General features: G+C 40.7%; 3 protein-coding genes across 7 annotated transcripts in view; 2 read left to right on the top strand and 1 right to left on the bottom strand.

Moving 5' to 3' along the window:
* The window catches only part of Urod (uroporphyrinogen decarboxylase), a 291,316-nt gene extending 195,781 nt beyond the window's left edge, over window positions 1-95,535 (bottom strand). The window contains exons 1-4 of one of the 2 annotated variants that reach the window (XM_070083962.1): window positions 95,517-95,535; window positions 95,345-95,406; window positions 42,212-42,320; window positions 6,572-6,750 (exon numbers count right to left, since the gene is read on the bottom strand). In XM_070083962.1, the coding sequence (XP_069940063.1) occupies window positions 6,572-6,750; window positions 42,212-42,320; window positions 95,345-95,356 (300 nt within the window). In that variant the 5' untranslated portion in view covers window positions 95,357-95,406; window positions 95,517-95,535. Of the gene's footprint in view, window positions 1-6,571; window positions 6,751-42,211; window positions 42,336-95,344; window positions 95,407-95,516 lie in introns of those variants that run through there. The other variant, XM_070083961.1, reaches the window with a different exon arrangement.
* A 21,726-nt stretch (window positions 95,536-117,261) lies between these two features.
* LOC128687713 (Vesicle transport protein Use1) lies at window positions 117,262-361,143 on the top strand. 4 transcript variants are annotated; one of them, XM_070083965.1, is made up of 7 exons: window positions 117,262-117,425; window positions 180,902-180,951; window positions 206,739-206,817; window positions 250,789-250,927; window positions 252,716-252,906; window positions 330,349-330,490; window positions 360,000-361,143. In XM_070083965.1, exons 1-7 carry the CDS (start codon window positions 117,315-117,317, stop codon window positions 360,044-360,046), a joined length of 759 nt encoding a protein of 252 aa, XP_069940066.1. In that variant the 5' UTR covers window positions 117,262-117,314; the 3' UTR covers window positions 360,047-361,143. The 4 variants fall into 4 exon arrangements, with proteins under 4 accessions (XP_069940066.1, XP_069940065.1, XP_069940067.1 ...); XM_070083964.1 differs by having other exon boundaries at window positions 117,267-117,425; window positions 250,783-250,927; XM_070083966.1 differs by lacking the exon at window positions 330,349-330,490 and having other exon boundaries at window positions 117,267-117,425; window positions 250,783-250,927.
* A 71,931-nt stretch (window positions 361,144-433,074) lies between these two features.
* LOC128687711 (zinc finger protein 300) lies at window positions 433,075-489,774 on the top strand. The gene is made up of 4 exons (XM_070083967.1): window positions 433,075-434,015; window positions 473,884-473,991; window positions 477,748-477,796; window positions 479,033-489,774. The coding sequence occupies exon 4, from the start codon at window positions 479,312-479,314 to the stop codon at window positions 480,221-480,223; it is 912 nt and encodes a 303-aa protein (XP_069940068.1). The 5' UTR covers window positions 433,075-434,015; window positions 473,884-473,991; window positions 477,748-477,796; window positions 479,033-479,311; the 3' UTR covers window positions 480,224-489,774.
* Window positions 489,775-576,716: the final 86,942 nt, after the last annotated feature.

Below are 576,716 nucleotides of genomic sequence, written 5' to 3' on the forward strand. Positions count from 1 at the left end.
ATACATAGAACACTTAACTTGGATATAAACCCTCCGCTCAAACGTCTCCTTACCAACCTCAACAGAACACATGACCATAACACACTATGCAAAAACTCAATGCACATAAAAGGCCCAAAAATCTGGATTTCACTACCTGTTAATATAAAGGAAACACTGTCTGTTTATAAATTCAAGTCTCTTCTTAAAAATCACTTACTCACCCACAACCAAATAAATACTGAATAATTGTATCTCATAAATGTTTAACCAGTGACCCAATCAAACTTTGTTATTTTTAATTGCATTACCTAACAGAATACTCCATTCTACTGAATGCACAGCAACACAGTAAATGACCATATGACCTGTCTTTGAAATGCTCATTTGTGCTAAACCTGTAAATGGACCAAGCAGATCTACATTCATATGTGTAGTTCTCCAAAAGTAGATCTACGTTTTTTTTACATATTTTCAAATATAACAAAAAAAAAAGTAGATCAAAGTTTTTTTTACACATTTTCAAATGTAAAAAAAAAAAGATCTACTTTTTTTACATACTTTCAAATGTTGAAAAAATGTATATATATACGTTTGGACCATTTACGGGTTAATTGTTAACTGTTTACAACAATGTTTACCACTGAATATATTGCTTAGTTAATCTTAAGTTAATTTTAAGCCTGCCCATAATGCTCTGCATACAAGGGGCTTTGGCATGTTACACTTAACCACTTTATTTCCTTGTACTTCTATGTATCATGTTCAAATTAATAAATAAATAAATATATAAATAAATAGTTCAAGGTGTGTTATACTGAAGGTTCACTGTACCAGCAGCTGGTAACACTCAAACCGACACTGCTGACTAAAACAAGATGTTCTTCCTTGTTCAGAGTTAAGTAATACATAAATGACAACCAGACCAACATTACTTTTAACTTGAGGGACCTCCTCTACTGTACATAAATACAGTGGACCCCCGGTTAACGATATTTTTTCACTCCAGAAGTATGTTCAGGTGCCAGTACTGACCGAATTTGTTCCCAAAAGAAATATTGTGAAGTAGATTAGTCCATTTCAGACCCCCAAACATACACGTACAAACGCACTTACATAAATACACTTACATAATTGGTCACATTCGGAGGTAATCGTTATGCGGGGGTCCACTGTATACAGTAGACCCTTATATTACACAGATTTATTTGGCACATTTTGATTATTACACTATTGAAAAATTGCAGCATAATTTTACATAACACTTTGTAAAATTAACTTAACATGGTTAGGTTTGCGGAAGGGGAAAAATTTGGAGAGTCGCTCGTGGGATATTTCCCTAGCTCAGGTTGCTGCCTTGCTGTGGATGAGACCACTGTCTCCACGGGCTGGGGGAGATATAGCACCATCCCCTGCTACCTCCATCCTAGCCTTCTATTCATATGAGCCTGGGAGCTAGCTGTGTTTGTGGATTGTGTTTTGATATTTTAACTGCCATATCTTGTATCTGCCAAGCAATCATGGCACCCAGTAGGCACACAAGTTCTGCTGAAAGTGGCAAGAAAAGGGTTAAGCATTTAATCTTGGAGTTACAAAAAAAAATTGAGATATTAGACAAGCTTAAGAGTGTCTCACGTGTGGTGGGTACAGCAAGAGCCTATGCCCTTAACGAAGCGTCAGTTGGTACAATTAAAAAGAATGAGGTAAATATACAAGTTTGTGTGATGACTGACTGACTGACTGGACTTATTTGACTTAGTGACAGACTTGACTGACTGGACTGACTTAAAGTTAAACTTTTGCACTGAAGAGGACCCTGACAAATCTAGAAGCAGTGCTTTGAAACGGTGTCTAGAGCAGCTAATACCTTACTGTCAGATGTATAATGTACTGCAGGGTAAAATAGCTCAGAAATCCATTGGAGAATTTATGCACATTCCAGTACAACTGTTGACTTCAGTACCAGAACCTCTACCATCCACCTCAGCCCAGTAGGACCACATCATAACTCTCCACTCTCTTCACAATCATCAACAAACACCAGTACCCACAATTTAAGGTAAGAAATACTATTATTTCTGTTGCATTTGTAGTCTTAGGCAGTAAAAGCAACATAATACATCATGACAATGAACAATTACATATTCACCTTTATTTTTGTAAGATCTGGAGGTCTAACAATAAGTTGTTTGGCTTTTTGGGGCTCCCAGGAATGTAACCCTATATTTCCCACAAATCCTTCAGTTTATCTAACACAGATTTATCTAATGTAATTACTGTGTAATATAAGGGTCTACTGTACTGAAACAGGAATGTCACTACAAAACTAACCAGAAGTTAAACTTATCATTAACTCTGAGTCACAACAATATAATTCTCTACAACAACTTAGTAGGTTGGTAGACAGCAACCACCCAGGGAAGTACTACCGTCCTGCCAGATGACTGTGAAACAGAAACCTGTAACTGTTTTGCATGATGGTAGGATTGCTGGTATCTTTTTCTGTCTCATAAACACGCTAGATAACAGGGATATCTTGCTACTCCAACTTACACTTTGGTCACACTTCACAGACATGCACATGCATATATATATACATACATCTAAGTTTTTCTCCTTTTTCTACATAGCTCTTGTTCTTCTTTATTTCTTCTATTGTCCATGGGGAAGTGGAAAAGAATCTTTCCTCCGTAAGCCATGCGTGTCGTATGAGGCGACTAAAATGCCGGGAGCAATGGGCTAGTAACCCCTTCTCATGTAGACATTTACTAAAAAAGAGAAGAAGAAAAACTTTATAAAACTGGGATGCTTGAATGTGCGTGGATGTAGTGCAGATGACAAGAAACAGATGATTGCTGATGTTATGAATGAAAAGAAGTGGATGTCCTGGCCCTAAGCAAAACAAAGCTGAAGGGGGTAGGGGAGTTTCGGTGGGGGGAATAAATGGGATTAAATCTGGAGTATCTGAGAGAGTTAGAGCAAAGGAAGGGGTAGCAGTAATGTTGAATGATCAGTTATGGAAGGAGAAAAGAGAATATGAATGTGTAAATGCAAGAATTATATGGATTAAAGTAAAGGTTGGATGCGAGAAGTGGGTCATAATAAACGTGTATGCACCTGGAGAAGAGAGGAATGCAGAGGAGAGAGAGAGATTTTGGGAGATGTTAAGTGAATGTATAGGAGCCTTTGAACCAAGTGAGAGAGTAATTGTGGTAGGGGACCTGAATGCTAAAGTAGGAGAAACTTTTAGAGAGGGTGTGGTAGGTAAGTTTGGGGTGCAAGGTGTAAATGATAATGGGAGCCCTTTGATTGAACTTTGTATAGAAAGGGGTTTAGTTATAGGTAATACATATTTTAAGAAAAAGAGGATAAATAAGTATACAAAATATGATGTAGGGCGAAATGACAGTAGTTTGTTGGATTATGTATTGGTAGATAAAAGACTGTTGAGTAGACTTCAGGATGTACATGTTTATAGAGGGGCCACAGATATATCAGATCACTTTCTAGTTGTAGCTACACTGAGAGTAAAAGGTAGATGGGATACAAGGAGAATAGAAGCATCAGGGAAGAGAGAGGTGAAGGTTTATAAACTAAAAGAGGAGGCAGTTAGGGAAAGATATAAACAGCTATTGGAGGATAGATGGGCTAATGAGAGCATAGGCAATGGGGTCGAAGAGGTATGGGGTAGGTTTAAAAATGTAGTGTTAGAGTGTTCAGCAGAAGTTTGTGGTTACAGGAAAGTGGGTGCAGGAGGGATGAGGAGCGATTGGTGGAATGATGATGTAAAGAGAGTAGTAAGGGAGAAAAAGTTAGCATATGAGAAGTTTTTACAAAGTAGAAGTGATGCAAGGAGGGAAGAGTATATGGAGAAAAAGAGAGAGGTTAAGAGAGTGGTGAAGCAATGTAAAAAGAGAGCAAATGAGAGAGTGGGCGAGATGTTATCAACAAATTTTGTTGAAAATAAGAAAAAGTTTTGGAGTGAGATTAACAAGCTAAGGAAGCCTAGAGAATAAATGGATTTGTCAGTTAAAAATAGGAGAGGAGAGTTATTAAATGGAGAGTTAGAGGTATTGGGAAGATGGAGGGAATATTTTGAGGAATTGTTAAATGTTGATGAAGATAGGGAAGCTGTGATTTCGTGTATAGGACAAGGAGGAATAACATCTTGTAGGAGTGAGGAAGAGCCAGTTGTGAGTGTGGGGGAAGTTCGTGAGGCAGTAGGTAAAATGAAAGGGGGTAAGGCAGCCGGGATTGATGGGATAAAGATAGAAATGTTAAAAGCAGGTGGGGATATAGTTTTGGAATGGTTGGTGCAATTATTTAATAAATGTATGGAAGAGGGTAAGGTACCTAGGGATTGGCAGAGAGCATGCATAGTTCCTTTGTATAAAGGAAAAGGGGACAAAAGAGAGTGCAAAAATTATAGGGGGATAAGTCTGTTGAGTATACCTGGTAAAGTGTATGGTAGAGTTATTATTGAAAGAATTAAAAGTAAGATGGAGAATAGGATAGCAGATGAACAAGGAGGCTTTAGGAAAGGTAGGGGGTGTGTGGACCAGGTGTTTACAGTGAAGCATATAAGTGAACAGTATTTAGATACGGCTAAAGAGGTCTTTGTGGCATTTATGGATTTGGAAAAGGCATATGACAGGGTGGATAGGGGGGCAATGTGGCAGATGTTGCAGGTGTATGGTGTAGGAGGTAGGTTACTGAAAGCAGTGAAGAGTTTTTACGAGGATAGTGAGGCTCAAGTTAGAGTACATAGGAAAGAGGGAAATTATTTCCCAGTAAAAGTGAGCCTTAGACAAGGATGTGTGATGTCACCGTGGTTGTTTAATATATTTATAGATGGGGTTGTAAGAGAAGTAAATGTGAGGGTCTTGACAAGAGGCGTGGAGTTAAAAGATAAAGAATCACACATAAAGTGGGAGTTGTCACAGTTGCTCTTTGCTGATGACACTGTGCTCTTGGGAGATTCTGAAGAGAAGTTGCAGAGATTGGTGGATGAATTTGGTAGGGTGTGCAAAAGAAGAAAATTAAAAGTGAATCCGGGAAAGAGTAAGGTTATGAGGATAACAAAAATATTAGGTGATGAAAGATTGGATATCAGATTGGAAGGAGAGAGTATGGAGGAGGTGAATGTATTCAGATATTTGGGAGTGGACGTGTCAGCGGATGGGTCTATGAAGGATGAGGTGAATCATAGAATTGATGAGGGGAAAAGGGTGAGTGGTGCACTTAGGAGTCTGTGGAGACAAAGAACTTTGTCCTTGGAGGCAAAGAGGGGAATGTATGAGAGTATAGTTTTACCAACACTCTTATATGGGTGTGAAGCATGGGTGATGAATGTTGCAGCGAGGAGAAGGCTGGAGGCAGTGGAGATGTCATGTCTGAGGGCAATGTGTGGTGTGAATATAATGCAGAGAATTCGTAGTTTGGAAGTTAGGAGGAGGTGCGGGATTACCAAAACTGTTGTCCAGAGGGCTGAGGAAGGGTTGTTGAGGTGGTTCGGACATGTAGAGAGAATGGAGCGAAACAGAATGACTTCAAGAGTGTATCAGTCTGTAGTGGAAGGAAGGCGAGGTAGGGGTCGGCCTAGGAAAGGTTGGAGGGAGGGGGTAAAGGAGGTTTTGTGTGCGAGGGGCTTGGACTTCCAGCAGGCATGCGTGAGCGTGTTTGATAGAAGTGAAGGGAGACAAATGGTTTTTAATACTTGACGTGCTGTTGGAGTGTGAGCAAAGTAACATTTATGAAGGGGTTCAGGGAAACCGGCAGGCCGGACTTGAGTCCTGGAGATGGGAAGTACAGTGCCTGCACTCTGAAGGAGAGGTGTTAATGTTGCAGTTTAAAAACTGTAGTGTAAAGCACCCTTCTGGCAAGACAGTGATGGAGTGAATGATGGTGAAAGTTTTTCTTTTTTGGGCCACCCTGCCTTGGTGGGAATCGGCCAGTGTGATAATAAAATAAATAAATAACTTACACACAATAATCTAGAGGTTTGTAGGATGCAGAGGACTTGCATCAAAGCTGCAACTATGAGAAGAAACTTTAGTTGACATTTTGGTCCATCCTGGACCATTGTTGTTCACAGCTTAGCAGGAAAATGAGAAGAAAGAAAATGGTGAAGAAGATACTGAAGACAGGTCAAATCAAGAAAATACCAAAAATTATTATTATAATCAAGGGGAAGCGCTAAACCCATAGGATTATACAGCGCCTGGGGGGGATGTGGAAGGCATTCAGGCTTAATTCGGGGAACTGGAGCACAGATCCAATTCCCTAAATCAAGAGCCCCTCACCAACATCAAGAAACGTTCCCTGAGGGGAAGAAAATACCAAAAGACAGGTGAAGAGAACACCATTTGAAAGGTCAGTTGAAGAGAAAGTCTAGGTCAGGTCACATCATATGTGCTCATAACTGTCATATAGCACCAAAGGAATGGGAGGCACTTTGGTTCACTTGAAGGAAAGAGAAGCTAATTACAGTTCCCTGGATCAAGAACCCCCTCACTGGAAGCAAGATCCCTTCTTTGATGGGCATATTCTGAAAACTAGAACATTTAACAATGGTTTCTTGGATTATATTAACCTCTCCTGGTCTCATCTCAACCTGCATGCCCAGAGCTTGTGGTATCACCAGGATGTCTGAGAAGATAATGGCAGCATCCAAGGCAAATCGATCTAAAGGTTGCAGAGTTATCTTGCATGCCAACGCTGGAGTCTGGCACATTGTGAAGAAATCACATTTTGCACGTTCTTCTCGAAATTCTGAAAAAAGGATGAAACACATTATAAAATAAGCTTTATTTAGAAAGTCTACAAATGACTGTACAAACACTAATATAAATTTGTACAATGCACTAAATTTATGCACTTGGAGAAGGAACCTCAAGACACCACTGGTCCAGAATGGAATGAAATACAATAGGACCCCAGTATCCGCAGAGGATATGTTCCAGGACCAGCCATGGATACTGAAACTGCCGATAGTAGCAAACCCCACATATAAGTCATTTTCACTTACATACATACCTATTATAAAGTTTAATTGATAAATTATGCACAATAAGTGGAGAATTATCACTTTTTTACTGATGGAAAGCACTTCATGGCTCCTCTTAGACTTTGAAGAACTTCCAGCATCACTACTTTTGCGAAATTAAGGGTTATTTTTGGGCCACAGCAAACTGTGGATACAGGACCCATGGATATGGAGGTCCCACTGTATCCTCAAAAGGTTGCTCTTCTAACTCCTGGTTTTTGGTAAATTATTGAATTATTCCAACTACAGCATTGTGATTTTTTATTCTTTAACTTTTTTAAAGTTGTGATCCATGAAATTAAAAAATCGCACTTTAGCCCCTTGACTGTCGCAACCCCCAATCCTGAAGTGTCTCCTGGTGTCGCAAAATTTCAAAAAAAAAAAACAAAAAAAAAAATTCTCTTATGAAATGATAGAGAATCTTTTCCCGATTGTAATGACACCAAAAAAACGAAATTTGATGGAAAACTGACGGAATTACGCTCTCGCGAAGTTAGTGACATTGGCGATATTTACAAATTGACGATTTCGCCCACTTTGAGCCCTATTTCCGGCTAATTTCATTGTTCCCTTCAACCAAACTCATAGCAATTTCTTTAGAACTCCATTTTTTCTATCGATTAGTACAAGAAACTGCCCATTTACCGATTTCAACTACCTAATAACGTGGTCAGAAATTTGCAATTTGGCCAATTTCACGAAAATTAAAAAATATGACAATTTCAAAATAAGGTCCAGAATGAACAATGCAGACATTCATGGCTCTAAAATAACATTTTCTTTGTTCATCAGTCATGTTTCCAGGCCCCTCTGATATTACTCTTGCTTTCTATTTTGAATTTTTATTCAAACAAAAAACAGAAGATTTACTATTATGCAGACTACTCCAATACTGTAATAGTTGTATAAATAACATCAACCCATTCATGACTGGATATTAGAATGGCTAGTTGGACATATATTGGACAATGATGTCATTTGTTTATTTTTGAACATCGGCAAAAATCAAACATTTCCCCCACTTTGAGCTCCATTTCCAGGTTCTTTTTATAGTAAAATCAATCAAAATCATCTCTTTTTCTATATATGCTTTTCATTCTATCAAATGAGACCAAGAAAACGAGAATACAACCATAAATACTATACGAAAATAGACCACAAATTCGGCATTTTAATTAAAAAAAACGGTCTGAGTTTTTTTTTCTTGTTATGCAATGCGTGCTAAAGGATTTTTTTTATGTGGTGCACACTGACCACACAGACCCATTCTCTCACATGTGGGCCTACCAGCTTTCTCCTTGATTTGAAGCCGCTAGAATTTATGAGTATATATACGTCAAACACGGTACCTCGTAAGACGTATATATATGGCCGCGACAGTCAAAGGGTTAATAAAGAATAATCTTTTTACCCTTTCAGGGTCCAGACCTCTGATCTGAAACTTGTCCACAGGGTCCAAGAATTAACCCTTTCAGGGTTTCGGCCAAACTAGTATGGCTTACGACCCAGGGATTTTGACGTACTAGTACGCCTAAATTCTAGCGCCCTCAAATCTAGTGAGAGAAAGCTGGTAGGCATACATATGAAAGAATGAGTCTATGTGGTCAGTGTGCGCAGTATAAAAAGAATCCTGCAGCACACAGTGCGTAATGAAAAAAAAAAAACTTTGACGGTGTTTTTGGATTAAAACAGCGACTTTGCACTGTATTTTTGTATGGTATTTATTGTTGCATTCTAGTTTTCTTGGTCTCATTTTATAGAATGGAAGACATATTACAGAAATTGAGATGATTTTGACTGGTTTTACAAAGGAAAGTACCTGGAAATTGAGCCCAAATTAGCAGAAATGTTCAATTTTTACCAAAGTTCAAAAGTAAACAAATCATGCTATGCATCCAATACACGTCAACTGGTGGGTGAGTCTAATATTCTTTTACAAATGCGCTGGTATTATTTATACCATTTCTACACTAATGCAGTAGTCTGCATAACAGTAAATATTTTATTTGTTTGTGAGAATAATAATTCAAAATGGAAAGCAAAAGAATGTAAGAGGGGCATGGGGACGTGACTAATGAACAGAGGAAATGTTATTTTAGTGCCAGGAATGTCTTTCTTGTTTATTCTGGACCCTATTCGGAAATTGGCATCTTTCGAAATTTGTGTGAAATTGGAAAAATTGCTAAATTCTGACCTCTGTATTGGATAGTTGAAATCAGTAAATGGGTGGTTTCTTGTACTCACTCGATAGAAAAAACTGGAGTTCTAGCAAAATAGTTATGATTTTTGTACACAAGTACACTGGAATTGGCCGAAAATAGGACATAAAGTGGTCAAAATCGCCGATGCATAAACATCGTCGAGACCGCTAACTTCACAAGAGCATAATTCCCTAAGTTTTCCATCAAATTTCATACTTTTGGTGTCATTATGATCGGGAAAAGATTCTCCATCTTTTCATAAGAAAAAATAATTTTTTTTTTTTTTAAATTTGGCCGACCCTGAGAACAAGTCTGTGAGAGGGCCTGTCGACCCTGAAAGGGTTAAAAAAAAATTTTTTTTGCTATATTTTCTTATGAAATGGTAGAGAATATTTCTCTGAATGTAATAAAACGAAAAGTACAAAATTTGTTGGAAAATTGAGGAAATTACACTTGCAAATTTTCCTGTGTCAGCAACATTTACACTTGCCCACTTTGACTCAAATTTTAGGTCAATTACATTGTTACAGTTGACCAAATTCCAAGTTATCTCACTAGTAGGCCTTCTATGTTATCGATTGAGCACAGGAAACCGCCAAATTAACTATTTCAACTACTCAATAAAGTCATCAGAAATGTGATGAGACACTGTTTTTCTTGAACACTGGGATTTTCAGAGTGATACACCAGTAAAGACTTCACTTTGCAATCCCCACTAGCATTACAACAAAACATGAGAGTTAGCCTGTCTTTCATAGGTTTGTGTCCTGGGTTTCCTTCGAGTGATGTAGGTCCTGTTTGGCATTTACTTCCAGAACAGGTCTGTTTCGTCACAATTGAACACTTGTTGGGGGATGAATTTTTCAGCTTCGCCATGCCTTATCACACTGTGTATGCCACTACAATTCTTAAATCTCTCAAACCAACCTTTGCTGGCCTTAAATTCACCAATATGAGCACTAGTTCCAGGCATTTTTTCCTGTTCACCTGGGTGTTAGTCGACTGTTGTGGGTCGCATCCTGGGGGACAAGATTAACCCTTTGAGGGTTTCGGACGTACTAGTACGGCTTACGACCCAGGGTTTTTGACGTACTAGTACGCCTAAATTCTAGCACCCTCAAATCTAGTGGGAGAAAGCTGGTAGGCCTTCATATGAAAGAATGGGTCTATGTGGTCAGTGTGCACAGTCTAAAAAAAATCCTGCAGCACACAGTGCATAATGAAAAAAAAAAAAACTTTGACCATTTTTTTGGAATAAAACAGCGACTTTGCACTGTATTTTCGTATGGTATTTATTGTTGTATTCTAGTTTTCTTGGTCTCATTTTATAGAATGGAAGACATATTACAGAAATTGAGATGATTTTGACTGGTTTTACAATGAAAGGTACCTTGAAATTGAGCTCAAAGTAGCAGAAATGTTCGATTTTTACCAAATTTCAAAAGTAAACAAATCGTGTCAAGCGTGCAATACACGTCAACTGGTGAGTCTAATATTCTTTCACAAGTGCACCAATAATATTTATACCATTTTTTACACTAATGCAGTAGTCTGCATAACAGTAAATCTTATATTTTTTGTGAGAATAAAAATTCAAAGTGGAAAGCAAAAGAATACAAGAGGGGCCTTGAGACGTGACTAATGACTAGAGGAAATGTCATTTTAGTGCCAGGAATGTCTTTCTTGTTTATTCTGGACCCTATTCGGAAATTGGCATCTTTTGAAATTTGTGTGAAACTGGCAAAATTGCTAAATTCTGACCACTGTACTGGATACTTGAATTTCATAAATGGGTGGTTTCTTGCACCCATTCGAAAGAAAAAATGGAGTTCTAGGGAAATATTCATGTTTTTTGTTGACTAGTACAGTGGAATTGGCCGAAAATGGGGCTCAAAGTGGGCAAAATCGCCGATGCGTAAACATCGCCTAGACCGCTAACTTTGCGAGAGCATAATTCCATAAGTTTTCCATCAAATTTCAAACTTTTGGTGTCCTTATGATCGGGAAAAGATTCTCTATCTTTTCATATGAGAAAATAATTTTTTTTTTTTAAATTTGGCCGACCCTGAGAACGAGTTTCGGAGAGGGCCTGTCGACCCTCAAAGGGTTAAAGACCCTAATGGAAATAAGTTACAGTCATCGATGATGCACTGGCTTTCTTGGGTTATCCTGGGTGGCTAACCCTCTGGGGTTAATCGTTTCTCGGTAATTGTTTAACATTAAGCCACACCAACAACACTCTCTCCAGATCTTTGAGTAGTACAGCTGATGGTGGTGCAGCAACAGATGACTGTGGTGGAGCAACAGCTGACTGTGGTGCAGCAGCAGCTGACCATGGTGCAGCAGCAGCTGACTGATCCAGCAACAGCTGACTGGTCCAGCAAGAGCTGACTGGTCCAGCAACAGCTGACCGGGGTGCAGCAACAGCTGACTGATCCAGCAACAGCTGACTGGTCCAGCAACAGCTGACCATGGTGCAGCAACAGCTGACTGATCCAGCAACAGCTGACTGGTCCAGCAACAGCTGACCGTGGTGCAGACACAGCTGACTGATCCAGCAACAGCTGACTGGTCCAGCAACAGCTGACCATGGTGCAGCAACAGCTGACTGATCCAGCAACAGCTGACTCGTCCAGCAACAGCTGACCATGGTGCAGCAACAGCTGACCATGGTGCAGCAACAGCTGACTGATCCAGCAACAGCTGACTGGTCCAGCAACAGCTGACTGGTCCAGCAACAGCTGACCATGGTGCAGCAACAGCTGACTGGTCCAGCAACAGCTAACCACGGTGCAGCAACAGCTGACTGATCCAGCAACAGCTGACTCGTCCAGCAACAGCTGACCGTGGTGCAGCAACAGCTGACTGATCCAGCAACAGCTGACTGATCCAGCAACAGCTGACCGTGGTGCAGCAACAGCTGACTGATCCAGCAACAGCTGACTGGTCCAGCAACAGCTGACCATGGTGCAGCAACAGCTGACTGGTCCAGCAACAGCTGACCGTGGTGCAGCAACAGCTGACTGGTCCAGCAACAGCTGACCATGGTGCAGCAACAGCTGACTGGTCCAGCAACAGCTGACTGGTCCAGCAACAGCTGACAGTGGTGCAGCAGCAGCTGACTGGGGTACGATAGTATTTCTCACCCCTTTTACCACAGGGTTGGCACTAGAAGCATTCTTTGGGCCCATAGTGGCTTATTTAGTAGTTACAAGCACTATAAACAATGGAATAATACAAAATGTATCGAATGTATGCATGCAACCAGCCACCCTGGTTTGTAAACAATGATGGCAGTGCTGGATGGACAGGTTCGGGACGAGTCATGTTGGTCAGAAACAGCTGACGGTGGTGCAGCAGCAGCTGACTGTGGTACGATAGTATTTCTCACCCTTTTTACCACAGGGTTGGCACTAGCTTTCTTTGGACCCATAGTGGATTATTTTGACCTTAAATTCCAATATTAACCTTGACCTAAAATGCTTTCTTGATAGTTGTGACAGGATCCACAGGCATAACACCAGACAGAAACATCTCTATGACATTCCCCATGTTCGACTAAACCTTTACAAAAATTCAATGTATTTCAAAGGACCTAAAATCTGGAACACCCTACCTGAAAACTCTAGAACTGCAGACACATTCATCACTTTCAAAACTACAGTTAGAAAACATCTTATCTCCTTGATCCACCCCGACAACTAACTACATGATAACCACCTGGTGGTTCACAATTACACTCACTCACCCACTGACTATAAACCCAAGAATACTAATCTTAATCTTAAAATAATAAATCCTAACTAGTCATAAGTTTGCCTATCATACTCCAATATAGACACTTTGTATTGTGCCAAAACAAAAGCATTCACATTGCTAAACTCACAAATTATGACACAGTCACTTAGTCTTAATACCATAATCTGTAAGGATTTAATGTTAAGAATTAATCTAAGTCTGCTCGAAATGCCTAGCCATTCTAGGTGTCCTAGTGGCCCCCTCTGTAGTTAGTATATTTTATAACATGTAAACCACACAATACCCAAAACCTGTAAACCCCACATTGTAACCCTTATAGAGAATAAACTTGAATTGAACTGAATTGAATTTAGCAGTTACAAGCACTATAAACAATGGAATAATACAAAGTGTATTGAATGTATGCATGCAACCGGCCACCCTGGCTTGTAAACAATGACGGCAGTGCTGGATGGACAGGTTCAGGACGAGCCATGTCGATCAGAAACAGCTGACGGTGGTGCAGCAGCAGCTGACTGTGGTGCAGCAGCAGCTGACCATGGTGCAGCAGCAGCTGACTGTGGTGCAGCAGCAGCTGACCATGGTGCAGGAGCAGCTCACCGTGGTTCAGCAACAGCTGACTGTGGTGCAGCAGCAGTTCACCATGGTGTAGCAGCAGCTGACTGTGGTGCAGCAGCAGCTGACAGTGGTTCAGCAACAGCTAACTGTGAAGGCTTACTCAGCCCTGTAACAACTTCAGACAGTATTACCAAGGCTGGCTACTCCTCAAGAAAATTAATGAATAGAAAATGAAATAATAATTCACAAAGATAAACACTTTATTATTTATTAATGCAAAGATAAAACAGTGATACATGAAGGTATATCCTATTTGAAAGATAAATGAAAAATTAAATGAAAAAATGACATTTGAATTCAACGCTAATAAGTACAGTTCTACTGGGGTGTCTGGTGGAGGTTGACACTGTTACTGATGATGTGTGGGGGGGGGGGGTCACAGGTGTTGGTGACAACCCAACAGCTAGTTTTTCACAGAGTCTATAGCCTTGAATAGTCAGTCCAGATGACAGGAAAGCAGGTTCTTTACCACTACAAAGATGAGGGGTTGTTGTCTGCTGTCGCCTACAGTTAATCAGGTAGGTAGATCCAAAAAGTGATGTCTCTAGACTATTGCAAAAGTCTTTCTCCTTCAACACTTCTCGTTGGTTGGCAGGTGACCCGATCTGTCATTCCAATCTGGAAAGAGAGACAGGTTACCCACTGCTTAAGAAATCACTCTCAATGATAAGTACAATACCTAAAAGACATGGTGATTATCAAAACAACTAACATGGAGATCAAGGCCAAAAGGACTAAGTTTATTATTGGTCAAAAGTGAAGCTTTCAACCAATAAGTCCACTAGAATAGGAGCAGGCTTTTACTTACAGTTATGCTGGGAGCTGTGAGTCGAGTGATTACTGTTTGGCCAGAGCCCCACACGTCACCTTTCAGGGTGGGGAGAAAGGGGGGGGGGGATAGCGGGAGCTAGACTTACCCTACCTTAACAAGCAGCCGGCAATCAAACTATTGCTACCATATACTCGCTCGCTGCTCCTATCTGTTGAACTTTTCCCTCACACTCTCCCATACCAAGACTTATAGTCAAGAAGTATAAGAAGAATAGGCAAGGAAAAAGTTCTAAAATGTGGAAGTCGCATAAGGCAACAAATCTTCTACTGACTGTCACGACTTAACCAGGCAGAGAAATAATTGGATGAACCATTGATATACACAATATGGAACTTAAAAGGTTGGAGAGCCAATGTCCACCTCAAGAGGCAACTGCTTGTTCCCTTAAAAGTTTCTAGGTATATCAAAGGTTTGTGATCCATCTCTAAAATGAATTCTTTTCCCAGTAAATAAAATTTAAGCTTGGAGATACCCCACACAAGGGCCAAACATTCCTTCTCTATGGTGGAGTATCTCATTTCTGCAGGAGGGAAGTTTTAGATTTAATAAATATACATGAACTAGGAGTGTGTGCATTTGGTGCAGTAAGCACCTGACACCTATTGCAAGAACTATACAGTGGACCCCCGCATACCGTTGGCATCACATAACGTTAAATCCGCATACCGATACATTTTATCGCTAAGATTTTGCCTCGCATACCGCTAAAAAACCCGCTCAATGCTATTCGTCCGAGACGCGTCTAATGTGCGGCCTGAGCCAGCCTCACATGTTCCGCCAGTGGCATTGTTTACCAGCCAGCCTCCGAGGTAACATCCAAGCATACAATCGCAACATTTCGTATTATTACAGTGTTTTTGGTGATTTTATCTGCAAAATAAGTGACCATGGGCCCCAAGAAAGCTTCTAGTGCCAACCCTACAGGAATAAGGGTGAGAATTACTATAGAGATGAAGAAAGAGATCATTGCTAAGTATGAAAGTGGAGTGCGTGTCTCCGAGCTGGCCAGGTTGTGCTGTAAACCCCAATCAACCATTGCTACTATTGTGTCAAACAAAACGGCAATCAAGGAAGCTGTTCTTGCCAAAGGTTCAACTGTGTTTTCGAAACAGAGATCGCAAGTGATGGAAGATGTTGAGAGACTCTTAATGGTATGGATAAATGAAAAACAGATAGCAGGAGATAGCATCTCTCAAGTGATCATAAGTGAAAAGGCTAGGAAGTTGCATGAGGATTTAATTAAAAAAATGCCTGCAACTAGTGATGATGTGAGTGAATTTAAGGCCAGCAAAGGTTGGTTTGAGAGATTTAAGAAGCGTAGTGGCATACATAGTGTGATAAGGCATGGGGAGGCTGCCAGTTCGGACCACAAAGCAGCTGAAAAATATGTGCAGGAATTCAAGGAGTACATAGACAGTGAAGGACTGAAACCTGAACAAGTGTTTAATTGTGATGAAACAGGCCTGTTTTGGAAGAAAATGCCAAGCAGGACCTACATTACTCAGGAGGAAAAGGCACTCCCAGGATATAAGCCTATGAAAGACAGGCTTACTCTGTTGATGTGTTCCAATGCTAGTAGTGATTGCAAAGTGAAGCCTTTATTAGTGTATCACTCAGAAACTCCCAGAGCGTTCAGGCAAAAGAATATCCTCAAGGCTAATTTGTGTGTGCTGTGGAGGGCAAACAATAAGGCATGGGTCACTAGGGACTTTTTCTATGACTGGTTACACCAAGCATTTGCCCCCAATGTGAAAGATTACCTAACTGAAAAGAAATCAGACCTTAAGTGCCTCGTGGTGTTAGACAATGCCCCTGGTCATCCTACAGACTTGGCAGAGCGACTTTATGGGGACATGAGCTTCATTAAGGTGAAGTTTTTGCCTCCTAATACCACTCCTCTCCTGCAGCCCATGGACCAGCAGGTTATTGCAAACTTCAAAACACTGTACACAAAAGCTCTGTTTGAAAGGTGCTTTGTAGTGATCTCAGAAACTCAATTGACTCTAAGAGAGTTTTGGAGAGAGCACTTTAATATCCTCAATTGTGTAAACCTTATAGGTAAGGCTTGGGAGGGAGTGACTAAGAGGACCTTGAACTCTGCTTGGAAGAAACTGTGGCCAGAATGTGTAGACCAAAGGGATTTTGAAGGGTTTGAGGCTAACCCTGGGAATCCTATGCCAGTTGAGGAATCCATTGTGGCATTGGAAAAGTCCTTGGGGTTGGAGGTTAGTGGGGATGATGTGGAAGAGTTGGTGGAGGAGGACAATGAAGAACTAACCACTGATGAGCTGCTAGATCAACTTCAACAGCAAGAGGCCAGACCTGAGGAAACTGGTTCGGAGGAGGGAAGAGAGAAATTGAAGAAGTTGCCTACTTCAAAGATTAAGGAAATGTGTGGAATGTGGCTTAAAGTGCAAACCTTTTTTGATGACAATCACCCTAACACAGCTATTGCAAGCCGTGCTGGTGACTATTACACTGACAATGTTGTGAAACACTTTAGGAAAGTCATAAAGGAACGAGAGGTACAGGCCACTATGGACAGATATGTTGTGCGACAGAAGTCCAGTGACTCTGAAGCTGGTCCTAGTGGCATTAAAAGAAGAAGGGAAGTAACCCCAGAAAAGGACTTGACACCTCAAGTCTTAATGGAAGGGGATTCCCCTTCTAAACATTAAGACTCTCTCCTCCTCCCATCCCATCAATCATCACCAGATCTTCAATAAAGGTAAGTGTCATGTAACTGTGCATGCCTTTTTCAGTTTGTGTGTATTAAAATAAATATTTCATGTGGTAAAATTTTTTTTTTCATACTTTGGGGTGTCTTGCACGGATTAATTTGATTTCCATTATTTCTTATGGGGAAAATTCATTCGCATAACGATAATTTTCGTAACAATGAGCTCTCAGGAACGGATTAATATCGTTATGCGGGGGTCCACTGTACTTCTTTGTAACCTGAGAGTACATGCTTGGCCAAAAATAAGTGTGCTTGAGTTTATGCCACGTCTTACGATGGGCCAAGTGTTTGGTCACTGCCAAATCATGAGCCATTTGAAGAACGGTCTCTCAACATGGTTTAGGAACAAGGAGGGAATAATCTATCGCTGAAGAATGAGATTTAAATACAGATTTACATAAGATACCATTAATATATTCGAACTTATGAGATACGTATCTCCCGTGGATAACTTTGTTGTTAAAAGCTTGATTATGACAATCCCGAATTGAAGGGCAATTGTGCTGTATACTGACAAAGTCATCCTTGGACATAAAATCTGGGAAAATAAAAGGACTTACAGTGGGAGAAGAGGAGGTAGGAGAAGCCAGGGTTATGGTCTGAGCCCTAGTCAAGACATTGCGAGTGCCGGAGGCAATACCCTTACTTTCACCTGACGAGTGGACAGGTGATCCTGCTACCTCACTATCAAGAGCAGTATCTGTTTCCACCCCCAAATGAACAGTACGAGACAACGCAGCTTCCGGTGCTGAATTGTTAAGGGGCTTATTTAACTTGCAAGAAAGAGGAGCAGGAAAACTTAGATTCATGGGTGGTGACGAAAGATCCGCCTCTGAAGGAAGAATGGCACCTTTAATGTTACCCACTATTATAGAACAAGTAATTGGGGCTAGTACCGCATTAGTCCAACCGGTGAACCATTTAGTTTTCAAGTAACAACATATTGTAGGGAAAGTATTTTCACGACCCAAGTAATCTGAGAGAATAGAGGACACACGAGAGGTTTTAAAGTAAGGGAACTGTTTGTCCGAAATTACGATGCACGTACATCCAGTGTCACGTAATATGTCTGAGACTTTTATACCATTAACGGCTCCTAAACAGAAGGGTGCTTGGTCATTACCGTCAACAAAACATCTACCAACTTTCTCTATTTTCTTGGAAGGACAATCTGGATGTTTATGTCCGATACCACCACACCGATGACATTTTGGTATAATAGCTGGTGACTTTGTTTCTACTGTAGGCTTCTTAATCTTTGGTTCAGGTGAACCATTGCCATTAGGGTTCGATCCCTTTAGGTCTTTATAGGAATTGTGAGCCTCAGTATACAAGTCAGCGGCCTCAGCAACTTCATCAGCTTTAATCAGGTTATGTTCTCTAATGAATGTTCGTATTTGGTGGGGAAGAGCTGTCAGGAACTGGTCAGCAACTATGAAGTCTTTAAGAGATTCATAACTGTGATCAATTCCTGAACTTTCTATCCAAAAGTCGAACAAACGAAAGAGTGTTACCTGTAACTGCTGAAAGTTTTGGCCATGCTTTAAGGTGGCATACCTGAAATCTTTCCTATAAGAATTTGTGGTTTTTTATATGCTTTAAGGATTGCCTTCTTCAGTAGGTTATAATTACATATGATGTCCTGCGACAAAGTTGCATAGATATGCAAAGCTGTACCAGAAAAAAACATTCCTAACCTGGTAGCCCAGGTGTCAGCTGGCCATTCACAGAGGGTAGCGGTATTTTCAAACCTGATAATGTATGAAGTAATGTCTTCACCCTCTGACAAGGGAGGTAAATTAGGTGTTGGAATATGTGCACTAGCTGCATGATGTTCAATTACTCCTTCCTCTAATTGTTGTTGTGTAAAAGTTAACTTTTTATTCTCTAATTCAAGGCGAGATCTTTCGAGCTCGCGATCTTTTTCTCTCTCTCTTAACTCATGTTCTCTAGCTCTTTCCTCACGTTCTCTAGCTCTTTCCTCAACTTCTCTATCCTTTGCTCTTTCCTCAACTTCTGTATCCTTTGCTCTTTCCTCAAGTTCTCTTAATTAAACTTGTTCCTCACGTATTTTAGCTTGTTCTTCACGCACTCTAGCTTTCTCTTCACGATCAAGTCTATCACGCTCCTTTTTGTCTTCTCTCTCTCTTTCTTGATTTTCTCTTTCAATTTGATCTCTCTCCTTTTTATCCTCTCTTTCAATTCTCTCTCTCTCCTTTTTCTCCTCTCTTTCTCTTTCTAACTGCCTTTCTTGGTTCTCTCTCTCTATTCTTTCTCTCTCCTTTTTCTCCTCTCTCTCTATTCTTTCTCCTTTTCAATTCTTTCCTGGATCTTAGCACTAATGAAAGCTTCTAAATTTTTCCTCGTTATTCCTAACTTACTCCCAGCATTCATCCAAAACTGGTATTCCTCCATACTTGCAAGAATAACTTAAACTACCAGGGGAAAAACTGTAAATAAATCGGAGGGTTCAATCCCTGCTTTAATTAAACAGTATGTGTGAATGAAAACAGAGGGTTTTATGCCGGCTCCAAGCAAACAGTAAGTAGAATGGGGTCCCTTGACCATCCAATCTTCTCACCAACAAATCAAGAGTGTCCTACGACAGTTCCCTTGATATAATAAAGAGCTCAATGAAACAATTTGTCACTGGAAAATCTCGGGTCCCTAGAGTCTATTCCTCCAAATCGTTTCAAGCTCAAAAAATAAAGGTGACAGAATTAACTAGTATATCCTGCCTGACTTGACTTACAATAAATTGAGACTATAACAATCACCAAATCTTTTAAATACCAGTACTGTAGTCCTACCATAGAGAATGATTACTCATGGCTGGTGGTAACCGTCTGTGGTATGCGGTGTTGAAGTTCCAATGGTAGATTCGAGATGGAGTTGAATCTTGATTCAGTCGAGTTGATCCTGGCAGGGTCGCCACTTGTGAAGGCTTACTCAGCCCTGTAACAACTTCAGACAGTATTACCAAAGCTGGCTCCTCCTCAGGAAAATTAATGAATAGAAAAAGAAATAATAATTCACAAAGATAAACACTTTATTATTTATTAATGCAAAGATAAAACAGTGAAACATGAAGGTATATCCTATTTGAAAGAAAAATGAAAAATGAAATGAAAAAATGACATTTGAATTCAATGCTAATATGTACAGTTCTACTGGGGTGTCTGGTGGAGGTTGACACCGTCTTGTAGAAATTGTAGCCGTTACTGATGATGTGGGGGGGGGGGTCACAGGTGTTGGTGACAACCCAACATCTAGTTCTTCACAGAGTCTATAGCCTTGAACAGTCAGTCCAGATGACAGGAAAGCAGGTTCTTTACCACTGCAAAGATGAGGGGTTGTTGTCTGCTGTCGCCTACAGTTAATCAGGTAGGTAGATCCAAAAAGTGACGTCTCCAGACTTTTGCAAAAGTCCTTCTCCTTTAACACTTCTCGCTGGTTGGCAGGTGACCCAATCTGTCATTCCAAGCTGGAAAGAGAGACAGGTTACCCACTGCTTAAGAAATCACTCAACATGATAAGTACAATACCTAAAAGACGTGGTGATTATCAAAACAAGTAACATGGAGATCAAGGCTGAAAGGACTAAGTTTATTATTGGTCAAAAGTGAAGCTTTCAACCAGTAAGTCCACTAGAATAGGAGCAGGCTTTTACTTACAGTTGTGCTGGGAGCTGTGAGTCGAGTGATTACTGTTTGGCCGGAGTCCCACACGTCACCTTTCGGGGTGGGGAGAAAGGGGGGGGATAGCGGGAGCTAGACTTACCCTACCTTAACAAGCAGCCGGCAATCAAACTATCGTTACCATATACTCGCTCGCTACTCCTATCTGTTGAACTTTTCCCTCACACTAACTGTGGTGCAGCAGCAGTTGACCATGGTGCAGCAGCAGCTGACTGTGGTGCAGCAGCAGCTGATCGTGGTGCAGGAACAGCTGACTGGTCCAGCAACAGCTGACTGTGGTGCAGCAACAGCTGATGGTGGTGCAGCAACAGCTGAATGTGGTGCAGTAGCAGCTGACCATGGTGCAGCAACAGCTGATGGTGGCGCAGCAGACTGGTGCAGCAACAGCTGACCATGGTGCAGCAACACCTGACTGCGGCATGACAGTATTTCTCACCCTTTTTAACACAGGGCTGGCACTAGAAGCTTTCTTTGGGCCCATGGTGGCTTATTTAGCAGTTACAAGCACTATAAACAATGGAATAATACAAAATGTATCAAATGTATGCATGCAACCAGCCACCCTGGCTTGTAAACAATGACGGCAAGGCAGCTGAGGTGCTCAGGCTGGACGGACAGGTTTGGGAGGAATCACGTTGGGCGAGTTTTTTATCGTTAAGCGGGCCAAAATTTTTACACTCAAATGCTTCGTTAGGCGGATTTAACGTTATGCGATGCGTTCGTTAGGCGAGGGTCCACTGTATTCCAATTTCAAAAAGAGAGTCCAGGCATTCCTGGCACTAAAATAATATTTCCTCTGTTTATTAGTTACATTTCCAGGCTTTACACATGAATTCCATTTTGATTTTTTATTCACACAAAAAAATAGAAGATTTACCGTTATGCAATATTGTAATAATTGTATAAATAATATCAGAGTATTCGTGAACACATATTAGACCTACCAACTGATGTGTATTGGACATGTGATGTGATGTGTTCACTCTTGAACATCGGCAAAAATTGAACGTTTCTGCTACTTTGAGCTCAATTTCAAGCTATTTTCAGTTCTAAAGCCAATCAAAATCATTCCTATAATATATCTTCCATTCTATCAAATGAGACCAAGAAGCCATGAATACATCCATAAAAAACATTAAAAAATAAACAATAAAGCCAGTATTTTAATCCAAAAACAGTCGTAGTGTTTTTTTTACTCATTACGCACTGCATGCTGCAGGTTTTTTTTTTTGTATGGTGCACGCTTACCATATAGATGTATTCTCTCATATCTAAGCCCAAATTTACCACTCACAGTTTATATGAGTGAGCTGAGCTCATGGTGTAAAACAATGGCACTGACCCTGGCTTCAAAGCTGCAGAACTACAGCACAGACCCTCAAAGGGTTACAACAGAAGAGAACATTTTTCTGAAGGTAATGATACCCAATACAGTAGAAACTCAAATTTCTAACATATCGCTTATCGAACTCTTCGAAAATCGACCGTTTTTTTCGAACCAGCATTGTCCCCATTATTGAACTCGCCCCTATTTTCGAACCGAGTGGATGAGGTGCCTTCTTCAAAGATTAAGGAGATTTGTGCCAAGTGGAATAATGTCCAAATGTTTGTGCAGAAGTACCACCCTGAGCATGCTGAAACAAGCCATCTTTGCAACAAGTTCGGTGACAGAGGCCTGTCCACAGACCGAGCTTCGGGGGCGTTGACCCCCGGAACACTTTCCAGGTAAACAGAACCATGTCCCACTTTAGGGAAATCTTAAAGAGACACCAGAAACAGAAAACTGTGGACAGTTATTTTGTGAGACAGGGGTCAAGTGACTCTCAAGCTGGTCCTAGTGGCATTAACCCTTTGACTGTCGCAGCCATATATATACGTCTTATGAGGTACCGTGTTTGACGTACATATACTCATAAATTCTAGCGGCTTCAAATCAAGCAGGAGAAAGCTGGTAGGCCCACATGTGAGAGAATGGGTCTGTGTGGTCAGTGTGCACCATATAAAAAAAAATCCTGGAGCACGCAGTGCATAATGAGAAAAAAAAAACTCCATTTTTTTTAATTAAAATGCCGACTTTGTGGTCTATTTTCATACAGTATTAATGGTTGTATTCTCATTTTCTTGGTCTCATTTGATAGAATGGAAAACATATTATAGAAATAGAGGTGATTTTGATTGATTTTACTATAAAAAGAACCTGGAAATGGAGCTCAAAGTGGGGGAAATGTTAAATTTTTGCCAATGTTCAAAAGTAAACAAATGATGTCATTGTCCAATAAATATCCAACTAGCCATTCTAATATGCAGTCATGAATGGGTTGATGTTATTTATACAAGTATTACAGTATTGCAGTAGTCTGCATAATAGTAAGTCTTCTATTTTTTGTTTGAATAAAAATTCCAAATAGAAAGCAAGAGTAATATCAGAGGGGCCTGGAGACATGACTGATGAACAAAGAAAATGTTATTTTAGAGCCAGGAATGTCTGCATTGTTCATTCTGGACCTTATTTTGAAATTGTCATGTTTTTTAATTTTCGTGAAATTGGCCAAATTGCAAATTTCTGACCAGATTATTGGGTAGTTGAAATCGGTAAATGGGCAGTTTCTTGTACTCAATCGATAGAAAAAATGGAGTTCTAAAGAAGTAGCTATGAGTTTGGTCGACTGGAACAACGGAATTAGCCAAAAATAGGGCTCAAAGTGGGCGAAATCGCCGATTTGTAAATATCACCGAGGTCGCTAACTTCGCGAGAGCATAATTCCGTCAGTTTTCCATCAAATTTCGTTTTTTTTGGTGTCATTACAATCGGGAAAAGATTCTCTATCATTTCATAAGAAAAAATAATTTTTTTTTTTTAAATTTTGCGACACCAGGAGACACCTCAGGATTGGGGGTTGCGACAGTCAAGGGGTTAAAAGACAGAGAAGGGAAGTAACCCCAGAGAGGGCTTTACCTGAAGTCCTCATGGAGGGGGATTCTCCTTCCAAACACTAACCCCAACTCCCTCTCTCCTCCTCCCTATCTTCCATATGTCATCACCAATCTTCAATAAAGGTAAGTAAAAATGTTATTTTATATGTTTATTTAAATTTATTAATCCTTTCAGGGTTGGTGCCATACTAGTACAGCTTGCACACCAGGGTTGGTGCCGTACTAGTACGCATAAATTTTAGCATCTTCAAATCTAGCGAGAGAAAGCTGGTAGGCCTACATATGAAAGAATGGTCTATGTGGTCAGTGTGTGCAGTATAAAAAAAAATCCTGCAGCACAGTGCATAATGAGAGAAAAAAAAAACTGTTTTTGGTTTAAAACAGCGGCTTCGCAGTGTATTTTTGTATGCTATTTTTGGTTGTATTCTAGTTTCCCTGGTCACATTTTATAGAATGGAAGACATGTTATGGAAATTGAGATGATTTTGATTGGTTTCACAATGAAAATTACCTTGAAATTGAGCTCAAAGTAGCAGAAATGTTTGATTTTTGCTAAAGTTCAAAGGTAAACAAATCATGCCACACGTCCAATACATGTCAACTGGTGAGTGTAATATTCTTTCACAAGTGCCCTGATTTTATTTATACCATTTCTACGCCATTTCTACACGAATGCAGTAGTCTGCATAACATAAATCTTCTATTTTTTGTGAGAATAAAAATTCAAAGTGGAAAGCAAAAGAAATGTAACAAAGGCCTGGGGACATGAAAAATGAACAGAGGAAATGTTATTTTAGTGCCAGAAATGTCTGTATTGTTTATTCTGGACCCTATTTGGAAATTGGCAACTTTTGAAATTTGCGTGAAATTGGCAAAATTGCCAATTTCTGACCATGTTATTGGATAGTGGAAATCGGTAAATGGGTGGTTTCTTGTACTCATTCGACAGAAAAAAATGGAGTTCTAGTGAAATAGGTATGATTTTTGTCGACTGTACATAGGAATTGGACGAAAATAGGGCTCAAAGTGGGTGAAATCGCCGATGCGTATACATCGTCAAGACCGCTAACTTCGCGAGAGCATGACTCCGTAAGTTTCCCATCAAAATTCACATTTTTGGTGTCATTATGACGGGAAAAGATTCTCTATCATTTCATAAGAAATTTTTTTTTTTTTCGGAAAATTTCCGACCCTGAGAACAAGAGAGGCTGACCCTGAAAAGGTTAATAATTGTACACTATATTTGTTGTATATAAAATTATAATGTACTACTATCTATAAAATGTATTTTTTTTGTGTGAATATTTTGGGTTTCTGGAGCGGATTAATTGTATTTCCATTGTTTGTTATGGGAAATATTGCTTCGCCTTTCAAACTTTTAGAATTTAGAACTAGCTCCTGGAACAGACTAAGTTCGAAATTTGAGGTTCCAATGTATACTAAATTTGACGGAAAACTTTTGGAATTACGCAGGTGTTAAGTTGGTGGTTCGGGCGCAGTTTTTGCAACTGTAATTTTACCCACTTTGTGGCTGATTTTAAGTCAATTCCTTTTCTTAAACCAACTCAATATCAAATCAAATCAAAGTTTATTCTCTATAAGGATTACAATGCGGGGTTTACAGATTTTGGTTATTGTGTGGTTTACATGTATTAAAATACCAATTACAGAGGGGGCCACTAGAGCACCTAGCAAGGCTAGGCATTTCGAGTAAACTTAGATTAATTCTTAACCCTAAATTATTACAATTTGTGGAGCAAGTTGACTAAATACTAAGTGACTAAATACTAGTTTGTGAGTTTAGCAATGTTATTTATTTTATTTATTTAATGTCTTTGCAAACAGTACATTGAGATTGTGTATATACAATAGTGGGATGCAATGCAAAGATAGCCTCTATTATGCCTAGGCATTATGGGCCAACTTAACATTATTGGCTTACATTCTACTTAATACTAAAGAGTAGTATATCATAGTTGTACAGTAGGAAAGTAATTATTTCATAGTTGTACTGTAGAATATTAACTATAAATGAATCAAAATTTGTATAATACAAAGATATATGTATTTATATTCTATTTATATTCTCAAATTGTAAATAAATAAATAAAATGCTTTTGTGAAAAACAATGATTCAATTATATTCCTGTCAACAATGTATAAAAGGTTCAATGTGATTGTTTCAGTTATGATGTGGTAGTACATAGGTGAGTAAATGTGTACTGAGTATTTAGCATTTAGTCTAGGGTGATTAAGTGGCTTTTGAGAAGAGTCTTAAATTGATTTTCAGACTGGGTTACTTTAATATCTTCTGGTAATGAATTCCATATTTTGGGGCCCTTTATGTGCATAGAGTTTTTACACAGTGTGATATGGACACGAGGTATATCAAAAAGAGATGTGTCTTGTGTTGTGGTCATTTGTCCTGTTTAGGTTGGTGAGGAAAAGTTTGAGTGGGGGGTTTATATTTGTGTGTATTGTTCTGTGTATGTAGTAGGCACATGAATAAGTATGGATGTTCTTAATGGTAAGCAGATTCAGACTTTTGAAAATTGGTGGAGTATGCTGTTGGGAGTGGGAATTTGTTATCATTCTTACTGCTTCCTTTTGCTGGGTTATTAGGGGTTTTAGGTGATTGGATGTTGTTGATCCCCATGCACAAATTCCATATGTAAGATAAGGGTATATGAGTGAATGGTACAGTGCCAGGAGAGTTGATTGTGGAACATAGTACCTTATCTCTGATAGTATGCCTACAGTCTTGGAGATTTTCTTGGTGATTTGTTGTATGTGTGTCCAGAACTTAAGGCTACTGTCAAGGTGGATACCTAGGAATTTTCCCTCTGTGAGTCTTGTGACTGATGATCCATTTAGCATAACGTTAATTGGATCATTTGCAGCTTTGTTTCCAAACTGAATGAAATAGGTTTTATCAGTGTTCAGGGTAAGTTTGTTAGTCATCATCCAGACAGATATTTTCTGTAATTCAGCATTGACTGTGTTTGCTAGTATGACTGCATTTGGGTGGGAAAAGACATATGTAGTGTCATCTGCAAATAATATGGGTTTGAGTAGCTGTGATGCATTTGGTAGATCATTGATGTAGATGAGAAAGAGGAGTGGTCCAAGGACGCTTCCTTGTGGGACTCCTACTGTGATTGGTTGGGTGGAGGAGTTTGCATCATTTGCATACACATATTGAGTTCTGTTACTAAGGTATGACTTTAGGTAGTTGAGGGAGTGACCTCTGATACCATAGTGCATTAATTTGGATTACAGTAGTTCATGGTCGACTGTATCGAAAGCTTTATGTAAATCAATGAAAATGCCCAGCGAGACTTCTTTTTTTTCAAGTGCAGTATATACTGGTTCTAGCATGTGTATGATAGTGTCATTTGTGCTTTTATTATTCCTGAATCCAAATTGACAAGGGTTTAATATGTTGTGTGAAACGAGGTAAGAATAGATCCGTCTATGAATTAATTTTTCAAAGATTTTAGAGAGCAGCGGTAAGTTAGATATTGGTCTATAGTTATTCAAGTCAGCTTGGTCACCTCCTTTATGGATCAGAGTGACCCTCGCGTTGCAATAATTGGTGACAATATTTGAGAAGCTTTTTTGTACATAAAAGCAGGCAAGTTGTTTATGTCTCCTGCCTTGTTTTTAAGGGTGTTTATGATGAGCATAACTTCAGTGGGGTTGGTTGGAGCTAGGAATTGCGTATTTGGGTAGGTTCCTATGAGGTAGTCTGATGGACAGGCATTTGTGCTTGGTATTTCGTTTGCTAGATTTTTTCCTATGGTGGAGAAGAAAACATTAAGTCTGATGTTTCGGTTGGTGTGAGTAGGGGTTCGTCTGATTTTGTTAGTTTAATTGCTTTGTTTTTGAATAACTTTTTAGTTCCAAGAATTTCAGATAGAGTTTTCCAGGTTTTTTTCATATCACCTTTGATGTTATGTAATCTATTTTCATAATACGATTTTTTTGACCACCTTATCAGGCTGGTAAGTGCTGATGAGTAATTTCTCGAATGTTCTCTAGTTATTTGACCCATTCTATACTGTTTTTCATATTTGTGCTTTGTGTTAATGTGAATGCTTTTGTTTTGGCACAATACATAGTTTCTATAATGGAGTATCACAGGCAAACTTGTGACTAGTTAGGAATCATTATTTTAAGATTAAGATACATATTTCTGTGCTTATAGTCAAATTGGTGAGTGAGTGAGTGTAAGTGTGAACCACAAGGTAGTTTTTATGCAGTTAGTTGATGGGGTGTATCAGGGAGATAAGATGTTTTCTAACTGTAGTTCTGAAGGTGATGAATGTGTCTGCAGTTCTAGAGTTTTCGGGTAGGGTGTTCCAGATTTTATTGCCTTTGACATGCATTGAATTTTTGTATAGATTTAGTCGGACATGGGGAATGTCATAGAGATGTTTGTGTCTGGTGTCATGCTTGTGGGTCCTGTCACAACTATCAAGAAAGCATTTTAGGTCAAGGTTAATACTGGAATTTAAGGTCCTGTATATGTAGATTGCACAGTATTAAGTGTGGATGTTCTGAACAGGGGGTAAGTTTAGATCTATGAAGAGTCGGGGGGGGGTGTTGCCAGGGATGGGATTTAGTGATTATTCTTACTGCGGCTTTTTGTTGAGTTATTATTGGCTTTAGGTGTATTGCTGCAGTTGATCCCCAAGCACAAATAGCATAGGTGAGGTATGGATAAATGAGTGAATGGTATAGTGTGAGAAGGGCATTTTGCGGCATGTAGTATCGCATCTTGGAGAGGATCCCAACTGTTTTGGACACTTTTTTTGATATGTGTTGGATATGGGTGCTGAAATTCAGGTTGTCGAGGTATAGGCCTAGGAATTTGCCCTCATTATGTCTGGCAATAAGAGTCCTGTCAATATTAATGTTTAGTTGTGCAGCACCTGCTCTGCCATCAAACATAATATACAGTGGTCCCTCAATAATTGTCCAGCCTGAAAGTCGTCCATTTCGGAAATAGTCCCGTTATTTCGTCTAAACATTGGCTCACAAATGGTCCGTTAACTCAATAATCGTCTTTCGTCCTGGGTGCGTACTCATGGCTCTGAGCCGTTGTTTACCAGTGAGCGACAGTCCCCTCACGTGTTCATACGAAATATTTCGTAATATTCCATTCATTTTAGTGCTTGCAAGTGTTAAATAAGCTACCATGGCCCCAAAGAAAGATCCTAGTGCCAAGCCTTTGGTAAAGAAGGTGAGAAATACGATTAAATTTAAGAAAAACATCATTGAACAATATGAAAGAGGCGTACGTGTGGCCGAACTGGCCAGGATGTATAACAAACCCCATATAACCATATCTTCCATTGTGGCAAAGAAAAAGGAAATCAAGGAAGCTGTTGTTGCTTGGAGAAAATTGTGGCCAGATTATGTCCACAAGAGGGATTTTGAAGGGTTTGTGGCTGACCCTGATGAGTCTATGTCAGCTGTGAAATCTATTGTGGCATTGGGGAGTTCCATGGGGTTGGATGCGAGTTTGGAGGATGTGGAAGAGTTGGTGGAGGACCACAACGAAGTGCTAACCTCTGAGGAGCTGCAAGAGCTTCTGCAGGAACAGCAACAGATCGCAGCTCAGAATCTTGCTGCAGAGGAGGAGGAAGAGAGATGGAAGAAGGTGCCTTCTTCAGAAATTAAGGAGATTTTTTAAATGTGGGGTAGGATGGAAAGATTTATGGAGAAACATCACCCTGAGAAGGATGTTGCAAGCCATATCGGCAACTTGTACAGTGACAGAGTCTTGGCCCATTTTAGGGAAGTTTTAAAGAGACGCCAGAAACAGAGCTCTCTGGACAGTTTTTTTGCGAGACAGGACTCCAGTGACTCTCAAGCTGGTCCTAGTGGCATTAAGAAACAGAGAAGAGAAGTAACCCCAGAAAAGAACTTGGTACCTGAGGTGTTGATGGAAGGGGATTCCCCTTCCAAACAGTAATTCAATGTCTCTCCTCCTCCAGTCTTCCATACACTAAGAAGAATCGCCAATAAAGGTAAGTGTTATGCTGTTAATGTTTCATTCATCATGTCCCATTGTATTGTTTATGTACTACATCTATATTTCGTGTAAAAAATTTTTTTGTTTTAATACTTCTGGGTGTCAGGTACGGATTAATTGTATTTACATTATTTCTTATGGGGAAAATCGATTTGAAAATCGTCTATTTCGATAATAGTCCCACTTCCAGGAATGGATTATGGACGATAATTGAGGGACCACTGTAGTAGGTTTTGTCAGTGTTGAGTGTAAGTTTATTGGCTGTCATCCAAGTTGATATTTTGAGCAGCTCCTCATTAACAATGGTGTTGAGGGTGGCAAGATTAGGGTGAGAGATGACACAAGTCATAGTGTCATCAGCAAAGAGAATGGGTTTCAGGTGTTGGGATACGTTTGGAGGATCATTGACATAAATGAGGAAGAGCAGGAGTCCAAGGACATTCCCTGTGGAACTCCAGTCTCAAGTGGTCGTGTTGATGATGCTGTGTCTTTAATGGTGACATACTGATACCTATTAGTAAGGCAGGATTTAAAATATGCAAGCGCATGGCCTCTTATACCATAATGGTCAAGTTTGTGGAGTAGGATGCCGTGGTCTACTGTGTCAAAAGCTTTTCTTAGATCAATAAAAATTTTGCTTGTGTCTTCAGTTCAACTATCAGAACTACCAAATAAAGTGTGTAGAAGTTGGTGATATGGCCAATATTACACAAAATTAAAAAATTCCAATTTTAAGAGTCCAAAATAAACAATGTAGGCATTCCAGTCACTAAAGCAACTGTCCCTCTGTTCATTAACCCTTAAAATACCAATAATGCAAATTTGCATCATAGCACGAAGTGTCCATGATGTGAAATCATCTCTTCTATCAAGTTTTACCAAGAAACAGTAAAAAAAAAAAAAAAAAAAAAAAAGAAAACTACCATCAAGCATGTCTCAACATCTATTGTAAAGCAAACACGATTAGAGGCCAGCTGTTCCCACGATACATTGTGTGGGGCAGCATTTTTTATACCATGCACACATGCTGCTGCGTGCACACAGTCTTTCATGTCAAGGCCAAAATTTATAGCTCACAACATATCTGAAGATGGTATGATTAAGGACAGATCAACAGTAATATAAATTTATGCAAGAGACAGTGAAAAGGTCATTTATACAATGGTTCTGAGGACACACAGGTGTTGTGGTATCAATTTCTTCAGTGGTTATGAGGACACATAGGCATTGTGGTATCAATTTCTTCAGTGGTTCTGAGGACACATAAGTGCTGTAGTATCAATTTTTATGATGGTTATGAAGTTACAAAGCTGTTGCAGGTATAGAAGTGTATACTCCTCCTCCTCCTTGATTCGCCGGTACGCTCCCGGCCCAAGTCGTTACCAGATGGTGATCACGCCTTGGCTCCCTGTCTAGGGAGTGTTGTGAGACCTACATCTTCTATGGGAGGAGGTACAAGTACCTCCTCATCCTCTGGGACCAACTGCCCCCAAGCCTAGCCCCATTTCCCACCCTCACAGGGCTCATAGGGAGAAGTTAGGCCTCTGGGCTGCCATCTTCCCCTGCCCCAGGAGGGCTCGTGGGAATGGCAGTCTTGTGAGCTGCAGGTAGTAGCAGGCTCCGACCCTGGCACCTTTCCCACCCTGGAAGGGCTTGTGGGAGTGGTGGGAAGTGTATACATAATTGCATATTATGTATTATTATATTTAAAGGGAAGCACTAAACTAGTAGGGGTTATGCAGCACCTGAGCAATGAGAGGAAATCAGGGTTACTCAGCATTAGTAAAGAGGACGTTGATGGCACCTCCCTAATTCCAGAATTAAGTCTACAAGAAAGATATTCTATTATATCTATTATTCTATTATATCTTATATGAATATTTCTTGTACACAACACTGTGGTATTATCTATTGTGATGAAGCATTTAACAAGACTGCCAGATACAGTGGACCCCCGCATACCGATGGCATCACATAACGATTAATCCGCATACCGCTTGCTTTAATCGCAAAAATTTTGCCTCGCATACCGCTTAAAAACCCGCTCACCGATTTTCGTCCGAGACGCGTCCAATGTGCGCCCTCAGCCAGCCTCACATGTGCCGCCGGTGGCATTGTTTACCAGCCAGCCTCCGCGGTAACATCCAAGCATACAATCGGAATATTTCGTATTATTACAGTGTTTTCGGTGCTTTTTCTGGAAAATAAGTGACCATGGGCCCCAAGAAAGCTTCTAGTGCCAACCCTACAGCAATAAGGGTGAGAATTACAATAGAGATGAAGAAAAAGATCATTGATAAGTATGAAAGTGGAGTGCGTGTCTCCGAGCTGGCCAAGTTGTATAATAAACCCCAATCAACCATCGCTACTATTGGTGGTACAGCTGCTGCTGCTGCTGCTGTAGCATCGTCTGCTGCTGCTGCTGCTGCTGTAGCATCGTCTGCTGCTGCTGCTGCTGCTGTAGCATCGTCTGCTGCTGCTGTAACATCATCTGTTGCTGCTGTAGCATCGTCTGCTGCTGCTATAGCATCATCTGTTGCTGCTGTACCACCGTCAGCTGCTGCTGCTGCTGTAGCATCGTCTCCTGCTGCTGCTGTAGCATCGTCTGCTGCTGCTGCTGCTGTAGCATCGTCTGCTGCTGCTGTAACATCGTCTGTTGCTGCTGTAGCATCGTCTGCTGCTGCTGTAGCACCGTCTGTTGCTGCTGTACCACCGTCAGCTGCTGCTGCTGCTGTAGCATCGTCTGCTGCTGCTGTAGCATCGTCTGCTGCTGCTGCTGCTGTAGCATCGTCTGCTGCTGCTGCTGCTGTAGCATCGTCTGCTGCTGCTGTAACATCGTCTGTTGCTGCTGTAGCATCGTCTGCTGCTGCTGTAGCATCGTCTGTTGCTGCTGTACCACCGTCAGCTGCTGCTGCTGCTGTAGCATCGTCTGCTGCTGCTGTAGCATCGTCTGCTGCTGCTGTAGCATCGTTTGCTGCTGCTGCTGCTGCTGTAGCATCGTCTGCTGCTGCTGTAACATCGTCTGTTGCTGCTGTAGCATCGTCTGCTGCTGCTGTAGCATCGTCTGTTGCTGCTGTACCACCGTCAGCTGCTGCTGCTGCTGTAGCATCGTCTGCTGCTGCTGTAGCATCGTCTGCTGCTGCTGTAGCATCGTCTGTTGCTGCTGTACCACCGTCAGCTGCTGCTGCTGCTGTAGCACCGTTGTTGGTGTGGCTTATTGAGAATACCAAGAAACAATTAACCCCAGAGGATTTGCCACCCAGGATAACCCAAAAAAGTCAGTGTCATCAAAGACTGTCTAACTTATTTCCATTGGGGTCCTTAATCTTGTCTCCCAGGATGCAACCCACACAAGTCGACTAACACCCAGGTGAACAGGGAAAAATGCCTGGAACTAGTGCTCATATTGGTGAATTTAAAGCCAGCAAAGGTTGGTTTGAGAGATTTAAGAATCGTAGTGGCATACACAGTGTGATAAGGCCTGTTCTGGAAGAAAATGCCAAACAGGACCTACAGTACTCAGGAGGAAAAGGCACTCCCAGGACACAGTGTCTCATCAGTCATTGCTGCATCTTCAATAAAGGTAAGTGTCATTTATTCTTCATTTAGTAGACTAGTACATGCACAATATATACTGTGCATGTACTACTCTACTATTGTGCATGTATCCTTCTCTTTGTGTGTAGGAAAATGTATATTTCATGTGGTAAAATTTTTTTTTTCATACTTTTGGGTGTCTTGCACGGATTAATTTGATTTCCATTATTTCTTATGGGGAAAATTCATTCGCATACCGATTATTTCGCATAACAATGACCCCTCTTGCACGGATTAAAATCGGTATGTGGGGGTCCACTGTATATTACATTTTATTATATTAAATTGAATTGTATTTAAATTATATGTTATATCTTGAATTACAGCATGTATATCATTTTATATTATAAAAAAATGTCTTGGTTTAGAGTTCTGACCAGAGTGAAGAAAACTGTCAGATATTACACACACTTTAGGATGACAGTTTCTTATACAAGCACAGGTTGGCCATCACTAATCCGGCAATCAGTAATCCGGTTCCATCAGTAATCCGGTACTAATTTCAGCAAGCATAATTTCAAATTTCTTGGGTCGCCTCACCAACCAGCTGCTACTGTTTGGTGATGCTACTTGCTGCATAAGTCACTCCAAGCTCTTTTTCTCCATTTATTGTTATAACCTGCTCACTTTTAGCCCTAGCCATGCTTCCAACAAATAAAAGAAATGCTTCTCGTTGTGTAAAGCACATACACTGTACATTGTCCATAAAAGATAAGGTGGCTTTGAAGCCATTGTCAGTCGACATGAGCTCAGCTCACTTAGACAAGCAGTGACTGGTAAATCTGGGTCTACATATGAGAGAATAGGTCTGTGTGGTAAGTGTGAACTATATAAAAAAGTCCTGCAGCATGCAGTGCATAATGAGAAAAAATGGAGACCGTGCTATAAATGTAAAACAGCAACTTTTGCAGTGTATTTTCATATGGTTTGTGTGGCATGCAAAGAGTACGTAACCTTTATTCGGCGCATGTACACACCCTCATTTACAGGCTATCTCCCCCAACCAGTGAACCAGGTTACTGAGAGTTGATGATGGGGCCCCGTCGTTCAACTAGTGACCAGGTTCCAGCCAATAAGAAGATGATTTTGGCAATCACAGAGGTTATGTGGGTACCACTCTCCTGTCTGCCCTTGTCATTCCCATTCTAGAGCTGATTGAAGCATGGTCTGCTATCTTGTGGCTTCTATTTCTGCATTGCTTACCGTGGAGTGCACTATACTTATCACTGTACATAGTGTACATATTGCTGTTCTAAACTGGTGAAGGATAATATAAGTCTAAACTTTTTCTGCAGTGTTTATTTTGCTCCCTTTACACCCAGGATAACAGGCCATTTGGACTCCTGGGATGTAAGATGGGTAGCCTGTCCGAGAGCTGGAGCTGGACTTAGAGAAACAGTTGAGCTCAGGGTGAAGCTGGTAGCAGGAACATTGTGCAGCTTGCTGTCTGGCATTGCATTAGCTTTGCCAACGCTTTACAAATTTTGCGTGTCATTTGCTTTGTTATGGTCAGCCTTGCTATTGTGTGATCGTTCAACAGCTCGCTACTAGCTTCTTCGGTGTGCTCGCTTCGCTACGGTCAATCTTGTAGAACAGTGTGTAGCTGTCTGGCATTGCTTTACAAATTTTGTCAGTTGCTACTAGCCTGTTCGGTGTGGAGAATTTTGCAGTCAGCTTTGCTATTGCGTATCCACCTTGTATGCGTATTCTGCAATCGTACTGTGCATAGCTAAGCATGTTCTGCAAATTAACGTGTTACGTTGGGGTATTCTGTAATCGTACTGTGCATAGCTAAGCATGTTCTGCAAATTAACGTGTTACGTTGGGGTATTCTGCAATCGTACTATGCATAGAGAATAACTTATGCCACTTAGACGAGTCAGACATCTGGTGTCGGCATATACTTTGCATAACCTACCTAAATTGTCCCTACAGCGTTGTTGGCAAATTGCTCGTTCCATTGGCATTAAATACAAACGCACTCTCACAGCTGCGCAACTGCGTTCACTGATTGCTGATAAATTTATAGAAGAAGAGATGGCACATCAGACATCAGAGCTAGGGCAAGGGCAAAAACTACTATGTTCTCGCAGGAGGAAGATGATACATTTACGGAGCAAAATGGTCAGTCTAGTGCAGCAGGGTTGTCTCGAGGTGAATCAGCGGCGTTGGCACTTGAGCTGGTAAAAATCAATCTTGAGCAAACTAGGGAACAGAGAGCATTCGCAAGGGAAGAATTTGATAGGGAAAGAGAAAGGAGGCAGTTTTTGCATTCTGTAAATGATTTTAGTTTACAGAAAGCAGTACAGCTTGTTCCCCGCTTCAATGAGGCCGAACCAGAACAATTTTTCGAAAGCTTTGAAAATCAGGCTTGAGCCTTGAGGTGGCCGGAACAGCATTGGGCATCATTGGTTCGTACAGCATTGTTTGGTAAGGCACAGGAATTTACGTCAGTATTAAATGATGCTGAATTTTCTGATTATAAAGTAGTGAAGACAACAGTGTTGGGAGCATATACATGTATCCCAGCTAAGTACCGTAAGCTTTTCAAACTAAGCAGGCGGCAGCTTGGTCAATCCCTGGTGGATTTTGTAAGACAGCAAACCAAAGCTTTTACCAGCTGGTATAAAGCAAGTGGTGTCACCTCCTTTGAGGAGCTGGTACAGCTTATTCTGATTGACAACCTGCTGGAGTCTGTGAGACCAGAGGTTCGAGTCTTTCTGCAGTATCGTGACTTAACTACTGCATTGGAGGCAGCCAGGTTGGCTGATACCTTCGAAACTAACCGCTCCTTGTCCGAGCGGTCCTGTCTCTCTTTTCAACAGCCTGGCATGAGCAGAGATCGTCAACCTTGGAGAATGAAGTGCCAGCCGGAGGGAGAACGTCTACATCAGCCAACTAAGTCACCTGGTGAGCCGCACTTCTCAACTTATGGTCCACCTGCTGAGAGACAAACTACTCATGGTGCATCTCGACAACAGTATCCAGAGAGACACCAGCCAGAGCGACACCAGTTGCAACATCCGCAGGGAATAAAGGGCAAGCCTGTCGTCTGCTTCCTCTGTAACAAAGTAGGTCATATCCATCCCAACTGCCCTCATAAACCCCAACCCATTGGGAAAATCTCTAATACCCCTAGTAACATGTCCCCTAGAGAAGTAGAAAAAGGGATGACCCCTTATTATTGCAAGAGTCTTATTTCCCTTCAGGAAAACTCAGAAACAACTGAAGTTAAAATCTTTAGAGATACTGGAGCATATTGCTCACTTATAAGAGAAGGAATATTACCCCTTTCAGAGAACACTTCCTTGAATTCCTCTGTTTTATTGGAAGCACTTGGAGGAGCTATATATTCTGTCCCTTTGCATAAAATTTATGTACAGTGCAAATATTACACTGGGTACTTGACTGTGGGTGTCTCAAAAGGATTCCCCATGAAAGATGCCATGTTATTACTGGGTAATAACATTACTACTGTTAGTGCGTGTCCTGAACCTATAATGATTAATTCTTCTCGGGTGTTGGCCATAACTCGGGCAACATCCCAAGGGTTGTCTGGCGAAAATGTTGACCTATCCTTGGACGACTCCGATCTAGGAATAGCCACGTTGTTTTATGAGGCACACTGGCTGGAGCCTCGTAAATCAAGTGAACAGACCCCGATCAAGCCTTCCTATTCCCAGGTTGCAGGATTACCAGATATCTCTGTTTCCATGCCCGAGGGACTGTCCTTCCGGGAGGAGCAACGAAAGGACCCTTCTTTAAAATTCACTTTTCAGGCAGCCATGGGTAAATCCTCTTTGGATCATCCGGTCAAGTATGAACTTAAAAACGATTATTTGATCTGCACTGAGACTGGTAAGGAGATAGAGGGCCGGCAATTGTCTGACAGGTTAGTGGTTCCAACAAAGTTTAGACCTCAAATATTAAATATAGCTCATAATACTTCATTAGGAGGTCACTTAGGAATTACTAAAACTTTGTATAGAATCACAAAAGAATTTTATTGGCCAAAATTAAAGAAAGATGGGAAGAATCATATTAGGTGTTGCCGAGAATGTCAGCATGTAGGGAAACCTGGACATTCCATTAAACCTGCACCTCTCCAATCTATACCTGCTGATGAAGAACCTTTTGCAGATTTAATTATAGATTGTGTAGGTCCACTACCTAAGTCAAAGTCTGGAAATCAGTATTTATTTACAATCATGGATAAAGTAACCAGACATCCTGAAGCAATTTCCATGCGTAGTATTAATACTAAAGCTATTCTCAAAGCTTTAACAAATTTCATTTCTTGTTTTGGCATTCCTAAAACTATTCAAAGTGATCAAAGTATTAACTTTACTGCCAAAGCATTTAGGGAAGCATTAACTAGGTTAGGGATAATCCACAATTTATCCACTGCCTATCATCCTCAGTCCCAAGGCGCCTTGGAAAGATTCCATCAGACGTTAAAAACTATGATGAGAACTTTTCGCATGCATTTTCCTACAGACTGGGATGAATCACTACCTTTGTTGCTGTTCTCAGTATGAGAAACGGTGCAAGAGTCTACAGGGTATAGTCCGTTTGAGCTGATCTTTGGGCACAATGTACGAGGTCCTCTTCGGGTGCTCAAAGAAGGATGGATGGGAGAAGACGTTAGCTCAACACTCTGCAACCCGTCTTCAAGGTTGCAGGTGGCACGTCAGTTAGCCAAGGCTAACCTAAAGACAGCTCAAAGTGCACAATTCTGCTCCTTCCATCCAGGAGACAAGGTGTTGGTGCAGGAACCTATACCTGGCCACACCTTGAAAGCTAGATTTACGGGACCTATGCAGATTGTAAGTAGATTATCTGATGTAAATTATGTGGTAGCTCCCACTGATAAGGCCTCAAAAACTAAAACTTACCACATTAATCAATTAAAATCTTTTCATACACCAGATAAAGTCCCAGTAATGACTCTGTCCTCTACCTCTGAGGACGACTCTGATTCTTTGCACTCTATCTCTGAAATTAATGTTAAACTTTCAAATTCTGTCCTCCTCAAGGATCCTAGCCCTTTAATGGAGGGACTATCTGAAATGCAAGCAACAAGTTTAACTGAGCTTCTACAGTCATATCCTAATATATTTTTGGATGTGCCAAAAAAATGTACGTTAGGATATCATGATGTAGATGTGGGAAACTCTAAACCAATTAAACTCTCCCCCTACAGAGCTAATCTTGAAAAGCAGAGGCTACTTCAGCAGGAAGTAGAATTTCTGTTAGAGCATGGTTTAGTGGAGGAGTCATCTAGTCCATGGGCTTCGCTGTGCATCCTTGTTAAGAAGGCTGATGGAGGATTTCGTATGTGTACAAACTACCGTAAGGTGAATGAGGTCACAATTACAGATGCTTACCCTCTTCCTCGTCTGGATGACGTAATTGACTTTGTGGGTAAGGCTACTTTTGTGTCCAAGTTAGATCTCCTTAAAGGTTACTATCAGGTACCTTTGACGGATAGGGCGAAGGAAATCTCTGCCTTCGTAATTCCAGGAGGTCATTATCAATACACAGTTACCCCCTTCGGAATGAAAAATTCCCCCTCTTCATTCCAGAAACTTATCCATCAGGCTATTAAAGGACTTGAAGGCATGGCAGCGTACCTAGATGATATTGTTGTGGTGTCTGAGACTTGGGATCAACACCTACCTAGACTTAAAGCTCTTTTTGAGACCTTTCAGAGTTCCCATTTAACAGTTAATTTATCTAAATCTTCCTTTGGCCAGGCCACTATCACTTTTCTAGGCCATGAAGTAGGTAGTGGTAAAGTTGCACCTAAACTTGCTAAAGTTCTTGCTATTAAAGATTATCCAGTCCCCATGATAGGAAATCTCTTCAACGTTTCCTAGGCATGATAGGATTTTACAGAAGATTCTGTAAGAATTTCTCAGATATTGTAGCCCCTCTTACCTCTCTTACCAGTCACAAAGCTCCCTTTAATTGGACACCAGATTGTCAACAGTCTTTTAACAAAGCAAAAAGAATACAGTGGTCCCTTGCTTTTCGTAGTTCTCGGCAATTGTAAATTTCGCCAATCATAGGGGTATTTTCGTATAAACATGGACTCTCTTTTCATAGGTTGACTCGCAAATAGTAGTTCGTCCGGGACGCGTACGCACAGTGTGAGCCGGGGAGGCGTCCCTACCCAGCCAGTCTGGCATTGTTTACCAGTGAGTGAAGGTCCCCTCAAGTGCTCCTACGAAATATTTCATAATATTCCACTCATTTTAGTGCTTGCAAGTACTAAATAAGCTACCATGGCTCCAAAGAAAGCTCCTAGTGCCAAGCCTGTGGTAAAGAAGGTGAGAAATATGTACAGTGACAAAGTCTTGGGCCATTTTAGGGAAGTGTTCAAGAGATGCCAGAAACAGAGCTCTCTCCACAGTTACTTTGTGAGACAGGACTAGAGTGACTCTCAAGGTGGTCCTAGTGGCATTAAGAAACAGAGAAGAGAAGCAACCCCAGAGAAGCAATTGGTACCTGAGGTGTTGCTGAAAGGGAATTCCCCTTCCAAACTGTAAACAATCCAATCTCTCTCCTCCTCCAGTCTCCCATACACTAAGAAGAATCTCCAATAAAGGTAAGTGTTATGCTGTTAATGTTTCATTCATCATTTCCCATTGTATTGTTTATGTACTACATGTATATTTCATGTAAAAAATTTTTTTGTTTTAATACTTCTGGGTGTCAGGAACGGATTAATTGTATTTACATTATTTCTTATGGGGAAAATTGATTCGCAAATCGTAAATTTCGTTTATAGTAGCTCCTCCAGGAACAGATTAATTACGAAAAACGAGGGACCACTGTATTGTGTACTGCACCCATTCTTTTGTCTCCAGACTTCTCCAAACCTTTTTCATGACAGGTTGATGCTTATGAGTCTGGGGTTGGGGCAGTACTATTACAAAACGAGAATGAGGAGTTGCAGCCTGTAGCTTATTATTCTGCTAAGTTCCAGCCGCATCAGAGGGCTTACCCTGCCATTGAAAAAGAAGCCCTCGCGCTGGTACTGGCTTTGGAGCATTTCGATGTTTATGTGGGCCAGACATCGCAGGTGGTCACCGTCTACAGAGATCACAATCCTCGAGTCTAGTATATCTCCAAGCCATGAAGAACCACAACACAAGGCTCATGCGTTGGGCTATACGACTGCAACCCTATTCCATCAGAGTTAAATATATTGCCGGCAAAGAAAATATGTTGGCAGACTCTTTATCTAGAGTCTAATTACATTATTTACTTAGGTTAGGATGTTAGGTTACTTGTGGTAACCCCTTTCAAGCTCTTTTTTTTTTTAATCCCCTGGTGTGGGGGTTTTTTTTAGTGAGGGGATGCAGGCTACCGTCCGCCTGCATCATGGATCTATGCTAGCCCGACTGACTGCTGTCTCACTCTGAGTTTAGGGTTTGGCTTTTGGTCACGAAAAAGCTGAGCTCTATCTAAGAGTTGGATGGTGGAGAGGAAAGGCGGTCCCATTATTTTGTGCCATGGCGGCACGGTTACCACTGGGAGGTGGCAGCCTAATCCTGAGCCTTCTCGGGGTGGGGATGTGGCATGCAAAGAGTACGTAACCTTTATTCGGTGCATGTACGCACCCTCATTTACAGGCTATCTCCCCCAACCAGCGAACCATGTTACTGAGAGTTGATGATGGGGCCCCGTCGTTCAACTAGTGACCAGGTTCCAGCCAATAAGAAGATGGTTTTGGCAATCGCAGAGGTTATGTGGGTACCACTCTCCTGTCTGCCCTTGTCACTCTCATTCTAGAGCTGGTTGAAGCACGGTCTGCTATCTTGTGGCTTCTATTTCTGCCTTGCTTACCGTGGAGTGCACTAATACTTATCACTGTACATAATGTACATATTGCTGTTCTAAATTGGTGAAGGATAATATAAGTCTAAACTTTTTCTGCTGTGTTTATTTTGCTCCCTTTACACCCAGGATAATAGGCCATTTGGACTCCTGGGTTGTAAGAGTTTGTATGGTTGTATTCTTATTTTTTTTGGTCTCATCTGATAGAATGGAAGATATATTACAGAAGTAGATATAATTTTGATTTGTTTCATGCCAGAAAAAAAACTTAAAATTGACCTCAAAGTAGTGGAAATGTTCGATTTTTGCTGATGTTCAAGAGTCAACAAATGATGTCACTGTCCAATACATGTCCAACTGGCCAGTTTAATATGCAGTCATGAATGGATGACATTATTAATATAGTTATTACAATAATGCAGTAGTCTGCATAACAGTAAATCTATTTTTTGTGTGAATAAAAATTCAAAATGGAAAGCAAGTGTAATATAAGAGGGGCCTGGAGACATGACTAGTGAACAGAGAAAATGTTATTTTAGTGCCAAGAATGTCTGCACTGTTTATTCTGGACCCTATTTTGAAATTGGCATCTCTTGAAATTTGTGTGAAATTGGCCAAATTACCCATTCCTGACCACTTTATTGGGTAGTTGAAATACGTAAATGGGCAGTTTCTTGAACTCAATTGACAGAAAAGAAGGAATACTAGTGAAATAGCTATGAGTTTGGTAGAGTGGAACAATGAAATGGGCCAAAAATTGGGCCTAAAGTGGGTGAAATTGCCAATGTGTAAATAATGCCATTGTGTTAAGTGTATTCTAACCTAACTACTCTGTAATCCAGCAAAATCGCTAATCCAGCAGCCTACAGGTCCCGATGATGCCAGATTAGTGATGGTCAACCTGTGCCTAATTAGTGGCTTACCAGGTAGGTAGCGACCAGCTTGTCGCATCACCCATACAGGTACTTGATCAACCACCTCGCCCCGCGCTGCCCGTAACAGCCTGTCATTCTTCAGTGCAGGAAACCCATTCTGAAACGAAGGCATTATTAGGGTAAAAAATAACAAAAAGGCACAATACTGTGACTGGAACAATACGTACACAAATAACCCACACACACTAGAGAGAAGCTTGCTACAACGTTTCAGTCAGGCCTGGATCATTTACAAAATCACACTTACTTTTTGCCAGGCTAACACTCTTCTCACCAATCTAGTTCATACCTCTACTCCCTTTATAGATGCTCCTGGTGTCTACTCTATTTCATGTTCCTATTGTCCTCTTCAGTACTTTGGAGAAACTGGCCATTCTGTTTCTGACAAACTCAAGGAGCACAAAAGTAGTGTTAGGCTTGCTGACACCAACAATGCTCTTTTCTGTCATGTCAGAGATTACAGTCATCCTATTTACTGGTCTACTGCTATAACTGTCTACCCTACTTCTAACTTTCAGAGTCATTGTCTGGTTGAGTCCTCTCTTATACACACTACAAAACTCACTCAAGGAAAAAGATCTTGGGGTGAGTATAACACCAGGCACATATCCTGAGGCACACATCAACCAAATAACTGCTGTAGAATATATGGGCACCTAGCAAACCTAAGAACAGCATTCTGCCATCTTAATAAAGAATCATTCAGGACCCTGTGCACTGTGTACGTTAGGCCCATATTGGAGTATGTGGCACCAGTTGGGAGCCCACACCTAGCCAAGCATGTAAAGAAACTAGAGAATGTGCAAAGGTTTGCAACAAGACTAGTCTTAGAGCTAAGGGGTATGTCCTACGAGGAGAGGTTAAGGGAAATCGATCTGATGACACTGGAGGACAGGAGAGATAGGGAGGACATGATAACGACATATAAAATACTGAGAGGAATTGACAAGGTGGACAGAGACAGAATTTAAAGAGATGGGACACAGCAACAAGGGGACACAGTTGGAAGTTGAAGACTCAGATGAATCACAGGGATGTTAGGAAGTATTTCTTCAGTCACAGAGTAGTCAGGAAGTGGAATAGTTTGGAAAGCAATGTAGTGTAGGCAGGAACCATTCATAGCTCTATAAAATTTATTTTTTGTTAATATTTTTGGATGTCTGAAACAGATTAATTGGATTTACAGTATCTCTTATAGGAAATATTACTTCAGTTTTCGGCCATTTCGGATTTAGGCCAACCTTCCGGAATGAATTAATTATGAAAACTGGGGGTCTACTGTATTACTTGCCAGTCCTGCAATCTCCTGCAAGACCAGAACCCACACATTACTGAATTCACAAACACAATGAGTAACTGCATGTTGCTACCAACAGTAACAAAACCTACAAGAGTTACAGAGACTAGTATTTCCCTACTTGACCACATCTGGACCAACACCATATCCCCTTTAACCCTTTGAGGGTCGACAGGCCCTCTCCGAAACTCGTTCTCAGGGTCGGCCAAATTTAAAAAAAAAAAAAAATTATTTTCTCTTGTGAAAAGATAGAGAATCTTTTCCCGATCATAACGACACCAAAAGTTTGAAATTTGATAGAAAACTTACGGAATTATGCTCTCGCAAAGTTAGCGGTCTCGGCGATGTTTACGGATCGGCGATTTTGCCCACTTTGAGCCCCATTTTCGGCCAATTTCACTGTACTAGTCGACAAAAAACATGAATATTTCGCTAGAACTCCATTTTTTCTATCGAATGGGTGCAAGAAACCACCCATTTATAAATTCAACTATCCAGTACAGTGGTCAGAATTTAGCAATTTTGCCAATTTCACACAAATTTCAAAAGATGCCAATTTCGGAATAGGGTCCAGAATAAACAAGAAAGACATTCCTGGCACTAAAATGACATTTCCTCTAGTCATTAGTCACGTCTCAAGGCCCATCTTATATTCTTTTGCTTTCCACTTTGAATTTTTATTCTCACAAAAAATATAAGATTTACTGTTATGCAGACTACTGCATTAGTGTAAAAAATGGTATAAATATTATTGGTGCACTTGTGAAAGAATATTAGACTCACCAGTTGACGTGTATTGCATGCTTGGCACGATTTGTTTACTTTTGAAGTTTGGTAAAAATCGAACATTTCTGCTACTTTGAGCTCAATTTCAAGGCACCTTTCATTGTAAAACCAGTCAAAATCATCTCAATTTCAGTAATATGTCTTCCATTCTATAAAATGAGACCAAGAAAACTAGAATACAACAATAAATACTATACGAAAATACACTGCAAAGTCGCTGATTTATTAAAAAAAAATGGAAAAAGTTTTTTTTTTCTCATTATGCACCGTGTGCTGCAGGATTTTTTTTAGACTGTGCACACTGACCACATAGACCCATTCTTTCATATGAAGGCCTACCAGCTTTCTCCCACTAGATTTGAGGTCGCTAGAATTTATGAGTACTAGTACGTCAAAAACCCCTACGCATAAGACGTACTAGTACGACGAAAACCCTCAAAGGGTTAACCCTTTGAGGGTCGACAGGCCCTCTCCGAAATGGATGCATGAAGTTATAAGTAAGTAAGTAAGTAAGTAAGTAAGTTTATTCAGGTATACACAAATACAGTTACATAGAATTATCATACATAGCAGCATATGTGTAGAGAACCTAGGATAACCCAAAAAAGTCAGACAGAGTGACTTATTTCCATTGGGGTCCTTTTACCTTATTATTATAGTATAAAGGTTATAATATTTTCTTATTATTCTACAATGAAGATAACATCTTATTATCATACTAAAAAGACTATCTGCTACACCAAGGTCATTAAGACTATCTACAATACGAGGGTCATTACAAGGAATAAGGTAAAATTTACACGTATGTTAGCTAAAAAATAGAAAATCATTCCCCTCCCTTTCTGTAGCTACATTCATCAGACATCTTTTGGCACTCTTCTTGAACTGGTTCACGCTATGACTGGCTTTGACATGTGCGGGTAGTCTGTTCCATTCCTTTATTGCTGTACAATAAAAGGTGTTTGAAGCCTGGCCACTGACTGTGGGTACTACAAAGTTGTGCTCTCTCCCCCTAGTACTATGATTGCTTTGGTTCCCAACCTTGACAAAATTGACAGCAAGATATTCTGGACATTGTTTGTGAGCAATTTTATAAACATGATTTAGCTTCAGTTGTTTTACTCTGTCTTCAACATTCAGCATATCCAACTGCTGTAATTCATCCTGGCCTACATGTTCTCTTTGTCCCAGCCCCAGGATGAATCTTACGATTTTGTTCTGGGTGATTTGCAGTCTATCTTTCAGTTTTTTTGTCAAGGCAGAGTACCAAGAAGAGCAAGCGTAATCCATATGGCATTGTATAAGGGCTAGACATAGGGTCCTGCGAGCCTCAGTAGGTAGACACTGTGCTTGTCTATACAGGAACTTCAGTTTGGCATTCGCTTTCTTTACTACACTGTTCCCTATCAATTCTCCTGACATGCATGGGTCAAAGGGGATTCCCAAATATTTTACTGATGAAACCAAAGTGATGGGCTCCCCATTACATTGAACATTAAAATTATTTACCCTTCTCAGTTTATGTTTCGTGCCAAAGAGAATGGCTTCAGTTTTCCCTAGGTGTAATGATAGTTTGTTGTCTACTAACCATTTGCTGCAGGACTCCAGTTCCAGTGTTAAAACATTAGCAATATCTTGTGGGTCTTTACCTGACACTAACAGAGCACTGTCATCTGCATACAGTAGGAGTTTGCACTTGACACTGATAGGCATATCATTGACATAACATAAGAATAATAAGGGACCCAGAATACTACCTTGGGGAACTCCACATGTTATCGGCAGGGGTTCTGATTCTGTTTTGTTGATTTTGACTATTTGTCTCCTGTTGCTAAGGTAGGACTTAAACCAGTCTACAGAACCTATACCAATAGCTTGAAGTTTATTACATAATATATTGTGGTTGACAGTATCGAAGGCCTTTTGCAGGTCTAAGGTTACCATGCCTATGAGGTTCCCCTTTGACATTTCAGTTCTCAGGTAATCCATCAGATTAATAAGGGAGGTGTCGGTTGAGTAGGATCTTCTAAAGCCCGATTGATAGCTATGGAGAATGTTGTTGTCATTAAGGTACTTAACTACTTGAGAATACACCGCCCTCTCTAGAATTTTAGATATTATACTGAGTATACTAACAGGCCTATAGTTGCTTACATCAGACCTACTATTTTTCTTGAAGATAGGAGTGACTCTGGCCTCCTTGAACCCCTCCGGTACTGTATTAGTGGTGATTGATAGATTTATTATGTGAGCAATAGGGATTGACAGTTCAGAAGCACCATCTTTTAGGAACTTAGACGGGATGTTATCAGGGCCTGTGCTCTTAGTTGGGTTTAACCTGCTTAGTTCTTTTTGAATAAAGTCATGAGTTGACAACTGTTTGGGGTTACCCCTTTATTGGTATAGTATGTTTGAAACTTATCAGAGTCTGTGTTAAAGGTATTTGATGCAGCTGGTAGTTTACTTACTAGTGTTGATGCAACAGATGTGTAGTAGGAATTAAAGCAATTTGCCACCTTAGATGTTTCGTGGCATACCTCATTATCGATAGTGAGTACTATGTTACACCTATCTACTGGCTTATGGCTATACCCCAACTGTTTTAGTTGTTGCCAGAGCTTTCTGGGGTTATGCTTATACTCTTCAATTTTTGAGCAGTAGTGCTTTGCCTTTGCTCCTTTTATAAGTCTCTGTACTCTGTTCCTCACCCTTTGGAATTCATTTAGTGCTGCAATATCCTGTCTGTTTGCTTTAAATCTTTTTAGCAGCTGGTCTCTGAATTTCATATTATCTAATATCTCAGTATTCATCCAGGGTTCAGTTCTTCGTTTAATCCTAACCTCTTTAACTGGTGCAATATTATCAAGGATGGTAGTGAACATTGTTTTGAATTTTTCCCAGGCATCGTTTACGTCCGTGCAACTTGTTATCTCTGTCCAGTCACAATTGTGTAGCCTATTTACCAGTGTTTCTTTACTGTAGTTTCTAGTTGACCTCATTTTTATTGTCCTGTGTAGGCCTATCCTATCCCTAGTTATTTTCCTGGTGCAGTAAATGATGAAATGATCACTAAGACCTGTGGTAATGACGCCTGACTGACTAATGTTCTCAGAGCGGTTACAAAGTATGTGGTCAATTAGGGTGGCTGAGAACTGTGTGATCCGGGTTGGAGTATTAATTAGTTGAGTGTAACTATTTAATCCTAGAATTTGCTTATACCTTTTGCATAGCCCGTTATTTTGCTGCTGAAAACAGATATTAAAGTCGCCCAGTATTATTGTCTCGCAATTGTTTTCAACTCCGGACAAGACTCTGGAAAAGTCTTCTAAGAACTGGTCCTGGGTAGGAGGGCGGTAACTAGTTCCTACTAAGATGGGTTTGGTCTTAGGAAGCAGCACTTCAAACCATAGAATCTCCAGTTTATTGTTATTTAAATCAGGTCTTGGGTTGTAAGCTAAGTCATTTCTAATGTAGGCACATACTCCACCACCCTTTCTGTTCCTATCTAAGTGTTTTATATTGTAACCATCTATTTTGACCTCGTCGTCAGTCACCGTATCATCCAACCAAGATTCAGAGATGGTTATAACTGCCGCCCTAATTTTGTTAGCTAGAATCCTAATCTCTGCCAATTTAGGAAGAAGTGATCTTGCATTGACATGAATAAAGTGAAGGCCTGTTTTCATAAAACAATCATAATCATCAATATATGGCAATGGGCCATTTGTATTAAAATTAGGTAAATCAATGTCATCACTGCTAAAGGGTAACTGTGCCAAAGTGCATTTGTTACACACAAAATGAATTCTGGCACCGTTGCTATAATTGTACATACATCCATCATGCACCCACCCCTTACACATTTTACATAAGGTGCCTTTTCTGTTTTTCATGCGTACTTTAGTACAGTGTATGCACCTGTTTGGTAGTGTTTGAGATAATAATGGCTGTATTGTCTCACATTGACCTATGTATGCATTACATATGGAGTTAAGGTTATCATTCCTAGCTACTAGACCGTCATTATTGCCGTCATTTATCTGTCTGTTTTGCCTCTGCACAATAGTTTGAGGTCCTGGATTAATTTGGATATCACCACTTAAGAGCGCTACAATAAGAGCTGTGTGCCACTGTTTTTGTTTAGGTATGCGGTGTTGCCATACCTTGCGGCAATAGTGACATTTACTTTTCTGGTAGGATGGCAACTGTTGGGCTTTTACTGTCCAGGGCGCTGTTACTCCATTCATCTTTTCCAGCCCCCATGACTGATTACTTTCTTCATGGAATTGAAGAAGAAATATAAATATAATTATGGCAGCCTGTACCCCCCTAATGCCTGCCATTTTCACTCTTCGCTCTTTTACTCATATACAATAATATTTATTTCTCTTTTCCTTTCCCTAGTACACTTAGTATCTGCTTTAGCAATCACCACTGAATTACTAGTAAAATTTCCTCTTCAAAACCCTCTTCACTGCTCACTTTTCCCTGGTTTTATCCTTCCAAATCCCCCTCAGTTCCATTTATCGGGGGTTGTGTGGTGTTGTTGTCTCCTGACCTGTTTTGCTGACTCAGCCATTTTTAAAACACTGAGGGGAGTAACGCCACCTACAACCTGACTTTCCTTGAGTTTATAGATATATTTGGCGTTTTCTGCTATGATTCTCTCACTGTACACTGGTCAGCTGAATATAGGTCAGCTACTATAACATTAACCTTGACTGTTTAACTATTCACTTCTTTCTCACGACTGGCACTGAGGGATATCCGACCTATAACCTTGGAGTTTTGTACTGTTGATTTGACGATGTCTCCTGTGTTTCCCTCTCGTTAGCACTGGTACAGGTGATATGATGGTGGTACAGATATGATGCTACTGTCAACAGATGAACGTCAGTAAAGATGAGAATTTCACTTCGCTAGTTGTACGTCTGGCAGTAGCGGCTGTTTGGATGCCGGTCAGCCATGTTTAAATGCTCAATTCTTTCCCTCGTTTGGCACTGAAGAAAAAAGTCCTACAGACCTGTCATTTCCTTGGAGATTTAGTTGATCAGGTTTTCTGCCATGTTGTCTTCCCGTTAAACACTGGTGCAGTTGATATGGAGGTCAGTTATTTCATTGTAGTGGAAAACGTCTCATGTCTGGTTCACGTCTGGCAGCAGGTCTGGTACTTGAATGCCGGTCCCTCTTTTGTCATATTTAGTCCATTTCGTTGTCGTCACCGTCAGTTTTTATGTCACTATAGGTTCCTTGCATGTTGTTGCAGCAGTACTTGCCAACTTGGCCATCACTGGAGTTCGGATAGGCCCAGGGGACGGCAAGATGTAGGAGCAGCCTTGTTGCTGCTTGCTGCGGCTGCGGCCGCAGTGCTGGAAATGAGCCACGTATGGCAACAGCGGCGACTGCCGCTCACCCGGTAAACTTTAGTTTACTTGTATTTGAAGGTTTGTTGTTTTTTTCACTATTTTATTTTTTCACATAACTTATGTGGCCTATGAGACCAAAGTAAGGTGCAATGTACATATATACACTCGTTGTATACAACACAATAAGCACACAAACATAATTATCAATATATTGTTTACAAAACTTGTTTACAAAAACAAACAATACAAAACATTGTTTATTATTATTGTTCTATAATATATATACCAATATACAGTCACTGAACATATTCCTATTAGTTCTGCAGCTTGTGGAACTCTGAAACATGGTGTCATACACAATGGTGTTTTATCTTTCTCCCTCATTCTATCTCTTTCAATCTGTCTCTCTCTTTCTATCTGTCTGTCTATCTCTGTCTCACAGGTACACATAAATACAAGTATACATAGTATAAATTACCTAGGATAACCCAAGAAATCCAGACAAAGTGCTATACTCTGCTTGAAGATGTGAGTAAAAGTGATGACACAGTCTTGTGGCTCTCTGAGACAGAGAGCTAGACGGATAGACAGATAGACAGGGAGCTTGACAGACAGACAAATAGACAGACAGAAATGTTAGTGTACCAGTATCAGTGTACTAGTGTTCCACCCTCCTCCTCCTCCTCTTCCTCTTCCTCCTCTTCCCCCTACTCTTCCTCCTCTTCCCCCTACTCTTCCTCATACTCTTCCTCTTCCTCTTCCTCCTACTCTTCCTCTTCCTCCTCCTCCTCTTCCTCCTCCTCCTCTTCTTCCTCTTCCTCCTACTCTTCCTCTTCCTCCTACTCTTCCTCCTCCTCCTCCTCCTCTTCCTCTTCCTCCTCTTCCCCCTAATCTTCCTCCTACTATTCCTCTTCATCCTCCTCTTCCTCTTATTCCTCTTCCTCCTACTCCTCCTCTTCCTCCTCCTCCTCTTCCTCCTCCTCCTCTTCTTCCTCTTCCCCCTACTCTTCCTCCTTCTCCTTCTCCTCCTCCTCCATAGTGTAAATTACCAGGAGTCGGCAGCTGTCAAAATGACATATTGTCTCATTACTCACTCCCCCCTCCCGCCTGTCAAAACAATGGGGTCGGATGCTGCTTCCCTTCCTCCATTCTATCTAATTATCTTTCTCCCTCATTCTATCTGTCTTTTTATCTCTGTCTCACAGGTACACATAAATACAAGTATACATAGTATAAATTACCTAGGATAACCCAAGAAACCCAGACAAAGTGCTATACTCTGCTTGAAGATGTGAGTAAAAGTGATGACGCAGTCTTGTGGCTCTCTGAGACAGAGAGCTAGACGGATAGACAGGGAGCTTGACAGACAGGCAAATAGACAGACAGAAATGTTAGTATACCAGCAAAAACAAAGGGAGGGAGATGTTTATCTCATCTTTTGGCATCAGCTCTACCCTCATTTACCCTCATCAAACGTCAGCACTTATCAGATGTTATCTCCCCTTATCTTGTTACTGTCATGGGTGAACATTTATTATTACCTATTATTATTATGTATTATTATTATGTATTATTATTATTATGTATTATTATTATTATGTATTATTGTTATCATTACGTATTCTTCTTCTTCCTCCTCCTCCTCTTCTTCCTCCTCCTGCTCCTCTTCTTCTTCCTCCTCCTCCTCCTCCTCCTCTTCTTCTTCCTCCTCCTCCTCCTCCTCCTCTGCCTCCTCCTCCTCCTCCTCCTCCTCCTCTGCCTCCTCCTCCTCTTGCCTCCTCCTCCTCTTGCCTCCTCCTCCTCTGCCTCCTCCTCCTCTGCCTCCTCCTCCACCTCCATTCTTGGAACAAGTTTGAAGAGCTTGTAGTTCATAATCACTATCACTATCATCACCAATGCTCACATCTGAGTCTGGGATTTTGGAAAATAGGAGTTTCCTCTTTGATTCTGGTACAACTGAACGTGAACAAGATGGCTCAGCACCAGAGGTGGAAGGCTGTGGGTTGTCTGGGTTTTCCTCACTATTACCCATATTATGGTCATTAGTTTCGGTCAAAACCTCACCAGAACCTTGAAACTCATCTTCACTGTCACTTCCATCTGTATTAGAACTGTCACTGGGGAACAAAAGTGTCCCAATTCGCCGAGGAGTGAGGAACTTCTTACCACAGGGCACGGTGGAAATTGTGTACTATGATGGCATTCCCACAATGCACCACTGGGTCCCAGATTTTTTTCCAACTGCGCACACCCACCACACAGACCCATTCTCTCACATCTAGGCTTATCAGCCTTTTCCTGTGAGATTTGAGGCCGCTAGAATTTATGCGTACTAGTACGACAAAAACCCCTACGCGTAAGACGTACTAGTACGACCAAAACCCTCAAAGGGTTAAAATCAGGCATAATTACAGATAATACCACAGACCACTACCCTACTTTCCTCATAACAACTCTTGGTAAAATACCCCAAGACACTACTAAAGTCACCTTCAGACTTCACAATGAGGCAGCCATTAATAACTTCACAACAGCAGTAACAAACATTGACTGGCACACTGAGCTAGAAATCTATACAGATATTGACGAATGCTTTAATAATTTTCTAAAAAAGACCCAATACCTTTATAACAAGCACTGCCCTAATGTTATGGGGCTATAGGACCCAACATGTATTTATAAGTAACAGTTACTCTGGAATACCTAATTATATTGAATTGATGGGGACTTTGCTCTAAATGTCAGAAGGACTGATCAACCTTATGACTGAGAGGCAGCTGGGTCAAACCTATTTTTCTCAATATAATAGGTTATACTATAGACACATAAACACACAATTTAAATAAGTAGTTTATAAAGTTGTATTTCTTTTTGTAAAAGTAAAATTAAGAGGTGGTAGAATTGTGGTAACTGGAGAATTGTGCTTGGCAACAGTCTTTTGTTTTGGTGGGAGGAGCTTAGGTAGGCTTCTCTCTCTCTCTCCCTCTCACTGACTCTCTCTCTCTGTGGCTGACCTTCAACCTGGCAGGATCTCTGGGTCCTTCTCCTATCTTTTGGGGCATCATGTGTGCTCCAGGGGTGAGTTTTTATAATTTAAGTTTTGGCCACCATACCCAGGGTGACTAAAGTGTGTCAAAACACTGGTTAGCCCAGAGTTATGTCAAGGAGAGAGAAGGAAGAGTGTTGGAACACACCATGTGGAGCACAGGATGGAGTGTGTAGATTTTGTTTTGAAAATGGAGGCTGTGATTGTATATTCTGTACATATCTATTGAGAATACAGTTATATTTTTATAGTAGTAGTTTACATAACCTGTGAAGAGGGCTGGTGAAAGGGTCAGAGACACTCAAGATGATCAGCCATGATGTAAGTATTACCCCTAGACAAATAAGGCCATTAAGTAAAAGCTACCCCACACTAGAACATGTAGTGAGAACCTTACCATCCAAGAAATAAGGGAAACCAACGTAACATGGGAGCTTGACCGGGAGAGTTATTTGACTGCTAAAATAACTCAAAACATTCTTTGAACTATATGTGCTGGTATGGGGGTAATAACAGTTGCATGTTTCTGGTAGAAGATTTACCAAGGTGGTGTCAGTGGAAGTGTTGTTTTCATATATTAGTTTACAGGTTGTTTTTCTCCTAAGGTGGGGGAAAGGGAGTAACACATTTTTGTTGTGGTTATGGTAAGTGCTATGTGCATAGTTTACATTCAATTTGTGTTATTTTATGTGCCTGTGGGAAAACTTTGTCCACTGATACTGTAAGAGGGAAGCAAGTGTTTAAAGATAAAACTATGTCAGAAGATGAGTCTTCAGATTTTTTAGGCTTCAGGGAAGAAGGTAATAATTCATCAGTAAACATGCCTGTTAACAGTGAACATGAGGGATCACCTACTCCAGGTGATATGGAAATGGAGAGAATGAGACTGAAATTAGCTGTACTAGAGGCTGAAATGAAATTAATGAAAGCTAAGGAGGAAGAGCGTCAGAGGTTAGGAGGTTCAGAACAAGAGCCTGAGCAGTACTTTAACATAACTAAAGCTGCAAATTTTGTCCCTAAGTTTACAGAGAGTGACCCAGATAGATATTTTTCTTTTTTTGAGAAGACTGCTTTGGAGCAAGGATGGCCCAAACAGAAGTGGGCTACCCTAGTTCGCACACAACTTGTGGGTAAAGGATTCCAGAGAGTAGAGACTCTGGAGGGGCAAGATTTTTCTGATTATGATAAGATTAAAGAGGAAGTATTGCTTGCATACCAAATGATACCTGAGAAATATAGACAAAAGTTCAGGAATCAAAAATTTCAGGATGGGCAGACCTTAACTGAGTTTGGGAATGAGAAACTGTTCCTTTTTAAGAAATGGGTTTGTTCCAAAGGAGTTAATAAAGACTATAACAAATTAGTAGATCTGATGGTTCATGAGGAATTGTACAATACAATCCCTGTTGACCTCAGAGAATATTTGGAGGACAAAAACCCAGAAAATCTTTCAGAAGCACTGGATCTAGGTGACCGATTCTTGGCTCGCAGGGAATTGGTAAGTAAAAACAGTCATGCTGCTTCTGAAAATTTCCCCACTCGTTCTAAACCTTATTCCAAGTCCTATGGTCATAAAGGTAAGTGGGACAAGAATTTTCAGGGACAAATGAAGGCTGAGGTGCCCTCTAAAATAGAAGGAAAAGGTAAGTCAGCTGGAGTTCAAAGTTTACCTAGACAATCAGATAATGTTTCAGGTCCTCGAGTAAACAGTACCAGTCCTACACCAAATGGTAAAAATACCTTTAAGAGTTTTATCTGTTATTACTGTAACAAAACTGGACACACACAAAAGTTTTGCTGGTCAAGGCGGCGAGATCAGGAAAGGGAGGAACCACCCCAGAGGACTCTAACTGCAGAGATACATCCAGTTGCCTGCATTAGGTCTTCAAGGCAAGGTGAGGAGGAACCTTTGGATCTAGACCCCAGGATGTGTATATTTTCTAGTAGGTCCGCAGTTGGTTTGCAAAAGGATGTAGGCAGAGTTGAGAACATACTGTCCTTGAGAGATGGATGTAGCACCTACTCTTTGCTACATGCTGGAGTGCTGCCAGTGTCTAAGGATACCTATACTGGGGTAGATATATTGTTGAAGGGTATTACGGGTTCAACCATAAGGACACCTGTACACAAATTATGGGTAGAATCTGCATACCAAGTTGGCTATCTCCCTGTAGGTATCTCCGATGAAATTCCCTTCGAAGGGGTCGACCTCTTATTAGGGAATAATGTTATGGGCCTGTTAGACAGTGAGGAACAACTAGTTTGGGGGAAACCAAGTCCGAAATGTTGGGAGGAAATGGCTAGGAAAACCCTGCCAGACCTTCTCCCTGATGGTTCCACCATGAGAAGTATGGCTCATGATCATGCTACCAACAGTCTTCATGATATTTCTCATGAGGATGGTGAGGGCTTAAGTTTGGTAACTCTGCTTTCTGATGTTGAACTGCAGTCAACTGAAGAAAAGGATGTTCCAGCCAGAGCTGAGCATGATTGGAGAATGGATCAGTTAAATAGTGTGAGAGAGGCTGCACCTGCTAGGGTGCAATTAATTTCTGTGCAGGAAAATGTCGCTGTTGCTGAGGAAGAGATTTTACAGTTAAATAAGTGTTTTCATTTCAGGGAGGAAACTCTTATAAAGAATTCACCTCTGTTTGCAGTATCGATGGAAGGAGAACAAGGGCTTTGTCCCCAGGTGGTGATGTCCAAGGTTTCCAGGCATTTCTTCTGGTCTCAGCTGTGGGAGACTGTCAGAGAGCATATTGAGACCTATCATGCCTTTCAAATTATAGGGAAACCTAGTCGAAGTATTAAACCTGTTCCCCTTCAGCCGATTTCAGCACCAGGTGAACCCTTCAGCAAGCTGGTAGTGGATGTCGTTGGCCCACTCCCAAGGACCAGAATGGGAAATAATTATTTACTAACAATAATTTGCTCCACTACCAGGTACCTGGAAGCAGTCCCTCTGCATAAGATAACTGCTCATGTAGTCTTAAGGGTTTTGATGAAGTTCTTTTTTCATGTTGGTTTTCCTCAAGCAGCACAAACAGATCAAGGGCCTAACTTTACCTCTAAGTCTTTTAGAAATGTTTTGAAGGGACTAAAAGTAGAGCCTCAGTGTTCAACTGTGTATCACTCTCCATCTAAAGGGGAAATAGAGAAATTACATCAAACCCTCAAGACAATGATGCAAGCCTATGGTATAGACAATACTAACAACTGGGATGAGATGATCCCTTTCTTTGTATTTGCTGAGTGGGGAAGCACTCTGGAATCTCTGAGCTATTGGCTTGGGGATGATGGTGATGCTCCCCCCTCGGAGCTTTTTCTCAGTTTCAGATACTGTTTGGCTCGTATGAGGTGGATGGTACCAGTGAACGTGCCCATCAACCAGACCAGGATGATGATGTGGGACCATAATATGGACCATGATACTCTGGAGGCTGGAGAGGAAGTGCTGATACTGGAGCCAATTCATGTGAAAATCTGTATAGCAAGTTGCTGTGAGCTGAACATGTTGTGGGGGAAGTTCCCAGGGGTTAGATATAAAACCCACACCCCCAAGCAAGAAAAGAATGAGTATAGTGTACACAATAACCGGTTAAAGGGTTTGAAGTTATGTCAAAAATTCAGAGAGACCAATGTTTTAATGGAATGTAAAGGGCTGCAAAACAATAATCTGTATGAAATACCAAAAGTGTATTTAAGAAATAACATGTGTGTAAAAGATTTTGGGAAATGCATGCTTGGTTTTAATGAGAAAAATGTTGGAGAGTTGGCTCAGCCACCTTGGAACTTTATAAAAGTTGGGATGTCAGTAATGGGAAAAGTTGAAACTCCATGAAGAAATTGTTAAGGAAGCTGAGCCAATTCAACAATTTTTGTGTGGGAAAAATCTGTATGAAAAATTGGAGATGGAGGAAGAAGTGAAATTCTTCCAACGCCAGTTTGTAGTGCTTAGTGAGAGTCAGTGGGCATTCCCATGCTTCATGGTTCCCAAATTAGATGGCACCCTGGGCATAAACACTGACTACCACAAAGTACATTTAACAACTAAGGTTTACAGGGTTAGAAAGATTGATACTTATGCACTAAAAGATGCAAACATTTTAAATAAGCTAAAACATGGAAGATGTGATTTCCATGGTCTGTGTTCCATTACCATTTTAATGTGTGTAATGCAAATTGTGTTCATTGTGTGCTTAAAATTTGTGTGTGAGATGGAACGTGATGGTATCTGTGTAAACTTAATGTATCCAACCTGGGTGCAAAGAGATGTCTTTGGTGTTGTTGTTGCACTGCGAGAGGTTGCAGAACTGTTACTATCAATGAGCAACCTTCTAAATTTAAATGTCAACATTTTACCACAGGAAAGAATTTTCATTTTGGGGCTGGCTATTCAGCATTTGTACATGTCTCAGGATCTCTTCATCCTGTTCCTGTGTATAGTGACTAAAATCAGACTCTTAGAATGGGCTTTGTTCCTACAGCCTTTTAATTTGAAAGTTAAATATATAAAAGGCTCAGAGAATGTGGTTGCTGATGCTCTCTCTAGATGTTTCATGTAGATGCATGGTGCGTACTTTGTACATAGTGTTTGTCTTGTGCTGACCTTGTTGTTTTTGCAGTGGTGAACTCTTAGCGAGCCTGAGTACTCTCTACCAGCCATCTGACTGTGAAGGAGTCGAGTCAGAGCCAAAGGTGTGACGAGGGTCAGGGTGTACGTAAATGTGAGTTGAGGCAGTAGTTGACAACCTTCGGTAACATGAGACGTTCAGGAAGGTACGTGATGTTGTGTCTTGGTGTGCTCTATATACAAAACGGCCCGACGGTTTGCCTTTGTGGTCCCCTGGACCCCTCCATATTCTATGTCAGCCTCCTCTTCATAAGTTTGGAGGATCTGTGTGGAGTGGGACCTCGGAAGATGGGCTTAAGTGCCTGACCATGTTAAGGATCGTGAGTGTTGACTGGAAGTCTCACTGTTTGGTTCGGCCACCAAGTGAGAGACACCTTGACATGTTTTGTGAAGTTCCTGCCTGGTGTACACCTGACTGCTCTGGGTTTGGCTCTACTCTCGTCTCCTGATCAGGAAGATGCCACCCTGGAGTACCAGTTGCTTGCTGGATTACCGTAGCAGAGGCACAGGCCTGTTGGTGCGGGCTTTCACAGTGGGCATTGTGTGCAAAATTTTGCATTGTAATGTGTATTGTTTAAAAGTCATTAAAATTGTAAATAGTTACACCCTTGAGTATATGGGTATGGTTAAAATGCTTTTCTAAAAAATTCTGCAATCTGTTGTAAATAACAGTAAAGTGAAGAGTAGTTATGGTGCTAGGAAATATGTAGCATTTCTAGTAGTCTTGTTTACCGCCTTCAGACTTAAGCAATATACTTTTTACTAGCCGTATCCTGAGGGACACGGCTAGCTTTTGTGAGACTTCGTCTGGAGGTGGGGGTGTTATGGGGCTATAGGACCCAACATGTATTTATAAGTAACAGTTACTCTGGAATACCTAATTATATTGAATTGATGGGGACTTTGCTCTAAATGTCAGAAGGACTGATCAACCTTATGACTGAGAGGCAGCTGGGTCAAACCTATTTTTCTCAATATAATAGGTTATACTATAGACACATAAACACACAATTTAAATAAGTAGTTTATAAAGTTGTATTTCTTTTTGTAAAAGTAAAATTAAGAGGTGGTAGAATTGTGGTAACTGGAGAATTGTGCTTGGCAACAGTCTTTTGTTTTGGTGGGAGGAGCTTAGGTAGGCTTCTCTCTCTCTCTCCCTCTCACTGACTCTCTCTCTCTGTGGCTGACCTTCAACCTGGCAGGATCTCTGGGTCCTTCTCCTATCTTTTGGGGCATCATGTGTGCTCCAGGGGTGAGTTTTTATAATTTAAGTTTTGGCCACCATACCCAGGGTGACTAAAGTGTGTCAAAACACTGGTTAGCCCAGAGTTATGTCAAGGAGAGAGAAGGAAGAGTGTTGGAACACACCATGTGGAGCACAGGATGGAGTGTGTAGATTTTGTTTTGAAAATGGAGGCTGTGATTGTATATTCTGTACATATCTATTGAGAATACAGTTATATTTTTATAGTAGTAGTTTACATAACCTGTGAAGAGGGCTGGTGAAAGGGTCAGAGACACTCAAGATGATCAGCCATGATGTAAGTATTACCCCTAGACAAATAAGGCCATTAAGTAAAAGCTACCCCACACTAGAACATGTAGTGAGAACCTTACCATCCAAGAAATAAGGGAAACCAATGTAACACCTAAAAAAACTAAACAGATGACAGCTAAGAGACTGAACAGTCCCTGGCTAACACCCAGCATTCTCAAATCCATAAATACAAAACACCGATATAAAAAACAGTACAGAATGGGTCACATAACCAGAGACCAAACAAAACGTTACTCGTCAATCCTAACCAGCCTGATAAGAAGGGCAAAAAAATTGTATTATGAGAACAGATTATCCAACTTACGAGGTGATATAAAAAAGACCTGGAAGACCCTATCAGAAATTCTGGGAACAAAAAAGATATCACGACATAGCGAAATAAAATTAGCAAAATCAGATGAACCCCAACTCCCACCAACAGAAACAGCAAACAGACTCAATGATTTCTTCTTCACTATAGGTCAAAACCTTGCCAATAAAATCCCAAGCTCAGATACCCCACCAAATGACTACCTCACTGGCAACTACCCGAACACACTGTTCCTAGCTCCGACTAACCCATACGAAGTCTCCCTTATTATCAACGCACTGAAAAACAAGGCAGGAGATTTAAATACCTTACCACCCTTTATATACAAAAAAGCATCACAAGTACTATCACCAATCATTGCAACACTCTTTAACAAATCCATTGAATCCTCCACCTTCCCTACAGTTCTCAAAATAGCAAGGGTCACCCCGATCCATAAAGGAGGAGACCAAACAGAGTTGAATAACTATAGGCCAATATCCAATTTACACCCTCTCTCAAAAATCTTCGAAAAATTAATTCATAAACGAATCTACTCCTACCTCATCTCCCAAAACATTCTCAACCCCTGCCAATTTGGATTCAGGCCTAATAAAAATACTAATGATGCTATTATACACATGCTAGAACATATATACACTGCAATAGAGAAAAAAGAAGTCCCACTGGGGATCTTCATTGACTTACGGAAAGCTTTTGATACAGCTGACCACGACTTGATCCACGTAAAATTGTCACACTATGGTATTAGAGGGCACTCCCTCAACTACCTCAAGTCTTACCTCAGCAACAGAAGCCAATATGTGTACGCAAATGGGGCAAGCTCTTCCGCACAACCAATTACAGTTGGTGTCCCACAGGGAAGTGTCCTTGGCCCTCTTCTCTTTCTCCTATACATAAATGACCTACCAAATGCTTCGCAATTACTCAAACCCACACTTTTTGCAGATGACACTACATACGTCTTCTCTCACCCGACCCCAGTCACGCTAGCCAATACTGTAAACACCGAATTACAGAAAATATCTACCTGGATGAGGACTAACAAACTTACACTAAACATTGACAAAACCTACTTCATTCAGTTTGGTAACAGAGCTACAGACGTACCTCTTAACATAACGATAAACGGATCACCTATCACAAAGCTAACAGAGGGAAAATTCTTAGGAATCCACCTCGATAATAGACTCAAATTTCATACACATGTACAACAAATTTCTAAGAAAATTTCCAAGATTGTAGGCATACTATCGAAGATACGGTACTATGTTCCACAGTCAGCCCTCCTGGCCCTTTATCTCACTCTTATTTACCCCTATCTCACCTATGGAATTTGTGCATGGGGCTCAACAACAATTAACCATCTCAGACCACTAATTACCCAACAAAAGGCTGCAGTTAGAATAACAAATTCTCACTACAGGCAACACACACTACCAATATTCAAAACACTCAACCTACTCACCATACAAAACATCCATACTTATTATTGCACCTATTACATACATAGAACACTTAACTCTGATATTAACCCTCCCCTCAAACATCTCCTTGCCAACCTCAACAGAACACATGACCATAACACAAGGCACAGATCACTCTTTGATGTTCCTCGTGTCCATCTCACGCTATGCAAAAACTCAATGCACATAAAAGGCCCTAAAATCTGGAATTCATTACCTGTAAATATAAAAGAAACACTACCTGTTTACAAATTCAAGTCTCTTCTCAAAGTTCACTTACTCACTCAAAACCAAATAAATACTGAATAACTGAACCTTATAAATTGTATATCCAAAATGTTACTCACAATTATATCACATAAATGTTAAACCTAGGACCCAATCTAACTTCGTTATTTTTTTAAATACACTACCTAACAGAATACTCCATTCTACTGAATGAACAGCAATGCATGCAACCATATGACCTGTCTTTGTAATAATCATTTGTGCTTTATAGTTATCTGTTTACAATAATGTCTTATCACTGATTTCATCATTGCTTAGTTAATCTTAAGTTAATTTTAAGCCAGCCCGTAATGCTATGCATATAAGTGGCTTTGGCATGCTGCTCTTACCTGTATTTTTTTTGTACCTCTGTATGTATGCTAAAATTTCTAAATAAATAAATAAGTAAATACCTTATACAGTGGTACCATGACTTACGAGTGCCCCAACTTACGAGTTTTCCGAGTTATAAACCATCACTCGGTAGACTTTTTGCATTGAGTTGGAAGCCTAAATCCAAGTTATGAGAGAGCATCAGATACGCTGCCACAAGTTGGTGCAGCGAGCGCCAAAACATCTGCCCAGCATTGTAAGTAAGTTTATTCAAGTATACACAAACACAGTGGACCCCTGCCTTACGAACGCATCGCGTTACGTTAAATCCGCCATACGAAGCATTTGAACGCAAAAATTTTGCCTCGCCTCATGATAAAAAACTCGCCGTACATGATTCGTCCGGGACGCGTCCCACACATGGCCTCAGCTGCCCCGTGGGTGCCAGTGTTTACAAGTCAGCCAGTGCGGTCGTATCTAAGCATACATTCGGTACATTTCCTATTATCACAGTGTTTTTAGTGCTTGTAGTTGCAAAATAAGTCACCATGGGCCCCAAGAAAGCTTCTAGTGCTAACCCTGTGGTAAAAAGAGTGAAAATTACTACGGAAATGAAGAAAGAGATAATTGCTAAGTACAAAAGTGGAGTGGGTGTCTCAGAGCTGGCCAGTTTGTATACCAAACCCCAATCAACCATCGTCAACAAAAAAGCAATCAAGAAAGCTGTTCTTGCAAAAGGTGCAAGTTTATTTTCAAAACAGAGATCGCAAGTGATAGATGTTGAGAGACTGTTATTGGTGTGGATAAACGAAAAACAGATAGCAGGAGATAGCATCTCTCAAGCGATCATATGTGAAAAGGCTAGGAAGTTGCATGAGGATTTAATTAGAAAAATGCCTGCAACTAGAGGTGATGTGAGTGAATTTAAGGCCAGCAAAGGTTGGTTTGAGAGATTTAAGAATCGTAGTGGCATACATAGTGTGATAAGGCATGGTGAGGCTGCCAGTTTGGACCAAAAAGTGGCTGAAAAATATGTGAATTCAAGGAGCACATAGACAGTGAAGAATTGAAACCTGAACAAGTGTTTAATTGTGACGAAACAGGCCTGTTTCGGAAGAAATTGCCAAGCAGGATCTACATCATTCAGGAGGAAAATGCACTCCCAGGACATAAGCCTATGAAAGACAGGCTTACTCTTCTGATGTGTGCTAATGCTGTGGTGATTGCTCCCAGAGCGTTCAGGCAAAAGAATATCCTCAAGGCTAATTTGTGTGTGCTGTGGAGGGCAAACAGTAAGGCATGAGCCACTAGGGACTGGTTACACCATGCATTTGCCCCAATGTGAAAAATTACCTAATGGAAAAGAAACTGAACCTTAAGTGCCTCCTGGTATTAGACAATGCTCCTGGTCATCCTTCAGACTTGGCAGAGCGACTTTCTGTGGACATGAGCTTCATTAAGGTCAAGTTTTTGCCTCCTAATACCACTCCTCTCCTGCAGCCCATGGACCAGCAGGTCATTTCAAACTTCAAAAAACTCTACACAAAAGCTATGTTTCAAAAGTGCTTTGAAGTGACCTCATACACTCGACTGACTAAGAGAGTTTTGGAAGGATCACTTTAGTATCCTCAGTTGTGTAAACCTTATAGGTAAGGCTTGGGAGGGAGTGACTAAGAGGACCTTCAACTCTGCTTGAAAGAAACTGTGGCCAGAATGTGATGAAGAAAGGGATTTTGAAGGGTTTGAGGCTAACCCTGAGAAGCGTATGCCAGTTGTGGAATCCACTGTGGCATTGGAGCAGTTCTTGGGGTTGGAGGTTAGTGGGGAGGATGTGGAAGAGTTGGTGGAGGAGGACAATGAAGAACTAACCACTGATGAGCTGCAAGATCATCTTCAACAGCAAGAGGCCAGACCTGAGGAAACTGCTTCAGAGGAGGGGAGAGAGAAATTGAGGAAGTTGCCTATTTCAAAGATTAATGAAATGTGTGCAAAGTGGGTTGAACTGCAAACCTTTGCGGATGAAAATCACCCTGACACAGCTACTGCAAGCCGTGTTGGCAACCTGTACAATGACAATGTTATGGCCCATTTTAGGAAAGTCTTAAAGGAACGGGAGGTACAGAGCTCTATGGACAGATTTGTTGTGCGACAGAGGTCCAGTGACTCTCAAGCTGGTCCTAGTGGCATTAAAAGAAGAAGGGAAGTAACCCCGGAAAAGGACTTGCTACCTCAAGTCCTAATGGAAGGAGATTCCCCTTCTAAACATTAACAACTTCCACACTCTCCCCTCCTCCCATCTCATCAATCATCACCAGATCTTCAATAAAGGTAAGTGTCATGTACAGTGGAACCTCAAAAATCGAACGTATCACATATCGAACGTTTCGAAAATAGGACCCTTTTTTCGGACATACTGTGTCCCTATTATCGAACGCACCCCTATTTTCAGACCGCTGGGTATGGGACCTGTCCGCCGGCCCGCTCTGTCCACGTCCCCGTGCAAGCGCCATGAGCAGTCTAGCCTTGTTTATGCTTGAGTGAACACTAACCTGCGCTCTCATTCACACATTTTACGATTATTTCATTGTGTTTAGTGCTTGTGGGACTGTGAAATAAGCTGCCATGGGCCCAAAGAAATTTGCTAGTGGTACCCCTGTGGTAAAGAAAGTGAGAAACATCAATGTGAAGAAGGAAATAATACAGGTAGTAGGTTGGTAGACAGCAACCACCCAGGGAAGTACTACCGTCCTGCCAGATGACTGTGAAACAAAAACCTGTAACTGTTTTGCATGATGGTAGGATTGCTGGTTTCTTTTTCTGTCTCATAAACACGCTAAGATAACAGGGATATCTTGCTACTCCTACTTACACTTTGGTCACACTTCACAGACACGCACATGCATATATATATATATATACATACATCTAGGTTTTTCTCCTTTTTCTAAATAGCTCTTGTTCTTTTTTATTTCTTCTATTGTCCATGGGGAAGTGGAAAAGAATCTTTCCTCCGTAAGCCATGCGTGTCGTATGAGGCGACTAAAATGCCGGGAGCAATGGGCTAGTAACCCCTTCTCCTGTATACAATTACTAAAAAAGAGAAGAAGAAAAACTTTATAAAACTGGGTTGCTTAAATGTGCGTGGATGTAGTGCGGATGACAAGAAACAGATGATTGCTGATGTTATGAATGAAAAGAAGTTGGATGTCCTGGCCCTAAGCGAAACAAAGCTGAAGGGGGTAGGAGAGTTTCAGTGGGGGGAAATAAATGGGATTAAATCTGGAGTATCTGAGAGAGTTAGAGCAAAGGAAGGGGTAGCAGTAATGTTAAATGATCAGTTATGGAAGGAGAAAAGAGAATATGAATGTGTAAATTCAAGAATTATGTGGATTAAAGTAAAGGTTGGATGCGAGAAGTGGGTCATAATAAGCGTGTATGCACCTGGAGAAGAGAGGAATGCAGAGGAGAGAGAGAGATTTTGGGAGATGTTAAGTGAATGTATAGGAGCCTTTGAACCAAGTGAGAGAGTAATTGTGGTAGGGGACTTGAATGCTAAAGTAGGAGAAACTTTTAGAGAGGGTGTGGTAGGTAAGTTTGGGGTGCCAGGTGTAAATGATAATGGGAGCCCTTTGATTGAACTTTGTATAGAAAGGGGTTTAGTTATAGGTAATACATATTTTAAGAAAAAGAGGATAAATAAGTATACACGATATGATGTAGGGCGAAATGACAGTAGTTTGTTGGATTATGTATTGGTAGATAAAAGACTGTTGAGTAGACTTCAGGATGTACATGTTTATAGAGGGGCCACAGATATATCAGATCACTTTCTAGTTGTAGCTACACTGAGAGTAAAAGGTAGATGGGATACAAGGAGAATAGAAGCATCAGGGAAGAGAGAGGTGAAGGTTTATAAACTAAAAGAGGAGGCAGTTAGGGTAAGATATAAACAGCTATTGGAGGATAGATGGGCTAATGAGAGCATAGGCAATGGGGTCGAAGAGGTATGGGGTAGGTTTAAAAATGTAGTGTTAGAGTGTTCAGCAGAAGTTTGTGGTTACAGGAAAGTGGGTGCAGGAGGGAAGAGGAGCGATTGGTGGAATGATGATGTAAAGAGAGTAGTAAGGGAGAAAAAGTTAGCATATGAGAAGTTTTTACAAAGTAGAAGTGATGCAAGGAGGGAAGAGTATATGGAGAAAAAGAGAGAAGTTAAGAGAGTGGTGAAGCAATGTAAAAAGAGAGCAAATGAGAGAGTGGGTGAGATGTTATCAACAAATTTTGTTGAAAATAAGAAAAAGTTTTGGAGTGAGATTAACAAGTTAAGAAAGCCTAGAGAACAAATGGATTTGTCAGTTAAAAATAGGAGAGGAGAGTTATTAAATGGAGAGTTAGAGGTATTGGGAAGATGGAAGGAATATTTTGAGGAATTGTTAAATGTTGATGAAGATAGGGAAGCTGTGATTTCGTGTATAGGGCAAGGAGGAATAACATCTTGTAGGAGTGAGGAAGAGCCAGTTGTGAGTGTGGGGGAAGTTCGTGAGGCAGTAGGTAAAATGAAAGGGGGTAAGGCAGCCGGGATTGATGGGATAAAGATAGAAATGTTAAAAGCAGGTGGGGAGATAGTTTTGGAGTGGTTGGTGCAATTATTTAATAAATGTATGGAAGAGGGTAAGGTACCTAGGGATTGGCAGAGAGCATGCATAGTTCCTTTGTATAAAGGCAAAGGGGATAAAAGAGAGTGCAAAAATTATAGGGGGATAAGTCTGTTGAGTGTACCTGGTAAAGTGTATGGTAGAGTTATAATTGAAAGAATTAAGAGTAAGACGGAGAATAGGATAGCAGATGAACAAGGAGGCTTTAGGAAAGGTAGGGGGTGTGTGGACCAGGTGTTTACAGTGAAACATATAAGTGAACAGTATTTAGATAAGGCTAAAGAGGTCTTTGTGGCATTTATGGATTTGGAAAAGGCGTATGACAGGGTGGATAGGGGGGCAATGTGGCAGATGTTGCAAGTGTATGGTGTAGGAGGTAGGTTACTGAAAGCAGTGAAGAGTTTTTACGAGGATAGTGAGGCTCAAGTTAGAGTATGTAGGAAAGAGGGAAATTTTTTCCCAGTAAAAGTAGGCCTTAGACAAGGATGTGTGATGTTACCGTGGTTGTTTAATATATTTATAGATGGGGTTGTAAGAGAAGTAAATGCGAGGGTCTTGGCAAGAGGCGTGGAGTTAAAAGATAAAGAATCACACACAAAGTGGGAGTTGTCACAGCTGCTCTTTGCTGATGACACTGTGCTCTTGGGAGATTCTGAAGAGAAGTTGCAGAGATTGGTGGATGAATTTGGTAGGGTGTGCAAAAGAAGAAAATTAAAGGTGAATACAGGAAAGAGTAAGGTTATGAGGATAACAAAAAGATTAGGTGATGAAAGATTGAATATCAGATTGGAGGGAGAGAGTATGGAGGAGGTGAACGTATTCAGATATTTGGGAGTGGACGTGTCAGCGGATGGGTCTATGAAAGATGAGGTGAATCATAGAATTGATGAGGGAAAAAGAGTGAGTGGTGCACTTAGGAGTCTGTGGAGACAAAGAACTTTGTCCTTGGAGGCAAAGAGGGGAATGTATGAGAGTATAGTTTTACCAACGCTCTTATATGGGTGTGAAGCGTGGGTGATGAATGTTGCAGCGAGGAGAAGGCTGGAGGCAGTGGAGATGTCATGTCTGAGGGCAATGTGTGGTGTGAATATAATGCAGAGAATTCGTAGTTTGGAAGTTAGGAGGAGGTGCGGGATTACCAAAACTGTTGTCCAGAGGGCTGAGGAAGGGTTGTTGAGGTGGTTCGGACATGTAGAGAGAATGGAGCGAAACAGAATGACTTCAAGAGTGTATCAGTCTGTAGTGGAAGGAAGGCGGGGTAGGGGTCGGCCTAGGAAGGGTTGGAGGGAGGGGGTAAAGGAGGTTTTGTGTGCGAGGGGCTTGGACTTCCAGCAGGCATGCGTGAGCGTGTTTGATAGGAGTGAATGGAGACAAATGGTTTTTAATACTTGACGTGCTGTTGGAGTGTGAGCAAAGTAACATTTATGAAGGGATTCAGGGAAACCGGCAGGCCGGACTTGAGTCCTAGAGATGGGAAGTACAGTGCCTGCACTCTGAAGGAGGGGTGTTAATGTTGCAGTTTAAAAACTGTAGTGTAAAGCACCCTTCTGGCAAGACAGTGATGGAGTGAATGATGGTGAAAGTTTTTCTTTTTCGGGCCACCCTGCCTTGGTGGGAATCGGCCGGTGTGATAATAAAAAAAAAAAAAAAAAATAAAAAAAATGACTGTGGATAGTTATTTTGTGAGACAGGGGTCCAGTGACTCTCAAGCTGGTCCTAGTGGCATTAAAAGACAGAGAAGGGAAGTAACCCCAGAGAGGGCTTTACCTGAAGTCCTCATGGAGGGGGATTCTCCTTCCAAACACTAACCCCAACTTCCTCTCTCCTCCTCCCTATCTTCCAGATGCCATTACCAATCTTCAATAAATTATGTATTACTATACATAATTAAAAACTATAGTATTCGTTGTATGTAAAACTGTAATTAATCTCTATAAAATGTATTTTTTGTGTGAATATTTTTGGGTTTCTGGAACGGATTAATTGTACAGTGGACCCTCAACCAGCAATGGCATCGATTAACAATAAATCTGACTAGCGATACATTTTAACGCAAAAATTTTGCCTCGACTAGCGCTTGAAAACCCGACCAGCGATATTTGTTCCGTACGAGACACGTCCACTTTGGCCTGAGCGCGCCTCACTTGTCCCATGGGTGCCAGTGTTTACAAGTCAGCCACCACGGTCGGTTCCAAACATACAACTGGAACATTTCATATTATCACAGCCTTTGCAGTGATTGCACCTGCAAAATAAGTCACCATGGGCCCCAAGAAAGCTTCTAGTGCCAAACCTACAGCAAAAAGGGTGAGAATTACTATGGAGATGAAGAAAGAGATCATTGCTAAGTATGAAAGTGGAGTGCATGTCTCTGAGCTGGTCAGGTTGTATAATAAACCCCAATCAACCATCGCTACTGTGGGCAAGAAAGCGGCAATCAAGGAAGCTGTTCTTGCCAAAGGTGCAACTATGTTTTCGAAACTGAGATCGCAAGCGGTAGAAGATGTTGAGAGACTCTTATTGGTGTGGATAAACGAGAAACAGATAGCAGGAGATAGCATCTCTCAAGCGATCATATGTGAAAAGGCTAGGAAGTTGCATGACGATTTAATTAAAAAAATGCCAGCAACTAGTGATGTGAATAAATTTAAGGCCAGCAAAGGTTGGTTTAAGAGATTTAAGAAGCATAGTGGCATTCATAGTGTGATAAGGCATGGTGAGGCTGCCAGTTCGGACCACAAAACAGCTGAAAAATATGTGCAGGAATTCAAGGAGTACATAGACAGTGAAGGACTGAAACCTGAACAAGTGTTTAACTGTGACGAAACAGGCCTGTTTTGGAAGAAAATGCCAAGCAGGACCTACATTACTCAGGAGGAAAAGGCACTCCCAGGACATAAGCTGCTACGTTGGTTGTCCCTTATTACTTTGATAGTAAGGTTCTCACTACATGTTCTAGTGTGGGGTAGCTTTTTACTTAATGGCCTTATCTGTCTAGGGGTAATACTTACATCATGGCTGATCATCTTGAGTGTCTGATATCCTCCCACCAGCCCTCTTCACAGGTTATGCAAACTACTACTATAAAAATATAACTGTATTCTCAATAGATATGTACAGAATATACAATTACAGCCTCACACTTTAAAAACAAAGATCTACACACTCGATAGCTGTTCTCCCACATGATGTATCTTATTAACTTTTGTCCTTCTCTCTTCTTGACATAACTCTGGGCTAACCAGTGTTTTGACACACTTTAGTCACCCTGGGTATGGTGGCCACAACTTAAATTATAAAAACTCACCCCTGGAGCACACATACTTCCCCAAAAGATAGAAGAAGGACCCAGAGATCCTGCCAGGTTGAAGGTCAGCCACAGAGAGAGAGCCTCAGTGAGAGGGAGAGAGAGAAAGACTAGCTAAGCTCCTCCCACCAAAACAAAAGACTGTTGCCAAGCACAATTCTCCAGTTACCACAATTCTACCACCCTTAATTTTACTTTTACAAAAAGAAATACAACTTTATAAACTACTTATTTAAATTGTGTGTGTGTCTACAGTATAACCTATTATAATGAGAAAAAGGCTTGACCCAGCTGCCTCTCAGTCATAAGGTTGATCAGCCCTTATGACATTTAGAACTGAGTCCCCATCAATTCAATATAATTAGGTATTCCAGAGTAACTGTTACTTATAAATACATGTTGGGTCCTATAACCCCATAACATAAGCCTATGAAAGACAGACTTACTCTGTTGATGTGTGCCAATGCTAGTGGTGATTGCAAAGTGAAGCCTTTATTGGTGTATCACTCTGAAACTCCCAGAGTGTTCAGGAAAAACAATGTCCTCAAGGCTAATTTGTGTGTGCTGTGGAGGGCAAACAGTAAGGCATGGGTCACTAGGGACTTTTTCTATGACTGGTTACACCATGCATTTGCCCCCAATGTGAAAAATTACCTAATTGAAAAGAAATTAGACCTTAAGTGCCTCCTGGTATTAGACAATGCTCCTGGTCATCCTTCAGACTTGGCTGAGTGACTTTCTAGGGACATGAGCTTCATTAAGGTCAAGTTTTTGCCTCCTAATACCACTCCTCTCCTGCAGCCCATGGACCAAGTTGAGGAATCCATTGTGGCATTGGGGAAGTCCTTGGGGTTGGAGGTTAGTGGGGAGGATGTGGAAGAGCTGGTGGAGGAGGACAATGAAGAACTAACCACTGATGAGCTGCTAGATCATCTTGAACAGCAAGAGGGCAGACCTGAGGAAACTGTTTCAGAGGAGGGGATAGAGAAATTGAAGAAGTTGCCTACTTCTAAGATTAAGGAAATGTGTGCAAAGTGGCTTGAAGTGCAAATCTTTTTTGATGAAAATCACCCTGACACAGCTACTGCAAGCCGTGTTGGCAACCTGTACACTGACAATGTTGTGAACCACTTTAGGAAAGTCATAAAGGAACGAGAGGTACAGGTATCTATGGACAGATATGCTGTGCGACAGAAGTCCAGTGACTCTGAAGCTGGTCCTAGTGGCATTAAAAGAACAAGGGAAGTAACCCCAGAAAAAGACTTGCTACCTCAAGTGCTAATGGAAGGGGATTCCCCTTCTAAACACTAAGAAGATCAATGGTCTCCCCTCCTCCCATCTCATCAATCATCACCAGATCTTCAATAAAAGTAAGTGTCATGTAACTGTGCATGTCTTCTTCAGTTTGTGTGTATTAAAATTAATATTTCATGTGGTAAAAATTTTTTTTTTCAATACTTTGGGGTGTCTTGCATGGATTAATTTGATTTCCATTATTTCTTATGGGGAAAATTAACTTGACTAACGATTATTTCGATTAACGATGAGCTCTCAGGAACAGATTAATATCGCTGGTTGAGGGTCCACTGTACGTATTTCCATTATTTCTTATGGGAAATACTGGTTCGAATTTCAAACTTTTCGAATTTAGAACTAGCTCCTGGAACGAGTTAAGTTTGAAATTTGAGGTTCCACTGTATTCTATTCTTAGTAGAGTAGTAATTGTGCATGTCTTCTTCAGTTTGTGTGTATTAAAATTTATATTTCACGTGGTAATTTTTTTTTTTCATACTTTGGGGTATCAGGAATGGATTAATTTGATTTCCATTATTTCTTATGGAGAAAATTAATTCGGCTAACGATAATTTCGGCTTACGATGAGCTCTCAGGAACGGATTAATATCGTAAGGCGGGGGTGCACTGTACTTGCTATAGCAGCAAACAAGATATTTGCCCCTTCTGAGAGGGCTGGGCCTCTCAGGGCTGAAGGGGGCTAATACCTCCCTCCTGTAGAAAATTTCTACACACAAGGCAAATATACATATGTACTTTGTAAAACCAGCTTATTTCTTTACATTCTCTTTTATATTTTATTATACATAGTATTTTTATACAATATTTTTTTATTTATAAATACATTTTTCTTACTTAAAAACCCGTAACAAAAAAATTGGGGTGGTTTTTTGGGGGCTTGAACAGATAATGGCATTTCAATTAATTTCAATGAGGAAAATTGATTTGATATATGAGCAAACCGAGTTACGAGTTCAGTCACGGAATGAATTAAACTCGTAAATCAAGGTACCACTGTATCTACAACCACTGTATAGCACTTTGCCTGAATTTTTTGGGATACCCTAGGTAATGTACACTATGTATAATAACTGTCCTTATGTGTATCTGTGAGAGAGACACAGATAGATAGAGACAGAAATAGACAGAGACAGACAGAGACAGCCAAAGTCAGTCAGTCAGTCAGCCAGCCAGCCAGCCAGCCACCCAGCTGGCCAGCCAGCCTACCAAACACACATACAGTGGTCCCTCGTTTTTCGTAATTAATCCATTCCTGGAGCCGTTACTATAAACGAAATTTACGATTTACGAATCAATTTTCTCCATAAGAAATAATGTAAATACAATTAATCCATTCCTGACACCCAGAAGTATTAAAACAAAAAATTTTTTTACATGAAATATACATGTAGTACATAAACAATACAATGGGAAATGATGAATGAAACATTAACAGCATAACACTTACCTTTATTGGAGATTCTTCTTAGTGTATGGGAGACTGGAGGAGGAGGAGGAGTGGATTGTTTATAGTTTGGAAGGGGAATCCCCTTCCATCAACACCTCAGGTACCATTTGCTTTTCTGGGGTTGCTTCTCTTTTCTGTTTCTTAATGCCACTAGGACCACCTTGAGAGTCACTGGAGTCCTGTCTCGCAAAATAACTGTGGAGAGAGCTCTGTTTCTGGCGTCTCTTTAACACTTCCCTAAAATGGCCCAAGACTTTGTCACTGTACATGTTGCCAACCTGGCTTGCAACAACCTTGTTAGGGTGATGTTTCTCCATAAAGCTTTCCATCTTACCCCACATAGTAAAAGTCTCTTTAATTTCTGAAGAAGGCACCTTCTTCCATCTCTCTTCCTCCTCCTCTGCAGCAAGATTCTGAGCTGCGATGTGTTGCTCTTCCTGCTGAAGCTCTTGCAGCTCCTCAGTGGTGAGCTCTTCATTGTGGTCTTCCACCAATTCTTCCACATCCTCCAAACTCACATCCAACCCCATGGAACTCCCCAGTGCCACAGTTGATTTTACAACAGACATAGGCTCATTAGGGTCAGTCCCAAATCCTTCAAAATCCCTCTTGTCGACACAATCTGGCAACAATTTTCTCCAGGCAGAGTTCAAAGTCCTGGTAGTCACTCCCTCCCAAGCCAAACCTATAAGGGTTATGCAATGGAGGATGCTGAAGTGTTCTCTCCAAAATTCCCTTAGGGTCAAGTGAGTGTCTGTGGTCACAGTCAAGCACCTGTGAAACACTGCTTTTGTGTAGAGATTTTTAAACTTTGCAATAACCTGCTGGTCCATGGGTGGGAGAAGAGGAGTGGTATTCGGGGCCAAGAACTTTACTGTGATGAACCCAAACTCCTCGAAAATTAGGTCATCCAAGTTTGGAGGATGAGCAGGCGCATTGTCCATTACTAGCAGGCACTTGAGATCCAACTTCTTTTCCAGGAGATACTCCTTCACACTAGGGCCAAACACTTCATTGAACCACTCGACGAAAATTTCCCTCGTGACCCATGCCTTACTATTAGATTTCCAAAACACACACAATTTACTCTTCATAACATTGTTTTTCCTGAACACTCTGGGATTTTCAGAATGGTACACTAGTAATGGCTTCACTTTGAAATCCCCACTAGCATTAGCACAGAACATTAGCGTCAGCCTTTCTTTCATAGGCTTGTGTCCTGGCATTGCCTTTTCCTCTTGTGTAATGAAGGTCCTCTTTGGCATTTTCTTCCAAAAGAGGCCTCTTTTGTCACAATTGAACACTTGTTCAGGTTTCAGTCTTTCAGCCTCTATGTACTCCTGGAATTCATGCACATATTTTTCAGCTGCCTTGTGGTCCGAACTGGCAGCCTCACCATGCCTTACCACACTGTGTATGCCAGTATGGTTCTTAAATCTCTCAAACCAGCCTTTGCTGGCCTTAAATTCACTCACATCACCACTATTTGCAGGCAATTTCTTTACCAAATCTTCATGCAACTGCCTAGCCTTTTCACAAATAATCAAAGTCATAAGAGTACCTCCTGCTAATTGTTTCTCATTTACCCACACCAATAATAACTTCTCAACCTCTTCCAGTACTGGTGATCTCATTTTTGTCAGCATAGTTACTCCCTTTGCAACAACAGCATCCTTTATTTCCTTTTTCTTGGCCACTATGGAACATAAGGTTGTGTAGGGTTTCTTATATATCCTGGACAGTTCGGCCACACTTGTACCACTTTCATATTGTTCAATGATGGTTTTCTTAAATTCAATCGTATTTCTCACCTTCTTTACCACAGGCTTGGCACTAGGAGCTTTCTTTGGAGCCATGGTAGCTTATTTAGTACTTGCAAGCACTAAAATAAATGGAATACAGTGGACCCCCGCATACCGATTTTAATCCGTGCAAGAGGGGTAATTGTTATGCGAAATAATCGGTATGTGAATGAATTTTCCCCATAAGAAATAATGGAAATAAAATTAATCCGTGCAAGACACCCAAAAGTATGAAAAAAAATTTTTTTTTACCACATGAAATGTTAATTTTAATACACACAAACTGAAAAAGGCATGCACAATTACATGACACTTACTTTTATTGAAGATCTGGTGATGATTGATGGGATGGGAGGAGGGGAGAGTGTGTGTTAGTGTTTAGAAGGGGAATCCCCTTCCATTAAGACTTGAGGTGTCGAGTCCTTTTCTGGGGTTACTTCCCTTCTTCTTTTAATGCCACTAGGACCAGCTTCAGAGTCACTGGACTTCTTTCGCACAACATATCTGTCCATAGTGGCCTGTACCTCTCGTTCCTTTATGACTTCCCTAAAGTGTTTCACAACATTGTCAGTGTAATAATCACCAGCACGGCTTGCAATAGCTGTGTGAGGGTGATTTTCATCAAAAAAGGTTTGCACTTCAAGCCACTTTGCACACATTTCCTTAATCTTTGTAGTAGGCAACTTCTTCAATTTCTCTCTCCCCTCCTCTGAACCAGTTTTCTCAGGTCTGGCCTCTTGCTCTTGAAGTTGATCTATCAGCTCATCAGTGGTTAGTTCTTCGTTGTCCTACTCCACCAACTCTTCCACATCCTCCCCACTAACCTCCAACCCCAAGGACTTTCCCAATGCCACAATGGATTCCTCAACTGGCATAATCCTCTCAGGGTTAGCCTCAAACCCTTCAAAATCCCTTTTGTCTACACATTCTGACCACAGTTTCTTCCAAGCAGAGTTCAAGGTCTTCTTAGTCACTCCCTCCCAAGCCTTACCTATAAGGTTTACACAATTGAGGATATTAAAGTGCTCTCTCCAAAACTCTCTTAGAGTCAGTTGAGTTTCTGAGGTCACTACAAAGCACCTTTCAAACAGAGCTTTTGTGTACAGTTTTTTGAAGTTTGCAATAACCTGCTGGTCCATGGGCTGCAGGAGAGGAGTGGTATTAGGAGGCAAAAACTTCACCTTAATGAAGCTCATGTCCCCATAAAGTCGCTCTGCCACGTCTGTAGGATGACCAGGGGCATTGTCTAACACCAGGAGGCACTTAAGTTCTAATTTCTTTTCAGTTAGGTAATCTTTCACATTGGGGGCAAATGCATGGTGTAACCAGTTATAGAAAAAGTCCCTAGTGACTCATGCCTTACTGTTTGCCCTCCACAGCACACACAAATTATCCTTGAGGACATTCTTTTGCCTGAACGCTCTGGGAGTTTCAGAGTGATACACTAATAAAGGCTTAACTTTGCAATCACCACTAGCATTGGAACACATCAACAAAGTAAGCCTGTCTTTCATAGGCTTATGTCCTGGGAGTGCCTTTTCCTCCTGAGTAATGTAGGTCCTGCTTGGCATTTTCTTCCAAAACAGGCCTGTTTCATCACAATTAAACACTTGTTCAGGTTTCAGTCCTTCAGTCTCTATGTACTCCTTGAATTCATGCACATATTTTTCAGCCGCTTTGTGGTCCGAACTGGCAGCCTCACCATGCCTTATCACACTATGTATGCCACTACGCTTCTTAAATCTCTCAAACCAACCTTTGCTGGCCTTAAATTGCATTTTTTTAATTAAATCCTGATGCAACTTCCTAGCCTTTTCGCTTATGATCGCTTGAGAGATGCTATCTCCTGCTAGCTGTTTTTCATTTATCCACACCAATAAGAGTCTCTCAACATCTTCCATCACTTGCGATCTTTGTTTCGAAAACACAGTTAAACCTTTGGCAAGAACAGCTTCCTTGATTGCCTTTCTGGTGCCCACAATAGTAGCGATGGTTGATTGGGGTTTCTTGTACAACCTGACCAGGTCGGCGATACGCACTCCACTTTCATACTTATCAATGATCTCTTTCTTCATTTCTATTGGAATTCTCACCCTTATTGGTGTAGGGTTGGCACTAGAAGCTTTCTTGGGGCCCATGGTCACTTATTTTCCAGAAACAGCACCGAAAACACTGTAATAATACGAAATATTCCAATTGTATGCTTGAATGTTACCGCGGAGGCTGGCTGGTAAACAATGGCACGGGCGGCACATGTGAGGCTGGCTGAGGGCGCACATTGGACGCGTCTCGGACGAAAATCGGTGAGCGGGTTTTTAAGCGGTATGCGAGGCAAAATTTTTGCGATTAAAGCAAGTGGTATGCGGATTAATCGCTATGTGGTGCCATCGGTATGCGGGGGTCCACTGTATTATGAAATATTTCGCTGGAGCACGTGAGAGGACCTTCGCTCACTGGTAAACAATGCCAGACTGGCTGCCGCCCCGGCTCACGCCGTGGGTACGCGTCCCGGACGAACTACGACTCGCGAGTCAACCTATGAAAAGTGAGTCCATGTTTATACGAAAATACCCCTATGATTGGCGAAATTTACGTTTGCCGGGAACTACGAAAAGCGGGGGACCACTGTATTACACATGTTCCAGAATCGTTTCTCTTTACTTAGGGCATAGGTTATAAGACATTCTGGCAGGATGGCATTACCATTGGTATCAAAAATGAAAGGATGTTGCACAAATGTTGGGCATGGGTTATTATTGAGGTTTTTGATACTTCCTCGACCACTTGTGGCCACATCCATCTCAGAGCCACTAAACTCTGGGTGAACATCACTTTCCTTTCAAAATGGTAGCGTTAATACGAAATGACATCAGTGAATCCCTGGTGTTTCCCACACTATTTGTTCTAGATTGTGCTCAATTGAACTGGTGCTCTCACAAGGTACTAAGTGGTTCCAGATTTTTTTAATACCGTGCACACCGAGTGCTAAGACTCATTGGAGGCAGGAACAATGAAACGTTGATCTACGTTTGGAGCGCTAGCAGTACTAATGTAGCTCTATGTTTGGACAGTTTAAGGGTTAATGTACGGTGAGAAGTGAGTAAAAGAGAAAACGAATAAACTAGAGAGAGAACGAGTAAATGAGAGAGGACAGAAACGCGGAGTATGTAAATGAGCAGACGAATGCATCTGGTTATGGTTGATACATGTTCATTTCTATGTTTGTGAAGTTTATACCATGATACAAACACCTTACATTGTATGCAAGTTGTCTCCACGTTGGTACAGTAGAATAAATAAAGGGCAACACTCCCATTCTCATGTAACACACCATTTTTAGGAGGAATGATGCTCTGAGTGAAGGCATATGAAAGGAATAATTTTCTAGAGTTACTCCTAGTAATACTATTGTGTACATATTTTATTTGGTGTTGAACTATAGAAAATGTTATTCTTTCTGACACTCCAACACGACTACTGGAAAAACATCTCATATTTATGCTATTTTATTCTACTGTGGGGTGTATTTATCATGTTTATACATTATGGAGCTTGTTTATTATATAATTTTGAAAAAAAAAATCATAGATGGCTTAATCAGAATGTCTATATTAATGTAAAACAGCTTCTCCTCACTTAGTAACATACCCGTTTACAGACAACTCAGACTTACAATGGGCTCTCTGACCAGTATCCATACCTAAGTAATGTATATTAGAGCTGATTTCCTCTATTCTGTTTATTACAATATACAGTACACTACTGTATAAACTTTTAAAAATATACTAAAAATGTTATAAATGATGCAAAGGTGATATTACAACAATATCAACAATATCATCATTGTTACCCAAGTAATAGCTTTTATATCCTTTTACTCATGTACGAATTAATTGCTCTACCATATTGTATTACTTTTGTCACTACTACTACTACTACTACTACCACTAGTGAACATCGAAATGGTACCTCACTAGTATTGTACCTCACTCTGAGCCTTTATATACCCTCTGTGTCCATGTATTGTTTGTAATGGTTTGATAAAGCTCCTGGAGAGCGAAACGTTGCCACAATTAAATGTCACATTAGTTGCACTTGTGTCCTTTTACTTTACAATATCATTATAGTAAGCTCCTCACTTAGCGACGAATTCATTCTAAAGACGAGGTCTTAAGAATGGAACTCCGTTGTTAAGGGAGGAGAGGCTGTATACAATGTTTAATTAATGCACTTCAGTGTGATTATGGGATTGCAAGGAACTTGCAATCTTATTAATTGATAGCTGGGACAAATTCTATGGCAAGCATGATATGTATGCAAGGGATGGGGTTCATCTCTCTGGGGCTGGAGTGGTTGCATTAGCCAATTTGATTGAGGGGGTCATTGATAACTTGTCTAGGAATTTAAACTGACATATTATAGAGGTATGGGTGTTTGTGGAAAACAATCAGGCGGCAATATTAAGGTTGAAAACAGCAGATATTACCAGGATACCTCAGGGATATGTTTAAAAGACAATATTCAAAATAAAGTTGCTAGTAAAGGCAAAGCAACTGCTCAACAAACAAAGAGAGATATTAGAGGGCAACAAGTGACCAGATCCCTTAAGGTTTACTATACAAATAGTAGGAGTCTAAGAAATATGACAGATGAGCTAAGATTACTTGCAAGTGCAGGTAATATAGATATTATTGCTATAACAGAGACTTGGTTCAACTTGAAAGATAGAGAAATGCCTTCTGAATGCAACATACAGGGCCTCATTATTTTTGCAATATTTTTCAGTGTTATTGCTCATCTCATATTTTTTTTATCTGTGTTTTTTTTTTTATGCTACTCTATGTCTTTAGTAAGTATTATTTTGTAGTGTTCAAGTGTATTCCTTATTTACGTGCAGTATTTTGTTCCTTACCCCAGTCAGTCATTCCGTGTGAAGTAATTTATTAATTTTTATCTTGTATTCTTTCAGCATTGTATTCTTCAGTATGTGTCGTATACCAAATTATCCATTTATTTCTATGTGTACCTTTTTTTCGTATGCCAGCAGTGTCTCATTCCCTGATCTTTTCGCAGACTTGTGTACCATTATTTTTGCCAGCAATTTTTGTCGTATCAGTCACAGCAAGATTTTGTTGTAAGAATATACTAAAAAAAAAAATGAATAAGTGAATATGTTGTGTGCCCCGCCACTTGTAAGTGTTGTGTGCCCCATCACTTGTAAGTGTTGTGTGCCCCATCACTTGTAAGTGTTGTGTGCCCCGTCACTTGTAAGTGTTGTGTGCCCCGCCACTTGTAAGTGTTGTGTGCCCCGCCACTTGTAAGTGTTGTGTGCCCCGTCACTTGTAAGTGTTGTGTGCCCCGTCACTTGTAAGTGTTGTGTGCCCCGTCACTTGTAAGTGTTGTGTGCCCCGCCACTTGTAAGTGTTGTGTGCCCCGTCACTTGTAAGTGTTGTGTGCCCCGCCACTTGTAAGTGTTGTGTGCCCCGTCACTTGTAAGTGTTGTGTGCCCCGTCACTTGTAAGTGTTGTGTGCCCCGCCACTTGTAAGTGTTGTGTCCCCCATCACTTGTAAGTGTTGTGTGCCCCGTCACTTGTAAGTGTTGTGTCCCCCGTCACTTGTTAAGTGTTGTGTGCCCTGCCACTTGTAAGTGTTAAACTTCCAGTTTTGTTTCTTGTTTTATTTTATTCATATTTTTCTTATTTCTTTGAACAAATTCACTCTTAGTGTAATTTCAATTTCTTTTTTAACGTAAAGTGTTTTCTTTACTCTGTTTGAGTAAATTGTTTTGTCTAATTTACAATTAAGAGTTAAAGTGTTCAATCAGTTTTTCTTCATATTTTTATTTTATTATTTAACCTACATTTTCCCAGTTTAACTTTTATTACTGCATTGATTTCTACACCTTAGTTTGTTGCACTTGTTCTGCAGTGAATTATTTTGTTGCACTTGTTCTGCGGTGAATTATTTTGTTGCACTTGTTCTGCAGTGAATTATTTTCTTTTATTGATATTTTTATGCATTATTATTCTCAGTTCATTATTGTTTGAGTCTCTTGTTTTTCATTTTATTATTATTTTTCCTCATGTTGTCTTTGCATTATACTTTAATTTTGTTTATGCATTCCTAGAAAATATTTAAATTTCCCAGTTATCTCTCGTTGCATACAATTTAGTGATTTTATTTTATACTTTTATATTGATTTACAATTTTATTAGTTAATTTCTTTATTAGCAAGAGTACAGACAGCTCATTTTGCATTTAATTCAGTCTCCAGTAATATTCTTACTTGTAAATTTCAATGTATTTTTTTATCTTGTCCAGCAGTCCTTTACATTGAGTTGTCCTTCCTCTTGCAGTGTATCTTAGACATTTTTTTTATTACTTCTGCAGAGTTAGTTGAATCTCTTTTATTTTAATTTTAGCATTTTGTATCATTCTTATTCTAAGTTATTTTTTGCCTTATTTGTTTTTGTGCAACTTCTTTGCCATTATGTCTCACATACCTTCAAGTGATACTTTAGTGAATGTCAACACTCAGAGCTCTCAGGCTACTGCTGCTCCTGTCATCAGTCCTCACAGTTCCTTATGGACTGACAGACCGACCCAGACACTGAGACACTATAGTTTTACTCGTGATTCCCTTGATGCGTTACCTTTATTCAATGGCCATGTACATAGTCTTGAAGCATGGTTTACTGCCATTCGTTCTCGTGTTAATGCTCTAGTTGACAGTCCTCCTTCAGAGGAAAGTCTTATCAGACTTGCGAAAGAAGCTCTTCATCGGTCCCCTGCTGCTGTTCACGTTGTTGATCTCCTTGATATGCGAGACTTCAGGAATCTTACTAAGTGGTCACAATATGAGGAACTGATTGGTTCTTTCCTTGTACCAGTAAAAACAGCTGATCCATATGTCGTTCTTCGGGAACTCGTGAATGCTACACCCATGACTAATGAATCGTTGAGTGCATTTGCTGTTAGATTAGACAAACTTTTATCATCATTTATCAATGCTGTCCAGTCCTCAGCTTTTGTCCCTGACGAGAATAAACCATCCACAGCGTCGTTTGCTAAAATAGCAGCTTTTGGAGCAATCAAAGAACTAATGCCGCCTGCTTCCGTGTGTGCTTATGAGGCTAATCCTCCAACTGTGATGATGGAACCCCTTACAGCCCTAAATCATGTACATTCCTTGTGCCCCCAGGGTACTTTCCCATGTATCAAAAGTAATTTCACACCTATGCCTCAGTCTGCACCACCTCGTTTGTGCCACAGCGACAAATCGTGGTCGTCAACCATCTTAGCGATCACCAAGGACCAGTGTACAGAGTCATTATAAACCTCGTAGTATTCATAGTACATTCAGTAACCATAGTCAGCGGACTTGTTACAACTGTGGTTTCCGTGGCCATATTGCAATTAATTGTCCTGATAGTTACCCTAAGAGGCGTCATACTGATGATGAGTACCAGTCAGATCTTCCCTACTGTACTTATCATAGAATACATGGACATGACACACCTGAGTGCAATGCTCTTTACAACCTTCAGTACTCTAGGTCTTTCCGTGGCCGTTCCAACCGCAGAACCCGCAGAGGAAACAGACGTCGTGGTTCTCAAAATAACCAGAACCAGGTTCATTCTTCCAATTCGGGGGAATTCGAGCGCCCCAGTCAAACTGTCCCATGGTGACAGTAGGTGATAATGAGTACACCATCCCCGTTCACAATTCCTTTGAAGCCTTAAGCAGTCTCGAGAATGACAATCCTGCTGATGATGTTGCTTCACACGTCTCTGATGTAGATGATTTTGGGGATGAAGTGGAACAAATCTTTTCTGATGACAATCCACCCTTTTGTTTGCACATAACTTCCAATGCAACCATAGGCCCTATAGTGCAAGCATCTGTTCATAATGAGCCCGTTCATTTGTTCATGGACTCTGGTGCGCAAGTCAATATTATCAGGTCTAGTTTGTTTAGGGATAAGCAGTTACGACATGTCCTTCTCGTAGAACCGACTCATGTGTCCTCCCTTAGTGGAGTAGCTGGTTCTCACCTGTGTGTCCGAGGTCGGACTTCCCTCACTTTTTCTATCCAAGGTAGAGACTTCACTGCTTCCTTCCTTGTTGTCGACCAGATTACTTTCCCTGGTGACCTTCTACTGGGATTTACTTCCATGCGAGACTTATGCATTGTGCTCGACCCTTATCGATGGCATGCCCAAATTGATGACTTGGTACCATTCTGGGGTTACCAGCTTGGATCTGAGATCTGCCATACTGCCGCAGAGTACGACATTCGAATTAAGTCCTTACAGGCCAGTGCATTTTCCAGTAGCGTACCCAAGTGGTCAGGCACTGATGATCCTGTCACTCCTGTCTGAGTTCCTGCAACTTCAGACTTTCAAGATAGTGTCCAGTTACCTCAAGTGTCCGAGGACGCTCTGACTACCTTGAGTGCTGAGCCTATCCCTGCAATGTCTGCTAGTTCAAGTAGTAGTTTCTCCACAGGGGACGCCTTGTCGGAAAACGATTGCTTGCAACTAGTAATGCCATCTCTTGTTGACGTCACATGCCGTCTGCAGAAAGACGTGCTGTTGCAGCTAGTGCCCTCACTAGAGTGTCTGTTGTTGTTCCTAGTGTTCCATATGGTGATAACGTCCTAGTTGACAGTGATTCCTGCAAAGTAAAAGGTCTATTTGTTGAACCATCCTTGCATGTTGTAAGAGATAGTAAGATCCATTTCTTCCTAGCTAACACTTCTGGTCACAGTGTTCGTCTCAGAGCAAATACCAATCTTGTTGACCTTGTTCACTATCCTTACCCTGTTCAGGTAGAGGATGAGTTGTCACCTGACCAGCGGGTCGGTGCTATTTCTACCGAGGAGACCTCATCCACTTCACTGGATCAATCTGTTCCACCGGTTGAGGAGAAAGACATAGCTCCCACTGACTTCCCAGATGAAGTCAAGCGTTTGTTGACTCTGTTGAACAAACATCGTAAAGCCATTGCTTTACCAGATGAGAAGATGGGTATAACGAACTTATTGTTCCATCGTATTCCACTTGAACCTGGTACTAGACCTAACTATATACCTGCGTACAGAATGCCTCATTCACAAGCTGCTGTTGCAGAAGAATTGATCAATCAAACGCTTCATGATGGAGTTATTGCACCTAGCAATTCACCTTGAAATGCGCCCTTGATCTTAGTACCTAAGAAGGATGGTACTTGGCGCCCAGTGATTGACTTTAGGAAGTTAAATGCAAAAACTATCCAAGATCGCTTCCCACTTCCTGTACTGGGTGATCTTTTACGTAACATCAGAGATAACAAAGTCTTTTCAACCCTGTACTTGTTACAAGGGTTTTGGCAAGTCCCTCTTCACGAAAACAGCCAAGAGCTAACTGCATTCTCCACTCCTACAGGTCATTATCACTTCCTCCGTATGGCGTTTGGATTACGATCCTCCCCTATCACGTTCTCAAGGCTCATGACTAATATCTTTAGAGGTCTCAAAGGTAATGCACTTATGGTGTACTTAGATGACGTAATCGTCATGTCTAAAGACGTGGATACACACTTGAAAAGACTTGATGTAGTACTTGGTAAGCTTGAAGAAGCCAATTTAAAGATCAAACTGTCTAAATGTCAATTTTTCAGATCAGAAATTAAGTTTCTTGGTCACGTAGTCACTCCTAGAGGGGTTATGACTGACCAAAGTAAAGTAACTGCAGTACTAAATTTTTCCAACACCCAAAACTGCTGATGCCGTAAGATCCTTTGTGGGCTTAGCAGGTTTTTATAGATCTTTCATTGCCAATTTTTCTTCCATAGCTGCTCCTCTAACTGAGTTGCTTAAGAAAGATGCTCCTTTTGTTTGGACCTTCCGTCAAGAAAGAGCATTCCAAACTCTAAAAGAAAAGCTAACATCTGCTCCAATTTTGAAATTTCCAGATTTTTCTAAGCCCTTCTATCTGACAACTGATGCTAGTTCTATTGGCATAGGTGCCGTACTAGCTCAGAAGACTGATAGCAAGTACAACGCAGTTGCATTTGCTAGCCGAGTCCTTACGAAGGCTGAACGTAATTATACAGTAACTGAGCAAGAAGCTTTAGCAATAGTATGGTCTTTAAAGCACTTCCGAGACATTATTTATCAGTACTCTGTTCATGTCTTGACAGACCATGCTCCACTGATACCTTTATTCCAGAACAAACAACCTACTGGAAGGTTAGCCAGATGGACCTTGACTATCCAAGAGTTCAATCCCACCTTTGAACACTTACCTGGCAAGTCAAATGTAGTCGCAGATGCCTTATCGCGACATGTTAATATAGTAACTGCAGACCCTCCATTTAGTGCTGAGGATGTAAAGAATGCTCAATGAACAGATCCCATGTGGTCTGGTGTGATTTGATTCCTGCTCCAGGAAGATCTTATTCTGACTGTGAAGCCACCAGCACCCATCAGTGACTTTGTCATGAACCAAGAATTACTGTATCGAACAGCCGAGTTGGGTACTCCTAGCAGAAGAGTTTACCAGTTAGTAATTCCACAGTCACTAGTGAATGTAGCCTTACAGCTAGTTCACGATGTACCAGGTGTTGCACACCCTGGTATGGATCATTCAGTAAAACAAGCCAGATTGAAATACTTTTGGCCTCGTATGGCAACTGATATTTCTGAGTATGTTAAGAAATGTAGTGTCTGCATGCAACATAAAGGTAATGCTAATGGTCCTAATCCAATCCAAGTGTATCCAACTACTAGCGAACCTTGGGAAAGAGTTGCGCTAGATTAGTTAACTAATTTCCAATGTTCCCTCCAGGGCAACAAACATCTATGTGTTATGGTAGACCATTTCACCAGATATTGTGAGTTAGTTCCTATTGCAGATAAGACTGCCGAGACAGTAGCTAAAGCGTTTAAAGAACGCATTATCTGCAGGCATACCACCCCTAAGTCCCTAGTAACAGATAATGGAGGTGAATTCTGTAATGAGATTCTTGAAAATTTGTGTACCTTGTACAAGATCTCTAAATCCACCATTGTTCCTCATCATCCTGCCAGCAATGGGTTAGCGGAACGTACCAATAAGAAAGTACTTGATGTCTTGAGAGCCACTATCAATCCCAACAGTGAAACTTGGGATGAAGTTATACCTGATGTGCAGTGTGCTATAAATTCTGCTTACAATGTTTCTATAGGTGACACTCCACATTATGCATTGTATGGTGTAGATAAACGTTTGCCTTATGAGTTGCTATATTCTAATCCGAAACCAAATTACAACCCTGATGATTTCATAGCAACTCGTACCAGCTTAGCTCAAAGTGTCTTTAGAAGAATCCGTGAAACACTTCATAAATCAACAGCAGAATTTACAAGAGTCGCAAACACTCGAGCAAAGCCATCCAAAATCAAAGTAGGTTCGAGAGTTATGCTGACTAACTTTAACAAAACGTCTGCAATGCCCAAGCTTGATCAAAAGTTTGTTGGTCCTTATCGAGTAGCTGAACATATCACTGGTAATAAGTACAAGGTTAGAGAAATTAGTACTGGTCAGTATAAAGAATCGCATTTAGATCATATGAAGTTAGTATGTGATGATAATGATGTTCCAACCCAGACTAATGTAACAGACTCTGACAATCCTCCTGATCCTGTACTCTCTACCTCTGAAACTCAGTCAGAAGATCAACCTGAATGTCGTTATTCCCTACGTACACGACAGGTATTGAGAAATCCTCAAGTATCATTTGTTACTTCCAATTCAGATTTGCCTCAAATACAGCATGAGTTAGCCAGTGCAACAGAGTTTGATCCTCTCAGAGATGACACCCATTCTGCATATATCAATCTCACCCTAGCAGAGTTGGGGTTAAATGTAAATAACCTGTATAGATGAATAATTACAGTATCAACTTATCAGTATTCAAGAATTTTTTTTTTGTGTTCACGTTCTCTCCGAATTCTGAGAGTTAACAGTCTAGATTTGAGTGCACCGAATCTGCCTTTCTGTTAAATACTTCTTTCTTTGTATATATTCCTTCCTCAGAATCCGTAAATCACATGAATACAGATCGATCGATCAAATTTTTTTTTATCACTTCTATTGTGTAATCCCAACGTTGAGTTTCATTCGATGAGTTGTGCTATATCATACCTTGTATTGCATTACAGTTTCATTACAGTTTCAATTATGTAAGCTTCCATTCCAAAATTCGACTTATGTTATAATGTTCAATTGTTGTGTACTTTGACATTGTATAGAATCAGCCCAAGCCGTACACCTGCCGTCTCTAGTTTGTATTAGTTGTATGTCGGGACGACATATGTTAGCGTCGCCGAGCTCTCAGTAGTAGTACCAGTTCCTAGTAACCAGTTACTAGTAACCAGTGTACCAGTAGATGACTCACTACCAACCGTCTGTGTGAATCACTGTTATTCATATTGCTGTTGACCATAGCAGGATTTCAAACACCCCTCACCCGTAGGCACTTGAGAGCCAGTCGAAGATAGGGAGCAGAGAGAGGCAGGTCGGCTGTTGGCGCTTCCCATATTTTCCGTTATATTATACGTACAGTGGACCCCCGGTTAACGATATTTTTTCACTCCAGAAGTATGTTCAGGTGCCAGTACTGACCGAATTTGTTCCCATAAGGAATATTGTGAAGTAGATTAGTCCATTTCAGACCGCCAAACATACACGTACAAACGCACTTACATAAATACACTTACATAATTGGTCGCATTCGGAGGTGATCGTTATGCGGGGGTCCACTGTACTACCAGCCTACGTGAGTATTCTTACCCCATCCACGCTATCGAAAACCCACATGACAATGTAACATACAGGGCAAAGGCGTCGTAAGGGGGGGGCTGCCCCGGGTGACACCATTTAGGGGGTGACACCATAGAGCCTCTAAAGAAGGTGACACTAATGACCAAAACTATGCTGAAGCAACCTAAGAGAGAAATTCTTTGTTTCTATATAGCCTATTATAGGATTACAAGTACAAACAGGCCTGTATAGGGAAAATCATTGATTTTGATGAAGTGATAGATGATTTTGCAGGACTGAAGGCAAGGGAATGAAATATCAGATTCTTTGAGATGTTACCTGTACTCAAAGTTTTTCTGTTTTTCTTTATTTTTCAAGTTTTTTTTTTTTCATTGTTGAAGATGAATAAATGTAGGATCTGTTGGCTGTACTCAAAGTGGTATTTGAGTTTATATTTCCTCAATATTACTACAATTATTTATTTTATCATTAATAAAGTTCGGTTTATGGCCTTTAAACATTCTCATTGCTAAACATTAGTCACTGGTCATGCAGCAGTGATGTAACTGGAGTTTACTACCCCCATCCCCCCACCCTTGGATTTCATGGGGGTGACACCAAAGATGCCGCCCTGGGTGACACCAATGATTCCGCCCCGAGTGACACCAACTCTAGCGATGCCTCTGATACAGGGTTATAAACTATTCCACACTGATAGAGATCAAAGGAAGACTGCCCACAAACCGAAAGCAACACCCCGTTGCCAGCCGAACAACGTAACCCTAAACTTTGTATAACTACAACTTCTTCTTAACTACAACAATTCCTGTAGTATTATGAGGCGCAATCTAAGAGGAAACAGCACCAAGGCCAGCAAGAGAAAACCGAAAAATCAACTATTCAACAAGTGTAGTCAGGAGGACGCCGGCCCAGCAACCACCCCACTCACCACCGCTCAAGGCGACACCACAACAATAACAACAAACATGGCTGCCACCAGCCCATCCTCCCCTCTCTTCCCTGGATTCAACCTACCAAGTAGTCTCTCAGGTATGACCAACGATCCAGATACCCTAAAGACATGCATCTCCAACTTAGTTATTGAAAATATGAATCTTCGAGAGACGCTAACAAAACAAGACACCAGGATGACACAACTCAAGAACAAAATCCTCAGTCTTGAACAAAAGTTATCAACACCAGGAATGACTAACTGTGGCAAGACCATCCAGACAGTCATAGATAGCCATACCCAACAAATAATATCTCTTAATACAAAGGTTGAAGAAGCAGTAAAAGAATGGAAGAACAACTTAGATAACCGGTTCAGTGACTACTTTGCTCTCCAAGAAGATAAAACTGAACAAGATAAACTATCGGACGCAGTAATAGTTAACAGTCCACTTTTTCCCAGTGATATGAACCAAACAAACAGTAAAGAAATTACTCGGCAGATCATAAAGGACCAAACAAAAGTTACAGTACCAGAGTCAGAAATAAAAGAAGCCAGATTACTAGGATCCCATAGTAGAAAAAGTGTTATGCTTAGATTCCACTCACATGACAGGAAAAAAGACTTAATTATCGCATCTATTAAAGTAAAGAAAGAGGTATACATAAACGAGTGTCTTACCAAAAAACGTCAGAACCTCCTGTATAGAGTCAGAAAACTTAAGCGGGAGAATAATGACACAATACACCAATGCTTCACACGGGATGGGAAAATTCTAGTTAGGAAAACAAATGTAGGTCAACTGTACACAATCACTAATCTTACAGAGAATAACTAAACAATGTCCAACCTAAAAGCCTACGTAGTGTAGTGTATGTTTTGCTCCATTATTGTTCAAATTTTATTGTACAATCTCTTAGTAATTAAATAATCAACTACCTCATTTTGTGATTTTACTAGTAAGCATAAGTCACCTTATGTAATTTTCTTATTTACTATTGTTTGCTTAAACATTAGCTGAATTGATACTTTCTCTGTCCATATTACTACCTCATACTTTTTTTAAATACTATCAATTGATATTACTTACTAAAATTAATAATTACCATTTTTACTATAATTTCAATTTACTCTCAACATTTTTGACATTTAATAACCATTACTTGTCTCATTACCTTTATCTGTTTTAATACCACATTTACTATCTTAGAGTACTCTTAATTACCTTGTACTGCCAAATAACCTCAAGTATAACTACCAGTGCAATATTGAATGAAATAAACATTACTTTTTCACTTTTTTTGTAATCATTATTACTTACTAAAATTTTATTAAACACCATATTTACTACCAGTCAATTTTACTTTTGTACATTAAACATTATTTTATACTTCCCATAACATTTTGTTGCCAAATTTTCAAGTTTGTATATTCAACTCCAACCTTTATATTATCCTTTGTACCTGTGTACCTGTCTACCATCTTACTATCATATTATAACCAAGACATTACCATTGTTATTTTTTACTATTATTCTTTTGCTACTTTAATTGTGAATTTTATTTTGTCAATTTAAATCTAGTTATACTCTTGATCTTGTCAACAACATATACCAGACTCTACTGCAATTGCAAGTACCATTTCAATTTGTATTTTTATATTATAAGTTTATATTGTAAGTCCTACGCTAAGATTGTTTTCAAATCTTAGTGACTATATTGTGTGTGCAATTAGTGTATATTTCAATTATATTATTGTTCAAGGCCCTTAACTATCTTTTGCTAACTAGTACCAACTACCTCATATATTTTTTTTTTCTACTTTTTTTTATTCTTTTGCTACCTTAACTTGTATATTTTATCTTGTCAATTTAAATCTAGTTATACTCTAATTCTTGTAAACAACTTACATAACACCTTAGTGCAATTACAACTGAGAGTCTTGTGCCTTTTTTATATCATTAGAATAAACTCAGTTGTACTATAGCTCATTCTAGCTCAATACATAGTCAGTACCAAAGTCATTATATTAGACCATAGTGTAATTACTAGAGAGAGCCTGGTGCTATTTTTAATTTATATTTCTACATTATTAGATTAAACCTAGTTGTACTATTGCTCACTCTAGGTCAATACATAGACTATACCAAAGTCATTACATTAGACCTTAGTGCAACTGCAAGTGAGAGTCTTGTGCTATTTTTAATTTGTATTTTTATAATATTAGTTTATACCTAGTTGTACTTTAGCTCATTCCAGCACAACACATAGACAACACCAACTTCATTATGTGTATTAGTGACTATACTCTACATGACCAAAATGCTATAGCTATATACTTGTCCAAACTTCCCACCACTACAGATATCAGTACTAAAACTCAACACACAACTCAGGATATAAATAACCATAATTTAAACCTAGAAGATGATTGATCACATTGACCCTGATCTAAACCTACATAATCTGACACACAATCAAAACCTATTGGAAAGTAACTGCCTTTACTACACAGCATCACAAGCCAGCACTATCCTAAACAATGCTAAAAGTCTATCAGTACTTAACTACAACATCAGGTCCTTAAGCAAACACTATGATGACCTCCTGGCACTCCTTGAATCACTAAAGACACCCTTCTCCTGCATTATTTTTACCGAGACCTGGCTAAAACAGGACACAATAGATATCTACCCTCTACCAGGATACACAGCAATCCACAACTGCAGACCATACCAAGTTGGGGGTGGTATTGCAATCTATTACTCTAACCAATTATCTTGTATCAGCACCAATTGCTTTAGTGATGAATATGGAGAATACATTTCTGCTAATTTTACTGTAAAAAACCTTAAGACGCCTATAACAATCGGTGCCATTTACCGGATACCCCACACTAACATCCCAAACTTCAGTGAGAAATTAAAGGCACTAATAACAAACAGACAAATGAATAAGCACCACCTTCTCTTAGCTGGAGACTTCAACATCATCCTTGGCCTACTAGATGATCAGCCTGTAACTGATTTCATCAACAATATGAACAACACACTTCTCATACCAACAATAACTAAACCAACCAGGCTCACTGAAACAAGTGCAACCATAATAGACCACATATGGACCAATATACTAGCCCCCCTTAAATCAGGGATAATCACAGATAGCACTACAGACCACTACCCTACCTTCCTCTTGACAAACATTAGTAAACCACCACTTGAATACAACAAAGTCTCATTTAGACTCCATGAAGAGGCCTCAATAAGGAAGTTCACAGCTGACCTAGAGACTGTTGACTGGCGTACAGAATTCTCCAAGGCCAATGGTATTGACGACTGGACAGACATTTTTCTTAACAAACTACTTAGACTATACAACATTGTCCTATAAAAACGAAACAGATCACAAACAAACGGCCTGGTTGCCCATGGCTAACCAGCACCATTCTGAAATCCATTGATAAGAAACACCAATATGAAAAGCAATATAGACAGGGCTTAATACACAAAGATATTCTTAAACACTATTCATCAGTCCTCACCAAAGTAATAAAGAAAGCCAAACAACTATACTACTCCAGTAGATTCACTGACACAAGAGGAGATATAAAAAAGACCTGGAAAACACTCTCAGATTCTAGGGACCCACAAACTGAAAAAAAACAAGAATATTGTCCTAACTAAACCTAATGAAACACCACTGCAACCCACCGACACAGCTAACAAGATAAACGACTTCTTCTCAACCATAGGTTCTAATATCGCCAATAAAATCCCACGTACCAATGCCCATGCCGGGGACTACCTAGATGGGAATTTCCCAAATTCCTTCTATCTTGCTCCAACTGAGCCCACAGAAGTCACCGAGATTATAAAGTCACTTAAAAATAACTCAGGGAATCTGTCTCATGTCCCACCATTATTGTACAAGAGAGTGGCCCATGTCCTCTCGCATACTATCTCATTGCTTTTTAACAAGTCACTAGAAGCTAGCACCTTCCCGAAACTACTCAAGACGGCAAGGGTTACACCAATACATAAAGGTGGTGACCCTACAGATTTAAACAACTATAGTCCAATATCAAACTTACCATTTCTATCCAAAATCTTTAAGAAACTCGTGCACAGGAGACTACGTATATTCATTTATAACGTCACAAAACATACTCAACCCCTGCCAATTTGGATTCAGGAAAAATAAAAGCACTAACGATGCAATTATAAAAATGCTAGATCTGCTTTACACAGCATTGGAAAATAAGGAATATCCACTAGGAATTTTTATTGACCTAAGAAAAGCTTTTGACACAGCAGACCATGGCATCCTACTCCACAAACTTGACCATTATGGTATAAGAGGCCATGCGCTTGCATATTTCAAATCTTATCTTACTAATAGGTATCAGTATGTCACCATTAAAGACACAGCATCAACAACACAGCCACTTGATACTGAAGTTCCACAGGGAAGTGTCCTTGGTCCCCTGCTCTTCCTCATATACATCAATGATCTTCCAAACGTATCTCGACACCTGAACCCCATTCTCTTTGCTGATGACACGACTTACGTCATCTCTCACCCTAATCTTGCAACCCTCAACACCATTGTTAATGAGGAGCTCATCAAAATATCGACTTGGATGTCACCCAATAAACTTACGCTTAACGTTGACAAAACCTACTACATTATGTTTGGTAGCAGAGCAGGAGATGCGCAAATTAACATTAAGATCCACAACACTCTAATTACCAGGCATAATGAGGGCAAATTCCTAGGCCTATACCTCGACAACAACCTGAACTTCAGCACCCATATCCAACACAAAACCAAAAAAGTATCCAAAACGGTTGGGATCCTCTCCAAGATACGATACTACGTGCCGCAAACTGCCCTTCTCACACTATACCACTCACTTATATATCCATACCTCACCTATGCTATCTGTGCTTGGGGTTCAACTGCAGCAACACACCTAAAGCCAATAATAACCCAACAAACAGCCGCAGTAAGAATAATCACTAAATCCCATCCCTGGCAACACACCCCCCCACTCTTCATAGATCTAAACTTACTCCCTGTTCAGTATATCCACACTTACTACTGTGCAATCTACATCTACAGGACCTTAAATTCCAATATTAACCTTGACCTAAAACACTTTCTTGATAGTTGTGACAGAACCCACAGGCACAACACCAGACACAAACATCTCTATGACATTCCCCGTGTCCGACTAAACCTTTACAAAAATTCAATGTATGTCAAATGCCCTAAAATCTGGAACACCCTACCTGAAAATTCCAAAACTGCAGACACATTCATCACCTTCAAAACTACCATCAGAAAACATCTTATCTCCCTGATACACCCTGTCAACTAATAATACGAATACCACCTGGTGGTTCACACTTACACTCACTCACCCATTTGACCATAAACAGAAATATCAATCTCAATCTCAAAATAATGAATCTTAACTAGTCAAAAGTTGGCCCGTGATACTCCAATACTGAAACTATGTATAGTGCCAAAACAAAAGCATTCACATTGCTAAACTCACAACTAGTATTTAGTCACTTAGCCATAATACCAACTTATCTCATAATTCTGTAACATTTTAAACCTAAGATTTAATATAAGTCTGCCCGAAATGCCTAGCCATGCTAGGCGTTCTAGTGGTACACTCTGTAATTATTATTTTACTACATGTAAACCACACAATAACCAAATTCTGTAAACTCAGCATTGTAATACTTATAGAGAATAAAGTTTGAATTGAATTGAATTGAATTGATAGAGTTAACAGGAAGGGTGGTGGAGTGGCGATGTATGTCAGAGGTAATTTAAATTGTTGTGTTAGACAAGATGTAAGATTAGAAACATCGGACACAGAATCTGTTTGGCTACAGTTTCTCAAAGGTCATGAAAAATTAATTTTGGGTGTGATTAATAGGCCTCCAAACCTTGATAGAGAGTGCAGTAGGCTGCTATGGGACGAAATTCATAAGGTGTCTAAATAAATAAATAAATATGAAAATGTGTTAATGGGAGATTTTAACTTTAGACAAATCGATTGGAACAATGTGACAGGAAATCTTGAGTCTAGTGACTTTCTTGATATGGTTCAGGACTGCTTTTCAAAACAGTTTGTGACAGAACCAACTATAGGAAACAGCCTGCTTGACTTGTTTCTTGCCAACAAAGAATCACTAGTTAATAATCTTGAGGTTAATGATGAGCTAGGGGAAAGCGAGCACAAATCACTTAGTTTCAATATATCATGGAATTACCCTGATAACTGCAATCAAGTTGCTGTCCCAGATTTCTGCTTGGCTGACTTCATGGGACTGAAAAATTACCTGGGTGGACTAAATTGGGATGACCTGACTATGGGTCAGGTAGGTAGGGTTGGTTGCCAATATGACACATTTCAGAGCATAGTGCTAGCTGCCCAGACGACTTTTGTCCCGAGTAGGGACAAATGGATGAACAATAGATTAAAATATCTCACTGGTCAAAAGAGAGGCATATATAGCCATATCAAAAGAAGGAAAGGGCAGTTAAGAAATCAGTATATTCAACTAGAGAGAGAATTAAAAAAAGGAATAAGAAAATCCAAAGGGGATTATGAGGCTAAAGTTGCAAGGGATTCGAAGACTAACTCAAAAGGGTTCTTTCAGGTATACACAAGTAAGATTAGGGATAAGATAAGCCCACTTAAAAGTAACTCAGATCAGATCACTGACAGTGATAAGGAAATGAGTGAACTTTTCAATACGTACTTCCTCTCAGCTTTTACTCAGGAAGATACTAGTGAAATTCCAGAAATAATAAATTATGTAGAAAAGGATGATAATAAACTATACACGATTGGGGTAACTAGTGACATGGTCCTCAGACAAATAGAGACAGTAAACCTAACAAATCCCCAGGCCCTGATGAACTATTTTCAAAGGTTTTAAATGAATGTAGAGATGAACTCAGCATACCTTTGGCTAATCTTTTCAATATATCACTACAAACTGGCATAATGCCATACATGTGGAAAATGGCAAATGTAATACCTATTTACAAGGCAGGTGACAGGTCCTTAGCTTCAAATTATAGACCAATAAGCTTTACCTCCGTAGCTGGTAAATTTATGGAATCAATAATTGCCGAAGCAATTCGTAGCCATCTTGAAAGGCATAAATTGATTAATGAAGCTTGGCACAGTTTTACAAAGGGGCGTTCCTGTCTTGAAAATTTACTATCTTCACTAAGGTATCTGAAACAATATTCTTCTCCAGACTGAGGGACTGACCACCTCAAAACTTCAAGGGTGATGGACTAATTACATCGTCTTCAAGTATCTTCTGCCTCTATCAACTTTTCTGTACTCGACTGAAGAAGCCTACTGTGTAGGCGAAACATTTCGAAATAAAGATACCTAACTGTTGCATATGTCTTACCTAACAACATAATGAAGGGCAGCCAGTGTAACATAACAATGAAGGGAAGCCACTGTAACATAATGAAAGGCAGTCACTGTCCCGTAGTTGTGCTGGTAGCTCACTCAGCTCACAAACTGAGGTTCGTGGTTCAATCTCCGGTATGGATGGAAACATACGACACCTGCTGTCCATGTTCACCTAGCAGTAAAATAGGTACTTGGGTGTTAGCTCGAAATGCTCTGCATAGCAATGAACTTTCTATGTAGTAGTAGGTCATTGATGTCAGCTAGGACCGTATACCTTGAACTTGTAGAAATAATGATATTATTATAATAATAATGATAATAATGAAGGTGAGCAACATACCTGGTCAGCCATGGTGGTGTTGATGGTATATAGGGCCAACAACACTGACGTCGTACTCTACACTGCAACACGTAAATAAAAATACAAGTACAAATACAATTTTTTGTTTACAAGCGTTACAATTGAAATTGAAATGTTTATTTCTCTGTAAAGATTACAATGGGTGGTTTACCTATTATAAAGCAACAATTACAAAGAAGGCCACTAGCATGCCTAGCAAGCCTAGGCATTTCAGGCATATTAATAACAATTCTTATAAGAACATAAGAAAGAAGAAACACTGAAGTAAGCCAACTGGCCCATGGGAGCAAGTCCAAGTCTCCTAACGGCTTAACAATGCCTCAACCTAGTCAGGTCAGGTCACATTCACTTAAGGAAGGAACACTGGAAATATAAACACAAATGCAGTATAATGTGATCCTTTATTGACAACGTTTCACCCACACAGTGGGCTTTTTCAAGTCACACACGGATCTACCTGGGGTTGGAAGGTACGGGAGTATTTATAGTTCAGAATGTTGAGGTCAGGTGGAGAATGCTGCATCTGATGATCTACCGGGTGGGGTTATAGAGTCTTGGGTAGCTAGGCGGGGATATTGGACAAGTTGTGAGTAGACCTTCTGCAGTGTTCTATGTTCTTATGTGGGATAGCGATGAAGAAGTTTCTTGGCGAGTGGTTCAACTATGTTATAGAAGCCATTGTTCTGGTTGAAATTGTTGGTTATAGAGATAAACGATGATTCCAGGATTCTTCTGTACTGAGTGTTGTCTTCTGTGGCTATAAGTCTTGAGTTTCTGTAGTTAATTAAATGGTTGTGTGAATTGCGATGTTGTACACAGGCATTCCTTGTATCGTCAGTCCTGCTTGCATATTGGTGTTCTGAAATACGTGTTTGGAGGTCTCTTGATGTTTCGCCCACATATAATTTGTTGCAGTCATTACAAGGGATTATGTATACCCCTGCAGAGGATGGAGGCTTGTCCTGCCTACTACTGGTGATGTCCTTGATGGTCGTGGTTGTGGAGGTAGATACTTGGAATGATGTTTTGGCAAAGATGTTGGAAACATGTTTGGCAATGGAGTTGGTGGGAAGGACTATGTATCTCTTCTCGGCAGTGTCTTCTCTGGGTGTGTTGAAGATGTTTAATGTTTCCCTACTTGACCACATCTGGACCAACACCATATCCCCTTTAAAATCAGGCATAATTACAGATAATACCACAGACCACTACCCTACTTTTCTCATAACAACTCTTGGTAAATTACCCCAAGACACTACTAAAGTCACCTTCAGACTTCACAATGAGGCAGCCATTAATAACTTCACAACAGCAGTAGCAAACATTGACTGGCACACTGAGCTAGAAACCTATACAGATATTGACGAATGTATTAATAATTTTCTAAAAAAGACCCAATACCTCTATAACAAGCACTGCCCTAAAAAAACTAAACAGATGACAGCTAAGAGACTGAACAGTCCCTGGTTAACACCCAGCATTCTCAAATCCATAAATACAAAACACCAATATGAAAAACAGTACAGAATGGGTCACATAACCAGAGACCAAACAAAACGTTACTCGTCAATCCTAACCAGCCTGATAAGAAGGGCAAAAAAATTGTATTATGAGAACAGATTATCCAACTTACGAGGTGATATAAAAAAGACCTGGAAAACCCTATCAGAAATTCTAGGAACAAAAAAGATATCACGAAATAGCGAAATAAAATTAGCAAAATCAGATGAACCCCAACTCCCACCAACAGAAACAGCAAACAGACTCAATGACTTCTTCTCCACTATAGGACAAAACCTTGCCAATAAAATCCCAAGCTCAGATACCCCACCAAATGACTACCTCACTGGCAACTACCCGAACACACTGTTCCTAGCTCCGACTAACCCATACGAAGTCTCCCTTATTATCAACACGCTAAAAAACAAGGCAGGAGATTTAAATACCTTACCACCCTTTATATACAAAAAAGTGTCACAAGTGCTATCACCAATCATTGCAACACTCTTTAACAAATCCATTGAATCCTCCACCTTCCCTACAGTACTCAAAATAGCAAGGGTCACCCCGATCCACAAAGGAGGAGACCAAACAGAGTTGAATAACTATAGGCCAATATCCAACTTACACCCTCTCTCAAAAATCTTCGAAAAATTAATTCATAAACGAATCTACTCCTACCTTATCTCCCAAAACATACTCAACCCCTGCCAATTTGGATTCAGGCCAAATAAAAATACTAATGATGCTATTATACACATGCTAGAACATATATACACTGCAATAGAGAAAAAAGAAGTCCCACTGGGGATCTTCATTGACTTACGTAAAGCTTTTGATACAGTTAACCATGACTTGCTCCACATAAAATTGTCACACTATGGTATAAGAGGGCACTCCCTCAACTACCTCAAGTCATACCTCAGCAACAGAAGCCAATATGTGTATGCAAATGGGGCAAACTCTTCTGCACAACCAATTACAGTTGGTGTCCCACAGGGAAGTGTCCTTGGCCCTCTTCTCTTTCTCCTATACATAAATGACCTACCAAATGCTTCGCAATTACTCAAACCCACACTATTTGCAAATGACACTACATACGTCTTCTCCCACCCGAGCCCAGTCACGCTAGCCAATACTGTAAATACCGAATTACAGAAAATATCTACCTGGATGAGGACTAACAAACTTACACTAAACATTGACAAAACCTACTTCATTCAGTTTGGTAACAGAGCTACAGATGTCCCTCTTAACATAATGATAAACGGATCACCTATCACAAAGCTAACAGAGGGAAAATTCTTAGGAATCCACCTTGATAATAGACTCAAATTTCATACACATATACAACAAATTTCTAAGAAAATTTCCAAGACTGTAGGCATACTATCGAAGATACGGTACTATGCTCCACAGTCAGCCCTCCTGGCCCTATATCACTCTCTTATTTACCCCTATCTCATCTATGGAATTTGTGCATGGGGCTCAACAACAAGTAACCATCTCAGACCACTAATTACCCAACAAAAGGCTGCAGTTAGAATGATAACAAATTCTCACTATAGGCAGCACACTCCACCAATATTCAATACACTAAACCTACTCACCATACAAAACATCCATACTTATTACTGCACCTATTACATACATAGAACACTTAACTCTGATATTAACCCTCCCCTCAAACATCTCCTTGCCAACCTCAACAGAACACATGACCATAACACAAGGCACAGATCACTCTTTGATGTTCCTCGTGTCCATCTCACACTATGCAAAAACTCAATGCACATAAAAGGCCCTAAAATCTGGAACTCATTACCTGTAAATATAAAAGAAACACTACCTGTTTATAAATTCAAGTCTCTTCTCAAAGATCACTTACTCACCCAAACCCAAATAAATACTGAATAACTGAACCTTATAAATTGTATATCTTAAATGTTTCTCACAATTATATCACATAAATGTTAAACCTAAAACCCAATCTAACTTTATTTTTTAAATACACTACCTAACAGAATACTCCATTCTACTGAATGTACAACAATGCATACAACCATATGACCTGTCTTTGTAATACTCACTTGTGCTTTATAGTAATCTGTTTACATTAAAGTTTTATCACTGATGTCATCATTGCTTAGTTCATCTTAAGTTAATTTTAAGCCAGCCCGTAATTGCAGAGTCACTTGTTTGCACAGAACTGCTTAATGCCTCAAATGACGTAGTGGAAGTTTTAGCAGTAAAGGTCGAGAACCAAAACCTAGTCATTGTGGTAGTCTACAAGCCTCCGGATGCAACATCCCAGCAATTCCAGGAACAGCTGTTAAAAATTGACCACTGTCTGGAAAATCTTCCAGCTCCTGCACCCAACATCTTGCTCCTGGGGGATTTCAACTTAAGGCACCTAAAATGGAGGAATATAGCAAATAATATTGTTGCAGTAATAACACCAGGAGGCAGCTCTGATGAAAACTCACACTCACACGAGCTTTTAAATCTCTGCACAAAATTCAATCTAAACCAGCAAATAATAGAGCCTACTAGACTGGAGAATACACTAGACCTCATCTTCACTAACAATGATGATCTGATAAGAAATGTCACCATATCAAAAACAATATACTCAGATCACAACATAATTGAGGTTCAGACATGTATGCGTGGAGCCCCAGACCGACAAAATGAGACTAGTCACGAGGGAGCATTCACCAAATTCAACTTCAATAACAAAAACATAAAGTGGGACCAAGTAAACCAAGTCCTAACCGATATAAGCTGGGAAGATATACTAAGCAACACAGACCCAAACTTATGCCTAGAACAGATTAACTCGGTGGCACTCGATGTATGCACAAGGCTTATTCCTCTAAGAAAAAGGAGGAGTAGATGTAAAATAGAAAGAGACAGGCGCTCCCTTTACAGGCGACGGAAAAGAATAACAGAGCTGCTAAAAGAGGTCAATATATCTGAAATGCGTAGGGAGACACTGGTCAGAGAAATAGCAAGCATCGAACTTATGCTAAAAGAATCCTTTAGGAGTCAGGAATCGCGGGAAGAACTAAAAGCCATAAATGAAATCGAAAGAAACCCAAAGTATTTCTTCTCCTATGCCAAATCAAAATCGAGAACAACGTCCAGTATTGGGCCCCTACTTAAACAAGATGGGTCCTACACAGATGACAACAAGGAAATGAGTGAGCTACTCAAGTCCCAATATGACTCAGTTTTTAGCAAGCCGCTAACCAGACTGAGAGTCGAAGATCAAAATGAATTTTTTATGAGAGAGCCACAAAATTTGATTAACACAAGCCTATCCGATGTTATCCTGACGCCAAATGACTTCGAACAGGCGATAAATGACATGCCCATGCACTCTGCCCCAGGGCCAGACTCATGGAACTCTGTGTTCATCAAGAACTGCAAGAAGCCCCTATCACGAGCCTTTTCCATCCTATGGAGAGGGAGCATGGACACGGGGGTCGTCCCTCAGTTACTAAAAACAACAGACATAGCCCCACTCCACAAAGGGGGCAGTAAAGCAACAGCAAAGAACTACAGACCAATAGCACTAACATCCCATATCATAAAAATCTTTGAAAGGGTCCTAAGAAGCAAGATCACCACCCATCTAGAAACCCATCAGTTACACAACCCAGGGCAACATGGGTTTAGAACAGGTCGCTCCTGTCTGTCTCAACTACTGGATCACTACGACAAGGTCCTAAATGCACTAGAAGACAAAAAGAATGCAGATGTAATATATACAGACTTTGCAAAAGCCTTCGACAAGTGTGACCATGGCGTAATAGCGCACAAAATGCGCGCTAAAGGAATAACAGGAAAAGTCGGTCGATGGATCTATAATTTCCTCACTAACAGAACACAGAGAGTAGTCGTCAACAGAGTAAAGTCCGAGGCAGCTACGGTGAAAAGCTCTGTTCCACAAGGCACAGTACTAGCTCCCATCTTGTTCCTCATCCTCATATCCGACATAGACAAGGATGTCAGCCACAGCACCGTGTCTTCCTTTGCAGATGACACCCGAATCTGCATGACAGTGTCTTCCATTGCAGACACTGCAAGGCTCCAGGCGGACATCAACCAAATCTTTCAGTGGGCTGCAGAAAACAATATGAAGTTCAACGATGAGAAATTTCAATTACTCAGATATGGTAAACATGAGGAAATTAAATCTTCATCAGAGTACAAAACAAATTCTGGCCACAAAATAGAGCGAAACACCAACGTCAAAGACCTGGGAGTGATTATGTCGGAGGATCTCACCTTCAAGGACCATAACATTGTATCAATCGCATCTGCTAGAAAAATGACAGGATGGATAATGAGAACCTTCAAAACTAGGGAGGCCAAGCCCATGATGACACTCTTCAGGTCACTTGTTCTATCTAGGCTGGAATATTGCTGCACTCTAACAGCACCTTTCAAGGCAGGTGAAATTGCCGACCTAGAAAATGTACAGAGAACTTTCACGGCGCGCATAACGGAGATAAAACACCTCAATTACTGGGAGCGCTTGAGGTTTCTAAACCTGTATTCCCTGGAACGCAGGAGGAAGAGATACATGATTATATACACCTGGAAAATCCTAGAGGGACTAGTACCGAACTTGCACACGAAAATCACTCACTACGAAAGCAAAAGACTTGGCAGACGATGCACCATCCCCCCAATGAAAAGCAGGGGTGTCACTAGCACGTTAAGAGACCATACAATAAGTGTCAGGGGCCCGAGACTGTTCAACTGCCTCCCAGCACACATAAGGGGGATTACCAACAGACCCCTGGCAGTCTTCAAGCTGGCACTGGACAAGCACCTAAAGTCAGTTCCTGATCCGCGGGGGCGTTGACCCCCGAAACTCTCCCCAGGTAAACTCCAGGTAAATGCTATGCATAGTATAAGTGGCTTTGGCATGCTGCTCTTATCTGTATTTTTTGTACCTCTGTATGTGTGCTCAAATTTTTAAATAAATAAATAAATAAATAAATAAATAAATAAATGCTCGCCGTCTGCAGTCTCTGATGAAGTGACGAGGATAGTGGAGTTTGGAAAATACTTGTTCAATTATAGTGCATTCTTCCTCAAGGAACTCGTTGCTGCAGATTCTGAGTGCACGCAGGAAGAAGCCTATAATTACACCACGTTTGGTTTTGGTGTCGTGGTGAGAGTAGAAGTGGAGAAGATCGTTTTGGTTGGTGGGTTTTCGATAGACTTTAAAACGAAGTTCGTGGTCAGCTTTGCAGAGTAGAACATCAAGGAAAGGAAGAGTGTTGTCGACTTCTTCTTCAAGTGTGAACTGGATTGAAGGCTCGACCTGGTTGAGCTTGTCTTGGAGAGCTTGAACGGTGAAGCGTTTAGGAGTTATGAGGAGAATGTCGTCAACATAACGGAGCCAGGTGACAGACGAAGGATTAATGGTGGAGAAACGTTCGGCTTCTAGATGTTCCATGTCTGTCACCTGGCTCCGTTATGTAGTTAGGTAAGACACATATGCAACAGTTAGACAACTTTATTATATGTGTCTTACCTAACAACCTGTCGGTATTGTATACCATTTTGGCTCCGTTATGTTGACGACATTCTCCTCATAACTCCTAAACGCTTCAACGTTCAAGCTCTCCAAGACAAGCTCAACCAGGTCGAGCCTTCAATCCAGTTCACACTTGAAGAAGAAGTCGACAACATAAGAACATAGAACACTGCAGAAGGTCTACTCACAACTTGTCCAATATCCCCGCCTAGCTACCCAAGACTCTATAACCCCACCCGGTAGATCATCAGATGCAGCATTCTCCACCTGACCTCAACATTCTGAACTATAAATACTCCCGTACCTTCCAACCCCAGGTAGATCCGTGTGTGACTTGAAAAAGCCCACTGTGTGGGTGAAACGTTGTCAATAAAGGATCACATTATACTGCATTTGTGTATATATTTCCATTGTGTCGGTATTTTATACCATTTATTTCCATCCAAGGAAGGAACACGGCAACTGACCTAGTAGCACAAGCTGATCAGGTCCAACTCACACCCACTCATGTATTTATCTAACCTATTTTTAAAACTACACAACGTCTTAGCTTCTATGATGGCATTCGGGAGTTTGTTCCACTCATCCACAACTCTATTACCAAACTAGTGCTTTCTTATATCCTTCCTGAATCTGAATTTTTCCAACTTAATAACCTGGGTTCAGTACGGCTTCACATGGGGTGGCTTAATAACCTGGGTTCAGCATGACCTCACATGGGGTAGCTTAATAACATGGGTTCAGTACTGCCTCATATATAGTGGCTTAATAACCTGGGTTCAGTACGGCTTCACATGGGGTGGCTTGTGGCTTAATAACCTGGGTTCATTACGGCCTCACATGGGGTGGCTTAATAACCTGGGTTCATTACGGCCTCACATGGGGTGGCTTAACAACCTGGGTTCAGAACGGCCTCACATGGGAAAGCTTAATAACCTGGGTTCATTACGGCCTCACATGGGGTGGCTTAACAACCTGGGTTCAGTACGGCCTCACATGGGGTAGCTTAATAACCTGGGTTCAGTACGGCCTCACATGGGGTGGCTTAATAACCTGGGTTCAGTACGGCCTCACATAGGGTAGCTTAATAACCTGGGTTCAGTACGGCCTCACATGGGGTGGCTTAATAACCTAGGTTCAGTACGGCCTCACATGGGGTAGCTTAATAACCTGCGTTCAGTACGGCATTACATGGGGTGGCTTAATAACCTAGGTTCAGTACGGCCTCACATGGGGTGGCTTAATAACCTGGGTTCAGCACGGCCTCACTTAGGGAGGCTTAATAACCTGGGTTCAGTACGGCCTCACATACGGTGCTCCAATGGAAATAAGTTAGACAGTCCTCGATGACGCACTGAATTTCTTGGGTTATCCTGGGTGGCTAACCCTCCGGGGTTAAAAATCCGAAAGAAATCTTAATAGCCTGAGTTCAGTACGGCCTCACATAGGGTAGCTTAATAACCTGGGTTCAGTACGGCCTCACATGGGGTAGTTTAATAATCTGGGTTCAGTACTGCGTCACATGAGGTGGCTTAATAACCTGGGCTCAGTACGGCCTCACATGGGGTGGTTTAATAACCAAAATCTGTAAACCCTGCATTGTAATCCCTATAGAAAATAAACTTTAGCTTGGTTTGATTTGATTTGATTAATAACCTGCGCTCAGTACGGCTTCACATGGGGTGGCTTAATAACCTGGGTTCAGTACGGCCTCACGTAGGGTAGCTTAGTAACTTGGGTTCAGTACGGCCTCGCATAGGGTGGCTTAATAACCTGGGTTCACTACGGCCTCACATAGGGTGGCTTAATAACCTGGGACCAGTATGGCTTCACATGGGGTGGCTTAATAACCTGGGTTCAGTACGGCCTTACATGGTGTAGCTTAGTAACCTGGGTTCAGTACGGCCTCACATGGGATGGCTTAATAACCTGGGTTCAGTACGGCCTCACATTGGGTGGCTTAATAACCTGGGTTCAGTACGGCCTCACATGGGGTGGCTTAATAACCTGGGTTCAGCACGGCCTCACTTAGGGAGGCTTAATAACCTGGGTTCAGTACGGCCTCACATACGGTGCTCCAATGGAAATAAGTTAGACAGTCCTCGATGACGCACTGAATTTCTTGGGTTATCCTGGGTGGCTAACCCTCCGGGGTTAAAAATCCGAAAGAAATCTTAATAGCCTGAGTTCAGTACGGCCTCACATAGGGTAGCTTAATAACCTGGGTTCAGTACGGCCTCACATGGGGTAGTTTAATAATCTGGGTTCAGTACTGCGTCACATGAGGTGGCTTAATAACCTGGGCTCAGTACGGCCTCACATGGGGTGGTTTAATAACCAAAATCTGTAAACCCTGCATTGTAATATTTATAGAAAATAAGCTTTAGCTTGGTTTGATTTGATTTGATTAATAACCTGGGTTCAGTACGGCCTCGCATAGGGTGGCTTAATAACCTGGGTTCGCTACGGCCTCACATAGGGTGGCTTAATAACCTGGGATCAGTACGACTTCGCATGGGGTGGCTTAATAACCTGGGTTCAGTACGGCCTCACATTGGGTGGCTTAATAACCTGGGTTCAGTACGGCCTTACATGGTGTAGCTTAGTAACCTGGGTTCAGTGCGGCCTCACATGGGATGGTTTAATAACCTGGGTTCAGTACGGCCTCACATTGGGTGGCTTAATAACCTGGGTTCAGTACGGCCTCACATTGGGTAGCTTAATAACCTGGGTTCATTATTATTGTAATCAAGGGGGAAGCGCTAAACCCGGAGGATTCTACAGCGCCTGGGGGGGGGATGAGGAAGGCATTCAGGCTTAATTCGGGGAACTGGAGCAGAGATCAAATTCCCTAAATCAAGAGCCCCTCACGAACATCAAGGAACCTTCCTTGAGGGGGACCTGGATTCAGTATGGCCTTACGTGGGGTGGAAACATTTCGACACGTTTCCTTTCACCTGTTGTCCTGTTCACCTAGCAGCAAATAGGTACCTGGGTGTTAGTCGACTGGTGTGGGTGTCATCCTGGGGGACAAGATTAAGGACCCCAATGGAAATAAGTTAGACAGTCCTCGATGACGCACTGACTTTCTTGGGTTATCCTGTGTGGCTAACCCTCCGGGGTTAAAAATCCGAACGAAATCTTATCTTATCTTATCTTATCTTAGTTTAATAGCCTGGGTTCAGTACGGCCTTTCATAAGTTGCTTAATAACCTGGGTTCAGTACGGCCTTACATGGGGTAGCTTAATAACCTGGGTTCAGTACGAACTTACGTGGGGTAGCTTAATAACCTGGGTTCAGTACGGACTTACATGGGGTAGCTTAATAACCTGGGTTCAGTACGGCCTTACATGGGGTAGCTTAATAATCTGGGTTGAGTACGGCCTTGCGTGGGGTGGCTTAATAACCTGGGTTCAGTACGGCCTTACGTAGGGTGGCTTAATAACATGGGTTCAGTACGGCCTTACGTGGGGTGGCTTAATAACCTGGGTTCAGTACGGCTTTTCATGGGGTAGCTTAATAACCTGGGTTCAGTACGGCCTTACATGGGGTGGCTTAACTTGGGTTCAGTACGGCCTCACATGGGGTGGCTTAATAACCTGGATTTATTACGGCCTCACTTGGAGTGGCTTAATAACCTGGGTTCAGTACGGCTTTACATGGGGTAGCTTAATAACCTGGGTTCAGTACGGTCTCACATGGGGTGGCTTAATAACCTGGGTTCAGTATTGCCTCACATGGGGTAGCTTAACAACTTGGGTTCAGTAAGATAAGATAAGATTTCGTTCGGATTTTTAACCCCGGAGGGTTAGCCACCCAGGATAACCCAAGAAAGTCAGTGCGTCATCGAGGACTGTCTAACTTATTTCCATTGGGGTCCTTAATCTTGTCCCCCAGAATGCGACCCACACCAGTCGACTAACACCCAGGTACCTATTTGCTGCTAGGTGAACAGGACAACAGGTGTAAGGAAACGTGTCGAATGTTTCCACCCGCCGGGAATCGAACCCGAGCCCTCCGTGTGTGAAGTTGGAGCTTTAGCCACCAGGCCACCGGGCCACGTACGGCCACGTACGGCCTCACATGTGGTGGCTTAATAACCTGGGTTCAGTACGGCCTCACATGGGGTAGCTTAATAACCTGGGTTCAGTACGGCCTCACATGGTGCAGCTTAATAACCTGGGTTCAGTACGGCCTCACATGGTGTAGCTTAATAACCTGGGCTCAGTACGGCCTCAGATGGGGTGGCTGAATAACCTGGGTTCAGTACGGCCTGGCATGAGGTAGCTTAATAACCTGGGTTCAGTACAGCCTCACATAGGGTGGCTTAATAATCTGGGTTAAGTGCAGCCTCACATAAGGTGGCTTAATAACCTGGGATCAGTACGGCCTCACATGGGGTGGCTTAATAACCTGGGTTCGGTACGGCCTCACATGGGGTAGCTTAATAACCTGGGTTCAGTACGGCATTACATGGGGTGGCTTAATAACCTAGGTTCAGTACGGCCTCACATGGGGTGGCTTAATAACCTGGGTTCAGCACGGCCTCACTTAGGGAGGCTTAATAACCTGGGTTTAGTACGGCCTCACATACGGTGCCCCAATGGAAATAAGTTAGACAGTCCTCGATGACGCACTGAATTTCTTGGGTTATCCTGGGTGGCTAACCCTCCGGGGTTAAAAATCCGAACGAAATCTTAATAGCCTGGGTTCAGTACGGCCTCACATAGGGTAGCTTAATAACCTGGGTTCAGAACGGCCTCACATGGGGTAGCTTAATAGTCTGGGTTCAATACTGCGTCACATGAGGTGGCTTAATAACCTGGGCTCAGTACGGCCTCACATGGGGTGGTTTAATAACCAAAATCTGTAAACCCTGCATTGTAATATTTATAGAAAATAAGCTTTAGCTTGGTTTGATTTGATTTGATTAATAACCTGGGTTCAGTACGGCCTCGCATAGGGTGGCTTAATAACCTGGGTTCGCTACGGCCTCACATAGGGTGGCTTAATAACCTGGGATCAGTACGACTTCGCATGGGGTGGCTTAATAACCTGGGTTCAGTACGGCCTCACATTGGGTGGCTTAATAACCTGGGTTCAGTACGGCCTTACATGGTGTAGCTTAGTAACCTGGGTTCAGTGCGGCCTCACATGGGATGGTTTAATAACCTGGGTTCAGTACGGCCTCACATTGGGTGGCTTAATAACCTGGGTTCAGTACGGCCTCACATAGGGTGGCTTATTAACCTGGGTTCAGTACGGACTTACGTGGGGTAGCTTAATAACCTGGGTTCATTATTATTGTAATCAAGGGGAAGCGCTAAACCCGGAGGATTGTACAGCGCCTGGGGGGGGGATGAGGAAGGCATTCAGGCTTAATTCGGGGAGCTGGAGCAGAGATCAAATTCCCTAAATCAAGAGCCCCTCACGAACATCAAGGAACCTTCCTTGAGGGGGACCTGGATTCAGTATGGCCTTACGTGGGGTGGAAACATTTCGACACGTTTCCTTTCACCTGTTGTCCTGTTCACCTAACAGCAAATAGGTACCTGGGTGTTAGTCGACTGGTTTGGGTGTCATCCTGGGGGACAAGATGAAGGACCCCAATGGAAATAAGTTAGACAGTCCTCGATGACGCACTGACTTTCTTGGGTTATCCTGGGTGGCTAACCCTCCGGGGTTAATAACCTGGGTTCAGTACGGCCTTACGTGGAGTAGCTTAATAATCTGGGTTCAGTACGGCCTTACGTGGAGTAGCTTAATAACCTGGGTTGAGTACGGCCTTGCGTGGGGTGGCTTAATAACCTGGGTTCAGTACGGCCTTACGTAGGGTGGCTTAATATCCTGGGTTCAGTACGGCCTTACGTAGGGTGGCTTAATAACATGGGTTCAGTACGGCCTTACGTGGGGTGGCTTAATAACCTGGGTTCAGTACGGCTTTTCATGGGGTAGCTTAATAATCTGGGTTCAGTACGGCCTTACATGGGGTGGCTTAACTTGGGTTCAGTACGGCCTCACATGGGGTGGCTTAATAACCTGAATTTATTACGGCCTCACATGGAGTGGCTTAATAACCTGGGTTCAGTACGGCTTTACATGGGGTAGCTTAATAACCTGGGTTCAGTACGGTCTCACATGGGGTGGCTTAATAACCTGGGTTCAGTATTGCCTCACATGGGGTAGCTTAACAACTTGGGTTCAGTAAGATAAGATAAGATTTCGTTCGGATTTTTAACCCCGGAGGGTTAGCCACCCAGGATAACCCAAGAAAGTCAGTGCGTCATCGAGGACTGTCTAACTTATTTCCATTGGGGTCCTTAATCTTGTCCCGCAGAATGCGACCCACACCAGTCGACTAACACCCAGGTACCTATTTGCTGCTAGGTGAACAGGACAACAGGTGTAAGGAAACGTGTCGAATGTTTCCACCCGCCGGGAATCGAACCCGGGCCCTCCGTGTGTGAAGTTGGAGCTTTAGCCACCAGGCCACCGGGCCACGTACGGCCATGTACGGCCTCACATGTGGTGGCTTAATAACCTGGGTTCAGTACGGCCTCACATGGGGTAGCTTAATAACCTGGGTTCAGTATGGCCTCACATGGTGCAGCTTAATAACCTGGGTTCAGTACGGCCTCACATGGTGTAGCTTAATAACCTGGGCTCAGTACGGCCTCAGATGGGGTGGCTGAATAACCTGGGTTCAGTACGGCCTAACATGGGGTTGCTTAATAACCTGGGTTCAGTACGGCCTCGCATGAGGTAGCTTAATAACCTGGGTTCAGTTCAGCCTCACATAGGGTGGCTTAATAATCTGGGTTAAGTGCAGCCTCACATAAGGTGGCTTAATAACCTGGGTTCAGTACGGCCTCACATGGGGTGGCTTAATAACCTGGGTTCGGTACGGCCTCACATGGGGTAGCTTAATAACCTGGGTTCAGTACGGCATTACATGGGGTGGCTTAATAACCTAGGTTCAGTACGGCCTCACATGGGGTGGCTTAATAACCTGGGTTCAGCACGGCCTCATTTAGGGAGGCTTAATAACCTGGGTTTAGTACGGCCTCACATACGGTGCCCCAATGGAAATAAGTTAGACAGTCCTCGATGACGCACTGACTTTCTTGGGTTATCCTGGGTGGCTAACCCTCCGGGGTTAAAAATCCGAACGAAATCTTAATAGCCTGGGTTCAGTACGGCCTCACATAGGGTAGCTTAATAACCTGGGTTCAGTACGGCCTCACATGGGGTAGCTTAATAATCTGGGTTCAATACTGCATCACAAGAGGTGGCTTAATAACCTGGGCTCAGTACGGCCTCACATGGGTGGTTTAATAACCAAAATCTGTAAACCCTGCATTGTAATATTTGTAGAAAATAAGCTTTAGCTTGGTTTGATTTGATTTGATTAATAACCTGGGTTCAGTACGGCTTCACATGGGGTGGCTTAATAACCTGGGTTCAGTACGGCCTCACGTGGGGCAGCTTAATAACCTGGGTTCAGTACGGCCTCGCATAGGGTGGCTTAATAACCTGGGTTCACTACGGCCTCACATAGGGTGGCTTAATAACCTGGGATCAGTACGGCTTCACATGGGGTGGCTTAATAACCTGGGTTCAGTACGGCCTTACATGGTGTAGCTTAGTAACCTGGGTTCAGTGCGGCCTCACATGGGATGGCTTAATAACCTGGGTTCAGTACGGCCTCACATTGGGTGGCTTAATAACCTGGGTTCAGTACGGCCTCACATAGGGTGGCTTATTAACCTGGGTTAAAAAAAACAGTGCTGTTAAAATTCCAAACTAGCTTACAAAGAAACAACCTACTAAAAACATCTATTTCTATGAAAACTGATGTTTACGTCAATGAGTGCCTTACCAAAACGAGACAAAACCTTCTTTATCGGCTAAGAAAACTGCGCTATGCCCAAAAAATCCACCAGTGCTTTGTGAGGGATGGAAAAATAGCAGTTAGGAAACAGCCCACTGGAAAGAGATACTTCATCTCCACAGAACATGACCTTAAAACATTCCTAAGTGAGGCTGGACTAACAGAATCAGAGTAAAGTGCAGATAATACCCATAGTCCACCGTTAGTGTTATATTGTCATAAATTTGTGCCCCCCTAAAATTCTAATACTCCAACTACTTTTAATTGTCATTGTTGTACTCAACGACCATTCTACCTCATAGTCTTAATTGTATTAAATATCTACAGAATCTATCTCCTTTTTTACAACTTACCACATCACTGTTCCATCATATTTTTTTTATAAACTAACCATAACTTGTCTTCAATAATTCTACCTCACTTTAAAAAATACTCAATTGCCCAATTTTATTCTAAATCCCTATTATTGCCCAATTTTACTTTAAACTATATTGCTCAAACTTATTGTAAACTTCTTTTACTGACCATTTTTATTCCATACTTTTTTAACCTAGTATTTTCAACTACAACTCTTATATCATCCTGTCTACCATCTTACTAGCATATTATAACCAAGTCATTGCCATTTTTATTTTTATCAATTCTTTTTTTTATTATTATCTTGCTACCTTAATTTGTGTATTTTATCCTGTCAATTTAAATCTAATTATACTCTAATTCTTGTAAACAACTTATATAAGACCTTAGTGCAATTACAATTGAGAGTCTTGTTCCTTTATTATATTATTAGATTAATCACAGTTTTACTCTAGCTCATTCTAGCTCAATACATAATCAATACCAAATTCACTATACTAGACCATAGTGCAATTACTAGTGAGAGACTGGTGCTATTTGTAATTTGTATTTTTATATTATTAGACTAAACCTAGTTGTACTATAGCTCTTTCTAGCTCAATACATAGTCAATACCATATTCACTATATTAGACCATAGTGCAATTACTAGTGAGAGACTGGTGCTACTTTTAATTTGTATTTTATATTATTAGATTAAATTCAGTTGTACCATAGCTCATTCTACCTCAAGACATAGTCAATACCAATTTCACTATATTAGACCATAGTGCAATTACTAGTGAGAGACTAGTGCTATTTTTAATTTGTACTTTTATATTATTAGATTAAACCTATTGTACTTTAGCTCACTCTAGCTCAAAACATAGACTCCACAAAAGTCATTATTAGACCTTAGTGCAATTACAAGTGAGAGTCTTGTTCTATTCTTAATTTGTATTTTTATATTACTAGTTTATACCTAGTTGTACTTTAGTTCATTCCAGCACAACACACAGACAACATCAACTTCATTATGTGTAGTAGTGACTATACCCTACATGACCAAAATACTCTAGCTATATACTTGTCCAAACTTCCAACCACTACAGATATCAGTAGTAGAACTCAACACACAACACAGGATATAAATAACCATAATTTTAAACCTAGAAGATGATTGATCACGTTGACCCTGATATAAACCTCCATAATCTGACACCCAATCAAAACCTATTGGAAAGTAACTGCCTTTATTACACAGCATCACAAGCCACCACTATCCTAAACAATGCTAAAAGTCTATCAGTACTTAACTACAACATCAGGTCCTTAAGCAAACACTATGATGACCTCCTAGCACTCCTTGAATCACTAAAGACACCCTTCTCCTGCATTATTCTTACTGAGACCTGGCTTAAGCAGGACACAATAGATATCTACCCTCTACCAGGATACACAGCAATTCACAACTGCAGAACAAACCAAGTTGGGGGTGGTATTGCAATCTATTACTCTAACCAATTATCTTGTATTAGCACCACTTGCTTTAATGATGAATATGGGGAATACAGTTTTGCTAATTTTACTGTAAAAAACCTTAAGACGCCTATAACAATCGGTGCCATTTACCGGATACCTCACACAAACATCCCAAATTTCAGTGAGAAATTAAAGTCACTAATAACAAACAGACAAATGAATAAGCACCACCTTCTCTTAGCTGGAGACTTCAACATCAACCTTGGCTTACTAGATGATCAGCCTGTAACTGATTTCATCAACAATATGAACAACGCACTTCTCATACCAACAATAACTAAACCAACCAGGCTCACTGAGACAAGTGCAACCATAATAGACCACATATGGACCAATATACTAGCCCCCCTTAAATCAGGGATAATCACAGATAGCACTACAGACCACTACCCTACCTTCCTCCTGACAAACATTAGTAAACCACCACTTGAATACAACAAAGTCTCATTTAGACTCCATGACGAGGCCCCAGTAAGGAAGTTCACAGCTGACCTAGAGACTGTTGATTGGCCTACAGAATTCTCCAAGGCCAATGGTATTGATGACTGGACAGACATCTTTCTTAACAAATTACTTAGACTATACAACAAACATTGTCCTATAAAAACAAAACAGATCACAAACAAACGGCTTGGTTGCCCATGGCTAACCAGCACCATTCTGAAATCCATAGACAAGAAACACCAATATGAAAAGCAATATAGACAGGGCTTAATACACAAAGATACTCTTAAACACTATTCATCAGCTCTCACTAAAGTAATAAAAAAAGCCAAACAACTATACTACTCCAGTAGATTCACAGACACTAAAGGAGATATAAAAAAGACCTGGAAAACACTCTCTCAGATTCTAGGGACCCACAAACTGAGAAAAACCAAGAATATTGTCCTAACTAAACCTAATGAAACACCACTACATCCCACTGACACAGCTAACAAGATAAACGACTTCTTCTCAAACATAGGATCTAATCTCACCAATAAAATCCCACATACCAATGCCCATGCCGGGGACTACCTAGATGGTAATTTCCCTAATTCCTTCTATCTTGCACCAACTGAGCCCACGGAAGTCATTGGGATCATAAAGTCACTTAAAAATAACTCGGGGAATCTGTCTCATGTCCCACCATTACTGTACAAGCGAGCGGCCCATGTCCTTTCGCATGCTATTTCATTACTTTTTAACAAGTCAATAGAGACTAGCACCTTCCCGAAACTACTCAAGATGGCAAGGGTTACACCAATACATAAAGGTGGTGACCCTACAGACTTAAACAACTATAGGCCAATATCTAACTTACCATTGCTATCCAAAATCTTTGAGAAACTCGTGTACAAGAGACTGTATTCATTTATAACGGCTCAAAACATACTCAACCCCTGCCAGTTTGGATTCAGGAAAAATAAAAGCACTAATGATGCAATCATAAAAATGCTAGATCTGCTTTACACAGCATTGGAAAATAAGGAATATCCACTAGGAATTTTTATTGACCTAAGAAAAGCTTTTGACACAGTAAACCACCAAATCCTACTCCACAAACTTGACCACTACGGTATAAGAGGCCATGCGCTTGCTTATTTCAAATCTTACATTACTAATAGGTATCAGTACGTCACCATTAAAGACACAGCATCAACAACACGGGCACTTGATACTGGAGTTCCACAGGGAAGTGTCCTTGGTCCCCTGCTCTTCCTCATATACATCAATGACCTTCCAAACGTATCCCAACACCTGAAACCCATTCTCTTTGCTGATGACACGACTTATGTCATCTCGTTAGTTAGTTAGTTTAATATGTTTATTATGCACCCCATACCCATCCTGTGGGCGGTAGTCAAAAGATTACAGAGGTACATAATTGGTCCAGGGACTGGACTCCAAAGTTTTGATAGCTGAGCAAGTTACAGAGGTAATGAACTCACAATTTACAAAGGTAATGAACTCACAATTTACAAAGGTAATGAACTCACAATTTACAAAGGTAATGAACTCCAGGTTAAGTCTGGTCACAATCATGACAAGTTACAAAGGTATTTACAGATTACAGAGGTACGTAATGGGTCCAGGGACTGGGCCCCCAAAGTTTTGATAGCTGAACTAGGTACAAAGGTAATGAGCTCACAAGTTACAAAGGTAATGAATTCTGTAGAATGGTTACTTACGTTTATACTTTGGCTACAGTCATGAACAAATTATAGAGTAATGAGCAATTCACACTTCCACACCCGGTCACAACTGTAATGAGTTATTGGTGTAAATATTGATTGTTGAGTCACACACACCACACACACACACACACACACACACACACACACACACACACACACACACACACACACACACACACACACACACACACACACACACACTTTAGTTTAATATCTTTATGCACCCCTAATCTTGCCACCCTCAACACCATTGTGAATGAGGAGCTGATTAAAATATCGACTTGGATGACAGCCAATAAACTTACGCTTAACACTGACAAAACTTACTATATTATGTTTGGTAGCAGAGCAGGAGATGCACAAATTAACATTAAGATTGACAACACTCTAATTACCAGAAATAATGGGGGAAAATTCCTAGGCTTATACCTTGACAACAACCTGAATTTCAGCACCCATATCCAGCATATAGCCAAAAAAGTATCCAAAACGGTTGGGATCCTCTCCAAGATACGATACTACGTGCCGCAAAATGCCCTTCTCACACTATACCACTCACTTATTTATCCATACCTCACCTATGCTATTTGTGCTTGGGGATCAACTGCAGCAACACACCTAAAGCCAATAATAACCCAACAAAAAGCTGCAGTAAGAATAATCACTAAATCCCATCCCTGGCAGCATACCCCCCCACTCTTCAAAGATCTAAACTTACTCCCAGTTCAGTACATTCACACTTACTACTGTGCAATCTATATCTACAGGACCTTAAACTCTAATATCAACCTTGACCTAAAATGCTTTCTTGATAGTTGTGACAGAACCCACAGGCATAACACCAGACACAAACATCTCTACGACATTCCCCGTGTCCGACTAAACCTTTACAAAAATTCAATGTATGTCAAAGGCCCTAAAATCTGGAATACCCTACCTGAGAACTCTAGAACTGCAGACACATTCATCACCTTCAAAACTACCATTAGAAAACATCTTATCTCCCTGATACACCCCGTCAACTAACTACACGAATACCACCTGGTGGTTCACACTTACACTCGCTCACTCATTTGACCATAAACAGAAATATTAATCTCAGTCTTAAAATAATGAATCCTGTGATACTCCAATACTGAAACTATATACTGTGCCAAAACAAAAGCATTCACATTGCTAAACTCATAAACTAGTATTTAGTCACTTAGCCATAAGACCAACTTACCTATTTTACAATTAAGAAAAAAACTAAGTATGCCCGAAATGCCTAGCCATGCTAAGCGTTCTAGTGGTACACTCTGTAATCACAATTTTACTACATGTAAACCAAACAATAACCAAATTTCTGTAAACTCAGCATTGTAATCCTTATAGAGAATAAACTTTGAATTGAATTGAATTGAATTGAATTGGGTTCAGTACGGACTTACGTGGGGTAGCTTAATAACCTGGGTTCATTATTATTGTAATCAAGGGGGAAGCGCTAAACCCGGAGGATTATACAGTGCCTGGGGGGGGGGGATGAGGAAGGCATTCAGGCTTAATTCGGGGAGCTGGAGCAGAGATCAAATTCCCTAAATCAAGAGCCCCTCGCGAACATCAAGGAACTTTCCTTGAGGGGGACCTGGGTTCAGTATGGCCTTACGTGGGGTTAGTTTAATATGTTTATTATGCACCCCATACCCATCCTGTGGGCGGTAGTCAAAAGATTACAGAGGTACATAATTGGTCCAGGGACTGGACTCCAAAGTTTTGATAGCTGAGCAAGTTACAGAGGTAATGAACTCACAATTTACAAAGGTAATGAACTCACAATTTACAAAGGTAATGAACTCACAATTTACAAAGTTACGTGGGGTGGAAACATTTCGACACGTTTCCTTTCACCTGTTGTCCTGTTCACCTAGCAGCAAATAGGTACCTGGGTGTTAGTCGACTGGTGTGGGTGTCATCCTGGGGGACAAGATGAAGGACCCCAATGGAAATAAGTTAGACAGTCCTCGATGACGCACTGACTTTCTTGGGTTATCCTGGGTGGCTAACCCTCCGGGGTTAAAAATCCGAACGAAATCTTATCTTATCTTATCTTATCTTAGTTTAATAGCCTGGGTTCAGTACGGCCTTACATGGGGTAGCTTAATAACCTGGGTTCAGTACGGCCTTACATGGGGTAGCTTAATAACCTGGGTTCAGTACGGACTTACGTGGGGTAGCTTAATAACCTGGGTTCAGTACGGACTTACATGGGGTAGCTTAATAACCTGGGTTCAGTACGGCCTTACGTGGGGTAGCTTAATAATCTGGGTTCAGTACGGCCTTACGTGGAGTAGCTTAATAACCTGGGTTGAGTACGGCCTTGCGTGGGGTGGCTTAATAACCTGGGTTGAGTACGGCCTTACGTAGGGTGGCTTAATAACCTGGGTTCAGTACGGCCTTACGTGGGGTGGCTTAATAACCTGGGTTCAGTACGGACTTACATGGGGTGGCTTAATAACCTGGGTTCAGTACGGCTTTACGTGGGGTAGCTTAATAACCTGGGTTCAGTACGGCCTTACGTAGGGTGGCTTAATAACCTGGGTTCAGTACGGCCTTACGTAGGGTGGCTTAATAACCTGGGTTCAGTACGGCCTTACTTGGGGTTGCTTAATAACCTGGGTTCAGTACGGCCTTACTTGGGGTTGCTTAATAACCTGGGTTCAGTACGGACTTACGTGGGGTAGCTTAATAACCTGGTTTGAGTACGGCCTTACGTGGGGTGGCTTAATAACCTGGGTTGAGTACGGCCTTACGTGGAGTGGCTTAATAACCTGGGTTCAGTACGGCCTTACGTAGGGTGGCTTAATAACCTGGGTTCAGTACGGCCTTACTTGGGGTTGCTTAATAACCTGGGTTCAGTACGGACTTACGTGGGGTGGCCCCATAAGCTCAACAATAACAGCAATAATGGAGGCGTCAGTGTTAAGGTCCAGGTTGGAGATCAACTTTATTCGTCTTCTGCAGGAAACTCAACAAATGGCAAATGGCAACAAACAAAAAGACTGGACATTTGAGAAGGTTAGTTGAGTGACTATTGCTATGATGGTTAGTTGAGTGACTCAGTAATGGTTAGTCGTGAGACTCACGATGATCAATCAAATCAAAGTTTATTCTCTATAAGGATTATAATGCAGGTTTTACAGATTTTGGTTATTGTGTGGTTTACCTGTAATAAAATACTAATTACAGAGGGGCCCACTAGAACACCTAGCAAGGCTAGGCATTTCGAGCAGACTTAGATTAATTCTTAACCCTAAATTATTACAAATTGTGGAGTAAGTTGACTAAATACCAAGTGACTAAATAATAGTTTGTGAGTTTAGCAATGTGAATGCTTTTGTTTTGGCACAATACATAGTGTCTATATTGGAGTATCACAGGTAAACTTATGACTAGTTATTCTTAACTAGTTATTCTTAAACAATATTCATTAGTTCTCACCAAATTAATAAAGAATTCTAAACAACTGTACTACTCCAGCAGATTCACTGACACAAGAGGAGATATAAAAAAGATTTGGAAAACACTTTCCCAGATTCTGGGGACCCACAAACTGAAAAAAACCAAGAATATTGTTCTAACTAAACCTCATGAAACACCACTGCATCCCACTGATACAGCTAACAAGATAAATGACTTCTTCTCAAACATAGGATCTAATCTCGCCAATAAAATCCCACGTACCAATGCCCGTGCCGGGGACTACCTAGATGGGAATTTCCCAGATTCCTTCTGTCTTGTACCAACTGAGCCCACGGAAGTCACCGCGATCATAAAGTCACTTAAAAATAACTCGGGGACTCTGTCTCACGTCCCACCATTATTGTACAAGCGAGCGGCCCATGTCCTCTCGCATGCTATTACATTACTTTTTAACAAGTCACTAGAAACTAGCTCCTTCCCGAAACTACTCAAGACGGCAAGGGTTACACCAATACATAAAGGTGATGACCCTACAGATTTAAACAACTATAGGCCAATATCAAACTTACCATTGCTATCCAAAATCTTTGAGAAACTCGTGCACAGGAGACTATATTCATTTATAACGTCACAAAACATACTCAACCCCTGCCAATTTGGATTCAGGAAAAATAAAAGCACTAATGATGCAATTATAAAAATGCTAGACCTGCTTTACACAGCATTGGAAAATAAGGAATGTCTGCTAGGAACTTTTATTGACCTAAGAAAAGCGTTTGACACAGTAGACCACGGCATCCTACTCCACAAACATGACCACTGTGGTATAAGAGGCCATGTGCTTGCATATTTTAAATCTTACCTTTCTAATATATATCATTATGCCGCCATTAAAGACAAAGCCTCATCAATACGGCCACTTGATACTGGAGTTCTGCAGGGAAGTGTCCTTGGACCCCTACTCTTCCTCATTTACATCAATGATCTTCCAAACATATTCCAACACCTGAAACCCATTCTCTTTGCTGACGACACGACCTATGTCATCTCCTACCCTAATCTTGCCACCCTCAACACCATTGTTAACAAGGAGCTGCTCAAAATATCGACTTGGTTGACAGCCAATAAACTTACACTTAACACTGGCAAAACCTACTGTATTATGTTTGGTAGCAGAGCAGGTGTTGCGCAACTTAACCCTTTGTTAGACAACACTAATTGCCAGACATAATGAGGGCAAATTCCTAGGCCTATACCTCGACAACAACCTAAATTTCAGCACCAATATTCAACACATAACAAAAAAAGTATCCAAAACAGTGGGGATCCTCTACAAGATACGATACTACGTGCCGCAAACTGCCCTTCTCACACTATACCATTCACTTATATATCCATACCTCACCTATGCTATCTGTGCTTGGGGTTCAACTTCAGCAACACACCTAAAGCCAATAATAACCCAACAAAAAGCCGCAGTAAGAATAATCACTGAATCCCATCCTTGGCAACCCCCCCCCCCCCACTCTTCATAGATCTAAACTTACTCCCTGTTCACAACATCCACACTTACTACTGTGCAATCTATATCTACAGGACCTTAAATTCCAATATTAACTTTGACCTAAAACGCTTTCTTGATAGTTGTGACAGGATCCACAGGCACAACACCAGACACAAACATCTCTATGACATTCCCCATGTTCAACTAAACCTTTACAAAAATTCAATGTATTTTAAAGGACCTAAAATCTGGAACACCCTACCTGAAAACTCTTGAACTGCAGACACATTCATCACTTTCAAAACTACATTTAGAAAACATCTTATCTCCCTGATACGCCCCAACAACTAACTACATGATAACCACCTGGTGGTTCACAATTACACTCACTCACCCACTGACTATAAACCCAGAAATAACTAATCTTAATCTTAAAATAATAAATCCTTTTTAGTCATAAGTTTGCCTATGATACTCCAATATAGACACTTTGTATTGTGCCAAAACAAAAGTATTGCTAAACTCACAAATTATGACGTAGTCACTTAGCCTTAATACCATAATCTGTAAGGATTTAATGTTAAGAATTAATCTAAGTGTGCCTGAAATGCCTAGCCATGCTAGGTGTCCTAGTGGCCCCCTCTGTAATTAGTATTTTATAACATGTAAACCACACAATACCCAAAACCTGTAAACCCCACATTGTAACCCTTATAGTGAATAAACTTGAAATGAATTAAATTGAATTATTTTAAGATTAAGATTCATATTTCTGTGTTTATAGTCAATGGGTGAGTGAGTGTAAGTGTGAACCACCAGGTGGTTTTTATGTAGTTAGTTGATGGGGTGTATGAGGGAGATAAGATGTTTTCTAATGGCAGTTTTGAAGGTGATGAATGTGTCTGCTGTTTTAGAGTTTTCAGGTAGTGTTCCAGATTTTAGGGCCTTTGACATACATTGAATTTTTGTAAAGGTTTAGTCGAACACGGGGAATGTCATAGAGATGTTTGTCTGGTGTTATGCCTGTGGGTCCTGTCACAACTATCAAGAAAGCATTTTAAGTCAAGGTTAATATTAGAATTTAAGGTCCTGTAGATGTAGATTGCACAGTAGTAAGTGTGGATGTTCTGAACAGGGAGTAAGTTTAGATCTATGAAGAATGGGGGGGGGGGTGTTGCCAGGGATGGGATTTAGTGATTATTCTTACTGCAGCTTTTTGTTGGGCTATTATTGGCTTTAGATGTGTTGCTGCAGTTGATCCCCAAGCACAAATAGCATAGGTGAGGTATGGGTAAATGAGTGAATGGTATAGTATGAGAAGGGCAGTTTGCGGCATGTAGTATCGTATCTTGGAGAGGATCCCAACTGTTTTGGATAATTTTTTTGTTATGTGTTGGATATGGGTGCTGAAATTCAGGTTGTTGTTAAGGTATAGGCCTAAGAATTTGCGCTCATTATGTCTGGCAATTAGAGTGCTGTTGATCTTAATGTTAATTTGCGCAGCACCTGCTCTGCTACCAAACATAATATAGTAGGTTTTGTCAGTGTTAAGTGTAAGTTTATTGGCTGTCATCCAAGTTGATATTTTCATCAACTCCTCATTAACAATGGTGTTGAGGGTGGCAAGATTAGGGTGAGAGATGACATAAGTCATGTTGTCAGCAAAGAGAATGGGGTTCAGGTGTTGGGATACGTTTGGAAGATCATTGATGTAAATGAGGAAGAGCAGGTGTCCAAGGACACTTCCCTGAGGAACTCCAGTATCAAGTGGCCGTGTTGATGAGGCTGTGTCTTTAATGGTGACATACTGATACCTATTAGTAAGGTAGGATTTAAAATATGCAAGCGCATGGCCTCTTATACCATAATGGTCAAGTTTGTGTAGTAGGATGCCGTGGTCTGCTGTGTCAAAAGCTTTTCTTAGGTCAATAAAAATTCCTAGCGGATATTCCTTATTTTCCAGTGCTGTGTAAAGCAGATCTAGCATTTTTACAATTGCATCATTAGTGCTTTTATTTTTCCTGAATCCAAATTGGCAGGGGTTGAGTATGTTTTGTGCCGTTTTAAATGAATGCAGTCTCCTGTGCACGTGTTTCTCGTAGATTTTGGATAGCAATGATAAGTTTGATATTGGCCTATAGTTGTTTAAATCTGTAGATTCACCACCTTTATGTATTGGTGTAACCCTTGCCGTCTTGAGTAATTTCGGGAAGGTGCTAGTTTCTAGTGACTTGTTAAAAAGTAATGTAATAGCATGCGAAAGGACATGGGCCGCTCGCTTGTACAATAATGGTGGGATGTGAGACAGATTCCCCGAGTTATTTTTAAGTGAATTTATGATCGCAGTGACTTCCGTGGGCTCAGTTGGTACAAGATAGAAGGAATTTGGGAAATTCCCGTCTAGATAGTCCTTGGCACGGCGTTGGTATGTGGGATTTTACTGGCAAGATTAGATCCTATGGTTGAGAAGAAGTCATTTACAGTGGACCCCCGCATACCGTTGGCATCACATAACGTTAAATCCGCATACCGATACATTTTATCGCTAAGATTTTGCCTCGCATACTGCTAAAAAACCCACTCAATGCTATTCATCCGAGACACGTCTAATGTGCGGCCTGAGCCAGCCTCACATGTTCCGCCGGTGGCATTGTTTACCAGCCAGCCTCCGAGGTAACATCCAAGCATACAATCGCAACATTTCGTATTATTACAGTGTTTTTGGGGATTTTATCTGCAAAATAAGTGACCATGGGCCCCAAGAAAGCTTCTAGTGCCAACCCTACAGGAATAAGGGTGAGAATTACTATAGAGATGAAGAAAGAGATCATTGCTAAGTATGAAAGTGGAGTGGGTGTCTCCGAGCTGGCCAGGTTGTACAGTGGACCCCCGGTTAACGATTTTAATCCGTGCAAGAGGGTTAATCGTTATGCGAAATAATCGTTATGCGAATGAATTTTCCCCATAAGAAATAATGGAAATAAAATTAATCCGTGCAAGACGCCCAAAAGTATGAAAAAATTTTTTTTTTACCACATGAAATGTTAATTTTAATACACACAAACTGAAAAAGGCATGCACAATTACATGACACTTACTTTTATTGAAGATCTGGTGATGATTGATGGGATGGGAGGAGGGGAGAGCATTATCTTCTTACTGTTTAGAAGGGGAATCCCCTTCCATTACGACTTGAGGTAGCAAGTCCTTTTCCGGGGTTACTTCCCTTCTTCTTTTAATGCCACTAGGACCAGCTTGAGAGTCACTGGACCTCTGTCGCACAACAAATCTGTCCATAGAGCTCTGTACCTCCCGTTCCTTTACGATTTGTCTAAAATGGGCCACAACATTGTCATTGAAATAGTCACCAGCACGGCTTGCAACAGCTGTGTCAGGGTGATTTTCATCTATAAAGGTTTGCAGTTCAACCCACTGTGCACACATTTCCTTAATCTTTGAAGTAGGCACAATGGATTCCACAACTGGCATAGGCTTCTCAGGGTTAGCCCCAAACCCTTCAAAATCTTTCTTAATTTCCATACTAATTCTCACCCTTTTTACCACAGGGTTGGCACTAGAAGCTTTCTTGGGGCCCATGGTCACTTATTTTCCAGAAACAGCACCGAAAACACTGTAATAATACGAAATATTCCGAGTGTATGCTTGGATGTTACCGCGGAGGCTGGCTGGTAAACAATGGGACGGCCGGCACATGTGAGGCTGGCTGAGGGCACATTGGACGCGTCTCGGACGAAAATCGGTAAGCGGGTTTTTAATCGGTATGCGCGGCAAAAATTTTGCGATAAAAGTAATCGGTATGCGGAAAAATCGCTATGTGATGCCATCGTTATGCGGGGGTCCACTGTATAGTAAACCCCAATCAACCATCGCTACTATTGTGTCCAACAAAACGGCAATCAAGGAAGCTGTTCTTGCCAAAGGTTCAACTGTGTTTTCGAAACAGAGATCACAAGTGATGGAAGATGTTGAGAGACTCTTATTGGTATGGATAAATGAAAAACAGATAGCAGGAGATAGCATCTCTCAAGTGATCATAAGTGAAAAGGCTAGGAAGTTGCATGAGGATTTAATTAAAAAAATGCCTGCAACTAGTAATGATGTGAGTGAATTTAAGGCCAGCAAAGGTTGGTTTGAGAGATTTAAGAAGCGTAGTGGCATACAATAGTGTGATAAGGCATGGGGAGGCTGCCAGTTCGGACCACAAAGCAGCTGAAAAATATGCGCAGGAATTCAAGGAGTACATAGACAGTGAAGGACTGAAACCTGAACAAGTGTTTAATTGTGATGAAACAGGCCTGTTTTGGAAGAAAATGCCAAGCAGGACCTACATTACTCAGGAGGAAAAGGCACTCCCAGGACATAAGCCTATGAAAGACAGGCTTACTCTGTTGATGTGTTCCAATGCTAGTGGTGATTGCAAAGTGAAGCCTTTATTAGTGTATCACTCAGAAACTCCCAGAGCGTTCAGGCAAAAGAATATCCTCAAGGCTAATTTGTATGCTGTGGAGGGCAAACAGTAAGGCATGGGTCACTAGGGACTTTTTCTATGACTGGTTACACCAAGCATTTGCCCCCAATGTGAAAGATTACCTAACTGAAAAGAAATTAGACCTTAAGTGCCTCCTGGTGTTAGACAATGCCCCTGGTCATCCTACAGACGTGGCAGAGCGACATTATGGGGACATGAGCTTCATTAAGGTGAAGTTTTTGCCTCCTAATACCACTCCTCTCCTGCAGCCCATGGACCAGCAGGTTATTGCAAACTTCAAAAAACTGTACACAAAAGCTCTGTTTGAAAGGTGCTTTGTAGTGACCTCAGAAACTCAATTGACTCTAAGAGAATTTTGGAGAGAGCACTTTAATATCCTCAATTGTGTAAACCTTATAGGTAAGGCTTGGGAGGGAGTGACTAAGAGGACCTTGAATGCTGCTTGGAAGAAACTGTGGCCAGAATGTGTAGACCAAAGGGATTTTGAAAGGTTTGAGGCTAACCCTGGAAATCCTATGCCAGTTGAGGAATCCATTGTGGCACTGGGAAAGTCCTTGGGGTTGGAGGTTAGTGGGGATGATGTGGAAGAGTTGGTGGAGGAGGACAGTGAAGAACTAACCACTGATGAGCTGCTAGATCAACTTCAACAGCAAGAGGCCAGACCTGAGGAAACTGGTTCGGAGGAGGGGAGAGAGAAATTGAAGAAGTTGCCTACTTCAAAGATTAAGGAAATGTGTGGAATGTGGCTTAAAGTGCAAACCTTTTTTGATAACAATCACCCTAACACAGCTATTGCAAGCCGTGCTGGTGACTATTACACTGACGCTGTTGTGAAACACTTTAGGAAAGTCATAAAGGAACGAGAGGTACAGGCCACTATGGACAGATATGTTGTGCGACAGAAGTCCAGTGACTCTGAAGCTGGTCCTAGTGGCATTAAAAGAAGAAGGGAAGTAACCCCAGAAAATGACTTGACACCTCAAGTCTTAATGGAAGGGGATTCCCCTTCTAAACACTAAGACTTTCCTCCTCCCATCCCATCAATCATCACCAGATCTTCAATAAAGGTAAGTGTCATGTAACTGTGCATGCCTTTTTTAGTTTGTGTGTATTAAAATTAATATTTCATGTGGTAAAATTTTTTTTTTCATACTTTGGGGTGTCTTGCACGAATTAATTTGATTTCCATTATTTCTTATGGGGAAAATTCATTCGCATAACGATAATTTCGCATAACAATGAGCTCTCAGGAACGGATTAATATCGTTATGCGGGGGTCCACTGTATCTTGTTAGCTGTTTCAGTGGGATGCAGTGGTGTTTCATTAGGTTTAGTTAGGACAATATTCTTGTTTTTTTTTTTTCAGTTTGTGGGTGCCCAGAATCTGAGAGAGTGTTTTCCAGGTCTTTTTTATATCTCCTCTTGTGTCAGTGAATCTGCTGGAGTAGTACAACTGTTTGGCTTTCTTTATTACTTTGGTGAGAACTGATGAATATTGTTTAAGAATATCTTTGTGTATTAAACCGTCTATATTGCTTTTCATACTGGTGTTTCTTATCAATGGATTTCAGGATGCTGCTGGTTAGCCATGGGCAACTGAGCCGTTTATTTGTGATCTGTTTCGTTTTTATAGGACAATGTTTGTTGTATAGTCTAAGCAATTTGTTAAGAAAAATGTCTGTCCAGTTGTCAATACCATTGGCCTTGGAGAATTCTGTAGGCCAGTCAACAGTCTCTAGGTCTGCAGTGAACTTATTTATTGAGGCCTCGTCATGATTAGTTGATTAGAGATTTTGCCACTGAATTGGCTAGTTTATTGTGCACCCCATATCCATCCTGTGGACGGTAGCGCATGAGCATTTGGATCCACAAAAGGCCCAGGAACTAGACCCCAAAGGGTTAACAGGAGTACATATGGATTTATATCTACATATCTTTTTTTTTTTATTAACGCACTGGCCGATTCCCGCCAAGGCAGGGTGGCCCGAAAAAGAAAAGCATTCACCATCATTCACTCCATCACTGTCTTGCCAGAAGGGTGCTTTACACTACAGCTTTTAAACTGCAACATTAACACCCCTCCTTCAGAGTGCAGGCACTGTATTTCCCATCTCCAGGACTCAAGTCCGGCCTGCCAGTTTCCCTGAATCCCTTCATAAATGTTACTTTGCTCACACTCCAACAGCACGTCAAGCATTAAAAACCATTTGTCTCCATTCACTCCTATCAAACATGCTCACGCATGCCTGCTGGAAGTCCAAGCCCCTCGCACACAAAACCTCCTTTACCCCCTCCCTCCAACCTTTCCTAGGTCGACCCCTACCCCGCCCTCCACTACAGACTGATACACTCTTGAAGTCATTCTCTTTTGCTCCATTCTCTCTACATGTCCGAACCACCTCAACAACCCTTCCTCAGCCCTCTGGACAACAGTTTTGGTAATCCCGCACCTCCTCCTAACTTCCAAACTACAAATTCTCTGCATTATATTCACACCACACATTGCCCTCAGACATGACATCTCCACTGCCTCCAGCCTTCTCCTTGCTGCAACATTCATCACCCATGCTTCACACCCATATAAGAGCGTTGGTAAAACCATACTCTCATACATTTCCCTCTTTGCCTCCAAGGACAAAGCTCTTTGTCTCCACAGACTCCTAAGTGCACCGCTCACCCTTTTCCCCTCATCAATTCTATGATTCACCTCATCTTTCATAGACCCATCCGCTGACACGTCCTCTCCCAAATAGCTGAATACATTCACCTCCTCCATACTCTCTCCCTACAATCTGATATCCAATCTTTCATCACCTAATCTTTTTGTTATCCTCATAACCTTACTCTTTCCTGTATTCACTTTTAATTTTCTTCTTTTGCATACCCTTCCAAATTCATCCACCAACCTCTCCAACTTCTCTTCAGAATCTCCCAAGAGCACAGTGTCATCAGCAAAGAGCAACTGTGACAACTCCCTCTTTATATGTGATTCTTTATCTTTTAACTCCACGCCTCTTGCCAAGACCCTCTCATTTACTTCTCTTGCAATCCCATCTATAAGTATATTAAACAACCACGGTGACATCACACATCCTTGTCTAAGGCCTACTTTTACTGGGAAATAATCTCCCTCTTTCCTACATACTCTAACTTGAGCCTCACTATCCTCGTAAAAACTCTTCACTGCTTTCAGTAACCTACCTCCTACACCATACACCTGCAACATCTGCCACATTGCCCCCCTATCCACCCTGTCATACGCCTTTTCCAAATCCATAAATGCCACAAAAACCTCTTTAGCCTTATCTAAATACTGTTCACTTATATGTTTCACTGTAAACACCTGGTCCACACACCCCCTACCTTTCCTAAAGCCTCCTTGTTCATCTGCTATCCTATTCTCTGTCTTACTCTTAATTCTTTCAATAATAACTCTACCATACACTTTACCAGGTATACTCAACAGACTTATCCCCCCTATAATTTTTGCACTCTCTTTTGCATCCTTTGCCTTTATACAAAGGAACTATGCATGCTCTCTGCCAATCCCTAGGTACCTTACCCTCTTCCATACATTTATTAAATAATTGCACCAACCACTCCAAAACTGTATCCCCACCTGCTTTTAACATTTCTATCTTTATCCCATCAATCCTGGCTGCCTTACCCCCTTTCATTTTACCTACTGCCTCATGAACTTCCCCCACACTCACAACTGGCTCTTCCTCACTCCTACAAGATGTTATTCCTCCTTGCCCTATACACAAAATCACAGCTTCCCTATCTAACTCTCCATTTAATCCTTAAACGGTCCAAACGTATATATACGTTTTTTCAACATCTGAAAGTATGTAAAAAATATAGATCTTTTTTGTTTTACATTTGAAAACGTGTAAAAAAACTTTTATCTACATTTTTTTTTTTGTTATATTTGAAAATATGTAAAAAAAAGTAGATCTACTTTTGTAGCACTACGAATATGAACGTTGATCTGTTTGGACCGTTTAAGGGTTAATAACTCTCCTCTCCTATTTTTAACTGACAAGTCCATTTGTTCTCTAGGCTTCCTTAACTTGTTAATCTCACTCCAAAACTTTTTCTTATTTTCAACAAAATTTTTTGATAACATCTCACCCACTCTCTCATTTGCTCTACATATCTATAGTTCACTTATCTGTTACAAGGAAATTTAGGAAATTTGCTTAGTATGTCTGGTATCTTATTTTCATTAATAAGATATCTTGACATGTCACATAGGTTATTATATTGTCTATCTCTGTATTCCTCAATAAGTGGACAATTAAGCACATAGTGTTCAAGAGAGTGACCATATGCCTGATCACATAATTTACATTTAGTTTGATCATCATCTGTGTGTCTCCCAAACTGCCAGAAGTACAGTGGACCCCCGGTTTACGATATTATTTCATTCCAGAACTATGTTCAGGTGCCATTACTGAACGAATTTGTTCCCATAAGGAATATTGTGAATTAGATTAGTCCATTTCAGACCCCCAAACATACACGTACAAAAACACTTACATAAATACACTTACATAATTGGTCGCATTGGGAGCTGATCGTAAACCGGGGGTCCACTGTACTTGTGACCAAGCTTAAGCCTGGCCACTACAACATCAGTCAGTCTGTTCGCATTGCAAGTTGCTCCATAAACATGCTTATCTACGTTCATGTTATCATAGTGGGTTATAGATCTACTCAGGCTTCTAATTGCATTCCTATAACAATTATTTTCATTATTTACTTCTCTAATATTATTCCTAGTGCTAGACACAGTTATACCAAAATTATATTCTACATTCTCCTTCTGGGTACTCTTCTTGGCTAACTTATCAACTTTATCATGAAGGAGTAATCCTGTGTGTGATGGGATCCATAGCAATTGTACATTAATTCCTTTGTCCCTGATTTTTGAGTATCTATACCTGGCTTCTCCAATGAGCATGTTGTTGGAGTCATTATATGAGTTAAGAGCATTCAGTGATGACATAGAATCAGTAATGATGATAGAGTCAAGCTCAGTGTCATAGGTTAGCTTTAGCGCCATTACGATTGTAAACAATTCAGTTTGCAGTGTAAACGCCCAGTTGTTAATTCTTATGCCTAACTCGACAAATTTATTATCGTTCTTAACTAGGGAGGTGGCAACAAGAGCAGATGCAGCCGTGCCAGAAGACTCCTGTTTAGATCCATCAGTGTATATAACTTGTGATAACTTATTACTACTAGCTATGCGAGAAATTTCTTCTTGAGCAGTTGCTTTAACAAGTGATTTAAGGAAGAGATTACTAGTAATGAGCTTCATGGGAGGGACTTGCAGGTATGTGATATTAAATGAACACATCTTTAATGGAGGGGTGAAATGCTCTTGTTGCCTACAGTGATACAGTTCATGCAGGTTATAAAACTTAAAGCAGTTGCACGTTTTCACAATCCATTTAGATCTGTGTGTATTTACCTATAGACACTTGATAAGATTCATTGTGACAGAGTCTGGTTCATTTCTCAACATTCTAATAGTGTTAATCTCAACAATCCTATCACTGATACTAGAAATACCAAGCTCCTTCCTCATATTAAGAACCTTTGTAGATTTGGGACACAAAAGAATAATTCTGAGAGCTTCATTTTCCATTAACCCTTTCAGGGTTGGTGCTGTACTAGCATGTCATACTCGCCAGGGTTTGTGCCGTACTAATACGCATAAATTCTAGAGCCTTCAAATCTAGCGAGAGAAAGCTGGTAGGCCTACATATGAAAGAATGGGTCTATGTGGTCAGTGTGCGCAGTATAAAAAAAAATCCTTCAGCACACTGCATAATGAGAAAAAAAAACTCCGACCCTGTTTTTGGGTTAAAACAGCGACTTTGCAGTGTATTTTCGTATGCTACTTATGGTTGTAGTCTAGTTTTCCTGGTCTCATTTTATAGAATGGAAGACATATTATGGAAATTGAGATGATTTTTATTGGTTTCACAATGAAAAGTACCTTGAAATTGAGCTCAAAGTAGCAGAAATGTTCGATTTTTTGCCAAAGTTCAAAGGTAAACAAAGCATGCCACGCATCCCATACACGACACCTGGTGAGTCTAATATTCTTTCATAAGTGTGCTGATATTATTTATACCATTTCTACACGAATGCAGTAGTCTGCATGACATAAATCTTCTATTCTTTGTGAGAATAAAAATTCAAAGTGGAAAGCAAAAGAAATGTAGCAGAGGCCTGGGGATGTGAGTAATGAACAGAGGAAATTTTATTTTAGTGCCAGGAATGTCTGTCTTGTTTATTCTGGACCCTATGTGGAAATTGGCATCTTTTGAATCTTGTGTGAAATTGGCAAAATTGCCAATTTCTGGCCACATTATTGGTTAGTTGAAATCGGTAAATGGGTGGTTTCTTGTACTCATTCGATAGACAAAATGGAGTTCTAGCGAAATAGGTATGATTTTTGTTGACTGGTACATTGGAATTGACCAATAATAGGGCTCAAAGTGGGCGAAATTGCCGATGCATAAACATTGTTGAGACCACTAACTTCGCGAGAACGTAAGTCCGTAAGTTTTCCATCAAATTTTGTGCTTTTGGTGTCATTATGATTCGGATAAGATTCTCCATCATTTCATGAGAAATTTTTTTTATTTTTTTTGAAAAATTCTGACCCTGAGAACAAGTTTAGGAGAGGGCCTGCTGACCCTGAAAGGGTTAATTAACTCCAAGGGTCGGAGAGAACTTTCTCTAGCTAATATCAACATGGGAGCAGCATAATCAGTTAAGGACCTAACATAGGCTATGTACATCATTCTCATGATTCTCACATTGGCACCATAGTTGGGGTTGTAGCCAGCAACGGCTTTGAGAGCATTTAGCCTATCTTTGCATTTCTTATTTAGTTGTGGTATAGTGGATTTGTTAAAGGGTACATCTACACCAAGATATCTGTAAGTTTTAATGTAGCTGATGATTTCACCCTGCAGATAGATGGGTGGGGGATGTCGTTTGCTTGTTAATATCTTTGTTTTAGAGGAAAATATTATGAGGCCTAGTCGATTACAAATTGCTTGAACTTCATTAAGAATGATGCTCATCTTCTTATGCCCTGTTGTATGGATCATGATATCATCAGCATAGCTTAAAGCTTTATGTTTAGGTGAGGCAGGTAGAGCATTTAGGATAGCAGTAATCAGAATATTAAATAGCATGGGACTAAGAACTCCTCCCTGCGGTGTACCCATGGACATTTCTTTAGACTCACTTTTAAAGCCTTGGTAAAGGACAGAGGATACTCTATTTGACAGGTATCCTATTATCCAGCAGAGTAAGCTATCACCAGTATTCATTTTGGCTAGTTCATGTAGTATAACGGTTCTGTTCGCAATATCAAATGCAGATTTTTGATCAAGAAAGGTGGTAAAACTAATAGAGGTGTGTGCAGTGAGAAAGGTGGAAATACAGTTCTGCACACTTTTACCTTTCATGAACCCATAGAGGTAGGGGGAAAGTTGGTGTCTGATTCTGTAGTACAGTCTGTTAAGTATCATTCTTTCAAAAGTTTTACAAAGACAACTAGTTAAGGAGATCGGTCTAAATGTATCAGGCTGTTGGGGCCTAGGGATAGGCACAATGAGACTATTGGTCCAGGAAGTAGGAAGAACGCCCTCAATGTAACCGAGATTATACAGTGCCAACAATGGGTTATCAGGCACATCATGCCTTTGAGTTCTGAGAATATCATAGGTTATACCATCCTCTCCAGGAGCAGTTGATCGACTTTTAGTTAATGCATTATCTAATTCATACTCAGTGAAGAGGCAATCACTCTCATCAATATTTTGGCTCATAAAATTAATCAGTTTCAACATTTCTTCAGAAGCACTCTCAATTTTTTTTCTAATATGAAATGGAAGGTTTTCATGCCTGGATGTTTTGGACCAGTCATTTATGAGGTCATTTGCTTTTTCAAGAGGAAAGGGATGAGCAATATTGCCAGTCTTTTTCCTGGTTATTTTATTTTACCTTTCCAAGCCAAACTTAAAGGGGTGGACCTATTTAATCCACTAACAAATTGTTCCCATTCCTGTTGCCTAAGTTCATGCTTTCTATTCCTTGCATTTGTTAGTGCAGCTTGGAATGTTCTAAGCAGGTCTGGGGTTCTACATTCACGGTATGCTTTACCAATCCTCCTAGCTGCATGTGTTAGGTTGCGTAGCTCTGGATCATTATAGTATTTACATTGGTTTTTATTGTTATTTATAGTGGAGGGTCTATGTTTTCTTTTCCTGTCCACTTGGTCTGTGAGGACAGTCTCAATAGTGGCAACTAAATTATCATTCAATTTTTGTGTGCCAATGGGCTTGTAATTCTTATACCATTGATCCAAGTGGTTAATAAAGTTATCTCTGTGTTCTTGGTTGAGAATAAGTTTCCTCCTTCTGAATTTAGCTTCTTGATTGATGGAGATGTGATCAAGATTGACAGTTGTGAGTCTTGGGAAGTGATCAGATAGAAGATCATGTGTCAACTATGACCGAGTCATGCATCGTATATGATGTATTAAATCCAAGGCACAGATCTAGTGTGCCACCATATACTATGTGAGTAGGCTCAGTAGTGCCCACAATTCGAACATTATCGTGCTCATTTAGCAGTTTCATTAGTTTAGTTCCATTGGTGTTTGTTATAGACCCACCAATATTGTTATGTCTGGCATTAAAATCTCCAAGAATGAGGGTAGGTTCACTATTGATGCGATCTGGTAAAGCATCAGGTCGAAGCTGGTTCGCTGGTGCATAGAGTTTTAAAATGTTTTTGGAAAAATCGCCTGCATATACTTTGACACCATGATACTGCATGTTAACTCGACTCTGCAAGGAAATGAGTGAATGTGGCAAGATCTTTCTGACATACATCACACAACAGTTGGTTGACCTTAGGTTATAAGCTGCATATCCAGTCAGCTTTGGTGGAGGTGCTCCATCTTAAAGTCTACATTCCTGCAAACAGATGACATCAATATTCTTTGTTGCACTAATATGATGTAAGTCAGGCAACCGCTTCCTCATGGAAGCAGTGTTCCATGAAAAGATTTGTAATGTATCCATTGTAGTGAGTTATTACAATCTCTTGCTCATAAGATGGTAAAACTATTATGCTTTGGCTACAGTGTGCAGGCACTTAAGAGCAAATAGCATAGTTTGTACGTCTTTATCTTCAGGACCTTTATTTTTAAGCATTTTTCGGCATCTTGGCAGCCAGTTCCAAGGCAAGTCTTGAAGCCAAGAGTCACGGGCTTCTTTTTTACAAATTGCTGCCCGTGACTCTTGGCTTCAAGACTTGCCTTGGAACTGGCTGCCAAGATGCCGAAAAATGCTTAAAAATGAAGGTCCTGAAGATAAACACGCACAAGCTATGCTATTTTCTTTTAAGTGCCTGCACACTGTAGCCAAAGCATAATAGTCTTTCCATTAGTTGATTGACTCACAATGATGGTTAGTTGTGTGACTGTTGCTATTATGGTTAGTTGAGTGACTATTGAGGTGATGGTTAGTTGAGTGATTCACAATAATGGTTAGTTGAGTGATTCACAATAATGGTTAGTTGAGTGACTGTTGCTATAATGGTCAGTTGAGTGGCTGTTGCAATGATGGTTAGTTGAATGACTCACAATGATGGTTAGTTGTGTGTTAGTTGAGTGACTCGCGATGATGGTTAGTTGAGTGGCTGTTGCAACGATGGTTAGTTGAGTGACTTACAATGATGGTTAGTTGAGTGACTCACAATGATTGTTAGTTGTGTGATTTACAGTGATGGTTAGTTGAGTAACTGTTGTGATGATAATTAGTTGAGTGACTTACAGTGATGATTAGTTGAGTGACTGTTACTATGATGGTTAATTGAGTGACTGTTGCAGTAATGGTTAGTTGAGTGACTTACAGTGATAATTGAGTGACTGTTACAATGACAATTAATTGACTTTTAAAATGATGCTTGAGTAACTGTTACAATGACAGTTGAGTGACTGTTACAATTTGAGTGACTGTTACAATGACAGTTGATTGACTGTTACAAAGACAATTGAGTGACTTTTACAATGACAGTTGAGTGACTGTTACAATTTGAGTGACTGTTACAATTTGAGTGACTGTTACAATGACTGTTGAGTGACTGTTACAGTGACAGTTAATTGAATGACTATTACAATGACAGTTGAATGACTGTTACAGTTACGAGTTAGTTTAATGACTTACAGCGACAGTTGAGTGACTTACAATGATAGTTAATTGATATTTTCCTGATAATCTCTATGATGCTAGAGTGGTTGTATAATCCCTACAGGTAGTGCTTCCTCATAAGTTAAGAGGTTTGACTGGCCATACAAGACAGGCTTAATTAAGGTGCATCATAAAGCTGTTAAACTAACAGGCTACCTACTGCTAGGTGAACAAGGTCCTGTTAGTCACTCCCTCCCAAGCCTTACCTATAAGGTTTATGCAGTTGAGGATACTAAAGTGATCTTTCCAAAAGTCTCCTAGGGTCAGTTGAGTGTCTGAGGTCACTTAAAAGCACTTTTGAAACATCACTTGAATCTTACAGGAGTCAGAAATCATGGGAAGAACTAAAAGTCATAAATGAAATCGAAAGAAACCCAAAGTATTTCTTTTCTTATGCCAAATCAAAGTCGAAAACAACATCCGGTATTGGGCCCCTACTTAAACAAGATGGGTCTTACACAGATGACAGCAAGGAAATGAGTGAGCTACTCAAGTCCCAATATGACTCGGTTTTAGCAAGCCGCTAACCAGACTGAGAGTTGAAGATCTAAATGAATTTTTTATGAGAGAGCCACAGAATTTGCTAAACACAAGCCTATCTGATGTTATCCTGATGCCAAATGACTTTGAACAGGCGATAAATGACATGCCCATGCACTCTGCCCCAGGGCCAGACTCGTGGAACTCTGTGTTCATCAAGAACTGCAAGAAGCCCCTATCACATGTTTTTAACATCCTATGGAGAGGGAGCATGGACACTGGGGTCGTCCCACAGTTACTAAAAACAACAGACATAACCCCACTCCACAAAGGGGCCAGTAAAGCAATAGCAAAGAACTACAGACCGATAGCACTAACATCCCATATCATAAAAATCTTTGAAAGGGTCCTAAGAAGCAGGATCGCCACCCATCTAGATACCCATCAATTACACAACCCAGGGCAACATGGGTTTATAGCAGTACGCTCCTGTCTGTCCCAACTATTGGATCACTGCAACAAGGTCCTAGATGCACTAGAAGACAAAAAGAATGCAGATATAATATACACAGACTTTGCAAAAGCCTTCGGCAAGTGTGACCATGGTGTAATAGCGCACAAAATGCATGCTAAAGGAATAACAGGAAAAGTTGGTAGATGGATCTGTAATTTTCTCACAAAGAGAACACAAAGAGTAGTAGTGAACAGAGTAAAGTCTGAGGCGGCTACAGTGAAAAGCTCTGTTCCGCATGGCACAGTACTCGCTCCTATCTTGTTTCTCATCCTCATTTCTGACATAGACAAGGATGTCATCCACAGCACTGTGTCTTCCTTTGCAGATGACACCTGAATCTGCATGACAGTGTCTTCCATTGCAGACACTGCAAGGCTCCAGGCGGACATCAACCAAATCTTTCAGAGGGCTGCAGAAAACAATATGAAGTTCAACGATGAGAAATTTCAATTACTCCGATATGGTAAACATGAGGAAATTAAAACTTCATCGGAGTATAAAGCAAATTCTGGCCACAAAATAGAGTGAAAAACAAACGTCAAAGACCTGGGAGTGATCATGTCGGAGGATCTCGCCTTCAGGGAAAATAACATTGTATCAATCACATCTGCTAGAAAAATGACAGGATGGATAATGAGAACCTTCAAAACTAGGGATCCCAAGCCCATGATGACACTCTTCAGGTCGCTTGTTCTATCTTGGCTGGAATATTGCTGCACACTAACAGCACCTTTCAAGGCAGGTGAAATTGCTGACCTAGAAAATGTACAGAGAACCTTTACGGCACGCATAACGGAGATAAAACACCTCGATTACTGGGAGTGCTTGAAGTTCCTGAACCTGTACTCCCTGGAACACAGGCGGGAGAGATACATGATTATATACACTTCGAAAATCATAGGACTAGTACCGAACTTGCACACAAAAATCACTCGCTATGAAAAGCAGGGGTGTCACTAGCACGTTAAGAGACAACACAATAAGTGTCAGGGGCCCAAGACTGTTCAACTGCCTCCCAGCATGCATAAGGGGGATTACCAATAGACCCCTGGCTGTCTTCAAGCAGGCACTGGACATGCACCTAAAGTCGGTACCTCACCGGCCGGGCTGTGGCTTGTACGTTGGATTGCATGCAGTCAGCAGTAACAGCCTGGTTGATCAGGCTCTGATCCACCATGAGGCCTGGTCACAGACCGGGCTGCTGGGGTGTTGACCCTCGGAACTCTCTCCAGGTAAACTCCAGTTAAACCCTGTCTTTCATTGGCTTGGGTACTGGCAGTGCTTTTTCCTCCTGTGTAATGTAGGTCCTGTTTGGCATTTTCTTCCAAAACAGGCCTGTTTCGTCACAATTAACCCTTTGAGGGTTGACAGGCCCTCTCCGAGACTCGTTCTCAGGGTCGGCCAAATTTAAAAAAAAAAAAAAAAATTTCTTATGAAAATATAGAGAATCTTTTCCCGATCATAATGACACAAAAAATATGAAATTTGATGGAAAACTTACGGAATTATGCTCTCACGAAGTTAGTGGTCTCGGCGATGTTTACGGATCGGCGATTTTGCCCGCTTTGAGCCCCATTTTCGGCCAGTTCCACTGTACTAGTCGGCAAAAAACATGAATATTTCGCTAGAACTCCATCTTTTCTATTGAATGAGTGCAAGAAACCACCCATTTACCAATTTCAACTATCCAGTACAGTGGTCAGAATTTAGCAATTTTGCCAATTTCACACAAATTTCAAAAGATGCCAATTTCCGAATAGGGTCCAGAACAAACAAGAAATACATTCCTGGCACTAAAATAACATTTCCTCTGTTCATTAGTCACATCTCAAGGCCCCTCTTACATTCTTTTGCTTTCCACTTTGAATTTTTTTCTCACAAAAAATAGAAGATTTACTGTTATGCAGACTACTGCATTAGTGTAAAAAATGGTATGAATCATATTGGCGCACTTGCAAAAGAATATTAGACTCACCAGTTGATGTGTATTGGACGCCTGGCATGATTTGTTTACTTTTGAACTTTGGTAAAAATCGAAAATTTTTGCTACTTTGAGCTCAATTTCAAGGTACTTTTCATTGTAAAACCAGTCAAAATCATCTCAATTTCTATGATATGCCTTCCATTCTATAAATGTAAACCAAGAAAACTGGAATACAACAATAAATACCATACGAAAATGCAGTGCGAAGTCGCTGTTTTATTCCAAAAATACAGTCAAAGTTTTTTTTTTCTCATTATGCATTGTGTGCTGCAGGATTTTTTTTTATACCATGCACACTGACCACATAGACCCATTCTTTCATATGGAGGCCTACCAGCTTTCTCCCACTAGATTTGAGGGCGCTAGAATTTAGGCATACTAGTACGTCAATAACCCTGGGTCGTAAGCCGTACTAGTACGTCCGAAACCCTCAAAGGGTTAAACACTTGTTGGGGTTTTAATTTTTCAGTTTCTATTTACACCTTGAATTCCTGCACATACTTTTCAGCCTCTTTTTTGTCTGAACTGGCAGCCTCTCCATTCCTTACCACACTGTGTATGCCACTACGATTGTTAAATCTCTCAAACAACCTTTGCTGGCCTTAAATTCAATAACATCACCACTAGTTGCAGGCATTTTTTTAATTGAATCGTCATGCAACTGCCTTGCCTTTTCACAAATGATTGATTGAGAAATACTATCTTCTGATATTTGTGTTTCGTTTATCCACAACAACAACAATCTCTCAACATCTTCAAGTATTTGTGATTTCTGTTCCGAAAACATACTTGCTCCTTTTGCAACAACAGCTTCCTTGATTGCCTTTCTGTTGGCCAAGATAGTAGCGATGGTTGATTGGGGTTTGTTATACAACCTGGCCAGCTCGGAGGCACGCACTCCACTTTCATACTTTGTAATTACAGTGGACCCTCGACATTCGATACTAATCCGTTCCTGAGAGCTATCGAATGTCGAAAATATCGAAAGTCGAATTAATTTTCCCTATAAGAAATAATGGAAATCAAATTAATCCGTGCAAGACACCCAAAAGTACGAAATTTTTTTTTTAACACATGAAATATTAAGTTTAATGCAATAGAATAATTACAATAACAACAATAACAATAGAATAATAATAGAATAATTGACACTTACCTTTAATGAAGATCTGGTGGTGATTGATGGGATGGGAGGAGGGGAGAGTGTCAAAGTTGTTACTGTTTAGAAAGGGAATCCCCTTCCATTAGGACTTGAGGTAGCAAGTCCTTTTCTGGGGTTACTTCCCTTCTTCTTTTAATGCCACTAGGACCAGCTTGAGAGTCACTGGACCTCTGTTGCCGTTCCTTTAAGATTTGTCTAAAATGGGCCATAACATTGTCATTGTAATAGTCACCAGCACGCCTTGCAATAGCTGTGTTAGGGTGATTTTCATCCATAAAGGTTTGCAGTTCAACCCACTTTGCACACATTTCCTTAATTTTTGAAGTAGGCACAATGGAGTCCACAACTGGCATAGGCTTCTCAGGGTTAGCCCCAAACCCTTCAAAATCTTTCTTAATTTCCATACTAATTTTCACTCTTTTTACCACAGGGTTGGCACTAGAAGCTTTCTTGGGGCCCATGGTGACTTATTTTGCAGAAACAAGCACCAAAAACAGTGATGATATGGATAATATGGAATGTATCGAATGTATCCTTAGATGCGCGCACACTGGCTGGCTTGTAAACACTGGCACACACTGGGCAGTTCAGGCCACACGTGGACACGTCTCGTCCGAATCGTATCGAATGTCGGGTTTTCCATCGAATGTCGAGGCAAAATTTTTGCGTTAAAATGCATCAAATGTCGGATTTATCGAATGTCGATGCCATCGAATGTCGGGGGTCCACTGTATCTCCTTCAATTCGATTGTAATTCTCACCCTTTTTACCAGAGGGTTTGCACTAGAAGCTTTCTTTAAGCCCATGGTGGCTTATTTAGCAGTTATAAGCATTAAAAACTCTGGAATAATACAAAATGCACCGAATGTATGCGTGGAACTGACCGCACTGGCTTGTAAACAATAGCACACTAACTGAAGGCAGGGCTGCTGAGGCATGCTCAGGGCAGACGGACACACGGACGTGTTCGGGACAAATGTTGTTAGTCAAGTTTTTCATAGTTGGTCGGGCCAAAAACTTATGCTCAAATCATTGTTAGGTGATTTTATTGTTAGATGATGCCATCGTTGGTCGAGGGTCCACTGTACTGTATATTTTAAGGTAAGTAATGAGTGTACTATTTGTGTATTTTACTTTTTTATTGTTTATAAGGCCTAGTTCTATTGTTTATTTATTTATTTATTTATTTTTATTTATTTATTTAATAATTTGAACATACAACAGAGGTACAAAAAAATACAGGTAAGAGCAGCATGCTGAAGCCACTTGTATGCATAGCATTACGGGCTGGCTTAAAATTAACTTAAGATTAACTAAGCAATGATGTAATCAGTGATAAAACATTATTGTAAACAGATAACAATAAAGCAAAAATGAGTATTACAAAGACAGGTCATATGGTTGCATGCATTGCTGTACATTCAGTCGAATGGAGTATTCTGTTAGGTAGTGTAGTTTTGTCAATGTTTAGTGTAAGTTTGTTAGCCCTCATCCAGGTAGATATTTTCTGTAATTCGGTATTTACAGTATTGGCTAGCATGACTGGACTCGGGTGAGAGAAGACGTATGTAGTGTCATCTGCAAATAGTGTGGGTTTGAGTAATTGCGAAGCATTTGGTAGGTCATTTATGTATAGGAGAAAGAGAAGAGGGCCAAGGACACTTCCCTGTGGTACACCAACTGTAATTGGTTGTGCGGAAGAGCTTGCCCCATTTGTGTACACATATTGGCTTCTGTTGCTGAGGTATGACTTGAGGTAGTTGAGGGAGTGCCCTCTTATACCATAGTGTGACAATTTTATGTGGAGCAAGTCATGGTCAACTGTATCAAAAGCTTTACGTAAGCCAATGAAGATCCCCAGTGGGACTTCTTTTTTCTCTATTGCAGTGTATATATGTTCTAGCATGTGTATAATAGCATCATTAGTATTTTTATTAGGCCTGAATCCAAATTGGCAGGGGTTGAGTATGTTTTGGGAGATGAGGTAGGAGTAGATTCGTTTATGAATTAATTTTTCGAAGATTTTTGAGAGAGGTTGTAAGTTGGATATTGGCCTATAGGTATTCAACTCTGTTTGGTCTCCTCCTTTATGGATCAGGGTGACCCTTGCTATTTTGAGAACTGTAGGGAAGGTAGAGGATTCAATGGATTTGTTAAAGAGCGTTGCAATGATTGGTGATAGCACTTGTGACAGTTTTTTGTATATAAAGGGTGGTAAGGTATTTAAATCTCCTGCCTTGTTTTTTAGTGTGTTGATAATAAGGGAGACTTCGTATGGGTTAGTCGGAGCTAGGAACAGTGCGTTCGGGTAGTTGCCAGTGAGGTAGTCATTTGGTGGGGTATCTGAGCTTGGGATTTTATTGGCAAGGTTTTGCCCTATAGTGGAGAAGAAATCATTGAATCTGCTGTTTCTGTTGGTGGGAGTCGGGGTTCATCTGATTTTGCTAATTTAATTTTGCTATTTTGTGATATCTTTTTTGTTCCTAGAATTTCTGATAGGGTTTTCCAGGTCTTTTTTACATCACCTCGTAAGTTGGATAATCTGTTCTCATAATACAATTTTTTTGCCCTTCTTATCAGGCTGGTTAGGATTGACGAGTAACGTTTTGTTTGGTCTCTGGTTATGTGACCCATTCTGTACTGTTTTTCATATAGGTGTTTTGTATTTATGGATTTGAGAATGCTGGGTGTTAGCCAGGGACTGTTCAGTCTCTTAGCTGTCATCTGTTTAGTTTTTTAGGGCAGTGCTTGTTATAGAGGTATTGGGTCTTTTTTAGAAAATTATTAATACATTCATCAATATCTGTATAGATTTCTAGCTCAGTGTGCCAATCTATGTTTGTTACTGCTGTTGTGAAGTTATTAATGGCTGCCTCATTGTGAAGTCTGAAGGTGACGTTAGTAGTGTCTTGGGGTAATTTACCAAGAGTTGTTATGAGGAAAGTAGGGTAGTGGTCTGTGGTATTATCTGTTATCTAGTATTTATATGCATTTATAAATGGAAAAAAAAGGTGTTCCACTTTACGGCGATTTCCGCTTTATGGCGATAGCCTGGAACCTAACCTGCTGTGTAAGTGAGGCCTTACTTTATTTCATGTAGAAAACATTTTTTTTAATACTTTTGGGTGTCCAAAACAGATTAATTGGATTTCCATTATTTCTTGTAGGGAAAATTAATTCAGAATAAGTCAGATTTGGGATAAGTCACTCTCTCTGGCACGGATTAATTTTGTAATCTGGGGGTCCACTGTACATATTTGTTACGTTTAGAAAGTTGTTGTAGATGATTTACTGTTATGCAGACTACTGCATTAGTGTAGAAATGGTATAAGTAATATCAGTGCACTTGTGAAAGAATATTAGACTCTCCAGTTGACATGTATTGGACGCTTGGCATGATTAGTTTACAGTGGACCCCCGCCTTATGATATTAATCCGTTCCTGAGAGCTAATCATAAGCCGAAATTATTGTAAGGCGAATTAATTTTCCCAATAAGAAATAATGGAAATCAAATTAATCCGTGCAAGACACCCAAAAGTATGAAAAAAAAAATTTTACCACATGAAATATTAATTTTAATACACACTAACTGAAGAAGACATGCACAATTACTACTCTACTAAGAATAGAATACATGACACTTACCTTTATTGAAGATCTAGTATGATTGATGGGATGGGAGGAGGGGAGAATGTGAAAGTTATTGTTTAGAAGGGGAATCCCCTTCCATTAGGACTTGAGGTAGCAAGTCCTTTTCCGGGATTACTTCCCTTCTTCTTTTAATGCCACTAGGACCAGCTCGAGAGTCACTGGACCTCTGTCACACAACAAATCTGTCCATAGAGGTCTGTACCTCCCGTTCTCTTAAGATTTGCCTAAAATGGGCAACAACATTGTCATTGTACTAGTCACCAGTACGGCTTACAATAGCTGTGTTAGGGTGATTTTCATCCATAAGGGTTTGCACTTCAACCCACTTTGCACACATTTCCCTAATCTTTGAAGTTGGCACAATGGATTCCACAACTGGCATAGGCTTCTCAGGGTTAGCCCCAAACCCTTCAAAATCTTTCTTAATTTCCGTACTAATTCTCACCCTTTTTACCACAGGGTTGGCACTAGAAGCTTTCTTGGGGCCCATGGTGACTTATTTTGCAGTTACAAGCACAAAAAACACTGGGATAAGGTGAAATGTACCGAATGTATGCGTGGATACGATCGCACTGGCTGGCTTTTAAACACTGGCGCTGAGGCCACAATTGGGATGCGTCCCAAATGAATCGTGTAAGGCGAGTTTTTTATCGTGAGACGAGGCAAAATTTTTGCATTAAAATGCTTCGTATGGCAGATTTAACGTAGCGCAATCAGTTCGTAAGGTGTGGGTCCGCTGTACTTTTTAAATTTAGTAAAAATCGAACATTTCTGCTACTTTGAACTCAATTTCAAGGTACTTTTCATTGTGAAACCAATCAAAATCATCTCACTTTCTGTAATATGTCTTCCATTCTATAAGATGAGACCAGGAAAAGTAAATACAACTATAAATACTATGCGAAAATACACTGCAAAGTCGCTGCTTTAAACCAAAAACATGGTCAGAGTTTTTTTTTTTCTCATGCACTGCGTGCTGCAGGATTTTTTGTATACTGTGCACACTGACCACATAGACCCATTCTTTCATATGTAGGCCTACCAGCTTTCTCTCACTAGATTTGAAGGTGCTAGAATTTAGGCATTCTAGTACAGTGGACCCCCGCATAGCGAACTTAATCCGTGCAAGAGGGCTGGTCGTTATGCGAAATGTTCGCTATGCGAATTAATTTTCCCCATAAGAAATAATGGAAATAAAATTAATCCGTGCAAGACACCCAAAAGTATGAAAAAAAATTTTTTTTACCACAAAAAAATGTTAATTTTAGTACACACAAACTGAAAAAGGCATGCACAATTACATGACACTTACTTTTATTGAAGATCTGGTGATGATTGATGGGATGGGAGGAGGGGAGAGAGAGTGTTAGTGTTTAGAAGGGGAATCCCCTTCCATTAGGACTTGAGGTAGCAAGTCCTTTTCCGGGGTTACTTCCCTTCTTCTTTTAATGCCACTAGGACCAGCTTCAGAGTCACTGGACCTCTGTCGCACAACAAATCTGTCCATAGAGCTCTGTACCTCCCGTTCCTTTACGATTTGTCTAAAATGGGCCATAACATTGTCATTGAAATAGTCACCAGCACGGCTTGCAACAGCTGTGTCAGGGTGATTTTCATCCATAAAGGTTTGCAGTTCAACCCACTGTGCACACATTTCCTTAATTTTTGAAGTAGGCACAATGGATTCCACAACTGGCATAGGCTTCTCAGGGTTAGCCCCAAACCCTTCAAAATCTTTCTTAATTTCCATACTAATTCTCACCCTTTTTACCACAGGGTTGGCACTAGAAGCTTTCTTGGGGCCCATGGTCACTTATTTTCCAGAAACAGCACCGAAAACACTGTAATAATACGAAATATTCCGAGTGTATGCTTGAATGTTACCGCGGAGGCTGGCTGGTAAACAATGGGACGGGCGGCACATGTGAGGCTGGCTGAGGCCGCACATTGGACGCGTCTCGGACGAAGGTCGCTGAGCGGGTTTTTGTCCACTATGCGGGGCAAAATTTTGGCGAACAAAGCGTTCGCTATGCGGATTGTTCGCTATGCAAGGCGTTCGCTATGCGGGGGTCCACTGTATGTCAATAGCCCTGGTGCATATGCCGTATTAGTACGTCGGAAACCCTGAAAGGGTTAATAACATAGAAACATGATATATACTCTAGAATAAATAAAATGTCACGAGTGGTGGTGTGCCGTTTGTTGTTGGGTATATAAGCGCCACTGAAAGATTAGCCTTACATAGTGGTGTTGAAGGCGGCAGCAAGAGGCAGCAGAGGTGGTGGTGTTAGGCAGTAGCCCTATATACCTCCAACAACAATGGAGGAGTCGGTTTTGTGCTGTCCTTTTTCAATCGATTAATCACTTAACTTACTTGCTATACTGTTAAGGCTACACTTTATCACTGGCTGGAGCTATAGTCTTTATCGACTCCTGCTGCTTTACTATCGTACATATTGCAGAATCACTGAAAAAGGCACATTCTCCCCTCTCTCTTAGCCCTTTATGAAAGGGCTGGCTGGCACTAGATGCTTTCTTTGGGCACATGGTGGCTTATTTAGCAGTTACAAGCACTAGAAAGAATTGAATAATACAAAATGTTTCATATGAATGCATGGGATCATCCTCACTGGCTGGTAAACAATGGCACACTGGCTGTACATGTAGTGTCGAGGCTGTTCAGGCCGCGTGGACACGTTCCGGATGAATTACTTATACCGAATTCAGTGACGTTCGCAGAGCCAATATTTTGACCAAAAAAAATTACTTATTCTGAATATTACTTATTCCAATGACAACTCAATCCGGGGGTCCACTGTACAGTGGACCCTCGACCAACGATGGCATCGTCTAATGTTAAATTCGACTAGCGATACATTTTAACGCAAAAATTTTGCCTCGACTAGCGCTAAAAAACTCGACCAAGACGATTCGTTCCGTCTGAGACGCGTCCACTTGTGGCCAGTGTTTACAAGCCAGCCAGCCACCGCGGTCCCTTCCAAACATACAGTCGGAGCGTTTCATATTATCACAGCGTTTTTAGTGATTGCACCTGCAAAATAAGTCACCATGGACCCCAAGAAAGCTTCTAGTGCCAACCCTACAGCAAAAAGGGTGAGAATTACTATGGATATGAAGAAAGAGATCATTGCTAAGTATGAAAGTGGAGTGTGTGTCTCCGAGCTGGCCAGGTTGTACACAAAACTCCAATCAACCATCGCTATTATTGTGGCCAAGAAAACGGTAATCAAGGAAGCTGTTCTTGCCAGAGGTTCAACTATGTTTTTGAAACTGAGATCGTAAGTGATAGAAGATGTTGAGAGACTGTTATTGGTGTGGATAAACGAAAAACAGATAGCAGGAGATAGCATCTCTCAAGCGATCATATGTGAAAAGGCTAGGAAGTTGCATGAGGATTTAATTAGAAAAATGCCTGCAACTAGTGGTGATGTGAGTGAATTTAAGGCCAGCAAAGGTTGGTTTGAGAGATTTAAGAATCGTAGTGGCATACATAGTGTGATAAGGCATGGTGATGCTGCCAGTTTGGACCAAACAGCAGCTGAAAAATATGTGCAGGAATTCAAGGAGTACATAGACAGTGAAGAATTGAAACCTGAACAAGTGTTTAATTGTGACACTGACAATGTTGTGAAACACTTTAGGAATGTCATAAAGGAACGGGAGGTACAGGCCTCTATGGACAGATATGTTGTGCGACAGAGGTCCAGTGACTCTCAAGCTGGTCCTAGTGGCATTAAAAGAAGAAGGTAAGTAACCCCGGAAAAGGACTTGACACCAAGTCCCAATGGAAGGGGATTCCTCTTCTAAACACTAACACCATCCAGTCTCCCCTCCTCCCATCCCATCAATCATCACCAGATCTTCAATAAAGGTAAGTGTCATGTAATTGTACATGTCTTCTTCAGTTTGCGTGTATTAAAATTAATATTTCATGTGGTAAAAATTTTTTTTTTCAATACTTTTGGGTGTCTTGCACGGATTAATTTGATTTCCATTATTTCTTATGGGGAAAATTAACTCGACTAACGATAATTTCGATTAACGATGAGCTCTCTGGAACGGATTAATATCGTTGGTCGAGGGTCCACTGTGTTTGTATCCCATATCCTCTTCATACCTCCGTCGAACTGCTTGGTATTATGCCAAACATTATTTATTCTGGAGTATTTAACATGTTTTTATGTTACTTATATTGTTTAATATGTCATATTTGATCAGTTGTGATAGGCAAATATCCGTAGTGTTGATACTAGCGTAATAATAAAGCATATTCCCCTGCATCACAAGACCGAGCTCATGGCATCCAACAGTGGCTTCAAAGCCACCTCATCTTTAATGGACAATGTACTGTGTAGGTGCTTTACACAACAAGCATTTCTTTTATTCATTGGAACCATGGCTAGGGCTAAAAGTAAGCAGGTTATGACAATAAATGGAGAGAAAGAATTTGGAAAGACTTATGCAGCAAGTAGTGCCACCAAACAGTACCAGCAGGTTGATGTGGGAACCCTGGAAATTTGAAATTATGGTAGCCGAAATTAGTGCCGAATAACTGATGGAACTTGATGTCTGATTGCTGTATTTGTGATGACGGACCTGTAATGCAACAATGGTAGTGTTAACAACCTGCTGGACGAGGTGGTTAACAGAGAAGCTTGGCCAACCTGTGAGGCTGTGTCACAGCCATGTACATCAACATTTATGTAATAAAGTACAGGGACTAGGTTCTTGATGGGTTTTCAGAATTATTTCCTTAAATAAAATAGGTCTTATTAGATAATTTTTTCTAGTCAGTAGCCATGCCTCACCAAAGCAGTTTTACAAATAGAAAAGTATTCCTTCACCACCATTCATTCACTCACCATCTTTCTAGATAATGTTCTTGAAAATAGATCTTCATTTACTCTATTAACTTACAATACTTGTTTTGGTCTTAAAGCCCTGTGGCACTTGCCAGATATTGATGTTATAGTCTTATTAGCAGTTGTGAATAGAAACTGTTGTGAGTATGAACTGGTGAGAGTACTGACTGGTGCAGACTTCACTGTGTTAGAGAAAATGGCAGTGATATCTTGCAAAACATTTCATTAAAACATAAACGTATGCATAACATACTGTACCATAACTATTAACTCATACTGTCAGTTGTTTAAGACAACTTGACTCATTCTCACTGCCATTTTCTTGCAGTGGATGGAGTCTCGGAGCTTGATTATCCTGTACGGGAGTGAAACAGGAACAGCACAAGAAGTGGCTGAAAGAATTGGGAGGGAGTGCCGTCGCTACTACTTCCTTCCAGTAGTATCTGCCATGGATGACTTTCCTGTTGATCAGTTAGCCAAGAGTCCACTGGTAGTGTTTGTTGTCTCTACTACAGGCCAAGGTGATGATCCATCTAACATGAAAAACTTCTTCACAACTCTCTGGTCACAAAGAAAGAATAGACAACTGCTGGTTGACCTTAAGTTTGGTGTTCTTGGTCTGGGTGATTCTTCATATCAGAAATTTAATTATGCTGCTAAAAGACTGAATAATTTGCTTGCATATTTAGGTGGTCAACCTATTCTGAAGATGGGTCTTGGTGATGACCAACATGATCTAGGCCCAGACTTTGTCATAGACCCTTGGTTGAACAATTGGTGGAATAAAGTTTTGGAACTATTCCCTTTACCAGCAGGAAGAGAACCTCTGAACACTAGTGTGCTCCTACCATCCAAATATAAGACAAGATTTGTAGAGTCAAGTGATGGGAGTGACTGTCTGATTCAAGAGAGGTGCTTAGCAGAGTCTCAGAATAGAGTTTGTGCAAGCACTATGTATCTTGCAGAAGTAACATTAAACAAGAGACTGACTTCTCCACAACACTTTCAAGATGTCAGACTTGTAGAATTTGATGTAACCTGTATCAAAGAGAAGCAGAAGCCAGGCGATGTTCTTATGGTGCAACCCCAAAACTTAGAAAATCATGTTGATGAGTTTATGAATATTCTTGGGCTAAATCCAGAGCAGGTGTTTTACTTAGAGTGTAATGATCCCAATGCTCCATTACCTCCTATCTCCATACTACCCAGGCCTTGCACAGTGAGGCAATGTGTACAAAAATACTTTGATATCCAAGCCATTCCTAAAAGGCACTTTTTTGAACTTTTGGCATTTTTTACAAAGGATGAAACAGAGAGAGAAAAGTTTCAAGAATTTGCTTCAGCAGAGGGGCAAGAAGGTCTTTATGATTACTGCCACCGACCCAAGAGAAGTATAATGGAAGTATTGGATGACTTTCCTCACACCAAGAATAATATTCCCTTTGACTACTTATTTGATTTAGTTCCTGCAATAAAAGCTAGATCATATTCTATTGCATCTTCTAGCCTTGCAATACCAAATAAAGTCCAGCTTCTGGTTGCAGTTGTTCAGTATCAGACTATTCTGAAGCGACCAAGACTGGGACTGTGTACAAACTGGCTAGCTAGACAGTGTGTAGGAAAGTTAGTACCTGTCTGGATTAAATCTGGAACATTAACCTTTCCCTCTCTCACCGAGGTCATTCCACCAGTTGTGATGATTGGTCCTGGGACGGGATGTGCGCCTTTCCGTGCATACATACAAGAGAGAGTAGCAAGCGGCCACCACCAGAGTTTAGTTCTTATTTTTGGGTGTAGAAATAAGAATAAAGACTTTTTCTTTAAGAAGGAGTGGGAAATGTTAGTGGAAGAGAAGAAACTGAAGCTGTATTGTGCTTTCTCTCGGGACCAAGAGGAGAAAGTGTATGTGCAACATAAGATGAAAGAGCATGCTGCTGAACTGTGGACTCTGATAGCAAACCCCCAGACAAGGATTTATTTTGCTGGTAATGCTAAGAGGGTGCCAATTGATGTGTATGAAGCCCTCACCTACATATGTGAGAAAGGTCGGGGTAGGGGAATACAGGATGCTGAGCAGTATATGAAGAAGCAGGTAGAGAAACAATACCAAACAGAAACATGGGCATAGCAAAAAACTATATGTGAGTTAAATCTCATCCTATTAATATATACAAATAGATTTATGTGGAGACATACTTTATATAGACTTAATTTATGTAAATTTTCTATTTTGAATTGTCCAGTTTCTGTTGATGAGCCAGTGTATGAGATATACAGTCGCTATGTAATTGGTAGATTATGAGTCATGTTTTGGTGCATATATCATCTCTTAGTAGTAACATAGAGTGTACATACTCAGTATTCTCCCTTAGTTACAGACACTGTAGGAGTTTCATAGGCATTTGGCCTCAGTGCTGAAGGGCCATCTTATCTCAGGTCAGTTCAAATCCTGTAGCAGTAGCATGTGGATATATCATTGTAACACTGTAATTCACAGTATCCACATACTCCTATACAATAAACAGCAGAACTTACACTGTGTATTTACTCTCCATTATTCTGAGTGACTCTGCACATGCCCGGATAGTGGATTTTTTACGCTCTCCATAACAAACGGCTTTCCATATAGTAGTATGTCATTCTTGTTATTCAGAATTCATTGTTTATGGCTTGGTTAAGTTTAGTACAGATGCCCTGTACAGATTCTGTGTACACAGTTCAACTAATATGCACTTTTGTAGAAATGCAAAAATATAGAATGAACAAAATGGCACAGAAAGGCACAGTACCATAATTGGAACAGTATACAAATAACCCACATATATGAGACCGAAGCTTACAATGACATATTGGTACGACTTGGACCATTTAACCCTTTCAGGGTCCGTCCCGTAGATCTACGGCTGGTCGGTGAGTGTCCAAACCGTAGATCTACGCCAAAATTCTAGCGCCGTCAAATTTAGCGCGAAAGCGCTCATAGGCCTACATATGAGAGAATGGGTCTGCGCCGTGGGTGTGTGCCATAAACAAAAAATCTAGGCGCCTGCATAGCATTGTGGGAACGCCGGCTCAGTCACCCTTGTTCACCATGTCTCGTCGCAAGTCAGCTCTCACTCCCCGGAAAATTGGGACTCTCCTCTTCCTGTCTGATAGTTCTGACACTGATGGAAGTGGAAATGAAGACGAATTCTATGGCTTTGATAAGTTAGTGACCGAAAATAATGACCAGGATATCGATAATAGTGCAGAAAACCCCGACGATCCTCGACCTTCTACCTCTGGTGTGGGCACTCGTGACTCACGGTCGGGTGTTCCTAAACGTAAGAGAAAACTAATATTTTCCCGTGGCCTGGCCTCTGACTTCAGTAATGACGATGATTCTGACGTGGATTGTGATTTTATTGCGCTCGACGATCATTCGAGTAGTGATAGTGAGGAAACATATTCACCAGTGAAGCGTCGGTATGTTCGCCGCCGCATGCGCTCGGGTAGTGTACCCTATGCTGTGCCCAGGGGACGGAGTTCATCCCGGAGTACATCCCGGAGTACATCCCGTGGCCCTACACCCGTTTTAGGTAGTGATAGTGAGGATGATGTGGCTACACTTGGCATGGATGGGCCACAGACATCAGTGGATGGTGTTAGTGGGGCTGGTGGTGGTAGTGGCACCGCCATGCGTGACTCGCTGTGCCACGCGGGAACCCACGCTGCTGACTCGTCAGTTCAAGGACAAAGCGGAGCGTCACCCACCAGCCCGCCACAACCACCCGTACAACCAGCCTATGATGTCCAGTATCCACCAGCAAACCGTATCTGGGATTGGCAGCAAAATCCCAATTTTGTTCCCAGCCCTCACCACTTTGATGACTCGCAAAGTGGAATTCTACCTACCTGTCCCCTTGGAACCACGGCCAATGAACTGGAATTCTTTGAATTATTCTTTGACCAGCCATTGATGGAAATTATTGTCAGGGAAAGTAATAAGTATTTTCAGTACACCATGGCAAATACGATCTTATCACCACAGTCAAGACTACACAGGTGGAAAGAGACGACTGTTGCAGAAATGTATTTGCTTTTTGCAACAATAATGCTTATGCCTCACGTCTATAAGCATAATATAAAAGCATACTGGTCCACAGATCGGCTAATTTGTACCCCATCCTTCAGTGAAATAATACCAGTGAACAGGTTTATCTTACTGTTACGTATGTTGCACTTCTCTGACAAAACCAGGCCTGACAGAAGTGACAGGTTATACAAGATTAGAAATGTTTTCATGTATCTCAAACAAAAGTTCAGGATATACTTTTATCCATTCAAGAATCTTGTAATTGACGAGTCTTTGATTTTGTTCAAAGGTAGACTGTCATTCAAGCAGTATATACCGAGCAAGAGGAACCGCTTTGGTATAAAATTGTTTGTACTCTGTGATTGTGACAGTGGCCTGGTGTTGGATATTGTTGTATACACGGGTAGTAAAACATTGAAAGATACCAAGATGTTATTGGGTATATCAGGTGACATAGTGAGAAACATGATGGCACCTTATCTTGGTAAGGGCCATACATTATATACCGATAACTGGTACACAAGCCCATTACTCAGTGATTTCATGCGAGTGAACAAGACAGATGTGTGTGGCACAGTGTGTTCTAATCGTAAACATATGCCCAGGCTCAACGCAGGTGTTCGTGGTGATGACGTGCAGGTGTTTACTGCCAATGACATCATGGCATTACGGTGGCATGACAAACGAGATGTCACATTGTTGACAACCATTCACCGTAATGAAATGCAAGACAGTGGCAAAGTTGATCGAGTGACTAATGAACGTATTCGAAAACCAGTGACAGTGATTGATTATACACAAAACATGTGCTTGGTTGACAAGTGTGACATGCAGATTGGTTTTGTTGACTGTGTTCGTAAGAGTTACAAGTGGTACATGAAACTTTTCTTCCATCTCATGGACATTTCAATGCTGAATGCATATAATATGTACCAAATAAAGACTGGTAACAGACCACCGTATGGTGAATTTTGTTTGTCTGTTGTCAGACAACTCATAATGAAGTACCAGGTAACAACACCTGCAATACAACATGGTCCTCGAATTCATCACAATATACCCAAGCGTTTGAGAAGAGAAGGTGATCATTTCATAATACAGCTTCCTTCAACTCAAAAGAAATTTGCTCAGAAGAGATGCATTGTCTGTGCACAAACAAAACGACGGCAACAAAGACGCAAAGACACTCGGTTTATGTGTGGGGAATGTAAGGTGCCTCTGTGCATGGTGCCTTGTTTCAAGGAGTTCCACAAGCTCCAGCAGTTCTAAAACCATGTCCAGTGATTGTAAATATGTAAATATATGATAGAACATTAGTATTATACAATATTTGTGCATGTTTATTGTAATAAACAACAGTGGTAAACAATAATATGATAATAACTTTAGTGCGGTTATTGTGTTCAATACAGTGAGTTTATATATATACATTATATACAGTATTGGTCTCTCAGGCCCCAAATGTTAGTAGGAATAGAAAAAAATTGGAAAAGAAAAGAAAAAACAACTAAAACAACAAAATAATATAATACGCGTATGTGGAATTCGTCGATGTTGCCGCCACCACATCATTTTCTACAAACTTCTTGGCACTGTATCTCGGTAAGTACTGATCAGATTCTAATTTTTTTTGTTTTATTACCTTCACAAAAATATGCTCTTTAATTCTGTAAGAAAAAATAATTTTTTTTTTTTTCAAAATTTCTTGGACACTGGTGCGTGACTTCAGATTTTGGCCTTGGACCCTGAAAGGGTTAAAAGTCACACTAACACAAAGAAGTGAAGGAGCCAGTATATACTGGAGAGGGGGACAGGGACAGGACCAAGGGAGGAAGAAAAAGTAGTAGTGGTAGTGATAATGCTAAGTAGTGGAAGTAGTAGTAGTGGTAGTAGAAACTAGGGATGGGGGGGTAGTTTTAACCCCTTGACTGTCGCAACCCCAAATCCTGAGGTGTCTCCTGGTATCGCAAAATCCCCCCCCCCCCAAAAAAAAAAAAAAAAAAAATTATTTTTCTTATGAAATGATAGAGAGTCTTTTCCTGATTGTAATGACACCTAAAGGATGAAATTTGATGGAAAACAGATGGAATTACACTCTCGCAAAGTTAGTGACCTCGGCAATATTTATGAATCGGCAATTTCGCCCACTTTGAGCCCTATTTTCAGCTAATTCCATTGTTCCAGTCAACCAAACTCATAGCTATTTCTTTAGAACTCAATTTTTTCTATCAATTGAGTACAAGAAACTGCCCATTTACAGATTTCATCTACCCAATAACATGGTCAGAAATTTGCATCTTGGCCAATTTCATGCAAATTAAAAAATATGACAATTTCAAAATAGGGTCCAGAATGAACACTGCAGACATTCCTGGCTCTAAAATATAATTTTCTTTGTTCATAAGTCACATCTCCAGGCCCCTCTGATATTACTCTTGCTTTCTGTTTTTAATTTTTATTCCAACAAAAAATAGAAGATTTACTGTTATGCAGACTTCTGCAACATTGTAATAATTGTATAAATAATGTCAACCCATTCATGGCTGCATGTTAGAATGGCTGCTTGGACATTTATTGGAAAATGACATCATTTTACTTTTGAACATTGGCAAAAATCAAACATTTCCCCTACTTTGAGCTCCATTTCAAGGTTCTTTTCATAGTAAAACCAATCAAAATCACCTCTATTTCTATATGTTTTCCATTCTATCAAATGAGACCAAGAAAACGAGAATACAGCCATAAATACTATACGAAAATATACCACGAAGTCGGCATTTTAATAAAAAAAAACGGAGTTTTTTTTCTCATTATGTACTGCGTGCTGCAGGATTTTTTCATATGGTTCCAACTGACCACACATACCCATTCTCTCACATGTGGGCATACCAGTTTTCTCCTGCTTGATTTGAAGCCGCTAGAATTTATGAGTGTATATACATGTATATGTACATCAAACATGGTGGCTCGTAAGACGTATATATACGACCGAAACAGTCAAAGGGTTAATGGTACAAGAGATAGAAAGGGGAGTGAAAGGAGTGAATAGTAGTAGTAATGGAGTGGTAGTCATAGTAGTGGTAGAAGTGGGGTAAGTCTAAGGACAAGAAAAAAGAGTACTTCAGGAGAACTAAAGGCCCACAAGGGGCAGGACCAAAAACACAGGGGAAGGGGAAGGGGGTAATTGAAGGACAGAAAGAACACACTTGGGCAGAAGAAAAGAAAACAAAGGAAGATAAAAGGAAAAAAATAGGAAATGAGAAGAGATAGGGAGAGGAGAAAAAAGGATCATGTCAAGTCACAAGTGTTCTGAAGTTTTAAGCATTGACAGTGTAATGATAAAGGAAGGTATCTACAGAGACAAAGTCAGGACTAAGATTCCTCCCTCCCACCCCCCTGTGTTTTTGGCCGTACCCCTTGTGGGTCCTTAGCTCTCCTGTAGTGCTCTTTTATCTTGTCCTTAGACTTAACCCACTTCTACAAATGTGACTACCACTCCTATTGTCTCCCTTCACCTTTCAATCCTCTTTCTATCTCTTATGCCACTAAAACTACTCCCCCTACTTTCTATTATCACTATACTACTACTGCTTCCACTACAAGCATTATCACTACCACTACAGTGGGACCCCCATATCTTCATGGTATAAGTTCCAATGACCTGCCATGGATATTGAAACCACGGAGAGTAGAGAACACTATTTACAGGTCTTTTTTGCTTACATACCTGTTGTAAAGTTTCATTGATAAATTATTCATAGTAAGTGAAGAATTATCACTTTTTTTGCTGATGGGAAGCGCTTCACAGCTTCTCTTGGGTTTTAAAGAAGTTCCACCATCACTGCAGTTGCTCTCTGATGCCATTATTAAGCAAAATTAAAGGTTATTTTCGAACTGCGGATAACTGAAACCGGGGGTACCAGACCTGTGGATATGGGGGTCCTACTGTGCTTCGTTTTCTTTCTCTTTTTGTCCTGTTGCTGTCCTCCTCACCTATATATACTAGCTCTTTCACTCTTGTATGTTAATGTGACTTCGTAAATGGTCCAAGAAAGAGAGAAACGTTGTCATGAGCTTCTCTTTCCTATATGCGGGTTATTTGTGTATTGATCAGTAATAATGTGCATTTATTGGTAATAATGCATATTGATCAGAAATATTGTGTATTAACCTCTTGACTGTCACAACCCCAAATCCTGAGGTGTCTCCTGGTGTCGCAAAATTTCCCCCCCCCCCAAAAAAAATAATTTTTTCTTATGAAATGATAGAGAATTTTTCCCAATTGTAATGATACCAAAAGAACGAAATTTGATGGAAAAGTGACGGAATTACGCTCTCGCGAAGTTAGCGACCTCGGCGATGTTTACGAATTGGTGATTTTGCCTACATTGAGCCCTATTTTCGGCCAATTCCATTGTTCCAGTCGACCAAACTCATAGCTATTTCTTTAGAACTTCATTTTTTCTATCGATTGAGTACAAGGAACTGCCCATTTACAGATTTCAACTACCCAATAACGTGGTCAGAAATTTGCAATTTGGCCAATTTCACGAAAATTAATAAATATGACAATTTCAAAATAGGGCCCAGAATGAACAATGCAGACATTCCTGGCTCTAAAATAACATTTTCTTTGCTCGTCAGTCACATCTCCAGGTCCCTGTTTTAATACTCTTGCTTTCTATTTTGAATTTTTATTCAATCAAAAAATAGAAGATTTACTGTTATGCAAACTACTGCAACATTGTAATAATTGTGTAAATAATGTCAACCCATTCATGGCTGCATATTAGAATGGCTACTTGCACATTTATTGGAAAATGACATCATTTGTTTACTTTTGAACATCGGCAAAAATCAAACATTTCCCCTACTTTGTGCTCCATTTCAAGGTTCTTTTCATAGTAAAACCAATCAAAATCACCTCTATTTCTATAATATGTTTTCCATTCTATCAAATGAGACCAAGAAAACGAGAATACAACCATAAATACTATATGAAAATAGACCGCAAAGTCGGCATTTTAATTAAAAAAAACAATCAGATTTTTTTTTTCTCATTATGCACTGCTTGCTTTAGGATTTTTTTATATGGTGCACACTGACCACACAGACCCATTCTCTCACATGTGGGCCTACCAGCTTTCTCCTGCTTGATTTGAAGCCGCTAGAATTTATGAGTATATATACGTCATACACGTTACCTCGTAAGACATATATATATGGCCGAAACAGTCAAAGGGTTAAGACGAAAAGGTAGTTGTTGATAATTTGGTGGGCGGTTTTCTATTGCAGGTGTTGTTCCTTGGTACTTGATTATTATTTGCCTGATGACAGACGAACAAAATTTGCCATATGGTGGTTTGTTTCTGGTCCTCTTCTTATATGTCTTATAAGCATTGAGCATAGAAATGTCCAGAATATGGAAAAAGAGTTTTATGTACCACTTATAACTCTTGCAAACACAATCAGCAAACCCAATCTGCATGTCACATTTGTCCACAAAATGCATATTGAGGGTGTAGTCAATCACATCTGCAGATTTTAAAATGGGTTCATTGCTGTCTCTATGCTGCCTGCCAGTGTCTGCCATTTTGTTAGGGTGAACTGATGACAACAGTGTGACATCTCGTTTGTCATGCCACCAAAATGCCTTGATGTCATTGGCAGCAAACGCCTGTACCTCGCCTCTACGAGTGCCAACGTCGAACCTGGGCATATGTTTAGGATTTGCACGCATTGTGCCACACACATCTGTCATGTTCACTTGCAAGAAATCACTGAGTAAGGGGCTTGTGTATCAGTTATCAGTATGTAATATATGTCCCTTACCAAGATATGGTTCTATCATTGTTCTAACCACATCACAGAAGATACCCAGTAACTTCCTGGTATCTCGCAATGTATTACTTCCAGTGTACACAATTATATCCAATACAAAACCATTGCAACAATCACAAAGCACAAACAACTTTATACCAAAGCATTTCCTCTTGTTTAGTATGTTCTGCTTGAATGAGAGTCTTCCTTTGAACAGAATCAAAGGCTCATCAATAACAAGCTATCTGAAGGGATAAAAATACATATTGAATTTCTGTTTCAGATACACAAACACATAACTAATTTTATATAACCTGTCGTTTCTGTCAGGCCTGGTTTTGTCTGAAAAGTGAAGCATACGTAATAGTAGCACAAATCGATTCACTCGTATTATATCACTGAAACCTGGGGTTGCAATCAGGCGGTCTGTTGACCAGTATGATTTCACACTGTGCTTATACACATGTGGCATAAGCATTATTGTGGCAAACAAAAGATACATCACAGCCACAGCTGTCTCCTTCCACTGGTGTAGGCATGAGTTTGGTGAAAGTATTGTGTTTGCCATGGTGTAATGGAAGTATCTGTTGCTTTTCCTGATAATAATTTCCATCAGGGAGCACACTCCAGGCAGCACACTCCAGGCAGCACACTCCAGGCAGCACACTCCAGGCAGCACACTCCAGGCAGCACACTCCACCAATATTCAAAACACTAAACCTACTCACCATACAAAACATCCATACTTATTACTGCACCTATTACATACATAGAACACTTAACTCTGATATTAACCCTCCCCTCAAACATCTCCTTGCCAACCTCAACAGAACACATGACTGTAATAAAGTTGGTAGAATTACCGACAATATGTAAAGTAAAAGGACACAAGTGCAACTAATGTGACATTTTATTGTGGCAACGTTTCGCTCTCCAGGAGCTTTATCAAGCCATTACAAACAATACATGGACACAGAGGGTATATAAAGGCTCAGAGTGAGGTGCAATACTAGTGAGGTACCATTTCGATGTTCACTAGTGGTAGTAGTAGTAGTAGTAGTAGTAGTGACAAAAGTAATATGGTAGAGCAATTAATTCGTACATGAGTAAAAGGATATAAAAGCTGTTACTTGGGTAACATGAAAATAGGTTGGACAAATATAGACTGGAAAGAGGCAGGTTGTTTAGTGTTCACTCTCTGTAATGTGCTTTGTGTAGTATAACAGGAGAGACTATGTGATGGCAGGGTTTACTGTTTTCAGGAGGATTCTTGCTAAGACTTCGGAGATGGTGAAGCTGCCGTTGTTTTGTTTAATTGTATTTGAAACAGCGATCAGTGCTGATTCGAGGCACTTGCGTCTGTGGAAATTAGTTTCTTTGATCACTAATTGGGCGTCTCTGAATTTCATGAGATGATTGGTGGAATTACGGTGTTGTACACAGGCGTTGTTCAAGTTATCGTTCCTACATGCGTAAATTTGTTCATTGAGGCAGGTGTCAAGGTTTCTTGCTGTTTCACCTACGTAAATCTTGTCACAGCCTCCACAGGGTATAGTGTAAACTCCAGCATTGACTGGTTCGTTGTGCTTGGATTTTGTCCTGGTTAGATCCTTTATTGAAGTGCTAGAAGCGATGGCGACTCTGGTGTTAGTCCGAACACTTCGCCAACATCATCCCTTCAAGCGTCACTTGGTTATGTTATGTGGACGACGTCCTCGTAATAACTCCCAAACGTTTTGATGTACGGAATCTTAAGGCAAGACTCAACACAGTTGAACCGGTGATCCAGTTTACACTAGAAGAAGAGTCCAATGACAAGCTACCTTTCCTCGACTTCCTCATTCACAAAGTAGACAACAACCTAAGATTTCAAGTTTATCGGAAACCCACCAATAAAAATGATCTCACACACTTCTATTCCAGTCAAGATACGAAGACCAAAAGAGGCATCATCATTGGGTTTTTCCTAAGAGCATACCAAATTTGTAGTCCTGAGTTTCTTGACAAGGAATGTACATACATTCACCAAACATTCACTGAGTTACAATTTCCTTCTTTTTTCATCAAAGACTGCAAGAAAAGAGCTCTTCAGATCATTAATTCTCCACGCATCAACACCACTCCCAACAAAGTTATAATTCTTCCCAACAGCCAGGTTGCACTGAAAGTACTTTCACAAGCTAACACCAGAGTCGCCATCGCTTTTAGCACTTCAATAAAGGATCTAACCAGGACAAAATCCAAGCACAACGAACCAGTCAATGCAGGAGTTTACACTATACCCTGTGGAGGCTGTGACAAGATTTACGTAGGTGAAACAGCAAGAAACCTCGACACCCACCTCAATGAACACATTTACGCATGTAGGAACGATAACTTGAACAACGCCTGTGTACAACACCGTAATTCCACCAATCATCTCATGAAATTCAGAGACGCCCAATTAGTGATCAAAGAAACTAATTTCCACAGACGCAAGTGCCTCAAATCAGCACTGATCGCTGTTTCAAATACAATTAACCCTTTGAGGGTTTTGGTCGTACTAGTACGTTTTACGCGTAGGGGTTTTTGACGTACTAGTACTCATAAATTCTAGCGGCCTCAAATCTAGTGGGAGAAAGCTGGTAGGCCTTCATGTGAAAGAATGGGTCTATGTGGTCAGTGTGCACAGTCTAAAAAAAATCCTGCAGCACACAGTGCATAATGAGAAAAAAAAACTATGACCATTTTTTTTTAATAAATCAACGACTTTGCAGTGTATTTTCGTATGGTATTTATTGTTGTATTCTAGTTTTCTTGGTCTCATTTTATAGAATGGAAGACATATTACAGAAATTGAGATGATTTTGACTGGTTTTACAATGAAAGGTGCCTTGAAATTGAGCTTAAAGTAGCAGAAATGTTCGATTTTTACCAAACTTCAAAAGTAAACAAATCGTGCCAAGCGTGCAATACATGTCAACTGGTGAGTCTAATATTCTTTTACAAGTGCACCAATAATATTTATACCATTTTTTACACTAATGCAGTAGTCTGCATAACAGTAAATCTTATATTTTTTGTGAGAATAAAAATTCAAAGTGGAAAGCAAAAGGATATAAGAGGGCCCTTGAGACGTGACTAATGACTAGAGGAAATGTCATTTTAGTGCCAGGAATGTCTTTCTTGTTTATTCTGGACCCTATTCGGAAATTGGCATCTTTTGAAATTTGTGTGAAATTGGCAAAATTGCTAAATTCTGACCACTGTACTGGATAGTTGAATTTATAAATGGGTGGTTTCTTGCACCCATTCGATAGAAAAAATGGAGTTCTAGCGAAATATTCATGTTTTTTGTCGACTAGTACAGTGAAATTGGCCGAAAATGGGGCTCAAAGTGGGCAAAATCGCCGATGCGTAAATATCGCCGAGACCGCTAACTTTGCGAGAGCATAATTCCGTAAGTTTTCTATCAAATTTCAAACTTTTGGTGTCTTTATGATCGGGAAAAGATTCTCTATCTTTTCATAAGAGAAAATAATTTTTTTTTTTTTTTAAATTTGGCCGACCCTGAGAACGAGTTTCGGAGAGGGCCTGTCGACCCTCAAAGGGTTAAACAAAACAACGGCAGCTTCTTAGCAAGAATCCTCCTGAAAACAGTAAACCCTGCCATCACATAGTCTCTCCTGTTATACTATACAAAGCACATTACAGAGAGTGAACACTAAACAACCTGACTCTTTCCAGTCTATATTTGTCCAACCTATTTTTATGTTACCCAAGTAATAGCTTTCATATCCTTTTACTCATGTACGAATTAATTGCTCTACCATATTACTTTTGTCACTACTACTACTACTACTACCACCACTAGTGAACATCGAAATGGTACCTCACTAGTATTGCACCTCACTCTGAGCCTTTATATACCCTCTGTGTCCATGTATTGTTTGTAATGGCTTGATAAAGCTGGAGAGCGAAACGTTGCCACAGTAAAAGTCACATTAGTTGCACTTGTGTCCTTTTACTTTACAGAACACATGACCATAACACAAGGCACAGATCACTCTTTGATGTTCCTCGTGTCCATCTCACACTATGCAAAAACTCAATGCACATAAAAGGCCCTAAAATCTGGAATTCATTACCTGTAAATATAAAAGAAACACTACCTGTTTATAAATTCAAGTCTCTTCTCAAAGATCACTTACTCACCCAAAACCAAATAAATACTGAATAACTGAACCTTATAAATTGTATATCTTAAATGCTTCTCACAATTATATCACATAAATGTTAAACCTAAAACCCAATCTAACTTTATTATTTTTTAAATACACTACCTAACAGAATACTCCATTCTACTGAATGTACAACAATGCATGCAACCATATGACCTGTCTTTGTAATACTCACTTGTGCTTTATAGTAATCTGTTTACATTAATGTTTTATCACTGCTTTCATCATTGCTTATTTAATCTTAAGTTAATTTTAAGCCAGCCCGTAATGCTATGCATAGTATAAGTGGCTTTGGCATGCTGCTCTTATCTGTATTTTTTTGTACCTCTGTATGTGTGCTCAAATTGTTAATAAATAAATAAATAAATAAATAAATAAATAAATATATTCCTCATGTTCATCCCTTGTGCAAGTATTAGTGATACATTCTAGTTGGTCTGAGTAGTATATAGCTGTGCCACCCCCTTGTTGGTCTGGCCTACAGTTGTGTATGGCTGTGTAACCAGGAATGGCATAGACATCAGTAGTATCAGGCTTTAGCCAGGTTTCAGTTAGTGTAATGATGGACATATTGGCATGCAAGGAATTTAGTAATGCTATGAGGTCATCGTAATGCTTGCGTAAAGATCTGATATTGTAGTTAAAGACAGTTATGTTGTTGTTGGCTCCGAGGAGTGCCTTTGAATGTTCTGCTGTTTAGTAATTACAGTGGCTGTTTGATTCATTTAAGTCATTAAATAAGAGGTTGGTTGCTTAAGAAATCACTCTCCATGATAAGTACAATATTTAAAAGAAATGGTGATTATCTAAAAGCATAACATGGAAATCAACCCTGAAAGGACTAAGTTTATTATTGGTCAAAAGTGAAGCTTTCAACCAATATATCCACTAGAATAGGAGCAGAGGCTTTTACTTACAGTTGTGCTGGGAGCTGTGAGTCAAATGATTACTGTATGGTCCTAGCCCCACACGTCACCTTTCCGGGTGGGGAAAAAGGGAAGGGGGATAGCAGGAGCTAGACTGACCCTACCTTAACAAGCAGCCACGCAATCAAACTAATGTCACTCATATACTCGCTCGCTACTCCTGTCTGCTGAACTTTTCCCTCACACTCCCCCATACCAAGACTTATAGTCAAGGAGTATAAGAAGAATAGGCTGGGAAAAAGTTCTAACACGTGGAAGTCGAGTAAGGCAAATCTTCTACTAACTGTCATGACTTAACCAGTCAGAGAAATAATTGGATGAACCATTGATATATACAATTTGAAACTTAAAAGCTTGGAGTGCCAATGTCCACCTCAAGAGGCGACTGTTGGTTCCCTTAATAGTTTCTAGGTATATCAAAGGTTTGTGATCCGTTTCTAAAATAAATTCTTTTCCCAGTAAATAAAATTTAAGAGTGGAGATACCCCACACAAGGGCCAAACATTCCTTTTCTATGGTGGAGTATCTCGTTTCTGCAGGAAGAAGTTTCCAGCTTAGGAAGCATACAGGGAAGGGTGTATCATCATGGTACTGTAGTAACACTGGAGGCATCAGTTCTTAAACAAAATGGTTTATTAATATCTGGAATCTTGAGTATAGGGTCTTTTGAGAAGATGTTTTTAATCTCATTAAGCTTTTCTCGAGCTACGTCGGAAAGTTCAAGAGGTTCCTTTCTTCAGACTTTTTAAGGTAATCGGATAAGATGCCTGTAAGATCAGTAATGTTGGGGATAAACCGTGCATAAAAATTTACAGAACCAAGAAAGCTACGCATGAGCTTCTTGGTTTTGGGGAATTTAAACTCTAATAAAGGTTTGATGTTACTGTGGAGAGGTTGCAAAGAATTATTTGAAAGAATCAGTCTGAGATACCTAATTTTGTTATACGCAAGGAAGCATTTCTTCGGCTTGGCAGTGAGGCCATGCTAGCGTAACTTACGTAAAACTGATGTTAATGTTTGGATATGCTTGCCTCACGTAGATGTCATTACGTATATGTTGTCAAAATAAACTGAAACATTTGGCATATTACCCAAGACCTTTCTCATCAGTCTCACGTAGGTAGCACAGGCAGTTACCAAACCGAAGGGCATAGTTCTATACTGCATCAGTCCTTGTTGGGTAGGAAAAGCTGTGTACTGCTTAGAAGAAGGATCTAACATTACTTGATATGCTTGTGCAATATCAATTTCTGATATGAAAGAAGAGTCATAAATTTTATGTAGATTGCTATCTATTAAGGGCATAGGCTCAGCATCCCACCGAGTTATAGCATTAAGTCCTCTGAAATCAATAGCAAGTGTATATGAATTGTCTTCCTTCTTAACCATGACTACTGGTGAGCAATATGCAGATACTGAAGGTATAGTTTTAATAATCTATCTACCTCTCAGTCAAATGCATCCCTAAGGTGAACTGGAACTGGGTATAATTTCCGTTTGATAGGATTATCCGTGACTAAGTCAATCTTATGGACTACCGTGGAGGTGACACCTGGAATATCCATAAAAACATCTGAGAATTTACTCACACACTGAAGTAGTTCATGTTTCTTATGGTCATCCAAAGACTCATTGACATTAATGTTTGTTGCACCTGAGTGGTCAAGAGTCACCAAGTCATGTAGTTCTCTGTCATAGTCTATGTTAGAGGCGTCAATTACGCACACCTTACACTCCTCAGTTGTCTTATCAAGTTTGTGTGGAAAAACTAAATCAAAATCATTCAGGCAGTTAACCGAATTTCTTCGATAATACTTCTTAAGAATGTATTGTTGTGATAGAAACACAGGCCTTATCTCTAGGCTTTATTGAACATAGAATCTTCATAGTACTTCTGCAACAACAAAATATAATGACTAGTACATCTAATAATGGCTTCTACAGGGATGGTGATGTCTTGCATATGTCAAGAGAAAAGTTATAACTACAGGCCACATATTTAAACTCACCATGTAATCTGCATCGGTGATAAATGGATAAAGTAGGAGAGAATCACACACCATATGTTGGTGCCCATGACGCACGCCAAACTGTTGTTGTTGTTAAGGGCCCCTAGAGGTGGTGCAGTATTATCCTGCTGCTGCTCCCCACAGGACCAGTATCACTACAATCTCCCCCTTCTAAAATATCAGAGACAGTAATCTCCCAAACTGTTAGGTGGGCGACGTACACGTCCCGACCTTCGTAGCCCTTGAGCCTCTTCACCAGGTTCGATATTTTCCAGCGGGGTTTGATTAACTGCTGGAGCAGAATCCTCTATTTCCATAGGGGTAGTCTCAAGGGGCTTTCCAGGAGAAAACGAAGCATCTTTCACATCTATTGGTGTATCTTGAGATTCCACACTAATAGGGATTTCAACTGGGGCTAAATGTCTTGTAGATACTGTAGTCTCTTCACCATTTTGGTAGCGAATGTGGGCGTAATGTGGATTAGCTTGCAGGAGCTCTACCTCTTCCACTAAAGGATCCGTCTTGTTCATCCTACGGTGACTCTTCAGGAGAACGGGTCCAGGATGACATAACCAAGTGGGCACGGAGGCTCCCGTAGAGGAACGACGTGAATAGTTGAGGAGTCTTTCATGAGGGGTTGCATTAGTAGCTGTGCACAGCAGTGATCTAATAGAGTGAAGTGCATCAGGTAGGACAGTTTGCCAGTGTTGAACAGGTAGATTGCGCGACTTTAATGTCATTGTAACTGCCTTCCATATAGTACCATTGAACCGCTCCACTTGACCATTGCCTTGAGGGTTGTAGCTTGTTGTTCTGCTGCAGGCAATACCTTTGCTAGCCAAAAACTCCTGAAGTTCGTTACTCATGAACGAGGATCCCCTGTCTGAATGGATATAAGCTGGCATACCAAAAATAGAGAACAACTGTGAAAGACAACTAATAACAGTTGAAGCAGCCATATTTGCACAGGGGAATACAAAGGGAAACCTTGAATATTCATCTACTATGTTAAGGAAATACCTATTCTGATTTGTGCTTGGTAGAGGTCCTTTGAAATCTATATTCAATCTTTCGAAAGGCTGGGTGGATTTTATGAGATGAGTCTTCTCTGGCTGATGAAAGTTTGGCTTGCACTCTGCACATACTCTGCATGCTCTGATCACTTGTCGCACATCTTCCACTGAGTAGGGCATGTTCTTTGATTTGACAAAATGGTACAGGCGTGTAACTCCTGGGTGACACAAAGCCTTGTGGAGAGCTGAGAGTGATTGCAAATCATGACATGCTGCTCCACAGTGGGACCTAGAGAATGCATCAGGTGAGATGTTCTCTTGACCCGGTCGGTACAGAATATCAAAGTCATAACACGATAGTTCCATCCTCCAGCGTAATATCTTGTCATTCTTTATCCTACTTTTGTGCCTCTTGTCGAACATATACATCACGGACCGTTGGTCAGTCCTTATGGTGAAATGTCTACCAGTTAAATAATGCCTCCAGTGGCGAACTGCTTCTATGATGGCCTGGGCTTCCTTTTCTACAGCAGCATAACATTTCTCTGATCCTTGAAAAGTTCTCGAAAAGAAGGCTACTGGTCGTCCTGCCTGAGATAAGACTGCAGCAATGGCAATGTCAGATGCATCCGTTTCCACTTCGAATGGTAGGGACTCATCAATGGCTTGAACTACTGAGTTTTCAATGTCCTGTTTGAGAGTATGGAAAGCGGCTTCTGCTTCCTTTGTCACAGGAAATGTGGTAGCACTCAATGGGCGGACTTTACTTGAATAGTTGTAGATCCATTGTGAGTAATAAGCAAAGAGACCAAGAGTTCTTCGGAGTGACTTTTTGTCTTGAGGCATTGGAAGTTCCCGTAGAGGTCGTAGTCGTTCAGGGTCTGGGAATATTGAACCTCCTTCCACTACATAACCAAGGATGCTAAGCCTTTTAGTTGAAAAAGTGCACTTTTCCTCATTGTAACTGATATTTTTCTTCTTGGCGGCTTCCAAAAACTTATCAAGGTTTGCATCATGTTCCTCCTGGGTCTTGCCACAAATGGTAACATTATCTAAATACGCGTAAGTTCCCATGAGTTGCTCTTCCTGAATGAGTGAATCCATAATTCGTTGGAAGCAGGCTACCCCATTGGTGACTCCAAAAGGGACTCTGGTAAACTGATACAGGCCATCACTAGCCTGAAATGCTGTGTATGGTTTATCTTCATTCCTTATAGGGACTTGATGATAGGCACTCTGCAGATCAATTGTGCTAAACACGTAGTACTGAGCAATTTTGTTCACTGTATCGTCAATTCGAGGTAGAGGGTACCCATCAAGAAGTGTAAATTTGTTGATTGTCTCAGAGTAATCGATAGCCAGTCTCCGTTTCCTATAACCATCTTTAACAACAACAACCTGTGCACGCCAAGGGGAATCACTCGGTTCTATAATACCCTCCTTCAGCAGCCTCTGAGTTTCTTTCTCAATGAACATCCGATCCTCATAAGAATAGCGGCGTGACTTAGCTGATATAGGATGGCAATCCGCGGTAAGATTTGCAAACAGCTTTGGTGGGTCTACCCTTAAAGTGCTAAGCCCACAGACAACAAGAGGAGGCAGTTCACCTCCATATGTTAAGGTGACACTACCATGCAGCTTCTGAAAGTCCTGACCAAGGATAACATCAGAGCACAGTTGTGGCAGAATAGCTAAATGTACATCTTGATAATCCTTTCCATTAACTCTGAGATTTACCTTACAAAACCCTAAGGTCTGAATAGAGAGAGATGTTGATGCCATGGAAACGGTACCTGATGAGTGATGTAGAGTCAAGGAGAGCCGTTTAACTAAGTCAAGGTTGATGAAACTCTCTGAGCTGCCACTATCAATAAGACCATCTACTTCTGTTCCTTTGATGAATACTTTCACAACTGCCTTTGACAGTGAATTTGGAGTAGCCGCAGAAGTCACTGGTGCTAGAGTCGCATGATCACTGGAATGTGTGGAGGCACTAGCTCTTGTTGATGCATTAGCACGACATACTTTAGCAAAGTGACCTTTCTTGTGGCATTTATGGCACATTGCTTCACGAGCAGGACACTTTGGACGTGGATGTCTTGAAAAACCACAAAAGAAACACACCGTACCTGCTGCTGCTGTCACTGAGGCAGGTTCCCCAGTAACTTCATTGCAAGAGTCTTGGTCAGGAATTGCAGCACTTACCACTCGAGAAGGCTGAGTGGTACTGTATACTTCAGAATTCTTCTGGGCTGAATCTAGAGCTCTTGCCTGGTCAAAGGCAGCGGCTAAGTCGAGAGTTTTATTCTCCAATAAACGCTGCCTTATTATTGGTGATTGCAGGCCACTGATAAAAGCATCCCTGATGGACTCTTCACAATACTGAGCAGCTGTCACTGCTTGGAAGTGACAGTCCTTACCTAAAATTTTCAGTGCTTGAAAGTATTCCTCTAAGGACTCATCAATCTGCTGGCGGCGAGTTGCAAGGCGATAGCGTGCAAAGATTTCATTTGTAGGTTTAATATACTGAGACTTGAGGGTTTTGATAGCATCTTCGTAGGTATTACACTCAGAAATAGCCTCATATATCTTAGGTGACACAAAATTGATGAGCAGACTTAGTTTATCTAGATCTTCTTTAGGAAGGGCTCCCAAGAAGTTTTCGAAAGTCTTAAACCAGTGCTTCCATTCCTGAGCAGCCGTTGATAAGCTGGGGTCACAGTCTAGCCTCTCAGGTTTCAGTAAACGCTCCATGTTGTGATGTAGTCTAGCGCAGGATCACCACCAGGTAGCCCAGGATTCTATGTTCAATAAATTGTTGTGATAGAAACACAGGCCTTATCTCTAGGCTTTATTGAACATAGAATCTTCATAGTACTTCTGCAACAACAAAATATAATGACTAGTACATCTAATAATGGCTTCTACAGGGATGGTGATGTCTTGCATATGTCAAGAGAAAAGTTATAACTACAGGCCACATATTTAAACTCACCATGTAATCTGCATCGGTGATAAATGGATAAAGTAGGAGAGAATCACACACCATATGTTGGTGCCCATGACGCACGCCAAACTGTTGTTGTTGTTAAGGGCCCCTAGAGGTGGTGCAGTATTATCCTGCTGCTGCTCCCCACAGGACCAGTATCACTACAGTAATCAACCTAAAACTTCTCCTCTGACTTTTAGTATCAAAATAGGTTTTGTACTGGTCCATTGATAAGCTTAAGTTTTTCGAAACTATGTCAGAGGTCTCCTCAAGTTTGGATCTAAGGTCAAGGAGAAACTGATAAGAAGACTGAACCTCAGCATTCACCTCCTCATTAGTCCATAAGTCATGAAGGATGGACATTGGACCTCTGGCCTGTCTACCATAGAAAAGTTTGAAAGGTGAGAACCCCCAAAGAATCACTGGGAACTTCCCGTATGGCAAACAAAGCACAGGGTAGGTAATGATGCCACTCAGGTTTAAGGGAGCAAAGTTTTCTTAAAATGGATTTGAGAATTGAATGCTGGCACTCAATCTTCCCATTACAGCTGGGATGATATGGTGTTGTGAAGAGAGGCTTCACTCCCAGAAGTTGGTAGAGATGTTGCATTAAGTCAGATGTGAATTCTGTCCCATGGTCAGACAAAATCTCTAGGGATGCCAACTCTGGGGGAGATGGACAAAAGGGCTTCAGCCACTTCTGTAGTAGTTATGGACTTTAAGGGTACAGCTTCAGGGAAACTTGAAGCATAATCAACTAATGTTAATATGTATATATCTATATCCCACAGATGAAAGTGGTGATAAAGGACCAACGATGTCAATAGCTTCTCTTTCAAACGGTACCGTAAAGATTGTCATTTTGACCATAGGTACTCGCCGGGCACCTCGGGAGGATGACAGTTGGCAAACTTTACATGATCTACAATAGGTAGTGATATCTGAGGACATTTTGGGCCAAAAATAGGTTTCCCCTAATTTTATTTAAGGTTTTGCATTGACTTGGAACAACTAAGATGGAATAGTCTATCTCATCTGAATTTAATTTGAATACTGATTTATACAAGATACCTCTTATTTTTTTTTTTTATTATTAACACACTGGCCGATTCCCACCAAGGCAGGGTGGCCCAAAAAAGATAAACTTTCACCATCATTCACTCCATCACTGTCTTGCCAGAAGGGTGCTTTACACTACAGTTTTTAAACTGCAACATTAGCACCCCTCCTTCAGAGTGCAGGCACTGTACTTCCCATCTCCAGGACTCAAGTCCGGCCTGCCGGTTTCCCTGAATCCCTTCATAAAAGTTACTTTGCTCACACTCCAACAGCACGTCAAGTATTAAAAACCATTTGTCTTCATTCACTCCTATCAAACATGCTCACGCATGCCTGCTGGAAGTCCAAGCCCCTCGCACACAAAACCTCCTTTACCCCCTCCCTCCAACCTTTCCTAGGCCGACCCCTACCCCGCCTTCCTTCCACTACAGACTGATACACTCTTGAAGTCATTCTGTTTTGCTCCATTCTCTCTACATGTCTGAACCACCTCAACAACCCTTCCTCAGCCCTCTGGACAACAGTTTTGGTAATCTCGCACCTCCTCCTAACTTCCAAACTACGAATTTTCTGCATTATATTCACACCACACATTGCCCTCAGACATGACATCTCCACTGCCTCCAGCCTTCTCCTTGCTGCAACATTCATCACCCATGCTTCACACCCATATAAGAGCATTGGTAAAACTATACTCTCATACATTCCCCTCTTTTCCTCCAAGGACAAAGTTCTTTGTCTCCACAGACTCCTAAGTGCACCGCTCACCCTTTTCCCCTCATCTGTTCTGTGATTCACCTCATCTTTCATAGACCCATCCGCTGACACGTCCACTCCCAAATATCAAATTTATTTGAAAAATTTTTCCTTTGGATAACTTGATTTTGTCTAGCTGCATTATGGCAATTCTGAAGAGAAGGGCAATTACGTTGTAAATTGACAAAGGAGTCCTTCGATATATCTAAAGGCTTAAAGTCAGGGAAAATCAAAGGGTGGACAGTAGGAGAAGCCTGGGCTTTGGTCTGAGCCCTAGTCAAGACATTTATAGTATTGGAGGCGATATCCTCACTTTCATCTAACAAGTGAACCGGTGATCCTACTACCTCGCTTTCGAGAGTAGTGTCACTGGTTTTGAATCCCACATGAATATCATGAGACATTGCCTCATCTGAACTGTCGAGGGGCTTCTCTGATTTTACAGGAAGAGGAGCTGAAAAACTTATGTCCATCTATGGTGATGAAAGGTCAGCCTCAGAAGGAAGAATGGCACCTTTTACATTACCTATTAGTACGGAGCAAGAAGTGATGGGAGCTAGTACGGCTTCAGACCAACCTGTGAACCATTTAGACCTAATGTAACAATGGATGGTAGGAAAAGTGTCTGTACAGCCCAAGTAGTCTGAAAGAATAGCAGAGGAATGAGTTTCTTTAAGGTTAGGGAACAGCTTATCAGAAATGACTGTACATGTGCATCCAGTGTCTCGTAAAATGGTAGACACGTTAAGTCCATTAACTGTTCCTGAACAGAAGGGTGCCTGGTCATTACAGTCTTTAAAACATCTTCCAACTTTTTGCACTTTCTTAGGACAATCGGGACGTTTATGTCCCTTAACACCACATAAATGACAAACCGGAATAAAAGAAGTCAGTTTACTTTCTACTAGAGTCTTTGATTTCTTAAGAGGATATTCATTTTTATCGAGAGCTATGTATATTAGGTCAAGCATTTGTATAATAGCATCATTCATACTTTTTTTTGGTCTAAACCCAAACTAGCATGGGTTAAGTATGTTGTTGGATGTAAGGTAGGAATAAAGTCTCTTGTGTATTATTTTTTCAAATATCTTGGAGAGTAAGGGCAAGTTTGATATGGGTCTGTAATTGTTCAAATCAGTTGGATCTCCTCCTTTGTGGATAGGGGTGACCCTTGCTGTCTTGAGTATGGATGGGAAGGTTGAGGATGATATAGATTTGTTAAACATTGTTGCAATAATGGGTGACAGTTCTGATCCAGCTTTTTTATATATGAATGGCAGCAAGTTATCTAGATCACCTGATTTGTTCTTTAATGATTTAATGACGAGTGAGACTTCAGTGGGATTAGTTGGAGCTAGAAATAGAGTATTTGGATAGTTGCCAGTGAGGTATTCGCTCGGCTGGGTATTTGAGCTAGGAATTTGACTGCTAGCTTTGATCCTACAGTAGAGATGAAGGCATTAAATTTGTTGGCCGTGTCTATAGGTTGCATGTGAAGTTCATCTGGTTTAGTTAAGTTTATCTCTCTATTTCCATTTGGTTTCCTTGAGCCAAAAATTTTGGAGAAGGTTTGCCAAGTACAGTGGACCCCCCCCCCCCCGAGTTTTGTGATTAATCCGTTCCAGAGAGCCTGCTGAAAGTCGAAATTTACGAAACTCGAAACCATTTTCCCCATAAGAAATAATGGAAATAAAATTAATCTGTTCCAGACACCCAAAAATATTAAAATAAAATATTTTTTTTCAAATTAAATAAAGATTTACATACTGAAAACAATGAGAAATCAAGTACATGCATATAAAAAATAATAATAACATTACACTTACCTTTACTGAAGACTTCTGGGTGGATGGAAGATGGGAGGAGGGGATAGGAGGAAGGTGTACACTCTTGTTTGGAAGGAGAATCTCCTTCCATTAGGACTTCAGGTAGCAAGTCCTTTTCTGGGGGTTACTTCCCTTCTTCTTTTAATGCCACTGGGAACAACTTGAGAGTCACTGGACCCCTGTCACAAAATATCTGCCCAGAGAGGTCTGTTTCTGGCATTTCTTTATGATTTGCCTGAAGTGGGACAAGGTTTTTGTCACTGAACATGTTGCAGACATGGCTTGTTTCAGCTTGGTCAGGGTGATACTTTTCAACAAAACTTTGCAACTCATTCCACTTTGAACACATGTCCTTAATCAAATCAAATCAAAGTTTATTCTCTATAAGGATTACAATGCCGGGTTTACGGATTTTGGTTATTGTGTGGTTTACATGTAATAAAATACTAATTACAGAGGGGGCCACTAGAACACCTATCATGGCTAGGCATTTCGGGCAAACTTAGATTAATTCTTAACCCTAAATTATTACAAATTGTGGAGTAAGTTGACTAAATACTAAGTGACTAAATACTAGTTTGTGAGTTTAGCAATGCGAATGCTTTTGTTTTGGCACAATACATAGTTTCTATATTGGAGTATCACAGGCAAACTTGTGACTAGTTAGGAATCATTATTTTAAGATTAAGATACGTATTTCTGTGCTTATAGCCAAATGGGTGAGTGAGTGAGGTGGTTTTTATGTAGAAGACGAAGAAGACACCTCTTTCACTCTCTATTCCTCCTCCTCTGAAGCAAGTTCCTCAGCTGTGGTCTGATGCTGTTCCAGTTGAAGCTCTTGCAGTTTGTCAGTGGTTAGCTCTTCCCTGTGGTCCTCCACCAACTCTTCCACATCCCCGTCACTCACCTCCAACCCCATGGACTTGCCCAGTGCCACAACACCTTCCACAACAGGCAGAGGGTCGGCAGGGTCAGGGTCTGCCTCAAAGCCTTCAAAATCCCTCTGAATCGTGTTCTTTGCTTTCTTTTCCAAAGGGCTTGCACTAGCTTTCCTTGGGCCCATGGTGACTTATTTAGCAGTTGCAATCACAAAAAACAATGGATAATACGTATAAACCCGTGGGGTGATGGTCACGTGTTGGTAAACAATGGCACACTGAGTGTGAATGGCGTGGGAGACTGGCTTTGTGTGCGTAGTGACGTACGGACAGGTACCGGACAGTCGTCGAATCATGAGTCTAATCACGAAACTCGAGGCCAAGTTTTGCCGAAAAAAACTTGCCGAATGTCGGATTTCACGAAAGTCGAGGGTCCACTGTACTTTTCATGCCACCTTTCATTTCACTAAATTTTTACACAAATAACCCGCACATAGAAGACAGGAGTTTATGACGACGTTTCGGTTATTTGTGTATTGTTCCAGTCACGGTATTGTGCCTTTTTTTGTTATTTCACTAAATCTATTTTCATAATACATTTACTTTGATTTACATATTAGTTTTGCGAGTATTGATGTGTATCTTTTAGTAAATTCTATAGTAATTAAGCCTAATCTGAACTGTTTTTCAATTGGTGTTTTTTATTAATAGATTTGAGGATACTTTTTGTTAGCCATGGGCTGTTTAGCCTCTTTTCTGTGACCTGCTTTGTTTTGATTGGACAGTGCTTGTTATAGAGGTTTAGGGTTTTATGTATAAAAATTTTGATACCTTTATTGATATTATTACTGTCATCTAGCTCTCTCTGTGAATCATTGGCACCTAGTGCTAGTTTTAGGTTGTTTATTGATGTCTCATCATGCAGGCAAAATGAGATCTTTCTTGTTTCTTGAGGCAGTTTAGATACGTTGGTTATGAGAAAGGTAGGGTAGTGGTCTTTGGTGTTGTCTGTGATTATACCTGCTTGAAGTGGGGATATTGTGTTGGTCCAGATATGGTCAAGTAACGAGGCACTTGTCTCAGAGATTCTTGTTGCCTTTGTTATAGAGGGCAACAACAAGCTATTGTTCATAGCATTTGTGAAATCAGCTACTGGAGGGTCAGTTGCTTGAAGTCTCCTGCTAGCATCAGAGGGTGTTTATTCAACTCTGACTCAATTATCATGTTTCTAAGGTTACTGCTAAAAGTGTAAGTATTTGAGTGTGGTAGTCTGTAGACTGCACCAACTGTTATAGGTTTCTTTAGTGTCCTTGATGTGAATTTAGTTATTATATATTCACTGTTTTTATCCCGTACATTAGTTGATTTCATACATTCTAGTTCATCAGAGTAATAGATGGCAGTGCCTCCTCCTGATTGGTCAGGCCTGCAGTTATGTGTGGCTGTGTAACCAGGTATGGTAAATATGTCTGTCAAATCTTGTCAGAGCCAGGTTTCAGTACGTATAATGAAAGTTATAGTAGCATTTAGAGACTTAAGTAGTGCAATGAGGTCATCATAGTGTTTACTCAATGATTTAACATTGTAGTCGAAGACTGTAATGTTCTTGCTGACACTGAGAAGGGTATTAGCCTGACTAGCAGTGTAGTAATGGCAATTACTGTTAGGATTATGTGTGCTGTTCAATAAGAGGTTGATATCAGGATCGATAATTGCATTCATAAGGGGTATGTAGAGAAATAGCTGTTACAATTATTAAAAAACAAAAAGACAAAAGTAAATGATGTTAAACTCCTAACAAATATGAACTTATGAACTAAGATAATTGTTTTAAATCTAAAAATAATAAAGCTACTGAGTATTAAAATAAAACACTTTAGCACCTTGATTATTTTAAAGTTAAAAGTAATGGTTTTGAGTATAAAATAAAACAGAGAATAAAGCACTTAAGTACCTGGATTAACACCTTAAATAACGCCTTAGGTGTCTTAAGTAGCTGGGAATTAATTACCGTTATTCACTAATAGGCATGAAAATATGGATTAAAATAAGAGTAAATTCTACTATACTACAGCACTGAACATGGTTGATAATGCATTGAGATATGGCTTAACAATGTTCAGTCAAACCAGTGAATGAGAGGAAACATGCTAGTTCTTGATCATTTGTTATTTCAAACCTACGACCCGTGTCTGATAATTTTACCACGATAATGACATCACGAGTAAAGCACTGTTTTATGGATGCATTATCACACTTAAGTTTTTGAAGTCTGTATAATAGGTTCTGCCGTTTTTTAGTTAGACACTCATTTACAAACACATTACAGTAAGGCCCCACTTATACGGCAGGTTAGGTTCCAGGCTACCGTTGTAAAGCGGAAATCGCCGTAAAGAGGAACACCCTTTTTTTCCCTTATAAATGCATACAAATACTAGATAACAAGTTTACACTAACATATATTAAGTTAGCAATAGAACTAGGCATCAGAAAACAATATAAAAGTACAATACACACATAGTGCACTCATTACTTACCTTAAAATATTTATAGTCTTAATCTTGGGTGAGACAAGAAGTATTTATTGTAAGAAATCAAGTGTGGTATGTATGGTAGTCAGCCGGGCTACCATACCAGGCCACCCCACCTACACATAATATTCTGTTACATTTAACCCTTAAACTGTCCAAGCAAATTTACGTTTACATGTGTAGTGCTCCAAAAGTAGATCTACGTTTTTTTACATATTTTCAAATACATATAACAAAAAAAAAGTAGATCAAAGTTTTTTTACACATTTTCAAATGCAAAAAAAAAAAAGAAGATCTACTTTTTTTACATACTTTCAAATGTCGAAAAAACGTAGATCTATGTTTGGACAGTTTAACCCTTTCAGGGTCTATCCCAGAGATCTACGGCTTTACGTTCAGGCTCCAAACCGTAGATCTACGTCATGAGCTCAGCTCACTCTGATAAACTGTGAGTGGTACATTTGGGCCTAGATAGGAGAGAATACATCTATGTGGTATGTGTGCACCACATAAAACAGATCCTGCAGCACACTGTGTATAATGAGAGAAAAAAACTGAAATCATGATTTTTCGATTAAAACAGCGACTTTGCATTGTTTTTTCGTATGTTTTTTATAGTTGTATTTGCGATTTCTTGGTCTCATTTGATAGAATGGAAGACATATTACAGAAATAGAGATGATTTTGATTGGTTTTAGCACTGGAAATGGCTTGAAACTGAGCTCAAAGTAGCAGAAATGTTAAATTTTTGACGATATTCAAGAGTAAACAAACAACCTCACACGTCTAATACACGCCAGCTGGTGGGTCTAATATGCATTCACAAATATGGTGATGATATTTATACAATTATTACAGTATTGCATAACGGTAAATCTTCTATTTTTTGGTGTGAATAAAAATTCATTATGTGAATAAAAAATCAAAATGGAATTTATTTGTAAAGCCTCAAAACGTAACTAATGAACAGAGGAAATGTTAGTTTAGTTCCAGGAATACCTGCATTGTTTATTCTGGACCCTATTTTGAAATTGGAATATTTTGAACTTTGTGTTAAATTGGCCAAATTAACAATTTCCGATAACTTTAATTTGTACTTGAAACAGTTGGCAATTTCTTGTGCTCAATCGATAGAATGGAAGTACTACTAGTGAAATAGCTAAGAATTTGGTTGACTGGAATAATGTAATTGGCCTAAAATGGGAGTCAAAGTCGGCAAAATCGCCGATTCGTAAATATCGCTGACACATCAAAATTCGCGAGAGCATAATTTCGTCAATTTTCCATCAAATTTCGTACTTTTTGTTTTATTACCTTCACAAAAAGATTCTCTACCATTTCATAAGAAAAAATAATTTTTTTTTTTTTTGAAAATTCTTGGACACTGGGGCACCACTTCAGATTTGGGCCTTGGACCCTGAAGGGGTTAAGGGTTAAGCATTCCAGAGTGATAAACTGCATATTTATTTATTTATTAATTTGAACATGATACAGTGAAGTACAAAAGAATACAGTTAAATGCAGCATGCCAAAGCCACTTGAATGCATAGCATTACGGGCAGGCTTAAAATTAGCACCCTTTACCTTAAAATATTTGTAGTCTTAACCCCTTCAGGGTCCAAGGCCAAAATCTGAAGTGGTGCTACAGTGTCCAAGAAATTTTGAAAAAAAAAAAAAATTATTTTCTTACAGAATTAAAAAAGCATATTTTTGTTAAGGTAATAAGACAAAAAAACAAAAATTCTGATCAGTACTTACCGAGATACAGTGCCAAGAAGTTTGTCCAAAATGAGCTGGTGGCGGCAACATCGACGATTTCCACATACGCGCATTACTTTATTTAGCAGTTTTTGTGTTTTTTTCTTTTCTTTTCCAATTTTTTTCTTTTCCTACTAACATTTGGGGCCTGAGAGGCCAATACTGTATATAATGCATATATATAAACTCACTGTATTGAACACAATAACCGCACTAAAGTTATTATCATATTATTGTTTACCACTGTTGTTTATTACAATAAACATGCACAAATCTTGTATAATACTAATGTTCTATCATATATTTACATATTTACAATCACTGGACATGGTTTTAGAACTGCTGGAGCTTGTGGAACTCCTTGAAACAATGCACCATGCACGGAGGTACCTTACATTCCTCACACATAAACTGAGTGTCTTTGCGTCTTTGTTGCCGTCGTTTTGTTTGTGCACAGATGATGCATCTCTTCTGAGCAAATTTCTTCTGAGTTGAAGGAAGCTGTATTATGAAATGATCACCTTCCCTCCTCAAACGCTTGGGTATATTCTGAGGAGTTCGAGGACCTTGTTGTATAGCAGGTGTTGTTACCCGGTACTTCACTATGAGTTGTCTGACAACAGACAAACAAAATTCACCATATGGTGGTCTGTTGCCAGTCTTCATTTGGTACATATTATATGCATTGAGCATTGAAATGTCCATGAGATGGAAGAAAAGTTTCATGTACCACGTGTAACTTTTACAAACACAAAAAACAAAGCCAATCTGCATGTCACATTTGTCAACCAAGCTCATGTTTTGTGTATAATCAATCACTGTCACTGGTTTTCGAATGCGTTCATTAGTCACTCGATCAACTTTGCCACTGTCTTGCATTTCATTACGGTGAATGGTTGTCAACAATGTGACATCTCGTTTGTCATGCCACCGTAATGCCATGATGTCATTGGCAGTAAACTCCTGCACGTCATCACCACGAGCACCTGCGTTGAGCCTGGGCATATGTTTACGATTAGAACGCACTGTGCCACACACATCTGTCTTGTTCACTAGCAAGAAATCACTGAGTAATGGGCTTGTGTACCAGTTATCAGTATATAATGTATGCCCCTTACCAAGATAAGGTGCCATCATGCTTCTCACTACGTCACCTGAGATACCCAATAACATCTTGGTATCTTTCAGTGTTTTACTTCCTGTGTATACAACAATATCCAATACCAGGCCACTGTCACAGTCACAGAGTACAAACAGTTTTATACCAAAGCGTTTCCTCTTGCTCGGTATATACTGCTTGAATGACAGCCTACCTTTGAACAAAATCAAATACTCGTCAGTTACAAGATTCTTGAATGAATAAAAGTATATGCTGAACTTTTGTTTGAGATACATAAAAACATTTCTGATCTTGTATAACCTGTCACTTCAGTCAGGCCTGGTTTTGTCAGAGAAGTGCGACATACGTAACAGTAAGATAAACCTCTTCACTGGGATGATTTCACTGAAGACCAGGGTAGAAATTAGCCGATCTGTGGACCAGTATGCTTTTATATTATGCTTATAGACATGAGGCATAAGCATTATTGTTGCAAAAAGCAAATACATTTCTGCAACAGTTGTCTCTTTCCACCGGTGTAGTCTTGACTGTGGTGATATGATCGTATTTGCCATGGTGTACTCAAAATACTTATTACTTTCCCTGACAATAGTTTCCATCAATGGCTGGTCAAAGAATAATTCAAAAAATTCCAGTTCATTGGCCGTGGTTCCAAGGGGACAAGTAGGTAGAATTCCACTTTGAGAGTCATCAAAGTGGTGGGGCTTGGGAACAAAATTGGGATTTTGCTGCCAATCCCAGATACGGTTTGCTGGTGGATACCGGACATCATAGGCTGGTTGTGCGGGTAGTTGTGATTGTGGTGGGCTGGTGGCTGATGCTCTGCTTTGTCCTTGAACTGAGGAGCCAGCAGCGTGGGTCCCAGCCTGGGCTGGTGAGTCACGCATGGCCGTGCCACTACCATTACCACTACCACTATCTGCTGATGCCTGTGGTCTATCCATGCCAAGTGTAGCCACATCATCCTCACTGTCACTATCTATACCTGGTGTAGGGCCACGGGATGTACTCCAGGATGTACTCCGTCCCCTGGGCACAGCATAGGGTACGCTACCCGAGCGCATGTGGTGGCATACATACCGACGCTTCACTGGTGAATATGATTCCTCACTATCACTACTTGAATGATCGTCAAGAGCAATAAAATCACAATACACGTCACTATCATCATCATTACTGAAGTCAGAGGCCTGGCCACGCGAAAATAATAGTTTTCTCTTGCGTTGAGGTACAACTGACCATGACTGAGTGCCCACACCAGAGGTAGAAGGTTTAGGATCGTCAGGGTTTTCTGCACTATTATCGATATCCTGGTCATTCCTTTCGGTCACTAACTGATCAAAGCCAAACCATACCACGGCAGGATTTGAACCCGCGGTCAGAGAGTCTCAAAACTCCAGACCGTCTGGAGTTTTGAGACTCTCTGACCACGGGTTCAAATCCCGCAGTGGTATGGTTTTTTTCGCAATCGTGTCATTACGATTTCGTGAATCAAAGCCAAAGAATTCGTCTTCATTTCCACTTCCATCAGTGTCAGAACTATCAGATAGGAAAAGGAGAGTCCCAATTTTCCATGGAGTGAGAGCTGCCTTGCGACGAGGCATGGTGAACAAGGGTAACTGAGCCGGCGTTCCCACAATGCTATGCAGGCGCCTAGATATTTTGTTTATGGTGCACACCCACCACGCAGACCCGTTCTCTCACATGTAGGCCTATGAGCACTTTTGTGCTAAATTTGACGGCGCTAGAATTTTGGCGTAGATCTATGGTTTGGACACTCAACATTAAGCCGTAGATCTACGGGACGGACCCTGAAAGGGTTAATCTAGGGCGAGGTGAGTAGTATTTATTGTAAGAAATCAAGTGTGGTATGTATGGTAGTCAGCCGGGCTACTATACCAGGCCATTCCACCCACTCATATATTCTATGATATTTAAGCATCCCAGAGCAATAAAATGCATATACAGTTCACTCATTACTTACCTTAAAATATTTGTAGTCTTAGTGTAGGGTCAAGGGTGAGTAAATGAGATAAAATGAATAAATGAGAGAGAGGGAATGAGTACATGAGAGAGGACAGGCACCAAGTTATGTAAACAAACCAGGCGAACGTAAGTTTTGTAAACAAACAAAGTGTACACGTCTGGTTTGTGTACAAGTTACATGGTATACAAGGTGTCTCTACATTGATACGGTAGAATAAATAAAGGAGAGCACTCCCGTTCTCATGTAACACCATTTTTAGAAGAAATGACGCTCTGAGTGAAGGCAATGGAAATAAGTCACTCTGACTCTTTTGGGTTATCCTAGGTTCTCTACACATATGCTGTTATGTATGATAATCTATGTAACTGTATATGTGTATACCTGAATAAACTTACATACATACGAAAGGAATAATTTTCTACAGTTACCCCTAGTAACACATTTTCTCTTATGTTAGATTAGAGAAAATGTTATTCTTGTCATCACTTGTACAAGTTATCTAGCTATGACATCTCATATTTGTTTATTTATTCTACTGTGGGGTGTATTTATCATCTTTGTATGTTATGTATCATGTTTATTATATAATGTTGAAAAAAATATCATGGATGGATTAACGAAAATGTGTATATTAACGTAATGTACGACATTTAATGAGACTCGGTGGTTATTATTATTATTTCTAATATGGCGTCACTTGTGCAAGTTGTCTGCTTCCACATCTCATATTTATGTTTATTTATTCTACTGTGGGGTGTATTTATCATATTTATATGTTACGCATCATGTTTATTATATAATTTTGGGTCTAGTGAATCTAATCTTATTTTTCCTGTGTGATTTTCAGTTTATAGTCACCATTTTCAGACACTACAACTACCAATTTAATCAACGGTCAACTGTAGTTTATTGTAATTAATCTATGGTGACAATTGTAGATGATAAAGTAATACATGAAAAACACAGTAAAGTGAACCTTTCTATTTAACTATACTTTATCATTAAGAGGGCTTTATCAAGTGGAGACATAAAGCTTCATTTAGGACAAAGCATTGTTCCTTTGAATGGCATGCTCATTTAATTCTAAAATGATACAATATTAAATATTACAATTTCTTCCTTGCAGTACATAGAGTGGCTACAAGAAAAGATTCCAGAGATGGAGAAGAGTCCCAAGTAAGTGCTGACATGTACACTCATGTTTCAGTGTTGACATTTACACTCATGTTTCAGTGTTGACATGTACACTCATGTTTCAGTGTTGACATGTACACTCATGTTTCAGTGTTGACATGTACACTCATGCTTCACTGTTGACATGTACACTCATGTTTCAGTGTTGACATGTACATTCATGTTTCAATGTTGACATGTACAGTGCTAGTTACGGCATTATGCAGGGTGAGCACCCCGGCATAATGCAGTAGTGAAAATCAAAGGCCTACCATACGGGGGGGGGGGGGGGTCTTTTTTATTCAGTGCATTATGCCAGGTAGCAGCCATTAGCATGACATCACAGCCTGCCGCCACACTCCACAGTGACTCTTCAGTGCTCATGTGGCTGCCGTGGTGAGAGGAAGTGTTGCACTTTTGCCTCTCATCCGCCCCATCTTTTGTCCGGTGTTCTCTTTGGTTTTGGGGCTATACATATTTGATTATGGGTAAAAGGAAGTCTTTAACACCTGCATATATAGCTCACTGCTGGGCAACAGACGAAAGAAATAGTGGAGAATGTTGGTGTGTGTGAGCGTTCAGTGAGGAACTGGATGTAGCGTTTCAAGGCTGGTTGCGGTGTCGAGCTACCATCTGCCAAACCTTGGCTTGGCCCCTCGAAGTAGACAACTGTTCATACCCTAACTGTTAAAGAAGTTAGAGAATTGAAAGAAAAGAACCCACATTTTCTCTCAGAGGTGTTTGTAAGAACTGTTAACAGACGTGTGTCAGAACTGGGCTACTGTAGTCACTGCCAGGATAAGAAACTGATCCTCTCCAAGCCACAGAAGAAATGTAGGCTGGATTATGCAAAGAAATGTCTTCCCTGGAATCCTCAACAGTGGTCTTAAGTACTTTGGAGTGATGAAGCAACCTTCACCGTCACCTGTAACCATGGGGGACATGTGTACCGGCCCAGAGGTAGTGACCCACTAGACCCGCGCTAAACCTGTGGGACCACCAAACACCCAGACTCGCTCATGGTTTGGGGGTGTTTCAGTGCTCAGAGTGTTGGTGAATTCATTATGCTTCCCAAAAACCAGTATATGAACCAGTATAATTACCTGGAGTTATTGTGTGACAATTTACCTGAGGCATTTGACAAGTTTGAGGCTATGGTTTTTATGCAGGACGGTGCACTGTGTCATACCGCCATATCTATAGTTCAGTGGCTTAAGGACTGTGAAGTGTGGTTCTTTAACCCTTAAATGGTCCAAACGTATATATATACGTTCACTCGCGTAGAGCCCCAAACGTATATATACGTTTTATTTTTCCTGCCTCCAAATTTGGCACGATTGGCCTGAGATGCCTGGTCAGCATAGAATTGGTCTTAACACTCGGTGTGCACAGTATTAAAAAAATCTGGGACCACTTAGTACCTTGTGGGAGCGCCAGTTAAATTGAGCACCAGCTAGAGCAAACAGTACGGCAAATACCAAGGATTCACTGATGTAATGTCATATTAACACTTCTCTTTTAAGAGGAAAGTGATGTTAACCCCAAGTTTAGGGTCTGTTGATCTCTGTCTATCTGTCTCTATCTGTCTCTGTCTGTGTCTATCTGTCTCTGTCTGTCTGTCTCTGTCTTTGTCTATCTCTGTCTGTGTCTGTCTATCTGTCTCTGTCTATCTGTCTATCTCTGTCTGTGTCTGTCTATCTGTCTGTCTATCTGTCTATCTGTGTCTGTCTGTCTCTGGCTTTGTCTGTCTCTGTCTATCTCTTTCAATCTGTCTTTCTCTATCTCTGTCTCACAGGTACACATAAATACAAGTATACGTAGTATAAATTACCTAGGATAACCCAAAAATCCAGACAAAGTGCTATACAGGTCCGCCATACAAATCTGGCAATCAGTTATTCGGTTCCTTCAGTTATTCGGCACTAATTTTGGCTAGCATAATTTCAAATTTCCAGGGTTCCCACACCAACCTGCTGGTACTGTTTGGTGGCACTACTTGCTGCATAAGTCATTCTAATTTCTTTTTCTCCATTTATTGTTATAACCTGCTTACTTTTAGCCCTAGCCATGGTCCCAATGAATAAAAGAAATGCTTTTCATTGTGTAAAGCACCTACATAGTACATTGTCCATTAAAGATAAGGTGGCTTTGAAGCCACTGTCGGTTGCTATGAGCTCAGTCTTGTGATGCAGGAGAAAATGCATTATTATTATGCTAATGTCAACACTACAGCTTATTGCCTATCACAATTAATCTAATACAGTGGACCCCCGGTTAACGATTTTAATCCGTGCAAGAGGGGTAATTGTTATGCGAAATAATCGTTATGTGAATGAATTTTCCCCATAAGAAATAATGGAAATAAAATTAATCCGTGCAAGACACCCAAAAGTATGAAAAAAATTTTTTTTTACCACATGAAATGTTAATTTTAATACACACAAACTGAAAAAGGCATGCACACTTACATGACACTTACTTTTATTGAAGATCTGGTGATGATTGATGGGATGGGAGGAGGGGAGAGCATTATCTTCTTACTGTTTAGAAGGGGAATCCCCTTCCATTAGGACTTGAGGTAGCAAGTCCTTTTCTGGGGTTACTTCCCTTCTTCTTTTAATGCCACTAGGGCCAGCTTCAGAGTCACTGGACTTCTTTCGCACAAGATATCTGTCCATAGTGGCCTGTACCTCTCGTTCCTTTATGACTTCCCTAAAGTGTTTCACAACATTGTCAGTGTACAGGTTGCCAACACGGCTTGCAATAGCTGTGTGAGGGTGATTTTCATCCATGAAGGTTTGCACTTCAAGCCACTTTGCACAGATTTCCTTTATCTTTGTAGTAGGCAACTTCTTCAATTTCTCTCTCCCCTCCTCTGAACCAGTTTCCCCAGGTCTGGCCTCTTGCTCTTGAAGTTGATCTATCAGCTCATCAGTGGTTAGTTCTTCATTGTCCTCCTCCACCAACTCTTCCACATCCTCCCCACTAACCTCCAACCCCAAGGACTTTCCCAATGCCACAATGGATTCCTCAACTGGCATAATCATCTCAGGGTTAGCCTCAAACCCTTCAAAATCCCTTTTGTCTACACATTCTGGCCACAGTTTCTTCCAAGCAGAGTTCAAGGTCCTCTTAGTCACTTCCTCCCAAGCCTTACCTATAAGGTTTACACAATTGAGGATATTAAAGTGATCTCTCCAAAACTCTCTTAGAGTCAGTTGAGTTTCTGAGGTCATTACAAAGCACCTTTCAAACAGAGCTTTTGTGTACAGTTTCTTGAAGTTGGAAATAACCTGCTGGTCCATGGGCTGCAGGAGAGGAGTGGTATTAGGAGGCAAAAACTTCACCTTAATGAAGCTCATGTCCCCATAAAGTCGCTCTGCCACGTCTGTAGGATGACCAGGGGCATTGTCTAACACCAGGAGGCACTTAAGTTCTAATTTCTTTTCAGTTAGGTAATCTTTCACATTGGGGGCAAATGCATGGTGTAACCAGTTATAGAAAAATTCCCTAGTGACCCATGCCTTACTGTTTGCCCTCCACAGCACACACAAATTATCCTTGAGGACATTCTTTTGCCTGAACGCTCTGGGAGTTTCAGAGTGATACACTAATAAAGGCTTCACTTTGCAATCACCAGTAGCATTGGCACACATGAGAAGAGTAAGCCTGTCTTTCATAGGCTTATGTCCTGGGAGTGCCTTTTCCTCCTGAGTAATGTAGGTCCTGCTTGGCATTTTCTTCCAGAACAGGCCTGTTTCATCACAATTAAACACTTGTTCAGGTTTCAGTCCTTCAGTTTCTATGTACTCCTTGAATTCCTGCACATATTTTTCAGCCGCTTTGTGGTCCGAACTGGCAGCCTCACCATGCCTTATCACACTATGGATGCCACTACGCTTCTTAAATCTCTCAAACCAACCTTTGCTGGCCTTAAATTCACTCACATCATCACTAGTTGCAGGCATTTTTTTAATTAAATCCTCATGCAACTTCCTAGCCTTTTCACATATGATCGCTTGAGAGACGCTATCTCCTGCTAGCTGTTTTTCATTTATCCACACCAATAAGAGTCTCTCAACATCTTCCATCACTTGCGATCTTTGTTTCGAAAACACAGTTAAACCTTTGGCAAGAACAGCTTCCTTGATTGTCTTTTTGGTGCCCACAATAGTAGCGATGGTTGATTGGGGTTTCTTGTACAACTTGACTAGGTCGGCGATACGCACTCCACTTTCATACTTATCAATGATCTCTTTCTTCATTTCAATGGGAATTCTCACCCTTATTGGTGTAGGGTTGGCACTAGAAGCTTTCTTGGGGCCCATGGTCACTTATTTTCCAGAAACAGCACCGAAAACACTGTAATAATACGAAATATTCCGAGTGTATGCTTGGATGTTACCGCGGAGGCTGGCTGGTAAACAATGGCACGGGCGGCACATGTGAGGCTGGCTGAGGGCGCACATTGGACGCGTCTCGGACGAAAATCGGTGAGCGGGTTTTTAATCGGTATGCGCGGCAAAAATTTTGCGATTAAAGTAAGCGGTATGCGAAATAATCGCTATGTGATGCCATCGTTTTGCGGGGGTCCACTGTATGACATAATAAACAATATAAATAACATAAAACATGTTAAATACTCCAGAATAAATAATATTTGGCATAACACCGAGCAGTTCGACGGAGGTATGAAGAGGATATGGTATACAAGTACAGTAGGGCGCCACTTATACAGCAGGTTAGGTTCCAGGCTGTCGCCAGAAAGCAAACATCGCCGGAAGGCAGAACGCCATTTTTTTCCATTTATAAATGCATGTAAATGCCAGACAACAAGTTTACACTAATAAGTTAGTAATAGAGCTAGGCATTAAAAACACACAAAATAAAATACATTCACAGTAAATTCATTACTTAAAGTACAGTGGACCCCCGGTATTCGATGGCATCGGTATTCGATAAATCCGGTATTCAATGCATTATATCGCAAAAAATTTTCCTCGGTATTCGATACGATTCGTACAAGACGTGTCCATGTGTGGCCTGAACTGCCCCGTGTGTGCCAGTGTTTACAAGCCAGCCAGTGTGCGCGCATCTAAGGATACATTCGGTACATTCCATATTATCCATTTTATCACTGTGTTTGGTGCTTGTTTCTGCAAAATAAGTCACCATGGGCCCCAAGAAAGCTTCTAGTGCCAACCCTTCGAGAACAAAGGCGCTAATGACTTATGAAATGAAGAAAGAGATAATCGCAAAGTACGAAAGTGGAGTGCATGTGTTGGAGCTGGTTAGGTTGTATAATAAACCCCAATCAACCATCTCTACTATAGTGACCAGGAAAACGGCAATCACGGAAGCTGTTCTTGCAAAAGGTGCAACTGTGATTACGAAACAGCGACCGCAAGTGTTAGAAAATGTTGAGAGACTGTTATTGGTGTGGATAAATGAAAAACAGATAGCAGGAAATAGCATCTCTCAAGCGATCATTTGTGAAGAGGCTAGGCAGATGCATGACGATTTGATAAAAAAATTTCCTGCAACTAGTGGTGATGTGAGTGAATTTAAGGCCAGCAAAGGTTGGTTTGAAAGATTTAAGAATCGTAGTGGCATACATAGTGTGATTAGGCATGGTGAGGCTGCCAGTTCGGACCAAAAAGCAGCTGAAAAATATGTGAAGGAATTCAAGGATTACATAGACAGTGAAGACTTGAAACCTGAACAAGTGTTTAATTGCAATGAAACAAGCCTGTTTTGGAAGAAAATGCCAAGCAGGACCTACATTACTCAGGAGGAAAAGGCACTCCCAGGACATAAGCCTATGAAAGACAGGCTTACTCTTCTCATGTGTGCCAATGCTAGTGGTGATTGCAAAGTGAAGCCTTTATTGTTGTATCACTCTGAAACTCCCAGAGTGTTCAGGAAAAACAATGTCCTCAAGGCTAATTTGTGTGTGCTGTGGAGGGCAAACAGTAAGGCATGGGTCACTAGGGACTTTTTCTATGACTGGTTGCACCAAGCATTTGCCCCCAGTGTGAAAAATTACCTAACTGAAAAGAAATTAGACCTTAAGCGCCTCCTGGTATTAGACAATGCCCCTTGTCATCCTACAGACTTGGCAGAGCGACTTTCTGGGGACATGAGCTTCATTAAGGTCAAGTTTTTGCCTCCTAATACCACTCCTCTCCTGCAGCCCATGGACCAGCAGGTCATTTCCAACTTCAAGAAACTGTACACAAAAGCTATGTTTCAAAAGTGCTTTATAGTGACCACAGAAACTCAACTGACTCTAGTTTTCGAAGGATCACTTTAATATCCTCAATTGTATAAACCTTGTAGGTACGGCTTGGGAGGGAGTGACTAAGAGGACCTTTAACTCTGCTTGGAAAAAACTGTGGCCAGAATGTGTAGACAAAAGGGATTTTGAAGGATTTGAGGCTAACCCTGAGAATCCTATGCCAGTTGAGGAATCCATTGTGGCATTGGGGAAGTCCTTGGGGTTGGAGGTTAGTGGGGAGGATGTGGAAGAGTTGGTGGATGAGGACAATGAAGAACTAACCACTGATGAGCTGTTGATCATCTTCAACAGCAAGAGGCCACACTTGAGGAAACTGCTGCTCTATACTGACCATTTTGCTCGGTATGTGTATCATCTTCCTCCTGCGAGAACATAGTAGTTTTTGCCCTAGCTCCCGTAGAGGGAGGAGTCTGATGTGCCATCTCTTCTTCTATAAGTTTGCCAGTAATCAGTGAACGCAGTTGCGCAGCTGTGAGAGTGCGTTTGTATTTAATGCCAATGGAACGAGCAATTTTCCAACAACGCTGTAGGGACAATTTAGGTAGGTTATGCAAAGTATATGCCGACAACAGACGTCTGACTCGTCTAGGTGGCATAAGTTATTCGCTATGCACAGTACGATTGCAGAATACCCCAACGTAACACGTTAATTTGCAGAACACGCTTAGCTATGCACAGTACGATTGCAGAATACGCATACAAGCAAAGCTGACTGCAAAATTCTCCACACCGAACAGGCTAGTAACAACTGACACGCAAAATTTGTAAAGCAATGCCAGACAGCTACACTGTTGTAGAAGATTGACCGTAGCGAAGCGAGCACACCGAACAAGCTAGTAGCGAGCTGTTGAACGATCACACAGTAGCAAGGCTGACCATAACAGTAACTGACACGCAAAATTTGTAAAGCGTAGGCCAAGTTAATGCAATGCCAGACAGCAAGCTGCACAATGTTCCTGCTACGAGCTTCACCCTAAGCTCAACCGTTTTTCTAAGTCCAGCTCCAGCTCTCGGACAGGCTACCCAAGCCCCTCGCACACAAAACCTCCTTTACCCCCTCCCTCCAACCTTTCCTAGGCCAACCCCTACCCCGCCTTCCTTCCACTACAGACTGATACACTCTTGAAGTCACTTTGTTTCGCTCCATTCTCTCTACATGTCCGAAGCACCTCCACAACCCTTTCTCAGCCCTCTGGACAACAGTTTTGGTAATCCCGCACCTCCTCCTAACTTCCAAACTACGAATTCTCTGCATTATATTCACACCACACATTGCCCTCAGACATGACATCTCCACTGCCTCCAGCCTTCTCCTCGCTGCAACATTCATCACCCATGCTTCACACCCATATAAGAGCGTTGGTAAAACTATACTCTCATACATTCCCCTCTTTGCCTCCAAGGACAAAGTTCTTTGTCTCCACAGACTCCTAAGTGCGCCACTCACCCTTTTCCCCTCATCAATTCTATGATTCACCTCATCTTTCATAGACCCATCCACTGACACGTCCACTCCCAAATATCTGAATACATTCACCTCCTCCATACTCTCTCCCTCCAATCTGATATCCAATCTTTCATCATCTAATCTTTTTGTTATCCTCATAACCTTACTCTTTCCTGTATTCACTTTTAATTTTCTTCTTTTGCACACCCTACCAAATTCATCCACCAATCTCTGCAACTTCTCTTCAGAATCTCCCAAGAGCACAGTGTCATCAGCAAAGAGCAACGGTAACAACTCCCACTTTATGTGTGATTCTTTATCTTTTAACTCCACGCCTCTTGCCAATACCCTCGCATTTACTCTCTTACAACCCCATCTCTAAATATATTAAGCAACCATGGTGACATCACACATCCTTGTCTAAGGCCTACTTTTACTGGGAAATAACTTAGCCATAATACCAACTCACCTCATAATTTTGTAATATTTTAAACTTAAGATTTGATTTAAGTCTGCCCGAAATGCCTAGCCATGCTAGGTGTTCTAGTGGTACACTCTGTAATTATTATTTAACTACATGTAAACTGCACAATAACCAAATTCTGTAAACTCAGCATTGTAATCCTTATAGAGAATAAACTTTGAATTTGAATTACATACTCTAACTTGAGCCTCACTATCCTCGTAAAAACTCTTCACTGCTTTCAGTAACCTACCTCCTACACCATACACTTGCAACATCTGCCACATTGCCCTCCTATTCACCCTGTCGTACTCCTTTTCCAAATCCATAAATGCCACGAAGACCTCTTTAGCCTTATCTAAATACTGTTCACTTATATGTTTCACTGTAAACACCTGGTCCACACACCCCCTACCTTTCCTAAAGCCTCCTTGTTCATCTGCAATCCTATTCTCCGTCTTACTCTTAATTCTTTCAATAATAACTCTACCATACACTTTACCAGGTATGCTCAACAGACTTATCTCCCTATAATTTTTGCACTCTCTTTTGTCCCCTTTGCCTTTATACAAAGGAACTATGCATGCTCTCTGCCAATCCCTAGGTACCTTACCCTCTTCCATACATTTATTAAATAATTGCACCAACCACTCCAAAACTATATCCCCACCTGCTTTTAACATTTTTATCTTTATCCCATCAATCCCAGCTGCCTTACCCCCTTTCATTTTACCTACTGCCTCACAAACTTCCCCTGCACTCACAACTGGCTCTTCCTCACTCCTACAAGATGTTATTCCTCCTTGCCCTATACACGAAATCACAGCTTCCCTATCTTCATCAACATTTAACAATTCCTCAAAATATTCCCTCCATCTTCCCAATACCTCTAACTCTCCATTTAATAACTCTCCTTTCCTATTTTTAACTGACAAATCCATTTGTTCTGTTGGCTTCCTTAACTTGTTTGGAAGCCTAGAGAACAAATGGATTTGTCAGTTAAAAATAGGAGAGGAGAGTTATTATTTTATTGTTATTGTAATTGTTCTATTGCATTAAACTTAATATTTTATGTAGTAAATTTTTTTTTTCATACTTTTGAGTGTCTTGCACGGATTAATTTGATTTCCATTATTTCTTATGAATAAAATTGATTCGGTTTTCGATATTTTCGGTATTCGATGAGCTCTCAGGAACGGATTAATATCGAATACCGGGGGTCCGCTGTATTTGTAATCTTAATGTAGGGAGAGAGGTGAGTAGTACTTATTTGTAGGAAGTCAGGTGCAGGTAGCCCAGGTGTAGGTAGCCCTGGCTCCCTGTCTCATACTTAATATACGATATTTAAAACATCCCAGAGAGTCAAAATACACATACAGTACACTCATTATTTACCTTAAAATATGTGTAGTCTTAATATAGGAAGAGAGGTGAGTAGTATTTATTTGTAGGAAGTCAGTGTAGGTAGCCGGTAGGTGTAGCCTGCCTGGGCTACACCTACCTGCTACCTACACTGTGGGCCGGAGCCATATTATTAACATCAACATACCTTGTTCACTGAATTTAATCATTTCTAACAACTACCTTTAGATGCCATCATAAATGAAGGTAGAAGTAATGAATAATTCATCCCGAAAATTGTAAACAAAAGCGGAGTGAGGGAGTGGCTGGGCCAAACGCAGATTCATACATGTTTTCTCTAATGCCTGAACAGAGAAAATGTAATGTTGTCCCTCCACCAGGCTACCACACAGGTCCACAAGTATTATTATCAGAGCACACATAAAATATGCAATAAATGCCAGACAACAAGTTTACACTAACTTATATTAAGTTAGCAATAGAAATAGGCATTAAAAACACAATAAAAGGTAAGATACACACAGAGTACACTTATTACTTACCTTAAAATATTAATATTAATGTGTGAGAGGTGAGTGGCAGGGTGTTTATTGAATAAAATCAGAATGGCACACCATCATCCTCTAACTTGGCACTTAAAGCAAGAGGCTTACGACTTCTCTTTTTATCACAGCTAACCTTAGACGCCATCATCAATGAGAGCCAACTAGTTAACGAAAGAGTAAACGAGAGAGAGAACGAGATACAGAGTTGAGACAATGTAAAAATACAAACTGAACAGGTAGTGGGCGATCACTTGGTTAGGCGAAATAAATGCGTATTAATATGTGTCTACTTTTAGTTCATTCACGTACGTTTGTAAGAGTTTGTAAAACATTTACCTCAATATTTTTTTATTATAATAATAATTACCTCACAATACAAATACTCTTACATTGTGTACAAGTTGTACAAGTTAGTTCAGAATAAACAAACAGTAACATACCATTTTTAGAGTGAATGAAGATTTTTATTATTATTTTTTTTTTATTATCACACCGGCCGATTCCCACCAAGGCAGGGTGGCCCGAAAAAGAAAAACTTTCACCATCATTCACTCCATCACTGTCTTGCCAGAAGGGTGCTTTACACTACAGTTTTTAAACTGCAACATTAACACCCCTCCTTCAGAGTGCAGGCACTGTACTTCCCATCTCCAGGACTCAAGTCCGGCCTGCCGGTTTCCCTGAATCCCTTCATAAATGTTACTTTGCTCACACTCCAACAGCACGTCAAGTATTAAAAACCATTTGTCTCCATTCACTCCTATCAAACACGCTCACGCATGCCTGCTGGAAGTCCAAGCCCCTCGCACACAAAACCTCCTTTACCCCCTCCCTCCAACCCTTCCTAGGCCGACCCCTACCCCGCCTTCCTTCCACTACAGACTGATACACTCTTGAAGTCATTCTGTTTCGCTCCATTCTCTCTACATGTCCGAACCACCTCAACAACCCTTCCTCAGCCCTCTGGACAACAGTTTTGGTAATCCCGCACCTCCTCCTAACTTCCAAACTACGAATTCTCTGCATTATATTCACACCACACATTGCCCTCAGACATGACATCTCCACTGCCTCCAGCCTTCTCCTCGCTGCAACATTCATCACCCACGCTTCACACCCATATAAGAGCGTTGGTAAAACTATACTCTCATACATTCCCCTCTTTGCCTCCAAGGACAAAGTTCTTTGTCTCCACAGACTCCTAAGTGCACCACTCACTCTTTTTCCCTCATCAATTCTATGATTCACCTCATCTTTCATAGACCCATCCGCTGACACGTCCACTCCCAAATATCTGAATACGTTCACCTCCTCCATACTCTCTCCCTCCAATCTGATATTCAATCTTTCATCACCTAATCTTTTTGTTATCCTCATAACCTTACTCTTTCCTGTATTCACCTTTAATTTTCTTCTTTTGCACACCCTACCAAATTCATCCACCAATCTCTGCAACTTCTCTTCAGAATCTCCCAAGAGCACAGTGTCATCAGCAAAGAGCAGCTGTGACAACTCCCACTTTGTGTGTGATTCTTTATCTTTTAACTCCACGCCTCTTGCCAAGACCCTCGCATTTACTTCTCTTACAACCCCATCTATAAATATATTAAACAACCACGGTGACATCACACATCCTTGTCTAAGGCCTACTTTTACTGGGAAAAAATTTCCCTCTTTCCTACATACTCTAACTTGAGCCTCACTATCCTCGTAAAAACTCTTCACTGCTTTCAGTAACCTACCTCCTACACCATACACTTGCAACATCTGCCACATTGCCCCCCTATCCACCCTGTCATACGCCTTTTCCAAATCCATAAATGCCACAAAGACCTCTTTAGCCTTATTAATAATATTAATAATAATAATAATAATAATAATAATAATAATAATAATAATATTATTATTATTAATACTAATAATAATAATAATATTATTATTATTATTATAATAAAAGGCACTAAACCCACAAGGGTCATAAATTGCTATATATAGAGTAAAGGCATACGAAAAGAATATTTTTCTACGGTTATCCTCCAGTTTGACTAGAGAAAATGTAATTCTTCCGACTCTACCTACACATCTGCTTTGTAAACAAATCTTATATTTACATCAATTTTTATTCTGTGAGTGTTTGTATCATGTTTATATGCTATGTAATGGGTCTCATATATAATTTTGAGGAAAATATTATAGATGGATTAATGAAAATGCCTATATTGATGTAAAATAAGACATTTAGTGTGCCCAAGAGTGATTATTATTACGTAGTATTGGCATCATGAGTAGAGAGAGACTTATTGATTTTAATGTGTACCTGCACACCAGCACAGTGTGTAAGTATATTTAGGTACAGGTACACATAAGTATAATTATCAGAGTACATATAAAATATGCAGTAACTTTGAAACACTTGAAATTTTGGAAAGTTTCCTGACATAATAGATGTGGTCACGGAAAATGTAAACAAACCGGGTGGGGGGCCGCCGTATTTGAAAGACTGCTTGCCGTATAGCAAATTTTGGTCATAATTTGACATTGCCGTATTAGCAGAATGCTGTAAGGCAAAACGCTGTAGAGCGAGGCCTTACTGTACCATTCTCCTATCCCTGTCTTGAGGCTTATATTAGAGAAAATGGAGTGTAGCACAGGGCTAACTGTGATATACACTCATACTGCACCATAAACCTGAAACAAAAAAGCTATTTTCTCTATATAGATCATCACATATAGCAGCATATGTGTAGAGAACCTAGGACAATCCAAAAAAGTCAGACAATGTGGCTTATTTCTAGTACCTGGCTTGGGTTAGCCATATATTATTTTTGGTAAATATTGGACTCCCAGCCAGGGTAGAAACACTGGGCATTTCTTTACACCTGTTGTCTATGTTCACCCATCAGTAAATGAATACCTGGGTGTTAGTCGACTGGTGTGGGTGTTATCCTGGGACACTGACCTAATCTGCTTGAAATACTTTGCATAACAAGCAGCTTTCTATATACAGTGGACCCCCGGTTAACGATATTTTTTCACTCCAGAAGTATGTTCAGGTGCCAGTACTGACCGAATTTGTTCCCATAAGAAATATTGTGAAGTAGATTAGTCCATTTCAGACCCCCAAACATACATGTACAAACGCACTTACATAAATACACTTACATAATTGGTCGCATTCGGAGGTAATCGTTATGCGGGGGTCCACTGTAGTAGTATGTCACTGATGTCAGCTATGTCTGTATCCCATGTACATGTACGTGTAGTAAATTATTATTATTATCTCATTTGTTTGCGGGTTATCTTATTGAAACTTGGGCAATGTATGGTGGAAAGATACTTCTTAATGTACAGCAAAAATGAAAGAAATCAGACCATGATTAGCGGAGTTCACTTCTCAGCCATTAGCGGCCGCTTAGCGGTATATTTTTGTATGTTTCTTTTATAGTTATATTCTCATTTTTTCGGTCTCATGTGATAGAATAGAAGATATATTACAGAAATAGATATGATTTGGATTGCTTTCATGACGAAAAGTACCTTGAAATTGCGCTCACAGTAGCAGAAAAGTTCTATTCTTTAGCATGCTCAAGTAAACAAATGATGTCACCGCCCAATACCTGTCCGCCTGCCAGTCCAAATTCCAATACGCAGTCAAGAATGGGTTGACATCATTTATACAGCCAAATTGCCAATTTCTGACCACCTTACTGGGTAGTTGAAATAGGTGAACGGGCGGTTTCTTGTACTCAGTCGACAGACTAGAAGTAAGTAAGCAAGTTTATTCAGGTACTATACACAAATACAGTGGACCCCCGCATACCGTTGGCATCACATAACGATTAATCCGCATACCGCTTGCTTTAATCGCAAAAATTTTGCCTCGCATACCGCTTATAAACCTGCTCACCGATGTTCGTCCGAGACATGTCCATTGTGCGCCCTCAGCCAGCCTCACATGTGCCGCCGGTGGCATTGTTTACCAGCCAGCCTCCGCGGTAACATCCAAGCATACAATCGGAATATTTCGTATTATTACAGTGTTTTCGGTGCTTTTTCTGGAAAATAAGTGACCATGGGCCCCAAGAAAGCTTCTAGTGCCAACCCTACACCAATAAGGGTGAGAATTCCAATAGAGATGAAGAAAGAGATCATTGATAAGTATGAAAGTGGAGTGCGTATCGCCGACCTGGCCAGGTTGTACAAGAAACCCCAATCAACCATCGCTACTATTGTGGGCACCAGAAAGGCAATCAAGGAAGCTGTTCTTGCCAAAGGTTTAACTGTGTTTTCGAAACAAAGATCGCAAGTGATGGAAGATGTTGAGAGACTCTTATTGGTGTGGATAAATGAAAAACAGCTAGCAGGAGATAGCGTCTCTCAAGCGATCATGAGCGAAAAGGCTAGGAAGTTGCATGAGGATTTAATTAAAAAAATGCCTGCAACTAGTGATGATGTGAGTGAATTTAAGGCCAGCAAAGGTTGGTTTGAGAGATTTAAGAAGCGTAGTGGCATACATAGTGTGATAAGGCATGGTGAGGCTGCCAGTTCGGACCACAAAGTGGCTGAAAAATATGTGCATGAATTCAAGGAGTACATAGAGGCTGAAGGACTGAAACCTGAACAAGTGTTTAATTGTGATGAAACAGGCCTGTTTTGGAAGAAAATGCCAAGCAGGACCTACATTACTCAGGAGGAAAAGGCACTCCCAGGACATAAGCCTATGAAAGACAGGCTTACTTTGTTGATGTGTTCCAATGCTACTGGTGATTGCAAAGTTAAGCCTTTATTAGTGTATCACTCTGAAACTCCCAGACCGTTCAGGCAAAAGAATGTCCTCAAGGAGAATTTGTGTGTGCTGTGGAGGGCAAACAGTAAGGCATGGGTCACTAGGGACTTTTTCTATGACTGGTTACACCATGCATTTGCCCCCAATGTGAAAGATTACCTAACTGAAAAGAAATTAGAACTTAAGTGCCTCCTGGTGTTAGACAACGCCCCTGGTCATCCTACAGACGTGGCAGAGCGACTTTATGGGGACATGAAATTCATTAAGGTGAAGTTTTTGCCTCCTAATACCACTCCTCTCCTGCAGCCCATGGACCAGCAGGTTATTTCCAACTTCAAAAAACTGTACACAAAAGCTCTGTTTGAAAGGTGCTTTGTAGTGACCTCAGAAACTCAACTGACTCTAAGAGAGTTTTGGAGAGAGCACTTTAATATCCTCAATTGTGTAAACCTTATAGGTAAGGCTTGGGAGGGAGTGACTAAGAAGACCTTGAACTCTGCTTGGAAGAAACTGTGGCCAGAATGTGTAGACAAAAGGGATTTTGAAGGGTTTGAGGCTAACCCTGAGAGGATTATGCCAGTTGAGGAATCCATTGTGGCATTGGGAAAGTCCTTGGGGTTGGAGGTTAGTGGGGAGGATGTGGAAGAGTTGGTGGAGGAGGACAATGAAGAACTAACCACTGATGAGCTGATAGATCAACTTCAACAGCAAGAGGCCAGACCTGAGGAAACTGGTTCAGAGGAGGGGAGAGAGAAATTGAAGAAGTTGCCTACTACAAAGATTAAGGAAATCTGTGCAAAGTGGCTTGAAGTGCAAACCTTCATGGATGAAAATCGCCCTCACACAGCTATTGCAAGCCGTGTTGGCAACCTGTACACTGACAATGTTGTGAAACACTTTAGGGAAGTCATAAAGGAACGAGAGGTACAGGCCACTATGGACAGATATGTTGTGCGACAGAAGTCCAGTGACTCTGGAGCTGGTCCTAGTGGCATTAAAAGAAGAAGGGAAGTAACCCCAGAAAAGGACTCGACACCTCAAGTCTTAATGGAAGGGGATTCCCCTTCTAAACACTAACACACACTCTCCCCTCCTCCCATCCCATCACTCATCACCAGATCTTCAATAAAAGTAAGTGTCATGTAAGTGTGCATGCCTTTTTCAGTTTGTGTGTATTAAAATTAACATTTCATGTGGTAAAATTTTTTTTTTTTCATACTTTTGGGTGTCTTGCACGGATTAATTTGATTTCCATTATTTCTTATGGGGAAAATTCATTCGCATTCCGATTATTTCGCATACCAATGAGCCCTCTTGCACGGATTAAAATCGGTATGCGGGGGTCCACTGTACAGTTATATAGATCATACATAGCAGCATATGCAAAACAACCACTGTGAAAGAGTAGTGAAATTCCAAGCGCTTTCGTGACTACTCACATTGTCAAGGAGCTATGAAAGTAATACATCAAAGGAAGGCAATTAAAGGGCTTAGACCACACCTCACAGTTACCTCCCACAACAAAGAAGCACCTGACGCGTGACAATACTGGACTCATAAGAAAAGAGGAGCACTGCAGTAGGTCCGCTGGTCCAACTAGACAGGTCCTCACGACATCCCACTAACAAATTATTCTACCCAAGAAATAAGGTTTATTATTTCTCCAATGTATTATTAAACTCTAACCAAATTTTATTAATTATAAATAAATCTGATTTATATAAACCTAAGGAAATATTCATGTTATTTTCAAAATTGCTTTTTATGGAACAAGATTCAATTATATTTCTGTCAACCATGGACTTGCTTGATACAACTTTCTCAACTTTTTGAAAATCAATTGGATGGTTAAAATCTCTCACATGAATAAATAGAGCATTGGAATCTTGTCCAGTTCTAATGCTGTATTTATGTTGTTTTAATCTAAGTTCGAGACTTTTACCAGTTTGACCGTAATAAGCTTTATCGCAAATTTTACAAGGAATCTTATAGACACATCCGTCAGCATTTTGGGGGGAATTCTTTATCAAAAGTTTTTTTTACTGTATCAAGATTTTTAAATACAACTTTAATATTAAAAGTCTTAAGAAGGGAAGGCATATCAACCAAGTTTTCATGGTAAGGGAGAACCAACATATTTTTAGTTGAATAAGGTTGGTTGTCCCTGTTTGGGTTGTAAAAAGTATTTCTAGCAATTTTAAATGATTTATCATTTGCATTTCTCGGGTATTTCAGATCAATGGCTATTTTATAAATTTTGGATATTTCTTCATCTATGAACTCTAGACTACAAATACGTAAAGCTCTCAAAAACATTGATGAGAAAACAGACAGTTTAACTTTATCTTGATGGGAAGAATAATAGTGTACATAGGAACAGTTATTTGTAGGTTTTCTGTAAATTTTAAATTTGAATTCATTATTACTCTTAATAATTAAAACATCTAGAAAAGGCAATGAGTTATTTTCCTCAAACTCAACAGTAAAATTCATAGAATGGGCTAAGCTATTTAATTTGCCAAGGAATTTCACTACTCTTTCACAGTGGTTATTTTGCATATTTTAAAATCACCTGTTTACTGTGATCTTATTGCATAGCAGCATATGTATAGAGAACCTAGGATAACCCAAAAAAGTCAGACAAAGTGACTTATTTCCAGTACCTGGCTTGGGCTTGCTATGATTTTTGGTAAATAATGTTTTTTTTTCTTAGTTGTTTGTTGGGCTATCTCATTGAAGCTTGGGCAGAGTATGATGGAAAGATGCTTCTTAACATACACCAAAAATATAAAAGATGGATGAAAATAAGGTAGTTCACTTCTCAGCCATTAGCCGCCTGTTTGTGGTATATTTTCGTGTGGTTTTTATGGTTGTATTCTCGTTTTTTTGGTCTCATTTGATAGAATGGAAGATATATTACAGAAATAGACATCATTTTGATTGCTTTCATCAAGAAAAGTACCTTGAAATTGAGCTCAAAGTAGCGGAAATGTTCGATTTTTGCCGATGTTCAATGAACTTTGTGTAAGTCAAGTTGGTTAATTTTATTAAGTGTATTCTAACCTAACCACTCAGTAATCCGGCAAACTCAGTAATCCGGCACACTACAGGTCCCAATGATGCCAGATTTGTGATGGAGGACCTGTACTCTGCTTGAAGATGTGAGTAAAGGTGATGATGCAGTCTTGTGGCTCTCTCTGAGACAGAGAGCTAGACGGATAAATAGATAGACAGGGAGCTTGACAGACAGACAAATAGACAGACAAAAATGTTTATGTACTAGCAAAAACAAAGCTAGGGAGATGGTCATCTAATCTTTTCTTATCAGCTACACCCTCCCCCACCCTCATTTACGCTCATCAAATGTCAGCTCTTATCAGATGTTATCTCCCCTTATCATGTCACTGTCAGGGGTGGACTTTGTTTTTCATGCTTCAAGGGAACATATTATTACATATTATTATTCTTACATATTATTATTCTTACGTATTATTATTATTATTATCCTCCTCCTCCTCCTCGTCGTCATCGTCATCGTCATCGTCATCATCATCATCATCATCATCATCATCATCATCATCATCATCATCATCTACATCTACTCCCACATATCTAAAACATTGCTGGGACATACGTATACAGTGGACCCCCGGTTTACGATCAGCTCCCAATGCAACCAATTATGTAACTGTATTTATGTAAGTGCGTTTGTATGTGTATATTTGGGGGTCTGAAATGGACTAATCTAATTCACAATATTCCTTATGGGAACAAATTCGGTCAGTACTGGCACCTGAACATACTTCTGGAATGAAATAATATCGTAAACCGGGGGTCCACTGTACTTTGTTTATATTCCAAGACAATAGTAAATGGCCAAGGCAGGTGTAAATGTCCACCTGTCAGTGTGTTTGTGACAATTTGAGTAAAATTTCAGTACCTAATACTAGTGTCAGAACAAAGATTGGTTATAAAATGACAAGAACTACTACAAGTTGTAACTATTAGAACATAAAAATTACATAAAATAATATGAAAAATAGAAAAAAAGGTATATGGCAACACTTCTGCAAGCGGCAGGACTCGATGTTGCTGTCACATAAGCATCCTGTGCCAACTTCTCGGCCTCATATCTCGGTAAGTATTGACCCTAAAATATTTTTTTTATTCTATAATACTTAATTAAAAAATGGTGCTCTTTTTTCACCATAAAAAAAAACTTTTTTTTTTTTTCAATATATTCGGGGCACTGCACGAGTGAACGTATATATACGTTTGGACCGTTTAAGGGTTAATGTCTAGCCAGGCAATTCCCCAGACCTAAACCCTATTGAGAACCCCTGGTCAGTAGTGAAACAAAGTTTATTGGGCTAGGATATCAGTTCCATCCCATGGCTGGAGGCTGCTTTACATGAGCCATGGAATAATATACCTCCCCAAACCCTCAAAAATTTGTGTGAGAGTCTTCCTACACGGCTGAGGGACATGATTAAGCATAAAGGGCGCAGCACCAAGTATTAAAACCTCAGTAAGTGTGCAAATATATATACGGTATTATAATCTTTCATGGTATGTGTTTTTGTTTTGGTATGTGCGTGGGGGAGGGGCGGCATAATGCCATGACTAGCACTGTGCTCTCATGTTTCAATGTTAACATGTACACTCATGTTTCAGTGTTGACATGTACACTCATGTTTCAATGTTGACATGTACACCTTTTTACATGTGTGTGTGGATATATATTTATTTACTTAGTTTTAACACACTGGCCCTCTAGCCTCGAGGTAGGGTGACCCGAAAAAGAAACACTTTCACCATCATTTACTCCGTCACTGTCTTGCCAGAGGCACTCCAGTACCACAGTTCAAATTCTCATCCTAACTACAAATATCCTCATACATTCTTCATAGTACAGGCACTGTACTAACTACAGTGCTTGTCACAGCATTATGCCGAGTGAGCGCCCCAGCATAATGCCGTGATGAAAATCAAAGGCCTACCATACAGGGGGGTCTCTTTTCTTCAGTTCATTCTACTGGGTAGCAGCCATTAGCATGATGTCACGGCCTGCCACCACACTTCACAGTGACTTCTCATTGCTCATGTAGCTGCTGTGGTGAGAGGAAGTGTTGCACTGTTGTCTCTCATCCGTTACATCTTTTGTCCAGTGTTCTCCTTGGTTTTGGGGCTATACATCTTTGATTATGTGTAAAAGGAAGTCTTTAACACCAGAAACTATAGCTCAGATCATAGGGCTTCACAAAGCTGGGCACCAGACGAAAGAAGTAGTGGAGAATGTTAGTGTGTGTAAGCTTTCAGTGAGGAACTGGGTGCAGCGTTTCAAGGCTGTTGGCGATGTCAAGTTACCATTTGCCAAGCCTCAGCCTGGCCCCTTGAAGAAGACATCTGTTCATACCTTAACTGTGCTAAAGAAGCATTTACACTCTAACTGCTTTTTTAACACAGTTAAGGTATGAACAGATGTCTTCTTCAAGGGGCCAGACTGAGGTTTGGCAGATGGTAACTTGACATCACCAACAGCCTTGAAACGCTGCACCCAGTTCCTTACTGAACGCTCACACACACACCAACATTCTCCACTACTTCTTTCGTCTGGTGCCCAACTTTGTGAAACCCTATGATTTGAGCTATAGTTTCAGGTGCTAAAGACTTCCTTTTACCCATAATCAAAGTTGTTTAGCCCCAAAACCAAAGGGAACACTGGACCACTGCCACCCTCTACCACCATCACTACCACATTCTACCACCATCACCACCCTCTACCACCATCACTACCACCCTCTACCACCATCACTACCACCCTCTACCACCACCACTTTCGTATTTTTCTACAAAGTTTTTCTTTAATTCTATCGTGCTTCTCACCTTCTTTACCAAAGGGCTGGCACTAGAAGCTTTCTTTGGGCCTGTGGTGGCTTATTTAGCAGTTGCAAGTACAAAAAAGAATGGATTATTATTAAGTGTATCGTATGAACGTGTGGGGTGATGATCACTTGTCCAGAAATAATGCCACACTGGCTCTGAATGGTGTGTTGGAGCCTTTGTGTGTGCGCAGCAGCTGGGAGGCTGCTCAGACGCGTTCCATATGACTCACAAATGGCGAGGCAAATCACAAAACGCGAGGCTATATTTTGACGAAAAAAGTTGCTGAAAGTTGAAATTCACGAAGCGTGGGGCTCACAAAACTCGGGGGTCCACTATGTTCAGTAATTCAATAAAAAATATATAATTAGAGCTATACAGTGGACCCCCGCATAACGATCACCTCCGAATGCGACCAATTATGTAAGTGTATTTATGTAAGTGCGTTTGTACGTTTATGTTTGGGGGTCTGAAATGGACTAATCTACTTCACAATATTCCTTATGGGAACAAATTCGGTCAGTACTGGCACATGAACATACTTCTGGAGTGAAAAAATATCGTTAACCGGGGGTCCACTGTATTAATGATGAAGGTAGGTCATCCTATGCTGCTTTATCCTCTCTAAATGCCCTGACCACCTCATCAAGCTCTCAGTAATCTGAATTATACCTGTGGTAACTCCACACCGCCTTCTAATTTCTATATTAAAAATTCTCTGCATAATATTCATTCCACACGTTGCCTTCCAACCCAACCTATCCACTGCCTCTAGTCTCCTCTTCCCCCTCCTTGCTACAATGTTGAAAACCCACATTTCACACCCATATAACAGTGTTGGTACTACTGTGTTCAGGTACATTATCCTTCTTGCCACTGCTGCATCACACACATTTTTCCTCTCATCAGAAGTATGGTTCACCTCATATTTTGCAGACTTTTCTGCTGAATGTATGTTTTGTATGTAATCAACTTCCATACAACAGCACATAATAATAATAACATATAATAATAATAATAACAAATAATAATAATAGTGGGTAATAATACTTGCATTAGTGATTGAGTATGAAGTGATGCACATATGAACAAAGACCACCTGCTACTAACAGGAGATTTCAACATAAATCTACTACATGACCGGGACCCACAAGTAACCGAATTCACAAACACTATGAGCTACTGCTTGTTAATACCAACAATATCTAAACCTACAAGAATCTCCGAGACTAGTATCTCTTTAATAGACCACATCTGGACAAACACCATATCCCCTTTAAAATCAGGCATAATCACAGACAACACCACAGACAACTACCCAACCTTTCTCATAACAAATCTAGGTAAATTGCCCCAAGACATTACTAAAGTTACATTCAGACTACATAACGACACAGCTGTTAATAACTTTATAGCAGCTATGAATAACATCGATTGGCAAAATGAGCTTAAAACATATACGGATATGAATGAATGTATAAATAATTTCTTAAAAAAAGCCCATTGCCTCTATAACAAACATTGCCCTAAAAAAACTAAATGGATCACAGCTAAGAGTCTGAATAATCCCTGGCTAACACCCAACATCCTTAAATCCATTAACACAAAGCACCAATGTGAAAAACAGTACAGAATTGGTCAAATAACTAGAGACCAGTCTAAACGTTACTCGTCAGCTCTTACTAGCCTGATAAGAAGGTCAGAAAAATTGTATTATGAAAGCAGATTACAAAACATCAAAGGAGATATGAAAAAGACCTGGAAAAAACTATCTGAAATTCTTGGAACTAAAAAGATATCCAAAAACAAAACAATCAAATTAACAAAGCCAGATGAACCCCTATTCCCACCAACTGAAACGGCAAATAAACTCAATGTTTTCTTCTCCACCATAGGAAAGAACCTAGCGAGCAAAATCCCAAACTCAAACACCCGTCCATCAGACTGCCTCACGAGCACCTACCCGAACACACTATTCTTAGCTCCAACCAACCAAACAGAAGTCTCGCTCATCATCAACACCCTTAAAAACAAGGCAGGAGACATAAGCAACTTGCTAACCTTTATGTTCAAAAAAGCTTCTTAAGTATTGTCACCAATTATTGCAACACTCTTTAACAAATCCATTGAATCCTCCACCTTCCCAACAATTCTCAAAATAGCGAGGGTCACTCCGGTCCACAAAGGAGGTGACCAAGCTGACTTGAAGAATAACAATAGACCAATATCTAACTTACCATTGCTCTCTAAAATCTTTGAAAAATTAATTCATAGATGGATCTATTAACACCTCATCTCACATAACATACTAAACCCCTGTCAGTTTGGATTCAGGAATAATAAAAGCACAAATGATGCTATCATACACATGCTAAAACTAATATATTCCTCTCTCGAAAAGAAAGTAGTCCCGCTGGGAATTTTCATTGATTTACGTAAAGCTTTTGATACAATCGACCATGAACTGCTGTACACTAAATTAACATACTACGGTATAAGGGGCCACTCCCTCAACTACCTAAAGTCATACCTTAGTAACAGAAGCCAATATGTGTACACAAATGGTGCAAACTCTTCCACTCAACCAATCACAGTAGGAGTCCCACAGGGAATTGTCCTTGGACCACTCCTCTTTCTCATCTACATCAATGACCTACCGTATGCATCACAGCTACTCAAACCCATATTATTTGCAGATGTCACTACATATGTCTTCTCTCACCCAAACCCAGTCATACTCGCCAATACTGTCAATGCTGAATTGCAGAAAATATCTGCCTGGATGATGAGTAATAAACTTACCCTGAATACTGACAAAACCTACTTCATTCAGTTTTGAAATAAAGCTGCAAATGTTCCACTTAACTTAATGCTAAATGGATCATCCGTCACAAGACTCGTGGAGGGAAAATTCCTAGGAATCCACCTTGACAGTAGCCTGAAGTTCCAGACACACACACAACAAATCACCAAAAAAATCTCAAAGATACAATACAGTGGACCCCCGCCTTACGATGGCATCGCGTTACATTAAATCCACCATACAATACATGTTAACGCAAAAATTTTGCCTCGCCTCACGCGATTCATCCGGGACACGCCCCACGCATGGCCTCAGCTGGCTTGTGGGATCTAGTGTTTACAAGCCAGCCAGTGCGGTCGCATCCACGCATACATTCGGTACATTTCACCTTATCCCAGTGTTTTTTGTGCTTGTAACTGCAAAATAAGTCACCATGGGCCCCAAGAAAGCTTCTAGTGCCAACCCTGCAGTAAAAAAGAAGAAAATTACTATGGAAATGAAGAAAGAGATAATTGCTAAGTGCGAAAGTGGAGTGTGTGTCTCGGAGCTGGCCAGGTTGTATACCAAACCCCAATCAACCATCGCTACTATCGTGGCCAACAAAACGGCAATTAAGGAAGCTGTTCTTGCAAAAGGTGCAAGTTTTTTTTTTGAAACAGAGATCACAAGCACTCGAAGATGTTGAGAGACTGTTATTGGTGTGGATAAACGAAAAACAGATAGCAGGAGATACCATCTCTCAAGCGATCATATGTGAACAGGCTAGGAAGTTGCATGACGATTTAATTAGAAAAATGCCTGCAACTAGTGGTGATGTGAGCGAATTTAAGGCCAGCAAAGAGATTTAAGAATTGTAGTGGCATACATAGTGTGATAATAGAAGGGGATTCCCTTTCTAAGCAGTAACAACTTCCACACTCTCCCCTCCTCCCATCCCATCAGTCATCACCAGATCTTCAATAAAGGTAAATGTCATGTATTCTATTCTTAGTAGAGTATTAACTGTGCATGTCTTCTTCAGTTTGTATTAAAATTAATATTTCATGTGGTAAATTTTTTTTTTTTTCATACTTTGGGGTGTCTTGCACGGATTAATTTGATTTCCATTATTTCTTATGGGGAATATTAATTCGCCATATGATAATTTCGGCATATGATGAGCTTTCAGGAACGGATTAATATCGTAAGGCGGGGGTCCACTGTACTATGTTCCACAATCAGCTCTCCTTCACTGTACCATTCACTCATCTACCCTTATCTCACATATGGAATTTGTTCATGGGGATCAACAACATTAAATCACCCAAGAGCGCTAATAACTCAACAAAAGGCAGCAGTCAGAATGATAGCAAATTCCCACTCCCAACAGCATACTCCACCAATATTCAAAAGACTAAATCTGCTCGACATTAAGAATATCCATACTTATTCATGTGCCTACTACATTCATAGAACAATACACACAAATAAAAACCCTCCACTCAAACTTCTCCTCACCAGCCTTAACAGAACACATGGCCATAACATAAGACACAGGTCTCTTTTTGATGTACCCCATGTCCATATCGCACTGTGTAAAAACTCTTTGCACATAAAGGGCCCCAAAATTTGGAATTCATTACGAGAAAATACAAAAGTAACCCAGTCTGAAAATCAATTTAAGATTCTTCTGAAAAGCCACTTAATCACTCTAGACTAAATACTCGATAAATCTACCAATTACCTAAATCTTAAAACTTCAAGACTAGACAACCAAGTTCATATATTGAAAATTACCACATAGAAGTATACATACCTACCAAAGGCAGTATTGCTCTTCACCAAATTGTAGCATTCTCATACTGTAAACTACTGTTAACTACAGGAAACTACTCTTGAATCATGTTTCATAAAAAGCAATTTTGAATATATGAATGTATCCTTTGGTTTGTATAAATTAGATTCACTTACAATTAATAGAACTACTGTACAACTGTGATCATTTTTTAGTGTTAAGTAGTCAGTAAGCCACTAAATTAAGTCGGCCCATAATGCCTAGGCATAATAGAGGCTCTGTTTGCACTGCAACCAATTATTATAAAAGTATAATCCCAATGTGCTACTTGCGAAGAAATAAATGAATTTGGATTTGAAATTTGAATTTGAAATTTGAATAAGTATTGTGCACTTGACTGACAAATGTTTTTTGACATGTACTGTACAGTGCACCCGGTGAAGACACCTTGAAGCATTACAAGAGACAAGTGCACTTCCTCACTGGTGTTCTCCAAGCTGAAAATTGTGTGAGTAACTTTTGTCACTGTTTGTTTCTTGGTTTGTTTCTTTGTACAATTGTAATTGTGTGTTGAGCAGAGCTTGTTACCTTCGTAGTGTGATTAATGTTTGAGTGATAAAATATCTCATGTCCAGTATACAGTGTGTTGTTAATAAAATAGTCAGTTCTCTTATTAAACTCCTCTATATACAGTCAGCTCTCTTATAAAAGTTCCCTATAAAGTTCCTCTATATACAGTCAGTTCTTATAAAGCTCTTTCTACAGTCAGCTCTCTTATAAAGCTTCTCTATATAGTCAGTTCTCTTATATGGCTCCTCTATATACAGTCAGCTCTTATAAAGTTCATTTATATACTGTCAGCTCTCTTATGAAGCTCCTCTATATACAGACAGCTCTTTTATAAAGCTCCTCTTTATAAGAGCTGACTATATACAGTCAGCTCTCTTGTAAAGCTAATCTGTATACAGTCAGCTGTTATAAAGCTCCTCTTTGTACAGTAAGCTGGTATAAAGCCCTAAATACAGTACTACAGTTTTTAGCTAATATTATTAACCAGCACTTGGAGACACCTTCCCAGTCTTTTCAATTTCCCATCCACTTTTTCAGTTGTATTTACAAAAAAATGCATGTACTCACCTAATTATAGTTGCAGGGGTCGAGACTCGGCTCCTGGCCCCACCTCTTCACTGAATGCTACTAGGTCCTCTCTTCCCCTGCTCCATGAGCTTTATCATACCTTGTCTTAAAGCTATGTATGGTTCCTGCCTTCAGTACTTCGCTCACCAGACTGTTCCACTTCCTGACCACTCTGTGACTGAAGAAATGCTTCCTAACATCCCTGTGGCTCATCTGAGTCTTCAACTTCCAAGAGTGACCCCTTGTTTCTGTGTCCCCTCTCTGGAACATCTTGTCTCTGTCCACCCTGTCTATTCCATGCAGTATTTTGTATGTCATTATCATGTCTCCCCTATCCCTTCTGTCCTCCAGTGTCGTCAGGCCGATTTCCCTCAACCTTTCTTCATAGGACATTCCCCTTAGCTCTGGAACTAACTTTGTTGCAAACCTTTGAACTTTCTCTAATTTCTTGATATGGTTGATCAAGTGTGGGTTCCAAACAGGTGCTGCATATTCCATTATGGGCCTGACATACATGGTGTACAGTGTCTTGAAAGATTCCTTACTTAGGTATTGGAATGCTAATCTCAGGTTTGCCAGGCGCCCATATGCTGCAGCAGTTATCTGGTTGATGTGTGCTTCCAGAGACGTGTTCGGTGTTGTATTCACGCCAAGATCTTTCTCCTTGAACAAGGTTTGCAGTCGTTGGCCACCTAGCCTATACTCTGTCTGCAGTCTTCTTTGCCCTTCTCCGATCTTCATGACTTTGCATTTGGCAGGGCTGAATTCGAAAAGCCAGTTGCTGGACCACATGTCCAGCCTGTCCAGGTCACTTTGAAGGCCTGCCTGATCCTCATCTGATTTAATTCTCCTCATTAACTTCACATCATCTACGAACAGGGACACCTCTGAGTCTATCCCTTCCATCATGTCATTCACATATACCAAAAATAGCACTGGTCCTAGGACTGACCCCTGTGGGACCCCGCTTGTCACAGGTGCCCACTGTGTTACCTCATCACGCACCATGACTCGTTGTTGCCTCCCTGTCAGATATTCTCTGTTCCATTGCAGTGCCCTTCCCGTTATGCGTGCCTGATCCTCTAGTTTCTGCACTAATTTCTTCTGAGAAACTGTGTCAAAGGCCTTCCTGCAGATGCAGTCAAGATGCAATCAACCCACCCCTTTCTTTCATCTCTTACTTCTGTTACTTTATCATAAAACTCCAGAAGGTTTGTGAAACCGTGCTGGTTGTCATTTATACTTTTGTTCCATTCCAGGTGCTCCACCACTCTCCTCCTGATAATCTTCTCCATGACTTTGCATACTATACACTGGTCTGTAGTTTAGCGCCTCTTTTCTGCCTCTTTTTTTAAAAATAGGAACTACATTTGCTGTCTTCCATACCTCAGGTAGTTGCCCAGTTTCAAGGGATGTGTTGAAGATTGTGGTTAATGGGACACACAGCATTTCTGCTCCCTCTCTAAGGACCCACAGGGAGATGTCTGGTCCCATTGCCTTTGAGGTATCAAGGTCACTTAGCAGCTTCTTCACCTCCTCCTCAGTGTGTATGTATGTCATCCAGCACTTGTTGGTGTATTCCCTGTTGGTGTCCCCCTCTGCCCTGTCTTCCCAGAATCCTTCCTGTATCCACTGTGAATACTTCCTTAAACTTCTTGTTGAGCTCCTCACATACCTCTTGATCGTTTCATGTGAGTTCCCCACTTTCTTTCCTAAGCCTGATCACCTTGTCTTTGACTGTTGTCTTTCTCCTAATGTGGCTATACAGCAGTTTCGGGTCAGACTTGACTTTTGATGCTATGTCATTTTCATACTGTCTCTGGGCCTTCCTCCTTATCTGTGCATACTCGTTTCTGGCTCTTCAACTGATCTCCTTATTTTCCTGTGTCCTTTGCCTTCTGTACTTCTTCCATTCTCTGGTGCACTTAGTTTTTGCCTCCCTACACCTTCGGGTAAACCAATGACTCCCTTTGGTCTTCCCATTAATTCTGTTGCCCTTTGGAACAAACCTTTCCTCTGCCTCCTTGCATTTTGTTGTTACATATTCCATCATTTCGTTTACTGACTTTCCTATAAGTTCTCTGTCCCACTGAACCTCCCGCAGGAAGTTCCTCATACCTGTGTAGTCCCTCCTTTTATAGTTTGGCTTTTCCCAATCTACTCCTGTTACCCTCTCCACTTGCAGCTCTACCATGTATTCAAAACTCAGAACCACGTGATCGCTAGCTCCTAGGGGCCTCTCATATGTGATGTCCTCAATGTCTGAACTGCTCAGGGTGAACACAAGGTCCAGTCTTGCTGGTTCATCCTCCCCTCTCTCTCTGGTAGTGTCCCTGATGTGTTGATGCATGAGACTTTCCAGTACCACATCCATCATCTTGGCTCTCCATGTGTCAGGACCCTCGTGAGGCTCCAGGTTTTCCCAGTCAATCTCCCTATGGTTGAAATCACCCATAACCAGTAACTTTGCTCTGCCCGATTTAGCTCTTTGTGCCACCTCAGCCAGTGTGTCCACCATCGCTCTGTTTTTCTCTTCATATTCCTCTCTTGGCCTCCTGCAGTTCTGTGGTGGGTTATACATCACTGCAATGACTACCTTATGTTCCCCAGACTGAATTGTAGCTACTCTATAGTCCTTTTCTCCCATCTCACCCATGCTTTCTATTTCCTCAAAACCCCATCGTTTTTTTATGAGTAGTGCAACCCCTCCTCCCCCTCTGCTCCTTCTGTCTTTCCTCAGGATCTGATATCCTGGTGGGAAGACTGCATCTGTTATTGTCTCAGTGAGTTTTGTTTCTGTGACTGCTATGATGTCTGGGGACTTCTCATTCTTCTGATTCTTTCATGCCACTCCTCGTATTTATTTGTTAATCTATCTGCGTTTGTGTACCACACCTTCAACTTCTTATCTGTCATGGTGGTCCAGGGAAAATATTGGGGTTGGGGAGTGGGAGCCCTGGAGGGGGCATATGGGGGTTTGCAGTGTGGGTGGGGTTTGTGTTGGGGTGGGTGAGGGCAGAGTGCCCTTGGGGAGCTGCTGTAGGGGTGGAGTTTGTGATGTCGGGGGTGGGGGAGCGGGAACAGTGTGTGGGTTTTGGTTTAGGTTGTTCAGTTGCATTGGGGGTTGTCGCAGTTTGGGTGGGGTTTGTGATGGGGGGGTGGGAGCAGAGCACCCAAAGGGGGCTGCTGTAGGGGTGAGGGTTGTGATGTGGGGGATGGGGGCAGAGGGAACAGTGTGTGGGTTTTGGTTTAGATTGGTCAGTTGCTTTGAGGTTGTCGTGGTTGGAGTCCTTCTGCGGGTGTTTCTGTAAGGTGTGTTTGCCCTTCCACCTGAGTCTGGGTTCTTCTCATCTTCATTGCATCTCATTCCTCCTTTCGTCTTTGCACCCTCTCTCTCAGTATCATCCTTTCTGCTTGTGTTCTGTCGCGATCGAGGTACACACTCCGGTACTCTGATTTGGCCCCTCAGTCTTGCTTTCTCCTGCAGGATCCTGGTTCGAGCTGATTCCACCTTGAAAACTACTTTGACTGGCTGGTTCCTTCCACTCGCAAACCACCCAATTCTCTGAAAATTTGTCAACTTGGGTCATGTCTCCCTCACCTATTGCTTTCATGATACCTTCGATTGCTTTCTTCTCCTCCCGGTTTCTTTCATCATAGGTTTCCCCTTCGACTTCTTGGAGTCCGAAGACAAACACTGACCTCTCTCTCTCTTCCTCCCACTGTGTCTCCCTTTGTATCCTCTGGGGTGTTTTAGTTCCTTCCATTGAAACATTCCTGCCTTCAGTCCCTGCCCTTGCTGCAGCCCCTATGCTCAGTGGACTGTCTTTCCTGCTCACCTGTTCCTTGATACTGCAGTTGTCAGTTGGAGTCTCTGCATGTGTCATGTGATGTATCAGGTGTGATGTACCAGGTGTGATGTACAGGATGTGATGTACCAGATGCTGTATCAGGTGTGATGTACCAGGTTTTATGTACCAGGTGTGATGTACCAGATGATGTATCAGGTGTGATGTACCAGGTGCAATAAACCAGTTGTGATATGCCAGTTGCAGTGTACCAGGTGTGATGTATACTGTGTAATGTACCTGATGCAATGTACCAGGTGTGATGTACTAGGTGTGACATACAAGGTGTGATGCACAGGGTGTGATGTAAAAGGTGTGATGTACAGGGTCTGATATACCAGGTGTTATGTACTGGATGTTATGTACAGGGTGTGATGTACTGGGTGTAATATACAGTATGTGATGTATTTGATGTGATGTACTGGGTGTGGTGTACAGGGTGTGATTCCTGGATGTGATGTACAGGATGTGATATTCTCGGTATAATGAACAGAGTATGTTGTGCAGGGTGTGATGTTCTGGATAAGATATACAGGGTGTCATGTAATGGATGTGAAGTAGAGGGTGTGATGTACAGGGTGTGATGTACTGGGTGTGATGTACAGGGTGTGATGTACTGGGTGTGATGTACATGTAATGTACTGGATATGATGTACAGGGTGTGATGCAGTGGAAGTGATGCACTGGGTGTGATGTGCAGAGTATGATGTATTGAATATGTTGTACAAGATGTGATGTTCTCAGTGTGATGTACAGGGCATGATGTACCAGTTGTGATACGAAAGGTGTGATGTACCAGGTGTAATGTACCTGGTGTAATGTACCAGGTGTGATGTACCAGGTGTGACATGCCAGGTATGATGCACAGGGTGTGTTGTAAAAGGTGTGATGTACAGGGTCTGATATACCAAGTGTTATGTACTGGATGTTAAGTACAGGGTGTAATGTACTGGGTGTAATATACAGTATGTGATGTATTTGATGTGATATGCAAGGTGTGATGTACAGAGTATGATGTACTGAATGTGATGTACAGGATATGATGTTCTTGGGGTGAACAGGGTATGATGTACTGGGTGTGGTGTACAGGGTGTGATGTCCTGGATGTGATGTACAGGATGTGATGTACTGAATGTGATGTACAGATTGTGATGTTTGGATGTGATGTACTGGGTGTGATGTACAGGGTGTGATAAACTGGGTGTCATGTTCAGTGTGTGATGTACTGGGTGTGATGTGCAGAGTAAGATGTACTGAATATGATGTACAGGATTTACAGGGTGTTATGTACATAGTGTCATATACTGGGTGTTATGTACATAGTGTCATATACTGGGTGTCATGTACAGGGTTTAATGTACAGGGTATCATGGAAATATAAACACATATGCAGTTTAATGTGATCCTTTATTGACAACGTTTCGCCCACACACTGGGCTTTTTCAAGTCACAAACAGATCTACCTGGAGTGGAAGGTATGTGAGTACCTTCCACCCCAGGTAGATCTGTTTGTGACTTGAAAAAGCCCACTGTGTGGGCAAAATGTTGTCAATAAAGGATCACATTAAACTGCATATGTGTTTATATTTCCACTGTGTCGGTATTTTATACCATTTATTTCCACAGGGTATCATGTTGAAGGGTGTGATATACCAGTTGTGATGTACATGTCATGTACATGGTGACATGTACAAAGTGTGATGTACATGGTATGCACTGGGTGTCATTTACAGGGTGTGATGTACAGAGTGTACTGGATGTGATGTACAGGGGTGATGTACTGGATGTTATTAAATACAGGGTGTGATGTATTTGGTGCAGTGTACTGATGTGATGTACAGGGGGTGATGTACTGGATGTGAATTACAGGGTGTGCTGTACTGCATGTGATATACAGGGTGCGATGTACTGGATGTGATGTACAGGTTGTGATGTACTGGATGTGATGTACAGGATGCAGTGTACTGAGTGTTATGTACAGAGTATGAAGTACTGAATGTGATGTAAAGGATGTGATGTTCTTGGTGTGATGTACAGGGTATGATGTACCAGGTGTGATGTACCAGGTGCTATACCAGGTGTGATATTCAGGGTGTGATGTACCAGGTGTGATGTACAGGGTGTGATGTACAGGATGTGATGTACTAGGTGTGATGTACGAGGTGTGATGTACAGAGTGTGATGTATTAGGTGTGATGTACCAGGTATGATGTACAGGGTCTGATATACTTGGTGTGATGTACCAGGTGTTATCTACAGGGTGGGATGTTCCAGGTGTGATGTACTGGATGTGAAGCACAGGGTGTTATGTACTTGATGTGATGTACATGGTGTGATGTATCGAATGTGATGTACAGGGTGTGATTTACTGGATGTGATGTACAGGGTCTGATATACTGGATGCAGTGTACTGCAGATACATTCATCACTTTCAAAACTACAGTTAGAAAACATCTTATCTCCCTGATCCACCCCGACAACTAACTACATGATAACCACCTGGTAGTTCACAATTACACTCACTCACCCACTGACTATAAACCCAGAAATACTAATCTTAATCTTAAAATAATAAATCCTAACTAGTCATAAGTTTGCCTATGATACTCAAATATATACACTTTGTATTGTGCCAAAACAAAAGCATTCACATTGCTAAACTCACAAATTATGATGTAGTCACTTAGCCTTAATACCATAATCTGTAAGGATTTAATGTTAAGAATTAATCTAAGTCTGCTCGAAATGCCTAGCCATGCTAGGTGTCCTAGTGGCCCCCTCTGTAATTAGTATTTTATAACATGTAAACCACAAAATACCCAAAACCTGTAAACCCCACATTGTAACCATTATAGAGAATAAACTTGAATTGAATTGAATTGAATTGTATGTGATATACAGGGTGTGATGTATTGGACGTGATGTACTGTGTGTGTGATGTACCTGGTGTGCTGCACAAGGTATGATGTACCATGTGTGATGTACAGGGATTGACGCATTGGTTATGATGTACAGGGCGAGATATACTGGGTGTAATGTACAGGGTTTGATGCATTGGTTGCAATGTACAGGGCAAAATATATTGGGTGTAATGTACAAGGAGTAATCTGTGTGTGATGTACTCCATTTGATGTACAGGGGCTGATGTGCTTGGAGTGATGTATATGGTGTGATGTACAGGGTGTGATGTACTGGGTGTGATGTACTGAGTGTGATGTACTGGGTGTCATGTACAGGGTGTCATGTGCTGGGTGTCATGTACTTGGTGTCATGTACTGGTGTCATGTACAGGGTGTCATATACTGGGTGTCATGTGCAGGGTGTCATGTGCAGGGTGTGATATACCGGGTGTGATGTACATATTATCACGTACATAGTGTCATGTACAAGGTGTAATGTACAGGGTGTCATGTTCTGGGTACCATTTACAGGTTGTAATATACAGGGTGTCATGTACAGGGTGTTATATACAGTGTGTTATGTACAGGGTATTATGTACAGGGTGTCATGTACATGGTGTAATGTTCAGGATGGTGTGTACAGGGTGTCATGCACAGGGTGTCTTGTACTGGGTGTCACATACTGAGTGTCATGTGCAGTGTGTCTTGTACAGGGTGTCATGTACAGGGTGTCATGCACAGGGTGTCCCAAAATGCCTGTACAGCAGGTTATATATTGTGATGCCCTCATGGTAGATGCTACCATTGTAGAGGCTGTCATAGTAGAGGCTCCCATGTTATAGGCTGTCATGGTAGAGGCTCCCTTGGTAGAGGCAGTGGTAGAGCCTGTCATGTTAGAGGCTACCACGGTAGAGGCTGTCATGGTAGAAGCTGCCATGGTAGAGGCTACCCTGGTAGAGGCTGTCATTGTAGAGGCAGTGGTAGAGGCTGTTATATTAGAGGCTGGCATGGTAGAGGCAGACATGATAGAGGCTGTCATGGTAGAAGCTGTCATGATAGAGGCTGCCATGGTAGAGGCTGTCAGGGTAGAGGCTGTTATGGTAGAGGCTGTCATGGTAGAGGCTGTCATGGTAGAGGCTGTCATGGTAGAGGCTGTCATGGTAGAGGCTGCCATGGTAGAGTGTTACAAAAAACGCGATTCTAAAAGCTTAGAGATCTCCAGTGAATACTAGAAAGGACTGCCCTTCTTGCATCCAGCCTGTTACTGGGTTTTCGTAACAATTAGTCAGTATCCTTGTCCAATTATCCATTAGAATTCAGTATGATTCAGTAGTGCTTCAGGATTACAACTGGTAGGCTACTACTAGAGAAATTAAAATTTAATAAATTTATTAATTAAGTTGTCTAGGCATATATCAAATTAAATTAAATTAAATTAATCACAGTAATCAAAATAATATTAATCACTTCTCTCATGTACAATATTATTGTGCTGAAAGTACATATCACATTCATATGTCTTAAGTACCGTCTGGTACATTGTTAACATTTAAATATATATATACAAATAAGTTTGTGTGTATGTGTGTAAGTGCTCTAAGTAGTTCGCTATGTCTCACGGCTCGAGTAGACTTAAACAAGTGACTGACAAAGTCCTCAAATGAACTAACTTCTTGACCAACTGGCAGTCAGAACAGTCTGCTTGAACAATAAAAAGAATGCTAAGCCCAATAGCAATATAACAAGCGACTGCGACACAGAATCAGGAACAAGTAGATAATATAACGACACTAAGTAGGGACCATCAGCAGATCCTCCACAAAAGCCACCAAGCTCCCATAATACTGAATGTAAGTTCAGCATAAGAAAATCACCGACTGTGATAGTACACAGATACCAATACAAATTAGGTCAGAAGCTACAGCTCAGGACCTGAGTTGCTCCAAGTGTCTAAGCAACACACAACCTCAGTACAACGTCGAAAATCACTAAGTCTCGACAGTGTTCTGTGAACAGAGTTCTACAGAACATACAACAATAATGAGATGAGAGACGATCTTCCAACAAGGGCCAATAAGGGAGATTTAGGCTCGTCTTGTCTAGAATACGTCTAACCACCAAGAGAGTCTAGACCAGACTGAATACTTCATGCGAGGTGAGGACACCCCCCCTCGATCACGTGATAGCTCCGTGGACAGTTGCTGCCCAGCAACAGAAGCCGGCAGAGTAACGAGCAAAGAGCGATAATTACAGTAGTTAGACAATCAAGACTTGAACTTTGAGCACATAATATGTGTGTTACATCCTACCTAACAACATAACTAAGTCAAATAATAATATAAAGCAATATATTTACGATTTAGCTATTATCGCAAATATAATCAATATAAAATTATATGAAAAGGTAAAAATTATATACATATACATATACAGTGGACCCCCGGTTAACGATATTTTTTCACTCCAGAAGTATGTTCAGGTGCCAGTACTGACCGAATTTGTTCCCATAAGGAATATTGTGAAGTAGATTAGTCCATTTCAGACCCCCAAACATACATATACAAACGCACTTACATAAATACACTTACATAATTGGTTGCATTCGGAGGTGATCGTTATGCGGGGGTCCACTGTACTATATTCATAATATACATTGTAACCCATTCAGGGGTTGAAACATAGAGGCTGTCATGGTAGAGTCTGCCATGGTAGAGGCTGTCATGGTAGAGGCTGCCATGGTAGAGGCTGTCATGGTAGAGGCTGTCATGGTAGAGGCTACCAAGACAGAGGCTGCCATAGTGGAGGCTGCCATGGTAGAGGCTACCGTGGTAGAGGCTTCCGTGGTAGAGGCTTCCGTGATAGAGGCTTCCGTGGTAGAGGCTGTCATGGTAGAGGCTACTATCGTAGAGGCTACTATGGTAGAGGCTGTCATGGTAGAGGCTACTATGGAAGAGGCTACTATGGTAAAGGCTACCATGGTAGAGGCTTCCGTGGTAGAGGCTTCCATGGTAGAGGCTTCCGTGGTAGAGGCTTCCATGGTAGAGGCTGTCATGATAGAGGCTACTATCGTAGAGGCTACTATGGTAGAGGCTGTCATGGTAGAGGCTACCATGGTAGAGGCTTCCGTGGTAGAGGCTTCCGTGGTAGAGGCTTCCGTGGTAGAGGCTGCCATTGTAGAGGCTGCCACTGCAGAGGCTACCATGATAGAGGCTGTCATGGTAGAGGCTACTATGATAGACGCTACCATGGTAGACGCTGTCATGATAGAGGGTGCTATGGTAGAGGCTATAATGGTAGAGGCTACCATGGTGGAGGCTACCATGGTGGAGGCTGTCATGGTAGAGGCTGTCATGGTAAGGCCTGGCACTGCAGAGGCTACAATAGTGGAGACTATCATGGTAGAGGGTGTTATATTAGTCTTCCCATAGTAATGGCTGTCATGGTAGAGGCTACCATGGTAGAGGCTGTTATATTAGCATCCACTTTGATGGAGGCTACCTCCCATATGGCAGAGGCTACCATGGTTGAGGCTACCATAGTAGAGGCTGCCATGGTGGAGGCTACCATGGTAAAGGCTGCCATGGTGGAGGCTACCTTGGTGTAGGCTAGCATGGTGGAGGCTACTATGGCAGAGGCTGCTATAATAGAAGCTGCCATGGTAGAAGATACCATGGTAGAAGCAGCCATAGTAGAGATTACCATAGTAGAGGCTACCATGTTAAAGGCTGTCATGATACAGGCTACTGTTTTCTTTTATTTTATTTTATTTTATTTTATTTTATTTTATGTCTTTGCAAACAGTACATTGAGATTTTGTATTTACAATAGTGGGATGCAGTGCAAAGAGAGCCTCTTTTATGCATAGGCATTATGGGCCAACTTAACATTATTAGCTTACAGTCTACTTAACACTAAGGACTATATCATAGTTGTACAGTAGGATAGTAGTTATTTCATAGTTGTACATTAGAATATTAATTATAAATGAATGAAAATTTGTATAATACAAAGATATATTTATATTCAAAAATGCTTTTTGTGAAAAACAATGATTCAATTATATTCCTGTCAACAATGGATAAAAGGTTCAAAGTGATTGTTTCAGTTATGATGTGGGAGTACATAGGTGAATAAGTGTGTACTGAATATTTAACATTTAGTCTAGGGTGATTAAGTGGCTTTTGAGAAGAGTCTTAAATTGATTTTCAGACTGGGTTACTTTAATATCTTCTGGTAATGAATTCCATATTTTGGGGCCCTTTATGTGCATAGAGTTTTTACACAGCCAGATACAGCGATTGATAAACAAAGAGGTCGACTGTACGTCATTGTAGGAGCTGCCAGATATCACCGGCTCTTCAACACGCAAGTTATACTTTTGTATCAGTCAAATCACATATTACTCGGGTAGATAATTTCCAGTAGATCCTTCATGTGTTAGCTCAAATCACCGACCAGTATGTTTTAAATAAGTGACCCACTGATCAGAGCAGATCGACTGGTCCGAACCCTTGACTGGTCCGAACCCTTGACTGGTCCGAACCCGGGACTGGTTTCAAACAGTTTCGTTGGACAATAAAGCAGACTGTAAACGGATGGGTTTGTAGGCGCCCTTATAAACACAAACATTAAAAATCAGGAATGTGACGGTAAGCTGTCCAATATACAAAAAGAGTTAGAAACAGAAATACAAATAGCTAGAGCTTCATTTAAGGTTATTAATATAATATTCAAGAGGTTGCTAGTAGAATTGCAGTAAATCAACAATTCAAATCATTATGAAGCTGTGTGTAGTCTGTGGTCAGTCAAACAAACGGGCTTCCACATGGATAAATTGTCATTTTTGTGGAAATTGGTGTCACGCTCCTTGTGCAGATATCCCAGAACTAGCTACAAGCAGTATTAAAACAGAGAAGTGTTTTTGGGTATGCCCAAATGAGGAAAATCTGTGGACTAAAATCACAAGGGTATTAAAAGAGGATAACATCAAAGCTGCTTTCATAGAAAACCTGGAAGCTTTCTACAACAGATGGGAACATAAAAAGTCTGGGCTGAATGGTACTGCCCTTGATACTGGCCATGTAGTCACAAACTGTAAGGCTGGAGGTGATGTCCTGGTAGTCAGTAAATGTGGGGCTGATAGTGCTGTCCTGGGAGACAGTAATGGTGAAGCTGGAGGTGCTGTCCTGGGAGACAGAAATGGTGAAGCTGGAGATACTGTCCTGGGAGACAGTAATGGTGAAGCTGGAGATTTTGTCCAGGTAGTCGGGAATTATACGCAGGAAGGAATACATATAAATGACCTCATAGAGGACAGGAGCCATAGTAGGGAAACAAGTGTAGTCAAAGATAAGATAAAACCAATATTGCAAACTAGAAATACCGCAGGAAATAGCAAACAAGAGGACTCCAATAGCAATAGTGAGGATAAATTACCAAAAACAACTGGTGGGAGCTCCATTGTTGGTGCTAGGGAGGATAGGAATAAGACAGGGAAACATGCACCAACAGGGAATACAGTCACAGAAACCCAAGGCAAACGGAAACCAAGCCTGTGCACATACTATGCACTTGGTATCTGCTGGCATGGGAAATCTGGAAAAACAGATGGGACATGCAACTATGACCACCCTAGAAAATGTCATGCCCATATGACAACAGGAAAATGCAAACTCCCTTCCTGTAAGCTTTTTCACCCTGAAATGTGTACCTCTTCAGTACAGGAAAGACTGTGCTATAACTTAAATTGCCAGGCATACCATCTAAAGGGGACAAAAAGATACAAAACATCCAGGCCATGGGAAAACCTGGGTAGCCACAGCCACTCAAGAGGGAGAGGTTTTTTAGTGCCAGGAAGGAAAAAAAACTGGCAGGAAATGGCAGAAATCGTACACCAAATCCAGTCATTCCTGGAGTGGAACCACAGTCGATGGCCTCCACTCCAAACCAACAGATACAGATACTAATGCCGGAAAAAAAATCCCCCCCCAGTACCAACAATACCACCAGTCCGATAACATTCTTCTTTGCAAATATACAGGGTCTAAAGCCAGCAACAAACAACAAAATACCTTTCATCCGTGGACTGCTTGCAGAGGCAAAGGCAATGTTCGCGGCTTTCACTGAGACCCACATAAAGGATCACTTGGACAACGAAATATGGATCCCAGGTTACAACCTATACAGATGTGACAGAGTGAACAGGCAAAAGGGGGGGGTTGGCCTGTACATTGCAGAGTCACTTGTTTGCACAGAACTGCTTAATGCCTCAAATGACGTAGTGGAAGTTTTAGCAGTAAAGGTCGAGAACCAAAACCTAGTCATTGTGGTAGTCTACAAGCCTCCAGATGCAACATCCCAGCAATTCCAGGAACAGCTGTTAAAAATTGACCACTGTCTGGAAAATCTTCCAGCTCCTGCACCCAACATCTTGCTCCTGGGGGATTTCAACTTAAGGCACCTAAAATGGAGGAATATAGCAAATAATATTGTTGCAGTAATAACACCAGGAGGCAGCTCTGATGAAAACTCACACTCACACGAGCTTTTAAATCTCTGCACAAAATTCAATTTAAACCAGCAAATAATAGAGCCTACTAGACTGGAGAATACACTAGACCTCATCTTCACTAACAATGATGATCTGATAAGAAATGTCACCATATCAAAAACAATATACTCAGATCACAACATAATTGAGGTTCAGACATGTATGCGTGGAGCCCCAGACCGACAAAATGAGACTAGTCATGAGGGAGCATTCACCAAATTCAACTTCAATAACAAAAACATAAAGTGGGACCAAGTAAACCAAGTCCTAACCGATATAAGCTGGGAAGATATACTAAGCAACACAGACCCAAACTTATGCCTAGAACAGATTAACTCGGTGGCACTCGATGTATGCACAAGGCTTATTCCTCTAAGAAAAAGGAGGAGTAGATGGAAAATAGAAAGAGACAGGCGCTCCCTTTACAGGCGACGGAAAAGAATAACAGAGCGGCTAAAAGAGGTCAATATATCTGAAATGCGCAGGGAGACACTGGTCAGAGAAATAGCAAGCATCAAACTTAAGCTAAAAGAATCCTTTAGGAGTCAGGAATCGCGGGAAGAACTAAAAGCCATAAATGAAATCGAAAGAAACCCAAAGTATTTCTTCTCCTATGCCAAATCAAAATCGAGAACAACGTCCAGTATTGGGCCCCTACTTAAACAAGATGGGTCCTACACAGATGACAGCAAGGAAATGAGTGAGCTACTCAAGTCCCATTATGACTCAGTTTTTAGCAAGCCGCTAACCAGACTGAGAGTCGAAGATCAAAATGAATTTTTTATGAGAGAGCCACAAAATTTGATTAACACAAGCCTATCCGATGTTATCCTGACGCCAAATGACTTCGAACAGGCGATAAATGACATGCCCATGCACTCTGCCCCAGGGCCAGACTCATGGAACTCTGTGTTCATCAAGAACTGCAAGAAGCCCCTATCACGAGCCTTTTCCATCCTATGGAGAGGGAGCATAGACACGGGGGTCGTCCCTCAGTTACTAAAAACAACAGACATAGCCCCACTCCACAAAGGGGGCAGTAAAGCAACAGCAAAGAACTACAGACCAATAGCACTAACATCCCATATCATAAAAATCTTTGAAAGGGTCCTAAGAAGCAAGATCACCACCCATCTAGAAACCCATCAGTTACACAACCCAGGGCAACATGGGTTTAGAACAGGTCGCTCCTGTCTGTCTCAACTACTGGATCACTACGACAAGGTCCTAAATGCACTAGAAGACAAAAAGAATGCAGATGTAATATATACAGACTTTGCAAAAGCCTTCGACAAGTGTGACCATGGCGTAATAGCGCACAAAATGCGCGCTAAAGGAATAACAGGAAAAGTCGGTCGATGGATCTATAATTTCCTCACTAACAGAACACAGAGAGTAGTCGTCAACAGAGTAAAGTCCGAGGCAGCTACGGTGAAAAGCTCTGTTCCACAAGGCACAGTACTAGCTCCCATCTTGTTCCTCATCCTCATATCCGACATAGACAAGGATGTCAGCCACAGCACCGTGTCTTCCTTTGCAGATGACACCCGAATCTGCATGACAGTGTCTTCCATTGCAGACACTGCAAGGCTCCAGGCGGACATCAACCAAATCTTTCAGTGGGCTGCAGAAAACAATATGAAGTTCAACGATGAGAAATTTCAATTACTCAGATATGGTAAACATGAGGAAATTAAATCTTCATCAGAGTACAAAACAAATTCTGGCCACAAAATAGAGCGAAACACCAACGTCAAAGACCTGGGAGTGATTATGTCGGAGGATCTCAACTTCAAGGACCATAACATTGTATCAATCGCATCTGCTAGAAAAATGACAGGATGGATAATGAGAACCTTCAAAACTAGGGAGGCCAAGCCCATGATGACACTCTTCAGGTCACTTGTTCTATCTAGGCTGGAATATTGCTGCACTCTAACAGCACCTTTCAAGGCAGGTGAAATTGCCGACCTAGAAAATGTACAGAGAACTTTCACGGCGCGCATAACGGAGATAAAACACCTCAATTACTGGGAGCGCTTGAGGTTTCTAAACCTGTATTCCCTGGAACGCAGGAGGGAGAGATACATGATTATATACACCTGGAAAATCCTAGAGGGACTAGTACCGAACTTGCACACGAAAATCACTCACTACGAAAGCAAAAGACTTGGCAGACGATGCACCATCCCCCCAATGAAAAGCAGGGGTGTCACTAGCACGTTAAGAGACCATACAATAAGTGTCAGGGGCCCGAGACTGTTCAACTGCCTCCCAGCACACATAAGGGGGATTACCAACAGACCCCTGGCAGTCTTCAAGCTGGCACTGGACAAGCACCTAAAGTCAGTTCCTGATCAGCCGGGCTGTGGCTCGTACGTTGGTTTGCGTGCAGCCAGCAGCAACAGCCTGGTTGATCAGGCGCTGATCCACCAGGAGGCCTGGTCACAGACCGGGCCGCGGGGGCGTTGACCCCCGAAACTCTCTCCAGGTAAACTCCAGGTAAACAGTGTGATATGGACACGAGGTATATCAAAAAGAGATCTGTGTCTTGTGTTGTGGTCATGTGTCCTGTTTAGGTTGGTGAGGAAAAGTTTGAGTGGGGGGTTTATATTTGTGTGTATTGTTCTGTGTATGTAGTAGGCACATGAATAAGTATGGATGTTCTTAATGGTGAGCAGATTCAGACTTTTGAAAATTGGTGGAGTATGCTGGCAGGAGTGGGAATTTGTTATCATGCTTACTGCTGCCTTTTGATGGGTTATTAGGGGTTTTAGGTGATTGGATGTTGTTGATCCCCATGCACAAATTCCATATGTAAGATAAGGGTATATGAGTGAATGGTACAGTGCCAGGAGAGCTGATTGTGGAACGTAGTACCTTATCTTTGATAGCATGCCTACAGTCTTGGAGATTTTCTTGGTGATTTGTTGTATGTGTGTCCAGAACTTAAGGCTACTGTCAAGATGGATACCTAGGAATTTTCCCTCTGTGAATCTTGTGACTGATGATCCATTTAGTGTTATGTTAATTGGATCATTTGCAGCTTTGTTTCCAAACTGAATGAAATAGGATTTATCAGTGTTCAGGGTAAGTTTGTTAGTCATCATCCAGGCAGATATTTTCTGTAATTCAGCATTGACTGTGTTTGCTAGTATGACTGTGTTTGGGTGGGAAAAGACATATGTAATGTCATCTGCAAATAATATGGGTTTGAGTAGCTGTGATGCATTCGGTAGACCATTGATGTAGATGAGAAAGAGGAGTGGTCCAAGGACGCTTCCTTGTGGGACTCCTACTGTGGTTGGGTGGAAGAGTTTGCATCATTTGCATACACATATTTAGTTCTGTCACTAAGGTATGATTTTAGGTAGTTGAGGGAGTGGCCTCTGATACCATAGTGCATTAATTTGGAGTACAGCAGTTCATGGTCGACTGTATCGAAAGCTTTACATAAATCAATGAAAATGCCCAGCAGGACTTCTTTCTTTTTAAGTGCAGTATATATTAGTTCTAACATGTTCATGATAGCATCATTTGTGCTTTTATTATTCCTGAATCCAAACTGACAAGGGTTTAATATGTTGTGTGAAATGAGGTAGGAATAGATCTGTCTATGAATTAATTTTTCGAAGATTTTAGAGAGCAGTGGTAAGTTAGATATTGGTCTATAGTTATTCAAGTCAGCTTGGTCACTTCCTTTATGGATCGGAGTGACCCTCGCTATTTTGAGGATTGTTGGGAAGGTAGATGATTCAATGGATTTGTTAAAGAGCATTGCAATAATTGGTGACAATACTTGAGAAGCTTTTTTGTACATAAAAGCTGGCAAGTTGTTTATGTCTCCTGCCTTGTTTTTAAGGGTGTTTATGATGAGTGTAACTTCAATGGGGTTGTTTGGAGCTAGGAATAGCGTATTTGGGTAGGTACCTATGAGGTAGTCTGATGGACGGGTGTTTGTGCTTGGTATTTTGTTTGCTAGATTTTTTCCTATGGTGTAGAAGAAAACATTAAGTCTGTTTGCTGTTTCAGTTGGAGTGAGTAGGGGTTCATCTGATTTTGTTAGTTTGATTGTTTTGTTTTTTGATAACTTTTTGGTTCCAAGAATTTCAGATAGAGTTTTCCAGGTTTTTTTATATCACCTTTGATGTTATGTAATCTATTTTCATAATACAATTTTTTTGACCTTCTTATCAGGCCGGTAAGTGCTGACGAGTAACTTTTCGTCTGTTCTCTCGTTATTTGACCCATTCTATACCGTTTTTCATATTTGTGCTTTGTGTTAATGGATTTGAGGATGCTTGGTGTTAGCCTGGGATTATTCAGTCTCTTTGCTGTGATGTGTTTAGTTTTTCTGGGGCAGTGTCTGTTAAAATTATTTATACATTCATTCATATCTGTATATGTTTCGAGCTCATTTTGCCAATCGATATTATTCATAGCTGCTATAAAGTTAACTGCTATCTCGTTATGTAGTCCGAAGGTTACTTTAGTAATGTCTTTTGGCAGTTTGCCCAGATTAGTTATGAGAAAGGTTGGGTAGTGGTCTGTAGTGTTGTCTGTGATTATACCTGATTTTAAAGGGGATATGGTGTTTGTCCAGACGTGGTCTATCAACCCTTTGAGGGTCGACAGGCCCTCTCCGAGATTTGTTCTCAGGGTCGGCAAATTTAAAAAAAAAAAAAATTTCTTATGAAAAGATAGAGAATCTTTCCCGATCATAATGACACCAAAAGTATGAAATTTGATGGAAAACTTATGGAATTATGCTCTCGCGAAGTTAGCAGTCTCGGCGATGTTTATGCCCACTTTGAACCCCATTTTCGGCCAATTCCACTGTACTAGTCAACAAAAAAGATGAATATTTCGCTAGAACTCCATTTTTTCTATCGAATGAGTGCAAGAAACCACCCATTTACCAATTTCAACTATCCAGTACAGTGGTCAGAATTTAGCAATTTTGCCAATTTCACACAAATTTTGAAAGATGCCAATTTCCGAATAAGGTCCAGAATAAACAAGAAAGACATTCCTGGCACTAAAATGACATTTCCTCTGTTCATTAGTCACGTCTCAAGGCCCCTCTTACATTCTTTTGCTTTCCACTTTGAGTTTTTATTCTCACAAAAAATAGAAGATTTACTGTTATGCAGACTACTGCATTAGTGTAAAAAATGGTGTAAATAATATTGGCGCACTTGCAAAAGAACATTAGACTCACCAGTTGACGTGTATTGGACACTTGGCATGACTTGGCAGGACCAACTTGGACCGGCAGCGGCAGCAGCGGCCTCCAAGCTCCGTACTTTTCTCCAGCTATCAGAGCCACCAATGCTCCTATGATGACCTAGTTACAAGCAAAACTGCACTACCCAATGTAGCACCCAGAATGACCAAAGATTACCAACAGTGAAACCTACAAATCGAAAATAATAGAGATCAAGGGAAGACTGCCCACAAACCGAAAGCAACACCCTGCTGCCAGCCGAACAACGTAACCCTAAGCTTTGTATAACTACAACTTCTTCTTAACTACAACAATTCCTCTAGTATTATCAGGTGCAATCTAAGAGGAAACAGCACCAAGGCTAGCAAGAAAACACCGAAAAATCAACTATTCAACAAGTGTAGCCAGGAGGACGCCGGCCCAGCAACCACCCCACTCACCACCGCTCAAGGCGACACCACAACAATAACAACAAACATGGCCGCCACCAGCCCATCCTCCCCTCTCTTCCCTGGATTCAACCTACCAAGTAGTCTCTCAGGTATGACCAACGATCCAGATACCCTAAAGACATGCATCTCCACCTTAGTTATTGAAAATATGAATCTTCGAGAGACACTAACTAAACAAGACACCAGGATGACACAACTCGAGAACAAAATCCTCAGTCTTGAACAAAAGTTATCAGCACCAGGAATGATTAACTGTAACAAGACCATCCAAACAGTCATAGATAGCCATACTCAACAAATAATATCTCTTAATACAAAGGTTGAAGAAGCAGTAAAGGAATGGAAGAACAACTTAGATAACCAGTTCAGTGACTACTTTGCTCTCCAAGAAGATAAAACTGAACAAGATAAACTATTGGACACAGTAATAGTTAACAGTCCACTTTTTCCCAGTGATATGAACCAAACGAACAGTAAAGAAATTACTCTTCAGATCATAAAGGACCAAACAAGTGTTATTGTACCAGAGTCAGAAATAAAAGAAGCCAGGTTACTAGGATCCCATAGTAGAAAAAGTGTTATGCTTAGATTCCACTCACATGACAGGAAAAAAGACAATTATTGCATCTATTAAAGTAAAGAAAGAGGTATACATAAACGAGTGTCTTACCAAAAAACGTCAGAACCTCCTGTATAGAGTCAGAAAACTTAAGTGGGAGAATAATGACACAATACACCAATGCTTCACACGGGATGGGAAAATTCTAGTTAGGAAAACAAATGTAGGTCAACTGTACACAATCACGAACGAGAATGATCTATCACGATTTCTCAGGGATACTGATCTCACAGAGAATAACTAAATGTCCAACCTAAAAGCCTACGTAATGTAGTGTATGTTTTGCTCCATTATTGTTCAAATTTCATAGTACAATCTCTTAGTAATTAAATAATCAACTACCTCATTTTGTGATTTTACTAGTAAGCATAAGTCACTTTATCTAATTTTCTTACTTACTATTGTTTGCTTAAATATTAGCTGAATTGATACTTTCTCTGTCCATATTACTACCTCATATTTTTTTAAATACTATCAATTGATATTACTTACTAAAATTAATAATTACCATTTTTACTATCAATACAATTTACTCTTAACGTTTTTGACATCATTTAATAACCATTACTTGTCTAATTACCTTAACCTGTTTTAATACCACATTTACTATCTTAGAGTACTCTTAATTACCTTGTACTGCCAAATAACCTCAGGTATAACTACCACTGCAATATTGAATGAAATAAACATTACTTTTTCACTTTTGTAATCATTATTACTTACTAAAATTTTATTAAACACCATATTTACTACCAGTCAATTTTACTTTTTTACATTAATCATTATTTTATACTTCCCATAACACTTTGTTGCCAAATTTCCAAGTTTGTATATTTAACTCCAACCTTTATATTATCCTTTGTACCTGTGTACCTGTGTACCTGTGTACCTGTGTACCTGTGTACCTGTGTACCTGTGTACCTGTCTACCATCTTACTATCATATTATAACCAAGACATTGCCATTGTTATTTTTTACTTAATATTCTTTTGGTACTTTAATTTGTGAATTTTATTTTGTCAATTTAAATCTAGTTATACTCTTGATCTTGTCAACAACCTATACCAGACCCTAGTGCAATTGCAAGTACCATTTCAATTTGTATTTTTATATTATAAGTTTATATTATAAGTCCTACTCTAAGATTGTTTTCATATCTTAGTGACTATATTGTGTGTACAATTAGTGTATATTTCAATTATATTATTGTTCAAGGCCCTTAACTATCTTTTGCTAACTAGTACCAACTACCTCATATATATATATATATATATATATATATATATATATATATATATATATATATATATATATATATATATATATATATATATATATATATATATATATATATATATATTATATATATATATTTATTTATTTATTTATTTATTTATTTTCTACTTTTTTTTATTCTTTTGCTACCTTAATTAACTTGTATATTTTATCTTGTCAATTTAAATCTAGTTATACTCTAATTCTTGTAAACAACTTATATAACACCTTAGTGCAATTACAGTTGAGAGTCTTGTGCCTTTTTTATATCATTAGATTAAACTCAGTTGTACTATAGCTCATCCTAGCTCAATACATAGTCAATACCAAATTCATTATATTAGACCATAGTGTAATTACTAGTGAGAGCCTGGTGCTATTTTTAATTTGTATTTTTATATTATTAGATTAAACCTAGTTGTACTATAGCTCATTCTAGCTCAATACATAGACTATACCAAAGTCATTACATTAGACCTTAGTGCAATTACAAGTGAGAGTCTTGTGCTATTCTTAATTTGTATTCTTATATTATTAGTTTATACCAAGTTGTACTTTAGCTCATTCCAGCACAACACATAGACAACACCAACTCCATTATGTGTATTAGTGACTATACTCAACATGACCAAAATGCTATAGCTATATACTTGTCCAAACTTCCCACCACTACAGATATCAGTACTAAAGCTCAACACACAACTCAGGATATAAATAACCATAATTTTAACCTAGAAGATGATTGATCACGTTGACCCTGATCTGAACCTCCATTATCTGACACACAATCAAAACCTATTGGAAAGTAACTGCCTTTACTACACAGCATCACAAGCCAGCACTATCCTAAACAATGCTAAAAGTCTATCAGTACTTAACTACAACATCAGGTCCTTAAGCAAACACTATGATGACCTCCTGGCACTCCTTGAATCACTAAAGACACCCTTCTCCTGCATTATTCTTACTGAGACCTGGCTTAAGCAGTACACAATAGATATCTACCCTCTACCAGGATACACAGCAATCCACAACTGCAGACCATACCAAGTTGGGGGTGGTGTTGCAATCTATTACTCTAACCAATTATCTTGTATTAGCACCACTTGCTTTAGTGATGAATATGGAGAATACATTTTTGCTAATTTTACTGTAAAAATCCTTAAGACGCCTATAACAATCAGTGCCATTTACCGGATACTCCACACAAACATCCCTAACTTCAGTGAGAAATTAAAGGCACTAATAACAAACAGACAAATGAATAAGCACCACCTTCTCTTAGCTGGAGACTTCAACATCAACCTTGACATACTAGATGATCAGCCTGTAATTGATTTCATCAACAATATGAACAACACACTTCTCATACCAACAATAACTAAACCAACCAGGCTCACTGAAACAAGTGCAACCATAATAGACCACATATGGACCAACATACTAGCCCCCCTTAAATCAGGGATAATCACAGATAGCACTACAGACCACTACCCTACCTTCCTCTTGACAAACATTAGTAAACCACCACTTGAATACAACAAAGTTTCATTTAGACTCCATGATGAGGCCTCAATAAGGAAGTTCACAGCTTACCTAGAGACTGTTGACTTGCCTACAGAATTCTCCAAGGCCAATGGTATTGATGACTGGACATACATTTTTCTTAACAAATTACTTAGACTATACAACAAACATTGTCCTATAAAAACAAAACAGATCACAAACAAATGGCTTGGTTGCCCATGGCTAACCAGCACCATTCTGAAATCCATTGATAAGAAACACCAATGTGAAAAGCAATATAGACAGGGCTTAATACACAAAGATATTCTTAAACACTATTCATCAGTCCTCACCAAAGTAATAAAGAAAGCCAAACAACTATACTACTCCAGTAGATTCACTGACACAAGAGGAGATATAAAAAAGACCTGGAAAACACTCTCTCAGATTCTAGGGACCCACAAACTGAAAAAAAACAAGAATATTGTCCTAACTAAACCTAATGAAACACCACTGCATCCCACTGACACAGCTAACAAGATAAACGACTTCTTCTCAACCATAGGTTCTAATCTCGTCAATAAAATCCCACGTACCAATGCCTATGCCGGGGACTACCTAGATGGGAATTTCCCAAATTCCTTCTATCTTGCTCCAACTGAGCCCACAGAAATCACCGAGATTATAAAGTCACTTAAAAATAACTCAGGGAATCTGTCTCATGTCCCACCATTATTGTACAAGAGAGCGGCCCATGTCCTCTCGCATGCTATCTCATTACTTTTTAACAAGTCACTAGAAACTAGCACCTTCTCGAAACTACTCAAGACAGCAAGGGTTACACCAATACATAAAAGTGGTGACCCTGCAGATTTAAACAACTATAGGCCAATATCAAACTTATCATTGCTATCCAAAATCTTTGAGAAACTCGTGCACAGGAGACTATATTCATTTCTAATGGCACAAAACATACTCAACCCCTGCCAATTTGGATTCAGGAAAAATAAAAGCACTAACGATGCAATCATAAAAATGCTAGATCTGCTTTACACAGCATTGGAAAATAAGAAATATCCACTTGGAATTTTTATTGACCTAAGAAAAGCTTTTGACACAGTAGACCACGGCATCCTACTCCACAAACTTGACCATTATGGTATAAGAGGCCATGCGCTTGCCTATTTCAAATCTTACCTTACTAATAGGTATCAGTATGTCACCATTAAAGACACAGCATCAACAACACAGCCACTTGATACTGGAGTTCAGCAGGGAAGTGTCCTTGGTCCCCTGCTCTTCCTCATATACATCAATGATCTTCCAAACGTATCTCAACACCTGACCCCCATTCTCTTTGCTGAAGACACGACTTATGTCATCTCTCACCCTAATCTTGCCACCTTCTACACCACTGTTAATGAGGAGCTGATCAAAATATCGACTTGGATGACAGCCAATAAACTTATGCTTAACACTGACAAAACCTACTACATTATGTTTGGTAGCTGAGCAGGAGATGCGCAAATTAACATTTAGATTGACAACACTCTAATTGCCAGGCATAATGAGGGCAAATTCCTAGGCCTATACCTCTACAACAACCTGAACTTCAGCACCCATATCCAACACATAACCAAAGAAGTATCCAAAATGGTTGGGATCCTCTCCAAGATACGATACTACGTGCCGCAAACTGCCCTTCTCACACTATACCATTCACTTATATATCCATACCTCACCTATGCTATCTGTGCTTGGGGTTCAGCTGCAGCAACACACCTAAAGCCAATAATAACCCAACATCTAAATCCCATCCCTGGCAACACCACCCCCCACTCTTCATAGATCTAAACTTACTCCCTGTTCAGTACATCCACACTTACTACTGTGCAGTCTACATCTACAGGACCTTAAATTCCAGTATTAACCTTGACCTAAAACGCTTTCTTGATAGTTGTGACAGAACCCACAGACACAACACCAGTCACAAACATCTCTATGACATTCCCCCGTGTCCGACTAAACCTTTACAAAAATTCAATGTATGTCAAAGGCCCTAAAATCTGGAACACCCTACCTGAAAATTCTAAAACTGCAGACACATTCATCACCTTCAAAACTACCATCAGGAAACATCTTATCTCCCTGATACACCCTGTCAACTAATTACACAAATACCACCTGGTGGTTAACACTTACACTCACTCACCCATTTGACCATAAACAGAAATATCAGTCTCAATCTCAAAATAATGAATCTTAACTAGTCATAAGTTGGCCTGTGATACTCCAATACTGAAACTATGTATAGTGCCAAAACAAAAGCATTCACATTGCTAAACTCACAAACTAGTATTTAGTCACTTAGCCATAATACCAACTTACCTCATAATTTTGTAATATTTTACACTTAAGATTTAATTTAAGTCTGCCTGAAATGCCTAGCCATGCTAGGTGTTCTAGTGGTACACTCTGTAATTATTATTTTACTACATGTAAACCACACAATAACCAAATTCTGTAAACTCAGCATTGTAATCCTTATAGAGAATAAACTTTGAATTGAAGTGAATTGAATTTGTTTACTTTTGAACTTTGGTAAAAATCGAACATTTCTGCTGCTTTGAGCTTAATTTCAAGGTACTTTTCATTGTAAAACCAGTCAAAATCATCTCAATTTCTGTAATATATCTTCCATTCTATAAAATGAGACCAAGAAAACTAGAATACAACAATAAATACCATACGAAAATACAGTGCAAATTCGCTGTTTTATTCCAAAAAAACGGTCAAAGTTTTTTTTTCTCATTATGCACTGTGTGCTGCAGAATTTTTTTTATACTGTGCACATTGACCACATAGACCCATTCTTTCATATGTATGACTACCAGCTTTCTCCCACTAGATTTGAGGGCGCTAGAATTTAGGCGTACTAGTACGTCAAAAACCCTGGTGCGTAAGCCATACTAGTACGGCCGAAACCCTCAAAGGGTTAAGGAGATGCTTGTCTCAGAGATTCTTGTAGGTTTAGATATTGCTGGTAGCAACAGGCAGTTACTCATTGTGTTTGTGAATTTGGCTACTTGTGGGTCCTGTTAGTAGTAGGTGGTCTTTATTCATGTGTGCATCAGTAATCATGTTTCTTAGTTTTTCACTAAAGTGATAAATGTTTGACTGTGGTACTCTGTAGATGTTTATAACTGTGAGGGGTTTTTGCAGGTCTTTTGATTTAAATTTTGCTATGATATATTCTCCACGTACATCCCTTGTGCAAGATTTATTGATACATTCGAGTTGATTTGAGTAGTATATAGCTGTTCCTCTCCCTTGCTGGTCTGTTCTACAGTTGTGTATGGCCATGTAGCCAGGAGTGGTATAGAAATCTGTAATATCAGGCTTAAGCTAGGTTTCTGTGAGTGTGATGATTGATATATTGGAATGAAGGGAATTGAGTAATGCTGTGAGGTCATCATAATGTTTGCTCAAGGATCTGACATTGTAGTTAAAGATGGTTATGTTATTGTTTGCACTGAGTAATGTCTTTGCTTGGTCTGCTGTGTAGTAATTACAGTTACTGGTTGATTCGTGTAATTCATTTTGTAAAAAGTTTACATCAGGATCTATGCCTGTAATCATAGGATGAGAGTAATTTTACAAACTAGATTTTCTGAGTAAAATGATATAAGATTTATATTGAATCTACAACTAGACTTATGACTAAGACTCCGTGATTAATCTAAAACTTGTAAAAATTTGAAAGAAAAGGGGTTTATTACAGAATAGATAATTCAGTTATACACTTTAGCATCTAATAGCACCTTAATTAGAATACAGTAATAAATACCATACGAAAATACAGTGCAAAGTAGCTGTTTTAATCCAAAAACACAGTCAGTTTTTTTTCTCATTACGCACTGTGTGCTGCAGGATTTTTTTTATATCGCGCACACTGACCACATAGACACATTCTTTCATATATAGGCCTACCAGATTTCTATCACTAGATTTGAGGGCGCTAGAATTTAGGCGTACTAGTACGTCAAAAACCCTGGTGCGTAAGCCATACTAGTACGGACGAAACCCTGAAAGGGTTGGTAAATGTGACTATATGGACAAGAGGAGAGAAAAAAAAAATATAAATTAGCTTGGGAATATAATGGGAAAATAGTGAACTTATTACACTTTAGCCCCTGAGAATAGCACTTTGATTATTTTAACAATTGTGAATATATGAACTAAGGTAGTTGTATAAAGCTAAAATAAAGGAGAAAATATATAAGGGACTAAATTAAGTAATGGTAAACAAAGTTCAATGGACAGATAGTCACTATGATATGATATTGATTTGGAAGTTAGATCTGATTTGTAATGTATAACAAGTTGAGCAATTAATTGCACTATAAAAAGTAGAGAAATATGAGGTAGTTGGTACTAGCTAGCAAAAGATAGTTTTGGGACTCGCACAATAATGTAATTGGAATATACACTAATTGCACACACAATATAAAAGGGACTAAAAAAAGTAGTGGTAAACAGAATTAAATGGACAGGTAGCAACCATGAATAACATTAATTTGGAGTAAGATTTGACTTGCAACACAAAATTATGAGCAATTAATAGCAGTTAAAAAGTAAAAAGTATTTGAGGTAGCTGGTATTAGCTAGTAAAAGAAAAAAAAAAATAATGCACAATAATGTAATAGTATCATACACTATGCACCACACGTATTTATGTGTTAAGGACACTTATCTAATCTGTTACAGAAATGTCAGCTTTTCTAAGGAAGGTAGAGAAATCATGTTCATTTGAGATGATGTATTGTTGTCCTGTTGAAGTTTTTCTAACTAGTATTTTCCCATCTTGAGTGAACCACTGATGTATTTTGTTTTCCTGTTTAAGTTTTCTCAACCTGAACAGAAGGTTTTGACGTTTTCTCGTTAGACACTCATTGATGAACACTCCATTTTTCATTGTAATTGGTGATTTAATTAAGTCCTTTCTTTTATCATATGAATGAAGTCTGATCATAATACTGTGTTTACTACCTTGTTTTCCTAGCAAACGTGTTTCTTTGATTTCATTGTTTTGCACGATAACTTTTACATGGTCCTGTACTATCCTGATAGCAGTTTCTTTGCACTGTTCTTGGGTTATTTCACTAGGAATGTGTGGACTGTTTAATATAACTGCATCAGACAACTTATCTTGTTCAGTTTTGTCGTCTTGGAAATCAAGGTATTCATTCAGTCGAGTGTGCATGTTCTGATTACAGTCCTTGATTGCTTCTTCAACCTTCATATTTAGGGTTGTTATTTGCTCAGTGTGACTGGCTATAGCTGTTTTCAGAGTATATTCTGTGTCAGCACTTCACGATGTAATCTTCTCTTCAAGGTTTTGGATCTTGTTCTCAAGGTTGGTTATCTTGGATTCTCGCTGCGCAAGTGTTGCTTTAATATCTTTGATTTTGCTTCCTAGAGCGACGATGTAGTCCCTGATATTGTCAGGAATAATCATACCTGAGTTATCATGGGTGAATCCTTTGAAGGGAGTGGAGTTGGAGGGGGAGTCAGACATGTTTGTTGTTCCCTGGGTGGTGGTGGTGAGGGGGTTGATGATTCACCGGCTTCCTGCTGGGTAGACAAGTTGAGTTCTAGAGTCCTTGGTGTTAATCTTTTCTCACTGCTGTTTCTTCTGCAATATCCTTTCATAGTATCCCTAAAGTAGATACTGTGTAGCTATGATGGAGAAGGCTTGATTTCCCTGAGCTTGGGTTAAGTGATTATCTGGCGGCAGAGGCAGTGTTTGGGTTAGCAGGGCTGCCTTCATTAGATCTTCTATTTTGTCAAGATTTGGGTTACATTCTTGGTATTCTTGGGTCATTTTGTGGTCTACGTGGGTTCATGTAGTTGTACCTTCAATTAGGCCATCACAAGCTTTGACAAGCGATGGTTCCTTGAAGAATAAGAGCTGCTAGGATGCCGCTGCTGCCTCTCCTGCTACGTTAATCTATGGCAGAGGCTATGATAGAGGCTGTCATGGTAGAGGCTATCATGGTAGAGCCTGCCATGGCAGAGGCTGTCATGGTAGAGGCTGCCATGGAGAGACTACCATGGTAGAGGCTGCCATGGTAGAGGCATCAGTGGTAGAGGCTGTCATGGTAGAGGCTATCATGGTAGAAGCTGCCATGGTGGAGGCTGTCATGGTAGAGGCTGTCATGGTAGAGGCTGCCATGGCAGAGGCTACCATAGTAGAGGCTGTCATGGTAGAGGCTATCATGGTAGAGGTTGTTGTGATAGAGGCTACCATGGTAGAGGCTGTCATGGTAGAGGCTATCATGGTAGAGGCTGTCTTGGTAGGTCCTGACACAGTAGAGGCTACAATAGTGGAGACTATCATGGTAGAGGGTGTCATGTTAGCCTTCCCCATAGTAATGGCTGTCATGGTAGAGGCTCCCATTGTAGAGGTATTACAACCCAGGATTCCAAATGGCCTGTTATCCTGGGTGTAAAGGGAGCAAAATAAACACAGCAGAAAAAGTTTAGACTTATATTATCCTTCACCAATTTAGAACAGCAATATGTGCACTCCACGGTAAGCAAGGCAGAAATAGAAGCCACAAGATAGCAGACCGTGCTGCAACCAGCTCTAGAATGGGAATGACAAGGGCAGACAGGAGAGTGGTACCCACATAACCTCTGCGATTGCCAAAACCATCTTCTTATTGGCTGGAACCTGGTCACTAGTTGAACGACGGGGCCCCATCATCAACTCTCAGCAACCTGATTTTCTGGTTGGGGGAAATAGCCTTTCAATGAGGGTGTGTACATGCACCGAATGAAGGTTACGTACTCTTTGCATGCCACACCCCCACCCCGAGAAGGCTCCGGATTAGGCTGCCACCTCCCATTGGTAACTGTGCCGCCATGGCACAAAATAATGGGACCGCCTTTCCTCTCCACCATCCAACTCTTAGATAGAGCTCAGCTTTTCTCATGACGAAAAGCCAAACCCTAAACTCAGAGTGAGACAGCAGTCAGTCGGGCTAGCATAGGTCCAAGATACAGGCGGACGGTAGCCCGCATCCCCTCACTAAAAAAAACCCCACACCAGAGGATAAAAAAAAAGAGTGTGGAAAGGGTTACCACAAGTAACCTATCATCCTAACCTAAGTAAATAGAATATTAGACTCTAGATAATGAGTCTGCCAACATATTTTCTTTGCCGGCAATATTTTTAATTCTGAGTGAGTATGGTTGCAGTCGTATAGCCCAACGCATGAGCCTTGTGTTGTGGTTCTTCATGGCTTGGAGATATACTAGAGGATTGTGATCACTGTAGATGGTGACCACCTGCGATGTCTGGCCCACATAAACATCGAAATGCTCCAAAGCCAGTACCAGCGCGAGGGCTTCTTTTTCAATGATAGAGTAAGCCCTTGATGCGGCTGGAACTTGGCTGAAAAGTATGCTACAGGCTGCAACTCCTCATTCTCGTTTTGTAATAGTATTGCCCCAACCCCAGACTCACAAGCATCAACCTGTAATGAAAAAGGTTTGGAGAAGTCTGGTGACAAAAGAATGGGTGCAGTACACAATATTCTTTTTGCTTTGTCAAACGAATTTTGACAATCTGGGGTCCAATTAAAGGGAACTTTGTGACTGGTAAGAGAGGTAAGAGGGGCTACAATATCTGAGAAATTCTTACAGAATCTTCTGTAAAATCCTATCATGCCTAGGAAACGTTGAAGAGATTTTCTATCATGAGGAACTGGATAATCTTTAATAGCAAGAACTTTAGCAAGTTTAGGGGCAACTTTACCACTACCTACTTCATGGCCTAGAAAAGTGATAGTGGCCTGGCCAAAGGAAGATTTAGATAAATTAACTGTTAAATGGGAACTCTGAAAAGTCTCAAAAAGAGCCTTAAGTCTAAGTAGGTGTTGATCCCAAGTATCAGACACCACAACAATATCATCTAGGTATGCTGCCGTGCCTTCAAGTCCTTTAATAGCCTGATGGATAAGTTTCTGGAATGAAGAGGGGGAATTTTTCATTCCGAAGGGGGTAACTGTGTATTGAAAATGACCTCCTGGAATTACGAAGGCAGAGATTTCCTTCGCCTTATCCGTCAAAGGTACCTGATAGTAGCCTTTAAGGAGATCTAACTTGGACACAAAAGTAGCCTTACCCACAAAGTCAATTACGTCATCCAGACGAGGAAGAGGGTAAGCATCTGTAATTGTGACCTCATTCACCTTACGGTAGTCTGTACACATACGAAACCCTCCATCAGCCTTCTTAACAAGGATGCACGGTGAACCCCATGGACTAGATGACTCCTCCACTAAACCATGCTTTAACAAAAATTCTACTTCCTGATGAAGTAGCCTCTGCTTTACAGGATTAGCTCTGTAGGGGGAGAGTTTAATAGGGTTAGAGTTTCCCACATCTACATCATGATAACCTAACGTACATTTTTTCGACACATTCGAAAAAATATTAGGATATGACTGTAGAAGGTCAGTTAAACTTGTTGCTTGCGTTTCAGATAGTCCCTCCATTAAAGGATTAGGATCCTTGAGGAGGACAGAATTAGAAAGTTTAACATTAATTTCAGAGATAGAGTGCAAAGAATCAGAGTCATCCTCAGAGGTAGAGGACAGAGTCATTACTGGGACTTCATCTGGTGTATGAAAAGATTTTAATTGATTGATGTGGTAAATTTTAGTTTTTGAGGTCTTATCAATGGGAGCTACCACAATTTACATCAGATAATCTACTTACAATCTGCATAGGTCCCGTAAATCTAGCTTTCAAGGTGTGGCCAGGTATAGGTTCCTGCACCAACACCTTGTCTCCTGGATGGAAGGAGCAGAATTTTGCACTTCTGTCATACCTCTGTTTCATCTTACTTTGAGCTGTCTTTAGGTTAGCCTTTGCTAACTGACGTGCCACCTGCAACCTTGAAGACAGGTTGTAGAGTGTTGAGCTAACGTCTTCTCCCATCCATCCTTCTTTAAGCACCCGAAGAGGACCTCGTACATTGTGCCCAAAGATCAGCTCAAACGGACTATACCCTGTAGACTCTTGCACCATCTCTCGTACTGAGAACAGCAACAAAGGTAGTGATTCATCCCAGTCTGTAGGAAAATGCATGCAAAAAGTTCTCATCATAGTTTTTAATGTCTGATGGAATCTTTCCAAGGCGCCTTGGGACTGAGGATGATAGGCAGTGGATAAATTGTGGATTATCCCTAACCTAGTTAATACTTCCCTAAATGCTTTGGCAGTAAAGTTAGTACCTTGATCACTTTGAATAGTTTTAGGAATGCCAAAACAAGAAATGAATTTTGTTAAAGCTTTGAGAATAGCTTTAGTGTTAATACCGCACATGGGAATTGCTTCAGGATATCTGGTTACTTTATCCATAATCGTAAATAAATATTGATTTCCAGACTTTGACCTAAGTAGTGGACCTACACAATCTATAATTAAATCTGCAAAAGGTTCTCCATCAGCAGGTATAGGTTGGAGAGGTGCAGGTTTAATGGAATGTCCAGGTTTCCCTACTTGCTGACATTCTCGGCAACACCTAATATGATTCATCGCATCTTTCTTTAACCCTTTGAGGGTCGACAGGCCCTCTCCGAAACTCGTTCTCAGGGTCGGCCAAATTTAAAAAAAAAAAAAAATTATTTTCTCTTATGAAAAGATAGAGAATCTTTTCCCGATCATAACGACACCAAAAGTTTTAAATTTGATAGAAAACTTACGAAATTATGCTCTCGCAAAGTTAGCGGTCTCGGCGATGTTTACGCATCGGCGATTTTGCCCACTTTGAGCCCCATTTTCGGCCAATTTCACTGTACTAGTCGACAAAAAACATGAATATTTCGCTAGAACTCCATTTTTTCTATCGAATGGGTGCAAGAAACCACCCATTTATAAATTCAACTATCCAGTACAGTGGTCAGAATTTAGCAATTTTGCCAATTTCACACAAATTTCAAAAGATGCCAATTTCCAAATAGGGTCCAGAATAAACAAGAAAGACATTCCTGGCACTAAAACGACATTTCCTCTAGTCATTAGTCACGTCTCAAGGCCCCTCTTATATTCTTTTGCTTTCCACTTTGAATTTTTATTCTCACAAAAAATATAAGATTTACTGTTATGCAGACTACTGCATTACTGTAAAAAATGGTATAAATATTATTGGTGCACTTGTGAAAGAATATTAGACTCACCAGTTGACGTGTATTGCACGCTTGGCACGATTTGTTTACTTTTGAAGTTTGGTAAAAATCGAACATTTCTGCTACTTTGAGCTCAATTTCAAGGCACCTTTCGTTGTAAAACCAGTCAAAATCATCTCAATTTCAGTAATATGTCTTCCATTCTATAAAATGAGACCAAGAAAACTAGAATACAACAATAAATACCATACGAAAATACACTGCAAAGTCGCTGATTTATTAAAAAAAAATGGTCAAAGTTTTTTTTCTCTCATTATGCACTGTGTGCTGCAGGATTTTTTTTAGACTGTGCACACTGACCACATAGACCCATTCTTTCATATGAAGGCCTACCAGCTTTCTCCCACTAGATTTGAGGCCGCTAGAATTTATGAGTACTAGTACGTAGTAGGTTGGTAGACAGCAACCACCCAGGGAAGTACTACCGTCCTGCCAGATGACTGTGAAACAAAAACCTGTAACTGTTTTGCATGATGGTAGGATTGCTGGTTTTCTTTTTCTGTCTCATAAACACGCTAGATAACAGGGATATCTTGCTACTCCTACTTACACTTTGGTCACACTTCACAGACACGCACATGCATATATATATATACATACATCTAGGTTTTTCTCCTTATTCTAAATAGCTCTTGTTCTTTTTTATTTCTTCTATTGTCCATGGGGAAGTGGAAAAGAATCTTTCCTCCGTAAGCCATGCGTGTCGTATAAGGCGACTAAAATGCCGGGAGCAATGGGCTAGTAACCCCTTCTCCTGTATACATTTACTAAAAAAGAGAAGAAGAAAAACTTTATAAAACTGGGTTGTTTAAATGTGCGTGGATGTAGTGCGGATGACAAGAAACAGATGATTGCTGATGTTATGAATGAAAAGAAGTTGGATGTCCTGGCTCTAAGCGAAACAAAGCTGAAGGGGGTAGGAGAGTTTCAGTGGGGGAAAATAAATGGGATTAAATCTGGAGTATCTGAGAGAGTTAGAGCAAAGGAAGGGGTAGCAGTAATGTTAAATGATCAGTTATGGAAGGAGAAAAGAGAATATGAATGTGTAAATTCGAGAATTATGTGGATTAAAGTAAAGGTTGGATGCGAGAAGTGGGTCATAATAAGCGTGTATGCACCTGGAGAAGAGAGGAATGCAGAGGAGAGAGAGAGATTTTGGGAGATGTTAAGTGAATGTATAGGAGCCTTTGAACCAAGTGAGAGAGTAATTGTGGTAGGGGACCTGAATGCTAAAGTAGGAGAAACTTTTAGAGAGGGTGTGGTAGGTAAGTTTGGGGTGCCAGGTGTAAATGATAATGGGAGCCCTTTGTATAGAAAGGGGTTTAGTTATAGGTAATACATATTTTAAGAAAAAGAGGATAAATAAGTATACACGATATGATGTAGGGCGAAATGACAGTAGTTTGTTGGATTATGTATTGGTAGATAAAAGACTGTTGAGTAGACTTCAGGATGTACATGTTTATCGAGGGGTCACAGATATATCAGATCAATTTCTAGTTGTAGCTACACTGAGAGTAAAAGGTAGATGGGATACAAGGAGAATAGAAGCATCAGGGAAGAGAGAGGTGAAGGTTTATAAACTAAAAGAGGAGGCAGTTAGGGTAAGATATAAACAGCTATTGGAGGATAGATGGGCTAATGAGAGCATAGGCAATGGGGTCGAAGAGGAATGGGGTAGGTTTAAAAATGTAGTGTTAGAGTGTTCAGCAGAAGTTTGTGGTTACAGGAAAGTGGGTGCAGGAGGGAAGAGGAGCGATTGGTGGAATGATGATGTAAAGAGAGTAGTAAGGGAGAAAAAGTTAGCATATGAGAAGTTTTTACAAAGTAGAAGTGATGCAAGGAGGGAAGAGTATATGGAGAAAAAGAGAGAGGTTAAGAGAGTGGTGAAGCAATGTAAAAAGAGAGCAAATGAGAGAGTGGGTGTGCTGTTATCAACAAATTTTGTTGAAAATAAGAAAAAGTTTTGGAGTGAGATTAACAAGTTAAGGAAGCCTAGAGAACAAATGGATTTGTCAGTTAAAAATAGGAGAGGAGAGTTATTAAATGGAGAGTTAGAGGTATTGGGAAGATGGAGGGAATATTTTGAGGAATTGTTAAATGTTGATGAAGATAGGGAAGCTGTGATTTCGTGTATAGGGCAAGGAGGAATAACATCTTGTAGGAGTGAGGAAGAGCCAGTTGTGAGTGTGGGGGAAGTTCGTGAGGCAGTAGGTAAAATGAAAGGGGGTAAGGCAGCCGGGATTGATGGGATAAAGATAGAAATGTTAAAAGCAGGTGGGGATATAGTTTTGGAGTGGTTGGTGCAATTATTTAATAAATGTATGGAAGAGGGTAAGGTACCTAGGGATTGGCAGAGAGCATGCATAGTTCCTTTGTATAAAGGCAAAGGGGATAAAAGAGAGTGCAAAAATTATAGGGGGATAAGTCTGTTGAGTGTACCTGGTAAAGTGTATGGTAGAGTTATAATTGAAAGAATTAAGAGTAAGACGGAGAATAGGATAGCAGATGAACAAGGAGGCTTTAGGAAAGGTAGGGGGTGTGTGGACCAGGTGTTTACAGTGAAACATATAAGTGAACAGTATTTAGATAAGGCTAAAGAGGTCTTTGTGGCATTTATGGATTTGGAAAAGGCGTATGACAGGGTGGATAGGGGGGCAATGTGGCAGATGTTGCAAGTGTATGGTGTAGGAGGTAGGTTACTGAAAGCAGTGAAGAGTTTTTACGAGGATAGTGAGGCTCAAGTTAGAGTATGTAGAAAAGAGGGAAATTTTTTCCCAGTAAAAGTAGGCCTTAGACAAGGATGTGTGATGTCACCGTGGTTGTTTAATATATTTATAGATGGGGTTGTAAGAGAAGTAAATGCGAGGGTCTTGGCAAGAGGCGTGGAGTTAAAAGATAAAGAATCGCACACAGGGTGGGAGTTGTCACAGCTGCTCTTTGCTGATGACACTGTGCTCTTGGGAGATTCTGAAGAGAAGCTGCAGAGATTGGTGGATGAATTTGGTAGGGTGTGCAAAAGAAGAAAATTAAAGGTGAATACAGAAAAGAGTAAGGTTATGAGGATAACAAAAAGATTAGGTGATGAAAGATTGAATATCAGATTGGAGGGAGAGAGTATGGAGGAGGTGAACGTATTCAGATATTTGGGAGTGGACGTGTCAGCGGATGGGTCTATGAAAGATGAGGTGAATCATAGAACTGATGAGGGAAAAAGAGTGAGTGGTGCACTTAGGAGTCTGTGGAGACAGAGAACTTTGTCCTTGGAGGCAAAGAGGGGAATGTATGAGAGTATAGTTTTACCAACGCTCTTATATGGGTGTGAAGCATGGGTGATGAATGTTGCAGTGAGGAGAAGGCTGGAGGCAGTGGAGATGTCATGTCTGAGGGCAATGTGTGGTGTGAATATAATGCAGAGAATTCGTAGTTTGGAAGTTAGGAGGAGGTGCGGGATTACCAAAACTGTTGTCCAGAGGGCTGAGGAAGGGTTGTTGAGGTGGTTCGGACATGTAGAGAGAATGGAGCGAAACAGAATAACTTCAAGAGTGTATCAGTCTGTAGTGGAAGGAAGGCGGGGTAGGGGTCGGCCTAGGAAGGGTTGGAGGGAGGGGGTAAAGGAGGTTTTGTGTGCGAGGGGCTTGGACTTCCAGCAGGCATGCGTGAGCGTGTTTGTTAGGAGTGAATGGAGACAAATGGTTTTTAATACTTGACGTGCTGTTGGAGTGTGAGCAAAGTAACATTTATGAAGGGATTCAGGGAAACCGGCAGGCCGGACTTGAGTCCTGGAGATGGGAAGTACAGTGCCTGCACTCTGAAGGAGGGGTGTTAATGTTGCAGTTTAAAAACTGTAGTGTAAAGCACCCTTCTGGCAAGACAGTGATGGAGTGAATGATGGTGAAAGTTTTTCTTTTTCGGGCCACCCTGCCTTGGTGGGAATCGGCCAGTGTGATAATAAAAAAAAAATAGTACGTCAAAAACCCCTACGCGTAAGACGTACTAGTACGACGAAAACCCTCAAAGGGTTAATTTTGGCCAATAAAATTCTTTTGTGATTCTATACAAGGTTTTAGTAATTCCTAAGTGACCTCCTAATGAAGTATTATGAGCTATATTTAATATTTGAGGTCTAAACTTAGTTTGAACCTCTAACCTGTCATACAATTGCCGGCCCTCTATCTCCTTACCAGTCTCAGTGCAGATCAAATAATCGTTTTTAACTTCATACTTGACCGGATGACCCAAAGAGGATTTACCCATGGCTGCCTGAAAAGCGAATTTTAAAGAAGGGTCCTTTTGTTGTTCCTCCCGGAAGGACAGTCCCTCGGGCATGGAAACAGAGACATCTGGTAATCCTGCAACCTGGGAATAGGAAGGCTTGATCGGGGTCTGTTCACTTGATTTACGAGGCTCCGGCCGGTGTGCCTCATAAAACAACGTGGCTATTCCGAGATCGGAGTCGTCCAAGGATAGGTCAACATTCTCTCCAGACAACCCTTGGGATGTTGCCCGAGTTATGGCCAACACCGGAGAAGAATTAATCATTATAGGTTCAGGACACGCACTAACAGTGGTAATGTTATGACCCAGTAATAACATGGCATCTTTCATGGGGAATCCTTTTGAGACACCCACAGTCAAGTACCCAGTGTAATATTTGCACTGTACATAAATTTTATGCAAAGGGACAGAATATATAGCTCCTCCAAATGCTTCCAATAAAACAGAGGAATTCAAGGAAGTGTTCTCTGAAAGGGGTAATATTCCTTCTCTTTTAAGTGAGCAATATGCTCCAGTATCTCTAAAGGTCTTTACTTCAGTTGTTTCTGAGTTTTCCTGAAGGGAAATAAGACTCTTGCAATAATAAGGGGCTATACCTTTTTCTACTTCTCTCGGGGACATGTTACTAGGGATATTAGAGATTTTCCCAATGGGTTGGGGTTTGTGGGGGCAGTTGGGATGGATATGACCTACTTTGTTACAGAGGAAGCAGATGACAGGCTTGCTCTTTACTCCCTGCAGACATTGCAACTGGTGTCGCTCTGGCTGGTGTCTCTCTGGATACTGTTGTCGAGATGCACCATGTTGAGTAGTTTGTCTCTTAGCAGGTAGACCATAAGTTGAGAAGCGTGGCTCACCAGGTGACTTAGTTGGCTGACGTAGACGTTCTCCCTCCGACTGGCACTTCATTCTCCAAGGTTGACGATCTCTGCTCATGCCAGGCTGTTGAAAAGAGAGATGGGACCGCTCGGACAAGGAGCGGTTAGTTTCGAAGGTATCAGCCAACCTGGCTGCCTCCAATGCAGTGGTTAAGTCATGATCCTCCAGAAAGACTCGAACCTCTGATCCCACAGACTCCAGCAGGTTATCAATCAGAATAAGCTGTACCAAGTCCTCTAAGGTAGAGACACCACTTGCTTTATACAGCTGGTAAAAGCTTTGGTTTGATGTCGTACAAAATCCACCAGGGATTGACCAAGCTGCTGCCTGCTTAGTTTAAAATGCTTACAGTATTTGGCTGGGATACATGTATATGCTCCCAACACTGTGGTCTTCACTACTTGATAATCAGAAAATTCAGCGTCATTTAATACTGACATAAATTCCTGTGCCTTACCAAACAATGCTGTATGAACCAACGATGCCCAATGCTGTTCCGGCCACCTCAAGGCTCGAGCCTGATTTTCGAAGCTTTCGAAAAATTGTTCTGGTTCGGCCTCATTGAAGCGGGGAACAAGCTGTACTGCTTTTTGTAAACTAAAATCATTTACAGAATGCGAAAACTGCCTCCTTTCTCTTTCCCTATCAAATTCTTCCCTTGCGAATGCTCTCTGTTCCCTAGTTTGCTCAAGATTGATTTTTGCCAGCTCAAGTGCCAACGACGCTGATTCACCTTGAGACAACCCAGCTGCACTATACTGACTATTTTGCACCGTTGATATATCATCTTCCTCCTGCGAGAACATAGCAGTTTTTGCCCTAGCTCCCGTAGAGGGAGGAGTCTGATGTGCCATCTCTTCTTCTCGAAGTTTGTCAGCAATCAGTGAACGCAGTTGTGCAGCTGTGAGAGTGCATTTGTATTTAATGCCAGTGGAACGAGCAATTTTCCAACAATGCTGTAGGGACAATTTAGGTAGGTTATGCAAAGTATATGCCGACACCAGACGTCTGTCTCGTCTAGGTGGCATAAGTTATTCGCTATGCACAGTACGATTGCAGAATACCCCCAACGTAACACGTTAATTTGCAGAACACGCTTAGCTATGCACAGTACGATTGCAGAATATGCATACAAGCAAAGCTGACTGCAAAATTTTCCACAACGAACAGGCTAGTAACAACTGACACGCAAAATTTGTAAAGCAATGCCAGACAGCTACACTGTTCTAGAAGATTGACTGTAGCGAAGCGAGCACACCGAACAAGCTAGTAGCGAGCTGTTGAACGATCACACAATACCAAGGCTGACCATAACAAAGCAACTGACACGCAAAATTTGTAAAGCGTAGGCAAAGCTAATGCAATGCCAGACTGCAAGCTGCACAGTGTTCCTGCTACAAGCTTCTCCCTAAGCTCAACCGTTTCTCTAAGTCCAGCTCCAGCTCTCGGACAGGCTACCCATATTACAACCCAGGATTCCAAATGGCCTGTTATCCCGGATGTAAAGGGAGCAAAATAAACAAAGCAGAAAAAGTTTAGACTTATATTATCCTTCACCAATTTAGAACAGCAATATGTGCAGTCCACGGTAAGCAAGGCAGAAATAGAAGCCACAAGATAGCAGACCGTGCTTCAACCAGCTCTAGAATGGGAATGACAAGGGCAGACAGGAGAGTGGTACCCACATAACCTCTGCGATTGCCAAAACCATCTTCTTATTGGCTGGAACCTGGTCACTAGTTGAACGACGGGGCCCCATCATCAACTCTCAGCAACCTGGTTCGCTGGTTGGGGGAGATAGCCTTTCAATGAGGGTGTGTACATGCGCCGAATAAAGGTTACGTACTCGTTGCATGCCACAAGAGGCTACCATGGTAGAGGCTGTTATGGTAGCCTCCACTTTGATAGAGGCTACCTCCTATATGGTGGAGGCTACCATGGTAGAATCTGTCTTGATAGCTACCACGATGGAGGCTACAGTGGTGGAGGCTACCATGATAGAGGCTGCCATGGTGGAGAGTACCTTGGTGTAGGCTAGCATTGTGGAGGCTACTATGGTGGAGGCTGCTGTAGTAGTGGCTGCCATGGTAGAAGCTACCATGGTAGAGGCAATCATAGTAGAGATTACCATAGTAGAGACTACCATGTTAGAGGCTGTCATGATAGATCTACTATGGTAGAGGTTACAATGGTAGAGGCTATGGAAGAGGCTGTCATGGTAGAGGCTATCATGGTAGAGGCTGCCATGGTAGAGGCTTCTGTGGTAGAGGCTCTCATGGTAGAGGCTGCCATGGCAGAGGCTACCATGGTAGAGGCTGTCATGATAGAGGCTACCATGGTAGAGGCTGTCATGGTAGAGGCTATCATAGTAGAGGCTGCCATGGTAGAGGCTGCCATGGTAGAGGATGTCATGGTAGAGGCTACCATTGTGGAGGCTATCATGGTAGAGGCTCTCATGGTAGGGCCTGATATGGTAGAGGCTACAATGGTGGAAACTCTCATGATAGAGGGTGTCATGTTAGCCTCTCCCATAGTAATGGTTGTCATGGTAGAGGCTACAATGGTAGAGGCTGTTATGGTAGAAGCTGCCATGGTAGAGGCTACCATGGTAGAGGCTGCCATGGTAGAGGCTACCATGGTAGAGGCTACCATGGTAGAGGCTGCCATGGTAGAGGCTTATGGTAGCCTCCACTTTGATGGAGGCTACCTCCCCTGTGGTGGAGGCTACCATGGTAGAGTCTGTCTTGTTAGCCTCCACCATGGTAGAGACTACCATGATGGAGGCCACAATGGTGGAGGCTACCATGGTAGAGGCTGCCATGGTTGAGGCTGCCATGGTGGAGGCTAGCATGGTGGAGGCTATTATGGTGTAGGCTGTTATAGTAGAGGCTGCCATGATAGAAGCTACCATTGTAGAAGCTACCATGGTAGCCTTTACCATGGATGGTCAGGTACTGACTTTAGGTGCCTGTCCAGCACCTTGAAGATAGCCAGGGATCTATTGGTAATTCCCCTTATGTATTCTGGGAGGCAGTTGAACAGTGAAGGGCCCTTGATACTTGTTCTGTTGTCTCTTAGCATACTCCTGGTGCCCCTGCTTTTCATTGGGAGGATGTATACCTGGAGAAGGTCTCATGGGTCAGTGCCCCCGAGGCCTGGTCTGTGACAAGGCCTCATTGTGGATCAGGGCCTGATCAACCAGGCTGTTAATATTGGCTGCATGCAACCCGACGTACGAGCCACAGCCCGGCTGGTCAAGTACTGACTTTAGGTGTCTGTGCAGTGCCTTCTGGAAGACAGTCAGGGGTCTATTGGTAATCCCCCCTTATGTATGCTGGGAGGCAATTGAACAGTCTTGGACCCCTGGCACTTATTGTGTTGTCTCTTCTCGTGCTAGTGGCACCCCTGCTTTTCATTGGGGGGATGTTGCATCGTCTGCCAAGTCTTTTGCATTCATAGGGAGTGATTTTCATGTGCAAGTTTGTACTACTAATCCCTCTATGCTTTTCCAAGTGTAAATAATTATGTATCTCTCCCGCCTGTGTTCTAGGGAGTACAGGCTGAAGAACTTCAAGCATTCCCAGTAATTGAGGTGTTTTATCACAGTTATGTGTGCCATGAAGGTTCTCTTTACATTTTCTAGGTCAACATTTTCACCTACCTTGAAAGGTGCTGTTAGTGTGCAGCAATATTCCAGCCTAGCTAAAACAGACAACCTGAAGAGTGTCATCATGGGCTTGGCATCCCTAGTTTTGAAGGTTCTTATGATCCATCCTGTCATTTTTCTAGCAGATGCAATTGATACACTGTTATGGTCTTTGAAGGTGAGATCCTCTGACATCATCACTCCCAGGTCTTTTACATGAGTTTTTCTCTCTATTGTGTGGTTAGAATTTATTTTGTAATCTGATATAGTTTTGATTTCTGCGCGTTTTCCATATCGGAGTAATTGAAATTTCTCATTGAACTTCATATTGTTGTCTGTGGCCCATTTAAAGATTTGGTTGATGTCCGCCCTGAGTCTTGCGGTGTCTTCAGTGGAGAACACTGTTATGCACCACCTCTTGAGTCTTTTGCTTTCTCTTAGAAATAGGGTAAAACACTTGATTTTTTTTTGTTGTTAGATTCCAAATGGAGGGCAACTCTTATATAGGAGAGGTCTAGGGACATCATTAATGAATAGAAGATGGTTGCTTCAGTGGCTGGAATACCTGCAATATTTTGTTTGGATTCTGCTTTTTAAATTGGAATTTGTTGAATACGTATTGTGTAAAATTGGCCAAATTACTGATTTCTGTTATTTCTGATAATTGAATGAGCAGTTTATGGAAGCTGAAGCATAGTATATAGCTAGGAATTGTGTGAGAGTGATGAGCAGGAGGAAAGTGGATGACTCACCAGTGTGTAACTTGCGTAAGACCAACACCTTTGTGTCACTATATTTCCCTTAGTTTTTCCATCAGATTTAACATTTTTGGTGTCATCTTCTAAAAAAGATTCTCTACCATTTCAGAGGATATTATTTTTTTAGATTGCAACATTATCAGTACATACTCTTAATTTTTTGTGTTGAGAGTGAGGAGTTTATGAAAGATTACTGTTGTTGTTGTTGTTGTTGTTGCATGCATCACACGTAATATCTCTGTATAAAACCTATGATTGGTGGCTGATATATGTTATGTATGTATTCCGCTTTAAATAGTCAAAACATTCATCATAAGATTAATAACAAAAAAAAAAAATAAATACAGTGGACCCCGGGTTTACGATCACCTCCCAATGCGACCAATTATGTAAGTGTATTTATGTAAGTGCGTTTGTACGTGTATGTTTGGGGGTCTGAAATGGACTAATCTAATTCACAATATTCCTTATGGGAACAAATTTGGTCAGTACTGGCACCTGAACATACTTCTAGAATGAAAAAATATCGTAAACCGGGGGTCCACTGTACTGTAATAGAGAGAAAAAAGCTGAGACTGATGATCATTGGATCAGAGTTAACTTACAACAATCGGTTCAGTCTCTTATATAAATAAAATTAAAATTTAGTGAGCTAGTGATAATGTAACAGAGCTCAGTAACTGTTCACTTCTTCACCACTGCAGTATGTCTACTGTTTTAAATAATGAAGAACTTATATTTTTAGTGTGTTGCCATCATTTTTGGATCCTGTCCCAACAAAAAGTTATTTAATTATATTTTAGGCATTTTCTTTTTCAACAAACCAGCCATCTCCCACTGAGGCAGTGTGACCCAAAACGAAGAATCCTTTCACCACCACCACTCACTCCATCACTGTCTTGCCAGAGGGGTGCCGATACTACAGTTCAAAACTGCAGATATCTCCACCCCTCCTTCAGAATAAAGGCACTGTACATTGCACCTCCAGGACTCAAGTCCTGCTAACTGGTTTTCATAAATCCCTTCATAAATGTTACATTACATTTTAGGTATATATTGTATTCATTTTTGGACATTCTTTGTTTCTGAGGTGTATAATGTGTTGTTTATTGCATGTGTTAATGCTTGTGTGGTTGTAGGCACAGGTGTTGGACTCTGGCATGGCTACACAGATGATCCCACATGGTGCAGCGACCACAGGTGACCACACTCTCACACAACAAATACATCACAGAACTCAGGCCAAGACAACCAATAGACTACGACAAGAATTATTAGGCCTTGGCAAGTATTGTTTATGTCTTATGTATAAGATTATATTAATGGTGTGTTTAACCCTTAAACGGTCCAAACGTATATATACATTCACTTGCGCAACGCCCCAAATTTTTTGAGAGAAAGATTTTGTTTTTTTGATAGGAAAAAAGAGCATTTGGTACCCAGACATCCCCAATTTTTTCATATGGCGCACACTGAGTGCACACACCCATTCTCTCATGTCTAGGTGACTCAGGCATATCATGCCAATGTTGAATGAATGACAAAGGAAACGTATATATATGTTTGGGGCGCTATGCGAGGGAACATATATATGCGTTTGGACAGTTTAAGGGTTAATGTATCAGTGAGCTCTGCATTTAACCCTTTCAGGGTCCGTCCCGTAGATCTACGGCTTTACGTTCAGGGTCCAAACCGTAGATCTACGCCAAAATTCTAGTGGCGTCAAATTTAGCACGAGAAGGCTGGTAGGCCTACATCTGAGAGAATGGGTCTGGGTGGTCAGTGTGCACACCATAGAAAAAATCTGGACACCCGCGTGGCATTGTGGGAATGCCAGCAAAGTAGCTTTGTTCATCGTGCCTGGCTCCCCACTCACTCTCCGGGCGAATTCTGACTCTCCTCTTCACAACGTACAGTTCTAAGACTGATGGAAGTGGAGCTGAAGAGGAATTCTATGGTTTTGAACCATATGGTACCATTGTGCCATATGGTACAATGGTACCTTATGGTACAGTGGTGCCATGTCATACAGTGGTATCATGTGGTACAATGGTATCATATGGTGCAATGGTACCATATGGTACAATGTACCATATAGTAAATTTTACCATATGGTACATTATACCATATGGTACAGGGTACAGGGACCCTAATGGAAATACAGTGGACCCCCGGTTTACGATCAGCTCCCAATGCGACCAATTATGTAAGTGTATTTATGTAAGTGCGTTTGTATGTGTATGTTTGGGAGTCTGAAATGGACGAATCTAATTCACAATATTCCTTATGGGAACAAATTCGGTCAGTACTGGCACCAGAACATACTTCTGGAATGAAATAATATCGTAAACCGGGAGTCCACTGTAAGTCTGTCTGACTTTTTTGGGTTATCCTCGGTTCTCCAAACATATGCTGCTAAGTATGATATTCTATGTAACTTTATTTGTGTATACCTAAATAAACTTACTTATGATGCCACATGCACTTGAGTAAGTTTATTCAGGTGTACAGAAATACAATTACATAGATAACCATACATAGCAGCATACGTATAAAATCCTAGGATAACCCAAAAAAGTCAGGGTGACTTATTTCCATAGTTATCCCTGTATCTGTACCATATGGTGTCCTGTACTGTATGGTACCCTGTACCATATGGTACCCTGTGCCATGTGGTACCCTGTACCATGTGGTACCCTGTACCATATGGTACCCTGCACCATATGTTATCCTGTACTGTATGGTACCCTATACCATATAGTACAGTGTATGATATGGTACCCTGTAACATATGATACCGTGTACCATATGGTCAATAGGTGTTGGTGGCATCAAGGAACCTCCCTTGAGGGGCTGTTCACTGCAGATTATAATAATGGCAAATATCATCATATTCTAAATCTTTTTATGTTAGTCAGGGTAGTCTGTCCACAGCTAGATACCAGTGTTACTGTACTTCACAGTTTTGTTAAATAGTGTTTTATAGTGTTTGTATTTAATTAGTATTTAATTGTATTGTCCAACATGTCATAGTGAGGAAGTTATGTTTATACTTGTAATGTTGTTCCTCAGATCCCAGCAGTGACAATGGCTTAAGCCACCAGGGAAGCCTCTCTGGTGACATCAGTGCCGAAGACTTTCAGAATCAGCTTCTCTCTGATGAACAGAAGAGGGAGAAGATGGTCGAGGACATGATTATTATGACTCGGGAGTGGAAGGAACAATCCAAGATTGCCAATAAGATCATCAAGAAGGATATTGATGTGAGTACTATTTCCTTCCTTGGTCTTGACACTGAGAATATGATGCTTAGAGAAATGTCTTGATGGGTTTGTTGTGTGGAGCAAAATGTTTTTGTTATTTACTAGTATAATCGTATCTTTATAATAATTGTTGTGTTTGTTAGGTTTAAAACCTAACACAGTAGGACCCCACTTATATGGCAGGTTAGGTTCCAGGCTACCGCTGGAAAGCAGAACGCCATTTTTTCCACTTATAAATGCATGTAAATGCCAGATAACAAGTTTACACTAACATATACAGTATGGCCCCACTTGACAGCATTCCGCTAATATGGACATTTCAAATTATGACATAAACTCGCTATACGGCTCCCCCTACCTGACTTTCTAATATGGCCACTGCGTCCCACCTGGTTTCTTAACATTCTCCATGAGCTCCGTGAGCACCACGTCTCTTCATTATGTCTGGAAACCTTCCAATTCGGGGAACTGGAGCAGCAGCGGCAGCAGCGACCTCCAAGCTCCGTACTTTTCTCCAACTATCAGAGCCACCAATGCTCCTATGATGACCTAGTTACAAGCAAAACTGCACTACCCAACGTAGCACCCAGAATGACCAAAGATTACCAACAGTGAAACCTATAAATCGAAAATAATAGAGATCAAAGGAAGACTGCCCACAAACCGAAAGCAACACCCCGCTGCCAGCCGAACAACGTAACCCTAAGCTTTGTATAACTACAACTTCTTCTTAACTACAACAATTCCTGTAGTATTATGAGGCGCAATCTAAGAGGAAACAGCACCAAGGCCAGCAAGAAAACACCAAAAAATCAACTATTCAACAAGTGTAGCCAGGAGGACGCCGGCCCAGCAACCACCCCACTCACCACCACTCAAGGCGACACCACAACAATAACAACAAACATGACTGCCACCAGCCCATCCTCCCCTCTCTTCCCCGGATTCAACCTACCAAGTAGTCTCTCAGGTATAACCAACGATCCAGATACCCTAAAGACATGCATCTCCACCTTAGTTATTGAAAATATGAATCTTCGAGAGACACTAACAAAACAAGACACCAGGATGACACAACTCGAGAACAATATCCTCAGTCTTGAACAAAAGTTATCAGCACCAGGAATGACTAACTGTGACAAGACCATCCAAACAGTCATAGATAGCCATACCCAACAAATAATATCTCTTAATACAAAGGTTGAAGAAGCAGTAAAAGAATGGAAGAACAACTTAGATAACCAGTTCAGTGACTACTTTGCTCTCCAAGAAGATAAAACTGAACAAGATAAACTATCGGACGCAGTAATAGTTAACAGTCCACTTTTTCCCAGTGATATGAACCAAACAAACAGTAAAGAAATTACTCTGCAGATCATAAAGGACCAAACAAGTGTTATTGTACCAGAGTCAGAAATAAAAGAAGCCAGGTTACTAGGATCCCATGGTAGAAAAAGTGTTATGCTTAGATTCCACTCACATGACAGGAAAAAAGACTTAATTATTGCACCTATTAAAGTAAAGAAAGAGGTATACATAAACGAGTGTCTTGCCAAAAAACGTCAGAACCTCCTGTATAGAGTCAGAAAACTTAAGCAGGAGAATAATGACACAATACACCAATGCTTCACACGGGATGGGAAAATTCTAGTTAGGAAAACAAATGTAGGTCAACTGTACACAATCACGAACGAGAATGATCTGTCACGATTTCTCAGGGATACTACTCTTACAGAGAATAACTAAACAATGTCCAACCTAAAAGCCTACGTAATGTAGTGTGTTTTGCTCCATTATTTTTCAAATTTCATTGTACAATCTCTTAGTAATTAAATAATCAACTACCTCATTTTGTGATTTTACTAGTAAGCATAAGTCACCTTATGTAATTGTCTTATTTACTATTGTTTGCTTAAACATCAGCTGAATTGATACTTTCTCTGTCCATATTACTACCTCATATTTTTTTTAAATACTATCAATTGATATTACTTACTAAAATTAATAATTACCATTTTTACTATAATTTCAATTTACTCTTAACATTTTTGACATTTAATAACCATTACTTGTCTAATTACCTTTACCTGTTTTAATACCACATTTACTATCTTTGAGTACTCTTAATTACCTTGTACTGCCAAATAACCTCAGGTATAACTACCACTGCAATATTGAATGAAATAAACATTACTTTTTCACTTTTTTTGTAATCATTATTACTTACTAAAATTTTATTAAACACCATATTTACTACCAGTCAATTTTACTTTTGTACAATAGTCATTATTTTATGCTTCCCATAACATTTTGTTGCCAAATTTTCAAGTTTATATATTCAACTCCAACCTTTATATTATCCTTTGTACCTGTGTACCTGTCTACCATCTTACTATCATATTATAACCAAGACATTACCATTGTTATTTTTTACTATTATTCTTTTGGTACTTTAATTGTGAATTTTATTTTGTCAATTTAAATCTAGTTATACTCTTGATCTTGTCAACAACCTATACCAGACTCTAGTGCAATTGCAAGTACCATTTCAATTTGTATTTTTATATTATATTATAGGTAGTAGGTTGGTAGACAGCAACCACCCAGGGAGGTACTACCGTCCTGCCAAGTGAGGGTAAAACGAAAGCCTGTAATTGTTTTACATGATGGTAGGATTGCTGGTGTCTTTTGTCTGTCTCATAAATATGCAAGATTACAGGTACGTCTTGCTACTTGTACTTACACTTAGGTCACACTACACATACATGTACACGTTTATTTATACACACTCATCTGAGTTTTCTTTGATTTTATCTTAATAGTTCTTGGTCTTATTACTTTTCCTTTTATATCCATGGGGAAGTGGAATAAGAATCTTTCCTCCGTAAGCCATGCGTGTTGTAAAAGTCAACTAAAATGCCGGGAACAATGGGCTAGTAACCCCTTTTCCTGTAAAGATTACTAAAAAGAATAAGAAGAAGAAAATTGTCAAAGTGGGAAGTCTGAATGTGCGTGGATGTTGTGCAAATGATAAGAAAGAGATGATTGTGGATGTTATGAATGAGAAGAAACTGGATGTCCTGGCTTTAAGTGAAACAAAGCTGAAGGGGGTGGGAGAGTTTCAATGGAGAGGAATAAATGGGATTAGGTCAGGGGTTTCAAATAGAGTTAGAGCTAAAGAAGGAGTAGCAATAATGTTGAAGGATAAGCTATGGCAGGAAAAGAGGGACTACAAATGTATAAATTCAAGGATTATGTGGAGTAAAATAAAGATTGGGTGTGAAAAGTGGGTTATAGTAAGCGTGTATGCACCTGGAGAAGAGAGAAGTGTAGAGGAGAGAGAGAGATTCTGGGAAATGTTGAGTGAATGCGTGGGGAGTTTTGAATCAAATGTGAGAGTAATGGTGGTTGGGGATTTCAATGCTAAAGTGGGTAAAAATGTTATGGAGGGAGTAGTAGGTAAATTTGGGGTGCCAGGGGTAAATGTAAATGGGGAGCCTTTAATTGAGCTATGTGTAGAAAGAAATTTGGTAATAAGTAATACATATTTTATGAAAAAGAGGATAAATAAATATACAAGGTATGATGTAGCACGTAATGAAAGTAGTTTGTTAGATTATGTATTGGTGGATAAAAGGTTGATGGGTAGGCTCCAGGATGTACATGTTTATAGAGGGGCAACTGATATATCGGATCATTATTTAGTTGTAGCTACAGTTAGAGTAAGAGGTAGATGGGAAAAGAGGAACGTGGCAACAACAAGTAAGAGGGAGGTGAAAGTGTATAAACTAAGGGAGGAGGAAGTTCGGGCGAGATATAAGCGACTATTGGCAGAAAGGTGGGCTAGTGCAAAGATGAGTAGTGGGGGGGGTTGAAGAGGGTTGGAATAGTTTTAAAAATGCAGTATTAGAATGTGGGGCAGAAGTTTGTGGTTATAGGAGGGTGGGGGCAGGAGGAAAGAGGAGTGATTGGTGGAATGATGAAGTAAAGGGTGTGATAAAAGAGAAAAAGGTAGCTTACGAGAGGTTTTTACAAAGCAGAAGTGTTATAAGAAGAGCAGAGTATATGGAGAGTAAAAGAAAGGTGAAGAGAGTGGTGAGAGAGTGCAAAAGGAGAGCAGATGAAAGAGTGGGAGAGGCACTGTCAAGAAATTTTAATGAAAATAAGAAAAAATTTTGGAGTGAGTTAAACAAGTTAAGAAAGCCTAGGGAAAGTATGGATTTTTCAGTTAAAAACAGAGTAGGGGAGTTAGTAGATGGGGAGAGGGAGGTATTAGGTAGATGGCGAGAATATTTTGAGGAACTTTTAAATGTTAAGGAAGAAAGGGAGGCGGTAATTTCATGCACTGGCCAGGGAGGTATACCATCTTTTAGGAGTGAAGAAGAGCAGAATGTAAGTGTGGTGGAGGTACGTGAGGCATTACGTAGAATGAAAGGGGGTAAAGCAGCTGGAACTGATGGGATCATGACAGAAATGTTAAAAGCAGGGGGGGATATAGTGTTGGAGTGGTTGGTACTTTTGTTTAATAAATGTATGAAAGAGGGGAAGGTACCTAGGGATTGGCAGAGAGCATGTATAGTCCCTTTATATAAAGAGAAAGGGGACAAAAGAGATTGTAAAAATTATAGAGGAATAAGTTTACTGAGTATACCAGGAAAATTATACAGTAGGGTTATAATTGAAAGAATTAGAGGTAAGACAGAATGTAGAATTGCGGACGAGCAAGGAGGCTTCAGAGTGGGTAGGGGATGTGTAGATCAAGTATTTACATTGAAGCATATATGTGAACAGTATTTAGATAAAGGTAGGGAAGTTTTTATTGCATTTATGGATTTAGAAAAGGCATATGATAGAGTGGATAGAGGAGCAATGTGGCAGATGTTGCAAGTACGTATATGGAATAGGTGGTAAGTTACTAAATGCTGTAAAGAGCTTTTATGAGGATAGTGAGGCTCAGGTTAGGGTGTGTAGAAGAGAGGGAGAATACTTCCCGGTAAAAGTAGGTCTTAGACAGGGATGTGTAATGTCACCATGGTTGTTTAATATATTTATAGATGGGGTTGTAAAAGAAGTAAATGCTAGGGTGTTCGGGAGAGGGGTGGGATTAAATTATGGGGAATCAAATTCAAAATGGGAATTGACACAGTTACTTTTTGCTGATGATACTGTGCTTATGGGAGATTCTAAAGAAAAATTGCAAAGGTTAGTGGATGAGTTTGAGAATGTGTGTAAAGGTAGAAAGTTGAAAGTGAACATAGAAAAGAGTAAGGTGATGAGGGTATCAAATGATTTAGATAAAGAAAAATTGGATATCAAATTGGGGAGGAGGAGTATGGAAGAAGTGAATGTTTTCAGATACTTGGGAGTTGACGTGTCGGCGGATGGATTTATGAAGGATGAGGTTAATCATAGAATTGATGAGGGAAAAAAGGTGAGTGGTGCGTTGAGGTATATGTGGAGTCAAAAAACGTTATCTATGGAGACAAAGAAGGGAATGTATGTAAGTATAGTAGTACCAACACTCTTATATGGATGTGAAGCTTGGGTGGTAAATGCAGCAGCGAGGAGACGGTTGGAGGCAGTGGAGATGTCCTGTCTAAGGGCAATGTGTGGTGTAAATATTATGCAGAAAATTCGGAGTGTGGAAATTAGGAGAAGGTGTGGAGTTAATAAAAGCATTAGTCAGAGGGCAGAAGAGGGGTTGTTGAGGTGGTTTGGTCATTTAGAGAGAATGGATCAAAGTAGAATGACATGGAAAGCATATAAATCTATAGGGGAAGGAAAGAGGGGTAGGGGTCGTCCTCAAAAGGGTTGGAAAGAGGGGGTAAAGGAGGTTTTGTGGGCGAGGGGCTTGGACTTCCAGCAAGCGTGCATGAGCGTGTTAGATAGGAGTGAATGGAGACGAATGATACTTGGGACCTGACGATCTGTTGGAGTGTGAGCAGGGTAATATTTAGTGAAGGGATTCAGGGAAACCAGTTATTTTCATATAGTCGGACTTGAGTCCTGGAAATGGGAAGTACAATGCCTGCACTTTAAAGGAGGGGTTTGGGATATTGGCAATTTGGAGGGATATGTTGTGTATCTTTATACGTATATGCTTCTAAGCTGTTGTATTCTGAGCACCTCTGCAAAAGCAGTGATAATGTGTGAGTGTGGTGAAAGTGTTGAATGATGATGAAAGTATTTTCTTTTTGGGGATTTTCTTTCTTTTTTGGGTCACCCTGCCTCGGTGGGAGACGACCGACTTGTTGAAAAAAAAAAAAAAAAAAAGTTTATATTATAAGTCCTACTCTAAGATTGTTTTCATATCTTAGTGACTATATTGTGTGTGCAATTAGTGTATATTTCAATTATATTATTGTTCAAGGCCCTTAACTATCTTTTGCTAACTAGTACCAACTACCTCATATATTTTTTTTTTCTACTTTTTTTATTCTTTTGCTACCTTAACATGTATATTTATCTTGTCAATTTAAATCTAGTTATACTCTAATTCTTGTAAACAACTTACATAACACCTTAGTGCAATTACAACTGAGAGTCTTGTGCCTTTTTTATATCATTAGATTAAACTCAGTTGTACTATAGCTCATTCTAGCTCAATACATAGTCAGTACCAAAGTCATTATATTAGACCATAGTGTAATTACTAGTGAGAGCCTGGTGCTATGTTTAATTTGTATTTTTATATTATTAGATTAAACCTAGTTGTACTATAGCTCATTCTAGCTCAATACATAGACTATACCAAAGTCATTACATTAGACCTTAGTGCAATTACTAGTGAGAGTCTTGTGCTATTTTTAATTTGTATTTTTATATTACTAGTTTATACCTAGTTGTACTTTAGCTCATTCCAGCACAACACATAGACAACAGAACTTCATTATGTGTATTAGTGACTATACTCTACATGACCAAAATGCTATAGCTATATACTTGTCCAAAATTCATACCACTACAGATATCAGTACTAAAACTCAACACACAACTCAGGATATAAATAACCATAATTTAAACCTAGAAGATGATTGATCACGTTGACCCTGATCTAAACCTACATAATCTGACACACAATCAAAACCTATTGGAAAGAAACTGCCTTTACTACACAGCATCACAAGCCAACACTATCCTAAACAATGCTAAAAGTCTATCAGTACTTAACTACAACATCAGGTCCTTAAGCAAACACTATGATGACCTCCTGGCACTCCTTGAATCACTAAAGACACCCTTCTCCTGCATTATTCTTACTGAGACCTGGCTTAAACAGGACACAATAGATATCTACCCTCTACCAGGATACACAGCAATCCACAACTGCAGACCATACCAAGTTGGGGGTGGTATTGCAATCTATTACTCTAACCAATTATCTTGTATTAGCACCAATTGCTTTAGTGATGAATATGGAGAATACATTTTTGCTAATTTTACTGTAAAAAACCTTAAGACGCCTTTAACAATCGGTGCCATTTACCGGATACCCCACACAAACATCCCAAACTTCAGTGAGAAATTAAACGCACTAATAACAAACAGACAAATGAATAAGCACCACCTTCTCTTAGCTGGAGACTTCAACATCAACCTTGGCCTACCAAATGATCAGCCTGTAACTGATTTCATCAACAATATGAACAACACACTTCTCATACCAACAATAACTAAACCAACCAGGCTCACTGAAACAAGTGCAACTATAATAGACCACATATGGACCAATATACTAGCCCCCCTTAAATCAGGGATAATCACAGATAGCACTACAGACCACTACCCTACCTTCCTCTTGACAAACATTAGTAAACCACCACTTGAATACAACAAAGTCTCATTTAGACTCCATGATGAGGCCTCAATTAGGAAGTTCACAGCTGACCTAGAGACTGTTGACTGGCCTACAGAATTCTCCAAGGCCAATGGTATTGATGACTGGACGGACATTTTTCTCAACAAACTACTTAGACTATACAACAAACATTGTCCTATAAAAACGAAACAGATCACAAACAAACGGCTTGGTTGCCCATGGCTAACCAGCACCATTCTGAAATCCATTGATAAGAAACACCAATATGAAAAGCAATATAGACAGGGCTTAATACAAAAAGATATTCTTAAACACTATTCATCAGTCCTCACCAAATAAAGAAAGCCAAACAACTATACTACTCCAGTAGATTCACTGACACAAGAGGAGATATAAAAAAGACCTGGAAAACACTCTCTCAGATTCTAGGGACCCACAAACTGAAAAAAAACAATAATATTGTCCTAACTAAACTTAATGAAACACCACTGCAACCCTCTGACACAGCTAACAAGATAAACGACTTCTTCTCAACCATAGGTTCTAATTTCGCCAATAAAATCCCACGTACCAATGCCCATGCCGGGGACTACCTAGATGGGAATTTCCCAAATTCCTTCTATCTTGCTCCAACTGAGCCCACGGAAGTCACCGAGATTATAAAGTCACTTAAAAATAACTCAGGGAATCTGTCTCAAGTCCCACCATTATTGTACAAGAGAGTGGCCCATGTCCTCTCGCATATTATCTCATTACTTTTTAACAAGTCACTAGAAACTAGCACCTTCCCAAAATTACACAAGACGGCAAGGGTTACACCAATACATAAAGGTGGTGACCCTACAGATTTAAAAAACTATAGGCCAATATCAAACTTACCATTGCTATCCAAAATCTTTGAGAAACTTGGGCTCTGGTGGCCTGGTGGTTAACGCTCTCGCTTCACACGGCGAGGGCCTGGGTTCGATTCCCAGCCAGAGTAGAAACATTGGACGTGTTTCTTTCAACCTGTTATCTATGTTCCCCATCAGTAAAATGGGTACCTGGGTGTTAGTCGACTGGTGTGGGTCGCATCCTGGGACACTGACCTAAGGAGGCCTGGTCACAGACCGGGCCGCAGGGGCGTTGACCCCCAGAACTCTCTCCAGGTAAACAGGAGACTGTATTCATTTATAACGTCACAAAACATACTCAACACCTGCCAATTTGGATTCAGGAAAAATAAAAGCACTAACGATGCAATCATAAAAATGCTAGATCTGCTTTACACAGCATTGGAAAATAAGGAATATCCACTAGGAATTTTTATTGACCTAAGAAAAGCTTTTGACACAGTAGACCACGGCATCCTACTCCACAAACTTGACCATTATGGTATAAGAGGACATGTGCTTGCATATTTCAAATCTTACCTTACTAATATGTATCAGTATGTCACCATTAAAGACACAGCATCAACAACACAGCCACTTGATACTGGAGTTCAGCAGGGAAGTGTCCTTGGTCCCCTGCTCTTCCTCATATACATCAATGATCTTCCAAACGTATCTCGACACCTGAACCCCATTCTCTTTGCTGACGACACGACTTATGTCATCTCTCACCCTAATCTTGCCACCCTCAACACCATTGTTAATGAGGAGCTGATCAAAATATCGACTTGGATGACAGCCAATAAACTTACGCTTAACGTTGACAAAACCTACTACATTATGTTTGGTAGCAGAGCAGGAGATGCGCAAATTAACATTAAGATCGACAACACTCTAATTGCCAGGCATAATGAGGGCAAATTCCTAGGCCTATACCTCGACAACAACCTGAACTTCAGCACCCATATCCAACACATAACCAAAAAAGTATCCAAAACGGTTGGGATCCTCTCCAAGATACGATACTATGTGCCGCAAACTGCCTTTCTCACACTATACCATTCACTTATATATCCATACCTCACCTATGCTATCTGTGCTTGGGGTTCAACTGCAGCAACACACCTAAAGCTAATAATAACCCAACAAAAAGCTGCAGTAAGAATAATCACTAAATCCCATCCCTGGCAACACACCCCCTCACTCTTCATAGATCTAAACTTACTCCCTGTTCAGTACATCCACACTTACTACTGTGCAATCTACATCTACAGGACCTTAAATTCCAATATTAACCTTGACCTAAAATGCTTTCTTGATAGTTGTGACAGAACCCACAGGCACAACACCAGACACAAACATCTCTATGAGATTCCCCGTGTCCGACTAAACCTTTACAAAAATTCAATGTATGTCAAATGCCCTAAAATCTGGAACACCCTACCTGAAAATTCCAAAACTGCAGACACATTCATCACCTTCATAACTACCATCAGAAAACATCTTATGTCCCTGATACACCCTGTCAACTAATAATACGAATACTACCTGGTGGTTCACACTTACACTCACTCACCCATTTGACCATAAACAGAAATATCAATCTCAATCTCAAAATAATGAATCTTAACTAGTCATAAGTTGGCCTGTGATACTCCAATACTGAAACTATGTATAGTGCCAAAACAAAAGCATTCACATTGCTAAACTCACAACTAGTATTTAGTCACTTAGCCATAATACCAACTTACCTCATAATTTTGTAATATTTTAAACTTAAGATTTAATATAAGTCTGCCCGAAATGCCTAGCCATGCTAGGTGTTCTAGTGGTACACTCTGTAATTATTATTTTACTACATGTAAACCACACAATAACCAAATTCTGTAAACTCAGCATTGTAATCCTTATAGAGAATAAACTTTGAATTGAATTGAATTGAATTGAAAATTTCAAGTGTTTTAAAGTTAGTTCATGTTTTATATCTTCTTCTTCTATCAACAAACTGGCCATATCCCACCAAGGCAGGGTAGCCCAAAAAGAAAAACGAAAGTTTCTCTTTTTAAATTTAGTAATTTATACAGTAGAAGGGGTTACCAGCCCCTTGCTCCTGGCATTTTAGTCGCCTCTTACAACATGCATGGCTTACAGAGGAAGAATTCTGTTCCACCTCTCCATGGAGATAAGAGGAAATAAACAAGAACAAGAACTAGTAAGAAAATAGAAGAAAACCCAGAGGGGTGTGTATATATATATATGCTTGTACATGTATGTGTAGTGTGACCTAAGTATAAGTAGAAGCACCAAAACGTACCTGAAATGTTGCATGTTTATGAGACAGAGAAAAGACACCAGCAATCCTACCATCATGTAAAACAAGTACAGGCTTCCATTTTACACTCACTTGGCAGGACGGTAGTACCTCCCTGGGCGGCTGCTGTCTACCAACCCACTACCTAGAATGTTTTATACATTGATAATTATACTTATGTGCTGGCATGCAGGTACACATTAAAATCACTAACAGTGTCTTATTAGTCTTGTGGATGTGATATTAACCCGTAAACAGCCCAAGCAGATCTACGTTCACATGTGTAGTGTTACAAAAGTAGATCTACGTTTTTTTACGTATTTTCAAATATAACAAATAAAAAAGTAGATCAAAGTTTTTTTACACATTTTCAAATGTAAAAAACAAAAAGAAGATCTACTTTTTTTACATACTTTCAAATGTTGAAAAAACGTATATATACGTTTGGACCGTTTATGGGTTAATAATGATAATAATAATAATCACTCTGAGGCACATTAAATGTCATATATTACGTTAATATATGCATTTTCAATAATCCATCTATGATATTTTTTCAAAATTATATAATAAACATGCTACATAACGTATAAACATGATAAATACACCCCACAGTAGAATAAATTAACATGAGATGTTTTTCTAGTCGTCGGAGTGTTGGAAAGAATAACGTTTTCTCTAGTTCAACACCAAAGAAAATGTGTACACAGTAATATTACTAGGAGTAAAGAGAGAGAGAAAGCATGTATTGTGTTGGAAGCTAAACAATACAGTGGAACCCCGGATTTCGCACGCACCGGATATTGGACATTTCATATTTAGAACACTTTTTTGGGCAAAATTTTGCTCCGGATTTTGTACCTTGTCCAGGGAATTGTACATATCAGACGCGTCCGCCCACCGGGATGCTGCCTCAGTTTGGCTCTGTCACTCGTTGAGTGAGCATTCACCCGAAACATTCATTGATTGCAAATGTGAAATAAGCCACCATGAGCCCAAAGAAAGTTCCTAGTGCCAGCCCTTTGGTAAAGAAAGTGAGAAACACAATAGAATTAAAGAAAGAGATTGTAAACAAAATTTATTTCTTTGCAAAATTGCATTGAGATTAGGTTGGTAGACAGCAACCACCCAGGGAGGTACTACCGTCCTGCCAAGTGAGTGTAAAACGAAAGCCTGTAATTGTTTTACATGATGGTAGGATTGCTGGTGTCTTTTGTCTGTCTCATAAATATGCAAGATTACAGGTACGTCTTGCTACTTCTACTTACACTTAGGTCACACTACACATACATGTACATGTTTATTTATACACACTCATCTGAGTTTTCTTTGATTTTATCTTAATAGTTCTTGGTCTTATTACTTTTCCTTTTATATCCATGGGGAAGTGGAATAAGAATCTTTCCTCCGTAAGCCATGCGTGTTGTAAAAGTCAACTAAAATGCCGGGAACAATGGGCTAGTAACCCCTTTTCCTGTAAAGATTACTAAAAAGAATAAGAAGAAGAAAATTGTCAAAGTGGGAAGTCTGAATGTGCGTGGATGTTGTGCAAATGATAAGAAAGAGATGATTGTGGATGTTATGAATGAGAAGAAACTGGATGTCCTGGCTTTAAGTGAAACAAAGCTGAAGGGGGTGGGAGAGTTTCAATGGAGAGGAATAAATGGGATTAGGTCAGGGGTTTCAAATAGAGTTAGAGCTAAAGAAGGAGTAGCAATAATGTTGAAGGATAAGCTATGGCAGGAAAAGAGGGACTACAAATGTATAAATTCAAGGATTATGTGGAGTAAAATAAAGATTGGATGTGAAAAGTGGGTTATAGTAAGCGTGTATGCACCTGGAGAAGAGAGAAGTGTAGAGGAGAGAGGGAGATTCTGGGAAATGTTGAGTGAATGCGTGGGGAGTTTTGAATCAAGTGTGAGAGTAATGGTGGTTGGGGATTTCAATGCTAAAGTGGGTAAAAATGTTATGGAGGGAGTAGTAGGTAATTTTGGGGTGCCAGGGGTAAATGTAAATGGGGAGCCTTTAATTGAGCTATGTGTAGAAAGAAATTTGGTAATAAGTAATACATATTTTATGAAAAAGAGGATAAATAAATATACAAGGTATGATGTAGCACGTAATGAAAGTAGTTTGTTAGATTATGTATTGGTGGATAAAAGGTTGATGGGTAGGCTCCAGGATGTACATGTTTATAGAGGGGCAACTGATATATCGGATCATTATTTAGTTGTAGCTACAGTTAGAGTAAGAGGTAGATGGGAAAAGAGGAAGGGGGCAACAACAAGTAAGAGGGAGGTGAAAGTGTATAAACTAAGAGAGGAGGAAGTTTGGGCGAGATATAAGCGACTATTGGCAGAAAGGTGGGCTAGTGCAAAGATGAGTAGTGGGGGGTTGAAGAGGGTTGGAATAGTTTTAAAAATGCAGTATTAGAATGTGGGGCAGAAGTTTGTGGTTATAGGAGGGTGGGGGCAGGAGGAAAGAGGAGTGATTGGTGGAATGATGAAGTAAAGGATGTGATAAAAGAGAAAAAGGTAGCTTACGAGAGGTTTTTACAAAGCAGAAGTGTTATAAGAAGAGCAGAGTATATGGAGAGTAAAAGAAAGGTGAAGAGAGTGGTGAGAGAGTGCAAATGGAGAGCAGATGAAAGAGTGGGAGAGGCACTGTCAAGAAATTTTTATGAAAATAAGAAAAAATTTTGGAGTGAGTTAAACAAGTTAAGAAAGCCTAGGGAAAGTATGGATTTGTCAGTTAAAAACAGAGTAGGGGAGTTAGTAGATGGGGAGAGGGAGGTATTAGGTAGATGGCGAGAATATTTTGAGGAACTTTTAAATGTTAAGGAAGAAAGGGAGGCGGTAATTTCATGCACTGGCCAGGGAGGTATACCATCTTTTAGGAGTGAAGAAGAGCAGAATGTAAGTGTGGTGGAGGTACGTGAGGCATTACGTAGAATGAAAGGGGGTAAAGCAGCTGGAACTGATGGGATCATGACAGAAATGTTAAAAGCAGGGGGGGATATAGTGTTGGAGTGGTTGGTACTTTTGTTTAATAAATGTATGAAAGAGGGGAAGGTACCTAGGGATTGGCGGAGAGCATGTATAGTCCCTTTATATAAAGGGAAAGGGGACAAAAGAGATTGTAAAAATTATAGAGGAATAAGTTTACTGAGTATACCAGGAAAAGTATACGGTAGGGTTATAATTGAAAGAATTAGAGGTAAGACAGAATGTAGAATTGCGGACGAGCAAGGAGGCTTCAGAGTGGGTAGGGGATGTGTAGATCAAGTGTTTACATTGAAACATATATGTGAACAGTATTTAGATAAAGGTAGGGAAGTTTTTATTGCATTTATGGATTTAGAAAAGGCATATGATAGAGTGGATAGAGGAGCAATGTGGCAGATGTTGCAAGTATATGGAATAGGTGGTAAGTTACTAAATGCTGTAAAGAGCTTTTATGAGGATAGTGAGGCTCAGGTTAGGGTGTGTAGAAGAGAGGGAGAATACTTCCCGGTAAAAGTAGGTCTTAGACAGGGATGTGTAATGTCACCATGGTTGTTTAATATATTTATAGATGGGGTTGTAAAAGAAGTAAATGCTAGGGTGTTCGGGAGAGGGGTGGGATTAAATTATGGGGAATCAAATTCAAAATGGGAATTGACACAGTTACTTTTTGCTGATGATACTGTGCTTATGGGAGATTCTAAAGAAAAATTACAAAGGTTAGTGGATGAGTTTGAGAATGTGTGTAAAGGTAGAAAGTTGAAAGTGAACATAGAAAAGAGTAAGGTGATGAGGGTATCAAATGATTTAGATAAAGAAAAATTGGATATCAAATTGGGGAGGAGGAGTATGGAAGAAGTGAATGTTTTCAGATACTTGGGAGTTGACGTGTCGGCGGATGGATTTATGAAGGATGAGGTTAATCATAGAATTGATGAGGGAAAAAAGGTGAGTGGTGCGTTGAGGTATATGTGGAGTCAAAAAACGTTATCTATGGAGGCAAAGAAGGGAATGTATGAAAGTATAGTAGTACCAACACTCTTATATGGATGTGAAGCTTGGGTGGTAAATGCAGCAGCGAGGAGACGGTTGGAGGCAGTGGAGATGTCCTGTCTAAGGGCAATGTGTGGTGTAAATATTATGCAGAAAATTCAGAGTGTGGAAATTAGGAGAAGGTGTGGAGTTAATAAAAGCATTAGTCAGAGGGCAGAAGAGGGGTTGTTGAGGTGGTTTGGTCATTTAGAGAGAATGGATCAAAGTAGAATGACATGGAAAGCATATAAATCTATAGGGGAAGGAAAGAGGGGTAGGGGTCGTCCTCGAAAGGGTTGGAAATAGGGGGTAAAGGAGGTTTTGTGGGTGAGGGGCTTGGACTTCCAGCAAGCGTGCGTGAGCGTGTTAGATAGGAGTGAATGGAGACGAATGATAATTGGGACCTGACGATCTGTTGGAGTGTGAGCAGGGTAATATTTAGTGAAGGGATTCAGGGAAACCGGTTATTTTCATATAGTCGGACTTGAGTCCTGGAAATGGGAAGTACAATGCCTGCACTTTAAAGGAGGGGTTTGGGATATTGGCAGTTTGGAGGGATATGTTGTGTATCTCTATACATATATGCTTCTAAACTGTTGTATTCTGAGCACCTCTGCAAAAGCAGTGATAATGTGTGAGTGTGGTGAAAGTGTTGAATGATGATGAAAGTATTTTCTTTTTGGGGATTTTCTTTCTTTTTTTTTGGGTCACCCTGCCTCGGTGGGAGACGGCCGACTTGTTGGAAAAAAAAAAAAAAAAAAAAAAAAAAGAACATAAGAACGAAGGAACACTGCAGAAGGCCTACTGGCCCATGCGAGGCAGGTCCAAGTCTCCTACCGGCTTAAGCCAATGCACCCAACCTAGTCAGGTCAGGTCACATTGACTTAAGGGAGGAACACGGCAACCGACCTGTTAGCACAAGCTATCAGGTCTAACTCACACCCACCCACATCTACTCATGTATTTATCCAACCTATTTTTAAAGCTACACAACGTTCTGGCCTCTATAACGGTACTTGGGAGTTTGTTCCATTCATCCACAACTCTATTACCAAACCAAATTACAATAATGAGTTGCAGTGCGAAGAGAGCCACTATCATGCTTAGGCATTATGGGCAGACTAAACGGCTTACAGACTACGTAATACTAAAGAAATTGATCATAGTTTGTTAAAGTTGTACTTTTTTTTTTATTTATAGTTGACAGTAATTTTACTCTAATTACAATAGTTTCAATAATAAATATTGAAATTATATTATGGGAATATAACATTGTGAGTTGTTGGAAGTAGTTTACAGTATGAGAATGCTACAATTGGGTGTAAGGCAGTATTGTTTTGGGTAGGTGCACTTAGGAGTCTGTGGAGACAAAGAACTTTGTCCATGGTAGCAAAGAGGGGAATGTATGAGAGTATAGTTGTACCACCACTTTTGTATGGGTGTGAAGCATGGGTTATGAATGTTGCATCGAGGCGAAGGCTGGAGGCAGTGGAGATGTCGTCTGAGGGCAATGTGTGGCGTAAATATAATGCAGAGAATTCGTAGTTTGGAAATTAGGAGAAGGTGTGGGATTACCAAAACTATTATCCAGAGGGCTGAGGAGGGGTTGTTGAGGTGGTTTGGACATGTAGAGAGAATGGAACAAAACAGAATGATTTTGAGAGTGTATAAATCTGTAGTGGAGGGAAGGTGGGGTAGGGGTCAGCCTAGGAAGGATTGGAGGGAAGGGATAAAGGAGGTTTTGTGTGTGAGGGGCTTGGACTTCCAGGTGACAGAACTTGGGAACGACACAAAATCAGTAAATATAGGTAGTCAGAACATTTGCAGATACTATGCTAAAGGTCTGTGCCCGTGAAGGCTTACTCAGCCCTGTAACAACTTCAGTCAGTATTACCAAGGCTGGCTCCTCCTTAGGAAAATTAATGAATAGAAAAAGAAATAATAACAGACAATGATAAACACTTTATTATTTAGAAATGGAAAATGTAAAACAATAAAACATGAATGAGTATCCTAATTGAAAGAAAAATGAAAAATGAAATGAAAAAAAAATTACATTTGAACTCAACGCTAATATAGGTATATCGTGGTAATGGGGTGTCAGGTGTTGGTGACACTGCGTGTTGTTGAAATCGTAGCTGTTGCTGATGTGGGGGGGGGGTAGCAGGTGTTGGTGACCACCACCGGCTCATTCTTCACAGAGTGTAGCCTTGAGTAATTACTTCAGATGACAGGAAAACAGGTTCGTTGCCACTGCTATGATGAGGGGTTAGGTCCTGTGTTGGCTTACAGAACAGTTAAGTAGACTAAACACGGGACGTCTCAGGACATTAGTCTGTCTCCTTCTATTCTTCTCGTTGGTTGGCAGGTGACCCTCTATGTCATTCCAAGCTGTAATGAGAGACAGATTACCCACTGCTTAAGAAATCACTCTCCATGATAAGTACAATACCTAAAAGATGTGGTGATTATTAAAGCATTTAACAGATAAAGAATGAAAGGACTAAGTTAATTATTGTTCAAAAGTGAAGCTTTCAACCAATAAGTCCACTAAAATATGATCAGACGTGTACGTACAGTAGTGTTGGGAGCTGTGAGTCGAGTGATTTACTGTTTGACCGGAGCCCCACACGTCACCTTTCAGGGGGGGGAGAGGGAGGGGAAGGGATAGCGGGAGCTAGACTGACCCTACCTTAACAAGCAGCCGGCAATCAAACTATCACTTTCGGGGAGGGGGAAAAAGGGGGGAGGGGTAATAGCGGGAGCTGGACTTACCCTACCTTAACAAGTAGCCGGCAATGAAACTATTGTTACTATATACTCCCTTGCTACTCCTATCTATTGAACTTTTCCCTCACACTCCCCCATACCAAGACTTATAGTCAAGGAGTATAAGAAGAATAGGCGAGGAAAAAGTTCTAACATGTGGAAGTCGCGTAAGGCAACAAATCTTTTACTGACTGTCACGACTTAACCAGTCAGAGAAATAATTGGATGAACCATTGATATACACAATATGAAACTTAACCCTTTGACGGTCGCAACCCCCAATCTTGAGGTGTCTCCTGGTGTCGCAAAATTTAAAAAAAAAAATTATTTTTTTCTTATGAAATGATAGAGAATCTTTTCCCGATTGTAATGACACCAAAAAGACGAAATTTGATGGAAAACTGACGGAATTATGCTCTCGTGAAGTTAGTGACCTCGGCACTGTTTACAAATCGGCGATTTCGCCGACTTTGAGCCCTATTTTCGGCTAATTCCATTGTTCCAGTCGCCCAAACTCATAGCTACTTCTTTAGAACTCCATTTTTTCTATCGATTGAGTACAAGAAACTGCCCATTTACCTATTTCAACTACCTAATAATGTGGTCAGAAATTTGCAATTTGCCCAATTTCACGAAAACTAAAAAATATGACAATTTCAAAATAAGGTCCAGAATGAACAATGCAGACATTCCTGGCTCTAAAATAACATTTTCTTTGCTCATCAGTCATGTCTCCAGGCCCCTCTGATATTACTCTTGCTTTCTATTTTGAATTTTTATTCAAACAAAAAATAGAAGACTTACTATTATGCAGACTACTGCAATACTGTAATAATTGTATAAATAACATCAACCCATTCATGACTGCATATTAGAATGGCTAGTTGGACATTTATTGGACAATGGCATCATTTGTTTACTTTTGAACATTGGCAAAAATCAAACATTTCCCTTACTTTGAGCTCCATTTCTAGGTTCTCTTTATAGTAAAATCAATCAAAATCGCCTCTATTTATGTAATATGTTTCCCATTCTATCAAATGAGACCAAGAAAACGAGAATACAACCATAAATACTATACGAAAATAGACCACAAAGTCGGCATTTTAATTAAAAAAACGGTCAGAGTTTTTTTTTCTCATTATGCACTGCGTGCTCCAGGATTTTTTTTATATGGTGCACACTGACCACACATACCCATTCTCTCACATGTGGGCCTACCAGCTTTCTCCTGCTTGATTTGAAGCTGCTAGAATTTATGAGTATATATACGTCAAACACGGTACCTCGTAAGACATATATATACGGCTGCGACAGTCAAAGGGGTAAAAGCCTGGAGTGCCAATGTCCACCTCAAGAGGCGACTGTTGGTTCCCTTAAAAGTTTCTAGGTATATCAAAGGTTTGTGGTCCATTTCTAAAATTAATTCTTTTCCCAGCAAATAAAATTTAAGTTTGGAGATACCCCACACAAGGTCCAAACATTCCTTTTCTATGGTGGAGTATCTCGTTTCTGCGGGAAGGAGTTTCCGGCTTAGGAAGCATACAGGGAAGGGAGTACCATCATGGTATTGTAGTAGCACTGCACCTAAGCCAGTATTGGAGGCATCAGTTCTTAAACAAAATGTTTTATTAGTATCTGGAATCTTAAGTATAGGGTCTTTCGAAAAGATACTTTTAATCTCATTAAACTTTTTCCGAGCTACGTCGGAAAGTTCAAGAGGTTCCTTCACAGACTTTTTAAGGAAGTCGGATAAGATGCCTGTAAGATCAGTAAGGTTCGGGATAAACCGTGCATAAAAATTTACAGAACCAAGAAAGCTACGCATGAGCTTCTTGGTTTTGGGGAATTTAAATTCTAATAAAGCTTTGATCTTACTGGGGAGAGGCTGCAAAGAGTTATTAGAAAGTATCAGTCCAAGATATCTAATCTTGTTATACCCAAGGAAGCATTTCTTCGGCTTGGCAGTGAGGCCATGTGAGCGTAACCTACGCAGAACTGATGTTAATGTTTGGATATGTTCGCCCCACGTGGATGTCATTACGTAAATGTTATCAAAATAAACTGAAACATTTGGCATATTACCCAAGACCTTTCTCATCAGTCTCACGTAAGTAGCACAGGCAGTTACCAAACTGAAGGCATAGTTCTATACTGCATCAGTCCTTGGTGAGTAGGAAAAGCGGTGTACTGCTTAGAAGAAGGATCTAACATTACTTGATGATATGCCTGCGCAATATCAATCTCTGAAAAGAAGGAAGCGTCATAAAATTTGTGTAGATCGCTATCTATTAAGGGCATAGGCTCAGCATCCCACCGAGTTATAGCATTAAGGCCTCTGAAGTCAATAGCAAGTCTATATGAATTATCCTCCTTCTTAACCATGACTACTGGTGAGCAATATGCAGATACTGAAGGTTCAATGATCTTTAGTTTTAATAATTTGTCTACCTCTCGGTCAAATGCATCCCTAAGGTGAACTGAAACTGGGTATAATTTCCGTTTGATCGGATTGTCTGTCAATAAGTCAATCTTATGGACTACCGTGGAGGTAACACCTGGAATATCAGTAAAGACGTCTGAAAAGTTACTCACACATTGAAGTAGTTCATGTCTCTTACGGTCATCCAAAGATTCAGTAATATTAATGTTAAGTAAAAGGACACAAGTGCAACTAATGTGACATTTTATTGTGGCAACATTTCACTCTCCTGGAGCTTTATCAAGCCATTACAAACAATACATGAACACAGAGGGTATAAAGGCTCAGAGTGAGGTGCAATACTAGTGAGGTACCATTTCGATGTTCACTAGTGGTGGTGGTAGTAGTAGTAGTAGTGACAAAAGTTGTAGTAGTAATACAATATGGTAGAGCATTTAATTCGTGCATGAGTAAAAGGATATAAAAGCTATTATTTGGGTAACATAAAAATAGGTTGGACAAATATAGACTGGAAAGAGGCAGCGTGTTTCAGTGTTCACTCTGTAATGTGCTCTGTGTAGTATAACAGGAGAGACTATGTGATGGTAGGGTTTACTGTTTTCAGGAGGATTCTTGCTAAGACTTCGGAGATGGTGAAGGGGGAATGGTACAGAGAGGACAGGTGGGCAGTAAAATGGGGCGTACCAAACCAGGCATCAGCCCATCAAGGCCGAATAAGCAACCAAACGTGAAGCCAATACTGGAGAAACCAAGGGCTTGTGCACCAGGGAACATACCAGGTAGTACACCACCAGTGGTACTAATGAAACACAAAGCGAGACAAAACATCCCACATGGTAATTCCTGCTTCATATTTGCAAATATTCGGGGTTTGAAATTCAATAAAAATGACAAAGTTAGTTATGTCACTGGGCTCCTAACAGAAGCAAATGCCATGTTTGGAGCATTTACAGAAACACATACAAGGGATGTTTTGGACGGAGAGATAAAGATAGAAAACTACAACATGTATAGATGTGATAGAATCCATAAGTCACAGGGAGGAGTAGGAATCTATGTAAAGGATACTTTCTGTTGTACAGAAGTGCTGAATTCTACGAATGATATAGTAGAAATTCTAGGCATTAAAGTTGAAAATACTAATTTGGTAATTATCCTAGTATACAAACCACCATCAGCAACTGCTGAGGAATTCACAGATCAGTTAAGTAAGATAGATAGCTATCTGGATAGGCTAGAAAATCCCACTCCATATATTTTACTTTTTACTCCTTGGAGATTTTAATCTCCCTCATGTAAAATGGAAGATGGCGCAATGTAATGTTATACCAGAAATATCTCTGAGAAGCACCCTGGCTCAACAGGCACATACCAGGGAACTAATGAGGCTTTGTGAAAAGTACTCTTTAACCCTTTCAGGGTCCATGCCATATACGGCTTTATGTTGAGGGTCCAAACCGTAGATCTACGCCAAAATTCTAGCGGCATCAAATTTAGCACGAGAAGGCTGGTAGGCCTACATCTGAGAGAATGGGTCTGGGTGGTCAGTGTGCACACTATAGAAAAAATCTGGACGCCCGCATGACATTGTGGGAACACTGCCAAAGTAGCTTTGTTCATCGTGCCTAGTGGCAAGGAAGCTCTCACTCCCCACTCACTCTCCGGGCGAATTCTGACTCTCCTCTTCACAACTTACAGTTCTAAGACTGATGGAAGGGGAGCTGAAGAGGAATTCTATGGTTTTGAACCATATGGTACCATTGTACCATATGGTACAATGGTACCATATGGTACATTGGTGTCATATCATACAATGGCATCATATGGTACAATGGTACAATGTGCCATATGGTACACATTGTACCATATGGTACATTATACCATATGGTACATTATACCATATGGTACGTTATACCATATGGTACATTATACCATATGGTACATTGTACCATATAGTACAGAGTACAGGGACCCTAATGGAAATAAGTCTGTCTGACTTTTTTGGGTTATCCTAGGTTCTCCAAACATATTTATTTATTTATTTATTTATAATTTGAGCACACTTACAGAGGTACAAAAAAAAAAATACAGATAAGAGCAGCATGCCAAAGCCACTTATACTATGCATAGCATTACAGGCTGGCTTAAAATTAACTTAAGATTAACTAAGCAATGATGAAATCAGTGAAAAACATTAATGTAAACTGATTACTATAAAGCACAAGTGAGTATTACAAAGACAGGTCATATGGTTGCATGCATTGTTGTAAATTCAGTAGAATGGAGTATTCTGTTAGGTAGTGAATTTAAAAAATAATAAAGTTAGATTGGGTTTTAGGTTTAACATTTATGTGATATAATTGTGAGAAACATTTAAGATATACAATTTATAAGGTTCAGTTATTCAGTATTTATTTGGTTTTGAGTGAGTAAGTGATCTTTGAGAAGAGACTTGAATTTATAAACAGGTAGTGTTTCTTTTATATTTACAGGTAATGAATTCCAGATTTTAGGGCCTTTTATGTGCATTGAGTTTTTGCATAGCGTGAGATGGACACGAGGAATATCAAAGAGTGATCTGTGCCTTGTGTTATGGTCATGTGTTCTGTTGAGGTTGGCAAGGAGATGTTTGAGGGGAGGGTTAATATCAGAGTTGAGTGTTCTATGTATGTAATAGGTGCAGTAATAAGTATGGATGTTTTGTATGGTGAGTAGGTTGAGTGTATTGAATATTGGTGGAGTGTGCTGCCTGTAGTGAGAATTTGTTATCATTCTAACTGCAGCCTTTTGTTGGGTAATTAGTGGTCTGAGATGGTTACTTGTTGTTGAGCCCCATGCACAAATTCCATGATATTCTATGTAACTTTATTTGTGTATACCTAAAAAAACTTACTTACGATGCCACTTGCACTTGAGTAAGTTTATTCAAGTGTACAGAAATACAATTACATGGATTATCATACATAGCAGAATATGTATAAAATCCTAGGATAACCCAAAAAAGCCAGGGTGACTTATTTCCATAGGGATCCCTGTATCTGTACCATATGGTGTCCTGTACTGTATGGTACCCTGTACCATATGGTACCCTGCACAATATGGTACCCTGCACCATATGTTATCCTGTACTGCATGGTACTCTATACCATATAGTACAATGTACCATATTGTACCCTGTAACATATGATACCGTGTACCATATGGCCAATAGGAGGTGTTGGTGGTTGCGATGCAAGCTAGCTACTGACTCAGCAGTTTCCAAGACAAAGCGCTTTGTCATCCACCTCAAGGAACATGTCGAGTGGCTGTACATTTGTAAATATATAATCAAACATTACTAATATACAACATTTTTGCATATTTTTGTTGTAAACAGTTATTGTAAACAAAATAATGATGAAAATATTAGTGTGTTTATTGTGTTGAATACAACAGTACCATATGGTACCATATGTTACAATGAACCATATGGTATCATTGTACTGTATGGTATGATGTACCATATGGTACCATTGCACCATATGGTACCATTGTATCATGTGGTACCATTGTATCAAATGGTGCCATTGTACCATATTCTACTATATGGTACCATTGTATCATGTGCCATTGTACCATATGGTACCATTGTACTATATGGTACAATTGTATTATATGGTACCATTGCACCCTATGGCACCATTGTACCATTTGGTACTATATGGTACTGTTGTATTCAACACAATAGCTGCACTAATATTTTCATCATTTTGTTTACAATGAACTTGTAAACAAGTTTTGTAAGCAATATAATGATAAATTAGTGCAGTTATTGTGTTGAATACAATGAGTGTACACTTATACAGTGTACATTATATTGGTCTCACAGGCCACAAATGTAGTAGAAAAATAAAAAAAAATTAGAAAAGAAAAGAAAAAATTATAAAAAACGTAAAATAAAAAAATGCGATTTTGCGGAATTCACTGATGTTGCCACCATCCGGTCAATTTGGGTCAACTTCCCGCTGCTGTATCTCGTTAAGTACTGATCAGAATTTTTTTTTTTTTGCTTTATTACCTTCACAAAAATATTATCTTTAATTCTGTAGGAAAGAATAATTTTTTTTTTTTTTTCAAAATTTCTTTGACACTGGGGCACCCCTTCAGATTTTGGCCTTGGACCCTGAAAGGGTAATTGATCCCACTAGAAATGAAAATACCCTGGATTTGATATTCACAAACAACGAGAAACTGATCTGAGACATAACAGTTACAAAAACTATATACAGGTCTCCCTCAACATTCGCGAGGGTTAGGGGATCAAGAGCCTCGCAAATGTTGAAAAACCGTGAATGTTTGGTGCCCCAATATATTGTAGGGAAATATATTACAATACTGCTTCCTTAACTTGTTGAACCATGAATAATCAAAAAATACATGAAAACGTCGTAAATTGTACTAAATATATACGTGTTATGCTTTAATAACGTATGTTATTTAATAACATGTTATTTTTATTTTTTTATTATCACACTGGCCGATTCCCACCAAGGCAGGGTGGCCCGAAAAAGAAAAACTTTCACCATCATTCACTCCATCACTGTCTTGCCAGAAGGGTGCTTTACACTACAGTTTTTAAACTGCAACATTAACACCCCTCCTTCAGAGTGCAGGCACTGTACTTCCCATCTCCAGGACTCAAGTCCGGCCTGCCGGTTTCCCTGAATCCCTTCATAAATGCTACTTTGCTCACACTCCAACAGCACATCAAGTATTAAAAACCATTTGTCTCCATTCACTCCTATCAAACACGCTCATGCATGCCTGCTGGAAGTCCAAGCCCCTCGCACACAAAACCTCCTTTACCCCCTCCCTCCAACCCTTCCTAGGCCGACCCCTACCCCGCCTTCCTTCCACTACAGACTGATACACTCTTGAAGTCATTCTGTTTCGCTCCATTCTCTCTACATGTCCGAACCACCTCAACAACCCTTCCTCAGCCCTCTGGACAACAGTTTTGGTAATCCCGCACCTCCTCCTAACTTCCAAACTACGAATTCTCTGCATTATATTCACACCACACATTGCCCTCAGACATGACATCTCCACTGCCTCCAGCCTTCTCCTCGCTGCAACATTCATCACCCACGCTTCACACCCATATAAGAGCGTTGGTAAAACTATACTCTCATACATTCCCCTCTTTGCCTCTAAGGACAAAGTTCTTTGTCTCCACAGACTTCTAAGTGCACCACTCACTCTTTTTCCCTCATCAATTCTATGATTCACCTCATCTTTCATAGACCCATCCGCTGACACGTCCACTCCCAAATATCTGAATACGTTCACCTCCTCCATACTCTCTCCCTCCAATCTGATATTCAATCTTTCATCACCTAATCTTTTTGTTATCCTCATAACCTTACTCTTTCTTGTATTCACCTTTAATTTTCTTCTTTTGCACACCCTACCAAATTCATCCACCAATCTCTGCAGCTTCTCTTCAGAATCTCCCAAAAGCACAGTGTCATCAGCAAAGAGCAGCTGTGACAACTCCCACTTTGTGTGTGATTCTTTATCTTTTAACTCCACGCCTCTTGCCAAGACCCTCGCATTTACTTCTCTTACAACCCCATTTATAAATATATTAAACAACCACGGTGACATCACACATCCTTGTCTAAGGCCTACTTTTACTGGGAAAAAATTTCCCTCTTTCCTACATACTCTAACTTGAGCCTCACTATCCTCGTAAAAACTCTTCACTGCTTTCAGTAACCTACCTCCTACACCATACACTTGCAACATCTGCCACATTGCCCCCCTATCCACCCTGTCATACGCCTTTTCCAAATCCATAAATGCCACAAAGACCTCTTTAGCCTTATCTAAATACTGTTCACTTATATGTTTCACTGTAAACACCTGGTCCACACACCCCCTACCTTTCCTAAAGCCTCCTTGTTCATCTGCTATCCTATTCTCCGTCTTACTCTTAATTCTTTCAATTATAACTCTACCATACACTTTACCAGGTACTCTCAACAGACTTATCCCCCTATAATTTTTGCACTCTCTTTTATCCCCTTTGCCTTTATACAAAGGAACTATGCATGCTCTCTGCCAATCACTAGGTACCTTACCCTCTTCCATACATTTATTAAATAATTGCACCAACCACTCCAAAACTATATCCCCACCTGCTTTTAACATTTCTATCTTTATCCCATCAATCCCGGCTGCCTTACCCCCTTTCATTTTACCTACTGCCTCACGAACTTCCCCCACACTCACAACTGGCTCTTCCTCACTCCTACAAGATGTTATTCCTCCTTGCCCTATACACGAAATCACAGCTTCCCTATCTTCATCAACATTTAACAATTCCTCAAAATATTCCCTCCATCTTCCCAATACCTCTAACTCTCCATTTAATAACTCTCCTCTCCTATTTTTAACTGACAAATCCATTTGTTCTCTAGGCTTTCTTAACTTGTTAATCTCACTCCAAAACTTTTTCTTATTTTCAACAAAATTTGTTGATAACATCTCACCCACTCTCTCATTTGCTCTCTTTTTACATTGCTTCACCACTCTCTTAACCTCTCTCTTTTTCTCCATATACTCTTCCCTCCTTGCATCACTTCTACTTTGTAAAAACTTCTCATATGCTAACTTTTTCTCCCTTACTACTCTCTTTACATCATCATTCCACCAATCCCTCCTCTTCCCTCCTGCACCCACTTTCCTGTAACCACAAACTTCTGCTGAACACTCTAACACTACATTTTTAAACCTACCCCATACCTCTTCGACCCCATTGCCTATGCTCTCATTAGCCCATCTATCCTCCAATAGCTGTTTATATCTTACCCTAACTGCCTCCTCTTTTAGTTTATAAACCTTCACCTCTCTCTTCCCTGATGCTTCTATTCTCCTTGTATCCCATCTACCTTTTACTCTCAGTGTAGCTACAACTAGAAAGTGATCTGATATATCTGTGGCCCCTCTATAAACATGTACATCCTGAAGTCTACTCAACAGTCTTTTATCTACCAATACATAATCCAACAAACTACTGTCATTTCGCCCTACATCATATCGTGTATACTTATTTATCCTCTTTTTCTTAAAATATGTATTACCTATAACTAAACCCCTTTCTATACAAAGTTCAATCAAAGGGCTCCCATTATCATTTACACCTGGCACCCCAAACTTACCTACCACACCCTCTCTAAAAGTTTCTCCTACTTTAGCATTCAGGTCCCCTACCACAATTACTCTCTCACTTGGTTCAAAGGCTCCTATACATTCACTTAACATCTCCCAAAATCTCTCTCTTTCCTCTGCATTCCTCTCTTCTCCAGGTGCATACACGCTTATTATGACCCACTTCTCGCATCCAACCTTTACTTTAATCCACATAATTCTTGAATTTACACATTCATATTTTCTTTTCTCCTTCCATAACTGATCATTTAACATTACTGCTACCCCTTCCTTTGCTCTAACTCTCTCAGATACTCCAGATTTAATCCCATTTATTTCCCCCCACTGAAACTCTCCTACCCCCTTCAGCTTTGTTTTGCTTAGAGCCAGGACATCCAACTTCTTTTCATTCATAACATCAGCAATCATCTGTTTCTTGTCATCCGCACTACATCCACGCACATTTAAGCATCCCAGTTTTATAAAGTTTTTCTTCTTCTCTTTTTTAGTAAATGTATACAGGAGAAGGGGTTACTAGCCCATTGCTCCCGGCATTTTAGTCGCCTCATACGACACGCATGGCTTACGGAGGAAAGATTCTTTTCCACTTCCCCATGGACAATAGAAGAAATAAAAAAGAACATGTATGTTATTAAATAACACAAACTCCACCACTGCCTCCACCACTGCGAGTTCCTACTACCCTCCCTCCGACCCCCGTAACTGGCAGCCAGCCCTCCCACCATTCAGTGTGGTGAGTGTTTTGTTTGTTCATTATTTGCTATTAAACTACAGTATAAATAATGTAAACCCATTCATGACTGCGTATTGAAATGGCTATTAGGAAAGGTATTAGACGGTGACATCATGTGTTTACTCTTGAACACAGCAAAGAATCGAACATTTCTGCTATTGCTAATAATAACAATACTAGTAGTAGTAATAATAATAATAATAATAATAATAATAAATACGATATAATTGAAGAAGGAAATTGTACAAAAATACGAGGGAGTGGTTGACAAATCGTCAGTGTGACTTTGTTTATGCTGAAGTGAACATTAGTCTCCCTGCTCTTCCAACCATTTCACAATAATTCAGCGGTTGAGGCAGTGGTATTTAACCCTTTGACTGTTTTCGACATATAAATACGTCTTACGAGCCAGTGTTTCTGACGTATATATACTCAATAATTCTAGCAGCTTCAAATCAAGCGGGAGGAAGCTGGTAGGCCCACATGTGAGAGAATGGGTCTGTGTGGTCAGTGTGCACCACATAAAAAAAATCCTGCAGCACACAGTGCGTAATGAGAAAAAAAAAAACTGATCGTTTTGGAATAAAACGCAGACTTTGAGGTGTATTTTTGTATAATATTTATCGTTGTATTCGAGTTTTCATGGTCTTAGGTGATAAAATGGAAAACATATTACAGAAATAGAAATGATTTTCATTACTTTGACGATGAAAACGACCTTGAAACTGAGCTCAAATTAGCGGAAATGTTCGATTTTTACCAATGTTCAGGAGTAAACAAATCACTCCACACATCCAATACACATCAACTGGGGAGTCTAATATTCATTCACTAGTGCACTGATATTATTTATACCATTTTCACAATAATGCAGTAGTCTGCATAACAGTAAATTTTGTATTTTTTTGTATGAATAAAAAATCAAAATAGAAAGCAATAATAATATAAGAGGGGCCTAGAGATGTGACTAATGAACAGAGGATATGCTATTTTAGTGCCAAGAATGTCTACCTTGTTTATTCTGGACCCTATTTTGAAATTGGCATCTTTTTTAATTTGCGTGAAATTGGCCAAATTGCCAATTTCTGAACACTATATTGGGTAGTTCAAATTGGTAAATGGGCAGTTTCTTGTACTCAGCTGATAGATGAAATGGAGTTCTAAAGAAATAGCTATGAGTTTGGTCAACTGGAACAATGGAATTGGCTGAAAATAGGGCTCAAAGTCGGCGAAATCGCCGATACACATATGTTGCCGATTCCGATAACTTCGCGGGAGCGTAATTCTGTGAGTTTTCGACCAAATTTTGAACTTTTGGTGTCATTACCATCAGGGAAAAGATTATCATTTCATAAGAAAAAATAATTTTTTTTTTTTTCAAATATTTGGCGACATAGAATGACAGTTTCAGAAAGGGGCCTGAAACAGTCAAAGGGTTAATAACATATGTTATAAATAATAATAGTACATGTTATTATTAATAACATGTATTATTATTAACATGTAAGTATTTAATAACATTTTTTTTTTTTTTTTTTTTATCATCACACTGGCCGATTCCCACCAAGGCAGGGTGGCCCAAAAAAGAAAAACTTTCACCATCATTCACTCCATCACTGTCTTGCCAGAAGGGTGCTTTACACTACAGTTTTTAAACTGCAACATTAACACCCCTCCTTCAGAGTGCAGGCACTGTACTTCCCATCTCCAGGACTCAAGTCCGGCCTCCCGGTTTCCCTGAACCCCTTCATAAATGTTACTTTGCTCACACTCCAACAGCACGTCAAGTATTAACCCTTTCAGGGTCCGTCCCGTAGATCTACGGCTTTACGTTCAGGGTCCAAACCGTAGATCTACGCCATGAGCTCAGCTCACTCTGATAAACTGTGAGTGGTACATTTGGGCCTAGATATGAGAGAATACATCTATGTGGTATGTGTGCACCACATAAAACAGATCCTGCAGCACACTGTGTATAATGAGAGAAAAAAACTTAAATCATGATTTTTCGATTAAAACAGCAACTTTGCAGTGTTTTTTCGTATGTTTTTTATAGTTGTATTTGCGATTTCTTGGTCTCATTTGATAGAATGGAAGACATATAACAGAAATAGAGATGATTTTGATTGGTTTTAGCACTGGAAATGGCTTGAAGCTGAGCTCAAAGTAGCGGAAATGTTAAATTTTTGCCGATATTCAAGAGTAAACAAACGACCTCACACGTCTAATACACGTCAGCTGGTGGGTCTAATATACATTCACAAATATGGTGATGATATTTACACAATTATTACAGTATTGCATAACAGTAAATCTTCTATTTTTTGGTGTGAATAAAAATTCATTATGTGAATAAAAAATCAAAATGGAATTTATTTGTAAAGCCTCAAAACATAACTAATGAACAGAGGAAACGTTAGTTTAGTGCCAGGAATGCCTACATTGTTTATTCTGGACCCTATTTTGAAATTGGAATATTTTGAACTTTGTGTTAAATTGGCCAAATTAACAATTTCCGATCACTTTATTTTGTAGTTGAAACAGTTGACTTGGCGATTTCTTGTGCTCAATCGATAGAATAGAAGTAATACTAGTGAAATAGCTAAGAATTTGGTTGATTGGAATAATGTAATTGGCCTAAAATGGGAGTCAAAGTCGGCAAAATCGCCGATTCGTAAATGTCGCTGACACATCAAAATTCGCGAGAGCATAATTTCGTCAATTTTCCACCAAATTTCATACTTTTTGTTTTATTACCTTCACAAAAAGATTCTCTACGATTTCATAAGAAAAAATAAATGTTTTTTTTTGAAAATTCTTGGACACTGGTGCGTGACTCCAGATTTGGGCCTTGGACCCTGAAAGGGTTAAAAAACGTTTGTCTCCATTCACTCCTATCAAACACGCTCGCGCATGCCTGCTGGAAGTCCAAGCCCCTCGCACACAAAACCTCCTTCACCCCCTCCCTCCAACCTTTCCTAGGCCGACCCCTACCCCGCCTTCCTTCCACTACAGACTGATACACTCTTGAAGTCACTCTTTCGCTCCATTCTCTCTACATGTCCGAACCACCTCAACAACCCTTCCTCAGCCCTCTGGACAACAGTTTTGGTAATCCCGCACCTCATCCTAACTTCCAAACTACGAATTCTCTGCATTATATTCACACCACACATTGCCCTCAGACATGACATCTCCACTGCCTCCAGCCTTCTCCTCGCTGCAACATTCATCACCCATGCTTCACACCCATATAAGAGCGTTGGTAAAACTATACTCTCATACAATCCCCTCTTTGCCTCCAAGGAGAAAGTTCTTTGTCTCCACAGACTCCTAAGTGCACCACCCATCCTTTTTCCCTCATCAATTCTATGATTCACCTCATCTTTCATAGACCCATCCGCTGACATGTCCACTCCCAAATATCTGAATACATTCACCTCCTCCATACTCTCTCCTTCCAGTCTGATATCCAATCTTTCATCACCTAATCTTTTTGTTATCCTCATAACCTTACTCTTTCCTGTATTCACTTTTAATTTTCTTCTTTTGCATACCCTACCAAATTCATTCACCAATCTCTGCAACTTCTCTTCAGAATCTCCCAAGAGCACAGTGTCATCAGCAAAGAGCAACTGTGACAACTCCCACTTTATGTGTGATTCTTTATCTTTTAACTCCACGCCTCTTGCCAAGACCCTCGCATTTACTTCTCTTACAACCCCATCTATAAATATATTAAACAACCACGGTAACATCACACATCCTTGTCTAAGGCCTACTTTTACTGGGAAATAATTTCCCTCTTTCCTACATACTCTAACTTGAGCCTCACTATCCTCGTAAAAACTCTTCACTGCTTTCAGCAACCTACCTCCTACACCATACACCTGCAACATCTGCCACATTGCCTCCCTATCCACCCTGTCATACGCCTTTTCCAAATCCATAAATGCCACAAAGGCCTCTTTAGCCTTATCTAAATACTGTTCACTTATATGTTTCACTGTAAACACCTGGTCCACACACCCCTACCTTTCCTAAAGCCTCCTTGTTCATCTGCCATCCTATTCTCCGTCTTACTCTTAATTCTTTCAATAATAACTCTACCATACACTTTACCAGGTATACTCAACAGACTTATCCCCCTATAATTTTTGCACTCTCTTTTGTCCCCTTTGCCTTTATACAAAGGAACTATGCATGCTCTCTGCCAATCCCTAGGTACCTTACCATCTTCCATACATTTATTAAATAATTGCACCAACCACTCCAAAACTATATCCCCACCTGCTTTTAACATTTCTATCTTTATCCCATCAATCCCGGCTGCCTTACCCCCTTTCATTTTACCTACTGCCTCACGACCTTCCCCCACACTCACAACTGGCTCTTCCTCACTCCTACAAGATGTTATTCCTCCTTGCTCTTTACTCGAAATCACAGCTTCCCTATCTTTATCAACATTTAACAATTCCTCAAAATATTCCCTCCATCTTCCCAATACCTCTAACTCTCCATTTAATAACTCTCCTCTCCTATTTTTAACTGACAAATCCATTTGTTCTCTAGGCTTTCTTAACTTGTTAATCTCACTCCAAAACTTTTTCTTATTTTCAACAAAATTTGTTGATAACATCTCACCCACTCTCTCATTTGCTCTCTTTTTACATTGCTTCACCACTCTCTTAACCTCTCTCTTTTTCTCTATATACTCTTCCCTCTTTGCATCACTTCTACTTTGTAAAAACTTCTCATATGCTAACTTTTTCTTCCTTACTACTCTCTTTACATCATCATTCCACCAATCGCTCCTCTTCCCTCCCGCACCCACTTTCCTGTAACCACAAACTTCTGCTGAACACTCTAACATTACATTTACATTATTATTATTATTATTACTACTCTTTCTTTCTTTCAACACACCAGCCGCATCCCACCGAGGCGGGGTGGCCCAAAAGGAAAAACAAAAGTTTCTCCTTTCACATTTAGTAATATATACAGGAGAAGGGGTTACTAGCCCCTTGCTCCTGGCATTTTAGTCGCCTCTTACAACACGCATAGCTTACGGAGGAAGAATTCTGTTCCACTTCCCCATGGAGATAAGAGGAAATAAACAAGAACAAGAGCTAGTAAGAAAATAGAAGAAAACCCAGAGGGGTGTGTATACATATGCTTGTACATGTATGTGTAGTGTGACCTAAGTGTAAGCAGAAGTAGCAAGACGTACCTGAAACCTTGCATGTTTATGAGACAGAAAAAACACCAGCAATCCTACCATCGTGTAAAACAATTACAGGCTTACGTTTTACACTCACTTGGCAGGACGGTAGTACCTCCCTGGGTGGTTGCTGTCTACCAACCTACTACCTAGGATTATTACTACTATTGTTATTATTAGCTTTAGCAGAAATGTTTAATTCTTTGCTGTGTTCAAGAGTAAACACATGATGTCACCGTCTAATACCTGTTTGAATAGCCATTCCAATATGCATTCATGAATGGGTTTACATTATTTATACTGTAGTTTAATAGCAAATAATGAATAAACAAAACACTCACCACACTGAGTGGTGGGAGGGCTGGCTGCCAGTTGCGGGGGTCGGAGGGAGGGTAGTAGGTACTCGCAGGTGGCGGGAAACTTAAATATGATTTGGCGGCTGGGAATTTGGTGGCTGGGAATTTGGCGGTTGGGAATTCGCGAATGTGTGAAACCCGTGGAAGTTGAAAACATGAATGTTGAGGGAGACCTGTACTCTGATCATAATATCATAGAGGTTCAAACTAGTATTAACCCTTTGACTGTCACAAGCCCCTTTCTGAAACTGTCATTCTATGTTGCAAAATTTTTGGAAAAAGAAAATTTTTTATGACATGATAGAGAATATTTTCCTGATGGTAATGACACCAAAAGTATGAAATTTGGTTGAAAACTCAACGGAATTACGGTCCCGTGAAGTTAGCGGTCTCAGCGACATATAGACATCAGCGATTTTGCCGACTTTGAGCCCTATTTTTGGCCAATTTCGTTGTTCCAGTTGACCAAACTCATAGCTATTTCTTTAGAACTCCATTTTTCTATCACTTGAGTACAAGAAACTGCCCATTTACCGATTTGAATTACCTAACAAAGCGGTCAGAAATTGGCAATTTGGCCAATTTCATGCAGATTAAAAAAGATGCCAATTTCAAAATAGGGTCCAGAATAAACAATGTAGACATTCTTGGCACTAAGATAACATACCCTCTGTTCATTAGTCACGTCTCTAGGCCCCTCTTATATTACTATTGTGTTCTATTTTGATTTTTTATTCATACAAAAAATAGAAGATTTGCTGTTATGCAGACTACTGCGTTATTGTAGAAATGGTATAAATAATATCAGTGCACTAGTGAAAGAATATTAGACTCCCCAGTTGGCGTGTATTGGATGTGTGGTGTGATTTGCTTACTCTTGAACATTGGTAAAAATCGAACATTTTCGCTACTTTGAGCTCAATTTCAAGGTCGTTTTCTTTGTGAAACTAATCAAAATCATCTCTATTTCTGTAATATGTTTTCCATTTTATCACATGAGACCATGAAAACGAGAATACAATACGAAAATTCTATACGAAAATACACCTCAAAGTCAGCATTTTATTACAAAAAAACGGTCGGAGTTTTTTTCTCATTGTGCGCTGCGTGCTGCAGGATTTTTTTATATGGTGCACACTGACCACACATACCCATTCTCTCACATGTGGGCCTACCAGCTTTCTCCTGCTTGATTTGAAGCCGCTAGAATTATTGAATATATATACGTCTCAAACACTGGCCTGTAAGACGTATATATACGACCAAAACAGTCAAAGGGTTAACTCGGGTTGGAAACTGCATCACTGAAGTTAGAGACGGGATGTTCAGTAAGTTTAATTTTATCAACCACAGAATTGACTGGGAAAAAATAAACCAAGAGCTATCAGACATACCCTGGGAATCAGATGTGAGCACCCTAAATCTCCACCAGTGCCTAGAGAAGCTGAATACAGAAGCATACAAAGTATGTGTGAAACATGTACCATTGAGGAAACCTAGAAGAAGATCAGATATATATAGAGAGAGACAGAGCATAGGAAATGGTACAGAAGAAGAAAACAGATTACTAAACTGCTTAAAAACACATATATGCTGCAACAGAGGAAAGATAGACTTAGCAGAGAGATCACTGAATTAGAGCAAAAACTTAGGATGTCATACCTCACAGAAGAAGTACAAAGGGAACAAAAGGCCATACAGGACATTGCAATAAACCCAAAATATTTCTATTCCTACGCAAAATCCAAGCTAAGAACTACCTGTAGAATTGGACCACTACTGAGCGGAGACTCGTATACTGACGACGAACAGGAAATGATTGATATCCTAAAAGAACAACAGTATGAGTCGGTGTTCAGCAACCCACTAAATGACAGCACGGTAGAAAATGCAGAAATATTTTTCACTCCAGAAGAAGGCCGCGCAGACCAACTGACATTAGTACAAATCCCATAGTTTTCGAAAAAGAAATGGAAAACATGCCCACTCACTCAGCACCTGGACCAGATTTATGGAATGCTCTATTTATAAAGAAGTGCAAAGTACCACTAGTACGAGCCCTCAGTATTCTTTGGAGAAAGAGCTTGGATCTAGGTGAAATACTGGAGGCCTTAAAGAGTGCAGACATAGCTCCTTTGCATAAGGGAGGTAGTAGAGCACTAGCTAAAAATTACAGACCAGTAGCCCTAACCTCTCACATCATAAAAATCTTTGAAAGAGTGATGAGACGGCAGATTACAAATTTCATGGACCCGCACAACCAACATAACCTGAACCAGCATGATTTTAGAGCAAGACGATTATGTCTGACACAGCTGCTGAACCATTATGACAAAATTACGGAAGCATTGGAAGACGACCAAAATGCAGATGTGATTTACACAGATTTTGCAAAGGCATTTGGTAAATGCGATCATGGAGTGATAGCACTTAAAATGAAGGCCATGGGCATTACGGGGAAGGTAGGCAGATGGATTTTCTTGTTCCTAACCCACAGAACACAAAAAGTAGTAGTGAATAGGGCAAGATTCGGCATCAGTGAGGTCAAAAGCTCACTGTCCTGGCGCCTCTGCTGTTTCTCATCCTCATAGCAGACATAGACAAAAACACCCGGCACACTTTTGTATCATCATTTGCAAATGACACTAAAATAAGCATGAAAGTCAGTACGGTAGAGGACACTGAAAAAGTACAGGAAGACATAAACAGGGTTTTCCAGTGGGCAGTGGAGAACAACATGACGTTCAATGGTGATAAGATCCAGCTGCTTAGATATGGAAAGAATGAAGAACTCAAAAGGAGCAATATATACAAAACTCCAGAGGGTCACCAAATAGAATGTAAGGAACACGTAAAAGACCTAGGAATAATTATGTCAGCGGACCTTTCTTTTAAAAACCATAACAAGACAAAGATCACGACAGCCAGGAAGATGATGAGGTGGGTATTAAGACCTTTCAAAACAAGGGAAATAATGCCGATGGTGACACTCTTCAAATCGCTAGTGCTCCTTCACTTAGAATATTGCTCAGTGCTGATGGCCCCATTCAAGGCAGGAGAAATATCTGAGCTGGAACAAATACAGAGATCGTTTATGGCTCACATTGAGCCTGTAAAGCACCTAAACTACTGGGAACACCTGCAAGTCTTGAACATGTATTCATTGGAGCAGAGGAGAGAGAGGTACATGATAATATATACCTAGAAGGTACTAGAGGGCTTGGTTTCAAATCTGCACACCGCCATAACAACATACTGGAGTGAGAGATATGGGAGGAAGTGTAAAATAAATCCAGTGAGGAGCAGGGGTGCAGTGGGTACAATAAGGGAACATTGTATCAACGTTCGGGGTCCCAGACTATTCACCATCTTACCAGAAGATATCAGAAACACAGCTGGAGCCAGTGTAGAAGCCTTCAAGAGGAAACTGGACAAGTATCTTCACCAGGTGCCAGATCAACCAGGCTGTGATGGATATGTGGGGCAGCAGGCATCCAGCAGCAACAGCCTGGTTGACCAGGCAAGCACCAGACGAGTCTGTCCCATGGCCGGGCTCAGAGAGTAGATAAACTTGAAACTCTTCGAAGTTATAAAGGTAAGGTAAGCGTGCGTGAGCGTAATTGATAGGAGTGAATGGAGACAATTGGTTTTTAATACTTGACGTGCTGTTGGAGTGTGAGCAAAGGAACATTTATGAAGGGATTCTGGGAAACCGGCAGGCCGAACTTGAGTCCTGGAGATGGAAGTACAGTGTCTGCACTCTTAAGGAGGGGTGTTAATGTTGCAGTTTTATAGCTGTAGTGTAAAGCACCCCTATGGCAAGATAGTGATGGAGTGAATGATGAAAGTTTTTCTTTTTCGGGCTGCCCTGCCTTGGTGGGAATCGGCCGATGTAAGTGCAAAGGACAGTGCTGAGAAGAAAAAGATGATGTCCATGGAATTCAAGCTGCCTCCACCTGCCACATAATGACATATTTTAATCATTCTAGAGTATATATAAGGTTTCTATGTTATTTATATTGTTTATTTTGTCTTATTAGATGAATTGTGATAGATAAATAAGTCGTATAGATGATATTAGCGAAATATTGAAGTATCTTGTTGTGCCTCCTGAGAGCCGGGAACGGATTAATTGTTTCAATTAATTTAAATGAGGAAAATTGACTCTGCAAACAAGCAGATCCAGATGTGAGCAAGGTCATGGAATAGATTAAACTCATAAGTGGAGGTTCCACTGTAGTCACTCGTATGCTACACAATAACCGCACAAACATTGTTGTCATTATATTGTTGAGAAAACATGTTTACGCAAACCAACAATAAAAAATGTTTTATTACTATTTTTCTATCATGTATATACACATACAGAGTCATTGGACACATTCCTAGAACTTACAGCTTCTGTAAGCTTGTAGTTGTTGTGTAAGTTTATTCAGGTACACACAAATACAGTTACATAGATTATAATACATAGCAGCATGTGTGTAGAGAACCTAGGATAACCCAAAAAAGTCAGAGTGACATATTTTCATTGGGGTGGGTAGACCTGTAAATATGCTGAGTCACCAGCATGGCTTGTGTCACAATGACACATTATACCATCAGTCACTACCCTCACTGCCTTCCACAACACACATGTCTTCCTCCCCACAACCCTTCCTTCCTACCTACCTTCCCTCCATCCTTCCTTCCTCTCATCTCTTCCTTCATTTCTTCCTTCCTTCCTGTCATTGTGTGTGGGTGGACTTGTAAATATGCTGAGTCACCAGTTTGGCTAATGTTACAATGACACATTATTACCATCACTCACTACCCTCACTGCCTTTCACAACATACACACCTTCTTCCCCACAACTCACATGGAAATAAGTCACTGTCTGAATTTTTTGGGTTATCCTAGGTTGATGGTTGTCTGGGTCATTCTTCCTTCCTACATTCCTTCCTTCTTTTTCTTCCTTCCTTCCTTTTCTTCCTTCCTTTTCTTCCTTCCTTTTCTTCCTTCCTTTTCTTCCTTCCTTTTCTTCCTTCCTTTTCTTCCTTCCTTTTCTTCCTTCCTTTTCTTCCTTCCTTTTCTTCCTTCCTTTTCTTCCTTCCTTTTCTTCCTTCCTTTTCTTCCTTCCTTTCATCCTTTCTTTCTTCCTTTCTTCCTTCCTGTTGTTGTGTGTGGGTGGACTTGTAAATATGCTGAGTCACCGATGTGGATAATGTCACAATGACGCATTATTACCACCACTCACTACCTTCACTGACTTCCACAACACACATACCTTCTTCCACACAACTCACATGGAAATAAGTCACTGTCTGAATTTTTTGGGTTATCCTAGGTTGATGGTTGTCTTTGTCATCCATCCTTCCTTCCTTCCTATCTACCTACCTTCCCTCCTTCCTTCCTTCCTCTCATCTCTTCCTTTCTTCCTTCCTTCTTTCCTTCTGGTTTCCTGGGCATTGCTTTCAGTCACAAACTTCTCAAAACCATGAAATTCATTTTCACTGATGCTTCCATCTGTGTTAGAACTGTCACTTGGGAAAATATGAGGCCCAATTCGCCAGGGAGTAAGGAGTCCCTTACCACGAGTCATGGTAAACAAGGCGTACTGAAATGGCATTCCTACAATGCGGTGCGGGTGCCCCGATTTTTTCCTACTGCACACACTGTTACACAGTGTGCTACAGTAAAATTTATAAAAGAAATAACGCTCCATGTGTCATTTTCCGGGTTTGTACTGAATCTGAATGTGTTTTATTCCTGTCAGTCAGGCAGTGGCCAGGATAGGAGAAAATGAGAGGTGTGTTTAGTTCAGTATGAGTCGGGTGGTGACGGAGGTGAAATCATCATGTTTGGGCAGTAGTTTGAGTAGGCAATTTTGGTAGGTTTTTTAGTGTATTCTATTTTGTATATTTTCTGGTGCTCTCGTGTTTATTTGTAAGGCCCTAGTATGCAGAGGCCTGTTTATGTGAGAGTGCTGTATGGTGTTTTGCCTGCTGGTAATTAGTCTACCAGGCAGAAGTGTAGAGGGGGATGTGTATGTCATAGAGCCCCCCTGTTCATAAATACAGCTAAGGTAAGTGAATGACTTAATGGTACAACAATGTGTAGTTGAAGGGGAAATTATCAATTATTAGTCTTCATGTATGTACTTTTAGCTATTTTTCCCTATAGTCACACCATCATAGATAAACATAATGGCATGATTAGAAATTTGCCTCAGTTCTTCACCTGTTATATAGTGAAAATGTCATGAAAGACACTGACTTAATCAATGGTCTACTGTATGTCAATGTTTACATTTTAATTTTTTGCTTTTTTAAACTCAATTTTCATGAAAGCTTCACCATATCATATTCATACCATTGCAAACATAATTATCCCTGTTTATACAGCAGAATAGATTCCAGGCTGCTGCTGTAAAGTAAATATTTATTTATTTTATTTATTTATTTAATGTCTTTGCAAACAGTACATTGAGATTGTGTATATACAATAGTGGGTTGCAATGCAATGATAGCCTCTATTATGCCTTGGCATTATGGGCCAACTTAACATTATTGGCTTATATTCTACTTAATACTAAGGAGTAGTATATCATAGTTGTACAGTAGGAGAGTAATTATTTCATAGTTGTACAGTAGAATATTAATTATAAATGAATAAAAATTTGTATAATACAAAGATATATGTATTTATATTCTAAAATGCTTTTGTGAAAAACAATGCTTCAATTATATTCCTGTCAGCAATGGATAAAAGGTTCAATGTGGTTGTTTCAGTTATGATGTGGGAGTACATAGGTGAGTAAATGTATACTGAGTATTTAGCATTTAGTCTAGGGTGATTAATTAAGTGGCTTTTGAGAAGAGTCTTAAATTGATTTTCAAACTGGGTTACTTTAATATCTTCTGGTAATGAATTCCATATTTTGGGGCCCTTTATGTGCATAGAGTTTTTACACAGTGTGATATGGACACGAGATATATCAAAAAGAGATGTGTCTTGTGTTGTGGTCATTTGTCCTGTTTAGGTTGGTGAGGAAAAGTTTGAGTGGGAGGCTTATATTTGCGTGTATTGTTCTGTGTATGTAGTAGGCACATGAATAAGTACGGATGTTCTTAATGGTAAGCAGATTCAGACTTTTGAAAATTGGTGGAGTATGCTGGCGGGAGTGGGAATTTGTTATCATTCTTACTTCTGCCTTTTGCTGAGTTATTAGGGGTTTTAGGTGATTGGATGTTGTTGATCCCCATGCACAAATTCCATATGTAAGATAAGGGTATATGAGTGAATGGTACAGTGCCAGGAGAGATGATTGTGGAACGTAGTACTTTATCTTTGATAGTATGCCTACAGTCTTGGAGATTTTCTTGGTAATTTGTTGTATGTGTGTCCGGAACTTAAGGCTACTGTCAAGGTGGATACCTAGGAATTTTCCCTCTGTGAGTCTTGTGATTGATGATCCATTTAGCATAATGTTAATTAGATCATTTGCAGCTTTGTTTCCAAACTGAATGAAATAGGTTTTATCAGTGTTCAGGGTAAGTTTGTTAATCATCATCCAGGCAGATATTTTCTTTAATTCAGCATTGACTGTGTTTGCTAGTATGACTGCATTTGGGTGGGAAAATACATATGTAGTGTCATCTGCAAATAATATGGGTTTGAGTAGCTGTGATGCATTCGGTAGATCATTGATTTAGATGAGAATGAGGAATGGTCCACGGACGCTTCCTTGTGGGACTCCTACTGTGATTGGTTGGGTGGAGGAGTTTGCATCATTTGCATACACATATTGAGTTCTGTTACTAAGGTATAACTTTAGGTAGTTGAGGGAGTGGCCTCTGATACCATACTGAATCCAAACTGACAAGGGTTTAATATGTTGTGTGAAACGAGGTAGGAATAGATCCTTTCTTCTTTCTTTCAACACACCGGCCGTATCCCACTGAGGCGGGGTGGCCCAAAAGGAGAGACAAAAGTTTCTCCTTTTACATTTAGCAATATATACAGGAGAAGGGGTTACTAGCCCCTTGCTCCCGGCATTTTAGTCGCCTCTTACAACACACATGGCTTACTGAGGAAGAATTCTGTTCCACTTCCCCATGGAGATAAGAGGAAATAAACAAGAAGAAGAACTAGAAAGAAAATAGCAGAAAACCCAGAGGGGTGTGTATATATATGATTGTACACGTATGTGTAGTGTGACCTAAGTGTAAGTAGAGGTAGCAAGATGTACCTGTAATCTTGCATGTTTATGAGACAGGAAAAAGGACACCAGCAATCCTACCATCATGTAAAACAATTACAAGCTTTCGTTTTGCACTCACTTGGCAGGACGGTAGTACCTCCCTGGGGGGTTGCTGTCTACCAACCTACTACCTACAAGGAATAGATCCGTCTATGAATTAATTTTTCAAAGATTTTAGAGAGCAGTGGTAAGTTAGATATTGGTCTATAGTTATTCAAGTCAGCTTAGTCACCTTCTTTATGGATCAGAGTGACCCTCGCTATTTTGAGGATTGTTGGGAAGGTAGATGATTCAATGGATTTGTTAAAGAGCGTTGCAATAATTGGTGACAGTACTTGAGAAGCTTTTTTGCACATAAAAGCAGGCAAGTTGTTTATGTCTCCTGCCTTGTTTTTAAGGGTGTTTATGATGAGCATAACTTCAGTGGGGTTGGTTGGAGCTAGGAATAGCGTATTTGGGTAGGTTCTTATGAGGTAGTCTGATGGACGGGCGTTTGTGCTTGGTACAGTGGACCCTCACCTAATGTTGGCATCACATAACGTTAAATCCGCCTAGCGATACATTTTAACGCAAAAATTTTGCCTCGCCTAGCGCTAAAAAACTCACTCAATGCTATTCATCCGAGACGCGTCTATGTGCTGCCTGAGCCAGCCTCACTTGTTCCACCGGTGGCATTGTTTACAAGCCAGGGTGGCCGGTTGCATGCATACATTCAATACATTTTGTATTATTCCATTGTTTATAGTGCTTGTAACTGCTAAATAAGCCACCTTGGGCCCAAAGAAAGCTTCTAGTGCCAACCCTGTGGTAAAAAGGGTGATAAATACTATCATACCACAGTCAGCTGCTGCTGCACCACGCTCAGCTGTTGCTGGACCAGTCAGCTGTTGCTGGATCAGCCAGCTGTTGCTGCACCATGGTCAGCTGTTGCTGGACCAGTCAGCTGTTGCTGGATCAGTCAGCTGTTGCTGCACCACAGTCAACTGTTGTTGGACCAGTCAGCTGTTGCTGCACCATGGTCAGCTGTTGCTGGACCAGTCAGCTGTTGCTGGATCAGTCAGCTTTGCTGCACCATGGTCAGCTGTTGCTGGACCAGTCAGCTGTTGCTGGATCAGTCAGCTGTTACTGCACCACAGTCAGCTGTTGCTGCACCACAGTCAGCTGTTGCTGGACCAGTCAGCTGTTGCTGGACCAGTCAGCTGTTGCTGGACCAGTCAGCTGTTGCTGGATCAGTCAGCTGCTGCTGCACCACAGTCAGCTGTTGCTGGACCAGTCAGCTGTTGCTGGATCAGTCAGCTGCTGCTGCACCAAGGTCAACTGTTGCTGGACCAGTCAGCTGTTGCTGGATCAGTCAGCTGCTGCTGCACACGGTCAGCTGCTGCTGCTCCACAGTCAGCTGTTGCTCCACCACAGTCAGCTGTTGCTGCACCACCATCAGCTGTACTACTCAAAGATGTGGAGAGAGTGTTGTTGGTGTGGCTTAACGGGAAACAATTACCGAGAAGTGATTAACCCCAGAGGATTAGCCACCCAGGATAACCCAAGAAAGTCAGTACATCATCGAGGACTGTCTAACTTATTTCCATTGGGGTCCTTAATCTTGTCCCCCAGGATGCAACCCACAACAGTCAACTAACACCCAGGTGAACAGGAAAAAATGCCTGGAACTAGTGCTCATATTGGTGAATTTAAGGCCAGCAAAGGTTGGTTTGAGAGATTTAAGAATTGTAGTGGCAAACACAGTGCAATAAATCATGGCGAAGCTGAAAAATTCATCCCACAACAAGTGTTCAATTGTGATGAAGCATTCCTGTTCTGGAAGAAAATGCCAAACAGGACCTACATTACTCAGGAGGAAAAGGCACTCTTAGGACACAAGCCTATGAAAGACAGGCTAACTCTCATGTTTTGTTGTAATGCTAGTGGGGATTGCAAAGTGAAGTCTTTACTGGTGTATCACTCTGAAAATCCCAGTGTTCAAGAAAAACAGTGTCTCATCACTCATCAATACTCTTCAATAAAGGTAAGTGTCATTTTAACATTTATTTATGTAGTTATTGTGCATGTCTTATTGTTTTCTTTGTAGGGAAATGTATATTTCATGAAAAAATAATTTTTTAATACTTTTGGCTGTCTGGAACGGATTAATTGGATTTCCATTATTTCTTATTGGGAAAATTAACTTGGCTAACGATAATTTCGGCTAACGATGAGTTCTCAGGAACGGATTAATATAGTTAGGCGAGGGTCCACTGTATTTTGTTTGCTAGATTTTTTCCTGTGGTGGAGACGAAAACATTAAGTCTGTTTGCTGTTTCGGTTGGAGTGAGTAGGGGTTCATCTGATTTTGTTAGATTACTTTGTTTTTGGATAACTTTTTAGTTCCAAGAATTTTGGATAAAGTTTTCCAGGTTTTTTTCATATCACCTTTGATGTTATGTAATCTATTTTCATAATACAATTTTTTTGACCTTCTTATCAGGCTGGTAAGTGCTGATGAGTAATTTCTCGACTGTTCTCTAGTTATTGCTGTAAAGTGAATCATAGCCTTTTTTTGCTTTTAACCCTTTGAGGGTCGACAGGCCCTCTCCGAAACTCGTTCTCAGGGTCGGGCAAATTTAAAAAAAAAAAAAATATTTTCTCTTATGAAAAGATAGAGAATCTTTTCCCGATCATAAAGACACCAAAAGTTTGAAATTTGATAGAAAACTTACGGAATTATGCTCTCGCAAAGTTAGCGGTCTCGGCGATGTTTACACATCGGCGATTTTGCCCACTTTGAGCCCCATTTTCGGCCAATTTCACTGTACTAGTCGACAAAAAACATGAATATTTCGCTAGAACTCCATTTTTTCTATCGAATGGGTGCAAGAAACCACCCATTTATAAATTCAACTATCCAGTACAGTGGTCAGAATTTAGCAATTTTGCCAATTTCACACAAATTTCAAAAGATGCCAATTTCCAAATAGGGTCCAGAATAAACAAGAAAGACATTCCTGGCACTAAAATGACATTTCCTCTAGTCATTAGTCACGTCTCAAGGCCCCTCTTATATTCTTTTGCTTTCCACTTTGAATTTTTATTCTCACAAAAAATATAAGATTTACTGTTATGCAGACTACTGCATTAGTGTAAAAAATGGTATAAATATTATTGGTGCACTTGTAAAAGAATATTAGACTCACCAGTTGACGTGTATTGCACGCTTGGCACGATTTGTTTACTTTTGAAGTTTGGTAAAAATCGAACATTTCTGCTACTTTGAGCTCAATTTCAAGGCACCTTTCATTGTAAAACCAGTCAAAATCATCTCAATTTCTGTAATATGTCTTCCATTCTATAAAATGAGACCAAGAAAACTAGAATACAACAATAAATACCATACGAAAATACACTGCAAAGTCGCCGATTTATTAAAAAAAAATGGTCAAAGTTTTTTTTTTCTCATTATGCACTGTGTGCTGCAGGATTTTTTTTAGACTGTGCACACTGACCACATAGACCCATTCTTTCATATGAAGGCCTACCAGCTTTCTCCCACTAGATTTGAGGCCGCTAGAATTTATGAGTACTAGTACGTCAAAAACCCCTACGCGTAAAACGTACTAGTACGACCAAAACCCTCAAAGGGTTAAATACATATAAAAGCCTGATAACATGCTTAATTATTTTTTATTTACACATCGGCTATTTCCCACCAAGGTAGAGTGGCCCGAAAAAGAAAAGCTTTCATCATTAGGTTTAGTCTGCCCAAAATGCCTCGGTATGATAGTAGCTTTCTTTGCACTTACAAATCATTATCATATTTACACATTGTAAACTGTGCATGGAAATAGACTTCTTATAGCATGTCAGTCACACATTGTAAACTTTGCAAAGAAATAAAAATTTGAATTTGAATCATTCACTCCACTGTCTTGCCAGAGGCATGGTTACACTACAGTTATAAAACTGCAACCTGACACCCCTCCTACAGAGTGCCGGCACTGTGCTTACCATCTCAGGAATCAAGTCTGGCCTGCCGGTTTCCCTGAATCCCTTCATAAATGTTACCTTGCTCACACTCCAACAGCACATCAAGTCCTAAACACCATTTGTCTCCATTTTCTACTATCTAACACTCTTGCACGCACTTGCTGGAAGTCCAAGCCCCTTGCAAACAAAACCTTCTTTACCCCCCTCTGTCCTACCTTTCCTAGGCCAACCCCTACCCCACCTTCCCTCCACTACAGATTTATACACTCTCGAAGTCATTATATCTTATTCCATCTTCTCTGCATGTCCAAACCTCCTCGTTAACACCTCCTCAGTCCTCTGGATAATAGTTTTGGTAATCCCGCACCTCCTTCTAATCTCCAAACTATGGATTCTCTGCATAATATTCACACCACACATTGCCCTCAGACATGACATCTCCACTGCCTCCAGCCTTCTCCTTGTTGCAACATTCACCACCCATGCCTCACACCCATACAAGAGTGTTGGTATAACTATACTCTCATACATTACCCTCTTTGCTTTCATGGATCAAGTTCTTTGTCTCCACAGACTCCTCAGTGCACTACTCACCCTTTTCCCGTCATCAGTTCTATGATTCACCTCATCTTTCATAGTCCCATCTGCTGACACGTCCACTCCCAGATATCTGAATACATACATTCACCTCCTCCATACTCTCTCCCTCCAATTTGATATCCAATCTTCTGTTACCTAATTTTTCGGTTGTCCTCATCACCTTACTCTTTTCTATATTCACTTTTAATTTCCTTCTTTTACATACCCTACCAAACTCATCAACCAGCCTCTGCAACTTCTCTTCTGAATCTCCCAAGATCACAGTGTCATCAGCAAAGAGCAACTGTGGCAACTCCCACTTTTTGTTAGATTCTTCATCTTTTAACCCTACACCTCTTGCCAACACCCAAGATTTCACTTCTTTTACAACTCCATCTATAAATATATTGAACAACCATGGTGACATCACACATCCCTGTCTAATGCCTACTTTTACTGGGAAATAATCTCCCTCTCTCCTACATACTCTAACCCGAGCCTCACTATCCTTGTAAAGACTCTTCACTGCTTTCAGTAACCTACCTCCTACTCCATACATTTGCAACATCTGCCACATTGCCCCCTATCCACCCTATCATACATTTTTTCCAAATCCACAAATGCCACAAAAGCCTCTTTACCCTTATCTAAATGCTGTTCACATATATGATTCACTGAAACACTTGATCTACACATCCGCTGCCCTTCCTAAAGCCTCTTTGCTCATCTGCTAGCCTGCTCTCCATCTTACTCTTAATTCTTTCAATAATAACTTTACCATACACTTTACCAGGCTTATTTTTACATTTTTGTCCCCTTTGCCTTTATACAAAGGAGCTATGCATGCTCTTTGCCAATCCCTAGGTACCTTACCCTCTTCCATACATTTATTAAATAAAAACACTAACACTCCAAAACTATATCCCCACCTGCTTTTAACATTTCTATCTTTATCCCATCAATCCTAGCTGCTTTGCCCCCTTTCATTCTACTCACTGCCGCATGCACTTCCCCCATACTCACAACTGGTTCTTCCTTACTCCTATAAGATGTTATTCCTCTTTGCCCTATACACGACATCATACCTTCCCTATCTTCATCAACATTTAACAGTTCCTCAAAATATTCCCTAAATCTTCCTGATACCTCTAACTCTCTGCTTAATAACTCTCCTCTTCTATTTTTAACTAACAAATCCATTTATTCCCGAGGCTTTCTCAACTTATTAATCTCACTCCATAATTTTTTTTTATTTTCAGCAAAATTTGTTGATAACATCTCTCATTCACTCTCTCTTTACATTGCATCATCACTCTCTTAGCCTCTCCTTTTCTCTCCATATACTCTTCCCTCCTTGCATCACTTCTACTTTGTAAAAACCTCTTATATGTTAACTTTTTCTCTCTTACTACTCATGCTCAAACGATCATATACAGCCTCTCCTCATTTAACGATGGAGGTCCATTCCTAAAACCACGTCGGTAAACGAATTCGTTGGTAAGTGAGGAGCATACTATAACGGTAGTGGATTTGTGTCAGCCATTTTATATTGTTTTAATTTCACCTTTGTACCATTTATAGCATTTCTGGTATAATTTTAAATGTTTATACAGTAGTGTACTGTATATTGTAATAAACAGAATAGAGGAAATCAGCTCTAACATACATTATTTAGGTATAAATACTTGTCAAAGAGCCTGTCGTAAGTCCAAGGCATCATTAAACGAGTACACTGCTAAGTGAGAAGAGGCTGTATTAAACGTGCAATGACCTAGGCCTAAATAGTACATGTTACCTTTTTTTTTCTTTTCAACACGTTGGCCATCTCCCACCAATGCAAGGTGACCCAAAAGAAACACTTTCACCATTATTCACACACAATCACACATTCACACATAATCACAGTTTGGATGTCACTCCAAACAGCAAATATCCCAATCTCCTTCTTTAAAGTGCAGGCATTGTACTTCCCACCCCTCCATTACTGATTTATACACCCTCCAAGTCAACTTATTTTGCTCCATCCTCTCTAAATGACCAAACCACCTCAACATCCCCTCTTCAGCCCTCTGAGTAATATTTTTAGTAACTCCACACCTCCGAATTTTCACACTGAATTCTCTGCATATTTACATCACATATTACCCTTAGACATAACATTCCACTGCCTCCAGCCTCCTTGCTGCAGCATTTACAACCCATGTTTCACCCCCATATAAGAGTGTTAGTATCGCTATACTCTCATACATTTCCTTCTTTACTTTCATACATAATGTCCTTAGTCTTCACAGACACCTCAGTGCACCACTCACCCTTTTCCCTCCATCAGTTCTGTGGTTTACTTTGTCCTTCATAAACCCATCTGCTGACAGTTCTGCTCCCAAATATCTGAACACATTCACTTCTTCCATACTCTCTCCCTCCAATGTGATATCCAGCTTTTCTTTACCTAACTCGTTTGATCCTCATCACCTTACTCATGTCTGTATGCCTGGAGTATATCTGGAGAGGGTTTCGGGGGTCAATGCCTCTGCGGCCCGGTTTGTGACCAGGCCTCTTGGTGGATCAGGACCTGATCAAACATGCTGTTACTGTTGGCTGAACGCAACCTGATGTACGAACCACAGCCTGGCTGGTCAGGTACTGACTGTAGGTGTCTGTCCCAGCATATGTAATCCCCCTCACATATGCTGGGAGGCAGTTGAACAGTCTTGGGGCGCCCTGACACTTATTGTGTTATCTATTATCGTGCACCCCTGCTTTTCATTGGGGGATGTTGCATCGTCTGCAAAGTCTTTTGCTTTCATAGGGAGTGATTTTCATGTGCAAGTTTGGTACTAATCCCTCTAGGATTTTCCAAGTGTTTATAATCATGTGTCTCTCCCGCCTGTGTTCTAGGGAGTACAGGTTGAGGAACTTCAAGCGTTCCCAGTAATTGAGGTGTTTTATTGCAGTTGTGTGTGCCATGAAGGTTCTCTGTATATTTTCTAGGTCAGCAATTTTACCTGCCTTGAAAGGTGCTGTTAGTGTGCAGCAATATTCCAGCCTAGATAGAACAAGTGACCTGAAGAGTGCCATCATGGGCTTGGCATCCCTAGTTTTGAAGGTTTCCCACAGGGAAGTGTCCTTGGCCCTCTTCTCTTTCCCATTTACATAAACGGCCTACCAAATGCATTGCAACTACTCAAACCCACACTATTTGCAGATGACACTACATACGTCTTCTCTCACCCAAGCCCAGTCATACTAGCCAATACTGTAAATACCGAATTACAGAAAATATCTACCTGGATGATGATTAACAAACTTACTCTCAGTATTGACAAAACCTACTACATTCAGTTTGGGAACAGAACTACAGATGTTCCTCTTAACATAATGATAAATGGATCACCTACTACGAAGCTCACAGAGGGAAAACTCTTAGGAATCCACCTTGATAATAGACTCAAATTTCAAACACATGTACAACAAATTTCCAAGAAAATCTCCAAGACCGTAGGAATACTATCGAAGATATGGTACTATGTTCCACAGTCAGCCCTCTTGGCCTTATATCACTCACTCATTTACCCCTATCCCACCTATGGAATTTGTGCATGGGCTCAACAACAATAAATCATCTCAGACCATTAATTACCCAACAAAATGCTGCAGTCAGAATTATAACAAATTCCCACTCCAGAAAACATACTCCACCAATATTCAAAACTCTAAACTTACTGTACAAAACATCCATACTTATTATTGTACCTACTACATACATAGAACACTAAACTCAGATATAAACCCTCCCCTCAAACTTCTCCTTACCAACCTCAACGGAACGCATGACCATAACACAAGGCACAGATCACTCTTTGATGTTCCCCGTGTCCATCTCACACTATGTAAAAACTCAATGCAAATAAAAGGCCCAAAAATCTGGAATTCATTACCTGTGAAAATAAAAGAAATACTGTCTGTTTATCAATTCAAGACTCTACTTAAAAACCACTTACTCAACCACAACTAAATAAATACTGAATAGCTGTATATCATAAATGTATAACCTGTGACCCTATCAAGCTATGTTTTTTTTATTACATAACCTAACAGAATACTCTATTCTCTTGAATGCACAGTAACTCATCTAATAACCACATGACCTGTTTCTGCACTACAAATCATTGATTTTACTCAATCTGACTCGATTATATTATGCATTGTTATGCTACAAATTTGTACAAATTTAATGCTTCTTATTTGAAATACTCATTTGTACTTCATGTTGTGATTTGTTCACTGTAATTTTTACCACTGAATATATCATTGCTTAGTTAACCCTTTCAGGGTTGGTGCCGTACTAGTACGGCTTGCACGCAAGGGTTGGTGCCATACTAGTACGCATAAATTCTAGCACCTTCAAATCTAGCGAAAGAAAGCTGGTAGGCCTACATATGAAAGAATGGGTCTATGTGGTCAGTGTGCACAGTATAAAAAAGACTCCTGCAGCACACAGTGCATAATGAGAAAAAAAAACTCCTACCATGTTTTTGGTTAAAACCAGCGAATTTGCAGTGTATTTTCGTATGCTATTTATGGTTGCATTCTAGTTTCCCTGGTCTCATTTTATGGAATGGAAGACATTTTATAGAAATTGAGATGATTTTTATTGGTTTTACAATGAAAAGTACCTTGAAATTGAGCTCAAAGTAGCAGAAATGTTAAATTTTTGCCAAAGTTCAAAAGTAAATAAATCAAGCCATGTGTCCAATACATGTCAACTGGTGAGTCTAATATTCTTTTATAAGTGCGCTGATATTATTTATACCATTTCCACACCATTTCTACACTAATGCAGTAGTCTGCATAACAGTAAATCTTCTATTTTTTGTGAGAATAAAAATTCAAAGTGGAAAGCAAAAGAAATGTATCAGAGGCCTGGGGACATGACTAATGAATAGAGGAAATGTTATTTTAGTACCAGGAATGTCTGTCTTGTTTATTCTGGACCCTATTTGGAAATTGGTATTTTTTTAAATGTGTGTGAAATTGGCAAAATTGCCAATTTTGGACTACTTTATTGGATAGTTGAAATCGGTAAATGGATGGTTTCTTGTACTCATTCGATAGAAAAAATGGAGCTCTAGCGATATAGTTATGATTTTTGTCGACTGGTACATTGGAATTGTCCGAAAATAGGGCTCAAAGTGGGCGAAATCGCCGATGCTTAGACATCATTGAGACCATTAGCTTCGCAAGAGCATAATTCCATAAGTTTGCCTTCAGATTTCATACTTTTGGTGTCAGTATGGTCAGGAAGAGATTCTCTATCATTTCATAAGAAAAATAATTTTTTTTTTTTCCAAAAAATTTCCGGCCCTGAGAACAAGTTTAGGACAGGGCCTGCCGACCCTGAAAGGGTTCATCTTAATTTAATTTTAAGCCTGCCCATAATGGTCTGCATACAAGGGGCTTTTGGCATGTACACCCAATCATTATATTTCTTTGTACAACTATGTATCATGTCCAAATAAAAAATAAATAAATAAATAAATAAATGAATCCATTCTGTCATTTTTCTAGCAGATGCGATTGATACACTGTTATGGTTTTTGTAGGTGATATCCTCTGACATGATCACTCTCAGGCCTTTTACATTAATTTTTTGCTCTAGTGTGTGGTTGGAATTTGTTTTATACTCCAATATAGTTTTAATTTCCTCATTTTCCTTCGCTTTTAACTTTCTTCCTTTATACACGTTCCCAAACCTCATCCACTAACCTTTGCAACTTCTCTTTAGAATCTCTCAAAAGTACAGTATCATCAACAGGCCCGGTGGCCTGGTGGCTAAAGCTCCCGCTTCACACACGGAGGGCCCGGGTTCGATTCCCGGCGGGTGGAAACATTTCGACACGTTTCCTTACACCTGTTGTCCTGTTCACCTAGCAGCAAATAGGTACCTGGGTGTTAGTCGACTGGTGTGGGTCGCATCCTGGGGGACAAGATTAAGGACCCCAATGGAAATAATTTAGACAGTCCTCGATGACGCACTGACTTTCTTGGGTTATCCTGGGTGGTTAACCCTCCGGGGTTAAAAATCTGAACAAAATCTTGTCTTATCTTAACAAAGAGTAACTGTGTCAACTCCCATTTAATATTTGATTCCCCATATTTTAACCTTTTGACTGTTGCGACCTCAAAACCTGAAGTGTGTCTCAGTGTTGCAAAATATTAAAAAAAATTATTTTTTCTTATGAAATGATAGAGAATCTTTTCCCGATGGTAATGACACCAAAAGTATGAAATTTGATGGAAAACTTACAGAATTACACTCTTGCGAGGTTAGCAATCTCGGCAATATATACTCATTGGCAATTTTGCCCACTTTGAGCCCTATTTTTGGCCAGTTCCATTGTTCCAGTCGACCAAACTCATAGCTATTTCTTTAGTACTCCATTTGTTCTATCGACTGAGTACAAGAAACCACCCATTTACCGATTTCAACTACCCAATAAATTGGCCAGAAATTGGCAATTCGGCCAATTTCATTCAAATTAAAAAAGATACCAATTTCAAAATAGGGTCCAGAATAAACAAGACAGACATTCCTGGCACTAAAATAACATTTTTTCTGCTCATTAGTCATGTCTCCAGCCCATTTTGAATTTTTATTCTCACAAAAAATAGAAGATTTACTGTTATGCAGACTACTGCATTGTTGTATAAATGATATAAACAATATCAGCGCATTTGTGAAAGAATATTAGATGCACCACTTGATGTGTATTGGACACATGGTGTGATTTGTTTACTCTTAAACATCAGCAAAAATCAAACATATGGTACCCTGTGCCATATGGTACCCTGTGCCATATGGTACCCTGCACCATATGTTTTCCTGTACTGCATGGTACCCTGTCCCATATAGTACAATGTACCATATGGTACCCTGTAACATATGATACCGTGTACCATATGGTTAATAGGTGTTGATGGCACAAGACACCAGCCAAGACTGAGTGAGTGGTGACGCAAGCTAGCTACTGACTCAGCAGTTTCCAAGACAAAGCGCTTTGTCATCCACCTCAAGGAACATGTCGAGTTCCTGTACATTTGTAAATATGTAATAGAACATTACTAATATACAACATTTTTGCATATTTTTGTTGTAAACAATTATTGTAAACAAAATAATAATGAAAATATAAGTGTGTTTATTGTGTTGAATACAACAGTACCATATTGTACAATGAACCATATGGTATCATTATACTGTATGGTACAATGCACCATATGGTACCATTGCACCATATGGTACCATAAGGTACCACTGCACCATATGGTACCATTGTATCATATGGTACCATTGTATCATGTGCCATTGTACCATATGGTACCATTATACCATATGGTACAATTGTACTATATGATAGCATTGCACCCTGTGGCACCATTGTACCATATGGTACCATTGTATTCAACACAATAATCACACTAGTATTTTCATCATTTTGTTTACAATAAACTTGTAAACAAGATTTATAAGCAATACAGTGGACCCCCGGTTAACGATTTTAATCCGTGCAAGAGGGCTCATCGTTATGCGAAATAATCGTTATGCGAATGAATTTTCCCCATAAGAAATAATGGAAATCAAATTAATCCGTGCAAGACGCCCAAAAGTATGAAAAAAATTTTTTTTTACCACATGAAATGTTAATTTTAATACACACAAACTGAAAAAGGCATGCACAATTAAATGACACTTACTTTTATTGAAGATCTGGTGATGATTGATGGGATGGGAGGAGGGGAGAGCATTATCTTCTTACTGTTTAGAAGGGGAATCCCCTTCCATTACGACTTGAGGTAGCAAGTCCTTTTCCGGGGTTACTTCCCTTCTTCTTTTAATGCCACTAGGACCAGCTTGAGAGTCACTGGACCTCTGTCGCACAACAAATCTGTCCATAGAGCTCTGTACCTCCCGTTCCTTTACGATTTGTCTAAAATGGGCCACAACATTGTCATTGAAATAGTCACCAGCACGGTTTGCAACAGCTGTGTCAGGGTGATTTTCATCTATAAAGGTTTGCAGTTCAACCCACTGTGCACACATTTCCTTAATCTTTGAAGTAGGCACAATGGATTCCACAACTGGCATAGGCTTCTCAGGGTTAGCCGCAAACCCTTCAAAATCTTTCTTAATTTCCATACTAATTCTCACCCTTTTTACCACAGGGTTGGCACTAGAAGCTTTCTTGGGGCCCATGGTCACTTATTTTCCAGAAACAGCACCGAAAACACTGTAATAATACGAAATATTCCGAGTGTATGCTTGGATGTTACCGCGGAGGCTGGCTGGTAAACAATGGGACGGCCGGCACATGTGAGGCTGGCTGAGGGCACATTGGACGCGTCTCGGACGAAAATCGGTAAGCGGGTTTTTAATCGGTATGCGCGGCAAAAATTTTGCGATAAAAGTAATCGGTATGCGGAAAAATCGCTATGTGATGCCAATGTTATGCGGGGGTCCACTGTATAATGATAAACAAATTAGTGCAGGTATTGTGTTGAATACAATGAGCATACACTTATACAATATACATTATATTGGTCTCACAGGCCACAAATCTTACTAGAAAAAAGAAAAAAATTAGAAAAGAAAAGAAAAAAGTATAAAAAACGTAAAATAAAAAAATGCGATTTTGCGGAAGTCACTGATGTTGCCGCCACCGGTCATTTTGGGTCAACTTCCTGCCACTGTATCTCAGTAAGTTCAGAATTTTTTCTTTTTTTGTTTTATTACCTTCACAAAAATATCTTTAATTCTGTAAGAAAAAAGTAATTTTTTTTTTTTTTTTCAAAATTTCTTGGACACTGGGGCACCCCTTTGGATTTTGGCCTTGGACCCTGAAAGGGTTAAGTAATAACCTTACCATACACTTTACCTGGTATACTCCGTAAACTTTTTCCTTTACAATTTTTTCACTTTCTTTTTTGTACCTCTTCCTTTATATAAAGGAACTATACATGCTCTCTGCCAGTCCCCAGGTACCCTCCCTTCTTTCATTACTTACATCACTTACCTTAAAATATTTTTGTCTTTAGCTTATAGTGAGTGGTGAATATATTTATTGTAGGTAGTCTGAATAAATGAAGAATGGGTATACAGGAGGCCCTCCACATTTGCGAGGGTTAGGGATCAAGAACCTCTCGAATTTTGAAAATTCGCAAATGTTTGGTGTGCAAATATGATCTAGGGAAATATAATAATACTGTACTGTAGCGATCCCGAATGTTTTAATACACAAATATATTGTAGGGAAATATAATAAAAATATTTACTTAAAACCTAACAATACTGCTTCCTTAAGCTACTGAACCATGAACAATCATAAAAAACATGAAAACATGGTAAAATATACATGTTATGGTTTAATAACAAATAATGAACAAACTAAACACTGACCACTCGTAAGGTTAGTCAGACGAACTCTGATGACTTGTGATGATAATGGTGATGATAGTTAGCCATGCAGTTACTGATGACAGTTGAATGGAGGTGATTATATGGAGTGTAACTGCATGGCATGATGAGTCTAGTGTATGGATTCTAACTCTTCACTGCCAGCATCACTGCTGACATTGCTAGAGTCAGAGTTAGCAACGGAGTCAGATACTGCCACGGGTTGAGGTTCAGGTGAGGTGGTAGGGGTAATGGCAGAGGAAGCAGCAGGCTTCCTTGTGAACAACATTGTGATGGGTGACTGAGACCGTTTCCTCTTCATATCTACAAACAGAGTTTTGTAGGGAATTATGCTCCTATCAATGTCGCTCATCATTTTCAAAGCCCTCAACATCAGTGGGTCTGTGTCATAAAAAAATTGTTTGAGCTGTGCTGTCATTCTCATCGCTTGCCCTAGTTTTTCAAGGGTGAGGGCTTGAGGTTGTTTGGCCTTAGCAGCACTCTTCTCTCTTCATTCTCGTTCTCTTCCTGCACAATCTCCAACAGTTCTTCATTATGTAGACCCAGTGCATGTTCTTCAACCAGTTCTCTGACCTCACCCTCCTACATGTCCTCGAACCGTTCACCACCAACTAGCCTTGCTAACTCCACAGTCTTCCTCACGACTTTGTTAACCTTGTCTTGAGGACCAAATCCAACAAAATCACACACACACGCTCTGGCCACAAAGCCCTCCAATAACCCTTCACTGTCTGAGAGCACAAATCCTTGACACTCAGCAATGGTGAATTTCTTCCAGTATTGAGTGACACTTATATCTGGATCTGCATCCAACACAGCATGGAGCCTTTGCATTGACCTTCGTGTGTAGTAGGCTTTAAATGTAGCTATCACACCCTGATCAAGAGGTTGTATCAGGGAGGTTGTGTTTGGCAGCATGAACACAACCTCAACATCATCACACATTCCCTCCAGTGATGGTGGGTGACATGGAGCATTATCAAGAAGCAGGAGGATTTTTTTAGGGAGACCCTTCTCTTGTAGGTATGCCCATACCTCCATCAGGAAGCAGTGGTGAAACCAACCCATACAGATGATGTTGGTGGTCCATGCTTTCAGACTGTGCATCCAGAATATTGGAAGGAGATTCTTGTTGCATCCCTTCAGTGCTCTGGGGTTGGCAGCTTTATACATAAAGCCTGGCTTTACCATGTGCCCAGCAGCGTTAGCACACAGCATTAATGTGCATCGGTCTTTTGCAGCCTTGAACCCTGGTGCACTCTTCTCCTCCTTGGCGATGAAGGCCCTGGCAGGCATCTTTTTCCAATACAGGGCTGTTTCATCCATATTCCACACCTGCTCAGGCCTGTATCCCTTCTCATCAATGATGAGAAGGGATACAGGCCTGAGAGGGTAAGAGGGTGGGTAGTATGGACACGGCGAGAAACGTTTTTCTGTATTTTTTTGCCGCATTTGTTTGGTAAATATGATTGGGCGGTTGGGCATTCACGTATGCTCGAAGCTCGCGAAAGTGGAGGGCTAGCTGTAACTGAAAACTTCTGCATTAGCAAAATGCTGTAAAGCGGGGCCCCATCTTGGTCCTTGTACATCACCATTTAAGAATATTCTAATCCACAGAAGAGGCATTAACACTTTTGAGTGTTGAGACTCCTGCTCACAAACTTGCTCAGTGTTAAAAGATTTTCAAAAACAAAAAAAAAAAATCTTATGAAATAATAGAGAATCTTTATCAAGAGGTAATGAAATCAAGAGTTTGAAATTTGATGGAAAACATATGGAATTACACCCTCGCAAAGTTAGTAGTCTCGGCGATATTTACGCATCGACAATTTCACTCAATTTGATCCCTATTTTGGGCCACTCCCTTTATTTCACTTGGCCAAACTCATAGCTACTTTACTAGAACTCCATTTATTCTATCGATTGAGAACAAGAAATTGCCCATTTACCTATTTCAACTATACACAAATTACAGTGGATCCCCCAGTTTTCGGCCAATGCGGAAATTGTACAATTCATATATACATACAGAGCACTTTTTTCGGCGAAATTTCTCCCCAGGTTTTGTACATCCGCTCGGAAATCATTGGTACCAGATGCGTGTGCCTGGGCCACTCATACGTTCGTGACTCACTCTTGGGCACATTAAATGTCTTATTTTTGGTTAATATAGACATTTTCATTAATCCATCTATGATATTTTCTTCAAAATTATAGTACAGTGGAATCCTGAGTTTCAGCCATAATCTGTTCCAGGAGCTAGGCCTGAACTCGAAACAGCTGAAAGTCGAAGCAATATTTTCCCATAAGAAATAATGTAAATACACTTAATCCTTTCGGTTCGGCAGGCCCTCTCCCAAACCTGTTCTCAGGGTCGGTAAAAATTTGAAAAAAATTATTTTTTCTTATGAAAAGATAGTTTTTTTTTTCTAAATTTTATAGGTTAGGTTAGGTAAGGTTCGTCAGGAAACAGGACAAATGTTTCCTGACGCGGGTCTCAGTCAGATGATGACCCGCCTTTGGAGCTTTTGGTCATCTGACCGAGGCCTTCCGCTGGCTTACCGGTCCACCCCTTTAAAAATTATGGTCATTTATAACCATTGTTATATATTTATTTTATAGGCTAAAAAATTTTTTTTTTTTGCCATCAATACTTACCGAGATATGGAGGCGTGAAGTTGGCAGAAATTGAACCGCATACGGCAACATTGTCGACTGCCGGTCACCCGGTAATAGTTCATTTTGTTTTTTCTACTTTTTTCTTTTATTTTTTAATATATTATTTTTTCAAGTAACTTTTATGGCCTCTGAGACCAATATAAAGACTATTTGGTATATATTTGGTATATATTCACTCATGAGGACCAACAAACTTACTCTAAACATTGACAAAACCTACTACATTCAGTTTGGTAACAGAGCTACAGATGTGTCTCTTAACATAATGATAAATGGATCACCTATCACAAAACTCACAGAGGGAAAGTTCCTAGGAATCCACCTCGATAATAGACTCAAATTTCAAACACATATACAACAAATTTCCAAAAAAATTTCCAAGACCGTAGGCATACTATCGAAGATACGGTACTATGTTCCACAGTCAGCCCTCCTGGCCCTATATCACTCACTTATTTACCCCTATCTCACCTATGGAATTTGTGCATGGGGCTCAACAACAATAAACCATCTCAGACCACTAATCACCCAACAAAAGGCTGCAGTCAGAATAATAAATTCCCACTACAGACAGCACACTCCACCAATATTCAAAACTCTAAACCTACTCACAATACAAAACATCCATACTTATTACTGCGCCTACTACATGCATAGAACACTTAACTCTGACGTAAACCCTCCCCTCAAACATCTCCTTACCAACCTCAACAGAACACATGACCATAACACACGGCACAGATCACTCTCTGATGTTCCTCGTGTCCATCTCACGCTATGCAAAAACTCAATGCACATAAAAGGCCCTAAAATCTGGAATTCATTACCTGTGAATATAAAAGAAACACTGTCTGTTTATACATTCAAGTCTCTTCTCAAAAATCACTTACTCACCCACAACTAAATAAATACTGAATATGTAATTGTATCTCATAAATTGTATCTCATATATGTATCTCATTATTGTATCTCATAAATGTCAACTTGTGACCCAATCAAACTTTGTTACTATTTAACTTCATTACCTAACAGAATACTCCATTCTACTGATTACATAGCAACACAGTAAATGACCATATGACCTGTCTTTGTAATACTCATTTGTACTAAATTGTTATCTGTTTTACAATATTTTTTGTACCACTGAATATATCATTCTTTAGTTAATCTTAAGTTAATTTTAAGCCTTCCCATAATGCTCTGCATACAAGGGGCTTTGGCATGCTGCACTTTAAAAACTTTATTCCTTGTACTTCTCTGTATCATGTTCAAATTAATAAATAAATAACTAAATAAATAAATAAAATAAATAAAATAAATTGTATCATCATATATTCACTCAGTGTATCATCAACCCCCCTCACCACCACAACCCAGGAAACAACAACAACAAACATGGCTGATTCCCCCTCCAGCTCCACTCCCTTCAAAGGGTTCACTTATGATAACTCAGGTATGATTATTCCTGACAATATCAGGGATACATCGTCGCTCTAGAAAGCGAAATCAAAGATATTAAAGCAACACTTGTGCAACAAGAATCCAAGATAACCAACCTCGAGAACAAGATCCAAAACCTTGAAGAGCAGATTGCATCGGGAAGTGCTGACACAGAAAATACTCTGAAAACAGCTATAGCCGGTCACACTGAGCAAATAACAACTCTAAATATGAAGGTTAAAGAAGCAATCAAGGACTGGAATCAGAACATGCACACTCGACTGAATGAATACCTTGATTTCCAAGATGACAAAACCGAACAAGATAAGTTGTCTGATGCAGTTATAATAAACAGTCCACACATTCCTGGTGAAATAACCCAAGAACAGTGCAAAGAAACTGCTATCAGGATAATACAGGACCATGTAAAAGTTATTGTGCAAAACAAGGAAATCAAAGAAACACGTTTGCTAGGAAAACAAGGTAGTAAACACAGTACAGGAAGGCCCCACTTATACGGCTGGTTAGGTTCCAGGCTACCGCCGTAAAGCGGAAACCGCCGTAAAGTGGAACACCCTTTTTTTCTACTTACAAATGCATACAAACACTAGATAACAAGTTTACACTAACATATATTAAGTTAGCAATAGAACCAGGCATCAAAAAACAATAAAAAAGTACAATACACACATAGTGCACTCATTACTTACCTTAAAATATTTATAGTCTTAATCTAGGGTGAGACAAGTAGTATTTATTGTAAGAAATCAAGTGTGGTATGTATGGTAGTCAGCCAGGCTACCATACCAGGCCACCCCACCCACACATACAATTCTATGATATTTAAGCATCCCAGAGCGATAAAATGTATATACAGTTCACTCATTACTTACCTTAAAATATAGGGTGAGATGAGTAGTATTTATTGTAAAAAATCAAGTGTGGTATGTATGGTAGTCAGCCGGGTTACCATGCCAGGCCAACCCACCTACTCATAATATTCTATTACATTTAAGCATCCCAGAGCGATAAAATGTATATACAGTTCACTCATTACTTACCTTAAAATATTTGTAGTCTTAATGTAGGGTCAGGAGTAAGTAAATGAGATAAAACGAATAAATGAGAGAGAGAAAGAATGAGTGCATGAGAGAGGACAGGCGCAGAGTTATGTAAACAAACCAGGCGAAGGTAAGTTTTGTAAACGAAGTGTACACGTCTGGTTTGTGTACAAGTTACATTGTGTACAGGTTGTCTCTACATTGATACAGTAGAATAAATAAAGAACACTCTCATTCTCATGTAACATCATTTTGAGAAGAAATGATGCTCTGAGTGAAGGCAATGGAAATAAGTCACTCTGACTTTTTTGGGTTATCCTAGGTTCTCTACACATATGTTGTTATGTATGATAATCTATGTAGCTGTATTTGTGTATACCTGAATAAACTTACTTACATACATACGAAAGGAATAATTTTCTACAGTTACCCCCAGTAACACATTTTCTCTTATGTTAGATTAGTGAAAATGTTATTCTTGGCATCACTTGTACAAGTTATCTGGCTACCACATCTCATATTTATGTTTATTTATTCTATTGTACGGTGTATTTATCATCTTTTTTATGTTATGTATCGTGTTTTTTATATAATTTTGAAAAAAATATCATGGATGGATTAATGAAAATGTGTATATTAACGTAATATACAACATTTAATGAGACTCGGTGATTATTATTATTATTATTATTATCATTTCTAATATGGCGTCACTTGTGCAAGTCGTCTGCTACCACATCTCATATTTATGTTTATTTATTCTATTGTGGGGTGTACTTATCATCTTTTTATGTTATGTATCGTGTTTATTATATAATTTTGCAAAAATATCATAGATGGATTAATGAAAATGTGTATTTAACGTAATATACGACATTTAAATGAGACTCGATGATTATTATCATTACTAATATGACGTCTGGAGACATAAGACACTCTTACTGATTTTAATGTGTACCTGCATGCCAGCACAGTATGTAAGTTTATTTAAGTACAGGTATACATAAGTATAATTATCAGAGTATATATAAAATATGAAATAACTTTTAAAAACATTTGAAATTTTGGAGTTTCCAGACAAAATAGAGAGACTTAGTGCTTACTGAGCTCATGAGGAATGTAAACAAACAAGGTGGGGCGCGGTGACCGTATTAGAAAGTCAGGTGGAGGGAGCCGTATAGCGAGTTTTGGTCATAATTTGAAATGACCGTATTAGTGGAACGCCGTAAAGTGAAACGCCGTAAAGCGGGGCCCTCCATATGATCAGACTTCATTCATATGATAAAAGAAAGGACTTAATTAAATCACCAATTACAATGAAAAATGGAGTGTTCATCAATGATTGTCTAACGAGAAAACGTCAAAATCTTCTGTTCAGGTTGAAAAAAACTTAAACAGTAAAACAAAATACATCAGTGGTTCACTCAAGATGGGAAAATACTAGTTAGAAAAACTTCAACAGGACAACAATACATCATCTCAAATGAACATGATTTCTCTACCTTCCTTAGAAAAGCTGACATTTCTGTACCAGATTAGATAAGTGTCCTTAACACATATATACGTGTGGTGCATATAGTGTACGTTACTATTACATTATTGTGCATTATTATTTTTTTTCTTTTACTAGCTAATACCAGCTACCTCAAATACTTTTTACTTTTTAACTGCTATTAATTGCTCATAATTTTGTGTTGCAAGTCAAATCTTACTCCAAATTAATGTTATTCATGGTTGCTACCTGTCCATTCAATTCTGTTTACCACTACTTTTTTTAGTCCCTTTTATATTGTGTGTGCAATTAGTGTATATTCCAATTACATTATTGTGAGAGTCCCAAAACTATCTTTTGCTAGCTAGCACCAGCTACCTCATATTTCTCTACTTTTTATAGTACAATTAATTGCTCAACTTGTTATACATTACAAATCAGATCTTACTCCCAAATCAATATTATATCATAGTGAATATCTGTCCATTGAACTTTGTTTACCATTACTTAATTTAGTCCCTTATGCAGGTCTCCCTCAACATTCGCGAGGGTTAGGGGATCAAGAGCCTCGCGAATGTTGAAAAACCGTGAATGTTTGGTGCCCCAATATATTGTAGGGAAATATATTACAATACTGCTTCCTTAACTTGTTGAACCACGAATAATCATAAAATACATGAAAACGTCATAAATTGTACTAAATATACACATGTTATGCTTTAATAATGTATGTTATTTAATAACATGTATGTTAATAACATGTATGTTATTAAATACCACAGACTTCACCAATTCCTCCACCACTGCGAGTCCCTACTACCCTCCCTCCGACCCCTGCAACTGGCAGCCAGCCCTCCCACCACTGTGTGGTGAGTGTTTTGTTTGTTCATTATTTGCTATTAAACTACAGAATAAATAATGTTAACCCATTCATGACTGCATATTGGAATGGCTATTCGGACAGGTATTAGACGGTGACATCATGTGTTTACTCTTGAACACAGCAAAGAATCAAACATTTCTGCTATTGCTAATAATAACAATAGTAAAAATAATAATAATAATAATAATAATAATAATAATAAATATGATATAATTGAAGAAGTAAATTGTACAAAAATACGAGGGAGTGGTTGACACATCGTCAGTGTGACTTTGTTTATGCGGGAGTGAACGTTAGTCTCCCTGCTCTTCCAAACATTTCACAATAATTCAGCGGTTGAGGCAGTGGTATTTAATAACATATATGTTATAAATAATAATAGTACATGTTATTATTAATAACATGTATGTATTTAATAACATATGTTATAAATAATAATAGTACATATTATTAATAACATGTATTATTATTAACATGTATGTTATTAAATACCATTGCCTCAATCACTGCCTCTACCACTCCAGTCACACTCAATCTACAAGCACCAAACACAGTGAATTATTGTGAAATGTTTGGAAGAGCAGGGAGACTAATGTTCACTCCAGCATAAACAAAGTCACACTGACGATGTGTCAACCACTCCCTCGTATTTTTGCACAATTTCCTTCTTCAATTATATCATATTTATTATTATTATTATTATTATTATTATTATTATTATTATTATTATTATTATTATTATTATTATTACTATTGTTATTATTAGCTGTAGCAGAAATGTTTAATTCTTTGCAGTGTCAAGAGTAAACACATGATGTCACCTTCTAATACCTGTCCGAATAGCCATTCCAATATGCAGTCATGAATGGGTTTACATTATTTATTCTGTAGTTTAATAGCAAATAATGAACAAACAAAACACTCACCACACTGAGTGGTGGGAGGGCTGGCTGCCAGTTGCGGGGGTCGGAGGGAGGGTAGTAGGGACTCGCAGGTGGCGGGAAACTTAAATATGATTTGGCGGCTGGGAATTTGGCAGTTGGGAATTCGCGAATGTGTGAGGCCCGTGAAAGTTGAAAACGTGAATGTTGAGGGAGACCTGTATATTTTCTCCTTTATTTTAGCTTTATATAACTACCTTAGTTCATATATTCACAATTGTTAAAATAATCAAAGTGCTATTCTCAGGGGCTAAAGTGTAATAAGTTAACTGTTTTGCCATTAAAATACTCCAGGTGCTATTGACTACCTCAGGTGCTACTGATTTTGCTTTTAATTCATTCTTTTATTATTATATTCATTAGCTCCTTTATTTAAACTCACTTGTTAAAATAATTAAGGTGCTATTAGATGCTTAAGTGTATAACTGAATTATCTATTCTGTAATACAGTGGAACCTCAAAAATTGAACGTATCACGTATCGAACGTTTCGAAAATAGGACCATTTTTTCGGACAAACTGTGTCCCTATTATCGAACGCTCCCCTATTTTCGGACCGCCAGGTACGGGACCTGTCTGCCTCCCGCTCTGTCCGCGTCCCCGCGCAGGCGCCGTGAGCAGTCTAGCTTTGTTTATGCTTGAGTGAACACTAACCTGCGCTCTCATTCACGCATTTTACGATTATTTCGTTGTGTTTAGTGCTTGTGGGACTGTGAAATAAGCTGCCACGGGCCCAAAGAAACTTGTTAGTGGTACCCCTGTGGTAAAGAAAGGGAGAAACACCATAGATGTGAAGAAGGAAATAATACAGAAGTATGAGAGTGGTGTGAGACTTGTTGAGCTTGCCAGGATGTATGGGAAAAACAAGTCGACCATTGGTTCTGTCCTGTCAAAGAAAGAACAAATCAAGGAAGCTGATGTTGCGAAAGGTGTTAACCCTTTGACTGTCGAAGGGCCCAATCCTGAAGTTGCTCCTGGTGTCGCAAAATATTCGAAAAAAAAAAATATTTTTTCTTATGAAATGATAGAGAATCTTTTCCCGATTGTAAAGACACCAAAAAAAACGAAATTTGATGGAAAACTGACGGAATTACGCTCTCGCGAAGTTAGCGACTTCGGCGATATTTAAAAATCGGCAATTTCGCCCACTTTGAGCCCTATTTTCGGCTAATTCCGTTATTCCAGTCAACCAAACTCATAACTATTTCTTCAGAACTCTATTTTTTCTATCGATTGAGCACAAGAAACTGCCCATTTACCGATTTCAACTACCCAATAACATGGTCAGAAATTTGCAATTTGGCCAATTTCACGAAAATTAAAAAATACGACAATTTCAAAATAAGGTCCAGAATGAACAATGCAGACATTCCTGGCTCTAAAATAAGATTTTCTTTGTTCATCAGTCATGTCTCCAGGTCCCTGTGATATTACTCTTGCTTTTTATTTTGAAATTTTATTCAAACAAAAAATAGAAGATTTACTGTTATGCAGACTACTGCAATACTGTAATAATTGTAAAAATTACATCAACCCATTCATGACTGCGTATTAGAATGGCTATTTGGACATTTATTGGACAATGATGTCATTTGTTTACTTTTGAACATCGGCAAAAATCAAACATTTCCTGTACTTTGTGCTCCATTTCCAGGTTCTTTTTATAGTAAAATTAATCAAAATCACCTCCATTTCTATAATATAGTTTCCATTCTATCAAATGAGACCATGAAAACGAGAATACAACCACAAATACTATACGAAAATAGACCACAAAGTCGGCATTTTAATTAAAAAAAACGGTCGGAGTTTTTTTTTTCTCATTATGCACTGCGTGCTCCAGGATTTTTTTTATGTGGTGCACACTGACCACACAGACCCATTCTCTCACATGTGGGCCTACTAGCTTTCTCCTGCCTGATTTGAAGCCGCTAGAATTTATGAGTATATATACGTCAAACACGGTACCTCACAAACGTATATATACGGCCGCGACAGTCAAAGGGTTAATATAGGGAGTGGATGAGGTGCCTTCTTCAAAGATTAAGGAGATTTGTGCCAAGTGGAATGATGTCCAAATGTTTGTGCAGAAGTACCACCCTGAGCAAGCTGAAACAAGCCATCTTTGCAACAAGTTCAGTGACAGAACCATGTCCCATTTTAGGGAAATGTTAAAGAGGCACCAGAAACAGAGGACTGTGGACAGTTATTTTGTGAGACAGGGGTCCAGTGACTCTCAAGCTGGTCCTAGTGGCATTAAAAGACAGAGAAGGGAAGTAACCCCAGAGAGGGCTGTACCTGAAGTCCTCATGGAGGGGGATTCTCCTTCCAAACACTAACCCCAACTCCCTCTCTCCTCCTCCCTATCTTCCAGGTGCCATCACCAATCTTCAATAAAGATAAGTAAAATGTTATTTTATATATACAGTGGAACCTCAAAAATTGAACTTAATCCGTTCCAGGAGCTAGTTCTAAATTCGAAAAGTCTGAAATTCGAAGCAATATTTCCCATAAGAAATAATGGAAATTCAATTAATCCATTCTAGAAACCCAAAAATATTCACACAAAAAATACATTTTACAGAGATTAATTACAGTTTTATATACAGCAAATACTATAGTTTTTAATTATGTATAGTAATACATATAAAATAACATTTTTACTTACCTTTATTGAAGATTGGTGATGGCATCTGGAAGATAGGGAGGAGAGAGGGAGTTGGGGTTAGTGTTTGGAAGGAGAATCCCCCTCCATGAGGACTTCAGGCAAAGCCCTCTCTGGGGTTACTTCCCTTCTCTGTCTTTTAATGCCACTAGGACCAGCTTGAGATTCCTCTGTTTCTGGCACCTCTTCAACATTTCCCTAAAATGGGACGTGGTTCTGTCACTGAACTTGTTGCAAAGATGGCTTGTTTCAGCTTGCTCAGGGTGGTACTTCTGCACAAACATTTGGACATCATTCCACTTGGCACAAATCTCCTTAATCTTTGAAGAAGGCACCTCATCCACTCCCTATATTAACACCTTTTGCAACATCAACTTTCTTGATTTGTTCTTTCTTTGACAGGATAGAACCGATGGTCAACTTGTTTTTCCCATACATCCTGGCAAGCTCAATAAGTCTCACACCACTCTCATACTTCTGTATTATTTCCTTCTTCACATCTATGGTGTTTCTCACTTTCTTTACCACAGGGGTACCACTAGCAAGTTTCTTTGGGCCCATGGCAGCTTATTTCACAGACCCAAAAGCACTAAACACAACGAAATAATCGTAAAATGCATGAATGAGAGCGCAGGTTAGTGTACACTCAAGGATAAATAAAGCTAGACTGCTCATGGCGCCTGTGCGGGGCCGCGGACACAGCGGGCCGGCAGACAGGTCCCGTACCCAGCAGTCTGAAAATAGGGGCGGGTTCGATAATAGGGACACAGTTTGTCCAAAAAAATGGTTCTATTTTCGAAACGTTCGATATGCGATACATTCGATTTTTGAGGTTCCACTGTATTATTATACATAATTAAAAACTATAGTACAGTGGACCCCCGCATAGCGACTTTAATCCGTGCAAGAGGGCTCATTGTTATGCGAAATGATCGGTATGCGAATGAATTTTCCCCATAAGAAATAATGGAAATCAAATTAATCCATGCAAGACACCCAAAATTATGAAAAAAAAAATTTTACCACATGAAATATACATTTTCCTACACACAAAGAGAAGGATACATGCACAATAGTAGAGTAGTACATGCACAATATGTATTGTGCATGTACTGCTCTACTAAATGAAGAATAAATGACACTTACCTTTATTGAAGATGCAGCAATGACTGATGAGACACTGTGTCCTGGGAGTGCCTTTTCCTCCTGAGTACTGTAGGTCCTGTTTGGCATTTTCTTCCAGAACAGGCCTTATCACACTGTGTATGCCACTACAATTCTTAAATCTCTCAAACCAACCTTTGCTGGCTTTAAATTCACCAATATGAGCACTAGTTCCAGGCATTTTTCCCTGTTCACCTGGGTGTTAGTCGACTGGTGTGGGTTGCATCCTGGGAGACAAGATTAAGGACCCCAATGGAAATAAGTTAGACAGTCTTCGATGACATTGACTTTTTTGGGTTATCCTGGGTGGAAAATCCTCTGGGGTTAATTGTTTCTTGGTATTCTCAATAAGCCACACCAACAACAGTGCTACAGCAGCAGCAGCAGCAGCTGACAGTGCTACAGCAGCAGCAGACGATGCTACAGCAGCAGCAGACGATGCTACAGCAGCAGCAGATGGTACTACAGCAGCAGCAGCAGCAGCTGACGGTGGTACAACAGCAGCAGCAGGTGACAGTGCTACAGCAGCAGCAGATGATGCTACAGCAGCAGCAGACGATGCTACAGCAGCAGCAGATGGTACTACAGCAGCAGCAGCAGCTGACGGTGGTACAACAGCAGCAGCAGCTGACAGTGCTACAGCAGCAGCAGACGATGCTACAGCAGCAGCAGACGATGCTACAGCAGCAGCAGATGGTACTACAGCAGCAGCAGCAGCTGATGGTGGTACAGCAGCAGCAGCAGCTGTACCACCAATAGTAGCTATGGTTGATTGGGGTTTATTATACAACCTGGCCAGCTCGGAGACACGCACTCCACTTTCATACTTATCAATGATCTTTTTCTTCATCTCTATAGTAATTCTCACCCTTATTGCTGTAGGGTTGGCACTAGAAGCTTTCTTGGGGCCCATGATCACTTATTTTGCAGATAAAATCACCAAAAACACTGTAATAATACGAAATGTTCCGATTGTATGCTTGGATGTTACCGCGGAGGCTGGCTGGTAAACAATGCCACCGGCGGCACATGTGAGGCTGGCTAAGGGCGCACATTGGACGCGTCTCGGACGAAGAGCAGTGAGCGGGTTTTTGAGCGGTCTTCTTTCTTTCAACACATCGGCCGTATCCCACCAAGGCAGGGTGGCCCAAAAGGAAAAACAAAAGTTTCTCCTTTCACATTTAGTAATATATACAGGAGAAGGGGTTACTAGCCCCTTGCTCCTGGCATTTTAGTCGCCTCTTACAACACGCATAGCTTACGGAGGAAGAATTCTGTTCCACTTCCCCATGGAGATAAGAGGAAATAAACAAGAACAAGAGCTAGTAAGAAAATAGAAGAAAACCCAGAGGGGTGTGTATACATATGCTTGTACATGTATGTGTAGTGTGACCTAAGTGTAAGCAGAAGTAGCAAGACGTACCTGAAATCTTGCATGTTCATGAGACAGAAAAAAGGACACCAGCAATCCTACCATCATGTAAAACAATTACAGGCTTTCGTTTTTGAGCGGTATGCGAGGCAAAATTTTTGCGATAAAAGCGAGCGGTATGCGGATTGAACGTTATGTGATGTGTACGGTGTGCGGGGGTCCACTGTATTTGTTGTATGTAAAACTGTAATTAATCTCTATAAAATGTATTTTTTGTGTGAATATTTTTGGGTTTCTGGAACGGATTAATTGTATTTCCATTATTTCTTATGGGAAATATTGCTTCGAATTTCAGACTTTTCAAATTTAGAACTAGCTTTTGGAACGGATTAAGTTCGATTTTTGAGGTTCCACTGTAATCCCTTTTTCTTTCAAATTTTTACAAGTTTTAGATTAATCACAGAGTCTTAGTCATAAGTCTAGTTGTAGATTCAATATAAATCTTGTATCATTTCACTCAGAAAATCTAGTTTGTAAAATTACTCTCATCCTATGATTACAGGCATAGATCCTGATGTAAACTTTTTACAAAATGAATTACACGAATCAACCAGTAACTAATTGCTACACAGCAGGCCAAGCGAAGTCATTACTCAGTGCAAACAATAACTACAATGTCAGATCCTTGAGCAAACATTTTGATGACCTCACAGCATTACTCAATTCCCTTCATTCCAATATATCAATCATCACACTCACAGAAACCTGGCTTAAGCCTGATATTACAGATTTCTATACCATTCCTGGCTACATAGCCATACACAACTGTAGAACAGACCAGCAAGGGAGAGGAACAGCTATATACTACTCAAATCAACTCGAATGTATCAATAAATCTTGCACAAGGGATGTACGTGGAGAATATATCATAACCAAATTTAAATCAAAAGACCTGCAAAAACCCCTCACAGTTATAAACATCTACAGAGTACCACAGTCAAACATTTATAATTTTAGTGAAAAACTAGGAAACATGATTACTGATGCACACATAAATAAAGACCACCTACTACTAACAGGAGATTTCAACATAAACATACTACACGACCAGGACCCACAAGTAACCGAATTCACAAACACAATGAGTAACTGCCTATTGCTACCAGCAATGTCTAAACCTACAAGAATCTCCAAGACAAGCATCTCCTTGATAGACCACATCTGGACAAACACCATATCCCCTTTAAAATCAGGCATAATCACAGACAGCACTACAGACCACTGCCCAACCTTTCTCATAACCAATCTGCGCAAACTACCACAAGACATTACTAAAGTAACCTTCAGACTACATAATGAGACAGCAGTTAACAGCTTTATAGCAGCTGTGAATAACATCGATTGGCAAAATGAGCTCGAAATATGTACAGATATGAATGAATGTATAAATAATTTTCTAAAAAAAGCTCTATGCCTCTATAACAGACATTGCCCCAGAAAAACTAAACAAATCACAGCAAAGAGACTGAATAATCCCTGGCTAACACCAAGCATCCTCAAATCCATTAACACGAAGCACATATATGAAAAACAATATAGAATGGGTCAAATAACTAGAGAACGGTTGAAAAGTTACTCGTCAGCACTTACCAGCCTGATAAGAAGGTCAAAAAATTGTATTATGAAAATAGATTACATAACATCAAAGGTGATATGAAAAAAACCTGGAAAACTCTATCTGAAATTCTTGGAACTAAAATGTTATCCAAAAACAAAACAATCAAACTAACAAAATCAGATGAACCCCTACTCACTCCAACCGAAACAGCAAACAGACTTAATGTTTTCTTCTCCACCATAGGTAAAAATCTAGCAAACAAAATACCAAGCACAAACACCCGTCCGTCAGACTACCTCATAGGTACCTACCCAAATATGCTATTCCTAGCTCCAACCAACCCCATTGAAGTTACGCTCATCATAGACACCCTTAAAAACAAGGCAGGAGACATAACCAACTTGCCTGCTTTTATGTGCAAAAAAGCTTCTCAAGTATTGTCACCAGTTATTGCAACACTCTTTAACAAATCCATTGAATCATCTACCTTCCCAACAATCCTCAAAATAGCGAAAGTATCCTTTACATAGATTCCTACTTCTCCCTGTGACCTATTGATTCTGTCACATCTATACATGTTGTAGTTTTCTATCTTTATCTCTCTGTCCAAAACATCCCTTGTATGTGTTTCTGTAAATGCTCCGAATATGGCATTCGCTTCTGTCAGGAGCCCACTGACATAACTAACTTTGCCATTTTTATTTGGTTTCAAACCCTGTATATTTACAAATATGAAGTAGGAATTACCAAGTGGGATGTTTTGTCTCGCTTTGTGTTTCATTAGTACCACTGGTGGTGTACTACCTGGTATGTCCCCTGGTGTACACGCCTCTGGTTTCTCCAGTACTGGCTTCTTGTTTGTTTGCTTATTCGGCCTTGACGGGCTGATGCCTGGTTTGGTACGCCCCATTTTACTTCCCACCTGTCCTCTCTGTACCATTCCCCCTGTTTGTCTCTTCCTTTATTTTGATCTTTTCTCTTTTTGTCTAAAAAAGAATGCTGTTCAATTTCCCTTTCTCTGCTAACTCTGTAGCGCCGCGTTCCTTTTATATGATGGTCTGGGCAGCTCAGGTCATAACATTCTCTGGACTGCATTGACGCTTTACACATTACTGGATGGAAGTACCTACACTCTTTGTTGAAATGACACTTTCTCTTCCTCAACATGTTCGCACATTTTCTGGTGTGTTTATTCCAACAATATCTGCCATATAGTCACATACCTTTAGCATAGTAACTGCAAATGTTCTGACTACCTATACAGTGGACCCCCGGTTAACGATTTTAATCCGTGCAAGAGGGGTAATCGTTATGCGAAATAATCGTTATGTGAATGAATTTTCCCCATAAGAATAATGGAAATAAAATTAATCCGTGCAAGACACCCAAAAGTATGAAAAAAAAATTTTTTTACCACATGAAATGTTAATTTTAATACACACAAACTGAAAAAGGCATGCACACTTACATGACACTTACTTTTATTGAAGATCTGGTGATGATTGATGGGATGGGAGGAGGGGAGAGCATTATCTTCTTACTGTTTAGAAGGGGAATCCCCTTCCATTAGGACTTGAGGTAGCAAGTCCTTTTCCGGGGTTACTTCCCTTCTTCTTTTAATGCCACTAGGACCAGCTTGAGAGTCACTGGACCTCTGTCGCACAACAAATCTGTCCATAGAGCTCTGTACCTCCCGTTCCTTTACGATTTGTCTAAAATGGGCCACAACATTGTCATTGAAATAGTCACCAGCACGGCTTGCAACAGCTGTGTCAGGGTGATTTTCATCCATAAAGGTTTGCAGTTCAACCCACTGTGCACACATTTCCTTAATTTTTGAAGTAGGCACAATGGATTCCACAACTGGCATAGGCTTCTCAGGGTTAGCCCCAAACCCTTCAAAATCTTTCTTAATTTCCATACTAATTCTCACCCTTTTTACCACAGGGTTGGCACTAGAAGCTTTCTTGGGGCCCATGGTCACTTATTTTCCAGAAACAGCACCGAAAACACTGTAATAATACGAAATATTCCGATTGTATGCTTGGATGTTATTGCGGAGGCTGGCTGGTAAACAATGCCACCGGCGGAACATGTGAGCGTGGCTCAGGCCGCACATTGGAAGCGTCTCGGACGAAAATCGGTAAGCGGGTTTTTAAGCGGTATGCGAGGCAAAATTTTTGCAATTAAAGTAAGCGGTATGCGAAATAATCGCTATGTGATGCCATCGTTATGCGGGGGTCCACTGTACAGTGGACTCCCGCATAACGATCACCTCCGAATGCGACCAATTATGTAAGTGTATTTATGTAAGTGCGTTTGTACGTGTATGTTTGGGGGTCTGAAATGGACTAATCTACTTCACAATATTCCTTATGGGAGCAAATTCGGTCAGTACTGGCACCTGAACATACTTCTGGAGTGAAAAAATATCGTTAACCGGGGGTCCACTGTATTTATTGATTATGTGTCGTTCCTAAGTTCTGCCACCTGATCTGAGTTCCCTTGTTCACTTTGTTCTTGGCTAATTTCTTCCCTTTGCTCATTTTTGTTTGTTCTTGTTCTAGTTTTCTCATCCTCCCTTCCCCTTTCTGCTATGTTTTGTATCCCTGTTTCCTTTTCCGACTTGCTCTGTATGACACTTTCTGCTCTTGATCTTACTTTTACTCCTTGGTTTTCACCTCTATTTGCATTTTCCTCCTTTTCTTGTTCCTTTTTCCCTGTTTTCCACTCTTTGTACAACTCTGGCAAGCTCCTTAGAAATTTCCTTATGCTTTCTGGGTTTTCACTTTTCAGTACCTCTCTTATGCTTAACCAGCTGTCCCTTTCACTGGGGCAAATCCAGAAACGATTTTCTTGTTTTTGGTCATTTGTCATGTCTGCATGAAGCTTTGTCACTCAGTAAGTCAGTCAAGCCATTCAGTCAGTCATGTCACTCAGTAAGTCAGTCAAGTTATTCAGTAAGTCAGTCAAGTCATAAGTCAGGTCATTCAGTAAGTCAGTCAAGTCATTCAGTAAGTCAGTTTAGTCATTCAGTAAGTCAGTCAAGTAACTCAGTAAGTCAGTCAAGTCATTCAGTAAGTCAGTCAGTCAAGTCACTCAGTAAGTCATTCAGTCAGTCAAGTCACTCAGTCAGTCAGTTCAGTCAGTCAGTCAGAAAGTCAGTCATTCAGTCAGTCACACAAACTCATGTTAACCTCTTTTTCTGTGTACAAAGTAACACTTCAATTACGGCTACAGGTATATCTTGTTTAATATCCTTATAAATTGTATTTCTTAAATGTTTCTCACAATTATATCACATAAATGTTAAACCTAAAACCCAATCTAACTTTATTATTTTTTAAATCCACTACCTAACAGAATACTCCATACGACTGAATGTACAACAATGCATGCAACCATATGACCTGTCTTTGTAATACTCATTTGTGCTTTATAGTTATCTGTTTACAATAATGTATTATCACTGATTTCATCATTGCTTAGTTAATTTTAAGCCAGCCCATAATGCTATGCATAGTATAAGTGGCTTTGGCATGCTGCTCTTATCTGTATTTTTTTGTACCTCTGTACTTATGCTCAAATTGTAAATAAATAAATAAATAAATAAATTCTAAGACTTAAGTGGTTATACCTCTTCGTGCCACTTTCAGCAACACTACTATGGCTACTGGGTGTCATGATTGCTTGGCAGATATACAAGATATAGTAATTAAAATATCATAACACAATTCACAAACACAGCTGCCTTGTAGCAGAGAAAGACTGGACATGTATGAATTAGGAATGCTGGGATGGTGGGAAGTGGTGTTGGGGAGTGGTAGGGGATGGTGGGGGTGGTGTGGGGGAGTGGTAGGGGACGGTGGGGTGGTGGTTTTGGGGAGTGGTAGGGGATGGTGGGGTGGTGTTGGGGAGTGGTAGGGGATGGTGGGGTGGTGTTGGGGAGTGGTAGGGGATGGCTCCCCGGCTGCTACACAACAAGGCGGCCGCTTGAGCAAAAGAGAATTTTTTTTTTCCTTCCCACAAACTGAACCATGGTCCAAACCTATATATACGTTTTTTCAACATCTGAAAGTATGTAAAAAATGTAGATTTTCTTTTTTGTTTTACATTTGAAAACATGTAAAAAAACTTTTATCTACATTTTTTTTTGTTATATTTGAAAATATGTAAAAAAAAGTAGATCTACTTTTGTAGCACTACGAATTTGAACTTCGATCTGTTTGGACCGTTTAAGGGTTAAGACTTGGCAGAGCAAATTTTGGGGGACTTTAGTTTTATCACAGTGAAATTCTTGCCTCCTAATACCACTCCTCTCCTCCAGCCCATGGACCAGCAGGTCATTTCAAATTTCAAAAAACTGTACACCAAAGCAATGTTTCAGAAGTGCTTTGAAGTGACCTAAGACACTCGATTGACCCTAAGAGAGTTTGGGAAAGATCACTTTAGTATCCTCAATTGTGTAAACCTTATATGTAAGGCTTGGGAGGGAGTGACTAAGAGGGCCTTGAACTCTGCTTGGAGGAAATTGTGGCCAGAATGTGTAGGAGAGGGATTTTGAAGGGTTTGGGGCTAACCCTGAGGAGCCTATGCCAGTTGTGGAATCTATTGTGACATTGGGAAAGTCCATGGGGTTGGAGGTTAGTGGGGAGGATGTGGAAGAGTTGGTGGAGGACAGCGATGAAGAACTAACCACTGATGAGCTGCAAGAGCATCTGCAACAGCAAGAGGCCACAACTGAGGAAATTGCTTCAGAGGAGGGAAGAGAGAAATTGAGGAAGTTGCCTTCTTCAAAGATTAAGAAAATGTCTGCAAAGTGGGTTGAACTGCCAACCTTTATGGAAGAAAATCACCCTGACACAGCTATTGCAAGCCGTGCTGGTGACTTTTATAATGACAATGTTGTGAACCACTTTAGGAAAATCTTCGAGGAACACGAGGTACAGAGCTCTATGGACAGATTTTTGGTGCGACAGAGGTCCAGTGACTCTCAAGTTGTTCCTAGTGGCATTAAAAGAAGAAGGGAAGTAACCCCAGAAAAGGACTCGCTACCTAAAGTCCTTATGGAAGGGGATTCCCCTTCCAAAAATTAATACACTTCCATCTCCCCTCCTCCCATCCCATCACTCATCACCACATCTGCAATAAAGGTAAGTGTCATTTATTCTTCATTACACAATATATATTGTGCATGTATCCTTCTTTTTGTGTGTAGGAAAATGTATATTTCATGTGGTAAAATTTCTTTTTTTTTTCATACTTAGGGGTGTCTGGAACGGATAAATTTGATTTCCATTATTTCTTATGGGGAAAATTAATTCGACTTATGATAATTTCGTCTTAGGACGAAATTATCAAAATAAACAGTGCAGACAAAATAAACAGTGAAGACATTCCTGACACTAAAATAACATTTTATCTGTTCATTAGTCATGTCTCCAGGCCCCTATTATATTACGCTTGCTTTTCATTTTGAATTTTTATTCACACAAAAAATGTATGATTTACTGTTATTCAGACTACTGCATAATTATAATAATTGTATAAATAATATCAGCACATTCATGAATGCATATTAGACCCACCAGTTGTATTGGACGCATGACATGACTTGAACATTGTCAAAAATCTAACATTTCTGCTACTTTGAGCTCAATTTCAAGCTACTTTAGTTGGTAAACCATTCAAAATCATCTCTATTTCTGTAAAATATCTTCAGTTCTATTAAATGAGACCAAGAAAACGAGAATACAACCATAAATACCATACAAAAATACACCGCAAAGTTGCTGTTTTAAACCAAAGACACACTTTTTTTTCTCATTATGCACTACTTGCTGCAGGACTTTTTTTTATACTATGCACACTGACCACACAGACTATTCTTTCATATGTAGGCCTACCAGCTTTCTCCTGCAAGATTCGAAGCTGCTAGAATTTTGTCAGTAATTTCATGGGACTGACACCGAAGGGATTAAACTCTGTGTATGTACATTTGAGATATTCACCTGCCTCTATATACCTGTACATTTTTTGAATAATGCTACATAATGCCATATATTTAATATTAACATTAATACCAGGTGCTTGAGAAGTCGTCTAAGGTGGCAGATATCAACCGGGAGCACCTCAAGGTGGAGTCGAATCGGTTATCAGAATACAATAAACGTGCATGTAACTTTTGGATCTGGATAATGATAATCTTTGTATGTTTTACTTTTATTGGTAAGTATGTGCTGTTTTAGTAATTCATTGTTACAGTGGTACCTCGAGTTTCGTACAGCTCCCAACTCGAACAATTATGTAAGTACAGTGCACCCTCAGCTAACGATGGTATCACCTAACGTTAAATCCAGCATACAATAATACATTTTAACGCAAAAATTTTGCCTCAGCTAACGCTAAAAAACTCACCCTACGCGATTCGTTCGAGACGCATCCACGTGTGGCTTGAGCGCACCTCAGTTGTCCCATGGGTGCCAGTGTTTACAAGCCAGCCAGTGCGGTCGCATCCACGCATACAATCGGAACATTTCATATTATCACAGCATTTTTAGTGATTGTACCTGCAAAATAAGTCACCATGGGCCCCAAGAAAGCTTCTAGTGCCAACCCTGCAGGAAAAAGGGTGAGAATTACTATGGATATGAAGAAAAAGATAATTGCTTAGTACGAAAGTGGAGTGCGTGTCTCGGAGCTGGCCAGGTTGTATACCAAACCCCAATCAACCATTGCTACTATTGTGGCCAAGAAAACGACAATCAAGGAAGCTGTTCTTGCTAAAGGTGCAACTTTGTTTTCGAATAAGAGATCGCAAGTGATAGAAGATGTTGAGAGACTGTTATTGGTGTGGATAAACAAAAAACAGATAGCAGGAGATTGCATCTCTCAAGGGATCATATGTGAAAAGGCTAGGAAGTTGCATGAGGATTTAATTAGAAAAATGCCTGCAACTAGTGGTGATGTGAGTGACTTTAAGGCCAGCAAAGGTTGGTTTGAGAGATTTAAGAATTGTAGTGGCATACATAGTGTGATAAGGCATGGTGAGGCTGCCAGTTTGGACCAAAAATCGGCTGAAAAATATGTGGAGGAATTCAAGGAGTACATAAACAGTGAAGAACTGAAACCTGAACAAGTGTTTAATTGTGACAAAACAGGCCTGTTTTGGAAGAAAATGCCAAACAGGACCTACATTACTCAGGAGGAAAAGGCACTCCCAGGACATAAGCCTATGAAAGACAAGCTTACTCTTTTGATGTGTGCTAATGCTAGTGGTGATTGCAAAGTGAAGTCTTTATTGGTGTATCACTCTGAAACTCCCAGAGTGTTCAGGCACAACTATGTCCTCAAGGCTAATTTGTGTGCGATGTGGAGGGCAAACAGTAAGGCATGGGTCACTAGAGACCTTTTCTATGACTGGTTACACCATGCATTTGCCCCCACTGTGAAAAATTACCTAATGGAAAATAAATTGGACCTTAAGTGCCTTCTGGTATTAGACAATGCTCCTGATCATTCTTCAGACTTGGCAGAGTGACTTTGTGGGGACATGAGCTTCATTAAGGTCAAGTTTTTGCCTCCTAATACCACTCCTCTCCTGCAGCCCATGGACCAGCAGGTCATTTCAAGCTTCAAAAAACTCTACACAAAAGCTACGTTTCAAAAGTGCTTTGTACTGACCACAGACACTCGATTAACTCTAAGAGAGTTTTGGAAAGATCACTTTAGTATCCTCAGTTGTGTAAACCTTATAGGTAAGGCTTGGGAGGGAGTGAACTCTACTTGGGAGAAACTGTGGCCAGAATGTGTAGACAAAAGGGATTTTGAAAGATTTAAGGCTAACCCTGAGAAGCGTATGCCAGTTTTGGAATCAATTGTGGCATTGGGGAAGTCCTTGGGGTTGGAGGTTAGTGGGGAGGATGTGGAAGAGTTGGTGGAGGAGGACAATGAAGAACTAACCACTGATGAGCTGCAAGATCATCTTCAACAGCAAGTGGCCAGACCTGAGGAAACTGCTTCGGAGGAGGGGAGAGAGAAATTGAAGAAGTTGCCTACTTCAAAGATTAAGGAAATGTGTATAAAGTGGCTTGAAGTGCAAACCTTTATGGATGAAAATCACCCTGACACAGCTATTGCAAGCTGTGCTGGTGACTATTACAATGACAATGTTGTGAACCATTTTAGGAAAGTCATCAAGGAACGGGAGGTACAGGCCTCTATGGAGAGATATGTTGTGTGACAGAGGTTCAGTGACTCAAGCTGGTCCTAGTGTCATTAAAAGAAGAAGGGAAGTAACTCTAGAAAAGGACTTGATACCTGAAGTCTTAATGGAAGGGGATTCCCCTTCTAAACATTAACAACTTTCACACTCTCCCCTCCTCCCATCCCATCCCATCAATCATCACCAGATCTTCAATAAAGGTAAGTGCCAGTTTGTGTGTATTAAAATTAATATTTCATGTGGTAATTTTTTTTTTTTCATACTTTGGGGTGTCTTGCACGGATTAATTTGATTTCCATTATATCTTATGGGGAAAAGTACGTAATTCAGCTAACGATAATTTCAGCATACGATGAGCTTTCAGAAATGGATTAATATTGTTAGCTGAGGGTCCACTGTATATTATTGTCAGTGCTTTTGTAAGTGTATTTTGGGGGGTCAGAAATGAACTAATCTAATTTACATTATTCCTCATGGGAACAAATTCGTTTGCTAACAGCACTCGAACAGCCATCTGGAACAAATTGTGGCCGAAACTCAGGGTACCACTGTATTTTATAAAGTAATAATTTTTTCAATTTAAAATCTTTGTTTTAGTCAACAACTTTTCACTGTCTCTTGCACAGATGCACATCACTGAGGTGAACTTTTCACTGTCTCTTGCAAAGAGCTGTGTCACTGAGGTCAGTGTTGCATGTGTAATCTATGTCTTAATCACAGCACCCTCAAATTTGCTGTGATGGGTAATGGGAACAGTTAACATCTGACCTCATGTTTGTTAAAACAGTGACTTATTGGTGCTTTGATGGCTAGTTTTCTTGGCTTTATTGGCTGTTTCTTAGTGCCAGTTGATAAACTAGAAGACATACTAGAGAAATGGAGATTTTGGACAGCTTTGGAATAGAGGTGGCCTGAAATAGGCCTCAGAGTGGCAGAAATATATAACTGGTGATTTTCCTGAAGAAGGATAGGAGTCCTTTCCCCTGGTTTATTTTATGGGATTTTACTAGGCCTAATTCAGTTATTGGAACAGCCTAAACCATGAAGAGGCATTCTTGGTTATATTTTAAGCTGAGAAATTGGGTAAAACTTTGATATTTTTTTTTTTTTTGTGATGGATTCATGTTGGAGGGCATGTGTTACATAGGCGTGGCCTGAGAACATGATTACAGCCTCTCCTCACTTAGTGATGGTGTTTTGTTCCTGAGACCACATCGTTAAATGAATTCGTCGCTAAGTGAGGAGCATACTATAATGGTAGTGAGTTTGTGTCAGCCATCTTTTATATTGTTTTAATGTCACATTTGCTCCATTTATAACATTTCTGGTATATTTTTAAACTTTATAAAGTAGTTTACTGTAGACTGAAATAAACAGAATAGAGGAAATCATTTCTAATATACATTATTTAGGTATGAATACTGGTCAGAGAGCCCATCGCAAGTCTGAGTGCAGATAATACCCACAGTCCACCATTAGTGTTATATTATCATAAATTTGTGCCCCCCTAAAATTCCAATACCCCAACTACTTTTGATTGTCACTGTTGTATTCAATGACCATTCTACCTCATAATCTTAATTGTGTTTAATATCTACAGAATCTATCTCCTTTTTTACATCTTACCACAACTTGTCCTCAATTATTCTACCTCACTTTAAGAAATACTCTATTGCCCAATTTTATTCTAAAATCTCTATTATTGCCCAATTTTACTTTAAACTATATTGACCAAACTTATTGTAATTTTTTTTTATTGCCCATTTTTATTCTATACTTTTTTAAACTAGTATTTTCAACTACAACTTTTATATTATCCTGTCTACCATCTTACTAGCATATTATAACCAAGTCATTGCCATTTTTATTTTTATTATTTTTTTTATTATTCTTTTGCTACCTTAACTTGTGTATTTTATCTTGTCAATTTAAATCTAGTTATACTCTTGTTCTTGTAAACAACTTATATAACACCTTAGTGCAATTACAATTGAGAGTCTTGTGCCTTTTTTATATTATTAGATTAAACTCACTTGTACTATAGCTCATTCTAGCTCAATACATAGTCAATACCAAATTCATTATATTAGCAGGGTCAGATTAAGAAGTCTCCGGGCCCTAGCTATTCAGATTGGCGGGGCCCCTTTGAATTACGGGTAAGCGAAGTGACCCCTTCCAGCTTGGGGAGGGGGGGGTCGGTGTGATCCTGTTTAAGGTCTAATTAAATACATTTGGCTATTTAGATTAAATTTAATAGGGAAAGTACATCAAGACAACCAAAACCATTTATCAACAGCCATTATAACTATCTTGTTAAATCATGCATTTTAAAAAGAATAAACTCAAGACAGCATAGTATTACTAGATTAGGCTATTGAAGTAGTGACATCATGTACCTATTATATTCAGCATAACCACTACAGCACTATTATTCCCTTTATAAATCACTGACCATTATTGTTATCATTGCATCATGCATAAGACTATCAAATCATATAAACTCAAGAAAGTAAAGAATTGTTTATATTCACAGGCACTTCTTAAATAAACTTTTTTCTGGATTTCAGAGTGGCAAAATCATCAATTATATTCTGAAAATCAATATTTCTTGTTAGATCAGACTCAATGGTCAACAAGGCTAGGTTACACAATTTGTCTTGGCTCATTGTTGAACAGAGCTGGTTTTTCACTCTTTTCAAAACAAAAAATGAACGTTCTCCTTCACAGTTAGTAGCTGGAAATGTTAGGTAAAGGCGATACACTATGTATCGCCAAATGAGAATCCAATAAGCCTTTTTTCTGTGCACGAAATACACTGGGTAAAATGCAGCTCCTGTGAGTGGTGCTGTTTTCATGTTCCTCGAAACACTTGGAATTTTTCCAGTCATTGAACCCCTGTGTGAAGGTATTTTCTTTGGTAGAAAATAGCTTGCATGCTGAACAGTACACTTTTCCTGAGCTTTCAGAGTATACCATCCATGACCTTTTCACAGTTTCTGAATTTGCAAGCTTCCTATAAAACATAGATGACTTTAAACAACGACGACTTCCATCATCATAAATCCTTGCTGATTTCCTAAAGTCAATGTTCAGAGTTTGACTGAAGTTTTCTGCAATGAAAGCATTATGTAGAGAATCTGGGATTACATTTGGCCATGAGGCAGGATCTTTTAAGACAAATCCTGTGGATGAAATGTCCGTTGAGACATTGAGAGGAGACACAAAAGAAGTAGATGCTGGCTGAGAAATAATGGAGGGAGGGCTTCCTGTATGATCTGACATATCTGCAGATTCAACTGTACTGGTAACATCAGAAACTGTTTTCGTGAGCATGTCTGTGATCTTTCTGCAGCTTCCTACATCTTTCTTTTTCTGTTCTTCTTCTTGAATTTTCTTCTTTCTTTTCTGTGACCCACTCGCATAAGAACGTCCAACATCACGTTCATGAGATGCCATAATGAGGATGTATCACTGTCTGTAATCATGCAAATACAAATTTTTCATTATCAATTAATATTAATTTTTTAATTTTTATTAAATTTTTTTTTTTCTGTCAGTTGGGGGGATATGGCCTTTGTAGCCCCCTTTCCTCTGGCTGCACATCTAAAAATTCAAAACGTTACCAGAAAGGAGTCATATACAGAACTTTTACCATAGATTAGGTTAGTGATTTGGGCTACGAATATTCTACTAATTCATCCTCCTTGATCTCCAATTTACTTAAACAGAAATCATATTGAGTCCAAGAACAATGCACAATGGTATTTATATTGCCATTTTCATAACTAAACTAATCATTATGTTTTTGCATGATATATGGCCTACCACCATAGATAAGGACATGAGAATTAAAGAATGCAGGGACAATTTTCAGTTTCACCCAACCAACGATTTTCTGATGTGGCTTATGTGTTTCTGGGGAAATATGTAGTAAATTAATTGATGTTCTACATCACTTCCGTCGCAACTTGAAAACTAAGCATTTGCAACGGAAGTGATATAGAACATCAATCAATTGAGATCTGTTATTGAAATGATAAAGACTTAAAGACAGGACAAAGTGCTTTTAAAACCTACAAACGGAAGTCAGTTTGCATTTTTAGGTTTTTCTTTATAATATTTTTACCAAAAATGCATCTTTACTGGTCCATGCGTCTTTACTGGTCAAGTAACCCTATCAGGTAACTCCCTTAACATTTAGAGGCGAAAACAAACATTTATCCATACACATCAATGTCTATCAACAACACTTCAGTTAATTTGTCACAGTACAAGTCTAGATAACGTGTAATTACTACAGAAAATTGGAGAGGAATCTCCCATACTCACCCATTAGTGGGAAAACACAGCTGTTCTGATGTAAACAAAGGCGTGTTGAGTGTTGCCATCTATGGTTAGGTTTATTTATTTTTATTTTATTTTATTTCATTATTTATTTTTGTTTTGATTAATTTTTAAAAATTAATTTTACTCCAAACACTTGAACTTTTTAGGTAGGGACCCCTTTGCACTTGCACCATGTGCGCAGTCTTGGATGAGCCCCTGAACCCCTTGGACCGCGGGGCCCCCAAATGCACGGGGCCCTAGGCAAATGCCTAGTTTGCCTATGCGGTAATCCGGCCCTGTATATTAGACCATAGTGCAATTACTAGTGAGAGTCTGGTGCTATTTTTAATTTGTATTTTTATATTATTAGATTAAACCTAGTTGTACTATAGCTCATTCTAGCTCAATACATAGACTATACCAAAGTCATTATATTACACCACTACAGATATCAGTACTAGAACTCAACACACAACTCAGGATGTAAATAACCATAATTTAAACCTAGAAGATGATTGATCACTTTGACCCTGATCTAAACCTCCATAATCTGACACCCAATCAAAACCTATTGGAAAGTAACTGCCTTTATTACACAGCATCACAAGCCAGCACTATCCTAAACATTGGGAGCCCTTTGATTGAACTTTGTATAGAAAGGGGTTTAGTTATAGGTAATTCATATTTTAGGAAAAAGAGGATAAATAAGTTTACAAGATATGATGTAGGGCGAAATGACAGTAGTTTGTTGGATTATGTATTGGTAGATAAAAGACTGTTGAGTAGACTTCAGGATGTACATGTTTATAGAGGGGCCACCAATATATCAGATCACTTTCTAGTTGTAGCTACACTGAGAGTAAGAGGTAGATGGGATACAAGGAGAATAGAAGCATCAGGGAAGAGAGAGGTGAAGGTTTATAAACTAAAAGAGGAGGCAGTTAGGGTAAGATATAAACAGCTATTGGAGGATAGATGGGCAAATGAGAGCATAGGCAATGGGGTCGAAGAGGTATGGGGTAGGTTTAAAAATGTAGTGTTGGAGTGTTCAGCAGACGTTTGTGGTTACAGGAAGGTAGGTGCGGGAGGGAAGAGGAGCGATTAGTGGAATGATGATGTAAAGAGAGTAGTAAGGGAGAAAAAGTTAGCATATGAGAAGTTTTTACAAAGTAGAAGTGATGCAAGGAGGGAAGCGTATATGGAGAAAAAGAGAGAGGTTAAGAGAGTGGTGAAGCAATGTAGAAAGAGAGCAAATGAGAGAGTGGGTGAGATGTTATCAACAAATTTTGTTGAAAAAAAGGAAAAGTTTTGGAGTGAGATTAACAAGTTAAGGGAGCCTAGAGAACAAATGGATTTGTCAGTTAAAAATAGGAGAGGAGAGTTATTAAATGGAGAGTTAGAGGTATTGGGAAGATGGAGGGAATATTTTGAGGAATTGTTAAATGTTGATGAAGATAGGGAAACCTGTGATTTCGTGTATAGGGCAAGGAAGAATAACATCTTGTAGGAGTGAGGAAGAGCCAGTTGTGAGTGTGGGGGAAGTTCGTGAGGCAGTAGGTAAAATGAAAGGGGATAAGGCAGCCGGGATTGATGGGATAAAGATAGAAATGTTAAAAGCAGGTGGGGATATAGTTTTGGAGTGGTTGGTGCAATTATTTAATAAATGTATGGAAGAGGGTAAGGTACCTAGGGATTGGCAGAGAGCATGCATAGTTCCTTTGTATAAAGGCAAAGGGGACAAAAGAGAGTGCAAAAATTATAGGGGGATAAGTTTGTTGAGTGTACCTGGTAAAGTGTATGGTAGAGTTATTATTGAAAGAATTAAGAGTAAGATGGAGAATAGGATAGCAGATGAACAAGAGAGACTTTAGGAAAGGTAGGGGGTGTGTGGACCAGGTGTTTACAGTGAAACACATTAGTGAACAGTATTTAGATAAGGCTAAAGAGGTCTTTGTGGCATTTATGGATTTGGAAAAGGCATATGACAGGGTGGATAGGGGGGCAATGTGGCAGATGTTGCAGGTGTATGGTGTAGGAGGTAGGTTACTGAAAGCAGTGAAGAGTTTTTACGAGGATAGTGAGGCTCAAGTTAGAGTATGTAGGAAAGAGGGAAATTATTTCCCAGTAAAAGTAGGCCTTAGACAAGGATGTGTGATGTCACCGTGGTTGTTTAATATATTTATAGATGGGGTTGTAAGAGAAGTAAATGCGAGGGTCTTGGCAAGAGGCGTGGAGTTAAAAGATAAAGAATCACACATAAAGTGGGAGTTGTCACAGTTGCTCTTTGCTGATGACACTGTGCTCTTGGTAGATTCTGATGAGAAGTTGCAGAGATTGGTGGATGAATTTGGTAGGGTGTGCAAAAGAAGAAAATTGAAAGTGAATACAGGAAAGAGTAAGGTTATGAGGATAACAAAAAGATTAGGTGATGAAAGATTGGATATCAGATTGGAGGGAGAGAGTATGGAGGAGGTGAATGTATTCAGATATTTGGGAGTGGACATGTCAGCGGATGGGTCTATGAAAGATGAGGTGAATCATAGAATTGATGAGGGGGAAAAGGGTGAGTGGTGCACTTAGGAGTCTGTGGAGACAAAGAACTTTGTCCTTGGAGGCAAAGAGGGGAATGTATGAGAGTATAGTTTTACCAACGCTCTTATATGGGTGTGAAGCATGGGTGATGAATGTTGCAGCGAGGAGAAGGCTGGAGGCAGTGGAGATGTCATGTCTGAGAGCAATGTGTGGTGTGAATATAATGCAGAGAATTCGTAGTTTGGAAGTTAGGAGGAGGTGCGGGATTGCCAAAACTGTTGTCCAGAGGGCTGAGGAAGGGTTGTTGAGGTGGTTCGGACATGTGGAGAGAATGGAGCGAAACAGAATAACTTCAAGAGTGTATCAGTCTGTAGTGGAAGGAAGGCGGGGTAGGGGTCGGCCTAGGAAAGGTTGGAGGGAGGGGGTAAAGGAGGTTTTGTGTGCGAGGGGCTTGGACTTCCAGCAGGCATGCGTGTTTGATAGGAGTGAATGGAGACAAATGGTTTTTAATACTTGACGTGCTGTTGGAGTGTGAGAAAAGTAACATTTATGAAGGGGTTCAGGGAAACCGGCAGGCCGGACTTGAGTCCTGGAGATGGGAAGTACAGTGCCTGCACTCTGAAGGAGGGGTGTTAATGTTGCAGTTTAAAAACTGTAGTGTAAAGCACCCTTCTGGCAAGACAGTGATGGAGTGAATGATAGTGAAAGTTTTTCTTTTTCGGGCCACCCTGCCTTGGTGGGAATCAGCCAGTGTGATAATAAAATAAAATAATAGGTCAAAAACAAACGGCTTGGTTGCCCATGGCTAACCAACACCATTCTGAAATCCATTGATAAGAAACACCAATATGAAAAGCAATATAGACAGGACTTAATACACAAAGATATTCTTAAACACTATTCATCAGTTCTCTCCAAAGTAATAAGGAAAGCCAAACAACTATACTACTCCAGCAGATTCACTGACACAAGAGGAGATATAAAAAAGACCTGGAAAACACTCTCTCAGATTCTAGGGACCAACAAACTGAAAAAAAACAAGAATATTGTCCTAACTAAACCTAATGAAAGACCACTGCATCCCACTGACACAGCTAACAAGATAAACGACTTCTTCTCAACCATAGGATCTAATCTCGCCCATAAAATCCCACGTACCAATGCCCATGCCGGGGACTACCTAGATGGGAATTTCCCAAATTCCTTCTATCTTGCACCAACTGAGCCCACGGAAGTCACCGAGATTATAAAGTCACTTAAAAATAATAATATAATTAAAAATAACTCAGGGAATCTGTCTCATGTCCCACCATTATTGTACAAGCGAGCGGCCCATGTCCTTTCGCATGTTATTTCATTACTTTTTAACAAGTCACTAGTAACTAGCACCTTCCGGAAACTACTCAAAACGGCAAGCGTTACACCAATACATAAAGGTGGTGACCCTACAGATTTAAACAACTATAGGCCAATATCAAACTTACTTCAGTAAAGCTTTTGACTTTCTTCAGTAAAGCTTTTGAGGCTGTTGACCACAATAAAGAATTTGATATTATTTACTTAGATTTTAGTAAGGCTTTTGATAGAGTTCTGCACCATAGACTGTTAAAGAAAGTGGCAGCTCATGGCATTGGGGGAAAAGTGCTCTCGTGGATCGAGTCATGGCTCACTGACAGGAAGCAGAGAGTGTCCATAAATGGGGTTAAATCCGAGTGGGGATCTGTAACAAGTGGCGTTCCACAGGGATCAGTCTTGGGCCCGTTGTTGTTTATAATATATATCAATGATCTTGATGAGGGAATTACTAGTGATATGAACAAATTCGCCGATGACACAAAGATAGGTAGGATAATTTATTCAAATGTAGATGTTATGGAACTTCAGGAGGATTTAAACAAACTATATTCTTGGTCAGAAAAGTGGCAGATGCAGTTCAATGTAGATAAATGCAAGGTTCTGAAGCTTGGTTTTGCCTATAACCCTAGTACTTATAAGTTAAATGATGTAGAACTTAGCCATACAGATTGCAAAAAGGACTTGGGGGTTATGGTGAGCAGCAACCTTAAACCAAGACAGCAATGCCTAAGCATACGTAATAAGGCAAATAGATTACTGGGATTTATATCAAGAAGTGTAAGCAACAGAAGTCCAGAGGTCATACTGCAGCTTTATACATCATTAGTAAGGCCTCACCTAGATTATGCAGCTCAGTTCTGGTCTCCGTATTACAAAATGGACATAAATTCGTTAGAAAACATTCAGCGTAGGATGACTAAATTAATACATAGCATTAGAAATCTTCCTTATGAAGAAAGATTGAAGACTCTTAAGTTACATTCACTTGTTAGACGAAGAATGAGGGGAGACCTGATCGAAGTGTATAAGTGGAAGATAGGTATTAATAAAGGGGATATTAATAAGGTCTTGAGGATGTCTCTCCAAGAGAGAACCCACAGTAATGGATTTAAATTAGATAAGTTTAGATTTAGAAAGGACATAGGAAAGTATTGGTTTGGAAATAGGGTAGTTGATGAGTGGAACAGTGTACCTAGTTGGGTTATTGAGGCTGGGACTTTGGGTAGTTTCAAATCTAGGTTGGATAAGTACATGAGTGGGAGGGGTTGGATTTGAGTGGGACTTTCACATCAGAGCTTATTTCTTGGGTGGCATTGAAAATTGGGTTGGGCAAATGTTTTGTTAGTGGGATGAATTGTAAAGGACCTGCCTAGTATGGGCCAGCAGGCCTCCTGCAGTGTTCCTCCTTTCTTATGTTCTTATGTTACCATTGCTATCCAAAATCTTTGAGAAACTCGTGCACAGGAGACTATATTCGTTTATAATGGCACAAAACATACTCAACCCCTGCCAATTTGGATTCAGGAAAAATAAAAGCACTAATGATGCAATTATAAAAATGCTAGATCTGCTTTATACAGCATTGGAAAATAAGGAATATCCACTTGTCTGTGATACTCCAATACTGAAACTATGTATAGTGCCAAAACAAAAGCATTCACATTGCTAAACTCACAAACTAGTATTTAGTCACTTAGCCATAATACCAACTTACCTCATAATTTTGTAATATTTTAAACTTAAGATTTAATTTAAGTCTGCCCGAAATGCCTAGCCATGCTAGGTGTTCTAGTGGTACACTCTGTAATTATTATTTTACTACATGTAAACAATACAATAACCAAATTCTGTAAACTCAGCATTGTAATCCTTATAGAGAATAAACTTTGAATTGAATTGAATTGAATTGACCTAAGAAAAGCTTTTGACACAGTAGACCACGGCATCCTACTCCACAAACTTGACCATTATGGTATAAGAGGCCATGCGCTTGCATATTTCAAATCTTACCTTACTAATAGGTATCAGTATGTCACCATTAAATACACAGCATCAACAACACGGCCACTTGATACTGGAGTTCCGCAGGGAAGTGTCCTTGGTCCCCTGCTCTTCCTCATATACATCAATGATCTTCCAAACATATCTCAACACCTGAACCCCATTCTCTTTGCTGGCGACATGACTTATGTCATCTCTCACCCTAATCTTGCCACCCTCAATGCCATTGTTAACGAGGAGCTGATCAAAATATCGACTTGGATGACAGCCAATAAACTTACGCTTAACACTGACAAAACCTACTATATTATGTTTGGTAGCAGAGCAGGAGTTGCGCAAATTAACATTAAGATCGACAACACTTTAATTGCCAGAGATAATGAGGGCAAATTCCTAGGCCTATACCTCGACAACAACCTGAATTTCAGCACCCATATCCAACACATAACCAAAAAAGTATCCAAAACAGTTGGGATCCTCTCCAAGATGCGATACTATGTGCCGCAAAATGCCCTTCTCACACTATACCATTCACTTATTTATCCATACCTCACCTATGCTATTTGTGCTTGGGGATCAACTGCAGCAACACACCTAAAGCCAATAATAACCCAACAAAAAGCCGCAGTAAGAATCACTAAATCCCATCCCTGGTAACACCCCCCCCACTCTTCATAGATCTAAACTTACTCCCTGTTCAGTACATCCACACTTACTACTGTGCAACCTACATCTACAGGACCTTAAATTCCAATATTAACCTTGACCAAAAATGCTTTCTTGATAGTTATGACAAACCCCACAGGCATAACACCAGACACAAACATCTCTATGACATTCCCCGTGTCCGACTAAACCTTTACAAAAATTCAATGTATGTCAAAGGCCCTAAAATCTGGAACACCCTACCTGAAAACTCTAGAAATGCAGACACATTCATCACCTTCAAAACTACCATTAGAAAACATCTTATCTCCCTGATACACCCCGTCAACTAAGTAAGTGAGTGTAAGTGTGAACCTGGTGGTTCACACTTACACTCACTCACCCATTTGACCATAAACAGAAATATCAATCTCAATCTTAAAATAATGAATCCTAACTGGTCATAAGTTGGCCTGTGATACTCCAGTACCAAAACTAGGTATTGTGCCAAAACAAAAGCATTCACATTGCTAAACCCACAAACTAGTATTTAGTCACTTAGCCATAATACCAACTTACCTCATAATTTGTAATATTTTAAATTTAAGAATTAATCTAAGTTTGCCCGAAATGCCTAGCCATTCTAGGTGTTCTAGTGGCACCCTCTGTAATTAGTATTTTACTACATGTAAACCACACAATAACCAAATTCTGTAAACTCAGCATTGTAATCCTTATAGAGAATAAACTTTGAATTTGAATTGGTAAACAAGTACGTCGCTAAGTGAGGAGAGGCTGTATAATGAATGTAGGAAAGGTGCATTAGTGGCTGGAATATCTACAGTATTATTCACAGAGTATGCTTTTAAATTGGAATTTGTTGAATTTTGTGTAAAACTGGCCAAATTATCAACTTTTTGCACTGTATAGGGTAGTCCTGATAGTTGAATGAGCAACTTTTTTATGCCCAGTCAATAGAATGGAAGGCATACTAGTGAAATAGGCTGGAATTGGGATAGTTTGAGCACTGTAATTAGTGTAAAATAAGCCTCAAAGTGGGCAAAAATCTTTATTGCTTAAATTACACCCAGACTGCTAATTTCATGGGTGCATAATTTAATTTGTTTACCATCAAATTTTACATTTTTGTTACCATTACCTTCAAAAAAAGATGCTCTACCATTTTTTAAGATTAAATTATTTGTTTTTTTTATGAAAAATCACTACTTTGAAGGCATTCTTAACCCTTCAACTGTCCAAACGTAGATCTACGTTTTCACGTGTAGTGCTCCAACCTTGATTTTCTCCATAAGAAGCATTAAAAAACACGTAGATCTACGTTTGGAGTGTTTCACGAGCGAACGTAGATCTACATTTGGACAGTTTAAGGGTTAATTTGGGGGAGGGGGTGTCATGACAGTGACAGGATTAATTATTATAGTCAGTCAAGATTCTTCAATCTTGTTTTAAGAGGGGGTTGAGACTGTTACAGTGGAACTTCAAAAATTGAACTTAATCCGTTCCAGGAGCTAGTTCTAATTTCGAAAAGTCTGAAATTCAAATCATTATTTCCCATAAGAAATAATGGAAATACAATTAATCCGTTCCAGAAACCCAAAAATATTCACACAAAAAATTCATTTTATAGAGATTAATTACAGTTTTACATACATGTAAAATAACATACATATAAAATAATACATTCATATAATATAAAATATAAAATAACATTTTTACTTACCTTTATTGAAGATTGGTGATGGCATCTGGAAGATAGGGAGGAAGAGAGAGGGAGTTGGGGTTAGTGTTTGGAAGGAGAATCCCCCTCCATGAGGACTTCAGGTAAAGCCCTCTCTGGGGTTACTTCCCTTCTCTGTCTTTTAATGCCTCTAGGACCAGCTTGAGAGTCACTGGACCCCTGTCTCACAAAATAACTGTCCACAGTCCTGTTTCTGACACCTCTTTAACATTTCCCTAAAATGGGACATGGTTCTGTCACTGAACTTGTTGCAAAGATGGCTTGTTTCAGCTTGCTCAGGGTGGTACTTCTGCACAAACATTTGGACATCATTCCACTTGGCACAAATCTCCTTAATCTTTGAAGAAGGCACCTCATCCACTCCCTCTTCCTTCTCCTCTGCAGCAAGTTCCTCAGCTGTGGTCTGATACTGCTCCAGATGAAGCTCTTGCAGCTCTTCAGTGGTTAGCTCTTCCCTGTGGTCCTCCACCAACTCTTCCACATCCTCACCACTCACCTCCAACCCCAGGGTGTTTCCCAATGCCACAATAGAGTCCACAACAGGCAGAGGGTGAGCTGGGTCAGGGTCAGCCTCAAACCCTTCAAAATCCCTCTTTTGGACACAATCTGGCCACAATTGTCTCCAAGCAGAGTTCAAAGTCCTGGAAGTCACTCCCTCCCAAGCCTTACCTATAAGGTTGAGTTTTTTGAAGTTAGAAATGACCTGCTGGTCCATAGGCTGGAGGAGAGGAGTGGTGTTAGGAGGTAAGAACTTCACTTATATAAAACTGAAGTCCTTAGACAAGAGGTCTAATAAGTTTGGAGGATGAGCAGGAGCATTGTCCATTAACAGGAGGCACTTGAGTGGCAATTTCTTTTCCTGGAGGTATTTTTTCACACTGGGGCCAAACACTTCACTGACCCACTCTTTGAAAATTTGTCTTGTGACCCATGCCTTATGATTAGCTTTCCACAAGACACACAACTTGTTCTTAAAGACATTGTTTTTCTTAAACACTCTGGGATTTTCTGAATGATACACAAGCAAAGGCTTCACTTCAAAATCACCACTAGCATTAGCACAGAACAAAAGAGTAAGCCTGTCTTTCATAGGCTTGTGCCTGGCAGTGCCTTTTCCTCCTGTGTGATGAAGGTCCTTTTTGGCATTTTCTTCCAAAACAAGCCTATTTCGTCACAATTAAACACTTGTTCAGGTTTGAATTCTTCACTGTCTATGTACCCCTTAAACTCCCGTACAAACTTCTCAGCTGCCCGTTTGTCTGAACTGGCTGCCTCACCATGTCTTACAACATTGTGTATGCCACTACGCTTCTTAAATCTCTCAAACCAGCCTCTGCTGGCCTTAAATTCACTATCAGCACTGGTTCCAGGAGTTTTCTGTACCAGATCGGCATGCAACTTCCTTGCCTTTTCGCAAATAATCGTCTCTGAAACACTATCACCTGCAATCTCTTTATCCTTGATCCACACCAGCAACAACTTCTCAACCTCTTCAACTATTTGTGGTCTTTTTTTGGTTGGCATATTAACACCTTTCGCAACATCAGCTTCCTTGATTTGTTCTTTCTTTGCCAGGATAGAACCGATGGTTGACTTGTTTTTCCCATACATCCTGGCAAGCTCAACAAGTCTCACACCACTCTCATAATTCTGTATTATTTCCTTCTTCACATCTATGGTGTTTCTCACTTTCTTTACCACAGGGGTACCATTAGCAAGTTTCTTTGGGCCCATGGCAGCTATTTCACAGTCCCACAAGCACTAAACACAACGAAATAATCGTAAAATGTGTGAATGAGAGCGCAGGTTAGTGTTCACTCAAGCATTAACAAAGCTAGACTGCTCACGGCGCCTGCGCGGGGACGCGGACAGAATTGGCCAGCGGACATGTCCCGTACCCGGCAGTCCGAAATTTGAAACGCGTTCGATTTTTGGTACACAGTTTGTCCAAAAAAATGGTCTTATTTTCAAAATGTTCAATATTTGGTATGTTCGATTTTCAAGGTTCCACTGTATTTGTTTATTTTATTAAATATAGGTAAAATGCACAGCATGAATTGTATGGGAGATGCTGTTTTATTTTGTTCCTAATATAATGCATTTATAATGAACAGCAGTAATTCTTTCATTAATACAGTGGAACCTGTTTTCGTGATTAATCCATTCGAAAAAGTCTGACGAGAACTGAATCATATGAAAACTGCAATAATGTAAATCCAATTAATCCATCTTAAATACCAGGCCGTGCCTCATATTTGAGCAGATGCAACAATTGCAACCTATATTGTGACAGTATATGCAATTCTAAGACATATTTATTTGTGATCATTTTTTGAGTTTATTTATTTTTGGGCCATAAGATGCCCTTTTTGGCCGTATCAAATATGAGGCACTCCCCGACAATGGTTAAACTGTAGGTGACAGATCAGGCATCAAATTTGATGCAAGCCTGACAAAGGCATTTGTCTAAAAGAATCATAACAGCTTCTATAACTGATAATTAAAGGCATAAATTTACATTTAAGGTTTAGTCATAAACAACTTGGGTAAACAAAAGGCACAGAAACTTGATTTCAATAAATTTAACACATTTTTAGTAATTGACATTTTATAAAAAATTGAAAAAAATGTTACAAAAATATTATCAGAGGAATTTAAGCATGTTGTTGCTTATGGAATTCCAGGAAACAATTCCTCATTGAATTTAGACATAAATTAACCTTGCAGAAGGAACAAGCAAAGGAAGAGTAGGTCCTCTTGTTCTTGGTGTTGCAATGTTTACATGAAAGCCTCTTTGCAGAAACTCGCCAGTGTGTTTGCGTTTCATCAAATATTGTATCATGAGGCCTTTTTCTATGCCAATTGGGAATGTCATCAAGTGAAGAAGACCGTGAAGTTGAACAACTTGGAGATCTCAGGCTCCTTGGGATTCCATTGACTTTCTTGCAGAATGGGAGATGGAAAACCGAAATTCCTTGAGGTTCATGCATTTCTTTTTAATTTTAAGCCAGCCCGTAATGCTATGCATAGTATAAGTGGCTTTGGCATGCTGCTCTTATCTGTATTTTTTTTTGTACCTCTGTAAGTGTGCTCAAATTATAAATAAATAAATAAATAAATAAATAAATAAAGCACCACAGTCATGCCTGTACAACAACCAGCCATTGACACAACAAAGATCAATGATATATCCAAAGAGCCTCATGTACCAGCGTTTTGCTTTGAGTGGAGACTTGTAGAGATGCACCAACATATCATTCTTATCTATGCCCCCATATGGGCATTATAATTCTTTATCACTGCAGGACAGTCAATTTCCACCTTTTGTTTGAGCTCCTTGCTGTACCTCTTTATCTTTGCCACTGGGTTGATGCCAATATCATTAGTCAGTAAAGTAACAACCTTACTGTCTTTCCAACGTACAGCAAGGACACCATCCAATGAACAGTAATCCATAGCACTCCTTTTCACCTTTGTTTTTTCCATGTCATTGACAGACATAAGTGGTGGTTTTCCAATTCTGCTGTCCCTTGCAGTGCCTGTGTACCTGCAATTGAATGTAGCATGCAGATATTTCACTAGAGGCAAACTGGTAAAGAAGTTATCTGCATAAATTGCACTGGTCTTTGTGTGGTCCATAGTCTTTGCAAGGCAAATAACAACCTTGGAACTTATAGGCATTTTCTTCTCCTCCTCTGTGTTGGTACCTCATGTTCGTAGTCAAGTAATGGAGTATTTGTTATGTCAAGTTTGCTCCAGGTGGCATTAGTGTTGTTGACAGTTGTTTCATCTACCTCAACCTCATCATCTTTAACTGCTTGTTTTCGTACATTTCTTCGTTTTACATTAACTTGCCCACTTCTCTTAGACAAATCTTCATGTTCATCTTCACTTGAAGAAGAAGCTTCTGCCTGTGGCTCATAATCATCTCCAGAATCCACTTCCTCATTAGGGTCACTGTCATCATGTAACTCTGGCATGATGTAATCCCTTCTTCTTTGAGCCCTTGATCCATAAAACACATTTGTGTTCAAATGAAATGAACAGAAAACACAAAATGAGCATTCCATATGAGCAAATTTGATAAATTTACAAGGTAAAATTACTCATATATTAATGAATTTGATTCAGCATGCAATTGTTAGCTATCAGTGACAAAGACGGTCTAATTATGATATGTTAATCCATGATATATGATACCTTCATTGGCACATTTCTTATCACCATTGTTAGGCCGGGCCTCAATATTGATACAAAAACAGTAAGTGATAATCTACCATTGTCAGGCCGGGCCTCAATATTGATACCAAAAAGGTAAACAAAACTTCAAGTGCATTTATTTGTTACTTCTCAATGCCTCAGGCAATTCATTTGCATCTCAAAATGAGGTTCAAACATTCAATAATACACTGGAAACAGATTCAGAAGCTTACTGACATTCTGGAGTGGTGTAAATTGGTGAAATATCAGGAGAGTGAGGGTCGAAATGCTGCTCCTTCAACAAGTCAAGCAGTACTGAACACTCGAGGAGCTCCCAGCCAATAGCAGTGGACAATACAAAAGTGTCGCCACCTTCAAGCTCCGCCCAGAAGGTGTGTGATTGGCTGGATTGAGACAAGAAGTCTCTGGGAGCATATGCTTTGTGTCTATGGCACCATGAAAACCATACTTTTGGTGCCTCAATATTGAGGCACCGCGCGGTAAAGGGTTAATGTTGGATGAGAGGTGATTAGTATTTACAGTGGACCCCCGCCTTACAAACACATCATGTTACGTTAAAACCACCACATGAAGCATTTGAACGCAAAAATTTTGCCTCGCCTTACGTGATTCGTCCGGGACGCGTCCCATGTGTGGCCTCAACTGCCCCAGTGTTGTTGCATCTAAGCATACATTCAGTGCATTTCATATCATCACAGTGTTTTTAGTGCTTGTAACTGCAAAATAAGTCAAAATAAGTGCCAACCCTGTGGTAAAAAGGGTGAAAATTACTATGGAAATGAAAGAGATAATTGATAAGTACAAAAGTGGAGTGCGTGTCTCGGAGCTGACCAGGTTGTATACCAAACCCCAATCAACCATCGCTACTATCTTGGCCAACAAAATGGCAATCAAGGAAGCTGTTCTTGCAAAAGGTGCAAGTTTGTTTTTGAAACAGAGATCGCAAGTGATAGAAGATGTTGAGAGACTGTTATTGGTGTGGATAAATGAAAAACAGATAGCAGGAGATACCATCTCTCAAGTGATCATAAGTGAAAAGGCTAGGAAGTTGCATGACGATTTAATTAAAAAAATGCCTGCAACTAGTGATGATGTGAGTGAATTTAAGGCCAGCAAAGGTTGGTTTGAGAGATTTAAGAATCGTAGTGGCATACATAGTGTGATGAGGCAGGGTAAGGCTGCCAGTTCGGACCAAAAAGCGGCTGAAAAAATATGTAAAGGAATTCAAGGAGTACATAGACAGTGAAGAATTGAAACCTAAACAAGTGTTTAATTGCGATGAAACAGGCCTGTTTTGGAAGAAAATGCCAAACAGGACTTACATTACTCAGGAGGAAAAGGCACTCCCACATTTACTATCTTAGAGTAGTTCCTTACTCTTAAATACCTTGTACTGCCAATTAAGCTCTAGTATAACTACCAGTGCAATATTGAATCCAAATAACTGTTCTTAAAATTTAGTACTTGAAATAAACATTTCTTTTTCATTTTATTTTTATTTATTAATATTTCTATGAAAAACAGGCTTACTCTTTTGATGTGTGCTAATGCTAGTGGCGATTGCAAAGTGAAGCCTTTATTGGTGTATCACTCTGAAACTCCCATAGCATTCAGGCAAAATAATGTCCTCAAGGCTAATTTGTGTGTGCTGTGGAGGGCAAACAGTAAGGCATGGGTCACTAGGGCCTTTTTCTATGAATGGTTACACCATGCATTTGCCCCCACTGTGAAAAATTACCTAATGGAAAAGAAATTGGACCTTAAGTGCCTCCTGGTATTAGACAATGCCCCTGGTCATCCTTCAGACTTGGCAGAGCGACTTTCTGGGGACATGAGCTTCATTAAGGTCAAGTTTTTGCCTCCTAATACCACTCCTCTCCTGCAGCCCATGGACCAGCAGGTCATTTCAAACTTCAAAAAACTCTACACAAAAGCTATGTTTCAAAAGTGCTTTGAAGTGACCTCAGACACTCGATTGACTCTAAGAGAATTTTGAAAAGATCACTTTAGTATCCTCAGTTGTGTAAACCTTATAGGTAAGTCTTGGGAGGGAGTGACTAAGAGGACCTTGAACTCTGCCTGGAAGAAACTGTGGTCACAGTGTGTAGAAGAAAAAGATTTTGAAGGGTTTGGGGGCTAACCCTGAGAAGCATATGCCAGTTGTGGAATCCATTGTGGCATTGGGGAAGTCCTTGGGGTTGGAGGTTAGTGGGGAGGATGTGGAAGAGTTGGTGGAGGAGGACAATGAAAAACTAACCACTTATGAGCTGCAAGATCATCTTCAACAGCAAGAGGCCAGACCTGAGGAAACTGCTTCAGAGGAGGGGAGAGAGAAATTGAGGGAGTTGCCTACTTCAAAGATTAAGGAAATGTGTGCAAAGTGGGTTGAAGTGCAAACCTTTACAGATGAAAATCACCCTGACACAGCTACTGCAAGCCGTGTTGGCAGCCTGTACAATGACAATGTTATGGCCCATTTTAGGAAAGTCTTAAAGGAACGGGAGGTACAGAGCTCTATGGACAGATTTGTTGTGTGACAGAGGTCCAGTGACTCTCAAGCTGGTCCTAGTGGCATTAAAAGAAGAAGGGAAGTAACCCTCGAAAAGGACTTTCTACCTCAAGTCCTAATGGAAGGGGATAAAGGGATTCCCCTTCTAAACAGTAACAACTTCGACACTCTCCCCTCCTCCCATCCCATCAGTCATCACCAGATCTTCAATAAAGGTAAGTGTCATGTATTCTATTCTTAGTAGAGTAGTAATTGTGCATGTTTTCTTCAGTTTGTGTGTATTAAAATTAATATTTCATGTGGTAAAATTTTTTTTTTCATACTTTGGGGTGTCAGGAATGGATTAATTTGGATTCCATTATTTCTTATGGGGAAAATTAATTTGGCTAACTATAATTTTGGCTTACGATGAGCTCTCAGGAACAGATTAATATCGTAAGGCGGGGGTCCACTGTATTTATAGGAAGTCATTGTAGGTACCCGGTAGGTGTAGCCCAGGTGGGCTACATCTACCGGCTATCTACACTGCGGCCCAGAGTCATTATTACCATTGACATACCTTGTTCACTGAATTTAATCATTTCTAACAACTACCTTTAGATGCCATCATAAACAAAGGGAGAAGTAATGAATAATTCATACCGAGCATTGTCAACAAAAGCGGGAGTGACTATTCCAGACGCAGATTCATACACGTTTTCTTTGGTGCTGGGCCCGAGAAAACGTAATGTTTTCCCTATGCCTGGCATATAAACATGCTATGTTTATATGTTATGGAGGTGTGGTTGCCGGGCGGAAGGAAAGCATTACGTAATACAGTACAGTGGACCCCCGGTTAACGATTTTAATCCGTGCAAGAGGGCTCATCGTTATGCGAAATAATCGTTATGCGAATTAATTTTCCCCATAAGAAATAATGGAAATAAAATTAATCCGTGCAAGACGCCCAAAAGTATGAAAAAAAATTTTTTTTACCACATGAAATGTTAATTTTAATACACACAAACTGAAAAAGGCATGCACAATTACATGACACTTACTTTTATTGAAGATCTGGTGATGATTGATGGGATGGGAGGAGGGGAGAGCATTATCTTCTTACTGTTTAGAAGGGGAATCCCCTTCCATTAGGACTTGAGGTAGCAAGTCCTTTTCTGGGGTTACTTCCCTTCTTCTTTTAATGCCACTAGGACCAGCTTCAGAGTCACTGGACCTCTGTCGCACAACAAATCTGTCCATAGAGCTCTGTACCTCCCGTTTCTTCAAGACTTTCCTAAAATGGGCCATAACATTGTCATTGAAATAGTCACAAGCACGGCTTGCAACAGCTGTGTCAGGGTGATTTTCATCTATAAAGGTTTGCAGTTCAAACCACTCTGCACACATTTCCTTAATCTTTGAAGTAGGCACAATGGATTCCACAACTGGCATAGGCTTCTCAGGGTTAGCCCCAAACCCTTCAAAATCTTTCTTAATTTCCATACTAATTCTCACCCTTTTTACCACAGGGTTGGCACTAGAAGCTTTCTTGGGGCCCATGGTCACTTATTTTCCAGAAACACCACCGAAAACACTGTAATAATACGAAATATTCCGAGTGTATGCTTGGATGTTACCGCGGAGGCTGGCTGGTAAACAATGGGACGGCCGGCACATGTGAGGGCACATTGGACGCGTCTCGGACGAAAATCGGTATGCGGGTTTTTAATCGGTATGCGGGGCAAAAATTTTGCGATAAAAGTAATCGTTATGCGGAAAAATCGCTATGCGATGCCATCGTTATGCGGGGGTCCACTGTACTAATAATAATCACTCTTGGGCACATTACATGTCTTATTTTATGTTAGTATAGACATTTTCATTAATCCATCTGTGATATTTACTTCAAAATTATATAAGGAACACATTACATAGCATATAAACATGCGGACTTGTTTGGTACGAACCATTTTCAACTCTACGAAAACTAGTGGGTGTACGAAAACTGGGGCAAAATTTTGTCAAAAACCGAATCCTACAAAAACTGGGCATACGAAAACCGAGGTTACAGTGGACCCTTGGGTAACGCCTTTAATCCATTCCAGAGAGCTAGCCTTTAGCCGATTTAGCCCTTAGCCTAATTAATTTTCCCCTTAAGAACATAAGAAAGAAGGAACACTGCAACAGGCCTACTGACCCATGCGGAGCAGGTCCATCCCCGCTGGATTAGACCAATGCCCCCCCCTCCCCTGGATTAGCCCAATGACCCACCCAGTCTGGTCACCTTTACTCAAGGATGGAGCACTGCACCAGACCAAGCAGCACAAGCTAGTCAGGTCTAACTCACACCCACCCACACCCACTCATGTATTTATCTAACCTATTTTTAAAACTACACAACGTTTTAGCGTGAATAGCTGTACTTGGGAGTTTGTTCCTCTCATCCACAACTCTATTACCAAACCAGTGCTTTCCTATATCCTTCCTGAATCTGAGTTTTTCCAACTTGAAAACATTGCAGCGAGTCCTGTCTTGGCTGGAAATTTTCAGCACACTATTTACATCCCCTTTATTTATTCCTGTTTTCCATTTATACACCTCGATCATATCCCCCTTAATTCTACGCCTTTCGAGAGAGTGCAGATTCAGGGCCCTCAGTCTATCCTCATAGGGAAGATTTCTGATACATGGGATCATCTTTGTCATCCTCCTCTGCACGTTTTCCAGAGCATTTATATCCATTCTGTAATACGGTAACCAGAACTGAGCAGCATAGTCTAAATGAGGCCTAACCAAGGATATATAGAGTTGAAGAACAATCTGAGGACTTCTATTATTTATATTTCTAGATATGAAGCCAAGAATTCTGTTAGCTTTATTGTGAACACTAATGCATTGTTGTCTTGGTTTTAGATTACTGCTAACCAGAACTCCTAAATCCTTTTTGCAATCAGTAGTATTAAGATCTGCATTATTTAGTTTATATGTGGCACGGTTATTTAACTGTCCAACATTTAGAACTTTGCATTTGTCAATATTAAACTGCATCTGCCACTTCTCCGACCATTGCATCAGTCTATTCAAATCAGCCTGGAGTGCTCTAGTGTCCTCATTAGAATGAATTGGATGGCCTATTTTGGTGTCATCAGCAAATTTGCTTATGTCGCTATTTATTCCCTCATCTGTCGTTTATGTAAATTGTGAACAACAGGCCCAACACTGACCCCTGAGGAACACCACTTGTGACGTGGCCCCATTCTGATTTCTCCCCATTTATGCAAACTCTCTGCTGTCTATTTGTCAGCCATGCCTCTACCCAGGAAAAAATTTCTCCTCCTATTCCGTGTGCCTTAAGTTTCCTCAATAGCCTCTGGTGTGGAACTCTATCGAAATACTGGAAATCCAATTAATTCATTCCAGACACCCAAAAGTATTAAACAAAATAATTTTTTTATATGAAATATACATTTCCCTACACAGAAAACAATGATACGTGCACAGTAAACAATACTGAAATCACACTTACCTTTATTGTGGACTTGTTGATGAGTGATGAGACACGAGGAGGGGAGAGGATGAAGATGTTCTATTGTTTGGAAGGGGAATCCCCTTCCATAAAGACTTCAGGTAACAGGCACTTTTCTGGGGTTACCTCCCTTCTGCCACTTGGAACAACTGGAGAGTCACTGGACCCCTGTCGCACAAAATATTTGTCCAGAGAGCTCTGTTTCGCGCCTCCCTTTAAGATTTCCCTAAAATGGGGCACGAGTACATGTTGCCAATATGGCTTGGAACAACTGTGTCAGGATAATATTCATCCATAAATGCTTGCAACTTTGTCCACATTGTACACATTTCCTTAATCTTTGATGAAGGCAACTTCCTCCGTCTCTCTTCCTCCTCCTCTGAAGCACATTCCTGAGCTGTGATCTGTTGCTGTTGCATCTGAAACTCTTGCAGCTCTGTAGTGGTTAGCTCTTCATCGTCGTCCTCCACCAACGCTTCCACATCCTCGCCACTAACCTCCAACCCCATGGACTTCCCCAATGCCACAATAGATTCCACAACTGGCATAGTCTCCTGAGGGTTAGCCCCAAACCCTTCAAAATCCCTCTCTTGAACATATTGTGGCCACAATTTTTTCCAAGCAGAGCTCAAAGTCCTGCAGTCACTCCCTCCCAAACCTTACCTATAAGGTTTATGCAACTGAGGATACTGAAGTGATCTTTCCAAAACTCTCTTAGGGTCAATTCAGTGTCTGAGGTCACTTCAAAACACTTTTGAAACACTGCTTTGGTGTACAGTTTTTTAAAGTTTGAAATGACCTGCTGGTCCATGGGCTGGAGGAGAGAAGTGGTATTAGGAGGCAAAAACTTCACTTTGATAAAGCTCAACTCCCCCGCAATTTGCTCTTTCAAGTCGTGAGGATGAGCAAGAGCACTGTCCATTACCAGGAGGCACTTGAGTGACTATTTTCCAGGAGGAACTTTTTCACAGTGGGGCCAAACATGTCATAGAACCAGTCCAGGAAAATGTCCCTAGTGGCCCATGCCATACTGTTTGCTCTCCATATCATACACAATTTAGTCTTGACGACATTGTTTTTCTTGAACACTGGGAGTTTCAGAGTGATATACAAGTAAAGGCTTCACTTTGCAATCCCTACTAGCATTACTACAAAACATGAGAGTTAACCTGTCTTTCATAGGCTTGTGTCCTGGGAGTGCCTTTTCCTCCTGAGTAATGTAGGTCCTGTTTGGCATTTTCTCCCAAAACAGGCCTGTTTCGTCACAATTGAACACTTGTTGGGGTTTTAATTTTTCAGTGTCCATGTACTCCTTAAAGTCCTGCACATATCTTTTAGCCGCTTTTTTGTCAGAACTGGCAGCCCCACCATGCCTTATCACACTGTGTATGCCACTACAATTCTTAAATCTCTCAAACCAGCCTTTGCTGGCCTTAGATTCATCAGTAGCAGCACTATTTGGAGGCAATTTCTTAATGAGATCCGCATGCAACTGCCTTGCCTTTTCACATATTATTGACTGAGAAACACTATCGCCTGATAATTGTTTCTCGTTTATCCACACCAACAACAGTCTCTCCACATCTTCGAGTATTTGTGATCTCTATTTTGCAAGCATACTTGCACCTTTTGCAACAACAGCTTCCTTGATTGCCTTTTTGTTGGACAAGATAGTAGTGATGGTTGAATGGGGTTTGTTATATAACCTTTCCAACTCCAATATACGCACTCCACTCTCTTACTTTGCGATTATCTCTTTCTTTAATTCGATAGTACACCTCACTCTTTTTACCACAGGGTTGGCACTAGAAGCTTTCTTGGGGCCCATGGTGGCTTATTTAGCAGTTACAAGCACAAAAAACAATGGAATAATACAAAATATATTGCATGTACATGTGGAATCGTCCTCACTGACTTTGTAAACAATGGCACTCTGGCTGTACACAGAGTGAGTGGCCGGGCCCACTCAGGCCATGCGGACATGTTCAGGACAAAAGCCCTTAACCGAGTTGTTTGGCGTTGAGCCAATATTTTTATGTCAATGCAAGCTGTTAGCCGATTTTGGCGCTAACTAATGAAGCCTTTACCCGAGGGTCCACTGTATATATTATGTTAGGTAATGGCTATACTATAAGCAACATAGTAAATACCTCATATCTTGTACATGTGACCATTTACCTAGCATGTTTTGAGTATTCTTACCAGTAATTTAATGACCTATATAGCTACCATACAAAAGTTTATTACATAAAAAATATCTTTCCCCCAGACACTCAGGTTATAACCTGAGCTACTGACCTGTACAATAATATTCTGTATGTAATTCCTGTTAAGTTCTTATTGTGGGGAAGAAATGAGGATGAAATTCATAACTATGTGTTGTACTCATGAGAGACTGACTTCTCTCTCTCACACCCTCCCTTACTCTCTCCTATGCCTATACATGTATTACTCTCTCAGTTCTTTCTCTTCCAGCTGGCAAGGGAGTCTTTTTTTTTCTTTTTAACCCTTTGAGGGTTGGTCACGTACATGTACACCATTACACCTGGGGTCGGTCACGTACTTATACGCGTAAATTTTAGAGCCTTCAAATCGAGCAGGAGAAAGCTGGTAGGCCTACATGCGAGAGAATGGGTCTGTGTGGTCAGTGTGCACAGTATCAAAAAATATCGTGGAGCCAGTGGTGCATTGTGGGAATGCCATTTCAGTAAGCCTTGTTCACCATGCCTCACGGTAAGAAACACCTCACTCCTCAGCAAATTGGGATTCTTTTTGTTACCAAGTGACAGTTCAAACACAGATGGAAGTGTCAGTAAAGAAGAATTTCAGGGTTATGAGAAGTTTGTGACTGAAAATAATGAACGTAATAGCAGTAATAGTGATGAAAACCCAGACGACCCTCAACCTTCCACCTCTCATACTGGGCCGTCTTGTTCACATCCAGTTGTACCAGAATGAAAGCGGAAACTCGTATTTTCCCATGTCCAGGACTCGGATGTGAGCAGTGCTGATGATAATGATAGTGAATATGATCTTCAAGCTCTTGAAAACAGTAGCGAGAGTGAAGTGTAATATTCTCCAGCGAAGCGTCATTATGTACGATGCTACCTGTGCTCTGGTAGTGTTCCATATGTTATTCCAAAGGTAAGGAGTACATCTCATGGCCGTACAACAGGAACAGATAGTGAAAATGAAGATGATATTGTTACAATGGGGATTGGCAGGAAGCTGCCAATTTTGCTTCCATTCCCCATCACTTTGATGAAAGTCAAAGTGGAATACGGCCATCTCATACACTTGGGAACAATGTCACTGAACTGGAATGCTTGGAGTTATTCTTTGACAAACCCCTGATGGAAATTATTGTCTGGGAAAGCAACACATACTACGAGTACACCATGGCAAACAATTTTTTCACCAAGATCACGCCTACACCAGTGGAAAGAGACAGCTGTGGCTGAGATGTATCTTTTCTTTGCTACAATAATGCTTATGCCACATGTGTATAAACACAGTGTCAAATCATACTGGTTGACAGACTGCCTGATTTCAACCCCAGCTTTCAGTGACATCATACCAGTGAATCGATTTGTGTTACTGTTACGTATGCTAAACTTCTCAGACAAAACAAGGCCTGACAGAAAAGACAGGTTATATAAGATTAGGATTGTGTTTATGTATCAGAAACAAATTCAGTATGTATTTTTATCCCTTCAGGAAGCTTGTTATTGATGAGTCTTTGATTTTGTTCATAGGTAGACTGTCATTCAAGCAGTATATACCAAGCAAGAGGAAATGCTTTAGTATAAAGATGTTTGTACTTTATGATTGCTACAGTGGCCTTCCAGTGGATATTGTTGTGTACACTGGAAGTAATACATTGCAAGATACCAGGAAGTTATTGGTTATCTCTGGTGATGTGGTTAGAACAATGATGGAACCATATCTTGGTAAGGGGCATATAATACATACTGATGACTAGTACACAAGCCCCTTACTCAGCAATTTTTTGCAAGTGAACATGACAGATGTGTGTGGTACAGTGCGTGCAAATCATTAGCATATGCCTAGGTTCGACGCAGGCACTCATAGAGGTGAGGTGCAGGCGTTTGCTGCCAAATACATCATGGCATTTCGGTGGCATGACAAACGAGGTGTCACACTGTTGTCATCAGTTCACTGAAATGAAATGACAGAAAGTGGCAGGCAGAATAGAGACCAATGAACCCATTCAAAAACCTGCAGCTGTGGTGGACAACACCCTCAATATGCACTCAGTGGACAAATGTGACATGCAAATTTGGTTTGCTTATTGTGTTTGCGTCTATATCTTGGTAAGTTCTGATCACAAAAAAAAGTTGGGGGGGCTTAAAACAATCAGAAAATTAATCTTAACATTTTCATAAGAAAATATATATATTTTTTTTTTTGTTTTGAAAACTCTACGACACCAGGAGATACTTCAGGATTTGGGGTTGCGACAGTCAAAGGGTTAAATGATTTCCCATTGTGAATAATACAGTATCTTGATTAAGAGAGGGTTGACTGTAGTCTTTACTTGAAATTTAATATCTCAAGTATTTAATATAGCATAATAAGAAATTTTTGAGTTTGAGAAGCTTGCAAATTATGGAATTTAATTGATTATCATTTTTTCAGGTATGGTGGTGTTTATCAGGATTTTCCCCAAAAAACAACCTTACTGATTACCAAGAAGATTACAATCTTAACAAGAAGTAACAGCTACAGTAACTTCTTACATCAATGAAATTAACAATGTTATGAAGGACATTGCCATCTTAACAAGAAGAAACAACTTCAGTATCTTCAAACATCAGTGAAGTTAACAATATAATCTTGACTCATTTAAATTATTATATATATTGTTACTGTTTTTAATTTTTATAGTTACAGTAGGGCCCCGCTTTACGGAGTTTCGCCTTACAGCGTTCCACTAATGCCGCAATTTCAAATTATGACCAAAATTTGCTATACGGCAAGCAGTCTTTCAAATATGGCATACCCCACCCAGTTTGTTTACATTCCCTTTAAGCACATCTCTCTATTATGTCTCGAAATTTTTCAAAATTTCAAGTATTTTAAAGTTATTGCATATTTTATATGTACTCTGATAATTATACTTATGTGTACCTGTACCTAAGTATACTTACACACTGTGCTGGCATGCAGGTACACATTAAAATCATTAAGTCTCTCTCTACTCTTGAAGATGCTATATTAACCTTTTGACTGTCGCAAGCCCCTTTCTGAAACTGTCATTCTATGTCGCAAAATGCAGTGGACCTCCGCATAACGATCACCTCCGAATGCGACCAATTATGTAAGTGTATTTATGTAAGTGCGTTTGTACGTGTATGTTTGGGGGTCTGAAATGGACTAATCTACTTCACAATATTCCTTATGGGAACAAATTCGGTCAGTACTGGCACCTGAACATACTTCTGGAGTGAAAAAATATCGTTAACCGGGGGTCCACTGTATTCAAAAAAAAAAAAAAAAAAAATTCTTATGAAAATGTTAAGATTATTTTTCTGATTGTTGTAGTTAAAAAAAAAAAAATTGCCATCAGAACTTACCGGGATATAGAGGCGTGAAGTTGGTAGAAAATGAGCCGCGTATGGCAACAGCGGTGACTGCCACTTACCTGGTAAACTTTGGTTTACTTGTATTCACTATTTTATTTTTTCACATAACTTATGTGGCTTGTGAGTCCAAAGTAAGGTGCAATGTACATATATGCACTCGTTGTATACAACACAATAAATGCACAAACATAATTATCAATATATTGTTTACAAAACTTGTTTACACAAACAGACAATACAAAATACTGTTTATTACTATTGTTTTATAATATATATACAAATGCACAGTCACTGGACATGTTTCTAGAAGTTCTGCAGCTTGTGGAACTCTTTGAAACATGGTTTCATACACAATGGTGTTTTATACTCCTTACACATAAAACAAGTGTGTCTGCATTTTTATGAGCATTAGCAGGCAGTTGTGTTACGTAGTTATCGTAGGTAAATGGCCATGTGTCATCATTCATTCTTTCCTACCTTTTTTGTTTCCTTACTTTTTTTTTCTTCCTTCCTTTTATCTCATCCTTCCTTCCTTCCTTCTGGTTTCTATAATATATATACATGTACACATATACATGTATAGTCACTAGATACTTTCATATAACTGCTATTATCTTCATTCAGCAAGCCTGTCTTGTGTGTGAGTGTGTGGCTTCTAATTGTTTTGAGTCAGTTGTCAAAATGACATATTGTCTCATTACTCACTTCCCCTACCACCTGTCAAAACAGTAGGGTCGGATGCTAGCTTCCCCTCCATCCTATATAATTTTCTTTCTCTCTCTTTCTCCTTCATTCTTCATTCTCCTTCATTCTTCCTTCTTCATTCCCCTTCATTCTTCGATTCTGATTGTTTTGTCAGGGTCGGCAGCTGTCAAAATGGCACATTGTCTCATTATTCACTCCCCCTACTGCCTGTCAAAACAATGGGTCAGATTCTTGCTTCCCCTCCATCCTATCTAATTATCTTTCTCCCTCATTCTTCCTTCTCCTGCATTCTTCCTTCTCCTTCATTCTTCATTCTCCTTCATTCTTCTTGTGAAAATTTGTGTGGACTGCCTCCAAGTGAGTCGCCTACCCTGGCAAACTCTGTTGACACCGAGCTCTAAGGTGGGTACCTCAGCCTCACAAGTGGCTTATAGAACAGATTTTCACAAATGATTGCTATTGCAAGAAACCTCGCCTGCATGCACGTATAAAGGACTAACTTACTTGGTGTTGCAGCATATATCCTGAACTTCAACTTCCTAAGCCTAGCTTTAGCCCCTTTGGACTTCCCCTCGGAAACCACGTGCAACCGGGAGCATTAATTCCTGCAATATTCAATCATAATTAGTGTCCTGCCTGCACCTCAGAAATTCCTATATCCAAGAGGGTATGTATCCCCTAGTATAACTATGCAGACTCAGACACTAGCTTCAGACGGCTCTGAGACGCTGGTACTTACTGGGCATGCTCTCTCTGTAGCATGCCGGGCCCACAGTTAACTCAACCCACAATCTCCCAAGACACTGGCCAGAACCTACGGGAAAAGGTGAAGATCTTGTCTTACTGTAAGGGCTGATGGAGGAGATCATTTACGCTACATCGAGGTGCCTCTACCAGATTTCCCCAGGTCTCAGATGTGAAGACACGTGGGGGCACCATCTGCTGTTCACGGCACGTCTTGTCCAGTCGGTGTCTGTCGTAAGAAGGGCGCTATTCTGTCTTTGAGACCCACGCCCTGCCATTCAAGCTAGGGCTGCCAGTTCTCCCTAGCTAACTTATCCTAGTGTTTGCCTACATTATCGGCCTATTACTACCTATGTTAAGGTCTTAGGTCTACTTTATCATTATCTACAGATGCCTTAGTAAACCTAATATTAGTGTACTACCAGTAAACTACCTACTCCTTCCCTGAAGAGTAAATCTATAAATTAAATAAGCTTACCAACAACCGCCAACCAGAGAATGCTTCTTTTGTTTGGGAGGGTTTAAGGGCCGTCCGGCTCGGCCGTCCCGACGGCCATGCTGGATCTGAGCTGTGGAACTATTTGGACCAAATAAATTTCCACATCCTCCCGCTGGCAAAGGTAGGCGCTAAGTCTAAATCAAGTTCACCCTCCGCGAGCCCCCACGGCGGACCCTGGACACGAGTGCCATCCGGCCACTCTCGTCGAGCAGACTCCGGTCTAACTTCAACCGTCCAGTTTCCCCTGTGTGGACCTCTGGGGGTGTAAACTTGTTGGTTCCGGTGGTCTTAGCACTCTTTGCTTTAACTTTAACGTAGTTCGTATGTCTAGCCTTGATTGAGTGGCTCCGTACTTTCCCACCCAGTGGCCCACATGCCCTGGTAGCTTTTCCTCCCACTGTTACGAGGTTCCCTGGATTTAAAGGCAATCTATCTCCCTCTTTACGTACCCTGTAAAAGTGTTTTCCCAAGGTGGCCGAGTGTTCGTCATTCCCTGCCTGGTTCAGCTTCCCTGGCGGTTCATAGTGTATACTGGTATTCATTATCACTACTCCCCCAGCTATCATGGGGACAGTTTCTCCTCTATCTGGCGTGGCAGGGAATTCAGGTGGAATCCTACCGCCTATGATGTATCCTACTGGGGATCTGTATAACCCAATTCCTTCCTTAAACATCCGTCGTGTAGACAGGAAGTCATCTATATGATTGGCTCCCACCAGGATACCTACATTTCTGACTGTGTCAGTGGTAATTCCCTGGTCTGCTAGCTTCATGTCAAGGTCTTTCAATCGCTTAGCTGCTGCAGCAAGACCTCTCGCTGTAATTGCCCTGGGTAATGTCTCTACCACCAAGGCTGTAATATCTCTGCGATGTCCACCTAATTTGACTGTGACATCCACCACATCATAAGATTTGGGTGGGACCTGATTTACAGCCCCTCCCAACATCATACTCACTATTTTCAAAACAGGTGACAGGTCCTTAGCTTCGAACTATAGACCAATAAGCCTAACCTCCATAGTGGGAAAATTTATGGAATCAATAATTGCCGAGGCAGTTCGTAGCCACCTTGAAAAGCATAAATTAATCAACGAATCTCAGCATGGTTTTACAAAGGGGCGTTCCTGCCTTACGAATTTATTAACTTTTTTCACTAAGGTATTTGAGGAGGTAGATCATGGTAATGAATATGATATTGTGTATATGGACTTCAGTAAGGCTTTTGACAGGGTCCCACATCAGAGACTATTGAGGAAAATTAAAGCACATGGAATAGGAGGAGAAATTTTTTCCTGGATAGAGGCATGGTTGACAAATAGGCAGCAGAGAGTTTGCATAAATGGGGAGAAATCAGAGTGGGGAAGCGTCACGAGCGGTGTTCCACAGGGGTCAGTGTTGGGCCCCCTGCTGTTCACAATCTACATAAACGACATAGATGAGGGCATAAAGAGCGACATCGGCAAGTTTGCCGATGACACCAAAATAGGCCGTCGAATTCATTCTGACGAGGACATTCGAGCACTCCAGGAAGATTTGAATAGACTGATGCAGTGGTCGGAGAAGTGGCAGATGCAGTTTAATATAGACAAATGCAAAGTTCTAAATGTTGGACAGGACAATAACCATGCCACATATAAACTAAATAATGTAGATCTTAATATTACGGATTGCGAAAAAGATTTAGGAGTTCTGGTTAGCAGTAATCTGAAACCAAGACAACAGTGCATAAGTGTTCGCAATAAAGCTAATAGAATCCTTGGCTTCATATCAAGAAGCATAAATAATAGGAGTCCTCAGGTTGTTCTTCAACTCTATACATCCTTGGTTAGGCCTCATTTAGATTATGCTGCACAGTTTTGGTCACCGTATTACAGAATGGATATAAATTCTCTGGAAAATGTACAAAGGAGGATGACAAAGATGATCCCATGTATCAGAAACCTTCCCTATGAGGATAGACTAAGGGCCCTGAAACTGCACTCTCTAGAAAGACGTAGAATTAGGGGGGATATGATTGAGGTTTATAAGTGGAAGACAGGAATAAATAAAGGGGATGTAAATAGTGTGCTGAAAATATCTAGCCTAGACAGGACTCGCAGCAATGGTTTTAAGTTGGAAAAATTCAGATTCAGGAGGGATATAGGAAAGTACTGGTTTGGTAATAGAGTTGTGGATGAGTGGAACAAACTCCCAAGTACCGTTATAGAGGCCAGAACGTTGTGTAGCTTTAAAAATAGGTTGGATAAATACATGAGTAGATGTGGGTGGGTGTGAATTGGACCTGATAGCTTGTGCTAACAGGTCGGTTGCCGTGTTCCTCCCTTAAGTCAATGTGACCTGACCTGACTAGGTTGGGTGCATTGGCTTAAGCCGGTAGGGACTTGGACCTGCCTCGCATGGGCCAGTAGGCCTTCTGCAGTGTTCCTTCGTTCTTATGTTCTTATGTTCTTCGTGGCCTTCAAATTTAATTTAGCCACCAACTTCTTTGTTATCAAGGATACTTGTGCTCCTGGGTCAAAGAATAATCGGGTTGCTTCGGACCTGTGCCCATTCACAACCTTTGCCATGACTGTAGGTAGGGCAGCACCTCCGTGATTCTCACTCGGATTAGAGACTTCACTCCCACTAATCACGCTGGCTACCATTTCAGGCTCGGACTCACTTTCTGTCTCTACCTGAGAGATATCCCTACTAGCTTGGGGTTCCCTTAAATTATTGGGACATAGTGCAGTATGGTGCTTACCTTTGCAACAGACTCGACACTCACTGAGCTGGGTGCCACAGTCTCTCGCAAAGTGTTCCCCACAACACTTGAAGCAGAGTCTCAACTCCCTTAGTCTCTGTTGCCTACTGCTCAGTGTTATATACTCCGAGCAACTCGTGCTAGAGTGTTCGCCTTCGCAGAACACGCATATTCTGGCATGAGTGCCTCTAAGGCTCTGCTTAGAGGTTCTTACCTTAGACACCTCTTTACCATAGTACACTCCAACGTTAGTCGTACGAGCTTTAGACTGATCTCTTGAGATCTTTGAGTGACTGTCTGGGTTTTTATGTGGCGATGGTGGTGACTCTTCTCTCACACCTATACTCAAATGAGAAACGAGATCTCCCAACCCCTCAACAATTTGTTTTATCGTGAACCTATTCGTCCGATATTTTAAGTGTAACTCATGCACTGTCGTGCTAGCCAGTTTCCTCTGAATCACCTGGCTAAGGACCCATTCTGAATCATTCTCATCATGCAAATCTCTGAAACTGTTTGTCAAGCTCATAATCTCAATACGGAACTTCTCTAGGCTTTGACGGTCATGTCGGCAAGCCTCTAGATCCAATAACCAATAAAGTATAGCTACCTTTATCTCCTCAGTGTTGCCAAACATGTCTTCTAATTGGTCTTTGGCATGTTGGTAATTAGTGTCAGTAATCTGGTAGTGCCGGACCAGGTCTAAGGCTTTACCCTTGAGCTGCGACCGCAAATACTGCAACTTGACGGCATCTGACAAATCGTTTCTGTCATCTATCTGGGCTCTAAACTGATCCCAGAAAGCAATGTACTCTGTTAAGGTTCTGTCGAACGTTGGCAAATTCAACTGGGGCAACTTGGGCAACATATTGACAGGTGTGCGGTTGTTTGGGGTACCTGCAGTGTTCAACCCCACCCTTGGAATACTAGCCTTTAAGGTACTTAACTTATCTTTGTACATATTCATTTCCTGATGACAATCTACATCATCCTTATCGAATTCGTCTATAGCCTGGTGAAGACTTCCCTGGGATTCCTCATCTGCAATAGCCTGTTGCTCATATGCTGAGAATGCTCGTTCATAGGCCTCCCATTTTTCCTCCAAACTCTTCAAGCAGTCTTGCAAATCATCGCAGTCTACATTACTGTGTTGGCAAGTAGCCTTGCACCTGTTACGCATTCTGTTCAGATGCCCTTTGTATACTGCTACTGATCGTCTTAATTTTGTTAACACTGAACTAGACTCTCCTGAACCCCCATCTGCCATTGTCGAAGTTTAATGAGGAGTGTGACACTAATTGTACTTTACCCAGTCCACCCCACAGCACGTCACGGTGTTAGGCAAGAATGAACGAGTCTTAAGGCTTCTCAACAAGCTTAACAATTCCCTTTGTTATATTGACTTTACTATGAATCAAAAATGTACACTGTTAGCTCTCAAATCCCAATCAAAAATGTGTATCGATGTGAAAGCTTAATCTAACACTTAACTGTACAATGCCAGCAAATAATTACAGGACTTAACCTAGTCTCAGGTATAATTCACAAATCCCACATTAACATGAATCAAAGATGATGAAAATCACACAATAAAAGGGTGCAGTATACAAATTAAAATCACTTGGTTAACACAAGTAAATTCAACAATTCAACTTGTGAAACAGTAAATGAATAATGTATGTAACCAGCTTGGCCTGTGCCCAGCTTACTCTGTCTAGCGTGGATGGTTGGATAAGGTAAATCCTAACCTAGTTAGTGTGCTGTAACTTAAACCTGGCTTTATAACTCCCTGTAAATAATAACTAGGTTAAATCTGTCCTAGCTACTATAACCTTTTGTAAATATTGCACAAGCCTAGCCTAACTGTGGCTACCTTGCAAATCCACTGTAAGTAATTAACACACAAGTCTCCTACTCTGGATTACTTGTAATCACTGTAAATAATTAAATTCACAAGCTTCTCTAGCCTACCTGGCCTGCCTGTAAATTACTGCAAATAACAACTTCTGTGTATAGTCAGCTTGGCCTAGCCTCTGTGTAACTTTGACCTAGGTGTGCTAACTTAACCTAACTTTTTTAAACTGGTTCCTAACTGTGGCCTAGCTATGATAGCTTAACCTAACTCTGTTAAACTGGTTCCTAACTGTGGCCTAGCTATGATAGCTTAACCTAACTCTGTTAAACTGGTTCCTAACTGTGGCCTAGCTATGATAGCTTAACCTAGCTATTCCACATCACGGTTTTCGAAGGACCACTTTTGTGAAAATTTGTGTGGACTGCCTCCAAGTGAGTCGCCTACCCTGGCAAACTCTGTTGACACCGAGCTCTGAGGTGGGTACCTCAGCCTCACAAGTGGCTTATAGAACAGATTTTCACAAATGATTGCTATTGCAAGAAACCTCGCCTGCATGCACGTATAAAGGACTAACTTACTTGGTGTTGCAGCATATATCCTGAACTTCAACTTCCTAAGCCTAGCTTTAGCCCCTTTGGACTTCCCCTCGGAAACCACGTGCAACCGGGAGCATTAATTCCTGCAATATTCAATCGTAATTAGTGTCCTGCCTGCACCTCAGAAATTCCTATATCCAAGAGGCTATGTATCCCATAGTATAACTATGCAGACTCAGACACTAGCTTCAGACGGCTCTGAGACGCTGGTACTTACTGGGCATGCTCTCTCTGTAGCACGCCGGGCCCACAGTTAACTCAACCCACAATCTCCCAAGACACTGGCCAGAACCTACGGGAAAAGGTGAAGATCTTGTCTTACTGTAAGGGCTGATGGAGGAGATCATTTACGCTACATCGAGGTGCCTCTACCAGATTTCCCCAGGTCTCAGATGTGAAGACACGTGGGGGCGCCATCTGCTGTTCACGGCACGTCTTGTCCAGTCGGTGTCTGTCGTAAGAAGGGCGCTATTCTGTCTTTGAGACCCGCGCCCTGCCATTCAAGCTAGGGCTGCCAGTTCTCCCTAGCTAACTTATCCTAGTGTTTGCCTACATTATCGGCCTATTACTACCTATGTTAAGGTCTTAGGTCTACTTTATCATTATCTACAGATGCCTTAGTAAACCTAATATTAGTGTACTACCAGTAAACTACCTACTCCTTCCCTGAAGAGTAAATCTATAAATTAAATAAGCTTACCAACAACCGCCAACCAGAGAATGCTTCTTTTGTTTGGGAGGGTTTAAGGGCCGTCCGGCTCGGCCGTCCCGACGGCCATGCTGGATCTGAGCTGTGGAACTATTTGGACCAAATAAATTTCCACACTTCTGGTATCCTGGGCATTGCTTTTGGTCTCAAACTCCTCAAAACCATGAAATTGATCTTCACTGACACTTCCATCTGTGTTAGAGCATCACTTGGGAAGAGAAGAGTCCCAGATATGCTGGGGAGTCACATATTTCTTACCGCTAGGCATGCTGAACAAGGACGACTGAAATGGCATTCCCACAATGCACCACTGGCTCCCCGATTTTTTTTTATAAGGTGCACACAGACCTTGGAAACCCATTCTCTCACATGTGGGCCTAGCAGCTTTCTCCTGCTTGACTTGAAGCCGCTAGAATTTATGCGTATAAATACGTCGGAAACAGTGGCGCGTAAGATGTATATATACGACCAAAACAGTCAAAGGGTTAAACAAACCATACCCCGGCCGGGATTGATCCCGCGGTCAGAGAGTCTCAAAATTCCAGACCGTCGCGTTAGCCACTAGACCAGCTAGCCACAAGGGGTTAATAATAATACAGTGGACCCCCGGTTATTGGCCGGTTTGGTTAACGGCCAACTCGGTTATCAGCGGGTTTTTCGGCGCTCGGTTATCGGCCATTTTGGACGCATCCATCTGCTGGCTCAGGCAACTTGTGCTTCAATTTGGCTTTGTCTCTCGGTGGCTGAGGAAGCTTCTTCTCATACATCCAAACATTTTGCTTGTTTCCCATTATTTTTAGTGGTTTTTCTTGCAGTGCAACTGTGAAATAAGTAAAGATGGCTCCAAAGAAAGTTCCTAGTAAAGTTCCTGTGGTAAAGAAAGTGAGAAACACCATGGAATTTAAGCGTGAAGTGATAGAAAAGTTTGAGAGTGGTATGAAGGTGATGGAACTTGCCAGGATGTACAGCAAGAATAAATCAACAATTACATCCATCCTGGCAAAGAAAGAACAAATCAAAGATGCTAATGTTGCACCTAACTAAACAAAGGCCACCAATAATGGAAGAGATGGAAAAGTTATTATTATTGTGGATTAAGGAAAAAGAATTAGTGGGAGACAGTGTTGTGGAGTCGATCATTTGTGAGAAGGCAAAGCAGTTGCATGAGGATCTTGCAAAGAAAATGCCTGGAACAAGTGCTGCAGTTTGTGAATTTAGGGCCAGCAAAGGATGGTTTGTAGATGAATGGTTCAGAGAACCGACATGTTTGATAGATTTAAGAAGCGTAGTGGCATACACAGTGTTGTAAGGCATGGTGAAGAGTATGTTCATGAATTCCAGGACTATGTAAAGGCTGAAGGATTCGAACCCCAACAAGTGTTCAGTTGTGACAAAACAGGCCTGTTTTGGAAGAAAATGCCAAATAGGACCTACATTACCCAGGAGGAAAAGGCACTGCCAGGACACAAGCCTATGAAAGACAGGCTTACACTTTTGTTGTGTAGTAATGCTAGTGGGGATTTCAAAGTGAAGCCTTTACTCGTGTATCACTCAGAAAATCCCAGAGTGTTCAAGAAAAACAATGTCATGAAGAATAGATTGTGTGTGATGTGGAAAGCTATTCATAAGGCATGGGTCACATCCTCCAGACTTGCAAGACCAAGTGTTTAGGGACTTCAGTTTCATCACAGTGAAGTTCTTGCCTCCTCCAGCCCATGGACCAACATGTCATTTCTAACTTCAAAAAAAACTACACAAAGGCAGTGTTTCAGAAGTGCTTTGAAGTGGCCTCGGACACTCAGTTGACCCTAAGACAGTTCTGGAGGAATCACTTCACTATCTTCCATTGCAAAAGCCTTATAAGTAAGGCTTGGGAGGGAGTGACTTCCAGGACTTTGAACTCTGCTTGGAGAAAACTGTGGCCAGATTGTGTCCAAGAGAGGGAATTTGAAGGGTTTGAGGCTGACCCTGACCCTGTGGACTCTATTGTGGCACTGGGGAAGTCCCTGGGGTTGGAGGTGAGTGGTGAGGATGTGGAAGAGTTGGTGGAGGACCACAAGGAAGAGCTAACCACTGAAGAGCTGCAAGCTTCATCTCGAACAGCAACAGGCTGCAGCTGAGGAACTTGCTTCAGAGGAGGAGGAAGAGGGAGTGAAGGAGGTGCCTACTTCAGAGATTAACCCTTTGAGGGTTTTGGTCGTACTAGTACGTCTTACGCGTAGGGGTTTTTGACGTACTAGTACGCATAAATTCTAGCGGCCTCAAATCTCGCAGGAAAAGGCTGATAAGCCTAGATGTGAGAGAATGGGTCTGTGTGGTGGGTGTGCGCAGTAGGAAAAAAATCTGGGACCCAGTGGTGCATTGTGGGAATGCCATCATAGTACACAATTTCCACCGTGCCCTGCGGTAAGAAGTTCCTCACTCCTCGGCGAATTGGGACACTTTTGTTCCCCAGTGACAGTTCTAATACAGATGGAAGTGACAGTGAAGATGAGTTTCAAGGTTCTGGTGAGGTTTTGACCGAAACTAATGACCATAATATGGGTAATAGTGAGGAAAACCCAGACAACCCACAGCCTTCCACCTCTGGTGCTGGGCCGTCGTTCAGTTGTACCAGAATCAAAGAGGAAACTCCTATTTTCCAAAATCCCAGACTCAGATGTGAGCATTGGTGATGATAATGATAGTGATTATGAACTACAAGAGGGAGGAAGAGTAGGGGGAAGAGGAAGAAGAGGAGGAGGAGGAAGAGTAGGAGGAAGAGGAATAAGAGGAAGAGGAGGAGGAAGAGGAATAGTAGGAGGAAGATTAGGGGGAAGAGGAAGAAGAGGAGGAGGAGGAAGAGTAGGAGGAAGAGGAAGAAGAGGAGGAGGAGGAAGAGGAGGAGGAGGAAGAGGAAGAGTAGGAGGAAGAGGAAGAGGAGGAAGAGGAAGAGTATGAGGAAGAGTAGGGGGAAGAGGAGGAAGAGTAGGGGGAAGAGGAGGAAGAGGAAGAAGAGGAGGAGGAGGGTGGAACACTAGTACACTGGTACTGGTACACTAACATTTCTGTCTGTCTATTTGTCTGTCTGTCAAGCTCCCTGTCTATCTGTCTATCCATCTAGCTCTCTGTCTCAGAGAGCCACAAGACTGTGTCATCACTTTTACTCACATCTTCAAGCAGAGTATAGCACTTTGTCTGGATTTCTTGGGTTATCCTAGGTAATTTATACTATGTATACTTGTATTTATGTGTACCTGTGAGACAGAGATAGACAGAGGGAGAAAGATAAAACACCATTGTGTATGACACCATGTTTCAGAGTTCCACAAGCTGCAGAACTAATAGGAATATGTTCAGTGACTGTATATTGGTATATATATTATAGAACAATAATAATAAACAATGTTTTGTATTGTTTGTTTTTGTAAACAAGTTTTGTAAACAATATATTGATAATTATGTTTATGTGCTTATTGTGTTGTATACAACGAGTGTATATATGTACATTGCACCTTACTTTGGTCTCATAGGCCACATAAGTTATGTGAAAAAATAAAATAGTGAAAAAAACAACAAACCTTCAAATACAAGTAAATCAAAGTTTACCGGGTGAGCGGCAGTCACCGCTGTTGCCATACGCAGCTCATTTTCTGCAAACTTCATGCATCCATATCTCCGTAAGTATTGATGGTAAAATTTTTTTGTTTATCCTATAATGTTTAGAAAAAAAAACTCTATTTTTTCATAAGAAAAAATAATTTTTTTTTTTTTGAAATTTGGCCGACCCTGAGAACGAGTTTCGGAGAGGGCCTGTCGACCCTCAAAGGGTTAAAGAGGTGTGTGCAATGTGGACTATGGTACAAGCTTTTATAGAGAAACACCACCCTGACAAAGCTGAAACAAGCCATATCTGCAACATGTTTAGTGACAAAACCCTGTCCCTTTTCAGGGAAATCTTAGAGATGCCAGAAACAGAGCACCCTGGACAGTTATTTTGCGAGACAGGGGTCCAGTGACTCTCAAGCTGGTCCTAGTGGCAATAAAAGACAGAGAAGGGAAGTAACCCCAGAGAAGGCTTTGCTACCTAAAGTTTTTATGGAGGGGGATTCTCCTTCCAAACACTAACTCCTCCCTCTTTCCACCTCCCTATCTTCCAGAAGCCAGCATTAGCCTTCAATAGAGGTACAGTGGACCCCCGCTTAACGATCACCTCCCAATGTGACCAATTATGTAAGTGTATTTATGTAAGTGCGTTTGTACATGTATGTTTGGGGGTCTGAAATGGACTAATCTACTTCACAATATTCCTTATGGGAACAAATTCGGTCAGTACTGGCACCTAAACATACTTCTGGATTGAAAAAATATCATTAACCGGGGGTCCACTGTATTTAACCCTTTGACTGTCGCGGTCGTATATATACGTTTTACGAGGTGCCGTGTTTGACGTATATATACTCATAAATTCTAGCGGCTTCAAATCAAGCAGGAGAAAGCTGGTAGGCCCACATGTGAGAGAATGGGTCTGTGTGGTCAGTGTGCACCATATAAAAAAAATCCTGGAGCACGCAGTGCATAATGAGATAAAAAAAACTCCGACCGTTTTTTTAATTAAAATGCCGACTTTGTGGTCTATTTTCGTATAGTATTTATGGTTGTATTCTCGTTTTCTTGGTCTCATTTGATAGAATTGAAAACATATTACAGAAATAGAGGTGATTTTGATTGATTTTACTATAAAAAGAACCTAGAAATGGAGCTCAAAGTAGGGGAAATGTTTGATTTTTGCCAATGTTCAAAAGTAAACAAATGATGCCATTGTCCAATAAATGTCCAACTAGCCATTCTAATATGCAGTCATGAATGGGTTGATGTTATTTATACAGTTATTACAGCATTGCAGTAGTCTAGCACACTGAGCTAGAAATCTATACAGATATTGACGAATGTATTAATAATTTTCTAAAAAAGACCCAATACCTCTATAACAAGCACTGCCCTAAAAAAACTAAACAGATGACAGCTAAGAGACTGAACAGTCCCTGGCTAACACCCAGCATCCTCAAATCCATAAATACAAAACACCAATATGAAAAACAGTACAGAATGGGTCACATAACCAGAGACCAAACAAAACGTTACTCGTCAATCCTAACCAGCCTGATAAGAAGGGCAAAAAAATTGTATTATGAGAACAGATTATCCAACTTACGAGGTGATATAAAAAAGACCTGGAAAACCCTATCAGAAATTCTAGGAACAAAAAAGATATCACGAAATAGCGAAATAAAATTAGCAAAATCAGATGAACCCCAACTCCCACCAACAGAAACAGCAAACAGACTCAATGATTTCTTCTCCACTATAGGACAAAACCTTGCCAATAAAATCCCAAGCTCAGATACCCCACCAAATGACTACCTCACCGGCAACTACCCGAACACACTGTTCCTAGCTCCGACTAACCCATACGAAGTCTCCCTTATTATCAACACACTAAAAAACAAGGCAGGAGATTTAAATACCTTACCACCCTTTATATACAAAAAAGTGTCACAAGTGCTATCACCAATCATTGCAACACTCTTTAACAAATCCATTGAATCCTCCACCTTCCCTACAGTACTCAAAATAGCAAGGGTCACCCCGATCCACAAAGGAGGAGACCAAACAGAGTTGAATAACTATAGGCCAATATCCAACTTACACCCTCTCTCAAAAATCTTCGAAAAATTAATTCATAAACGAATCTACTCCTACCTTATCTCCCAAAACATACTCAACCCCTGCCAATTTGGATTCAGGCCTAATAAAAATACTAATGATGCTATTATACACATGCTAGAACATATATACACTGCAATAGAGAAAAAAGGAGTCCCACTGGGGATCTTCATTGACTTACGTAAAGCTTTTGATACAGTTGACCATGACTTGCTCCACGTAAAATTGTCACACTATGGTATAAGAGGGCACTCCCTCAACTACCTCAAGTCATACCTCAGCAACAGAAGCCAATATGTGTATGCAAATGGGGCAAACTCCTCTGCACAACCAATTACAGTTGGTGTCCCACAGGGAAGTGTCCTTGGCCCTCTTCTCTTTCTCCTATACATAAATGACCTACCAAATGCTTCGCAATTACTCAAACCCACACTATTTGCAGATGACACTACATACGTCTTCTCCCACCCGAGCCCAGTCACGCTAGCCAATACTGTAAATACCGAATTACAGAAAATATCTACCTGGATGAGAACTAACAAACTTACACTAAACATTGACAAAACCTACTTCATTCAGTTTGGTAACAGAGCTACAGATGTCCCTCTTAACATAATGATAAACGGATCACCTATCACAAAGCTAACAGAGGGAAAATTCTTAGGAATCCACCTTGATAATAGACTCAAATTTCATACACATATACAACAAATTTCTAAGAAAATTTCCAAGACTGTAGGCATACTATCGAAGATACGGTACTATGCTCCACAGTCAGCCCTCCTGGCCCTATATCACTCTCTTATTTACCCCTATCTCACCTATGGAATTTGTTCATGGGGCTCAACAACAAGTAACCATCTCAGACCACTAATTACCCAACAAAAGGCTGCAGTTAGAATGATAACAAATTCTCACTATAGGCAGCACACTCCACCAATATTCAATACACTAAACCTCCTCACCATACAAAACATCCATACTTACTACTGCACCTATTACATACATAGAACACTTAACTCTGATATTAACCCTCCCCTCAAACATATCCTTGCCAACCTCAACAGAACACATGACCATAACACAAGGCACAGATCACTCTTTGATGTTCCTCGTGTCCATCTCACACTATGTAAAAACTCATTGCACATAAAAGGCCCTAAAATCTGGAATTCATTACCTGTAAATATAAAAGAAACACTACCTGTTTATAAATTCAAGTCTCTTCTCAAAGATCACTTACTCACCCAAAACCAAATAAATACTGAATAACTGAACCTTATAAATTGTATATCTTAAATGTTTCTCACAATTATATCACATAAATGTTAAACCTAAAACCCAATCTAACTTTATTATTTTTTAAATACACTACCTAACAGAATACTCCATTCTACTGAATGTACAACAATGCATACAACCATATGACCTGTCTTTGTAATACTCACTTGTGCTTTATAGTAACCTGTTTACATTAATGTTTTATCACTGATTTCATCATTGCTTAGTTAATCTTAAGTTAATTTTAAGCCAGCCCGTAATGCTATGCATAGTATAAGTGGCTTTGGCATACTGCTCTTACCTGTATTTGTTGTACCTCTGTATGTGTGCTCAATTTTTTAAATAAATAAATAAATAAATAAATAGTAAGTCTAATATTTTTTGTTTGAATAAAAATTCAAAATAGAAAGCAAGAGTAATATCAGAAGGGCCTGGAGACGTGACTGATGAACAAAGAAAACGTTATTTTAGAGCCAGGAATGTCTGCATTGTTCATTCTGGACCTTATTTTGAAATTGTCATATTTTTTAGTTTTCGTGAAATTGGCCAAATTGCAAATTTCTGACCACATTATTAGGTAGTTGAAATCAGTAAATGGGCAGTTTCTTGTATTCAGTCGATAGAAAAAATGAAGTTCTAAAGAAATAACTATGAGTTTGGGCGAGTGGAACAATGGAATTAGCCGAAAATAGGGCTCAAAGTGGGCGAAATCGCCGATTTGTAAACAGCGCTGAGGTTGCTAACTTCGCGAGAGCATAATTCCGTCAGTTTTCCATCAAATTTCGTTTTTTGGGTGTCATTACAATCGGGAAAAGATTCTCTATCATTTCATAAGAAAAAATAATTTTTTTTTTTTTTTAAATTTTGCGACACCAGGAGACACCTCAGGATTGGGGGTTGCGACAGTCAAAGGGTTAATACTTACATAATTGTTAAAAAAATTATTTTTTTGTGAATACAGTGGACCCCCGGTATACGATATTAATCCGTTCCTGAGAGCTCATCGTATGCCAAAATTATCGGAAGGCGAATTAATTTTCCCCATAAGAAATAATGGAAATCAAATTAATCCATGCAAGACACCCAAAAGTACTATGATAAAAAAAAGCTTTACCACATTAAATATTAAGTTTAATGCACACAAACTGAAGAAGACATGCACAGTTAGTAGCACTCTACTAACAATAGAATACATGACACTTACCTTTAATGAAGATCTGGTGATGATTGATGGGATGGGAGGAGGGGAGAGTGTCGAAGTTGTTAATGTTTAGAAGGGAAATCCCCTTCCATTAGGACTTGAGGTAGCAAGTCCTTTACCGGGGTTACTTCCCTTCTTCTTTTAATGAAACTAGGACCAGCTTGAGAGTCACTGGACCTCTGTCGCACAACAAATCTGTCCATAGAGGTCTGTACCTCCCATTCCTTTAAGATTTGTCTAAAATGGGCCACAACATTGTCATTATAATAGTCACCAGCACGGCTTGCAATAGCTGTGTTAGGGTGATTTTCATCCATAAAGGTTTGCAGTTCAATCCACTTTGCACACATTTCCTTAATTTTTGAAGTAGGCACAATGGATTCCACAACTGGCATAGGCTTCTCAGGGTTAGCCCCAAACCCTTCAAAATCTTTCTTAATTTCCATACTAATTCTCACCCTTTTTACCACAGGGTTGGCACTAGAAGCTTTCTTGGGGCCCATGGTGACTTATTTTGCAGAAACAAGCACCAAAAACAGTGATATTATGGAATGTACTAAATGTATGCTTAAATGCGAGCACACTGGCTTGTAAACCCTGGCACGCACGGGGCAGTTCAGGCCACATGTGGACACGTCCCGGACGAATCGCGCGTGACGGGTTTTTTAACGAGTGGCGAGGCGAAATTTTTGCACTAAAATGTATCGTATACCGGAGGTCCACTGTATTTTTGTTTTGAACAGATTAATTGTATTTCCATTAATTCTTATGGGAAATATTAATTCGGTTATCGGCCGACCTTCTGGAACAGATTACGGCCGATAACCAGGGGTCCACTGTAATTAGATGCAGTATGTAGTCATAACAAAAGTATTAAATCTCTCCTTGACAGTTCACAAGTACAACTCAACCCAAGTTAACACTACAGGCAATTTAAAGGATACAGAGTCTGAAGAACCTACATGGATGTTACTAAATACTATCTTCTAATGGCTTCAGAAAACAAAGTTAAAAAATATCTCTTTGAAGTTGATGTAATATTCAATATTTCTTGTTTTAAACATATCAGACCTCTCCCATCAAAGTAGTGGATCAAAAAATAAAAAAAATAAACATTCACCACCATTCATTCAACAGGCATCTTGCCAGAAGTGTACAGACATCATAATTGCACTGAGCTTCCAATTTGTAACGTCCCCCACCTATCCTTCAGAATACAGCAAGTCCTCACTTAATGTCATTGACAGATTCTTGGAAACTGTGACTTTAAGTGAAATGATGTATAACGAAACCAATTTTACCATAAGCTAATTGGTATAAACAAGAGTTAAGTTCCTACAGCATGGGAGAGCTGAGAGAGAGAGGAAAGTAGTGCTGCAGATACAACGTCTATGAAGTATGTTGCTCTGGGGTGTTATGAAGTTGTGTATTTACTCTATTATTGACATTTTTATTATTTTGGGTATTACATGTTTTTCAGAATTATAAAAGAAATACACTACATATTATAAAAAACAACTACAAACAACATAAGGGAGGAAATTGACATAAAAGCTGGGTAAGCATCTGCGGCGGCTTTGTTGGCATTTGGAGATTCACCTGTTATTTATACGTTATGCAGTTTTAAACGTTTCTTAACCCTTAAACTGTCCAAACGTAGATCTACGTTTGCACGTGTAGCGCTCCAAACATAGATCGTTTTATTTTTCATTCCTCCAAATTTGGCACAATAGGCTTGAGTCACCTAGACATGAAAGAATGGGTCTGTGCACTCAGTGTGTGCACTATTAAAAAAATCTGGGAGCACTTAGTACCTTGTGGGAGCACCAGTTCAATTGAGCGCCAGCTAGAGCAAATAGCGTGGCAAACACCATGGATTCATTGATGCCGTGTCGCATTAACACTCCCATTTTAACCCTTCAACGGTCCAAACGTATATGTACGTTTTCTTTGTCATTCATTCAACATGGCCATGATAAGCCTGAGTCACCTAGACATGAGAGAATGGGTGTGCGCACTCACTGTGTGCCATATTAAAATAATTGGGGATGCCTGGGTACCATATGCTCTTTTTTCCTATTAAAAAAAATTTTTTTTTCCTCAAAAAATTTGGGGCGCTATGCAAGAGAACGTATATATACGTTTGGACCGTTTAAGGGTTAAGAAGAAATTAAAAACAGGTTAGATAAATACATGAGTGAGTGTGGGTGGGTGTGAGTTGGACCTGACTAGCTTGTGCTACTAGATCTGATGTCATACTCTTTCCTGCAATGGATGTGACCTGATTAGGTGGGTCATGGGTCTTAGCCAGGGAGAGAGGGTGACATGTACCTGCCTTGCATGGGCCACTAGGCCTGCTTCAGTGCTCCTCCTTTCTTATGTTCTTATGTATTTGGCAGGCTGACTGACTGGCTTGCTTTGGCTGTTTCTCTGTCTATATCTCTGTCTCACATGTACACATAAGTACAGTTATTATACACAGTGTAAATTACCTAGGATAACCCAAAAATTCCAGGCAAAGATAGATAGACAGATAGACAGAAACATGTTTGTGTGTATCAGTGAAAACAAATAAAGCCAGAGTTCCCCGAGCAGCCATTTATCAAATGTCACCGAGTTGATAACAGATGCCATAACACGATTCTTCAAGGAGTGTGATATATGTATACACCAGGCAGACAGAAAGACAGATAAGCAGAGACAGACAGAGACAGATAGATAGACTGACAGACATGTTTGTGTGTAACAGTGATAACAAATACAGCAAGGGTTAGCTGGAGCAGTGGGCATTTATCAAATGTCACTAGGCTGTCAACAGTATAGGGATGCCTTTCATAACACCATGCTTCAAGGTACAGTATATGCCAGGGTATCTAAAACATTGCTGGGAGGGACCTATAAATACTTTATATATATTTCTAGACAGTAAATAACCCAGGCAGGTGTAAATGTTCACCTGTCAATGTGATTGTGGCTGTTTGAACACTATTTCAGTACCTAATATTAGTGTCAGAACAAAGATTGGCTATGAATTTACAAGAACTATTATAAATTGTAATTATCAGAACATAAAAAATATATAAATTAAAATAAAAACGAGAAAAAAGGTATATTGGCAACACTTCTGCAAGCAGCAAGAGTTGATGTTGCCGACAGATGACCATCTAGAGCCAACTTCACGGTCTTTTATCTCAGTAAGTACTGAGCCTAAAAAAATTTTTTTAATCCTATAACATGTAGAAAAATGTGCTCTTCATTTTAAAAGAAAAAACAATTTCTTTATTTTTCAAAATATTTGGAGCGCCACGCGAGTGAACGTGGATCTACTTTGGACAGTTTAAGGGTTAAAATGTTCAAACCAACCACAACTTGCCATGAAGGTTTCACTTTTAGCACCAGAACCCTGTTTTTTTTTTTTTTTTTTTAGATCTTCAAATAAACAAAGCTTTCATTCTGTGGCTGTTAGCAAACATGGAAACTTGTACTGCTGCACTTCTTCCATCCAGATATTCCATTTTTTTTTTTTAGATCTTCAAATAAACAAAGCTTTCATTTCTGTGGCCATTAGCCAACATGGAGAATTATGCCGATGCACGTCCTACATCCATATTTTCCATTCCTGGCTGGGAATTGATTTCTTTTTCTTATCAACATTATAACGAAACGACTAAGTGAGGATGTCCTGTACAGGCACTCTATGTAACATCAAATGTTTTAGTAATGTAACATCTAGAACCAATATTATTTTGCACATAATGCATGTCAAAATTTATTATGGGAGGTTACATAAAAAATAGTTCTAAGAGCCTTCCTAACCCTAGTGAGGAGTCCTCATACTCCTGATCTACTTGGGAATCAAGGTTGGCAAATACAGTGGTCCCTCGTTTTTCGTAGTTAATCCGTTCCTGGAGTTGCTACTATTAACGAAATCTACGATATGCAAATAAATTTTCCCCATAAGAAATAATGTAAATACAATTAATCCGTTCCTGACACCCAGAAGTATTAAAACAAAAAATTTTTTTACATGAAATATACATGTAGTACATAAACAAGACAATGGGAAATGATGAATGAAACATTAACAGCATAACACTTACCTTTATTGGAGATTCTTCTTAGTGTATGGGAGACTGGAGGAGGAGAGAGATTGGATTGTTTATAGTTTGGAAGGGGAATCCCCTTCCATCAACACCTCAGGTACCATTTGCTTTTCTGGGGTTGCTTCTCTTCTCTGTTTCTTAATGCCACTAGGACCACCTTGAGAGTCACTGGAGTCCTGTCTCGCAAAATAACTGTGGAGAGAGCTCTGTTTCTGGCGTCTCTTTAACACTTCCCTAAAATGGCCCAAGACTTTGTCACTGTACATGTTGCCAACATGGCTTGCAACAACCTTGTCAGGGTGATGTTTCTCCATAAAGCTTTCCATCTTACCCCACATAGCAAAAATCTCTTTAATTTCTGAAGAAGGCACCTTCTTCCATCTCTCTTCCTCCTCCTCTGCAGGAAGATTCTGAGCTGCGATCTATTGCTGTTCCTGCTGAAGCTCTTGCAGCTCCTCAGTGGTGAGCTCTTCGTTGTGGTCTTCCACCAATTCTTCTACATCCTCCAAACTCACGTCCAACCCCATGGAACTCCCCAGTGCCACAATTGATTTAACAACAGACATAGGCTCATCAGGGTCAGTCCCAAATCCTTCAAAATCCCTCTTGTCGACACAATCTGGCCACAATTTTCTCCAAGCAGAGTTCAAAGTCCTGGTAGTCACTCCCTCCCAAGCCATACCTATAAGGGTTATGCAATGGAGGATGCTGAAGTGTTCTCTCCAAAATTCCATTAGGGTCAAGTGAGTGTCTGTGGTCACAGTCAAGCACCTGTGAAACATTGCTTTGGTGTAGAGATTTTTAAAGTTTGCAATGACCTGCTGGTCCATGGGCTGGAGGAGAGGAGTGGTATTCGGGGGCAAGAACTTTACTGTGATGAACCCAAACTCCTCGAAAATTAGGTCATCCAAGTTTGGAGGATGAGCAGGTGCATTGTCCATTACTAGCAGGCACTTGAGATCCAATTTTTTTTCCAGGAGGTAATTCTTCACACTAGGGCCAAACACTTCATTGAACCACTCGACGAAAATTTCCCTTGTGACCCATGCCTTACTATTAGATTTCCAAAACACACACGATTTACTCTTCATAACATTGTCTTTCCTGAACACTCTGGGATTTTCAGAATTGTACACTAGTAATGGCTTCACTTTGAAATCCCCACTAGCATTAGCACAGAACATTAGCGTCAGCCCGTCTTTCATAGGCTTGTGTCCTGGCAGTGCCTTTTCCTCCTGTGTAATGAAGGTCCTCTTTGGCATTTTCTTCCAAAAGAGGCCTGTTTCGTCACAAATGAACACTTGTTCAGGTTTCAGTCCTTCAGCCTCTATGTACGTACTCCTGGAATTCATGCACATATTTTTCAACCACCTTGTGGTCCGAACTGGCAGCCTCACCATGCCTTACCACACTGTGTATGCCAGTACGGTTCTTAAATCTCTCAAACCAACCTTTGCTGGCCTTAAATTCACTCACATCACCACTATTTTCAGGCAATTTCTTTACCAGATCCTTGTGCAACTGCCTAGCCTTTTCACAAATAATCGAAGTCATAAGAGTATCTCCTGCTAATTGTATCTCATTTATCCACACCAATAATAACTTGTCAACCTCTTTGAGTACTGGTGATCTCATTTTTGTCAGCATAGTTACCCCCTTTGCAACAACAGCTTCCTTGATTTCATTTTTCTTGGCCACTATGGAACATATGGTTGTGTAGGGTTTCTTAAAGTGGCACTTTTGCCACTTTCATATTGTTCAATGATGTTTTTCTTAAATTCAATCGTATTTCTCACCTTCTTTACCACAGGCTTGGCACTAGGAGTTTTCCTTGGAGCCATGGTAGCTTATATAATACTTGCAAGCACTAAAATGAGTGGAATATTATGAAATATTTCGTAGGAGCACGTGAGGGGACCTTCGCTCACTGGTAAACAATGCCAGACTGGCTGCCGCCCCAGCTCACACCGTGTGTACGCGTCCCGGACGAACTACTACTCGCAAGTCAACCTATGAAAAGCGAGCCTGTGTTTATACGAAAATATCCCTATGATCTCCGAAATCTATGATTCCTGAGAACTACGAAAAGCTAGGGACCACTGTACTACCATTAAGGACACTCACATTCCATAGGTGAGAATCACTCATTTCATGGCCAGACATATAATAATAAACTTCCACACAGGCAGGCAAGGTGATACACAATACAAGTACAAGAAGTATATGCGACTCAGAGAAGACATTATTTTTTGTGTTCTTTAATGTTGTATTGGTCTCCGGTTTAAGCTTACCCAGGGGCTGGTCTTCTCAACTGCAAATTTATCAACCAATTTTGTAAAAACTATGTAAGATATGGAAATAAATTAGGTATTTCTTGGACATTTTGATCTGAACCAGTCTGGTTAAGAATACCTCAGAGGCATTGTTTCCAAAGCAACCTGAGCACAGAAACTAATACCCTAGTGCTCTTTACAGGTACATACTGTGGCGCACTTCCGGTTTAGCACTTTCTTTGATTATAATAATAATAATAATAATAATAATGTAGTGCACTGCTGTAATATATTAACTCCATCCCAACTTATGGAACAGCACATGAAGTATCTATATCACCCAAAAGTGATAATTCTATGATCACTGTTACTGTATGACCCTAATGGGGCTAGTGCTTGGTTTTGATTATAATAATAATCGCTGTAGCAACTACACTGTGTACTGCAAGGATCTACAGGATATATGCATTTCTACACCAGAAAATTAAAGGTCACTCCACAGGTAAATTATCCTTATGAACAGAAGTAAAAAATAAAATTTAAGCCAGTTCTCTTACCCCTTTTGACAAAATTCTTAGCTATTTTGCTAGTATGCTTCCATTCTCTTGATTAGGCACAAGAAACCAGCCATTCAACTATTACAACTGCCCTATAAAGTGCAGAGATGTCTGTAATTTGGCCAATTTTACACAAAATTAAAAAATTTTAAATTTTAAAATAGTCCAAAATAAACACTGTAGACATTCTTGGTACCATAGCAACATTTCTTCTGTTCATTAATCACATCTCCAGGCCTCTCCTATATTACACTTGCCTTCTATTTTCAATTCATAATCACGCACACACACACAAAAAAACTGAAGATTTACCCTATTTTTTTTTTTTTTGATAATAAAATATAACCAGGGATGATCAGTCATGGTTTATGGAGTCCCCAATAACTGAATCAGACCTATTAAAAACCTGTAAAACAGACTTAGGGGTGTAGGGGAGCCTTACCCACCCTTGGGATAATCGACAAAAATCTAATATTTCCACTGATATGAGCCCAATTTCAAGCTACTACTGGTCCTTAAACCAATAAAATAATTTTTATTTTAGTAGCATGTCTTCCATTCTATCAAATAATACCAAGAAATAGCCAATAAAACCATAAAAGCCATCTGAAACAACACCTCAAATCCACTATTTTAAACCATGCACTAGTTCAGAGTTTTGCCTTTCCCATCATACACTGCATGGGGCAGGATTTTTTTTATACTGTGCACACTTAGTACACAGACCATTTTCTCATATCTAGGCCAAAATTTAATGCTCATAATTTAACTGAGGGAGCTGTGCTTCAATCATATATGTACATGAGGGACCCTGGCATCAATAATGTAGATCTTCGTGACAGCCAATCAGAAGGTTAAGAAAAACGAGTGGAGAAATTGATATTACTGTCTAATATACAAACACATTTAGATAAAGGTGTTACAGAAGCTACCCTTCTTGGAAAATCCATAGTATTAATTTTTTAATACATGATGTCCATATTTAATTTCTTGATGCACTGTAGTAAACCACATTTTTCCTTATTAATCTCTCTGGGCTTCACATCATCTAATTCTTTAATTTGTCTTCACAAGTTTTTCTTACTTTCATTCCTGTAACTCAGCAATGCTATGCAATCCTGCTCGCCAAGTGTCCATTCATATGATGTTCGTGTTAACATTCTAATACACAAAACAGGAATATTTTAAGTTAACAGATAATGGAATGTGTGAGTACACTAATTATACTTGGTTACATATCTAGTATTCTTACATATTTTAACCCTTTCAGTGTCGGTCCCATAATACTATGCCAAAATTCTAGCTCCTTCAAATCTGGTGGAAGAAAGCTGGTAGGCCTACATATGAAAGAATGGGTCTGCGTGGTCAGTGTGTGCAGTATAAAAAAAAATCCTGCAGCACGCAGTGCATGAGAAAAAAAAAAACTCCAACTGTGTTTTTGGTTTAACCCGTAAACAGTCCAAACGTATATATACATTCTTACCGCTAGCACCCTAAACGTATAAATACGCTTTATTTTTCCTGCCTCCAAATTTGGCAAGATTTGCCTGAGATGCCTGGTCAGCTTAACACTCGGTGTGCATCATATTAAAAAAATCTGGGACCGCTTAGTACCTTGTGGGAATGCCATTTAATATGAGTGCCAGCTAGATCAAACAGTGTGGCAACCCACCAAGGACTCACTGATGTAATGTCATATTAACATTCCCCTTTTAAGAGGAAAGTGTCTACCTGTCTCTGTCTACTTGTCTCTGCCTACCTCTTCTTATCTCTGTCTCACAGGTACACATAAATACAATTATACATAGTGTAAATTACCTAGGATAACCTAAAAAATCCAAAGTGCTATACTGTGCTTGTAGATATAATGCATAAGAATACCTGTTGGTTCACAGTGGCTCTTTCTGAGACACCCCTCAAGGATGGTTCCTTGATGTTGGTGAGGGGCTCTTGATTTAGGGAATTGGATCTGTGCTCCAGTTCCCCGAATTAAGCCTGAATGCCTTCCACATCCCCCCCCCAGGCGCTATATAATCCTCCGGGTTTAGCGCTTCCCCCTTGATTATAATAATAATAATCTTTCTGAGACAGAAAGAGAGACAAGCAGACAGAGAGACAGAGATGCCAGCACTCATCAAATGTCATCCCTTATCTCATCTTATCTCTGCACCCTCACAGGCACCCATCAAATGTCATCCCTTATCTCCTCTTATCTCTGCACCCCCATCCCTTATCTCATCTTTGCACCCTGGCAGGCACTCATCAAATGTCATCCCTTATCTCATCTTATCACTGCCCTCCCGGATGCTTGTCACTGACATCATGCTTCAAGGGAACTTCTTCTTTCTTCTTCCTTCTTCTTCTTCCTTCTTCTTCTTCTATACTCCCGTGTATCCAAAACATTGCTGGGACCTATAAATACTTTCTATATATTCCTATATATTCTATATATTTTTCTGTCTCATAAACACGCTAGATAACAGGGATATCTTGCTACTCCTACTTACACTTTGGTCACACTTCACAGACACGCACATGCATATATATATACATACATCTAGGTTTTTCTCCTTTTTCTAAATAGCTCTTGTTCCTCTTTATTTCTTCTATTGTCCATGGGGAAGTGGAAAAGAATCTTTCCTCCGTAAGCCATGCGTGTCGTATGAGGCGACTAAAATGCCGGGAGCAATGGGCTAGTAACCCCTTCTCCTGTAGACATTTACTAAAAAAGAGAAGAAGAAAAACTTTATAAAACTGGGATGCTTAAATGTGCATGGATGTAGTGTGGATGACAAGAAACAGATGATTGCTGATGTTATGAATGAAAAGAAGTTGGATGTCCTGGCCCTAAGCGAAACAAAGCTGAAGGGGGTAGGGGAGTTTCGGTGGGGGGAAATAAATGGGATTAAATCTGGAGTATCTGAGAGAGTTAGAGCAAAGGAAGGGGTAGCAGTAATGTTGAATGATCAGTTATGGAAGGAGAAAAGAGAATATGAATGTGTAAATTCAAGAATTATGTGGATTAAAGTAAAGGTTGGATGCGAGAAGTGGGTCATAATAAGCGTGTATGCACCTGGAGAAGAGAGGAATGCAGAGGAGAGAGAGAGATTTTGGGAGACGTTAAGTGAATGTATAGGAGCCTTTGAACCAAGTGAGAGAGTAATTGTGGTAGGGGACCTGAATGCTAAAGTAGGAGAAACTTTTAGAGAGGGTGTGGTAGGTAAGTTTGGGGTACCAGGTGTAAATGATAATGGGAGCCCTTTGATTGAACTTTGTATAGAAAGGGGTTTAGTTATAGGTAATACATATTTTAAGAAAAAGAGGATAAATAAGTATACAAGATATGATGTAGGGCGAAATGACAGTAGTTTGTTGGATTATGTATTGGTAGATAAAAGACTGTTGAGTAGACTTCAGGATGTACATGTTTATAGAGGGGCCACAGATGTATCAGATCACTTTCTAGTTGTAGCTACACTGAGAGTAAAAGGTAGATGGGATACAAGGAGAATAGAAGCATCAGGGAAGAGAGAGGTGAAGGTTTATAAACTAAAAGAGGAGGCAGTTAAGGTAAGATATAAACAGCTATTGGAGGATAGATGGGCTAATGAGAGCATAGGCAATGGGGTCGAAGAGGTATGGGGTAGGTTTAAAAATGTAGTGTTAGAGTGTTCAGCAGAAGTTTGTGGTTACAGGAAAGTGGGTGCGGGAGGGAAGAGGAGCGATTGGTGGAATGATGATGTAAAGAGAGTAGTAAGGGAGAAAAAGTTAGCATATGAGAAGTTTTTACAAAGTAGAAGTGATGTAAGGAGGGAAGAGTATATGGAGAAAAAGAGAGAGGTTAAGAGAGTGGTGAAGCAATGTAAAAAGAGAGCAAATGAGAGAGTGGGTGAGATGTTATCAACAAATTTTGTTGAAAATAAAAAGTTTTGGAGTGAGATTAACAAGTTAAGAAAGCCTAGAGAACAAATGGATTTGTCAGATAAAAATAGGAGAGGAGAGTTATTAAATGGAGAGTTAGAGGTATTGGGAAGATGGAGGGAATATTTTGAGGAATTGTTAAATGTTGATGAAGATAGGGAAGCTGTGATTTCGTGTATAGGGCAAGGAGGAACAACATCTTGTAGGAGTGAGGAAGAGCCAGTTGTGAGTGTGGGGGAAGTTCATGAGGCAATAGGTAAAATGAAAGGGGGTAAGGCAGCCGGGATTGATGGGATAAAGATAGAAATGTTAAAAGCAGGTGGGGATATAGTTTTGGAGTGGTTGGTGCAATTATTTAATAAATGTATGGAAGAGGGTAAGGTACCTAGGGATTGGCAGAGAGCATGCATAGTTCCTTTGTATAAAGGCAAAGGGGATAAAAGAGAGTGCAAAAATTATAGGGGGATAAGTCTGTTGAGTATACCTGGCAAAGTGTATGGTAGAGTTATTATTGAAAGAATTAAGAGTAAGACGGAGAATAGGATAGCAGATGAACAAGGAGGCTTTAGGAAAGGTAGGGGGTGTGTGGACCAGGTGTTTACAGTGAAACATATAAGTGAACAGTATTTAGATAAGGCTAAAGAGGTTTTTGTGGCATTTATGGATTTGGAAAAGGCGTATGACAGGGTGGATAGGGGGGCAATGTGGCAGATGTTGCAGGTGTATGGTGTAGGAGGTAGGTTACTGAAAGCAGTGAAGAGTTTTTACGAGGATAGTGAGGCTCAAGTTAGAGTATATAGGAAAGAGGGAAATTATTTCCCAGTAAAAGTAGGCCTTAGACAAGGATGTGTGATGTCACCGTGGTTGTTTAATATATTTATAGATGGGGTTGTAAGAGAAGTAAATGCGAGGGTCTTGGCAAGAGGCGTGGAGTTAAAAGATAAAGAATCACACATAAAGTGGGAGTTGTCACAGTTGCTCTTTGCTGATGACACTGTGCTCTTGGGAGATTCTGAAGAGAAGTTGCAGAGATTGGTGGATGAATTTGGTGGATTGTGCAAAAGAAGAAAATTGAAAGTGAATACAGGAAAGAGTAAGGTTATGAGGATAACAAAAAGATTAGGTGATGAAAGATTGGATATCAGATTGGAGGGAGAGAGTATGGAGGAGGTGAATGTATTCAGATATTTGGGAGTGGACGTGTCAGCGGATGGGTCTATGAAAGATGAGGTGAATCATAGAATTGATGAGGGGAAAAGGGTGAGTGGTGCACTTAGGAGTCTGTGGAGACAAAGAACTTTGTCCTTGGAGGCAAAGAGGGGAATGTATGAGAGTATAGTTTTACCAATGCTCTTATACGGGTGTGAAGCATGGGTGATGAATGTTGCAGCGAGGAGAAGGCTGGAGGCAGTGGAGATGTCATGTCTGAGAGCAATGTGTGGTGTGAATATAATGCAGAGAATTCATAGTTTGGAAGTTAGGAGGAGGTGCAGGATTACCAAAACTGTTGTCCAGAGGGCTGAGGAAGAGTTGTTGAGGTGGTTCGGACATGTGGAGAGAACGGAGCGAAAGAGAATAACTTCAAGAGTGTATCAGTCTGTAGTGGAAGGAAGGCGGGGTAGGGGTCGGCCTAGGAAAGGTTGGAGGGAGGGGATAAAGGAGGTTTTGTGTGCGAGGGGCTTGGACTTCCAGCAGGCATGCGTGAGCATGTTTGATAGGAGTGAATGGAGACAAATGGTTTTTAATACTTGACGTGCTGTTGGAGTGTGAGCAAAGTAACATTTATGAAGGGGTTCAGGGAAACCGGCAGGCCGGACTTGAGTCCTGGAGATGGGAAGTACAGTGCCTGGACTCTGAAGGAGGGGTGTTTATGTTGCAGTTTAAAAACTGTAGTGTAAAGCACCCTTCTGGCAAGACAGTGATGGAGTGAATGATGGTGAAAGTTTTTCTTTTTCGGGCCACCCTGCCTTGGTGGGAATCGGCCAGTGTGATAATAAAAAAAAAATATTCCTAGACAATAGTAAATGGCCAAGGCAGGTGTAAATGTCCACCTGTCAATGTGTTTGTGACAATTTGAGTACCTAATATTAGTGTCAGAACAAAGATTGGTTATGAAATGACATAAACTATTATAAATTGTAATTATCAGAGCATAAAAATTATATAAAATAATATAAAAATGAGAAAAAAAGGTACTGTATATTGGCAACACTTCTGCAAGTGGCAGGACTCGATGTTACCATCAGGTGAGCATTACATGCCAACTTTGCAGCCTCATATCTCAGTAAGTATTGACCCTATTTTTTTATTTATTTTAATCCTATAACACTTAGAAAAATTTTCTCTTTATTTCAATTAAAAAACGATTTTTTTATTTTTCAAAATATTCGGGGTACTGGGCGAGAGAACGTATATATGTGTTAGGACCATTTAGGGGTTAAAACAGCAATTTTGCAGTGTATTTTCATATGGTATTTATGGTTGTATACTCGTTTTCTTGGTCTCATTTGATAGAATGGAAGATATATTACAGATTTTGATTGGTTTCACAATGAAAAGTAGCTTGAAATTAAGCTCAAAGTAGCAGAAATGTTAAATTTTTGCCGATGTTCAAGAGTAAACAAATGACATCACTGTCCAAAACGTGTCCAACTGGCCAGTCTAATACGCAGTCACAAATGGGTTGACGTTATTTATACAATTACAGTGGAACCTCTACTTGCGAGCGCATCCATGTGCGAGTTTTTCCAAATATGAGCAGTCGATGGGTTCATTTTTTGCTTTTATACGCGAGCAAAATTTCCACAAGCGAGCAGACCTCAAAGGAGGTTCCTTGATGCTGGTGAGGGGCTCTGGCTCTTGATCTAGGGAATTGTATCTCATTTGTTTGTTGGACTATCTTATTGATACTTCGGCAATGTATGATGGAAAGATGCTTCTTAACAGACGCCAAAAATGAAAGAAATCGGAGCATAAATAATGGAGTCCACTTCTCAGCAATTAGCCACCCCTTAGCGGTATTTTCGCATGATTTTTATGGTTGTATTCTCTTTTTTTTTTTTGGTCTCTGATAGAATGGAAGATTTATTACAGAAATAGATATGATTTTGATTGCTTTCACGATGAAAAGTACCTTGAAATTGAGCTCAGCGAGGGAGAAATGCTCGTTTGCTTGGCTATGTTCAAGAGTAAACAAATGACATCACTGTCCATTCCAATATACAGTCATGAATGGGTTGACATTATTTATACAATTATTGTAGTAAGGCATAACAGTAAATCTTATATTTTTTGTGTGTATAAAAATTGCAAATTATTTATATTGTAATAATAATAATAATAATAATAATAATAATATAATATGTATAATAATAATTCATATATAATAATAATGTACTACATAATAATAATAATAAGATGGCTTCAAAAGGCCATCACTAGATGGCAGTGTTTACCACAACATAGAGGGAGTAGTTGTGGCCGCCTCCACCTGTTACATCATGACATATTTTATTTATTCTAGAGTATATAACAGGTTTCTATGTTATTTATATTGTTTGTTATGTCATATTAGATGAACTTTCTTTCAACACACCGGCCCTATCCCACCGAGGCGGGGTGGCCCAAAAGGAAAAACGAAAGCTTCTCCTTTTACATTTAGTAATATATACAGGAGAAGAGGTTACTAGCCCCTTGCTCCTGGCATTTTGGTCGCCTCTTACAACACGCATGGCTTACGGAGGAAGAATTCTGTTCCACTTCCCCATGGAGATAAGAGGAAATAAACAAGAATAAGAACTAGAAAGAAAATAGAAGAAAACCCAGAGGGGTGTATATATATGTGCTTGTACATGAATGTGTAGTGTGACCTAAGTGTAAGTAGAAGTAGCAAGACATACCTGAAATCTTGCATGTTCATGAGACAGAAAAATGGACACCAGCAATCCTACCATCATGTAAAACAGTTACAGGCTTTCGTTTTACACTCACTTGGCAGGACAGCAGTACCTCCCTGGGCGGTTGCTGTCGACCAACCTACTACCTAGTATTAGATGAACTGTGATAGATAAATAAGCTGTAGAGTTGACGATAGCGAAATATTCAAGGAGTATTTTGTCCTGTCTCCAGACAAACTCTCGTCAGCTGCCGCTGCCACCACACACATAATGACATATTCTATTCATTCTAGAGTACAGTAGGGCCCCACTTATACGGCGGGTTAGGTCCCAGGCTGTCGCCAGAAAGCAGACATCACCGGAAGGCAGAACGCCATTTTTTCCATTTATAAATGCATATAAATGCCAGACAACAAGTTTACACTAAATTATATAAAGTTAGTAATAGAACTAGGCATTAAAAACACACAGAGTAAAATACATTCACGGTACATTCATTACTTATCTTAAAGTGTTTGTAATCTTAATGTAGGGAGAGAAGTGAGTAGTACTTATTTGTAGGAAGTCAGGTGTAGGTAGCCCTGGCTCCCCGTCTCATATTTAATATACGATATTTAAAACATCCCAGAGAGTTAAAATACACATACAGTACACTCACTATTTACCTTAAAATATGTGAGTCGACAGGCCCTCTCAGAGACTTGTTCTCAGGGTCGCCCAAATTTCAAAAAAAAAAAAAAAAAATTATTTTTTCTTATGAAAAAATAGAGAATCTTTTCCCGATCATAATGACACCAAAAGTATGAAACTTGATGGAAAACTTACGGAATTATGCTCTCACGAAGTTAGCGGTCTTGACAATGTTTACGCATTGGCGATTTTGCCCACTTTGAGCCCTATTTCCAGCCAATTCTAGTGTACTAATCGACAGAAATCATAACTATTTTGCTAGAACTCCATTTTCTTCTATCGAATGAGTGCAAGAAACCACCCATTTACCGATTTCAACTATCCAATACAGTGGTCAGAATTTAGCAATTTTGCCAATTTCACACAAATTTCAAAACATGTCAGTTTCCAAATAGGGTCCTGAATAAACAAGAAAGACATTCCTGGCACTAAAATAACATTTTCTCTGTTCATTAGTCATGTCCCAACGCCCCTCTTACATTCATTTGCTTTCCACTTTGAATTTTTATTCTCACAAAAAATAGAAGGTTTACTGTTATGCAGACAGTTGCATTAATGTAAAAAATGGTATAAATAATATCAGCGCACTTGAGAAAGAAGATTAGCCTCACCAGTTGACATGTATTGGACACTTAGCATGATTTGTTTACTTTTGAACTTTGGTAAAAATCGAACATTTATGCTACTTTGAGCTCAATTTCAAGGTACTTTTCATTGTAAAATCAGTCAAAATCATCTCAATTTCTGTAATATGTCTTCCATTCTATAGAAGGAGACCAAGAAAACTAGAATACAACAATAAATACCATACGAAAATACAGTGCAAAGTCGCTGTTTTAATCCAAAAACACGGTCAAAGTTTTTTCTCATTGTGCACTGTGTGCTGCAGGATTTTTTTTATACTGCGCACACTGACCACATAGACCCATTCTTTCTTGTGTATGCCTACCAGCTTTCTCTCACTAGATTTGAGGGCGCTAGAATTTAGGCATACTAGTACGTCAAAAACCCTGGTGCGTAAGCCGTACTAGTACAGCCGAAACCCTGAAAGGGTTAATATAGGAAGAAGTTAGCGATAGAAGTAGGCATTAAAAAGACAATAAAAGGTAAGATACACACAGAGTACACTTATTACTTACCTTAAAATATTAATATTAATGTGTGAGAGGTGAGTGGCAGGGTGTTTATTGAATAAAATCAGAATGGCACACCATCATCCTCTAACTTGGCACTTAAAGCAAGAGGCTTATGACTCCTGTTTTTATCACAGCTAAGCTTAGATGCCATTGTCAATGAGAGCCAACTAGTTAACGAAAGAGTAAACGAGAGAGAGAACGAGATAAAGAGTTTAGACAATGTTTACCTGGAGAGAGTTCCGGGGGTCAACGCCCCTGCGGCCCGGTCTGTGACCAGGCCTCCTGGTGGATCTGAGCCTGATCAACCAGGCTGTTACTGCTGGCTGCACGTAATCCAACGTATGAGCCACAGCCCTGCTGGTCAGGTAGCGACTTTAGGTGCTTGTCCAGTGCCAGCTTGAAGACTGCCAGTGGTCTATTGGTAATCCCCCTTATGTATGCTGGGAGGCAGTTGAACAGTCTCGGGCCCCTGGCACTTTTTGTATTGTCTCTTAACATGCTAGTGACACCCCTGCTTTTCATTGGGGGATGTTGCATCGTATGCCAAGTCTTTTGCTTTCTTTGTGAGTGATTTTCGTGTGCAAGTTCGGTACTAGTCCCTCTAGGATTTTCCAGGTGTATATAATCATGTATCTCTCCCGCCTGCGTTCAAGGGAATACAGGTTCAGGAACTTCAAGCGCTCCCAGTAATTGAGGTGTTTTATCTCCGTTCTGCGCGCTGTAAAGGTTCTCTGTACATTTTGTAAGTCAGCAGTTTCACCTGCCTTGAAAGGTGCTGTTAGTGTGCAGCAGTATTCCATCCTAGATAGAACAAGTGACCTGAAGAGTGTCATCATGTGCTTGGCATCCCTAGTTTTGAAGGTTCTCATTATCCATCCTGTCATTTTTCTAGCAGCTGCGATTGATACAATGTTATAGTCCTTGAAGGTGAGATCCTCTGACATGATCACTCCCAGGTCTTTAAAGTTGGTTTTTCGCTCTATTTTGTGGCCGGAATTTGTTTTGTACTCTGATGAAGTTTTAATTTCCTCGTGTTTACCATATAAGAGTAATTGAAATTTCTCATCGTTGAACTTCATATTGTTTTCTGCAGCCCATTGAAAGATTTGGTTGATGTCCGCCTGGAGCCTTGCAGTGTCTGCAATGGAAGACACTGTCATGCAGATTTGGGTGTCATCTGCAAAGGAAGACATGGTGCTGTGGTTGATATCCTTGTCTATGTCAGATATGAGGATGAGAAACAAGATGGGAGCAAGTACTGTGATTTGTGGAACAGAGCTTTTTACCGTAGCCACCTCGGACTTTACTCTGTTGACTACTACTCTTTGTGTTCTGTTTGTGAGGAAATTATAGATCCATCTACCAACTTTTCCTGTTATTCCTTTAGCACGCATTTTGTGTGCTATTACGCCATGGTCACACTTGTCGAAGGCTTTTGCAAAGTCTGTATATATTACATCTGCATTCTTTTTGTCTTCTAGTGCATCTAGGACCTTGTCGTAGTGATCCAATAGTTGAGACTGACAGGAGCGACCTGCTCTAAACCCATGTTGCCCTGGGTTGTGTAATTGATGGGTTTCTAGATGGGTGGCAATCTTGCTTCTTATAACCCTTTCAAAGATTTTTATGATATGGGATGTTAGTGCTATCAGTCTGTAGTTCTTTGCTATTGCTTTACTGTCCCCTTTGTGGAGTGGGGCTATGTCTGTTTTTAGTAACTGTGGGAAGGCCCCCGTCTCCATGCTCCCTCTCCATAGGATGGTAAAAGCTTGTGATAGGAGCTTCTTGTAGTTCTTGATGAACACAGAGTTCCATGAGTCTGGCCCTGGGGCAGAGTGCATGGGCATGTCATTTATCGCCTGTTCGAAGTCATTTGGTGTCAGGATAACATCAGATAGGCTTGTGTTAACCAAATTCTGTGGCTCTCTCACAAAAAATTAATTTTGATCTTTGACTCACAGTCTGGTTAGCGGTTTGCTAAAAACTGAGTCATATTGGGACTTGAGTAGCTCACTCATTTCCTTGCTGTCATCTGTGTAGGACCCACCTTGTTTAAGTAGGGGCCCAATACTGGACATTGTTCTCGACTTTGATTTGGCATAGGAAAAGAAATACTTTGGGTTTCTTTCGATTTCATTTATGGCTTTTAGTTTTTCCTGCGATTCCTGACTCCTATAAGATACCTTTAGCTTAAGTTCGATGTTTGCTATTTCTCTGACCAGTGACTCCCTATGCATTTCAGATATATTGGCCTCTTTTAGCCGCTCTGTCATTCTTTTTTGTCGCCTTTAACGGGAGCGCCTGTCTCTTTATATTTTACATCTACTCCTCCTTTTTCCTAAAGGAATAAACCTTGAGCATACATCGAGTGCCATAGAGTTAATCTGTTCTAGGCATAAGTTGGGGTCTGTGTTGCTTAGTCTATCTTCCCAGCTTATATCGGTTAGGACTTGGTTTACTTGATCCCACTTTATGTTCTTGTTATTGAAGTTGAATTTGGTGAAGGCTCCCTTGTGACTAATCTCATTATGTCGGTCTGGGGCTCCGCGCATACATGTCTGAACCTCGATTATGTTGTGATCTGAGTATATTGTTTTTGATATGGTGACATTTCGTATCAGATCATCATTGTTAGTGAAGATGAGGTCTAGTGTATTCTCCAGTCTAGTAGGCTCTATTATTTGCTGGTTTAAGTTGAATTTTGTGCAGAGATTTATAAGCTCGTGTGTGTGTGAGTTTTCGTCAGAGCAGCCTCCTGGTGTTATCACTGCAACAACATTATTTGCTATATTCCTCCATTTTAGGTGCCTTAAGTTGAAATCCCCCAGAAGCAAGATGTTGGGGGCAGAAGCTGGCAGATTTTCCAGACAGTGGCCACTTTTTAACAGCTGTTCCTGGAATTGCTGGGACGTTGCATCCGGAGGCTTGTAGACTACCACAATGACTAGGTTTTGGTTCTCGATCTTTACTGCTAAAACTTCCACTACATCATTTGAGGCATTAAGCAGTTCTGTGCAAACAAGTGACTCTGCGATGTACAGGCCACCCCCCCCCCCATTTGCCTGTTCACTCTGTCACATCTGTATAGGTTGTAACCTGGGATCAGTATTTTGTTGTCCAAGTGATCCTTTATGTGGGTCTCTGTGAAAGCCGCGAGCATTGCATTTGCCTCTGCAAGCAGTCCATGGATGAAAAGTATTTTGTTGTTCGTTGCTGGCTTTAGACCCTGTATATTTGCAAGGAAGAATGTCATTGGACTGGTGGTACTGGGGGGGTCTTTTTTTTCCGTCATTAGTATCTGTATCTGTTGGTTTGGAGTGGAGGCCATCGACTGAACAGGTAGTGGACGATCACTTGGTCAGGCGAAATAAATGCGTATTAATATATGTCTACTTTCAGTTCATTCACGTACGTTTGTAAGAGTTTGTAAAGCATTTACCTCAATTTTTTTTATTATAATAATAATTACCTCACAATACAAATACTCTTACATTGTGTACAAGTTAGTACAGAATAAACAAATAGCAACACATCATTTTTAGAGTGAATGAAGATATTATTATTATTATTATTATTATGATTATTATCATAATAAAAAGCACTAAACCCACAAGGGTCGTGAATTGCTATATGTAGAGTGAAGGCATACAAAAAGAATATTTTTCTACAGTTATCCCCCAGTTTGGCTGGAGAAAACGTAATTCTTCCGACACTACCTACACAGCTGCTTTGTAAAGAAATTTCATATTTACGTCAATTTTTATTCTGTGAGTGTATGTATCATGTTTATTTGCTATGTAATGGGTTTCATATATAATTTTGAGGAAAATGCCATAGATGGATTAATGAAAATGCCTATATTAATGTAAAATAAGTCATTTAATGTGCCCAAGAGTGATTATTATTATGTAGTATTGGCGTCATGAGTAGAGAGAGACTTAGCGATTTTAATGTGTACCTGCACACCTGCACAGTGTGTAAGTATATTTAGGTACAGGTACACATAAGTATAATTATCAGAGTACATATGAAATACACAGTAACTTTAAAAAACTTGAAACTTTGGAAAGTTTCCTGACAAAATAGATGTGGTCACGAGAATATAAACAAACCGGGTGAGGTGCGCCATATTTGAAGGATTGCTTGCTATATAGCAAATTTTGGCCATAATTTGACATCGCCGTATTAGCAGAATACCACAAGGCAAAACGCCATGAAGCGGGGCCCTACTGTATATATCAGGTTTCTATGTTATTTATTTTTTTTTTTTTCAACAAGTCGGTCGTCTCCCACCAAGGCAGGGTGACCCCAAAAAAGAAAGAAAATCCCCAAAAAGAAAATACTTTCATCATCATTCAACACTTTCACCTCACTCGCACATTATCACTGCTTTTGCAGAGGTGCTCAGAATACAACAGCTTAGAAGCATATACGTATAAAGATACACAACATATCCCTCCAAACTGCCAATATCCCAAACCCCTCCTTTAAAGTGCAGGCATTGTACTTCCCATTTCCAGGACTCAAGTCCGACTATATGAAAATAACCGGTTTCCCTGAATCCCTTCACTAAATATTACCCTGCTCACACTCCAACAGGTCCCAAGTATCATTTGTCTCCATTCACTCCTATCTAACACGCTCATGTACGCTTGCTGGAAGTCCAAGCCCCTCGCCCACAAAACCTTCTTTACCCCCTCTTTCCAACCCTTTCGAGGACGACCCCTACCCCTCTTTCCTTCCCCTATAGATTTATATGCTTTCCATGTCATTCTACTTTGATCCATTCTCTCTAAATGACCAAACCACCTCAACAACCCCTCTTCTGCCCTCTGACTAATGCTTTTATTAACTCCACACCTTCTCCTAATTTCCACACTCCGAATTTTCTGCATAATATTTACACCACACATTGCCCTTAGATAGGGCATCTCCACTGCCTCCAACCGTCTCCTCACTGCTGCATTTACCACCCAAGCTTCACATCCATATAAGAGTGTTGGTACTACTATACTTTCATACATTCCCTTCTTTGCCTCCATAGATAACGTTTTTTGACTCCACATATACCTCAACGCACCACTCGCCTTTTTTCCCTCATCAATTCTATGATTAACCTCATCCTTCATAAATCCATCCACCGACACTTCAACTCCCAAGTATCTGAAAACATTCACTTCTTCCATACTCCTCCTCCCCAATTTGATATCCAATTTTTCTTTATCTAAATCATTTGATACCCTCATCACCTTACTCTTTTCTCTGTTCACTTTCAACTTTCTACCTTTACACACATTCTCAAACTCATCCACTAACCTTTGCAATTTTTCTTTAGAATCTCCCATAAGCACAGTATCATCAGCAAAAAGTAACTGTGTCAATTCCCATTTTGAATTTGATTCCCCATAATTTAATCCCACCCCTCTCCCAAACACCCTAGCATTTACTTCTTTTACAACCTCATCTATAAATATATTAAACAACCATGGTGACATTACACATTCCTGTCTAAGACCTACTTTTACCGGGAAGTATTCTCCCTCTCTTCTACATACCCTAACCTGAGCCTCACTGTCCTCATAAAAGCTCTTTACAGCATTTAGTAACTTACCACCTATTCCATATACTTGCATCATCTGCCACATTGCTCCCCTATCCACTCTATCATATGCCTTTTCTAAATCCATAAATGCAATAAAAACTTCCCTACCTTTATCTAAATACTGTTCACATATATGCTTCAATGTAAACACTTGATCTACACATCCCCTACCCACTCTGAAGCCTCCTTGCTCATCCGCAATTCTACATTCTGTCTTACCTCTAATTCTTTCAATTATAACCCTACCATATACTTTTCCTGGTATACTCAGTAAACTTATTCCTCTATAATTTTTACAATCTCTTTTGTCCCCTTTCCCTTTATATAAAGGGACTATACTCCGCCAATCCCTAGGTACCTTCCCCTCTTTCATACATTTATTAAACAAAAGTACCAACCACTCCAACACTATATCCCCCCCTGCTTTTAACATTTCTGTCATGATCCCATCAGTTCCAGCTGCTTGACCCCCTTTCATTGTACGTAATGCCTCACGTACCTCCACCACACTTACATTCTGCTCTTCTTCACTCCTGAAAGATGGTATACCTCCCTGGCCAGTGCATGAAATTACCGCCTCCCTTTCTTCCTCAACATTTAAAAGTTCCTCAAAATATTCTCGCCATCTACCTAATACCTCCCTCTCCCCATCTACTAACTCCCCTACTCTGTTTTTAACTGACAAATCCATACTTTCCCTAGGCTTTCTTAACTTGTTTAACTCACTCCAAAATTTTTTCTTATTTTCATTAAAATTTCTTGACAGTGCCTCTCCCACTCTTTCATCTGCTCTCCTTTTGCACTCTCTCACCACTCTCTTCACCTTTCTTTTACTCTCCATATACTCTGCTCTTCTTATAACACTTCTGCTTTGTAAAAACCTCTCGTAAGCTACCTTTTTCTCTTTTATCACACTCTTTACTTCTTCATTCCACCAATCACTCCTCTTTCCTCCTACCCCCTCCCTCCTATGACCACAAACTTCTGCCCCACATTCTAATACTGCATTTTTAAAACTATTCCAACCCTCTTCAACCCCCCACTACTCATCTTTGCACTAGCCCACCTTTCTGCCAATAGTCGCTTATATCTCGCCCGAACTTCCTCCTCCCTTAGTTTATACATTTTCACCTCCCTCTTACTTGTTGTTGCCACCTTCCTCTTTTCCCATCTACCTCTTACTCTAACTGTAGCTACAACTAAATAATGATCCGATATATCAGTTGCCCCTCTATAAACATGTACATCCTGGAGCCTACCTATCAACCTTTTATCCACCAATACATAATCTTTGATACTTTGATAGATAAATAAGCTGTAGAGTTGATGATAGCAAAATATTCAAGGAGTATTTTGTCCTGTCTCCAGACAAACTCTCGTCGGCCGCCGCCACCGCCACACATAATGACATATATTATTCATTCTAGAGTATATATCAGGTTTCTATGTTATTTATATTGTTTGTTATGTCATATTAGATGAACTGTGATAGATAAATAAGCCGTATAGATGATATTAGCAAAATTATTCAAGAAGTATTTTGTCCAGTCTCCAGACAAACTGTCATCTACTGCCGACACTGCCAATACTACTACACGAATTACATACTTTATTCATTTTAAAGTATAATATATCAGGTTTCTATTTATTTATGCTGTTTATTATTTCATATTAGATCAAGTGAGATAGATAAATAAGGCATAAAGTTGATATTAGCAAAATTATTGAAGTACAGAATTCCACTGGAACGGATTAATTGCATTTCAGTTAATTTAAATGAGAAAATTGACTCTGCAAATGAGCAAATCCCGTTGCGAGCAAGGTCATGGAACGGATTAAATTCGCAAGTAGAGGTTCCACTGTATCTTTATTATGCACCACATACCTATGGTGTGGGTGGTAGTCATCACATACTCATGGTGTGAGTGGGAGTCACCACATACCCGTGGTGTGGGTTGGAGTCACCACATACCCATGGTGTGGGTTAGAGTGACCACATACCCATGGTGTGGGTGGCAGTCACCACATACCAATGGTCAGTGCGTCATCATCGAGGACTGGTCTTATTTCCACTGTGCTCCTTCAATCTTGTCCCCCAGGATGCCACCCACACCCATCACCTAACACCCAGGTACCTACTTACTGCTAGGTGACCAGTGACAGCAGATGTAAGGTGACTAATGTCCAGGTGCCTCCTTACTGGTCGGTAACCAATGACAGCAGATGTAAGATGACTAATACCCAGTTTCCTACTTACAGCTAGGTGAACAATAACAACAGGTCTAAGGAAATATGCTCAATTTTTCCACCAGTGCCAGGCATTGAACCCCAGACACTGAGTGTGTGAGGCGAAAGTGTTGCTTACCCGGCCACGGAGAAAGAAACTTATGACGACATTTGGGTCAATCATGTACCATTAACTTGTCCTTTTTAGTCTTTAGTGACTTATTAGACTGGCAGGGTACAGTGGTTAACAGTATTTCTTCAGCCACAGAGTAGTCAGTAAGTGGAATAGTTTGGGAAGCGATGTAGTGGAGGCAGGATCCATACATAGCTTTAAGCAGAGGTATGATAAAGCTCACGGTTCAGGGAGAGTGACCTAGTAGCGATCAGTGAAGAGGCGGGGCCAGGAGCTCGGACTCGACCCCCGCAACCTCAACTAGGTGAGTACAACTAGGTGAGTACACTGGCCAGGAAAGACTCACCGTAGGTTCAGTCCCCAGCCATTCTGGTCAATTAATAATATTTGTTTTCCATGTCACAATATTCCTTTCAAAAATACTCGTCTAATTCTGGAAGCTATGATCTAGCAATACTAGTACTGCTAGTATCAGTCTGCTCTAAGTCTCTATCAACTTGTCTGTCTATGAAACATTGAATGGAAACCTCTACACGCACGCTTGCTGGAAGTCCAAGCCTCTCGCAAACAAAACTGGTTTTACCTCCTCCAACTTTTCCTAGGACGACCCCTTACCTGGTTACCTGGAGGTTATTCTGGGGATCAACGCCCCCGTGGCCCGGTCCATGACCAGGCCTCCCGGTGGATCAGGGCCTGATCAACCAGGCTGTTACTGCTGGCCTCACGCAGTCCAACGTACGAGCCACAGCCCAGCTGATCCGGCACTGACTTTAGGTTTTGTCCAGCTCTCTCTTGAAGGCAGCCAGGGGTTTATTGGTAATTCCCCTAATGCTTGATGGGAGGCTGTTGAACAGTCTTGGGCCCCAGACACTTATGGTGTTTTCTCTTAGTGTACCAATGGCACCCCTACTTTTAATTGGAGGCATTTTGCATCGCCTGCCCAGTCTTTTACTTTCGTAGGGAGTGATTTCTGTGTGCAGATTTGGGACCATTCCTTCCAAGATTTTCCAAGTGTAGATTATGATATATCTTTCCCTCCTGCATTCCAACGAGTACAAGTCAAGTGCTTCCAAGCGCTCCCAGTAGTTAAGGTGCTTGACAGAACTTATACGTGCAGTAAAGGATCTCTGTACACTCTCTAGATCTGCAATTTCACCTGCTTTGAGTGGAGATGTTAATGTACAGCAGTATTCCAGCCTAGAGAGAACAAGTGATTTGAAAAGGATCATCATTGGCTTGGCATCTCTTGTTTTGAACGTTCCCATTATCCATCCTATCATTTTCCTTGCACTTGTGATCGTGGCACTGTTGTGATCCTTGAAAGTGAGATCCTCAGACATTACTACTCCCAGGTCCCTCACATTATTTTTCTGCTCTATTGTATGGCCAGAGTTTGTAGTATACTCTGTTCTAGTTATTATCTCCAGTTTTCCATAACAGAGTAGTTGGAATTTGTCCTCATTGAACATCATATTGTCTTCCGTTGCCCACTGGAAAACTTTGTTTATATCTTCTTGGAGGTTAACCGCATCCTCAGCAGGTGACAGCCTCATGCAGATCCTAGTATCATCTGCAAAGGATGATACGGTGCTGTGGTGTATATCTCTGTCAGTGTCTGATATGAGGATGAGGAATAAGATGGGGGTGTGTACTGTACCTTGTGGAACAGAGCTCTTCACTATGGCAGCCTCCAATTTAACTCTGTTGACCACTACTCTTTGTGTTCGATTTGTTATGAAGTTGAAGATCCATCTCCTCACTTTCCCAGCTATTCCTTTAGCATGTATTTTGTGCGCTATTACGCCATGATCGCATTTGCAAAGTCTGTGTGTATTACATCTGCATTCTGATTTTCTTTCAGTGCATCCAAGGCCATATCATAGTGTTCCAGTAGTTGTGAGAGGCAGGAGCGACCTGCCCTGAACCCATGTTGCCCTGGATTGTGCAGATTTTGGGAATCCAGGTGATTTGCAATCCTGCTTCTTAGCACTCTTTCAAAGATTTTTATGATGTGGGATGTCAGAGCTATTGGTCTATAGTTCTTAGCTAATGCTTTGCTGCCACCTTTATGGAGTGGGGCTATATCCGTTGTTTTAAGTGACTGTGGAATTTCACCCATGTCCAAGCTCCTCCTCCATAGTGTACTTAGGGCACGCAAGAGGGGTTTCTTGCAGTTCTTAATGAATACAGAGTTCCACGAGTCTGGGCCCAGGCTGAGTGCGTGGGCATGTTGTCAATGGCTTTTTCGAAGTCTATCAGAGTTAGGGTAATGTCGGAAATCTGGCATACATTTATGGAGTTTTGAGGCTCATTCATGAAGAAATCATTTGGGTCGTCGATCCTCAGGCTGATTAGTGGCTCACTAAACAGAGTCGTTCTGGGATGTTAGTATTTCACTCATTTCCTTGTTGTCATCTGTGTAAGTCCCATCCTGTCTGAGTAAGGGCCCGATACTAGATGTGGTATTTGCCTTGTTTTTGGCATATGAAAAGAAATATTTTGAATTTCTTTCAATTTCACTAATGGCTTTAAGCTCCTCCTGTCTCTCCTGGTTCCTGTAAGTCATTTAACGTAAGTTTGATAGTTTCCACTTCCCTGGTCAGCGCCTCCTTTTGTGTATCAGATATTCTAGCACTCCTGAGGAGCTCAGTGACTCTTCGTCGTCTTCTGTAGAGGGAGCGTCTTTCTCTCTCCAGTTTACTCCTGCTCTTCTTTTTTCTTAGGGGTATATGCCTAGAACATGCTTCAGCTGCCAGGAAGTTGATCTTTCAAGGCACTGGTTTGGATCCATGTCATTTAAGATATTTTCCCAACATGTTTCATTTAGGACATGGTTTACCTGGTCCCAGTTGATGAAGTGGTATTTTGTGAAGACACCTTCACAGGTACATGCATTCTGCTGATCAGGACCCCTATGCATGTACGTCTGGACTTCGATTAGGTTGTGATCGGAATTAGTTGTTTTTGATATTCTTATGTCTCTTATCAGGTCCTCATTATTTGTGAAGATAAGGTCAAGTGTGTTTTCTAGTCTTGTTGGCTCCACTATCTGCTGGCTTAAGGTGTGTTTTTCGCAGAGACTTAGTAGCTCATGTGTGTGTGACCTTTCATCTGCGCTACCTCCGGGAATTGTTTCAGCTATAACATTATTCGCTACATTCTTCCATTTTGTATGCCTTAGGCTGAAATCACCAAGCAGTAAGATGTTTAGGGATGGAGCTGGAAGGTTTTCCAGACAGTAATCAATTTTCAGTAGCTGTTCCTTGAACTGTTGGGAGGTTGCATCTGGTGGCTTATATACAACCACAATGACTAGGTTTTGGTTCTCGATCTTTATTGATAGAACTTCAACTACCTCATTTGTGGTGTTCAGCAACTCCGTGCTTCCTTCCACTAAGGATTTATACGCCCTCCAAATCATTCTATTTTCTTCCAGCCCCTCTGAATGTCTGAACCACCTCAACAACCCCTCCTTAGCCTTCTGGATAATACTTTTAATAACCCAGCACATACTAATTTCCAAATTGTGGACTCTCTGCATTATATTCCCAATGTACATTGCCCTCAGACACCATATCTCCACTGCTTCCAGCCTTCTTGTTGTGAAAAGGCAATAAATGACACACCCATGTACTCTGCCCCAGGCCCAGACTCATGACTTCCGTGTTCATCAAGAACTGCAAGAAACCCCTATCATGTGCTTTTAACATCCTATGGAGAGGGAACATGGACAGAGGGGTCGTTCCACAGCTGCTAAAACAACAGACATAGCCCTACTCCAGAAAAGGGGTAGTAAAGCAATAGCAAGGAACTACAGACCGACAGTGCAAACTTCCCACCTACAAGTGCCTCCCAAGAAGCTCATTGCTAGTAATCCCTTCCTTTAATCACTTGTTAAAGCAACTGTTCAAGAAGAAATTTCTTGCCTAGCTGGTAGTAATAAGTTATCACAAGTAATATACACTGATGGATCTAAACAGGAGTCTTCTGGCAGGGCTGCATCTGCTCTTGTTGCCACCTCCATAGTTAATAACGATAATAAACTTGTTGAACTAGGCATAAGAATTAACAACTGGGCATCTACATTGCAAACTGAATTGTTTGCAATCCTAATGGCGCTAAAGCTAACTTATGACACTGAGCTTGAATCTATCATCATTACTGATTCTATGTCGTCACTGAATGCTCTTAACTCATATAATAACTCCAACAACATGCTCATTGGAGAAGCCAGGTATAGATACTCAAAAATCGGGGACAAAGGAATTAATGTACAATTGCTATGGATCCCATCACACATTGGATTACTCCTTCATGATGAAGTTGATATGTTAGCCAAGAAGAGTACCCAGAAGGAGAATGTAGAATATAACTTTGGTATAACTGTGTCTAGCATTAGGAATAATATTAGGAGAGAAGTAAATAATGAAAATGATTGTTATAGGAATGCAGTTAGAAGCCTGAGTAGATCTGTAACCCACTATGATAACATGAACATAGATAAGCATGTTTATGGAGCAACTTGCAATGTGAACAGACTGACTGATGTTGTAGTGGCCAGGCTTAAGCTTGGTTACAAGTACTTCTGGCAGTTTGGGAGACACACAGATGATGATCAAACTAAATGTAAATTATGTGATCAGGCATATGGTCACTGTCTAGAACCCTATGTGCTTAATTGTCCACTTATTGAGGAATACAGAGATAGTATAATAACCTATGTGACATGTCAAGGTATCTTATTAATGAAAATAAGATACCAGATATACTAAGCAAATTTCCTAAATTTGCTTAGTATTTCGTAAATTTGCTTGTAACGCATAAGTGAATTATAGATATGTGGATATAAATCCATATGTATTCCTGTTAACCCTTTGGGGCCTAGTTCCTAGGCCTTTTGTGTATCCATATGCTCTTGCTCTACCGTCCACAGGATGAATATGGGGTGCACAATAAACTAGCCACTTCGGTGGCAAAATCTATCTAATCTTTCAAAGGGTTCTAAGAAGCAAGATTGTACTCATTTAGATACACATCAGTTTCACAACCCAGGGCAACATGGGTTTAGAGCAGGTCACTCCTGCCTGTCCCAACTACTGGACCACTATGACAAGGTTCTGGATGCTCTAGAAGACAAATAAAATGCAGATGTAGTATACACAGATTTTGCAAAAGCCTTTGACATGTGTGGTGTAATAGTGCACAAAATGCGTGATAAAGGAATAACAGGAAAAGTTGGTAGATGGATCTATAATTTCCTAACAAATAGAACCCAAAGAGTAGTAGTAAACAGTGAAATCTGAGGTGGCTACTGTGAAAAGCTCTGTTCCACAAGGCACAGTACTCGCTCCCATCCTGTTCCTCATCCTCATATCAGACATAGACAGGTATGTAAGCCACAGCACCATGTCTTCCTTTGCAGATGACGCCCAAATTTGCATGACAGTGTCCTCCAGTGAAGACCACAACATTGTATCAATCGCATCTGGTAAAAAAATGACAGGATGGATAATGAGAACCTTCAAAACTAGGGATGCCAAGCCCATGATGACACTCTTCAGGTCACTTGTTCTATCTAGGCTGGAATATTACAGCACACTAACAATACCTTTCATGGCAAATGAAACTGCTGACCTAGAATGTGTACAGAGAACCTTCACGGCACACATAACTCCGATAAAACACCTCAGTTACTGGGAATGTTTGAAGTTCCTCAACCTGTACTCCCTAAAATGCAGGCAGGAGAAATTCATGATAATATACACTTGGAAAGTCCTAGAGGGATTAGTACCAAATTTCCACACAAAAATCACTCTGGTCACAGATTGGGCTGTGGGAGCATTGACCCCCGGAACCCTCTCCAGGTATACTCCAGATAATACCCATGCTTCACACCTATATAAGAGCGATAGCACACTGTACTTTTGTTCATTCCCTTCTTTGCTTTCACAGATAATGTCTCCACAGATTCCTCAGTGCACCACTCATCTTTTTTTCCCCTTCATCAATTCTGTGATTCACCTCGCCTTTCATAGACCCATCTACAGACAAGGCCACTCCCAAATATCTGAATGCATTCACTTCCTCCATTCCTCCTCCCTCAAGTCTGATATCTAATCTTTCATTGCCTATTTTTTTTTTGTTCATCACTTTCCTCTTTCTTACGTTCACTTTTAATTTCCTTCTTTTACATACATTCCAGACTCGTCCACCAACCTCTGCAACTGAACAACCATGGTGACATCACACATCTCTTTCTAGGACCTAGCTTTAATGAGAAATAATCTCCCTCTCTCCTACATACTCTAATCTGAGCCTCACTATCCTCGTAAAAACTTTTAACTGCTGTTGGTAACCTACCACCTATTCTATTCACTTGCAACATCTGCCACATTTCTCCCCTGTCCACAGTGGCATTGTTAGGGTTGGTGTCACCCGGGGCGGCATCTTTGGTGTCACCCCCATGAAATCCAAGGGCGGGGGGATGGGGAGAAGTAAACTCCAGTTACATCACTATTGCATGACCAGTGACTAATGTTTAGCAATGAGAACGTTTAAGGGTCATAAACCGAAGAGGAGAATACTTCTCAACTTTATTATTGATAAATAATTGTAGTAATATTGAGGAAATATAATCTCAAATATCACTTTGAGTACATGCAACAAATCCTACATTTATTCATCTTTAACAATGCAAAAAATAAAAAAAACTTGAGAAATAAAGAAAGCATTGCAATATCAGAGAAACACTAGTTCTGATTTGACCTTGAGTACAGGTAACACCTCAGTGAATTTGAAAAGAACATAAGAAAGAAGGAACACTGCAAAACAGGCCTACTGGCCTATGCAAGGCAGGTCCAATTCTCCCACCGGCTTAAGCTCACTGCTAGTGACCTTAAGCTCACTGACCGGCTGATCAGGAACTGACTTTAGGTGCTTGTCCAGTGCCAGCTTGAAGACTGCCAGGGGTCTGTTGGTAATCCCCCTTATGTGTGCTGGGAGGCAGTTGAACAGTCTCGGGCCCCTGACACTTATTGTATGGTCTCTTAAGTAAGGTCATTTTCAGTGTAAATGATCCCTCAAGCAACCCCTCATAAGGTCCATTTTTCCACACTCCCAACTCAGCTGAGTGGATTTTTCCATAGTTACGGAAAACTGCTACCACATCATGCTCTGTTGCCTCAAATGGTACATTCCTTACTTTTACCCACGTCATGTAACTCGACACATCATGGAGGCATACCTCCACTGCAGTGTTCACGGCCAGTCTTCTCTCTTGATATTTGTTAACGATGCTAGAGTAGAAGCCCTCCTCCTTAAACTTGATGAAGATCCTTGTAATTCCATTTATGGCTACTCCATACAATTCATCATTCGGTTTGCCATATACCTCGCTGATGATCGTAGGCAGGAGCACCTGCATCGCTGAACTTGTAAGCGTTCCACGAACCAATTCGACACACACCATATTTACATGGCGACCATATCTATCCGCCATTTTGAATATTCAAAACAGGGAAAACTGCGCAGAAAGCCAACCTAGACAGGAGCGTCTGCACAGCAGGTCCACACGGCCCGAGAGGGATGCGAACAATGAAGACTATCTACTACACGAGGGTCATTAAGACTACAATACGAGGGTCATTACTAGGAATAAGGTAAAATTTACACGTATGTTAGTTAAAAAATAGAAAATCATTCCCCTCCCTTTCTGTAGCTACATTCATCAGACACCTTTTAGCACTCTTCTTGAACTGGTTCATGCTATGACTGGCTTTGACATGTGCGGGTAGTCTGTTCCATTCCTTTATTACTGTACAATAAAAGGTTGAAGATTGAGACACTTATGCAGCATATGGAAATCTTATTCGGGAAACGTTTCGCCACACAGTGGCTTCATCAGTCCAATACAAAGAGGAAGGCGTAAGGAGAGGAGGAGAATGAGGTAATCAGTCCCTCAACCTGGAGTCGATGTGTTCAGTCCATCAATCTTGTATGCTGCATAAGTGTCTCAATCTTCAACTTGTCGGTTTTTCAAACCATTCATCACAATAAAAGGTGTTTGAAGCCTGGCCAATGACTGTGGGTACTACAAAGTTGTGCTCTCTCTCCCTAGTACTATGATTGCTTTGGTTCCCAACCTTGACAAAATTGAGAGCAAGATATTCTGGACACTGTTTGTGAGCAATTTTATAAACATGATTTAGCTTCAGTTGTTTTACTCTGTCTTCAACATTCAGCATATCCAACTGCTGTAATTCATCCTGGCCTACATGTTTTCTTGGTCCCAGCCCCAGGATGAATCTTACGATTTTGTTCTGGGTGATTTGCAGTCTATCTTTCAGTTTTTTTGTCAAGGCAGAGTACCATGAAGAGCAAGCGTAATCCATATGGCATTGTATAAGGGTTAGACATAGGGTCCTGCGAGCCTCAGTAGGTAGACACTGTGCTTGTCTATACAGGAACTTCAGTCCGGCATTCTCCTTCTTTACTACACTGTTTCCTATCAATTCTCCTGACATGCATGGGTCAAAGGGGATTCCCAGATATTTTACTGATGAAACCAAAGTGATGGGCTCCCCATTACACTGGACATTAAAATTATTTACCCTTCTCAGTTTATGTTTCGTGCCAAAGAAAATGGCTTCAGTTTTCCCGAGGTGCAATGATAGTTTGTTGTCTATTAACCATTTGCTGCAGGACTCCAGTTCCAGTGTTAAAACATTAGCTATATCTTGTGGGTCTTTACCTGACACTAACAGGGCACTGTCATCTGCATGCAGTAGGAGTTTGCACTTGACACTGATAGGCATGTCATTGACATAACATAAGAATAATAAGGGACCCAGAATACTACCTTGGGGAACTCCACATGTTATCGGCAGGGGTTCTGATTCCGTTTTGTTGATTTTGACTATTTGTCTCCTGTTGCTAAGGTAGGACTTAAACCAGTCTACAGAACCTATACCGATAGCTTGAAGTTTCTTACATAATATATTGTGGTTGACAGTATCGAAGGCCTTTTGCAGGTGTAAGGTTACCATACCTATGAGGTTCCCCTTTGACATTTCAGTTCTCAGGTAATCCATCAGATTAATTAGGGAGGTGTCGGTTGAGTAGGATCTTCTAAAGCCCGATTGATAGCTATGGAGAATGTTGTTGTCATTAAGGTACTTAACTACTTGAGAGTACACCACACTCTCTAGAATTTTAGATATTGTTACCTGGAGTTTACCTGGAGAGAGTTCCGGGGGTCAACACCCCCGTGGCCCGGTCTGTGACCAGGCCTCCTGGTGGATCAGAGCCTGATCAACCAGGCTGTTACTGCTGGCTGCACGCAAACTAACGTACGAGCCACAGCCCGGCTGGTCAGGAACCGACTTTACGTGCTTGTCCAGTGCCAGCTTGAAGACTGCCAGGGGTCTGTTGGTAATCCCCCTTATGTATGCTGGGAGGCAGTTGAACAGTCTCGGGCCCCTGACACTTATTGTATGGTCTCTTAACGTGCTAGTGACACCCCTGCTTTTCATTGGGGGATGTTGCATCGTCTGCCAAGTCTTTTGCTTTCGTAGTGAGTGATTTTCGTGTGCAAGTTCAGTACTAGTCCCTCTAGGATTTTCCAGGTGTATATATTCATGTATCTCTCCCGCCTGCATTCCAGGGAATACAGGTTTAGGAACCTCAAGCGCTCCCAGTAATTGAGGTGTTTTATCTCCGTTATGCGCGCCGTGAAGGTTCTCTGTACATTTTCTAGGTCAGCAATTTCACCTGCCTTGAAAGGTGCTGTTAGTGTGCAGCAATATTCCAGCCTAGATAGAACAAGTGACCTGAAGAGTGCCATCATGGGCTTGGCCTCCCTAGTTTTGAAGGTTCTCATTATCCATCCTGTCATTTTTCTAGCAGATGCGATTGATACAATGTTATGGTCCTTGAAGGTGAGATCCTCCGACATGATCACTCCCAGGTCTTTGACGTTGGTGTTTCGCTCTATTTTGTGGCCAGAATTTGTTTTGTACTCTGATGAAGATTTAATTTCCTCATGTTTACCATATCTGAGTAATTGAAATTTCTCATCGTTGAACTTCATATTGTTTTCTGCAGCCCACTGAAAGATTTGGTTGATGTCCTCCTGGAGCCTTGCAGTGTCTGCAATGGAAGACACTGTCATGCAGATTCGGGTGTCATCTGCAAAGGAAGACACGGTGCTGTGGCTGACATCCTTGTCTATGTCGGATATGAGGATGAGGAACAAGATGGGAGCGAGTACTGTGCCTTGTGGAACAGAGCTTTTCACCGTAGCTGCCTCGGACTTTACTCTGTTGACGACTACTCTCTGTGTTCTGTTAGTGAGGAAATTATAGATCCATCGACAGACTTTTCCTGTTATTCCTTTAGCACGCATTTTGTGCGCTATTACGCCGTGGTCACACTTGTCGAAGGCTTTTGCAGTGTGTGTGTGTGTGTGTGTGTGTTTGTGTACTCACCTATTTGTGGTTGCAGGGGTCGAGTCTTAGCTCCTGGCCCCGCCTCTTCACCGGTTGCTACTGGGCCCTCTCTCTCCCCACTCCATGAGCTTTATCAAACCTCGTCTTAAAACTGTGTATGGTTCCTGCCTCCACTACGTCATTTTCTAGGCTATTCCACTGCCTTACAACTCTATGACTGAAGAAATACTTCCTAATATCTCTCTCACTCATTTGTGTCTTCAACTTCCAATTGTGGCCTCTTGTTTCTGTGTCCCCTCCCTGGAACATCCTGTCTTTGTCCACCTTGTCTATTCCACACAGTATTTTATATGTCGTTATCATGTCTCCCCTGACCCTCCTGTCCTCCAGTGTCGTCAGGCCGATTTCCCTTAATCTTTCTTCATAGGACATTCCCCTTAGCTCTGGAACTAACCTTGCCGCAAACCTTTGTACTTTCTCTAGTTTCTTGACGTGCTTTATCAAGTGCGGGTTCCAAACAGGTGCTGCATACTCCAGTATGGGCCTGACATACACGGTGTACAGTGTCTTGAACGATTCCTTACTAAGGTATCGGAATGCTGTTCTCAGGTTTGCCAGACGCCCATATGCTGCAGCAGTTATCTGATTGATGTGTGCTTCCGGAGACATGCTCGGTGTTATACTCACCCCAAGATCTTTCTCCTTGAGTGAGGTTTGCAGTCTTTGGCCACCTAGCCTATACTCTGTCTGTGGTCTAAGGTGCCCTTCCCCTATCTTCATGACTTTGCATTTGGCAGGATTAAATTCGAGAAGCCATTTGCTGGACCAGGTGTCCAGTCTGTCCAGGTCTCTTTGAAGTCCTGCCTGGTCCTCATCAGATTTAATTCTCCTCATAAACTTCACATCATCTGCAAACAGGGACACTTCTGAGTCTAACCCTTCCATCATGTCGTTCACATATACCAAAAATAGCACTGGTCCTAGGACGGACCCCTGTGGGACCCCGCTCGTCAAAGGTGCCCACTGTGATACATCATTACGTACCATGACTCGTTGTTGCCTCCCTGTCAGGTATTCTCTGATCCATTGCAGTGCCCTTCCTGTTATATGCGCCTGATGTTCTAGCTTCTGCACTAATCTCTTGTGAGGAACTGTGTCAAAGGCCTTCTTGCAGTCCAAGAAGATGCAATCAACCCACCCCTCTCTCTCGTGTCTTACTTCTGTTATTTTATCATAAAAGTCGAGAAGGTTTGTGACACAGGATTTGCCTTCCATGAATCCGTGCTGGTTGGCATTTATACTCTTGTTCCGTTCCAGGTGCTCCACCACTCTCCTCCTGATAATCTTCTCCATAACTTTGCATACTATACACGTCAATGACACAGGTCTATAGTTTAGTGCCTCTTTTCTGTCTCCTTTTTTAAAAATGGGAACTACATTTGCCGTCTTCCATACCTCAGGTAGTTGCCCAGTTTCCAGGGACGTGTTGAAGATTGTGGTAAGTGGCACGCACAACATATCTGCTCCCTCTCTAAGGACCCACGGGGAGATGTTGTCCGGTCCAATTGCCTATGAGGTATTGATGTCCCTTAGCAGTTTCTTCACCTCCTCCTCATCTGTATGTATGTCGTCATATGTACTCACCTATTTGTGGTTGCAGGGGTCGAGTCACAGCTCCTGGCCCCGCCTCTTCGCTGATTGCTACTAGGTCCTCTCTCTCCCTGCCCCATGAGCTCTATCATACCTCGCCTTAAAACTATGTATGGTTCCTGCCTCCACCACATCACTTTCTAGGCTATTCCATGGCCTGACTACTCTATGACTGAAGAAATACTTCCTAACATCCCTTTGATTCATCTGAGTCTTCAACTTCCAATTGTGACGTCTTGTGTCTGTGTCCCATCTCTGGAACATCCCGTCTTTGTCCACCTCGTCTATTCCGCGCAGTATTTTATATGTCGTTATTATGTCTCCCCTGACCCTCCTGGCCTCCAGTGTCGTCAGTCCGATTTCCCTCAACCTTTCTTCATAGGACAATCCCCGTAGCTCTGGGACTAGTCTTGTTGCAAACCTTTGCACTTTCTCTAATTTCTTGACGTGCTTGACTAGGTGTGGATTCCAAACTGGTGCTGCATACTCCATATGTGTGTGTGTGTGTGTGTGTGTGTGTGTGTGTGTGTGTGTGTGTGTGTGTGTGTGTGTGTGAGAGTGTGTGTGTGTGTGTGTGTGTGTGTGTGTGTGTGTGTGTGAGTGTGTGTGTGTGTGTGTGTGTGTGTGTGTGTGTGTGTGTGTGTGTGTGTGTGTGTGTGTGTGTGAGTGTCAGTGTGAGTGTCAGTGTGTGTGTGTGTGTGTGTGTGTGTGTGTGTGTGTGTACTCACCTAGTTGAGGTTGCGGGGGTCGAGTCCGAGCTCCTGGTCCCGTGTGTGTGTGTGTGTGTGTGTGTGTGTGTGTGTGTGTGTGTGTGTGTGTGTGTGTGTGTGTGTGTGTGTGTGTGTGTGTGTGGTGTGTGTGACTCAACAATCAATATTTGCACCAATAACTCATTAGAGTTGTGACCGGGTGTTGAAGTGTGAATTGCTCATTACACTATAATTTGTTCATGATTGTAATAAAGTTGGTAGAATTACCGACAATATGTAAAGTAAAAGGACACAAGTGCAACTAATGTGACATTTATTGTGGCAACGTTTCGCTCTCAAGGAGCTTTATCAAGCCATTATCAAGCCATTGGTAATGGCTTGATAAAGCTCCTGGAGAGCGAAACGTTGCCACAATAAATGTCACATTAGTTGCACTTGTGTCCTTTTACTTGTTCATGATTGTAGCCATGTATAAACGTAAGTAACCATTCTTACAGAATTCATTACCTTTGTAACTTGTGAGCTCATTACCTTTGTACCTAGTTCAGCTATCAAAACTTTGGGGGCCCAGTCCCTGGACCCATTACGTACCTCTGTAATCTGTAAATACCTTCGTGACTTGTCATGATTGTGACCAGACCTACCTGGAGTTCATTACCTTTGTAAATTGTGAGTTCATTACCTTTGTAAATTGTGAGTTCATTACCTCTGTAACTTGCTCAGCTATCAAAAACTTTGGAGTCCAGTCCCTGGACCAATTATGTACCTCTGTAATCTTTTGACTACCGCCCACAGGATGGGTATGGGGTGCATAATAAACATATTAAACTAACTAACTTTTGCAAAGTCTGTATATATTACATCTGTATATACATCTATATATACATCTGTATATATTACATCTGTAACTCTGGCCTCCTTGAACCCCTCCGGTACGGTATTAGTGGTGATTGATAGATTTATTATGAGAGCAATAGGGATTGACAGTTCAGAAGCACCATCTTTTAGGAACTTAGATGGGATGTTATCAAGGCCTGTGCTCTTAGTTGGGTTTAACCTGCTTAGTTCTTTTTGAATAAAGTCATGAGATACACTTACTAGTTGACAACTGTTTGGGGTTACCCCTTTATTGGTATAGTATGTTTGAAACTTATCAGAGTCTGTGTTAAAGGTATTTGATGCAGCTGGTAGTTTACTTACTAGTGTTGACGCAAAAGATGTGTAGTAGGAATTCAAGCAATTTGCCACCTTAGATGTTTCGTGGCATACCTCATTATCGATAGTGAGTACTATGTTTGACCTATCTACTGGCTTATCAACTGTTTTAGTTGTTGCCAGAGCTTTCTGGCGTTATGCTTATACTCTTCAATTTTTTAGCAATAATGCTTTGCCTTTGCTCCTTTTATGTCTCTGTACTCTGTTCCTCACCCTTTGGAATTCATTTAGTGCTGCAATATCCTGTCTGTTTGCTTTAAATCTTTTTAGCAGCTGGTCTCTGAATTTCATATTATCTAATATCTCAGTAGTCATCCAGGGTTCAGTTCTTCGCTTAATCCTAACCTCTTTAACTGGTGCAATATTATCAAGGATGGTAGTGAACATTGTTTTGAATTTTTCCCAGGCATCGTTTACGTCCGTGCAACTTATCTCTGTCCAGTCACAATTGTGTAGCCTATTTACCAGTGTTTCTTTACTGTAGTTTCTAGTTGACCTCATTTTTATTGTCCTGTGTAGGCCTATCCTATCCCTAGTGATTTTCCTGGTGCAGTAAATGATGAAATGATCACTAAGACCTGTGGTAATGACGCCTGACTGACTAATGTTCTCAGAGTGGTTACAAAGCATGTGGTCAATTAGGGTGGCTGAGAACTGTGTGATCCGGGTTGATGTATTAATTAGTTGAGTGTAACTATTTAAACCTAGAATTTGCTTATACCTTTTGCATAGCCCGTTATTTTGCTGCTGAAAACAGATATTGATTTCGCCCAGTATTATTGTCTCGCAGGAAATGGCAGAAATCGTACACCAAATCCAGTCATTCCTGGAGTGGAACCACAGTCGATGACCTCCACTCCAAACCAACAGATACAGATACTAATGCCGGAAAAAAAATCCCCCCCCCCCAGTACCAACAATACCACCAGTCCGATGACATTCTTCTTTGCAAATATACAGGGTCTAAAGCCAGCAACAAACCCCTCAAGGAAGGTTCCTTGATGTTGGTGAGGGGCTCTTGATTTAGGGAATTGGATCTGTGCTCCAGTTCCCCGAATTAAGCCTGAATGCCTTCCACATCCCCCCCAGGCGCTGTATAATCCTCCGGGTTTAGCGCTTCCCCCTTGATTATAATAATAATAAAGCCAGCAACAAACAACAAAATACCTTTCATCCGTGGACTGCTTGCAGAGGCAAAGGCAATGTTCGCGGCTTTCACTGAGACCCACATAAAGGATCACTTGGACAACGAAATATGGATCCCAGGTTACAACCTATACAGATGTGACAGAATGAACAGGCAAAAGGGGGGGGGGGTTGGCCTGTGCATTGCAGAGTCACTTGTTTGCACAGAACTGCTTAATGCCTCAAATGATGTAATGGAAGTTTTAGCAGTAAAGGTCGAGAACCAAAACCTAGTCATTGTGGTGTGGAATACTACATTCTTGGTGTGGTAAGTGTGCTGGGAAACATTCCACTAGAGAATGCACAGTAGGCCCTGACAGCCAAAAATTTAAGTGTATTAACTGTAAAGAAGTTGGGATTACAGTTTCCCACAAGGACTGCAGTCAGAACCCAAACAACCTTCGATGTAAACCTGATAACAGTCCTTTAATGGTAACTGAGGATGGAGCCATCCAGTCTACCACAGCCAGATCTGAGACTGAACCTCTGCAAAGTGTGCAAGAACCCCACCTCACTGCAAAGGATTCTGGTGATACCAGAATGCCATCACACACACCAGCTGTGGAGGAGCTAGCCATCCCTGCTAGCACATATGGAACTACTGGTCTGCCACTACAGATACCTATGGCTACACCTGAATATGGGGATGAGTTTCTCATTTCTGCCAATACACACAACTACAACAGTCAGACGGACACCACACAGGTAACCTCCCTGGAAATTGGAGATGAGTCAGATGCACAGGACCTACCTGCAATGAATGATGAAACAGAGAACACTAATGTAACCATGGTACCTGTTAAGGTGATAGGTGTTAAAGAAAGCACTAACCCAGAAGTGCCATCCTCCGGAGAGGCATTGGATTCGCCTGACCTTCCTCATATTATAACAAATTTCCAGAAAAAATTGAGCATCTTGAACAGATCCTGACAAGTTTAATAAATATATGTAATCAGGATGATGCTCTTGAGCATGGTGATGATGTCAAAAGTGCAGCAATCTCCGTTCAGCTTCCAGCAATTTGTGAGAAAGAAGCCCATAACTCTTGCCTTCAAGACTTGCCTTTTAACTGGCTGCCAAAATGCCGAAAAATGCTTAAAAATAAAGGTCCTGAAGATAAAGACGTACAAACTATGCTATTTGCTCTTAAGTGTCTGCACACTGTAGTCAAAGCATAATAGTTTTACCATCTTATGAGCAAGAGATTGTAATAACTCACTACAATGGATACATTACAAATCTTTTCATGGAACATTGCTTCCATCAGGAAGCGGTTGCCTGACTTATATCATATTAGTGCAACCAAGAATATTGATGTCATCTGTTTGCAGGAATGTAGATTGAAAGATGGAGCACCTCCACCAAACTTGCCTGGATATGCAGCTTATAACCTAAGGTCAACCAACTGTTGTGTGATGTATGTCAGAAAGAACTTGCCACATTCACTCCTTTCCTTGCAGAGTCGAGTTAACATGCAGTATCATGGTGTCAAAGTATATGCAGACGATTTTTCCATAAACATTTTTAATCTCTATGCCCCAGCGAACCAGCTTCGACCTGATGCTTTACCAGATCGCATCAATAGTGAACCTACCATCATTCTTGGAGATTTTAATGCCAGACATAAGAATATTGGTGGGTCTATAACAAACACCAATGGAACTAAACTAGTGAGATTGCTAAATGAGCATGATAATGTTCGAATTGTGGGCACTACTGAGCCTACTCACATATATGGTAGCATACTAGATCTGTGTCTTGGATTTAATACATCATATACGATGCATGACTCTGTCATAGTTGATGATCTTCTATCTGATCACTTCCCAAGACTAACAACTGTCAATCTTGATCACATCTCCAGCAATCAAGGAGCTAAATACAGAAGGAGGAAACTTATTCTCAAACCAGAACACAGAGACAACTTTATTAACCACTTGGATCAATGGTATAAGAATTACGAGCCCATTGGCACACAAAAATTTAATGATGATTTAATTACCACTATTACCTGGAGTTTACCTGGAGAGAGTTCCGGGGGTCAACGCCCCCGCGGCCCGGTCTGTGACCAGGCCTCCTGGTGGACCAGAGCCTGATCAACCAGGCTGTTGCTGCTGGCTGCACGCAAACCAACGTACGAGCCACAGCCCGGCTGATTCGGAACTGACTTTAGGTGCTTGTCCAGTGCCAGCTTGAAGACTGCCAGGGGTCTGTTGGTAATCCCCCTTATGTATGCTGGGAGGCAGTTGAACAGTCTCGGGCCCCTGACACTTATTGTATGGTCACTTAACATGCTAGTGACACCCCTGCTTTTCATTGGGGGGATGGTGCATCGTCTGCCAAGTCTTGCTTTCGTAGTGAGTGATTTTCGTGTGCAAGTTCGGTACTAGTCCCTCTAGGATTTTCCAGGTGTATATAATCATGTATCTCTCCCTCCTGCTATTGAGAGTGTTCTCACAGATCAAGTGGGCAGGAATAGGAAACAAAGACCCTCCACTATAAATAACAATAAAAACCAATGTAAATACTATAATGATCCACAGCTACGCAATCTAACATGCAGCTAGGAGGATTGGTAAAGCATACCGTGAATGTAGAACCCCAGACCTGCTCAGAACGTTCCAAGCTGCACTAACAAATGCAAGGAATAGAAAGGAAGAACTTAGGCAACAGGAATGGGAACAGTTTGTTAGTGGATTAAATAGGTCCACCCCTTTGAGTTTGGCTTGGAAAGGTATAAATAAAATAACCAGGAAAAAGACTGGCAATGTTGCTCATCCCTTTCCTCTTGAAAAAGCGAATGACCTCATAAATGACTGGTCCAAAACATCCAGGCTCATGAAAGCCTTCCATCTCATATTAGAAAAAATTTAGAGAGTACTTCTGAAGAAATGTTGAAACTGATTAATTTTATGAGCCAAAATATTGATGAGAGTGATTGCCTCTTTACCGAGTATGAATTAGATAATGCATTAACCAAAGGTCGATCAACTGCTCCTGGAGAGGATGGTATAACCTATGATATTCTCAGAACTCTAAGGCACGTGCCTGATAACCCTTTGTTGGTACTGTATAATCTCAGTTACATTGAGGGCGTTCTTCCTACTTCCTGGACCAATAGTCTCATTGTGCCTATCCCTAAGCCCCAACAGCCTGATACATTTAGGCCGATCTCCTTAACTAGTTGTCTTTGTAAAACTTTTGAAAGAATGATGCTTAACAGACTGTACTACAGAATCAGACACCAACTTTCCCCCTACCTCTATGGGTTCATGAAAGGTAAAAGTGTGCAGAACTGTATTTCCACCTTTCTCACTGCATACACCTCTACTAGTTTTACCACTTTTCTTGATCTAAAATCTGCATTTGATATTGCAAACAGAACCGTTATACTACATGAACTAGCCAAAATGAATATTGGTGGTAGCTTACTCTGCTGGATAATAGGATACCTGTCAAATAGAGTATCCTCTGTCCTTTACCAAGGCTTCAGAAGTGATTCTAAAGAAATGTCTTTAGGTACACCGCAGGGAGGAGTTCTTAGTCCCATGCTATTTAATATTCTGATTAATGCTCTCCTAAATGCTCTACCTGCCTCACCTAAACATATAGCTATAAGCTATGCTGATGATATCATGATCCATACAACAGGGCATAAGAAGATGATTACCATTCGTAATGAAGTTCAAGCAATTTGTAATCGACTAGGCCTCATAATATCTTCCTCTAAAACAAAGATATTAACAAGCAAACGACATCCCCCACCCATCTATTTGCAGGGTGAAATCATTAACTACGTTAAAACAGATATCTTGGTGTAGATGTACCCTTTAACAAATCCACTATACCACAACTAAACAAGAAATGTAAAGCTAGGCTAAATGCTCTCAAAGCTGTTGCTGGCTACAATCCCAACTATGGTGCTAATGTGAGAATCGTGAGAATGATGTACATAGCCTATGTTAGGTCCTTAATTGATTATGCTGCTCCCATGTTGATATTAGCTAGAGAAAGTTCTCTCCGACCCTTGGAGTTAATGCAAAATGAAGCTCTCAGGATTATTCTTGGCTGTCCCAGATCTACAAAAGTTCTTAACATGAGGAAGGAGCTTGGTATTTCTAGTATCAGTGATAGGATTGTTGAAATTAACACTGTACTCGGTATTAGAATGTTGAGAAACGAACCAGACACTGTCACAGTGAATCTTACCAAGTGTCTAGAGGTAAATACACACAGATCTAAATGGATTGTGAAAACGTGCAATTGCATTAAGATTTATAACCTGCATGAACTGTATCACTGTAGGCAACAAGAGCATTTCACCCCTCCATGGAAGATGTGTTCATTTAATATCACATACCTACAAGTCCCTCCCAAGAAGCTCATTGCTAGTAATCCCTTCCTTAAATCTCTTGTTAGAGCAACTGCTCAAGAAGAAATTTCTCACCTAGCTGGTAGTAATAAGTTATCACAAGTTATATACACTGATGGATCTAAACAGGAGTCTTCTGGCAGGGCTGCATCTGCTCTTGTTGCCACTTCCCTAGTTAAGAACGATAATAAATTTGTTGAGCTAGGCATAAGAATTAACAACTGGGCGTCTACACTGCAAACTGAATTGTTTGCAATCCTAATGGCGCTAAAGCTAACCTATGACACTGAGCTTGACTCTGTCATCATTACTGATTCTATGTCATCATTGAAGGCTCTTGACTCATATAATGACTCCAACAACATGCTCATTGGGGAAGCCAGGTATAGATACTCAAAAATTAGGGACAAAGGAATTAATGTACAATTGCTATGGATCCCATTACACACTGGATTACTCCTTCATGATAAAGTTGATATGTTAGCCAAGAAGAGTACCCAGAAGGAGAATGTAGAATATAACTTTGGTATAACTGTGTCAAGCATTAGGAATAATATTAGGAGAGAAGTAAATAATGAAAATGATTGTTATAGGAATGCAGTTAGAAGCCTGAGTAGATCTATAACCCACTATGAGGCCTGCTGCAGTGTTCCTCCTTTCTTATGTTCTTATGTTCTTATAACATGAACGTAGATAAGTATGTTTATGGAGCAACTTGCAATGTGAACAGACTGACTGATGTTGTAGTGGCCAGGCTTAGGCTTGGTTACAAGTACTTCTGGCAGTTTGGGAGACACACAGATGATGATCAAACTAAATGTAAATTATGTGATCAGGCATATGGTCACTCTCTTGAACACTATGTGCTTAATTGTCCACTCATTGAGGAATACAGAGACAGACAGTATAATAACCTATGTGACATGTCAAGATATCTTATTAATGAAAATAAGATACCAGATATACTAAGCAAATTTCCTAAATTTGCTTGTAACAGATAAGTGAACTATAGAAATGTAGATATAAATCCATATGTATTCCTGTTAACCCTTTGGGGCCTAGTTCCTAGGCCTTTTGTGTATCCATATCCTCTCGCGCTACCGTCCACAGGATGGATATGGGGTGCACAATAAACTAGCCACTTCGGTGGCAAAATCTAATCTAAAATCTACAAGCCTCCAGATGCAACATCCCAGCAATTCCAGGAACAGCTGTTAAAAATTGACCACTGTCTGGAAAATCTTCCAGCTCCTGCACCCAACATCTTGCTCCTGGGGGATTTCAACTTAAGGCACCTAAAATGGAGGAATATAGCAAATAATATTGTTGCAGTAATAACACCAGGAGGTAGCTCTGATGAAAACTCACTCACACGAGCTTTTAAATCTGCACAAAATTCAATTTAAACCAGCAAATAATAGAGCCTACTAGACTGGAGAATACACTAGACCTCATCTGCACTAACAATGATGATCTGATAAGAAATGTCACCATATCAAAAACAATATACTCAGATCACAACATAATTGAGGTTCAGACATGTATGCGTGGAGCCCCAGACCGACATAATGAGATTAGTCACGAGGGAGCATTCACCAAATTCAACTTCAATAACAAAAACATAAAGTGGGACCAAGTAAACCAAGTCCTAACCGATATAAGCTGGGAAGATATACTAAGCAACACAGAACCCAACTTATGCCTAGAACAGATTAACTTGGTGGCACTCGATGTATGCACAAGGCTTATTCCTCTAAGAAAAAGGAGGAGTAGATGTAAAATAGAAAGAGACAGGCGCTCCCTTTACAAGCGACGGTAAAGAATAACAGAGCGGCTAAAAGAGGTCAATATATCTGAAATGCGTAGGGAGACACTGGTCAGAGAAATAGCAAGCATTGAACTTAAGCTAAAGGAATCTTATAGGAGTCAGGAATCGCGGGAAGAACTAAAAGCCATAAATGAAATCGAAAGAAACCCAAAGTATTTCTTCTCCTATGCCAAATCAAAGATGAGAACAACGTCCAGTATTGGGCCCCTACTTAAACAAGATGGGTCCTACACAGATGACAGCAAGGAAATGAGTGAGCTACTCAAGTCCCAACATGACTCAGTTTTTAGCAAGCCGCTAACCAGACTAAGAGTCGAAGATCAAAATGATTTTTTTATGAGAGAGCCACAGAATTTGGTTAACACAAGCCTATCCGATGTTATCCTGACGCCAAATGACTTCGAACAGGCGATAAATGAGATGACCATGCACTCTGCCCCAGGGCCAGACTCATGGAACTCCGTGTTCATCAAGAACTGCAAGAAGCCCCTATCACGAGCCTTTTCCATCCTATGGAGACGTAGCATGGACACGGGGGTCGTCCCACAGTTACTAAAAACAACAGACATAGCCCCACTCCACAAAGGGGGCAGTAAAGCAACAGCAAAGAACTACAGACCGATAGAACTAACATCCCATATCATAAAAATCTTTGAAAGGGTCCTAAGAAGCAAGATCACCACCAATCTAGAAACCCATCAGTTACACAACCCAGGGCAACATGGGTTTAGAACAGGTCGCTCCTGTCTGTCTCAACTATTGGATCACTATGACAATGTTCTAGAAGCACTAGAAGACAAAAAGAATGCAGATGTAATATATACAGACTTTGCAAAAGCCTTCGACAAGTGTGACCATGGCGTAATAGCACACAAAATGCGTGCTAAAGGAATAACAGGAAAAGTCAGTCGATGGATCTATAATTTCCTCACTAACAGAACACAGAGAGTAGTCGTCAACAGAGTAAAGTCCGAGGCAGCTACGGTGAAAAGCTCTGTTCCACAAGGCACAGTACTCGCTCCCATCTTGTTCCTCATCCTCATATCTGACATAGACAAGGATGTCAGCCACAGCACCGTGTCTTCCTTTGCAGATGACACCCGAATCTGCATGACAGTGTCCTTCATTGCAGACACTGCAAGGCTCCAGGCGGACATCAACCAAATCTTTCAGTGGGCTGCAGAAAACAATATGAAGTTCAACGATGAGAAATTTCAATTACTCAGATATGGTAAACACGAGGAAATTAAATCTTCATCAGAGTACAAAACAAATTCTGGCCACAAAATAGAGCGAAACACCAACGTCAAAGACCTGGGAGTGATCATGTCGGAGGATCTCACCTTCAAGGACTATAACATTGTATCAATCGAATCTGCTAGAAAAATGACAGGATGGATAATGAGAACCTTCAAAACTAGGGAGGCCAAGCCCATGATGACACTCTTCAGGTCACTTGTTCTATCTAGGCTGGAATATTGCTGCACACTAACAGCACCTTTCAAGGCAGGTGAAATTGCTGACCTAGAAAATGTACAGAGAACCTTCACAGTGCGCATAACGGAGATAAAACACCTCATTTACTGGGAGCGCTTGAGGTTCCTAAACCTGTATTTGCTGGAACCCAGGCGGGAGAGATACATGATTATATAAACCTGGAAAATCCTAGAGGGACCAGTACCGAACTTGCACACGAAAATCACTCACTACGAAAGCAAAAGACTTGGCAGACGATGCAACATCCCCCCAATGAAAAGCAGGGGTGTCACTAGCACGTTAAGAGACCATACAATAAGTGTCAGGGGCCCGAGACTGTTCAACTGCCTCCCAGCATACATAAGGGGGATTACCAACAGACCCCTGGCAGTCTTCAAGCTGGCACTGGACAAGCACCTAAAGTCAGTTCCTGACCAGCCGGGCTGTGGCTCGTACATTGGTTTGCGTGCAGCCAGCAGTAACAACGTGGTTGATCAGGCTCTGATCCACCAGGAGGCCTGGTCACAGACCGGGCCGCGGGGGCGTTGACCCCCGGAACTCTCTCCAGGTAAACTCCAGGTAAGTCCGGACAATACTCTGGAAAAGTCTTCTAAGAACTGGTCATGGGCAGGAGGGCGTTAAGATGGGTGTGGTCTTGGGAAGCAGCACTTCAAACCATAGAATCTCCAGTTTATTGTTATTTAAATCAGGTCTTGGGTTGTAAGCTAAGTTATTTCTAATGTAGGCACATACTCCACCACCCTTTCTGTTCCTATCTATGCATTTTATATTGTAACCTTCTATTTTGACCTCGTCGTCAGTCACCGTATCATCCAACCAGGATTCAGAGATGGTTATAACTGCCGCCCTAATTTTGTTAGCTGAGTGTTCTCTGACCTGAGGGTTGGTGAGGATGGGAAGGAAGAGGGAGGGGAGGGCTGGAAAAATTGAAGAAGTTGGGAGGGTGGAGTAGGAGGTGGGGTTGCAGAGGTGAGTGGTCTGTTCACTCTGGAGCGTGATGTGCAGAGGTACTGCAGGAGGTTGTGTTGGAGCGAGATGTGCTGTTGGCAGCAGTGTCAGTAGAGTAGGGCTGGTGCTCAGGTGCCCGGAAGGAGAAGGCTGGTGGTGCCCAGGAAAACAGGGTCTTTTGGAGCCACACCCCAGCTTTAGCTAAATAGCAAAGTGCTGGGGAACTTCAGCTTGGTGGTGGTTGGTTATGCACTTGATCTGCTGCTGACTGCATTGAATCTTGTTCTGGAGAGGTGTAACACGTTGACGGGGGAGTTGGAATCATATGTGTGGTTGTTGAGGTGGTGTATTATCTCTTTGAGGGTAGTTGGTCTTTCGTGGTAGGTGAATTTTGCAGTATTGTCTTGGAGTCGTTGGATGAGTTCTTCGCGAGGCATTGCTTTACTATATTGCTTCGTGGTGTAGAACGTGACTCCTCTGTACTGGAGGGGAGGTGGGGTAGGTGGAGGAGGTGGGGAAGGTGGGGAAGGTGGAGAAGGTGGAGAAGGTGGAGAAGGTGGAGGTGAGGAAGGTGGAGTGGATGTTGGAGCTTGGTTGATCGTGGTGGTTGTGGGAGAGACTGGAGGTGGACTCTCATTGGTGGGATTCTGCTGTGGTTCAGTGGTCTCTGATTGGTCGAGCTCTTGAGCGGTCGGCGGTGGTGGAGGAGCAGAGGTGATGTTGATAATGTTGTTAGTGGACTTCACAATGGAATATAAAGGGAATATAAAGTTTGGCATGTTGTTGAGTTGGAAGAGTTCGTTGATCGTGGTGTTGAAGGAGCCTGGTGCTGCAATATTGTGGACATGGGCATACATGATGCAGTATAGGATTTTGGTGGAGTCACCCACGGGCAATGGTGGAGATGTAGTTGTGGAGGCCTGGAGAACTGGGGTGGAGTCAGGTAGATTCCTGGTAATGGCAGCATATGAGGTTGCTTGGGTAGTTGGTGTCTGCTGTTGTTCAAGCTGTTTTTTCAGTAGTTCACGTCTGGTAGGGCATTTGGCCGCCAAGGTGTGGTGGTCGTTGTTGCAGTTGAGGCATTTGGGTGGAATGGTGGAGGTGCATGACTTGAAATCGTGGCCTTCAGTGCCGCAGGTAGCACAGATCTTCTTGTCTATGGAGCGGCAGTTCTTCGTGGTATGCTGGTAAGAATAGCAGTTGTAACATTGAGGGATGTATGTAAATTTCTCTTCTTCGATAAATGTTGAATGGATGTGGAAGTAGAAGATGGCCAGGCCCTCATTAAGAGCTTTGGTTGCCATGCTGACGTCGCTGAAGGTGACCTTCAGCATGGAGGAAGCTTTGGGAATTCTTCGCCCAGGTGTTCTGGTCTTCAATTGATGATTTGGTTTCAGAGATCTCTTGGGTTGTGATGAGTTTGTCGAGCTTCTTGAGAAACACAGTTCTTTTGGCTTTCAGGGCTGGGGATGTTAGGACTTGGAATCCACGTTGGTCAAGAGTGGAGATAGCTTCGGTGGTGGTTAGTTTGTCGGCCTCGAGGTCATCTGTGCAGATGACCATAAAAGCTTCCTAAAGAGAGAGGATTGCATTGCACTTGACTCGCAGAGTACCACCGATGGTAGATGCAAGGGCTAGTTTGGACGAGTCGTTGACTGTCCCACTCACAGGTTTGATCTTTACCCTGTTAGAATAATGCATGGTGAGGAGACGTGAGGAGACTGGCGGTTATATAGGCGTCGGTGGATAGGGACATCCAATTGCATTGACGCCTATATAAGCGCCAGTCTCCTTGCCTTTGCTCCAGATTCTCCACCACCGCGATGCTGTGAACAGTAACTCCATGGCTGAGGGACTGATTACCTCATCTTTTGTATATAGTTCTACTGTCTTCTAATTATGTCCTGGAATCTGTATTGATAAAGCCACTGGATGGCGAAACGTCTACAATAAAGATAACCAGATGTTGCACATTTGTCTTAACTTTCACAATAAATGTCACTCGGGCTCAAGACTGTTCATCTGTCTCTCTAAGATGGCTTGCCAATAGACCCCTGGCTGTCTTCAAGAAGGCGCTGGAGCGCTGGACAGGCACCTAAAGTCAGTACCTGACCAGCCGGGCTGTGGCTAATACGTTGGTTTATGCGCGGCCAGCACTAACAGCCTGGTTGATCAGGCCCTAATCCACCACTAGGCCTGGCCTAGGGAGGCCAAGCCCATGATGACACTCTTCAGGTCACTTGTTCTATCTAGGCTGGAATATTGCTGCACACTAACAGCACCTTTCAAGGCAGGTGAAATTGCCGACCTAGAAAATGTACAGAGAACCTTCACGGCGTGCATAACGGAGATAAAACACCTCAATTATTGGGAGCGCTTGAGGTTCCTAAACCTGTATTCCCAGGAACGCAGGAGGGAGAGATACATGATTATATACACCTGGAAAATCCTAGAGGGACTAGTACCGAACTTGCACACGAAAATCACTCACTACGAAAGCAAAAGACTTGGCAGACGATGCAACATCCCCCCAATGAAAAGCAGGGGTGTCACTAGCACGTTAAGAGACCATACAATAAGTGTCAGGGGCCCGAGACTGTTCAACTGCCTCCCAGCACACATAAGGGGGATTACCTGGAGTTTACCTGGAGAGAGTTTCGGGGGTCAACGCCCCCGCGGCCCGGTCTGTGACCAGGCCTCCTGGTGGATCAGCGCCTGATCAACCAGGCTGTTGCTGCTGGCTGCACGCAAGCCAACGTACGAGCCGCAGCCCGGCTGATCAGGAACTGACTTTAGGTGCTTGTCCAGTGCCAGCTTGAAGACTGCCAGGGGTCTGTTGGTAATCCCCCTTATGTGTGCTGGGAGGCAGTTGAACAGTCTCGGGCCCCTGACACTTATTGTATGGTCTCTTAACGTGCTAGTGACACCCTGCTTTTCATTGGGGGGATGGTGCATCGTCTGCCAAGTCTTCTGCTTTCGTAGTGAGTGATTTTCGTGTGCAAGTTCGGTACTAGTCCCTCTAGGATTTTCCAGGTGTATATAATCATGTATCTCTCCCTCCTGCGTTCCAGGGAATACAGGTTTAGAAACCTCAAGCGCTCCCAGTAATTGAGGTGTTTTATCTCCGTTATGCGCGCCGTGAAAGTTCTCTGTACATTTTCTAGGTCGGCAATTTCACCTGCTTTGAAAGGTGCTGTTAGAGTGCAGCAATATTCCAGCCTAGATAGAACAAGTGACCTGAAGAGTGTCATCATGGGCTTGGCCTCCCTAGTTTTGAAGGTTCTCATTATCCATCCTGTCATTTTTCTAGCAGATGCATCCTCCTCGGCAGAGAGGCACAGTTCGTCAGATCCAGTTGCATGATGGGTCACTTCTAGAATATGTAAGCAGATACAGGTATCTAGGCTTTGAGGTTCCACTACTTGGACCTGTTGTAACGAGACTTTGTCGCCAATACAAAGAAAGGCTGAGAGCACTTAGAGTTGTGGCAGGTTTTCATCCCAGGTATGGTGCTAATGTTAAAATTGTGAAAATGATGTATCTTGCTTATATTAGATCATTGGTTGATTATGCAGCGCCACTACTTGCACTCGTGTCTGACTGGAAGCTTGGAGGGCTGGAAAAACTGCAAAACGAAGCAATGAGGATCATCCTAGGATGCCCTCGTACTGCCAAAATTTTAAATATGCGGAAAGAACTTAATATTCCAAGCATTAGAGATCGTGTTACTGAAAGAAATATCCTTATTGGGGTCAATATGCTTAGGCTAGCCCATTCAAACCCCTGCACAGAAGCCCTCCAAACTTTCCTCAGCACTGGTGAACATCCTTCCAGATGGATCGAAAAAACTGGAACCGACCTCCGCATGAACCAGCTACATGATCTATATCAAGTTGGACAACAGAGACATTTCCCTGCTCCATGGGATATTACCCCATTCCAAACTACCATTCCTCCATTTCCCCCCAAAACTCTTCTTAAATCACAACCAAAGCTTCGTCTTGAAGCCAAACATGATGCCTTAAGCTGTATTGATAACTTAGTCACACAGAACAATCTTTCACAAATTATTTACGTTGATGGTTCTGTTCACCAGTCCACTGGTGCAGCTGGTAGTGCTGCTGTTGTCACACAGAGTGATGGCTCTCATAAAGAAATTGGAGCACGCATCAATAACTGGGCCTCTACCCTTCAAACAGAACTGTTTGCCATACTCCTTGCACTCAAATGTGTCCATGTATCTAAGGTTGACACTTTAATTGTAACTGATTCTCTGTCATCCATAAATGCTCTCAACTCATTAAGTATAAATTGTGGCATGCTTTTGTCAGAAGCCAGACATAGATATGGTAAGATTGTGGACAGTGGAGTCAGAGTGCACATGCTGTGGATTCCATCTCACATTGGTCTTCAGATGCATGATAGAACTGATAAATTGGCTAAGCTGTATGCTTTCAAAGAGGGGGTAGATTACAATCTTGGGTTGTCATTTAGCAGTTTGAGAACAATAATACGAAAAGAACTTCAAATGAACTTTATTGACTTAAGACTTAGGGAGATTGACACAAGTCAGTCCATTTATCATCATTCCATCATGCAGGAGGAGCCACATGTCTATGGTGCATCCAACAAGATAAGCAGACTCTTGGATGTCACTACTGCCCGGCTCCGGCTGGGTTACAAGTATCTTTGGCAGGTTAAATCACCACCACCAGATGTAGACCAAACGAAATGTAAACTTTGCCAGATGGACTATTGTCACACATTGCGTCATTATGTACTGGAGTGTGATCAAATTAATGAATTTAGAAACAACTCACTCAGAAGTGTTCAAGAAATGGCTAAGTATTTTATCCACAGTGGTATATTGCAGACCATTCTGGAGAAATACCCTGACTTTGCTAGCTGTAAATAAAGCATTACCACATGTGTGCATGTGTGTGTGTGTGTGTGTGTGTGTGTGTGTGTGTGTGTGTGTGTGTGTGTGTGTGTGTGTGTGTGTGTGTGTGTGTGTGTGTGTGAGGGTGTGTGTGTGTGTGTGTGTGTGTGTGTGTGTGTGTGTGTGTGTGTGTGTGTGTATGTGTGTGTGCGTGCGTGTGTGTGGGTGTGTGTGAGGGTGTGTGTGCGGGTGTGTGTGAGGGTGTGTGTGTGTGTGTGTGCGTGTGTGTGTGTGTGTGTGTGTGCGTGTGTGGGTGTGTGTGTGCGTGTGTGGGTGTGTGTGTGCGTGTGTGGGTGTGTGTGTGTGTGTGTGGGTGTGTGTGTGTGGGTGTGTGTGTGGGTGTGTGTGTGGGTGTGTGTGAGGGTGTGTGTGTGTGGGTGTTGGTGTGTGTGTGTGTGGGTGTGTGTGTGTGGGTGTGCGTCCTTGTGTGTATGCATATATTTGTACGCTCGTGTGCACATGTCCGTGCGTGCGCCCTCGTGTGTGTATGTGCGCGCGCGCGCTAGTGTGGGTGTATGATCCACTTAATATTTGTATTTATAACTCATTACAATTGTGACCAGGTGTGGACGTATCAGTGGTTCATTACTTTGTAATTTGTTCATGACTGTAACCATGTATAGGAGTGAAGCTGATTCATTACCTCTGTAACTTGCCATGATTAGTGACCAGATCTACCTGGAGTTCATTACCTTTGTAACTAGTTCATCTATCATAACTTTGGGGTCCAGTCACTGGACCCATTATGTACCTTTGTAATCTTTTGACTACCGCCCACAGATTAGATAGATTAGCCCACAGGATGGGTATGGGGTGCATAAAGATATTAAACTAAAGTGTGTGTGTGTGTGTGTGTGTGTGTGTGTGTGTGTGTGTGTGTGTGTGTGTGTGTGTGTGTGTGTGTGTGTGTGTGTGTGTGTGTGGTGTGTGTGACTCAACAATCAATATTTGCACCAATAACTCATTACAGTTGTGACCGGGTGTGGAAGTGTGAATTGCTCATTACTCTATAATTTGTTCATGATTGTAGCCAAAGTATAAACGTAAGTAACCATTCTACAGAATTCATTACCTTTGTAACTTGTGAGCTCATTACCTTTGTACCTAGTTCATCTATCAAAACTTTGGGGGCCCAGTCCCTGGACCCATTACGTACCTCTGTAATCTGTAAATACCTTTGTAACTTGTCATGATTGTGACCAGACTTACCTGGAGTTCATTACCTTTGTAAATTGTGAGTTCATTACCTTTGTAAATTGTGAGTTCATTACCTTTGTAAATTGTGAGTTCATTACCTCTGTAACTTGCTCAGCTATCAAAACTTTGGAGTCCAGTCCCTGGACCAATTATGTACCTCTGTAATCTTTTGACTACCTCCCACAGGATTGGTATGGGGTGCATAATAAACATATTAAACTAACTAAACTACAATGTTATGGTCCTTGAAGGTGAGATCCTCCGACATAATCACTCCCAGGTCTTTGACGTTGGTGTTTCGCTCTATTTTGTGGCCAGAATTTGTTTTGTACTCTGATGAAGATTTAATTTCCTCATGTTTACCATATCTGAGTAATTGAAATTTCTCATCGTTGAACTTCATATTGTTTTCTACAGCCCACTGAAAGATTTGGTTGATGTCCGTCTGGAGCCTTGCAGTGTCTGCAATGGAAGACACTGTCATGCAGATTCGGGTGTCGTCTGCAAAGGAAGACACGGTGCTGTGGCTGATATCCTTGTCTATGTCGGATATGAGGATGAGGAACAAGATGGGAGCTAGTACAGACCTCTGGCAGTCTTCAAGCTGGCACTGGACAAGCACCTAAAGTCAGTTCCGGATCAGCCGGGCTGTGGCTCGTACGTTGGTTTGCGTGCAGCCAGCAGCAACAGCCTGGTTGATCAGGCTCTGATCCACCAGGAGGCCTGATCACAGACCGGGCTGCGGGGGCGTTGACCCCCGGAACTCTCTTCAGGTAAACTCCAGGTCCAGGTCACGGACTGGGGCGCGGGGGCGTTGACCCTCGACACCCTCTCAAGGTATTATTAATTATAATTATTATTTATTTATTATTATTATTATTACTATTATATTTATTATATTATTACTTTATTATTATTGCTATTAATATTTAATTATTATTACTATTATTATACTATATAATTTTGTCCGGTGGCCCGGTGGTCTGGTGGTTAAAGCTCCCGCTTCACACACGGAGGGCCCGGGTTCGATTCCCGGCGGGTGGAAATTCCGACACGTTTCCTTACACCTATTGTCCTATTCACCTAGCAGCAAATAGGTACCTGGGTGTTAGTCGACTGGTGTGGGTCGCATCCTGGGGGACAAGATTAAGGACCCCAATGGAAATAAGTTAGACAGTCCTCGATGACGCACTGACTTTCTTGGGTTATCCTGGGTGGCTAACCCTCCGGGGTTAAAAATCCGAACAAAATCTTATCTTATCTTATCTTATTATTATTTATTAATCCGGATAAAATCATAATAGATAAATCAGAGAATGAGTCCATGTCAGCATCACCTGCAGCATTACAATGATTACGCAGTTCAGTTACAAACAGTAAATAACCATAACAAATATTACCCAGCACGCCGCATTACAACCCAGCAAGGTTGAAGCACAGCTAACAAAAACCTAAATTGTGATGGATCAGGTTAAAATTGAATCTATAATACAATGTTGTTTATCCATGGTGAAGACAGGCTTGGCCTGGCCACCTGGCGGCAGTCTGCCACACTACAAGGTTCATCCTCCGAGATAAACAAAGTAGATGAAGACTGAGGCTGTGCACACTATGCCAGGGTGTGATTGTTAACTGGTGCACTAGAAGTGAGGAGTTGCCTGCACATATAATAAAGAGGAGAAGCATGTACGTTTAAGGCAGGAGGTGCACACATAAGGAAGCTGGAGATGCACACGTAAGGTAGCTGGAGGTGCACACGTAAGGAAGCTGGAGGTGCACACATAAGGAAGCTGGAGGTGCACACGTAAGGTAGCTGGAGGTGCACACGTAAGGTAGCTGGAGGTGCACACATAAGGAAGCTGGAGGTGCACACGTAAGGTAGCTGGAGGTGCACACGTAAGGTAGCTGGAGGTGCACACGTAAGGAAGCTGGAGGTGCACACGTAAGGAAGCTGGAGGTGCACATGTAAGGAAGCTGGAGGTGCACACGTAAGGTAGCTGGAGGTGCACACATAAGGAAGCTGGAGGTGCACACGTAAGGTAGCTGGAGGTGCACACGTAAGGAAGCTGGAGGTGCACACGTAAGGAAGCTGGAGGTGCACACATAAGGAAGCTGGAGGTGCACATGTAAGGAAGCTGGAGGTGCACACATTAGGAAGCTGGAGGTGCACATGTAAGGAAGCTGGAGGTGCACACATAAGGAAGCTGGAGGTACACATGTAAGGAAGCTGGAGGTGCACATGTAAGGTAGCTGGAGGTGCACACGTAAGGAAGCTGGAGGTTCACACATAAGGAAGCTGGAGGTGCACATGTAAGGTAGCTGGAGGTGCACATGTAAGGAAGCTGGAGATGTACACGTAAGGAAGCTGGAGGTGCACATGTAAGGAAGCTGGAGGTGCACATGTAAGGAAGCTGGAGATGTACACGTAAGGAAGCAGGAGGTGCACACATCAGGAAGCAGGAGGTGCACACATCAGGATGGTGGAAGTGCACAAGAAATATTTAGAGGTAATTTTACTGGAGCCTTCACTGTTGGTGAATTACAAAAGTATCTTTAGGTAAATCATAACAAATCACTTGTGTACTAATTATGGGAAATAATCCTTACTCGTTCTTACCTTAGTTACCTTGCAGTAAATATGTACTCTTCCCTAAGGAGAAGTAGGTCCCTGGGGATCTACCCTTTCTGGGGTAGATCCCGGCAAGGCTGAAATAATAAGCAGTAAATTATAAATTTTATTTTGATAAATTATTGTTTACATTTGATTTGAGGAAGGTGATATTATTGACAAATTTCATAGAAAGTCCCTGGTTATGCAGAGCATAAACAGGGACTGTTTCTTTACACCTGCTGTCACTGTTCACCTAGCACTAAGTAGGTACCTGGGTATTAGTTGACCGTTGTGGGTTGCTTCCTGGAGGAGGAAATTATATGAGGAGGGGAAGAAAGAGGAAGAGTTGAAGAGAGGAGGATGACGTTCTTCACCTTCCGACAGTACTTTCTCAACCCTGCCCACAGCCTTATGTAAAGCTACAATGAACATACTAGTCAACACTCATCCTTGGTTCTAAACTCTCCAAAGACTCGTCACCTTGATGTGAATACATAATACAGGGAACTGGGTGTATTTCAGCAACAGTAGTTACCTGGGTGGGTTCTCCTGCTGGATCCCAGCCTGATCCAACAACACTTGGATGTAGCCCTTCTTTTTTTACAATAAAAACAAGTATAAACTTTAGGAGTGCTTTTACCATTAGAAATTGGACTGGTACTTAACCTATGAATATCTGAAAAATGATCAGGGGTGGAATTAGATATTTTTTGAGCTCCTTGAGACTTATTGTTGTCTTTGCTTTTAAGTTGTATATCTGATTTTATTCGTCCCTGAAAATTTCGTCATGCTTAATTTTCTTATGACTATATAATTTAGAATTAAGTTTACAATGAGTGGGAGAAAATTAGGAATTGGAATGATTATTACCTCCTCAGCAATTTGTCAGCTTGTAATTTCTCACCTAACTCCTAAGCTACATTAAAATTATCTTACTCCTTTTCTCCGAATAACTTTTGGGGTCAATAGAAATTGTATTATGCAATTCTTCTAGGAGGAGATCTACTAATTTCTCAAGGTTCCTATCTATACTTTTGGAAGGGTACTCTTTATTAAAGAAGGACAGTTTGTCCTTTCCAAAGTCAATTAAGGAATGTCCATCCTGAAATCTAAATTCCTGATTTTTTTTTATACAAATCAGGAACCATTTGGTTTGCAAGTGATACTACTTTCTTAACCCTAGAATAATAAAAATAATTTCCCTCAAGAGTATCTACTCTTTGTAACCTTTTACCAACACTCTGTGTACAAACTAAAATTGTCCACTCTATATGTGGCCACTTTTATGCTACAACTATCTCAGAGAGGAAAAAAGTCTGTCAATGTCACTTTCTGTAAATTTGGAAACAAAATTAGCAGTTTTTGCTGCCTCCTGATCTTCCACTAATTCTCTTTCTTGCTGAATTCTAGATTCCTCAGCCTGTACTAAGACTAGCTTAAGTCTTTTCAGCTCTGTTTCATTATCACTTGGGGTAGTTGATCTTGAATGACCTCTGTTAGCAAACATGTTTACTGATATACTACTACAAGTCCACATCCCTTTATCCGAAATTCTGAAATTCAAAAACTTCCGGAAATCGAAGTTTTTTCGTGGAGTGTAGAGCATCAGTTATCTCAGTGCTTGGTCACTCTGCCGCTGTATTAGTTATACAGCCTGAAAAGTTAACTTCTAACATAGTTATTAACAAAATTTAGCCCTTGCTTCACATGTATAAATACCAATGAGTTAAGATTAATTCACAGGCAAATTGAATCCTAAACAATGAATAGCATTTACCAAGAAAAAATAACAAACAAAATACGTTACCCAAAACTTTGAAGCACTAGGAAGAAAACAACCTGTAAATAACTTTATCACATTAATAACAGTATGACATCCACAGAAATACAAGTTGAGCACCTATTTTGTGGCAACTATGGTTCTTAGACCTTTCAGGACTATTGATTTTTGCTGGACCAACAAAGGTTACATAATAATTCAACAATACTCCACTGACCCATCATGGTCTGCTGGAAACTTTAATTAAACATTAGTATAAATAAAACAGGTTTATTAATTACTGTACATACTTAAAAAGAATGTTACAGTATTACTACAGGTCTGCCATCACAAATCTAGCAATCAGTTATTTGGCACTAATTTTGGCTAGCATAATTTCAAATTTCCAGGGTGGCCACACCAACCTGCTGGTACTATTTGGTGGTGCTATTTGCTGCATAAGTCATTCTAATTTCTTTTTCTCCATTTGTTATAACCTGCTTACTTTTAGCCCTAGCCATGGTTTCAATGAATAAAAGAAATGCTTCTCATTGTGTAAAGCACCTACACAGTATATTATCCATTAAAGATAAGGTGGCTTTGAAGCCACTGTCGGTTGCCATGAGCTCAGTCTCGTGATGCAGGAGAATATGCTTCATTATTATGCTAATATCAACACTACAGCTTATTGCCTATCACAATTGATCTAATATGACATAATAAACAATATAAATAACATAAAACATGTTAAATACTCCAGAATAAATAATATTTGGCATAACACCGAGCAGTTCGACAGAGGTATGAAGAGGATATGGTATACAAAAAACATTCTCCTATCTCTGTCTTGGGGGCTTATATTAGAGAAAACGGAGTGTAGCACAGGGCTAACTGATATACACTCATACTGCACCATAAAACCTGAAACAAAAAAGTTATTTTCACTATATAGATTATCACACATAGCAGCATATGTGTAGAGAACCTAGGATAACCCAAAAAAGTCAGACAACATGGCTTATTTCTAGTACCTGGCTTGGGTTAGCCATATATGATTTTTGGCAAATACAGTGGACCCCCGCATAACGATGGCATCACATAGCGATTATTTCGCATACCGCTTACTTTAATCGCAAAATTTTTGCCGCGCATACCGATTAAAAACCCGCTCACCGATTTTCGTCCGAGACGCGTCCAATGTGCGCCCTCAGCCAGCCTCACATGTGCCGCCCGTGCCATTGTTTACCAGCCAGCCTCCGCGCTAACATCCAAGCATACACTCGGAATATTTCGTATTATTACAGTGTTTTCGGTGGTGTTTCTGGAAAATAAGTGACCATGGGCCCCAAGAAAGCTTCTAGTGCCAACCGTACACCAATAAGGGTAAGAATACCCATTGAAATGAAGAAAGAGATCATTGATAAGTATGAAAGTGGAGTGCGTATCGCCGACCTAGTCAAGTTGTACAAGAAACCCCAATCAACCATCGCTACTATTGTGGGCACCAAAAAGACAATCAAGGAAGCTGTTCTTGCCAAAGGTTTAACTGTGTTTTCGAAACAAAGATCGCAAGTGATGGAAGATGTTGAGAGACTCTTATTGGTGTGGATAAATGAAAAACAGCTAGCAGGAGATAGCGTCTCTCAAGCGATCATATGTGAAAAGGCTAGGAAGTTGCATGACGATTTAATTAAAAAAATGCCTGCAACTAGTGATGATGTGAGTGAATTTAAGGCCAGCAAAGGTTGGTTTGAGAGATTTAAGAAGCGTAGTGGCATCCATAGTGTGATAAGGCATGGTGAGGCTGCCAGTTCGGACCACAAAGCGGCTGAAAAATATGTGCAGGAATTCAAGGAGTACATAGAAACTGAAGGACTGAAACCTGAACAAGTGTTTAATTGTGATGAAACAGGCCTGTTCTGGAAGAAAATGCCAAGCAGGACCTACATTACTCAGGAGGAAAAGGCACTCCCAGGACATAAGCCTATGAAAGACAGGCTTACTCTTCTCATGTGTGCCAATGCTACTGGTGATTGCAAAGTGAAGCCTTTATTAGTGTATCACTCTGAAACTCCCAGAGCGTTCAGGCAAAAGAATGTCCTCAAGGATAATTTGTGTGTGCTGTGGAGGGCAAACAGTAAGGCATGGGTCACTAGGGAATTTTTCTATAACTGGTTACACCATGCATTTGCCCCCAATGTGAAAGATTACCTAACTGAAAAGAAATTAGAACTTAAGTGCCTCCTGGTGTTAGACAATGCCCCTGGTCATCCTACAGACGTGGCAGAGCGACTTTATGGGGACATGAGCTTCATTAAGGTGAAGTTTTTGCCTCCTAATACCACTCCTCTCCTGCAGCCCATGGACCAGCAGGTTATTTCCAACTTCAAGAAACTGTACACAAAAGCTCTGTTTGAAAGGTGCTTTGTAATGACCTCAGAAACTCAACTGACTCTAAGAGAGTTTTGGAGAGATCACTTTAATATCCTCAATTGTGTAAACCTTATAGGTAAGGCTTGGGAGGAAGTGACTAAGAGGACCTTGAACTCTGCTTGGAAGAAACTGTGGCCAGAATGTGTAGACAAAAGGGATTTTGAAGGGTTTGAGGCTAACCCTGAGATGATTATGCCAGTTGAGGAATCCATTGTGGCATTGGGAAAGTCCTTGGGGTTGGAGGTTAGTGGGGAGGATGTGGAAGAGTTGGTGGAGGAGGACAATGAAGAACTAACCACTGATGAGCTGATAGATCAACTTCAAGAGCAAGAGGCCAGACCTGGGGAAACTGGTTCAGAGGAGGGGAGAGAGAAATTGAAGAAGTTGCCTACTACAAAGATAAAGGAAATCTGTGCAAAGTGGCTTGAAGTGCAAACCTTCATGGATGAAAATCACCCTCACACAGCTATTGCAAGCCGTGTTGGCAACCTGTACACTGACAATGTTGTGAAACACTTTAGGGAAGTGATAAAGGAACGAGAGGTACAGGCCACTATGGACAGATATCTTGTGCGAAAGAAGTCCAGTGACTCTGAAGCTGGCCCTAGTGGCATTAAAAGAAGAAGGGAAGTAACCCCAGAAAAGGACTTACTACCTCAAGTCCTAATGGAAGGGGATTCCCCTTCTAAACACTAACACACTCTCTCCCCTCCTCCCATCCCATCAATCATCACCAGATCTTCAATAAAAGTAAGTGTCATGTAAGTGTGCATGCCTTTTTCAGTTTGTGTGTATTAAAATTAATATTTCATGTGGTAAAAAAAAATTTTTTTTCATACTTTTGGGTGTCTTGCACGGATTAATTTTATTTCCATTATTTCTTATGGGGAAAATTCATTCACATAACGATTATTTCGCATAACAATTACCCCTCTTGCACGGATTAAAATCGTTAACCGGGAGTCCACTGTATTCGATTCCCAACCAGGGTAGAAACATTGGGCGTATTTCTTTACACCTGTTGTCTATGTTCACCCATCAGTAAATGGGTACCTGGGTGTTAGCCGACTGGTGTGGGCATTATCCTGGGACACTGACCTAATTTGCTTGAAATACTCTGCATAAGTGGCTTTCTATATAGTAAAATATAGTATATTGTACATGTTTACCTGGAGTTTACCTGGAGAGAGTTCTGGGGGTCAACGCCCCCGTGGCCCGGTCTGTGACCAGGCCTCCTGGTGGATCAGAACCTGATCAACCACGCTGTTACTGCTGGCTGCACGCAAACCAACGTACGAGTCACAGCCCGGCTGGTCAGGAACCGACTTTAGGTGCTTGTCCAGTGCCAGCTTGAAGACTGCCAGGGGTCTGTTGGTAATCCCCCTTATGTATGCTGAGAGGCAGTTGAACAGTCTCGGGCCCCTGACACTTATTGTATGGTCTCTTAATGTGCTAGTGACACCCCTGCTTTTCATTGGGGGGATGTTGCATCGTCTGCCAAGTCTTTTGCTTTCGTAGTGAGTGATTTTCGTGTGCAAGTTCGGTACTAGTCCCTCTAGGATTTTCCAGGTGTATATAATCATGTATCTCTCCCGCCTGCATTCCAGCAAATACAGGTTTAGGAACCTCAAGCGCTCCCAGTAATTGAGGTGTTTTATCTCCATTATGCGTGCCGTGAAGGTTCTCTGTACATTTTCTAGGTCAGCAATTTCACCTGCCTTGAAAGGTGCTGTTAGTGTGCAGCAATATTCCAGCCTAGATAGAACAAGTGACCTGAAGAGTGTCATCATGGGCTTGGCCTCCCTAGTTTTGAAGATTCTCATTATCCATCCTGTCATTTTTCTAGCAGATGCGATTGATACAATGTTATGGTCCTTGAAGGTGAGATCCTCCGACATGATCACTCCCAGGTCTTTGACGTTGGTGTTTCGCTCTATTTTGTGGCCAGAATTTGTTTTGTACTCTGAAGATTTAATTTCCTCGTGTTTACCATATCTGAGTAATTGAAATTTCTCATCGTTGAACTTCATATTGTTTTCTGCAGCCCACTGAAAGATTTGATTGATGTCCGCCTGGAGCCTTGCAGTGTCTGCAATGGAAGACACTGTCATGCAGATTCGGGTGTCGTCTGCAAAGGAAGACACGGTGCTGTGGCTGACATCCTTGTCTATGTCAGATATGAGGATGAGGAACAAGATGGGAGCGAGTACTGTGCCTTGTGGAACAGAGCTTTTCACTGTAGCTGCCTCGGACTTTACTCTGTTGACTACTACTCTCTGTGTTCTGTTAGTGAGGAAATTATAGATCCATCGACCGACTTTTCCTGTTATTCCTGTACGTGTAGTAAATATTGATATTATTATTATTATTACTATTATTATTATTATTATTATTGTTATTTTCTCAATTGTTTGTTTGGTTATCTTATTGAAACTTGGGCAATGTATGATGGAAAGGTACTTCTTAACGTACACCAAAAATGAAAGAAATCAGACCATAAATAGCGGAGTTCACTTTTCAGCGATTAGCGGCCGCTTAGCGGTATATTTTTGTATGTTTGTTATGGTTATATTCTCGTTTTTTTCGGTCTGATTTGATAGAATGAAAGATATATTACAGAAATAGATATGATTTTGATTGCTTTTATGACAAAAAGTACCTTGAAATTGCACTCACAGTAGTTTTTTTTAGTTTAATATGTTTATTATGCACCCCATACCCATCCTATGGGCTGTAGTCAAAAGATTACAGAGGTACATAATAGGTCCAGGGACTGGACTCCAAAGTAGCGAAAATGGTCTATTCATTAGCGAAGCTCAAGAGTAAACAAATGACGTCACCATCCAATACCTGTCCGCCTCCCAGTCCAAATTCCAACACGGAGTCAAGAATGGGTTGACATTATTTTTACAGTTATTACAATAATGCAGCAGTCTGCATAACAGTAGATCTTCTATTTTTTTGTGAATAAAAATTCCAAATGGAAAGCAAGAGGGGCCTGGAGCTGTGGCTAATGAACAGAGAAAATGTTATTTTAGTGCCAGGAATGTCTGCATTGTTTATTCTGGACCCTATTTTGAAATTGGCATCTGTTGAAATTTGTGTGAAATTGGCCAAATTGCAAATTTCTGACCACTATATTGGGTGGTTGAAATAAGTGAATGGGCGGTTTCTTGTGTACTCAGTCGACAAACTAGAAGTAAGTAAATAAGTAAGTTTATTCAGGTATACACAAATACAGTTACATAGCAGTGTATTTATAGAGAACCTAGGATAACCCAAAAAAGTCAAAGCGACTTATTTCCAGTACCTGGCTTGGGCTTGCCATATATGATTTTTGGTAAATATTTTTTTTCTCAGTTGTTTGTTGGGCTGTCTTATTGAAACTTGGGCAATGTATAATGGAAAGATGCTTCTTAACGTACAACAAAAATAAAAAAGACGGACGATAAATAAGGGAATTCACTTCTCAGTCATTAGCCGCCTCTTTGCGGTATCTTTTCGCATGGTTTTTATGGTTGCATTCTCGTTTTTTTGGTCTCATTTGATAGAATGAAGATATATTACAGAAATAGACATGATTTTGATTGCTTTCATGACGAAAAGTACCTTGAAATTGAGCTCAAAGTAGTGGAAATGTTCAATTTTTGCCAATGTTCAATGAACTTTGTGTAAGTCAAGTTGGCTAATTTTATTAAGTGTATTCTAACCTAACCACTCTGTAATCTGGCAAACTCAGTAATCCAGCACACTACAGGTCCCAATGATGCCGGATTTGTGATGGAGGACCTGTACAAAAGTGGTAAATTTTAGAATTTTCTGGAACTGTACAGGTAATAACAAAGGTCTAAAAGTTGAGGTTTTTCAGGATTGCTGTTTTATAAATGACTATTTTGTAATGGATCTGTGATGTTAAGGGGAGGACATCTTTGGTAGTTGAAACTGAAGCCACAGGATTTTCAGATGAAGGCCTATTGCTATATGACACATTCTTCTTGGATATCTTTTTAAATGCAGCCTCTCCTTACTTAACTACAGTGGACCCCCGCATACCACACGCATTGCATACCGTACAATCCGCATACCGCTTGCTTTTTTTGCAAAAATTTTGCCTCGCATATCGCCCAAAAACCCGCTCACTGCCTTTCGTCCGAGACGCGTCCAGTGTGCGGCCAGAGCCACGCTCACATGTTCCGCCGGTGGCATTGTTTACCAGCCAGCCTCCGTGGTAACATCCAAGCATACAATCGGAACATTTCGTATTATTACAGTGTTTTTGGTGATTTTTTCTGGAAAATAAGTGACCATGGGCCCCAAGAAAGCTTCTAGTGCCAACCCTACAGCAATAAGGGTGAGAATTACTATAGAGATGAAGAAAAAGATCATTGATAAGTATGAAAGTGGAGTGCGTGTCTCCGAGCTGGCCAGGTTGTATAATAAACCCCAATCAACCATCGCTACTATTAGTGGTACAGCTGCTGCTGTACCACCGTCAGCTGCTGCTGCACTGTCAGCTGCTGCTGCACTGTCAGCTGCTGCTGCACTGTCAGCTGCTGCTGCTGTTGTACCACCGTCAGCTGCTGCTGCTGCTGTAGCATCTGCTGCTGCTGTAGCATCTGCTGCTGCTGTAGCATCGTCTGCTGCTGCTGTAGCATCGTCTGCTGCTGCTGTAGCATCATCTGCTGCTGCTGTAGCATTGTCTGCTGCTGCTGTAGCATCATCTGTTGCTGCTGTAGCATTGTCTGCTGCTGCTGTAGCATCGTCTGTTGCTGCTGTAGCATCGTCTGTTGCTGCTGTACCACCGTCAGCTGCTGCTGCTGCTGTAGCACTGTTGTTGGTGTGGCTTATTGAGAATACCAAGAAACAATTAACCCCAGAGGATTTGCCACCCAGGATAACCCAAAAAAGTCAGTGTCATCGAAGACTGTCTAACTTATTTCCATTGGGGTCCTTAATCTTGTCTCCCAGGATGCAACCCACACCAGTCGACTAACACCCAGGTGAACAGGGAAAAATGCCTGGAACTAGTGCTCATATTGGTGAATTTAAAGCCAGCAAAGGTTGGTTTGAGAGATTTAAGAATCGTAGTGGCATACACAGTGTGATAAGGCCTGTTCTGGAAGAAAATGCCAAACAGGACCTACAGTACTCAGGAGGAAAAGGCACTCCCAGGACACAGTGTCTCATCAGTCATTGCTGCATCTTCAATAAAGGTAAGTGTCATTTATTCTTCATTTAGTAGAGTAGTACATGCACAATATATATTGTGCATGTACTACTCTACTATTGTGCATGTATCCTTCTCTTTGTGTGTAGGAAAATGTATATTTCATGTGGTAAATTTTTTTTGTTCATACTTTTGGGTGTCTTGCACGGATTAATTTGATTTCCATTATTTCTTATGGGGAAAATTCATTCGCATACCGAACATTTCGCATAACAACCAGCCCTCTTGCACGGATTAAGGTCGCTATGCGGGGGTCCACTGTACTTCGATTTCTACTAACGATTTCGTCTATAATCGAGGAATCACCCCTTACTGACACTTCAAAATTAAAACATTGTTTTATGTTTGCTGGGAAATTCCTTTCAATCTGTTTATTATTAATGGTAATACAACATGAAATGGGTCAATGACTGACTTCCGAGATATTCCAGGAAATGTGTGCATTGCTGATTGCTTGGGAATTTTTTATTTTTTTGAGAAAATTGCACTTTTTTCAGTCTATGCGTAGGGTAAGAGTGATTTTCTATAGTTACCCTTCAGGCACGTAATGTTTTCTGTTATGGTCACAGTCACTTTTTTTTTTATTATCCCTTCCGGCCCTCCACCCTTCAATACTTCTCTGTATAATGTCAGTTTTTATTAATTTGGGCATCTGTATCGTGCTTCTACGTTATTTATGTTACACTTAATATTATTCTAGAATAAATATGATAGGTAGATAACCTTTATTGATAGTAATAGTATAATTATACAATATTTTATAGTGCCATGAGCTTACATGTTCATACATCATGGTGAAGCATGAGTTACTGAGAGACATTGCTGGTGCCTTCTCCCTTTCTCTCGTATAGCCCCGTACACCCTCCAGTACCTCTCCGTATATGTCAGTTTTTATTAATTTGTGCGTCTTGATCGTGTTTCCGCTGCCTAGTTATTATGGCTTGAAATCCTGTCGATGCTTTCATTGCCTCTTTCACTATATCTTTATCCTTCAAGATAGTGGGAATGGTAGAATGTGTCAGTTTCAAGTCATCGGCTATCACTTGCACTTTTTAACCAGCTTCATACTCGTTTATAATCTTCATTTGTTTCTTGGCACTTCCTTGAGGTGAAGTCAAGATTTTCCTTTTTGCCGACATCTTATACTATGAGATGCACAATAAAGTGCAAATTTGTACAAATACGTACTCTTGGAGACAGTGAAAGCTGTTGTGCTCAGTGGCTGTAAGAAGCAGACTGAGATACTTGACGCTGAGATGAGGCGCTGCCTGTTTCCATGACCCAAGTTCTTGTATGGCATAAAATCCTAATAATAAAAATAAACAGCTATTGGAGGATAGATGGGCTAATGAGAGCATAGGCAGTGGGGTCGAAGAGGTATGGGGTAGGTTTAAAAATGTAGTGTTAGAGTGTTCAGCAGAAGTTTGTGGTTACAGGAAAGAGGGTGCGGGAGGGAAGAGGAGCGATTGGTGGAATGATGATGTAAAGAGAGTAGTAAGGGAGAAAAAGTTAGCGTATGAGAAGTTAGCATGTATGGTAGAGTTATTATTAAAAGAATTAAGAGTAAGACGGAGAATAGGATAGCAGATGAACAAGGAGGCTTTGGGAAAGGTAAGGGGGTGTGTGGACCAGGTGTTTACAGTGAAACATATAAGTGAACAGTATTTAGATAAGGCTAAAGAGATTTTTGTGGCATTTATGGATTTGGAAAAGGCGTATGACAGGGTAGATAGGGGGGTAATGTGGCAGATGTTGCAGGTGTATGGTATAGGAGGTAGGTTACTGAAAGCAGCGATGAGTTTTTACGAGGATAGTGAGGCTCAAGTTAGAGTATGTAGGAAAGAGGGAGATTATTTCCCAGTAAAAGTAAGCCTTAGACAAGGATGTGTGATGTCACAGTGGTTGTTTAACCCTTTCAGGGTTTCGGCCGTACTAGTACGGCTTACGCACCAGGGTTTTTGAAGTACAGTGGACCCCCGCATAGCGAACTTAATCCGTGCAAGAGGGCTGGTCGTTATGCGAAATGTTCGCTATGCGAATTAATTTTCCCCATAAGAAATAATGGAAATAAAATTAATCCGTGCAAGACACCCAAAAGTATGAAAAAAAAATTTTTTTACCACAAAAAAATGTTAATTTTAGTACACACAAACTGAAAAAGGCATGCACAATTACATGACACTTACTTTTATTGAAGATCTGGTGATGATTGATGGGATGGGAGGAGGGGAGAGAGAGTGTTAGTGTTTAGAAGGGGAATCCCCTTCCATTAACACTTGAGGAGGCAAGTCCTTTTCCGGGGTTACTTCCCTTCTTCTTTTAATGCCACTAGGACCAGCTTCAGAGTCACTGGACTTCTTTCTGTCCATAGAGCTCTGTACCTCCCGTTCCTTTACGATTTGTCTAAAATGGGCCATAACATTGTCATTGAAATAGTCACCAGCACGCCTTGCAACAGCTGTGTCAGGGTGATTTTCATCCATAAAGGTTTGCAGTTCAACCCACTGTGCACACATTTCCTTAATTTTTGAAGTAGGCACAATGGATTCCACAACTGGCATAGGCTTCTCAGGGTTAGCCCCAAACCCTTCAAAATCTTTCTTAATTTCCATACTAATTCTCACCCTTTTTACCACAGGGTTGGCACTAGAAGCTTTCTTGGGGCCCATGGTCACTTATTTTCAACAAACAGAACCGAAAACACTGTAATAATACGAAATATTCCGAGTGTATGCTTGAATGTTACCGCGGAGGCTAGCTGGTAAACAATGGGACAGGCGGCACATGTGAGGCTGGCTGAGGCCGCACATTGGACGCGTCTCGGACGAAGTTCGCTGAGCGGGTTTTTGTCTACTATGCGGGGCAAAATTTTAGCGATCAAAGCGTTCGCTATGCGGAATGTTCGCTATGCAAGGCGTTCGCTATGCGGGGGTCCACTGTACTAGTATGCCTAAATTCTAGCGCCCTCAAATCTAGTGAGAGAAAGCTGGTAGGCCTACATATGAAAGAATGGGTCTATGTGGTCAGTGTGCACAGTATAAAAAAAAATCCTGCATCACACAGTGCGTAATGAGAAAGAAAAAGCTTTGACCGTGTTCTTGGATTAAAACACAGACTTTGCACTGTATTTTTGTATGGTATTTATTGTTGTATTCTAGTTTTCCTGGTCTCATTCTATAGAATGGAAGACATATTACAGAAATTGAGATGATTTTGACAGATTTTACAATGAAAAGTGCCTTGAAATTAAGCTCAAAGTAGCAGAAATGTTTGATTTTTACCAAAGTTCAAAAGTAAACAAATCATGCTAAGCGTCCAATACACGTCAACTGGTGAGTCTAATATTCTTTCACAAGTACGCCGATATTATTTATATCATTTTTTACACTAATGCAGTAGTCTGCATAACAGTAAATCTTCTATTTTTTGTGAAAATAAAAATTCAAAGTGGAAAGCAAAAGAATGTAAGAGGGGCATTGGGACGTGACTAATGAACAGAGGAAATGTCATTTTAGTGCCAGGAATGTCTTTCTTGTTTATTCTGGACCCTGTTTGGAAATTGGCATGTATTGAAATTTGTGTGAAATTGGCAAAATTGCTAAATTCTGACCACTTTATTGGATAGTTGAAACCGGTAAATGGGTGGTTTCTTGCACTCATTATAAAAAAAAAGTGGAGTTCTAGCGAAATATTCATGATTTTTGTCGACTAGTACAGTGGAATTGGCCAAAAATAGGGCTCAAAGTGGGCAAAATCGCCGATGCGTAAACATCGTTGAGACCGCTAACTTCGCGAGAGCATAATTCCGTAAGTTTTCCATCAAATTTCATACTTTTGGTGTCATTATGATTGGGAAAAGATTCTTTTCATAAGGAAAAATAGTTTTTTTTTTTTTTGAAATTTGGGCAACCCAGAGAACAAGTCTCTGAGAGGGCCTGTCAACCCTCTAAGGGTTAATATACTATTTATAGATGGGGTTGTAAGAGAAGTAAATGCGAGGGTCTTGGCAAGAGGCGTGGAGTTAAAAGATAAAGAATCACACATAAAGTGGGAGTTGTCACAGTTGCTCTTTGCTGATGACACTGTGCTCTTGGGAGATTCTGAAGAGAAGTTGCAAAGGCTGGTGGATGAATTTGGTAGGGTATTTAAAAGAAGAAAATTAAAAGTGAATACAGGAAAGAGTAAGGTTATGAGGATAACAAAAAGATTAGGTGATGAAAGATTGGATATCAGATTGGAGGGAGAGAGTATGGAGGAGGTGAATGTATTCAGATATTTGGGAGTGGACGTGTCAGCGGATGGGTCTATGAAAGATGAGGTGAATCATAGAATTGATGAGGGAAAAAGGGTGAGCGGTGCACTTAGGAGTCTGTGGAGACGAAGAACTTTGTCCTTGACTCACTTTGTCCTTGGAGGCAAAGAGGGGAATATATGAGAGTATAGTTTTACCAACGCTCTTATATGGGTGTGAAGCATGGGTGATGATTGTTGCAGTGAGGAGAAGGCTGGAGGCAGTGGAGATGTCATGTCTGAGGGCAATGTGTGGTGTGAATATAATGCAGAGAATTCATAGTGTGGAAGTTAGGAGGAGGTGCAGGATTCCCAAAACTGTTGTCCAGAGGGCTGAGGAAGGGTTGTTGAGGTGGTTCGGACATGTAGAGAGAATGGAGCGAAACAGAATGACTTCAAGAGTGTATCAGTCTGTAGTGGAAGGAAGGCGGGGTAGGGGTCGGCCTAGGAAAGTCTGGAGGGAGGGGGTAAAGGAGGTTTTGTGTGCGAGGGGCTTGGACTTCCAGCGGGCATGCGTGAGCTTGTTTGATAGGAGTGAATGGAGACAAATGGTTTTTAATACTTGACGTGCTGTTGGAGTGTGAGCAAAGTAACATTTATGAAGGGATTCAGGGAAACTGGCAGGCCGGACTTGAGTCCTGGAGATGGGCAGTACAGTGCCTGCACTCTAAAGGAAGGGTGTTAATGTTGCAGTTTAACCCTTTGACTGTCGCGGCCGTATATATACATCTTACGAGGTACCGCGTTTGACGTATATATACTCATAAATTCTAGCGGCTTCAAATCAAGCAGGAGAAAGCTGGTAGGCCCACATGTGAGGGAATGGGTCTGTGTGGTCAGTGTGCACCATATAAAAAAAATCCGGAGCACGCAGTGCATAATGAGAAAAAAACAACTGACCATTTTTTTAATTAAAATGCCGACTTTGTTTGATTTTTGCCAATGTTCAAAAGTAAACAAATGATGTCATTGTCCAATAAATGTCCAACTAGCCATTCTAATATGCAGTCATGAATGGGTTGATGTTTTTTATACAATTATTACAGTATTGGAGTAGTCTGCATTATAGTAAATTTTCTATTTTTTGTTTGAATAAAAATTCAAAATGGAAAGCAATAGTAATATCAGAGGGGCCTGGAGACATGACTGATGAACAAAGAAAATGTTATTTTAGAGCCAGGAATGTCTGCATTGTTCATTCTGGACCTTATTTTGAAATAGTCATATTTTTTAATTTTCGTGAAATTGGCCAAATTGCAAATTTCTGACCACATTATTGGGTAGTTGAAATCAGTAAATGGGCAGTTTCGTGTACTCAATCGATAGAAAAAATGGAGTTCTAAAGAAATAGCTATGAGTTTGGTCGACTGGAACAACAGAATTAGCCGAAAATAGGGCTCAAAGTGGGCAAAATCGCCGATTTGTAAATATCACCGATGCTGCTAACTTCGCGAGAGCATAATTCCGTCAGTTTTCCATCAAATTTCGTTTTTTTTTGGTGTCATTACAATCGGGAAAAGATTCTCTATCATTTCATAAGAAAAATTTTTTTTTTTTTTTTTTTTTTTGAAATTTTGTGACATCAGGAGACACCTCAGGATTGGGGGTTGCGACAGTCAAGGGGTTAAAAACTGTAGTGTAAAGCACCCTTCTGGCAAGACAGTGATGGAGTGAATGATGGTGAAAGTTTTTCTTTTTTGGGCCACTCTGCCTTGGTGGGAATTGGCCAGTGTGCTAATAATAATAAAAAAAAATAGTAATAAAATAATAATAATAATCTTAAAAATAAATAATCGCTCTGGAGTGGTTTAACCCTTAACCCTTTGACTGTTTTCGACGTATAAATACGTCTTACGAGCCAATGTTTCTGACGTATATATACTCAATAATTCTAGCGGCTTCAAATCAAGTGGGAGAAAGCTGGTAGGCCCACATGTGAGAGAATGGGTCTGTGTGGTCAGTGTGCACCACATAAAAAAAATCCTGCAGCACACATTGCGTAATGAGAAAAAAAAACTCTGATCGTTTTTTTGGAATAAAACGCCGACTTTGAGGTGTATTTTCGTATAGTATTTATCATTGTATTCGCGTTTTCATGGTCTTAGGTGATAAAATGGAAAACATATTACAGAAATAGAGATGATTTTCATTACTTTGACGATGAAAACGACCTTGAAACTGAGCTCAAAGTAGCAGAAATGTTCGATTTTTACCAATGTTCAGGAGTAAATAAATCACACCACACGTCCAATACACGTCAACTGGGGAGTCTAATATTCTTTCACTAGTGCACTGATATTATTTATACCATTTTTACAATAATGCAGTAGTCTGCATAACAGTAAATTTTGTATTTTTTTGTATGAGTAAAAAATCAAAATAGAAAGCAATAATAATATAAGAGGGGCCTAGAGATGTGACTAATGAACAGAGCATAAGTTATTTTAGTGCCACGAATGTCTACCTTGTTTATTTTGGACCCTATTTTGAAATTGGCATCTTTTTTAGTTTGCGTGAAATTGGCCAATTTGCCTATTTCTGACCACCATATTGGGTAGTCCAAATTAGTAAATGGGAGGTTTCTTGTACTCAGCTGATAGATAAAATGGAGTTCTAAAGAAATAGCTATGAGTTTGGTCAACTGGAACAATGGAATTGGCTGAAAATAGGGCTCAAAGTCGGCGAAATCGCCGATACGCATATGTCGCCGAGACCGCTAACTTCGCGGGAGCATAATTCCATGAGTTTTCGACCAAATTTCGAACTTTTGGTGTCATTACCATCGGGAAAAGATTCTCTATCATTTCATAAGAAAAATAATTTTTTTTTTTTTCAAAAATTGAGCGACATAGAATGACAGTTTCAGAGAGGGGCCTGAAACAGTCAGAGGGTTAAACGGTCCAAACGTATATATACAGTGGACCCCCGCATAACGATATTAATCCGTTCATGAGAGCTCATTGTTATGTGAAATTATCGTTATGCGAATGAATTTTCCCCATAAGAAATAATGGAAATCAAATTAATCCGTGCAAGACACCCAAAAGTATGAAAAAAAAAATTTTACCACATGAAATATACATTTTCCTACACACAAAGAGAAGGATACATGCACAATAGTAGAGTAGTACATGCACAATATATATTGTGCATGTACTACTCTACTAAATGAAGAATAAATGACACTTACCTTTATTGAAGATGCAGCAATGACTGATGAGACACTGTGTCCTGGGAGTGCCTTTTCCTCCTGAGTACTGTAGGTCCTGTTTGGCATTTTCTTCCAGAACAGGCCTTATCACACTGTGTATGCCACTACGATTCTTAAATCTCTCAAACCAAACTTTGCTGGCTTTAAATTCACCAATATGAGCACTAGTTCCAGGCATTTTTCCCCGTTCACCTGGGTGTTAGTCGACTGGTGTGGGTTGCATCCTGGGAGACAAGATTAAGGACTCCAATGGAAATAAGTTAGACAGTCTTCGATGACACTGACTTTTTTGGGTTATCCTGGGTGGCTAACCCTCTGGGGTTAATTGTTTCTTGGTATTCTCAATAAGCCACACCAACAACAGTGATACAGCAGCAACAGCAGCAGCTGACAGTGCTACAGCAGCAGCAGCAGCTGACAGTGCAGCAGCAGCAGCAGCTGACAGTGCAGCAGCAGCAGCAGCTGACAGTGCAGCAGCAGCAGACGATGCTACAGCAGCAGCAGACGGTACTACAGCAGCAGCAGCAGCAGCAGACGGTACTACAGCAGCAGCAGCAGCTGACGGTGCTACAGCAGCAGCAGCAGCTGACATTGCTACAGCAGCAGCAGCAGCAGCAGTTGACCATGGTACCACAGTATTTCGATAATATTTCTCACCCTTTTTACCACAGGGTTGGCACTAGAAGCTTTCTTGGGGCCCATGGTCACTTATTTTGCAGATAAAATCACCAAAAACACTGTAATAATACGAAATGTTACGATTGTAAGCTTGGATGTTACCGCGGAGGCTGGCTGGTAAACAATGCCACCGGCGGAACATGTGAGGCTGGCCCAGGCTGCACATTAGACGCATCTCGGACGAATAGTGTTGAGTGGGTTTTTTAGCGGTATGCGAGGCAAAATCTTAGCGATAAAATGTATTGGTATGCGGATTTAACATTATGTGATGCCAACGGTATGCGGGGGTCCACTGTACGTTCACTTGCGCAGCACCCCGAATATTTTGAAAAAAAAAAAAAAATCTTTTTTTTTTTATAGAAAAAAAAGAGCACATTTTTTTAAGTGTTTTAACATTAAAAAAATTTTTTAGGGTCAGTACTTACCGAGATATGAGGCCACGAAGTTGGCACTTGGCGATCACCTGACGGCAACATGGAGCGCTGCCGCTTGCAGAAATTCAACATATTTACCCTTTTCTTCCATTTTTTTTTCATTTTCTTGGTTTTCATGATATGATGATTATATTTCATAGTAAATCATTTGATATCAATGCCAATTTTTGTTTATACTCCAATATTACATACAAAATTTTTATCATATTGTCATAAACACACACGTACACACTGACAGGTGATTTTGCACACCTGGCTGAATCACACATTATTATCTACGACTATATACAAGTACGTATTTACATGTCCCACTTATGTTTCTAGAACTCCACAATTGTATGATACTCCATGAAGCATGGATTCATACAGAGTGCCACCCCACACTGGTGACAAATGAATCGTGTGTCCTTCCACTGTTGGGGTCGTTTTTTGGTGGTAGCACACAATACACTTTCTCTGGGCATTCTTCTTCTTTTCGGTAGGTGGTATTGGTACCAGATAGTGACAGTTAGGAGTGATTCAGTCTGGCACTTCCCCCACTGGCTGTGGTTGGGGGACAGGTTGTGGTGTGACAGGTCGCTGTTGAGGGGCAGGTACAGGTGTGGTACCATACTTTCTTGCTATCTGTTTGACGAGATTCAGAGATAAATCTGCAAAACGTTGTCGTTTTCCAGTCTTTATTTCGCACATATTGAATGCATTGAGCACTGCAATGACTACAAGGTGAAAAAACAGTTTTATATACCACTTGCGACTCCTACGCACACAGTCAACAAGCCCTATCATCATGTCACTCTTGTCAACTAGTTGCATATTGTTCGTATAGTCCACGACAGCAACTGGCTTTACAATAGGTTCGTTGTTGACCTTGCTCAGTCTGTCTGTTTGTACCATCTCGTTTCTGTGGATGGTTGACAGCAATGTCACGTCCCGTTTGTCATGCCACGTCAGTGCCATGATGTCATTGGCATAAAATGCTTGCACTTCACCTTCAACACTGCCTCCAGTGAACCTTGGCATATGTTTCCTATTCCTTCTCACTGTTCCACATATATCAGTATTGTTCACACATAGGAAATCAGTGAGCATAGGGCTTGTATACCAGTTGTCTGTGTACAATGTATGGCCCTTGCCAAGGTATGGTTCCATCATCCTGCAAACAACATCACCGGAAATGCCCAACATCCGTCTGTCTTCATTGAGTGTGTTTTTCCCGGTGTATACAGTTACATCCAACACAAGACCACTCTCACAGTCACACATAACAAAAAGTTTTATACCAAAGCGATTACGTTTGCTCGGTATATATTGCTTGAATGACAGGCGTCCCTTGAACAGAATCAAGGACTCATCAACAACAATGTTCTTGAAGGGATAAAAGTATACACTGAATTTCTGCTTCATATACATAAACACTTCCCGGATTTTGTATAGAAGGTCATTTCTGTTTGGCGTATTTCTGTCTGAGAAGTGCAACATTCATAGCAACAGAGTGAAACTGTTGCAGGGAAGGAGGTCACAGAAAACTGGAGTACTGATGAAGTGGTCTGTAGACCAGTAATTATGTATATTGTTCTTATAGATATGTGGCATAAGCATGACACTGGCAAGGAATAAATACATTTCAGCCACTGTTGTGTCTTTCCACCTGTGCAGCCATGACAATTCTCCAACCTCTGCTGTGTTGTTCATGACATTGGTAATAATTGTTTGTCTGAGTCACTATCAAGTTCATTATAGGCTCGTCAAAGTACAACTGGAAATAGTCTAACTCTGTAGACTCAGTCGTTATGGGACACTCTGGCTGGATACCACTTCCACTAGCATCAAAATCACAAGGCTGTGGCACGAATATACTTCGTGTTCAGTTCCACTCACGATCACATGGTGCAGGGTGGACCTGTGGCATGGGGCGAGGGGGGGCAGGAGGAAGGACAGGAGTGGAGGCAGCACATGGTTGTGGGGATGCCGGGCGGTCCTTTGTCTGTCCACCCACTGCGCCATGTGGTCCAGGCACCGTGCCACCCACCACTACTTCCTCCATCCCCGCATACTCCCCTTCATGATCACTTTGACTATCAGTGGCCGGGGTTTTGGATCGTGACCTGCCATGACCCTTGGGGATTGCATATGGCACACTGCCTGAACGTAGATAACGATGCCTAAAAGTACGTTTCACTGGTGAATAATGAACTTCACTATCATTAGATGAATCCTCGACTGGCATAAAATCAATCTCATTGTCACTTACATCACTTTCACTATCACTAAAACACTGGGAAAATGATAGTTTCCTCTTGCGAAGTTGCCTATGGGCAACACTTGCCACTCCAGAGGTGCTTGGCCCAGGGTCTTCTGTGGTCACACTGACCACCCCAGAAGTGCTTGGCCTAGGGTCTGCTGTGGCCACACTGGCTACCCCAGAGGTGCTTGGCCCTAGGACAGGTGTCACTACCCCAGAGGTGATGGGCTGGGGGTCATCTGGGTTATCGTCGATATTTTCACAATTCCTTGAATATTACTGGCCCCATTGGTGTCAAATCCACCAAACTCATGATCTGTATCACTTTCCTCGAATAGTAGAGTGTTAATATGACAAGGCGTGAGTGAATCACGAGGATGTGCCATGAAGTTGACCCAGGATGGAGCTGAATGTAACTGGTCCTACCATGTGGTACCCAGGCATCCCAGATTTTTTGTATACTGCGCACACCCATTCTCCCATGTCTAGGTGACTCAGGCCTATAACGCTAATTTTGAACGAATGAAAAACAAAATGTATATATACATTTGGGGCGCTACGCGCGTGAACGTATATATACGTTTGGACCGTTTAAGGGTTAAATGTCATACATATTTTGTACAGGTTTGGTAGCTGACATTTAGACCACTCCAGAGCGATTATTATTATTATTATTATTTTTTATTTATTTTTTTTTTATTATCACACTGGCCGATTCCCACCAAGGCAGGGTGGCCCGAAAAAGAAAAACTTTCACCATCATTCACTCCATCACTGTCTTGCCAGAAGGGTGCTTTACACTACAGTTTTTAAACTGCAACATTAACACCCCTCCTTCAGAGTGCAGGCACTGTACTTCCCATCTCCAGGACTCAAGTCCGGCCTGCCGGTTTCCCTGAACCCCTTCATAAATGTTACTTTGCTCACACTCCAACAGCACGTCAAGTATTAAAAACCATTTGTCTCCATTCACTCCTATCAAACACGCTCACACATGCCTGCTGGAAGTCCAAGCCCCTCGCACACAAAACCTCCTTTACCCCCTCCCTCCAACCTTTCCTAGGCCGACCCCTACCCTGCCTTCCTTCCACTACAGACTGATACACTCTTGAAGTTATTCTGTTTCGCTCCATTCTCTCCACATGTCCGAACCACCTCAACAACCCTTCCTCAGCCCTCTGGACAACAGTTTTGGTAATCCCGCACCTCCTCCTAACTTCCAAACTACGCATTCTCTGCATTATATTCACACCACACATTGCTCTCAGACATGACATCTCCACTGCCTCCAGCCTTCTCCTCGCTGCAACATTCATCACCCATGCTTCACACCCATATAAGAGCGTTGGTAAAACTATACTCTCATACATTCCCCTCTTTGCCTCCAAGGACAAAGTTCTTTGTCTCCACAGACTCCTAAGTGCACCACTCACCCTTTTCCCCTCATCAATTCTATGATTCATCTCATCTTTCATAGACCCATCCGCTGACACGTCCACTCCCAAATATCTGAATACATTCACCTCCTCCATACTCTCTCCCTCCAATCTGATATCCAATCTTTCATCACCTAATCTTTTTGTTATCCTCATAACCTTACTCTTTCCTGTATTCACTTTCAATTTTCTTCTTTTGCACACCCTACCAAATTCATCCACCAATCTCTGCAACTTCTCTTCAGAATCTCCCAAGAGCACAGTGTCATCAGCAAAGAGCAACTGTGGCAACTCCCACTTTATGTGTGATTCTTTATTTAACTCCACGCCTCTTGCCAAGACCCTCACATTTACTTCTCTTACAACCCCATTTATAAATATATTAAACAACCACGGTGACATCACACATCCTTGTCTAAGGCCTACTTTTACTGGGAAATAATTTCCCTCTTTCCTACATACTCTAACTTGAGCCTCACTATCCTCGTAAAAACTCTTCACTGCTTTCAGTAACCTACCTCCTACACCATACACCTGCAACATCTGCCACATTGCCCCCCTATCCACCCTGTCATATGCCTTTTCCAAATCCATAAATGCCACAAAAACCTCTTTAGCCTTATCTAAATACTGTTCACTTATATGTTTCACTGTAAACACCTGGTCCACACACCCCCTACCTTTCCTAAAGCCTCCTTGTTCATCTGCTATCCTATTCTCCGTCTTACTCTTAATTCTTTCAATAATGACTCTACCATACACTTTGCCAGGTATACTCAACAGACTTATCCGCCTATAATTTTTGCACTCTCTTTTATCCCCTTTGCCTTTATACAAAGGAACTATGCATGCTCTCTGCCAATCCCTAGGTACCTTACCCTCTTCCATACATTTATTAAATAATTGCACCAACCACTCCAAAACTATATCCCCACCTGCTTTTAACATTTCTATCTTTATCCCATCAATCCCGGCTGCCTTACCCCCTTTCATTTTACCTACTGCCTCACGAACTTCCCCCACACTCACAACTGGCTCTTCCTCACTCCTACAAGATGTTGTTCCTCCTTGCCCTATACACGAAATCACAGCTTCCCTATCTTCATCAACATTTAACAATTCCTCAAAATATTCCCTCCATCTTCCCAATACCTCTAACTCTCCATTTAATATCTCTCCTCTCCTATTTTTAACTGACAAATCCATTTGTTCTCTAGGCTTTCTTAACTTGTTAATCTCACTCCAAAACTTTTTCTTATTTTCAACAAAATTTGTTGATAACATCTCACCCACTCTCTCATTTGCTCTCTTTTTACATTGCTTCACCACTCTCTTAACCTCTCTCTTTTTCTCCATATATTCTTCCCTCCTTGCATCACTTCTACTTTGTAAAAACTTCTCATATGCTAACTTTTTCTCCCTTACTACTCTCTTCACATCATCATTCCACCAATCGCTCCTCTTCCGTCCCGCACCCACTTTCCTGTAACCACAAACTTCTGCTGAACACTCTAACACTACATTTTTAAACCTACCCCATACCTCTTCGACCCCATTGCCTATGCTCTCATTAGCCCATCTATCCTCCAATAGCTGTTTATATCTTACCCTAACTGCCTCCTCTTTTAGTTTATAAACCTTCACCTCTCTCTTCCCTGATGCTTCTATTCTCCTTGTATCCCATCTACCTTTTACTCTCAGTGTAGCTACAACTAGAAAGTGATCTGATATATCTGTGGCCCCTCTATAAACATGTACATCCTGAAGTCTACTCAACAGTCTTTTATCTACCAATACATAATCCAACAAACTACTGTCATTTTGCCCTACATCATATCTTGTATACTTATTTATCCTCTTTTTCTTAAAATATGTATTACCTATAACTAAACCCCTTTCTATACAAAGTTCATTATTATTATTATCCACATACCTTGTTCACTGAGTTTAATTGTTTATTAAGCTGCCACAAGAGACACAGAGAATGTAATAATAATAATGTAATAGTAATACTAATAATTAATAATAATAATTGATAATAATAACAATCACTCTGGAGTGCTTTAATCCTTTCAGGGTTTCCGAAGTACTAGTACGGCTTACACACCAGGGTTATTGACGTTCTAGTATGCCTAAATTCTAGCGCCTTCAAATCTAGTGAGAGAAAGCTGGTAGGCCTACATATGAAAGAATGGGTCTATGTGGTAAGTGTGCACAGTATAAAAAAAATCCTGCAGCACACAGTACATAATGAGAAAAAAAAAACATGCAAGGCGTCCAATACACGTCAACTGGTGAGTCTAATATTCTTTCACAAGTGCACTGATATTATTTATATCATTTCTACACTAATGCAGTAGTCTGCATAACAGTAAATATTCTACTTTTTTTGAGAATAAAAATTCAAAGTGAAAAGCAAAAGAGATGTAAGAGGGGCCTGGGGACGTGATTAATGAACAGAGAAAATGTTATTTTAGTGCCAGGAATGTCTGTCTTCTTTATTCTGGACTCTATTTGGAAATTGGCATCTTCTGAAATTTGTGTGAAATTGGCAAAATTGCCAATTTCTGACCACTTTACTGGATAGTTGAAATTGGTAAATGGGTGGTTTCTTGTACTCATTGATAGAAAAAATGGAGTTCTAGTGAAATAGATATGATTTTTGTCGACTAGTGCACTGGAATTGGCCGAAAATAGGGCTCAAAGTGGGCAAAATCGCTGATGCGTAAACATCGTTGAGACCACTAACTTCGTGAGAGCAGAATTCCGTAAGTTTTCCATCAAATTTCATACTTTTGGTGTTATTATGATCAGGAAAAGATTCTCTATCATTTCATAAGAAAAAAAAATAATTTTTTTCCGAAAAATTTTCGACCCTGAGAACGAGTTTAGGAGAGGGCCTCTTGACCCTGAAAGGGTTAAATGTCAGCTACCAAGAGTACGTGAAATATGTTTGACATTGAAAGCGCCCCAGAGTGATTACAATAGATCGTTGTTTAACACGGTTTTGTCTGGCACATTTTGGTTATAGCATGATTGAAGAATTGCAGCATGTTTTTGTTTAACACTTGGTAAAATTAATTTAACACAGTTGCAGGAGGGGAAAAAATTTTGAGTGCACGTTCGCCCACAGGGCAGTATGAGCTTCCGCCATCCCCACCAGCATCAGCCACCCCCACCACCCTCTCAACTTTCAGTTCGGTTCATATGTGCGTTGGACGAACCTGTGCCAGTAGCTCGCTATGTTTGTTTAGATATGTATTACAGTGGACCCCTGACATTCGATATTAATCCGTTCCTGAGAGCCATCGAATGTCGAAAATATCGAAAGTCGAATTAATTTTCCCCATAAGAAATAATGGAAATCAAATTAATCCGTGCAAGACACCCAAAAGTATGAAAAAAAAATTTTTACCACATGAAATATTAAGTTTAATGCAATAGAATAATTACAATAACAACAATAACAATAGATTAATAACAATAGAATAATTGACACTTACCTTTAATGAAGATCTGGTGATGATTGATGGGATGGGAGGTGGGGAGAGTGTGGATGGTGTTAGTGTTTAGAAGGGGAATCCCCTTCCATTAGGACTTGAACTGGCAGCCTCACCATGCCTTACCACACTGTGTATGCCACTACGATTCTTAAATCTTTCAAACCAACCTTTGTCTGTCTATTTGTCTCTGTCAAGCTCCCTGTCTATCCATCTAGCTCTCTGTCTCAGAGAGAGCCACAAGACTGTGTCATCATCACGTTTACTCACATCTTCAAGCAGAGTATAGCACTTTGTCTGGATTTCTTGGGTTACCCTAGGTAATTTACACTATGTATACTTGTATTTATGTGTACCTGTGAGACAGAGATAGACAGACAGATAGAATGAGAGACAGATTGAGATAGAATAAGGGAGAAAGATAATTAGAATGGAGGGGAAGCAGCATCCGGCCCCATTGAGTAATGAGACAGTATGTCATTTTGACAGCTGCCAACTCCTGACTCACAACAATTATAAGCCAACCTTTGCTGCGGAGGTGTTCTTGGTGGCCCGGTGGCCTGGTGGCTAAAGCTCCCGCTTCACACACGGAGGGCCCGGGTTCGATTCCCGGCGGGTGGAAACATTTCGACACGTTTCCTTACACCTGTTGTCCTGTTCACCTAGCAGCAAATAGGTACCTGGGTGTTAGTCGACTGGTGTGGGTCGCATCCTGGGGGACAAGATTAAGGACCCCAATGGAAATAAGTTAGACAGTCCTCGATGACGCACTGACTTTCTTGGGTTATCCTGGGTGGCTAACCCTCCGGGGTTAAAAATCCGAACGAACTCTTATCTTATCTTATCTTAAATTCACTCATCAACACTAGTTGCAGGCAATTTCTTTACCAAATCACCATACACTCCGACACACGCACTCCACTTTCGTACTTTGCAATTATCTCTTTCTTCATTTCAATAGTTATTAGCACCTTTTTTCTCAAAGGGTTGGCACTAGAAGCTTTCTTGGGGCCCATGGTTACTTATTTTGCAGACACAAGCACCAAAAACAGTGATAATATGGATAATATGGAATGTACCGAATGTATCCTTAGATGTGCGCACACTGGCTGGCTTGTAAACACTAGCATACACGGGGCAGTTCAGGCCACACGTAGACACGTCTCGTATGAATCGTATCAAATGTTGGGTTTTCCATCGAATGTCGAGGCAAAATTTTTGCGTTAAAATGCATCGAATGTCGGATTTATCAAATGTCGATGCCATCAAATGTCGGGGGTCCACTGTAATTGCCAAATCTTAAATCTGCCAAGCAATCATGGCACCTAGTAGGCATACAAGTGTTGCTGAAAGTTTCAAGAAAAGGTTTGAGCATTTAATTCTTAGAATTAATGAAGACAATAGAGATATTAGACAAGAGATAGCCTCTAGCCGGAATGAAGCGTCATTTTATACACAAAAAGAATGAGGTAAATATGAGTTTGTGTGATGACTGACTGACTTACTGACTGACTTGACTGACTGACTGACTTGACTGACTGAATGACTTGACTAACTGAATGACTTGACTGACTTACTGAATGTCTTGACAGACTGAATGACTTGACTGATTGAATGACTTGACTAACTTACTGACTGAATGACTTGATTGATTGAATGACTAGACTGACTTGACTAAATAACATACTGATTTGACTGACTGAAAGACTTGGCTAACTGAATGACTTGACTTACTGAATGATTTGACTGACTTACTGATGTGACTGAATGACTTACTGACTAACTTGACTGACTTACTGACTGACTTGACTGACTGAATGACTTAGAGTTAGACTTTTTCACTGAAGAGGATCCTGAAATAGTGTCTAGAGCAGCTGATGCCTTACCATCAGATGTATAATGTACTGTAGGGTAAAATAGAACAGAAATCCCTTACAGAATTTATGCACACTCTAGTACAGTGGACCCACGGCTTACGATATTATTTCTTTCCAGAAGTATGTTCAGGTGCCATTGCTGAACGAATTTGTACCCATAAGGAATATTGTGAATTAGATTAGTCCATTTCAGACCCCCAAACATACACGTACAAATGCACTTACATAAATACACTTACATAATTGGTCGCATTGGGAGCTGATCGTAAAGCGGGAGTCCACTGTACATCCATCGACTTTTGTACCAGTACCTCTACCATCCACTTTAGCCAAGCAGGACCACAGCATATCTCTCCGCTCTCTTCATAATCATCCACAAACACCAGCACCCACAATTTAAGGTAAGAAACACTATTATTTCTGTTGCAGTTGTAATCTTATGCAGAAAAAACAACATAATACATCATGACAATGAACTACAGTTACATATTCACTTTTATTTTTGTAAAATCTGTTGGTCTAAAACAAAGTTGTTTGGCTTTTTGGGGGCTCCCAGGAACTTAACCCTATTTTTCCCATAAGTTCTTAAGTTTGTCTAACACAGTTTTGCCTAACGGCATTTTCAGGAACCTAACTACAGTACTGTGTTAAATGATGGTCTACTGTAATTATGTTTTATTATTAATTATATTTTATTGTTATTATTATTATCACCATTGACATATCTTTTTCACTGAGTTCAATCATTTTATAATTAACCCTTTGACTGTCGCAGGCCCATTTCTGAAACTGTCATTCTATGTTGCAAAATATTCGAAAACAAAAAAATTATTTTTTCTTATGAAAATGTTAAGATTATTTTTCTGAATGTTTTAGTCCCAAAAAAATTTTTTTTTGCAATCAGTACTTGCCGAGATATAGAGCTGTGAAGTTTGCAGAAAATGAGCCGCATATGGCATCAGCGGCGACTGCCGCTCACCCGGTAAACTTTAGTTTACTTGTATTTGAAGGTTTTTTGTTTTTTTCACTATTTTATTTTTTCACATAACTTATGTGGCCTATGAGACGAAAGTAAGGTGCAATGTACATATATACACTCGTTGTATACAACACAATAAGCACACAAACATAATTATCAATATATTGTTTACAAAACTTGTTTACAAAAACAAACAATACAAATTTTTTTTTATTACTATTGTTCTATAATATATATACCAATGTACAGTCACCGAACATATTCCTAGAAGTTCTGCAGCTTGTGGAACTCTTTGAAACATGTTTTCATACACAATGGTGTTTTACACTCCTCACACATAAAACCAGTGTGTGTGCATTTTTGTGGATTTTTTTTTTATGTGCAAAGACAAAACACCTCGTCTGAGCAGTTTTCTTCAAAGTATTAGCAGGCAGTTGTGTTATGTAGTTATCCTAGGTAAATGGTCGTGTGTTATCATTCCTTCCTTCCTACTTTCCTGCATTCCTTTCCTGCATTCCTTTCCTTCATTCCTTTCCTGCATTCCTTTCCTTCATTCCTTTCCTTCATTCCTTTCCTGCATTCCTTTCCTTCATTCCTTTCCTGCATTCCTTTCCTTCATTCCTTTCCTGCATTCCTTTCCTTCATTCCTTTCCTTCCTTTCCTTCATTCCTTTCCTGCATTCCTTTCCTGCATTCCTTTCCTTCATTCCTTTCCTGCATTCCTTTCCTTCATTCCTTTCCTTCATTCCTTTCCTGCATTCCTTTCCTTCATTCCTTTCCTTCCTTTCCTTCATTCCTTTCCTGCATTCCTTTCCTTCATTCCTTTCCTGCATTCCTTTCCTTCATTCCTTTCCTTCATTCCTTTCCTTCATTCCTTTCCTGCATTCTTTTCCTTCATTCCTTTCCTGCATTCCTTTCCTGCATTCCTTTCCTTCATTCCTTTCCTGCATTCCTTTCCTTCATTCCTTTCCTTCATTCCTTTCCTGCATTCCTTTCCTTCATTCCTTTCCTGCATTCCTTTCCTTCATTCCTTTCCTTCCTTTCCTTCATTCCTTTCCTGCATTCCTTTCCTGCATTCCTTTCCTTCATTCCTTTCCTGCATTCCTTTCCTTCATTCCTTTCCTTCATTCCTTTCCTGCATTCCTTTCCTTCATTCCTTTCCTGCATTCCTTTCCTTCATTCCTTTCCTTCATTCCTTTCCTGCATTCCTTTCCTGCATTCTTTTCCTTCATTCCTTTCCTTCATTTTTTTCCTGCATTCCTTTCCTGCATTCCTTTCCTTCATTCCTTTCCTTCATTCCTTTCCTGCATTCCTTTCCTTCATTCCTTTCCTGCATTCCTTTCCTTCATTCCTTTCCTTCATTCCTTTCCTGCATTCCTTTCCTGCATTCTTTTAATTCATTCCTTTCCTGCATTCCTTTCCTGCATTCCTTTCCTGCATTCCTTTCCTTCATTCCTTTCCTGCATTCCTTTCCTTCATTCCTTTCCTTCATTCCTTTCCTGCATTCCTTTCCTTCATTCCTTTCCTGCATTCCTTTCCTTCATTCCTTTCCTTCATTCCTTTCCTGCATTCCTTTCCTTCATTCCTTTCCTTCCTTTCCTGCATTCCTTTCCTGCATTCTTTTCCTTCATTCCTTTCCTGCATTCCTTTCCTGCATTCCTTTCCTTCATTCCTTTCCTGCATTCCTTTCCTTCATTCCTTTCCTTCCTTTCTTGCATTCCTTTCCTTCATTCCTTTCCTTCATTCCTTTCCTTCATTCCTTTCCTTCATTCCTTTCCTGCATTCTTTTCCTTCATTCCTTTCCTGCATTCCTTTCCTGCATTCCTTTCCTGCATTCCTTTCCTTCATTCCTTTCCTGCATTCCTTTCCTTCATTCCTTTCCTTCATTCCTTTCCTGCATTCCTTTCCTTCATTCCTTTCCTGCATTCCTTTCCTTCATTCCTTTCCTGCATTCCTTTCCTGCATTCTTTTCCTTCATTCCTTTCCTGCATTCCTTTCCTGCATTCCTTTCCTGCATTCCTTTCCTTCATTCCTTTCCTTCATTCCTTTCCTTCATTCCTTTCCTGCATTCCTTTCCTGCATTCCTTTCCTGCATTCCTTTCCTGCATTCCTTTCCTGCATTCCTTTCCTTCATTCCTTTCCTTCATTCCTTTCCTTCATTCCTTTCCTTCATTCCTTTCCTTCCTTTCCTTCATTCCTTTCCTGCATTCCTTTCCTGCATTCTTTTCCTTCATTCCTTTCCTGCATTCCTTTCCTGCATTCCTTTCCTGCATTCCTTTCCTGCATTCCTTTCCTTCATTCCTTTCCTTCCTTTCCTTCATTCCTTTCCTGCATTCCTTTCCTTCATTCCTTTCCTTCCTTTCCTTCATTCCTTTCCTGCATTCCTTTCCTGCATTCCTTTCCTGCATTCCTTTCCTTCATTCCTTTCCTTCCTTTCCTTCATTCCTTTCCTGCATTCCTTTCCTTCATTCCTTTCCTTCCTTTCCTTCATTCCTTTCCTGCATTCCTTTCCTGCATTCTTTTCCTTCATTCCTTTCCTGCATTCCTTTCCTTCATTCCTTTCCTGCATTCCTTTCCTTCATTCCTTTCCTTCCTTTCCTGCATTCCTTTCCTTCATTCCTTTCCTTCATTCCTTTCCTTCATTCCTTTCCTTCATTCCTTTCCTTCATTCCTTTCCTTCATTCCTTTCCTTCATTCCTTTCCTTCATTCATTTCCTTCATTCCTTTCCTGCATTCCTTTCCTTCATTCCTTTCCTGCATTCCTTTCCTTCATTCCTTTCCTTCATTCCTTTCCTGCATTCCTTTCCTTCATTCCTTTCCTGCATTCCTTTCCTTCATTCCTTTCCTGCATTCCTTTCCTGCATTCTTTTCCTTCATTCCTTTCCTGCATTCCTTTCCTGCATTCCTTTCCTGCATTCCTTTCCTTCATTCCTTTCCTTCATTCCTTTCCTTCATTCCTTTCCTTCATTCCTTTCCTTCATTCCTTTCCTTCATTCCTATCCTTCCTTTCCTTCATTCCTTTCCTGCATTCCTTTCCTTCATTCCTTTCCTTCATTCCTTTCCTTCATTCCTTTCCTGCATTCCTTTCCTGCATTCCTTTCCTTCATTCCTTTCCTGCATTCCTTTCCTTCATTCCTTTCCTTCATTCCTTTCCTGCATTCCTTTCCTTCATTCCTTTCCTGCATTCCTTTCCTTCATTCCTTTCCTGCATTCCTTTCCTTCATTCCTTTCCTTCCTTTCCTTCATTCCTTTCCTGCATTCCTTTCCTGCATTCTTTTCCTTCATTCCTTTCCTGCATTCCTTTCCTGCATTCCTTTCCTGCATTCCTTTCCTTCATTCCTTTCCTGCATTCCTTTCCTTCATTCCTTTCCTTCCTTTCCTGCATTCCTTTCCTTCATTCCTTTCCTTCATTCCTTTCCTTCATTCCTTTCCTTCATTCCTTTCCTGCATTCTTTTCCTTCATTCCTTTCCTTCCTTTCCTGCATTCCTTTCCTTCATTCCTTTCCTGCATTCCTTTCCTTCATTCCTTTCCTTCCTTTCCTGCATTCCTTTCCTTCATTCCTTTCCTTCATTCCTTTCCTTCATTCCTTTCCGTCATTCCTTTCCTGCATTCTTTTCCTTCATTCCTTTCCTTCCTTTCCTGCATTCCTTTCCTGCATTCCTTTCCTTCATTCATTTCCTTCATTCCTTTCCTTCATTCCTTTCCTTCATTCCCTTCCTGCATTCCTTTCCTGCATTCCTTTCCTGCATTCCTTTCCTTCATTCCTTTCCTGCATTCCTTTCCTTCATTCCTTTCCTTCATTCCTTTCCTTCATTCCTTTCCTTCATTCCTTTCCTTCATTCCTTTCCTGCATTCCTTTCCTTCATTCCTTTCCTTCATTCCTTTCCTTCATTCCTTTCCTTCATTCCTTTCCTTCCTTTCCTTCATTCCTTTCCTGCATTCCTTTCCTTCATTCCTTTCCTTCATTCCTTTCCTTCATTCCTTTCCTGCATTCTTTTCCTTCATTCCTTTCCTGCATTCCTTTCCTGCATTCTTTTCCTTCATTCCTTTCCTTCATTCCTTTCCTTCATTCCTTTCCTGCATTCTTTTTCTTCATTCCTTTCCTGCATTCCTTTCCTTCATTCCTTTCCTGCATTCTTTTCCTTCATTCCTTTCCTGCATTCCTTTCCTGCATTCTTTTCCTTCATTCCTTTCCTGCATTCCTTTCCTTCATTCCTTTCCTTCATTCCTTTCCTTCATTCCTTTCCTTCATTCCTTTCCTTCATTCCTTTCCTGCATTCTTTTCCTTCATTCATTTCCTTCATTCCTTTCCTGCATTCCTTTCCTTCATTCATTTCCTTCATTCCTTTCCTGCATTCTTTTCCTTCATTCCTTTCCTGCATTCCTTTCCTGCATTCTTTTCCTTCATTCCTTTCCTGCATTCCTTTCCTGCATTCTTTTCCTTCATTCCTTTCCTGCATTCCTTTCCTGCATTCCTTTCCTTCATTCCTTTCCTTCATTCCTTTCCTGCATTCTTTTCCTTCATTCCTTTCCTGCATTCCTTTCCTTCATTCCTTTCCTTCATTCCTTTCCTTCATTCCTTTCCTGCATTCCTTTCCTTCATTCCTTTCCTTCATTCCTTTCCTGCATTCCTTTCCTTCATTCCTTTCCTGCATTCTTTTCCTGCATTCCTTTCCTTCATTCCTTTCCTGCATTCCTTTCCTGCATTCCTTTCCTTCATTCCTTTCCTTCATTCCTTTCCTGCATTCCTTTCCTTCATTCCTTTCCTGCATTCTTTTCCTGCATTCCTTTCCTTCATTCCTTTCCTGCATTCCTTTCCTTCATTCCTTTCCTGCATTCTTTTCCTTCATTCCTTTCCTGCATTCCTTTCCTGCATTCTTTTCCTTCATTCCTTTCCTGCATTCCTTTCCTTCATTCCTTTCCTGCATTCCTTTCCTTCATTCCTTTCCTTCATTCCTTTCCTTCATTCCTTTCCTTCATTCCTTTCCTTCATTCCTTTCCTTCATTCCTTTCCTTCATTCCTTTCCTGCATTCCTTTCCTTCATTCCTTTCCTTCATTCCTTTCCGGCATTCCTTCATTCCTTTCCTGCATTCCTTTCCTTCATTCCTTTCCTTCATTCCTTTCCTGCATTCCTTTCCTTCATTCCTTTCCTGCATTCTTTTCCTGCATTCCTTTCCTGCATTCCTTTCCTTCATTCCTTTCCTGCATTCCTTTCCTGCATTCCTTTCCTTCATTCCTTTCCTGCATTCCTTTCCTTCATTCCTTTCCTGCATTCTTTTCCTTCATTCCTTTCCTGCATTCCTTTCCTTCATTCCTTTCCTTCATTCCTTTCCTGCATTCCTTTCCTTCATTCCTTTCCTGCATTCCTTTCCTTCATTCCTTTCCTGCATTCTTTTCCTGAATTCTTTTCCTTCATTCCTTTCCTGCATTCTTTTCCTGCATTCCTTTCCTGCATTCTTTTCCTGCATTCCTTTCCTGCATTCCTTTCCTGCATTCTTTTCCTTCATTCCTTTCCTGCATTCCTTTCCTGCATTCCTTTCCTTCATTCCTTTCCTGCATTCCTTTCCTTCATTCCTTTCCTGCATTCTTTTCCTTCATTCCTTTCCTGCATTCCTTTCCTGCATTCTTTTCCTTCATTCCTTTCCTGCATTCCTTTCCTGCATTCCTTTCCTTCATTCCTTTCCTGCATTACTTTCCTTCATTCCTTTCCTTCATTCCTTTCCTTCATTCCTTTCCTTCATTCCTTTCCTTCATTCCTTTCCTTCATTCCTTTCCTTCATTCCTTTCGTGCATTCCTTTCCTGCATTCCTTTCCTGCATTCCTTTCCTTCATTCCTTTCCTGCATTCCTTTCCTTCATTCCTTTCCTTCATTCCTTTCCTTCATTCCTTTCCTTCATTCCTTTCCTGCATTCCTTTCCTTCATTCCTTTCCTGCATTCCTTTCCTTCATTCCTTTCCTGCATTCTTTTCCTGCATTCCTTTCCTTCATTCCTTTCCTTCATTCCTTTCCTTCATTCCTTTCCTGCATTCCTTTCCTTCATTCCTTTCCTGCATTCCTTTCCTTCATTCCTTTCCTTCATTCCTTTCCTTCATTCCTTTCCTTCATTCCTTTCCTGCATTCCTTTCCTTCATTCCTTTCCTGCATTCTTTTCCTGCATTCTTTTCCTGCATTCCTTTCCTGCATTCCTTTCCTGCATTCTTTTCCTTCATTCCTTTCCTTCATTCCTTTCCTTCATTCCTTTCCTGCATTCCTTTCCTTCATTCCTTTCCTTCATTCCTTTCCTGCATTCCTTTCCTTCATTCCTTTCCTTCATTCCTTTCCTGCATTCTTTTCCTTCATTCCTTTCCTGCATTCTTTTCCTTCATTCCTTTCCTGCATTCTTTTCCTTCATTCCTTTCCTGCATTCCTTTCCTTCATTCCTTTCCTGCATTCCTTTCCTGCATTCTTTTCCTTCATTCCTTTCCTGCATTCCTTTCCTGCATTCTTTTCCTTCATTCCTTTCCTTCATTCCTTTCCTTCATTCCTTTCCTTCATTCCTTTCCTGCATTCCTTTCCTGCATTCTTTTCCTTCATTCCTTTCCTTCATTCCTTTCCTTCATTCCTTTCCTTCATTCCTTTCCTTCATTCCTTTCCTGCATTCCTTTCCTGCATTCCTTTCCTTCATTCCTTTCCTGCATTCCTTTCCTTCATTTCTTTCCTTCATTCCTTTCCTTCATTCCTTTCCTTCATTCCTTTCCTGCATTCTTTTCCTTCATTCCTTTCCTGCATTCCTTTCCTGCATTCCTTTCCTGCATTCTTTTCCTTCATTCTTTTCCTTCATTCCTTTCCTTCATTCCTTTCCTTCATTCCTTTCCTTCATTCCTTTCCTGCATTCTTTTCCTTCATTCCTTTCCTTCATTCCTTTCCTGCATTCTTTTCCTTCATTACTTTCCTTCATTCCTTTCCTTCATTCCTTTCCTGCATTCCTTTCCTTCATTCCTTTCCTTCCTTTCCTTCATTCCTTTCCTTCATTCCTTTCCTTCATTCCTTTCCTGCATTCCTTTCCTGCATTCTTTTCCTTCATTCCTTTCCTGCATTCCTTTCCTGCATTCTTTTCCTTCATTCCTTTCCTGCATTCCTTTCCTGCATTCTTTTCCTTCATTCCTTTCCTGCATTCCTTTCCTGCATTCTTTTCCTTCATTCCTTTCCTGCATTCCTTTCCTGCATTCCTTTCCTGCATTCCTTTCCTTCATTCCTTTCCTTCATTCCTTTCCTGCATTCCTTTCCTTCATTCCTTTCCTTCATTCCTTTCCTGCATTCCTTTCCTTCATTCCTTTCCTGCATTCCTTTCCTTCATTCCTTTCCTTCATTCCTTTCCTTCATTCCTTTCCTGCATTCCTTTCCTGCATTCTTTTCCTTCATTCCTTTCCTGCATTCCTTTCCTGCATTCCTTTCCTGCATTCCTTTCCTTCATTCCTTTCCTTCCTTTCCTTCATTCCTTTCCTGCATTCCTTTCCTGCATTCCTTTCCTTCATTCCTTTCCTGCATTCCTTTCCTTCATTCCTTTCCTGCATTCCTTTCCTTCATTCCTTTCCTTCATTCCTTTCCTTCATTCCTTTCCTGCATTCTTTTCCTTCATTCCTTTCCTGCATTCCTTTCCTGCATTCCTTTCCTGCATTCCTTTCCTTCATTCCTTTCCTTCATTCCTTTCCTGCATTCCTTTCCTTCATTCCTTTCCTGCATTCCTTTCCTTCATTCCTTTCCTGCATTCCTTTCCTTCATTCTTTTCCTTCATTCCTTTCCTGCATTCCTTTCCTGCATTCCTTTCCTTCATTCCTTTCCTGCATTCCTTTCCTTCATTCCTTTCCTGCATTCCTTTCCTTCATTCCTTTCCTTCATTCCTTTCCTTCCTTTCCTTCATTCCTTTCCTGCATTCCTTTCCTGCATTCCTTTCCTTCATTCCTTTCCTGCATTCCTTTCCTTCATTCCTTTCCTTCATTCCTTTCCTGCATTCCTTTCCTTCATTCCTTTCCTTCCTTTCCTTCATTCCTTTCCTGCATTCCTTTCCTGCATTCCTTTCCTTCATTCCTTTCCTGCATTCCTTTCCTTCATTCCTTTCCTGCATTCCTTTCCTTCATTCCTTTCCTTCATTCCTTTCCTTCATTCCTTTAGTGCATTCTTTTCCTTCATTCCTTTCCTGCATTCCTTTCCTGCATTCCTTTCCTGCATTCCTTTCCTTCATTCCTTTCCTTCATTCCTTTCCTGCATTCCTTTCCTTCATTCCTTTCCTGCATTCCTTTCCTTCATTCCTTTCCTGCATTCCTTTCCTTCATTCTTTTCCTTCATTCTTTTCCTGCATTCCTTTCCTGCATTCCTTTCCTACATCTCTTCCTACATTCCTTCTGTCCTTACTTTTTTCCTTCTTTTCATCTCGTCCTTCCTTCATTCCTGCCTTCCCTTCTTGCTTCTGGTTTCTATAATATATATACACATATATAGTCACTAGATACTTTCATATAACTGCTATTATCTTCATTCAGCAAGCTTGTCTTGTGTGCGAGTGTGTGGCTTATAATTGTTGTGAGTCAGGAGTTGGCAGCTGTCAAAATGACACACTGTCTCATTACTCAATGGGGCCGGATGCTGCTTCCCCTCCATTCTAATTATCTTTCTCCCTCATTCTATCTCTTTCAATCTGTCTCTCTATCTGTCTGTCTATCTCTGTCTCACAGGTACACATAAATACAAGTATACATAGTGTAAATTACCTAGGATAACCCAAGAAATCCAGACAAAGTGCTATACTCTGCTTGAAGATGTGAGTAAACGTGATGATGACACAGTCTTGTGGCTCTCTCTGAGACAGAGAGCTAGACGGATAGACAGGGAGCTTGACAGAGACAAATAGACAGACAAATGTTTGTGTACCAGCAAAAACAGAGGGAGGGGGGATGGTCATCTAATCTTTTGTTATCAGCTGCACCCTCCCTCCACCCTCGTTTACGCTCATCAAACGTCAGCTCTTATCAGATGTTATCTCCCCTTATCTTGTCACTGTCATGGGTGAATTGTCTTCCATGCTTCAAGGGAACACATTATTATTCTTCCTCTTCTTCTTCCTCTTCTTTTTCCTCCTCTTCTTCTTCCTCCTCCTCCTCCTCTTCTTCCTCCTCCTCCTCCTCCTCATCTTCATCCTCCTCCTCCTCTTCTTCCTCAGGTTCACCAACTACATATATATTTGTGTTTTTTTTATATTCATTGTTATTTTATGTCTAGGGTTACTAATTGCATGTGTATGAGATCCTATATAATAATAAGTGGATAACTTAACCCCTGCAACATTCCACAAGATCAGTTTTAGTCCAATGTGGGAAATATCACCCAGAAGACCACCACCTGTAAAGTTATCATGGCAAATTGCACCATATAGGGTATGCCAAAACATAGCATATGCCAGTAACTATAGCAAAATATGTTTAATATGCCAGTAACTATAGCAAAATATGTTTAACCCTTTGACTGTTTTCGACGTATAAATACGTCTTACGAGCCAATGTTTCTGACGTATATATACTCAATAATTCTAGCGGCTTCAAATCAAGTGGGAGAAAGCTGGTAGGCCCACATGTGAGAGAATGGGTCTGTGTGGTCAGTGTGCACCACATAAAAAAAATCCTGCAGCACACATTGCGTAATGAGAAAAAAAAAACTCTGATCGTTTTTTTGGAATAAAACGCCGACTTTGAGGTGTATTTTCGTATAGTATTTATCGTTGTATTCGCGTTTTCATGGTCTTAGTTGATAAAATGGAAAACATATTACAGAAATAGAGATGATTTTCATTACTTTTACGATGAAAACGACCTTGAAACTGAGCTCAAAGTAGCGGAAATGTTCGATTTTTACCAATGTTCAAGAGTAAATAAATCACACCACACGTCCAATACACGTCAACTGGGGAGTCTAATATTCTTTCACTAGTGCACTGATATTATTTATACCATTTTTACAATAATGCAGTCGTCTGCATAACAGTAAATTTTGTATTTTTTTGTATGAATAAAAAATCAAAATAGAAAGCAATAATAATATAAGAGGGGCCTAGAGATGTGACTAATGAACAGAGCATATGTTATTTTAGTGCCACGAATGTCTACCTTGTTTATTCTGGACCCTATTTTGAAATTGGCATCTTTTTTATTTTGCGTGAAATTGGCCAAATTGCCAATTTCTGACCACCATATTGGGTAGTCCAAATTAGTAAATGGGAGGTTTCTTGTACTCAGCTGATAGATAAAATGGAGTTCTAAAGAAATAGCTATGAGTTTGGTCAACTGGAGCAATGGAATTGGCTGAAAATTGGGCTCAAAGTCGGCGAAATCGCCGATACGCACATGTCGCCGAGACCGCTAACTTCGCGGGAGCATAATTCCACGAGTTTTCGACCAAATTTCGAACTTTTGGTGTCATTACCATCGGGAAAAGATTCTCTATCATTTCATAAGAAAAAATAATTTTTTTTTTTTCAAAAATTGAGCGACATAGAATGACAGTTTCAGAGAGGGGCCTGAAACAGTCAAAGGGTTAATATGCCAGTAACTATAGCAAAATATGTTTAATATGCCAGTAACTATAGCAAAATATGCTTAATATGCCAGTAACTATAGCAAAATATGTTTAATATGCCAGTAACTATAGCAAAATATGTTTAATATGCCAGTAACTATAGCAAAATATATTTAACCCTTAAACGGTCCAAACGTATATATACGTTCACGAGTGTAGCGCCCCAAACGTATATATACGTTCACGAGTGTAGCGCCCCAAACGTATATATACGTTTTCTTTGTCATTCATTCAACATTGCCACAATAAGCCTGAGTCACCTAGACATGAGAGAATGGGTGTGTGCACTCACTGTGTTCCATGTTAAAATAATTGGGGATGCCTGGGTACCATATGCTCTTTTTTCCTTTTAAAAGAAAAGATTTTTTTTTTCCTCAAAAAATTTGGGGCGCTACGCGAGTGAATGTATATATACGTTTGGACCGTTTAAGGGTTAATATGCCAGTAACTATAGCAAAATATGTTTATTATTAACAGTTTTTTTAAGGTAGGTACATAAAATTAGACTGGTGAGCCATGTTACTTCTCGTGGCACAAATGGTATTCATTATAGTACCAATTAATAAGGACTGAATTGAAAGTCTTGCCAGGGGGTTCTTGGGCCTCATATTACATGGCTGCTCTCAAAAAATACAGTTATTCATTCCCTTGCTTTCTCAGTTTCCTTCCCATTGTTGATACACAACAGCAACCTCTAGGAATACCCCTGAACATCAACAACAGCCAGAATACCTCTTATCTTCTGGATACTTTAAGAACTTATCCAGCAAAGCACACAACCACTTGCTTCCAGCCATGTTGGTCGGGGAGAAAGTCGGGGTGGGTTTGCAAAACTCACAGTCTCACAGAAAAAGAAATGAGTATCTCTGTGTTAAAATAAACTAATGTATTATTACACTATACATATGGGGATTACCAATAGACCCATATCTGTCTTCAAGAGGGAACTGGACATCCAGGACATCCAGTTTCTTTTCATTCATAATGTTTTTACTCAATATTTTATGCCAGATAAATGGTTTTGAAATTGGTAAAAATTTTCTGCTGCTGTATAAGAGTTTACAGTATTATAACTCTTCCCTCACTACACAGGTCAAGGGTGAAATTTCTTCCTGACAAACAAGAAAGAGAGTAGTTTTGGCAGTCAGCAGGCTGAAGGCTACTTCAAATGTGGTTTTGCTGTAGTTTCCTCAGGAATAGGTAAATACTGTAGAGTACCTAGATTTAAAACTAAAAAATAATTGCTTTTTTCTCTTCAAAGTAATCTATACCGAATGGTATCGACTCTTTTGCTGGCCATCACATAGAACTACAGCAATGAGGCCAGGGTCTGTCAAGTAATTCTATGTCATGAGCTCAGCTTGATAAGCTGTGAGTGGTAATTTTTGCCTAGATATGAGACAGTTGGTCTCTATGGTGAGTATGCACCATAAAAAAAAAATCCTTGCCCATGCAGTGAATGATGAGAAAAGCAAAGCTGTGATCATGTGTAAGGTTCTGCCTTTTATCTTCTGGCTGGCCAACACTCTCATTCTTTTTCTTGTATCTCATTATGGGTTTAGTGCTTAGTTTTGATTATAATAGTGTATCTTCTCTGTGTATCTTGCTCTTTGCTGATGACACTGTGCTCTTGGGAGATTCTGAAGAGAAGTTGCAGAGATTGGTGGATGAATTTGGTAGGGTGTGCAAAAGAAGAAAATTGAAAGTGAATACAGGAAAGAGTAAGGTTATGAGGATAACAAAAAGAGTAAGTGATGAAAGATTGGATATCAGATTGGAGGGAGAGAGTATGGAGGAGGTGAATGTATTCAGATATTTGGGAGTGGACGTGTCAGCGGATGGGTCTATGAAAGATGAGGTGTATCATAGAATTGATGAGGGGAAAAGGGTGAGTGGTGCACTTAGGAGTCTCTGGAGACAAAGAACTTTGTCCTTGGAGGCAAAGAGGGGAATGTATGAGAGTATAGTTTTACCAACGCTCTTACATGGGTGTGAAGCATGGATGATGAATGTTGCAGCGAGGAGAAGGCTGGAGGCAGTGGAGATGTCATGTCTGAGAGCAATGTGTGGTGTGAATATAATGCAGAGAATTCGTAGTTTGGAAGTTAGGAGGAGGTGCGGGATTACCAAAACTGTTGTCCAGAGGGCTGAGGAAGGGTTGTTGAGGTGGTTCGGACATGTGGAGAGAATGGAGCGAAACAGAATAACTTCAAGAGTGTATCAGTCTGTAGTGGAAGGAAGGCGGGGTAGGGGTCGGCCTAGGAAAGGTTGGAGGGAGGGGGTAAAGGAGGTTTTGTGTGCGAGGGGCTTGGACTTCCAGCAGGCATGCATGAGCGTGTTTGATAGGAGTGAATGGAGACAAATGGTTTTTAATACTTGATGTGCTGTTGGAGTGTGAGCAAAGTAACATTTATGAAGGGGTTCAGGGAAACCGGCAGGCCGGACTTGAGTCCTGGAGATGGGAAGTACAGTGCCTGCACTCTGAAGGAGGGGTGTTAATGTTGCAGTTTAAAAACTGTAGTGTACAGCACCCTTCTGGCAAGACAGTGATGGAGTGAATGATGGTGAAAGTTTTTCTTTTTCGGGCCACCCTGCCTTGGTGGGAATCGGCCAGTGTGATAATAATAATAATAATAATAGTCTTCTCTGCTCTCAGTTTTTTTAATCTTAGGGCCAGTAAAGAAATATTTCATCTGTATACTCACTGATGTCTTTCTTGATCTTGCTCACATTTGTGTGAACTCCAACCTTTTTTTTCCATTCAAGGTCAATTTTATTCCCAAACCTTTGGTGTTGCTTTGGGCTTTCCTCTTTCCCATCTTCTTCCTAATGCATTCCAGAGAGCTTGCCTTTAACTGATTTTGTCTTTAGCCAAATTAATTTTCCCCTTAAGAAATAATGGAAATCCAATTAATCCATTTCATACAGCCAAAAGTATTAACAAAAAATATTTTTTTTAAAGATTAAATATAGATATACATACAGAAAACAATGACAAATATAAAGCACTAATAAAATGGATAAATGAACATTTAACATCGCACCTTTACTGGCTCTTGTTGGTGTATGGAAGACAGGTAGGAGGGGAGAGGGAGACGAGTTTGTTATGCTTCAATATGAAGCTAATATCTCTACAGCTTATTTATCTATCACAATTCATCTAATATGCCATAATAAACAATATTAATAACATAGAAACAGGATATATACTCTAGAATGAATAAAATATGTCATAATGCATGAGAAGAGCAAGTGTTATAAGTGTTGTTGATGGGTTTATAAGGGCCACTGAGAAAAGCCGTACATAGTGGTGGTGGAGCCAGCAACAGAAGCCACCAACACTATCACACTTAAACAATGTGTATAATTTATAAATAAGAATTATTCACATCTTAATTTATAAATAAGTAAGTTAATTCAGGTATACACAAATACAGTTACATACATAGATTATCATAGCAGCATATGTGTAAAATACCTAAGATAACCCAAAAAAGTCAGGGTGACTTATGTATTTCCATTGGGGTCCTTTTATATTTACACTTATTTTTACTTTTATACTTACACTTTTATATTTACACTCACCTTGGAGGAGATGTTAGTGTAATTAGTTAGTTTAATGGAGGAGATGCTGGCAGAGATTTAGGGTGGTGGAAGATACGTAGCAGGGCAGCGTATGTTCATTGGGCTGATACACATCCAACAACATTGGAGAGTTACTTTCATGTCGTTTTTCTATCGATTACTCACTTAACTTACTTGCTACACTGTTAATTCTACACTTTATCGCTCACTGGTACTATAGCCTTTATCAATACCTGCTGCTGTAGTATCCTACATATCGTAGAATCATTGAGTCACTGCAGAAGGCACATTCTCCCCTCTTTCTTCCTCCTCCACTTTGGTAGTTTGCTATGAGTTTTTTCTTGAATTCTATTGTGTTTCTTTCCTTCTTTACCACAGAGTTGGCACTAGAAACTTTCTTTGGGCCCTTGGTGGCTTATTTAGCTGTTTTTTTTTTTTTTTTCAACAAGTCGGCCATCTCCCACCGAGGCAGGGTGACCCAAAAAAGAAAGAAAATCCCCAAAAAGAAAATACTTTCATCATCATTCAACACTTTCACCACACTCGCACATTATCACTGTTTTTGCAGAGGTGCTCAGAATACAACAGTCTAGAAGCAGTTACAAGCACTAAAAACAATGGAATAATACAGAATATATTGCATGTACTCGTGGAATCGTCCTCCCTGGCTTGTAAACAATGGCACACTGGCTTTATGTCGGCTCAGGCCACACGGACACATTCGGGACAGATGTCCTTAACCGAGTTCTTGGGCGTTAGCTGAGCCAATATTTTAACAGAAACGTGCCGCTATCCGATTTTGGCGTTAGCCGATGCCGACGTTACCCAAGGGCCTACTGTAATATTATCAGTGTAGGCTGCAGTGTATTATGGAGATAACATTGTCATTGTAGACCACAGTATCATAGAGATAATATGGTCAGTTTTTAAGTATGGTATAATGTGAGTTTCCTTGTAGGGAATTTTACTTAGAGTTTTAAAATACAGTGGAATCCCAGTGTTTGAACTTAATTGGTTCCTAGGTGGTGTTGGAACTGCGAAAATTTTAATGTCTGAAATAGTATTTCCCAGGCTTTAATTATCTGCCTCACACACTGGAGGATGTTGAGCTGATTCTCCAAAAGTCTCCGAGAGTTAGGTCGGTGCCTAAGGTCACCTCAAAGTTGGAAGCTTTTGTACAACTGAATTTTAAACAAGTCATCATGTTTGGACTCTAGAAAAACATTCAAAAACCAGGTCAGTTTTTTCTGAACAAAATTGTTCAGACTCTGGTTTGTTCAGGGTCCAGTACATTCAAACACTGAGGTTTCACTGTTTTCCTATTGTCAACCTTCCAGAACTTCTGCTAATTATTCCTTTTTTTTTTTGCAGCTCATCATTACAGTGTAAGAAGTGCCAACAGCCGAAGTCATAAGTGTATGTAAGTGACAGACATACAGTCGTATATGTGTATACTCTATATAAATAAATAAATATATATATATATATATATATATATATATATATATATATATATATATATATATATATATATACATGTATATATATATATATATATTGCTACCCTGGTTCCATAAAGCACATCTCATCATTACATTATAAGAAAATCTGTCGCCCAGTCATACGAATGTGCGGGTGATGAAAATGTATTAGAGTACTGCGTGTGTGTGTTGTTAGCACTGAGATCCATACACCATATCTTGGTGTCACTCGTACATTGTCAACACAACCAACTTTATGCTCATCTTAAGCTCATGAGCTTTACAACTCACACCTTCAACAGTTTATATATCACATCTTTAAATCCAGATTTTGTCAGGTGCAGCATTAACACCCACTGCAGTAAACATACACTCATTCATTCCATGTACTAACATGGAGTACTGTATGAACAAATTGTGCAGTGAGTTTATCCAGTTGTTGAAGGTGTGCACATTACATGAACTTTGAAGTTTATTTAGCTATTAAGGCTAGTGGACATTCACATGAACGTTCCGATGGTAAGAGTTGCTCAATTCTCACCTTTGTTTATGCAATGTCTTCCTAGGCATTAAGTTGATGATGGTGGTATTGTTTCCTTGGTCAGCAGTTTTGAACTTTTGTTCTGCTGTAATGTTATAGTGGACATTGAGTGGCCTTCATTTTAATGTTCAGTATGAGAATTTTCAGCAATTTATATTGTATTACAGATAAGCAAATTTGCTAAACAAAAGAAACCAAATCATATTCCAGAGTATTCTCAAGGAATTTTCATTAAATATAATATTTTTCTTATTAAAAGAAGATAAAAATGCCATGTGTACAGGATTCTTTGCAAAATTATATGCATATACAGATAAAAAAAAAATGACTAAAAAATACTCTGTGGTACATTACATGAAAGGTAAACCATTATCAGTCATTTCATGCTTAATTATTTTACTAATCATTGAGAGCTTTTGAGGAAAATATGAAATATTTGAAGGATTTTGTACTTAGGAATATCCGCTCCTTTAACACTTGAGAATTCATATATTATAGAAACCTTATTGGAGTTAGATTAAAAGATTTTACATTATTTGATGAACTAGCAATAGTTCATGCACAAGAAAAAAAACATATATTCAATGTTATAAATAATCAGTTGAGTCTAATGTATTATCACATTAAATTTCAGACAGAAGAAGAACCCTGTAACTCTTAATTAAAAGAGCTTTCCCAAGGTAAACATGTATATCTTAACAAATAATACATAAATAGAAAAAAGAAAATGCTTGTGTTAGTTAATGCAGGTGTGCTAATATTAAGGAGATGAACCATATTGATGTTCAGAATGCTTAAATGACTTCACATAAATCTGTCAAGATATAGCAGAATTACTTCAAAACAAAAAACATATACCATTTATAGTACATATGTAAAATATATTGTACATGAATGCACCTGAGCAGCAAATATGGCTGATCATAAAAGAGCAGAACATACGAGTGTTCATACAGAAGGAAAGCCATATCAGTGTTTAGTGTGTTCAAAAAACTTTGCTCGAAAATCACATCTTGTTGTTCACATGCGAGTTCATACTGGAGAGAAGCCATATCGGTGTACACGATGTCTAAAAACTTTTTCACATAAATCACATCTCACAGCTCATAAGACAATTCATACAGGAGAGAAACCATATTGTTGTACAGTGTGTAAAAAGGGCTTTTCAATAAAAGCAAATTTGGCAACACACATGACAGTTCATACTGGAGAGAAATTATATCGATGTCCAGTGTGTCTGAAAGACTTCTCGTACAAATCATATCGAGCCATTCACATGAGGTATCATACAGGAGAGAAACCATTTCAATGTTCTGAATGTCTGGCAGACTTCTCACGAAAATCGCATCTAGAAACACATAAGAAAGTTCATTCAGGGGAGAGACCTTATCAGTGTTCTGTGTGTTTAAAAGATTTTTTATTAAAATCACATCTAGTAAGTCATGGAACGGTTCATTCAGGGGAAAAACCATATCAGTGCTCTGAGTGTTTAAAAAGCTTTTCACGAAAGCCAGATCTAGTGAAACATGGAAAAATTCATACAGGAGAGAAACCATACCAGTGCGCAGAATGCTTAAAAAACTTTTCACGGAAATCTGATCTAGATATCCATGCAAGGGTTCATTCAGGAGAGAAACCATATCAGTGTGCAGAGTGCTTAAAACCCTTCTCCCAGAAGTCACATTTAGCAAAACATGTAATAGTTCATACAGGAGAAAAACCATACAAGTGTGCTGAGTGTCCAAAAGCCTTTTCATATAAATCTTCTTTAGCAAAACATAGGAAAGTTCATCCAGTAGATAATATTGACTATAAGAATATTTAAAAAGTTTTTAACTAGTTTGAATCAAATAACACATACATTTAGTGTTAGTATAACAACATTGTGGTTTAAAGCTTTAGATTAATATTAATTTACTCTAGAATTACACTTGAGGATTCTTAAGGGATAAAATTTTTGATGTTCCAGTTGTTAAATAAGATCACATGTGGCCACTGTTTTATATAAGCCATTTCTTTGAAAGATAAACACTATCTCATAAAACTTGATAATATCCATGATGAACCAAATGTCTTGTTTTGAATTCAGTTTTATTTTTTTATTTTTTTTAGGCTAGTTATGACTTTCTTCAGTTACAGTATTGTGACTTGCATTCTTCAGATTATACAGTGGTACCTTGGAATACGAACAGCTCAAAACTCAAACAATTATGTAAGTGCTTTTGTAAGTGTATTTTCGGGAGTCTGAAACGGATTAATCTAATTTACATTATTCCTTATGGGAACAAATTCGTTCAGTATCGGCACTCGAACAGCCTTCTGGAACGAATTAAGTTCGTATCCCGAGGTACCACTGTTTAAGTTTATTGAACACAAAATTCTTTTAAGGTGAAAAAGAATTATAAATATAAGTTTTGAAGAAACATTAATGTAACTCAAAATAACCTACTAGTTCACAGGTTTACAAAATGTAATGCTGGAAATTTGGAGAGATTGGGACAGTAGCAAATTGGTTAAGTGGCAGAATAAATTGCAGAAAAAAAAGAGGATCTGGAAGAATTGCTAGAATAAGTGGACAGAAGATTATAAAACCATAGTGCATGTATTTACACATGCTTTCCCTGTGATTGGTTTCCTACCCTCACAGCCCAACCTGAGGCTAGGCCTCCTTGTTAAGATACTCCAGATAACCCAGGAAAGTCAGTGTGTCATTGAGGATTATCTGTCTTATTTCCATTGAGAAATAAGACAGACAAATCTTCTCCCTCAGGCTGTGACCCACATTGGTCGACTAACACCCAGGTACTTACTTCCTTGCTAGGTGAACGGGGACAACAGGTGTAAGGAAACACGCCCAGTGATTCTACCCTTGCTGGGGTTTGAACCACCAACACTCAGTGTGTGAAGCGAGAACATTGCCTACCAGGCCACAGGACACCAACTTATCATTCAGGCTATTTGTTCTAGTAACCTCCAAGCCATCACAATCTGGCAGATCTGACACATGTAGAAGGAATTTGTTCAGCTTCTTGGAAACTTTATTTTCATTGCAGCAGTATTTCTAATATCTGTTTTTAATGTGATGAACATTCTTCACCTATGCATGTTGACACAATGTTCTTGAATTGGACCCACCCACCTTCCCTAGTCTTTACTGTATTTATTTCACTATTTATTCCATGTCTTTCACTGCAGTAAGTTGTAACAGCAGTGTTAAGGTTAAGGAACATTTCCTCTAGTACCATCCATATGGAGTTAAAGATTTATTTGTAAACAGGGAATTTTGTTGAAGGCAGCAGGTCATTTATTAAGAGGCCAGGGGCACTAATGACAGGGTAACAGATGGGGACATTAATGACAGGGTCACATATGGTGCACTAATGACAGGGTCACATATAGGGCACTAAGAACAGGGTCACAAATGGGGCACTAATGAAAGGGTCACATATGGGGCACTAATGACAGGGTCACATATAGGGCACTAATGACAGGGCCACATGAGGGGCACTTATGACTGGATCACTGATGACAAGAGCACTTATTATTAGGCATTTATGATGTAGGCACATGAAAGGTGCACTTATGATGGGGCATTTATGAAGCGAGCACTAATGATATAGGCACACAAAAATGCACTTATGATGAAGGCACACAAAAAGTGCACTTATGATGGGAGCACTTATGGTAGGGATGATTATGATGGGGACACTTCTGATGGAAACACTTCTGATGCAGACACTTATGATGCAGACACTTATGATGGAGACACTTATGATAGGGACACACATGATGGAGACACTTATGGTGGGGACATATATGATGGAGACACTTATGGTGGGAACACTTATGGTAGGGACACTTATGATGGGGACACTTATGGTGGGGACATGTATGATGGAAACACTTATGTTGGGGACACTTATGATGGAGACATGTATGATGGAGACACTTATGGTGGGGACACTTATGATGGAGACATGTATGGAGACACTTATGGTGGGGACACTTATGATGGAGACACTTATGATGGAGACACTTATGGTGGGGACACTTATGATGGAGACACTTATGATGGACACACTTATGGTGGGGACACTTATGGTGGAGACACTTATGGTGGGGACACTTATGGTGGGGACACTTATGGTGGGGACACTTATGGGGGGGACACTTATGGTGGGGACACGTACGATGGAGACACTTATGACGGGGACACTTATGGTGGGGACATGTATGATGGAAACACTTATGGTGGGGACACTTATGATGGGGACACATATGATGGAAACACTTATGGTGGAGATATTTATGATGGAGACACTTATGATGGAGACACTTATGATGGAAACACTAATGATGGAAACAATTATGATGGAGATACAGTGGACCCCCGGTTCGCGATGCTATCGGTATCCGATAAATCCGGTAACCAATGCATTATATCGCCAAAAATTGGCCTCGGTTCCCGTTACAAAACCCGGTATGAGATGCGATTTGTACGAGACATGTCCACGTGTGCCCTGAACTTCCCCGTGTGTACCAGTGTTTACAAGCCAGCCAGTGTGCACGCATCTAAAGATTCATTCGGTACATTCCATATTATCCATATTATCACTGCTTTTGGTGCTTGTTTCTGCAAAATAAGTCACCATGGGCCCCAAGAAAGCTTCTAGCGCCAACCCTTCAAGACCAAGGGTGCTAATGACTATTGAAATGAAGAAAGAGATAATTGCAAAGTACGAAAGTGGAGTGCTTGTGTTGGAGCTGGTCAGGTTGTATAGTAAACCCCAATCAACCATCTCTACTTTAGTGAGCAGGAAAACGGCAATCAAGGAAGCTGTTCTTGCAAAAGGTGCAACTGTGATTACGAAACAGCGACCACAAGTGTTAGAAAATGTTGAGAGACTGTTATTGGTGTGGATTAATGAAAAACAGATAGCAGGAGATAGCATCTCTCAAGCGATCATTTGTGAAAAGGCTAGGCAGTTGCATGATGATTTGGTAAAGAAATTGCCTGCAACTAGTGGTGATGTGAGTGAATTTAAGGCCAGGAAAGGTTGGTTTGAAAGATTTAAGAATCGTAGTGGCATACATAGTGTGATTAGGCATGGTGAGGCTGCCAGTTCAGACCACAAAGTGGCTGAAAAATATGTGCATGAATTCAAGGAGTACATAGAGGCTGAAGGATTGAAGCCTGAACAAGTGTTTAATTGTGACGAAACAGGCCTGTTTTGGAAGAAATTGCCAAGCAGGACCTACATTACTCAGGAGGAAAAGCTACCTCAAGTCCTAATAGAGGGGGATTCCCCTTCTAAACAATAGGTTCAACACTTTACCCTCCTCCCATCCCATCAAACATCACCAGATCTTCATTAAAGGTAAGTGTCAATTATTCTATTGTTATTATTCTATTGTTATTGTTGTTATTGTAATTATTCTGTTGCATTACACTTAATATTTCATGTGGTAAAAGTTTTTTTCATACTTTTTGGTGTCTTGCACGGATTAATTTGATTTCCATTATTTCTTATGGGGAAAATTGATTCGCTTTCCGATAATTTTGGTTTACGATGAGCTCTCAGGAGCGGATTAATATCACGAACCGGGGGTCCACTGTACTTATGATGGATATACTTATGATGGAAACACTAATGATAGAAACACTTATGATGGAGATACTTATGATGGAGACACTTACGATGGACACAATTATGATGGATACACTCATAATGATCCTTCCTTAACCCCTTGACTGTTCCAACCCAAAATCCTGAGGTGTCTCCTGGTGTTGCAAAATTCCCCCCCTCCCAAAAAAAAAAAAAAATAAAAAAAAAATTATTTTTTCTTATGAAATGATAGATAATCTTCTCTCGATTGTAATGGCACCAAAAGAACGAAATTTGATGGAAAACTGACGGAATTACGCTCTCACAAAGTTAGCAACCTCGGCAGTATTGATGAGCTGGCGATTTTGCCCACTTTGAGCCCTATTTTCGGCTAATTCCATTGTTCCAGGCGATCAAACTCATAGCTATTTCTTCAGAACTCCATTTGTTCTATCGGCCGAGTACAGGAAACTGCCCATTTACTGATTTCAACTACCCAATAACATGGTCAGTTAGAGACTGCTATGTAGTTATTAACAGTTAAATTCACCAGAAATTATTAGATTAAGTTAGGTAAGGTTAGTCAGGAAACAAGAAAAGAGTTTTCTGACATGGGTCTTAGTCATGACGATCCACCATTGAAGTTTTTGGTCATCTGACCGAGAGCTTCTGGCTTACCTTTCCATGTCTTTAAAAATTAGGGTTTATTATTTATGATTTGGCATATAATCCTTCCTGCTGATCCCCCCCATCCCCCCCCCCACAAAAAAAATGAGGCTGGAGGCAGTGATGTAGTGTCTAAGGGCAATGTGTGGTGTCAATATTATGCAGAGGATTCGTAGTGTGGAAATTAGGAAGAGGTGTGGAATTACTGAAAGTACTATTCAGAGGGCTGAGGAGAGGCTGTTGAGGTAGTTTGGCCATTTAGAGAGAATGGACAAAATAGAATGACTTAGAGGGTGTATAAATCTGCAGCTGAGGGGAGGAAGGGTTGGGGTCATCCTAGGAGAGGATGAAAGGAGGGGGTAAAGGAGTTTATTTTTTTTTTTTTGTGCAGAGGGCTTAGATATACAGCAAATGTGTGAGCGTGTTAAATAGGAGTGGAGATGAATGGTTTTTGGGACTTGACGAGCTGTTGGAGTGTGAACAGGTTAATATTTTGTGAAGGGATTAAGGGAAACCGGTTAGCCAGACTTGAGTCCTGGAGGTGGGAAGTACAATGCCTGCACTTTAAAGGAGGGGTTTGGGATATTTGCTGTTTGGAGTGACATCTAAACTGTTGTATCTGTGTGCCTTTGGCAAGACAGTGATAGTATGAAACTTTCTTTTTCGGGTCACCCTGCCTCGGTGGGAGACAGCTAGCATGTTAAAAACACTGTAAGGTTATCCCACAAAGAGACTATCCTGGTGAGTGGAGTTTTGTAGACATTACCTATTGCTACTGGGACACTTACATTTTTAGTTTTAAATTGAACAAATATGTAGAATGAAAGGGGGTAAAGCAGCTGGAACTGACGGGATCATGACAGAAATGTTAAAAGCAGGGGGAAATATAGTGTTGGAGTGGTTGGTATTTTTGTTTAATAAATGTATGAAAGAGGGGAAGGTACCTAGGGACTGGCAGAGAGCATGTATAGTCTCTTTATATAAAGGGAGGGGGACAAAAGAGATTGTAAAAATTAAAGAGGAATAAGCTTACTGAGTATACCAGGAAAAGTGTACGGTAGGGTTATAATTGAAAGAATTAGAGGTAAGACAGAATGTAGGATTGCGGATGAGCAAGGAGGTTTTAGAGTGGGTAGGGGATGTGTAGATCAAGTGTTTACATTGAAGCATATATGTGAACAGTATTTAGATAAAGGTAGGGAAATTTTTATTGCATTTATGGATTTAGAAAAGGCATATGATAGAGTGGATAGGGGAGCAATGTGGCAGATGTTGCAAGTAGGTCTTAGACAGGGATATGTAATGTCACCATGGTTGTTTAATATATTTATAGATGGGGTTGTAAAAGAAGTAAATGCTAGGGTGTTCGGGAGAGGGGTGGGATTAAATTATGGGGAATCAAATACAAAATGGGAATTGACACAGTTGCTTTTTGCTGATGATACTGTGCTTATGGGAGATTCTAAAGAAAAATTGCAGAGGTTAGTGGATGAGTTTGGGAGTGTGTGTGTAAAGGTAGAAAGTTGAAAATGAACATAGAAAAGAGTAAGGTGATGAGGGTATCAAATGATTTAGATAACAGGGATATCTTGCTACTCCTACTTACACTTTGGTCACACTTCACAGACACGCACATGCATATATATATATACATACATCTAGGCTTTTCTCCTTTTTCTAAATAGCTTTTGTTCTTCTTTATTTTTTCTATTGTCCATGGGGAAGTGGAAAAGAATCTTTCCTCCGTAAGCCATGTGTGTAATATGAGGCGACTAAAATGCCGGGGAGCAATGGGCTAATAACCCCTTCTCCTGTAAACATTTACTAAAAAATAGAAGAAGAAAAACTTTATAAAACTGGGATGCTTGAATGTGCGTGGATGTAGTGCAGATGACAAGAAACAGATGATTGCTGATGTTATGAATGAAAAGAAGTTGGATGTCCTGGCCCTAAGCGAAACAAAGCTGAAGGGGGTAGGGGAGTTTCGGTGGGGGGAAATAAATGGGAATAAATCTGGAGTATCTAAGAGAGTTAGAGCTAAGGAAGGGGTAGCAATAATGTTGAAGGATCAGTTATGGAAGGAGAAAAGAGAATATGTGTAAATTCAAGGAATATGTGGATTAAAGTAAAGGTTGGATGCGAAAAGTGGGTCATAATAAGCGTGTATGCACCTGGAGGAGAGAGGAATGTAGAGAGAGAGAGATTTTGGGAGATGTTAAGGGAATGTATAGGAACCTTTGAACCAAGTGAGAGAGTAATTGTGGTAGGGGACCTGAATGCTAAAGTAGGAGAAACTTTTAGAGAGGGTGTGGTAGGTAAGTTTGGGGTGCAAGGTGTAAATGATAATGGGAGCCCTTTGATTAAACTTTGTATAGAAAGGGGTTTAGTTATAGGTAATACATATTTTAAGAAAAAGAGGATAAATAAGTATACAAGATATGATGTAGGGCAAAATGACAGTAGTTTGTTGGATTATGTATTAGCAGATAAAAGACTGTTGAGTAGACTTCAGGATGTACATGTTTATAGAGGGGCCACAGATATATCAGATCACTTTTTAGTTGTAGCTACACTGAGAGTAAAAGGAAGATGGGATACAAGGAGAATAGAAGCATCAGGGAAGAGAGAGGTGAAGGTTTATAAACTAAAAGAGGAGTCAGGGTAAGATATAAACAGCTATTGGAGGGTAGATGGGCTAATGAGAGCATAGGCAATAGGGTCGAAGAGGTATGGGGTAGGTTTAAAAATTTAGTGTTAGAGTGTTCAGCAGAAGTTTGTGGTTACAGGAGGGTGGGTGCAGGAGGGAAGAGGAGTGATTGGTGGAATGATGATGTAAAGAGAGTAGAAAGGGAGAAAAAGTTAGCATATGAGAAGTTTTTACAAAGTAGAAGTGATGCAAGGAGGGAAGAGTATATGGAGAAAAAGAGAGAGTGGGTGAGATGTTATCAACAAATTTTGTTGAAAATAAGAAAAAGTTTTGGAGTGAGATTAACAAGTTGAGGAAGCCTAGAGAACAAATGGATTTGTCAGTTAAAAATAGGAGAGGAGAGTTATTAAATGGAGAGTTAGAGGTATTGGGAAGATGGAGGGAATATTTTGAGGAATTGTTAAATGTTGATGAAGATAGGGAAGCTGTGATTTCATGTATAGGGCAAGGAGGAATAACATCTTGTAAGAGTGAGGAAGAGTCAGTTGTGAGTGTGGGGGAAGTTCGTGAGGCAGTAGGTAAAATGAAAGAGGGTAAGGCAGCTGGGATTGATGGGATAAAGATAGAAATGTTAAAAGCAGGTGGGGATATAGTTTTGGAGTGGTTGGTGCTATTATTTAATAAATGTATGGAAGAGGGTAAGGTACCTAGGGATTGGCAGAGAGCATGCATATTTCCTTTGTATAAAGACAAAGGGGACAAAAGAGAGTGCAGAAATTATAGGGGGATAAGTCTGTTGAGTATACGTGGTAAAGTGTATGGCAGAGTTATTATTGAAAGAATTCAGAGTAAGATGGAGAATAGGATAATAAGTCTGTTGAGTATACCTGGTAAAGTGTATGGCAGAGTTATTATTGAAAGAATTCAGAGTAAGATGGAGAATAGGATAGCAGATGAACAAGGAGGCTTTGGGAAAGGTAGGGGGTGTGTGGACCAGGTGTTTACAGTGAAACATATAAGTGAACAGTATTTAGATAAGGCTAAAGAGATTTTTGTGGCATTTATGGATTTGGAAAAGGCGTATGACAGGGTGAATAAGGGGCAATGTGGCAGATGTTGCAGGTGTATGGTATAGGAGGTAGATTACTGAAAGCAGTGAAGAGTTTTTACAAGGATAGTGAGGCTCAAGTTAGAGTATGTAGGAAAGAGGGAGATTATTTCCCAGTAAAAGTAGGCCTTAGACAAGGATGTGTGATGTCACTGTGGTTGTTTAATATATTTATAGATGGGGTTGTAAGAGAAGTAAGTGCGAGGGTCTTGGCAAGAGGCGTGGAGTTAAAAGATAAAGAATCACACATAAAGTGGGAGTTGTCACAGTTGCTCCTTGCTGATGACACTGTGCTCTTGGGAGATTCTGAAGAGAAGTTGCAGAGGTTGGTGGATGAATTTGGTAGGGTATGTAAAAGAAGAAAATTAAAAGTGAATACAGGAAAGAGTAAGGTTATGAGGGTAACAAAGAGATTAGGTGATGAAAGATTGGATATCAGATTGGAGGGAGAGAGTATAGAGGAGGTGAATGTATTCAGATATTTGGGAGTGGACGTGTCAGCGGATGGGTCTATGAAAGATGAGGTGAATCATAAAACTGATGAGGAGAAAAATGTGAGCGGTGCACTTAGGAGTCTGTGCAGACAAAGAACTTTGTCCTTGGAGGCAAAGAGGGGAATGTATGAGAGTATAGCTTTACCAACGCTCTTATATGGGTGTGAAGCATGGGTGATGAATGTTGCAGCGAGGAGAAGGCTAGAGGCAGCGGAAATGTCATGTCTAAGGGCAATGTGTGGTGTGAATATAATGCAGAGAATTCGTAGTTTGGAAGTTAGGAGGAGGTGCAGGATTACCAAAACTGTTGTCCAGAGGGCTGAGGAAGGGTTGTTGAGGTGGTTCGGACATGTAGAGAGAATGGAGCAAAACAGAATGACTTCAAGAGTGTATCAGTCTGTAGTGGAAGTAAGGTGGGGTAGGGGTCGGCCTAGGAAAGGTTGGAAGGAGGGGGTAAAGGAGGTTTTGTGTGCGAGGGGCTTGGACTTCCAGTGGGCATGCGTGAGTGTGTTTGACAGGAGTGAATGGAGACAAATGGTTTTTAATACTTGACATGCTGTTGGAGTGGGAACAAAGTAACATTTATGAAGGAATTCAGGGAAACCGTCAGGCCGGACTTGAGTCCTGGAGATGGGAAGTACAGTACCTGCACTCTGAAGGAGGGGTGTTAATATGGTAGTTTAAAAACTGTAGTGTAAAGCACCCTTCTGGCAAGACAGTGATGGAGTGAATGATGGTGAAAGTTTTTCATTTTTTGGGCCACTCTGCCTTGGTGGGAATCGGCCAGTGCGCTAATAAAAAAAAAAAAGAAAAATTGGATATCAAATTGGGGAGGAGGAGTATGGAAGAAGTGAATGGTTTCAGATAGTTGGGAGTTGATGTGTCGGCGGATGGATTTATGGAGGCAAAGACGGGAATGTATGAAAGTATAGTAGTACCAACACTCTTATATGGGTGTGAAGCTTGGGTTGTGAATGCAGCAGTGAGGAGGCAGTTGGAGGCAGTGGAGATGTCCTGTCTAAGGGCAATGTGTGATGTAAATATTATGCAGAAAATTCAGAGTTTGGAAATTAGGAGAAGGTGTGGAGTAATAAAAGTATTAGTCAGAGGGCTGAAGAGGGGTTGTTGAGGTGGTTTGGTCATTTAGAGAGCATGGATGAAAGTAGAATGACATGGAGAGCATTTAAATCTGTAGGGGAAGGAAGGCAGGGTAGGGGTCGTCCTCAAAAAGGTTAGAAGGAAGGGGTAAGGGAGGTTTTGTGGGCGAGGGGCTTGGACTTCCAGCAGCCATGCATGAGCATGTTCGATAGGAGTGAATGGAGACGAATGGTATTTGGGACCTGACGATCTGTTGGAGTGTGAGCAGGGTAATATTTAGTGAAGGGATTCAGGGAAATTGGTTATTTTTATATAGCCGGACTTGAGTCCTGGAAATGGGAAATCCAATGCCTGCACTCTAAAGAAGGGGTTTCGGGATATTAACAGTTTGGAGGGATGTGTTGTGTCTCTTTATACGTATTATATGCTTCTAAAATGTTGTGTTCTGAGCACCTCTGCAAAAACAGCAATTATGTGTGAGTGAGGTGAAAGTGTTGAATGATGACAAAAGTATTTTCTTTTTGGGGATTTTCTTTCTTTTTGGGTCACCCTGCCTCGGTGGGAGACGGCTGACTTGTTAAAAAAAAAAAAAATTATGCCTCATTTGAATAGTGCATTACAGTGCTGCCTGTCTTATTATCTGGTCTCCAGTTATGGATATGTTTGTATCCAGGAATTTTATAGATGTGTATTGTGTCATGTTTTGCCAGGTTTCTGTGAGAATAATGAAAGTTAGTTTAGTTTGTAGGGACTCCAGGATGTCTGTGAGGTCATCATAGTATTTACTCAGAGATGTGGCACTGTAGCTGAAAACTGAGATGTTCTTGATGTTTCAAAAGATTGAGCTTTGCTAGTGTGTAGTGTTTGCATTCTTGGTTAGCTGGAAGTGGATTTCTGTAGATTTGGGAGGAAGTTTTAAGGTCAAGATCCAAATTAGGATAGGTAAGATTTGTCAGGAAATAGGAAAAGTGTTTCCTGACTACTGGAGCTTTGGGTCATCTGACTGAGGCCTTCCACTGATCTACCAGTTCACCCCTTGAAAAATTAAGATTAAACGTCATTATGCTATTTCATGCTATTGCATGCTATTTCATTACTTTTTAACAAGTCACTAGAAACTAGCACCTTCCTGAAACTACTCAAGACAGCAAGGGTTACACCAATACATAAAGGTGGTGACCCTACAGATGTAAACAACTATAGGCCAATATCAAACTTACCATTGCTATCCAAAATCTTCGAGAAACTCGTGCACAGGAGACTGTATTCATTTTTAACGGCACAAAACATACTCAACCCCTGCCAATTTGGATTCAGGAAAAATAAAAGCACTAATGATGCAATTGTAAAAATGCTAGATCTGCTTTACACAGCAATGGAAAATAAGGAATATCCGCTAGGAATTTTTATTGACCTAAGAAAAGCTTTTGACACAGTAGACCTGGAGTTTACCTGGAGAGAGTTTCGGGGGTCAACGCCCCCGCGGCCCGGTCTGTGACCAGGCCTCCTGGTGGATCAGCGCCTGATCAACCAGGCTGTTGCTGCTGGCTGCACGCAAACCAACGTACGAGCCACAGCCCGGCTGATCAGGAACTGACTTTAGGTGCTTGTCCAGTGCCAGCTTGAAGACTGCCAGGGGTCTGTTGGTAATCCCCCTTATGTGTGCTGGGAGGCAGTTGAACAGTCTCGGGCCCCTGACACTTATTGTATGGTCTCTTAACGTGCTAGTGACACCCCTGCTTTTCATTGGGGGGATGGTGCATCGTCTGCCAAGTCTTTTGCTTTCGTAGTGAGTGATTTTCGTGTGCAAGTTCGGTACTAGTCCCTCTAGGATTTTCCAGGTGTATATAATCATGTATCTCTCCCTCCTGCGTTCCAGGGAATACAGGTTTAGAAACCTCAAGCGCTCCCAGTAATTGAGGTGTTTTATCTCCGTTTTATCTACCATTATGGTATAAGAGGCCATGCGCTTGCATATTTCAAATCCTACCTTACTAATAGGTATCAGTATGTCACCATTAACCCTTTCAGGGTCCAAGGCCCAAATCTGGAGTCACGCACCAGTGTCCAAGAATTTTCAAAAAAAAAATTTGTTATTTTTTCTTATGAAATCGTAGAGAATCTTTTTGTGAAGGTAATAAAACAAAAAGTACGAAATTTGGTGGAAAATTGACGAAATTATGCTCTCGCGAATTTTGATGTGTCAGCGATATTTACGAATCGGCGATTTTGCCGACTTTGACTCCCATTTTAGGCCAATTACATTATTCCAATCAACCAAATTCTTAGCTATTTCACTAGTATTACTTCTATTCTATCGATTGAGCACAAGAAATCGCCAAGTCAACTGTTTCAACTACAAAATAAAGTGATTGGAAATTGTTAATTTGGCCAATTTAACACAAAGTTCAAAATATTCCAATTTCAAAATAGGGTCCAGAATGAACAATGTAGGCATTCCTGGCACTAAACTAACATTTCCTCTGTTCATTAGTTATGTTTTGAGGCTTTACAAATAAATTCAATTTTGATTTTTTATTCACATAATGAATTTTTATTCACACCAAAAAATAGAAGATTTACTGTTATGCAATACTGTAATAATTGTATAAATATCATCACCATATTTGTGAATGTATATTAGACCCACCAGCTGACGTGTATTAGACGTGTGAGGTCGTTTGTTTACTCTTGAATATCGGCAAAAATTTAACATTTCTGCTACTTTGAGCTCAGTTTCAAGCCATTTCCAGTGCTAAAACCAATCAAAATCATCTCTATTTCTGTAATATGTCTTCCATTCTATCAAATGAGACCAAGAAATCGCAAATACAACTATAAAAAACATACGAAAAAACACTGCAAAGTTGCTGTTTTAATCGAAAAATCATGATTTCATTTTTTTCTCTCATTATACACAGTGTGCTGCAGGATCTGTTTTATGTGGTGCACACATACCACATAGATGTATTCTCTCATATCTAGGCCCAAATGTACCACTCACAGTTTATCAGAGTGAGCTGAGCTCATGGCGTAGATCTACGGTTTGGACCCTGAACGTAAAGCCGTAGATCTATGGGACGGACCCTGAAAGGGTTAAAGACACAGCATCATCAACACGGCCACTTGATACTGGAGTTCCGCAGGGAAGTGTCCTTTGACCCCTGCTCTTCCTCATTTACATCAATGATCTTCCAAACATATCCCAACACCTGAAACCCATTCTCTTTGCTGACAACATGACTTATGTCATTTCTCACACTAATCTTGCCACCCTCAACACCATTGTTAATGAGGAGCTACTCAAAATATCAACTTGGAAGACAGCCAATAAACTTACACTTAACACTGACAAAACCTACTATATTATGTTTGGTAGCAGAGCAGGTGCTGCACAACTTAACATTAAGATTGACAGCACTCTAATTGCCAGACATAATGAGGGCAAATTCCCAGGCCTATACCTCAACAACAACCTGAATTTCAGCACCCATATCCAACATATATCAAAAAAAGTATCCAAAACAGTTGGGATCCTCTCCAAGATACGATACTACGTGCCGCAAAATGCCCTTCTCACACTATACCATTCACTCATTTATCCATACCTCACCTATGCTATTTGCCCTTGGGGATCAACTGCAGCAATACACCTAAAGCCAATAATAACTCAACAAAAAGCTGCAATAAGAATAATCACTAATTCCCATCCCTGGCAACCCCCCCCCCCACTCTTCATAGATCTAAACTTACTCCCTGTTCAGAACATCCACACTTACTACTCTGCAATCTACATATACAGGACCTTAAATTCCAATATTAACCTTGACCTAAAATGCTTTCTTGATAGTTGTGACAGGACCCACAGGCATAACACCAGACACAAACATCTCTACAACATTCCCCGTGTCCGACTATACCTTTACAAAAACTCAATGTATGTCAAAGGCCCTAAAATCTGGAACACTCTACCTGAAAACTCTAGAACAGCAGACACATTCATCACCTTCAAAACTACTGTTAGAAAACATCTTATCTGCCTGATACACCCCATCAACTAACTACATAAAAACCACCTGGTGGTCCACATTTACACTCACTCACCCATTTGACTATAAGCACAGAAATACGTATCCTAATCTTAAAATAATGATTCCTAACTAGTCATAAGTTTGCCTGTGATACTCCAATATAGAAACTATGTATTGTGCCAAAACAAAAGCATTCACATTGCTAAACTCACAAACTAGTATTTGTCACTTAGTATTTAGTCACTTAGTATTTAGTCACTTAGTATTTAGTCAACTTACTCCACAATTTGTTATAATTTAGGGTTAAGAATTAATCTAAGTTTGCCCGAAATGCCTAGCCATGCTAGGTGTTCTAGTGGCCTCCTCTGTAATTAGTATTTTACTACATGTAAACCACACAACCAAAATCTGTAAACCCTGCATTGTAATCCTTATAGAGAATAAACTTCGATTTGATTTGATTTGAATTAGTACAAATAGTAAATAATGGTAGTGACTTTGATAAAATCTAAAAAGTCACATGGAAAAATAAGCCTATAATAATTGTATTATGAAAAGCTACTTTATAATAATAGTAAAAAAAATAACAAAAATGTAATCAATATTTTAGTAAAAAAAATTGGCATGTTATAATAATTCAATAGAATAGAATTCAATAGAATTTGGAGGAATATGTCAGCTAGTTACAAAATGTAGTAGTATATACAAACACATGATTTACTTGGCAAAATACAAAGCAACAATATGTAAGCTAGTCTACAAGCAGTATGTTCAGTTGATACAAATATTAAACATAGTCACAAGGTGTTTTGGAACTTTGTAAAAATATGAACACAATATAACAAATTACAAGTGTGGAGTAGTATTAAAAAAATATAATTATAATTGGGTAAAGAGTGCAAGGAACAATATGCATGAGGGCCCCGCTTATACAGCAGGTTAAGTTTTGGGCTACTGCTGTAAAGTGAATCATAGCCCATTTTTCTTCCACTTTCAAATGCATATAAAAGCCTGATTAAATTTTTACACTATCAAATATTCAATGAGTAATAGAGCTAGGCCTAAAAAATGCATATACAGTACACACATTACTTAACATATTTTCGCCCTTAGCGTATATTGAGTGGTGAATATATTTACCGTAAGCCTGAATAAATGAAGAATGGGTATAAATGAAAACTGCTGTATTAACAAAACACTGTAAAGTGAAGCTTTGTAAAGCAGGGTCCATCTGTATAAGCTAATAACAAAATAAAAAGTTATTGAATAAAGTAATTACAAAATGCAGCATGTATATTTGATCAGAAGATATGTTCTCCAGTTATTTCACAGAAATCAGTTTGATTAATATAACTGGCATATTAAATTTTACACGATCTAAAATCGCCAAAACTTCCTTGAGGAAAACACATCAGCAATAAAAGTTTGAAGTCCAGCAGAAGAGGCATTCTCAAGATTTTGGACAGAATCCAACAAAATGTGCATCCTTATGACTCACGAAATCGTAATGACATGGTTGCAAACAAACCATACCACGGGCGGGGATAGAACCCGAGTTAGAGTTCGTCATGGCCACGCTAGCTGGAGATTCGTCTGTAAAAGCTTGCATTTGTGGTCACAGTGGTGCCTATGCTAACCTTCCTATGGTGTAGAAATACCTAGTTGGACAAATCTTATTGTGGCTAGCTGGTCTAGTGGCTAACGTGATGGTCTGGAGTTTTGAGGCTCTCTGATCGCGGGTTCTATCTCCACCAGTGGTATGGTTTGTGCATCTTTATAAACAAAACCCAAGAATTTTTTCAACATTTTCATAAGAAGAAACAGACATTAAAGATTGATCCTGCTCATAATTGTTTCATTTTAATCATGGGAGAGCACTAAACCATTAGGAGTCATATAGTGCCTGTGGAATGAGAAGTATTCACATTAGATCCAAGGAAGGGGAAGACATGCCCAGTTCCTTGGATTAAGAGCCCCTCATCAGCATCAAGGCAAAATAATTCATTAATTTAAAATATTCTACTGTTTTGAGATTAAAAGTAGCAAAATGACACCTTCACACTCCATTAATAATACCAACTAAGTAGGCTACACCAGTCTTGAAATTTTGAAGCCGATCTTTTTCTCTAGTATAGCCCTTGTGGCTTAGCGCTTCTTTTTGATAATAATAATAATAATAATAATCACAATCACATGAAAGTAAATTCTTGGAATGATCTTTGTAACATTGTGCATAGGGCATCCAAGTATGCAAATAGTCCTATTGATCATGCCCTAGATACAGTACACCAGTGATGAAAATTTGAAGTTAACTGAACAAAGCATTCTCGAGTTATAAAGAAGCCATGGAGAAAGAAAACTGTTTCACTGGTGACTGATACACTTGGCTGCTGCTCTCTAAGCTGTATTTGACACATTACAACACTTATTTAAATAATTACAAAGTAAACATTGTTTAAATTGAAAGGAGAAACTGTGATATAATCTACAATGATCATACATCATGACTTTATACCCCAATGAATTAAGCACTAGCAAAATGTGCAAGACTATGACTGAGAACTTTGATCGAGCCGCATTTCTAGCAAAAGCAAAGAAATCGTTTTCTGCAGGTGGACTCTGCTGTGCGGTCAGTGGTACATGACCTCCCAGTTTCATATAGAGGTATTCCATTCTCAGACTATTTTGCTGTAATCTCTACCCACCTTCACAACCACTGGCAACACTGTTGGTCCGATATGGCTCATAACAAATTATATTCACAGCTGTTGGCATGGCCGACGCGGCAGGTTGTGTAGTGGGCTAGCTGCGGTATTTTCAAGGATAGCTCCTGGTCAAAGAGGCTGACCAGGTCCCTACTTAACAGAACTCAGTGTGAATGCTTTGAGAAGATACCAGAGCAGCGAACGGACATCCCAGTGCATCGTTTCAGCGTAAATAGTTGGTGTTGTGCAGTTTTAGAGGCTTTGGTGTTGTAGAGTCAGGACCAGTCAGCGCCTCCCCCCCTCTCCGCTGGGGGGAGGGGGAGGGGGAGGGCGTGTGTAGTAAACAGTGACCCTCTCATAACGCCTCACCTCTGCGCGTCTCCCCCGCCTCACCCACCCAACTCCCAGCGCCACCCTATCTGTAGAGGGTACTTCTCCCCTAACCCACGATGTCAGCGATGGCACTGCAGGGAGTGCCGGGCTCACAGGAACTTCCACTCCAGGGACAGCATCGTGGAGTTCGACTGCGAGGCAGCTGCCAGGTGTGCCACAGGCAGTGTGTACTCAGTTCCTCAAGCTTCAACATCCGTGCACACGAGGGCCTCGGATCTTCAATCACCTTGGCATCCACCAGGACGCTGACATGTCCCTAGGACAGCTCTCCATCGGGCTGCTAACGGAGTCACTGGCTTCTTGGACCTCTTGGGGAGGGTCAATGGTGCTCGTGCAAGCAGCAGATCCCTGGGCAACTTGCTGATGTTTGCAATGGCTGTCTGCCGAGGAGAGACAGGCACCTAGCAACATCTGTTGTTGGGGCAATGGATGAATTCCCTACTATGTTTGTTAACTGCTCATTACTCTGTAATTTGTCTATGATTGTAATCATGTCATAACGTGTTTATCATTCATTACCTTTGAAACTTGTCATGATTGTGACCAGCTCTACCTGGAGCTCATTACCTTTGTAAATTCTCATGATTAATGTGTTTATGATTCATTACCTTTGCAATTATTCATGAGTGTGACTAGCTCAACCTGGAGCTCATTACCTTTGTAACTTGGTCATGATTATGACCAGATCTAGTTCATTACCTTTGTAACTTGCTCAGCTATCAAAACTTTGGAGTCCAGTCCCTGGACCAATTATGTACCTCTGTAATCTTTTGACTACCGCCCACAGGATGGGTATGGGGTGCATAATAAACATATTAAACTAACTAACAAATTATATTCTATCAAGTCAAGTTTAGTTTTCTGGCTCTTGTTGCCAATGCCAAGGTTGGGAGACTATGCTCTCGTCTTCGCATCAGACACACCTGTCTTACTCATTTGTATCTCATGGAGAAGCGCTCTGTTCCGCTCTTGTGAAAATTGTCAGGTTTCAGTTTTAGTTTGCCATATTCTATTGGACTGTCATGTCTTTCAACGAGCATGCAGAATTTACCTCCAGTGTAATCACCACTCTAACACCCTTACTTTATCTTCTCTCCTTGCTGACTCAGCCTCACTCTTTCACTTTTTGATGGTAACTGATTTATTACACAAACTTTGATAATACTTCCTTTGGCATTTCACACAGCCCTTTTTAACTCTACCTCTCATACACAAATAACCCGCACATAAAAGAGAGAAGCTTACGACGATGCTTTGGTCCGACTTGGACCATTTACAAAGTCACACTAACCAGAAATGGAGCAGGACGGCTATATATAGGCAGGAAGAGGTGGTGGTAGTAGTAGTAGTAGATGTAGCAGAAGAATGGCATATAATACCGACAAGATGAAATTAAGACACATGCGCAACACCCGGGCATCCCTATCGTAGACGTTTCGCCATCCAGCCAGCCACTGGGTGGCGAAACGTCCATAACAAAGACTCCCAGACGCCGCACATGTGTCTTAATTTCATCAGTAGAAGTAGTAGTAGTCAACACTGCAACACCCCCTGCCCTGCAGCACTGTATGACCCTAGTGGGTCTTGCACTTGGTTTTGATTATAATAACATGACTGAGAAAGTCCAGTACTACTCTGATGATAACATCAGAAAAATAAAACTACACAATACACATGAACTGCAGTAATCCCTAAGGATAAAAAGTAAAATGATCTTTAATAATATCACAGTTTTTGAGAATATTTCGAGAAAAGGACAGTCTGTCCTTAAGAAATTAAGAATAATAAATATATTCTTTTTTTAATTTTGTTAAGTTTCCATTTAGTTATAGTATTCTGTTTCAAGTTCTCTACAGTCCTCCAAGAAGAATATTTTAATTTTTTATGAAAATCCAATTTGATAAAATTGCTTTTAAAAATTGGCACATTGGCACCTGTTAGAACATATGAGGTGCTGAACTTTAGCAATCATGCTGACACAGGTAATGTAAGATTAACTGTTCTACCCTAATAAGCTCTCGTGGTTCACACTCGTCTTACTCACGGGTATCTCATGGAGAGGCGCCCTGTCCTACTGTGTGAGAAATGTCAGGTTCCAGTTTCGGTTCGCCACATTCTGTTGAACTGTCCAGTCTATCAAGCACACATAATTTACCTCCAACGTCGTCACTGCTCTGATGCTCTTACTTTAGCTTCCCTCCTTGCTGACAGACTCACCTTTGACTCAGACTTCATCGTTGATTTTTTGACAGCAACTGATTTACTACACAAACTTTGATGATCCCTTCCCTAGTATTCCTCATGGCTCTTTCTAACTCTCCCTCTGATGTCCACTCCACCCTTGCTATTTTATAATCCTGCACTATCCCCTGCCCCGTTACGCTGTATGACCCTTGTAGTTTTAGCGCTTTTTTTTTTATAATAATCCCATGGTTCACTTTTTTGGAAAGGTAATTGGGACAAAGGATATTTTGAAATGAACTTACCTGCAGTGGAGTCTGTCCTAACTAGAATTCTCTTCTGGCACTTCCCTGGCTAGCTCGACTTCTATGAGACTTCCTACTCAGAGGCTCACGTGCAAGGAGGAATGGTACCTGTATGTGGAAAATACTGTATATATTTTCTAGAAATTCAGTATTTATATGTATTTAATAATATTTATGTCATAGAAAGCGGAAAACCTGCGTCTGCGCAGACGAGACTCGCCATCTTGGTTTTTTAATTTATATTAGAAACGTTGGTGAATGGGGAAGAATTTTTCGTGCTCTAGAGGTTAAAATAGTGTTGACACCTCTCAAATAGGAAGCGAAATTGGTGGATGTGCATTCCTGCATAACTTGAGATATCAGACGACTGGACAAGACAGCTCCAGGAACCTCAGATAAGCTCTCTAGATTTGTGTATAATTCTGGCCAGCATTATTTTCATAGATTTAGTTAGAGTGAGGTTTTCTGAGTATGATACACATTAATCTCCAGTCAAATTGGTGAGTGATATTAAGATATATTTTCCTTCTGTTATGTAATTGTGTATATATATAACCATTTATTATTTTTAATATACAGTCCACAAAATTTATATATTTACCAGTATTCCTGGTTATACATATTTCATTGGTAATTAATAGGTCCAGAGCAACTTGTGGATATGACAGTGGTAGGTATCGAAGGGGGACATTTTTGCGACCTAGGTGTCCCAAATTCCTACTTGTCTATTTATTTATTTATTTATTTATTTATTTATTTATTTAGTAATTTAAGCATACATACAGAGGTACAAAAAATACAGGTAAGAGCAGCATGCCAAAGCCACTTATATGCATAGCATTACGGGCTGGCTTAAAATTAACTTAAGATTAACTAAGCAATGATGAAATCAGTGATAAAACATTATTGTAAACAGATAACTATAAAGCACAAATGAGTATTACAAAGACAGGTCATATGGTTGCATGCATTGCTGTACATTCAGTCGAATGGAGTATTCTGTTAGGTAGTGTATTTAAAAAAATAACAAAGTTAGATTGGGTCCTAGGTTTAACATTTGTGTGATATAATTGTGAGTAACATATAGGATATACAATTTATAAGGTTCAGTTATTCAGTATTTATTTGGTTTTGAGTGAGTAAGTGATCTTTGAGAAGAGACTTGAATTTATAAACAGGTAGTGTTTCTTTTATATTTACAGGTAATGAATTCCAGATTTTAGGGCCTTTTATGTGCATTGAGTTTTTGCATAGCATGAGATGGACACGAGGAACATCAAAGAGTGATCTGTGCCTTGTGTTATGGTCATGTGTTCTGTTGAGGTTGGTAAGGAGATGTTTGAGGGGAGGGTTAATATCAGAGTTAAGTGTTCTATGTATGTAATAGGTGCAGTAATAAGTATGGATGTTTTGTATGGTGAGTAGGTTGAGTGTTTTGAATATTGGTGGAGTGTGCTGCCTGTAGTGAGAATTTGTTATCATTCTAACTGATGAATAATAATTATCTATGTTCATTTACTGTTATGTACATAATTATACATACAGATAAATGCAATTTTTCACACTGTAATCAATTAATATGTTAGTAACTAGCATGCAGTAACCTAGTGTGTCTATATTCTTGAGACTGTCCTAACTAGCATCAATATATGACTGAGAAATAACTAGCTCCTGGAATTAGGTACAAGGCATAAATGACCCAACAGAAATGCAATCATGGAGTGATAGCGCACAAAATGAGGGCCATGGGCATTACGGGGAAGATGGATTTTCTGGTTCCTAACGCACAGAACATAACAAATGGTAGTAAACAAAGCAAGATCCAACATCAGCGAGGTCAAAGGCTCAGTATCCCAAAGCATTGCCCTGGCACCTCTGCTGTTTCTCATCCTCATAGCAGACATAGATAAAAACACCCATCACACTTTTGTATCATTTGCAGATGGCACTAAAATAAGCATTAAAGTCAAAATGGTAGAGAAAAATTACAGGAAGACATAAGCAGGGTTTTCCAGTGGGCAGTGGAGAACGACATTACGTTCAGTGGTGATAAGTTCCTGCTGCTTAGGTATGGAAAGAATGAAGAACTCAAAAGGAACACTATATACAAAACTCAAGAGGGTCACCAAATAGAACAAAAAGAACACATAAAAGACCTGGGAATAATTATGTCAGCTGACCTTTCTTTTAAGGAACATAAGACAAAGATCACAACAGCCAGGAAGATGGCTGGGTGGGTATTGAGAACTTTCGTAACAAGGGGAATAATGCCAATGGTGACACTCGTCGAATCCCGTGTGCTCCCTCATTTAAATTATTGCTCAGTGCTGACAGTCCCATTCAAAGCAAGAGAAATATCAGAGCTGGAACAAATACAAAGATCGTTTACGGCTAGCATTGAGCCAGTAAAGCACCTAAATTACTGGGAATGCCTTTAAGTCTTGAGGTTGTTCAACTGCCTCCCAGCATACATAAGGGGGATTACCAACAGACCCCTGGCAGTCTTCAAGCTGGCACTGGACAAGCACCTAAAGTCGGTTCCTGACTAGCCGGGCTGTGGCTTGTACGTTGGTGTGCGTGCAGCCAGCAGTAACAGCCTGGTTGATCAGGCTCTCATCCACCAGGAGGCCTGGTCACAGACAGGGCCGCGGGGGCATTGACCCCCGGAACTCTCTCCAGGTAAACTCCTGTACTCATTGGAATGGAGGAGAGGGAGATACATGATAATATATACCTGGAAAGTACCCGAGGGCTTGGTCCCAAATCTGTACACTGCCATAACAACATACTGGAGTGAGAGATTTGGGAGGAAGTGTAAAATATACCCAGTGAGGAGCAGGGGTGCGGTGGGGACAATAAAAGAGCACTATCAATAGCCGGGGTCCCATACTATTCAACATCTTAGCAGAAGATATCAGAAACATGGCTGGAACAAGTGTAGAAGCCTTCAAGACGAAATCGGACAAGTATCTTTACCAGGCGCCAGATCAACCAGGCTGTGATGGATATGTGGGGCAGCGGGCCTCCAGCAGCAACAGCCTAGTTGATCAGGCAAGCACCAGATGAGCCTGGCCCATGGCTGGACTCTGAGAGTAGTTAAACTTTCAAAGGTATAAAGGTATCAAAGTTAGGGTAGTATTAGAGTGACCTATACCGAGGGTTGGGCTAATCCCACACCACCTGAAAACACTTCTGGAGCAGAGGAACGGACATTGGCTACTACCCCAGAACAACAGATATTAGAGCCAGCAAATAAAACCCCCCTAAATTCCACCAATACGACATTTGCCTTTGCAAACTTACAGGGTCTAAAGTTAGTTTAATATGTTTATTATGCACCCCATACTCATCCTGTGGGCGGTAGTCAAAAGATTACAGAGGTACATAATTGGTCCAGGGACTGGACTCCAAAGTTTTGATAGCTGAGCAAGTTACAGAGGTAATGAATTCACAATTTACAAAGGTAATGAACTCACAATTTACAAAGGTAATGAACTCCAGGTAGGTCTGGCCACAATCATGACAAGTTACAAAGGCATTTACAGATTACAGAGGTACGTAATGGGTTCAGGGACTGGGTCCCCAAAGTTTTGATAGCTGAACTAGGTACAAAGGTAATGAGCTCACAAGTTACAAAGGTAATGAATTCTGTAAGAATGGTTACTTACGTTTATACATGGCTACAATCATGAACAAATTATAGTGTAATGAGCAATTCACACTTCAACATCCGGTCACAACTGTAATGAGTTATTGGTGCAAATATTGATTGTTGAGTCACACACACACACACACACACACACACACACACACACACACACACACACACACACACACACACACACACACACACACACACACACACACACACAAACACACACACACACATGACACCTCAAAGGCGGTGGGACCAGACAACATCTCTCCATGGGTCCTTAAAGAGGGAGCAGAGATATTGTGTGAGCCATTAACAAAGATCTTCAACACATCATTTGAAACTGGGCAACTCCCTGAGGTATGGAAAATGGCAAATGTAGTCCCAATTTTTAAAAAGGGAGACAGACATGAGGCACTAAACTACAGACCTGTATCACTAACGTGTATAGTATGCAAGGTCATGGAGAAGATCATCAGGAGGAGAGTGGTGGGGGACCTGGAAAGAAACAAGTGTATAATTGACAACCAGCATGGTTTCAGGGAAGGAAAATCCTGTGTCACAAACCTACTAGAGTTTTATGACAAGGTGACAGAAGTAAGACAAGAGAGAGAGGGGTGGATCGACTGCGTATTTTTGGACTGCAAGAAGGCTTTCGACACAGTTCCTCACAAGAGGTTACTGCAAAAGCTAGAGGACCAGGCACACATAACAGGAAAGGCACTGCAATGGATCAGAGAATATCTGACAGGGAGGCAACAACGAGTCATGGTACGCGATGAGGTGTCAGAGTGGGCGCCTGTGACAAGCGGGGTTCCACAGGGGTCAGTCCTAGGACCTGTGCTGTTCTTGGTATACGTGAACGACATAACGGAAGGGATAGACTCAGAAGTGTCCTTGTTTGCAGACGATGTGAAGTTAATGAGAAGAATCGAATCGGACGAGGATCAGGCAGGACTACAAAGAGATCTGGACAGGCTACAAGCCTGGTCCAGCAACTGGCTCCTTGAATTTAACCCTGCCAAATGCAAAGTCATGAAGATTGGGGAAGGGCAAAGAAGACCGCAGACACGATATAGTTTGGATGGCCAAAGACTGCAAACCTCACTCAAGGAAAAAGATCTGGGGGTGAGTATAACACCGAGCATATCTCCTGAGGTGCACATCAATCAGATAACTGCTGCAGCATACGGGCACCTGGCAAACCTACGGATAGCGTTCCGATACCTCAGTAAGGATTCGTTTAAGACTCTGTACACCATCTACGTCAGGCCCATACTGGAGTATGCAGCACCAGTTTGATAGAGGCTAGGACCTTGTGTAGCTTTAAGAAGAGAGTGGACAAATATATGAGTGGGAGGGGCTGGGTTTGATTGGTGTCATTGGGTACGGGAGTTATTTCTTGGGTGGCTTTAGGTAGAGATCGTTTTGATGAGGACCTGCCTCGTATGGGCCAGTAGGCCTTCTGCAGTGTTCCTACATTCTTATGTTCTTATGTTCTTAATCCACACCTAGTCAAGCACGTCAAGAAATTAGAGAAAGTGCAAAGGTTTGCAACAAGACTAGTCCCAGAGCTACGGGGATTGTCCTATGAAGAAAGGTTGAGGGAAATCGGCCTGACGACACTGGAGGCCAGGAGGGTCAGGGGAGACATGATAACGACATATAAAATACTGCGCGGAATAGACGAGGTGGACAAAGACGGGATGTTCCAGAGATGGGACACAGACACAAGAGGTCACAATTGGAAGTTGAAGACTCAGATGAATCAAAGGGATGTTAGGAAGTATTTCTTCAGTCATAGAGTAGTCAGGCCATGGAATAGCCTAGAAAGTGATGTGGTGGAGGCAGGAACCATACATAGTTTTAAGGCGAGGTATGATAGAGCTCATGGGGCAGGGAGAGAGAGGACCTAGTAGCAATCAGCGAAGAGGCGGGGCCAGGAGCTGTGACTCGACCCCTGCAACCACAAATAGGTGAGTACATACACACGCAACCACAAATAGGTGAGTACACACACAGAGACACACACACACACACACACACACACACATGGGTGGATTGCATATTCTTGGACTGCAAGAAGGTGTTTGACAGTTCCACACAAGAGATTGGTGCAAAAACTGGAGGACCAAGCAGGGATAACAGGGAAGGCACTACAATGGATCAGGGAATACTTGTCAGGAAGACAGCAGCGAGTCATGGTACGTGGCGAGGTGTCAGAGTGGGCACCTGTGACCAGCGGGGTCCCACAGGGGTCAGTCCTAGGACCAGTGCTGTTTCTGGTATTTGTGAACGACATGACGGAAGGAATAGACTCTGAGGTGTCAATGTTTGCAGATGACGTGAAGTTGATGAGAAGAATTCACTCGATCGAAGACCGGGCAGAACTACAAAGGGATCTGGACAGGCTGCAGACCTGGTCCAACAATTGGCTCCTGGAGTTCAATCCCACCAAGTGCAAAGTCATGAAGATTGGGGAAGGGCAATGAAGACCGCAGACAGAGTACAGTCTAGGGGGCCAGAGACTACAAACCTCACTCAAGGAAAAAGATCTTGGGGTGAGTATAACACCAGGCACATCTGAAGTGCACATCAACCAAATAACTGCTGCAGCATATGGGCGCCTAGCAAACCTCAGAACAGCATTCCGACATCTTAATAAGGAATCATTCAGGACCCTGTACACCGTGTACGTTAGGCCCATATTGGAGTATGCGGCACCAGTTTGGAACCCACACCTAGCCAAGCACGTAAAGAAACTAGAGAAAGTGCAAAGGTTTGCAGCAAGACTAGTCCCAGAGCTAAGAGGTATGTCCTACGAGGAGAGGTTAAGGGAAATCAACCTGACGACACTGGAGGACAGGAGAGATAGGGGGGACATGATAACAACATACAAAATACTGAGAGGAATTGACAAGGTGGACAAAGACAGGATGTTCCAGAGATTGGACACAGTAACAAGGGGACACAGTTGGAAGTTGAAGATGCAGATGAATCACAGGGATGTTAGGAAGTATTTCTTCAGCCACAGAGTAGTCAGTAAGTGGAATAGTTTGGGAAGCGATGTAGTGGAGGCAGGATCCATACATAGCTTTAAGGAGAGGTATGATAAAGCTCACGGCTCAGGGAGAGTGACCTAGTAGCGATCAGTGAAGAGGCAGGGCCAGGAGCTCGGACTCGACCCCCGCAACCTCAACTAGGTGAGTACACACACACACACACACACACACACACACACACACACACACACACACACACACACACACACACACACACACACACACACACACACACACACACACAGTTTAATTTAATATCTTTATTATGCACCCCATACCCATCCTGTGGGCGGTAGTCAAAAGATTACAAAGGTACATAATGGGCCCAGTGACTGGACCCCAAAGTTATGATAGCTGAACTAGTTACAAAGGTAATGAACTCCAGGTAGATCTGGTCACAATCTTGGCAAGTTACAGAGGTAATGAATCAGCCTCACTCGATGTGGAAATTTATTTGGTCCCTAAAGTTCCACAGGACAGATCCAGCATGCGTAATGGGACGGCTGAGCTGGCTGGCCCTTAAACCCTCCCGAACAAACAGCATTCTCTATTTGGCATGGATTGTTGGTAGGCATTTATTTAATTTATAGATTTACCCTTCAGGGAAGGAGTAGGTAGTTTTACTGTTAGTACACTAATATTAGAATCATTGAGGCAACTGTAGATAATAATAATGTAGACCTAAGACCTTAACATAGGTAGTAATAGGCCGATAATGTAGGCAAACACTAGGATAAGTTAGCTAGGGAGAACTGGCAGCCCTAGTTTGAACGAAGAGACGAGGGTCTGGAAGAGAGACCAGCTCGTTCTTCTTAAGACAGACACCGACTGGACAAGACGTGCCGTGATCAGCAGACGGCACCCCCCACGTGTCTTCACATCTGAGACCTGGGGAAATCTGGTAGAGGCACCTTGATGTAACGTAGATGACCTCCGTCAGGCCCATACAGTAAGACAAGACCTCCACCTTTATCTCGTAGATTTCTGGCCAGTGTGTGGGGAGATTGTGAGTGAGTTGATCTGTGGGCTTGTGTTGCAGCTGGCAGAGCATGCCCAGTAAGTACCAGTGTCTCAGAGCAGTCTGGAAGCTAGTGTCTGAGTCTGTATAGTTATACTAGGGGATACATACCCTCTTGGATATAGGAATTTCTGAGGTGCAGGCAGGACACTAATAACGATTGAATATTGCAGGAATTAGGGCTCCCGGTTGCACGTGGTTTCTGAGAGGAAGTCCAAAGGGGCTAAGGCTAAGCTTAGGGAAGTTGAAGATCAGGATATATGCTACAACACCAAGTAAGTTAGTCCTTTATACGTGCATGCAGGCGAGTTTCTTGCACCATCAATCATTTGTGAAAATCTGTCCTATAAGCCACTTGTGAGGCTGAGGTACCCACCTCAGAGCTCTGTGTCAACAGAGTTTGCCAGGGTAGATGACTCACTTGGAGGCAGTCCACACAAATTTTCACAAAAGTGGTCCTTCGAAAACCGTGATGTGGAATAGCTAGGTTAAGCTATCATTGCTAGGCCACAGTTAGGAACCAGTTTAACAGAGTTAGGTTAAGTTAGCACACCCAGGCCCAAAGTTACACAGAGCTAGGCCAAGCTGACTATACACAGAAGTTGTTATTTGCAGTAATTTACAGGCAGGCCAGGTAGGCTAGAGAAGCTTGTGAATTTAATTATTTACAGTGATTACAAGTAATCCAGAGTAGGAGACTTGTGTGTTGATTACTTACAGTGGATTTGCAAGGTAGACACAGTTAGGCTAAGCTTGTGCAATATTTACAACAGTTATAGTAGCTAGGACAGATTTAACCTAGTTATTATTTACAGGGAGTTATAAAGTCAGGTTTAAGTTATAGCACACTAGTTAGGTTAGGATTTACCTTATCCAACCATCCACGCTAGACAGAGTAAGCTGGGCACAGTTAGGCCAAGCTATTTACATACATTATTCATTTACTGTTTCACAAGTTGATTTGTTGAATTTATTTGTGTTAACCAAGTGATTTTAATTTGTATACTGCACCTTTTATTGTGTGATTTTCATTGTCTTTGATTCATGTTAATGTGGGATTTGTGAATTGTACCTGAGACTAGGTTAAGTCCTGTAATTATTTGCTGGCATTGTACAGGAAAGTGCTAGGTTAAGCTTTCACATCGATACACATTTTGATTGGGATTTGAGAGCTAACAGTGTACATTTTAAGTCAGAGTAGAGTCAATATAACAAAGGGAATTGTTAAGCTTGTTGAGAAGCCTTAAGACTCGTTCATTCTTACCTAACACCGTGACGTGCTGTGGGGTGGACTGGGTAAAGTACAATTAGTGTCACACTCCTCATTAAACTTCGACAATGGCAGATGGGGGTTCAGGAGAGTCTGGTTCAGTGTTAACAAAATTAAGACGATCAGTAGCGGCATACAAAGGGCATCTGAACAGAACGCATAACAGGTGCAAGGCTACTTGCCAACGCAGTAACGTAGGCTGCGATGATTTGCAAGACTGCTTGAAGAGTTTGGGGGAAAAATGGGAAGCCTATGAACAAGCATTCTCAGCATATGAGCTACAGGCTATTGAGGATAATGAATCCCAGGGTAGTCTTCAGCAGGCTCTGGACGAATTCACTAAGGATGATGTAGATTGTCATCAGGAGATGAATATGTACAAAGATAAGTTAAGTACATTAAAGGCTAGTATTCCAAGGGCGGTGTTGAACACTGCAGGTACCCCAAACAACCACAGTTCGAACCAGGATTCTGCAAGAGAAAGCAAGACTGAGGGACAAACAGGGGTACCAGAGAGTATACCTCGACTGCGACAGAACACAAGAAGAAAGGACTACATTGAAAGAGAGGGTACAGAGATGCAAGGAGGAACGAGAGGCAATGACGAAGATGAGCAGGACCCAGACACAGGAGGAAGGGCAAACACACCCCACAGAATCTCCCACCAAAAGACTCCAACCGCGACATTCCCAACACAACTGAGCAACCTATACTACAACCCACTCACTGTTCCCTCTGCCACCAACCCCCATATCACAAACCTCACCCCAACAGCTGTCCCTTATGGGCATTCTGACCCCACCCCCATCATCACAAACCCCACCTACACAGTCCCATATAGGCCCCCACCAAGGCTCTTGCTCCCCAACCCCAATATTCTTGCATGACCACAATGATAGAAAAGAAACTGAGAGTTTGGTACACAAACGCGGATGGAATAATGAATAAACATGAGGAGTGGAACGAAAGAATCAGTGAGAAATCCCCAGACATCATAGCAGTCACAGAAACAAAACTCGCTGAGACAATAACAGACACAATCTTCCCAATGGGATATCAGATCCTGAGGAAAGATAGAAGGAGTAGAGGGGGAGGAGGGGTTGCACTGCTCATAAAACAAATCCTGATGGGGATTTGAGGAAATGGAAGGCATGGACATGATTGGAGAAAGAGACTACATTGTAGGTACAATTTAGTCCAGAGAACATAAAGTAGTCATTGGAGTGATGTATAACCCACCACAGAACTGCAGGAGGCCAAGAGAGGAGTACAAAGAAAACAACAGGGTGATGGTGGACACACTGGCTGAGGTGGCAAGAAGAGCTCACTTGAGTAGAGCAAAGTTACTGGTAATGGGCGATTTCAACCACAGGGAGATCGACTGGGAAAACCTGGAGCCACATGGGGGTCCCAAAACATGGAGAGCCAAGATGATGGATGTGGTACTTGAAAACCTCATGCATCAACATGTCAGGGACACAACCAGAGAGAGAGGGGAGGATGAGCCAGCAAGACTGGATCTTGTGTTCACCCTGACCAGTTCAGACATTGAGGACATCACTTACGAGAGGCCCCTTGGAGCCAGCGATCACGTGGTTCTGGGTTTTGATTATATAGTAGAGTTACAAGTGGAGAAGGTAACAGGAACTGAAGGGGACAGGCCAAACTATAAAAGGGGGGACTACACAGGTATGAGAAACTTCCTGCAGGAGGTTCAGTGGGACAGAGAAATGGTAGGGAAATCAGTAAACGAGATGATGGAATATGTTGCAACAAAGTGCAAGGAGGCAGAGGAAAGGTTTGTTCCCAAGGGAAACAGAAATAATAGGAAGACCAAAACGAGTCCTTGGTTTACCCGAAGGTGTAGGGAGGCAAAAACTAAGTGCAACAGAGAATGGAAAAGGTACAGGAGGCATAGGACCCAGGAAAACAAGGAGATTAGCAGAAGAGCCAGAAACGAGTATGCACAGATAAAGAGGGAGGCCCAGCGACAGTATGAAAACGACATAGCATCGAAAGTCAAATCTGACCCGAAACTGCTATATAGCCACATTAGGAGGAAGACAACAGTCAAGGACCAGGTGATAAGGCTGAGGAAAGAAGGTGGAGAACTCACAAGAAACGATCAAGAGGTATGTGAGGAGCTCAACACGAGATTAAAGGAAGTATTTACAGTAGAGACAGGAAGGACTCTGGGGGGACAGACCAGATGGGGACACCACCAAGGAATACACCAACAAGTGTTGGACGACATACATACAGATGAGGAGGAGGTGAAGAAACTGCTAAGGGACACCGATACCTCAAAGGCAATGGGACCGGACAACATCTCCCCATGGGTCCTTAGAGAGGGAGCAGATATGTTGTGCATGCCACTTACCACAATCTTCAACATGTCCCTGGAAACTGGGCAACTACCTGAGGTATGGAAGACGGCAAATGTAGTTCCCATTTTTAAAAAAGGAGACAGAAAAGAGGCACTAAACTATAGACCTGTGTCATTGACGTGTATAGTATGCAAAGTTATGGAGAAGATTATCAGGAGGAGAGTGGTGGAGCACCTGGAATGGAACAAGAGTATAAATGCCAACCAGCACGGATTCATGGAAGGCAAATCCTGTGTCACAAACCTTCTGGAGTTTCATGATAAAATAACAGAAGTAAGACACGAGAGAGAGGGGTGGGTTGATTGCATCTTGGACTGCAAGAAGGCCTTTGACACAGTTCGTCACAAGAGATTAGTGCAGAAGCTAGAGCATCAGGCGCATATAACAGGAAGGGCACTGCAATGGATCAGAGAATACCTGACAGGGAGGCAACAACGAGTCATGGTACTTAATGATGTATCACAGTGGGCACCTGTGATGAGCGGGGTCCCACAGGGATCAGTCCTAGGACCAGTGCTATTTTTGGTATATGTGAACGACATGATGGAAGGGTTAGACTCAGAAGTGTCCCTGTTTGCAGATGATGTGAAGTTAATGAGGAGAATTAAATCAGATGAGGACCAGGCAGAACTTCGAAGAGACCTGGACAGACTGGACACCTGGTCCAGCAAATGGCTTCTCGAATTTAATCCTGCCAAATGCAAAGTCATGAAGATAGGGGAAGGGCACAGAAGACCACAGACAGAGTATAGGCTAGGTGGCCAAAGACTGCAAACCTCACTCAAGGAGAAAGATCTTGGGGTGAGTATAACACCGAGCATGTCTCCGGAATCACACATCAATCAGATAACTGCTGCAGCATATGGGCACCTGGCAAACCTGAGAACAGCATTCCGATACCTTAGTAAGGAATCGTTCAAGATACTGTACACCGTGTATGTCAGGCCCATACTGGAGTATGCAGCACCTGTTTGGAACCCGCACTTGATAAAGCACGTCAAGAAACTAGAGAAAGTACACAGGTTTGCAACAAGGTTAGTTCCAGAGCTAAGGGGAATGTCCTATGAAGAAAGATTAAGGGAAATCGGCCTGACGACACTGGAGGACAGGAGGGTCAGGGGAGACATGACAACGACATATAAAATACTGCGTGGAATAGACAAGGTGGACAAAGATAGGATGTTCCAGGGAGGGGACACAGAAACAAGAGGCCACAATTGGAAGTTGAAGACATAAATGAGTCAGAGAGATATTAGGAAGTATTTCTTCAGTCATAGAGTTGTCAGGCAGTGGAATAGCCTAGAAAATGACGTAGTGGAGGCAGGAACCATACACAGTTTTAAGACGAGGTTTGATAAAGCTCATGGAGCGGGAAGAGAGAGGGCCCAGTAGCAACCGGTGAAGAGGTGGGGCCAGGAGCTAAGACTCGACCCCTGCAACCACAAATAGGTGAGTACAAATAGGTGAGCACACACACACACACACACACACACACACACACACACACACACACACACACACACACACACACACACACACACACACACACACACAGGGGTCAGTCCTAGGACCAGTGCTGTTTCTGGTATTTGTGAACGACATGACGGAAGGAATAGACTCTGAGGTGTCCCTGTTTGCAGATGACGTGAAGTTGATGAGAAGAATTCACTCGATTGAAGACCAGGCAGAACTACAAAGGGATCTGGACAGGCTGCAGACCTGGTCCAGCAATTGGCTCCTGGAGTTCAATCCCACCAAGTGCAAAGTCATGAAGATTGGGGAAGGGCAAAGAAGGCCGCAGACGGAGTACAGTCTAGGGGGTCAGAGACTACAAACCTCACTCAAGGAAAAAGATCTTGGGGTGAGTATAACACCAGGCACATCTCCTGAAGTGCACATCAACCAAATAACTGCTGCAGCATATGGGCGCCTAGCAAACCTCAGAACAGCATTCCGACATCTTAATAAGGAATCATTCAGGACCCTGTACACCGTGTACGTTAGGCCCATATTGGAGTATGCGGCACCAGTTTGGAACCCACACCTAGCCAAGCACGTGAAGAAACTAGAGAAAGTGCAAAGGTTTGCAACAAGACTAGTCCCAGAGCTAAGAGGTATGTCCTACGAGGAGAGGTTAAGGGAAATCAACCTGACGACACTGGAGGACAGGAGAGATGGGGGGGACATGATAACGACATACAAAATACTGAGAGGAATTGACAAGGTGGACAAAGACAGGATGTTCCAGAGATTGGACACAGTAACAAGTGGACACAGTTGGAAGCTGAAGACACAGATGTATCACAGGGATGTTAGGAAGTATTTCTTCAGCCACAGAGTAGTCAGTAAGTGGAATAGTTTGGGAAGCAATGTACTGGAGGTAGGATCCATACATAGCTTTAAGGAGAGGTATGATAAAGCTCACGGCTCAGGGAGAGTGACCTAGTAGCGATCAGTGAAGAGGCGGGGCCAGGAGCTCGGACTCGACCCCCGCAACCTCAACTAGGTGAGTAACTAGGTGAGTACACACACACACACACACACACAAGCTGGAGGATCAGGCGCACGTAAAAGGGAGGGCAGTGCAATGGATAAGAGAATACCTGACAGGGAGGCAGCAACGAGTCATGGTACGTGAAGAGGTATCACAGTGGGCGCCTGTTATGAGCGGGGTCCCACAGGGGTCAGTTCTAGGACCAGTGCTATTTTTGATATATGTGAACGACATGATGGAAGGAATAGGCTCTGAAGTGTCCCTGTTCACAGATGACGTGAAGTTGATGAGAAGAATTAAATCGGACGAGGATGAGGCAGGACTGCAAAGAGACCTGGACAGGCTGGACATGTGGTCCAGCAACTGGCTTCTCGAATTCAATCCAGCCAAATGCAAAGTCATGAAGATTGGGGAGGGGCAAAGAAGACCGCAGACAGAGTATAGGCTAGGTGGACAAAGACTACAGACCTCACTCAAGGAGAAAGACCTTGGGGTGACCATAACACCGAGCACATCACCGGAGGCACATATCAACCAAATAACCACTGCAGCATACGGACGCCTGGCAAACCTGAGAATAGCGTTCCGATACCTTAATAAGGAATCGTTCAAGACACTGTACACTGTGTATGTTAGGCCCATACTGGAGTATGCAGCACCAGTCTGGAACCCACACCTGGTCAAGCACGTCAAGAAGTTAGAGGAAGTACAAAGGTTTGCAACAAGGCTAGTCCCAGAGCTCAAGGGAATGTCGTATGAGGAAAGGTTAAGGGAAATCGGACTGACGACACTGGAGGACAGAAGGGTCAGGGGAGACATGATAACGACATACAAGATACTGCGGGGAATAGACAAGATGGACAGAGATAGGATGTTCCAGAGAGGGGACACAGGGACAAGGGGTCACAACTGGAAGCTGGAGACTCAGACGAGTCACAGGGACGTTAGGAAGTATTTCTTCAGTCATAGAGTTGTCAGCAAGTGGAATAGCCTAGCAAGTGAAGTAGTGGAGGCAGGAACCATACATAGTTTTAAAAAGAGGTATGACAAAGCTCAGGAAGCAGAGAGAGAGAGGATCCAGTAGCGATCAGTGAAGAGGCGGGGCCAGGAGCTGAGTCTCGACCCCTGCAATCACAATTAGGTGAGTACAATTAGGTGAGTACACACACACACACACACACACACACACACACACACACACACACACACACACACACACACACACACACACACACACACACACACACACACACACATGGTAATGCATTATTTACAGCTAGCAAAGTCAGGGTATTTCTCCAGAATGGTCTGTAATATATCACTGTGGATAAAATACTTTGCCATTTCTTGATCATTTCTGAGTGAGTTGTTTCTAAATTCATTAATTTGATCACACTCCAGTACATAATGACGCAATGTGTGACAATAGTCCATCTGGCAAAATTTACATTTCGTTTGGTCTACATCTGGTGGTGGTGATTTAACCTGCCATAGATACTTGTAACCCAGCCGGAGCCGGGCAGTAGTGACATCCAAGAGTCTGCTTATCTTGTTGGATGCACCATAGACATGTGGCTCCTCCTGCATGATGGAATGATGATAGATGGACTGACTTGTGTCAATCTCCCTAAGTCTTAAGTCAATAAAGTTCATTTGAAGTTCTTTTCGTATTATTGTTCTCAAACTGCTAACTGACAACCCAAGATTGTAATCTACCCCCTCTTTGAAAGCATACAGCTTAGCCAATTTATCAGTTCTATCATGCATCTGAAGACCAATGTGAGATGGAATCCACAGCATGTGCACTCTGACTCCACTGTGCACAATCTTACCATACCTATGTCTGGCTTCTGACACAAGCATGCCACAATTTATACTTAATGAGTTGAGAGCATTTATGGATGACAGAGAATCAGTTACAATTAAAGTGTCAACCTTAGATACGTGGACACATTTGAGTGCAAGGAGTATGGCAAACAGTTCTATTTGAAGGGTAGAGGCCCAGTTATTGATGCGTGCTCCAATTTCTTTATGAGAGCCATCACTCTGTGTGACAACAGCAGCACTACCAGCTGCACCAGTGGACTGGTGAACAGAACCATCAACGTAAATAATTTGTGAAAGAGTGTTCTGTGTGACTAAGTTATCAATACAGCTTAAGGCATCATGTTTGGCTTCAAGACGAAGCTTTGGTTGTGATTTAAGAAGAGTTTTGGGGGGAAATGGAGGAATGGTAGTTTGGAATGGGGTAATATCCCATGGAGCAGGGAAATGTCTCTGTTGTCTAACTTGATATAGATCATGTAGCTGGTTCATGCGGAGGTCGGTTCCAGTTTTTTCGATCCATCTGGAAGGATGTTCACCAGTGCTGAGGAAAGTTTGGAGGGCTTCTGTGGAGGGGTTTGAATGGGCTAGCCTAAGCATATTGACCCCAATAAGGATATTTCTTTCAGTAACACGATCTCTAATGCTTGGAATATTAAGTTCTTTCCGCATATTTAAAATTTTGGCAGTACGAGGGCATCCTAGGATGATCCTCATTGCTTCGTTTTGCAGTTTTTCCAGCCCTCCAAGCTTCCAGTCAGAGACGAATGCAAGTAGTGGCGCCGCATAATCAACCAATGATCTAATATAAGCAAGATACATCATTTTCACAATTTTTACATTAGCACCATACCTGGGATGAAAACCTGCCACAACTCTAAGTGCTCTCAGCCTTTCTTTGTATTGGCGACAAAGTCTCGTTACAACAGGTCCAAGTAGTGGAACCTCAAAGCCTAGATACCTGTATCTGCTTACATATTCTAGAAGAGACCCATCATGCAACTGGATCTGACGAACTGTGCCTCTCTGCCGAGGAGGACGCCTGTTGAGTATCTTTGTTTTATCCCCTGAGATTATTAACCCCAGGTCCTGACACGAGGCTAGTACATGATTAAGAATGTTTTGGGTGTTGGAGAATCCGGTAGTGTGAATCATTATGTCATCAGCAAAACTAACCATATAATGATGGGGCTGGCTAGGCATGGCATTAAGTAAGGCATTAATCAAAATGTTGAAAAGGGTGGGACTAAGCACACCTCCCTGTGGGGTTCCTAATTCAAAATCTTTAGTTACACTTCTATGTCCCTGGAACAACACAGACGACTTTCTGTTGGACAGGTAACCTTTAATCCAGCGGAGAAGCCATCCTCCAACATCCATTCTGGCAAGTTCACTAATGATTACATGTCGGTTGGCTACATCAAAAGCGGATTTAAGGTCAAGGAACGTAGTGTATGAGCTGTCAGTGTGCAGAGTGAGAAAGGTGGTAATGCAATGATGCACACTCCTTCCATGCATGAAGCCATGCAACCGGGGTGACAAGAATTCCTTAATTCTGTGCATAAGACGATTAAGAATCATCCTTTCGAATGTTTTACACAAGCAGCTAGTAAGGGATATTGGGCAAAATGAGTTTTGTTGATTGGGCTTTGGAATGGGAATAATGAGGCTATTGGTCCATGATTTAGGGAGCTCCCCAGTGACATAACTCATGTTATATAATTCAAGTAAAGGATTACCTGGTACTCGACACAGCAATCTGAGTATGTTGTAAGTAATACCATCCTCACCAGGCGACGTGGAGTTGCCCTTAGTTAGTGCTGCATCAAGTTCATAATTAGTGAAAGGAATGTTGCAGTCATCTGCCTTGCTGAGCATAAAGCAAACAAGTCTCTCCCTTGCATCATATTTGTCCATTAATTTCGCCTGTGTGGTACTGGGAAGACTGCCATAGCTAGATGTAGCAGCCCAAGCACTGACTCATTCGCCCTATGCAAGGGATGAGGGTGCGCGATCTGCCCAGTTCTGTTACCCTTAATTCTATTTATGTCTCTCCATGCCCGGCTAAGTGGGGTGTGAGCATTGAGACCATTGACAAATTGTTCCCAGTCTGTTTGCCGCAGCTCTGTCATACGCTCTCTGGCAGCAGCAAGGGCAGTTTGGAAGAGGCTCAGCATTTCAGGGGTACGATGGTTTCTGTAGGCTAGGCCTAGTCTGCGAGCAGTACGTTTCAATGTTCCAAGTTTAGAATCATTGTAATAGGTATGATTTTTATAAGACTTATGATTATTATGGAAGTCATTTGGATTTAGAGTAGTAGGAGGTTTCAGAGGCGGCTCTAAGAAGTTCTGAATACTGCTCACAAGGTCATTGTTAAAAGTCTCGACAGAGGTACACTCATAGGAATTATACCAGTCAGTCACATGTGCAACAAAGTCATCATGTTGATCAGGGGAAACATTAAGACGTTTCAGTTTGAATATCCCACCAGGTTAGCCTTGGGAAATGATCAGACGCTATATCTGTTACAATGGAAGACTCACAGCTGGCAGAAGTAATGTTGAAGCCCAGGCACAGATCAAGGACACCTCCATAGATATGTGTGGGTTCAAGGTCACCTACAATTTGCACATTATCATGACTGTTTAAGAGTGACAACAGTTGATTGCCATTACGATTACCAAACTGAGAGTTTCCAATGCTTTTGTGTCTTGCATTATAATCACCAATAATGAGAGTAGGTTCAGACTGAGCACAAGTTGGGAGCTCCAAGTAATTGAACTTATCAGCAGGAGCGTACAAGTTAAATATGTTGAGAGCAGAGTTCCCAATATAAATCCTAACACCGTGATACTGTAGCCCCTCTGTTTTCTTATGTGCAAGAAGTTGATGGGGAAGCGATTTTTTAATATATAGAACACAAGAGTTAGTAGATTTGAGGTTATATGCAACAAACGATGGCAATTTAGGGGGTTGGGATTTTTCAGGGACTCTGCACTCTTGTAGACACACAATATCAATGGATTCAGTGGTTACTTTATGATGCAGGTCAGAAAATCTTTTTCTAAGTGACGCAATATTCCAACTTAAAATGGATAGTTTATACGAGTTTGGTTCCATTATAAAAGTCCGGGATAGTATTCAATTTCTCAGCAAAATGAAAAAACTTACTAAATAACAAACAGACATAATCAATATCAATATCATCAGTATTATCCTTATCCATGAGTCTCCTAAGTGCACTTCCATTAGTGAGACCTCTTGGGAGTCTTTGTACACAGAGGTCACTGCGCTCTTTGTCTGTGAATGTATGGAAGGTGACACTATCCCTCGCACTCACCTCTCCGCTTTTATTACACTCATCACTATCCTCACATGTATCACTTCCCTCATCATTATGACCAGTGATACATACACCATTATCAACAACCGGGTCATCTTCACACTCAGTATCTATCAATACATTACACTCATCAGGTTGACTATCATGATGGTCTTCACTGCCCTTATCATCTTCACTGTGATTGTAAACACCACTATCAGATTCATCGTTTTTGTAATTATTAACACCACTGCAATCATCAGTTTGTTCATCACAACACTCATTTTCATAATGGCTGACAATCTGTGGGTTGATGTATTCATTTGCAACCTCTGTAAGTTTTTCCTCGTGGTGCTCAAGTTGTTTCAAACACCATTGTTGCTTCTCCAGTACTGTTATGCGCAGCTGCATGTTGTGTACCACCCCAGCAAGACTAGCGTCATCAGGAAGTATGAAGTCCCGATCAGCTGAGTCAGGTGGCTGACTGACAGCTGACTCAGCCAGACAGATGGTGTCAACACCAGCAGCATTACTAGTGTTGATAGCAGACGTGATCGTGCTCTGTTGATGTACTCCCAGAGTGACTCGCTCAACCATATTGTCTGAGTTCAGGCATGGGTCAGTATTCAGACATGAAGTATCTGGTAGGCCTATTGCCTCATCATGGGGGGTGATGGGTGAGGCGGGAGCCCTGCGGCTGGCGATGTGGGCAGCTTTCGCTCTGCAGTCAGCATGAGCAGCTGTGACTCCTGGAGTCTTACAATTGATACATTCTAATGCAACGGTCTGGTGTTTCTTGATCATATCATAGCACTGGTGAGAAGGATGGGCCTTGGCACACACTGCACACCAGTGTGACCTACTAAAGCATTTAAAAGCAACGTGACCCCAGCGCTGACACTTGTAGCATCTACGGTGAGGTTTACCTGGAGTTTACCTGGAGAGAGTTTCGGGGGTCAACGCCCCCGCGGCCCGGTCTGTGACCAGGCCTCCTGGTGGATCAGCGCCTGATCAACCAGGCTGTTGCTGCTGGCTGTACGCAAACCAACGTACGAGCCACAGCCCGGCTGATCAGGAACTGACTTTAGGTGCTTGTCCAGTGCCAGCTTGAAGACTGCCAGGGGTCTGTTGGTAATCCCCCTTATGTGTGCTGGGAGGCAGTTGAACAGTCTCGGGCCCCTGACACTTATTGTATGGTCTTTTAACGTGCTAGTGACACCCCTGCTTTTCATTGGGGGGATGGTGCATCGTCTGCCAAGTCTTTTGCTTTCGTAGTGAGTGATTTTCGTGTGCAAGTTCGGTACTAGTCCCTCTAGGATTTTCCAGGTGTATATAATCATGTATCTCTCCCTCCTGCGTTCCAGGGAATACAGGTTTAGAAACCTCAAGCGCTCCCAGTAATTGAGGTGTTTTATCTCCGTTATGCGCGCCGTGAAAGTTCTCTGTACATTTTCTAGGTCGGCAATTTCACCTGCCTTGAAAGGTGCTGTTAGAGTGCAGCAATATTCCAGCCTAGATAGAACAAGTGACCTGAAGAGTGTCATCATGGGCTTGGCCTCCCTAGTTTTGAAGGTTCTCATTATCCATCCTGTCATTTTTCTAGCAGATGCGATTGATACAATGTTATGGTCCTTGAAGTTGAGATCCTCCGACATAATCACTCCCAGGTCTTTGACGTTGGTGTTTCGCTCTATTTTGTGGCCAGAATTTGTTTTGTACTCTGATGAAGATTTAATTTCCTCATGTTTACCATATCTGAGTAATTGAAATTTCTCATCGTTGAACTTCATATTGTTTTCTGCAGCCCACTGAAAGATTTGGTTGATGTCCGCCTGGAGCCTTGCAGTGTCTGCAATGGAAGACACTGTCATGCAGATTCGGGTGTCATCTGCAAAGGAAGACACGGTGCTGTGGCTGACATCCTTGTCTATGTCGGATATGAGGATGAGGAACAAGATGGGAGCTAGTACTGTGCCTTGTGGAACAGAGCTTTTCACCGTAGCTGCCTCGGACTTTACTCTGTTGACGACTACTCTCTGTGTTCTGTTAGTGAGGAAATTATAGATCCATCGACCGACTTTTCCTGTTATTCCTTTAGCGCGCATTTTGTGCGCTATTACGCCATGGTCACACTTGTCGAAGGCTTTTGCAAAGTCTGTATATATTACATCTGCATTCTTTTTGTCTTCTAGTGCATTTAGGACCTTGTCGTAGTGATCCAGTAGTTGAGACAGACAGGAGCGACCTGTTCTAAACCCATGTTCCCCTGGGTTGTGTAACTGATGGGTTTCTAGATGGGTGGTGATCTTGCTTCTTAGGACCCTTTCAAAGATTTTTATGATATGGGATGTTAGTGCTATTGGTCTGTAGTTCTTTGCTGTTGCTTTACTGCCCCCTTTGTGGAGTGGGGCTATGTCTGTTGTTTTTAGTAACTGAGGGACGACCCCCGTGTCCATGCTCCCTCTCCATAGGATGGAAAAGGCTCGTGATAGGGGCTTCTTGCAGTTCTTGATGAACACAGAGTTCCATGAGTCTGGCCCTGGGGCAGAGTGCATGGGCATGTCATTTATCGCCTGTTCGAAGTCATTTGGCGTCAGGATAACATCGGATAGGCTTGTGTTAATCAAATTTTGTGGCTCTCTCATAAAAAATTCATTTTGATCTTCGACTCTCAGTCTGGTTAGCGGCTTGCTAAAAACTGAGTCATATTGGGACTTGAGTAGCTCACTCATTTCCTTGCTGTCATCTGTGTAGGACCCATCTTGTTTAAGTAGGGGCCCAATACTGGACGTTGTTCTCGATTTTGATTTGGCATAGGAGAAGAAATACTTTGGGTTTCTTTCGATTTCATTTATGGCTTTTAGTTCTTCCCGCGATTCCTGACTCCTAAAGGATTCTTTTAGCTTAAGTTCGATGCTTGCTATTTCTCTGACCAGTGTCTCCCTGCGCATTTCAGATATATTGACTTCTTTTAGCCGCTCTGTTATTCTTTTCCGTCGCCTGTAAAGGGAGCGCCTGTCTCTTTCTATTTTACATCTACTCCTCCTTTTTCTTAGAGGAATAAGCCTTGTGCATACATCGAGTGCCACCGAGTTAATCTGTTCTAGGCATAAGTTTGGGTCTGTGTTGCTTAGTATATCTTCCCAGCTTATATCGGTTAGGACTTGGTTTACTTGGTCCCACTTTATGTTTTTGTTATTGAAGTTGAATTTGGTGAATGCTCCCTCGTGACTAGTCTCATTTTGTCGGTCTGGGGCTCCACGCATACATGTCTGAACCTCAATTATGTTGTGATCTGAGTATATTGTTTTTGATATGGTGACATTTCTTATCAGATCATCATTGTTAGTGAAGATGAGGTCTAGTGTATTCTCCAGTCTAGTAGGCTCTATTATTTGCTGGTTTAAATTGAATTTTGTGCAGAGATTTAAAAGCTCGTGTGAGTGTGAGTTTTCATCAGAGCTGCCTCCTGGTGTTATTACTGCAACAATATTATTTGCTATATTCCTCCATTTTAGGTGCCTTAAGTTGAAATCCCCCAGGAGCAAGATGTTGGGTGCAGGAGCTGGAAGATTTTCCAGACAGTGGTCAATTTTTAACAGCTGTTCCTGGAATTGCTGGGATGTTGCATCCGGAGGCTTGTAGACTATCACAATGACTAGGTTTTGGTTCTCGACCTTTACTGCTAAAACTTCCACTACGTCATTTGAGGCATTAAGCAGTTCTGTGCAAACAAGTGACTCTGCAATGTACAGGCCAACCCCCCCCCCCTTTTGCCTGTTCACTCTGTCACATCTGTATAGGTTGTAACCTGGGATCCATATTTCGTTGTCCAAGTGATCCTTTATGTGGGTCTCAGTGAAAGCCGCGAACATTGCCTTTGCCTCTGCAAGCAGTCCACGGATGAAAGGTATTTTGTTGTTTGTTGCTGGCTTTAGACCCTGTATATTTGCAAAGAAGAATGTTATCGGACTGGTGGTATTGACTGGGGGGGGATAGCAGACGTGATCGTGCTCTGTTGATGTACTCCCAGAGTGACTCGCTCAATCATATTGTCTGAAATAATTCATGGGTCAGTATTCAGACATGAATTATCTGGCAGGCCTAATGCCTCATCATGGGGGGTGATGGGTGAGGCAGAAGCCCTGCAGCTGGAGATGTGAGCAGCTTTCGTTCTGCGGTCAGCATGAGCAGCTGTGACTCCTGGAGTCTTACAATTGATACATTCTAATGCAACGGTCTGGTGTTTCTTGATCATATCATAGCACTGGTGAGAAGGATGGGCCTTGGCACACACTGCACACCAGTGTGACTTAAATGGGCATTTCCAAGCAATGTGACCCCAGCGCTGACACTTGTAGCATCTACGGTGAGGTGGTTTGTACAAAGCTATTTAGTAACTCCTGTTAAGCGCTCCATGAGAGTAGATATATGTTGGTGGAGTCCTTTGGCCAATCCACTCAGCCAATATCAGATCATTTGGAAGTCGACGAGGGTTTGCAACTTGATCTGACAACAGGAATTTAGGATCCAAGTACTTATTGACATTGTGGATAACAATAAGCACTTTAGGTGATCTTGGTGGGGCAGCTTGGAGTTGGATGTTAGCATATTTATGAGTAAGAAGTTTTTCTATGAATGTTGGGTCGTTAGTAACAAAAACGTAATTATCCTCGTCAAGACAAAAGCGAATCCGAAGGTTTTCCTCTGAGTTGTCTAATGAAGCTTCGTAAAACCATCTAAATTTGACCTCAAACTCAGTGTTAGCAGGGAAGTCAAGCCTAACCGTTCTGCGATGGTTGTTGTTGCTCTCGTTGTTTCTTGCAGCAAGCCTCCTTTGAAATCCTCTTTCGTTTTTCAAAGCTCCCTTACTTCTAAAACGTACGAATTCAGCCTTTATTCCGTAAGTTAGTTTAATATGTTTATTATGCACCCCATACCCATCCTGTGGGCGGTAGTCAAAAGATTACAGAGGTACATAATTGGTACAGGGACTGGACTCCAAAGTTTTGATAGCTGAGCAAGTTACAAAGGTAATGAACTAGATCTGGTCATAATCATGACCAAGTTACAAAGGTAATGAGCTCCAGGTTGAGCTGGTCAGACTCATGAATAATTGCAAAGGTACTGAATCATAAACACATTAATCATGAGAATTTACAAAGGTAATGAGCTCCAGGTAGAGCTGGTCACAATCATTACAAGTTTCAAAGGTAATGAATGATAAACACGTTATGACATGATTACAATCATAGACAAATTACAGAGTAATGAGCAGTTAACAAACATAGTAGGGAATTCATCCATTGCCCCAACAACAGATGTTGCTAGGTGCCTGTCTCTCCTCGGCAGACAGCCATTGAAAACAGCAGCAAGTTGCTCAGGGACCTGCTGCTTGCATGAGCACCATCGACCCTCCCCAAGAGGTCCAAGAAGCCAGTGACTTCGTTAGCAGCCCGATGGAGAGCTGTCCTAGGGACATGTCAGCGTCCTGGTGGACGCCAAGTTGATTGAAGATCCCAGGCCCTCGTGTGCACGGATGTTGAAGCTTGAGGAACTGAGTACACATTGCCTGTGGCACACCTGGCAGCTGCCTCGTGGTTGAACTCCACGATGCTGTCCCTGTAGTGGAAGTTCCTGTGAGCCCGGCACTCCCTGCAGTGCCATCGCTGACATCGTGGGTTAGGGGAGAAGTACCCTCTACAGATGGGGTGGCGCTGGGAGTTGGGTGGGTGAGGCGGGGGAGATGCGCCGGGGTGAGGCGTTATGAGAGGGTCACTGTTTACTACACACGCCCTCCCCCTTCCCCCCAGTGGAGAGGGGGGGAGGCGCTGACTGGTCCTGACTCAACACCAAACCCTCTAAAACTGCACAACACTTCAACTATTTACGCTGAAACGATGCACTGGGATGTCCGTTCGCTGCTCTGGTATCTTCTCAAAGCATTCACACTGAGTTCTGTTAAGTAGGGACCTGGTCATCCTCTTTGACCAGGAGCTATCCTTGAAAATCCCGCAGCTAGCCCGCTACACAACCTGCCGCATCGGCCATGCCAACAGCTGTGCTTTATTCCATAAGAGAGAAGGGACAAGGAAGGGATATTCACCTCGCTAGACACAGGCAATATGGGTGTAGTGGCCTGTGGGTAGCAGTGCGATTTTCAAGGTCATTCACTGGGCCCACAGTCGTCTCGAGAGTTACCAACACTGTACTACTTGTTAATTACTCCAAACCTGCAGCACTTAACACATCTAGCACATGTGTCTTGGAATGACAGACAAATTTTCACTACATAAGAACTAGTTCTCACAACACCGAAGGTACGGCCGGAACACTGTAGAACATTCACAAAGGCATTCTGGGATTCAGAACAAATGTAGCTTCAGTGTAACTTGGCCTTCACTGGCTGGCTTGGAGCGCTGTTTAGCCTGGATCAGCTAAACTCGCCCTTATCCCATATGTAGATAATGGCAATGAGTTAAGGGATACCGGTGAATAGGAAAGTCGAGGAAGGGACATTCACCTCACTAGACACACGCAGTATGGGTGTAAGTGGCATGCGGGTCTTATAGTGCCATTTTCAAGGTCACCCAGAAGGCCAGACATTCCTCACTCATTTTAAGCCTTCATAGGTACTGATGGTAGCACAATGTCCTAAGTCAGTGAAATCCACTCGTGCAAATAGTTACAACAAATCTGCAGCACTTAATACTTCTAGCACAAACTTACTACGTTTATAGGTAAACCTCTGGCATGTCCCACTTAAAAAGTCAGTACTGCAATGCTCGTTAAGTTGTTCTTAACTAAGCCACTACAGGAAACACTGGTATGCCAGCAGCACTGTAGAACGTATACGTAGACATGCTGGGCCTTAGGACAGCTGTAACTGCAGGCTACCTTAGCTTGTTCTGGCTAGCTTGGAATGCTGCTTTCAAGCTTGCTTGAATGTGCTTGCTGAGCCCGTGTCAACCACTTGGATATTTGCTTGTAGCAGGCAGGTAGGCACACAGGAGACATATTCGTAAGATGAGTGGAGTGCGGCACAGAGGACTGACACAGGCACTCAAGCATTTATGTGGTCTGGCTAAAACCGTCTCTAGACCATAAGTAAATAGAGGTGAATGGCTGAGTTCCTCATATACATCATATCCTCATATACATCAATGATCTTCCAAATGTATCCCAACACCTGAAACGCATTCTCTTTGCTGACGACACGACTTATGTCATCTTTCACCCTAATCTTGCCACCCTCAACACCATTGTTAACGAGGAGCTGATCAAAATATCGACTTGGATGACAGCCAATAAACTTACGCTTAACACTGACAAAACCTACTATATTATGTTTGGTAGCAGAGCAGGAGATGCACAAATTAACATTAAGATCGACAACACTCTAATTACCAGACATAATGAGGGCAAATTCCTAGGCCTATACCTTGACAACAACCTGAATTTCAGCACCCATATCCAACACATAACCAAAAAAGTATCCAAAACTTTTGAGATCCTCTCCAAGATACGATACTACGTGCCACAAAATGCCCTTCTCACACTATACCACTCACTTATTTATCCATACCTCACCTATGCTATTTGTGCTTGGGGATCAACTGCAGCAACACACCTAAAGCCAATAATAACCCAACAAAAAGCTGCAGTAAGAATAATCACTAAATCCCATCCCTGGCAACACCCCCCCCCACTCTTCATAGATCTAAACTTACTCCCTGTTCAGTACATCCACACTTACTACTGTGCAATCTACATCTACAGGACCTTAAACTCCAATATCAACCTTGACCTAAAACGCTTTCTTGATAGTTGTGACAGAACCCACAGGCATAACACCAGACACAAACATCTCTACGACATTCCCCGTGTCTGACTAAACCTTTACAAAAATTCAATGTATGTCAAAGGCCCTAAAATCTGGAACACCCTACCTGAGAACTCTAGAACTGCAGACACATTCATCACCTTCAAAACTACCATTAGAAAACATCTTATCTCCCTGATACACCCCATCAACTAACTACACGAATACCACCTGGTGGTTCACACTTACACTCACTCACCCATTTGACCATAAACAGAAATATTAATCTCAATCTTAAAATAATGAATCCTATGATACTCCAATACTGAAACTATGTACTGTGCCAAAACAAAAGCATTCACATTGCTAAACTCACAAACTAGTATTTAGTCACTTAGCCATAATACCAACTTACCTCATAATTTGTAATATCTTAAAACAAAGAATTAAACTAAGTCTGCCCGAAATGCGTAGCCATGCTAGGCGTTCTAGTGGTACACTCTGTAATCATTATTTAACTACATGTAAACCACACAATAACCAAATTCTGTAAATTCAACATTGTAATTTTTATAGAGAATAAACTTTGAATTGAATTGAATTGAGGAAGGAGGGGAGACAGGCGAGGTGGAGTGAAGGTAGGCCTCCTACAGCCACTTCAAATCAACATGTTTGTGTTTCACTAGGTATATCACTAGTCACAGTTCACACGTAAGAGTTCCAGCAGCAATTCAACTGCGCTCCAACGATATTTGTTGCATGATGAGTTATCAGTCGGGTGAGATAAACAGTTCTGATATAGAAGGCCTAGGACTTTACTCAACACACACATCCTCTCCCCTCAACCACTAAGGCCTTACTGAGGGTCTAAAGCCGTCAAAAAACAACAAAATTCCTTACATCAAGGGACTGCTCACAGAGCCAAATGCAATGTTTGCAGCATTCACAGACCCACATAAAGGATCATTATGACAACAAAATATGGATCCCAGGTTTAACCTATTCCGATGCGACGGACTAAACAGGCAACAAGATGGGGTTGGCCTGTGTGTCACAGAGTCGCTCATTTGCGCAGAACTACTAAACACCTCAAATGATGTAGTTGAAGTTTTGGCGGTAAAGATAGAAAACCAAAACCTTGCCATTGTGGTGGTACAAAAGTCTCCTGATGCAACTTCCCAGCAATTCCAGGAGCTGCTTGAGAAAATTGACCACTTTCTCGAAAATCTCCCAACTCCTGCCCCAAACATCTTACTACTAGGAGATTTCAACCTGAGTCACCTAAAATGGAGGAGTATAGCAAACAATGTTTTAGCAGAGATCACCCCGGGAGGCAGCTCAGATGAAAATTCACACACACACGAACTATTAAATCTCTGCAACAAATTCACCTTAAACCAGCAAATAGTAGAGCCTACAAGACTAGAAAATGCGTTGGAAGTCACCTTCACTAACAATGATGATCTGATATCCAATCTTTCATCACCTAATCTTTTTGTTACCCTCATAACCTTACGCTTTCCTGTATTCACCTTTAATTTTCTTTTTTTGCACACCCTACCAAATTCATCCACCAATCTCTGCAACTTCTCTTCAGAATCTCCCAAGAGCACAGTGTCATCAGCAAAGAGCAGCTGTGACAACTCCCACTTTGTGTGTAATTCTTTATCTTTTAACTCCACTCCTCTTGCCAAGACCCTCGCATTTACTTCTCTTACAACCCCATCTATAAATATATTAAACAACCACGGTGACATCACACATCCTTGTATAAGGCCTACTTTTACTGGGAAAAAATTTCCCTCTTTCCTCACTGTCCTCGTAAAAACTCTTCACTGCTTTCAGTAACCTACCTCCTACACCATACACTTGCAACATCTGCCACATTGCCCCCCTATCCACCCTGTCATACGCCTTTTCCAAATCCATAAATGCCACAAAGACCTCTTTAGCCTTATCTAAATACTGTTCACTTATATGTTTCACTGTAAACACCTGGTCCACACACCCCCTACCTTTCCTAAAGCCTCCTTGTTCATCTGCTATCCTATTCTCCGTCTTACTCTTAATTCTTTCAATTATAACTCTACCATACACTTTGCCAGGTATACTCAACAGACTTATCCCCCTATAATTTTTGCACTCTCTTTTATCCCCTTTGCCTTTATACAAAGGAACTATGCATGCTCTCTGCCAATCCCTAGGTACCTTACCCCCTTCAATACATTTATTAAATAATTGCACCAACCACTCCAAAACTATATCCCCACCTGCTTTTAACATTTCTATCTTTATCCCATCAATCCCGGCTGCCTTACCCCCTTTCATTTTACCTACTGCCTCACGAACTTCCCCCACACTCACAACTGGCTCTTCCTCACTCCTACAAGATGTTATTCCTCCTTGCCCTATACACGAAATCACAGCTTCCCTATCTTCATCAACATTTAACAATTCCTCAAAATATAACTGTATCAAAGACAATTCACTCAGATCACAATGTAACAGAGGTACAGACATGTATGCACAGGGCTCCGGACCAGCAAACAGATCACTAAACAGATCACAACTAAGAGACTGAACAGTCCCTGGCAAACACCCAGCATCCTCAAATTCATAAATATAAAGCACCAGTATGAAAAACAGTACAGAATGAGTCACATAACCAGAGACGAAACAAAACATTACTCATCTATCCTAACCAGCCTGCTAAGAAGGGTAAAAAAATTGTATTATGAGAACAGATTATCCAACTTAAAAAGTGATATAAAAAAGACGTGGAAAACCCTATCTGAAATTCTAGGAACAAAAAAGATATCAGGAAACAGAACAATCACACTAACAAAAAAGATGAACCCCAACTCCTGCCAACTGTAACAGCAAATAGACTCAATGTTTTCTTCTCCACCATAGGAAAAAACCTTGCGGGTAAAATCCCAAGCTCAAATATCCCACCCAATGACTACCTCGCTGGCAACTACCTGAACACTGTTCCTAGCTCCGACCAACCCAACAGAAGTCTCATTTATTATCAACACACTAAAGAACAAGACAGGAGATTTAAATACCTTACCACCCTTTATATACAAAATATCTTCACAAGTGCAGGAACGGAACGGAACAGGAGTATAAATGCCAACCAGCACGGATTCACGGAAGGCAAATCCTGTGTCACAAACCTTCTGGAGTTTTATGATAAAATAACAGAAGTAAGACAAGAGAGAGAGGGGTGGGTTGATTGCATCTTCTTGGACTGCAAGAAGGCCTTTGACACAGTTCCTCACAAGAGATTAGTGCAGAAGCTAGAGCATCAGGCGCATATAACAGGAAGGGCACTGCAATGGATCAGAGAATACCTGACAGGGAGGCAACAACGAGTCATGGTACGTAATGATGTATCACAGTGGGCACCTGTGACGAGCGGGGTCCCACAGGGGTCGGTCCTAGGACCAGTGCTATTTTTGGTATATGTGAACGACATGACGGAAGGGTTAGACTCAGAAGTGTCCCTGTTTGCAGATGATGTGAAGTTAATGAGGAGAATTAAATCTGATGAGGACCAGGCAGGACTTCAAAGAGACCTGGACAGACTGGACACCTGGTCCAGCAAATGGCTTCTCGAATTTAATCCTGCCAAATGCAAAGTCATGAAGATAGGGGAAGGGCACAGAAGACCACAGACAGAGTATAGGCTAGGTGGCCAAAGACTGCAAACCTCACTCAAGGAGAAAGATCTTGGGGTGAGTATAACACCGAGCATGTCTCCGGAAGCACACATCAATCAGATAACTGCTGCAGCATATGGGCGCCTGGCAAACCTGAGAACAGCATTCCGATACCTTAGTAAGGAATCATTCAAGACACTGTACACCGTGTATGTCAGGCCCATACTGGAGTATGCAGCACCTGTTTGGAACCCGCACTTGATAAAGCACGTCAAGAAACTAGAGAAAGTACAAAGGTTTGCAACAAGGTTAGTTCCAGAGCTAAGGGGAATGTCCTATGAAGAAAGATTAAGGGAAATCGGCCTGACGACACTGGAGGACAGGAGGGTCAGGGGAGACATGATAACGACATATAAAATACTGCGTGGAATAGACAAGGTGGACAAGGACAGGATGTTCCAGGGAGGGGACACAGAAACAAGAGGCCACAATTGGAAGTTGAAGACACAAATGAGTCAGAGAGATAGTAGGAAGTATTTCTTCAGTCATAGAGTTGTAAGGCAGTGGAATAGCCTAGAAAATGACGTAGTGGAGGCAGGAACCATACACAGTTTTAAGACGAGGTTTGATAAAGCTCATGGAGCGGGGAGAGAGAGGGCCTAGTAGCAACCGGTGAAGAGGCAGGGCCAGGAGCTAGGACTCGACCCCTGCAACCACAAATAGGTGAGTACAAATAGGTGAGTACACACGTACACACGCACGTTAGGAAGTATTTCTTCAGTCATAGAGTAGTCAGGAAGTGGAATAGCCTGGTAAGTGAGGTAGTGGAGGCAGGAACCATACATAGCTTTAATATGAGGTATGATAAAGCTCATGGAGCAGGGAGAGAGAGACCTAATAGCACTCAGTGAAGAGGCGGGGCCAGGAGTTGAGTCTCGACCCCTGCAACCACAATTAGGTGAGCAATTAGGTGAGCACACACACACACACACACACGCACACACTGTTGCAACCCCTGAATGGGTTGCGATTCCCGGCGGGTGGAAATTCCGACACGTTTCCTTACACCTATTGTCCTGTTCACCTAGCAGCAAATAGGTACCTGGGTGTTAGTCGACTGGTGTGGGTCGCATCCTGGGGGACAAGATTAAGGACCCCAATGGAAATAAGTTAGACAGTCCTCGATGACGCACTGACTTTCTTGGGTTATCCTGGGTGGCTAACCCTCCGGGGTTAAAAATCCGAACGAAATCTTATCTTAGGTAGGATGTAACATATTATGTGCTCAGTTCAAGTCTTGATTGTCTAACTACTGTAATTATCGCTCCTTGCTCGTTACTCTGCCGGCTTCTGAGCTGCAGTTGTCCATGGAGCTATCACGTGATCGAGGGGGGGGTGTCCTCACCTCGCTTGAAGTATTGAGTCTGGTCTAGACTCTCTTGGAGGTTGGACAGATTGTCTGTCTCATTATTCTTGTTAGTTCTGTAGAACTCTGTTCACAGAACATTGTATAGACTTAGTGATTTTCGACTTTGTACTGAAGTTGTGTGTCTCATAGACACTCTGAGTAACTCAGCTCCTGAGCTATAGCTTCTGACTTAATTTATACTGGTTTCTGTGTATTATCACAGTCGGGGATTTTCTTATGCTGAACTTAGATTCAGTAGTATGGGAGTTTTGTGACTTTTGTGGAGGATCTGCAGATGGTCCCTACTTAGTGTCATTATATTATCTCCTTGTTCCTGATTCTGTGTCGCAGTTGCTTGTTATATTGCTATTGGGCCTAGCATTCTTTTTATTGTTCAAGCAGACTGTTCTGGTTGCCAGTCAGTCAAGAAGTTAGTTTATTTGAGGACTTTGTCAGTCACTTCTTTAAGTCTAGTCGAGTCGTGAGACATAGCGAACTACTTAGAGCACTTACACACATACACACTTACTTGTACATATTTGTAATATCTTATTAAATGTTGATGTACCAGACGGTACTTAAGAATTATAAATGTGATATGTGCTTTCAGCACAATAATATTGTACTTGAGAGAAGTGATATTATTTTGATTACTGTGATTAATTTAATTTAATTTGATAATATACCTCTAGACTTAATAAATTTATTAAATCTTAATTTCTCTAGTTAGTAGCCTACCAGTTGTAATCCTGAAGCACTATTGAATCATACTGAATTCTAATGGATAATTGGACAAGGATACTGACTACTTGTTACGAAAACCCAGTAACAGGCTGGATGCTAGAAGGGCAGTCCTTTCTAGTATTCACTGGAGATCTCTAAGCTTTTAGAATCGCGTTTTTTGTAACACACACACACACACACACACACACACACACACACACACACACACACACACACCCTCACACACACCCGCACACACACCCTCACACACACCCACACACACACACACACACACACACACACACACCACACACACACACACACACACACACACACACACACACACACACACACACACACACACACACACACACCAACACCCACACACACACACCCTCACACACACCCACACACACACCCTCACACACACCCACACACACACACCCACACACGCACACACACACCCACACACGCACTCACACACACACACGTGCACACACACATACACACACACACACACACACACACACACACACACACACACACACACACACACACACACACACACACACACACACACACACACACCCACACCTGAACCTGAACGGGGTTCAGTGGGACAGAGAACTGGCAGGGAAGCCAGTTAATGAGATGATGGCATATGTAGCAACAAAATGCAAGGAGGCTGAGGAGAGGTTTGTACCCAAGGGTAACAGGAATAATGAAAAAGCCAGGATGAGCCCATGGTTTACCCAAAGGTGCAGGGAGGCAAAAACCAAGTGTGCTAGGGAATGGAAGAAATATAGAAGGCAAAGGACCCAGGAGAATAAGGAGAACAGTCGTAGAGCCAGAAACGAATATGCACAGATAAGAAGGGAGGCCCAAAGACAATATGAAAATGACATAGCAGCGAAAGCCAAATCTGACCCGAAACTGTTGTACAGCCACATCAGGAGGAAAACAACAGTCAAGGACCAGGTAATCAGGCTAAGGAAGGAAGGAGGAGAGACAACAAGAAATGACCGTGAAGTATGTGAAGAACTCAACAAGAGATTCAAAGAAGTGTTCACAGAGGAGACAGAAGGGACTCCAGAAAGACGGAGAGGTGGGGCACACCACCAAGTGCTGGACACAGTGCACACAACAGGGGAAGAAGTGAAGAGGCTTCTGAGTGACCTAGATACCTCAAAGGCAATGGGGCCAGATAACATCTCCCCATGGGTATTGAGAGAGGGAGCAGAGGCGCTATGTGTACCCCTAACAACAATATTCAATACATCTATCGAAACAGGGAGATTGCCTGAGGCATGGAAGACAGCAAATGTAGTCCCAATCTTTAAAAAAGGAGACAGACATGAAGCATTAAACTACAGACCAGTGTCACTGACATGTATAGTATGGAAAATCATGGAGAAGATTATCAGGAGAAGAGTGGTGGAACACCTAGAAAGGAACGATCTCATCAACAGCAGCCAACATGGTTTCAGGGACGGGAAATCCTGTGTCACAAACCTACTGGAGTTCTATGACATGGTGACAGCAGTAAGACAAGAGAGAGAGGGGTGGGTGGATTGCATTTTCTTGGACTGCAAGAAGGCGTTTGACACAGTTCCACACAAGAGATTGGTGCAAAAACTGGAGGACCAAGCAGGGATAACAGGGAAGGCACTACAATGGATCAGGGAATACTTGTCAGGAAGACAGCAGCGAGTCATGGTACGTGGCGAGGTGTCAGAGTAGGCACCTGTGACCAGCGGGGTCCCGCAGGGGTCAGTCCTAGGACCAGTGCTGTTTCTGGTATTTGTGAACGACATGAGGGAAGGAATAGACTCTGAGGTGTCCCTGTTTGCAGATGACGTGAAGTTGATGAGAAGAATTCACTCGATCGAAGACCAGGCAGAACTACAAAGGGATCTGGACAGACTGCAGACCTGGTCCAGCAATTGGCTCCTGGAGTTCAATCCCACCAAGTGCAAAGTCATGAAGATTGGGGAAGGGCAAAGAAGGCTGCAGACGGAGTACAGTCTAGGGGGTCAGAGACTACAAACCTCACTCAAGGAAAAAGATCTTGGGGTGAGTATAACACCAGGCACATCTCCTGAAGCGCACATCAACCAAATAACTGCTGCAGCATATGGACGCCTAGCAAACCTCAGAACAGCATTCCGACATCTTAATAAGGAATCATTCAGGACCCTGTACACCGTGTACGTTAGCCCCATATTGGAGTATGCGGCACCAGTTTGGAACCCACACCTAGCCAAGCACGTGAAGAAACTAGAGAAAGTGCAAAGGTTCGCAACAAGACTAGTCCCAGAGCTAAGAGGTATGTCCTACGAGGAGAGGTTAAGGGAAATCAACCTGACGACACTGGAGGACAGGAGAGATAGGGGGGACATGATAACGACATACAAAATACTGAGAGGAATTGACAAGGTGGGCAAAGACAGGATGTTCCAGAGATTGGACACAGCAACAAGGGGACACAGTTGGAAGCTGAAGACACAGATGAATCACAGGGATGTTAGGAAGTATTTCTTCAGCCACAGAGTAGTCAGTAAGTGGAATAGTTTGTGAAGCGATGTAGTGGAGGCAGGATCCATACATAGCTTTAAGCAGAGGTATGATAAAGCTCACGGCTCAGGGAGAGTGACCTAGAAGCGATCAGTGAAGAGGCGGGGGCCAGGAGCTCGGACTCGACCCCCGCAACCTCAACTAGGTGAGTACAACTAGGTGAGTACACACACACACCCACACATGCACTCACACACACACACGCACACACACACACACACACCCTCACACACACCCACACACACACCCTCACACACACCCACACACACACCCTCACACACACATACACACACACACACACACACACACACACACACACACACACCCACATACACACACACACACACACACACACACACACACACACACACACACACACACACACACACACACACACACATACACACACACACACACACACACACACACACACACACACACACACACACACACACACACACACACACACACACACACACACACACACACACACACACACACACACACACACACACACACACACACACACACACACACACACACACACACACATACACACACACATACACACCCACACACACACACACACACACACACCCTCACACACACCCTCACACACACCCACACACACACACACACACACACACACACACACACATACACACACACATACACACCCACACACACACACACACACACACACCCTCACACACACCCTCACACACACCCACACACACACACACACACACTCACACACACACACACACACACCCTCACACACACCCTCACACACACCCTCACACACACCCACACACACACACACACACACACACACACACACACATACACACACACATACACACCCACACACACACACACACACACACACCCTCACACACACCCTCACACACACCCACACACACACACACACACACACACACACACACACACACACACACACACACACGCACACATGGTAATGCATTATTTACAGCTAGCAAAGTCAGGGTATTTCTCCAGAATGGTCTGTAATATATCACTGTGGATAAAATACTTTGCCATTTCTTGAACATTTCTGAGTGAGTTGTTTCTAAATTCATTAATTTGATCACACTCCAGTACATAATGACGCAATGTGTGACAATAGTCCATCTGGCAGTTAGTTTAATATGTTTATTATGCACCCCATACCCATCTTGTGGGCGGTAGTCAAAAGATTACAGAAGTACATAATGGGTCCAGGGACTGGGCCTCAAAGTTTTGATAACTGAACAAGTTACAGAGGTAATGTATTCACAATTTACAAAGGTAATGAACTCACAATTTACAAAGGTAATGAACTCCAGGTAGGTCTAGTCACAATCATGACAAGTTACAAAGGTATTTACAGATTACAGAGGTACACAATGGGTCCAGGGACCGGGCCCCAAAGTTTTGATGGCTGAACTAGGTACAAGGTAATGAACTCACAAGTTACAAAGATAATGAATACTGTAAGAATGGTTACTTACGTTTATACATGGCTACAATCATGAACAAATTTTAGAGTAATGAGCAATTCACACTTCCACACCCGGTCACAACTGTAGTGAGTTATTGGTGTAAATATTGATTGTTAAGTCACACACACACACACACACACACACACACACACACACACATATACAAATTCATGCACACACACACACACACACAAAGAGATTGGTGCAAAAACTGGAGGACCAAGCAGGGATAACAGGGAAGGCACTACAATGGATCAGGGAATACTTGACAGGAAGACAGCAGCGAGTCATCGTACGTGGCGAGGTGTCAGAGTGGGCCCCTGTGACCAGCGGGGTCCCACAGGGGTCAGTCCTAGGACCAGTGCTGTTTCTGGTATTTGTGAACGACATGACGGAAGGAATAGACTCTGAGGTGTCCCTGTTTGCAGATGACGTGAAGTTGATGAGAAGAATTCACTCGATCGAAGACCAGGCAGAACTACAAAGGGATCTGGACAGGCTGCAGACCTGGTCCAGCAATTGGCTCCTGGAGTTCAATCCCACCAAGTGCAAAGTCATGAAGATTGGGGAAGGGCAAAGAAGGCCGCAGACAGAGTACAGTCTAGGGGGTCAGAGACTACAAACCTCACTCAAGGAAAAAGATCTTGGGGTGAGTATAACACCAGGCACATCTCCTGAAGCGCACATCAACCAAATAACTGCTGCAGCATATGGGCGCCTAGCAAACCTCAGAACAGCATTCCGACATCTTAATAAGGAATCATTCAGGACCCTGTACACCGTGTACGTTAGGCCCATATTGGAGTATGCGGCACCAGTTTGGAACCCACACCTAGCCAAGCACGTGAAGAAACTAGAGAAAGTGCAAAGGTTCGCAACAAGACTAGTCCCAGAGCTAAGAGGTATGTCCTACGAGGAGAGGTTAAGGGAAATCAACCTGACGACACTGGAGGACAGGAGAGATAGGGGGGACATGATAACGACATACAAAATACTGAGAGGAATTGACAAGGTGGACAAAGACAGGATGTTCCAGAGATTGGACACAGCAACAAGGGGACACAGTTGGAAGCTGAAGACACAGATGAATCACAGGGATGTTAGGAAGTATTTCTTCAGCCACAGAGTAGTCAGTAAGTGGAATAGTTTGGGAAGCGATGTAGTGGAGGCAGGATCCATACATAGCTTTAAGCAGAGGTATGATAAAGCTCACGGCTCAGGGAGAGTGACCTAGTAGCGATCAGTGAAGAGGCGGGGCCAGGAGCTCGGACTCGACCCCCGCAACCTCAACTAGGTGAGTACAACTAGGTGAGTACACACACACACACACACACACACACACACACACACCCTCACACACACCCACACACACACCCTCACACACACCCTCACACACACCCGCACACACACCCTCACACACCCCCACACACACCCACACACACACACCCTCACACACACCCTCACACACACCCACACACACACACACACCCTCACACCCACACACACACACACACACACACACACACACACACACACACACACACACACACACACACATGGTAATGCATTATTTACAGCTAGCAAAGTCAGGGTATTTCTCCAGAATGGTCTGTAATATATCACTGTGGATAAAATACTTTGCCATTTCTTGAACATTTCTGAGTGAGTTGTTTCTAAATTCATTAATTTGATCACACTCCAGTACATAATGACGCAATGTGTGACAATAGTCCATCTGGCAGTTAGTTTAATATGTTTATTATGCACCCCATACCCATCTTGTGGGCGGTAGTCAAAAGATTACAGAAGTACATAATGGGTCCAGGGACTGGGCCTCAAAGTTTTGATAACTGAACAAGTTACAGAGGTAATGTATTCACAATTTACAAAGGTAATGAACTCACAATTTACAAAGGTAATGAACTCCAGGTAGGTCTAGTCACAATCATGACAAGTTACAAAGGTATTTACAGATTACAGAGGTACACAATGGGTCCAGGGACCGGGCCCCAAAGTTTTGATGGCTGAACTAGGTACAAGGTAATGAACTCACAAGTTACAAAGATAATGAATACTGTAAGAATGGTTACTTACGTTTATACATGGCTACAATCATGAACAAATTTTAGAGTAATGAGCAATTCACACTTCCACACCCGGTCACAACTGTAGTGAGTTATTGGTGCAAATATTGATTGTTAAGTCACACACACACACACACACACACATATACAAATTCATGCACACACACACACACACACAAAGAGATTGGTGCAAAAACTGGAGGACCAAGCAGGGATAACAGGGAAGGCACTACAATGGATCAGGGAATACTTGACAGGAAGACAGCAGTGAGTCATCGTACGTGGCGAGGTGTCAGAGTGGGCCCCTGTGACCAGCGGGGTCCCACAGGGGTCAGTCCTAGGACCAGTGCTGTTTCTGGTATTTGTGAACGACATGACGGAAGGAATAGACTCTGAGGTGTCCCTGTTTGCAGATGACGTGAAGTTGATGAGAAGAATTCACTCGATCGAAGACCAGGCAGAACTACAAAGGGATCTGGACAGGCTGCAGACCTGGTCCAGCAATTGGCTCCTGGAGTTCAATCCCACCAAGTGCAAAGTCATGAAGATTGGGGAAGGGCAAAGAAGACCACAGACGGAGTACAGTCTAGGGGGCCAGAGACTACAAACCTCACTCAAGGAAAAAGATCTTGGGGTGAGTATAACACCAGGCACATCTCCTGAAGCGCACATCAACCAAATAACTGCTGCAGCATATGGGTGCCTAGCAAACCTCAGAACAGCATTCCGACATCTTAATAAGGAATCATTCAGGACCCTGTACACCGTGTACGTTAGGCCCATATTGGAGTATGCGGCACCAGTTTGGAACCCACACCTAGCCAAGCACGTAAAGAAACTAGAGAAAGTGCAAAGGTTTGCAACATGACTAGTCCCAGAGCTAAGAGGTATGTCCTACGAGGAGAGGTTAAGGGAAATCAACCTGACGACACTGGAGGACAGGAGAGATAGGGGGGACATGATAACGACATACAAAATACTGAGAGGAATTGACAAGGTGGACAAAGACAGGATGTTCCAGAGATTGGACACAGTAACAAGGGGACACAGTTGGAAGCTGAAGACACAGATGAATCACAGGGATGTTAGGAAGTATTTCTTCAGCCAGTCAGTAAGTGGAATAGTTTGGGAAGTGATGTAGTGGAGGCAGGATCCATACATAGCTTTAAGCAGAGGTATGATAAAGCTCACGGCTCAGGGAGAGTGACCTAGTAGCGATCAGTGAAGAGGCGGGGCCAGGAGCTCGGACTCGACCCCCGCAACCTCAACTAGGTGAGTACACACTCACACACACACACACACACACACACACACACACACACACACACACACACACACATATACAAATTCATACACACACACACACACACACACACACACACACACATATACAAATTCATACACACACACACACACAAACACACACACAAGAGGTATGTGAGGAGCTCAACACGAGATTTAAGGAAGTATTTACAGTAGAGACAGGAAGGACTCTGGGGGGACAGACCAGATGGGGACACCAACAAGGAATACACCAACAAGTGTTGGACGACATACATACAGATGAGGAGGAGGTGAAGAAACTGCTAAGGGACATCGATACCTCAAAGGCAATGGGACCGGACAACATCTCTCCATGGGTCCTTAGAGAGGGAGCAGATATGTTGTGCGTACCACTTACCACAATCTTGAACACATCCCTGGAAACTGGGCAACTACCTGAGGTATGGAAGACGGCAAATGTAGTTCCCATTTTCAAAAAAGGAGACAGAAAAGAGGCACTAAACTATAGACCTGTGTCATTGACGTGTATAGTATGCAAAATTATGGAGAAGATTATCAGGAGGAGAGTGGTGGAGCACCTGGAACGGAACAGGAGTATAAATGCCAACCAGCACGGATTCACGGAAGGCAAATCCTGTGTCACAAACCTTCTGGAGTTTTATGATAAAATAACAGAAGTAAGACAAGAGAGAGAGGGGTGGGTTGATTGCATCTTCTTGGACTGCAAGAAGGCCTTTGACACAGTTCCTCACAAGAGATTAGTGCAGAAGCTAGAGCATCAGGCGCATATAACAGGAAGGGCACTGCAATGGATCAGAGAATACCTGACAGGGAGGCAACAACGAGTCATGGTACGTAATGATGTATCACAGTGGGCACCTGTGACGAGCGGGGTCCCACAGGGGTCGGTCCTAGGACCAGTGCTATTTTTGGTATATGTGAACGACATGACGGAAGGGTTAGACTCAGAAGTGTCCCTGTTTGCAGATGATGTGAAGTTAATGAGGAGAATTAAATCTGATGAGGACCAGGCAGGACTTCAAAGAGACCTGGACAGACTGGACACCTGGTCCAGCAAATGGCTTCTCGAATTTAATCCTGCCAAATGCAAAGTCATGAAGATAGGGGAAGGGCACAGAAGACCACAGACAGAGTATAGGCTAGGTGGCCAAAGACTGCAAACCTCACTCAAGGAGAAAGATGTTGGGGTGAGTATAACACCGAGCATGTCTCCGGAAGCACACATCAATCAGATAACTGCTGCAGCATATGGGCGCCTGGCAAACCTCAGAACAGCATTCCGACACCTTAGTAGGGAATCATTCAAGACACTGTACACCGTGTATGTCAGGCCCATACTGGAGTATGCAGCACCTGTTTGGAACCCGCACTTGATAAAGCACGTCAAGAAACTAGAGAAAGTACAAAGGTTTGCAACAAGGTTAGTTCCAGAGCTAAGGGGAATGTCCTATGAAGAAAGATTAAGGGAAATCGGCCTGACGACACTGGAGGACAGGAGGGTCAGGGGAGACATGATAACGACATATAAAATACTGCGTGGAATAGACAAGGTGGACAAGGACAGGATGTTCCAGGGAGGGGACACAGAAACAAGAGGCCACAATTGGAAGTTGAAGACACAAATGAGTCAGAGAGATAGTAGGAAGTATTTCTTCAGTCATAGAGTTGTAAGGCAGTGGAATAGCCTAGAAAATGACGTAGTGGAGGCAGGAACCGTACACAGTTTTAAGACGAGGTTTGATAAAGCTCATGGAGCGGGGAGAGAGAGGGTCTAGTAGCAACCGGTGAAGAGGCGGGGCCAGGAGCTAGGACTCGACCCCTGCAACCACAAATAGGTGAGTACAAATAGGTGAGTACACACACACACACACACACACACACACACACACACACACACACACACACACACACACACACACACACACACACATAGCTTTAAGCAGAGGTATGATAAAGCTCACGGCTCAGGGAGAGTGACCTAGTAGCGATCAGTGAAGAGGCGGGGCCAGGAGCTCGGACTCGATCCCCGCAACCTCAACTAGGTGAGTACACACACACACACACACACACACACACACACACACACACACACACACACACACACACACACACACACACACACACACACACACGCACGCACACACATACACTCGGGGCCAGGAGCTGAGTCTCGACCCCTGAAACCACAACTAGGTGAGTACACACAGCTGATCCTTGGAATTTGACCGCGTCCCCTCACCCCCCTACACACCTTTCCCTCCCCCACAGACCTTTCCCCTCCCCAGCTCTTGCCTTCACTCCCTCCTCCCTCCTATGTTTCCCTCTCCCCCTCCCTCGCATTTCTCTCTCTCATAGCCTTTTTCCCTCCCCTTCCCCCTACTCTTTCTTTCTCTCTCTCTCTCTCTCTCTCTCTCTCTCTCTCTCTCTCTCTCTCTCTCTCTCTCTCTCTCTCTCTCTCTCTCTCTCTCTCTCTCTCTCTCTCTCTTTCTCTCTCTCTCTCTCTCTCTCTCACTCCCATCACCATATCTCTCACCCTCCTCTCTCTCTATAGGCTTCGTTCTCCATCTTTCCATTTCTCTCTCTCATAGCCTTTTCCCTCACCCTCCTTTCTCCCTCTCTCTCTCTCTCTCTCTCTCTCTCTCTCTCTCTGTCTCCCTCTCCCTCTCCCTCTCTTTCTCCCTCTCTCTACCCTTTCTCTCCCCCCTCACATTTCTCTCTCTCTTCCCCTTGGTCTTATCCCTCACCCCCATACTCTCTCCTCTCTCTCCCTCTTTCTACCCTTTCTCTCTCCTCTCTCTCCCTCTTTCTACCCTTTCTCTCTCCCCCTCGCACCCTCTCCCTCCTCTAGCCTTCTGTCGGTGGTATAAAAAAAAAAAAGGTGGCCCTAGAGGACAGAAAACCAGAGATCTGGTAGACGAACCAGGGAGGAAAGACTGGGAGTTAGAGCTCCAAGAAAGGGAGGAAGAGTGGGGAAGGAAGATAGTAGAGCTTGGTAAGAAAATGGAGGAGTGGATAGCTGAAGAGTGCAGGAAGTGGGAAGTACAGGTCTTAGCAGCAGAAACTAGGATACGGTGCTTAGAAGAGAAACTGCAAAGCCTGAAACAGATTAGAGAGACAAATGACAATTCAGATGTGACATCAGGAAATTCAATGTGAGGCGCAGACAAGGGGACGGTAAGCAACAACGTAGACATGCCGTACACGAAGGCGCTATCAGACCCACGTGGGGCCAGGGAAAAGACGAGGAGCACACTAAGATCAAATGACAGGTCTGAAGACAATGAAGGTATGCTATATGCAGAGATTCTAACAGCCAACTGCAGTAGCAAGGGACAGCTGGTCATGAAAGACAGTTCACTGAGAATAGAAGTTTCAGATATGACAGGGACTGAAGGCAAGAACATGTCAATGGAAGGAAATAAAATGCCTCAGAGGAAGCAAGGTGACAAATTTTCAGAGAATTGGGTGGTTTGCGAGTGGAAGGATACGGCCTGTCAGAGTAACTTTCAAGGAAGAATCAGTTCGAACCAGGATTCTGCAAGAGAAAGCAAGACTGAGGGACAAACAGGGGTACCAGAGAGTATACCTCGACCGCGACAGAACACAAGAAGAAAGGACTACACTGAAAGAGAGGGTACAGAGACGCAAGGAGGAACGAGAGGCAATGACGAAAATGAGCAGGACCCAGACACAGGAGGAAGGGCAAACACACCCCACAGAATCTCCCACCAAAAGACTCCAACCGCGACATTCCCAACGCAACTGAGCAACCTATACTACAACCCACTCACTGTTCCCTCTGCCACCAACCCCCATATCACAAACCTCACCCCAACAGCTGTCCCTTATGGGCATTCTGACCCCACCCCCATCATCACAAACCCCACCTACACCACAGCCCCATATAGGCCCCCACCAAGGCTCTCGCTCCCCCAACCCCAATATTCTTGCATGACCACAATGATAGAAAAGAAACTGAAAGTTTGGTACACAAACGCGGATGGAATAACGAATAAACATGAGGAGTGGAACGAAAGAATCAGTGAAAAATCCCCAGACATCATAGCAGTCACAGAAACAAAACTCGCTGAGACAATAACAGACACAATCTTCCCAACGGGATATCAGATCCTGAGGAAAGATAGAAGGAGTAGAGGGGGAGGAGGGGTTGCACTGCTCATAAAACACCGATGGGGATTTGAGGAAATGGAAGGCATGGACATGATTGGAGAAAGAGACTACATTGTAGGTACAATTCAGTCCGGAGAACATAAAGTAGTCATTGGAGTGATGTATAACCCACCACAGAACTGCAGGAGGCCAAGAGAGGAGTACGAAGAAAACAACAGGGTGATGGTGGACACACTGGCTGAGGTGGCAAGAAGAGCTCACTCGAGCAGAGCAAAGTTACTGGTAATGGGCGATTTCAACCACAGGGAGATCGACTGGGAAAACCTGGAGCCACATGGGGGTCCCGAAACATGGAGAGCCAAGATGATGGATGTGGTACTTGAAAACCTCATGCATCAACATGTCAGGGACACAACCAGAGAGAGAGGGGAGGATGAGCCAGCAAGACTGGATCTTGTGTTCACCCTGAGCAGTTCAGACATTGAGGACATCACTTACGAGAGGCCCCTTGGAGCTAGCGATCACGTGGTTCTGAGTTTTGATTATATAGTAGAGTTACAAGTGGAGAAGGTAACAGGAACTGAAGGGGACAGGCCAAACTATAAAAGGGGGGACTACACAGGTATGAGAAACTTCCTGCAGGAGGTTCAGTGGGACAGAGAAATGGTAGGAAAATCAGTAAACGAGATGATGGAATATGTGGCAACAAAGTGCAAGGAGGCAGAGGAAAGTTTTGTTCCCAAGGGAAACAGAAATAATAGGAAGACCAAAACGAGTCCTTGGTTTACCCGAAGGTGTAGGGAGGCAAAAACTAAGTGCAACAGAGAATGGAAAAGGTACAGGAGGCATAGGACCCAGGAAAACAAGGAGATTAGTAGAAGAGCCAGAAACGAGTATGCACAGATAAGGAGGGAGGCCCAGCGACAGTATGAAAACGACATAGCATCGAAAGTCAAATCTGACCCGAAACTGCTGTATAGCCACATTAGGAGGAAGACAACAGTCAAGGACCAGGTGATAAGGCTGAGGAAAGAAGGTGGAGAACTCACAAGAAACGATCAAGAGGTATGTGAGGAGCTCAACACGAGATTTAAGGAAGTATTTACAGTAGAGACAGGAAGGACTCTGGGGGGACAGACCAGATGGGGACACCAGCAAGGAATACACCAACAAGTGTTGGACGACATACATACAGATGAGGAGGAGGTGAAGAAACTGCTAAGGGACATCGATACCTCAAAGGCAATGGGACCGGACAACATCTCCCCGTGGGTCCTTAGAGAGGGAGCAGATATGTTGTGCGTGCCACTTACCACAATCTTCAACACATCCCTGGAAACTGGGCAACTACCTGAGGTATGGAAGACGGCAAATGTAGTTCCCATTTTTAAAAAAGGAGACAGAAAAGAGGCACTAAACTATAGACCTGTGTCATTGACGTGTATAGTATGCAAAATTATGGAGAAGATTATCAGGAGGAGAGTGGTGGAGCACCTGGAACGGAACAAGAGTATAAATGCCAACCAGCACGGATTCACGGAAGGCAAATCCTGTGTCACAAACCTTCTGGAGTTTTATGATAAAATAACAGAAGTAAGACACGAGAGAGAGGGGTGGGTTGATTGCATCTTCTTGGACTGCAAGAAGGCCTTTGACACAGTTCCTCACAAGAGATTAGTGCAGAAGCTAGAGCATCAGGCGCATATAACAGGAAGGGCACTGCAATGGATCAGAGAATACCTGACAGGGAGGCAACAACGAGTCATGGTACGTAATGATGTATCACAGTGGGCACCTGTGACGAGCGGGGTCCCACAGGGGTCGGTCCTAGGACCAGTGCTATTTTTGGTATATGTGAACGACATGATGGAAGGGTTAGACTCAGAAGTGTCCCTGTTTGCAGATGATGTGAAGTTAATGAGGAGAATTAAATCTGATGAGGACCAGGCAGGACTTCAAAGAGACCTGGACAGACTGGACACCTGGTCCAGCAAATGGCTTCTCGAATTTAATCCTGCCAAATGCAAAGTCATGAAGATAGGGGAAGGGCACAGAAGACCACAGACAGAGTATAGGCTAGGTGGCCAAAGACTGCAAACCTCACTCAAGGAGAAAGATCTTGGGGTGAGTATAACACCGAGCATGTCTCCGGAAGCACACATCAATCAGATAACTGCTGCAGCATATGGGCGCCTGGCAAACCTGAGAACAGCATTCCGATACCTTAGTAAGGAATCGTTCAAGACACTGTACACCGTGTATGTCAGGCCCATACTGGAGTATGCAGCACCTGTTTGGAACCCGCACTTGATAAAGCACGTCAAGAAACTAGAGAAAGTACAAAGGTTTGCGACAAGGTTAGTTCCAGAGCTAAGGGGAATGTCCTATGAAGAAAGATTAAGGGAAATCGGCCTGACGACACTGGAGGACAGGAGGGTCAGGGGAGACATGATAACGACATATAAAATACTGCGTGGAATAGACAAGGTGGACAAAGACAGGATGTTCCAGGGAGGGGACACAGAAACAAGAGGCCACAATTGGAAGTTGAAGACACAAATGAGTCAGAGAGATAGTAGGAAGTATTTCTTCAGTCATAGAGTTGTAAGGCAGTGGAATAGCCTAGAAAATGACGTAGTGGAGGCAGGAACCATACACAGTTTTAAGACGAGGTTTGATAAAGCTCATGGAGCGGGGAGAGAGAGGGCCTAGTAGCAACCGGTGAAGAGGCGGGGCCAGGAGCTAAGACTCGACCCCTGCAACCACAAATAGGTGAGTACAAAAGGTGAGTAGGTGAGACACACACACACAACTCAATAGGTGAGTGCACACACATATATATATATACACACACACACACACACACACACACACAAACACACTCACACACAAACACACACACACACACACACACACACACACACACACACACACACACACACACACACACACACACACACACACACACACACACACACACACACACACACACACACACACACACATGCACACATGTGGTAATGCTTTATTTACAGCTAGCAAAGTCAGGGTATTTCTCCAGAATGGTCTGTAATATACCACTGTGGATAAAATACTTAGCCATTTCTTGAACACTTCTGAGTGAGTTGTTTCTAAATTCATTAATTTTATCGCACTCCAGTACATAATGACGCAGGGTGTGACAATAGTCCATCTGGCAAAGTTTACATTTCGTTTGGTCTACATCTGGTGGTGGTGATTTAACCTGCCAAAGATACTTGTAACCCAGCCGGAGCCGGGCAGTAGTGACATCCAAGAGTCTGCTTATTTTGTTGGATGCACCATAGACATGTGGCTCCTCCTGCATGATAGAATGATGATAGATGGACTCACTGGTGTCAATCTCCCTGAGCCTTAAGTCCATAAAATTCAGTTGAAGTTCTTTTCGTATTATTGTTCTCAAACTACTACCTGACAAGCCAAGATTGTAATCTACTCCCTCTTTGAAAGCATACAGCTTAGCCAATTTATCAGTTCTATCATGCATCTGAAGACCAATGTGAGATGGAATCCACAGCATGTGCACTCTGACTCCACTGTCCACAATCCTACCATACCTGTGTCTGGCTTCTGACACAAGCATGCCACAATTTATGCTTAATGAGTTGAGAGCATTTATGGATGACAGAGAATCAGTTACAATTAAACTGTCAATCTTTGATACATAGATGCATTTCAGTGCAAGGAGTATGGCAAACAGTTCTGTCTGAAGGGTAGAGGCCCAATTATTGATGCGTGCTCCAATTTCTTTAAGAGAGCCATCACTCTGTACGACAACAGCAGCACTACCAGCTGCACCAGTGGATTGGTGAACAGAACCATCAGCGTAAATAATTTGCGAGAGTGTGTGCTGTGTGACTAAGTTATCAATACAGCTTAAGGCCTCATGTTTGGCTTCAAGGCGAAGTTTTGGTTGTGATTTAAGAAGTAGTTTGGGGGGAAATGGAGGAATGGTAGTTTGGAATGGGGTAATATTCCATGGAGCGGAGAAGTGCCGCTGTTGCCTTACTTGACATAGATCATGTATCTGATTCATGCGGAGGTCGGTTCCAGTTTTTTCGATCCATCTGGAGGAGTGTTCACCAGTGCTGAGGAAAGTTTGGAGGGCTTCTGTGCAGGGGTTTGAATGAGCTTGCCTGAGCATATTAACCCCAATTAGGATATTTCTTTCAGTAACACGATCTCTGATGCTTGGAATATCAAGTTCTTTTTGCATATTTAAAATTTTGGCAGTACGAGGGCATCCTAAAATGATCCTCATTGCTTCGTTCTGCAGTTTTTCCAGCCCTCCAAGCTTCCAGTCAGACACAAGAGCAAGTAGTGGCGCAGCATAATCAACCAATGATCTAATATAAGCAAGATACATCATTTTCACAATTTTAACATTAGCACCATACCTGGGGTGAAGCCCTGCCACAACTCTAAGTGCTCTTAGTCTTTCTTTGTATTGGCGACAAAGTCTTGTTACAACAGGTCCAAGTAGTGGAACCTCAAAGCCTAGATACCTGTATCTGCTTACATATTCTAGAAGAGACCCATCATGCAATTGGATCTGACGAACTGTGCCTCTCTGTCGAGGAGGACGCCTATTGAGTATCTTTGTTTTATCAGTAGAGATTATCAACCCCAGGTCCTGACACGAGGCTAGTACATGATTAAGAATGTTTTGGGTGTTGGAGAATCCGGTGGTGTGAATCATTATATCATCAGCAAAACTAATCACATAATGATGGGGCTGACTAGGCATAGCATTAAGTAATGCATTAATTAGAATATTGAACAGTGTGGGACTGAGCACACCTCCCTGTGGGGTTCCTAATTCAAAGTCTTTAGTTACACTTCTATGTCCCTGGAACAACACAGACGATTTTCTGTTGGACAGGTAGCCTTTAATCCAGCGGAGAAGCCATCCTCCAACATCCATTCTGGCAAGTTCACTAATGATTACATGTCGGTTGGCTACATCGAAAGCGGATTTAAGGTCAAGGAAGGTAGTGTATGAGCTGTCAGTGTGCAGGGTGAGAAAGGTGGCTATGCAATGATGCACGCTCCTTCCATGCATGAAACCATGTAACCGGGGAGACAAAAATTGTTTGATTCTGTACATGAGACGATTAAGAATCATTCTCTCAAATGTTTTACACAAGCAGCTAGTAAGAGATATTGGGCGAAATGCATTTTGTTGATTGGGCTTAGGAATTGGAATGATGAGGCTGTTGGTCCAAGATTGAGGGAGCTCCCCAGTTACATAGCTCATGTTATATAATTCAAGTAATGGATTACCTGGTACTCGACACAGCAATCTGAGTATGTTGTAAGTAATACCATCCTCACCAGGCGACGTGGAGTTGCCCTTAGTTAGTGCTGCATCAAGTTCATAATTAGTGAAAGGAATGTTGCAATCATCTGCCTTGCTGAGCATAAAGCAAACAAGTCTCTCCCTTGCATCATATTTGTCATTTAATTTTGCCTGTGTGGTACTGGGAAGATTGTCATAGCTAGATGTAGCAGCCCAAGCACTGACTAACTCATTCGCCCTATGCAAGGGATGAGGGTGCGCGATCTGCCCAGTTCTGTTACCCTTAATTCTATTTATGTCCCTCCATGCCCGGCTAAGTGGGGTGTGAGCATTAAGACCGTTGACAAATTTTTCCCAGTCTGTTTGCCGCAGCTCTGTCATACGCTCTCTGGCAGCAGCAAGGGCAGTTTGGAAGAGCCTCAGCATTCCAGGGGTACGATGTTTTCTATAGGCTAGGCCTAGTCTGCGAGCAGTACGTTTCAGTGTACGAAGTTTAGAATCATTGTAATAAGTATGGTTTTTGAAGGAGGTATGATTATTATGGAAGTTTGTTGGGTTTAGAGTACCAAGAGGTTGCAGTGGCGGCTCTAAGTAGTTCTGAATACTGCTCACAAGATCATTGTTAAAGGTCTCTACAGAGGAACACTCATAGGAATTATACCAGTCAGTCACATGTGCAACAAAGTCATCATGCTGATCAGTGGGAACATTAAAACGTTTCCGTTTGAATATCCCACCAGGAAGGATAGTATTACCAATATCTAGTGAGGTTAGCCTAGGGAAATGATCAGACGCTATATCTGTTACAATGGAAGACTCACAGCTGGCAGAAGTAATGTTGAAGCCCAGGCACAGATCAAGGACGCCTCCATAGATATGTGTGGGTTCAAGGTCACCTACAATTTGGACATTATCATGACTGTTTAAGAGTGACAACAGTTGATTGCCATTACGATTACCAAACTGTGAGTTTCCAATGCTTTTGTGTCTCGCATTGTAATCGCCAATAATAAGAGTAGGCTCAGAATGAGCACAAGTTGGGAGCTCCAAGTAATTAAACTTATCAGCAGGAGCATACAAGTTAAATATGTTGAGAGCAGAGTTCCCTATATAAATCCTAACACCGTGATATTGTAGCCCCTCTGTTTTCTTATGTGCAAGAAGTTGATGGGGAAGTGATTTTTTAATATATAGAACACAAGAGTTAGTAGATTTGAGGTTATATGCAACAAATGATGGTAATTTAGGGGGTTGGGATTTTTCAGGGACTCTGCACTCTTGTAGACACACAACATCAATGGGTTCGGTGGTTACTTTATGATGAAGGTCAGGAAGTCTTTTTCTAAGTGATGCAATATTCCAGCTTAATATAGAAAGTTTATACGAGTTTTGATCCATTATAGTAGTCCTGGGATCTTGTTGAGTTTCTCAGCATAATGAAAAAATTGTTCATATAAATAGCAGACCTTATCAATGTCAACAGTGCTACCCTTGTCCATGAGTTTTGTAAGTGCACTTCCAGTTGTAAGGCCTCGTGGGAGTCTTCGTATACCCAGAGCATGACGCTGTTTATGTGTGAATGTATGATAGGTGACACCACCACTCACATTCCCTCCTCCACTAACATTACACGCAACACTACAACTGTCATCACCAACGCCACTACCAACATTGTGTTCATTACATTTATCAACAGTATTGTATTCAACATTAATGTCTATGTGGTTAACCTCATCACACTCTGCACCACCACTTATATTACGCTCATCACTATTACTAACATTATAGACACCACCGCTCTCATCACACTCTTCACCACCACTTATATTACGCTCATCACTATTACTAACATTATAGACACCACCGCTCTCATCACACTCTTCACCACCACTTATATTACGCTCATCACTATTACTAACATTATAGACACCACCGCTCTCATCACACTCTTCACCACTTATATTACGCTCATCACTTTTACTAACATTATAGACACCACTGCTCTCATCACACTCTTCACCACCACTTATATTACGCTCATCACTATTACTAACATTATAGACACCACAGCTCTCATACTCTTCACCACCACTTATATACGCTCATCACTTTTACTAACATTATAGACACCACCGCTCTCATCACACTGCACCACCACTTATATTACGCTCATCACTATTACTAACATTATAGACACCACCACTCTCATCACACTCTTCACCACCACTTATATTATGCTCATCACTATTACTAACATTATAGACCACTGCTCTCATCACACTCTTCACCACCACTTATATTACGCACATCACTATTACTAACATTATAGACACCACCGCTCTCATCACACTCTTCACCACCACTTATATTATGCTCATCACTATTACTAACATTATAGACACCATTGCCCTCATCACACTCTTCACCACCACTTATATTACGGTCATCACTATTACTAACATCATTGACACCATAGCCTTCATTATGATGCTCACTATAGTTATCAACACAAGTATTATATTCGTCATTACTGTAATTAAGAACACCACCACCACCTTGTTCAGCAACCTTACACTTGCTTTCACAAATTGTGACAATCTTGTTATTGGTACACTCTACACATCTTTCCTTGTGTTGTTCAAGTTGTTGTTTCAGGAGAAATTGTTGTGTTTCCAGTACTTTTATGCGCGACATCAGGTTGTATACCACAGGAGCAAGACTTGGAACATCTGGAGACGTGAAGTCCCGGTCAGCTGAGCTCGTTGGCTGACTGTCAGCTGACTCAGCTAGGCTGGTATTGACAGCCGACGTGATGGGGGTCTGTTGACGTGCTCCCCAGGTGAGGTGCTCAACCCCATTGTCTGAGGGCAGGCATGAGCCAGTATTCAGACCCGAGGTACCTGGTAGTCCTGGGGGGTCATAATGAGGGGTACAGGGTGAAGTGCGGTTGGCTGCGATGCGATCAGCCCTCACACTGCAGTCAGCATGAGCTGCTGTGACTCCTGAGGTCTTACAATTGATACATTGTTTAGCAACAGTCTGTTGCTGTTTGATCATATCATAACACCGTTCAGAAGGATGAGCATTGGCACACACTGCACACCAGTGTGACTTAGATGGGCATTTCCTGGCAATGTGGCCCCAGCGTTGACACTTATAACATCGACGTTGAGGAGGTCTGTACAATGCAATGTAATAGCGTCTGTTGAGGGCTGCGCGGGAGTGAATATAGCGTGGCAGAGTCCCCTGGCCAGTCCACTCAGCTAATATCAGACCGTTGGAAAGTCGACGAGGGCTTGCAACTTGCTCTGACGCCAGATATTGAGGATTCAAGTGCTTGTTGACGTTGTAGATGACAATAAGCACTTTAGGTGCCCTTGGTGGGGCAGCTCGGAGTTTGATGTTGGCATATTCGCAAGTGAGAAGTTTGTCTATAAATGCTGAATCATTAGGCACAAAGACGTAGTTATCCTCATCGTGGACAAACTTGATCGTTTTCTCATGATTGTCTACACTAGCTTCGAAAAACCAGTTACACTTGGTCTCTTGATCAGTGTTGTTAGGGAAATCTAACCTGACAGCTTTGGGAAGGTGTGCGCCCACTGTATTGCTTTCAGCAAGCTTTCTCTGGAAGCCTCGTTCTTTTTTCCGAGCCTGTTTACTAAAATGTTTCAAATCTGCCTTCACCATCATCTATGTCAACACGATCAGCTATACTGCTAGCTGACAGGAGTTTCACCCTGGTGATGGGCTAAAGGATACCAGTGAATAGAAGGGACAAGGAAGGGATATTCACCTCGCTAGACACAGGCAATATGGGTGTAGTGGCCTGCGGGTCGCAGTGCGATTTTCAAGGTCATTCACGGGGCCACAGTCGTCTCGAGAGTTACCAATATTGCACTACTCGTTAATTACTCCAAACCTGCAGCACTTAACAGGAATGACAGACAAATTTTTCACTCTGTGGACAAACAAATCAGCACAAACTTACTATGTTTATAGATGAACCTCGGGCATGTTACAGTTAAAAAGCCATCTCCAAAGGAGTTACCAGGTACTGCAATGCTCGTTAATTTGTTCTTAACCACTCTTGTTGTGTTCCAACTATGCAGCATTCCTCCCAGAAACACTCAGTGCATAGAAGAATAACAGGTCATCTTCCTCAGTTAGAGATATAACACATTTTGTACAAGTGGCACAGTCTGATTCATCTGGCAGGCCTCAGGTCTGGATATCCAACTCACACAGGATGGGAGATTCGTCCATATTTCTCAGGTAGGCAGAGGTGACTAGCTGTGCGGAACTCAGATATTTGAGTACCAGCGGAGCAGCAAAATACACCTCTACACTGCACGTTGATAGAGGCGAACAGCTGAGTTTAAAGGCAGAGAGTTGGGGGATACAGGAGAACAGCAGGGGTAACTGAGCACGCACATTCGCCTCTCTTCACATAGTCAATATGGGCGAAAGTCTCAGGCAGGTGAAGCAGTGCCTCGCTCAAGGTCACTGACTGAGGCAGACTTCTCAAGAGTTACCAAACACTGCAATACTCGTACAAATAGTTATTCACTACAAACTTGCAGAACTTCTAGCACACGTGTCTTGGAATGAAAGACGAATTTTCAGTGTGTGCACACCTGCATTACCAACTCACATAGGACTGCACACTCCTCGTTATTCCTCAGGTTGGTAAAGGGATGAGTTGTGCGCATTTTCAGAGGCACAAGTAGCAGTGGACTAGCAAAATTCACCTCTACACTGTATGTTGATAGAGGCGAAAGGCTGAGGTAAAATGAAAGGCAGAGGGGAAGCAGAGGCCTGTGAGGGCCTTTTCAAAACGGAAAACTATTTCCAGTGTTTCACTAGGTATATCCCTAGTCACAACGCGCACATAAGAGTTCTCACAACACTGAAGCTGTCTTCCAACAGTATGAGTTTTAATGATGACTTATCAGTCGAGAAAAATGGGTAGGCCTGCAAATTAGTAGGTCCAGATCCCCCCCAGCACACGTCTACTCCCCTCAACCACTGAGCCAAGACTGATAATACAAAGATATATGTATTTATATTCTAAAATGCTTTTGTGAAAAACAATGATTCAATTATATTCCTGTCAACAATGGATAAAAGGTTCAATGTGATTGTTTCAGTTATGATGTGGTAGTACATAGGTGAGTAAATGTGTACTGAGTATTTAGCATTTAGTCTAGGGTGATTAAGTGGCTTTTGAGAAGAGTGTTAAATTGATTTTCAGACTGGGTTACTTTAATATCTTCTGGTAATGAATTCCATATTTTGGGGCCCTTTATGTGCCTAGAGTTTTTACACAGTGTGATATGGACACGAGATACATAAAAAAGAGATCTGTGTCTTGTGTTGTGGTCACGTGTCCTGTTTAGGTTGGTGAGGAAAAGTTTGAGTGGGGGGTTTATATTTGCGTGTATTGTTCTGTGTATGTAGTAGGCACATGAATAAGTATGGATGTTCTTAATGGTAAGCAGATTCAGACTTTTGAAAATTGGTGGAGTATGCTGGCGGTAGTGGGAATTTGTTATCATTCTTATTGCTGACTTTTGCTGGGGTTTAAGTGATTGGATGTTGTTGATCCCCATGCACAAATTCCATATGTAAGATAAGTGTGGAAAATTGCATTTATCTGAATGTAACTAATTATGTACATAACAGTAAATGATAACAAAGATAATTATTATTTATCAATGTTACATAGACAAGTAGGAATTTGGGACACCTGGGTCACAAAAAATGTCCCCCTTCGATACCTACCACTGTCATAACTACAAGTTGCTTTGCACCTATTAATTAAATGAAATATACATTCACCAGGAATACTGGTAAATATATAAATTTGAGGACTGTATATTAAAAATAATAAATGGTTATATATATACACAATTACATAACAGAAGGAATATATATCTTAATATCACTCACCAATTTGACTGGAGATTAATGTGTATCATACTCAGAAAACCTCACTCTAACTAAATCTATGAAAATAATGCTGGCCAGAATTACACACAAATCTAGAGAGCTTATCTGAGGTTCCTGGAGCTGTCTTGTCCAGTCGTCTGATATCTCAAGTTATGCAGGAATGCATATCCACCAATTTCGCCTCCTATTTGAGAGGTGCCAACACAATTTTAACCTCTAGAGCACGAAAAATTCTTCCCATTACAACAACGTTTGTACAAAATTCAAAAACAAGATGGCAAGTCTCGTCTGTGCAGATGCAGCCTTTCCATTTTCTATGACATAAATATTATTAAATACAGTATGGCCATCTGTTTACATTTAAATACTGAATTTCTGGAAAATATATACAGTATTTTCCACACTGCGGCCGGCCAGAGTTCGTTGCTAAAGGACTCAAATTGCTCATTTGACAATGGTGGAGGACCTGGGTACATATAGGATCTGGCATCCATACAGTGACATATTACACAAGATTTAATCACCCTTTTTACATTTTGCCATCCTTGTGGAAACCAGAAAGTTTCCCTAATACAATTTAAGGTATCTTGTACCCCACCATGCATTGCATTTTTTTGGGCATTTAGAACAATTAAATTTGTTAGATGATGAGTTTTGGGCAGTAAGATAGGGTGTTTAGCATAATCACCCAATTCAGCATTTTGTAACCTACATCTGCACCTAATTACATTGTTCTCTAAATACAGCCCCAGTTTCTCTATTATGGAACCTTTCACAATTTTTCTTTCCATCATCAATTTAATCTCATTTCCATAGATTTCCTCCTGTACCCTCTTTATCCAATATTCAAGAGGATGTGAAAACTTAAATGAAATATTCATCTTGTTTAGAAATTTAAACACCAACTTAGTTACATTGATTAGTTTGGGTAACGAAGAATACCTATTTATATCAATGGCTAAGGAAGGACAAACTATTGGAGTGGTGGTCACAGTAATTTCAACAGGAGCAATATACGCCTTTTGTACAGGCCAATTAGGTTTATTTACCAACCAGCTCGGTCCTTCAAACCATGATACATCATTTACAAATTTAGCATAAGGTAAACCTCGAGACAAGAAATCAGCTGGATTCTACTCACCAGGTATATGATTAAATGTTAACATATGCTGACCCAAACTATTGTACTTCTCTTGCATCTGATTAATTTCAGTGACTCTGTTTTGTATGTGCACAATTTTACTGTTTCCATTATGAATCCATTGTAAGGATACCTCATCATCAGACCAAATTACAGTGTCGCTAATATTTATTTCCTGCAACTTATTTCTTATATAATTAGCTAATTTGACTCCTACATAAATGGCTGCTAATTCCAACTGAAGTAAGGTACGTGATTTAATTGGAGACACTTTAGCCTTAGACATAACAAGAGAAATAACACTATTACATTGAAGATAAGCAACTGCTCCATATGCCAATTTTAAAGCATCACAAAAAATGTGGAGTACATTTTTCCCATTTGGATTGGCCACCTGGTGTGGGAACTCCAACATTGGAATTTTTTCATAATCACCAATTAATTCATCCCACCTGTTAATGAATTCCTTAGGTAGAATTTCATCCCAAGCACATTTAAGTTTCCATGCTTCCTGAATTAATAATTTCACTCTTATAGTAAGGGGTGACACTAAACCTAGTGGATCAAAACATTTGGAAACTTCAGCAAGCAAAACTCTCTTAGTTAATTTATTGGACATACTGTAATTATTAGGTTTTAACATTAACAAATCTCTCTCAGTATCCCAAGTTAATCCCAATACATTACTACATTTTGGTACTTCATCTCCAGGGTAATCTTTACTTATTTTGTCCTTTAATTTGGACGAATTGCTATTCCATTCCCTCAGAGGCATATTTGCACTTTGCATTATTTTATTAGCCTCTCCATAAGTCATTAACAGTTCCTCTTCAGTTGACGTCACACCCAGGAAATTGTCCACATAAAATTGTTTGCTCATTACCTTACTCAATGGACTTTCCATACGTTTAAGGTGTGCATTTATCGTCGCTTGAAGCAGGAACGGACTGGATGTAGCACCAAATAATACGCTCCTAAAGCGAAAGGTTTTCAGAGAGCTAAGTGGGTCACTAGGATTCTCAGGCCATAAGAAGCGGGTACAATCCTGGTCAGCCTCTTGTAAACCCACTCTTAGGAAAGTTTTACTTATGTCAGCTGTAAAGGCATAATGCTTCACTCTGAAATTTAATAAGATATCTCCTCTTTTTTTGCGTCAACGACGGACCTGTCATCAAACAGTCATTTAAACTAGGTACATTTTTGTTACTCCTGGCACTACAGTTAAACACAATTCTCAGAGGAGTGGTCTTAGAATCCTTCTTCACTCCGTGATGTGGCAAATAGTGACCATAAATTTTGGCTTGCTCTGGAGGTACCTCTTCTATAAATTTATTAATTAACTGTTCAGCAATTATATCATTATATGCAGTTAACAATTCTGGTGTCTTACTCAGTTCGCGGAGTTGAGCCTTTAACTGTCCATATGCCATTCTGTAATTAGTGGGCAATTCTGGATGGTTCAGTCTAAACGGAAGTCACACCCAGTATTGTCCAGATTCAAATTTTACATCTCTCAGGTATTGCTCCTGAGTAAAAGAATCGTCTGGACTTTCTTCATTTACATTTATTCCAATGCTGTCTAATTCCCACAATTTATGCACTGGCTCAACACCATCCTCTATGGAAGAATTATACTTGGGTACGATTTCATGAGTAAGGCACACAGTTAAGGTATTTGTAGTTTCCTCTAGTCATGAATTATTATTACGAGGAATCCTACCATACATTACATGGCCTCCTGCAGTCTTCAAAGGGGTGACACCACATTTCTTTACCATACCCTTTACAAAGGAGGCATAATAGTCACTACCTATCAAAATATTTATTGGGCCTACAGAATCATCACTTACACCAGAAGGTGCTAAATTTACATTATGTGAGAGTCTTTCTGTAGCTTTACTAAGCCCTACTGTAGACATTTTCTCTGGAAGTCTACCTACAATTACTGCATTAACACGTTTTTTCTCATTGCCCAACCTGACAGTTACATAAACAGTGTCATACAATTGAGCCCTTTTATCAGAGAGTAAACCAGATAATTTTAAAGTTGTGGGATATCCCATCTGTACTTTCATACCATCAAGACATTTACGTTTTATGAAAGTACGCTGGGATCCCTGGTCCAATAATGCATTTACATTTTTTGATTTATGCCTTTTATCATCAATTTTTACCTGTAACACAGGTAAGGCTACTTCAGCAAAACCATCATTATTAACATTAGCAGCAATTTTTACATTAGCTACTGTTGTGTCAGGATTGTCAACATTATCATTATTATCAACATTATCATATAGACCTTTACACATGACTATATGGTGTCTTCCTTTGTGACATTGATAACAGAAGTTTAATTTGGCATAACAATCGTTTACATTGTGATTACCCAAACATCTGATACATCTGTCAAGTTCCTCCAATCTTTCAACTTTATCATTCCATGAATTGTATGCATTGCAATTCTTTTCTCTGATTGGTTTCTTATTAACTGGGCTACTCTTAGGAGGGTACTTATTCTTCTTACCTAGTGGAGAATCATTATTTCTGATTCTTGCTACTTGATATGCACCTATGCAACTATTTTTAGGAAATGAATTTTGATTATTACTATTGGGATAATTTCTCCCTCTGTGAAACTTGACAGATACCTCAGAGTTATTATGTGTTGCATCTTTAAAATGAGTTGGTTGGCTGGTCTGCAACTGAACAATTAATTCTTGTAGACCTAGTCTTATTTCCTCCAGTCCAAAATAACCCTTGTGATATTTGTTTGAGAACCATTCAAGTGTTTTACAGCTTAATTTATTCTGTACCATGGCACTCAATAACCAGTCTGATTCCTTCAGATTATATTTATTACTTAAAGTTTTGAGAGTGCTCTCCAGTTTAACTCTAAACTGCTGTAAACCTTTGTAAGTGTGATCTGGAGATTTTAAATTAACAATGATATTCACTAGATCCAACCTACTTTGTTCTATATTACCATAAGTGACCTTCAACAAGTCAACTGCTTCCTTGTAAGAGTCATCTACATTGGGAAAGGCTTGTATGAGTATGTGAGCATCTCCTCTTACCTGTCCTTTGAGGTAAAATAATTTAGTTACACAGGCTGGATCACTCCTGTCATGCACAGCTGCTTTAAAAATTGACCAAAATTCCTCCCAATTTTCTCCAGGATTAAACACAGGCAAACACAATTCTGGGAGTTTTGGCAAAGACATATTATTTGTTGGAGCAGACTGATTAACTGCCTGGTTTACACATTTTAATTTATTCAAGGCCTGACTTTTACAAGAAAGAATCTTTTCCTCTAATTCATAATACTGATTAATCATGAGATCTACTTCAGTCTCATCTACACAGTTTACTAACAAATCTCCTTCATATTTGTTGTAATATAATTTGTATGAATCATATCTATTACCTAAAGCATCTAAATACAATTTTAAATCATCAGTATTCACAGTTTCTTGATTCATTAATTCCAAGCACTTATTATGTGCCTTGGTTTCATGAACTTTTCTAGCCTGTAGTGATGCTTTCTTTACTCTATATTCCATATGTTTGTCTTCTATATTAATTTCCTCATTTTCAGCCATGATGCAATGTATTAAATTCAACTTAATTAATAACACTGATTACAACTTACAACACTGATACAACTTACCTTTGAATAAATCCTAGCTACTTGAGCTTAGCAATTACATGCAAAAAAAAAATTATAATATAAATTTTAAATGTACATTAATACAAACAAACCTTTAGCCAGACTTAGCTTATCAAAATTATTTTACAAATTAATATAAATCCTTGCCAGAATTTGGAATAGCAAAATAATTTAGCCACACTTGTCTTATCAATTACACATACACTGATATAAATCTTGGCCAGAATTGTCTTATCAAATTAATATTATACAAATACATTAATGTAAATCCTAGGCACTCTGGCTTTGCAAAATTAATATACACATTAATATAATTAGCTACACTTGGCTCATCAATTACACATACACTTATACACATTAATATAATCTTTAGCCACACTTGACTTCTCAAAATTAATATTGTAATAATTATAATCCACTACACATTAAGTAAATTTGTGAACTTAACATCCACCTCCTTCTGTTATTTCACATATAATTATTAAGTAATTAACTAATAAATGACTTCACTAATTACCTCCGGTTCAAGAAGGACCAACGGACAAATTAAATTTGGAAAATTGCATTTATCTGAATGTAACTAATTATGTACATAACAGTAAATGATAACAAAGATAATTATTATTTATCAATGTTACATAGACAAGTAGGAATTTGGGACACCTAGGTCACAAAAAATGTCCCCCTTCGATACCTACCACTGAGAGTGATTGCCTCTTTACCGAGTATGAATTAGATAATGCATTAACTAAATGTCGATCAACTGCTCCTGAAGAGGATGGTATAACCTATGATATTCTCAGAACTCTAAGGCACGTGCCTGATAACCCTTTGTTGGCACTGTATAATCTCAGTTACATTGAGGGCGTTCTTCCTACTTCCTGGACCAATAGTCTCATTGTGCCTATCCCTAAGCCCCAACAGCCTGATACATTTAGGCCGATCTCCTTAACTAGTTGTCTTTGTAAAACTTTTGAAAGAATGATACTTAACAGACTGTACTACAGAATCAGACACCAACTTTCCCCCTACCTCTATGGGTTCATGAAAGGTAAAAGTGTGCAGAACTGTATTTCCACCTTTCTCACTGCACACACCTCTACTAGTTTTACCACTTTTCTTGATCTAAAATCTGCATTTGATATTGCGAACAGAACCGTTATACTACATGAACTAGCCAAAATGAATATTGGTGGTAGCTTACTCTGCTGGATAATAGGATACCTGTCAAATAGAGTATCCTCTGTCCTTTACCAAGGCTTCAGAAGTGATTCTAAAATGTCTCTAGGTACACCGCAGGGAGGAGTTCTTAGTCCCATGCTATTTAATATTCTGATTAATGATCTCTTAAATGCTCTACCTGCCTCACCTAAACATATAGCTATAAGCTATGTTGATGATATCATGATCCATACAACAGGGCATAAGAAGATGAATACCATTCTTAATGAAGTTCAAGCAATTTGTAATCGACTAGGCCTCATAATATCTTCCTCTAAAACAAAGATATTAACAAGCAAACGACATCCCCCACCCATCTATTTGCAGGATGAAATCATTAGCTACGTTAAAACTTACAGATATCTTGGTGTAGATGTACCCTTTAACAAATCCACTATACCACAACTAAACAAGAAATGCAAAGCTAGGCTAAATGCTCTCAAAGCTGTTGCTGGCTACAATCCCGACTATGGTGCTAATGTGAGAATCGTGAGAATGATGTACATAGCCTATGTTAGGTCCTTAATTGATTATGCTGCTCCCATGTTGATATTAGCTAGAGAAAGTTCTCTCCGACCCTTGGAGTTAATGCAAAATGAAGCTCTCAGGATTATTCTTGGCTGTCCCAGATCTACAAAAGTTCTTAACATGAGGAAGGAGCTTGGTATTTCTAGTATCAGTGATAAGATTGTTGAGATTAACACTGTACTCGGTATTAGAATGTTGAGAAACAAACCAGACACTGTCACAATGAATCTTACCAAGTGTCTAGAGGTAAATACACACAGATCTAAATGGATTGTGAAAACGTGCAATTGCATTAACTTTTATAACCTGCATGAACTGTATCACTGTAGGCAACAAGAGCATTTCACCCCTCCGTGGAAGATGTGTTCATTTAATATCACATACCTACAAGTCCCTCCCAAGAAGCTCATTGCTAGTAATCCCTTCCTTAAATCTCTTGTTAGAGCAACTGCTCAAGAAGAAATTTCTCACCTTGCTGGTAGTAATAAGTTATCACAAGTTATATACACTGATGGATCTAAACAGGAGTCTTCTGGCAGGGCTGCATCTGCTCTTGTTGCCACCTCCCTAGTTAAGAACGATAATAAATTTGTTGAGTTAGGCATAAGAATTAACAACTAGGCGTCTACACTGCAAAGTGAATTGTTTGCAATCCTAATGGCGCTAAAGCTAACCTATGACACTGAGCTTGACTCTATCATCATTACTGATTCTATGTCATCATTGAAGGCTCTTGACTCATATAATGACTCCAACAACATGCTCATTGGAGAAGCCAGGTATAGATACTCAAAAATTAGGGACAAAGGAATTAATGTACAATTGCTATGGATCCCATCACACATTGGATTACTCCTTCATGATAAAGTTGATATGTTAGCCAAGAAGAGTACCCAGAAGGAGAATGCAGAATATAACTTTGGTATAACTGTGTCTAGCATTATAAATAATATTAGGAGAGAAGTAAATAATGAAAATGATTGTTATAGGAATGCAGTTAGAAGCCTGAGTAGATCTATAACCCACTATGATAACATGAACGTAGATAAGTATGTTTATGGAGCAACTTGCAATGTGAACAGACTGACTGATGTTGTACTGGCCAGGCTTAGGCTTGGTTACAAGTACTTCTGGCAGTTTGGGAGACACACAGATGATGATCAAACTAAATGTAAATTATGTGATCAGGCATATGGTCACTGTCTTGAACACTATGTGCTTAACTGTCCACTTATTGAGGAAGACAGAGACAGACAGTATAATAACCTATGTGACATGTCAAGATATATTATTAATGAAAATAAGATACCAGATATACTAAGCAAATTTCCTAAATTTGCTTGTAACAGATAAGTGAACTATAGATATGTAGATATAAATCCATATGTATTCCTGTTAACCCTTTGGGGCCTAGTTCCTAGGCCTTTTGTGTATCCATATGCTCTCGCGCTACCGTCCACAGGATGGATATGGGGTGTACAATAAACTAGCCACTTCGGTGGCAAAATCTAAATCTATCTACCACTGTCATAACCACAAGTTGCTCTGGACCTATTTATTAAATGAAATATACATACACCAGGAATACTGGTAAATATATAAATTTGTGGACTGTATATTAAAAATAATAAATGGTTATATATATACACAATTGCATAACAGAAGGAAAATATATCTTAATATCACTCACCAATTTGACTGGAGATTAATGTGTATCATACTCAGAAAACCTCACTCTAACTAAATCTATGAAAATAATGCTGGCCAGAATTACACACAAATCTAGAGAGCTTATCTGAGGTTCCTGGAGCTGTCTTGTCCAGTCGTCTGATATCTCAAGTTATGCAGGAATGCACATCCACCAATTTCGCCTCCTATTTGAGAGGTGTCAACACAATTTTAACCTCTAGAGCACGAAAAATTCTTCCCATTACACCAACGTTTGTACAAAATTCAAAACCAAGATGGTGAGTCTCGTCTGCGCAGACGCAGGCTTTCCATTTTCTATGTCATAAATATTATTAAATACAGTATGGCCATCTATTTACATATAAATGCTGAATTTCTGGAAAATATATACAGTATTTTCCACAATAAGGGTATATGAGTGAATGGTATAGTGCCAGGAGAGCTTATTGTGGAACGTAGTACCTTATCTTTGATAGTATGCCGACAGTCTTGGAGATTTTCTTGGTGTTTTGTTGTATGTGTGTCCGGAACTTAAGGCTATACTGTCAAGGTGGATACCTTGGAATTTTCCCCTCTGTGAGTCTTGTGACTGATGATCCATTTAGCGTAATGTTAATTGGATCATTTGCAGCTTTGTTTCCAAACTGAATGAAATAGGTTTTATCAGTGTTCAGGGTAAGTTTGTTAGTCATCATCCAGGCAGATGTTTTCTGTAATTCATCACTGACTGTGTTTGTTAGTATTCAATTGCTAGTATTCAATTCAATTCAATTCAATTCAAGTTTATTCTCTATAAGGGTTACAGTGTGGGGTTTACAGGTTTTGGGTATTGTGTGGTTTACATGTTATAAAATACCAATTACAGAGGAGGCCACTAGGACACCTAGCCTGGCTAGGCATTTCAAGCAGACTTAGATTAATTCTTAACATTAAATCCTTACAGATTACGGGATTAAGGCTGACTACATCATAATTTGTGAGTTTAGCAATGTGAATGCTTTTGTTTTGGCACAATACAAAGTGTCTATATTGGAGTATCATAGGCAAACTTATGACTAGTTAGGATTTATTATTTTAAGATTAAGATTAGTATTTCTGGGTTTATAGTCAGCGGGTGAGTGAGTGTAATTGTGAACCACCAGGTGGTTATCATGTAGTTAGTTGATGGGGTGGATCAGGGAGATAAGATGTTTTCTAACTGTAGTTTTGAAAGTGATGAATGTGTCTGCAGTTCTAGAGTTTTCAGGTAGGGCGTTCCAGATTTTAGGTCCTTTGAAATACATTGAATTTTTGTAAAGGTTTAGTCGAACACGGGGAATGCCATAGAGATGTTTGTGTCTGGTGTTATGCCTGTGGGTTCTGTCACAACTATCAAGAAAGCATTTTGGGTCAAGGTTAATATTGGAATTTAAAGTCCTGTAGATATAGATTGAACAGTAATAAGTGTGGATGTTCTGAACAGGGAGTAAGTTTAGATCTATGAAGAGTGGGGGGGGGTTGCCAGGGATGGGATTTAGTGATTATTCTTACTGCGGCTTTTTGTTGGGTTATTATTGGCTTTAGGTGTGTTGCTGCAGTTGAACCCCAAGCACAGATAGCATAGGTGAGGTATGGATATATAAGTGAATGGTATAGTGTGAGAAGTGCAGTTTGCAGCACGTAGTATCGTATCTTGGAGATGATCCCCACCGTTTTGGATACTTTTTTTGTTATGTGTTGGATATGGGTGCCGAAATTTAGGTTGTTGTCGAGGTATAGGCCAAGGAATTTGCCCTCATTATGTCTGGCAATTAGAGTGTTGTCGATCTTAATGTTAAGTTGTGCAACACCTGCTCTGCTACCAAACATAATATAGTAGGTTTTGCCAGTGTTAAGTAAGTTTATTGGCTGTCATCCAAGTCGATATTTTGATCAGCTCCTCGTTAACAATGGTGTTGAGGGTGGCAAGATTAGGGTGAGAGATGACATAAGTCGTGTCGTCAGCAAAGAGAATGGGTTTCAGGTGTTGGGATATGTTTGGAAGATCATTGATGTAAATGAGGAAGAGCAGGGATCCAAGGACACTTCCCTGCGGAATTCCAGTATCAAGTGGCCGTATTGATGAGGCTTTGTCTTTAATGGCGACATACTGATATCTATTAGAAAGGTAGGATTTAAAATATGCAAGCGCATGGCCTCTTATTCCATAGTGGTCAAGTTTGTGGAGTAGGCTGCCGTGGTCTACTGTGTCAAACGCTTTTCTTAGGTCAATAAAAATTCCTAGCGGTTATTCCTTATTTTCCAATGCTGTGTAAAGCATTTTTACAATTGCATCATTAGTGCTTTTATTTTTCCTGAATCCAAATTGGCAGGGGTTGAGTATGTTTTGTGACGTTATAAATGAATATAGTCTCCTGTGCACGAGTTTCTCGAAGATTTTGGATAGCAATGGTAAGTTTGATATTGGCCTATAGTTGTTTACGTCTGTAGGGTCACCACCTTTATATATTGCGTTTGGGTGGAAAAATACATATGTAGTGTCATCTGCAAATAATATGGGTTTGAGTAGCTGTGTAGTTTGGTAACAGAGCTACAGACGTCCCTCTTAACATAATGATAAACGGATCACCTATCACAAAACTCACAGAGGGAAAATTCTTAGGAATCCACCTTGATAATAGACTCAAATTTCAAACACATGTACAACAAATTTCCAAGAAAATTTTCAAGACCGTAGGCATACTATCGAAGATACGGTACTATGTTCCACAGTCAGCCCTCCTGGCCCTATATCACTCACTTATTTACCCCTATCTCACCTATGGAATTTGTGCATAGGGCTCAACAACAATAAATCATCTCAGACCATTAATTACCCAACAAAAGGCTGCAGTCAGAATAACAAATTCCCACCCCAGGCAGCATACTCCACCAATATTCAAAACTCTAAACCTACCGTACAAAACATCCATACTTATTATTGTACCTACTACATACATAGAACAATAAACTCAGATATACCCTCCCCTCAAACTTCTCCTTGCCAACCTCAACAGAACACATAACCATAACACAAGATACAGATCGCTCTTTGATGTTCCCTGTGTCCATGTCACACTATGTAAAAACTCATTTCACATAAAAGGTCCAAAAATCTGGAATTCATTACCTGAATATAAAAGAAATACTGTCTGTTTATCAATTCAAGACTCTTGGTACCAGGGAACTGTGCTCACTCTATGATGTGATAACCAGGTAACTGTGCTCACTCTGATGTAATAACCAGGGAACTGTGCTCACTCTGATGTAATAACCAGGGAACTGTGCTCACTCTGATGTAATAACCAGGTAACTGTGCTCACTCTGATGTAATAACCAGGGAACTGTGCTCACTCTGATGCAATAACCAGGGAACTGTGTTCACTCTGATGCAATAACCAGGGAACTGTGCTCACTCTGATGTAATAACCAGGGAACTGTGCTCATTCTGATGTAATAACCATATAACTGTGCTCACTCTGATGTAATAACCAGGGAACTGTGCTCACTGTCTGATGCAATAACCACTGAACTTTGCTCACCCTGATGTAATAACGAGGGAACTGTGCTCATTCTGATGTAATAACCAGGGAACTGTGCTCACTCTCTGATGTAATCACCAGGGAACTGTGCTCACTCTCTCTTGTAATATCCAGTGAACTGTGGTCACGTGATTATATACACCTGGAAAATCCTAGAGGGATTAGTACCGAACTTGCACACGAAAATCACTCACAACGAAAGCAAAAGACTTGGCAGACGATGCAACATCCCCCCAATGAAAAGCAGGGGTGCCACTAGCACGTTAAGAGACCATACAATAAGTGTCAGGGGCCAGAGACTGTTCAACTGCCTCCCAGCATACATAAGGGGGATTACCAATAGACCCCTGGCACTCTTCAAGCTGGCACTGGACAAGCACCTAAAGTCGGTACCTGACCAGCCGGGCTGTGGCTCGTACGTTGGTTTGCGTGCAGCCAGCAGTAACAGCCTGGTTGATCAGGCTCTGATCCACCAGGAGGCCTGGTCACAGACCGGGCCGCGGGGGCGTTGACCCCCGGAACTCTCTCCAGGTAAACTCCAGGTAAACACTCTCTGTTGTAATAACTACTGAACTGTGATGACTTATATAATAACCAGGGAACTGTGCTCACTCTCTGATGTAATAACAAGGGAACTGCTCGCTCTCTGATGTAATAACCATGGAACTGTGCTCACACGCTTGTGTAATAACCAGGGAACTGTGCTCACTCTCTGGTGTAATCACCTGTTAACTATGCTCCCTCTGGTGTAAAAACCAGGGAATTCTGCTCACTCTGGTGTAATATACAGGGAGCTAAACTACAGACCAGTGTCTCTGACGTGTAAAGTATGCAAAGTCATGGAGAAGATTATCAGGAGGACAGTGGTGGAGCACCTGGAACAGAACTAGAGTATAAACTACAAGCAGCACAGATTCATGGAAGATAACTCCTGTGTCACAAACCTTCTGGAATTTTATGATAAAGTAACAGAAGTAAGACCTGAGAGAGAGGGGTGGGTTGATTACATTTTCTGGGACTGGAAGAAGGCCTTCGGCAGTGTTCCTCACGAGAGATTAGACCGACCCCTACCCCGCCTTCCCTCCATTACAAATTTATAAACTCTCGAAGTCATTCTATTTTGTTGTATCCTCTCTACATGTCCAAACCACCTCAACAACCCCACCTCAGATCTCTGGATAATAGTTTTAGTCATCCTACACCTTCTAGTAATTTCTAAGCTACAGAGTCTCTGCATTATATTCACATTACACATTGCCCTCAGACATGACATCTCTACTGCCTCCAGCCTTCTCCTTGTTGCATCATTCACCACCCATGCCTCATACCTATATAAAAAAAAATTCATATAACTCTACTCTCATACATTCCTCTCTTTGCTTCCATGAGAAAGTTCTTTGCTTCCACAAACTCCTCAGTGCACCACTCACCTTTTTCCCTTCTTCAATTCTATGATTTACCTCGTCTTTCATAGACCCATCTGCTGACACGTCCACTCCTAATTATCTGAACACATTCACTTTCTCCATACTCTCTCTCCCTACAATCTGATATCCAATCTATCGTTACCTTATTTTTTGTTATCCTCATCATATATATATATATATATATATATATATATATATATATATATATATATATATATATATATTTCTTTCTTTCTTTCAACACATCGGCTGTATCCCACCAAGGCAGGGTGGCCCAAAAGGAAAAACAAAAGTTTCTCCTTTCACATTTAGTAATATATACAGGAGAAGGGGTTACTAGCCCCTTGCTCCTGGCATTTTAGTCGCCTCTTACAACACGCATAGCTTACGGAGGAAGAATTCTGTTCCACTTCCCCATGGAGATAAGAGGAAATAAACAAGAACAAGAGCTAGTAAGAAAATAGAAGAAAACCCAGAGGGGTGTGTATACATATGCTTGTACATGTATGTGTTGTGTGACCTAAGTGTAAGTAGAAGTAGCAAGACATACCTGAAATCTTGCATGTTCATGAGACAGAAAAAAGGACACCAGCAATCCTACCATCATGTAAAACAATTACAGGCTTTCGTTTTACACTCACTTGGCAGGACGGTAGTACCTCCCTGGGCGGTTGCTGTCTACCAACCTACTACCTACAGCATCCCAGTTTTATAAAGTTTTTCTTCTTCTCTTTTTTAGTAAATGTATACAGGAGAAGGGGTTACTAGCCCATTGCTCCCGGCATTTTAGTCGCCTCATACGACACGCATGGCTTACGGAGGAAAGATTCTTTTCCACTTCCCCATGGACAATAGAAGAAATAAAAAAGAACAAGAGCTATTTAGAAAAAGGAGAAAAACCTAGATGTATGTATATATATATATATGCATGTGCGTGTCTGTGAAGTGTGACCAAAGTGTAAGTAGTAGTAGCAAGATATCCCTGTTATCTAGCGTGTTTATGAGACAGAAAAAGAAACCAGCAATCCTACCATCATGCAAAACAGTTACAGGTTTTTGTTTCACAGTCATCTGGCAGGACGGTAGTACTTCCCTGGGTGGTTGCTGTCTACCAACCTACTACCTATATATATATATATATATATATATATATATATATATATATATATATATATATATATATATATATATATATATATATATATATATATATATATATATATATATATATATATATATATATATATATATATATATATATATATATATATATATATATATATATATATATATATATATATATATATATATATATATATATATATATATATATATATATATATATATATATATATATATATATATATATTCACTTATTTACATTTTCATCGTTTTACCGACGTGTATTAGCATAAGTTAACAGAGTTTATTATCTCATGTGGAAACTCATCTTGCGTAATGAAGTATGATAGGAAAAAGTATCCTTTGGTAGATAGTTTCTACCCGGCTAATATTCTATACATGTATAAAGAGCATAGACATCATGATGTGTTGGAAAACACAGTATGTCTTATTTTGTTATAAAGTTTATTAGCAATGATTGTTGAGGTGGTGACAACTATCACTGTTACCTTCATCACATTATTACTGAGGTGGTAGCAACTATCACTGTTACCTTCACCACATTATTACTGAGGTGGTGGCAACTATCACTGTTACCTTCACCACATTATTTCTGAGGTGGTAGCAACTATCACTGTTACCTTCACCACATTATTACTGAGGTGGTGGCAACTATCACTGTTACCTTCACCACATTATTTCTGAGGTGGTAGCAACTATCACTGTTACCTTCACCACATTATTACTGAGGTGGTGGCAACTATCACTGTTACCTTCACCACATTATTACTGAGGTGGTGACAACTATCACTGTTACCTTCACCACATTATCACTGAGGTGGTGGCAACTATCACTATTACCTTCATCACATTATTACTGAGGTGCTAACAACTATCACTGTTACCTTCACATTATTACTGAGGTGGTGACAACTATCACTGTTACCTTCATCACATTATTACTGAGGTGGTGGCAGTTATCACTATTACCTTCATCACATTATTACTGAGGTGGTGGCAATTATCACTGTTACCTTCATCACATTATTACTGAGGTGGTGGCAACTATCACTGTTACCTTCACCACATTATTACTGAGGTGGTGACAACTATCACTGTTACCTTCACCACATTATCACTGAGGTGGTGGCAACTATCACTATTACCTTCATCACATTATTACTGAGGTGCTAACAACTATCACTGTTACCTTCACATTATTACTGAGGTGGTGACAACTATCACTGTTACCTTCATCACATTATTACTGAGGTGGTGGCAGTTATCACTATTACCTTCATCACATTATTACTGAGGTGGTGGCAATTATCACTGTTACCTTCATCACATTATTACTGAGGTGGTGGCAACTATCACTGTTACCTTCATCACATTATTACTGAGGTGGTGACAACTATCACTGTTACCTTCATCACATTATTACTGAGGTGGTGACAACTATCACTGCCACCTTCACCACATTATTACTGAGGTGGTGACAACTATCACTGTTACCTTCATCACATTATTACTGAGGTGGTAGCAACTATCACTGTTACCTTCACCACATTATTACTGAGGTGGTAGCAACTATCACTGTTACCTTCACCACATTATAACTGAGGTGGTGACAACTATCACTGTTACCTTCACCACATTATTACTGAGGTGGTAGCAACTATCACTGTTACCTTCACCACATTATCACTGAGGTGGTGGCAACTATCACTGTTACCTTCACCACATTATTACTGAGGTGGTGGCAACTATCACTGTTACCTTCATCACATTATTACTGAGGTGGTGACAACTATCACTGTTACCTTCATCACATTATTACTGAGGTGGTGACAACTATCACTGTTACCTTCATCACATTATTATTGAGGTGGTGACAACTATCACTGTTACCTTCATCACATTATTACTGAGGTGGTGACAACTATCACTGTTACCTTCATCACATTATTATTGAGGTGGTGGCAACTATCGCTGTTACCTTCATCACATTATTACTGAGGTGGTGACAACTATCACTGTTACCTTCACCACATTATTACTGAGGTGGTAGCAACTATCACTGTTACCTTCACCACATTATCACTGAGGTGGTGGCTATGGAAAATTTTCTAGGGTGCTTACCTGTATGTACCTCAACATTATATACATACCAGTAAACTCATTGGGAGACAACCATATTGTTTACCGTAGTCACCCCGTGTAGACATGTGAGAAAACTTAACCACCCCTGGTCGCGGCAAGTGGTTCCTTCGACCTCACAATCTTATCCATATCTATCCGAGACCAGTATGGATTGGATAGCATCCACAAGTACGGTGCTACTAATTAATTGTGGACTGTATAGATTATATTAGTGTAACTGAATGAAGTGGGGGGGTAGGTTACACATGGATATATCCATCAAGGAAAACCACTTGTACATAATCTCTCCACTTACCAGATATTCTCTGGTGGTCACTTGATGTAACTGGATCACTCATAACCTATCTAATCACAACATACCTAACTGGCCAGCATCAGTCTGCTATAACTAGAAAGGTTACTTAACTGTGGGTGATTGATACTCCTTATTTCCTCCATTCCCCATCTCATTTCGATGTCCTGCTACACCGACACGGTTCTTATTCCGGCAGGACGAGGTATCCGTCGGTTTGTCCCGGTTTAGAAGTCGTGATTCCATAAATCTTCATTATCCCCGGTACGAGAGTCACACGTTCACTCGGAGCAGGGCGCTCTATTTCACATCCCGCATTCTCTTAACTCAATGTTATTATCACTGATTACATTACCATTCACAAGACGATTTAACGTCTCATAACTATTATACAAATTAGAGGTCACTCCATTAAGATCTGAGGCCGATGAGCGAGGATTAACACACGGGTATTTCCCCTGGACACACACCATGGCCGTGCACCTGCCACCCGGTCGAACATTATTCACTAATTTTACCACCCCTTTACGGTGGTCCCGTAAATCACGTTCCCTCAATCTTCACTAGGGACAGTCACGACACTTCCTATTATGAATTGAGGCCTATATTGATCCTTAGGCCACCGTGAACGCCAGTTTCCTCATTCCCGGTTTTTTCAGCCTCCTCACCCATTCAAAACACTCCCGCCTGGCCCCAAGGCCCGAGTCGCCCCAAACCCCCCTCACATCCGCGCATGCGCAAAGGGAACTCTTGGTTCTACTCTATTTTCAAATACATTTTTGACCCATATAGACACATTAAACACCTATTAGGCACCATAGTTTCGGGAAATTAAAATATTTTCCACACTGCGGCCGGGCAGAGGTCATTGCTAGACGACTTACATAATGTGGAGTACAATTTTCCCATCTTCACTGGCCACCTGGCTTGGGAACTCCAACATTGATATTTACATAATCACCCATTAATTCTTTCCACCTGTTAACTCCTCAGGTAGGGCTCCATCCAAAGCACACTCAAGCCTCCATGCTTCTGGTATTAACAATTTCCCTCTTATTGTAAGGTATGACACTAAGTCTATGCTCTCGGGGCTAATTTGTTGGGCATACTGGAATTATGAGACTTTACAATAACAAGTCTCTCAGTATCCCAAGTCAGCCCCAGCACATTACTGCATATAGGCACCAACTCCATGGCCATCCATATTTATTGAACCCTCAAAATGGACTAATTACTGTTCCATTCTCTCAGGGGCATAAGCCTATGCTCCCTGGATTAATTTATTGGGCATACTGGAATTATGAGACTTTAACAATAACAAGTCTCTCTCAGTATCCCAAGTCAGCCCCAGCACCTTACTGCATATAGGCACCAACTCCATGGCCATCCATATTTATTGATCCCTCAAAATGGACTAATTATTGTTCCATTCTCTCAGGGGCATAAGCCTATTCTCCCTGGGTTAATTTATTGGGCATACTGGAATTATGAGACGTTAACAATAACAAGTCTCTCTCAGTGTCCCAAGTCAGTCCCAGCACCTTACTGCATTATTTCATTAACCCCTTCACATATCCTCATTAGTTCCTCTTCAGTTGACGTCACACCCGGAAATTGTCCACATAAGATTATTTACCAAATTACTTCGCTCAGTGGACCACCTGTGCACTTAAGGTGTGCATTTATCGTCGCCTGAAGTAAGAACAATTTATTATTTAACTGTTTATTAATTATATCATTATAAGCAGTCAACAATTTTGGTGTCTTGCTCAGTTCGCAGAGCTGGGCCCTTTAACTGTCCATACGCCATCCTATAATTAGTAGGTAATTCTGGACGGTCAAGCTTCCACGGAAGTCGCACCCAGTAATGTCCAGATTCACATTTAACATCTTTCAGGTATTGTTCCTGAGTAAAGGAATCATTTGGACTTTCCTCATTTATATTAATCACTATGCTGTCCAGCTCCCACAAATTAGACTGGTTCAACATCATTCTCGATAGAAGAATACTTGTACTGGGTTGACCTTTTATGAGTAAGACACCATGACTGTATTCACTACTTCCTCTAGTCATTATTACTAGGCGGTAGTTTGCCATATATTACATGGCCCTTACCAGTGTTGAGGAGAGTGACGCCGCATGCTTTTGGATTTATGCCCTTTATCCTGAATTTTTACATCCAACGCCGGCAAGGCTACCTCAGCTAGGCCATCATTATTGCCATTAGCTGCAACCTTTACATCAGTCACTGTAGTGTCAGGGTTATTAACATTATCATTATTGTCACCATTATTATCAGACTTACATACAACCCTGCACGTAACTGTATGGTGCCTTCCCTTGTTGCATTGATAGCAACTGTTCAATTTGGTATGACAATCCTTTACATTATGATTGTCTAGACATCTGATAAATCTGTCAAGTTCTTTCATTCTTTCCACTTTAATCTTCCATGAATTATAGACATTACAGTCTCTCTTTTCCTTGCCTGACCTCTTATTAACTGGGTTACCCTTACTGAGGTACTTATTCCTCTTACCTTGATGTGAGGAACCACTATTACTGATTCCTGTCACTTGATATGTGCCTATTTATCTCTTAATTATGATTATTACCACTTGGATTATTTTTCCCTTTTGAGACTTGACAGATACTTCAGAGTCATTATGTGTTATATCCTTAGAACTGTTTGGCTGACTTGTCTACAATTGAACAATTAATTCTTGCCGACCAAGTCTGATTTCCTCCAGACCGTACTCTGGAGGTTTTGGCAAACCCACCCTTTGCATTAATAGGTTGATCAGCTGCCTGGCTTACACCATTTAATTTATTCAAAGCCTTACTTTTACAAGACAGTTTTTCTTCCAATTCGTAATGTTGATTAATTAAAACATTCATTTCCATTCCATCTGCACAATTCTCCAGCAGATCTCTTTCACAGTCTTTACCACAATTTGTACTGAGGTGGTGGCAACTATCACTGTTACCTTCAACACATTATTACTGTGGTGGTGGCAACTATCACTGGTGCCTCGACCACATGATTCAAATTCAAATTCAAATTCAAAGTTTATTCTCTATAAGGATTACAATGCTGAGTTTACGGAATTTGGTTATTGTGTGGTTTACATGTAGTAAAATAATAATTACAGAGTGTACCAGTAGAACACCTAGCATGGCTAGGCATTTCGGGCAGACTTAAATTAAATCTTAAGTTTAAAATATTACAAAATTATGAGGTAAGTTGGTATTATGGCTAAGTGACTAAATACTAAATACTGAGGTGGTGGTAACTATCACTGGTGCATCGACCACATTATTACTGACGAGGTGGCAACTATTACTATTACCTTCACCACATTATTACTGAGGTGGTGGCAACTATCACTGTTACCTTCACCACATTATTACTGAGGTGGTGACAACTATCACTGTTACCTTCACCACATTATTACTGAGGTGGTGGCAACTATTACTATTACCTTCACCACATTATTACTGAGGTGGTGGCAACTATCACTGTTACCTTCACCACATTATTACTGAGGTGGTGACAACTATCACTGTTACCTTCACCACATTATTACTGAGGTGGTGGCAACTATTACTATTACCTTCACCACATTATTACTGAGGTGGTGGCAACTATCACTGTTACCTTCACCACATTATTACTGAGGTGGTGGCAACTATCACTGTTACCTTCACCACATTATTACTGAGGTGGTGACAACTATCACTGTTACCTTCACCACATTATTACTGAGGTGGTGGCAACTATTACTATTACCTTCAACACATTATTACTGAGGTGGTGACAACTATCACTGTTACCTTCACCACATTATTACTGAGGTGGTGACAACTATCACTGTTACCTTCAACACATTATTACTGAGGTGGTGGCAACTATCACTGGTGCCTCGACCACATTATAACTGAGGTGGTGGCAACTATCACTGTTACCTTCACCACATTATTACTGAGGTGGTGACAACTATCACTGTTACCTTCACCACATTATTACTGAGGTGGTAGCAACTATCACTGGTGCCTCGACCAAATTTTTACTGAGGTGGTAGCAACTATCACTGGTGTCTCGACCAAATTTTTACTGAGGTGGTAGCAACTATCACTGGTTCCTCGGCCACATTATTACTGAGGTGGTAGCGACTATCACTGGTGCCTCGACCACATTATTACTGAGGTGGTGGCAACTATCACTGGAGCCTCGACCACATTATTACTGAGGTGGTGGCAACTATCACTGGTGACTCGACCACATTATTACTGAGGTGGTGGCAACTATCACTGTTATCTTCACCACATTATTACTGAGGTGGTAGGAACTATCACTGTTATCTTCACCACATTATTTCTGAGTGGTAGCAACTATCATTGGTGCCTCGACCACATTATTACTGAGGTGGTAGCAACTATCACTGGTGCCTCGACCAAATTTTTACTGAGGTGGTAGCAACTGTCACTGGTGCCTCGACCAAATTTTTACTGAGGTGGTAGCGACTATCACTGGTTCCTCGACCACATTATTACTGAGGTGGTGGCAACTATCAAAGGTGCCTCGACCACATTATTACTGAGGTGGTGGCAACTATCACTGGTGCCTCGACCACATTATTACTGAGGTGGTGGAAACTATCACTGGTGACTCGACCACATTATTACTGAGGTGGTGGCAACTATCACTGCTACCTTCACCACATTATTACTGATGTG

This window comes from Cherax quadricarinatus, chromosome 11, assembly GCF_038502225.1.
Source record: "Cherax quadricarinatus isolate ZL_2023a chromosome 11, ASM3850222v1, whole genome shotgun sequence".
Classification (NCBI taxonomy): domain Eukaryota; kingdom Metazoa; phylum Arthropoda; class Malacostraca; order Decapoda; family Parastacidae; genus Cherax; species Cherax quadricarinatus.

Coding starts and splice junctions, on each gene's coding strand:
- LOC128687713 (XM_070083963.1), top strand. CDS start 117,315: ATGGAGGCGTCAGTGTTAAGGTCCAGGTTGGAGATCAACTTTATTCGT. Junction 117,426..147,139: donor AAGACTGGACATTTGAGAAG/GTTAGTTGAGTG, acceptor ATTTTCTTGCAG/TGGATGGAGTCTCGGAGCTT.
- LOC128687711 (XM_070083967.1), top strand. CDS start 479,312: ATGGCTGATCATAAAAGAGCAGAACATACGAGTGTTCATACAGAAGGA.